The 484,739-nt window shown below is 39.7% G+C and overlaps 8 protein-coding genes and 11 long non-coding RNA genes across 47 annotated transcripts; 8 read left to right on the top strand and 11 right to left on the bottom strand.

Moving 5' to 3' along the window:
* Window positions 1–6,686: 6,686 nt before the first annotated feature.
* Window positions 6,687–7,098, bottom strand: LOC105356562 (uncharacterized). The gene is made up of 2 exons (XR_013651389.1): window positions 6,930–7,098; window positions 6,687–6,747 (listed from the first exon to the last, which is right to left on the bottom strand). It is a non-coding gene; the product is annotated as an uncharacterized LOC105356562 (long non-coding RNA).
* A 6,560-nt stretch (window positions 7,099–13,658) lies between these two features.
* On the bottom strand, window positions 13,659–14,484 carry LOC105358734 (uncharacterized). Its single transcript, XR_013651388.1, has 2 exons — window positions 14,316–14,484; window positions 13,659–14,133 (listed from the first exon to the last, which is right to left on the bottom strand). It is a non-coding gene; the product is annotated as an uncharacterized LOC105358734 (long non-coding RNA).
* Window positions 14,485–28,060: 13,576 nt separating this feature from the next.
* LOC105356561 (uncharacterized) lies at window positions 28,061–28,473 on the bottom strand. The gene is made up of 2 exons (XR_910674.3): window positions 28,334–28,473; window positions 28,061–28,252 (listed from the first exon to the last, which is right to left on the bottom strand). It is a non-coding gene; the product is annotated as an uncharacterized LOC105356561 (long non-coding RNA).
* A 7,538-nt stretch (window positions 28,474–36,011) lies between these two features.
* On the top strand, window positions 36,012–41,305 carry LOC144987821 (uncharacterized). The gene is made up of 2 exons (XR_013651489.1): window positions 36,012–40,295; window positions 41,023–41,305. It is a non-coding gene; the product is annotated as an uncharacterized LOC144987821 (long non-coding RNA).
* Window positions 41,306–122,180: 80,875 nt separating this feature from the next.
* Window positions 122,181–203,565, bottom strand: LOC101155390 (calcium-activated potassium channel subunit alpha-1a). 19 transcript variants are annotated; one of them, XM_023949848.2, is made up of 32 exons: window positions 202,754–203,565; window positions 193,139–193,282; window positions 167,078–167,139; window positions 162,320–162,413; window positions 162,124–162,235; window positions 158,065–158,140; window positions 157,446–157,521; window positions 157,096–157,266; window positions 155,031–155,122; window positions 151,403–151,513; window positions 151,190–151,295; window positions 151,017–151,099; window positions 149,820–149,889; window positions 149,570–149,725; window positions 149,346–149,455; window positions 148,865–148,933; window positions 148,377–148,463; window positions 147,815–147,891; window positions 146,130–146,303; window positions 144,156–144,188; window positions 141,252–141,345; window positions 135,548–135,671; window positions 134,976–135,200; window positions 133,275–133,467; window positions 132,169–132,282; window positions 131,911–132,003; window positions 130,881–131,011; window positions 130,133–130,327; window positions 128,121–128,239; window positions 127,783–128,004; window positions 124,809–124,837; window positions 122,181–124,048 (listed from the first exon to the last, which is right to left on the bottom strand). In XM_023949848.2, the coding sequence occupies exons 1-32, from the start codon at window positions 202,985–202,987 to the stop codon at window positions 123,897–123,899; spliced, it is 3,828 nt and encodes a 1,275-aa protein (XP_023805616.1). In that variant the 5' UTR covers window positions 202,988–203,565; the 3' UTR covers window positions 122,181–123,896. The 19 variants fall into 19 exon arrangements, with proteins under 19 accessions (XP_023805616.1, XP_078793357.1, XP_078793360.1 ...); XM_078937231.1 differs by lacking the exon at window positions 155,031–155,122 and adding an exon at window positions 154,854–154,945; XM_078937234.1 differs by lacking the exon at window positions 124,809–124,837.
* Window positions 170,627–177,047, top strand: LOC144987808 (uncharacterized). Its single transcript, XR_013651476.1, has 2 exons — window positions 170,627–170,721; window positions 176,934–177,047. It is a non-coding gene; the product is annotated as an uncharacterized LOC144987808 (long non-coding RNA).
* A 582-nt stretch (window positions 203,566–204,147) lies between the features above and the next one.
* Window positions 204,148–239,109, bottom strand: LOC101171446 (disks large homolog 5). 2 transcript variants are annotated; one of them, XM_011488225.4, is made up of 33 exons: window positions 238,393–239,109; window positions 233,044–233,112; window positions 229,488–229,653; window positions 227,317–227,460; window positions 225,441–225,624; window positions 223,835–224,091; window positions 223,399–223,711; window positions 223,090–223,320; window positions 220,220–220,404; window positions 220,019–220,144; window positions 219,614–219,746; window positions 219,412–219,536; window positions 218,948–219,123; window positions 218,669–218,772; window positions 217,997–218,086; window positions 216,456–217,415; window positions 216,215–216,338; window positions 215,975–216,074; window positions 215,564–215,682; window positions 214,235–214,318; window positions 213,989–214,148; window positions 212,019–212,181; window positions 211,800–211,933; window positions 211,426–211,590; window positions 211,172–211,355; window positions 210,778–210,926; window positions 210,356–210,526; window positions 210,082–210,272; window positions 209,333–209,476; window positions 209,088–209,215; window positions 208,750–208,859; window positions 207,598–207,707; window positions 204,148–205,496 (listed from the first exon to the last, which is right to left on the bottom strand). In XM_011488225.4, exons 1-33 carry the CDS (start codon window positions 238,691–238,693, stop codon window positions 205,393–205,395), a joined length of 5,904 nt encoding a protein of 1,967 aa, XP_011486527.1. In that variant the 5' UTR covers window positions 238,694–239,109; the 3' UTR covers window positions 204,148–205,392. The 2 variants fall into 2 exon arrangements, with proteins under 2 accessions (XP_011486527.1, XP_020567670.1); XM_020712011.3 differs by having other exon boundaries at window positions 229,488–229,614; window positions 238,393–239,105.
* Window positions 239,110–241,154: 2,045 nt separating this feature from the next.
* On the bottom strand, window positions 241,155–252,970 carry anxa11b (annexin A11b; the record flags this gene model as incomplete). Its single annotated transcript, NM_001104826.1, is given in 15 exon segments — window positions 241,155–242,209; window positions 245,945–246,067; window positions 246,160–246,218; window positions 246,488–246,583; window positions 246,690–246,783; window positions 246,884–246,940; window positions 247,035–247,114; window positions 247,813–247,903; window positions 248,029–248,142; window positions 248,249–248,343; window positions 248,442–248,529; window positions 248,620–248,736; window positions 248,912–248,949; window positions 249,031–249,455; window positions 252,921–252,970. Coding segments are annotated over 14 exon segments (1,527 nt in total). The 3' UTR covers window positions 241,155–242,149.
* A 1,244-nt stretch (window positions 252,971–254,214) lies between these two features.
* On the top strand, window positions 254,215–265,033 carry LOC101156286 (zinc finger CCHC domain-containing protein 24). The gene is made up of 4 exons (XM_004080406.5): window positions 254,215–254,613; window positions 256,472–256,672; window positions 263,838–264,002; window positions 264,420–265,033. Exons 1-4 carry the CDS (start codon window positions 254,419–254,421, stop codon window positions 264,531–264,533), a joined length of 675 nt encoding a protein of 224 aa, XP_004080454.1. The 5' UTR covers window positions 254,215–254,418; the 3' UTR covers window positions 264,534–265,033.
* On the bottom strand, window positions 254,635–255,271 carry LOC110017233 (uncharacterized). The gene is made up of 2 exons (XR_002292560.3): window positions 255,079–255,271; window positions 254,635–254,804 (listed from the first exon to the last, which is right to left on the bottom strand). It is a non-coding gene; the product is annotated as an uncharacterized LOC110017233 (long non-coding RNA).
* Window positions 265,034–265,427: 394 nt separating the features above from the next.
* Window positions 265,428–267,741, bottom strand: LOC101156535 (peptidyl-prolyl cis-trans isomerase A). The gene is made up of 6 exons (XM_004080407.5): window positions 267,462–267,741; window positions 267,351–267,381; window positions 267,143–267,231; window positions 266,268–266,364; window positions 266,079–266,154; window positions 265,428–265,880 (listed from the first exon to the last, which is right to left on the bottom strand). The coding sequence occupies exons 1-6, from the start codon at window positions 267,612–267,614 to the stop codon at window positions 265,748–265,750; spliced, it is 579 nt and encodes a 192-aa protein (XP_004080455.1). The 5' UTR covers window positions 267,615–267,741; the 3' UTR covers window positions 265,428–265,747.
* Window positions 267,742–269,322: 1,581 nt separating this feature from the next.
* LOC101156922 (zinc finger MIZ domain-containing protein 1) lies at window positions 269,323–467,006 on the bottom strand. Of its 4 annotated transcripts, none has more exons than XM_078937241.1 (23): window positions 466,944–467,006; window positions 337,681–337,779; window positions 299,682–299,801; window positions 294,229–294,342; window positions 292,055–292,160; window positions 278,027–278,162; window positions 277,639–277,753; window positions 277,241–277,461; window positions 276,958–277,159; window positions 276,518–276,793; window positions 276,265–276,444; window positions 276,098–276,175; window positions 275,830–276,001; window positions 275,608–275,749; window positions 275,161–275,371; window positions 274,936–275,041; window positions 274,682–274,842; window positions 274,523–274,590; window positions 274,380–274,448; window positions 274,060–274,304; window positions 273,784–273,947; window positions 272,385–272,636; window positions 269,323–272,303 (listed from the first exon to the last, which is right to left on the bottom strand). In XM_078937241.1, the coding sequence occupies exons 3-23, from the start codon at window positions 299,748–299,750 to the stop codon at window positions 272,196–272,198; spliced, it is 3,195 nt and encodes a 1,064-aa protein (XP_078793367.1). In that variant the 5' UTR covers window positions 299,751–299,801; window positions 337,681–337,779; window positions 466,944–467,006; the 3' UTR covers window positions 269,323–272,195. The 4 variants fall into 4 exon arrangements, with proteins under 4 accessions (XP_078793367.1, XP_004080457.1, XP_023805613.1 ...); XM_004080409.5 differs by lacking the exon at window positions 466,944–467,006 and adding an exon at window positions 367,467–367,655; XM_078937242.1 differs by lacking the exons at window positions 269,323–272,303; window positions 272,385–272,636; window positions 466,944–467,006 and adding exons at window positions 272,776–272,919; window positions 367,467–367,655.
* LOC144987809 (uncharacterized) lies at window positions 367,416–379,236 on the top strand. The gene is made up of 2 exons (XR_013651477.1): window positions 367,416–367,553; window positions 379,029–379,236. It is a non-coding gene; the product is annotated as an uncharacterized LOC144987809 (long non-coding RNA).
* LOC110017200 (uncharacterized) lies at window positions 384,675–393,508 on the top strand. Of its 4 annotated transcripts, none has more exons than XR_013651471.1 (6): window positions 384,675–384,811; window positions 384,946–385,020; window positions 385,096–385,182; window positions 386,854–386,936; window positions 390,237–390,289; window positions 393,373–393,508. It is a non-coding gene; the product is annotated as an uncharacterized LOC110017200 (long non-coding RNA). The 4 variants fall into 4 exon arrangements; XR_013651472.1 differs by having other exon boundaries at window positions 393,368–393,505; XR_013651470.1 differs by lacking the exons at window positions 390,237–390,289; window positions 393,373–393,508 and adding an exon at window positions 387,020–387,064.
* Window positions 388,296–388,664, top strand: LOC144987807 (uncharacterized). The gene is made up of 2 exons (XR_013651475.1): window positions 388,296–388,430; window positions 388,515–388,664. It is a non-coding gene; the product is annotated as an uncharacterized LOC144987807 (long non-coding RNA).
* Window positions 395,912–398,843, top strand: LOC144987806 (uncharacterized). The gene is made up of 3 exons (XR_013651474.1): window positions 395,912–396,049; window positions 396,466–396,560; window positions 398,715–398,843. It is a non-coding gene; the product is annotated as an uncharacterized LOC144987806 (long non-coding RNA).
* Window positions 415,539–435,734, top strand: polr3a (polymerase (RNA) III (DNA directed) polypeptide A). 4 transcript variants are annotated; one of them, XM_020712012.3, is made up of 32 exons: window positions 415,539–416,168; window positions 416,644–416,779; window positions 417,719–417,856; window positions 418,033–418,204; window positions 418,289–418,443; window positions 418,516–418,755; window positions 418,887–419,049; window positions 419,509–419,645; window positions 419,723–419,826; window positions 419,901–420,042; window positions 420,196–420,336; window positions 420,446–420,515; window positions 420,694–420,821; window positions 420,909–421,047; window positions 423,276–423,440; window positions 423,835–424,007; window positions 425,021–425,132; window positions 425,596–425,714; window positions 426,029–426,166; window positions 426,793–426,963; window positions 428,559–428,672; window positions 429,896–429,931; window positions 430,219–430,305; window positions 430,397–430,479; window positions 431,546–431,716; window positions 432,021–432,114; window positions 432,232–432,324; window positions 432,607–432,771; window positions 433,765–433,929; window positions 434,670–434,801; window positions 434,906–435,038; window positions 435,112–435,734. In XM_020712012.3, exons 1-32 carry the CDS (start codon window positions 416,125–416,127, stop codon window positions 435,258–435,260), a joined length of 4,209 nt encoding a protein of 1,402 aa, XP_020567671.1. In that variant the 5' UTR covers window positions 415,539–416,124; the 3' UTR covers window positions 435,261–435,734. The 4 variants fall into 4 exon arrangements, with proteins under 4 accessions (XP_020567671.1, XP_004080458.1, XP_023805326.1 ...); XM_004080410.5 differs by lacking the exon at window positions 429,896–429,931; XM_023949558.2 differs by having other exon boundaries at window positions 432,021–432,324.
* qrfprb (pyroglutamylated RFamide peptide receptor b) lies at window positions 436,674–447,140 on the bottom strand. Its single transcript, XM_004080411.5, has 6 exons — window positions 446,629–447,140; window positions 445,357–445,515; window positions 444,314–444,375; window positions 441,613–441,848; window positions 438,527–438,624; window positions 436,674–438,437 (listed from the first exon to the last, which is right to left on the bottom strand). Exons 1-6 carry the CDS (start codon window positions 446,993–446,995, stop codon window positions 438,040–438,042), a joined length of 1,320 nt encoding a protein of 439 aa, XP_004080459.2. The 5' UTR covers window positions 446,996–447,140; the 3' UTR covers window positions 436,674–438,039.
* A 6,019-nt stretch (window positions 467,007–473,025) lies between the features above and the next one.
* On the bottom strand, window positions 473,026–473,803 carry LOC144988055 (uncharacterized). The gene is made up of 2 exons (XR_013651801.1): window positions 473,224–473,803; window positions 473,026–473,055 (listed from the first exon to the last, which is right to left on the bottom strand). It is a non-coding gene; the product is annotated as an uncharacterized LOC144988055 (long non-coding RNA).
* Window positions 473,804–484,739: the final 10,936 nt, after the last annotated feature.

Below are 484,739 nucleotides of genomic sequence, written 5' to 3'. Positions count from 1 at the left end.
CTATCGTCTGCGTTGGCCATAAAGAACCGCAGAAAAGCGTCTTGGTGGTATGCTGAATGGAGGCAGAAGAGGAGGAGGTTTTTTTGCTGGTTTGCAGAGAGGAGGCCACAGAGGTGCACAGACTGATGAGAAGGGATGATATATGTAGCGCCTGTGTCCCAGCTCTCCTCTGGCCCATTGTCATTAATCACGGCCATTAGGCTCCCCCTCCGTTGCGTGCGTTGTCTGCACCAAGCCATCACAGCCTCCCTTTTGTCTCATACCCATAAAGGCAAAGGCTTTATATTTTCACCTTGCATCCCGCTGCAGAGATATAGGGTTGCTAAAAAGGGTGCTTGGATGTATCCTGAGGTATTAAATGTTGTAATTTATTTCATTATGGCGTGACCAATGTTTTGCTACAGCAAGGGTTCAGTTTGGAGGTCTCTACAGATCTCCCCGTTCCCATACGGAGAGATTTGCTGTTTTATCTTGAAATGGAGAGGAATGGTTTTAATATCAGTGCCCACATTATCGTCATGTTGTCACTGGAAGCTAATCAGCAGTCAGAACGTCTTCCTTTTCTCCACTACGGTCTTCACATCATTAAGCCCCCCCGCCACCATCCACCTCCCAACCTCCATGTCATCAAACCCAAGAGGTCTGATATGATAATATGTGTGAACTGAAATGTGAAAGCAATTCATATCACTTTCCAAGGGCTTTGAATGTTTGATTTGCATAACTAGGGAAAATTATATTAGATGAGCATATTGATTTAATTTCATCCTGGAGCACTGTTAATTATGGTATCATAAAAGTGTCATCTCTTTATTATCAGGTTCTCAATGGGGGCCGATGGCTGGTGTTGGCAAAGTGCTGGCAATGCTTTAGGAGAGCAAATGGTGAGATTGTTAAACATCATTTTACATCTGGGTCACAGAAAAGAGGTGTTTTATTGTGTCTGTATCAAACTCAAGGACTTTGAAGGACGAGCTGGATGGTGCATTCTGTGTCTCAGTTTTCCTGCTGAAGTCACATATTAAAAATCTTGATACTTGCTTTTAAGTGTCTTCTAACACGTCTCTGGAGTTTGGGATTACCCCATTCCCTGAAGAGCCAAACTCCCACAACCGATGGGGAGGTAGCTGGATGAAGAAGCATCTCCATTGTCTTTGCTTCCAGCTGAATTCAGATCTTTACAAATGGATTCCCTGAGTGCAATTTATCTAAATGAGCAGTGATCATTATTCCAGATCTATCGTATTCTGGGTGCTGTAGAAGTATTGAGCAGATATCTCTTTAAACGCGGCAAATAGGTGGTCTGAACTCAAGTAGGGCTGAGTACATTCATTACTTCCCCACCATAGTTTTTTTTCTTCTACTGAACACAAAGCAGTGCATAATGTGCAATCTGATAAGTGTTCTCTCGCACACGCCAGAACACCCCCCACCCCCCAACCTTCTTCATTGTCCCATAGATCATTGGCCGGCTCAGCTGTGGTTTGCAAGGGTAGAACTCTGGGATTGGTGTGGCTGAAGTTGATGAATAGGCCTGCAAGGGTGAGAAACTCCAGGGCCAAGCTGTAGGTCCATCCCCATGGCATGTGATGCTGATTGGCTTTGTCCTGTGCGGCCACTCTGTAGAGGCGGACATTAAGATTAAGTGATGCTGTCGTGTCGGGGAGCAGGGCACTGCATCATCCTGGGGAAGAGACAGCTGCTGTGGTTAATCCTTCATCACCAAGGGAGCGCTGGCAGAGCAGAGATATACAGCCAAAGATAACCCTCCATAACTTCTCCTAAAGATCAGAAACTTTGAATTTGCATCCATTCGTACTCAATTCATGAAAAATATTAAACGAGCAGAAAAATGGCTGCAGACATGGAGGGGGGAAAAATAGAAGGAACATCTTCCAAATGAGGTAGAAGTGATAGCTCTTTAGCTAGCAGTGAGCCACCGTGCGGCACATACCTTTGTGAGTGGATGGAGTAGAAGCACGGGCACACAAACAGAAAACCATCTCCAAAGCGTCTGTGATCATTGTCATTTCAGTGGCTAACAGACAGAGGTGCACTTTATCACACACCCTGCTTTGTGGGGATTTTCCAGTTGATTGAAAATCTACTTTGAACAGGCAAAAAAGGAGCCACAGCCAAGTAAAGCTGAAGTGTTCCTGTATTTATGTGTCTGCACATTGTGTCAGCATATTTTCAGACTGCTGGGTTTGCATGTTTGCTGTTGGTTTGATGTAGCTGTCATGATGTGATGGATGAATATCATCATGCGAACAGTAAAAGGAGACGTCTGAGCTCCAAGAGAAAGCCTACATGTTATATCGTCCAGAATGAAAAGACATTACAGTGGGATCAATCATTTTTGATCTATTTCATACTTGCCGCCGTCCAAGCCAGCCTGCTTGAACTCTTCCCTTTATATTTTCATACCACTTGTGCTCCGACTTTCGCGAATATGGTAATTTCCTCAGAGATCCTGCAGGATAACATATTTGATATGGCAAAGGCATACCTGGAGAGAGAGCTCTTGTGACAATGACATATTAGTTACAGTGTCTCTTTGAATCTGATAACTTCAAATTTGCCACCTTGTTAAGTTTTGATTTATGTGATACCACTTCACCAAGGTAATTGGCCTGGCCTGTTGTAGAAAATAATCAGTCTTACCACAGAACAAATGCTGGGCTATGCTAATGAGGCAGCCCATGTGCTGAACTGATGCCGCCGACTGACAGTTATTAATGACTGTTATGATATTCGGACGAGTCGGATATGGACTGAGTTGGTGAAAAAATTTCATTTTAAAAAATACGGCACATTGAAGAACCCTAATGAAGTAATATACTGTTAGGAAAATGATCATATGCGCTGTAGAGGCAGTTTGCAAATAACCAGCAGAACCCCTGATTCACTGTTTGGCAGGCTGGCTGAGAGGAGGGCTGAACAACCTGGGCGGTAATGGATGGAGCTCTGCTGGCAAGGGGCTAAAATGCACAAGGTAGTGACAGAGGTGTGCAGATTGATGAATTAATTGGATCTTTCTTGGGACATAGGGGGAACCACTGTGGCATATGCTCGCCTTGTTACTTTGGAAAGTCTACTGACCCTGAAAGTGAGGCCACTACACTCAGGGAATTGTGGATCTTTTTGTCATTTTTTTCACTGGATGAGCTGGACTGCTTTCTATGAATGTGTGATGCCATGTAAGTTGTGATAAATAAACTTTGATAATATTTCTCTTCTTGACTTGGAGAGGTACCGAATGTACTGTAACATTTCACCTTCAAACAATAAAATCGTTTTTACAACCGCAAAGAATTTCATTGGAATTTCAAGAACAGTTAAAGACCCACTCTGTTGAAAATTGTGTTTTTGGTGTTTTTAACACATTCTCGTGGTATTTTTTTCATGATGGATAACACGTGTAAAGAAAATTATTATTAAAACTACATTTCTGGGTATTTCTTTAGTCAAATCCCAGTGAATTAGGAGCGACTGATAAAATGTCATTTAAAAAAGCTTGTAGGAGTAACGTAGAAGCTACTGTCTCTGCTCCGCTCCACTCCAATGCATCCACTTTTAGACAGATAGACCCATTAACATCTTTCTTTTCCTTGTCCGAGCTGGCATCCAGCTAAAAACTGTACGGCTGGATAACTTCAATAATGCTCGCCATTTTTGTTGCACCATGATTTTTCCTTGGGTTTGTGAGGGGCTGTAAGCTAGTGGGAGAAAGTATAAACAAAGGGGCTGGTGAGAAATGAGTGCAGGCTTACTCCATGCAAAAGGTCCTGCCCATAAAAGGCAAATTTCTGATGAACGACAGGAAACTGTCCTACAAAAGAGCACAGGCTCTTGTGATTTTGGCTAAAAACTGCAATAATAATAATTATCCAAAGACCTCTGGAAATACTTTTAAAACAGATCAGAAGATCATCCGGGTGAGATTTTAAATATTTATCATGTATAAATTAAGGATGCACCATATTGAATATTTTTGGCCAAAGCCAAATAATAATCGCAATAAATACTTAACCAAATACTGAATCACTGTTATTGACTAACAGCTCGTGGATGCGAGAACGACACTTGCATACATTTCTTGCAAAATCACATCAGAGAAATACCGCTTGCTTGGTAATATGTAACAATGTTCGATGTACTCCAAAAGCCTCTGAAAGCCAAGTCGGTTGTCTTAAGCCATGTTGCGTTCGCTTTGGCGCTATCCCCTGTGGATTTTTTCATTTTTTCAAACACGTTGAACATGGAAGGTGGTTCGCTAGGCTTACTTTTAGCCCCCGCAGCCGTCTCTTTCTAATATTCCTCATGCTGTTCTGGGTGTTTATCTTTTAAATGCCTGACCAACGCAGATGTGGTGAAGGTTTTGGCCGATGAACCCCCTCGTGACAATTTTATCGCTGTCAAGCACTTTGAAATATTTCCACACAGCCGACATTTTAAAGTAGGTGCTAGATCGCTGATATACATTGTTTGCTTTACGCGCCACTATTCAGCCTCATTCCCTATAAACAATGTTTTTAGCAATATTCGGCCGAATACATTCGGTGCATCCCTAGTATAAAATTGCACTAAATTGTCAGTTAAATTGTGCACAGATGGGTAGATGATATTTGGCGGTCTGTTAAATTTTCAGCTCTAGAGCAACATCGCTGGTCAATTCCCACTTACAGAAAGGCAGGTGGGGTTTGTTGATTTCATGTTCCACCAGGATGATGATGACCCTGCGTTCTTAAAGCTGGTTCTAAATCTGACCCAATACAATCCAATGGGTCACATGACCACGCTTTCTGTCCATCAGTCTCTACTTTCCCACCTTCCCAACATCTGTCCCACACAAGCTAAACTGTCAATCCTATGAACAAAAAGGGGGGTGGAAGTAAATTAATTTAAGCAATTGACTAAATACACTCAGTCAGTTATATACAAGCTAATGAATCCATAGTTTAAAGCTTTAAACGTATGTTTTTTTTTGTACAAGTCATCTTCTCCAATCACACAAACAAACATTTTATTTGCTGGATCCAAACCTGAGTGGTTGTTGTTGATCAAAGTAGCCCATAAGCGACATCACTCTTACTGGTGCCAGCTCTGACCCTTTTGTCCACCTTTAGCTGTTTGAAGCCGTTGGCACATGGGTGCCGTGTAATCACAGCACTGCAGCACCCTCCTGCCAAAGCTCTCAAACGCTCTTGCTCTGTGCTGACTCCTGCTGAGTGAGAATGAAAGTTCCCACAGCTGCTTACTGTCACTGTGGTCCCACTTGAGCGAGCGCCCATTGGTTGTGATCCCTCTCAACCCCCTCCCAGTCATCTCCCATCAAACTGGGGCATTAGGGCTGACTGCCGCCCGCATCAGTGGGTCTCCTTGGCCGGCAAAGAGTCCCTGGCCTATCAGCACAAATTAAACTGGAGTCTCTGGTAATGGCGCCGCTTTTGGTGCCACTGAGCATTACTGTACAAATGCTGAGAATCTTTGTCAGCTATTATTTCAATCCATTAGTGTGTGCTTTGTCCATCCCACTTTCTTTGAGGCATACATATCTTTCTCCTGCTACTCAGGGCAATTTCCTTTTGAAGTAAAAAAGCAATCCTTCCGGTATTAATAGTTTAATTAACCCTATTTTGTTATTCATGAAGGTGCTTGCATTGACTCTGTTCCCTAAGGCTTTGATTGTGGATGAATTTACCAAAACGAAAGGCTTAATTTTAGGTTGCACTGGTGTCTGTGGCATCAAAATAGCAATATTAATGGCAAAAAGGAAGACATTTTTCCTCATAAAAAACTTAACACAAGACACTTATCGCCAGTGACTAGTTACCTATCTGCCAAAATGGGAGATGGAAAGATTTTGCAAAAAATGTAGTTTGTTCACAAGCGCCCATGAGTATCGTCTTGTCACATTTACAATCAAATTTATATTTGTCTTTTTATATTTAAATCCAAGCAAAAGAAAACATCATGAATGTTTTCAATAAAATGGCTCTTCAAAATCAATTGGTTTTACCCAAAGGGCAACTGGTTTGTAAACAAAGATGAATGAAGCCAGGTCAGCTGACCATGACACTTCCAGTGTCTTGTAAGACTTGAAAGAAGGTGCATAAACAAATAAAGATACCACTTGCAAGAAAAAAAAGTACCTGTAAGGAAAATAAATAAAATTAAAAACATATCAAATCATCACTGATATTTTTTTAACTGGACTTGTTGCAAATGAATACCCATCTTAATGGAAAATAACGCATACTCGTACTTTACTATCTTCTTTTTGATCTTTTTTGTGTTTCATTTTGGCACTAAAACAAATCTGATAAGTCATCAGGGGGCTGCCAGTGCCTATCCCGACCACTTGTGGGCAAAGGCAGGGGGCACCCTGGACAGGTCGCCAGTATGTTGCAGGGTACCATTAGATATTGATTCACATATTTGGGTTTTCATCAGAAAGGCAGATAAAGATTAACATGTTTCCAAGCTTATCCAGTTTATTTTACGTCTTTAGATATGTCTTTTAAATGCACAGGAAGTTACATAGTTGTGTACTTAAGATAACTGTCAAATACCCCTCATTAAGTTCAAACACAGTGTGTGACAGTAGAAAAGCTCATACAACCCTTGTGTAGCATTCCAGCCGGACTTGATTCAGACGATGGACTCAATGATAGTAACTGATGGACTATGATGGGGTATTCCAACCCATTTATTTACTCCACAGTCATAGTCACACCGTAAGAGCTGAAGAAAAGCATAAAGACAAACTTACAATAATTCCTTTTTGATATACATTCATTCTTTACCTCAGCTAGTAGCGTTAGATTGTTGAATAACTTCAAACAGAAACATATTTTGTTATTTTACATGAAACAAATTGAAAATAATCACAAAATGTATACAGTAAACATAACCAAAAATCGTACCTGTTCGCCTTCCAGCTAGATGCCAAAAACAAATTACAGCTTTACACAGTTATCTGTCCGTCTTTTTTGTCTGTTTCCTTTGTTGCCGTAGCATCAGCTGTTAACCGTTTTTTTGTTTCTGTTGAACTGACACGCTTCACAGAAAAAGCGGAAGTGGAACCTTCACAATAAAAGTCTTCCAAACAAAATACACTTCACAAACATTTACACTGTTTTTTATCATTTGCTTTTACATCTTCAACATATTTCTTTTGAAATTAAAGGCATCTTCAATAAAAGGAAATGTTAAACAATAATAAGAAAACAATTAAAATGGGTCTTTTACACTCCCACCAAATCATTTGGTGTTGTTTTTTCCCTTTTTTTTTAATAACAGGTTGATAACCATAGAGGGAACAAACACAAATGATTTCCAAACAAAATGACCAATGACCAGAAACATGTTACTTAAAGTACGCTTAAGAACTGTAAAGAAAGTGTACCTTGTAGCAATTTAGTCACTTTCAAGCAATAAAACCAGTTTCTGAACAGGGCGTTCAAGCACTAACTGCTTGTTAATACGTTCACCCTTCTTGCTAAGTTTTCTGTCACCCAAACATATCTTTACTCTTCTAACACACCGATCTTTATCTGTTGTGGTTTCTAAAACTCTACCCAACCTCCACTCAGTTCTAGGCAGGTCATCATCTTTTATCATCACTATATCTCTGATCTGCAGATTTCTTTTTGGAGTGTGCCAGCATTGTCTGATGGCGATATTGGACAAATATTCCTTGCGCCAACGACTCCAGAACTGTTCTGCTAGGTACTGTACATGACGCCATCTCTTTCTAGCGTAAATGTCTTCTTTGACAAACTTGCCGGGGGGAGGAAGAGCTGGAGTAGACTTCAAGGTAAGTATGTGGTTAGGGGTGAGTGGCTCCAGACTGTTTGGATCATTGAGGTTCTCAACAGTGAGAGGACGACTGTTAACTATTGACATTGCCTCATAAAGGAATGTTCGAAGTGAAGCGTCATTGAGATTTCCAGGAGAGAGAGAGAGAGTCGAGTTGAGGATACTCCTAACCGTTCTAATCTGACGTTCCCATACTCCGCCGGCATGGCTTGAACCTGGAGCATTCATAAGAAAGTCACACTGATTTTCAGCTAGAAAGGTTGTTAGTTTGTCTCCATCAATTTCTTTGAGAGCTTCCTTCAACTCATTTCTGGCTCCCAAGAAGTTACTGCCTTGATCAGATGTGATTTGACGCACCATCCCACGTATGGCAATAAAGCAACGCAGTCCATTTATGAAGCAATCTGTTGACAGATCCTCCAGCATTTCAATGTGAATGGCTCTTGAGGAGAAGCAAGTGAAGAGAAGGCCATATCTTTTCCTTGTGTTCCGTCCTTGTTTTGTGTAGAAGGGTCCGAAGCAGTCCATTCCACAGTATGTGAAGGGTGGAGATACAGAAACCCGCTCCAAAGGAAGATCAGCCATCCTTTGTTCTTCTGTGCTTCCACGGAGTTTGCGACATGTCACACATTGACGAAGATATGAAGCCACAACCCGACCAATTCCTGATATCCAGTAACCCTTTGTCCTAATTGCATTAATGGTCATGCCTTTACCTTGATGTTTGACCCTTTCATGTGCTTGTGAGATAATCATCCTAGTGATATGATGTCCTTTAGGAATGATTGCAGGGTGTTTGACCTCATGAGGAAGATTAGCTTCTCTGAGTCGTCCTCCCACCTTAATTACACCATCACTGTCCAAGAAGGCATTGAGACGGTGTAGTTTGTTATGAAGTGGTAGCTGAGAGCCTTTCTTCAGTAGCTTCAGTTCCTCAGAATATGTTTGTCTCTGTAGGTCTTTGATTATGAGACGCTCTGCATGTTCTCTTTCTTTCACAGTTGAGAGACCAATGGACTTGTCTTTATTTATCCGTCGAAGGATACGTGCCACTGCGCACACGGCGCGAGACCAACATGAGATCCTTGAAAGCCGATCTATGAGACAATCAGGCTCTGTGGTTTCTGTGCTTAAAGCCTGAGCTACTTTCACTTCTGGGTCTCCAAGTGGTAAATCAGAGATCACCTCTTCAAAGATTCTGATTTTCTTCCTCCATAAAAAGCTGGGGCCGGTAAACCAGTCTGATGACATCAGCTCATTGATGGACAAGCCTCTAGAGGCATAATCTGCCGGATTTTGGTCAGTAGGAACATATCTCCATTGTTCTTTATTTGTGTGAAGATGAATTTTCTGAATACGATTAGCCACAAATGTGTGGAATCGCCTTGCCTCGTTGTTAAGGTATCCTAAAACAACCTTGGAGTCTGTCCAGAAATACTCCTCAATGTCAGTGTATCCAAGCTCCTCCCTCAGAACATTGCTGGTCTTGACTGAAATTACGGCAGCCGTTAACTCCAACCTTGGAATGGTAGTGACTTTTGTTGGAGCAACACGTGATTTGGCCATGACTAGGGCACAGTGGATTTCTTGTTCTTCATTTATCATCCTCAAATAAGAACACTGTCCGTAGCCAGTTGTGCTTGCATCAGAGAAGTGGTGCAACTCTTGTTTTGTGACCTTACCAAAGTCTGCCGTGGCATAACTCCGGGGTATGCTTAGCTTCTCCATATTGATGAGATCCCTTTTCCATCTCTCCCACCGTGGACGAAGTTCGTCAGTCAAGGCATCATCCCAACCTGTTCCATGTCGGCACATCTCTTGCAGCACCCTCTTTCCCACAAGCAAGAATGGGGCAACAAAACCTAAGGGGTCATACAAGGAGGCGACCACAGAAAGTACACCTCGGCGTGTTGCTGGTTGGTCCTGGAGATTGACACTGAACTTCAGGCAGTCTGTGTTGACATGCCATTGGATACCCAGTGCTCTTCCTGATGGTAAGTCATCTGATGCTAGGTTGATATTTTCAGTGTCTGACGCACGTTCGAGGGGTGGTATGCTTTCTAAAACAGCTCTATTGTTAGACACGAATTTATGAAGCCTGAGACCACCTAGGGCACAAAGTTCTGTGGCTTCTCGAGCGAGCTGAATGGCCTCTTTTGTAGTTTCTACACTTGCTACTCCATCATCAACATAAAAATCTCTCATTACAAATTGTGAACCTAAAGGGTATAAATTTTTGTTCTGCATGGCCAGATGTTTCAAGCCGTAGTTTGCGCAACCAGGGGATGAGCTTGCACCGAATATATGCACCCTCATACGATACTCTTGGGGTTGAGTGCTAAGATCTCCTTTTCTCCACCAAAGAAAGCGCAGGTAGTCTTGGTCTGACTCTGTCACATGAAATTGGTGAAACATCTTTTCTACGTCGCACATCAGTGCGGTAGAGTGTAGCCTGAAACGAAGAAGGATGCCATTTAGATTGTTCATCAAGTCAGGTCCAGTGAGCAGATGATCATTTAAACAAGTTCCCTTGTACTTGGCTGAGCAGTCAAACACTACACGCAGTTTGTCCGGTTTCTTGGCATGATACACTCCATGATGAGGGATGTACCATTTTTCTCCCTTCTCTCCTTCATCTGGGACTTCCACTGCATCACCCTTTCTGATGACCTCTTCCATAAAATTGACATACTGTTCCTTGTACCTTTCGTCTCTTGACAGCTTCCTCTTGAGATGGCTGAGACGTATGACAGCAAGCTGTTTATTATCTGGTAAGATTGGTCTCTCCTTAAAGGGAAGCGACATCTCGTAATGACCTTGGTTGTTTTTATAAATGGAGTTCTTGAGTTTATCCAGAAACAGAATATCTTCCTGGGACACTGTTTTTTCATCTTCCTTGCCATCTCTGAAGTCAGATTCCAGAATTCGAATAGCATCTGCAGGAGTGACTGGTGGGAGCTCCTTGACAATAATTTTAAAACAATGTCTTCCTGTATTTGGAGTGTCGAGGCAGGGTGAAGAGCATCCCACTATGCTCCATCCTAGGTCAGTTTGAACCGCATATGGCTCTTCATTTCCTCCTGGTATAACATCTCTTGGTGCCATTGCTCTTGCGCAGTTGTATCCTATTAGAAGACCAACTTCACAATCCTGCAGTGGCGGAATTTCATCCACAATTTTAGAAAGATGATTCCATTTGCTGGCTGTTTCATTTGTTGGAATATGGGCACGATTCACTGGTATACAATCTTTGGTATACACATGAGGGAGGTTGATATAGGAAGAGGAGAAGTAGCCTCGCACACGAAGTCCTGAGACCCTTTGACTTTTCACCGTCATGTCGCGTCCAACCATAGTTGTTAATCTCAGCTTTACTGGACAGGACTTTGCCTTTAAAGCGTTGCTTACATCCTGGTCGACAAATGTTGTGTCGCTTTGTGTGTCCAGTAGAGCATAAACCAGTTTCTCAGTTTCTCCATCAATCGTTGACACCCATACAGGCACAATCATTGATGTATTGCTGGACTGTCCTGTTGCTACTGACATTGAAGTTGCAGCAGTTTCTGTTTGAACAGTAGTTGTTGGGGTAGCATCTTCTGGAGTTGCTACCCTCTCCTTCCTCACATAGTTTTCATCATGCAAACACGTAGGATGTTTACCCTTACAAATGTCACATGAATGTCTGTGTCGACAGTCTTTTGCATTATGACCAGGTTTGGTACAGCCATAGCAGAGTTTATGTTCTTTAATGAATCCTCTTCGCTCATCCAGGGTTTTTTCAATGAATTTGGGACATCCATGTAGTCTGTGCTGTAGATCTTGACAGAAACTACAAGGAACCTTTTCCTTTCCTTTAGCTGTCCTCTGCCTTTCAATGTCAGCCTCAGATTGAATACTCATAACATTTGCCCTGTTTGTTTTAGTTTCTCTTTTGTTTTGTTTTGCAGCATTAGATTCTGTGCTGTGGAGGGCAAATGCTGAGGTGATCGGATTGCAAGCAATTTCTGCCTCCATTGCAACAAATGCGGCAAAATCTTTGAAGCTGGGAAACTCTTTGGTCCTTTTCATGTGTTCTGTGGCTTTCCTGTTCCACTGAGTTGCTGTCCATTCTGGTAGTTTCTGAATTAGCCTTCTATTCTCTTCACAATCGTTCAAAATTTCGAGGCTCTTTACATGCGACATTGCATCTTGACAGGCGTTTAAGAAATCTGAAAATTCTCTTAGGGCTAATGCATCTCGTGGTAGGATTTTGGGCCAATCTGCTAGCTTGTCTCTGAAGGCTCTCTGTGTGGTGAAGGGTTGTCCATATCTGTCATTCAGCTTGTTCCATGCATCCCTGTAAGCCTCGTTGTCATTTCTATAGAAAGTTCCTTCTAGTGTTTTACGGGCCGGGCCACCAACATACTTTCTTAGATAAAACAGCTTGTCCGCTGAAGAGATGGGCTTTGAATCAATGAGGGACATAAATGAAGTTTTCCACTCAATGAACCTGATAGGGTCACCATTAAAAACAGATGGCTCTGGGACTGGAAGTCTATTTAGTGCCATGCTGTCCTGTAAGGCTTGTGCGAGGGATAATACATTCATATCAGGTGATGGTATATTTACAACAGGATTCTGATTGCCAGTGACAGGGAGGCTGTGTTTATTTCGTTCAGAATTGTTATATGAATGTATGCTACCTTCCTGCGAAACACTTTGGTTGTAGACATGCAGCCTAGCTCGAGCAGCCTTCAGATCCTTTTCTGCTTGGATACGTTCTAGTCTGCGCTTTTCTACTTGTATTTGTCTGTGTTGCTCTTCTATTATTTCTCTTTGTTTCTCTTCCTCCATGAGCACTTCAAACTCAGCTTCCCTTGCTGCGAGCTCTGCAGCAGCGTCCACCTGTTTAACCATTAAGGTGGTCCCTTCTTGACTGTGAACTGACCTTGTCACTCTGGAGACAGTGGATCCATATATGGAACGTGCATATCTGCTTTTCAGTAGTTCCTTAAGACGTTGTTGCACTTGCTGTGCATCATAATCTCCGTAGATGCCTGTCATTCTCTCGTAGCTGACTTTCAAAATATCTGCTGTAACTGCTTCACAACTATCAACGTGGCGTCTTAGTTCTGGTGCTGGTGTGATGGATTTCCGTAGTTCGATGTAAGCGTTTAATACGTCTTCTTTTTCCCTTTCCAAAGAATCCATCAGATCCGCCAGCTCACTTTCACTGATGTTCAGCTTCAGCTGCTCTCTTGACCTGCGGGCTTGAGCCTTCCATTTTTCGTATGATGAAATCAGTTTTCTTTCCTTCTTTCTTGCCTCCTCCTTTTGCAGTTCAAGCATTTTTGGAGTTAGGGTCTTTTGTCGGGTTGAGCGTCGGACACTTTCTTTAAGTTAGCTTTGTACGCTATTTACTATTTCTTCCTTGCTTTGAATTTCCTTTTCTAAATGTTCTCTCTCAGTTGTCTCTGAGGTGTCTTCAAGAGCAAATTTCAGCCTTTCAATTTTGCAGTGTAGGTTATCTATTTGTTTCTGTAACTCTATTTGTAAATTGTGATTTTCTGTGTCCTCCATATTAAACTATACTAAATAAAAGTTGTTTCAGTATTGCTCTTAGACTACCCAAATGGAAATAAGTTATTGTTTAGAATATATGCATAGATAACACAAATAACTTGAATGTAGCTCACAGTAAAATATATAATTCAGTCAACATGAACTGCCTTTTTAAATCACAGACTTTGAACATAAGTCGTTTTTTTTTTTTTTTTTAAACAAAATCAATATACGATATAAACTGTTCACACATCAAACTGAACAACAACAATTTTTTTTTTTTTTTAAATAAATTAAATAACAGTCCGTTGCTCAAATGTAATCTTTGTTGTTCATTTAGTGAGACAAATGTTCTTTAAAGTTGATGTTGTTTCCTTCTTTAACCAGTTCTGATTGGAGCAGTCACTTTTCCTGATGAAGCTTGGCCTTTTCTTTCTCAAGTTCAATAAAATGTTCCATACCTTGTCTGACCGTCACATCAACTGTTAAGTCAGCTGCGAGATGATTGTCTTGTGGACCCGTAGAATGGTGCTGAGTTGCCTGATGAAGTGTGATCTTCAACGCCAAACGATTAGCAGCACAGCCCCTTGCTTGTCCTCATGACTCCGTGGTGCAGCGTGACCGTGGGATGATGTAGGTGTCAGCTCTTACTGTAGCATTCCAGCCGGACTTGATTCAGACGATGGACTCAATGATAGTAACTGATGGACTATGATGGGGTATTCCAACCCATTTATTTACTCCACAGTCATAGTCACACCGTAAGAGCTGAAGAAAAGCATAAAGACAAACTTACAATAATTCCTTTTTGATATACATTCATTCTTTACCTCAGCTAGTAGCGTTAGATTGTTGAATAACTTCAAACAGAAACATATTTTGTTATTTTACATGAAACAAATTGAAAATAATCACAAAATGTATACAGTAAACATAACCAAAAATCGTACCTGTTCGCCTTCCAGCTAGATGCCAAAAACAAATTACAGCTTTACACAGTTATCTGTCCGTCTTTTTTGTCTGTTTCCTTTGTTGCCGTAGCATCAGCTGTTAACCGTTTTTTTGTTTCTGTTGAACTGACACGCTTCACAGAAAAAGCGGAAGTGGAACCTTCACAATAAAAGTCTTCCAAACAAAATACACTTCACAAACATTTACACTGTTTTTTATCATTTGCTTTTACATCTTCAACATATTTCTTTTGAAATTAAAGGCATCTTCAATAAAAGGAAATGTTAAACAATAATAAGAAAACAATTAAAATGGGTCTTTTACACCTTGGTTCCACGTTTACCAAGTAAAGACCAGAAGTTTTAAAAATAACAGGAAGTTTGGCACTTCTATTAATATGTGCATTTTCCAGAATAAATCAGATATAGCACTAATGCCAAGGATTTTCTTGTTGTCGCATTACCAGAAACAGACATCGGATTTCTCAGAGTTATCGGATTGTTGTAACTATGAGACAGCTCCCTTATAGTGGTGTTCTTTTTTTTTTAAATGGTTTATTTCAAGGAATCAAATAAGAATAGTACACAAAAACATTACAATCATCAGTTATACATTCATGCAATGACGTATAAAACTTGGGACAATTAGACATAAAATCAATTATTGCTTGAAAGGGAGTGGAAGGAGGCGAATTTATATAATCCCCCCCTGTTCTACTGTAACCATTTTATTACATGATTTATCATTATCCGGTTCATAACTTTATCAGACAGAATTAAGAATCCTTAGGTATCAATAAAGCACATGACAAAGATGAATTACTTAAAATATTATGTAAAAAACAGCTATTTTAGAAATCAACATGGCAAATGCAGATCAGTTATCTAAGATATATGCAGATTATGTTATTTATAAAAATCATGCTTATGATTAAAAAATCATTCTATATCAGTAAAATAGACATAACACTGTTTCATAAATCTTCATAGCAAGACCTTTGTTACTTGATCAATTTTTGCTACAAATATTTTAATATGTGCAAATTCTGTTATATTAGGAAAAATCATGAATCCATTTTTGAGCAAGTGAAGTAATAATTAAAAATCAATCAATTTAATCATCATCAATAAAGGATTAACCTTATTTTATTTTATTAATTTATCTTCAAAGTACACTAAGAGTTTTTGATTTGGAAAAAGAGCAGCAGAGTAGATGAAATGAGAGTTTGCCACAGGTGAATCCTGATATTCCCACTTTTTTTGGACCAGCACTTTTAATGCCAGGTCATACTCTTGGACAGAGTAAGCAAGATTGAGTGATTTCTCCTTTCATCCATGCCTGTAATCATACTTTATTAAAGTCACCATGATAGAACTATTAGACTTTACTTCACTTTACTCATTAAAAGCTCTTATTATCAGGGGAAAAAGTGGAGCAATTAAGAGCAATCAATTTTCTATTACCATAGTTACTGATATATGTTTTTGTTTACTGTGTAGATGGAAGGCACAACCTCAATGAGGTTATGAAATCTGCAACATTTGTGCATTCATGCACTCATCATACATCAGAAACCAATACAGGGTGTTTAACAACATTAACAGCAAGCTTTTTTAAGAACGTGTTTATTATCTGTGTGCCCTTATGCTTTGTGAGACTAATGCATGATATTCAAAAATGCATCCCATCTGGCAGAATCTTGTTTACAGAACACAGTGGCAGCTTGGGGTTATTAATCATGTTTGTCTTAATTACCCCGCATAGCTGCTCCATCCCTAACTCTGTGCTTGACCTTTTTTCGAGATCCTTTTGAGCCATTAATCATAAAAAGATCAACAAGAGCTGCATGAGGGTAGATAGCATTGCAGTACTTTGGTCTCAAACAAAGATGCTCAGTTAACTTGGGGGGGCTTTTAATTGCATAAAAAAAACATTGGCAAAGCTGTTTTTTCTTTTCCTCCGATTTGCACTAAAAGTAAGCAAGCGCCACTTTAAAAGTTTTAAAGACTGCTGCCATTTTCAGCTGCACATTTTCTTGTCATGTTCTGGTCTTGTTTTTCCTCCTGCCTTAATTTTCCACGATCCCTTGGTTTACGCAAAAAACTCAAAGGAAGAAAACGACATGTTGATCTAGTTGTGGATGCATCAGGAGTCGAACAGGGAGCTTGTGGCCCACTGATAGCAGTTTCTACAAAACAGCTACAAGCTTATTCAAATTGCACATCTGTTCCTAAATCACTATGATTTGAAGAAAAATACATGCAGAATGGCAATTTATCTGCTTAACCTTTTTAAATATATATGTCCTCCATCATCAGAAAAATGTTAAAAACACCAAAAAAACTATTGTCATTGGAGTGGGTCTTTAAACCATGTAGCCTAGAGCTGATTCTCCACTAATGTTAATCTGACAGGTAAATGAACGTCTGTGTGTGGTCTTTGCTTGATGAGGGACAATTTAGTCCTATGGGCTTCAGTGTCCTTGCCAGAAAGTCGATACAATTTTCTGGGAAGACTCGCACCAGACATTTCATTTATCCACACCAGTTGGACAAATAAGATATTGCCACCTTGAAATCCACCCTCAGTCACCGCACCAAGCGTAATAAATAAGAGTAGTTATTAGGTTTTCAAAAAGTGAATGAAAATAGAAATCTAAACTGTTGACCTGAACAGTTAATTTGCTAACATATTAACTGGCATTGTCAATTATTTCAATTGAGAGGCTTTAAATTAGCATCACACTGTGCCGTGATATGAAGAACTCCCTTTTCCACTCCTCCTAACCTCAAGTCAGTTAAACAGATGAACCATTGCAGGAGAAAGATTAAACAGTAACCGGGGGGTGCCACAGCACCATGTGAACAGAACTTGAAAGACATTTTTATCAGTAAACCAATTAACATGATTTATGGTTGGAGGTTAACTATGAGACTCGTCCATAAATACAAAGAGCGGGCAGAGCTCCTTCTAAGGCTAGATGTATCTGTATGTTCTAGAGTTTGCTTTAATAGCATGGCGTCAGCATACATTTGTAAAAGGAGCTACTGTGCATGAAACGTCCCACACAACCCCCTTCCAAAAGGTCAGGAGTTCAAAGCTCAGCCTGAGGAGTTGAAAATAAGGGCGTGAACTTCTGACCTGTTTAATGTAACATAAGGAGAGGTGGAAAACTCTCAGCAGGCCTCTGTTTGGCCGCCACATGATGCAGAAATAATTGAAATTCTTGCTAATATGGTAAATTACCTGCAAAATCTGATTACGGTGAATCATAAACCCATGACGAATGTAATTAGCGAAACCCAGATTGACAGCAGCTGACTCGTGTCTGTCAGGTTTTTTGACCCGACACGTGGTTCACGGGTCGACGTCTACTCTCTCTAATGGTGTGGAATTTGGGCCATTCCCGTGAGTTCAGGTACAGAGTTTGCCATGGCAAGATTTACTGTTTCCCAAAATAATGTTAATTGGTTTTTGCCTCTTTCTGGGCAATATGCTGTTTAACTCATATTGTCACAGGTCAGCAGGTCTTTAACACACACTTGATACAAGTTTTGCCTTATTTTAACAATAAACTAAAGCTGACGGGTGGAGCTAGTTGTTACAAATTCGTAGATTTGAATCCAGGCGGGTCAGAGGAAGTACAAAAACCATGCATCACGTATCCAAGATGTATGTCTGTTGGTAAATGGTATATCTCTCCTGCTGTCAACTGTTTATAATTATCAAATGAATTAGCTTTCCATCTTAGCAGCCAGATCTCTCACTATTTTAATTCTGGCAAGATAGTTGGGTCACTGATCAAAATATAATATCCAACATATTTGTCAAAAATATGAGTTCATTTGTGAGCTCTTTTTCCGCTCAAATTAATTAAAATTTTATTGTCCTAAGTCCTGGTGCTGTATTTAACCATTCTTATCCAGGTCTTTCAAGCTGGCAGAATTTTTGTGCTTTTCCTGGAGAAAGCATTTAGTTTTATTAACTCAGTGCCAAAAGCTTTTTCGTAGTATAAGTTGCAGCTTTTTGCATAGTTTGGCTGGGAGTACGACTAATACTCAGGTGTGACTTATATGTGATTTTTTTTTAATGCATTAAATAGGCTAATGTGTCCGTTATTTTCCAACTAATCACTACTAGAGGGCACTGTACCTGTGTGTATAAGTTTTTGCACCTGACAACAACGTACAAGAAGAAGTGCCGCTCAGTCTTATGCCCGGCTTGGCAGAATTGTTCAAAAGCAACACAGACGATGAATGATTCAATGGTTTTAGTGATTTAAACGGATATAAAGAGTTTAGTTGACCTCTCAACATTCTTTTGTTGTTACCTGAATAATTGTTCATAAGTTGCGCTATGCTGTAAACTAGATTCCTCCAACGTTTTTTGAAGCAAAATAGTTCAATCAATAGATTTTCAGTCTATTATTGTTATCTATTTCCTTATTATGATTTGCCTTTCAAGATAAAATGTCTGTTCATGTCCCCGTATTTTGTTAAAAAAAAGTAACTAAGTTCCTAGCACTGTGCTTTTCTGGACTGAGAGGTCTGAGGTCTTTCCAGGGACCTGTTGTAGCCACTCCTCCAGCTTGGGGGTTACTGCCCCGAGTGCTCCAATTACCACAGGCACCACTGCCATATTCTGCACACATGTTCCTGTATATTATTCCAGCCACTTGATTGTGGCGCTCCATGTATGCTTTCCCTGCCAGCATCTTACACCCTGCTGTTATGTACTGGATTGTTTCAGGCGCCTCTTTGCACAGCCTACACCTTGGGTCTTGTCTGGTGTGGTAGATCTGAGCCACTATCGCTATGGTGCTCAGGGCTTGTTTCTGAGCTGCCAGGATGAGTGCTTCAGTGCCATCCTGTAGACCAGCCCTTTCTAGCCATTGGTAGGACTTCTCGATATCAGCCACTTCAGTTACAGTCCGGTGGTACATCCCATGCTGGGGTTTGTCCTCCCATGAGGATCTGTCCTTCAGCACTGCATCCTCTGCTCTCCATTGCCTGAGACATTCACTGAGCACACTGTCATTTGGGGCCTTGAGCTTGATATATTCATGCATCTTGGATGTTTCATCCTGGATAGTGGCTTCCACGCTCACTAGTCCTTGGTCTCCTTCCTTGCAGCTAGCATACAGTCTTAGGGTGCTGGATTTGAGATGGAACCCTCCATGCACGGTGAGGAGCTTTTATGTCTTAACATCCGTGGTCTGTTTCTCTTCCTTTGGCCATCTTATTATTCCTGCAGGGTATCTGATTACTGGCAGTGCATAGCTGTTTATTGCCCGGGTCTTATTCTTGCCATTGTGCTGGCTTATCAGGACTTGCCTTACCCATTGTTGCAGCTTTCCTTGTTGTCTGTTCCAGGTTGCCATTTGCTTGTGGAATTCCAAGGTACTTGTAACTGTCCTTAATGTCTATCATTGTTCCTTCTGGGAGTGAGACCCCTCCTGTTTGGACTACCTTGCCTCTCTTTGTCACCATCCGGCTACATTTCTCAAGCCTGAATGACATCCCAATGTCAGTACTGCAGATCCTGGTGGTGTGGATCAGGGAGTCAATGTCACACTCGCTCTTAGCATATAGCTTGATGTCATCCATGTAAAGGAGATGACTGATGTATGCCCCATTTCTGAGTCGGTATCCATAGCCAGTCTTGTTGATTATTTGGCTGAAGGGATTCAGACCTATGCAGAACAGCAGTGGGGAGAGAGCGTCACCTTGGTATATCCCACATTTGATAGAGACTTGTGCAAGTGGCTTCCCATTGGCTTCAAGGGTGGTTTTCCACAGCTTCATCGAATTTCCTATGAAGGCTTTTAGAGTCCTGTTGATGTTGTACAGCTCCAATCATTCAGTGATCCACATGTGGCATTGAGTCATAGGCTTTCTTGTAGTCAATAAAGGCTGTGCACAGGTTGGTGTGTCGAGACTTGCAGTCTTGGGCGACTGTTCTGTTGACCAGGAGTTGGTGTTTGGCTCCTCTGGAGTCTCTACCAATGCCTTTCTGTGTGTTGCTCATGTATTGATCCATGTGCCTATTTATCTTGGTTGCAATGATGCCGGACATGAGCTTCCATGTTGTGGAGAGACAGGTTATTGGCAGGTAGTGGGATAGGACTGCACCCTTTGAGGGATCCTTTTGGATCAGGATCGTTCACCCTTTTGTTAGCCATTCGGGGTGAGTCCCATCTCTTAGCAGCTGGTTCATTTGTGCTGCCAGGCGCTCGTGCATTGAGCTTCTTTAGCCAGTAGGCATGTATCATGTCAGGGCATCACAGGTACATCACTTAACCATTGTAGCTGGTGTCGGGGTTGCCTAGTGTTCATTCTAGACTTGATCTTGTCTTTCAGGTCAGTTGCTGCTTCGCTTAGTGTATCTGTGGTTGTTGGGGCTGTGTAACCAAGCTCAGAGTGGGAGTATGGTATAGCCTCCTTTCTGACCTGTTGTTCAGCGTTGATTGTGGGTTTCGAAGCATCCATTCATTCCACATTCTCTGAATGTAACCCCTCTGGGTGGGATTGCTTGCACAGAAGCATTCTAACAGAACCTTGTTCTCCCATCAAGTCCATTTCCGTCTTGTTCCAGTAGCCCACTTTCCTTTAGGTTGCGCTAGTCCCCCAGCACCTGATGCAGACCTTGTTTGGCCGGGCGACGATGGCCGGGCATGATGTGTTTCATTGTCTCTCATACATACGTACACATATATCGGACTGACTTATCTTCATTTCTTAAAGCAGGGGTGTCGAACTCATTTTCACCGAGGGCCACATCAGCATAGTGGCTGTCCTCAAAGGGCCAGATAAAACGTATACATGTAACTAAATGTGATGAAAAATAAATCTAAGTACTCCTTAATTTTAAAAAACTCATTATTTATTCATTATAACTTTTTAAAGTAACAATTACAGTTGCATAGAGAAACAGATGTTTGCTTGTTACTCTAGCATAAATCCTTTTAAATTTTGTCCATTTATTAAAACCCACATAACTCCATCAATGAAGGTTCATACTGTCCAAATGAATAAAGAAAAATAGCATAAAACTGAGCTAGTAAGAGCATGTATTACACGTGTTACATTTTACAAAAAAAAGGCTGCACACAGCTTTGCATCCAACTGGTGGTTTGATGACAACAATTTGTCTGCATACACACATAAGACCTGCAAACATTGAATAATGAAAACAGCAGCTACACATAAATAATATGTAATCAACTAAAGAAACATTTTATTTTAAGAAATTAAAACGTTTATGTTCACGCGGGCCACATAAAAGAACATGGTGGGCCACATTTGGCCCCAGGCCTTGAGTTTGACACATGTGTTTTAAAGTAATGATGGCCACTCGTTTTTCTGTACTTAGCTGCTTTTTTCTTGCCATAATACAAATTCTAACAGTTTTCTCAGTAGGACTATCAGCTGTGTATCCACCTGACATCTGCACAACACAACTGATGGTCCCAACCTCATTTATAAGGCAAGAAAACACACTTATTAAACCTGACAGCGCACACCTGTGAAGTGAAAAACATTTCAGGTGACTACCTCTTGAAGCTCATCAAGAGAATGCCAAGAGTGTGCAAAGCAGTAATCAAATAAAAAGGTGGCTACTATGAAGAACCTACAATATGACATGTTTTCAGTTGTTTCACACTTTTTTGTTATGTAAATAATTCCACACGTGTTAATTCATAGTTTTGATGCCTTCAGTGTGAATCTACAATTTTCATAGTCATGAAAATAAAGAAAACGCTTTGAATGAGAAGATTTGTCCAAACCTTTGGTCTGTACTGTATATATAAAATATTGTTAAAAAGGAAGATGGGTGCTGGGGTAACCACTGCATCTGCATAGTTACCTATAACTATGCATGCTAATTTTTGACATTGGCATTTAGCTCAAACCTCGGCTGTGTTAAAGCAAACCGGATTTTGCTTGCAAATGACATCATTTATTTTTTGTCAGTCCACTAATGGGGAAGTTGTTTCAGCACTAATTTAGATAATGGAAGGCAGTAAAAGTTGGCGCTGCACATTTTGAGTTTACTTAATCATAAACACATTAAACTTTTGTCCCATCTTTCACCTTTCCTAAAAGAAACATAGTTGCGGTCAGGAATGATCGGGTGGCAAGTCACTGTCTTTGCAATTCTAAGCACACAGCTGCATTTTACAGCAACAGTCACTGCTATGAGACAGCAATAACAAGCTCTTTATTTTCTCCCACAGATCGGTGTGATCAATTACTCATGATTAATCATGGGCCAGTGATGCCATGATTAATGTTTATGCTGTAACTAAGGGAGCGGCAGGACACACTCACATCTCTCAGCATGTTTACAGTTTTGCACCAATTACCCAGGGAAGATGGAGAGCACCATTTACAGTTCGCTAACCTTTATGACAGCCTGCTCTCATCTGCATTTTATTTTGTTTTAACACCTGAAGTCATCCACAAATGTCAAAATAAAAGCGGGCAGAGCAGTGTTCGGGCTTGTAGTCTGAAAGGACTTCTCACTTTGATTTAGACGAGGGCGTCTCACTCTCATTCCAGTTTTTATGAGGGCTTTTAATTTTTATTGAGGGATTGCAAAGTAAATGGTTCCTCATCTAAGGATGATTAAATGCTCTTGTATAATTTACAGTAACATAGGGGCATGAGGGACAAAGGCTTTAAATGAGCTTTACAGCACATGTCCTCTAAATAATGCAAGAGCGAGAGGAGCAGGAGGATGTGTTTCTCTGCAGACACATGTAAATGAATTTGTATTGATCCAAACAATACAGCCAGCAGCTCTGCTCATTCATTGATTAAGCAATTAGATAACTGCTGAATCTATCTAAATAGGAAATTATATTTGATGAAGCTAAAACCTGACAGTTATATATGTTCATACATTAGTGTCCTTGGAAATTAGACTGATTTAAAAAGGTATTTTCCATTCATAGAGTTAGCAAGATGGTTTTGTCAAACAGATGAAAAAGCTTAAGTGTTTTTGTTTATTGTTGTGTTAATGTTATTAAAAGCTAAGAACAGCTTTTTAGCAATCCAAAACTTAGAAATCAAAGTGTAGATTTTGGTGTTTTGAGAAATTAAGTCTCTTAACGGTTGCGTCCTAAGAAGAACGTGAATCTTTTTGGATCTACTTTGTTTGGTGACTGTGCTAAGATGCAAGACTTCTTAGGATTGGAGAAAGAACCAGCTGAAATGTTGAAACCTTTTCACTTGTGGTGTATCTGCTGTAAAACCATTTTTGCCGTAACCTTTAAACACCAGATATGTCGCTGGCAACATCTAAATAACACACGCTCTTTGACAGACTATAACTCTTTGATCGTTTATGCGATCAAAGGGAATGCGCTGATTCGGACGTTGTAAAAAGCATCTTTTAGTATCAGCTTGATACCAATAATTGTTAAGTGTTACATAATGGCACAAAGCAGCTTTTCTCCATGACAGAATCAGCTTATTTACATTGACTGCGTAAACACTTTGCTACAGTGAAGTGTTGCATGTCAGAGCAAGGCTGCTTTTCTCTGTTCCAGAATCCACTGGAATTACAACAATTGCATCAACAGTTGAAGTGGTACAGTAGTCGAAGGAATGACAACACTGAATCTGAAGCGCCACTGTTAAAGGGTTAAATAACTGGACTATTTGTGCTTAAGATGCAACACAATACCGAAACCATGAAGACCCACTCAGCTAAATAATTGTTTTTTTTTAACATTATCTTTTGGCATTTTTCTCATAATGGAGGACATACATAAAGACAATTTTGCTTAAAATTGCATTTCTGTGAATTAATTTTTTCAGATTATTGTGAATCAGGAGCAGATGAAAAATTGCAGTTTGAAAAAGATCTTACACATAGAAGCTGAGCGGCAACGAGTGTCCTGCTCCGCTCTGCAACGGGGAGGGGGAGAGGGGCCGGGGTTGTTCTGTGCCCACAGTCCCACCAACAGCTCTGAGGCGAATTTCTAATGAACTATAGCTGCCCTGCAGAAACTATGTCCTAGAAACCAACACAGGTTTTTTTTATTTGGGTAAAAAATATGCATAATCATACATAAAAGACTACTGGGAATGGTTTTAAAATAAATTAAAAGACAATTGAAGTCAGTCTTCAGTAATTTTCTACATATGCAAACATCATAAAGTCATTTTATACTTGTTTAGTGTAGCTCATTGAATAAAATTTAGGTGAATTTATGTCAATTCAAGCTACCCTGGCTCTGTCCATTTCGCTTCGGTTCAGTGTCATTTAGTTAAAAAAGTTTAGTTGAGTTCAGTTAAATCAAATTCTTCTCAGTAAATCAATTTATTTGATTTGGTCTCAATTTAACACATCTTAAATCATATAAATTCAAGTCATGTAACTGAATTTGACGTTGTTCAGTTTAATCCCAAAGACTTCTAAGTTTGTTTTTTTGTTTTTTAATAAAAAGACCTGCTTGGCAATAAGAGATTATCTGAATTTTGTCACATGTTGAATTCCTTTCAGTTGGGAGGTGTAGCATCACAAAGAACCTTAGACATCAAAATAAAAGCATACATTAAGCTACCGCTGCTGTCCCATACAAATCTTAACATTTATGGGGCAGTGTGTGTTTTTACTCTGAACTGAAGAGCCCACTGCAAAATAAATAAATAAAAAATAATAGAAAAAAAAAATGAATGAATTAGACTGATGTTATTTTTTTGACCTTCCTATTTTTGTTGCCGTTGTTAATGTTTTCAGGCGCCTTTCAGAGTACTGGTAAAGCATTCCATTCAATTCTTCTGTCTTGGTGTTTCCACTCAGGAGTAGGAGTGATGAGCAAACGCTTTCAGACTCAATCCTTGAGCAAAGGGCTGTGCTGACAGGGATTATTATTTATTTGTCATGGTGGATGTAATAAGCTGTAGATACAGGATGGAGGGCCTGTGATTTATTGCTCTGTCGACCGCCACTAGCAGGACGTGCGCTCTAGCGTGCAGGATGAATACAGCACTGTCACTTCTGTCCATCCGTCAACATCACCTCTTCCCGCCGCTGCCTCGCTCATGCACCCTCCTATTTTATGCCACAACATATAAACAATCTTTTGTTATATTCCTTCTCCATATTTGTTTTCTGTGAAACACCCGGCTGTAGTTTTAATGAATGCTATTATTTTGACACCTTGGCCAAAGCTGTATTCAGTGTGGGTTACTGTTAAAGATGAACCGTCATAGAGAGATTAAAATCTGTCCCATCTCCTTAATTTAGAGCAACCCATCTTTCTTATTTTAAAGAAGATTGTATTGATGGTTTTTATTTAAATCTTTGTCAATAATGTTACAAATTATGATTCAAAAATTGGGGGGAAGTGGGGGGCCAAGCTTTTTGCTGGGCGGGCTACTGCCCCTCCCTTTCTCCCCTGTAGCTCCGCCCCTATACTCAACCTTGTTTTCAACGCATAAAAAACAGATACCGCTAAAACAAAAATTACTGTGACTATGCTCACTACACACACTGTATCAGACTAATCACTCTCTCTGAAAAAATACAGTTTGACATTTTGATCGACAGCCCTGTTCTTCTCAAAATTGCTTTGACATCACTAAGCACAACCAGAATGAATCACATATAAGGCGCTCTGGATTATAAGGCACACTGTGTAGAAAATACTGTATTCCAATTTGATATGTACTTTTTGGTTCTAAAAAGTGAATGTAGGTTTTTTATTTTAAAAAAATCTAGCCTTTGCAGTGATGAGAAGATTCATGAGAAGATGCGAATATTGACAGACAACATTAATGCTGTTGGGAAAACCATGGTGTGACAATCTTCACTCTTTTGTTTGTTTTTTTGAAAATAAAAATAAAACTTTTCATTTCTTAAGATATTTCTAGATTTTTCTTTTCACAGTTTTACCCAGGGGGACCCCCAGGAACGTCTCGGGGTGGGGGGGTGGCGGGGTGTCTCCCTAGAGGAGCTGGAGGAAGTGGACAGGGCAAGGGAAGTCTGGGCATCTTTGCTTAGACTTCTACCCCCGCCACCCAGTCCCGGATACGCAGAAGAAGATGCATGGAAGGAATTTTACCCAGAATATAAGAGTATAAACCTTTAACCCTTTAACACTGGAGCTGTCACTGCCGACACCAAAAAAAAAACACGCTTTTTGACATACTATAACTCCTCAAACGCTTAAACAATCAACGTAAATCAGCTGATTCTGACGTAGAGAAAAGCTGCTTTTCTTATCGTGCATCGTTGCACTGTTCACGCCACAAGGAAATCCTTTGGAATGATGGCTTTGCAGGAGCAAACCAGGTAACTCAACCTGACCAACCTGTCCAAAAGGAAAAAGGAAAACATCTGGACATGCCAGACAATCCAGATGTCATTTTTGAGTCTGCCCTGGCTTCGATGCAGCAGTGGTATGAGGCAAAAATAAAAAAAGGACAAGACACTCCAATGAATGTGATCATGTTCTGCTACTTTTAATGTTATTGAGCCACACGTCACAGAACGAGTGACGCCAATGTCTCTGCTGGTCATGTAATCTTATTAAAAGCCTTCATGGTTTTGGGATTATGTTATTGAAACGCCACTTAATTGGATAAACACTTTTCATGTTGCAGACACCCAGCACAGCGCTGTGTTTAGTTGCTGCAGACATTGTTTACATGGCAGGGGGATTTTGGTAACTGGAACTGATTCAGTAAACAGCAGCTCCCACCAGAGGTTTTATGTGGAAAGCAGGCGTCAGGGAAAACACTTAGCCCACATATCAGGGCTGTGGACATGAGCTTGGCGAGGGGGAGAGAGCACGGCAATGACAGGGCTTAATTAATATGAGGAATTGCCTTTGTGTCCAGATAAACGACTTGAGCAGGAGCTGCTTTGTTGTTTAAGCCCATTCAGTTGAGTGTTTGCTGGGATGTTGTTTTTCCAAGTGTGGAGAAAGCTATAATCCACCAATAACATTACAGTTTGGGACATAAAACCCTGGGCAGGTCATGGAGGTCGAATTTTCTTTCAGTGTCAGGCTTTATCTGACACTGCTCCTTTTTCTTCCTCTCACTAACAGCAGCCTTTTCATTTTCTCCAGGCCCTCAAATGTCATTTGCAACAACTCACCTTCGTATCTGTCTCATTTAAAGCTTATTTTATCCCCGCAAATTGTTATTTATGGACTTATGTTTGTTCGCGGGCATCACTACAGACAATACAGTTAATAGCAATCATTTGTTATTCTCTCATTGTGCTGATGCTCTGGATGCGGGCAATGAAGTGAGAATACTCATTTAGAGGTTGAGGAAAGTATAGACAGGGTCCATTTATAACAAGATCCTTTTGGAAGGTCCAGAGTATTAATAACATTGCACTGCAATGTGTTCACTAATGTAAATGAGTGTGAAGCAGAACGCTTATGAATTTCTGCCCTAAAGATCACTGTGTTGCATTTTTAATTTGCTTAACTAAAGATTTTTATTGCTTTTCAAGTTTATTATTTATTTATCGAGCTAAACATCTGACTATAAGTGATGAAGTAGGAGAAAGTGTTATTTAAAAATGTAAAAATATTTATTTAGTATCTAAAAATAACATTTTTTTTTCTTCTAGTTTGTGTCATCTTAAAACCTTTAGTCCAACAAATGTCAAATACTCAACTTTTAATTTGTTAAAAAATATCAAACATTTCTGTCATGGTCAAACACTATGGAGACCCAGTTGCTGGAACCCGGAAGAAACTCAGGAGACGAGGCAGAGTCAGAAGATTTAATCTGAGGGTGATGCGAGTCGTGGACGAGGAGGAATGTCAGGGACAACGTAGACAGCCTGTGACGAGGTGGAGCGCCGAGGACGGCGAGCACAGCTTGGAGCGAGTGGAGGCGCCGAGGACGGCGTAGACAGCCGGTGACGAGGAAGAACCAGCGGCACCCGTGGAGGAGCGGACCTGAAGGCGTAGAATAAGGCAAGGTAAGTACGTGGCTTAACTTGGCAAAACTGGACTTAACTAGAGACCAGGCGTAGGCACCGGAGAGAGTGTAACGGACTGGCGTAGTATGCTGGGATGGATCTCCTTAAGAAGGTCTGCTGGTGATGAGGTGATGAGGTGCAGCTGGTTCCAATGAGGAGCAGGGAGGAGGGAGGCAGCTGACGGCGGAACCGTGACACATTTCATTTTTTAAAGCTACAGTTTACAGTGCTTTTCTGCAATTTTATTTAGCTTCTCAAATCTCCTTGTTTACCAATTTAATTCAAGATTTTTTTGCTTAAGGAAAAAAAACTCTTACTAAATCAGTATTTATGCTAAGGTGGTTTAAGCCACACAAAACACATGTAATATGTAATTATATTTTTCAATATGCTCTCTCCTTCCGATCAAGTACTTTTTTTGCCCTATGTATGAAAGTATCTTCTTCTGTTATGATGCTTTTAGGTTAATCAAGTTTACCACAACAACAAATGCAGTGTAAATGGTGGTTCCCTGTGCATCAAGCCACAAATAATCAATTAAAGAGCAGTGCATAAATCCAATGATATATCATTTAAAGCCTTTGTTGCCATAGACATTTTTAGTTTTTGTAGATTTATTTTTCATTAATAAAGGTTTTACTCTGCCAAGTAGTTTTTTGACAAACTGCACAGTAGTAATCGTGTTTCCTGCTGATAGAAATGGTAATTTTTGATTTTCTGGTGCACGTCAAATTAACTTTATTTTGTTCTGGTTTTCAAGAAGCACAAGCTGAAGCCTCAAAAAGAAATGATTTGCCATGACTAAGCTTTTTCTGTTAGCATTTCTGAGAATGAATTTGTTTTAACTAGAGCTGTGGGGCCAACAATGCTAAACAATACTACCTCAAAGGAAGTGAGCCATTCCTATTCTAACATCAACCAAAAGACATAGTCTGGATCTAAAACTTCTAAAGCTTTATGTACATTACAGTTATACTACTGGCATCTTTATAGACTTCAAGATGATCCTTTTACTAACAGGTAACAATCAAACCCTTAGATGTAAAACTACCTCACTGGTTCTAGTCGTCTTTGTGTCATTGCTTTTTGACCATTTTATCAATAGATTGGTAACTCAGCCAACCAAGATGGAAAAATGCCAGAAGTAGAAAAGTGGCTTCAAATTAGTTCTATGCAAACCAGTTTGTGACTCTCAAGAACCTTCAACATGTTCCCAAATTTGAGGCCAAACTGGAAGTACTACATTTTGCAGTTTCTTGAATGACCAGTGGTGGCAGGTTTGAGAAAGGAACCAGTTGTCATTGACTCTATGTTAGAATGTTTGTATTTGATTCAATATTTATTTAAACTGGGACAGTGCAAATTAATGATCATGTCTGTAAATTTGCCCGTGTTAGCTGCAAAACTCATTTTCCACCATAGTACCTGGGCAAGGTGTAGGTTTGCCAACAACAAAAACAGTAAGACTTGAAAGTTAAATAGAGTAATCTCTACACATTTTTTCGAAAAAAACTGCATTTTTGTGACAAAATTTCATCAAAATTGTTGTCATTTGGATTTCAATTACCTGTCAGTTCTCCCACAACCATACATCACACATACTGTAGCTGCACAAAGGAGTTTACAGAATAATTTTGGTCTTCCTTCCTCCCTGTGTCTTCTTTGCCCCCTTTTGAAAAACAGTTGACTTGCAGCTTATCAAGTCTTACTTAGTGATACATTTTCTAACCTTGATGTCTATCGATATATCTGAGAAGAAAAGACAAATTGAGCTGTTGCTGACCAGAGAGCCAATCCCTTGTGAAACTGGTTCCCCCTCTTTGCCTCCCGTCTCTCTCAATCTAACGTCAACCACCCCCCTCCCACACATCACCCCTTCCCAAGCCGTTTTTTTTTTCCCCTCATCCTGCTATGTTAGGCCAAGAGTGGTCCAGAGAAATGAGGTGTAGCATTAGTGTGTTTTTTGCTTGCCTGTGCAATAGAAAACACTGCACGTCAGGGGCCCCGTCAGCAGATCGGGTAGATGCAGATGGGAGGTGAAAAAGCTCCCCAGTGGCAGTCGAGCCCTGCTCGGATGTGATTGCAGCAGCCAAGATGAAGTCAGGACTGACAAAGTGCGCCCCATTGATGGATGGACAAAGCCGGGAACTGGATGTGAGAATGGATGGGGCCGGAGTGGCAACTTAACGCAGACAAACAAATTGAAAGACAGAGGAATTACCTACTAAAACATTCTGGCAATACAAATCCCACAGCAATTTACCTACTGCTAAGTGTGCACAGGAGGACCGTTTGCATTGGTTCAAGTGGAGTCAATAACAAGAACGCATGTTTTTACACTATTGTTTTATGATTGCTTGCTTTCACATTTCAAGCAAATTTATGCACATTAGAAATAAGCTGTCGTGTCATCATCCAGCTGAATACAGATTAAATCATTCTCAGGAGATGCTTGACCTTAAATCTGACCCTTGTCAATTTAGCAATTATGTTTTTGGTCTTTTTGCGACAAAAGTAAAATTATAAATCTGTAAGTAACTGCATCACTGGAGAAAAAGAACAACCAAGCCTTATCTATTTGTAGAAGCTAAAATGTTTCTTTGAGGTAGATAAATCAATTATTTAACATTTTAACTAAATAAATAAACTAAAAAAACAGTTGTTGGTATGTTCATTTAGTCAAAAGTCAAGACATATCTGAGCAGAACATACGGGCTAATCTGTGTACTCAAACGCATTCTAATTTTTCCCGACTGAAACAAGATAGTTTGGGTTACTTATGGCTTGAAGAAAACTAATAAACCCCGAAACTCATGGCCAATAACTTTCTTAAGTCCAAGACCTGTGTGTGTGGGGGTAGGATAGTTTGCTTCCATGTTAGGGAATGAATTCTCATTACCATTGCACTAGCACTACATTAAATGTCAGTGTTGCTGCTGGATGGGGCTCCTAAGATTAAGACTAATGCTTCTGGCCTCAGGAACTCCGATTAGAACTATTCTCATTAATCAGAGTCACAGAGGTGGAAGCAATTTAGAGCCCTGGTCCTCTCCGAGCATGGGGCAGGGCAGCCCCCTGACACTGACAAGGGACGATGCACTCGCACCCATTTACCATCCCTTTATTATGATACCAAGGGCACGTGAAGGCTGATCACCCCTATATCCTCACTCCTAATTAGACTAATCACTGATTATCTTCTTTAACCTAACAGCAGATCTTCAGATTTGGGTAGTAAAAGCTCATCCATATATACACTTTTTGAAACTACATTGGGACCTAAGATTTATTTAAATTTAGGGGCTTTCAGAGTCGGTATTTTGAAAATAATTGCTTCATATTTCGTCCTGTTCTAATTAGAACATCATTTCAAATGGAGCCAACAAATGCAGATCTTGTTTCCAGATGCATGAAGGCTCCAGTTGGAAACACCGGAAAGAATTTATCGATCCCAAAATTCTTTCCAAAGTGTGTGAGATTAGATTAGTATTGTCATAATCGCTCAAAGATAATTTCTTTTTTTAATGTTTCCTACCTTTTCGTGGATAAATGGTATACAGTTGGTTTACTTTGGCACAGGTTAGAAATACAACTATGATACAAATTACAAAACTTTTTCAAATGATCACAGTAAATGCTTTGGATCAGCAACCCAAATTCCATTGCTTTGTCCATTGACCAAAGTCTACTGAAAGACCCCTCCACTCCCAAACTTAAGCATTTTGACTGATGCATTAAAACTGAAAATGTACTTTAATATTGTGTATTTTTTTTTCTTTTTTCTTCCTGCAACCATCACAAGGGTTACAAGGTCAGATAAGTAGTTGAACCGGTAATTGGATCACAAGACGTTTCTAGAGTCCTCATCTGCTACTTCAGTGCAAAAAACTATTACATTGTGTCAATTTTTCTCATAAAAGTCTTTCACATTTTTTTATAATTCTGAAATATTTAACAATAGATAATATTCCTATATTCTCTTTAGCTAGCATAGAAGACATTTGCAAATGTTCTATATCAAAGCACTTTTGTCACTTGGACTCAAAAGAGATGTGCAAAAAACAGTTTTTTAAATTGTTTGTTGTTGTTTTGTTGTGTGATTGTTTACCTTTCTTCTTATAGTGTAATTTGGTGACAAATACTGCCACTTACAGTTTTTGCTTGGACATTTTTGGACAAAGGTATGACATGGAGGATGCAAAGTTTGAATTATGAGTCCCTTGAGATTAAGACTTGAAGATTAAGACTTTTAAAAATATTTAATCTTTATGTTGATGTAAGTGCATCATTGCTGAATTCTCATAAACAGCTTTGAGACTTGATATGACATGAATCGATGGACCATGTAAACCTCTAAAAGCTAATATTAATAACAAAATAATGGAGGATTCCATAACACTGAGGAAATTAACCCTTAATAATCATATATCAAAAATGTGCCCTGTTGTATATTGATTTTTAGTAGCTTCATAACGATGTGATTAGAAAAATACACACAAACTTGATGGTTCAATTTGTTAATATTTGTATGTTAATTTATTATATTATTGCTGTGATCCAACAAATAATGAAAGATTACATACATATTGCCTGAGGGAGCCGGTTTAGCTCGTGCTGGTTTGCGGCACCTTCCATCCGTGAAACCCAGGTCCAAATCCGGGCTGCTCCCTGTTCCCTTCTCTACTTCTGTGCCGGTCCCAAGCCTGGTTGCTTTGAGAGGGTTGCGTCAGGAAGGGCATCCGGCGTAAAACATTGCCAACTTTACCAATGCTACTGGTTCGCTGTGGCGACCCCTGATGGGAAAAGCCGAAAGAGAAACAACAACATACATATTGCCTGAAAGATATTAATGTCTTGTTTTGGGAAGGTTGTCAGAAAATCCTCTTGTATTCGTCTTATTTTCACAGCCTACAACTGAAAATTCTTTGTATTGCATCAAACCCAAGGTCATTCATTTGGGTTTGCTGCAAGGGCCAAGGTGAGCTTTAAAGTTTAAAGTGGATACACCCTCCGTTCGCTTCTCAATTAGCACCTGTCACGCAAGACAAGCTGCCAGCCTCACGCTCTCCGTGGCACCCAATAGGTGGACTTCTGCTTTGTAAACCTTTAGGGAAGGAAACAGCACCTTGCTGGGAGTCTATGTGTTTTGTACACAGGGAGGCAAACGGGAGTGAATCTCGTATAAATCTTGTGGTGTAGTGGTATCATTTCCTCTGGCTGACCTTGGCAAGGTTGCAGAGTGGGAAGCCCAGGCAGCGGAAAGGAGGGAAAGCATGCATCATGTGATAAACGGGCTAGCCGAATGAGATGTGCAATGAATCACAGTGGCCTGTGATTAGCTGTGAAATCTTGCACATGAATTCTCCTTTTGCCGTTGCATATCATCAAGACTATTCATTTCTCACCTCCTTTGATTTGGCTGCCTTCGTGTCTGAGTATAAACGCCTGAAAATGACCACAATAGTTTGCTCAGAGACATTTTCGGTGGCGCGTTTCTTCCACGCGAGCACATTTTTCTTCCCCCATTTGCCTCTCACACAAATACTTATCAACAAGCCATGAAGTAATCAATGAAGATAATCCATCTGTGAGGCTGTCGATATGGTAATGACTCTTTTTCGTCATTATTGTTACACGGCCATGAATCATTTGCTTTACCTGAATGCTTAGCAGCTGTTGCCACAGGCTCATGGCTGTGTGGAATAAATTGATGCCTTTAGTGATTAATGTCTCAGCATTGTGCTGCACTGCACACAGATTGTTTTTCAAATTTTGCAAGAAACTGGAGCAGAGTGTACACTAATAAACCATCCAGCAGCGTTTACATCATTCTCACTTGAACTGTACGTCTGGTAAATCAGATTATTCGTGCCTTTATATAAACTGATGTCCAATGAAGGGAGAGGAAATGTGCAAATACAACACCAACATCTCGTCACTCTCATTTGGATCCTTGGTTTTTATGTCATGTAATTGCACTTAATTTGTAAACAAAATGCTTTTTTTTTCTGTGTTCACAGAAAATGTTTTTGTTTAGAATTAAACTGTTTAAGACCCACTCTGATGAAAATAGTGTTTTTAACATGTTTTTGTGGCATTTATCTCATGATGGAGGACTTTTATATAGAAAATTTAGCTTAACGTTGCACTTCTGAGTATTTCCTTATTCAAATGGTGGTGAATCAGGAGCAGACAAAAAAATGCTTGTAGCCACTTGTAGACGACTAGATTCATGTACGTTTTTGTTTTCCTCGTCTGAGCTAGCATCTGACTCCAAACTGTACGGCTGGATAGCTCCAATATTGTTTGCCATTTTTGTTGTACCGCTAATGTGAGCTCGGGGTTGGGAGGGGCTGTAAGCTAGCCTGAAAGACTGAAAAACAAAGGAGATGGGAAATGAGGGTAGGCTTACTCTCAGCTGACAGTCCTGACTACAACTGAGAGGTGAATTTCTGGTGAACTACTGCCGCTCTGCAGAAACTATGTTCTGGAAAACAACACAGTTTTTTTTTAGATAAAAAGTGGCATCTGCATAAATAAAAGATAACTGAACTCTTTTAAAATAGATCAAAAGATGATCAGAGTGGGACTTTAAAACATTAAAAATCTTTCTGCAAAAACACATTTGTAAAGACACATATTTTTATATTAAAAATGATTTGTAGAAACAATATAATTTCTTGGTGCAAGATATCATAAAGTAGTTTTGTTAGTTTTGTTAAATAAAGGGCAGTGGGGGGCAATAATCAAAACTTTGAAAAAAGTCTGTCAATAAAGTACATTTTAAAAAAACAGTGTTTTGCAATAAATTGCAATATTTAAAACAATAAAATTTACTTTTTTTTTTCAAGTCAAAATTATATAGGAAAATAAAAAAATAAAATAAATATATGTCAAATTAAGTCATACACATAGATCAAACTGACTAGTTTGAAATCTAGCATCTAAGGTCAAAATGATTGGAATAAAGATCAAATTTCAAATTTCGGGTCCGGTGCCTGGGTGGGGCGGGCTGGGGCGCTGCGTGGTCCTCTGGGCTTGGGTGCGGGGGTGCGTGGTGGGGGGGTGGGGTGGTGGTCTGGCTTGGCTTGGGGGGGTGGTCCCTTTGCCTGTGCTGGGGGGGGTTGGCGGGGGGCCCTGCTCGGGTGGGGGGGGCCCAGCGGCGCCGGATGGGCTGCCCATCTGCACCTGGGGCTGGGATCGGCCCTTCCCTGGCTCTGGGACGGGACGGGACAACCCTCTCGGGGCCCCCGGTCGCTCTGGGTGTCACCCGCTTCGGCTGCGGGGTCTGGGGTGGGGTGGGGTGGGGGGCTTGTCGGCCCTGTCCTGTGGGGGGGCGTTCTGGGGGGGAGGGGGGGCCCATTATTAGTACGGGTCGGGGGGGCTAGCGGGTCGGGGTCTCCGCTGAGGCAATCAGTGGTTGACTCGGCCGGTTGGCCTCCTCGGTCCCGTCGAAGCCTGACCAGAGCTCTTCTAGGGCCGGCGTCTGGGGGTGGGGGCCTGGGCTTGCTCCGGGGGGGGCGACGCTTTCTGGCTCCTCTCTCTCTGTGTGGGGTGGGTGGTGCCGGGCCTGGGGTGTCGGCGCCTCCGGGGGTGGGCCCCTGGGCTGGGTGGCCCTGGCCCCTTTGCTGGGGGTGGGCTGGGGGACGGCTGTTTGACCACCGGGGGACAGTCTACCAGCTGTCCCCAACTTACCCCCTTCCTTATATAACCTCATATTAGGGTGAGGGGGTGGGGGGTCTAGCCTGCGATGCTCTTGGGGGGGGGGGCTACTTGGGAGTGGCCCCCCTCCTATGGTTGCCGTATGGAGTGGGCCCCCCCTCTTTCGGTTTTATTTGCACCTTAGACATGTAGGGTCCTTGGTAGGGGGGGTGCTTGGACATCACTGCAAGCAAGCAGCAGATGTCCTCCTGGCACCCTACCTGCCAATTTTAACCGCACCTTAGACATTTAGGGCCCCTTGGTGTGGAGGGTGAGGGGACATCACTGTGAGTAATCAGGAGATGTCCCCTTAGTGCCCTACTCGCCAATTTTAACTGCACCCCCCTTAGTACACACACCCCTCCCCCTTCAATATATACATTCAAACATAAACACACACACATGCACACAAACACCCTCTCAAACACCCATACACGCACACACATTTTACAAGGAAGGTGGGACCTGGGTCCATCTGTCCCCTACCCCTTCCCTGGTGGGGGGTGCGGGCCCCTTGGCGATGGCGGCCGTGTCCCTTGGGTGCCGGCTCCCTGGGCCCGGCGGTGCTCTCTCCGCATGGTGGGGGGGTTCATATTACACCTGAGCCGGGGGTGTTCGTGTCCCTGGGGGGTGGGTCCTGGTCCTTGCCCCTGGGCGCTGGGCCCCGCCAAACTTCCAACATGGCCGAGCCTGGTCGGGCCATATTTATAACATCCCTTGTGGGCCGCCCTTTTTTCCCCGGGGTTCCCCCTCCTGGGCGGGGGCGGCGGGCCCCTGCCTTGCTCCTACCTGGACCAACCGTGGGCCGGGTGGGTGGCTGCCTGGAGTGCGGAGCGGGTCTCCCTTGGGGGGTCCTGGCTCGTACCTGGGGTCGGGGCGGGGGGATGCCCGGAACTCCTGGGTGGTGGTGGGGTGCTCGTCTGGGGCTGTGGGCGTCCCTCTCCGGTGGGGCCCTGCGTTGGGCTCTTCCGGCGCGGCGGGGGGCTGCTTTCCTGGCTGGGCTGGGGCGGCGCTCTCTTTCCCTCTGCGCCTCCCTGCTCTCTGGCTCTGGGGGCCTCGCGGCGGTCCTGCTGGCCCTGGCCTGGGTGGCGGTCTTGGTCGCCCGGGGGGCGGTTGTTCCCTGCCTGTTCCCGTGTGGCGTTGGGGGAATTCCGGCTGCCGCTGCTGCTGCGGCGGGGGTATGGGTGTGGGGGTGGCTGGGCGCTCCTCCTCCTTCTTTTCACATTCCACCATCCATTTTAGAAGAACATATACACTCACCTGAGCACAGGTGTTAGCTCACCTTTGCACTAATAGTTTGCATGATTGAATGAATGAAAGATTTCACACTAGTTGGTTTAAAGGCATAGGTATGCGTTCGTGAACACTATCTGTTTTGTGTGCATGTTGACATGTGGACATTTTTGCGGCTAGCAGGTGTGTTGATAATATTTGAGTGTGTGTGAACAGGCCCCGCCCTTTTTGTACTACATTTGAACCGTACCGTAACGATAAACAACCAGTAAACCTGTCTGCTCTCTGCTGCTTCATGGTCTTACCCCCCTTCCCCTCCTATTATCACCCTCCTACCCCCCCCTCTCTCTAACGTCCCTCTCTCTTCTTCCCCTCTTTCCTTTTCCGTCCGGTCCAACACCAAAGATTTTCAAACATGATTGAAATTAATAAAGTTTGGCCTCAATTACAAAAGGGGTTTATTCAGACATACCTTTGGTTTGTCTGAAGATGAATAACCCCTCTTGTTAAAATAAAATATGTCCAACACAAGAGGCCCTCAGCTCTCATCTGTTTGCCTAGCTGTTGGACAGGACAAGTAAAAAAAAAAAAAAAGATCAAATTTCAGCAATAATTAAATTGAGATGAGAATAAAGTCAAGAATTTAAACAAGCATTAAATGAGCGCGTGTGGACAGGCCCCGCCCCTTATAGGCTAACATTTACAACTGACAATAATGATGATACACTTCCAGCAACTCATTGCTTGTTGCTTTATGATTATTCCTTCCTTTTCTCTTCCGTCCGGTCCAGCAAAAATCGATTACCAATATAAAAATAAAACAAATTTAGCCAAAATTACAAAAGGGCTATATACACCTTGTGTGTCAGAAGATTCATGACCTCCTGTTGTAACAGTAAAATATGTCCAACACAAGAGGCCTTCAGCTCCTATGTGATTGCTCAGCTACTGGACACACAAGTTAAAACAAAGATGTGAGCTAAAATCCAGAGAGATTGGATATTTAGTGAAGAAGTTTTGTTTCTTACAACGTCCCACGTCCCATTTTTCATTCTGGTAGAAGCTGGATCCCTTTGTTCCTGAAAGATTTGTCCTGTAGAACAGCTTGTTCAAGCAATCTCACTTTGAACTTCAGTTATTTCGGCCTCATGTTCCTGGAAGGCAGATCTGAGTGAGCTTAGAGAAACAATTAAAAGTGATTGCACCCATTCACACACACGTGTCAACAGAAGCCAAAATGGAAGCTATTCACTCATATGAGTTCATATAGTGAGTCGATGCTCTGCTGATGCAGAACGATGCTATACAGAGGCTTCCTGTGAATGAATCCCTAAAGGCAGGATGGGGACTTACTCAAATTGGACTGCCTAGAATGGTGATAAAGAGCTTAATCCAGTTGGGGGTGATGCCTAACACCTGAAAAAATAATTTGACTTTTGACCTGGGCTGCATATTGGTGTTGGCGCTTTCGCCTCACAGTGAGAAGCCCCTGGTTCGAATCCCGACTGAGCCCTTTCTGTGAGGAGTTTTCATGTTTTCTCTGGGTACGCAGACATCCTCCCATAGTCCAAAACATGTTTCATGGTTTATCTGGCATTTCTAAACTGCTTTAAGGTGAAAGTGTGTGGCCGTGTAACGGACTGGCAACCTGTTCAGGATGTATTTTGCCTTCACCCATCTGTAGCTGGATTAGCTCCAGCAGCCCTATGACCCCGGAATGGTTTCAGTGGGTTCTGAAGATTGATGGACTTATTATTCTTGTATTTTTATGCTTGTTGGATTTGGTTAAAATGCTTTCAGATGTAACATGAAAAGGGTCAACAGGCTGTAATTGTTTATGCTGAAAAATCTATGCATTAATGTCTTTCGTGATGACATAAATCATATAATATTCAGCCAAGAGTCTCTTTTGTTGATGTGAAGCAGCTGATAAGGTAAGAAAACAAGAGCCATCGGGTAAATTGCTGCTTTTGCTTAAAAAACTGTTTACTTAAAATGTAATAACAATTATAACCCATAGGCTATTTTTAAACAGCTGCTTTCTGTCCAGCTGCATACTGGTTATTTATTAACAAAAAACTCCTAAAGAAAACTATAGTGGGGGGAGACCCCCTCCACTATGGTTGTGGGCTTTAAGAAGGGCAGGCCCTTTGGGTTGATTTAAGGCCCTGTCCCAGTGATGACCCTGCTTTCTTCCCATCTTTAGCTTTAGTTTAACTGAACTGAGGGAAACGCTCTTTTATTCTCTCCACTGTTTATTAATCCAGTGAACAATGACAGTAGCTGAGTGCAAACGCTGTTCTGTGTAAATCTTTAATGTTGCGCTTTCACTTTTTTTTTTTTTTTTTTATCCTGCAGCTTTATGAGGCTGGAGCTTTTATCACATACACACACACAAAAAACATTTGGAAATATTTTCTGAGTCTCTGGCTGCTGTACTCCAACAGAACAGATTATTGAGTTTTACAGCTTTGCTAACACCTTATCTGTTTTCCTGTCACAGGCAGGGAGTCAGCGTGATCTGGACTTTTTTTTTATTTTGGCATCAGAGAGAAAGCTTGACTGATCACTCATTACCTTAGACATAGGTTCAGCCCTTGACCTTAGGACTCTTTACGAGAGGCGTCGCCTCCGAATATATGGATTTTTATGTGTGTTCAACTTAATACTATTGTTGTCTGAGCTCATATGGAGGCCAGAGTTGTGGCCTTGGGCCAGGTGACAGCACACTTTGTCACACTTTTTCACTCTCATGCATAATTAAAAGACCTAAATTAGGTGCCATGTACCAAATTATAATGCTGCGGGAAGCACGCTACATGAAAATTTATTTTCCTTTCCATGAGACCGACAGGAAATCAATTAATCCTGATTTATTATTTTATGCTGGACAGGTAGGAGGCTGCAGGAGAGAGAGCATGGAGATTGGCTACAGCTGTTCTCATTGGTGAAGCAATACATTATAGCTGGCGAGTGTGACAGCTTTGGAGGAAAATGGCTGAAGGGTATCAGGCAGGTGACTCCAGTGTAAGAATAACTCTGAGGGATACAAACTGTTTTTAGAGACTTTTACAAGATTTGTGGTGGTGAGAAGCACTTTACTGCCACACTCCACATGCGTCGGGGTTCACCATATTTTTCCTGCATTGGCACTTTGTCACGATTTATGATGAAGCTCTGTGCACCACATGGGATGCTTTATTCCCCTCTGTGACAGGAGTTGTGTTTTTACGCACACTTTTGACTGTGTAAAGAGAATGTGTCTATAGTTTACTATCATATTTTTTATTTTTATCTGTTTAAGTTCAAATACTGTAAAACTTGAAATACTTAAACTACTTTAATTTGGCAACGATTAGCAGTTTTCTACTTTTTCTTCTACTTTAAAGAGTTTTTCAACAAATGCAAAACAGCAAAAATACAAAAGAAAACAGGATTTTTTTTCCAATTTAAAAAAAAAAGTTGTAGCAAATCTTCTATATGTTGTTTATATTACATTCTTCCAGACAATATGCCCTTTTACGAACCTCTTACTTAAACTCTTTCAGTATTTTACTGCTGTTCAACTCTTTCTGTTGTCCATTTACATATTGTCACTTTCATACCAACATACTAATATTCTCTCCTTTTTTTTAAGCTGTTCATTTTTGACACCTTTATTGAACCAGCAAACTACGCATGTTTTATTGATATTTGCAAAAAGATTCTTGCAGACAAAAAAAACATGTTTCTGTGAGTCAGTCCAGAAAGAAATATTGCAGGGAGTTCTGAAAGTGTTCTGTTTAAGTGATTTTTTTTCTTTTTTCTTTTCAGAATAATGCCACTCTTCCTCTACTCGATGTTCTGCAAAGTACATTCGCGCCATGAGGGTGGCTTCAATTACTGCCTGAATGGGTCAACAAGAGGAGCAGCTGCCAACCTGCTGTGGAATCTAGAAAGAAGGCAACGAAGCCACACAATGGAAACCACTTTCCAATTTTTAATCTGCTACTTTTCTCTAATTCAGGCTTTGTTTCTAATAGTAATGTCCTGATTGTCATTTTGGAAAATTTTGAGCTGTCTCCTATTATGTAAAATATAGAATGAATGCAAAGTATGCAAAGCAGTTTGTTTTATTTAACAGATTTATTTTGCACCACAAAATTCCAAGTTTTTCATATTGATCCCCCAGATTTGCTACTTTTTTCTATTTAGAGCAGCAATTAGAGCAACAAACCCCATTGCAGTATCACTTGAATAACACAGTTTTTATTTTTAATATTTTTTTAAATATTTGTGTCAGAGTATTAGTTTTGAATCATTTATTAGTTAAAATAAAACACCTACATAAATGTATATATTTGCATTGTTTTTTAGAAAAGCCGACTTGATATCATTTCAGGCAATTGGTAAATGATTAGAAAAACTTACCAAGGTATTTTAGGATTGACTTATTTTAAGCACACATATAGTGTTTGTATAATATAGTTATTGTAATAGAATTACAAATGCTGATGATTTAAATTGTTATACCAAAAATACATAAATTTGAACAGCAACAAATAATGCTGCTGTAAAATTTGTAAAAACAATGGAACTCATGATTTCCTTTTTCAACTAAACTTAACCCTTTAACACCTAAATAGCACACGCTCTTTGACATACTAAAACACTTTGACCAGTTATGCAATCAACGTTAATCAGCTGATTTTGCCAAAAAGAAAAGCTGTTTTACATTTCCGATTTGCATCGATGTGCAACTTTTTTCTAACACAAGTGGCAAAGCTGCTTTTCTCCATGCCAAACAGTTGATTTACATTAAATGCATTAGCACTTTACTACTGCAAAGTGCCTGGTTTTAAAGGAATCTTAAGAATTTTAATTCAATCTTTAGAAAGCTTTACAATGTATTGTTTTGCCTAAAAATAAAACAAATCCTAAAGGTTTTTATTTGTGGGATGGAAAGGCAGACTTTAAACAATAACTATCCTGAGTAGGACAGAGAAAAGCATGATTACGTCTTTTAAGAAGTCCATTGACCTATTTCAGCTATAAAATTGAGAGAAAGCTGTCTAAAACCAGATAAACTGAGTTTCATTAACTTGACAAAAATAATATATTGTGAGTGTTAAGGACTTTGAAAGTAAAAAGTACATTATACATTAGAGGGCTACATCTGCACGCTTTACTGTGTTTTGACATGTGAGTTGACTTCCAGGTAAAGAAATGTGAAGTCCTGCAAAGGTCAGATAACACTCTGCAGGTGAACTGGGCGTGTTCATGGTCACAATATCATCAAGCACCACCACACAAAGGAAGGACTTGTGAGTGATTCGGGGCACTGATGGCAGCCAGGTTTTTTTTGTCCTCTGCAGGTTAATTCACTGGATGAAATGTTGTGGCACATGATGTGTCATATATCAAAGGCAGAGCATCAGTAATCTTTGCTCAAGGGCATGGATAACAGGCAGATAGACACGTGAATGAGATGGAGGGGGCTGGTGAGCGCCTCATCCTTTTCTGCCATCAGTGCTGAGGTGATAGAGGAAGATTTATGGGACATCACGGACCACATACGAACAGGCTGACCATCTTATATTGTGAGCTATCACTCCCACATCATTCCTTCATCTTGATTTTTTTTTTCACATGTGAAACATTCAGACTCTTGCATTGTCCTTTTTTGTTTTAAAGAATATCCCCAACTTTTTTTGACAAATGCTGGTGACTCCGCCCACAGGAGCTTAGTGAGTGACACTGATGGAAGTGCATGACTAACTCTGCATTTAGGCTGCCTGACACATGCATCAATCTCATGCCATGTGGCTAGAATAATAACAGCTGGTTAATTTTTAACACAGAGCAGCAACCAGCACAACTTAGGATTTAACTGTCGACCGCTCGAGCAAACAACAGTACCTTTAGAGTTCAGTCCGTGCGCCAACATGAGCGCCACAATTGTCTCAGGAGTATTGACGTCAGTGACAGTAATGCATAAGCATATGCACCACAGGTGATGGGGTGCAAACTGTTTGACAGGGATTTGAACGGTCGAAAGATAATCACAGAGGTACATGTTATCATTTGGTGATTTCCCAGCTTAACTGCAAGAGCAGAGTCGTCACATCTGCCATGCAGGTTGTCGATGATTTGTGAGAATCACAGCTGGTGGTTTCCCTCAGGACACTCTTCTGTTATCTTCTCTCATTACAAAGAGTATTTTGAAATGATTAAACCCCCTTTGGGTGTTGCAGCGGGGTAATGCATGCAAATATTGTGTTGGGCTCCTAAGCCTCAGCATTAGGAATGAAAATATGCCATTTTTGATGAGAATAAGGACTTACAAGCCATAATACAAGTCTTTCTTGCTGTGAATTACCAGTTAATGCTATTAAGACAGCACAATGCACAAATCAGTTGGCTTTTTATCTAGGAGACGGAAACAATACATAATAGATAGTTTAGTTACTGTGTTTTTTAAATATTGATGTCAAAAGCATCAAATGATTTGCATGTCAGTTAATAAGAACAATGTTCCGACAATTGTGTATTAACCTGGATGTTAATTGTTCCGTAACAACTACCATATTATTTTTTGTCTTCTTTATCATGCTTCGTTTTGGCTGCTGCGACTTATAGTCCAAAAAACACGGTGATTTTTCAAATCCTAATTATAACTTAGCATCATTGACAATGAAAAAAACCATAGACATTTATGTAAAATGATTTATTAGAGTAAAATGTTTATATTTTGGAACAAAAATTGACATATTCAGACGTTGAATTAATTGGGCTTTACAAATGGCTTTGACATAAGTGGTATTCTGTTATAGATTGGAGCTAAAGAGCAAACAGGATGAATGGCAGTCTTTGTGTGGATTAGGTAACTTGCTAAGAATTTTTTTGACATTTCAGTCAGACTGTGACAGAAGCATAATGACACTGGGCTTGACTTGAGAACCTGGAAACAAATTTAGTGTACACGCTGCATCCGATCCAGGCAGATGTTCTGGTCGTACCTATCGAGAGCTGTTAGCCAAAGGAGGAAGTGGCTGCCTTCGTCGGGGGATTTCCTTCTTCACTGCAGCAGCGAGTGAGAACGCCCTGCTCAGACAAAGGGGTAGCCTCACTCCTTCACACTGTTTATTTTTAGTCATAACATCCACTCCGATTGAAAGTATGGGTCAAGGTGAGGCTAGGACACTCGTTTGAGCAAGAGGAACAGCAAACAGATGTTCTTTGACGATAATTGCAGAGAAGGGAAGAGGAGTGTGGAGAGCAGATTTGCAGAGTTTTCACTTGTTGAAGCTTTCCCTCCCGCTCCGCTGACGCCATGTGGTAGTTTGTTGTTCAGCCCCAGGAGTCGGAGTGGGCCTGCTGGTGCCATTACCCTGACACGCCAGAGGTGACATCTGCTCACAGTAGCAGCTACAAATTTAAATGCCAATACTCTTGCCTTGAACTGATCTGGAGAGGGGGGGGGGGGGGGGGGGGGAGTTAGCAACTCTCTGTGATGATGTTTTTTTTTTTACCAAGAAAGGGTAGGGGAGCCATAGCCTTTAATCAAGCGTGGTTGTCAGCAGGTGGCCTTTACAATGGAGCTGTACCGACAGGCTGCCAGTGTTCCAGCCAATGAGCGCTAGCACTGAATGATTGATCGGTGTAAATCATTTTCTTTTTTGCTCCCGCCAAATCTTTTATGAGCATCACCACTGGTGCAGGTCGCTGAGGATTTCATCATGGGATTAAGCAGAGCTCCTCCAGGCTTTCTTTGTGATTAATGAGCTGCCACAATGTTCCCAACTGTCACTGAGAGGAGCACGAGTTCAAACCATGTCTAGACTGATGATCCAAAGGGTAAAATTTGTTGTGTCATCATGTCATTGGTGTCATGTAGTTCTGATGTTGATTTAGCGGGATGACAATCACCCTCTGAGCCTCCCGGGGCTTCCTGCTAATGTAATGCCTGTATTAGTAAAATTGACTTTTTTGGTGCAGTACAGTCTGAGGAGAAAGCATCTGGTATTTCACATTAACATTGGTGTTTTTGGATTAGATTAGCCTTTTTGTTAGGTAATTCCCTAAAGTTCTTCTTGAGTATTTTCATTAAAATAATTTGGATTGCAGGTGATAATCTCAACCCTTGTGATATCTTGTGGGTAAAAAATAATGTCCTACTACCATAAAAATATTGACCCGTAGGACAAGGGGAGTAAACAGAATGATAAGATCGCAAAAGGGTTTGATTTAAACTCAGTTTAGCTCAACCTATTTTATTTCAAGGCAAGGCCATATGTAGACATACGTAAGGGGGGCAATGCCCCCTAAATGCAGGCCCCCCAAATGTTATTGCCCACAAAAATCCACAATTACCTAAAAAAAAAGAAAAAAAATGTAAATAAAAAAACAAACAAATTCTAAGGGTGGAGTGACAGAAAATGGGCAAATATACAGTCAGACCTTAAAAAAAAAGACAAATGCTTCCTCAACAGGGCACGACCCAGTGGTCCCAAGCCCACCCAGCTTGTACTGGTCCCAAGCCCGGTAAACGGGCAGTGTAGTGTCCACAGTGTATTTAATGTAAAACCAATAAGGCAAATCAAACAGATCAAAGGAGAAGATAAATATATGTATAGATGAACCAATACGAGGATAGCATAGTTTTCTATGCATTTTAGTGGCTCTGGTGGATAAGACACCCCAATATTAGCACACTACAGATATTCTACCTGTATATAGTAAATAGTGGGGCTGGCTAAATCTGTGCTTGTTTCAAGGCACTTTTAATAAAGTAAACAAGGAACCAAAAATAATCTAAGTCAGGCCAAACAGCTTTAACAGGATTTAAAAATTGAAAAATTATCTTGCAATATCATTTTTATGGCAATTATGTTGTATTAAAAAGTATTTATTTAACAAAGTATGACTCTCAAAACGGGAGTAAAGGATGAGATTTGAGAGATTTTAATGTACCTATTTGTACAAAATCTCTTGGTCTTTAATTAAATTTGACTGAGCAATTGATGTGATTGCCAGTCCCTGCTTGTGCCCTGCTCTTGTTTCCCGCATCCTCCGGAGATCCTTTGTCCTGTTTTAGGAGCAACTCCTTTTAATGTCTCTGACCTTTTGCATTACACCAGATAGCTGGGCAGAAACTGTGAGGGAGAGCAAGAGCAAGAAAATTGAGCCACACTGCATCTATCTCTCCCCAAGGAGCGTCGTGTTTCTCTTTGCACCATTTATTTGAAAGCTATCATTTCCTGGGATTCATGGCTGAAAAATGGCATCGATTCTCCGGATGATAGATGCTAAGTGTCTTTCTATCGGCATGCCTATTGACAGGCCTGTGTAAATTCTGCATCTTATTACCCTGCTGGGTAAATGATACACCTTGTGAACATGGAGGCTGGAGCTTAGCGAATGGCAGCCTCTAAACATCTCCAATTGTGGCTGGTGTCACAGTTTGATCCGTTTTGTCAGAAAACACCTTATCAGCCACTGCGGTGAATAATTAAACCTAATAAGGCTGACAGGATGAGAACAGTTGTCTGAAAGAACATCCATGCAGTGAAATCAGAATAACTACAGAGGGAGTTATCCAGCGCTGCAATGCACCTCGGAAGGTCAAGTCTTAATCTAAAACTGGCTTTTTTTTTAATCTAATATTCCTGTCTGGAAAGTTTGCTGTGGTATTAAAATGACTTATGTGAGACCTTAAGCTTATACATTGTGCTGTGAAGCAACTCGTTTCTATACTGCATTGTTTACAAGGGCTATTTTTCTTTGACTCTGCAAGGTTTATTGCATCTTAATCCCACTCTTTTGTTGCAGTGGCTGCAAGGACATTAAATAATGTCCCGCTGCCAAGCGCTTTCTCCGTCTCAATTTGTTTTATAGTAATACGCAATTTAACCTTCAGAATAGCATTTGCAGGTTCATAACACTTGGAGCAGGTGTAATTTTTCTAACAAACACAGCTGCAATGTCACCTTATTTATCTGTGTTTCTTGTAGTGTATTAATCTGCGGGCCTTTCATGACCCATTATTTCAGCAGGGCAATAATTCATACTCATTGTTTAGTCATGCTGTTGAGAGAAATGTTTTCAGTGCAGTTTTGCTTTAGTACTCCAGCATGCAGGGGGAAAAGATTGTATGTAATCCATGTGAGTTAGGCTCTATAGCCTTTATGAGCCGTTATATGTTATGGAGAGTGAAATTGCCTCTTGAGATTATGAATTCTTTGGTTTTTATTGTCGTTTTTGATATTTTAGGAGTCTTCTTCTGCCTATGAATCCAGACTTAAAACACCAACAGTTTCTTAAATACCTTTTTATCCCATGTTTATTTTAAATTAGCCATTAAATCTATGCAAACACACACGATTTTTATTATTTTAAAAACAGAGTCACCAATTCTCCTACTTGTTCCCAGGATAAATTAGCTGTTTCTAAATAATGCAGTGAACCCTAATTCTCTTTGATTAGTAGTGAGTTGGATGATGGCGGCCCACCGAAATTGGTCATCAGCATAAATAACGAGCGAATGAACTGATAAAATGCAAAGTCCTCAGCCATCATAAATCAAGTGGAATCTAGTGGCCATGGAAGCGGGTGGAATTAGAAGTCCACGCTCCTATTAATTATGTTGCCTTGTGAAGGCGACAGCGTGATAAATCAGCGGTGAAAGGCCCTTCACTGGCTGAGCCTGAGGAGTTCCACTGCCTGCAAATTGCTTTGTGTATGCTCCTAATTGTTTCTTAAATAACCCACCTTTTTTTGAGACAGGGGGGAAAGCCACTCTACCAAGAAGGGTCAAGTAAGTCAGCACCCCTGTTTCTCAACGCTGACTTACTCATTTGATTTTGTGACATTTGTGATGGAAAACCTTTAGATAAAGAACAGTATTATAATTCTGCATGTGTGAGAAAGGGACGTTTAAATGTTCCCCCCTCATCCCAGGCATCTGTTGATTTAAGCTCAGAACTTTTGACAGTTTACTAGGCAAACATTTCAATGAAATTCCTCTTTTCTTGTTTTTTAATTCCCTCTTTCGTTGTTCTCATGTTCTTTTTAAGCATATGCCAATTCTGCTTTTATATGACTCACCCTCGCACAATTTCTCTGCATAATTCCTGTGTAATAAATATTCAAATGAAACCAAACGGATCAAATTAAATCACACAAACTTTTGGGGCATGTAATAATGATCAGACCTCTGAGGAGCCTGTAATTAATGGGAAAACTGAGGTAGTCATGAGCTATTGCTCATTAAAGCACAGCTATAAAACTCTCCCTGCATTTGGCCCAGGAGGTTTATTTGTACTTGCTGAGCAGGGGGATATTGTGTAGCATGAAATATAGAGTTTCCAGGGTACTTAGAAGGAATAAGCAGTTAAGTTAAATTGTGTGTGCAACCTGAAAATGCTAGCGGTCATGCAATGTCAGTGTAGAGCTCCATGCCTGTTGTCAGTGCTTTGATGTACTGGCAGTTCAGAAGTGGAGGAGTGTATGTAGCATGGCTGATATTGAATGTTGTCATTATTGATTTTTCTTTTCAGATTTACTATAAAATATTCAGACTCCGAGATCATGAGGATAATGTACATAGTAGTGCCACCCAGGGGCGTAGTTCTTAATGATGAAAGTACCGGAGCATTTCAACATTCACATGTGGACGCTGCACGGTTGATGTACTATGGATCAGTCTTTGTTCTTTTTTTTTTTTTATTATGTCATTTGTAATGAGTATTACCAAATTTTTAATTGTTGTACTTGTAGCTTGTTTTCCTTTTTTGCTGCCCCTTTACTTTCAGCTGAAAAAAATCAGGAAAAAGATAAAAGAAAAAAACAGAACAGATATTGCCTTTTTGGGGTGGAATGTGTTCTTTATTGCTTTACCATGCTTTTGGGTGCCACCTTGAACATCCAGATATCTATTTTAGTTTCTCGGTTTCATTGGCTTGTTCCACAGTCATCATTTTCTATGATAAATAAAGCTCCTTTTGTAGGTTATTTTTGCAAACATGCGGTGGTTTGTAAAAAAGATGCCAAAGAAATGTGCCAATAACATCTTTCCTCTAGTCCCTTCCTAAATTTGATGCTGAGTACCAAACAAAGGGCAGGGATGCCCAGTTTAGTTTAGTCTGTTTAGTTTGTTCAGTTTAGAGTTTACCTATTGAATTCTATGACTTCATGATCCTCATGATTTCTGTATTTATTAAAACTTTTCCGGTATGAAGCCTATTGAGATTGTTGTTATATTGGGCTGCATAAATAAAACTGAATTGAATTGAATACAAAATGCTGTGGTTACTCAAATTACCAATAGAGGGTGGCTTTAAAAAGAAAACAATTTTCACTGTATTGATTTTAATATTCTTCAAATTTTGCATCATTTGGATGTGTATGCTATATTTGCAGGTGGGTTAATTCAATAAAATGCACTTTTTACTTTGTCTTGCCTAATTTCTTTTTTTAACCCATAGAAATGGGCGCGTCAGAGATGCCATGAGAGACAAAGGAGGTTATTTCTCATCCATGAAGTCCTACCACAATCTAAAGCCTTAGAATATGCTGCCTTTATGTGTGGTTACGGACTGTCTGAGGGGGAAAAATGGGCAAACCTGTAGGAGGCATGCAGGTGGCCCGCATGGAATATCAAACTCATAGACTGCTCGGTGAGCCAGTAGAAGGAAAATGCTATTTTTTTTTCTATGTGCATGCTTTGAGCAACATGTCATAGAGGACACTTATACAACCTGCGAGAGTAAGGGTGAAGTAGGTATGAGGCAGCCTCACCTGCCTCTCCTGACTGCACGTCACTGCCAGGTACTGGCCAGGACCCCCAAAGGGAGAACTGCCCCGAGCTCCAGGCAGCCACCCACCCGGCCCACGGTTGGTCCAGGAAGGAGCAAGGCAGGGGTCAGCCGTCCCTGCCCAGGAGGAGGACGCCCAGGGGAAAATGGGGCCACAAGAGGTGTTGTAAACATGGCGTGACCAGGCTCGCTCATAGTTGGAAATTTGGCGAGGCCCAGCGCTCAGGGGCAAGGACCAGAACCCACACCACAGGGACTTGGACACCCCCCGGCTCAGATGTGTTGTGATCCCTGGCTCTTGGCCTTGCCAGAACGCTAAGGGATCCCTCTCCCTGCATGGAGAGAAGCCTGCCGGGCCCAGGAAGCCAGCACCCAGGGAAAACAGCCGCCGTTGCCAAGGGCCCAGTACCCCCTACCAAGGATGGTATGGGGACAGATGGTCTGAGGTCCCACCTTCCTTGCAAAATGCATGTGTGTGTGTGTGCATGTATGTGTGTTTGTATTGGAGTGTATATTTTGAGGGGTAAAGGGTGTGTGTACGAAGGGGATGCAGTTAAAATTGGCGGGTAGGGTATTGAGAGGACATCTCCTGATTACTCACAGTGATGTCCAATCACCCTCCCCACCAAGGGGCCCTAAATGTCTACTGTGCTATTCATGTGTTAAGCATACCCCTTCTTGCATAGGAAATCCATTGAACATCCTGTGCATCCAGCATTCCTGTGCAGTCAGTAAGGGGCCAGTACGCGCATTGGGTGGGGCATTAGGACACCGTATGACAGCATCACTTGTGCATCATAAGTACGTGCAACTTACATTAGCCTTACAAATACTGAACAATACATTTACAACATGCACAACAATGGTACGTTCTATTTTTATGACACCCCTTAAGGTGGTTGTGCTTGCCTCAAGGGAACTGCAAGACACACCTCCGCTCCCTTTAGGATGCAGCCGCTCTTCTCTATGACCCTCCACGGGTCAACCCTAAAACCGATAGCACTCATATGGGTGAAACCCCCCCCACACACACACAGGTGCATGTGACTTAGGTTTTTGTTGTTTCTCTGTTGACCTTGTCTTATTTTTCTGTTTTTTGCTTGTTTTCTTGAATTTTAGAACCCTTACAATAGCCCATCACAGAAAAAGGTATTTGAAAACGCAAGTCAAATTTGTCTTGGTATCTACTTTAATATCCGCAAGCCATTTAAATAATCACGATTTTTTAAAAAGCCTCTTGTTTGCATTTTTGCACAAATTTATAATAATACGCGCCAAAGTATTAGTGGTTTTGTGGTGACAGGTTTTTGCTGACATTCAGCCACAGGTTTGAGGTGAAATAATCTTCCTGTGGGGTTGAAGAAGAATGGTGTGGACTCTGCTGACATTGTGTCTGCGCCAAGGTGACTGAGGAGTGATCGCTACCTCTGTCTGCTCTCCCTTCTCACCCTGTCAATAAGCATCTTCTTGTCTGATGGAGTCACATCAGGGCACTGCAGCGGACACCTTGGTGTCTTTATTTCCTGCAGCAATCCTTTTCACAACACACATCAGTGGTGATTAATACACTGACAGCAGCCAGGAGGTTAACCCATGATGCTATCCAGCGACTCCTCACAAACACACTACTCACCTCAGGTGTCTAACTGCAAATGTATGTATGTTTATTTGAACCATTTGCGATCACTAAATAAACAAAGACAAATGTTAGAGTTGTATTTTAGCACCCTACTCTATAAATATATTTTGTGTTGCAAACTGTTTTAGTTTAAACCAGATTACAATCTTACTTTCAGTAATCTGCATTGTTATTGAATCTGGGATCTTCTAAATTGAAATTTATGGCATTCATTATGCAAGAATTTAAATGTCCAGGTGTTGCATCTGCTTGCCTTAAGGTAGGGGTCAGTTTGATTTATTAATACCCACCGTTTCATCTGCTAGCTAGACAATCACTGACATATTGTCACCAAGGGCAGCTTGTCTCTCTGTCTCCAACAGCTGTGACAACCTGTGCATTACTAACTCCTCAGGTGATTATGCAGAGACACAGAGTGAATGCCGAAGCGTCTGTAGAGTAAGATTAATGCTCATAATAGCCAATAAAACAGCAAACTGTAGAGTTGAGGCTGAATGTGGATTTTCTCATTATGTCTCATCAACATCTGCCTAATTGTGCAACATCTTACAGACGTCATGATTGAGGGGAAAAGTTAGTTGTCTTTAGGGTGCTACAACCATCTGGGTCATTCAAAGCCATATGTTCATGCTTTGTTGCTGTTGAGGAGGATCCGGAGAATGTTGCTGTTAGTTCAGTGGCCACGTGAATATGGGTGCATAAAGAAGTTCATACCGGAAATATCAACATAACAAGCAGATAGTTGGTTGCAAAAGGTTGCTGCAGATGCAACCACAAAAGGTAACATTGAAAATGTTATTTTTTTTTCATCAAAGGAACTGCAATTGGGCCTTGCTTGGATTTCCTATGCAAAACTCCTTATATTTGTGGATAAAAACCTGCCACTTTGAATGGGATGATGGGGAGATTCATTACAGTGGTGGTAGTAAGATCCAGTTTCTTCTTCCACTTCATTGACACAAGCAATCACGGAAAATACGTGTTCTTCTGAGATAAAAAGGGGATTTAATGAAGGCACAATGCTCTAACAAACTTAAACTCAGGGACTGATTCTAAAATCTTTTAATTTTCTCATAAATTGACAATGTGTCTTTTGTATGAATTCTGGTTGTATGAATTTTCTGCTGTACACGGCACTCAAAAATCTGTCAAAATGTTTTAGTTATGTTTTAGTATGGTAAACAAAAAAGCTATACCACTTGATGGATTGTTGGAGCATTATGGCTACTGTAGTCATGAGCATTGTTGAGTGATATGTACTCTGCCTCAACATAATGAACTAAAAAAATAAGTGTAATGTTTTGTATTTTATGTTGCAACTAAGCATGTTGAGATTGCGATTAAAATTTGACTCATCTGTCATGTTACATTATCTTGTGAGTGCCTGGTTAGAGCACATAAGAGGCCTACATGAATAACAACACAGCTTGGTCACAGTTTTGGTCCAAAGCTTCTGTTTAAAGCCTGTTCCCTGACTTATAGCAGGATTTTAGTGGTGTTGTTAGGTCTGACTAACGCTCCTGCCTCTCTTGTAATAAACAATTATAACCCTCTCTCACTGTGTTGCAAGAACATGTTAATTGGATTTGACAAGGGCATATTATGCACAACAAATATGCATCATTTTGGCCAAAAAAAACAGAAAATTAGAAATGAGAAAGGGAACAAAGCATGGTTGGGTAGTCCTAATATCTGGTATCATATTCTCCCCTGCTGCCTGTGTAAAAAGGCACAGAACTGTAACAATGGGTATCAGTGGAAAGTGCTTTAAAGTTAAAGCTGATGGATGGCTTGTCAAAAAAAATAATTGCACTGGTTGGAAAGTGGGTCTGCATGTGCGAAGGGGGGAGAGGAGGATCTACAAAGAGAATGATGGGAAGTGACAGTGGTCTGTCAAGACACAGTGGCTGCTCAGAATAGTGTGAAGCCCCAGCTAGGAGGTGGCAGAACAGAGCAGGCTGTCAGAGCAGGAAAGTGCCTTTAATACATTGAAAAGAAAAGGAATCCGGCTGTCAGACCTGTTCAGTCAGTCAAGGGAGGAAGAGGGACTATGGCGGAATAGGTGTAGACATGGTCGAGATGGGCGAAGGTAAGCTACGCTTGCTAAGCCAGCTACAGGTATAAACCCTGAAGTCTGGTAAGGTGGATCAACAGTTTTCAGTGGCTGCCGGTAACTCCAAAGGTTCATTTTGCTGAACTGACCTTGACAAACATTTATACATAAATGTGTACATCTATAAAATTCCAATTATATTGGGTCACGTCTTCTTAGAAATACAGTTTAGTAAACTTGCTAAGTCGATATCAGACACAGCAACTTTCAGCGGTCCCCTGTCGAACCAAGTCAGTGATGAAGCCACTTTTCATCCTTCAACCGCGGGTTAGCTAGATGGTGCCCAGAAAACGGCGTTGGCTTTGTTTACAATTGGAGCGCTTTTTGGGGAATGCCCAGTCTCATGCGGAGAGATGCCATCCATCCCGTTTTGGACAGAGTCGCTCTTCTTTCTGGGAACATTCTGCTAGCCTTGGTCGTGCAACCTGACAACCCAGAGATGAGACCCGGGCACAAAGCAGTAGTTTACTACTCTCCTCTGAGCCTCTTCTAGCACTGGTGCAAACCCCATGCAGGAAAAGTCAAGCAGTTTCTAGCTTTAGCTTATGTGCCTAAAGGCAAGTGAAAGGAGTGAGTCACAGAAACCTAAAAGTAATAGATAATAGTACTCTCAATTACAACAAGCAGAATTATGATTTAATTAAATGTGGTTTATTAAACATTAAATCAATTTCCTCCAAGGTCCCCTCAGTCAATAAGTTAATTAATGATGACAAACTTAGTCTACTAGCCTTAACAGAAACTTGGCTCCAACAGGTTTACTATGTTAGTCTAAATGAAGCAACTCCCCCCAGTTATAATATCTATCAGAAATCCAGGATTTCAGGGAAAGGAGGTGGTTTGGCAGTAATATCACAGTCTAGCTCACTCCTTAGCACTGAAGTCAAACATGTTTATAACTCCTTTGAAAACATCACATTGTCTATAAATCACCCAAACAGGAAGAATCAAAATGCAGTTTATTCATGAGTAATTATCGAACTCCCTGCACATATCTGCACATTTCCTTTTAGGGATTAAGATTAATTCACCCAAAAATAAATATTAATATATACTACATTATCAAAAAAATGTATTTGTTCAGGTCAACTAATATCCATTGCCAGAAAACCTCAAAAGATCAAGTTTTGAAGAACCTTTTCTGGCTTTGTGGCCTTGTGGTAGAATGTGTGCCCTGAGACTGGAAGGTTGTGAGTTTAACTCTGCGGTAAAATTGTTCTAAAGACTCACTCCTTGACCCTCAGTCTCAGCACTAAGAGATGGTGAGGTTAAATTACTAAAGGATTTCTGAACATGGCTGTGTCTGCAGCTCACCACTCCCCTAGTGGATGGGTCAAATGCAGAGAGCAAATTTGTGACGACTAGCGGCACTTTAACATCATAGCTCATAATGTTGCACAGTGATTTTTTTCCCCTACCCTTTACAGCTAGAACAATTTTAACAGCTATTACTTTTGGAACTGTTTTAACCATGTGGGGAGGCTGTTTTCAGGACATTTAGGGTTGAAGAATTCTCTTTTGGTTCAAAAAGAGACATCTTTTTTGCCAAAAACAACATTTATTTCATCAGACCATAAAGTAGACCAGAAGTCTACTTCTTTTTCCAGATAAGTATCTGTAAAGGCCAAGCTGTCTTTGGAACACCTGTCTAACCAGGAGTAATTAGAGGATTCGGAGGACCATTTGGACTATTGGGAATGATATACAGCTTTGGATTTTCCCACTACAGCTCACAAAAAGTATGGATGCAAATTTAACACCAATTCCTGTTTTACATTATTTTTGGTCATAATACTTTGTTAATTAAATAAAATATCTTTAACCTCCTGAGACCTTGTGTGCACATATGGGGACAACTAGCGTATATAAAACGGATTCCAAAGGAAAACCCAGGTCTCAGGAGGATAAGTTGAAATGTGGGAGGGGTATGAATAATTTCAGGCTTTATGCTATACATAGTACATGTATCTTATAAAATTCTGATCCTTCACCATGTGGGAGCTCTCAAGCTTTAATTTAAATAATGATATAGACTGACCTAACAAAAGATCAAGTAACCAGGTAGACAGTAAGACAGACAGCTAATAGATAAAAAAGCAAGAAGAGCCTCATTTAGAGAGGAAAGGCTGCCCGTGCTGCCAATATGACAAAGGGGAAGTCGACAACCATTGATCCGTGCCTACAGATGACAGCTTAAAAATTCTGCAATAATCATGACAAATGAGGAGAGGCACCACAGCCAGAAAATTATCAATAATCAGCGCCTGGGAAGAAATGCCAAGGTCAGAGAGAAAAGGCTACTGAAGTTGTCTGGGAGAGTGGACACTGCCTGGTGATTTATTGGCAAGGATGGGAGAAGCAGTCTTTCAAGAAATGTAGAGGTTACTAATTAAGTTTCGGGTCCCGCTGAGACATGAATGTCCCTCAGTAGGAATTCTTTCAAGAGTCCACTGAATGCCAAGGGCACAGAGAACATTATGTAACAGACAACATCTGGTGGCTTTGATCCTTCACAAGGGAGCTGGTGGATTTAATGTATCTATAACACATTTACTTTTCTAAGGAAGTCTAAAGAAGTGACAGGTACTTGTAGCATCCTTTTCATGGTTCAGCGTCAAATAAGCACATGCTGGAAGGATGTGTTTGATTCTTGAGACATCAGACTGATGTGTGACGAGGTGCAGTATCTGGTCCCTGAATAGCGTTTTATTTACAGTGTACAACGTCTTGTGTAGTGCAGTTGTCCCCAATCCCCGGGCCATGGACCGGTAGTGGTCTGTAGAACGGTTGGTATTGGTCCGCAGAGAAAAAAAACACAACTACATTTTTTGGTTTTATTTATAATCTTATTTTGAGGGAAACTTCGTTTTGGAAAACTACTGGATTCTCATCATACTTATGGCAATGGCGACAGTTTTTGCCATGGATACGATTAAACCAGAGCGACTCCAGTCAATGGATTCTCCACACCACATCTAACCATCATCTAAGTCGCTCGGTCACGTTTCAAAAATATATCCGCTACTTTCTTATAGGGGCTGTGCCGACCACTAAATTCAAAACCCCAAGCTATCAAAGTATCAAAAAATAAACGTATTTTGACATTTTCATTGAGCAGAAAAGTTGCTCAAATGTTGGATTCGCTTTTATTATCTGATATCAGAAACACCTGTTTTAGTGACTTTATTTTGTATGTATTTGTTGCACCATAAGTGTATATTCAGACAAAAATCTGTTTGTTTCTCCAGTCCCAGTCCGCTTAATGTGGTCCTGATCCAGTCCTGAACCTTGCGTTTGGGCTGTATTCCAACTGCTGTTAAGGGGACTTTCCTGTTCCAGACTAAAGCTTGTAAACAAAACCATGTGGCTAAAGATATCTCCAGTCATTGGTCAGGAATTATGAGGGTGGGGAAAAACAACTAGAGGCAGAAATTATGAAAGTTCATCAAAGTTCATTCAAAGTTTTATATTACTTTCTTTTATAGTCCAGTGGGGTCATGCTGCAGGGGGGTTACTGGCAAGAAGACAACTAAGAAGGTACACAAATAAATGTTAATAACATACAGTTTGTCGGGAAAACATTGAGAAGCTATGTTTGTCACGTTAATCACTTTAGAAATTGTTTCGATCAGTCAGAATTCATCTAATCACATTACGGCATTATTTTAAAAGACTTCTTAATGAACTAGAAGGTGGCTTTAAGGATGACATCACAGCAGTGTGTGCAGCGTAATAAGACACAGAGAAGCATGTAAGAAGCATTTTCAGCAGTGTTAAAATAAAATATCTAACAAATAAACAGTTGGATCCTTTTTTTCTGTTTAATAACACAACAATTGTTGCTTTATATTTGTCCGCGGCACATCTTTTACTACATTCCTACTCTATTTATCTCAGCTACGATGGCCGTTTTGGTTCAGTTGCTCTGCTCCGAGGACGTATTGTATTCAAACGAAACGAAGCTCAGTCTGGTTGGAAATTAACCAAGACCTCCTCGAAAGACGGGTCAGAGAGCGGTTCCTGGTCCTGAACCAGGATCCGGTTGGGTAATTAGACTGAAAAGTTGTTCCAGAAAACAAACTCTGGTTCACTTTAAGTGGACCAAGAGTGTCCAGTCTAAATATACCCTAAAATTCGCACAAGGCTGAAGTTGGCGTCTGTTTTTCTTTTAGCCTCTCCTTTAACAGTTAGCCTATGGGTAAAGGGAAAATGTGTATAGCATTTTATTTTAATTGGCATGTGAGATCATATCAAATATCCAAATGTGTGGATCAAATGTGTGGCTACATTATTAGTCATGATGTGGATTTGAAACCAAAATGCTGTATTGATGATTATCAACATCCAACCCCAACACCAAAAAATAAGCATACCCAGTAGCACAGGACACAAATGTGGCAGGCATTCACCTAAAGAAAAAATATATATAAATAAATCAGACAAATAAACCATAATTTCGCTCAATACAAGCTAATTTTACCTAGTAATTTGCTTTTGTTTCTTCAGTACTGTCCCCTCTCAAAATATCTGTATAATTTGTAGATGACAATTAGAAATTCTAAATGGATCGATGAAGAACACCCTTGTGTCTAGCAGCTGAACTAACTTCACTAAAATAGGAACGCTGCTTTAACACACACCGCTTAAGTCCTTTTACAAGTTGTGTGACACCAACTAAGCCCTATATAAATCTATAAACCCTCACAAAGGAAAACGCAAACATCTGCCCTGAAAGGGAAAATGAATCTTCATGAAAGAAGAAAACATATTGAATTTGGTTGTTTCTCTGCGATTTTTTACTCTTTGTAACTTCAGATTTACATTTTTTTAGGAAAACAACACTAAATGATCCGGCCTGGATACATTTAGATGCTGCTGTCCATTAAGTCTGAGCATTGCCTGCAATGACATCATGCCCCACTATAACAGAATAAAATGTAAGAAGTTGCTGACATGGCTGAGTGTGATGCTAACAAAGTAATTGAGCTGCAAATGCACCCTTTGCCTTCTCTGATTAATCTGGGGGGTTATCTAAGGTTCAATGGGCCATGGGGTCAAAAAGCCACACAGAAATCTACTAGTTGTGTCGTCCTTATGTGACTGAGTCGTCATTCTGGTTTCGGGACTTGATTTGTGGCCTCTTTGTGAAAAGTGGCATGTGGCTGCAGGTATGCACACTTCAGGGGAGGTGCGCTTTCTCGCATCTCTGGTCCAAACTAACACCCTCCTGATAACACGGAAAATGAATCTTTTACCGGTGAAAATCTTTCTGAAGCAAAGAGAAGAAACCTTGGCAAAGGTGTGAAGTAATTAAGCATCCTCTGCTGCTCATTTGTTGAATAGCGGTCGTCATCCTTGTCAGGTTCATATGATGTTTGCGCGCATAGGTCAATTTTTTCTTTCAATTTCTGTTAGCGTCAAAGTGCTACGTTGCCTTGGGGAGGGATGATTGTTCTGTCACAGTGTTACCGTGCAGACGCTGCCCACACACTTCCTTTGCCTTAGCAGAAAATATAAAGTACACTTCCTGTTTTTCTGGGAACATCTGTAAGAGAAATCAGCCCAAGGTAAAAATGATGACTACAACTTGGCAGAAGATTAAAGAGCTCTCAGAAAAAGCCATTAATAATTCTCATATTTTGGAAACAGATCGTACAGACAGAACCTGCGGTATTTAATCTTCTCTCTCAGCAAATAAAAAAAAGGTCAAATGGGAGGGAGAGACTTTTTTTTCTTCCTCCTGCAGCTCAGAGTGATGGGCCTGGGTTTTCCTAGGCACACCATTTGTCTGTCAGAGCTGCGAGCAGAGCCAGTGATTTAGTTTCCATCTCATAAAGCTCATGTCCGGTTGATGATACTGCCAGGCGGGATATGGGGAGAATTTGTCACCTGGAGCTTTGACAGGGAGATAATTGCTGATAGTTAGCAGAATAATAGGCTATGTGCATTACTAGCCCCACAAGGTTTAAAGAATATCCCTCACTCACTGCAGTGGATAAATTCTCACTTTAAGGATTAAATACTTCTTATCAAGATGTAAGTATAAAATTGGACAGATTTAGAATTGTTAAATATCATATCGAATTTACAGTTTTTTGTTATTGCCAACAAAATGCATAGCTATTTAGATAAATTTGTTGGGACTGTGTCTCCTCACATCTCTCACAATGAAGGTAGTTGGGTATCACCAATGGATCCAATCTTTGTCAAGCAACATCCAACAGCAGCTCTGCATGCAGCTGCTAGTTCAGGAGCCACATTGGGAGGATGGGTGTTTTATGTTATACAGCTTCTTCTACTATAGGATGATAAAGATCTTTGTTCAAGCTTAATAAGAGCCAAATGTTGGCAAAATGAAAACCCAATTATCCTTGAGTGACTTAAAAAAGAGGCAGGTCACATTAGGCAGCTGTAATCGATGGAGCAGCAAAAGGAACTGTGCAGATAAGAGAGATGTGCCAGAAATGTCAGCTGTAGGGTTTAGGGAATGATCTTGTTCTATAAAGGCCAGCAATAGTTCAGAGAGCTATCCTGACACCCCCGTCCCCACACCCTCTGTTTTACCTCTGTCTGTTAACTAACACTCGTCAGAGGGCTGCCTGAACTCCAAGCTTTCAAAGCCACAAAGATGGAACCGAATTTCCCAGCTCTCCAACCTCCCCAACAGTTGGGGTTGGGTGGGACCTCCTGAGGAGGTTCTCAGATCAGCAGAGCTAAAAATCTGTCTAGGAAAGGAAGCATAAATCACGTCTTTTAAGTTTGTTCGGAATATTTTTTGATGACATTTCAACTGGTGGTGTTTATGTGCTTTTGTTTGGATATTTAACAGTTTGAATGTGTATTTTTTGATGAACGAAAATTTGTTTTGCTTTTATAGAGATTCTTCAGCATCTGTTGGGATTTAGAAACAAAGCTATGGCCTAAGCCTTTACAGACCCACTCTAATGAAAATTGTGTTTTTAGCATGTTCTTGTGGCATTTTTCTGATGATGGAGGAAATAAATAAAGAAAATCAGGCTTAAAATTGCATTTCTGAATATTTCTTTATTCAAATTGTTATGAATCAGGAGCAGAAGAAAAAAATGCTGTTGGAAGAAGCTTGTAGCTGTGGCGTAGATGACACAGTCTGTATCCACTTGTTGACAAATAGATCCATGTACGTCAATGTTTTCCTTGTCTGAACTGGCATCTGGCTCAAAACTGTACGGCTGGAAAGCTCCAATATTGCTAACCATTACTGTTTCACCGCTAATGTTAGGTTGGAGATGTGAGTGGCTGTAAGCTAGAGGGAAAGCGTGAAGACAGATGGATAAAGGGATGTCCCACCCACAACTCTGAGGCAAATTTCGAATCAACTTCTACCGCTGAGCAGAAACAATTTTTTTGATTTTGGCTAAAAAAGGCACAATCATAATTAAAAGACCACTGCGAACGCTTTTAAAATTGATCAAAAGATGATCGGAGTGGGACTTTAAAATAGGAGGAGACTGCAGAGCGTGTTGGTGCCACCCAGGAGCAGGCCTCAGCCCAATAACTCACCTCCTCCTAACTAGGGTAATGAAGGGGTGCTTCGAGAAGTCTCCTGCATGCAGCCACGCATTACCGATTAGGTCAGGCTGCAGTGCTGAACGTGATGGATGACTGGAGGAATGAGTTTCTGCCCGCAGTGTTGTGAAATCTTTTCATTGTCACTGACAGGGCCTATGAAAGAGACTGATAAATGAGGGAGCAAGTGTCAGAAACGCCCTTCTTCGCCCTGCTGCGACTTTAATATCACCACAACCACCGAGCAGAAATATTGATAAAAGCAAAAGTTTCGAGAAATAACCCTGATCGGTGACAGCCAGGCGGGGCGAGGTGGGGATCATTAAGGCGGCGGGCTGCTTTAACGCAGGCAGACCCGGCTGCTGTAAACACCGGCAGAGGCCAGGGCTCACGCTGGGAGGAGAGGCCGGCTTTTCATGTGGAGCGGGTGTTACTTCGGTGACATGCTCTGTGACAAATGCTTTGCCTCCATCTGGTTTCAGCACATGTAATAAATATCTGTGTTCATGTTTGACCTCTCCCACTTAGAGGCAACATCTTTCACATCAGGGATATCCAAGAGGGATTGTGGTTGGGGTGGGGGGCTGGACCGGCCAGTGTTTTTTCATTCTGTAGAGAAAAGTTCAAGAAAAGACACTGACCATCAACAGTGACAAAGTGGTTAAAATTGACTGAATTACTTAGATTGGCCTTGAGAACTCACATTTATTAGTTGGATCTGTTACTTGGTATCTTATACTGTATGCTGTATTCATGTCAGGGAGCCATTCAAATTAGAATCCTTTGGCTGTAATCCCTGTTCCTCAAAAGTAAACTGTATGTACGTTCTTGCCCTTGATTCTATATTTGTAAAAGAAAAACAGACTTTTTGTACATTTTTGAAAGTTTTCCATTTATTACTGGCTATATATAGTAAATTACCTATTAAGGTTAACATTTAGAGAGCACAGGAAATAATGGAAAACAGCAAAAAGATAGCCATTAGTTAAGGTCTACGAGACAACAATGTTTTTTTTTTTTTTTTTTTTTTTTCATATTAGAAAGACGAAATAAGCATCACAAACAGAAGTACAATATTGAACAACAGTATTGATAGTTCAAAAAGGGCTTTGGATGAAGTTCTTAACATTTAAATAACTAAGATTTTAGCAAAAGCCCAATTTTATGAAAATGTTATCAGCTTTCATCAGTTTTATTTGTAATGGCTACAGTATAGTTTTGGACAGGTGCATTGCTAGGTTCAACCTGAATCAATTTAACACAATAGGACCATGTTTTTGAGGCTGAGGCATGAAGTTTCCAATTCTGATTTTTTTAAGTTTGCAGGAGTGCTTGACTCTGTCCCAAACAATTAGGACACTCTCATAACAAAACAAGTCAATCGATGCATATTTCCGACCACCACAGTGGACGAAGTTGACATGCAGATAACCTGAAGACACACAGGCAGGAGAACAAATAGCGAGCTTTGTGTGTCTCTGTTTTATACAATGAAGTGTTTTCATTAGTGTTCAGATTTACCTTTTAATGGTCTCATAAAACTACTGATCTCATGAAAGATCAAAAAACTCGGGCAGAGATTGGTGAGGTTGGCCATTTCATGAAATAATGTCAAGTTTAGGAAATATGTATTGTGGTGTAATGCAAATGCAAAGGAACAAAACTAGGTTTGACAGGAAAATTAAGGTGGACAGATCAAAACTTTGGTTAACAAATTATTGTTATACAATATAGATTGATGTTTCTTCCATTGATCGACAAGTCATTGTCATTTTTCCATCAATTTTACCCCGCTCCTCCAAGAGATTTTAGGCACAGTGTGCTCATTTAATTCCCTCTTCCTCCAGCTCCATGGTCTGACCTTGCAGCTTTTGTGCTTCATCCATCTTTGGCTGTTTAGCCATTTCACTGGATACATACTGCGCAGATTAACACCATTCATCACCACAATCATCCTCGATTCATCACCCCTCCCAATGAATGTTTTGACATCTAGTTAATTTTCTGCTGATGATTTATCAAATTATAATTACCATACTCTGAAGGAGTCATTCATTATGTTGATACATGATAATGATGCCAAAGTGGATTGAATTTTAAGTAAGTTCTTTGTGATTATTGCATGTGCATTATTGTGAGTAATGCCTTGCAATTTGGTTCCCTTCGGCAGCAGAAAGTCTGCGGTGTTTGTTACTGTTGTTACAACCAGTGCAGACACAGGTGGGTTATTAATTCTGTGCCTTGCCATGAATGTTGGCATCCCAGATGAAAAAAACTGTGAAATCCAAAGTCAGTAATGATGACTGCTTAGTAATTAAAAGGCAGAGTAATTCAATCAGGGCCTCAGATATACTCTCAGGGAGCAATAACCTTAATTGTTTTAGATTTTGCTGTAGGATTATTGCATTTTATATACAATTTACTGAATTGTATTATTGCTTAAGAGCAATCAATAAATCAAAAATGCACATCACAGTAAAAACTGCTAATCTGTTGGTTCTTGTTATCTAGTTCTCCTGGAAAAAGTCAGACTTGTCACCTTTAACTTGGAAGTATTTCAACATAAAAATAAATAAAATGAAGGACAGACATCAAATGTGCGAATGATTTATTCCGACTGAAAGTGTGACCATGTAAACGTTTGTTCTAATCGGAAAAAGGTTTTCTGTGCCCATGTGCACGGTTGAATTTTAACCCGACCATTGATCCGATCAAGATATTTTGCCCAAGTAACCGCGGCTACTGACCATGTAAAACTGTGGGAAAGTGCCCCTCTTTTTGATCCAACTCCATTTGTAGTTTGCAAAGCACCCAAGCTTCATCAGCAACTTAAAATTGATTAGATTGGCAAAGGTAGGAGACCGACATATTTTTCATACAAACAGCATCAGGTGATGACCTTGAAAATGCTGACAATGCAACTCTGCCTCTAATTATGACCAAAAGGTGTTGGCCTCCTATTGGTATTCTTTCAGATTTGTAACCTTCTTTGTTATACATTTACGTCTTTGCTTAGAATTGTATTGATGTTGCTAATCCAAATAAGTATAAACAAGGACATTTTACCAAATTTTGAGGTCAGTATTTTCTCTGCAGGTCTCTCCCACTCAGCTGTCTCACTGGTTGACATTTAACAGTTGCTTAAAAAATAACAAAATAAAACTACTGTGATGTTTCGTGTAAACTTTTTACCTCTAACCTTCTCTGAAACCTGATCCATTCAGTCCTGACCATCCTTAGCTTGCAAGAAATGCATGGTGGGCAACCTTGTGAGTACCCTCCCTTCCCTGCTACTCTGGGCCTGCCAGGGCCAATCTGCAGTCATATGGTGTGAGATAAGTGCACGGCTCGCAAGGTCAGGGCCTGGTAATTGATGTTGCTTATTCAACTGTTTCCTGTGTCTTTTTTTCCCATCTCTACACCGGAGCCTTTGTTTGGATAAATTGTTAGAAGATTTACTGTAATCCTAGGCGCCCTGAGAAGTGTCCTCCCACTGCTCTCACCAGGACTCGATGTTTTCAGCTCTCAGGAGGCCGAGGGCTGATGACGCACCGCTGCTCTCGGACAAAGACCTGTCTTCCTGAAACCAAGTGGACGAAGTGTCATCCACTCGACGGCTACTCATCATCATAAACTGGGATTGTGCTAATTAATTACAAAAGTCCTGTCTGACCAAAACTATGCAAATATCACTATGTCATTCTGCTAAATCCTTGCAAATCTTATAGTGTGGCAAGATGCCTTCACATCAACTCAATCTAGGTCAGGTTAGCAAGACATAAATTAGAAAAAGAACTTGATCATTGGATAATCTTCTCCAGTCACACAATGTATACATTTGCCACTTTTAGAGCAACTGTGGTGCTGCACGTCCTTGATGGCTGTCACCCAAGGTGCAGATAAACAATGGGCTTATTTGAACACAAAGAAATGATTGTGGGGGGGACGTTTAATCCCAGCTTGACATGTCAGCAGGCTGCATTGGCGACGGCTTTCAAGAGTAGCTTTGAAGTGGCAATCTTTTCAGATTCTTGGCTCATTACACAATAAAGAACACTTCACATGTAACTAAAGTGAGCTGGGAAATGATGGTTAATGATGTTTATGAGCTCCTGCGCTGGCAAGTGACTTTAAAAGTGTGGCAGTCATGTTGGCTAGGTGGCTTTCTGTGAAGAGATAACGAGAAATAATGTAGCAGATATTTTCTAAAAAAGATTTATCATTTGCTTTTTTTCCCCCTGAAAGTCAAAACCTGATTGAAAGTGCTGCTAAAATTATAGAAACTGAAACTTCCCCTGTAAATTTTGAGTTTACACTGCCCAATTTTAAAAAGGTGGGATATCAGTCCACAGGTCTGTCAAGGAACTGCATTCAGTATTTCTATAATGGCCCTACATTTGAGTGAAAGTGGAAACTATACAACTCACCTTAACCCAAAAGTATTGGGTCAGAAAAAATAAATAATCTATTCTTGATGATTTATTTATGATTAAGTTCTCCATGACTCTGTTTGGTGCAGTGCAATTCATGTATTGTCCCTCTTTTCCACCCCCCTCCAGGGAACTGGAAGTCTTTCTACATTCAGGAACACTTTATTTAACATTCGCAAACACAATTGGATGATATTCCTAAAAGTATTTGTTTTACTGAGTCACCATGACTCTCGTTTGATTTTGTTTTATTTTTTCCATTTTCAGCATTAAGTTTTCTTTTTGACACATTTATTTTCTGCAAACAATAGTTTTCATCTCCTTGATCATGCACTGTGAACAAGCAGGGAGGAATGTGATTGATACGCTCGCAGCAAACAGAGTAAATGCACCTGTGAGGACAATGTGCTGTGAAGGAACAAAAAAATGCACACAAGGCAGCTGGAAACCTTTTAATTAGTGCTAATTACCTTAGCAGAGGAACGTCAGGAGGCTTGAAAGGATTTGTGTCAGCGTGTGAGAGATCAAAGATTGAGGCGGTCACGTTTTGTTCTGCTGAGTCAAAAACGAATAAGGAAGGTGAAAATGGCACCAGAAGAATGACAGCCCATCGGGGTGCGGGTGGTGATTCTGAATCTACTAAAACATGAGGTAATGTATAACTTGAAGGATCAAATTTAGAATAGCCTTATTTCAAAGTCCGTCCACTGAATGAGTTGAAAATTGAATTTGTGATCATTACGAAGACGATTTAACACAACTGCGCTGTCAAATAGGTTTTGTTTTTATGACTGCATGCGCCAGAGGGTCAGTAAGCCTTTCAGTTAAAAAGCCAACCTGCGAGATGGTATCTGCATTTTTTTTTTTTTTCCTGAGGTTGGGTCAAATCTAGCTCAAAAGTCAGTCCCCTTCACATCCAATTCACCGTCACATTCTTACCTACAGGCAACCTCTGCTGAGCCCCGGTCATTAATCAAAGCGGAGTGCTGTCCTGACCTCAGCCCTTTCCCTTTGAAGTGCTCTGTCCTCTGCAGCATGAGGAAATCATTTGCTGCCTGATTCAATGAGCCATCAGTCGAGCCAGTGGACCTAATGACATGTGAGAATATTAACCTGCTACCACCAAGAGTGCTTCTGCTTGGGAAGCAGTCTATTATTCATCCAGGGTTTTACTCAAACTCTTTTTTTTCCATCAAACTGCATCCACATCTGCTTTGAAGTAGTTTGCTTCCATATTTATCCAAGTATTTTGGTTTGTATGGTTTTAAAGTACATCATCATGGGCTGTTCAGAAAGAGACAGGTAATGTACAAAGTAGTGCAGAACAAATGTTTTTTAAACCACAAGACAAATATGTGAGATAGGACATTTGGTAATATATTTAGGTGAGTGGACATAATCAATGCCATTGTGAGTATTTAAGCAGATTTTGAGTGTAACGTGCATTTACAATCCCAAGCAAATGATGAGAAGATCAAAACCCGTATTGTCCAGCTTGTCACTTCAAAGCTTCCTCTGGTATCTCAAACAGTCCTGGTATACGGTCGCCCAGACTTTATGCTTTAGTAGCAACTGCCTTTTTGCTTTTTGGGTAGATTCAAGCTGTCTGCGGGCGAGAAATTGACAAACCTGTACAAGGAACACAGGTGAATCTCAAAAAATGTTGCAGATTGCTCAGAGAGCCCGAAGAGCAAAAATGTTAGACAATCAGTGTAGTGTATGTAGGCATCCTACAAGCGTCCTATAGGCATTTAAATATCAGTTGTAAACTTGTTGATTGAACTCTCATCCATCCATCCATCCATCCATCCATCTTCAGTCCCTGCTGTATCCTTTTAGAGGTAACTGGGCTGCTATAGCCAATAATCACAGGCACAACCCATGTGTGGAGCATTTGCTTGAGGTCAGTTAGTGACCAGTATGCTCACTTTGTTAACCACAAAAGTGTCACATTAGGGTACTATATGTGAAAAGTGTATCTAGCTTACATTATCCTTCACGATACACTTACCACACGCACAACAATGGTACGTTCTGTTTTCATGACGTCCTTTGAGGTAGCTGTACAAGCATCAAGGGGAACTACAAGGCACACCTGTGTTTCCCTTGAGATGAAGCCACTTCTCTCTATGACCCTACATGGGCATAGAGAGCCCAAAATCCCATGGGTCAACTCCTGTACGGGCGCATGTGACTAAAGCCTTCGTCTTCTTAGTCTGTTACTTTCCCTTAGGCCATTTTTAAAATGTAACCACAATTCTATTTGGACCAACACTGAATTAGATTATCATAATTTGGATTAATTCAAAATTCAAATTTAGTATTTTAATTCTGTTGCATTTGTATTACAAAAACAAAAATTAAACATATACAATTACAGAGGAAGTACTGATTTGACACTATGTTCTTGAAAGCAATAAATTATTTTTTTTTCCTATCTCAACAGGTAGCTTCTCTGAAGATGCATCCAGTCCATTATACATACCAAGCTTCAATACCTCCACCTATAGTGTCAATGAATTCATCCAGCCCATCTCCTGCTCTCCATTAGCAGAAGTTTACTGCCATTTTATGTAAGGAATGGCCTTGTTAGAATACAGACATGGCTTCATTGGTGAGCACCTTGCCAGGAACTTTTACAGTCACCATTATTAACAAAAAGATAAAGCTGTCAAGTGGTACAAAAAAGCTGACTAGAAGTACAGTCATTATATTTTAGGCTGAACCAAAAATAAACTCTAACAAACTGACAGTATTGCTGCAGCAAAGTCAGCGCAGTGTTCTCCAAATTTTTTGGCCTGACCCATGAGCGTCTAGTTTATCTTGAATTGGTAAAAAAATGAATCTGTATTAATAACTTGGCCTTGCAGTCCAAGTGTTCTGGTAGTAGATTTCTCCTTTTCAGGAGTTGGCATGTGTTGACATTAGTGCAGAATGTCCTCCCCAAATTCTACTGTTATTTTGCACTAAAATACACAGCCGTATTTATGTCTTTTTTTAGGTAAATGATATAAATAGCAAAAAATTCTGAAGGACATTTTCCAAAAAAAGTGTTGTCAAACTTGCCAGAAGATCTTTTTAATTTATTTTTCTCCATTATGATAGAAAAACGTACTCATAAAAGTCTTGACCTAAGAAAAAGATTTGACTTGGAAAAAAAATTGTAATGGTAAATTATTCTCTCTCAGAATATTGTTACCGTATATCCTTTTTTTTATACTGTTACCCAACACAGCATGGTACTGTGAACTTAGCATTCCACCCACACATTTAAAAATGGGATAAAATATAGTAGATTAGGACACCTCAGGTTTTATCACAGAACTGTTCAATTTTACTAACAATATTTACAATCATACTATCATCCATGAATTCTACTGTTTATTTTAGTTAGTGTGAGTGATATGTATCTGTAAAGCTGTATATCATAAAAGAAATAAAAGTTGGCAAGAGTTGCGGCAAACTTCTACTTAAAATCTAGGTAATGGCTCATTGTTTTCCTTGGCTTTCAGCAGATGACAGTTAAGATAGGCTCAATCTGTCAGTAGGATACAGTTAATCCAGAAACTGGATTAAAATGAGTGTTGAAATTCAGAACACTTTTCCCCTCGGGTTATTAAAACTTGAACATTTTGGTCTGTTTATTTTTTCCTCACAACCGCATTCTACCAAGAGTCTTCAATCAAACAAGGTGACCCACAGCAAAGGAGACAGGCAAACTCAAAAACATAAAAGTCAGATAGAATACAGACCCTTTCCAAAAAATTATCAATGAAAAGTGTGATTATTTCCATGATTCCATTCAAATAATTACACTTTTTAAAATAGATATTAGATTCAGAAGACACTGTTTAATTGATTTAAAGTCTTTATCTGTTTGTTTTATTCCTGCGTGTTTTGCTCCAAAATAGTTTTGTATCTTTAAAGTACACTTTACGCCCCAAGTATATATTTTTTTATGACTACAGTCAAACTTACCTTGTTTCTAAACCACAATCATCTTAAAAGTAAGACTAGAAAAACACATAAAGATGCATTTTTTTAAAAATAGTATGTTAACTTATAAACTTATTTCCTGTGGTTGTTAAATACATTTGTACTGTGCTAGGAGTCAATAAAATGGTTAAGGTTCCCTAAAATAAGCAAGTCTGTTTCTTTAGACCATTCACAAACAAAAATTCTGCTTAGAAATACTTATTCTTCTCCTTCTTCCTCTTTTCCTTTTGGCTTTTCCCTTCAGGGGTCGTCACAGCAACATAGTTAAGTAAAAAAAAAGAAATCAATATTTGCTTGGAATCAGATGTTTTCAAGATCGAATGACTTTAAAAGTTCAAAAGTGGAGCACTTTTCCATATTTTCAAATTTTTGGAAATTCTGTTATAGTGGGTTTTATGAGCTGGACCTCAATTTATGTAAAAAATAAATAAATACTTCAAATCAATTATATAGTTGGTTCTGACTCTATATTCTGTCAAGTTTATTTTTATTTATTTTTTTAAATTATGGAAGTTATTACATTTTTCTATGATTTTCTAAGTTTTTGGGAAAGGGTCAGTATATAAACCATATTTTGTCCCACACTGACGCCATGCAGAGACGACATCAGACACATTCGGTTCATCACAAAGCGCTGTCTTTTCGTCACTGTCATATATCAAAGCTGCTTCAGTCCTTGTCACAAACAGTAGTAGAGAAGCTTGGACTGACACCAAGTGGAACGCAACTTGACAAGTGATAAAAAAGTGTTTTGGCATGTTGCGGGCCTTGTGGGCTGGCCTTAGTACCCCATGGTCATGGGTTGAGGACATTCAACCTGAAATGCATGCAAACTAATGGCCAGTCTGACTGACATTTCCACCGATGAGCCCAAAGTGTTCGTCCGTTGTCAGCAGGAGTTTATCAATAGGCACGTCCACATATGCAGTCATCTATCGATCCATCCATCTCTGTCCTCCCCTCTCTGCATCACTGTGGCTGTCGGCTGTCATTCTGAGGGCTGGCTGTGAAGAGAGATAGCTACAGCAGGCGGAATTTGAAGTCTCTCCAAGTCACTGAAAAGAATTTAGTGCAACTTTGTGGGATCACAGCAAAAAAAACAAAAACAAAAAACTTGCAAAAAAACATCCTAATTTCTTCATTCACACAGGGTTTTAGCCTCTTACTTCAACCCTTCACAGCTTTGCTGAGGTGTGTAATCTTCACACGTTGTTATCCCCGTTTACCATCATTAATGAATGCAAAGTAGCAAGGCCTTGTGTGCAGTATTTGCCCGTGGAGACTGACTTGCTGTACTGAGTGCGCGGTTAACAAGGCCCCGGGTTAATTGGAGCCGGTACCAAAGGCCATGTCCCCTCTGATAACGTGCAGCTCTACAGCAGTGAGATGGCTCATGATTAGAGGAAGAGCCAGGTAGGTGACAGAGGTGAGGATAAAGAAGCACAATCAGGTCTCCGAGGACACAAAGGTCTGAGGGGGATTGAAGAAAACAAGATGGTACCTGTGAGGGAGATGGATGCCACTGGCCCCAGGTCATTACGGCCTTATAGGGAGTAGAAAACACGCACGACTCAGCGCTCATCAATGTCCGAGTGATAACAAGGTTTCTGTTTTACCATGACCTGTCAACCAGTCAGAGTGATCTCTCATGATGAGCAGATAATCAAGGGCTATGAGGAGAAAGTGAAGGATGGATTTAATGAAATGGCAGCATTGAGGAGACTCCATCCCATTTAATCAATTAGTGATATTCAGCACACATGTGTGTAAATTATCCTCAGAAATGAGATGTAATGACAGATTCATTGGCAATACATTGTTATTACACCTATAACGCTGAACCTGGCTCCAGACACAGATTCCCATGGCAGTGAATTTAGTTGATTAAATCACAGGGTGCACACAGCAGCAGTGACACGAAAACAACAATTAATAAGCCAACCCCCGGCGCACAGCGGCTCCATTTTAACCAGGCTTGCTAATAACATTACGGAGAATAAACAATATCCTAATCAGACAGGTGAAAGGGGATTTGGAGGCAATTTGATTTTTAACTCAGGGAAGCCTTTTATTTTAAAAATCACAAAAAATTAACTTAATATGTACTTAACAGTTATTAAAGAGGTTGTTTGCTTTATCCACAAGGGTGCTATTGTTTAGTTGGAAATATTACCTTTTCTTTTATTTATTTTTTTCTCCATTTCAAACCCCCACCATGCTGGGTCACTCACAATGGCTGCACATTAAAAAGGATTTGTTCCTCAAAGAAGGTCGGCGTTTGTAAGGCGACTGACAGATTTAAGTGTCAATTAAGTTGATGTACAGCAGGGACATTATCATACAAGGTTGTCGGCAGGGGCCATTTGAGAGAAACAAATATGCGGTGCATTACACCTTCCGTGGCTTGAACTTTGCATGGACCCACAAATGCCACAGTCAATCATTTGTGTGCTTCGTAAGGCTTTCCAGTGGAGACAGTGATTTTATATAAATAAAATATTTTTAAAAAAGGCATAAAAACGCCCCCAAAGCCTTGTCATGCTCAGTGGTGAGCTTCCATGCCTAGCCTGTTCAGAGGTTTTAAACTCATTACTGCAGAAGCGGACAATTATACCTCAGCACAAGGATGATGGATGACAAGTTAAATTTGTGTCCAGGGACTGAAGGTGAATGGTGACAGAGGTATTTATCTTGACTATGGAGGTTGGGGTCAGGCAAGGCTGGGTGCCTTAAGGCACAAGACATTGACAAATTTATCCAGTGGACCCCATTGCTTGGACCTTTTCTTTGTTTTGAATCCTGGCCACTCGCTAAGTGACCCACATCGCTCATGCTGCCAGAGAGTGAAGAATGTTGCACCACGCTGCAGACATCCTACCACGATTGAACCTGGCTGTTCATTCGTCTGTGTTTGTTTGGGGTTTTCAGGAAGTGTTAGATTCTGGGTCACTGGGTTAATTGAAGTTCTCAAAGTTACAGTGAGCAAAAGAAAAATAGCCTATTTATGCAATCAGTTTGTTTTGTCTTGTCTGGTTCAATTTGAAGTGCACTTTATGGTATCAGCTGTCATTGTAAAGGATATGTGTTTGCAAATGCACTTCATCTTTTTTGTGTATGGTCGAGGAAATAGGAGCTTGTGTGTACATTTAACTTTATGGAGATATGATATAGCGATAAGGGGTGAGCCACACTGACCTCTAGTGGAAACTGGATGAGCCCACTGAAGTTTTGGACCAGTTCTGGACAGTAGACTGCCTGACTGCAGAAAAGGCACAGCATGAATATAATTAAGCTGCAGTTAAGAGACTCTCAACTGGGAAGTAAAAACTAATTCAGTGAACAATGCTAAAACTCAAATCCTGTTATATTGTTCATCCTTTCCCCCCCCCAAAAGAGCTAAATTGATTTAGCATTAAGGCCTCATAAAAGTAGCTACATATTGAGATTTTGTTCATTGTTTTAAACTTGCATAGATAAAATGATACCTCTGAGGAAGAATCGTGGTGAAAAATGTACCTAAACCTAGAAAGAACTTTAACCCTTGTGCTATCCTAGGCACTTTAACATTGGGAGTTGGGTCATCTAGACCCCACAAGACGCTGTGCGCTGAAGCTTTGTCATGGTAGGGATAACACGTCAATGTAAGGATGGGGTCATAGGAGAGCACAAGGGTTAAGGTCTTTGTTTTCCTCATCTGAACTGGCATGTGGCTCAAAAATGTATGGCTGGATAGCTTCAACATTGCTCCCTATTTTTGTTGCACTTGTAGTATTAGGTTAGCTAGGCGCTGTAAGCTAGTGGGAGAAACAAAGGGATGATGGGGAGTGTGGGGGGCTTACACCGCACCAATGGCCCTGCCCACAACTCAGAGTTGAGTTTCTAATGAAATACTGCCACTCTGCAGAAACTATGTCCTAGGAAACAACACAGGTTTTTTGATTTTGGCTAAAAACAGCATAATCACATTTGGGAACACTTTAAAATAGATTATAAGATGACTGGCGTGGAACTTTAAGTCAGATTTTATGTGACTTGAGAAAGTAAAGATAAAATGAGCCATCATTGGCCTGAATTTGGAAAGTGGGTCAAGCCGACTGCACACTCTTTACAAATAACTGCCATGTTAGAGAAGTTTATTTGATATGTTACTTACCAGGTATTTTACATTTAATATTGTAGTAATAGTCTCTTTGGACTCCATAGGAGAGACTTATTATAAATTTTGTTGTTTTAATAACGTTTCATTCTTTTTAGTTGCATCTTTGGGTCTGCCCATACGGCACCGCTCACATTGTCCAATGAGAAACGTCTAAGTGATGGATACAATGTGAAGCAGTCATTTGTTTGTGCTTTAGAAGACATTTTCGGAGCCTTTAAAATTGCTAACCACTTCACCGTGGTCCATCCATCACTTTGTCAACACACTAATGTTTCAGACTTACAGAACCTCAGCTTGGGGAGGAAGGTATCACATACAAAACAGTTCTCTGTGCTTTGTATTTGCCTCCGCCTCGACTACTGCAGAAGCGGAGAGAACTGAGTGACAAAGAATTAGTTGTACAGTATGTGCCAATTGTTCAACTTTACACCAACACTCCAACTCCTCTAGGACAACAAATTGCATTACGGCTAAGGCTGATGTAATTGCAAACAGCTTCATTTTCAACAACACTAACAAAAGCAATCAACTTCATGAAACTGTCCAGATGAAGTCATTCTTCAAACATGTACTTCCTCTTTCCGTTTGCAGATGTATAGATTTACTGTTCAAAATAATGTTGAAGTAACAAAAAACCCAACCTTTTGCTTCTTAAGATAATAAGCACTAAATATCTATACCTTTTAAATGACTTATTGTATATGTCCTCTCCCTCATGCACATCAATAAAAAATAAGGCTGTAATTTGTTAGTACAAGAAATGAAATATCCTATGGCATGACTAACATTGCTCCTTTCATCGAGCTTTCAAAGTGTCTGAAGGTTGCCAGGACAAATCTATTCAAAGTGAAACACTCCTGAGTTCTTTGTATCCATTAACAAGTCTGGGCATCGCTTTGCTTTAAGACAGACTCATATAAAGCTGCAAGCTTTTGCACCATGACTAATATGTACTTTAAACAGACCCCCCCCCCCCCCCCCCCCCCAAAAAAAGTGCTGTTTTCAACAATGCAGGCACCATGAATCAATTACCATACAGGTTTACCTTAAAGGAATCATTTCAGTGTGTTTGAAATGTATTGTCTGAATGACAGCATCATGTGTTCTCTGCTGCCATATTTTTCAACTGTCACATTTATCCAAAAATGGGCTGTTGTTCTGTGCTCAGAAGCTGGTAATGCTGGTGCGGAGTCAAGTTAAAGCTACATTCACACCAGAGTCAGGGGCGTCAAGTTTCAATCAATGTACAGATGCGATCTGAGTTGCTGAGGTGCTGCGGTGCAATTTGGGCACCGGCATTCGGCCAAACAAAGCTGGTTCCCTGATTACTAAGCTTTGGGCACAAGATGATTTCAGTGACTCGATCAGTGGGGAGAAAAAAAAATTCAAGTGTGCGCTTTTGTGTTGAACTTTTATTCATTTTCTAAACGTGCTGCTAGCCAGCGGTCGAGTAGCACATTTGATCAGCGTCAAAAGAGATGCGTCAGATACGAATTAGGTGCGCGAAACACGTCTGGTGTGAATGGTGCTCTAAAATGCTTCTGCTTATGCTTTTTAATAATTATACTGTTTTCAAACATTTTCCCTGAGGCATTATTTCTTATCCATTGACTTTTTTTAAGAATACTTAAAACAACAAAAATTTAGAGCCTATCTAACAATAATTTATGCCATGCTATCACCTAGAGTAGTCAGTGTTCATCTGCAAGACTCCTATCTTTCAATCCTATAAGTTGCACTGGAGTGCAAGACACACTTTTGGGAAAAATGAATTCATTAAAATATGGGAACAAGAACTGCCATTTCATCTTGAAAGGTAAATCAACAATAATTGACTGAATATATGCACGTTTCACTACCGTAACCGTATTTAGCTTTGTGAGATTGACGAGAAATTGAACAAGTATCTAGTTTATTAGCGTAACAATTGAACAATTATTCAGATAACTATAGCATAAAGAACATACTAACAGGTAAACTAAATTTTCTAAATTTTCTTCTTCTAAGTTGCTACTAATATACACACCTACAGCGCCCTCTAGTTGTTGTTAGAAGGGACACTGACAAACCCATGAACCTATTCATTGTTTAAAAACACATAAGTCGCACCTCACTATAAGTCGCAGATAAACTATGCTGAATAACGCAACTCTGAAAAAGTTGGGAGAAGCAAATCCTGGGCTCATGCTCAGGTGGCCTAAAATATAAAAGAAAATTAGGATTTGAGTTAAGATGTAATAATACACAAAGTGAAATGTCTTCTTCACCAAACTGAAGACAGTTGTCATGTATCTTAAAAATAAAGAGACTCCAGGAAAAGTGAAAAAGAGAACAAAGTACAAATGCATGTGAACAAATACAAAATGACATGGGAGTGCAGACCGGCTGTACAACCGGCTCTGTGTTCTTGCTCTGGCAAATGATCCTTGCAACTTCTAGCTTTTTTCTTGCACTGAGTAATTGAGAAGTGTAATAACTGTGACAGAGGGCATTATCTGACCCATTTTCCGTTTCTTCTCACATTGCTTTGTTTATACATGCCTTCCTGTCATAATCCCCTACAAATCTCCTAAATCAAATCCCTTTGAAGAAATTGCCTTTCGTGGCGCGATCTCCACTAAAAAGAAGTTCTTTTTAATGACCAATATCTGACATAATTTCATGTGCAGTACATAAGCCTGCATCAAAGCCGACAATGTTTGTCCAGCAATTTTCTACCTGACATCTTTGCAATGGAGCAACAAAGCACATGGAGCTTTTGATTGCTTAATTAGAATCAGGCTTTACACTCAGCATAATTTCTTTTAACATTTCCTTAAAGAAAGTGTAAATCAGACAACATTCTTACTGAAAAACATTTACTTCACTGATTTAGTAAGCTGTACTTTATCATCAACGTTGCCATAAATTGGAGCATATTTCCCATGTTAAAGACAATGCTTCATTAATTAAGATCCCTGTACTTGTAAAAATTACAGGGATCGGATTATTTAATTTAAACTTTAATTTTCATAATAAATAAGACTCTGTAAGGGGTTTACTTTGCAGAATTTTCAGGGCATGATGGGATTATTTTCATGGAAATTTAGGATAATTTTTAAGACTTTATTCAACAAAAACTTTTAGAAGACAGTCAACGATTAGCGAGGTTGTGAGCCTTATAAAGCCTATTTTGTCGCAGTTTAAGTTCCATCATAACCTTAGACTCACAGAAGGCCCCCTTGTGAAGTGATTTGAGACACCAGACGAAGCAAAGTTACGCTTTAGGATCTTCAGCTAGTCTTGGTTTTGTAATGTTTAAGAGACAAAGAAATTAAACAACACTGATGTATGACAAAAAGTTGTTTCTGGATGGCTGTGATTGACAGATCATGAACAAAACCGATGATTTGCAGGTACGCGAAATCCAGATGATACGCGCTTTTGCATTTTGACCATAGTAAAGTAAAAATAATATATTTGGTAAGTGTATGCTGCATTTCAGTCCACTTTTTATAGCCTAAAAACCTCCTTTAGTGGGTAATGCTCATGAAAAAGGATGATGTACTTTCCCAGATCCAAAAAATTGACAACACAGTTTTTTCTGCATGTTTGCAGCTTGGAGTCTTGAATTTCCAATTCTCATCTACAACCCTCCGGGCGTTTATGTTTTGGCTGTGTGAAGCAGGTTTTTGACCTCCTGCTGTTCTTACTTTGCAAAAGAATCCAAGACCCATGTCAGAGTTTTGGGGTTTCGCAGTGATAAGTGCTTACCTGACAGAGTTTTGTTGAGATCAAGGAAGTGTTTGATTTCAGTCAGCATGCTTTTAACATGCCTGTGATTAACTGTGCTGTGATTTGAGTATGTTAAGGCTCTCTTTTTCTCTTGTAATTTGACAACATTTATCTTTAAGCCTAAAATATATCTTATTGATGAACTCTTTCTAATTCTATATCAAAATTGAGTCGAGTTTATTGTTCCTAAGCTCTTAAAAATTATAATTTTTATGGAAAACGATCATTAGAATGTCCTATAAACAGTTTTAATCTGTATAACAATATAATGTCCACCTGTTAGGATTATGTAATGATATTATATGATACATTTGCAATGAAATACACCTGATTAAGTGATTCCACTTTGGTGGGCATGTGAAATTTCAGATTTTCACAGCACCCTTGAGTACCACAGCACCCCTGTGCGTAATCTAAAGTGACACGGCAAGAGAAGCACTGTATGTGAAGAGGTCACAGCTGGGTCACTGTTCACAAAACCAAGCACCATTAGTCCAATGACTCAACTTGTCTGCATAATTCATGCAAAGCTGCACCTCATAAAGCGGACTGTAAAAACTATAAAGAACACGTGATGACTCATAATTGCTCCAAAAATTGATTTATTAGCTCAGTTTTGAAGCTGTGCGAGCCGAGTGCCATCTGACCTCCAGCTAAATGAATAATCAACAGGCTCTCAGAGCAAGCAGATGTTTGAGAGTGTTGCTGTTTTATCAAGCCTGTAATGTGAACAGGCATGAAACCAGATTATATTAAATGATGTGAGGACAGACAGCTGCGGCACATTTGGAATTTGCTGCTTTTCTTTCGTGTTAATTAGCAGTTGTGCTCCCCAACAGAAAAGATGTTCTTACGATCCTTTTTCCTTAGCATTATTTTTAATGATTCCAATAAAAAGACAAATAGTTTGAAATTATGAAGGCAAAATGTCCAATAGAAAAACAACATGAAATTCAAGGTTGTTTTCTTTGGGCTGACTGCTTTTGAAGAGATTTTCTTCAGGGATTTGAATGGTAATCCCTTGACTTCCATCCTTTTTTCTCTAATTGTTACCTAATTTGTAAGGTTTGCTGTCTTGATGACTTGTTTATGACCTTTTTGCACTTCTTCACAACTTTGGAGACAGGTTTATGAATCAAGTTGATTGAAGCAGCCTTTTATCCATGGCAAAAAAAAAAAAATCACCTGTTTTGTTTGTGTCATTGTTTTCCTTTGTATACAGAGTTGTATTTTAATGGGTATGAATGGATACTGAAGCACAGATTTCTTGTTTCTGCCACTAGATACTGCAGACTTCAGTGTTTTTCTTCCAAACTTGTCTCACATTTCATCAACAATTACAGAACTGAGAGAAAATAGTTCCCATGCACTTGCCGTGCTGTCCTCATGACATTTGTAGCACAGATGATAGATTCCTCCTTCATTAGCCAGGGGTGTGGGATTACCCAGCAAGAACACATTAATCACCACTTTTTGTGGCAGCGTGAATGTGCAGCGCTTTGTTCGGAAAAACTTTTCTTTTTTCCCCGACACGTCACTCTCCTTGTGTGACAGGGCACAATCAATCATTGTGATTGGCAGCTCTGATGGGTTACACTGTTTACACAATGCATAATGAAAGATCATGTTACCCACTATTGCTGTTACCGAGACAACTTTATTCGGGTGGATCTGTGAGGGGTGGGTGCTCTGCTACGATTCACACAAGGTTGTTTGCTTTCCCTTTTTTGTTCCCAGAGCAGTTCCACTCGGTCCTTTGTTCACTCCCTCCTTCTTTACACAAACACTCCACACATGTGCACACAATGGGTGGGCAATGAGCTTAAAATTGTGGGATTTTGTGTGGAAATGATATTATACTTCATGACAGTGTGAAATTCAGAATGGTTAGCGAGTTCTTTGACAGACCCACACGAGACGGTGACTTTGTGGTAGAAAGAGAGAAGGACACAACCTCATGGGAAATTTCTTTCAGGGTTTAATATTTCATGCGCTTTAAAGAGGATCTTTTGAAGCAAGGCTGGATAATTACAGCGGGATGAACAAATGAATCAAAAGGACATCACCACGGGCGATGAAGAAGTTGTTGGCTTAAAACTCGCAGGAAAGCCGGCCGCACATGTTGTACCAGGATGACCCACCACACTCTCCTCTTTAATATTTTAGACCACATCACATCGAAAATCACGTTTGCTTGGCTTAAATGACAGATAAATAAACACAACAGCTCATCTGCTTGGATTGTCCACCTTTGAAAAAAGCACTATTAAAACCCTCATCCACAATGGTTTTGATTAAATTAAATATATGCAATGATATATCTGTTTTAAGTTAGTGGACAAAAAAACATTTCTGTTTGAAGTTGACAGCTGTTCTTTTACTAAACATCAATTTTAGCAAACAATCCAAACAATAATTAGATAATACTATGTAACTATCACTTAATTAAAGAAAGTAATTCCAAAAAAAACTTCCATCATAAACTGACCTGTATTCTTTAAATGCAGTCTTTCTCAAGTCTTTTTGACTTATTTTTAGTGAGTCTGTTTTTGCAGTGCAGCATTGGTTAACTTTTAGGTGGAAAATTGAATTTAGCATAAAACAATAACTAGCTAAAATCCAAACCTTCAAACTTAATTGTCCTTGGTCTAAAGAAAGCAAGAGTTATGCGTACCTTTGCTTGGAAGTCAGATTTGAGGTGGGCTTCTTGTTCTTAGTATTGATATCAGGGTTGGAGTTAGGCTTTTCATTGTTAAATACACGCAGGGCTCTTTTCTGCAAAACTTTGAAAACACTGAAGGTTGCTCGTGTTGCGTAATTATTATTTTTTTTGCATGTTCAATAAGAATTAAGATGTCACATTATCCTACCTGTGTTCCTATTAGGAAGGTTTTTAGCCACAGAAAGGTTTCTTTTTAGTGTAAAGTGCACTCTCACTTCTTGCTATAGAATAGTAATTCATAAATAAATGAGTTGCTGTTTTGAAACAATGATTTGCTTAAACAATCTGGTAAAATTATATACAGTTTTTGGAGTAATGTATTACAAAGTAATAAATTACTGGAATTTAAATACTTATGTCAGTAATGGAGGAACGTAACAAATTACAGTTCAAATTTTGGTAATTAATTTCAATTACTTGACTATAGACAACCTTGTTACTTCATTCCTTAATTCCTTCATTTTGTAGGCTTGGACATTTTCTCTCAGTGAAACGAAATGAAATGGAGGATAATTTTAAAATCAAACGGAGTTAGTGGCGCATGTGCGCACACAGATGCGCAGAGATTTAGGGATTGGTCAAAGTACAGACATGCCCTCCTTGCTGCAGTCACTTTGCTTTCCAAACTGGCTCAAACATAAGCAGAAAACACATGCTGCAAGAGTCTTCTCATCTCTGAGGAACAGCAGGTGAGCAGCAGAGCAGAGTCCCGCCCAATGTACTGATGTGTCGGAGGCGAATGAGATAACTGCAAACCCGGCTCTTTCGTGTGAAAGACTCCTTACTGGGAGTCCTTTTTTCTATTATACTTCACCCTTTCTTACTCTATTTTTCTCTGGTGCACGTGACTGCGTCTCTGGTTGATATGAGTTTGCAATCAACGCGCTCCGCAGAGGGGGGGTAATGCAATAGACTAGCAGCAGTGCAGAATTTTGCATAAACAACAGACGTAAGGAGAACGAAAGGTGCAACTCATTGTAATGGCACACCTAAAGTCAGCAAGAATGAACATGATGGATTAAATAGTGGCTTAATTGTGCTCTTTTCCCTTTCAGAATCTGTATATTAGAGCTAAAAAAGTAAAGTAATGAGTAGTAAAATTACTTTTTAAATAGGTAATGAGTAAAGTAATTTAATTAGAATTTTGATCCAGTAACTAAGTAAAGTAATCACTTACTTTTTAGAAGTAATTTACTCAACACTGAGGATATCCATGAATAAAATGAATATCCCACCATTGTAGGGATTCCTGGTGGTATCTTCTGCAGTAAGAAAGCCTTGTTGAAACAGTTACATTTCTTGTTCTTTTCACCCTCTCCTCATATCTGATCTGCATTATTTCATGCATCCTGTGTGGCCGTGGGATTTTTTATTTGCTGGTTTTGATGTGCTGTTCAGAGAATTTCAGGCACTCAATCATTTGATGCTGCGATGAACCTGTCTGTACTTTATATCCTTCCAGATGTGAAGCAGCTGTGGAGTTTGCTTTCCCAAAATATGAGGGGTCGTAAAGCAGTTGAACACTCCACCCTTGTCTTGAAGAAATAGCTTTGTCTTCCATATAGTTGCATTTATAGTGAAAGATGATAGCAAACACACATAACAGAAGCTCTACGGTGCATCATGTGAGGCTCACAACACATATGCTGCAAAGCCAGTCTGCAAAAATTGGTTACTTTAAAAAAAACACTGCAATTGTAACTATAATGGTGTGTAATGCTATGAGTTCAAATAAGTTGTTAGGACTAGTAAATTGGAGGGCCAAAGATTTTCTACTTTGCCTGAAGCAGGGAGGACTGGTCCACCTGTGAGACTTCCCATATATTATAGACCAAAATCATCTACTTGAAGTGATGTTAGGCTTTTAGTTGGAGATATGATAGTATGATTGACAGATTTCAAGATAAACCTGTCTTTTGTAAACAAAGAGGCAGAAATATTGGCGTGTTTTGTGCTACTTTTATTATCAGCTTTCTGCTTTATGAAATCTCTTTTCTTATTGTCTGAATTTAAGCAAAGTTTGTGTTCCATAAATGTTGCTTTGATCTAGAACAGGATTGGAGTTTGTGACTTCACACAAGATGGATGAGGTGTGGCTAGATTGTGATATGGGAGGGGTCTATGGCACCACTCACTGCTGGTCATAAAACAGTTGCACTGTTGTGTGCCTCATGTCATGGTCTACAAAGAATGAAAGACATTGTGAAATGAAGAACTTGCAGTTATTGGATAACCGTGTTTGTGCCCTCATGTGCCTGAGAAATGTATTTTGTCACGGATGGACGGGTGAAGTTAGACTAAGTAGTGTGTCCACCTTTATCATTATGTTCATGTCCATCAAGTCTTTTCCTTTGTCCGTGTAATTTCACTTGAGAGGCCAGAAATAAAGGCACAAACCAGAACTCATTGGCCTAGAAACTTAATTCTGCTCAGCAAGGTCATCCAGGGTCATGTTTAAAGACATATAGTGCAGTAGTGAATCCTGAAAATATGGCAGTGTGGGAAATCAAGCTTTCAAACGTGTTATTTCATATCTGGTGCTGCAAAGCTTTTATGTATACTGTGTTTATCAGCACATATTGCAGAAGGCATTTCAGAAAGCTACAGCTTCAACAGCCACTAGTCTTTACCAGACACACACCTCATTTTTGTGGTCAGAACTGGCACTGTGCTGAACACCAATTTCACTTTGGCACATCGCTATCTTAGAGCCCATAAGACAAAAAGCGACATTGACAGATTAAGATGAGCACCGTGGTGCCGACAGAAACACAGCCCAGTCATTCCCACCCACATGGCTGCAGGCGGAGACATCAGTTCTCACCGATCATACGTGCTGCACTACATTGTCTCATTATGATTATCTCTCAAACACACAGAGTACATTAAAATCCACAGTAAATCAGACCCTTTCCTTAGCACGCTTGCTACTGTGATGAAACAGGGATCCATCATGAAAATGAGCTACAAAGTCAAGGAGTTTAGGGATTTCCCTCCAAATAGACTGGATTATTTCCAATTCCTCGTTTTGATTGAGCTTACAATTTCACAGATCTACAATGTCCTTACAGGAGACCCCTCTCCCCATCTTCTTGGGTGGTCCCTCGTATGACTGCTGTATCAACATCTAGCTTGACTGTCATTGTGTAATGCAGACAAAGCACAGCAACCAGACCTAGCTTCTGAGGAGAAAGCCGCAAAACACTCTGAAGCCTGCAGCTTTGGGCATCTGCTTCATTCCCTTAAAGAGACTGTTAAATATGAGTCAGCTGTTGTGCTCGAACCTCTAACAACAGCTCTAATTCCTCTGCCTCCCTCTCCTTTTGCTTAAAAGGGGGCTTTGTGCCTGTAGGGCCCCCATCAGTTACCTGCTGACAGGCCGAGCATGACTGATGAGCTGCCCGAGGCGCCCTGGTATACTTTGTCAGCTGCTCATAATTTATACATCTTATCTGCGTCAGAACAAAAGACAGAACGTGGCTGTATGGAAATGAAAACAGAGACTTGTTTAGACTCTAGCATGTGGAGTGAAGTGGCCTGATCAAACCGATAGCTGTTACTCCGTGCGAGCAAGACGAGCTGCCTTGTTTGGCTTCGAGTACTTCGCTCCAGCTTTGTGTACTCACACCTTGTGTGTGTGTACAATGGCTGTGACCTCAGGGGTCATGTCAGGTTGCTGTAGTCTGACGTCCATCTTCAACTGGCAGGTGACAACAACATGAAACAGAAGTTTGCTTAAAAAGAACAGCTGTTTACCTCTCAAGCAAAACATAAAACCCTAACCTAGAATAAGTACACAGAACAGATTTACTTTGCTTTGGGCCCCTTTTTGTGATTTGGCTCAAGAAAATAGCTGTGTATGTGCAATCAGTGGTACCTGTGGTGGAATTCAGCACATGATAATGAATGAGATGTTGATGTGAACCATGTGGACGCTGTAAAGATGGATAGTTTAACACTGACACTGGAGACTTCCCTGCGAGGGCTGGAATCCTTTTCAAACGCTCTGCTTTGGTCTGTGATACTGCGAGTGAGTGATCCATTCACTGACTCATCCTCCACCACTTTGTCAGATTCAAATTGTTCTGCCAATTCACTTTGTTTTGCTTTTCTCACAGCTTTGAACAAAACTTGGGACTCGCTCCTGCATGTGACAGCTAATGCAGCTGCCAAAACTGGCCTCACCCAACTTTGTTTTGGCTCGGATTTTCATGTCCCACAGAGTCCACCCAATCCACTGTTTTACTTTTATATGTCTAAAAAAATAGTCCATAATGCTTATTGCTTTTACAGCACTTCTAAGGAAAGTCCACCAAGAGACAGAATGCCAGAAGTTGTGCTGTGGGAGGGGTCTCTAGCTGCCACTAATTGTTCTTTTAAAGAAATAGGAAAAGGGTTATAAATATCAAGTTTATAACTTTTTTGCAATTGCCCTTTCGGGTAGAAACGGGCTGTCAGAGGGTGAAAAGAAGGCAAACCTGTATGGGGCACACAGGCAGCCTGCAAGAAGAAAGCAAGTTCACAGACTGCTCGGTGAGCCTGTAGAGTTGAAATATTCATGCATGGGTTTTTTTTTCTGCGAGCATGCTTCAAGTGACAGGTCGTAGCAAAAATTAATACAATACATAAAAGTAAATTCAGGGTGAAGTAGGTGAGGTGTGTGTCGTATACATTTTTTGCTTTTTTGCCCCTCTCTCCAGATCCAAATCCAGACTACGCATGGGGCCACTAAGTGCCGTTCACGACTAGACTTTAGCGTAAAGACACTGTTGCCTACTCGTCATAGTTGCGTGCAACTTACATCAGCCTTACAAATACTTCACAATACAATTACCACAAGCTCAACAATTGTACATTCCATTTACAACGAGTCACAAGGGAATTGCAAGACACACCTTTGCTCCCCTTAAGATGAGCCTTGAATTGGTCCCTCTTCTCCACAACCATCCACGGGCCCAGACAACCCAAAAACCTGCAGCAACTGTAGAGGTCAATCACCATACAGCTGCATGTGAGTATACCTTTAAAGAAAGCCTTAAAAAACGGTCTGTGGGAGGGACAGAGTCTCTGAGTACCACTAGTTTTCATTTTAGGAAAAGGGTAACTAGTAATGCTAAATGTGTCTAGCAACTATTTAAATATTGAGTTCACCAAGTTGATCAGGTGACAAAACTATTACACATACAGTATGCAGTGTGAAAAATAATGATACAGTTGACAAAATGTTTACGTAAAAAACAAAATTGTGGGAAATTAAGACAGTGCAACATCAACAGTTGGTAGTAAGGGCAGTGAGGCCAGTGTGTTGTCAAAAGAAATCATGTTTGCAAGTGTTTTTACATACATCACACACAGACAGTGTGTGTGGCCCTTGACAGGACTCCATAATGTAACATACTTGGTCTAAAGAGGTGTAGAAGTCAGGGAAATGTTAACCTTTCATGTCGTTTGTTTTGTTTTTACATTAAATGAACTGTCCTTACAGGCCATGTGGTTAGAACAGTGGCAAATCCACCGAATATAATTTTTAAAGGAGCTTTAATTTCCATACCTACTCATATATACCAACACAACAGTGTATTATTTATTTACAATTGCACTTCTTCACATGTTGGCTGTTTTTCATAATAGAAAAGCACAGGACTTCTGTCACTTTGGAATTACTCATACCAGCCAATCCACCCCCATAGTCGCATGTTGCAAGTCGAATGTGATTGCTTAACATGTTTTGTTGTGTCCTTGTTGTATGTCTGTTCCCTTTGTTTTGAATCGAGTAGTTCTGGTCAAAAAATAATGGATGGCCTATTTATCCAACTAAGGTAACTAGAACAAGTATCTGTGTTTATAGTATTAGTATCTACCAACAGGAACAAGCAGTTTTTTTGTTTTGCAAAAACTCAGACAAGATGAACAGTTTCCATGTAATGTCTGTTACTCTGTTGTTTACTGATCTTTGGACTGTTAGAAACTTCATTTGTTGTCATACTGCTGTAAACTGCACCAAACTGACCTGAACCAAAGTTGGCTTTTTCAGACCAGATCAAAATTCTAGAAGAGCCTAAAGTTAGAAATTGAAGGGGTGATGGTGAATGTAGTCAGTGGGTATGCGCCACAGGTTGGCTGTGAGTTAGAAGTGAAGGAGAGATTCTGGAGTGAGTTGGATGAGGTCATAGAGAGTATCCCCAGAGGAGAGAGAGTTGTTATTGGAGCAGACTTTAATGGGCATGTTGGTGAGGGCAACAGAGGTGATGAGGAGGTGATGGGCAGGTTTGGTGTGAAGGAAAGGAATCTGGAGGGACAGATGGTGGTGGACTTTGCGAAGATGATGGAAATGGCTGTAGTCAACACTTACTTCCAGAAGAGAGAGGAACATAGAGTGACATACAGAAGTGGAGGTAGGAGTACTCAGGTGGACTACATCCTATGTAGACGAGGTCATTTGAGAGAGGTTAATGACTGCAAAGTGGTGGTAGGAGAGAGTGTAGCCAGACAGCACCGCATGGTGGTGTGTAAGATGACTCTGGAGGTCAGGAAGAAGAAGAGAGGGAAAACAGAAAAGAAGACCAAGTGGTGGAAGCTACAGAATGAAGAATCTTGTGAGGAATTTAGGCAGAAGTTGAGACAGGTCCTGGGTGGTCAGGATGAGCTTCCAGAGGACTGGGAAACTACAGCAGAGATTATCAGGGAAACAGGTAGGAAGGTGCTAGGTGTGTCATCTGGAAAGAGGAAAGACGGTAAAGAGACTTGGTGGTGGAATGAGGAAGTACAGGAATGCGTCCAGAGGAAGAGGTTGGCTAAAAGGAAGTGGGATGTAGAAAGGACTGAGGAAGGTAGACAGGAGTACAAGGAAGCGCAGCGTAGAGTGAAAAGAGAGGTGGCAAAGGCCAAACAGAAAGCTTACGATGAGCTATATGACAGGTTAGACACAAAGGAAGGAGAGAAGGACTTGTACAGGCTAGCCAGACAGAGAGACAGAGATGGGAAGGACGTGCAACAGATAAGGGTGATTAAGGACAGAGATGGAAAGGTGCTAACAACCCAAGAGAGTGTACAGAAAAGATGGAAGGAGTATTTTGAGGAGCTGATGAACGAGGAAAATGACAGGGAAAGAAGGGAGGAAGATGTGGTTGTTGTGGAGCAGGAAGTAGCAGAGATTGGAAAGGATGAGGTTAGGAAGGCTCTGAAAAGGATGAAGAGCGGAAAGGCCGTTGGTCCTGATGACGTACCTGTGGAGGTATGGAAGTGCCTAGGAGAGACAGCAGTGGAATTTCTAACGAGGTTGTTCAATAGGATTTTAGAGAGTGAGAATATGCCTGAGGAATGGAGGAGAAGCGTTCTGGTCCCGATCTTTAAGAACAAGGGTGACATGCAGAACTGCAGCAACTATAGAGGAATAAAGTTGATGAGCCACACAATGAAGCTGTGGGAAAGAGTAGTGGAAGCCAGGCTTAGGAAGAAGGTGGAGATTTGTGAGCAGCAGTATGGTTTCATGCCCCGTAAGAGCACCACTGATGCCATTTTTGCTTTGAGAATGTTGATGGAAAAGTACAGAGAAGGTCAGAAGGAGCTGCATTGTGTGTTCGTAGATTTAGAGAAGGCGTATGACAGGGTGCCGAGGGAGGAGCTGTGGTACTGTATGAGGTCGTCTGGAGTGGCAGAGAAGTATGTCAGAGTAGTTCAGGACATGTATGAGAGAAGTATGACGGTAGTGAGATGTGCTGTAGGTCAGACAGAGGAGTTCAAGGTGGAGGTGGGACTACACCAAGGATCAGCTTTGAGTCCTTTTTTGTTTGCTATGCTGATGGACAGGCTGACAGACGAGGTAAGACAGGAATCTCCCTGGACAATGATGTTTGCGGATGACATTGTAATTTGCAGTGAGAGTAGAGAGCAGGTGGAGGAACAGCTAGAGAGGTGGAGGTTTGCTCTGGAAAGAAGAGGCATGAAGGTCAGTCGTAGTAAGACAGAATACATGTGTCTGAACGAGAGGGATCAAGGTAGAAGCGTTAGGTTACAGGGGGCTGAGGTGAAGAAGGTGCAGGAGTTTAAGTACTTGGGGTCAACAGTTCAGTGTGATGGGGATTGTGGAAAAGAGGTGAAGAGGCGAGTGCAGGCAGGTTGGAGCGGGTGGAGGAAAGTGTCAGGAGTGTTGTGTGACAGAAGAGTGCCAGCAAGACTCAAAGGAAAGGTGTACAAGACAGTGGTGAGACCAGCTCTGCTCTATGGGTTAGAGACGGTAGCAGTGAGACACAGACAAGAGGCTGAGATGGAGGTAGCGGAGATGAAGATGTTGAGGTTCTCCTTAGGAGTGACCAGGTTAGACAGGATAAGGAACGAGTACATCAGAGGGACGGCTCATGTTGCCTGTGTTAGCGACAAAGTCAGAGAAGCCAGACTGAGATGGTTTGGACATGTTCAGAGGAGGGATAGTGGATATATTGGTAGAAGGATGTTGGAGATGGAGCTGCCTGGCCGGAGGGCAAGAGGACGGCCAAAGAGGAGATATATGGATGTCTTAACAGAGGACATGAAGTTGGCTAATGTTAGGGTAGAAGATGTCCATGATAGAGTGAGGTGGAGGACGATGATTCGCTGTGGCGACCCCTGATGGGAAAAGCCGAAAGAGAAAGAAGAAGATCAAAATTCTAGAAGAGCCAAAAAAAAAAAACCTGTACACACAAACAAACTGTGGTCAGCACTATAAAGCCCGGTAAAGTAAAAATACCTCAATGTTCTACATTTGAGGACATACTTTAATTGCCCAACAAACTATGCTTGCTTCCCTTGTTTTCATCTAAATGTGAACAGCAACAGAGCCTAGGGGATACTTAATTTTTCCTGTAAAAAGAACATGAACAGTAGTTCAAAAGCTTTAACCTGATCACTCATGTCTGCTTAAGCTATAATAAAATGTTCATATTTCATTTCTACATGTCGTGATTGGATTTTATCTGGTGAAGGTACTTGTTTTCCGGTTGCCTGGTTCGAATCTGTAGAAAAGCAGGTCATCTGTAACATTCAGGCTGAGAAATGGGCAGATATCTTAAACTGTTCAGATTACATCTGTATCTTTGCATGGATCCTGTTTGCTCACTCTGGGCTGACTGGGCAGTGGATCATTTGCGCCGCAATGACAAGTACACCATCTGCCTGTAACCTTAGCTTCCAGAGACGAAGCAGCCTTTGTTCTTCGCCAAGCTCACTTGGGGATGTTTGGCACTGTGCTGATAGATATTATTATCCCTAATGTCAGAGCATAGCACTATCCTTGATAACAGATTCTCTCAGTAAAATCCACCATGCTTATCTTACTCCTGTGATGTCAGGCAGCGGCTGACTCTCTTTGTGACTAGATGGCATGCAGGCCGCTCTTGCAACCTAATTCAAAGTGTATGTTTGAAAAAAATGTCCCTAAACAGTAGGACTTGAACTTGAAACTTGTATGGCACTGATTTGCTACAATCCCACTGGACTCGGAAATGCATGTTCAAGATACCACTTCCAATGAAAAATCTGTGTAAACGCGCATAAATGTGCATTTTGGGCTACACGTCTTGCTACCCAAGTCCTTAAGTCTGTTTTTGGGCTCTGTGTACAAAACGCAAAGCTAATGAACACATGCTTAAAGTTAAACCAGTTGAACTTTGACTAATCATGCACTCGGATTTGATAGTCTTGGGGAGTGTTGTTTTCAGTTCACAAAACTATTTTGGTCCAGGATGGAATTATATGATGCCAAGTCTTCATATATCAGAATAGAGCTGTGAAAGAAAAAAGCCTGAAGCAAGATTCACAAGATTTTTATCGCTTCGACATTTCCCGCTAAGCCTCTTCCTACTTTGAGCATGTGCACCAGTATCAGTTAGCAACAGTCCAGTGTGAACACTATATACTAAAAGCTTGTTCAAGAACCCACATTCAGCTCGTTCTTGACTGCAACACACATTCCCGGCGTGTATGTATATAAACACACCAGTCATTAGAAAGAATTTAATTTTCATTTAAGTCCTATTAATTTCTCTATTTTTTTTTTTATAGACAGAAAATACTGAACCTCCATACTTGACTTTGGGTGTTGACATTGCAGTGATAGCAAAGAGGATGAGAAGGAGGTCAGAGGATCCGGCTCAGCTCCTCTCAACAGCCCAATGATGAGCCTACAGGACAGGGCTGTGTCTGTAGATCTGAGCCAACAGATAAAACAGGGTGGGGGCAGGTTATTAGGGCTTTAGGAAGGTTGGGGGGCATTCCAGACCTGGGAATACCAGCTGCCAGACAGTGCAACACATGTCTCTCAGCACTTACTGTTCCACTATGCAAAGCCTCCTTCACCATTCAGATGACAGAACTGTTCATATCCTGTGCCAAGATGATAGACATGTCATATCTGTGAAAACCCTGTTTGTCTTCCACAGGTGTATGCACTCTTTTTTTTTCTCCCAGCAGACAGTGCACATGGCACTTTTCGACACTTTTTCCCTGATCGTGATTTGGCATGCAGACAGTATAAAAGGAGAGATCTTTCCCATGCAATTATGGAAGAAAATAAAGGTGATGAGGTGTGTCACATAAAGGAAAATGAAGGATCAAAAGGGCTGAAATGAAAGCTGATTATTTTACCGGGAGGAGGGGTTCCACCCAGTGCATGCCACAAAAGGGTTGGTGGAGGTGGTAAATATAGGCAAACCACAGACTCAAAAGCAAAAATATTTGTTGATTACAAATGTTTTTGCATTTGTTTAATAATGCATCATTCTAGTGGTTATCACAACCTTTTCAGCTATCAAATTTACTGCTTTTGCATTTTTCCCTTTAACCCTATCCAACAAAAAAACACCGCAATCAAATAACAATCAATCAAATCAAACAAAGTAAATGTTTTTAAAGACAAACATGTGTAAACGATATTTGCATGTGATTCTCATTGGGTCTTGACTGTTTTTTCTTCTTTGCGGTAAGAGGCATTCCACATTAAAATGTCACTTTGTTTTGTGATGTTTCAAACGCAATCATTAAGAAAAGCATCTATTAAATTCAAACCATCACCAGTTTTTTCAAAAAGGGTCTTATACGCCAAAGAAAAATTCCTCACCAATGAAAATAGCATGCAAGCAATATGTTTAACAAATTCAAACACCCTGGTTTTTATCTTCACGTCACCTTGATCTTAAAATAAACCCACAATTGCACCATTTTTCATGGGCGTAGATGGGAATTTTTTTGCCGCCAGAACTTGTCCCCAGTGGTTACTCTGTGAGCTACTTTTGTTTTTAATTGAGCTTTATTCTGGAAGTCAATTCATGGACCTCGTATCTTAAATCTTTCGAAAGTTGTCGCCAAGACAAATGTAAATGTGTTAAAAAATATTTAAAAATATTTTGAAAATTGATGGCTGCTCTTTCCCAGCTAACTTTTGATCTATCTCCTAGCCAGCATCCTAGTGTACAAGGCTCTTTTATGAAAAATGTATTATTCCAAATATTACATTTTAGTTAGTATGTAGTTACAAAAGTTTTATTGTTTTATTATTTTTTCATTTAATCTTCCCTATTTTACAAAGCTTTTCAGCAACGAGCTATTCATTATGTAGTATAGACAGCTTGAAGGACAGCATAAAAATGAACTGGCAGAGGTCCCAAATCCAGAGGACTGCAGCATTTTGACAGAAACGGTCACTATTGATGAGTTGATAAATGTTCAGGAACTGAGGAGGAAGTAAACATGATAGGACACAGTATCTGACAACAAGGCAAATTAAATCCTAGACCTAATACTCTGAAGGTGGCTAATTAACTGAAACAGAAGCATCTGTGATCATTGACAACCAGGTGTGCCAAAGAAACAGGAATGGAAATCTGAAATACGCCACAAAAACCTGATAAAATAAAATGGACTTTAAATGAAACAGAACTTAAATCCAATACTTCACAGCAAAAGCTACCTGTCACAAAAAAAGAGTCCCACATCAGTGTGTGCCCACATTCAGCAAGCCAGCAGTACAGTTGTGCCTGAACGACAGTCTCGTTTAGAGCAGGTATGTTCTGCCATCTCAGCTACATTTTTCACAGTGCTTGTCTTTTCTTTTGCTATACCTCTAAAAGAATTTCACCAGTCTGCCCTGGTAAACGAGGACTTCTGTATCAGGTTTGTGTTTTTGTCAGGACATTGACAAATCATAAATAATTTTTGCTTATTATGTATGAAATTACTTGGGGTAAAGTGGGGGCTAAAATCAAGGGAGAAAAACAGAACTAACACTGTAAATCTGCAACCTTGGTTGATGTGAAAATGCCAGTTTAGTCTATGTGCACTTGGTTTGATCTGGTAGGTGGAAGTCTCAGTCACTTTAGACTTATAATCAATAATAATAGGAATTCCACTTTAAAGACAAATATTTTGGCAAATGTTTTGCTTCTGACGATGTTGAAAATATGTTTTTTTTAAACTGTCAGAACTAACAGGTAATTTTTGTATAATAAATCCTGGCAACTGACAAAGCCAATACCTTTCTTCTATTTTTTTCCATTCTTAACTGCTAATAATACGTGATTGTTCTCTGTAATCCGTGGCAGCGGTTCTCTTTCATCTTAACAACGACACAAACAGCCGATTTGTTGGTCAGCCAGCGCCATGCCGCGCTTAGGCAGCTCAGCTCTGTCAAAAGCTTTATCCGGTGTTGTTATGACTAATACTGTGTGGATTACAAGTTACAGAGAGGTCACCTATTGCTTTCACATTTAGAAGTGAGACTTCAGTTGTGCTTCACTTCATTTTCTTGCCTCAACAAGAAAACGCATGGCTTGTCGAGGTGGTGAATGACAGTGTGCCGTAGACATGCTACTCCAAAGTCTGACTTGAAAGCCTTCTCCTTTGAACTCAGCTCAAACCTGTCAGTTTCTCTAATTCATAACAGAAATCAGCAGCTGCTGAAATAACGAATTAGGTTGATGGACAGAATTATAAGAGCCTGGCTACCCGGCCGTCTAGTGACATCCCACTGCTCCCAAAAGCAGCCTGTGATTTAGCTCCACATCACTACAAGATAAGGAAAATGAATTTATTCACATAGAGGTGGCAGTTTGCCCCCTGTCATATTTTTCATGGGTTGCATGAATTCAAACACAGTGATGCCCACTTTAAAAATGGCAGAGAAAGTCGGCCAAAAGGACTGTCTGACCGGACATTGTTGAACAATCAGAGTTTTCAGGTCAAGTTGAGAGTGACTTTTCTAGCCTTGAGGAACCAGCTCAGCCCCCTCTTAGCAACAGTGAGATCCTTAAGGAGCTGAAAGGGTTTTCCACTGATGCTTAGCAACAACATTCCTGTGCCTTAAGCAGCTGTAAGCCCCTCAGTGCACCCTTTGATGTGGCCATCAAGGTGCATTTATTTCCTTTAACACAATGCCTTTCCTTTTTTTATATATTAAGGGATGAATGATGGCTTTTTTGTTGTTCTAAATGAATTTTGGTGACTTCCCAAAAAAATTTGACATCCATTTTGTTGAATCATGTGGGGAGGATGGTCAGAGATACGTGATTTCACCAGCTGATGTGAAAGTGATGAAGCGATTCTTAGGTCTGTTGTTCATAGAAGCTTCAAAAACAGAGAAGGTGTTGAGTGTTTTTTGCTGCTGTTGTTGAGAGGGGAAGAGAAAAATGTCAGCTCTTTTATCTACAACAAGAAAATTGTCTTGCTGGTTGCACAGAAAAATGATTTTTTTCCCCATCTGAATCAATCCCAACATTCAGGTTACGAAGTGAATAATGGCTTTGCACATTATTTCTTGTGTACTCTATGTTTTTCATCCATACTAATCCTTTGCTTGTCTTTTACTATTGCTGTCTGACATTTGTATGTACAGGTACTCCACTATAGCTCTGCAACGAACCCTTCATGTTTGCCCGTCCACCACAACCTGAAAAGCTCTTTGTTTGTTTTTATCACATGGCTGGAAAATCAGTCATCTTTTTGTTTGTCTGACAGCCCCATCTGTTAGGTTTTGACATCTGTGGAGGAGACGTACTCAGAAGTACATCGGGATTTTTTTATTTTTCTGTCCCCAAAGAACCAGAAAGTTTCAAACATCCAGGCTTTTATTGATTACACACTTTTTAGCTTTGGCTTCATGCATGTCAAAACTCCCCCCACACCAAAAGTTGATACTTTTCTTAGGGCTGTCATGTGAGAATTTTTTTACAGTTTTTTTTTTCAGTTAATTATGACCTTCCTAATTAATCTATTTTAAATCTAGCCTAATAAGTGCTTTGAAAAGCCTCATTTTGAGGTATTTTCACTTAGATTTGTGACATTGTGGCACAGCAAAAGATGAAAATTGAATTTAAAAAGTTTTATCAAGTTTGTTTTTTATTACAAGACTTCCAACCTTTACTTTTACACCCCCAAGGTCTTTTTTTTATCTCAAACAAATAACCCTTGCGCTATCCTAGGCAGAACTAGATACAGAACTTTTACGTTGGGAGTTGGGTCATCTAGACCCACTAAACAGTGCTCTGAACCTTTTTTCTTCAATGATTTGTCATCTTCACTGGTGTCCATGGATTACATGAAATCTTTCCACCTTTATCCACCTTTGTCATGGTAGGGAGAACACGTCAATGTAAGGGTGGGGTCATCCAAGATAGCACAAGGGTTAAGAAAAAAAAACGTTAGGTCCTAAGTGTGAATTTAGTGTGTGAATTTAAATTGAAACATCAAATCAAGTAGGAACATTTTCCTAATGCAATAACATACATGCTGAGATAACTTATTCCACACTTTATCACAAGCCATGAGTGGTTTTACAGTTTCTTTTAAGGTGTTTAGTGAATTTGATCATTTTCATGACTAGGATGCAGCAAATGAGAAAGAGAGAATAGAAAATAAAAAGGAGGAGCTGAGACATGAGAAGGTGACGAAGGAAGAATTGAACAATTATTAAACCTTGGACTTTATTTATTTGAAACCGCTTCATCATTTTGAAGAAAAAAAGAAGCAGAAAGAGGTGAACTATCCCTCTGAATTGACGCTTTTTTTAACTTATCATAGCATATAAACCACTTTCCTCTGCTGCTGCAGAGCGAGGTTGGGGTAGGCTTGTAGCCGTTAACATCACAACGTGTTGCATGGTGTCAGGAGTCGGAACCCTGTCTCCCCCTCTTGTCACCAGCGTTCTCACCACACTAATATTAGTGTTTTGTATCCATAAATTAATATTTCTTCCTTTAAAGGGTAACCATGGTAAAAGTAGGATAATGCACGTCATGGTGTGAATTGTCAAAATTTATTGACGTTTTTTGTCCAACACAAACAGGCCCTTTGCCTCATCCATTAATTTCTGATGACGGACGCCTTGTGGGGCATTATCACTTACATTAATGAGATTAACTTCATTATTTTGAAATAGCATGCTAACATGTTTCCAATCATTTATTGCAATTAACGCGATAATGTGACACCTTTCATCCTAAATGTGGCTTTTGCTCTTGCATGTTTATTTAAAACCTATAATGTTCCCAGAATTATTTCATACTTCTGGGAACTGTACAAAATGCACAACCATTTAAAGCTTAAAGTGTGTTTGAAGTTAAACCAGGTCAAACGTTGACCAGTCAGGGACTTGGATTTGGCAGTTAGCGTCCCTTTTCATTCGCAGAAGTCCCAACTATTTGAAAATTGATCATAAAGGAGAAATTCATAATTGTGATGTGTACCCGGACAGAATTCTATGACACCAAGTGATTGAGGTATCGGCTGCTTTTTGGCCCAAAATAGCCATAATTCAGACTTTCTTCCCCAGTTTCTTTATTGTTTTTGAAAACTTTTCTCAGAAACCGCAGAATTCCTGTACATGCAAGACTGAAAAGATTTCAGTTTGGATAAAGCTGATTCATTTTTCACAGTGGGAAGTTAAGTAATATCCGGTGAGGGAAGTTCTGTCAGCACTAATCACCGATAACAAAGAAAATCTATTGTGTTTCAACAGACACTGCAGCTGGCTGTCTCATTACGCCACAAAACACTACAGGTAAATTTGCTTCAAACTGACGCATGTCCGGGTTGTGCAACATTAAGTCATTTTTGTTAAAAAAAAATCTACTGCAGTGTAGACTCAAAAGAAATAAAGAACTTTATTGGTTTTGACAAGTAATTCTTCTCCAATTCCAGTCCACGTTTAATGTTTTAAGCATGTTTGGAGGAAAAAAAGGCCAACTTTTTTTTGTCAGTAAGCTTAAAGCATCTGCAGCACACAGAGAACTGGCAAAATATTTGCCTCTGCTCATGTCTACACAAAACAATTGTAAATCTTGACTGGGCCTTTTATTGCTTTTATCTCAGAGGTGCAGTTTTTGGTTGAGGTCATCACGGTTGCAAATAATTATGTACATTTGTCATACACATTGTCTTCCTGCGCTCCCTGGAGGTCCTTCAAATTTAAAGCTCTGTCACATACTTTACTGACAGGCTTTCCTTCCAGAAATCCAGAGCGGTCGTATATAACTGAGAATTTGTATCTCTGCTGAAAAAAAATTATTTTTTATTCCATCTGATAATAACTTAGATCGCTCGCATTGAATTCCGCCTGGCTTCTTGATTTTCTGTGTAAAATCTGTGTGCATAAAAAGTGTTTGTGTTATAAAAAAAACAAAAAGTGAGATAAAGAAGAAGCTGTGGGAATAGATCGAAATAATGCTTTATGTTGGAGGTGTTTTTTTAAGTCTCAAAGCTGAAGGGAAATTGTATTTTCTTGTGTCCTTGAAGGTTTTGTATGGATTTTTTTAAGACAGAAAACAATTTTTTTTTCAAAGATTCAAAGACGTTTGTGTCTAGAATAAATTGGTAGATTGAGATTGTTAATACAAAGATATTTATTTTTATAAAGTTTTTACCCCACCCACTAAGTTTTAGCTCTGTTTGAGACATGTTTGTTTATTTCATGCTTAACCTCCATCTTTCAGTGCTTTTGTAAACAAAAACCTCAGCACTCCAAGCATTGGCTGTGAGGCTACGACGTTGAGCTCATCAAAGCTCTTGTTTGAGGATGTGAATGCCTAGGTTCTGGTTTGGACATCCCCAGCGATTTTTCACCGCTAACAAAGCCGCCTGCTGTCTTCTGTGTGGAGTGGAATCTGAGATTTGGATCTGAAGGCTTTATTTGAAAGTGCTGGTCATGCGTGCAAACAAGGGGGTGCCACAAAACCATGCCCTTTGTCTGACACACAATAGCATTTCAACCACAAGGGAGCAGCTTGGATCTCCATAGAAGTTGCATTACTTTCATGTCAAGTGACACTGACGGCAATAGTGACCAACTCCGCAAAAAAAAAAAAAAAAAGCCTCCACACATTCAGCGCTCTCTGTTTTCTCTCCTCTGGTCTCTTTGAATTGCAGGATTGGGACATTATTTCATATTCTTTTAAAGTGATGCCAGGCTTTTCACACAGCAGCAGCTTTGATCATCTCTGTGTTTTGTAGAGTGTAGCCTAATGGCGAAGACTTGACTGGTGGAGCTGTGGAAATCTGTGAAGCAACAATTTTTAGTCGTCACTGTTTTGTGCTTTCCTGTAAACATCACTGCAGGGCTAAAAGCTACATTCAGAGCCCAATTTAACAGCAGTTTTTATGGAGATGTGTTTTTGTTGACGCACTGGTTTTCACTTTGATGCGATGCCATGACTTTCATCTCTATATTACCACTCAAAGGTTAATTTCGTGCTGGTACAATCTCTCTCAGGTGTAATGTTTCAGATTTTTGTTACTCAAGAACAAAGGAAACAAAATTATTTTTATTCTCATTGAAATGTTGTACAAAGTATTTTAAAAGAATATTTGGCAAAGAAATAAAATCGCACAAAATATTTTAAATGAAAGTAAAAAAAAGGATAGTAGTAAAAAGTTACTTTGTATGTTTTAAAGTTATGTTCAAAATGATTAATTTGTGTCAACACTATAAATATTAACATTTTAAAATCACCAAACTTTTTCTTAATATCTTAGTGAAAAAAAAAAAAAGTTATTCAAATTATGACTCTACTGTGGTTCCATACATTTATGCACTTTTCAGTCCAAAGGGGTTGGAGTCCTTTGCAAATCAAAAGTATTCTTTTTCAAGCCCAAATGTTAATGAAACGTTTCAGGAAAAACAAAAACGGGGCATCAAGCAGAGGAAGCCAGATGGGGAAAGAAAGGGTGAAGCAGGGCTTTGATGGGAGGGTTTGTGTTGTTTGATCAGAGGGATAAGAGGAGCTTGAAAACCTCTCGTTACTGACTGTGGGCAGAGGTTTCAACCCCCCAGAGTGATTGACACTTTTGCTGTTCCACTGTGGGCCAAGCAGGGGAGAGTGTACATGCAGAGAAGCCTGTTCCTGGTTCTGCATTTGCATCCGTTGCCCGTGGGTGGTTGTGTTAATAATGTGGCAACTGGGAAGATTAATTGTGGACAAGCAGCAGGATTACGAGGGTCTTTGTGGGAGCAAAGGGAGCACTGGGTGGGAAAGGCCTGTGATCTGTGAGGCTGAGAGGAAATTAGTCAGGGCAGTCTGGGCCTGCCTTTTAACTGCGTACCTAAGGAAATGAAAGGTCCGTGCAAAGAGGATATTGAAATAAGCAGCCAGAAAATTGTTGACATTCTTGAGAGGCTATTGCAGTTAAACTTTAGGGTGGATAAGCAAAGCAACGAAAAACAGAGAGGAAGACACGAACGTGTTAATGAGGCTTGAAGATGATACAGTACTTTTTCATCTGACATCAATGCTATTTAAATCAATTTAAGGTCATGTTTGATGTATGGGCAATTAAGAAAAATAGTAGCTGAGGTAGTACGGCAAGATTATCACACCACCTGTTGGATTTTTTATGCACAGCACTACAAACTCCAACCATTGACCATTTTTGTCAGTGTTCGGTGAGAACCGGATTTGCTAAGGCCTGTGTTTGTGTTAGGCAGAAGTTCTCTTATTCCTGAAAACAAGAAAGCATTCAATCTTTATCAGGTATCTGACTTTTCTTCGTGTTGTGAGCTGGGAAAGATAAAACGGCATAAACAATGCTGCGGACAGCGTGGCCACAGCTTCAAACGGCCTAAATGTCCATTTTCACTGCCCACAAGAGAATTCTCACTTCGTTAGCAGCTTGCCTTCATTGATGTCTGGCTGCTTTGCTTGTGGTTTTCTCATCAGTAATCATTAAAAAAATAGGTAAGCATCTGGACGTCCGGGCCTCTTAATTAAAGTACTGGTGTTTTTCCAATGAAGGAGAAATGATGAAAAATGGCCTGTCATGGACAGTTTCTGAAAGTAGATGACATGGCTGGATGGCTGAGGGAGGCATAAACACTGGGCTTAATTGTTGTTAATTAAAAGTAATTGTTCAAAGTCAAATCCGAATGCTTAAATAGCCTGGCTAGAACGTTTGGCCAGTGAAAGGCAGATGGCTGTGAACTGTTTGTTCTTGCTTAACTGCAGACATATTGACTAATCTGCAGACAGGAACATGATCTACAGCTTAATTTCTTTCTCTGTTTGTGCACTTGATGAGGGAAAAATCAATGTATAGAGTCTCTGCCAGTTAATGACAAAATAACAGAAGAAAGGAAAATGGTGTGTTGCAACATTGCACACACTTTCTGGATCATTCTTCACTGTCTGTAAAGATATACAGTTACAGATATTGTTAGAGTGTGAGCATGGCTCATTGTGCTTTAAAATGAATTCCTAATACGCTGAACTTTTGTGATTTGTGGTCTCTTTTTGAGTTCTGTTTCAAGTATATTTTTAGTCTTGCCAACATATTGCTCAACTTCATACTTTTCACTGATTTCTGGCGCACCATCGTATATCAGTAAAATTTATAAGCTTTATGAATTCCAGATGGTTTAGAGCATCTTTTCCCTCAAAAGTGGGTGTTTGAAAAGTAATACCACAAAAGAGCCATAAATATTTTCTTAAGGTCAAATAGTTGATTTGATTTAAATGTCCTATTGTTAATATTGTGTTTTTGTCCTAACTAAATCCTGTAACTATTTCCCAAGTTTTCAGAAGAACTCCTTTAAAGTCAAAATAAAGATCAAAAACCTTCTGGTTGGACCTTGACTGCATACAACACGGTGGTCACTTCATCCAGGCAATCTAAAAAAAAAGTTAATCTATGTCAGAGATTAAATTGATCATTTAGGTTAGATATTGGCTTTTAGCCTACAAGCAAGAACACATACGGATGTGGACCCTAACAGTAGTTGGTCTTTTGGGTAACTCTTTACTAGTTTAGTCCCTGTCTATGTTACTTCATAGAGATTTCAGTTTTGGTAATGCACAACTCACTGATGCATGTCACATAAACAAACACCAAAGCTTCGGAAACACCAGACATGTGACATGCATTCAAGAATGGGCTAAACACAGGTTCTTGAACATGCTTTTAGCCCACAGTGTTAACACTGGACAAGAAGGGAGGGGCTTCTTCTTTGTCTTTTTCTACTGTTTACAAGGGCATCTCCACCACCTACAATTTGAAGGGCCTTGGGGAAAAATATCCAAGTGGTGCAAATCTTTAAAATTTTGCTCCAGAATTTTTCTTTCACAGCTGTATTCCAATTTATAAAAGACTTGGTGTCATAGAATTCTGTCCAGGTATAAATCCCAATTCTGAATTTCTCCTTAATGATAAATTTTCAAATAGTTGGGACTTCTGCGAATAAAAAGGGACGCCATCCATATGTCACTGCCAAATCCAAGTCCCTGACTGGTCAAAGTTTGACTTGGTTTAACTTCAAACACACTTTAAGCTTTAAATAGTTGAGCATTTTGTACACTGAGCCTGAATACGGTCGTAGACACTTGTGTAGTTACAACACAATAGTTTTGAACATGAAAGACTGAAACGCACATTTACATAAATCATTTTATTGGAAAATTGTTGCCGAGGGCAGTGTGAATGTTGCTTAAGGGCTACATTATAATAAAGGTTGCTAAAGTCTAGGTGACTAAAGCACTTATTATAAGACAAGATAAACTTTATTGATCAAAAATGTGTTGATTAACATAAAATCAGTCCAAACAAAAAAAGAACACATTAGCGTTTAAAAGAAATGATACAGAAATGTACAATAATCAACACAGGCTAGGATCTGTCCATATAGGCTCAATGTACGCTTGATGTACCACCTTTATGAACAATGTCATTCCATCCATTCAATATGAAAGCGTAGAACACTTTCATTCCCAAAATTTTAATAAATCAAACAATGATGTGTTTTAAAGCTCAGTATACTAAAACTCAATGTATGAATATATCACGTTGGTGGATTGCTGCCACACCTGTCCATTGAAATGTACTTCTCCCAACCAAAAGGATGTTGTGTGATAGGAGTGCAAATAAGCCCTCTTATCTGTTTTGTCCCTTCCCAAAAAGTACATTTATTACTTTATTTACTTTGTAACAAATATATTATAAAAAGCAAACTTTAGAAAGTCATCTTAGGAAATATGTCTGTGTATAGAGAGAGAGAGTTGTTTTGTTTTAAAGCTTAAATAACCTTTAGTAAAAGTTGGACTTTTTGATAACCAAATGATTCCCAGAGATCTTCATTTTTATAAGTCATAATTTTTGAAATACTGTATCAATTTTTTTAATAGGAGAGGTCACAATTTTAATATTCAAAGTTTAATAATATCAGAAACAGAAGAGAAGTTTCAGAGAAAAAATATAATTTGCATGGGAATAAGTAAATGCATATAATAGTAATTGTCCCGAAGCAATGAATTAGGCTGAACAAGAAGGGGAAATTGTCTTTGTGCATGACACTGTTAAACTCTATCGGCTGACCTCTAGGCCTGCAAACTGAAAATCCACCTAAAGATTGTGGCATAAAAGCTGCATCACGGCAGGAGAAAAAAAATCCAGATTTCCTTGACTGTTTCTTTTCCTAATAGGTTAATTGAATTTTTCAATTACTAGTCCGGGTTTGAGTAAACAGCCTTTAGCAATAAACTCTCACTGTATGCAGGTAAATGCCTGCTCAGAGGTAGGCTGTACACGTATTTAGTACAGAAGCGGTTCTTTGGTGGTACTAAAATAACCTTGGAGTGAGGATAAGAGGCTTATTTCAGTAACTAACAAAACCTGACAATAGCGTATTTGATCTGTTTAAAGTCAGCATACATGGAAAAATTGGATCTGAACAACTGACTCTTGCAACCTTGCTCTCCTGAACAGGCTGAAACTGGTCTGGCTGGCGGTTTTTATTGGATGTATCCATAAATTATCATCAGGGAGAGCGCCACTGCTGTTATTGTACGGCCTCTCATTGAGTTGCAGCTCGTGTTCCGCTTCCCTCTCCCCATTTCTCTCCCATTTCTCAGCTGTGACTTTGTCATGCAGCCAAGCACGTAATATGCTCTGAGCTCTGTATCATGTCCAATTATAATTAGCTTTGTCAGGCCTGAGCCCTACAACCCTCATGCAGATAATATGATAATATGTCTTCATAACCAAGTGACCTTACACGTGCGATATTTTTCCCCCTTTTGAAGATTGTGTGTCAATAATGTAATAGAGTGGCTTGGGAAGCCTTGGATGATTGGGTTCTCAGGTACACTGATGCGTAAACCTTTATTATTGTACCTGTCGATGTTTGCACAACTGAGTGCAGCATGGAGGCCATGGAGAAAGCTAGTTTTTGAGATGCCTTCATCAGAACCCACTACTTAACATGTTTCTGAACACTGAAATATGGATTTTAACATTTTATAACAATATTTTATTAGTCCAATAAATTTTAGTGAGAGTAAAAAAATGCTAAAATTTTGTTTATAGATAAATATAGAAAAATTACAAGTTTCTACTTCCTAGATGGGAAAAAAATACGTTTACTTTTTTTCAATTGCTTCAAATGTCGACACATTACTAAAGTAACTTAGGATTTTATGTTGACTGAAATGTTTTGGGTTTTTTTCTGTTGAAGCTTACAAAACAATATGTGATAAACATATGCGATAAACAGTTTACTTTAATTGTTTCAGGTGAATTTGGAAAATATTAGTGAATTGATTAAACTTGCATTTGTTTTTTCACAATGCAGCTTTTCACTTTAGTCACGGTGAAAGTGTTGGAAAAGTCTCTGAATGTGTCTCATCTTACAAAATACAAAATGTGCTGCAGCAACAGTAGGTCAAGCAAACTGGAGCAGAAGTTGGCCTAATCTGCTTATATCAAAACAAAAATTCAGACTTATGTTGAAAGTGAAAACAGTGATGTGTGCGGTGGCCCAGAAGGGTCACAACACAACACATTAACTTTATACACAACACACTAACTTTACACACAACACATTAACTTTACACACAACACATTAACTTAACACACAACACATTAACTCACAACAGAACACAATAACTCACAACACAACACAATAACTCACAACACAACACATTAACTCACAACACAACACAATAACTCACAACACAACACATTAACTCACAACACAACACATTAACTCATAACGGAAGTAAAGCAGCAATTGAAGTGCTTTTATTCTGAAATTTCTACTGGGCTGAGCAGCTAACTACCTAACAGAAAGTAATGTCACAGTGAGCTGTGGAGGGAGCTGCACGGGCGCTCCTCTCCTCTCCTTTTTTCCGTTCTGTCCTCTCACACAGGCACGTGCAGTCCCCAACACACACGCACACACAGGACGGAGCGGAAAAAAGGGGAGGAGAGGAGCGCGCGTGCAGCGCCAGAGGGGGGTGTCAGAGCAGAGGGAGGAGTGTGTGTTCATATTGTGTGTGTTTAGAGGAAGGAGAACCGTAGTAAAGACAAAGTTTCTGGTAACACTGCTGCTAGCTTCTCTTGTAGCAATAACATGCTCCCTCCACAGCTCACTGTGACATTACTTTCTGTTAGGTAGTTAGCTGCTCAGCCCAGTAGAAATTTCAGAATAAAAGCACTTCAATTGCTGCTTTACTTCCGTTGTGAGTTAATGTGTTGTGAGGTAAGTTAATGTGTTGTGTTGTGACCCTTCTGGGCCATGAGTTAATGTGTTGTGTTGTGTTGTGAGTTATTGTGTTGTGTTGTGAGTTAATGTGTTGTGTTGTGAGTTAATGTGTTGTGTTGTGAGTTAATGTGTTGTGTTGTGAGCTATTGTGTTGTGTTGTGAGTTAATGTGTTGTGTGTTAAGTTAATGTGTTGTGTGTAAAGTTAATGTGTTGTGTGTAAAGTTAGTGTGTTGTGTGTAAAGTTAGTGTGTTGTGTATAAAGTTAATGTGTTGTGTGTAAAGTTAATGTGTTGTGTGTAAAGTTAGTGTGTTGTGTATAAAGTTAATGTGTTGTGTTGTGACCCTTCTGGGCCACCGTAGATGTGCAACACGAAAATCCTAACTAATTATAACAATCCCCACTTCCCAGTAAAATAACTTATGAAGCAGTGTTTAAAGTGACATTGCCAATGTGACAGTAACTGATTTAAAGTTTCGCTTGTTAGTTTAGGTTTGCATTGGTATAGTCTATCAATATACCATATTTTTGGGGCCATAAGCCAAACCTAGCGAAACAAAACAATTACAGTCTGTTATGACTACACTACCCAGAATGCCTAGAGGGGTAAAAAGGTAGCAAGAGCTTGGTAAGAGGAGTTTAATTGGAAGTTCTGTAGATTTTCTAGCCTTTGGTGTTTGCCTGTATATCTGCAATAAGTAGTATAAGAGAGTGAAACAACAGCCAAGTTAACTTTATTCACAACGAGTCTCAGTATTTGTCAGGTGTAACACATTAATTACAAAACAATACTCTTGCTTTTTCAGGTCATTGTGTTGAAGCACAAAACATACAAATCCACAAGGCTCCAGATTAGAGTAGCCATATGGCTTCAACAATCCATCAAGCAATGTTGCTTTGTCGTTTACCAAAGTTGTACAAAAACATTTGGGCAGATTTTTTGCATCATTTACTATAAAATATCAATTCAAAGTCAGTGAGAACAAGCAAAACTTGTGATTCATACATTTCTAGACTAGTAGTCTTTGTGTGAGCCAAGTAAATAAAATACTTGTTCTAAAGACTTTAAAAAAATCTATTTTATATTATTTGTCCTGTTCATATTTGAAAAACTGTAATTATTTCAAACCATGCATTTAGTTTGTAGTTCAAATGTTCAAGTTGCCCATCATGAATTGTATCCATCACATTTGAAAAAACTGCAGGATTTAAAAAATAATAATAATTTCACTTCTAAATATCAGCTGTAAAGATTTCATAATTACAGTTTTTAACCCAAAGCATGACACTATTGTCATTGTAGGTTACGGTGTCAACCTGTAATTGTGGAAAAAAAGCTGATCCCCTAGAAGCTAAATTAAAATACGACTCCTGGTTTAGACGTGTTTGAGGAAATTAATAGCATTAAAAACTTCTCATTATGATAAACACTGATTAAAATAATACAAATATGTAAATAAAACTTGATTTATTTACAACTTTTGGGTTATTTCTGTATGGAGCGGTACAAGATGAGATCCACGCTGCTGTTTTTCGTCAGGAACAGCACCTGAAACACAAACGTATCAACAAATAGTTGTAGGATTCCTATATATTCCTATACATCTCACTGCTTTCACCCTCTGGATGATGGAAACAACTGAACATGAGAGGCTGCTTCTTTTAAGGAAGATGACGCTGAATTCCTGACAGGCCGGGGTTTCACTAACACTGACGCAGTGTAATGAGGGAGCCAGAGGTGAAGCCCATCTCAGCACGTCAGTGCACATTTCACTGAGTGATTGATGTGCTCCAGTCAAATGAAACAGTGGGCTGAGTGATATGACACTTGTCTTGCTGTGACACACGTGTTCACAGCTAACGGTTATCGGTGTTGATAGGCCCCACTCCACTTCGCCAGGCAGGCGCACTTATTTTTGATCCCTTGTTCTTTTATTTCTGTACGCCCTCTTGCTTGTTTTCTGCCTTCTTGCCACATCAAGTGAGAGTTTGGAAACAAGACAGGAGCCTCAGGTAGTAGTTTATTAAGCATCGGGACTGAGACGAGATGAAAGTAATAATGGGGACACGAGAGCCGGGTGGGCAGCTAACATCTGAGGCAGGAAGTGTCATTTTATCTTGAAACTCTTGACACAGTTTAGAAGAGGTTTCACAATCATACAGCAGGGGAATAAAAGAGAAGTCAGCGTTAAAGATTCATTTTTAATTTATCTAGATATCATCAAAGTCTGATTGAGAACAGGTGACAACATGCAAGTTATCTTTTGATAAAACCTCAATTGTTAACCATTTGAAAACATAGTGTCCAACAGCCTTTTGTTTAGGAGTCTGCAACCTTCATTTCACCTAAAATGGGCCAAAAAGGACATCGTCTGACAGATTTACAATAAGTTAAATGCCTTTTGGAATTGAAACTGAATTTAGAAAAAAAGATACCAAGACCAAATAAAAAAATTTACTTTTTCATTAAACTAAGAATAAAACTATTTTTTGGAAAATATTGTTTTTTCACAAAAAGTCAAATATTTTGCTAATTAATGTAATTTTTAATTTTATTCTTTTGAGATTACTATTTTATATTTTTTCATATTAGTGTAAACGGCTTTTGGAACATATTGGTTGAAGGATGCTGAGTCTAGATCTGCCAGGCAAGAGGTCAAAAAGAAGACTAAATTGGAGGTTTATGGATGCAGAAGAAAGGGTTAGTTGGAGGAAGCAAGCCTTCCTCTAGAGAAGGCTAGAGAAGGCAGGGAAAGAAGTATTAACCCTTGTGCTATCTTAGATGACCCCACCCTTGCATTGACGTGTTCTCCCTACCATGAAAAGGTGGATAAAGGTGGAAAGATTTCATGTAATCAATGGACACCAGTGAAGATCACAAATCATTGAAGAAAAAAGGTTCAGCGCACTGTCAATTAGGTCTAGATGACCCAACTCCCAACGTCATAGTGCCTTGGATAGCACAAGGGTTACACAGCTTTTTATTACATTGATTTCGTACTAGAAATTTGACACATTGTCTTAACTTGTGAACTTGTGAATACAAAATGAATTAGTGTAGTAGTGTAGTTGGCAATAGTTATTTTAAAAATAACTAGTGATGATGGTAGTGATGTTTCATGGATGGATATAGTATTTTGTCCATTATTGAATAAAAAAAAAGAATGTAGCATTTTTGCTACAAGTTTGCTTTGTAGCCCAAAGACCTGGGGACACAGCAGTTTTTCCTACCTTGTGTAGTTGCGAAAAATAAAAGACAATACTAACTTTTTATACCAACAGTAACTGCATTCTGCCACAGTTTATACTGATGAAGAATTCTGATCTAATGTGCTAATGTCATACATTTTCTCCAAACTTCACACCATTACCCCAAAAAACAAAAATGAAAAAAACAAAAACAAACAACAAACAAAAAAAGTTTCAGCCATTCTATATTATGTAGTGGAAAAATAAACTATGGGATCTTGGCTCTTGTCTCTGTGTCACACATAACCTTGAATTTAGGAAAACAGACTTGTCACCTCACAACTAAAATAGACATTTAAATTAACTAGCAGAGTGTTACAGCTCTTTTCTTTCAGAATTGCAGAAACCTTGCTGAATGGATAATATCTATATTTGCCAGTATTGTCTAGGCTTTCATGTCCTTAAAATGAATGTCTCTGCCATAGTAAAACCCATTTAAATTTATTTAGGCCAGTCTCCTTTTCACTGTGTTGTTATATTTTGATCCATTGACACTGAAAGTGCTATTACAGTTTACTCCTGCACTCTTGTTTTAGCTTTCTAAAAGTGTTTCATCAACAATATTCCCTTTTTGGTCGTTAAAATCCAACTAAGATTGCAACTAAAGAAAAGAAAAGAAAAAAACAATAATCATGATAACCTTTTTCAGGCAGGGAGCAATGATTCCTTGCTTTTATTATTTAAGTCTTTCTACTTTGTAAAAAAATGCACCTTAATAAAAGTGATAGACATTAATAAACATGTATTTTATCTGCCGAGCAATTTTGATTATATTTAACCACAAAAACTTAATCTGCCTCATCCGTTAATTAACTTAACCATCATTGAAATTGTTTTATACCATTGCAACCCTCTTCTAACCATGTCAAAGTCATCACCAATTGGATTTACACTTGAATCAAAATTTGTCTTGGATTCTAGTGATCCATTGCTGATCAGCACTGGTTCTGAAGGTTAAGTAGAGGAACTTTCCATGATCTTTTCTGCATAATCTCTAGTTGACGTGGACAACAGTCCTCATCAAAGTGGATCAGGCTTTACTCTTTCCGCGAGAGCTCTCATTACTATCCGCCTGTGAATAGTCCCTAACTGATAAAAGCATATCACATTGTGGAGGAAATTGAATTCTCCGGGATATCAATTTTGGTTTGGAGAGATCATAGTCTGAAGATAATTTAGGAAAGATTATATTAATTTCAGTGACACCCATTCTATCTTGACGAAGTCTGTCCATAACTTGATGTAGCTCTTTCACTATGAGATGAGAGTCATTTGAGACATGGCATAGCCGAAGCTGATGAAGTCAGGCAGAATATTTTGTAAACCATCTTTCTTGAGAGGATTGAGAGATTGTAAGATGGTTTTTCTTGTTTGCAGTCATGTTTCCTGTTAGTTCTCACTTCAACTGTATGTGAAGTATGTATGTCTTAGTGTTTCATGGCAAGATCTTTAAATTGTCATCATAGAAACGCACTTTTTACCATTTTTATTAGAAAAACTTAAGCATCTACAAAGAGCATCACTTCATTTCTGTGTAAAGTCCAAACGATTCAAATCATACTTTAAGTTGAAGGTTTTTTCGTAATGTTTCTGTTAAACCACAATAGAAATTTGTTTTAGATAAAGAAATGAAATTATAAGAGAAAAATGATACAGTGCAACTAAAAAGAAAAAAAGGGCCAAATTCAGCGTCAGAAGTCAGGGCTCTGTTTCCCTCTCTGGTTATCGGTGGGAACCATCTAAACACACTACATCTCCCAGCAACCCCATCGCATAGTTCCTGGATGCCACACACCTGACTCTCGTCTGCAATCACTCAAAGCACACCTTAGCACTGTATACTGAGCATCACTCAGAGTGAAGTATTGTTTGTACCACTATGCCTCTTACATCTGATCTTCTGCTTTACTGACTGACCTTAAATCAATCAATATATTATGTCATTGTTGCAGGCTTTTCACTAATATATATATATATATATATATATATATATATATATATATATATATATATATATATATATATATATATATATGTATACACACACGCGCACACACACACACACAATATAATATCTTATACACAGCCAATCAAAAAGCATAATTTTGTTTTCTGCTTCTTATTAATTAACCGTTTTATACCTTGTGGAACTTCTTTAAACACTTTTAGAATTGTTTTTTAAATGATTGTCAACTAAAATATAAAATAATTTATCTGCTGGTGTAGCAAAATGAGATGAAACAAACACACTATAGTTAGAAAAGTACACACAGAAAAAAATGACAGCAACGCTATGGTTAACAAATAGTTTCCAGATGTCTTCAATGCCAGAGAGTGCGAGAGTGTTTGCCTTCATTTATGATACATTTTCTGTCAATGCTGTTTCTGGGTTCATGTTTTACTGTAGATTTATTAAAGTTAAAGTCCCACTATCTGTCACACACCTAGGTGTGCAAAATTTGTTCTCCGCATTTGACCCATCCCCTGGGGTAGCGATGAGCTGCAGACACAGGAACCATTTGATAGCTTAACCCCCCAATCCAACCCCGTAATGCTGAATGTCAAGCAGGAGGCATTGGGTCCCATTTTTAAGGTCTTTGGTATGACTCAGCCTGGGGTTGAGACCACGACCTTCCAGTTACAGGGCAGACACCACAAGACCACTTTTTGCTTACACTAAAATGAGACTGTAAAATTTTTGATTATATAGCTGCTAACATTCTTGTCTCATGCTTTACAGAAAACATTGGATGTTTTCTTGCTGCATGTGGTTAATAAACGTAAAATGTGTTTCCTTTGATAATGCTGTTTTAAATCAGTTTAACAAACCTATTTGACATTGGTAAGCCAATTAAATGTGCGCTTCAAACTTTTTATGTTAAATTTCTCACTTAACAAGTCACGTGAAAAAATTTGGACACTCTCATTAGAAATAAAACTCTGTCTTAAAAAATATAAATTTGAAAAATGTATATAAAAGAAAGTGATTTACTAAAAATCAAACAAAAAAATTACTATTTTTCTATTCATAAAAAAAAGATCTAAACAAAAAACCATATTTTAACTGGGGTTGAAGTCATTAGCTTTTAGCTATTTTTGCTCCTATGGCTGAAATCCCATCATTTAGACACTTTTTTGTGGCATCCAGTCCCTGAAATGTGTCTTAAGTGTGAAGTCTTTAAACTTAACCATAACCAGAAATTATATTCTTTTGACGTTACATTTCATAGAAATGTAATGAAAAGTTGTATCCCTTTGATATAACTTCAAAAACTTACTACATGTGTATGTATCCAAACTTGTGGGGAAATATACAGGCTTTCGTTTTGGGTGCCCTCATTTTTTAACATGACTGTATAGTGACAATTTTACTCCAGAAATCTTCTGGTTTTGGTGTAAAAATCCTTCTACTTCCTAAGTCTACATTGTTAATAATCTAAAAATAAAAGTCAATCCATCTCTGTTTAGCCCCTGGGTAATTTGCATAATTTCTAAAATCCTTCATTAAATTATTTTGAAGTTGAAAGCAGGCAGACGGTGTACTTGTTTAGTCACAATGAACAGAATGCAGAGTGCAGCTTCCTATAAATCATTGTGACACAGTCAGGGTAAATTACCTGCAACATAAACATATGCAGATTCATGTCTCCACACGGATCTGAAGACTGTAAAAATGGTGGAAGTGATTTGTTGTCTCAACTAAAAGGAAAATATAGGCATTTCAAAATAAAAGTCAAAAGATGTGGTCTGTGTGTAAAATGCAAGACAGAGTCAGTTACATTCTTTAGGTGTTCATGACCAAAACCCCTTGACCTCTGTTGATAAAAATATGCATCCGACCACTTCTGCTTACCTCAATTTAGAATCTACATGAAAGCAAAAGCACGAGTAAAGTTTTTTTTTTTTAAATGGTAATAAATCCAGGTGTCAAGGGGTTAACGATGTGGTTTCAAGTCAAACATGTAAGAGTGACACAGAACTGGATAGTGGTTAATAACATAAACGAATTGTTAAAATATGCATTTTAACATATCTATAGCCACCTTAACCCTTGTGCTATCTTAGATGACCCCACCCTTGCATTGACGTGTTCTCCCTACCATGAAAAGGTGGAAAGATTTCATGTAATCAATGGACACCAGTGAAGATCACAAATCATTGAAGAAAAAAGGTTCAGCGCACTGTCTAGTGGGTCTAGATGACCCAATTCCCAACGTTATAGTGCCTAGGATAGCACAAGGGTTACAAACCCATAGTTTAGTTTTTCAATTTGTATAATGAACCATTAAATACACCACATAATGTTTAATCCTGACTATGTCTCTTCAATTTGGTTTAGATTTTTACAGCATTGATTACAGGATTTTTGGAAAGTCCTTCTATTTGCCTTTGAAATATTTTAATGAAAAATGTGTTGATGAAATTGTCATGCCCCCTTTGTGTCTAGGGGTGCTAGGGGGGGCATAACATAAAAAAGTAAAGTTTTGGCTAATAAATGAACTGCAACAAAAAAGCACCAAACAAATGTCTCCATAAAATAACCAAATTTATTTACAAATAAACAAACAATCCAACAATAACTAAAAGTCAAGCTAAAAGGCTTCAGGGTGAACCAAGGCCAAAATAACAAACAAAACCCCAACTAACTGAAACATGTAATCTTACCTGTAAATGAAAGGAAAGGGAAATAAATGACAAAACTCTAACTTCCCTAACCTAACAAAAACAGGAGAAAACATGTACTAAACAAAATGGCGGTTCACCCCTACAGCTTCACTTAAATAACTATAAACCAGAAGACTAATCCGAGTGGGCACAAAAATACAAACTACGAAGAACTATGAATACAAAATACTAAAGTGCAACACACAACTAAAAAAGAGGTGAAATCAAAACCAAAATGGAGAAGAGGGCCAAGCTGCAGTGGAGACTGTTGCAGCAAGGCTCCCTTCCCACGGACTGGATGTCCAGATGGTGGCTTTAAAGGCTGCCTCCACCAGCTGGTCCGATTGGGAGGCCACGCCCTTTCCACCACACCTGAAAATAATCACAAACAAAGACATACAAACCCAAAGATCCACACAAAACACAGAAGTCCCACTCTAATAAAGAAATAATACACAAAACACAGAACAAACAGAACAAACCAAAACCAAATACGGCCACAGCCGTAACAAAATAAACAGGATTTTTTATTTATTTAATTGTTTAAATAACATCGCTGCCAATCCTCAACCCTAGTACTAGATTTAAAAAAAATATTCTTTTGTTATTGTTGGCTTGCTTTGAATGCTGCTACCCTCATATTTAATCAATCAGCGGCCAATTTAAGCACCTGACCAACCTGTACCTGTCAGGAGTTTGCTTCAGATCTCAGTCTGCCTTATCCTGCATGTTACTTTTTGTTTTCCTTATTTGTATTTTTCTATGAAAGTTGTTATGCATGATAAACAATTTTATTTGGAAAATTAAAAATTATAAATAGAAAATATACCAAAGAAGTGATGTTTTAACCTTTTATTAATTTAACACTAATGCATGTTATAATTGCATGTGCCTTCGACGTATATCAATTACAGTAAAAGAAAATGTCTTTAGTTGTTAAAGTCATTTAGGTGAATTAGTATTAAGCCCAGAATTGGTGTCAAGGTGTAGTTAAGCATCATAAAGGCTTGTAAGGTCAAAAAATTCCATAAGCTGTTAAACACCACAGTCGACCTTTCGACGTTGACAAATGTAAAACTCGTGTAGCTTTACTTACTGAATTTACTTATAGAAAGTGAAATGACCGAAACCGCAAAATGTTTTCCTCAGCTATCAAAAGATAAAGAGTATTTCTTTTTTTAGTAGAAAAACATTGCATCTGAATGGGTCTGAATGATAATTGTTGTGTCCCTTAGAATTCATGTAAAGTTCCACTTATGTATCTCCAGCACAATCTACAATGTTTTATTTTTTTTATTCATTTTTATTCATCAGTGCCCGTTAATGTGCACTGTGTATTAATGTGTGATCTGCCATTCTTTCATCCATCTTCCCAGTGCTCCATCTTTCAGAAATGCAACCTATGGTCACCAGCTGTGCAGGGAGCCCCAGAATGTGTTTACGCTGAGCTACACTTTAATACACACAGCTGCACAGCTGCCAACTTTACTCTGAGCGTATTTCAGCCTTGCATGCCTTGGGCAACACTTTTTGTGTTTGTGTGTGTGTCCTGCACCACCTCTGCATGCCTCTCTCTCCCTCCAGCTGCTGCCCCGCTGGAGAAGCCAGGGTGAACTGTTAATGGCTTGTGGAGTTCAAACACCGGTGCTCAGCACATTATGCTACGACGAAACACCTAGAAACACCATCCAACTTAAATAAATGTCTACATTAAGACAGTTTGATATGAACTGCTTTCATTTTTCAACAATTTCCAGGCTGTTAGCATCTCTCTGATAGCCCCTCATTGGCATGTTGAGTGAAATAAATCACTTGGACAAAGCGGGGTGCCTGGTGATGAGTTTCTCCCCACAGATCTCTCGTGCTTAAGAAAACAGTGGAATTCTTCCCCATCTTTCTGTCACACAATCTCCAGGGTCGCTGCATCCTATCAGGGCGGCGAGATCTCCATCACCTCCCTCCCTCAAAGCATATCAGGAGCTGCTGGTGCAGACTTTTATGCGAGGTGACAGCTCCTCACACTTCAGTGTTCAGATCACCTCAAGTAGCTCATATATATATCGAAAAAAATGAGCACACTTCCCACCACTGTGACCAAATGTAGATTGACTGAGGGTATCCGCAGGCCGCAGCGGCCCTATCCTCTCGTCCTGTCAGAGAGGGCCTGCTGGTTACTCTCTGCAGAAGAGAGAGCACAGAGCGGAGGCACATCAGAGAGGAAGGCTAGCTGTACTTAGAAGAGATGGGAGGGGGGCACTTTGAAGCCATTGGAGGTGATGTCAAGTTCGCTCAGACTCAAGGGTGGTGTTTGAATATGCTGGCCACTAATATGGCACCAGTATCTCTGTCCTCATCTCTGTTTTCTGTCACTATGTGCAATCTCTGCGCGTCTCCTCAGCTCCTGACAATGTCCTTTCACATCACGTTATTGCACACCCGGAGCTGCAGTCAGCAAGCCGTCACTCAGCGTCTTTGTTTAAAAGTCTGGCCCTTTTTTTCTTTTTCCTTTTTTTTTTTTTTTTTGCTGCTAATACTCTGAGTGCCATCTTGATTTTAAATAACTAGCAGATCGTGAATATTCTGCTTTGCTTCACTCACACTTTTTTCACCAAAATGTCCTTTTAAACTATCTTTCAGTATAAATAGTCTCTATTCCAGAAAAGATGTTATGCCTCTTCTAGCAATAATTTTTTGGACTCAAATTTTGAATCCCCCCCCCCCCCCCCCCTTTTTCTTTTAAAGTCCCACTCCAATCATCTTTTGATGCATTTTAGAAGTGTTATGCCATTTTTAGCGAAAATTAAAAAAAAATAAAAAAAAATAAAAACTGTGTTTTTTTCTAGTACATAGTTTCTGCCGTCCGGCAGGAGTTCATCAGAAATTCGCCTCTGAGTTGTATGCAGGACTGTTGCCACAGAGCAAGCCTGCCTTCATTTCTCCTCATCCCTTTTTTGCACTCTCTCCCGCTATCTTACGACCCTTCACAACCCCAAGCTAACATTAGCGGTGCAACAAAACTAGTGAGTGATATTGGGGCTATCCAGCCGTCCAGCTATGAGCCAGATGCCAGCTCAGACGAGAAAAACAAAGGTATACAAGGATCTATGGAGTGGAGCAGGGAGTTATGGCCCTGTCGATTGTAGACTGTATAAAACAACTAAAAGCTTTTTAAAAATGTATTTTTATTCATCTGCTCCTGATTCACTCCAATTTAAATGAAGAACTCAGAAATGCAGTTTTTATCTTAATTTTCTTGATATTTGTCCTCCATTATGAGAAAAATGCTTCAAGAACATGTTAAAATACTAAAAATACACTTTTAAAAGTAATCTTGGAGTTTCTAGCCCTAAAGCTTAAAACATTTTACTAGTAATCAGGAAGTTATTGTCCTTAAAACAAAAAGAGGGGAAAAAAGTCTCTTACATCACTACTTTCAATACCTTATTACTGAGTTTCTTCCATCAGTTGTTCACAGAGGATAAGATCACCCATCACTGCACGGCTCCAGAGCAGTCAGACAGAGCCCTGCAGTGTCTTCAGCTGACTCTTCTGGCCCTGTCAAGTCGTCCTTCAATCTGGGAGTCTGAGCAGTCGCGTGGAGGTTGACATGATTGCCTTTAAGCAGCCCCTCTTAGCCAGTGACACACAGCTGCAGCCAGGCACCTCTTCTGACAGTAAGAGCACCATGATGGATTGCCTTGCCAAAACTGCTGATCAAAGAAGGTGAAAGTTCAGATGTGTGTCTGGCTCCACTGGATGTGTGCAATCACCAGAGATGGCTTTTGCTGCTGAAACATAAATCTAACCAATAGGCTGATTACCTTTCACTGATAACTGTTGAACCTAATTGAATGGGCGGTTATTTAAATCGTTTAATACTTTAAATTGACCAAATGTGTTTTGAAAAAAGGGAGGTTTATTGAGAATATTCTGACTGAGCACTCAAAGCTTTTTCCAACTTATTCTTTCACCGTACAAACATAACTACAACTAAAACGCCTTCTCTGGGGTGCAGAGGCATCGTGCAGAAAAGAGCAGACATGTAAAAGTTTCTGACATGTGTCGCACTACCACTGAGACACCACCACTGATGTAGGAGGAGCTGACAGCATCCCAGCCACTGAAGATGGCTCTGGGACATACCAAGTTTGGTATGTGTCAGTTCTCATTGTTGTCAGGATACATTCAAACGTGAAGCTGGAATACATTAACAGTGCCATTAAAAAGGGGAGTCGCATGAGATGTTGTGGGTTGAGTGGCAGGAGGATGTTTTTTGATGTTAGCATCGTACAAACGCAAAATGCATCAACAAGAATTGCAGCGGCCTTATAAATTTGCAAGCAGAGTCATGTGGAAAGTTTTACTTGGTCTGCTTCTTTTGACCCCTGCAGAGATCAAAAATGCTCCAGTGATGCTGAAAGACTGAGGGAAAAGATTCAACATGTAGCCACCAGATGTTTTGGCTTTTCTTTTTTATCTAAAAACGACACGTTTGTGGCTTAAATTTATTAGAAGAACTAGATTTAGGAGGAAATGAAGTTTCCCCACAATTTGAAGGTCTTGGCTAGAGTGGAAGACTGTTTAAGGGAGTATTATTTCCAGGCCACATTCACATTAGTGGCATTTATCATTGAGAGGGAGGATGGTATAATTAGCTTGTCAGTCTACTTTAGGCTGAGCTGGTGCTCTTTGTGGGAAGAAAAAAAAAAGAATGGACCGCAAGCTCGAGGAGCTGACAGGCAGTCGATAATGTGGCAATTAATGTCATAAATAATTCTAAAGCCAATTACATTAAAATGGAATTCATACTCTCAAACAGCTCTTTATTTTCTGGAGTGTTATGATGTGTTCTGTGTCAAACAGCAGCAGCAGAGGCGCGTCTTCCAACATATGGTCAGCATATGGCAAAGCCATAATGCCAGAGTCTGTGTGGGAGATTTGGTTTATAAATGGCTGAAGCATCCCCTGCAGTAAACAGGAAATAAAGAGTGTGAGACCAATTTGAATCAAACGGATTCCCGGTTTGTGATGCTAGCTGAATAAAAGAAGCCCAGCTCGTAAAGAATGTCAGAAATTTAACGGCAGCAGTGGTTAAAAATCTCAAACGCTCCTTTTGGCCTCGGAAGGGTCAGGCTCCACCCTGATATATAGAGAAGGCTGTGATGGCTGAAGGTCAGTCAGCTTCTTCTGCATAATGCATGAATCTTGTAATTCTGTCTGACTCCAATCTTCTGAACCTGAACCTTGAGATGAAAATTTTACTAAGTAAATCAGTGAGCATGTTGGCATTTCTATTAACCTGCAGTGAGGGGCTGACAGAAACATGAATCACAGTAAATATTGTGTTGCAAATTGTAAATCATGTTTACAACTGTGGCTGGGATGCTATGGGATGCAGCCGTCTGTGTGCAAGTTGCTACTCCTCAGTAGGGTAGTATAGGATCTAAAGAAAAAGGGTGGAGGATTGTCCTGCACTAAAAACATATGGTAGCCTCTAAACTGGTGGCCCTGAAGTGCAAATCACATCAACAAATGACTTGATGCAAAAAAATCCAAAGAAGTAAAAAAGCAAAACAAATAAGAATACTACATTGCATGCATGACATACATAAACGAAAACGTAATTCCAAAAAAATGAAACGCAATAAAACTGAAACATTTTGGAAAACAAAGATAATTTCCAGAAATCAAAAGGAAATGGTAAAAAAGGAAAACCGGAAAGCACATCACTTTAAAGGATGATGATAATGATCGCTTCATGGCAATTTTTTTAAATTTTTATAGATATTTTAATATTTAGAAATTACTTTTGTTTTTCGGAAATGGTTTTTCCTCTTATTTATGAAAACCAGGAAAGGTAGGTACTACAGGACATCGGTGATTGGATGATGACATTTTTTTATAATTTCATACTAAAGTTGCTTGGCATGAAGCGATACTGGATATGCTTCTGATTAATCATAAAACTTATTATGTGGACATTGAAGATGCGTATGAAAAAAACCTTAATGTCAAACATCATCATCGAATCAGTGATGTCCCACAGAACGTTTTTCTGGTTTCTTATTGTATTTCATTTTTTTTAACATTTCATTTTGATTTCTGGAAATTTCTTTTGTTTTCTGAGTTGTTTCATTTTCATTTTGTTTCATTTTTTGGGAATTTTGATTTGGTTTCTGGAGTTATTTTTATTGTGAATCTTTATATGTATATTGCATCAAATGATTTGTGTGACTTGCACTTCAGAACCACCACAGTAAACCCTGAAAATCAGAAGAAAAATACTGGAAATATTTTATCAAATAAAATGGAAAATGCTGAAAGAATATTTTAGAATTGAAAAATTAAAAATGTCAAAAATGAAAAAAACTAATTTTTTAAAAAGCTGCAAACACAATAGAATATCAAAATACTTATTTCCTAACATGTGCCTGACAATTTTTAATTCAACTTTGTTGCATCAAAGCAAGGATTCTACTTTTTGAAGAAAGATATTTCTTACTTTTAACATAAAAATAGCCGAGAGCAATGATTTATGCATGCATGAAAAGATACAAAAGCAGGCCAATGTTGACCTTTACAGTCAACATAAAGGGTCAGTGTGGTAACTGTGCCTTTCAGGCAAATTGCCTCCCAGTTGTAGTGATCTATCACTGCAGCAGACATGAAATTCTTATCTTTTTTTGCCATTTGACTTTTACGTTCTATGGTTGAAGTTTTGAAGACACATACCCTCCACTTCGCAAACAGGTCACATTGAACCAACTGTATTTAAAAAAGAGGCAAATGATATTGTAGTTTGTGAAATGTGAAGCCTGGAGAATCTTTAGCTTTGTTTTCAATTTTGGTTCACATCTCTGCTCTCCTGCACTCCTTCATTTCTGTATCAAAGGGTAAACTAATGCAAAATGTATATGGCCCTTGGCACAGAGGAGGGTTGTGTGGCTCACTACAGAAAGAAGTGCGCTAAAAGCTTGAAACATCTGTGTAAACACATGGCTTTTTTCCAGCCATGTAGACAATGTTCTCATAGCCTTAAGATAGATGTCCTAGGAAATTTATCTAGCCCTGGGGCAACGCTGGAATGGCTTTGAACATCTGAAAACACTGAGCTTCAAGCAATATCCACTCTCAATATTCTGTCCGAAGAATTCAACAAATGACTTTTATTTGCTTTTCCTGGCTTTGCATCGATTTCAGGGCAACAAGGCGGAAATCTTTTGAACAATTATAACATAAGGCCCAAGGATCTTCTCAGTCTTTAGATATTCATGATGCAAAGGTATCATCATTTTCTTTCTTTCATGTTGTGTTGAAATCGAATTTGTTTGTTTAAAGTTTTGAAAAGAGTGGGAGACAACCAAGAGAGAACTGTCCCCCTTTGTTGTTCTTTAATTCTGTTAATAGCCCAAGGTAAAGATTTATCTGCTCTTGTCAATTTACCTCAGCCTTAATATAAAGCACCAAGGTCACTTTTTTCCTTGCCTGGCCCACAGGATTAAATTGTCATGTCCCTCTAATAGGCAGCACAGGGAATCATTAGTCCAGCTCAGCTGCCTGACTGATAGGCATTTCAGTCCAATCATGGGAGTGTGCTGCCACAGGCCAGCAAGTATTGACACTTTGTCAGGACGGAGAGGGGACGCCTTAATCAGCCAGGACACTCTCAACATTGATTTGACAAGCTGCTATAATGACCCCTTGTTTTGGTAAAGGATCACAGTTTATCCAGGCTGGCACTCGTGCACTGGGAGTGCTGCATTGTCATGGAAACTATTATCACTGGTGCGCCTGGGCGAGAGCGGTCCTCAGAGGCCACAGTGGATATAAAACCATTTGAACAATTTTCAAGATGTGGAGTGAAATCCACTACCTTCTATTATTTCAGTGTCAGGGCAGCAAAGATCAAATGTATGTAACAGCAAGACTCCGTTTCTATGTGCAGGCGGGCTCTATGGAGCTGTAGTCTGTGATTAACATCAGACTGCAAATGGTTTATTTTCTTACATTTAGGATATAAAATCTAAATATCACTACATTCTTAGCTGAACATGTTTTTTCTAACAGAATTTGTTCATCTATGATTTCCTTTGTACGTTTTTTTGGTTAGAAATAAAAAAATTGCTGCATATCTCAAATACAAAAGATAAAAAGTGGCAGTTGTAGTTCATGCTCTTAGTGTAAATATACCAGTTTAATATTAATGGAATGTTGAATGAGCTTGATCACAAATTAACAAAAACACACTGACTGACTTTGCAGGCATGTCACCAAACATGTCACACCTGATTAGTGTTCAGATTGACACTTGAACACAGCATCATGTGATAGTGGCTTTATAACCAAAACACCCATCAAAGAGAACACATTGTGAGGGAAGTTTTGTCTTGGGGCACTCAAAGATTTAGGCTAAAGTCTAAAGCTAATTTCGGAATGAAATAAAATGTTGTTCTTTTTCTTTTAACTACACTGTCATAGAATTTTTATAAACCTTCCAATGACCAGTTTAGAGGTGTCGCCCCCTGTTGGCCACAAAAACAATGAACTTGTGAGACACTTTTGATTGGTCTTGTGCTATGTTTGCACGGGCCTCAACAACACACGTTCAAGCAACCACTTTCAAAGAAAAGTTTAAAAGGCAAGTAATGCAAGGTTTGGGCTTCCGCGTGAAAAAACCCTCACGTTCGCCATCCATACACAAGACTGTTTCAGGCTCTCTGTACAAACATGTGGCCATTGAACGCGTGTTGAAAATGTCATGTCCTTTTAATTTATGGAAGTGCAAACCCTTTGAAACTTGACCATGAAGGAGAAATTAATAATTGTGGTTTGTGCCGGGACGGAATTCAATGGCACTAAGTCTGTCACGGGGAGGGGGGCTCGAGAGCAGGTAGGACCCAGATGCAGAGACGGGAGGCAAACGGTTAAACAAACAGGATAACCAAACAAAACAAAACTCACTGTGGCGTGGCATGAAACATGGAAATGACAGTCTGGGACGAAGAGGCATGAAGACGTTACATGGACGAGACGTTACGACGTTAATGGACCAGCACAAGAGGAAGGGAGAGAAACTCAAGGAAGTAAAACTCAAAAACATGACAAGACAGGAAACCTTTCAAAATAAAACAGGAAACAGAACTCAAACATGACAGACCAAAACGGAAAGCAAAAACCAATACAAAAGAAACTCCAACCATGACAAAGTCTTTCATATATCGGAATAGAGCTGTGAAAGAAAAAGCCTGGAGCAATAGTCTTGAGATTTGCACCGCTTCAACATTTCACACCAAGCTGGTGATGACAGACTTGTGCTAATGTTGGGTAACAACAGTCCAGTGTGAACACCACAAGCTAAACGTTACGTTCTTGAACGTGCCTCACATGCCTGTGTGACTGTAGCATTACTTTTCAGACATGAAAAATGCATTTTGGCCACTAATGAGTCATTACATGAATGTGCATAAACAGAAGAAACAAAGTTATTTCTTCTATAATGTGAAGGCAACATGTGCTTGTCTGCTAAGAAAAGGTGACACAGCCGCTGGCAGGACGATCAGGAAAATCACATCCTCTCTGTAAGGTGTTAGACTGTAAATATTATTGGCATGCTGACAGTCTCCCACAGAGCTGCTGTGTGTAAAATCGTTAACAAGCAACATGATGGGCTCTCTCTGTCCCCAAGGTGAGAATGTGGAGTGTTTTTATCAGCCATTATCCAGAGGGTAGCAGGAGGTGTCCTGTGTCATTTGATCTGTCTGGCAATCAGAAACTGCTTGGTGTGGTGTGTATATAGTTTCTCTTTATAAAAAAAAAAAAAAAAAAAAAAAAAAACTCTCAAAATATAAGTATAACCTACTATCTTCTTATTTTTACACATTAATAAAGAGCCAGGAGACATTCTGTAGAACACGATACATCTGCTTTTAACTTGTGAAAATACAAAACAAAATCATGTAAAATTTATGTACAAGCCCATTTGTACAAGATGATAAACTGCAATTATTGTGTATTACAACATAAATATTAGCTTAGGACAATCAAGGTATTGAGAAGTCACCGTGTTTAGAAAAAAGAAATGCACAAAATAGTTTATAGTCATCTGCAAAGCTTAATGTCTCTTGACCCCCATCCAACAAGAACACACAACAGAGATACTTTACATAAACCTCTACAGATTTACATAAGAATGCATTGCTTGATTTAATTTTGGTGGATGTTTCAAAGATAGTATTAAGACTTTCGGATGAATTACCACGTGTGGTTACTTCCAGGAAAAAAACAAAACAATAAAAATAGCTTTTTGTCGAGAAAAATCAAAACAAGAAGCCTCTTTTCGCAGCAGTGGGTCTTGGTGGAGTCCTCCAGCGGCTTCAGCACTGCCTGGCACATTACTGGCACTGAGAGATGAGCATTGATGTTTTCTGTGCCAGTAAAAATGTCGCAACCATTTTTTTTCCTTTACAAGACCTAAGTTTTAATGCATGACTACTTTTTTTTTTGTTTCTTCTCTTTTCTCCAACCCGAATCCTGAAATAAAGTGACAAAAGTGCCAATATAGCTATGTTCCATTATTAAAATAAGACATGATCTATATGAACCACCCTTTGCATACATTGCATGTACACTGAAACACAAAATTGCAGATGGTTTACAAACACAAAGCAGTTGATTACGCACGAACAACAAAATTTATGATAGAGCTGTTTTTTTAGCATCTCCAAAAAAATAATAACAATTAGTGAATATGGCATTAAGATTGGTCATGGAGTACATTCAAGTTGCCTCATGACCTCCAAGACAATCCTGTGTCAGGCAGTGCTTATAGCCAAAGGAGGACTTTAAGGTGCCCACCTCATGCGATATGTGGCTTTCACATTCAATTGCTTACAGACTTAAAAGATGGTGCATGTTTCACACTATTTTGCTTTGCTGAATGGTGCCTTATTTAAATAACTTCTCAAAACAGCTCTATCATATTTGGCTACAAATTAAAAGTGAGAGAGAAAAAGCAGTACAATTCTTTTAACTGAAAGATTTTTTTGGGATCTTAGATATTGCAACAAAAAAGATATAAAATAGCAAAGGCTTACTTACATAAGACAAAGAAAGATAGAGATAAGGCTGGAACCAAATGCCGTTCAAACATGGGCACTGGCCGTCATAACTATCACAAATGTTGTGAATTAGCTCAAAATGGCAAAGAAATCAGCAACAATGCCATTGTGGTTGGGGTGGGGTTGCAGCTGGATGCAGAATTTACATTAAACTGTACAGATTAACTCTGCAGTGCAGGGTAAATATTATACAGTTGAATTTGTTGTTCGCAGACAGCTAAAAAGGCAACTTTTACATTTGCGAGTCTCCCCTTTGAATAATAACAGCAGTAAATGCTTCCCAACTCAAGTGACCCTCATTCCCCAAAAGGAAACAGAAAAAATTATGGAGTCTGGTCACTGCCAAAGAGAAGTAGATTAAACTAATAGCGTAGCAGTACAAACTGGATTGTCTTTGATTTGGAGACACTGAATAGACGCATAGGTTGAAGAAGTGAACAAGTTGGTAAAATGTGACGTTGAGTTGGGGATTTGTCCCGTTACGGTGGGCTGTGAGACGTCAACACTCGTCCTCTGCTTCTCTGATGGGTGGAATCAAGCTGCTTGTGGATTTATTGTGACTTTTTTGGTTGACGGCGAGAGTGTTCACGGGCTTCAGCTGCATGGTCCTCAGGTGGGTATCGTCTGGCTCATCTGTAAACCATGTCTTTTCTGAGAAAGAGCCACAATCATGCAGAGACAAAGAGGAGGGGCCATCAGACAGGGAATACTTCATGGATGTCAACTTTTAGATTCATTTCTATAAATATCCTGTTTAATCATGCTGTGCTGTTGTGTCAGCATGCATTCCAACACTAAAACTAACATGAGAAACTGATAAAACTCTTTAACCCTTGTGCTATCTTAGATGACCCCACCTTTACATTGACGTGTTCTCCCTACCATGACAAAGGTGGATAAAGGTGGAAAGATTTCATGAAATCCATGGACACCAGTGAAGATCACAAATCCTTGAAGAAAAAAGGTTCAGAGCACTGTCTAGTGGGTCTAGATGACCCAACTCCCAATGGTAAAGTGCCTAGGATAGCACAAGGGCTAAACAATGATCCCCTTATCTTTTCCTTGCTTTTATGCCGAGCTGTGAAGAAGAAAATGAATACTTTGAATACTACTGGTGAAACGTTCACTTGTTAATGTCCAATGATCATGCATTTTCATCCACTTAACTTCAAAATAAGGAAATTATTTTGAATAACTTCAAATTGGCATTAGAAAACGCCGCACATTATGTGATACAGAGTAAAGAAGCATCAAATCATTCAGTTGCAAACATACGTCGTACGTTTAGACCCAAAGTGAGGTGTGCTGTACGACCATGCGGTCCTGATGCAGGTGAAACAGCTACGTTCTCATTCAAATGGTTGAGATCAGTGCATTAGTTCACATCATGCAGGCTCATTCACTTCCATACCTTGGCTTATTCTATTCATCCTTGTTGCACTTTGGAAAAAAAAACAGCAGTACACTATATGTAAGCTAATTGGGAAGTGGGACAGTTAATAACAAAAAAAACTGCAAAGAATGATGGTCAGAAGCTCTAAATGAAGGTGCATCGTCTAAATGGATGAATGTGGAGTAAGGAAAAATGAATTATGTCGGAAAGTTCTCATAATGTTGTTATGCAACTAGCTCCACTTGCTCTTGTAAGGCCGCCATTCTGTTTTCATGCCTACAGCTAAAGCAGGTTAAAAAAGAAAGTCAAAACCCAAAGAACATCATGCAGCAAGCAGCCAGATGGGTTTTAGACAACACATATTCATGACTCAACCAACAGACGATGAGCTAAGATGACCAACGCTGCTTTGGTATTTCATGACATGTTAAAATATAGCAGCAGACTTTTTTATTGTCAAACAAATCATTTAAACATAGAAAAAGATACATAAAAATATTTCCATTTTAGATGAACTCAGAAAGAGATGAGGAATCTAACCAACAAAGAGTGTGCATTTACTTAATATTAAACCTCTATGAAACTATTAAATTAACCCTGTGGTAATGTGAAGATCCAAATGTGGCTAATAAGTAAAACACTTAAATTATTAGGGGTGCTATTTACAGTAGTCAGAATTTTTGGATGCCCCCTGGAATCATAAAAAAATCAATTTAAAGATAATTGGAAGAAAAACAGAAGTCAACTTCTAGATCAAAGTATCTGGAGCTGCAACCTGCTGATTTCCAAACCAACTTCCAGATGTTTAATCTTGTTCATTCTCTTTTTTGTTTGAAATCACATGTTTTTATGTTTTTGAACAATCCAAGAACTTTTGCTATTTGAGACCTTCCTGTCTCTGGGTGGACACTCTACCACAAAGCCACTAAGCTGGTTAACTATTTGCTGATGGAGTCCCTGTTTGCACAGGGAATCATCAAATCAACCGACTGTTACAACTATGTGTTCACTGATGGAGGATTTCAACCAGATGTTACAAAAAAAGACCAAAAGTAACAACAACATAGAAAAAAATGCAGATTTATTAAACACTAAGTCGTTTTATTTACATAAGGAACGCGTTTTGATGGTTTTTGATTCGATTTGATAATTTTATTAGAATTCTTTTTTAAAGGTGACATGTTTACGTAGGCTTTTTTTTTACTCACATTAAAATGTAAACTTCTAAAAATTGTACTTTAAAAGTTGCAGATCAAATACACCAAGATTCACTTTTAAAAGAGTCTAAGAATTAGAAGTTTTAACAGAGCACAATGAGGAATGTAGAGACTTTAAAATAATCAAAATCTATTTTTAAAGACAAAAAATGCAGCAAAGTTAGGGCCTTAGCTGTTTGTTGCCCCAAAGGGGATTTATATTAGAACCTGTTGGGTTATTTGGTGTACGACTGTGTCAAATCTATAAATCAATCCTAGACCTTTAGAACATCTGTTGATGTTTTCAACCTCTGCTGTAAATTTCCTTCAACTAGAGCTGTAAAGTATTCTATTGGATGGATTTACTTTGTTTTGATATCATTTTTTTAAGATAAAGAGGTACAGCTGCAGCCAATACAGGATGTATACATGCATTTCTTTTAATATCTGGTCCCCTTGCATTTATAGTACGTGGCTTTATAAGTCAACATTTTTGTAGATAATGTTCCCTCATTTTTTGCTAAACATTTACTAATTGCAGCAATATTTAGAAATACCTGCCAAAAATGAATCAAACATTTTCCAGCAACTATTAAAACTTATTTTTAAAGAATGCATTATTTTTGTCTGTATTACAGGTATATGATCTTATATCTGTGCTTTTACAAAATGAGTTATTACTCAATTTTAAATTTTTTGACTACCCCTCAGTAAATCTTCCCGAAATAATACTGTGAAATTGGAACTCTCACTTTATTAACAGTCTTTTTTTTTTTTTTAATGCACAGGATATACATTCAACAAACATTTATTTTAACTGATAAAATAAAAAATATATATTTTTTTGCAAATCAGGAATGCAAAATTCTATGCTTTAATAATGTGATTCTTGCAATGAAGGTGATCAATAATGGATGAAATAGTGCAATATCAGCTGGAAAGTGTAAAGAACCAAATTAAAGTTAGGAGCAAGGAAGCCAGGGTGAGCAGGAAGCTGCGGTGGTTTTCTTATTCTGACCTGTTCAACGATCAGTTCACCTCAACAGGAAAAACAGAAAAAACAGCTGCATTCTTTAAACCACAATCGAAGTGACAAACACATTCAGACAAACACATATACTGTATTTCCTCCAATAAAAAACAGGATTTATCCAAAAGCAGACCCCTATAATAGAAAATGGTGTGTTCCAAAATTATAGACCCCAAAAAAAAAAAAAATCGACATAGAAGTAGAGAAAAGGAAACAAAAAATGTATATTTGTTGCAATGTGTGCATCTTTTTTTCTTAGGTGGCCAGTTCTTTTATTTTATTTAAAAGGAATATGAATTTTCATGCAGTTATCCTGGCTCTAACAAAGCCTTCACTAAAACATCTCCAATAGTACTGTCAACCTTCATGGCACACTGTGGACTCTCACTGGCATCCTCTGGAAAAGCCAACACTGTTTATTGCAGCTGCAGACAAAAATTAGACAAACTTTGCAACGCTTATTGCAATCAACCGTCCAAGTGATTAAGGGACTTCCTGTATTCATATGGAAAGGCATGCATGCTGTTTAGGTGTTTCAGGTTGAAGTTCAAGGCATTGGTTTCTATGGTGACAGCAGAAATTATAAATAAAAACCTGGCTTTGATAAACTCCTGGAAAGTTTAAGTCAGTTTAGGTAAATGAAGGCTTCACCCTTTCTTTTAGGAAATACAAAACATCCTATTCATTCTGGATTCTGCTAAAAAAAAAAAAAACACAAGACAGGCGCTGCTCACAGACAGTCAGAAAACTTTAGAGGGGCACATACTTTTGTTTGTCTCTTGAGTCCCTGTTTTTGATCCGGCTGGTGCGGTTGGTGGTTGGGATAGAGTGTACGGAGGAGCTTTTTTTGCTTGAAGAATGTGAAGAATGAGAAGAGTGGGAAAGGCTGGTTCGAGATTGGCCGGCGTTGTGATCAAACTGCATCAGGCAGAATATCAGGTCCGAGGGTACCAGCTCGAATGCATACGGCGGATTAGTTATGACATACCTGAAGGAGAGACAAACCAGTGAGGCTGTAAATCAATATTCTATTATTCGCTTCTCTTTTGGTTTGCTCATTTTTCCTGTCATCTTCAGTTTGAGCATCTCAGAAAACATACTCACCGTTTCGTACATTGGCTCTGTGCGTTTAGATGTGCATCTCGGAGTCGGTAAATGCCGAAACAAAGCATATTGTAGGTTTTAAGGGCTTTACAAAACAGGTCACCATAACAACCACCATCCTGCAAAACAGCAACAGAGACAGCAACATAGTTGGATGACAAAAAATGACATCCAAAACCATCAAAAAGATCTGACTCAGATGGGTCCAGAAGTTAATACAGGTGTATCATTTTGGTAGTCAAGGGAACTCTGTTCACCTGTGAAGAGAATGTTAAAAAGGGTTCACACTTTATTTAGTTTGATTTTCTTTCACACACTGTTCACCCAAGAGCAAACCAAAGACTCAATTTGACTAAACAAGGAGGCAAAAAAAGATATACAAATACAACAGATACTTATTTGGAGACAAGATTGCCTAAAATAAGCTTTAACTAGAAAGTGATAGTAAGAATAAAACTATCCAGCTAGTTCTCTCACTATTTTATGCTGATTAGCACCATCTTTACTGATTAGACATGTAAAAACCTTTAAAGGATTTGTGGTTTTTTTATAATATCTTAGGCCCTTTATTCACTTCTTAAAAACAAATTCAATATCCTTAGAGCTTTGCATTCTTTTTATAAAAACACCAAATAAAGTTGTTTAAAAGGTGAAGAAATTATTTGAAATAAGGTAAAGAGATATGAATTTATTTTCATTCAATTCATTAAATGGTTTGTCTACGTTAAACCCATTAACACCTTTTAGTGCAAATATGCACCAAACCACTTTGGGTCCAAATTTACTTTAATTTGAGATCTACTTGAAAGCAAAAACATGTCTGATTGTTTTATAGCTCAAAAAAAATGTAGGTGTCAAGGGGCTAAATTATTTTAGTTTTTACACTCAAAAGGCACAAATACCACTAAATCTGTCTTCTGCATTTTTCATTTGTCTAGAATAGTCCATTTGTGTTTTCAGTGTTGCTGATCCACACCAGGGGGCACTTTAAAGTGAAGGGAGACTTGCTCACAAACTCAAGTGCAGAACAAACAAACCATTTTAATAATGCTCTTTTTAGTCTCTAGTTTTTTGTTTTTTTTTTAGCTGTAAATAAATGATAAGAATATAATAGACATGTCTGTTTCAAAATCTTCCATGGTGTGATGCAGACAGTTTGGCCTAAATATACAATGAGGTCAGATCTGATATCAGTGGTAGGGAAATGTCTCTCGGTGAAAATGTACTTAAAGATCTGAACCCAAGGAAGAAACATCTAGACAGAACTGGCCTTTGAGGGAATAATGGTGAGTCACCGAGTCTGTTTATTTTATCTTATTCAAATTTGTTTGAAATATCCTTTTTTTTTTTTACTTCCAAAGTATCCATTAAATAGATGGAATAGAGGTTGGCATTTTTTGGGTTGCCTAATCTTTATCACTGGTCTTGAACATAAAGTAGCGAGCTGAGAACCCTTTTTGTTATAAAGAAATGACTGAAAATTCAGAACAAAAGGCTGATGTTTTAAGTTAAGAGACAGCAACTGTGACTAATGCATTTCTGTCCATTTAGAATTTTAGCACTTTATGCAGCACTAAATGTTGTAGAAAGATCTAACTGGGTTTTAGAATAGATTGCAAAAAGAAAAAATGTTAAATATATTATAAAACAGAAAGAACCATAGCGGTTCAGCATTTTCCTCATTCTGAAGAGTTTTTGTTGCAGATTGTTTTGTTTGGTAAAAAGGACTTGGAATACAGGTGCCCTTGCAGTCCTTGTGCCAACTATTTACTATCACTATGTACTGACATTTGCTGTCGTTTTTTCTTTAAGATTTTGTCATTTTTAGCTTACATTTGTGGTATTGGTACTTGAATGTGTTTGTCACAAAATATTGACAGAATGTCAAAGAATTTGTCTGCTTGTTAAGAAAAACCCGCTTCTTCTAGATGAGATACTGCAGCCGTAACCTTGTTTCCATCTGTCCTTCCACTAAAGGCCTCATCCCTTGGGTGAAAAGGCCACTCACTTACCCCAAGGTCAGCAAAGGGCCCGTCGTACAAGGCCAGCTGTGCCACACGACACCTGTCCCTGTTCGCCAGCGTCTGGGGCGTGCTGTAGCCTCCCTTCAATGCATTCTCCTCTGCCAGTAACCCTTCCAGCTCTGGCGTTGCACCACCCGTAACCAGGGTCCGGATCAAGGTGAGGATATTATCATTGAAGTATGTCTGTAAAGCAGAAAGGGTAAATCTATAAGAAAATGTCACTCAAATTACAACTGAACCTTTTTTAACCGTCAGTCTGGCTAAGGGGAAGGCCATAGTTCAACTCTACTATGTCTAGGTGAGGAATGATAAGGAGCTCATTCACAAATCAGCCCTTCTGTCCGGTGCTGTGCACTGTAGTTTGTGCCTTGCTGATTTTAACAAAAGAGAAATGTCTGCCCTTTTCCTTGCACTGCAGTCTCTTGTCTCCCTCTGCTTGTACAGCAAAGTGACATCTCCCTTGGCTGCTGACAGCACTATTGACTGAGATGATGGATGAGAGGCTGTCCATTAGGTAGCATTACCTTTGTCTGCACTGAAGCACACTTGAAGGCAGCTTTGTTCTAACCTTACTCACACAGAAAGCCAGACAAATTAAGTCATCAAATCCACTACAAGTGCAAGCCATGTCATTCATTGTTTCAACAGGAATACCTTTGTTAGGCGTGGTGTCGGGGCTCCGCTACATGTTTTTGATCATCAAATTGACATGTTAACTAAATTCCTTTTGACTCACAGCGCTCATTAACGAGTCCAGCACGCTGACTGCGAAGGCCGTCCCGCAGGCGAAAGGCTGAGTGAGGTACAACTCTGTGTCTGGATCGTCGTCGTCATCTTGGTCCAGGAACTGAACGTTGGAGTCGTTAACTGTGAGGGCAAACAAACATTTCATGAATAATTCAAACTCAGCTTGTATTCGAACCTCATGAACTCGCTTTTGACCTGGAGAAGCATGGATCAGGCAAATGCTTTATTCAAGTGCGCAGGAGGACAGAAGCATACAGTGGGTGGGCGGAGCAGGCGGCAGCAGCAGATATGGACTGTATTAGGAGTGGGTTTGCCACATTCACTAATTTTCTGGCATTAATATGCAGAAAAGTTGTCTCACTGTTGACTTTAGACAATTAATTCAGCATGTAAGCCATGCAGCAAACCTGTCCAATTCCGTATCCAGGCCATTCATGCACAAATGAAACCATGCATACTGTCAAAGTTTCAACCCAGGTGCAGTATCCATTACTTTAAGTTGCTAATATTTTTCCTTAAAATCCAATACAGAACCTCCAGTGGCTTGTCCTTTCATGCCTGCTCAAACGCCCTTGCAGCCCCAGTGTTCTTTAAAGAAGAGCGCAAAAACGCATGCAGGAGTTGGAGGAATAATGACAAAAAATTACGTCGGACAACCACTTCTTTTTAAGAGTACAGAAGAGAAAAGCGCCAGTCATGTTGACAGGGCTGAGATGAAAGAAGAGCATGGGCCAGAGAGTTTGATCCGACTGAAGATGCTGTGAAAACAGCCACAAGGACTTCTGAGGGATCAAAGGCATTATAATCCTTAGAAAAATAAAAGAGAGAAATTTTGCTTTGAGATAAGGGGGCCAAAACAGGACAGGCAATTTCAACCAGAACCAAGGGTAAAATGTGCTCAGAGTGATGCCATGGGAATGAACCGAGCCTTTTGCGGAAAGAGAAAATCAAAAGAAAGCTGATATGGAGGCAGCAGCAGTAGTTACAAGACTGCAGCACAGGACAGCAGCAATTCTTACCCAGCTCAGTTATCATTTGAATGCTGGTCCCACTGCTTTTATCCTGACTGAATGAAATGACAGGCAGTTTTTTGCCTTGTTTTGCTAACGGTGCTAGACAAGTGTTGAGAAAAACAGTTATAGGAATGTGTTAACAGAGGGGCAAACACATCAAAAACTTCACTTTTAATGTTATTTATCAAGCACTGACAGCCTCTACTTTCGGATATGACCTTTTTGGAAAAAAAAAACATTTAGAAAGATTACTGGCATTCATACCTAGTTCTGTTATGATGGGAATATTTGCTCCAGTTGTGACAGACGTCTGCCTAACTAAACCGTGAACTGGGCTGTTCTCCGGAGAAGATCTGTCCATCCCTGGTGGAGTGAAACCTTAAAAGACACATTAGGCAAATATGTAATTGAAACAGCAAAAAGGCATTTAAAGTCTCAATCCGATTATCTTTTGATCTATTTCAAAAGTGCTCCCAGTGGTCTTTTAATAATGGTTATTATTATTATTATTTTCAGCCAAAGTTTTTTAAAAGTTGTTGTTCTCTAGGACATAGATCCTGCAAAGTGGCAGGAGTTCCATCAGCCACAAGAACATGTTAAAAACACAGAGTTTCATCTGAGTGGGTCTTTACACATTTCAGCAGAGATAGAAATATCTGTCTCTTCAATATTCCTGTAAGGAAATATTGATAGAAGTGACAGGACTGGTTTTGTTTTCTTTTGATTATGAGTTCATGAAAGTGGGCATTTACTGCGGGGTGGAGCCATAAAAGCGAAAATAAATGATGCAAGATGGGATTTAAACTGACTTGACGGTCCTTGCTATCTTTAAACTGTCAAGTGGGCACATTAAATCAGAGATGCTGTATGTATTATACATTGAGCATGTTTTGACATCCGTCACATGGGGCTGACTAAGGCAAAAGCGGGGTCACACTTGTGTCAGAGGAACAAGGAAATATGCAACAAGTTATTTTGTTTTTTTTTCTCGGGTCAAAAGGTTTTCAAAAGCTTTAGTTTTTCTTTCTAAATACCAATTATATTGACAATCTGACTTTAACTATGGTTTCCATTTAAAAGCTATAACATGATAACATGAACACATTGATAACGCCCTCATTTGAAAATGTGTACCGGAAAACGAAAGTCTCAGGAAAACCTTAAGGTCATCCATGAGGTTTGAAACTGAGGACCAGCTAACAGTTTTCACAGTTAGGTGCAGAAACAAAAGGTCAGTCAGGCAGAAGAGGACACACGCGTATGGTGATTTAACTTTTTCTATGTAACAAAATGACAAGAAGCTCACTCAATAAGCTCAGCGCCATAGATTCATTCCTTCTAGGCAGTGCTGTGAACACGGCGCTCCTTACCTTGGGAATTGGCCTGCAGGACTCTGATGCTGTCATCAAATAGCATGGATTTGATGTTAAGTGAGGCCAAAATGCACTCTTTGTCCTGTAGTGATGCATCATCGATATTGTTTTGATTGGCTGACAGAATGACACACATGTCGCACAGGTTGATGTTGACAGCCCTCAGATCTGCCCGACTCAACGGCGTGCCCTTTAAAGACGAGTGAAGGAGAGAACTTGTTATCTCCATGATCAAAAAGATGAAGTTCTCAAGCAGAAATCCACACTAAGATTTTCAACAGCCTAAATGAAAACAAGAAAATGTTGTTAGATTTTTTAAAAATGTAGTTTAAAATATTTGAAATGGAAAGAATACAAGATTTTCCAATATTTCTTCCTTACTGTTTAAAAAGGACATATGCGTAAAAAAATATTAAAGTGAAATAGACATTTTGCTTTTTTTTTAATCTAACATCTCATAGTAATACTAATACTAGTAATGCTAGTACTAATAATGTCTAATAGACGTACAGATCATAGCTTTTGAACATGACGTTTAAACTCGGTCTGCTAGACTTCTAACTATGATTTCACTTGGACATCAGAAAACTGAATCATCAGACAAGGTGGTTTTTCTGGAGATTTAAAACAAGTGGAGAAAATGTATGTCAATTGTAACTATTAAAAAATATTTATATTAAATATAAAACTTGTTTAAATTATTTATTACATTAAATAAACTACATATTACATTAAACATAACTTTTGATGAATTATCCAAATATTAAGAGCATTATGTTTGTTGTTTTACTCGTTTTATTTTCTACTACATAAACACAGTGTGTACATTTAGGCTGTTTGGAAACTGATTGTCCTGATTTGAAACGATAAAGGCAGCATGTAATCACAACCTAATCAGTCTTGATTTCTCCTCAGCATTTTTCAGATCTACACCGCTTTCATATAAAACAAAGTTTACACAAAGAATGTAATGACCCCACCAACAGTGGACATTCAGTGGCCCAGGTGCATTACAGACTTTTTTTTTCTTGTTTTTGAGTTTCAAATGTGCATCAAAGTGTGTGTGGGGTCATTGTAAAATCTTCTCTTCTAAAAATATCATGTCAGGCAGTCATGGACAAATCTGTAAGGAATGAGGATTTATTTTATAAAAAAAGTGTAATATGAAAACAGCTCTTTCTGATTGGTATGAAGCCCAAACATCAGATTGTCTCCCTGCACTTGACTTTATAACCCCCATATGCTACTCCCATATTTCTGCATCTGCTGTGCAGAGATCTCGGTCTGCTTCAGGAGCTAAGTTGTACTGTAAGGATAGATGACGTCAGCGTAAACAAAGTCTGAGAGGAGTTGAAACTTGAGGATGAAAAGATGTCCACAATGACCACAACTGAACTACCTTAGATACCCTGCAGCTGTCTCATGTCTCGTAACTGTACTCTGGGGGCTACAAGACGTCCAACACAACTTGGAAAACATGCAGAAGACTATCTATGTATATTTAAAAAGTTAAGTCCAGCTTTAGCAATCATTTTCCTAAAACTTATAACTTTTAAGCAAATGGTTATTGTGTCCTAAAGACAAGGACAGAGCCATTAAAGAACTCAAGGTTTAAGCATCATGAACATTTAGCATCAAAATATTTATTTTTTCCATGTTGTTGTCCAAACTATAGCTTAATGGTCCTTTTGTACTCACTGGTAGAATTGAGACTTTTGGAAAATTATGCAAAGTTTCCCACTCCCGCTTCAGATACTCGAGGGACCCGACGAACACAATGTGCTTCAGCTCGTGGTAGTGAAAGTTGCTGGCTCTCAGGGGCATGACGAAGTTTCGAAGTCCGATCAAAGCGGATTTCACGTCTCCAAATATGCACACGACCACGTGACCACTCAGAACCGTCATGGCGGCCTCACTCCGGGTCTGAGAGGGGAGGAAAGCAAAAAAAAACCTGACTTTTATTACATGAATTTAGCATAAATTCTTGTTACTACTTTCTCCTTTTTAATGCATGCTGCAAAATATTATATCACAGGGCTCATGACAGAAACGGACTATGAGAGTCATTTGAAAAATGGCATACGTATTAGGACATGAAATGTTCAGAGTGCCGGGCCTCTCTGTAGCAAATGACGTGTCAAACACCTCATTAAAGAGTGTTTAAGTGCCCTGTCAACCTTTGATGGCGCTATGTGACATGACACATCTGTCAGTGGAGAGAAGAGTGTCAAGGACAAATTATGTGTGCCAAGCAAAGCAGCAGTACCCACCAGGATGACCTTCTCGATGTCTCTGGATGGGCACCAGTGAAACATCCCAGTGGAGTCATATTTCTTTACATTCTCATCCATGCTCTCAATCTGCTCGCTCCCTGGGATGAAGAGCGGGTCGTGTCTAATTGAAGAAAAAGAAGGAATGAAAAATATGAATTGCATTCTGTGCTCAGGCGTAAGAAGGATTTACCTCCATTTCTACAAATGTATTTATTAATAAATAAAAATGTGAGAAATATTCTCAGTTTTCCCCCTCTTTGCACATTGCTGTCATTGTCCATCGGCAAAAATGTCAAAAAAATCGCCATTTCATCAAGCAGTGACATCAGCGGCAGCAGCCAGGCGGAAGGAGATGGCAGCAGCACACTGCGTTGACTGGCACAAGCAAGGAGATGTAATTACGCCCCCTTACCACATACAGCTTTTGATGTGGTGTGCTGCGTGGTAAAAGCTTTAACAGACCAGACTTTAAATATTTCAGCAATTTGGCCAACCATATTTTCTTCCTAACATGAACGGTATTAATGTTTAAACATACCATCAGACCTGTAGAAACGGATTTTACTATGGTTGGAGTAAGTCTAACCCACCCTGACCACTAAAACCTGTCTTGCAACATGGATACCTGCGTCATTTCATTTTTTATTTATTTCATTTATCACATATCAAAAAAGTAAATAAAAACAGAATATACAACAATGCGGATGTGATGGATGGTTGCCAAAAACCCACAAGGGGCTTAACATGTGGCAACCAACATAATGAGTCTATAAGCTAAAAAACAATACCGTTCAGTAAATACAATACATAAAAAACCAATACATATTCAATTAATGCACTTACATTCTTTTATCAAACTAAAACTACATGGCATATGGAAAAGTACCATTGTTAAGAAGAAAGCTTTTTAGACCTTTTTTAAACTGAGTTTGTGAAAGTACTTTGAAAGAGGAAGGAAGACTGTTCCAAATTTTACATCCTCTGTATAGGTCACTAAACTGTGACTGAGTTATGCGAGAGAAAGGTGCTCTGATGAGACAGCCACCCCGAGTGTGATATTCATGAAATTCATTATTAAAATTGAAAATGTTGGTGAAATGTTGGGAAAGAAGTTTACCAATAGAATTGAAAACAAACTGACCAGTTTGAAGTTGGTTGACTTAATAGATACTCAGGACACTGGCCTGACAAAGCAAAAGTTGAGATGAATGCCTATGTCCTACATTGAATATTATTTGATTTAGGAAAGAAATAAGAAGCCCTTCTGTTGATGGATATTTTTGCCAACATCAAGCTCTCTGTTAGTGTTACACTCACCATTATAACTAATTATTTGAGAGAGAATAAATCACAGTTCTGTAAATTGTTCACAAATACAGCCATGAGAAATAGCTGTGATTATTAGTCAGTGCAAATGAGTTCATTCTTATTCAGCTATCTGGAAAGAAAACAAGACATTTTCTGAAACATTCATTTTGTTTTGCCTGTAAAATTCTGTTGTGCATAGTGCAAATTAAAAGGTCAGTAATTTTATTAATTACCATATTTTTCAGAGTATAAGTCGCGGCTAGGGGGACGACGACTTTTACTGAGGCACAACTTGTATGCGATTTAAAAAAAACATTGGCTCATATTTTTGTTATTTTTCCAATAACAAGTGGTCGTTTCCCTCAACAACCACTGATACTGTCGGTGTGTCGGTGATACTGACAGCGAGCAAACAAACATGGAGGATTGTTCTCCTCTTGAACTGTATAATATTTGCTTATTTGATTCGAGACGATATGATTCTTGTTTTTCCTTCCGTGGACTATTGCGGGACAGCAAGTCATGAAACTGGGTTACGGAAACAGGGAAGTCATTCAGACGCAACTCCTGCAGTAGAAGGTAAACCTGACGGACAAAAAAGACTGAACGATCTCATGAACCCAGAGATGGTTAAATGTTTCCCGATGCTTTTGTAAAACTACTCAAAATAAATAAACCCGATCTCTCAATGTCATTGGTCTATTCCACACATTGTAAATGAGATATACGTACTGTCAATGCCTCCATGTATCAATGAGGCTAAAAATAAAAATAATAATAAATGTGCAAAAAGAAATGTTTTTTTTAAGTTGTTATGGATTCTTAGATGCTTCCTCCATTTAGTTCTAATGGATTCAAAAAAATCTTTAAATATCAAGAAAAGCCATCTTTCTCCATTAAGTTCATAACTTTATTCCAAGTGAATACTTAAAAAGAATGGCACCTTAAGTAACATGTTAAGTATGCATGAAAGTGTCAGCTGAAACTATCATCCCTCAGGCTGCAGGGGAATGAGGCTGGTATGGAAAAAAGAGAAGGAAAATGCCTTTGGGTTCATACCCTGAGGCAAGACCTGGATGTCCTTTCAAAAAGAGACGTAGCTGGAGAAGGAAATGCCTTTCTACCTTTCAGACTTGAATCTGTCTTTGTGGTTCTAATTTGACAAGACAGCATCCATGGCGGAAATGCGACACTTCTAGGAAGTGGAATTATTACCTCCTAAGTGAATATTTTGTGAGATTCTATGGTATTGGCACCAAAAATGATGGCAATAGTTTAACTTCCTGCCACATTGTGAAAATATGTTCTGCATCATGAGCACATGAATGAAAGGATGACAATGTAAGATCTCCAAGCACCTTCAAATATATATATAATAATAATAATTATAATAATTATAATATATGAATATATATATATGATCGCACATGTATTGTTTGATCTAGACACAGTCAGAACTAAAACAAATTCAGCGCCAGATTGACTCAGTCGAGTGTTTTAAAGCTCAAGTTAAGACGCTTTTATTTAGGAGAGCTTTTAGCTGACTTTTCCTTGTGTTCAGTTCTGCGTGTTAGTTTCTTTACTGATATGCCTGTGTGTGTTTATTTGAGTCTCACTACTGATTTTATATTGTTTGTATAAGCAGTTTGTGAGTCGCTCTCTGAGAAAAGTGTTATATAAATAAAGATTTACTTACTTACTTATATATATATTTTTTTTTTTAAAGTGACATGACATTTCGGATGACCCAATCATTAAAACCGATCTACTACAGTATTTTCTGTAGACCCTGAAATTTAAGTTCTAATATAAGTGGTGGCATTTAAAGGTTTTACATCTTGGCTAAATATTTTATCAAAAGTCAAATGTTTCACGTTCTCATTTGAGCCGCTGTCACTTCAGTTTGTCCTTGTGGAGATGACTGGCACGGCAGAGCTCTGCCAGGATAGCTATCGCTCACTGTCAGCCATGACTGCCTGTCACTATACCACACAGCCAATTGCCTGAGTGCTGCTATAGCAGACATGACATGTGTGTCAAGGCATTTTGATGTGACCAAATACGTTTTGACATCCCACAGTTAGATGTTTCTTATAACCTATCAAGGAGCCCCTGGAAATTGTGTTAATTTCGGTGAGGCCATTGTCGCAAACTCTTAAAAGGACGAGTTAGTTTGCTGGAACTAAAAGAGTCACACACTTCCTTGTTTTGTGGGGGTGGGTTAACTTTAAAACCATAACAGTGCAATTTATTACTTTATCTATTACAAAACGCTGGGTTACTTGCATGAAACCCAGTATTTTTATTAGTGGCTATCAGTGGAAGCTCCAATGGTATCACGTCTGTCTCTGACAGACCAGTTGAGTTGTACTATTTGGCCATGCTCCTTACAATAATATGTTCAACTTCTCCTGTACTTCCTTCTTGTCAGATGTCTTTTCTATGCCACACAAAGATGGAGGTACTAATTAAACATCTCACTCTGTTTTCAAAGTACTAAGGATTATGCAAGTTTACTATGGAAATATAACCCTGACTCAGATTGCATTGGCTCCCAAAGAGATCAGATCTAAAAATTTAAAGCATCATACACCTGACTCAGCTTTTTGGGCTTTGCTCAGACCAGACAAATTCAGCTATAAGGCTCTTTAACATGAAACTGACAGTTCCATAATACTATACACACATCCCTATAGGGTGGGGGGGACTTGTCCGAGATGCTAAACCCCACATGATGCTTTGGAGGGGCAGGATACAGCCTCTTTCTTGAATTCTGCCCCTTTATTCAGGGTAGTGGATGGTGTTGTGATATTGAAAAGGGACATTCTAAACTAAAACATGGAAACCTAGTAACAATTGTAGTCTAAATTAAACAAGGAAAAAAACATTTGAGATAGGATAAGCTGATTGAGACCTTATTTTTTGCCTTTGTTAACAAGATGTTAGCCAAGCTGATCACAATTTGGCTCACCTTGAAGTTAGACTGAACATGCTGAAGAAGCAAGCATAGCTTTTTAGGGGAAGAAAGACAGAATCAAGTAGTTGACTGCATAAATGTCATGGACGAGCCGCTAGTAAGACTCAACTGGTCTGTCAGAGACAGACGTGGTGCCATTAGAGCTTCTGTAGTAGGTCACACCCAAGGCGATTCCCACAGTGAAACACCAAACAAAGTTAGAAATAAAACTAAGAACATTGTCGCTGCAAAACACAAAGCTACTGTAGATGTCCGTCACAGAAAAGACAGCTGGGAGAGGCTAAAAGTACAAAGCAGAGATAATTATATAGCATCGCTGCACAAGCTTACGAAAGTCTAAAAATCCTACCATCAAGCATGCTGACAAAGGCTTGCACTTCAAAACCCACAGCCAATCTGTTGGTCATTACTTATTTACAAAGGCCTTGAGGCCGCAGGTCCTATAAAAACACATTTGATATAGTATACACCCAGAGGTTTTTTTTCCCCCTGTGTTTGTTGCATTGAAGTACCCCTCAGGCTAACCCGGCGACTCCCTTACATGTAGCCAGCAAGTGCTGAATAGAATAACATCCACCTGGATTGAAGTTTATTAGCGTGCCAATCAGGTTGCTGGGTTGATATTTAGCTGATGGCTAGAGCCCTGGAAAAGCTTGATTCTACTGCCCAGGAGTGTGGAAATCTGTTGTGATTCAACCAGAACTTTGAAGCAACTCAAACAGGGGCTGCAGATCAATACAAATGCTAACTAATACATATAAACATTTATTGATTACATGAGAAAATGTAATGTTTAGAATCACTTTACACTGCAGATCTGCGCTGAGTCAATTTAAACCATGCTGACATGTGGATTTCTAAAGGCCAAATACCAGCCATATTAGCAAGGGGAGCATAAAGTCATTTGTCAGTTTCAATTATCCTATATCTGTACTGCCCCACTTTGTAAACATCAAAATGCTGGTCCTGCTTGTTGCATGGCTTCCTTTTAACATGGCACTTAATGACAGTGACTATTACTCTGATCATTTCTATAATGGCTCCTGTTGAATAACAGCATTACCTCCAGTCAAGATTAATAAACAGTGATATAATTTCACGAGACAAGATAAAAGCAAGGTAGCTTTTGAATTCGCCTTGCATTGTGATGATACATATCATCTGTGGCCCTACGCGCTTAAAAGACCTCAGAGGGATCCGACAATAGCTGAATAGCCTTGGGCTGCCTATCCTTTAGAGCCTTTCTCACTGCTTGGTGCTTTCATTAGTGCCAGGCCTGTTTAAGAGCTGCAGTCTCTCGCTGTCACATGAAACCTTGTGGCAGAGAGCACCTCGGTAGTCTGACACGTTTTCCATAAAAATTGAAACGCGGAAAATGTTCTTTCAGATGTCCTCCCTCGTCCACGAGTGTCCTACCTCATTATTTTGGGTGAGGAGTTTGGAGAATTCCTCATGCCTCCGTTGCGTTGCTTCTTTTTGGGCGACAGAGCTGAGTGTCGGTCCTCTTCAACTGCAACACAAACATAGGAGTTTTAAAGGGGGGCGGTGAACAGAAATGAAGCACAGTGCTTTCAGCAAAGACAGTGGACGGACAGCACAGCACAATCCGAGGACAAAGATGCATACAAAGACAGAGGAGGAGGATGTGGGGACACGATGAGTCGACAGGACTCTGCAGTGTAGAGCACACATTTAGAGAAGGCAGACAAGTAACAATAGCAAGTGTTTTAAGTAGATATATTGAAAGACACAAACATGCAATCTTCATATAATTAACCTTCATGCTTTACTGTTTTTTCTGCAATATTTTTCACAAAAACCAAAGCTACTTTCCCATAGACGTTAATCACTAGGATGAGGTCATTCTTTAAACCCTTTGTTAGTATGAGTTCACTCACGCCTCTTCCATATTAAGAATATCTTTTTCAATAAGTTAATGGGGTGACATGTAAATAGCAGAAATTCTAGGCTGACATTGAACCTTGTCTTTATTGCTGGTCTCATGTAATTAGGTTAAGCATGATTTATGTAGAGCCCCTCAGATGCTGTCGTTATCATTTCACCAAAGTGTGCAGAGCTCTTCATACGAAAGGTGAAGGGTCGGGCTGTACCATCGCTACAGTGAAAGTTTTTTTTTTTGGGGGGGGGGGGGGGGGGGGGGGGGGGGGGTTTAAACAAAAATTAAAATATTTTGATTAGAAATGTCTTAGTTTTTTGAAGGTTGGGAAAAAATGCTAATTGATGTTTCCAGTTTGTTTCCACAATGGGGGAGATATTTCCTAATGTTTCTTAGATGGTGTCCTAAGTCGATCCATTTATTGCCAACTTCTCAATTTCCATTTCAAGATATTAGGAGTCAAAAGTTGTCTATGACGTGATAACAAACCTGAATCATTCCAAAGGACTGTGGGAAATAAAGGACCACTAACAGCTCCCGTACCTCTGTGGCTAACACAATAAATAAGTCGTCTAACTACAACTTTCCTCTTTCTATAAGGCTTTTATTGACCTTTTTGAGTGACATAATAGTTCAGTGTGTTTATGAAAGTCAGCTGGATAATTAAGGTCATTTTGTCACCCGGACAAAGCGGCGTTCCGGCAGCTGCAGCGCCGTTAGCCTGTCAGAGACTGAGGCCATAATGGAAAGTGTTGAAGCGCACAGGGCCTTCCATGAAGAAGGATGCTCCAACCCCTAACATCTTGCTCAGCCTGTTCAATATTTAATGTTTCACAGCTGACAGCTGCACACACTGGGTCATTAGTAAAGAATGCTACACATGCAAGCACTCCAGGCTGCCAAGCACATGCTTTGGTTGTGCCGTTGAGAACAGGCCCTGCAAACACTCTGAGGAGGCGAGGGGGGAGTGATCCCTTACACTGCCTCTGACTGACTGTGGCATTAGTGGAGAAACCAGGGTGGTATCTGTATTTCACTGGCAGGCTGCGCGCCCGTTGGAGCCGGATGGCCTCCTCGGACACCCCGGGTATCCGGCCAACCTGGGTCAGGTCTCCAGGGCAAATGAGACTCAGTTTCAGAGCAGGGGGCTTCTTGAGAGGCCACAAGCTGCCCTTACGGTTGTTGACCAAAGGGATCGACACAGCAGCAGCTCCACTGTGGGCCCCCCTACAGACCTGGGTTGCTGAATTGTGGTTCAGTTTAGCTGACTTGTACTGATCTGCTGACAGCTGGATTTGGGGCCTGTTGTTTGCTGCTAAATGAAGAGGAGTCAAAATCAGCAGCTAATCAACTGGAAACATGCGGTCAGCATGATCAAAGCACAAAAAAACCATCGTTTTCCATTTTTTTGATTGGATATTTTTAGTTTAATAAACCTTAATAAAGTCTAAACAAAGAGATGTACTACAATCTTTATATGAACTAGTGAAAACTGCTTCAACAAACAGATAAAAATATAATAAATAATGAAAAGGAAACAATGTGAGGAAACTAACCCCTTAAATCTTCCAGCGAAACACAAGATAGGATTTGATTTAAAACGACTTCAATAAGACCTGCTGAGTATGTTAATAAAACATTTTGTGACTCTTATCATAATTAAAGAACAATCGCTGGTTTTGGAGGATAATCCACTGTGGCACAAGAATGCTAATGGCTGAATAATTAAATAAAATCTCATTCTTATTTAACTGCCACTTAAGCACCATCTATAGCCACTAAAGAAATGTTTGATCTGACGTTTACTTTTTTATTTATAAAAAAAAAAAAACATGAATTAATAAACATGCTTTCAGGTGTTTCAGCCATTGTTGAGGCTTAAGAACAAGGAAGTGACATGGTAAATTAAATGCCACGAGCTACAGCGTGCAGATTATGGCTGATGGAGGAGGAATGAATCAATATCTGCTTGTGTTAGAATAGAGGGGAAAATTCGGTGACCATAATAAAGGAAGAAGCACACTTCTTGGGAAATTAGGAGACAGACCAGATTATTATTTTAGCAGTCAGCTGTCCAGCAGATTTTCTGTTCGTCTCTTTACTGTCAAACATCCACAGCACTTCTGAAAGTGGCAGATGTGCCGTCTGAAGTAGAAGATCGCTTCTCTGAACGTCTATTGTGCAGTTGGAGCTACTCTCAAGTATCAACTCTGTCAATGTAACTGTAGCACCATCTGCTGTTGAGCTGTAACTGATCACCAGCACAAAGAAATGTTGTCCTCCTGCTCTGCAACTGCAGGGCGGAGATGGATGATGACAGACTGGACAGTGAAAAGGTTAGAGGCGGGTCAGGTGGTCAGGAATGCAAAAAATGAAGTGTTAGAAACTGGTGACTGAGGGGGAGAGTGGAAATGTGAACTTACTTGATTTGATATATCCATTATAGCTATTTTTAGCTGGGAAAAATGCAAAGATGAATGACAGGTTACAGGCAGAAGAAGTTATAATGAAAGCAAATCATAAATGACAACGGGGAACTTGAGGCTGAAGGGTTTGTATTTTTTAAGGCGGTGAACAATCAAGGTGTCTTGAAAAAAAAAAAACTGGTTACGGCTCTCAGAGACAGGTCGGTTAGATGGCCTATTCTTGATTCAAGCAGCTAAAAAGTGAGAAGCCTTGTTGTATTTGCAACCCTGACTTGTAAAGAAGGAGAAGATGAGCCTTTTTCTGCTATAATGAAGTCTATTTTAGACATTTATGTTGTTTTACTATATAAAGCACAAAAGAAAAGTAAAACTGGTATTTGCCTGTATCCTTCCGTCTTCCCCTAAAAATGTAAACCCCATTTTTCTTTTGGTACTCCCTGTGTGGTGGAACTTTCTGTGAGTCACTTTTTGGGTCCTGCACTTGCTCATTAGTGACTTATTTCAACCCTTTACTCCCAATAAAGGTCATGCATTGTGCTTAAGGCAGAACAGTGACAGCGATGTTCAAACGGGGACCTCGCTGGTCCTGGCATCTGTCGCCTGCAATCGCAGGGCGCGAGCAGAGTCACAGGACTAACAGGCAAGCATCTGTCCCACAACAAGAGGAAAGCAGAGGGGTGGGGGGACTCTACTGCCTGGTGGTTAGGAACTGTCAGGCTGAGTTTCATGACAACCGGTAGCACTCCAAAAATGAAAATGCAAACATAATTTCCACGTCAGGCCTTATAAGGCCTCGCTCTGTGCATCTCATGCACCGTGTTGACAGCAAGTCTGGAGCTACGCTCAAGCTTAGCTAGCCTGGCAAACCTTGCAGCACCCCACCCTGGAGGACGTGTTGAGGGGTGTGAGCGCCCAAAGACGCTTAGCTTCACAAGACAGAATGCTCTTTGATCCAGAGATATTCTCTAAAAGTGTATGACAGTCTGCAATGTTTTCCAGCAAATTGTATCAACGCTCTGCAAGCTCAGACACATTTTTCATGCCTGCTGCGATACATCAGTGCAGAACCCTTTGGCTTTAAAAGGAAATCAAGCCTGCACTAAGATTTCTGCTCAACCCAGTTTACTTCAAGTTAAGAATCCAAAACAAAACCATAACTGTTGTTTATGTTTTCTAAAACCATTTCTATATTACCATCCTCTTAAAGATACCAATCTGTTAGGGTAAAAAGTCGAAGCTTTAATGTCACATCCCAGAATTTCGCCATCAAATGGGATTTTTCAGCAGAATTTAGTAAGAGCTCATGTTAAAGTGTATTCTCTTTTATAATCATTAGAAGCTCCAGTCTTTTTACCTGCTTTCCAAACCGTTTTCTCAAACTACTGGAAAATTTTTCAAGCCGTCATGTCCATCCATTTTTAAAAAGTACTGCATTTGAGACATTTGGAATAAATGGATCCCCTTCAGAAATGCTGCTACACATTTCCTGAACCCAGTTTCTTAACTCATACAGTTTTTCACATACATGCATAACTTCTGCATTTTCATTCACATTTTTTTTTTTGTTTTTGTTTTTTTGCAGCAAGTATGTAACCTTTTAAGCTTTCATCTTAAGTACACTGTAAACGTCTTGCAACAGAAATTGGAGGAGGAACTGGCTTTGAAACAGCAAACACTTAATTTATTTTGTATTTTTGATGGAATTGTCAGTCTCCAAAGAAAACGCCAGCAGAAACAATAACCCAGCATGCATCACAACAGCTAGAAAGTCACGTCCAGAAGTAGAAGCACACATCGAAGAGTACCAGCTCACGGAAGAGAAAGTCACAAAGCTCAAGCAGTATGTGTCTCCACCACGGTGAGCACATGGTTGCTAGAGCTTAGCAGCACACAGGGTAAAGCCACACTGCATAGTTTTAAAACAGTGCATGTTACAGACACCGACGAGCAAACGTCATGGCGACAACTTACAGGCACGTAAAGTGGCCGAGCATTCATTAACAGAGACAGCAGAGAGGGGGATGTCCCGTCGAGGGGAGTCCAAGTTACAATGCACATTAACTGGCATGCAACAGCAGCCCCACGCAGAGCGGCCGCAACCAAAACAACATGCCAGTCTCATTTTCTTGTGGGCAGCCGTCTTGGCTACAGTCACGGGTTCAGACGAGAGGAGAGGAAAAGCAGGTTAATGTGGAGGGTCGTTCTGGAGGAAGAATGGACAAACAGGGCATAGAGGAATGCTGCACAAAACAAACTTTGTTGTGGCAGCAGGGAAATGTTCAATTGAAATTTATTTTTAATGTAGACAAACTTTCATTTAGGGAATAGTGTAGGAAATGCCATATCATCATTGTGTCACGAGCTGAAGAAACAAGAAAACCACATGACCTGAAGACTCCTGACTTATATGTACTATCATTTTTCAACTCGAAGTGCTTTAATTTGTCTCTTTTTTTTTACTAAACCATTCAAGATCTTTTGCAAAAATGGTCTCCAAAACTCAAAAAGAACACTAAAATGAGAGCAAATAAAAGCTGGATGTGAATATAAATCTATTTAACACAACACAAACTGCAAAAAGAGTTTGCGATTTATTATATTTCAAATCCATAACATTATTTTTTCATACAGCTTCTATGGAATATGATGTATTATTTTTTCCCTCAACCCAATAATAATTAAATAAATATTTCTAACTGGTTTTCCGGCTGTTTCTCTCAATAAAGATATTCACTGTGTAGCAGCGAGGACATCTAGTGGCAGCTTATGGAATTACAACCACAAATACTTTATACACGCAAATACATTTTCAATTGTGGCCTAAAAAACCATTCGGACTTACAATTTAAACTATATTTAATTTTGTTGTTTCACTAAATTACTGATTTTAAATGGATGAATTTAAAAAGCAACATGCACATGGTAACGAGGAGAAACCCAGGCAATACATGCAACATTCAGACAGGCCTCTTCAGTCGGGGCAGGGGATACAAGCAGCAGGCTGTGTGTGTTTGGAGGGGGAACAAATTCAAATTACTCACAATACATCACTGTTATGTGATATAAATATATAATTTGTTTTTTAAGAAAGGAGTTCCCAAGCAGCAGGAAAAAAATACATCATATGGGAAGATTATGTGTTAGACGGACTGCATTTATAACAAGACAAGTTATAAGATCAAAGTTAAAAATAAAAACGAAAAAGGTAAATTTTGTCTTAAAGTTTACAATCATGATTCATCCCGATACCTGTACATTTTGACCTGTTTACATTGTATATTATCACATAAAATTAAGTACCAGACAAAGAAAAATAACAAAATAACAAAACAAATACATTTTCAATTTTACCCTTTTTTTTAATCAAATAAAAACTCTTAATAATCCTAAAATATATGTCAAATATTTTTAAGAGCTTTAATTTCTTACATTTTAATGATGTAAAACCCAAATTAAATGTAAAATAAGAAATTACAAATAAGTCATGTCATAAGCCAAGTCATAAGACATGGATTGGTTTGAGCTGCATTGTAATATATGTTGATGTTTCTTAAATTTTTGCTGGAATTAACAATGTTTGACAATAATGTATTTTTGTATGGATAATCATGTGGCGAAACAAAGAGAAAACAGTGTGTTTTTGTGTGTTTCCTTACATTTCTTGCATCCACATTTCTTTATCCTTTTCGGATCACTTATGTCATCGTGACATGCCTTACAGTAAAACAGTGCTCTGCAGGGGGAGAAATTAGAAACTTGTTTTTTTAAAAGGTTGGGTTGATGACATCACATCACATTCTTCCCAAATTGCATCGACCACAGGCATGAAAAAATTGATTTTAAAAAAGTCGGCATTGATCCAGGAGATCTTGTGACATTTCTTCAAATTTAGAGTTTGTTCAGATTTCTGCTAAATTGAAATTATGTTATTAATTAAGGAAGTAAAGGACTGAATAACTCGGTCCAGCCGGTGCATACAGTGTCTGAATGGAAGTTGTGAGATAAATCTGAAAAAATTCTTGTAGTGTTTTCCAAACTTTATCTTTAAAATAAAGCTCTTACCTTCATTTTTTTCATTTATATCTACAAAAACATACCTATGTCTTGTTAATTGGCTGAAAGATATTATCTTGTAAAAATATTTAAAACATCTTTAATCAGTGAATTGCAAATCAATCCAAGAAAATCAAAAATACTTTAATCACACAGATTGTTTACCTTTTTACTTCTTTGGCATCACTGGCAATGAAGAATCCCAAAGTACCTTCTTGCATTTTAACATGATTTCCAGGGTTGATCAGGGTGCTGGGAGGAATCATAAATCAAACACGTCAAACCAACAAGGTATGTGATCGACTTATGCCGTGATGCATGCGGTCAAAGCTCATGTGGCAAAACTGCAGAAGTTTATTAGATTTGGTTGGAGAAAGAAGTTGGCAGTAGAAAAGCATATTAAAAAAAACATTAAAATCAAGCTTCTTTTAAATTCATACTTTTTTAAAAACATCAGGAGTTAAGTCATATTTTTGTTTGTTCAGAGAAAGTTAGGATATTAATGTTAATACTGCTTTTTGTTTGTTTTAGGCATTTTTACATTTAAAAAGAGCTTAAAGTGTGTAAGGGAAGACTTTCAAAAGATATTTCGAAAAATGTTTTTGACATAGTCTACATTAATTGCTTGCTCAGCTGTTATCTCCTTCACATACCTGCTTTCCCTTTGGTCAGACTTGTACTCTATAGCTATGAGGAGCAGTTTTAGCTTCACATAGCACAGTCTGGAAAAACAAAAAAGAAAGGTTCTTGGTGAAAAAAAAAATTTAAACATGTAGAAGTAAATAGAGGATTTTCTACTTATTTCAAACAGTAAATTACATTACACATGAAAATGATCCTGTTCGGTCAATACCTTTTTATGTGTTCATTAAAAATAAGAAAATTAATTCAAAGATGATTACTGTACTTTTTCATAACAATAACCCAAATAATTTCAAAATGTAATAACTTCTCATTAGTTGTTTCATCTTTTCTGAAGTTATCTAGGATTTTTTTTAAACTAAAATAAAGCTATTCAAAAATACTAACACTACAAACTTCAAAATTGATAATCTTTGTATTTGTCAAAGATGTTAACGAATGAAAGAATAAAAAAGATTTTGGAAAAAGTATGAAATATTTAAATGTTCGTACTCGCAAATCACTGGGAAGGACAAACCCACAAAGGCACTCGACAGGTACTCTGTGTACATTTCATTGGAGACTCCTTCCAGGTAATACTTTTGCCACGTGTCCTCCTCAATCTAGAATGAGAAGGCAAAATTGCGTTGTTGCAATAATTACAAAATGAGTAATTCAGCCCATTCCTTTGCTTATGATCGATTCTGTTTTTAATCTATGCATGGAAGAGTGATTACCTTGATGAAAGACCTCATGGAGAAAAGGTTTGCCAGCATGGTGGACAGGCCTTGAGCAAGGCAGCTCTGGGCAATAAACCCCAGCTTCAGCTCTGCAAGGCAAATTGCGTCATCTCCCTCTTTCCAGTTCCAGCTTGGAATGTTGAGCAGGTGAGCCTGTAGGGTGGAAAAACAAAAGCAATCTTCAGCACATAAGATTACAGAGTCTCTCTTGTTTTAATAAAAGCCATGAAAGTGGATTTCAACCAACCTTATTGTGGTACTGCAACATCTGAGTTATTATTCTGATCTTTGGGTGGTAGTTCTTGATGGATATGACTCTGATGCAGAGCAGAGAAATTACAATTACAACCTTTTCAAAAGCTTTAACAGTCAGCTTTTTCTTTGCAGAAAGTCATCACTTTGATGACTTGATTTGATTTTTGTACAGTGGAGCCACAAAAGTAGGTTCATTCTGTTTTATCTCAGTTTCCTTTTCGTTGAGCATATAGTTGTTGCTGTTTTTTAAGTGCAGTTTACTTTTAGAAGGCAACAATTCTGAAAAATGCAAACAAGTGCATGTAGAAGGAACTGCTTTTGCTTTAAGGTGATTGTAGTCCTGATTGCAGAGGACTGTGTTCTTCATACAAGGTGGTGCTCACAGTCACAGTCACTGCTGCTGTAGTCTTGATCTTAGCTTAGCATCTACCTTGCTTTTTAAATGGTAGCCTCTGTGTTGTCAATGGTTCACATCTTATATGACAGACCATAAAAAAGTTTATTCTTTATGTTTGTTTAATGTTAGTCAAGACACTTTGGTAAGAATGAGTGTGTTTTATTAATAGAGTACGGATTTTTGTCTTTTGGTTGGTGGCTTTTATCAAGGAAAGTACTAATAACTCAAAAAAGGTTGAAAAACACTAGACTATGATTTCCAAAATCATGTTTTCAGTTCAAAAATGTGCTTTTTCCTATAAAGACAGTATCTAGTGGAGCATTATTCATTGATGTGATTTTTCAAAAGCCTAATAACCCTTTAGAAAAGCAAAATGACGTTCGTTTCATTTGGTTCGATAAATCTATTGTTAAATATTTCTAATCTGTGTCATATTTTACTATGATTCAGATTTAAGCTTGAAAAATGTACTTAGTTCCCATTTAGTTCCAACAATTTTCAAAATTATACTTTTTACTGAAACCTTTGCATGTTTCATTAAAAATAGGTACCGGTAGTTGGTTTTTTTAACTATACAAGAAAGATTTTGTTTTCACAATAAAAAAACAGAATCATTTTAAACCTTTTAACTTCCTGAATTCAATGGTTCTTAAAAACAGATTTTTTTTTTAGACCAAAGATGTGATTTTGTTTCAATTTAAATTGATGCAATCCGTGACACTAGCAAACAAATATATTTTTTTTAAAAGAAGCACAGAAACAAATGTGGATTTGCAGCATTGGTGTCCAGACCTCATGATGTTGGACGCGTCCTCGGCGTCAGGGTCAGCGCAGTATTTGTTGGCTAAGATTAGGCAGGCATCCGCGGACTCGATCTGGATTGAGAAAAATGCAATTATCCTGTTATAATCTCACAAAAAGATTCAGTAAAGGGACATTGTGAGTTGGTGGAACAATTGTGTTACCTTGACTCTAGCCAGGTCGTGTGGGTTTAGGACAGAACCTTGGTAAAACTCTACCTGGGTGAAATGGCGCTTAAACAAGGCTTCCAGCTCAAGATTAGGGGAAATACTGAGATAAAAAATTAAGAAAAGAAATTGTAAATGCCCTGATATTGTTCATTTTTATTAGTTCTGCTAATTTTATATGAAGAATTCCATTTTTTTAATTGTACTTACTTATGGAGAAAAACGATTTCTACATTGACATCATCCCTGTCCTTGTGTAGGAAGTCTTTTAGAAAGTTGGACACACTCTCCAGTGTTATATGACCACAGACCACGATGTGCCTGCGAAAAGAAATGAGATGCAAACAAATTATGACATCCAACCGCAGTGAACGTGAGCCAACATGTTACGGCGGACACAAAAACGACCTTTCATCTTCTACCTGGAATGAAAGGGTTAACTTGTAGTTTGATATTCAGGTTGTAAATCTGCATGAAAGTAATAACTGATAGAGGACGGATGATCATTGTCATGATTTGGGACTGATGGAGGCCAGAGGGCAGAGTGGATTTCAGTATCAGATTATAAAGGATCAGTTTACTCGGATGGAGATTATGAAATCAGCACACAGTCTGTTTCAGTTCCTACATTTGACAGCCTTCTCCTATTGTAAAAAACAATTACATAGATATATTCTTTATAAAAATGCTAATGACTGTTTTACACATTTGTAATGGTGAAGGAGTTTTTGTGTATGAATACAGCAGTTACTAAACGTGTTGTGTACATCAGAGTTCCTGGTTTGTATAAACATTGCAAGGGAAACAAAAGAGAAACTGTGGTGTAAAATGGAAAAAACGTGCTTCAAAATATCTTGTATGGAGTCTGAATTTATCTATCTTTATTTTTTTTTTAATCAAAATCTTCATAAATTGTGGATTGACACTTGCCATACAGTCAAATTATTTACTTTCCTATTTTTGTAATTTTGGGTAGTGTTTGTAATTCAGACATTTGTAATTCCTTTTGTTTGTCTGTTGTATCATGTAAACTGGATATCTTTTTAAAAAAAAGAAAGTAAAAGAAAGAAAAACAGGCTAACAATTTCAATAATTAGAAATTAAGATATAGAAGGAATTTTAGGATTTCTACTTTTGAACTTTTAAATAATGTGAAAAAGTTTGTTTTTTATGAGTAAAATACATAAATTTTGGAACAAACATTGAGACATTTTTTTTTTTTTTTTAAGGATTTGTCTTCTTAAAATCTTCTGCTAAAACTAAAACTGCTGTTACATAATTTTCTGAAGTTGATAACTCACTTTGTAGACTTTTCTGGTATTGTAAGTTTGTGCTGGGTTTTTTTTTTCTGACTTTTGTAATTCAATTATTAGTCAGTTGTATCATATAAACCAGATACATTTCTTTATTTAAAAAAACAAATAAAAGCATAGATGGAGTTCTACGGTGGAGGATTAGAGCCATGGAGAAAGAATAAAAAAAGTGCATTAAAAAATTCGGACATTTTTCTCTGAATTCTCTGTGGCCCTAATCCTCTCCCGTAGAGTTATACATTAAAAGAATAAATAAATAAAAAATAAAACGTTTGTTGAATTTTCAATAGGTAATCAAAGTCTGTTTTTTTATTAGTGATAACATTTTTGGAATAAACACCCATTTTTTTTTTATTTAGTTTTGTTTCATTTTTGTAATCAAGGATTTTTTTTCTTCTTTTTAAAATTCCCTGCAAAAACTACAATAGCTTTTGTATTAAATAAAAAATATCATATTACAAATTTAATTTATAAGGATGAAGTAACCTGCAGAATCTCACTTGAAAACGTTTAATAAAAGAAATAAATTGATTTTTGGGCATAAAAAAAAGTGCTTTATTTGCTTTGTTGCAGAAAGCTGCCTCAAGAGGATAAGCATGGCTGAGTGTAACAAGAGAGAATAGAAGAAAATGGTTAGTCTGCATATGAGCAAAAAAAAAAAAAAATACACACATTCTTTGACACAGAACGCATTTAAGACTAATGAGTAACTAAAGTACGGTAACTAAGTTGTAACTAAGTGCAATCAAGAAAAACAACAGCAATCAACCTCTTTTAGGAGTAATGCAGAAAGTGTAAAGGCTCTAATACAAGAGTGTGTGAAGCAAAGGTGACAGATAAATGATAAAGATCAGCTGATACGATTTTCACTTTTCTCAAAATACAAATTTAGCTTTCATGGTTATCAACCAGAAATGCATGAAAACCAAAATTGCATATTTATAAGAAGCAAAAATAGCCCCAATTTTTATGTCTTTACCACCACATTCTCCTTTAAATTATGTTTTAAAAAGACAGTAAACTTATTTGAATGCGTAGCAGAAAAAGATCCTTTCAAGTATTTTAAAAACTTCGTTTCAATTCTCTCTCTCATTTCCCAGGGTGTAGGTCAGACTGAAGATAAAGGCCACAATTCAGCCAAAGCAAAGCACAAAGCAAAGCAATTGACAGCATCTCAAGCAGGAAAAAAAAGCAGCTTTAAAAAACTAGCAGCATATTAGGCGAGGGCACACAAATGCAGGAGCTATAAAAAAAAAAAAAGCTTAGGGTATTAATTAAATTATCTTTTCAAGAATAATCATCTTCTTATATAACCTTTAACTATTTTGAACCAAAGTTTATTTACATGTAGAAGTTCCAATTATGACTGGCTGTATGTCATGGGTTATTTTTGTAAGTGTTTGATCTACTAATTGGATTTTGGCTGGCCGTGACAAGAGGACAACAAAAAGACAATGACACAAATGGTTAACAAACACCGACTGGGCACACAAACAGACAATAATTACCAATGAAACATAAATGTAAGATTTTCTCATCTAATGTAAAACTAGGAGACACCTGCAAGTTTGAGGGGAGAAAAACTTGGTTTTTGCTTCCAAAAATATATATTTTTAAATAGTATAAGGCATTTCACGGGGTTAAATAGACTTTAATTCTTGTTAAAGTACAAAATGTTTAGCCAAACTTGTGTTAGACCTCAACATTTAGCAAACAACTATATATTATGCATTTTATTTTGTAAGGAAATTCTCAAGTTCCTTAATAATAAAACTTAAATTATAACCAGTCTGTAAAATATTTGATCTTTTTATACTTGTTAGGATCACATGAAAGTGTGATACATGATTTTATTTTTGAAAAACCAATAGAAAATGCTCATTTGGATCAGATTTAAGGATTATTTTCTGCAGCAGGTGATTAAACGTAGTTTATAAATCTGTGAGAAAATCCAACATGTCCATCCATGATTATAATCCAACACTGAATAGATGCCATCTTGACAAGACATTTTTTCATGAAAAAAGAAGCAAAAACTTTAACTTTATTTTTAAAAATGTAGCTATTACATTTCAAGATAAAACCATTAAAAGACATCAAAACAAACTTGTTAAAATGGCAACCTCTTTGCAATAGTTAAAGCAGACATTACATACATTAAAGCAGCAGCAATACATTAATCTGCACATTGATCATGGCCAACTTCTTCAGTCACAGTGTGACTTTACTGCTGGTTGAGATTCATTACATCTCAAATGAAAAGTGAGTGCCTTTATGAAAGGGGCTACTCAAGTCACACAAAACCACACCAGTAGTAGTTTGCTATTTCTTTCATCTGTTTGACTTACTTTCTGCCTCTGGTCGAGTTATAACTCCCGCCATATTTCTTCCGATTAAGGATGAGAGCAGCAATTTCTGGCACGTAGCGAGCAAACATGGCCTACATGCATGAAAAAGAAAAAGAAAAGGGCATGCAGAGAAGGTTCTACTGCTGTGGAGGCAGCAGAGCCTCCTTGAATACTTACTTTCTCCCATTAACTGCACTATAGGAACCACCATATTTCTTGCGGTTTCCTATTAACTCTATGATTTCAGGGACGTAGCTTGCAAACATGGCCTAAGGAGAAGATAGGAGACAGAAGAAGAGACTAAAAAAGAAGACAAGAGAAGAATTGCAGGTCCTCTCATTTTGGTTTTAAGAAACTTTAGTCTCAAAAAGAAGCATAAATGTATGTGGTTGAGTTTTAGTTATATTAACTTATTAAAAGAAATCAAAGGAAAAAAGATTATGTCAAATCATTCCAAAATAACGAATGTAACTTAAAGTTATGTCCCAGTTACATTCCAAGTGTTGAGGAAAAAGTATGTGAATGAAAAAGGAAACCAAAAGGCTAATATTTACAGATAAGTGAAGAATAAAGGAGAAAAATGACAGCTGATGAGCGGTAAGCCGATCTGTGGTAGAAAAATCAAAGTTATCGTTATCCAGAAAAAAACCTTATGTGCCATGTTTTGTCCAACAAACACACATGCTGGGGTGATTTTGAAAGCAGAGCCAAATGAGTGACAAACATTCAAACCTCAGTGCATCCTCCTTTGAAACTGTAAACACTAATCGATGATGAAAATACATAAAATGTGTGAGGGTTAGAGGTTACCCTTTAAAGAGGCGATTTAGCTGTATTTTCATTGGGGAGGCCGGTTTAAAGGAAACACTTAAGCTTTAGGCTTACATGCCACTCTAGTAGAGGTCAGTCAATCTGCATCAGATCCGTGCTTCTTTTATTTTAAAATAGTTTTTCTGAGTAGGAGCATATGCTGCTTGATCGATAGTAAGATTTGACAATTATACCCTAAGCCATTTTATGCGGTTTCGTATTAACATCCAGCAAAAATAAATACGATATTCATATGTACCCCTATAAAAATAGTGAAATAATTCTATTATGTCAAGGTTTAAAATTTGTGTTGCAAATTAGCAACAAAACAGTATTTTTCAGAGTATAAGTCTTCAAAATAAAGTAATAAAGTGGCCAATTAGGCTAAAAACTTGAAAGTAGCTTCTTCCACAGAAAGATGCTACCATGGTAGGTCAGAGTGATGCCCGCTGTCTGTTTTGACGCACGCTAAAAGAGGAAACAAATGCAAAATTTCTGCGTCAAGGAAGAGGCAGCGGATGCGAAAATTGATGCGTGAATTCCGTTCAGTGTGAACGAAGCATTCTCTGGTTTTGGCAAGTCCAACGTACACTCTGGAGCAACTTAAATGGTTCTTTCTTCTATGTTAGGCATTTTTTGGCTCCTGAATCTTATACTCAGGTGCGACTTGTACTCCGGATAATACAGTAATTTTTTAAAAATCTGTCCTTTTTTGTTTTATTATAGAGTTCTCCAAAACCATGGCAGTCATTTATCTTTACATTATTTTAAATGAGCATAAACAACATGTAACTGATTAACCATGTAAAGTTCCGTTACCGATTGTGAAACTATATTATACACTTATTTGCACGCTGCATTTAGGTGCTAAATTGAACAGATCTATGAAATAATGGGCACAAATAATCAATAAAGTTTTATAAATGTAGTTTCCACTTTGTGCATCCACGTGAATTTTCCATTCCATGCCACACAGCTTTAGCCTTTTAGTCAAACTTCTATAATAATGAGATTCTAATTTCTAATACTAAAATAACGTTTAAAATATACTCAAGTCAGAATTAGGTCTGAGAAATGGTAGGCATAAAGTAAGATCATGTTGGTGCATTCATATGGCTGACCTTCAGCAAATCATCCCCATCTTACTGTGTTTGTTGGAAAAGGAGGTTGGGGTAGGGGGGTGGGGGGCAGGTGAACAAATCACTTTTAAATTTACTGTAAATACAGGAACTAGAAAAAAAACATCTAGAAATTACACAGACACAAACATAAGCACCACGTCTGGATAATTGCTGCATAATATGGTGGAATGGTGGTGGGCCACAACAGCATGAAAACACACAGACCCCCCCCCCCCCCCCCCCCCCCATATCTGTGAGAGCCGCTTCCTCACAGGTTTTACAAATACAAAGTAATGAAAAGGTTCTTTTACCAAACCACCAAGGATGAAGAACACCATAAACAGGCGGCCAAGGGTGGTTTTTGCGTAAACATCTCCATAGCCAACAGTGGACATTGTAACCATGAGTAAGTAGACACATTCCCAGTAGGAAAGTGCCTGGGAATTTTGGAAGTTCTCCCAAGGATCCCCAGAGTTTTCCACCTGGAAGAGAGTTGGAGATTTCAAAAATATATACTCGTTTTTACCATATTTTGCTTTTATTTGTTTTTCAGCTGCCACTGTTTGCGTCAATTTAAGGATAATACTAATTCGAGTATTTCTTTAAAACAACTGAATTATGAACTTTTTTTCTCAAACTGGAAGAGTTTGTGCAAATTTACCAAATGAATGAAGCCCGCTGCCGTCAGCCATGTGCTTATGAAGATGGAACACAAGTTTACCAGCTTTATCGAGTTGCTGGTTTAAAAAGGATCAGATAAAAAAGGACAAAGAGATCATTTATATATATGTGCATTTATTATATATATGTGTACAACCAAATGCATTCATTTTGAATTCAGATTGTGTGCATAAATGACAAAATATATGAGTTCCAGGACTACTGTAGATGACAGTGAATAAAAATAAGTTTAAGTTAGGTTTATTTACATTTTTTTTTTCTATTTACTATTCCAAATCTATATAAAGTCCCTGAAAGACCTCAGTCCAATTCTTCGTGTGAGAGAAAAGTAAGGAGATTATTTTTAAGCATTTGAAAATGCTTTAAGCTCTCTCTGACAACATCTGTGCAAAAAGCTTTAATTCTAAGAATCGAGGACAAAAAGAAAAATGTGGTATTATAAAGCATTAAATGTGTGAAGTGGGCACATTACAGACAAAAATCCATTTGAATCGATGTTTTCTCTCACCCTTTAGCTGCTTCAAGCTATATGTTATTAAAAGAAAAGAAAAAATACAATACAGACACAAATAAAAAACTGAATAATAAAGAACACCTACCTTGTCTTGAGTATATTTAAAAACTGTAAAATTTCTGAGAACTGTATCAACCTCAAGGCCCTTAAAAACCTCAAACCTGTGAGAAAAACAATAAGGAGAAGTTGTTAGGTTTTTGGATCCATTCAGAAAGATTCGACTGAGAATCAATGACGTGATACCTTTGAAATGTTGTCCCATTTTTAAAAACTTTAAAGGGTTCATATTGTTAGAATAAATTAAGCAACTGTAGAATAAAAGCATTCTCATCATCTCGCCAACATGTCAGTATCTGTTAAATCCCCGGCAATGCAACATCAGTTTATTTGATCGTCATTCCTGCTAAGAAAAAACTTGGAACACAGAAATAATGACAACCCAGATTTGGATGCAGGTGGACACTGAATGAGTGAGTAAACAGTTGTGACGTCAAATCCCAAATTTGTGGGTATTAATGGAAGGAGAAAAACTGATTTTGTTGCCAGGAGTTCAAGGACGACATGAGCATCAAAATCCTCTGTCAGTCTAAGCTTCTCCGTCACACAATCAGAACCTCATTTCTACACGCAGTTGTTTGTTTTTTTGCATCACGTATCGCAGAAAGATTAAATGATCAGTTAAAAGTTATAAAAGGATCTTTTTTTTCGTTTATTTTTCCTTTACAAATCTGCATCCAGTGCAACCTTAGTTGGCTTTAGCAATAGGAAAGACATAAAAACAGTTTGTTTTTCACTGATGGAATGCACCTCCCGCATGATCTGCCGAATCAAATAAAAGACCTAAAAGCTGAACACTCACTGTAAAGTAATATAATAAAATAAATAACCATAATAAAAAACTGCAGATTGGTGTGCCGATCTCATTTTTCATTTTAAATAAGCGCCCGCAAGATGGGGAGCATAATTCACGGCAAAGCCTGAACCGGCTCCAGCTGACACAGAGTCCACAGAGTTCTGGACATGCTAACCTCAAGCTTTAACGAGATTCCCTAAGGTTTCCATATCCTGCAGGTCTTACCCCAGTAAGCGATCACGTGGAAGCATGCTCCCAAGCTAAAGCAGATGCTGTCCTGGTCATCTTTGTCAGTGACTTGCCCGTGGCCCATCCGGACCCTGTAGCCATTCTGGAACAGTTCTCCCGTTGATTTCTTGCGTCTTGTTGGGTTCGAATTTTGTTGTGGATCTGTGACCACCTCAGGCCCCCGGTACACTAACATCTTAGTGGGAATCATTTCTACGACCTATAGTACAGAGTCCAGCTATACGTCCCAAAATCTGCTTCTGTTCTTCACTGCTCTTCATCCACCAAGTGAGACATCACGGAGAAAAAAAAGTATTTCCATCCACGAAAAAAGGACTAAAAACCTAGATGAGCTTTAAGGTATCAGCGCTAACAGGCTGGTGTCAAAAGCAGATCTGTTTGGAAGAAGCGTCATAATTTGAATTAACTCAGACCTTCAACTGCACTCTCGCAGAGATTCGGTGCGTTCGGCGAGCTTACAGCAAACCCCTTTTTTTCCCCATCAGGATATTACAGTGTAAGCTCCTTTAGAATTCATCCAGGGAAAGGAAGAGACCAGTCTGTCAGTCTGTCCATCAGCGGCTCATCACTATCAACACAAACTGCTGCCAACAATCCACATCTCATTCTTTAATCTTGACCAAGAACAGCGTGTATCTTTTTGCACATTGAGCCGAGAGCAGGACCAGTAAATCTGTGCATGGACCAGGGGGGGAAGCTCAGGGAGATTTATGGATTCAACGATTCCTGTTTAATCCTAAAATGAATCACAGCTGATGCAATAACAGTTCTGCAAATAATTTTGCAGATAAACGCGCAACAAGAGTGGTCAAATAAAAAAAATATATCATTAAATTTCATGAGTCAAAGCTGTTTTGCCCTTGATTTAGTGGAGCCGGGAGTTGATGCATTACTATACATTTAGAAATTTTAAGTAAAAGCTCCATTACGTTTGCAACATTATTAACTTCAATGTAATTTTATTTTCAAGGCTTAGTTGCATAAATACTTCAAATGTAAGCATTTTGGATACTGTGATTTAATCTAGTTAAGGATCAATTAGGTATTTTTAAATGTGACTATTTTTAAATCAGTACACTAAATCCTTTATTATTTCAAAATTACAACATTTTTAAAGTTGTCATGCTCTGAATATATCTACTGACATATTCTAGATATATATAGACATGAAATCAACACTATATGTGGTAAAATTCTGTTTATTTGATGTCCAAAAGCTCCCCACATTTAAATTACGGCCCTTATTTCCATTCAGTAATTATAAACATTTACCAAAGGTAGTAAATGCCTTTTCCCTCTCAGAAGTCTTTTTTTTAGAAAGGTGAAAGTAAAATAGCAGATTTCTGTAAAAGCCAAACATGTCTTTAATTAATAAAGACTTTTTTATTTGGTTTTGTGTACTTCCATAACATAATACTGGATCATTCATGCATATTTCTAAACAAATTGTTGCTTGAGTGTGTCATGCATCCACTTAGAACCCTGCACTGCACAATTATGCACGTGGAGAAGCAAACGTTGCTGCTGTTTCTCTGTTAAAATGTTTCCACAGCAGGATGGACAGATTGGCTTAACGCCTCCTGAAATATGGACTGCTTAGCTGATAATGACCTCATCGTCTGTTTGACCTGATTATCCCCCAATAATTAATAAATCTTCTTCTTACTGGCAGACTCTGGCAAAACATCAACACCGTTAGAATCTCTATTTATTAAAAATATACAGCCTTTGTGTTCTCATTTTGACTTTTCTGTGTGGGAAAAAACTGGATTGGAACTGGGCTGGAATTTCAAAATAAAATATTAAATCTTACATATTAGTAATCTCCTTAAGAGAAAAATGTAAAACAACTTTAGGGTAAATAAATGTAAAATTCATTGAGTAAATAGAAATATGAAAAGAAAAATGTCTGTCAAATTTTAGTATATATCACTTAAAATACAAGAAGTTATAGTTTTTATTATGATAAATTCGTAATATTTAATTTCAGATTCAGCTCTGTTTATAATTATGTTTTAAATATTTAAATAGAGCACTAAAATTAACAAGCCTGATATTGCCAACAGAAACCATATAAATGTCATCATGATTATCAAAGCTTGGTTTCATAAGAAAATTGAACAGGATTTCAATAAATCAGTTTTAAAGACTGATCCAATTCTATTAGGAAAGCCAGCAACATAAAAGTGTTGGTGCTAAAAAGTTCAGATTTGAAAATCAGCAATACTCCTAAATCTCCACTAGATGGGAGTAGACACCAGCTGCTTCTCCATTTGTTAGCTTGTTAAACAGAAGAAAAAACAGTGAGTACCTAAACATGTCATTATTGTTCACTATCTGTAAATGATGTGGCTTAAACTACTACAAAGGGAACTGCTTATGAGATGTTCCTGAAGAGATAAGAATGTCCCATTAAGAACTGAAAATCCAGCAAAAAAAAAGAAGAAATTATCCCTTCTAATCCTTTAATTCCTCATAAACCTCTCCAAGTGATGAGCTTCGCACATTTAGCAGATTGACTTCTATTATAGATAAATCCTAAAAAGTTTTTTTTATTTATTTATTTATACACATTTAGGTGTGACAATCTGAACTGGAAAGGTGAGTGTGTGAAAAAAGACATCAAGCAGCATATCTTAAAATAAAAGCTGCACAAACTTTGCATTGCGAGACATTTGATTCTGTAAAACAGCATCATTCAAATAAATACACCTAGTTAAGCTTCCAAACCATCGCCTCGGAAAGTTTCCATATTGTGAGAAAGCAGTTTTTATCTAAATTTGATCCATTTGTTTAAAATTTTACAACCAAGCCAACCCAAACTGTATTTCCTGACAAAACTGATAAACATTTGCATTATAATAAATGTTACATAATGGGTAATATCAACAAGTGTCCTTCATTTTATGCAAAAAAAAATTAAGTAACAAGATAATTATACTGAAGGACTTATCTGTGAGATCCACTAAGCCCACTGGATGGCGCCACAGGCTGTGGGGTTTTAAAAATAAAAGCTTCAAGATTGAAAGCAAACTGCCTTACCAAGCCAACTCCTGTTCAGGTACACTGATACAAACACGGGCGGAACCGTGAAGAAGTCCACCACTGAGTTGACCTCCAGCCAGAACCACAGCTTATCATTGGCAGCAATGAACTGTGAATACGGAAAAAAAAAAATCACACCTTATACAGCAAATCGACACCTGTAGATCCCAGGTGAACCAGAAAGTCTGCTTACACGGAGGCCAAAGTACAGCAGGAAGAAGATGTTGAACGCCATGTCTATCTGCAGCGTGTAATTTGAATAGAAGTGCTTGCAGAATTCAATGGGGCTGTGAGAAAGACACAAAAAAATATGTTTATTTCCACATTCAGAGTTGGAAAAAAAACATAAAATGCTTTACAATATTACAAAAATCGTAAAAGATGCATTGTTCTTCTCCTGAAAATGCATTTTTAAGATTTCCAAAAGAAGAGAAACACAACTATTTCAAAACAGTGCAAACATTTGTATTTTCCATTTCAATGTAGATCTATTTTTCTGATGATAAGGAGCATGCACTGTTGCTGTAGCACACGCAACAACTTGTGGTAATACCTTATTAACCCTTAAATAACTGCAAAACAGTTTGTCCGATGACTGTGATCTGTTCCAAGTGCAATGCTTGATGGGACAAAGAAATGGTGCTGCTTTCCTCTCAGTCTTGCATTACCCATCTTAGAGAGTGATGGAAATGCAGAGCCAAAGCAGTAGTTTAAGGGTTAAATGCATGCAAGGGTTCATGTCTTCTTTCATGAGTTCAGGCAGCCATAGCAAGTGCTAGCAATGTAGTGAAGGCTCACCCTCCAAAAGCTTGTGTGTGGCCCGGAGAATTCAAATAAAGAGACATAATTAACCAGGTAATATGAGAATGTTAGTATAGTGTATGAATATTAATGACCTGGAAGTTAAAAATATCTTCTGGAATTATAACTCACGCCTGAGATGAAAATACACGCCAACAGCACACTCAGGATTTGACAAGACCGTGGAGAAAAACACTAAATCCTTTTAATAAATAGCTGCATTGAAACAAAACAGGATTATTTACGACAGGCACAATGATGGTTAGTGGTGTTAAAAACGGAAGGATGACGTGTTAAACCTGTAAAACAGCCAGACAGTCAAATTCCCCCTAAAGAAAACAAATGTTTCCTTGTTTTAAAGGCCTTTTTTTTTTTTTTTTTTTTAACCAAAACTGTTCATTTTAAGGGTTTTATGGGGTTTTTGCTACAAAAAAAGATTGTTAATCCTTGGAAGTTGTTTTTTCTTTATTTGTCTGATATGGAGAGTAGTCCAAATTGTCCACATTTATGAGGATGTCACAATTATATCCTTCATTTTTACCACAGTGGCTCATATAAAAGGACATTAAGATGAAGACAAACTGGATTTTTTTGTTAGAAAAACATTTTTGTGTACTTTTTTTACCCCCCAAATGTATCTATTTTAGTCTGACTTTGTATTAGTTGATAAATGTTGAGATTTTATCTCTAAATTTCCATCATTTTCTGTAGAGTCTAGGCTGAGGGTGAAGGAGACTTTTTCCGTCAAACTCTGATATTTAGCTTGCTTTAAAACTATTTTCTAAACATAATTTCCTTGTTTGGCTGTTGCACTGTCTCGGTGCAATCTCCTCTTTGCTGGTTAATACCCGTTGGATTATGAAAAATGGCGTTTGTTGTGTAAAAAGTATAAATAGATTTGCTGTGATGAAACAATGTCCTCATGGAATTGGAAACACGAGAGTAAATATTTCAGCTAATCTGCTTCAGCAAACTGGTCTTCTGGTCAATTAAAATGATACTTTTTTTCTCATCAGACTTAAAAAAAAAAAAAAAAAAAAACTTTCTCGGTCAAATTATCTGGCGTTCTTAGTTAAAGTACATCCTGCGAGGAGACACATTTCAAAGCCATAAATATTTCGATGAAATGCTTTTAATTTTTTTATTTTTTTCCATGATATCTTTAAGTCAAATTTTCTTAAGTTGTTTTTAACTTTTTTTTTTTAATTTAATTTATAGGCAAATTATTTATATGATTTTGCCTTACAAAACTAAACACCAGGATGGACTCACCACATACACCAATGTAAGATTCAAGCAAACAATGCAAAGACTCTTCTAAAACGATCTTCCTTTTCCAACTAAGTCATGCAGAGTGCACGCAAAAATATGTTTTTACTCTCAACTGCAGACTATGACGAGATATAAAATGTTATTTCTGTCGTCATAAAACTTCTCTAATTTAAACATTAGTGCTGATGCTACAATTAAACATAAAAACTAGACAAAATTTTATACAGACTTTGCAATGTCTCTTTTAACCCAAATAAACTCTAAAAACTAATATAAATATGTAAAGTTTACAATTATAAACATAATTTTTTTATTACACTATGCTTGAAAAAAAAACAAAAGACAGGTTTTCAATTATTCGGACTCGGAGGATGAATCAAGAGATTTCATGAACATTTCCAAAAATTGCATGGATAAATCTATGGGATCTAAAAAAAAAGATGCTTTGAAGCTAAATAACTGATCTAATAAATACTTTGGTTCTAGCCTTTGAATCAGAACTACGCCTGTAAATAGATCAGGAATTTGGCCGGCCTGCAGAACCTCGTTCTCCTTTCTGTGAGTCCGTGGCTCCGATTAACCCTTGTGCTATCTTAGATGACCCCACCCTTACATTGACGTGTTCTCCCTACCATGACAAAGGTGGATAAAGGTGGAAAGATTTCATGTTATCCATGGACACCAGTGAAGATCACAAATCATTGAAGAAAAAAAGTTCAGCACACTGTCTAGTGGGTCTAGAAGACCCAACTCCCAACGTTAAAGTGCCTAGGATAGCACAAGGGTTACACAGAACAGACCAGCTCGTACATGTGATGTTTCAATTGATCTTCATGACACTGCACGTGATTTATTTAAGGGTTTTCAGCTTTGAACAAATGCTAAGCAAAAAATTAATCTGCTAATGGTGAAAGGTCCCATAAATCCCTTTAACCTGGTATCGGTCAAAATCAGTCAGCACTTGTGCTGCTGGGATTCTGCTTTGATGCAAAAACAGACGAATGCAACACCAGACAGGACATCCTCAAAGGTGAAGATATTACTTTATATATAGATTTTTTTTTTTTTACAAAGTCTACAGAGTGTAAAACAAAATAAATTGGGGGGGGGGAATAAACTACAAAAAAACAATAACAGTTTGTCAAAGTGAAATGTTGACAACAACAGAGCATATAAAAGCATAATCCAAAACAAATATTTGATTTATTAGGCTAGATTGGCTATTTCAGTCTAGTCACAACAGTGACATCTGGTGGCCAACTATAGCTGTAGCAGTTTTTCTAAAGATCTACATTTTCAGCCAAAATCTTCATCACAATGTCATGGAAAAAAATCAGAAAACCATCTACTGGTGCGTCAGTTTAATAAAACCCATATTTACATATGTTCAAAAAAATTAGCTGCTGCCAAATAAAAAAAACCTGAGGTGTTTCCTTAAAAAAAATTAATAGACAAATTCATCCACACTTAATTCAACAAAAAATGAAAAAATATAATAAACTGTAAAGAAAGAAATATTAATTCAGGCTATGGAAGTTCAGTTTAAAAATGCAGAGTTCATTTATTGGGCCACAAAACCAAGACACTTTCTGCTGCATCCTTATTTTAAAAATCAAAATAAACAAAAAGAAAAGGTTTTAATCAACTTAAATCATCATGTAAAAAACAAAAAAATATGAGTTGCTTCCTTTTATATAGTCTAACACTCAGTTTGATTTTAATCTCATCTTTTTCTTGTGTCACTTCTGTCCCATTGAGTCCATCTATCATTTAAAAGCCGACACGACTAATTACAGGAAGGGCTTCATCTGTTCCAGTCTGCTGCCAGCGAACTGTTCCCATGCAGCTCTTTTGTGGAGACAAAGACAGAAAAACCTGGACTCGCCTGGATTATCAGTCAACACTTTTTTTTTAATGAAAGGATGCTGCAGCTTTGTACAGTTTCCAAGGTCTTTGCTGATACCAGACAGAGGTTCAAGGTTATTCTCCATCAGGTGAAAGGCTACAAGCACCGCTTTAGGCTGCTAACAGAAGGCCACAGATGGCTTCAGAATGTAACTCTACCTGTGCTAGTCCACATAATGAAATGAGATCATACCCACAAACCTTGTCAGACCGAAGCCCAACCCCGAGCTGCAGGTTGGTCTTATGAAATAACTAATAACCTGGACGCCTGCCTCTAGGACCTCCAGCCTGATTACAAGAGTTAAAGCCTATTTTCTCCTTTCAGCCTTCACATTGCTCCCAGCGGGGATGGAAGCTTTTATCTTTGTTTATTTTACAGTCATTCTTAATGGCACTTCCTGTCCAAACACCGGGCTGCAGGAACAGAGCACTGTTGCACACGGAGCTCAAACAGGCTTCCGCTTCTTTTGTGGTGATGAGCGATGGCGATTGTTTCAAACTGGGTATACATACCCAGTCCCTTAAAATTCATATTTGTGCATGACAAGAACTAGGGCAGCTCTTTAACTCTGGCAGATTGTCAGAAGACTACAACAGCAAAAAGTATTAATAAAAACATTTAAAAAAAACTACAGACCCGATAAGTCAGAAGTATTTACAGACTTTTTTACAATGAAAAAAACACCAACAGTGGGATTTTGGTGATTCGGATACTTAAATATAATCCAGCCATGATGTTTAATTTAAATTTGATGCTTCTGTCATTAAGACAAAACTTGAGTAACGTCACTGTGAGCTTTTAAGCAAATAACTTTGAGTGCTGACATCTCAAAAACAAATTTCTTTTCTGACTGCATTAATGCAAGTACTTTCTATATTCCCAAGATGCTGGAAAGTGTGCAAGAGGCCTTATAAATTTTCTGCATCAAAATAGGTGGGAAAATTTGATATTAAAAGGAAAGAAAATACTCACTCTGAGGAATCTATGAAGTATATTACAAGGGCTCCAATGCTGAGAGCAAACACAAGCACCACCTAGAATGAAAAAAAAAACAAGTTTAATTATGGTAGTTTCTATTTAGAGGTCTTGGTTTCACAATAAATCCAGCAAAGTTTTTTACTTTTAGAAGTTCCCACCCGTTTTCTCTGATGTCACATGAGTTCCAGTGAATCCACTTAAAAATGTCCAATACTGGAGACGTTACTTGGTAAATACAGCTTAACTGTTAATCCTGCATGTGTAAATTACTAAATACATACAATTCATCTTTCCTAATAATCAGTACAAGTTTTTGTCTGATCCTCCCTTCACATAAAAGGACCAGAGGGTGCTTGTGGTTGAAAATAGCAATTTCTTTTCCAGTGTGGAACTGTAGTAGTTACAGTCTCTAAGAAAGCCTACAAAAATGCTTCTCTTTGGCTAAAAGACAAACAGGTAATCAGGTTTTAAATGCTTGCATTTTTAAGGGTCACATCTGCATAAAGCCTGTTTGCAACCTCACCTAAAAATATACCTGGTCCTTATCTTTTAAAAATAAGACCAATTTGTCGTAACGTTAATTTAGTGGTCATTGTTGTAAATTCCACAGGTCTATTCTACAGAGAGCTGCTCTGACCTAGTTTTCTCTGATGGTGTCAGACAAAGAAGAGGGGATGCAAAGGACGCTTCAGTGACGTCAAATAATGGGTTTTAAATCGCCATACTTATGTGATCTGATTCATATTCTAGAAGTTAGTGCAGCTCTTCTGCAGAGGACTCAAGTAAAAAACATACAAATTATTTGGGTTTGTGCAAAAAAACGCTTTTTTCTTCCTTGATTTAAATATTAAAAAAAACATTTTATTTGTCAGGAAGCTACAATATGTGGGGATGTTTTAAAGGATTTAAAAAATATATTTTGATGAAACATGGTTTATGCCTGCATAGATGCTTTAAAAGAATAAACAAAGAAATTTTGCAGGATACGAACAATTGGATTCCTGAAATCTGTTATTACAGCTGTTTGTACACACTCAATGTACCCTATGGGTATTGTTATTTATGACATTTATCTTTAGGTAACTAAAAACATTTTCACAAAGTAAAAAAAAAAAATCTCTAAATGTAAAATAAAAAAAAGCACAAAAAGCTCTGACTTAGATGTTAGAAATTATATATTGTAAATCAGTATTCTTTCAACATTATTTCTCAAAAACATCTTTATTTGGATGTTCGTTGTGGGCATTTATCCCATTCTAGGGTATTGGATGTGATATTTTCATAAAGTTTTAATGATAAAAAAAGTAAAAGAACTTTTGCCTCAGTTGGTTCATAACGGTTTCAAAGTACATTTGAACAGTTTACTAAAGACTGTGGTCATTTTCACATTTTTCCTTAATTTTAACATTGGCATCTTTAAGACCTTTTCTACTGTAAATGTGAGCGGGGGAAACGTGACAGAATACCTGATGTTTTTCTCCAGGTTTAGAGAAGATGTTGGTGCCTACGTCTTTTACACCTATTATGTCTAAAATTGGAGTCACCATTTTTATTCACAAACAGAAGCCGTTTATTTGGGTTGCATGAATGATTTGATGAATAAATAAAGAAGAAATCAGCTTGTCAGGCAGATTGTCAAAGAAAGAGTGAGCGAGGTGACAGAATGGGGCTTTGCCTTTCAGGAGACGCAATTGAGGAAGGATAACAGCTGAGCCGGAAGCTTCAGGAGTCACAGAGGAGCAGGCTGATAACACAAACCAGGGCACCGTTCCTCCTCTGCCCCTCTGCCTCCTCCTGATGGAGGGAATGTTGATGAGAGCAAAGGGGCTCATGAAGAGGTTTTCAGAGCAGGCTTGGAGGCAGGTTGTGGGGTGATTAAGATGAAGCCCGGGAGTGTTAGCGAACAAAACGGAGTTGCCAGGTGACAGCTCTGACACCGACAAAGCGAGGTCTTTGCTGGTGCTGAAGCCACAGGAAAGTCAGAATAAACTGAAGATACAGAATGGAGAGTTTATGCTGTTTTTGCTGCTCAGACTGCTGTCATGATGGATTAGTCTGAGCAGGGAGGAGGCTGAAAGATTATCAAAATGCTGGAAAGAGGATCAAATCTATGTTATCTAACTAGAGCACACTTAACTAGGCTAAAAAGCAACTAAACCAGAGCATAGATCATATACATTTTTAAATGTTATAAAAGCAGCTGTTTTGCATTCGGGCTGGAAAGAAACACTTTCCTAATCCTATAAATGTTACTTCAATTGTACAGCAGTAACAAAGCACATCAGATCTTCAATGCTTTACTGAAAAAAAAAAAGTGTCCCCATTTTCTTCTTTGAGGTCAGACGTGGAGCAGACGACAGCCCGACCCAGAGAAAGATGAATGGAAAGGTATCTCCGCCACTGGAGAACAAATGTTTTACATTCAGAAATACAGTCCCAGGTTATCTGTGACCCCGCCTGGCTTTCATCTAAATGACACAATGGCCAACTGGAACGAGAAACCAATGGGCATGCATAATGAATACGCTCAGCCTAATTCATTTCCATGATGTGAAATTGTCTTGTCAACCTTCAGCCAGTGATGGCCCCCGTAATGACAAAAAGCACCCACATGCATTTTTAATAAGCTCTTTGAAAGCAGACAGAAAATCTCTTTATGCCTCCAACTGTCCCAGTTCAGAAACTGGAAACAATGTCGGGGCTGGAAATGTTAATGTCACGGGAGGTGGAAGATTCAGCTGCGCCTCAAACAAGGATTCATGACAGGGTTCGTCAATCAGGTGCTGGCAGACGGTGCCGCCATGCATCATTCATCTGAGCGAGCGGATAATGATGCATCACATCTGTATCTCCAACCACCCACCACCAGTTGCTTGCAATGGCTCCGCCCACCGGGGAGCTCAGAGAGCTCAGTCAGGAGTGACGACCGACGCATGCCAACGAAGTCGCACTCGGCCAAATTTGCTCTCAACTCTGTCGGTGCACTCTGCACTCAGTGCCTCATGCAAATGAATGATCGTTCTAACGTCATTATAATTCTCTCTTCTTGACATGTCAAGAATACTCGATTAGCAAAAACACTCAAAAACAATCATGTAATGCAATAACACAATAACATGAGGGGAAAATAAAAACAAAAAAAAACATTTTGAAATTGAATTCTCATTGCAGGAATTTTCCATCACGCTGGAATGGGTCAGAAGGTCGATATCAGTTCACTTTATCAAAAATCTGTACAAATAAATCAGCATTTTTAATATGTTTGAGCCATATTTACCGAAAGTCCTCATCTGCAAAAGCATTATGTTGAAAACGTTTTACAAATTGTACAATTATTGAAGTTTGATGTCAACTCAATGTTGAAATTGGTGTAAGAAAAAAAAATTCATAAAAAATGTTTATTAGAATAATGATGGGAAAACTTTATTTTCTATTGACTTTCTGGAAACACTTGGTGTGTCTACCTGCCTGTTGATCAAACAACAGACCATAATCACTCCAATGCCTGTGTCTATAATGCACAGGGCTGCACCAGGAGGGCCCCAGCATGTCTCAAGCCCTGAGGAATCAGCCTGCAAACATCAAAGAAGTCACTCTTGCTCCTCTCCTCTTCCTGAGGAGTGACTCATCATCAGCTGGTAGGAAAAGCCTGCTGGAGAGACAAAGCTGCACTGCAAACATCCAGGAGTTGATGCGAAAAAAGAAGAGCAAAAGGAGAAAAAACACGTCCTTAGATTTGATTGCATTTATAATTTTTGTCTTAATTTGAAAGTGGGGATGAAACTTAATTAGATTGTAGTGAAATAATAATAGAAGAGAGATCAAAAAAGCATTTTGGATCATTTTGGATCAAATGGAGCAACAGGTTTTAATGCAAACTCATACAGTCTGTTTTCCTCACATTCACTTTGCAATCTTTTAAAAATCTTTTAACAACTATTTAGCATTTTTAATGTGTATAGATGTATAAACAGGATCTGTGCTTTCAAAATTCCTTCATTTATTTGAAGATATTCTGAAATATTGAAACAGATATATCTGCATTTCATTTTATCTTTACTAATTATTGTTGAGTGTTAAATCATTTTGGGGGGAAATAATGACAAAGTCTCTGAACTGGTCTTCATTGTCAAGATTAGAAAGAACCCAACATGCTTCATGTTGACAGATTCACTGTCAAATGCAAAAATGCAAAAAAGCTTTTTCAAGTCAGATAAACAGAGGATCAGAAATAGGAAAGCAAATAAAACCTTAAAAAAACGAATTCATTTTATCCCTTCAGGGGTCACGGGGCTGCCAGAGCCTATCCCAGCCACTGCGAAGGCTAGGGACATCTAGGACAGGTCGCCAGTCTGTCACAGGGCCACAATCACACACCCGCATTCACACCTACGAACAATTTAGAGTAACCAATTAACCTTCCTGAGAAGAAGCCGGAGTCCCCGGAGAAAACCTACGCATGCACGGTGAGAACATGCAAACTCCACACAGAAAGGTCCCCCACTGGTGTTCTGTTTCGGGTCCCCCAGCCGGGACTTGGGCCAGGGGACTTCTTGGTATGAGGCAAGAGTGCCATCCACCACGCCACCGTGCAGCTCTCTTCATCCCATAACATAAGTAAACAATTTAATCAATATAAGCTGTCTACCCCAGGATGAATCCCTTTTCCTGCATCGCCGAAAGCTGAGGATGCATGCCAAATCTGTCCGGTCCATGAACCAGTGACAATCATGGGAGCACAAATTTCTGACCTACTATTCCTTACGGTCGACACTTCCATAATATTTTTGCCTGCAACGTGGATTTGCTTCCCAAACTAGAATCACCTCAGGACTGCCCAACTCAATCCCAGCTGGCCCTTCTGTCACACCTTAGCTGCCAAATTCGTCATTTAGGCAGAATTTTAAGGGTAGTTCTGCATCTCCTCTTCAGATTTATATTAGAAAAAAAAATTCAGCTTTTCTCACAAACTAAAATTATATTAATCTCTTCCAAATTACTTTACACCAATTTACTCCCCTTAAAAATGTCTGTTCCAAAATCTTGTTTTAGCGTCTCCTTTAACTACTCATAGAGGTTACCCTTCATCTGGGAAGAGTCAATTAGCATGTTCAGGACAACAACCCTGAAGAGGATTGACTGCAACCTTGACCAACACGCAGGATGAATGAATATCTGAGACACTCACAGCCTCATTACTGCTGAGCTTCTGCTCCTTCACAGCTGGCAGAACCACAAATCTTATTCCATCTTTGTCATTTCAAGCTGGTAATCTTTTGTTTCTAAATCTAAAAAAAAAAAAAAAAAAAAATTTAAGATAGAGTCTATGATTGAAAAATTATCAATGTTTTTAACTAAAAATGAAAAATGTGATTCTATATTTTCAGGAAACCAGCTTTTAGAAAAGGTATCAGATCGATTCTTTTAGAGACAGTTGTTCCCATCCTGAGTTGAGGCCTGAATTCACTGACTGTGTCTGCGTACAAAGGAACTTGAGGTGATGGGCAAAAACCCAGCACGAATTCTAACAAGGATTTTAAAGAAGAATCCTAAAATCTGACACCTTCTCCAAATGAGCCCTCGGAGAGAAGCGGGAGGTGTTCTCCTTTTTCATTTGGAAAAAAATAGGGCGGTAATGGCCTCCTCAGTGGAAAAATTGCTCTTTTGTTTAAATTTATCTCATGTAAACTCACAGAGAAAATACAAATTAAACCAGACCTTTTCAAATAAGTTACAAAAGGTTTGTATTTTACTTAAGACATAAAACTTGTGTTTCTCCTGTTTTACTTAATTATTTGTCATGATTTGAACTTGTCTTGTTTTTGGTCCTTGTTCTGTCTTGTTTCTGTTTCCTGTTTTATTTTGAAAGTCTCCTGTCTTGTCTGTTTTCTTGAGTTTTACTTCCTTTGGTCCCCATCAGCCCTGATCGTGTCCACCTGTGTCTTGTCTGCCCTGTCTGTATTTAAGTCTTGTCTCTGCCTTCCTCCTGTGTTGGTCCATTAGTATTCCTGCTCTGGTGTTCATGTCTTGTCATGCCATGTACCTTGTCCTTTGTTTCATGCCACGTCACGTCACAGTGAGTTTTTGGTTTTGTCATCCTGCTCGGCAGCGTTTTTTGTTATAATTAAACCCCTTGCCCTTGAACCACGTGCCCCTGCCTCTGCATTCTGGGTCCTACCGGCTCTCGAGCCCCCCTGCACCGTGACATTATTAATATTTAGAAAGTTATTTCAAATGCTTTGTTTTGTGACGCTGATGTTAGAGGGGCAAAAAGTGCCATAATTTCACAAACATCTATTCTACGCAATAATCTTCAATAATTTAATATGGTTAGCCTTTTTTAAGCTCAAAGCGTCAAAATTTTATAAATACCTATGCCCCGAAAAAATGTAATTCTTTGTTCAAACTTCTACAAACATTGCATTACTAGGTTAAAATTAAATAAAATGTCAATATTTTCAGCCTATTTATATGAAAATTCAAGAAAAATGCTATTATGTCAATACAATTTTCCTTTTCTCTAGTTTCTGTACTTGTTGTATCATAAAATCATTTTCACTGGAAGAGGTTCTTAGTATGACCATTTGCTCCATCCACTTACTTTGATTAGTGATTTTAAACATTTTTGTCATATATTTTAAGAATTTTATTTTATCAACAACTAATTAGATTGATTATGCAATGTTAAGTGTTAAAATTCTGATAAACTGAGATCTTTTTTTTTTTTTTTTTTTACAGGATCTGTTGAATTTACACACAATCCTCTGGCAAAACCTCCAAATAACTTGCAACCTTTGTTACGTAAATAATTATGTTCTGAATTTCAGAATCTCTAAAGGACACAAAACAGGAACATCTGTTTGGCCGTAACAATAAATATCTATAAATTAATGAACACAGGTTTAGTGTTTGTTTCTTCTGAGCTGATACGCCACAGTCGTCTTTGAACAGAGGCTCTAGCTGCTTTTATGATGATTTAGTGCAGATGACTTGCACAAGTTACGGAGGGGAGTGACGTGTTTCCTAGCAACAGCAAGACAACTGCAGCGGTGGAAAATCCCCTGCGAAACTGCGAGCACTCTTAAGGGGGTAGAAGCTTAAGCAGAGCTTCTTTGCTTTAAAGTTTGCTGTTTAAACATTCAGAACTGTTGCTTTTTGCGCGTGAAGAAGAGGAAGCGTTTTGTTGTTTGGGTTTCTCAGGTGTGTTTTGCAGTTTTTATATCGATTCAACTTCAAGACTAAGTAAAATCTGGCTTTGCTGCTAACATCTATGGAAGACATGCACTTAGTTCTGTATTGTGAGCCTTATCCTTGATCCAACTTTGCTGAACATGAGGAAAAGCAACAATCTAATCACATGACAGGCAGCCGTCTCTGAACACAGCAGCAGAAGAACCGTTCAGGCAATCCCACAGCGGCTGTGAGTGTGTGGGGGAAAATGCAGCTGTGCCGTGTCATTCTGGTCATGAAGAGCTGCTGTGAGAGCCCACTGACTCATGAATGAGGTGATGCTTAAAAATGGAGACGTGGACAGTGGTTAATGCGCCAGCATCAGTGGCTCTATCAAAATGATTTATCAGGAATGCACAAGGATGTTCACCACACGGCACAGAATGATGGGAACCTGAGTTTGTGGTCAACTTCAGCTCAAGGGAGAAAAATAACAATAAGATTAAGATAAAAAGCAGCAAAAATGTATATATTTTTCTTTACCTACCACAATCTGCATTTTAGGCATTATAGTAAAAGTAGCAATTAATAAAGTGGAAGCAAACCATACACCAAAACAGAACAATTAGTCTGTACTAAAAGTGAGGCAATGTACTTGAAGTTGACTTTTTATACTTTTTTACCATCTATATTGTAAACTTAAAATGTTCTGAAAAGTTATTCAGTTAGTACACTTTCTACACTAAATGTATACTTGTATAGTCACAGTCCCGTTCACCCACTGATGAACACTGGTGCCAAGCAAGGCGGGAGTTGAGCCCTGTGATTTTCCGATCGGATGTCGACCACCCTACCGCCACTGCACCACAGCCGCCCCTACACTATTGGTAAATACTTTATACAATACTTAATGAAAAAATCATCATGAACATAAAGTGAATGCACACAAAACACAAAAGGAAGAGAAAGATTCTTTGAAAAAAAGACAATTACTTAATTAGATTTAGCTCCATCAATAAGTGTCAATATAAACGTATAGTTAGGTAATATAGTGAAGCTTTACAACAGTTATACAGACCAAAACAAAGCAGATTGATGCAGGGGGTCACAGATAGGCTCTGTTCTAAGGGGGGGGGTCATCTAAGATAGCACAAGGGTTAAATGTGCTAAAACTTGCAGCTTGAAATATTGAATAAATGAAATAAATCCCTTTATGCATTTAACCAATCAGAAGGACCCGTTTACGTTGTTGATCAATCAGATGAGCTTTTTTATGTTTGATGTTTGCCTCCTATGTCGACAAGAATCATTTTGAGGATAATTTTTATACTGTTGCTTTGAAATGTAAATTATGTTTTTGGTTGGTTTGATATTTGTTTATATACCGCAAATTATATCATTATCGCAATATTAATCACCAATATCGCATATCGCGACTTTTCCTCATATCGTGCACCCCTAATGGCCACCATTATTAGTCGAAATCATGGCGGAAGTAGGTGAGTATCCTGCAACGGCTTTCTAAGTGTTATAAATAAAACATATAAAATATCCATTCGGAAAAAGAGGAAATGTGCTGTACATTTTAAGGCGAAATTGAAGGTTAAAGCTTCACATTTTTAGGTGTAATCCTTGAAAGCAATCTGACCTGGGACAATAGCATCACCTCAGCGGCTGGGAGTGACCAGAGGCATCTCTTTGATCTGAGAAAACTGAGGGAAGCTCATATTTCCTCTAAATTAATGGTAAATTTCTACTTCTCTCCCACTGAAAGATAACTTGACCTACTAGTGTTGCTTTCCAGTGGCACTCAAACTAAACAACATGCATGAAGTTATTGATAAAAACAGCAGGAAGAACCACCGGGTGCACACTCCCAGAGATCTCATCTTTTTTCACCGGAGAAACATCCTGTAACACTTCCACAAAATCTGCTTTTTATCAGCCATCCAGAGGGGTACAGGTTCATCCGAAAAGACACCTTCAATAAAATGGGTTCTGGACTCTGAATGATTCCACACAACAGCAGACTGAGCCTCACAGCTTCCATTTTTTACCATACAGGAGTTGAAGATAATTCTATGGTTTTTTGCACAATGACAGTAAAATACTTACATTTGAATTTGAATTAAACTCAATTGCTATGGCAAAGAATAAAATGAGAAAAATAATAAAAGTTTGGAAAAAATGACCGAAATCTGATTCCTGGTAGGTTGATCTTGTTAAATGATCTTGCTAGTTCATAATTAATTGTAGTTTTCAGCCAAAAGATAAAGTTTAAAACGTAATTTCTGATGAGCTTGTTGTAAACGCTGGTATTTTAGACTACAGCCAAAAGTACACTTATTTGAAACTCTCATTCAACAGAAATTGCACAGTTTAACTATACTGGGAATCCCTGGAAACCCTCACAGACTCAGTGGGTGTCTGGAGAGGCCGAATGTAACAGTCAGACTTGTGTTGCATCATTTCAAAAACCTTTCCCAGGGAAACACATTTTACAGACAGTCTCTGGACCAAAGTTTTATCATCCTCTGAGTGTGTGTGTGTGTGTGTGTGTGGGTGTGTGTGTGTGGGTGTGTGTGTGAGTTTCACCTTCCCGGGTAAAAAGCGACAGCTTTAAAGGATTTCTCACTCATCCATTCAATAAAAGCCGATTACTTCTTTGTCTTCCATGCAGGGGCTTCTACATCATCAGGGATCACCACCTGCATTATTCCCGGATACACCCGCCATACAGCAATCTCATCAAAACCGTAATGCATCCCTTTTAAATGAAAACTGACAGGAAAACTATCAATTCTTTTTTAATGCTTTTGTTGTTTGGTTTTTCTGGTTTTGTGTATTTTCTTAGGCCTTTTTTAAATTTACTTTATTAAACTTCTTGGTGCTTTGTTCTGTTCAGCTTTAACTTCTGTGATTTGCCTTGTTGCCTTGAGGTGATGTCATGTAATCCATGGACATGGCGGACAAAATGGCGGACGGAGAAACAGCAGTGGTGAGTCCAGACCAAAACTTGGGAAAAAACCCAAATCCAACCAATGATCTGGTCTCACAGTCTCTGAGTAAAGCTACTGGAATGATCACTGACCTCAAGGAAGACATCCGTCGTCTGAAAGCTGAGCTGGAAATGAAGGACGCTCTCCTGTCCAGATTCATGGACGTCTCCTTCGCTCAGTCTAAGCGGCTAACCTCGCTTAGCGCCGCACTCCAGGACACAGCTCCATGGGACCCGTCCACCTGCCCACGGCCTTCTTCATTCTCAACACCCAAGCAAAGATCCCTGGATGAAGAAGTGGTTGTCCGAAGGCCCAGAAGGAGGAGATCTGACGAGACCCGGAAGGCTCCTGTCCTGAGTCTCTCCAACCGCTTCTCCGGTCTGGCTACGGATTCTCCCGCTCCTTCCGCAGCGATCACAGCGGCACAGACTCCACCAGACCTGGGCTCCACCATGGATTTCCCCGCTCTACGGAGAGACGCCACTGTGATCCCGAAGGAGGACGGACGCATCGCGGTATGCAGCAACCCGGACCGGGCCTCGGGGATCACCGCTAAAGCCCCATCAGGATCAGACGAGCGTCTGGATCTCCCCGCGTCCTCGCGGGCTCCAGCTTCTTCCTCCCGCCGTCGGATCCTGAAGGAAGCCGTCCGCTTCCATTCCAGCAAGGCTCGGACCTCGCCGCCGCAGATGAACCACCGGCCGCAAGGTGAGGCCGCCGCTGCCGCTGTCGTCACGCAGGTACCTGTCGGCTCTGCACCTGCGCCCGCGTCTCCTCCTCCACTGTTCACCCCGACAACGGCGATAATCGGGAACTCCATAATACGGAAGGTCCGCTTCTTTAACGCGGTCACACACTGCTTTCCAGGAGCCACAGTTCTGGATATTCTGGAGAAACTCCCAGACCTGCTGCGATCTTTCCCTTCGACAGTCAGGAGGCTGATTTTACATGTCGGTTTTAATGACACATCTTATCAAGAGTCTGAAACGACTAAAAAGGCGTTCATCAGACTTTTTAATTTTTTAAACTCTTGTCCATTGACTGTTTTTATCTCGGGACCCCTCCCCTCCCTCTCTCGCGGCCAGGGCCGCTTCAGCAGGCTGCTGAGTCTGAGCACCTGGCTCCACTCTGCTTCCAGTAGGAACAGATTTGTTTTTATTGACAATTTTAATCTTTTCTGGAACAGAACTTCATTCTATAAAACTAACGGGATTCACCCCAGTCCACTGGGCAGCAATATTTTAGCTGCCAACATCAGACACTCTGTCCAGACATCACCGGCCCCCATCATGCCCACACCAGTCCAGACCTCCTCCTCATCCGTGCAGACATCGGTCTGTGGAAGTGACTGACTGGATATGGTATCACCCCCCCACATTCCCCAAAAAACTGCTTCGATTGACAGTGCTTCCTTGCCACGACCTCCAGCCCCCCCAGTCTATCCCATTAAGACCATTATTACAGACAGGTCTTCCATGAGGGGAAGTGCTGGGAGAAAAGCAAACACTAACTGGCTTCGTCCACTAAAGGAATCACCAAAACCTGAGGAAGCAGCTTCCACAACCACTCCACCCCCCTCTCTTAACTTGGCACTTTTTAATATTCGATCTTTGTCCAACAAAACATTTATCATAAATGATTTTATCCATGATTATAAAATTGATGGACTCTTTAACTGAAACATGGCTGAGCACGGATGCATCTACTGTTCTCACAGAGGCCTCTCCACCCAATTTTAGCTTTGTTTTTTCAACCAGGGAGGGCAAAAAGGGTGGGGGTACTGCATCTATTATGTCCAACTCCTTTGCAGTAAAGCAGATTGCATTAGATGAGTACCCCAGCTTTGAACATCACGCCTTTGTTTTTAACAGCCCTCCAGTTTTATGCATCACAGTATACAGACCACCCAAACCAAGCTCTGTTTTTATTGAGGAGTTTTCTGAGTTTTTAGCATCTGTCCACACTTCTTTTAACATGATTTTAATAACAGGTGATTTTAACTTGCATATAGACGGGAAGTCGGACTATTGCACTACTCAGTTCTTGGACTTGCTCTCCTCTCTTGATTTTAAACAACACGTCATGCAGCCGACTCACAACAGGGGGCACACTCTTGACCTCGTCATCAGTCATGGTTTACCTACCAGTGTGTCCGCTGTTGTGGATCTGGCTGTATCTGACCATTACTGTGTGCTTTTTAACATCACTGGTTTTATAAAGCAAGAGACCTCTGTGAGAACGGTGAAGAAACGCTACTTGACTCCTGAAGTGGTCGAAAAGTTTATTACATCTGTTCGCTCCTACTCTCCGCTTGTCTTGCCGGCCCCCTGTGATCTACTCGTTGAAAATTTTAACAGTAAATTAAAATCCAGTCTCGACTCAGTAGCTCCACTAACGTCTAAAAAGATAAGAACCAAAGCCACACCCCCTTGGAGAACTGAAGAAATTAAACAATTGAAGAGACGTTGTAGATCTGCCGAAAGACTTTGGAGAATAAACAAACTTGAAACAAACTATCAATTATACCAAAACCAACTAAAACTATATAATCAAACCGTAAAACAGACCAGAAATTCATATTTTGCTAACATCATTTCTGTAAATAAGAATAACCCCAGAGTCCTTTTCACCACAATTGAGTCCCTGATCAACTCAAATGCAAACAAAAACACAATGCCAGCCTCCGCCTCATTGTGTGAGGACTTTGCAGACCACTTCAGGAGCAAGATCGATTCTGTCAGATCTAACATCATAAAAGAACAGAAAACCCTCTCTATTGGTTATGTTGGCTTGATCTTACCTGAGGAAGCACTGGACAGTTTTGACCTGGTTGAAGCTGCAACACTTGGTCGAGTTTTCTCCCAAGTTAATCCAACAACTTGTTTTTTAGATCCCATCCCTACATCACTTTTTAAATCCTTTTACGGGTCTTTTGAGAGTGAGATTTTAAATATCATGAACTCCTCTCTACAGACGGGTATTTTTCCTGCTGCCTTTAAAACGGCAGTGGTGAAACCGTTACTCAAGAAAACTAATTCAGACCCTTCAATTTTTAATAACTACAGACCTGTGTCCAACTTGCCATTTTTAAGTAAGGTTTTATAAACTTGTTTTTATTCAGCTAAATGAGTTTCTCTCTCAAAACAACATTTTTGAGATAAACCAGTCTGGCTTTAGGACGAACCACAGCACAGAGACAGCCTTGTTAAAAATCGTTAATGATGTTAGATGTGCCTTGGATTCAGGTCAGATCTCAGTACTAGTTCTACTAGATCTAAGTGCAGCTTTTGATACTGTTGATCACCTGATCCTTGTAAACAGACTTAAAAGTCTTGGCCTTTCAGGGACTGTTCTCAAGTGGTTCGATTCTTATCTCATGAAGAGAAACTTTATGGTAAGCATGGACACGCACTTCTCTGGGGTCCATGAAATTAATTGTGGTGTGCCTCAAGGTTCCATCCTTGGCCCCTTGCTTTTTAACATTTACATGCTTCCTCTGGGGAATGTCATCAGGAGCCACAACATCAGCTTTCATAGCTATGCTGATGATACCCAGCTGTATATAGCTATGTCTCCTGATGACACAAGACCAATAGAAGCACTTTTTAACTGTATATTAGATGTGAAATTATGGATGGCAAATAATTTTCTGCAGCTCAACCAGGACAAAACGGAAATTTTAGTTATCGGTCCTGAAGCCAAGAGGGAGAAACAGTTTCTGAAGCTGCAGCAACTTTCATTAAGTCATTCAGAAACAGTCAGAAACCTGGGTGTTATTTTTGACTCTAAGCTAACTTTTATCCCCCATATAAAACAGGTGGTTAAAACTGGTTTTTATCATCTCAAAAATCTGGCTAGAGTCCGCCCACTACTCTCTCTTGCTAATATGGAGATGCTAATGCATGCTTTTATCATGAGTAAAGTTGATTACTGTAACGCCCTGCTTTCTGGTCTTCCAAAAACCAACATTAGGAACCTTCAGCTTCTCCAGAACTCTGCTGCACGAGTTCTTACAAAGACCAGGAGGCGAGCTCACATCACCCCAATTTTGAAATCCCTGCATTGGCTCCCCATATGCTTCAGGATTGATTTTAAGATACTTTTAACAGTTTTTAAATGTCTTAACGGTCTTGCGCCTTCTTATTTATCAGATCTTTTAGTAAAGTATGAACCCTCGCGGACCCTGAGATCCTCTGGCACTGGTCTGTTAACCATTCCAACTGTAAAAACTAAAACCTATGGAGAGGCTGCATTTCAGCACTATGGTCCCCGCTTATGGAACAGTCTGCCAGAGAGCCTGAGAGCCGCAGAGAGCATTGATACTTTTAAGAAAAGGCTAAAGACCCATCTCTTTAACCTGGCTTTTAGCTAATTTTTTTTTTACTACTTTTATGTATTTATTCAGTTATTTATTTATATGTACTTTTTATTTTATTTATTTATCTATCCATTTTATCTTGTTTTATGAACTTGAATCTGATTTTAACGCGTTATTTTAATTTACCTTATTTTAATGTTTTATTGTTTTTATCAATATTTTTACTTGTTTATTCTCATTTTTATTCATTTTTATTTCCGGTGCTTCCTCAGCTGGAACCCCTCCTTCTGGGTCGGCTGCTGTTCAGCCACTGCAGCTCTAGATGGGGACCTGCATCACCACTTAGCTGTGGTGGAGCGGTCCCCGCCTGTGAAGCTGCATTTGGCTGTCTATGCGGCTGTTCCCGGAGGGGGAGGTTCCAATTATTAGCGTTTCCAGCATCCTCTTTTTGTGCTCAGCCTATTTCTCATTGTCCTTTGCCATCACTTAGGGGGTGGGAGGTGTGAAAGGAGTGGGGGGCTAGGTACGGGGAGGGGGGCCCCATTTATTTATTTATTTTTATTTTATTTATTTTTAAATCGTCAATGCTTGTTTTTATATTTTGTTGTGTTTTAATGTAAAGCACTTTGTGTTATATTTATATATGAAAAGTGCTTTATAAATAAAGTTTGATTTGATTTGATTTGATTTGTTCCTCGTACCAACTGCACTGCAAAAACTGAAAGTTAAAAAGACCCTTAATTCAAGAAAATATGTTTGCAATTAAAGTAATCTTATCAAGACAGCTTTTCAGCAGCAAAATAATCTTAGTTTAAAAAACAAACATGTCTTAGTAATTTGAATTTTATTCTTAAAATAACGTTTTTTGGTAAAACTATTTTCCTCAGTCCATGGGCAAATTCTTTTTGCTTATTTAAATTTTTTTCTTTCTAATTTTAAGTATTTTGACTTATTTCTAAGGGTTTATTTTTGCAGTTTGATTTAATTTTATAATCACCACAGCTAATTATTACTTCCTCTATACGTGAAGCTCCATAGTTTCAGTTCTCAGGGTTCTCCCCACATTTCCTTCAGGGTTTTGTTGTCATTTTTCAGTTCATATCAAGTCCGTCGTGTTTATTTTCTGGTTAACCTGTTTTAAACACAACTCACCCACCAGTACATTTACCTTAATGACATTATTTTGCAGCTTAAGTTTTGTTTTCTGATTTATCTTGGAGAAAAAAACATGAAACTGTTGTTTTTTTGGAGAAAAAACATGAAACAGCAGCTGAAATGTTTATGTAGGACCAAAAAATCATGAATGCCAAATTAACCTTTCATTTGGAGTATTTTGTGATAAAAAAAACTCAAACGCAGGGGGACATTTTTACCATTTTTCACCTGTTTCAGTACCATTATTACATGGTCGTTGTCCCTGGCAACCACCTATATCCTCCTGTTGAGCAGAAGTGTTTTGAGTGAAAAAGTGTGGGAAGTGTGCTGTTCTCCATAAGAGAAAGCTCCTTAATGACCGCTTGAATACCATTTCATCACGTTTCTGTAGCTGAACTAGAGCTGTGGGAAACTACTTTTTCTAAAGATGAGGCTTGTATGTAGTTGTGAATTCAGTCAAGCACATATCTCAGCTGTCTCACTTCCTCAAATATTTCCAGGAAGATTAAACTATTTTATAAAAAGGGTACTTTTTCAAAATTAAAACAGTTTAGGAGTTAGGAGTTACACTGAATACGCAGCAAGCTTTTTGATAAAACTCCTAAAATGAAATTGTGTGTTGCTTTTTTTTGGGCTGTACTTATGCTTTACCCTGTGATTTATGCAGCTGCTGTAAACATTTCATTCCACTATACACAGAAAGAAACGGTTTTGTTAATTAATGGGAGGCACAGAAGAAAAGTCCTGCTACTCATTAAAATTTCTACTTGTCTGGGGTTGGCACAGCGTGTGGCGCAGCGGAAATGTATTCCCGCGTCACTGTATTCAAGGAGCAATTTGCAGGAAGACCAAGAATAGAAAGAAAAAAAAGGTCTGGTAGGAAGCCGCAGCATGACAGGGAGTTGGTTATAGCCCAAATAATAAACCAAAACTAAAATTTGGATTTGTTTGTTATTTTGCATTTGCTCTAAAACACATTTTTTGGTGCAAATTAATAATGAAAAATAATCACTTTTTCAAAGAGCTGCTTGAATTTTTTTCACTTAATGCAAACAGTTTCAATGCTGTGAAAAACACATTAGCCTTTCTGGAAATGAAACTGTTTGTCTTTCTTTACACAGAGGGAAGTAAAGTACACTAACAGAGGAAAATGGTAGCTGTTGTCAGTAATCACCAGGTTTCTCCTGAGAATTGAAGCTTGTCTGTAGAATTGCCTGCAGGGTCTTTATGGCCACTCATGCTCCCTCACTGACTGCGTAACCAAACATCAACACACTGCGCTTTAATCTGTGCAGCTCACTGAACTTCAGAGCACACTGCATGGGGTACCAGGCTTCTGCTGGGGCTCCCAGCCACACATTTGCAGCAAGGCTGTTTAGGTAGAACAGAGCCAATCTGTGACCATTTTGTACGCCCGTGTGCCTTTTTTTTCTCCAACTACTTTGCCTTCATCCTGCAGTCCAAAGCTTTGCTGAAGGATTAACAACTACCAGATGGATCAATAAGTTAATTGCAGGACATTTCAAAGCATTCTTGTTCCCACCTCATCGCTCCTGACACCAATTGAGAGCCCTATCAATAAGGTTTTAGTTCCCTTACTAGTAGAGGCGATGACCTCTGCTCAGCAGATTGCAGGTTCGATTCCAGCCTGGTATACACATAAGTATAGGCCATTTAGCATTTGCTATCATTGTGTTTGTGAGACCTACTTCAGTGTTGTAGTTTGGTTATCAATAGAAACAGACCCTTTTTGTCCAACTAAATCTGTTCCCTTTTTTTTTTATTCCCTATGAACTTTCTTTTCTTAAGTAGCTATTTCAAGCTGTAACTGAAAGGGACATTTAAAATTCCCACATGTGTGCCTTATTGACAAAATGTCATGTGTTTGACCAGCCTGCATGGTCATAAACAAACTGTAAGCAACACCAACCTCTAATTTTTGGGACCACCATAAAATTTAAAAGCCAAATCATCAGCAGGATGGTTGGAATTTACAGAATTGTGTAACATCACAGATCCACATCAGAGTTCAATTTTCCTCTTTTAAGCCAAAGGACAAAAATATTAAACATTGTATTAACAAAACAGACATTATACATTTTAAATAAATGTTTTTTTTGGAGACCTGACAGATCTGTTTGCTGACAAAGCATCATCATGTGAAAGGAAGGAATTTGGAATAAGAGTCTGAAGATTACCACCACCTAAGATTATTTTTGCAAAAATGCAACATAATTTTTTTCTAATACCAGATAAATCATGTCAAACAATTTTATCAAAGAACCTGGTTATGATCCATAGGCTTTATATTTCACTTTCCTGTCTTTATTTCATTTTTCTTCTTTGTTTTTATTTTTCCCAATGTGTTTTTACAATTTACATTGATTTTAAACTGATTTTCTGTTGTTGAATCACTTTTCTTATCGTATTTCTGTTCTATTTGCAGAAATATTCATAATCAGTAGTCACAGCAGCAGTGATGGTGGCATACTTTTACATATTTGTGCTGCAGAAAGCAGTATTCCATATAGAAATTCCCCCCTTGCAGCTTTAAAACGGTAGCTCTGCGTTTGTCCTCCAGGCAATAGCCATATTCCTCAGATATTAAAATAATCATGGAGTTTGAAGCAGCCAGAAACTGGATCCACCCTTAAAGCCTCGGCAGCTTCACACAGGTGCTCAGTTAGAGTTTCAAAATGTATAGGTTGCTCTGTAACTACACGCAGCCTGAAACTAGATCCTTTTGTTTTTCTGACACTGGTCTCTGTACATAGCAAACGATCTGACCTATGGGAATCAACAATGTCCTTGTTCAAGTGTAAAAACTCCTGAGGTCTGGCCCCCCAACCTCCTGCTTTTGGCTTGTTTCAACTTCTGTGTGCGATTAATTAACCCTCTGATGGTCCGCCCTCTTCGGACCTGATTCTGCCTGGGTCTAAATAACCCTTTTGAACATTTCAACAGTTTGCACTAAGGTAAAACATCCACCAGGACAACATGCAGGATGGAACTCCAAATCACACAGTGGCTTAGCTGTGATTTAAGCCACCCTGGATGCGGCACAAAGACTCTCACAGTAAAGCGCTTAGACTGGCACAATTCGAATGCCTCCCAGCTCCCGCCTTTGCTCTCAGGACCAGCTGGAACATGAAGCCTCAACGTACTTCAAAACAAGAGGAGCAGAAAGAAAAGTATTTTATTAACAGTAGTTCTTCAGCTCTGTCAGAGTTCCATGAGAAGGGGCTGAGATCTTTCTGAGAAATGTAGAGGAGGGGCTAACAATGGACATGCATGTCAAAGGTTAAAATGTAAATCATGTTTTCAGAAGCTGGGCATGCTATATATGTCACAGCTGCATGTATTTTTAAGGATTGGAGACATTCAAGATGGATGAGGTATAAAGAAGCATCAATAAAAAACCAGCCACTGAATGGTCTGGACATGTCATGCTTCTGTGAGGTCAGATACATTTAAAGTATGCAAAGCTCGGGCTAAACTTGAAATGAACTTTCACGTTGAAGCGTATTTCATAAATCTGGTCAACCCCCCCCATATATTAATTTTCTCTCACAGGCTTTACCACCTAATCAGGCAAAGGGAAATCTTCATCACCGTGACTAAAGCATTACTTCAACTTATCTCTGAGAGGGAAAAGATTTGTTTGATTAGTTGGAAATAGTCTGAAAGCTTTCATTCATAGCAGGTCATGTGTAGCAGATTATTTTCCAATAAAGTCTGGAGAATCTCATCAAAGCTAAGAATGTCTTTTAATGCTGCTAACAAAAATTGATTTGGGGGATGAAAAAAAAATCTGTTTGGGACCAACTGTTTAAAGTTATGACAACGTAACTCCATTAAACTATATATACTCACATGTTTGTTCCAACTACAGTCCTGTCATGTTTGAGTGCCAAAAATAGAAGTCTTCCAGGTAAGAAATTCACCTCAACATTGCTCCTGAAGAAGGGTAATATTCACACCTGATTCTGTCTTTCTGCTTTCCAAAAAAACAAAACAAAAACGTGCTGGCTCCTAGAATTTGGCCCCTAAGTGTGCAAAGTCAAGAATCAAGCAGCACTCAGTCTGCAGACTCTCCAGGCACAGATGGTTACAACTCCACATCTAATAATTGCGTCAAAGAATCACTCAAATTTGTCTCTGTGATGCACCGAGGGCAAATAATAAATATAAGCCACACACACACACACACACACTCAAAGCTAAAAATATCTCAAAAGACCTGTGTAAAAGTGGTGAACGCTGTATGCATTCATGATGTTTTTGCTTCATTTGGTTTTTTTGACAGTTAATTACTGTAAGGCAGACAGAGACACCCAATCTGACGCTTAAGGTTATCACGCCTGCTATCAGATTGCTGTGCTGCACAGTTAACAGTAAATAATATGTTCTTGTGGCCTTAACAGGTCAGACTAGGAATGTTGTAAATGAAAGTATTGACACTAGTTATTTATGCAATTCGATTTGGATAATTTCTCAGTAAGATATGAGAAATATCGAACTCTTAACTTATGTTATTTTGACAAAAAACAGCAGATTTAAAAAGGTACATTTTCATGTATTAGTCAAAGTTGCAAATATACACTATTCTAATACTACAAATTGAATGTTATGTAGAATTATAATATGATTATTCTATAAAGTGAAGTTTTTAGAAGAGAATGGAAACCCCAAATATAACGGTGATGTTTTTTTTATTTTCCACTGGCTGTAACACAAGACAAAGAAAGTGTTGACTGTCTTTGATTTAATGCATGAAGACTGAAGACTAGGTATCCCCAAAAGTGAAAGCAGGCCGTGAAAAACCTGCACTTCTATTAAATGCTACAAAATATGCCACAAAAAAAAAACATTTAACTTCTGTTTTATCAAAGATATTCCTCATGTACTTTGTTTATACTGAATTTGTTTATTCTGTGTGATAAATTTAGTAATAACCCTGTGATTCACCATCACTGGTATTATTTTATTTTGTATTTTTTTACATCTGAATTCTCTATCATCATTGTACTTGCTTTATTAGGTGGATGTTTTTTTGCCTCGTCCTGCACTGTATTGTATTATCTTTTCACAAGAGTTTTTGTGTATTTTAATTGTGCAAAATAATAAATAAGAACAAAAATCTAAAAATATATCTTCCCTGGATTTTGTAACTACATTTTCTTCAGTCATCCACAGACAGTCAAAAACTATTTTTGTGTGTAGCTAAATATTTAGATCTAAACAATTTTAGATCTAAATAAATTTAAGGTTTATTAAATTTGGACATAAAAAAACAATTTGTGGTAGTTTCTTATAGAACAAAAGCAATACTAGTCTATCTCATGTGTGACCTATATTAAATAAAGTTTAAGAGAAAGGTTCAACCACATTAAACAATAGAAATTAGGCTGGGTTGTTTGTTCAGAACTCTGCATCTGGGGCAATCAATTTTGTGGGACAACACACTAATTTCAAAGGTTTCTAACTCAAGCCATTTGATTATAAGCTGCCCTATGTTTGGTGGGACCAGGGCTTCCCTCAGACCTAAAGAGCATGTCAAAAAATAGTAATAAAATTAACTATTTTTGCAGTTTGGTTATCATTTTTTTGCAGTGGCAGATGGTTTGAAAGACCTACTTTGTAGACACAGGTGCCTCACACAGATGTTACTGCTTCTGGCTGCACCAAGAGCAGCAAACACCACAAAATAACTTTAGCATCACATGGCATTGTTTCCTTCTGCTCAAGCCTAACAAAAAAGGCCCGACAGCTGCTATCATCCAAAAATAGCGACAGAGTTACAAGCAAGCAGAGAGCCCAATGACACTTCCACAATGTTGGGGCAGTGTCACACAAAATCCACAGGTAGGAAACAACAGTCTGTCATTGCAAAAAAATACACTGCGTATACAAACATTGACTCCTTTATCCGAAGCCAAGGGGCATCTGAGAACCCCACAAAGGGGACACACTGAATGATGTTTCACGCTGAGCTGCACACTGTGGAAAATATGCAAAAAAATAAAGTATCTCAGTCATGAAGGAGAACTGCTTCCATCCCCCTGCAGAAGGCCACTAAAGGCCACTGTGCAGTAAGAACAGAAAGTAAGTCCAAGAAAAAGTATTTACTCTTAGACTTTCATTTTTTCATCAAACAAAAAGCTTTTCCATGTTGCACTTCACAAGAGAAGGGCGGGGGCTGGATTTATCCTTCTTATGAAAACACCTTTCTTAGCCTGCTCATTTTTCTCCCCTGTGGCTGCAGTGAAGCTACATCAAATCTTTGTGACGCCTAAATAACGACTCGTTCTCCCTAGCATCCAATAAAATATCCACATCCCACAGCAGTTCTCTGAACCAGACACCCTTTTTTCTAAAGGTGGGGTAAACTAAAAAAAAATATTAAAAAAAACTAAACAAAAATAGAAACTGTCCTTTCTGCCCTAAAACATGGATTATTTCCACTTTCTCCTGCTTGATTTGAAATATTTTCCTCCACACCTGTAAGCACATTCTGACTCATTGACCAGGTCTCATATGACCTGTGAGTTTAATGGGCAAAGACTGCAAAGTCAGTTGTGCCAGAGGGCATCTGTCTCTTCTTCCATTTATAGCAACCTTTTCTTTGGCCAGAAGTGTAGCTCTATGACATCCCAGCTCCCCCATGGACCTCTATATCCAAGCACACGTGGGCTAAATGTCACTCTGCGGGGCCCCACCATTTAAGAGAAATCACATTTTCAGGGGAATACAGCACATCCTGTTTTCCATTCATCTGCTGGCTGCTGGGCTGGAGTCATGGGAATCACACAGGGTGCCCTTCCAGAAAATTTGAAGATTGAAATCTTTCTTGGTCACAATTTGAGATAAATACTCTTCACTTTCAACGCACTGCAGTTGATTGAATTCAGCATGTTGGGTGTTTTTACAAAGAGTATAGTTGTCACTAAATTATCTAACAATTTTCCCAGTGGTCTTTTAATTATGATTATTCTGTTTTTAGATGAAATCAGAAAACCTGTGTTGTTTTCTAGGACATATTTTCTGCGGAGCGGCAGTAGTTCATCAGAATTTCACATCTAAGTTGTGGGCGTGACTGTTGGCATGGAGAAAACCTGCCTTCATTTCCCATCATCCCTTTGTTTACACTTCTTCCCACTAGTATTACAGCCCCTCACACTCCCAACCTAACATTACATGTGCAAAAAAAAAAAGTTGTGAGGAATATCTCAGCTATCCAGCTGTACAGTTATGAGCCAGATGCCAGCTCAGACATAGAAAACCAAGAAACACATGGATCTATTTGTATGCAACTGAAATGGAGTGGAGCAGGGAGCTTGTGGCCCACCAAACATTTTTTTGTCTGCTCCTGATTCACCACAATTTGAATAAGGAAATCCTCAGAAATCCATATATGTCCTCCATCATCAGAAAAATGCTACAAGGGCATATTAAAACCAAAAAAAGAACCCACAATTTTCATCACATAAGTTATTAACTAATTGCTGTCACTTTAACAGACAGGAGAAGCCAAAAATGTATTGCGTATTACATAAAACAATCACATACTTTTTTGTTGTTGTATTTTAGCAACTGTTTTAAGCAAAGCGGCACACCGAATATGTGCCTGATCTCCCCGGAAAACTGATAAGTAGGTTGGCACAGCTACAGCGCAAGTTGTGTTTGTTTTGATCTAAGCAAACAGCATCTTGATGACATTTGTGATGAATAGGGAGGTAGGTTTTTCATGATGTATACATCAAAGAGTGGGGAGGGCAAACGCAATATTGCATAAACTGACAGATGGGATCCTTCTACATCCCGATCTGGGGTAAACCCTATCCTTACACGCAGGACACAGCTGATCTGAAATTCTCCAGCTTTTTCTTTTTTTTTTTTATTCTACGGGAGTGCCTGATCAGCAGAGCGCTGATTTCCTGCAGATGAACGTCACCTAACTCATCAGGGATCCTCCCAAGCAATAGTCCAGAGTACATGGTCTTATCTTTAAAAATCTGCCAAACAGTTCAATTCAGCAAATTAACTTAAAATCTCTTGACCAGATGAAGCTCGTACCTGCATTTTACTCACCATGTCAGTTGTAAATGCTCACTACGCTCACTATAGCTATACCACGTTTAGTAAAGAGGAACCATCATCCCATCTTTCTGTTCACCAGGAAAAGGAGGTAAAGGGGTATCAAACAAGACTACATCGCTTTTGAATTATTATTTTCCTATTTGCCTTTAATAGGATCAATAGAAATAGAAATAAATGCATTGGAGAATAAAAAAAACAAAGTTGTTAAAGTTAAATATTAACTAGGACTATGACCTTTGTACTATGTCCCATATTGTGTTTGTGTCTGTTAGCAGGACAGTTAATGACTGCAGAACATGAATGATGCTTTTTGTTTAGTTGTTTTTAGTGTGTGTTACTATAATTATCGTTTTTTTTTTATTCTGGTTATTATTTGCCAAAGTACTGAATCTGTTCAGTTTCCATTTCCCAATGCCAGTTTTCCATTTCCCAATGCCGTCCTTTTTCTGACAACATAGTTTAATTGTCAATTTAAACTCCAAAATTAGTTTTATTAGTTTAAAACCCAATTTCAATCAACTGGTGGTTTAACTCAATAAAGGTGAGACTTTTAGGAATAAATTTGTCAGGAAAGGTGGTGGACAACCAAAAGTCTTGGAGACAAGGCCAGGAATGGAAATAAAACTTTAACAAATAAACTTAAACATAATAAAAGCTACTAAACCTAAAGATGATCTAAAAGCAGAGGAGAAATAAAAACGAAACCTGGTTAAATTGTGAAGAGGGGACCACAACATTAGACTAATCCTCACAATATTGTGAAGTGTTACATTGAAAAACTAACAGAAAAATGTTGTTGTGCCTGAAAAGAGAAGAAATAGCTTAGGATTTTATGAATTAGGTATTATATTTGTACATGAACATGTTAAACTATTAGTTTCAACTTAACCCTACAAAGGTGAACAAAAGAATCTAGACCTGCTTCATAAATACAAAGATGTTCATGGTATCGAACAGGGTCAGAGAAAGGGACCCCCCCCCCACCACCACCACCACTGGATTACAAAAAAACGGAAGATGATGGATCGATAAACAGATAGACATAGAAACCTTTGCTTTGAAACAATGTTATAGAAGAATGGAGATGGCGATGCAGGAATAGTAGGTCAGCAGCAAACATGCACACAAGTTCATGAATATAAATACCATTAGTGTTTTATTTAAGCTCATACTTCCCAGTATAACTCTCCCTCAGATGGCCTCGAAATAGGCTTTAATGTGTGTCCTAAAAAGGCTGAAGAGAAAACACACATCTGCTGTGTTTAGGTAAGCTGCAGTTGCCATGGTTACAGACGAGCACCCGCTAAACAGTTGTGTTCCAGGCCCTCATTGAGACAGAGCACTTGAGCTTCATATACACAACACGTGCTGAGACAGGCTTTAGTGTCTGAGAGGGGAAAAATCAAGGCAAAGCCTGTCTTTCTTAAGGCGAAATTTATTATTGTTAATCACCAGCTTGTCTGCAACGACGTGAACTACTAAATGCAAGGACAGTTGTCATTCTGATCCTCACAAAATAATGCAGACATGATGCAGGCATGAATATTCACCAGCAGACAGTGTTAGTGAGGCGCTTACCCAGCTTTAAATCAACAGGAGGCATACTGAGCCAACCAGAGATGTGACACCACATTTAAAGGGGTGGGCCGGAGAGGGATCACGCCCCGAGCGCTGGCAATGCAGCACGCTTTAGGATGGCGCTCCCACTCGTGCATTTCATTTCATCATCTCTCCCATCTTATTGCATGCCAAGCCCTAACTGCCAGACTGATTCCTAAATAAAATCCGGAATACATTTAAAGAAACCTTGACTAAATTGGTAGACAGGGTCAGAAAGGTCACAAAACAAAAATTACAACATGAAATGATCAAACAGACATGTGGCTTCTGACAGTCACATCAGTCACTATAGCAACCATTAGAGTTGACCAGATGCAGTTGCTGAGCGGAACACCCCTCCCACTGCATCTGTTTCTCTCCATCGTGTGGAGACTTTATGGATCATGACCTTAATACACTCTCTTAATCTATCCTCTTTGTTGCCCGGGCTTTGTTGAGACATAAAAGACCGACATGTGCAAGTCCAATGGATGTATTTACGTGTTGGAGGGGCAAAATAATCAATTGAATGTGATTCATTTGTGGACTTAAAGATGCAGGCTTCACCTGAGCAACTTTCATTAATAGAAACGTGGCAAAAGTAAAAAGAGGCACTTGAGTAATCTGCTGTCGTGACCACATTTGGCTGTGACAGTGAGCCTCAGAAACCAAGCAACAACTTTCAGTTTCAAGCATGAAAGGAGGCGAACCCACCAGGACTCTTCCCGTCAGCGTCTGAGCGGATATCATGACTCCAGCCCAGTCTTTGACCGAGGTCATCCAGCCCACCTCGCTGGCTGCGCTGTCACCCTTGTCCACACGCTTAATGTGTTCCCCTGTGGTGATCCGATGGACCTCCTGAAAAAAAATTCAAACAGATTCAAAGGCAGCAGTTAGAACAATGTGCAAGCTAAAATTAGCAGGAAATCCTTTTTTTTTTTTTTTGTTGGAACGAATTCTCTTGGATGCATCGAAAATCAAGTGCATCTTGTAGGGGTGTATCATAATTTGTGGTTGATGATCCGATTCATAATTGATATTGGTTGATTCTAAACAATCCGATTTGATCAAATTGACTGACTTAAAATTGATTCAGGACATATTTAGCCAAAAATGCAATCAGTGTGACTCAGAGATAAATATCTGGGTTCAACAGTGCAGGGGAAGTTTTCCAGATTCCTTGGAGTTCATGCAAGATAATCAAGTGTAAATTAAACATGTGTACAAACAAACAAGTACCAAGAATTGATGGTAAATTAAAGTTCCAAAGGGAACATTATTAGAAAATTCTACCAGACTGTTTGGTCAGATGTCTTTGCAAAATTCAAAGTGTTTCCACACATTGGACTGGAATGATGGCATGATCATTTTTTGCTGACATCACATGTATGTTGTCCACAATGTCCGGTTGTTATTATGTTATAGTACAAAAAACCTACCGTGCCTCAATCCAAATGGAATTTTCCAATATCGATATAATCGATTTATTCCATTTTGAAACGATTCTATGATGGTATAGGTCGACTCAATTAGCAACTTGCCTAAGAAAGATCAATCTGATTGCATTGTAGAAATGTAAATCGATTCATCGTTACACCCTTAGCATCACATCATAAAAACGTGAGGTATTTTATGTGCTAGAAAGAAAAAAAAGCTGCTCAGATGGTAAATGTTGGCAGGAATCGTTACTCTGTATTTAGAAAAATGTTCTTAATGGTTTCACTTGTGTTTATGGCACCCATCTTGAATCCGCCCCACATTTATTTAGGATTTTGTGTGAGAAACGGCCGTAGTATCCATGAGAAGTTGCAAACTACAAATCCTTAGGAGTTCCTCCAGTACTTTCTTTGACATCTTTGCCAACTGCCTCTTAACTTCATGTTCCACTAACTTTATACAGTCATAGATAGAAACAGTTTGTTGGCTATTATTTTAGGGAGTTTGATCAATAAAGCCAAATATGAGAGCAAAATCTTTTTCTGTGACATGAGTGAGTAAGAAGCAAGTCTCTAAGTTGAAAACATTCCAAATGTTCATCAATATTTTGTCCTAAAGAAATTGATTCAGAAAAAATATAACCCCAAGGCTCCACCTGACCACTTTAACCTCCACTGAGATCACACCACCACCTCCTGTGTACTGCAACATGCAGCTTTTTCTGGTAATAATCTTTTACAGGCTGTACACGGATAAGATAAGTACTGTGTATATCCATTATAATCTGACATAATAGAAGGGGGTGTAAAAAATTGTTTGCAGAAATGAAACAACATTTTCATGTTGTGATCCATCTGGCCATGCAGCAAATGTAAATCCAATATTTACTCGTCTTTTAGGCCTATTTCAAGTCTAAAGACACCTGGAAAAGCGTTCCGCTCTGCAACTTTTACAGCTGCTCACCACCTGTTTGCCAGTTGGTACAGAAAAACAGATAAGGGTAGTTTAAATGCAGCATCGATTTCTGATTAGGTTTAGAAATAGAAACAATAACACTAAAAGAGAAACTAAATCTGGTTGAAGAAAAGATGACCTATCCTGCAGGCCAAAAAAAACTGGAAAGCATTGATTCTAACGTTAGAGAAAAGGCCTTGGAAAAGAACAAAAAAATGACAACAAGAAAACAAACCTACGCTTGTGCTTGCACACATGCATACGGGAAACGTACAGCGAGAGAGCAGCAAAAAGACTCCAGGAGTGTATCCATGGTAGCTACCGAGCTCTTAGTTTTTCTGCTTCACTGAGTGGGCTGCCTGCCTCCTTGCCTGCCTGTCTGACTGTCTTTCTTCCTGTATTTCCATCTCTTTGGTGGGATTGGCGTGATTCATAGAGTAGGAAATCTCAACAGGATGCAGAGGTTAACGATGCTCCCCGATAAAAGGAAAAAAAATACGCAACAGCCAGGAGGTTAACGTGCCTCCAGGTTTTCCATGACTGCCCTCCTTGCGCACATGTGAGGGAAGATGACCGTTCACATGGTTACTACCACTATGTGTGCCTTCTAGGCAATTACAGCTGTCTTTTTTGTTGTGGTGTTTATGGACATGAGCTCAGCAAGCTGCATTCTTCAGATGCAGAATGTGTCCCTGTAACAGCTTCCAAGAATTTGCAGCACTCTGTAACGGGGTGCTCCCAGCGTACAGTAAGTCTTTGCAAAGTTCAAAGGAAAGATTTGTGCTGGAATCTAACATGCAGAGAAATGATTTGGAGGAGAGGTGCATTTTATTTTGGAGGAAAACCAAGTAATGATTTATAGTTTCAAAAGTATTTTTTTTTTGTATAAATTACCTTTTTACTGCTAAATGGTTGGTTTTTAACTCAAAAAGAAATTTAAATGTTGCAGCTTTTTTTTTAAATCACATCTCTTCAAAATTAAAACTTATTACTATAAAAAAGTTAAAGAACCAATTTTATTCTGATAGGGATCTCTAGCGCCACTTCTGCAGCAAATGTACATGTGTGCATTTCTGGAAATGATCCACATCTGCACTTATGTTATTTCTATTTGAGAAATGATGGCTGACAAAAACTACCCAGCTGCTTTAGAGAACAGGAAAGCCCTTTCCAACAAATTAAACTGTAAATTTCGTGAGCTGTTGTGAAGATTTAAGACTAAGCAAATCAATAGTTGGAGAGGCTGAGTGCCACAAGAAGAGTAGCGGTGTTGCACATCAAAGACGTCACTAGTTTGTTTTTTGGTGAGATTTCTTGGGGAGGAAAAACTGTCAGACTTAGCTGTAACAGGCTTAAGATCCACCAGCAACAGATTAAAGGGATGGCGAATTCATGCAAAGGTAAACAAAACACTAAATCTTGCAAATATTTAAGCAAATATAGATCTAATGGTTTCACGTGATCTGACATCTGTATTACTAAACAGGTAACTGTTTGTTTGGAGCCATTAGTCAGGGAATTGCACCTTAGCATCTTAGCATGTTCCTGGTCCTGCAGCCTGTCCAGAGCTCTGCAGCTATAACCTCATAACAGTATAATAACATGTCTAGTCCACTTATCAGCTAATACAGCCAACAAAACCCAGGGAGGCCAATTGTGGTCTTTAGCAGCTTGAAATATCAAGACTCTTTCCATGTTCTGTTTGTAGAGAAAGTTTGAGAAGAATGAGATGTTTATCACTAAAATGCAGTCTTAATGTTTTATTTACACCATTAATACTCTATAGGTTTATAGAATTCTTACATTTTTTTGATAAATTCTTGCACAAATTGAAATAACAGGATGTTGTGTTCTCATTCGGACACACCACCCTTTGCAGCAGGTTGGCAGTAGCAGTGATGTATGCCTCGGTTATCTGAGGACGTCTTGAAAATGACGTGGTGAGTGTGGGCTGCAGAAGGCCGACACACGACTGCACTGTGTGGCGTTTAGCAAAAGAGATGAAAGTCTCCTTGACACTCCCGATGGTAAATCAATTCTGTAAAACGATCATTGTAAATGTGCAAAAAAAGGGAAAAGGTTAGGCCAAAATAAATAAAAGAGAAAGCTTGTTGGTAGCTACCTCAACATTATTTATAGTTTATAGTTATAAATAAAGGTTTGTTTGAAAGATATAGACATATTTCAAGCACAGCCATGTTTAAAGGTGGCATAAAAATCTAAAATCTGATTTTTTTATTTGTTTTGTTTTATCTTTTGCTTTCCAAGACATTTTCCTCTGTGCTGTTGCAAAACAACACTCAATGCTTCTGTCACTCTAGGTGCAGATAAAAGGGGATGTTAGTGCTGAAAGCTTACAGACTTACATTAAGGAAAGTGTTGCTTTTAGTCTGATAGAGAGACCTTCATCTGAATAGAGGCCTTTAGAAGTGACCAACAGGTTAGACGGAACACCCCAGCAGAAACACAGGAGGCAATTTATTGTGACAGGCTTGGAACCATGTCCCAATTCTTTCGACTTGATCAACTCTGAGTCATTTGCTCTCACCCGTCTACCTGGTGATGCAATCGTTCAGTTTTAATGAATGAATTGGCACCTCAGAGGCAAGTGTCCGTGAATAAAAGGATTAATTAGCATACCGCTGTCATTGACGATTTAATGGCCAAGTTTTCAAATGTAAACACAAAAAAAACAGTCCATGATACTGTTAAAATCTGAGTTTACAATTTAATGATTTGTGACACATGACGTTTCAATTATTCTCCATGAATATCGGATTTCACACATGCAGAATAACACCTTCAAACACGCCGTTTTTCAAATGTATGGAGTTCTAACCTTTAAACGTGGACCTGTTGCTGCACCGTTAATTTTACCGAGACAACTTATCATGGAGATGGTTAAGAATTCTTCCACTGAACTTCTCTTAATGAAATGAGAACGTGCAAAAAAAATGTATTTTTAATAGGGGCAGGCGCCAAAATGAACATGTCGTCATTACAGGCCCACATATCTCCTTTAGGTCACTTTAATCAGGAGTCTGCGCCTCCAAATTTAGGTCTCAGAATCTCACCTAAATCACATCCTCCTGACAGTAAAGGTCATCGATCAACACTGTGAGCCTATATGCTCGAGCTACAACGCTGCGGCTCCAAAAAAGAAAAAAAGAAAAAAGGCAGAGCGCATTAAAACTGCATTTAACGTGTGGCTCCTGACAGGATTTCTCTGAAAACGAGTCAATTATTGAAAACTCTTTTAACATAAATCAGATGAATAATGAACTGAGACCAACTTGTTGGAGGAAGATCTTCCTGAAATAGCTGTCTCATAACGAGCTTCATCTATGTTCATTTAAACCCCATAAAATACTGGGACTCAAGTTGTGCCAAATACTGTCACTGGATGAATGCAGAGAATTAAATTAAGAGTGAAGGTCAAAGTGAAGATATGAGCTTTAGGGGGCACCACTTCACAGATACCAACTTAAATCCAGCGCACTCTGTTTTTCTGCCACTGTTAAACACTGAGAAACAGCAGAAAAAACATCTTAAATTCCCACTCCGATCATCTTTTAATCTATTTTAATAGGGGTTGCAGTGGTCTTTTAATTATGATTTTAGGTAAATGGAAAAAAAACTGTCTTTTCTAGGACATAGTTTCTGCAGAGTGGCATTAGACTGACTTTCAGCTTCTCACAACCCCAACTTAACATTACCAGTGCAGCATAAATGGTGAGCAATATTGGAGCTATCCAGCTGTATAGAAAGACGTGCACACATCTATTTGTCTGCAAGTGGATGCATCAGAATGGAGCGGAGCCGGGAGCTTTTCTACTATGCAAATAAGCTCTTTCAAACAGCGTTTTTCCGTCTGCTCCTGATTCACAGCGATTTAAATCAAGAAATACTAGCTTACTTTCTTAATATGTGGCCTCCATCGTCAAAAACATGCCACAAAAACACATTGAAAACACCAAAAACACAATTGTTTATTACAGCGGGATAAACAGATTTTTCTCTTTTCGAAGCACAAAACATAAAACAAAAGTAACAGCACCACAATGTGCATCAACCCCTGATAAAAAATAGTGCAGATGAGATCTCCCACATTTGTGTTAATCAGAGACCTGTTGGTTCCCAGATGGAGCGATGACAGCCAAGCTGCTGCATGATGCTTATATTATGCAAAAAAGAAAAAATAAATTCCTCCAGCATGTCTATAGATTTTCAAATGTAACCCTACACAAGAGAAAAATGCTTTTCTATTTAGAACAGTAACCAGATGAATTGATTGTAGTTGCAGAAGTGACCCGTCTTTCTCCAAATTCATGGCTGCTTGTCAATTGTTGATGCACTGAATTAAACATGCATCCATTCAACAGTTCCTAACATGAATTACAATAAAACAAAAATGGCAATTTAATGAGCGCTGGAGCAGAAGATGTCACGGCAGTCAAAGTTTTCAAAAATTCATCAGAGGCCAACCATGAACAGCCGATACAAATCGCATTACAACATGTCAGAGAGCAGGAATCGGTCATCAGTCTGGCTCGCCGTGAAGGAACAGACTGTCTGTGGTAAATGACTAATCGCTGATTTTACATCTCTTCATCAGGTCTTTGCTGTTGTCTGCAGCTCTCCTGAGCAGAATGAAATAAAGGCCTTCTTCACTGAGGCTTTCACCCTTAGTGTGAAACATGAGGGCCTGATAACTCCTTCCATAGTGAGAAGGCTGCCATTTACAATGAAGCCAATTTGCTGCTTCCTCCCAGCCCCATAATGGCAGTCATTTATCAGAACCCCTGAAATTAAAAGTTTTATTGATTAGTAATGATCCAGGGAAAACGGAGCAGCAGAGATGGAGAGGCTCAATTTGGATGGAAGATAAGAAGAGAGAAAAAACAAAAGAAAAAAGAAGAAGTCTATAAACAAAACACTAAAAGCTTTATGCTCAGGCTGGGAGGTGGGGTTGGGGGGGGGGGGGGGGGAGTCCCCTCCAACAAACCAGCCAAATCTCCCAGCTCTAACTATTTCAAAAAAAAAAGGAAAGGAAGAGAGAGAGAGATTTCCTCTTATAATGAAATCCTTTGCTTTCTTGTTGCTTAGCAACAAAAACACTGATTCATATGCCACACACTGTATGCACCTGACACTGCATTTCTGACTCTGCAAGGCAATTCTTGGAGGAAAAAGACACAGGATGAGACAAGGAAAGATGGGAAGGAGGAAAAGATTGGAAGTGGTAGGAACCCCCGCCTCTCAGCAACAGGTTGGTGGAGCTCAGCAGCTCCACTTGCCCCCAAATCTGTTTTTTTAAGCATAAACCTCATTTTTAACATCTCTATAATATTTTTTACATACTCGTTAAAAAAATGAAATATTGTAAACGTTTGTCAAGCTAAAAAATACAAATTATTGTAATTTTTTAAACAAAATACCAAAAAGCAAATCTAATATTTGAATTTCTAGAGCACAAATGATGGCAGATTCTAAATATTTGTGGGTGGGAGTTTTTACTTCACACAAATTCAAACCAAATGATTTAGTTATAGGAATCATTTTCAACTCTGCTGCCACTTTCAAAGCACACCGAGTGACACAGAGAATTGGTGATAAAGGTCAGACCCGCCCCGCATTAAACCTTTGCCTGCTCCATCTCGCTTTTCCGATAAATAAAACCATAAAATCAAACAATATAATAACTTTTTGAACTGAGATGAGTCTTTATTCTTCACCTTGTGAAGAAGGATTGTCATCACAACGGAAATGTTGCCAAAAAAATACAAATTATAGAGTCATGGGAAGGCTTTAAAGATCTATTTGCTACAAAACTATTGTCATGCTTCCAAAAGCAGCTTATGACATTTCTTAAAAATCTTTAAACTTTTACTATTGTAAATTTTAATAAGAAAAGAAACCAAAAATATCCAAATAGAATGCACTGATTCTTGTCTCTATTATAGTATCATTGCAAGGGTGTTTCTGTACACAAAAAGATGACGAACTCTAGCAAAACTGGCCTTCAAAATAAATCAAGTATTAATGAATCTAAGGAGACTGTAAATATCTTCAACAAAATGACATTATTAACAAAATATGCAACTAATGATCTTCAGATAGTTCACCAGAACATTTCGTTTCATCAGAAAAACAAGCAGCTAGTATTACATGAGGCTGATAGCCGTTTGGACGGTTTCTATACTTTAGCAGAATACCTGAGAAATTCCACTTTTTTGCCAATTCAAACACAAGTTAAACATAAAACAGACTCTTTTCAACATACTGTATGGGTAAAACATCCATCTCCACAGGGGACAACTTATTTCTAAATGTAGAAATTTAAAGATTTAAAATCTATCTCCAAAATATGTCAAAGGCTTTTGCAAAAGGTCAGAATTTACTGATCTAGATAATGAGCCCCTGTAGAATGGTCTTAAGCTGTCAGACATTTCACCAGGTTCCTGAATTTTAAAGCTTCTAAGTGTAACAAAATGAAAATATGAGTAAACTGAATGAGGCACCTTCACCCTTGAATCATAAAGGATGCTATGGATTTTTTTTAGTCATTATTGACTAGAATGTAAAACTGCAATCACTTCACTCACCTTGACATGTGAAGGAGTACGAACAACAGCACAAAGGGAGTGATTTCAGTCCTACACCGAGTTCTATTTTGTGTTGCAACGATCTTCTATGTTTTTGCTTCTGTATGCTTTATGCTCGATTTCTAGTCATATTTTAGTGTAACTTTTCAGTATTCAATCCATCTTTGGTCATTTGAGGACTACTAAACAACTATGGATGTTGACGTCACTGAGGTTCAGGTTTAAATGTTTGGGCCCCAAACACTAAGCCTTGAGGTACACCCCATGTAATTCCACTAATCCTATTGCTTTAATGATTTTTTTTTTTTTTTTTTTACATAGTTTACAGCTAAATCTGATCCCATTTCTTTCTAGCTTTTCTAAAAGTATGCCAAAATCAATGGCAAATAACAATCCATGACAAACTGTTGCTTAAAATCTGAACAGCTATTTCTAAGTAATCTGTGGTACGCTGCTCCTATTCAGGGAAATATGATCGGTTATACACAGACATTTGCAGAGCATCAACACAAATATTAATTTAATCAAGAGTCATGATGTCTCATGTTAAAAAAAAAACTAACTATTGTGCTGAGGCATGATTTTAAAAGAGTGTATCATTAAACAAAATGTTTCATAACTTGTTTGACTGAAAGCGCTATAAAGAAAAATAGTCAATTTGAATTTAAAAATGTACACAAAACCCCTATATTTTTACTGTAAAATAATGAAATGAGGTCATTGCTTATGTTCAGTGAACAAAATAATCTTCAAAATGTCCTTAATTCCACAAAGCTTTGATCTAAATGAGAGTTTTGTCTCCATATATGTTTCCTGGCAACACTTGAACCAGGTCATGTTTGGGAAAAATAAATAGACAGAAAGAGCAGGCGTGTTTGATTGGATGAGGACATTTCAAGGTAAAAATATTTGAACTAAATGATTCATATTTGCATCAGAACAGACTTAAGTGTCTCATTGTAATCCAAATCGAAGAGGGTTTTGTTTCTTTGGGGGTGGGGGTGTTATACTCTTCCTCATTGGGGCAACAGATATAAATCCTTGATGACTTCTGTGGTTCATTTTCCAAAATGCTCCAAATAGAAGCTGGCTTAGAAAGTGTTGGAGAACTTTTAGTGAAATATAACTGTGCCTTACAGCTCTGACGCCCAAAATAGCAGAGTTCATCATTCAGAGTCATGCCCTGTGTTCTCTGTTGATGGAGCCTCTGCGCTGATTTAATTATAAGCCCCTTTCCCAGATCAAACTGGCCGTCGTTACGCACTGCTGTCGCACAAAAACAATAAAAGCTGTGGGTTGAATTTCCACGGAGGAGCTGCACAACAACACATACCTTCTTTTTGGCTTTACAGTGGCAGCACACGGTCCACAGATACTTCAGAGTTCTCCACAGGAGGATTATGAAGAGTCCCCCGAAGAAAGTGACCATGGACGAGGCCAAGAAAGCCCACCACATCCGCTGGCCGTTGTTGTCACACAACATATTATCTGCTGAATACGGGATGACCACGTCAATCTTGGACATGTGCACCGAGGGGCTGAATTTATCCATAGTGTTCTTCGACATGATCGATCTCTGCTCAACAGGCTGCCCCCCCGTCCCGAACCGGCAGTCAGGTGGGTTTTTCAGGCGCGTCGGGGAGAACCAGCCAGCGCCCCGCGACCCCTCAGCGGCTCACGCATCTCCGGATCGGCTCGTGCGGCTTCACCGCAGGGGAGGATGGGGAAGTTAGAGTCGAAGCCAGGCAGGAATGGAAACTTCTTTTCAAATCAAGGCGTCAGCGGCGCGCTTCATCATCATGCGCGTTCACGATCACGAATGCGCCTGCGTAAATGGATGCCTCTAACGGAGAAACATCAAATACCAGTTCTGATCACGGAGACTTCCCAGCTTTCTCTGGCAGTCCAGGTGCGCGTCCTGCTGCTATCTATGGATCCTCAGGTTCCTGTGGAGCTCCGCACTGTTGAATGCGCTCCACAGCCCTATGAAGCTGGGAAAGTCATAGTCATCCTCTACTAGACAAACGCTCTGACATTACGAACGGCGGAGGTTTTTCGGCTCCAGCGGGCGCCTATCTCATCCATTTGTTAGAAGATGGCATCGCAGATTTACAGGTGCCGGGCGGGGGAGGAGCCACCAGCGGCAGACGCAGATGCTCCTGGTTATTTATAGGGAAGCTTCATCAATGTTTGATGACTAACTTTCTGGTTACAAACACCCTCGTGTTGAATGAGACACCTTCATATGCCAAAAAAATATATAAATTATTTTAATCCAGTCTTATTTTGAAAAATCAAGGGGAATTATACAAAACTAAAAGAAAAATGTTAGGCCTAAATAATTAGATTTACATATGTTTTATAGACGTCCATAAAAAGAATCATGTAAATTTGGGTTTTAAATGCAAACTTATATAAAGAGGTTTATAATGACGTTTCCTAAAATACAGCTACATTACCAAAATGTTTAAAGTCAACCAGTGCAAAATGTTAGGCTTTTCCTTTTTCAAATAACAGTTTTTAAAATGCGACACCAAGTTAAAAATTCAATAAAAAGTAAGCGATTTTAGTTTTTTCAACCCATAATTTTGGACAATCCTGGTAAAAGGCGTTGAAACTCCCTGAAAAAGTCAATTGCTCCCTCTAGTGGAGCAAGTTTTGTTTAATCCGGAAGGATTTAATAAAAATCATTTTTATAAACAAAAATAAAATAAAAACAAACATCAAATCAAGTCAGTTCTTTTTAATATAAAAAAACTACAAAATAAACATCATTGACCGCAGAACCAAGGTGTTTAATCGGATTTTAATAATGAAATGTGTCCTTGTGATTCAACAAGAATGTAAGAATGTGTAGATCCAGCTATACGCCAGAAATTCAATCTTTAACACCATATATTTGCCAAAATGTGTAAAATGTATTTGTAGCAACAGTCAAATTTGGGAATTTGGAGGAAGCAAAATTTTTTTGAATGATTTTACATCACAGTCATTACTAAAATAAAAAAAAAGTAAATTATCATAGCTTGGCACAATATGACAGAAATTAAATGAAACAAAAGTCATTAGAGTAAAATATCACCATAACTTGAGATAGAGGAAATTATTCTTTATAAATAAGGAGTTTATTAGGAAGATATTCTTATTAACTCTACAGCTACATGTTTATAACAATATCCTCTTATCCATTTAGATAAATTAAATAGCACAAAATGTCACAAAAATGAAAAAAAAATCTCTGTTTAGATTTATGAAGATTTCTGTGGGCAAACATGTTCATGAGGTTTAAAAACGTGTGAAGGAAATTGTTTTATTATTATCATTGTTTAAATGCATTTGGTTAAATGTTCTTGTTTAAATGTTTACTCAGATTGACCTTTTTACCTTTTTAGAAACCTTTGTGTGTCTGTTCATCTGCTTCTCATCCCAGCAAGGATGAGGGGGTTTTAAGACACTGTCCTGAGCTGATAAGGGATACTGTTTGAACTTGGAATCCAACCAAAGGGGTCATTTGACGACACCCCTTAATGAACTTTTTCTCTTTGTCTTGTGTTCTTAATAAAAGCAGCACGGGGAGAGGCAGATGCTTTGAGAAGAGAAGCGTGGTAGATGTTTTCTGTCACTCTTGCTCCTCTCCCTCGTGCAGGAGAAACTTGATTCTTGTTGTGGTTTGTTGTTTATAATTGTGTTTTTCTTTAATGTCTAGATGCATTTATCTGACAAAAAGACTGTTAATAAAAAAGGAGAATAAAGCGTTCAAGTATCAAATGTAAAGTTCATCTATCAAGAACTGCACTTCACTAATGTAGTGGGACAACTGATTCATCACTAGTATTGCTACACATTTAATGAAAGTTTTTCATGTAAACCATTGTGTCAGCTGTGCATCATGCCTGTACCAGTTTGTAATTTGAAAAAATGGTGAATAAAGTCACTATGAATGCTGGACACAAAGTCCCGGATGTGAAATGATTATGGTGCTCCATCAGGAATCCATAGGACTTTGCTTTGTTCCTGCTCCACCATGGTCGTGATCTGAGTGCACATGTAGGAGACGCTGCCGCCTTGGATGACGCCTGCAACCAAATGGACATGTGTAAAGAAAATTTAACTTAAAACTGCATTTCTGAGTATTTCTTTATTCAAATTGTTGTGAATATTGAGCAGACAAAGAAATGCCGTTTGAATAAGAGCTTTTTGTTACGTAGAAAATCATTAAAAGACCACTGGGAACGCTTTTACAATGGATCAAAAGATACGGTGAATCTTTGGGCACTGACTAACCCTCAACATTTCAAAGCTTCTAACAATGTTGACTTTTTTGGTCATCTTGGATATGCGTTGACTGGCAAGTCCATTCAAGCTTAAGGCCCATCTAGAGTCTTAAGATTGCAGCGATGGAGACAATTCACAAAGACCTGGCAACGGAAGCATATAAAATACACAACTTTGAGAAACCTAGTGCTAACAGAAATGTTCGATTGATTCAGCCCCAAAGGAAGTAATTTTTGAGAGGGAAACTTCTTTTGTTGAATCAAATTGAAGGAAACCCCAAATCATGTTTGCAGAAGATCAAAAATCTTCTTGAAACTCCAGCTTAAAAAAAAAAAAAAAAAAAAAATCAAAAGGAACAGGAAAGCCAAGCTGATCGACACCTAACTGAGCTGACAGCTCATGTTAAATGAGAGCATGTGAAGTTTCCATCATAATCTTTCTGATTTGATTACATATTTGACCACAAATTAAAAAATTTAATCATATATTGATAAACTGCATGTTAAGAATTGTGTTGAATTGAATTCCAGGTTTGATTTAATCCTCTGACATTTAGAAAAACTTAAACTGCATGTAGTTGTTTTAATACGATGCTCAGAACATCTAAGAGAAATAACTTCAGAAACAAGAGTTTTCTAGTTTCTGATGGAAACATGAAGCTTCAGATCTGCTGGAGATGGGTGTTTACAGCCATTGGATGATAGGAAGGCCTCCTCTGGGGTCAAAAGGGTGATGCACAGTCTCACCTCAGTTCAGAGTTATGTGAAGAAAATAACAATTCAGCACTCAGTGGCTGCTCCATTCCAAGTGCGCAAGTGACTGGATCGGATTACAAAAGTGAGCAGGAGTCGGTACCAACCATGTCTGCTTTAGCAGTAAGATCATTGGATTCTTCTGAGCCTGCAGACTCAGGAGCATCGTTGGATTTCATAACTGACAGAGTTGAATTCAACACAAGATGACGCTTCTGACCTGACAGCTTCTGCTCTCCCTGGAAGTGTATTGACCCCAACAAGCAAGTTCTGTCCAACCTGCTCCATGTGACTCTAGACTGACGACCGGACTACCTTCAGACAGTGGAACCAGATGATCTGAATGTATTTTTGATCATGTTCGTCAGCCTATCAGTGACCAACTTACTGTTGACCAGACTGTTTCTACATGGGATGTTCTGTTGTCCAATCAAAAGTGTGTTCTAGATTTGACCATTTGGTAAAACTTGTGAATAGACTTATCAAATGTTCCAACAGGATGTTGTCCGTTTGCAAATCTGTGTTTCAGGCTAAAAATAGTTTATTTAGTTTAATAATGTCTTGTGAGCGTGTACGGTTATGTTTTTGTCAGGGGTGTTGTGGGGTGTACAAGAAACTCCACTACCAGTAGTTGGGTTGAGGGATTGGCACCGTCCTTCAATCCCCTTCATCCTTACGGGATACAGGATAGTTGGTCTTCTTTTGAGAAACTCCAACTTTGTGTTGTTCAATGCTTTGAGATGTTCAGTGTGTAAATGGCTCAAATTCAATAAAATTCAGTGGGGGTGGAGGTTAAAACGTTAAAGTTAAAAATGCTCCAGTGACAATTTTAATTTCTTTTTTTAGGAGAGCTGCATGTGCTACTGCCTTTGGAAACACATTGTATTTTTATTTTATGGATGGAAGGGAGGAGTCTGCATCCATAACAATAATCTCATAACATAAAAAAAAAAAAAAGCCAGTCGTACATGTCATTTATTTTTTGTGGTCGGGTCACTTCAGAAGTGAATTTACTTCTTAAAGTGTTGAAATTGATAGCAAAGATTATTATTTTAGTCAATCTTTAAGATAAATTTGATAAATTATCAGTGAGTATTCTTTCTTTCCATAAAGAATTCAACTAAAGTGTGTATATGTTCTCTTTGGATACCTGTGAAGAAGCGGCTGTAGTCCTGTTCTATCTTCTGAGAAAGCTCAAACTGCTCCTTGGAATGTTTCTGGGAGAGTTTCTCCCGCAGGTACAGAGGGTCCTTCTGTTCTCTAAAGGAAAAAAAAAGGAAGAGTGCATCAGCAACTTCTACTCATTCATAGAAAACTAAAACAAAACAAAATGGAAACCCACAAATGGTTTCCTAAAATTCCTGAGTCTGAAAAATATTTGATTATTTTTAGATTGTTGTGAAATATAAAGAAGAACTACAGATTCCAATTTTTGAGGTTTCTATTTTCTAACTGTAAATCTTTACGTTTCAATCAATCAATCAACACATGAATGGTCTCTCCATGGTGCTCAGTATGCGGTCAGCATGTTCTGGACCTCAGAGGAGGAGGATCCATAAAAACATTGAGCTTTTGCCAGAGGCTGCAGCGGTGGGAGGTGTGCATTTGTGAGCACATGGAGTAGTATTAGGTATGGTGGGGTGGGTGTGTGTGGGGGTGGGGGCACACTGCTGGGAGTGTTGGCCAACCACGCCACAGGCTCGAGGAGCCCCTCCCAGGACAGCTGGTACTCAACTGATGAAAGTGAAGGTTTAGCAGGAATCAATCCCTGCTGCGTCTGCCGGCTGCACCGTTCCTGCAGCGTGTTGATGGGAAAGCCTGTAGCTGCCAGACCACAGTGTCCTCATTTGTGAGAGCTAATCCACACGACGTGTAAAGTAAAAATGACGCAAATATTTGAAAATCAGACCATCAACCCCCCAGCAGTTGGAAAAGGCATGACGCGTCTACAAAATAATTATTTCATTAAATTAGGTTCATTTTTAGATCAATGTACAGAGTAATAGGATAACAATGTGGCGGGATTTCTGCAGAACTTAATTTTCTGGATGTCTGAAAAATTAAATTAGACTGATAATTTCTAAATTAGACTAGAATTGAGTCATTTTACTTTCCATCCTCTTGTTAAAATATAAAGCATCTTTTATTTTTAGTTAAAAAAATGTCTCTACAGCATAGAAAATAATAAATTTATTAAATCCAAAAGTTATTGAAATGACATTTTAAGCTTCTACAGACCTAATTTTGTTACTGGCTTGAAAAGTGAGACAATGAAAACTATTCAGGGTGTAAAAATACTCACTTTATCTGTTTGGCATTTTTGTAGCGAATGAAAAGGACGACTGGATAGATGTGAACGCTGTGAAGACGCTCAATGGCATGAGGAGCGATGTCGAGCAAACAGTGAGAGTCCTGACAAAGAAAAATGTCAGCTTTAGAAATGGGGTATAAATGTAAAGGCTGGATTATAAGAGATTATGTGGGGTGAGATTAAAAAAAGATCAATTCTTGAAGCTAAATGTTCAAGAGTTCAAACACAAAAAACGTGTTTTCTTTTCTTAAAGTAAACTTAAAGTGACTATTGGATTTGAAGATTGTGCTATGGTGTGTGAAATTCAAAGGACATTAACATTGATTTACCTTCTCTGTAATCTCTTTTATTGATGCCACTGTTGTCACATCAAAATGGCCACTTCTTCGTTTGAAGTCAATGAACACACAGTCCTTCACACCTCGCTCGATTGCCTGCTGGGACGCCTTCATTATCTCTAAACGAATCAATGGTTAAAACAGACCAAGTCACTTATTTACATTTGTTATTTTTGTCCTTTTGAAACAGTCTAAAAGCGGTTTGATAAATCAGCAATCATGTAAACATGGCTCACCAGGCAGACAGCGACAAAATTTAGCAGGAGTCTCCTTCACCAGCATGTCCTTAACCGTCTCTACTAAAGGACCCAAGATCAGCACTGGTCTGGGGGACAAGCAGTCCACCTTCTGGACCCGCTGGTACATCAGGCTCAGACCATCTGAGAAGAAAACACAGATGACAATCGCTGCAGCTCACAGCACACCTTTGACATGAATTTTACAAAACAGGCTTTCTAAAGGCACCAAAAATAATGTGGGATCTGTACATTTGACATGTTTTTAATACATTTAAACACATTTAAACTTTTGTGTTGAAATTTCAATGAAGTCTTGTTTGTAATTGAGTTTTTTTAGGGGTCACCTTAAGCAGTGACACTTTGATGAACCAACCAAGTTGTAAACAATAGCGAAATCATCAAAATACCCCAAACTACAGTTATTTACAGGGAATTTCTGCAAATAAATTATTTACTTTGTTTTTCCCAAACCTGCGAATTTAGTCACAAAACAAGGTGACTTTAAAGAAACTGTACATTTCTGTGAGGAAGGCAGTTGACAGCTCTTGGAAAGAGTGTGTGAAATGTTCTGTAAAGTCTTTGTTTTCACACAACAGAGTGCTGCTTTTGAGGACACATTTTTCACAGACTTCACCTTTTACGATGAGCTCCAAAGGAACAAAGCAAACCTTTGAGTCTGTTGTCATCCATTAGCTCCAGGTAGTGGATTTGTGATACATTTTTCTCTATAAAAAAAGATTTCTCACCCTCTGTCAGCGGTAAAGCATCCATGCTTATGGAATCAAGCGGGTCTTTCCCGTCTTTAGAGCCGCTGCGTTTGTGCTTTAGTCTCCGGCGGAAGAACGACCTCCGAGCGGCAGCAGACAGAGTCTTGCCGGCGCCACCATCCTCTTTTCCGTCCGTCATGCCGTGTCTCCTGTAGAACTCCTGGTCCATCCTAATGTAGAATCAGAACCAAGAGTTCAAATGTACATCTGATCGTATGGAGGTGACTGGTAATTAAGTCTTTGCTGAACTTACATGTATTTACTTGGAATCTGCCCTTTCAGTAGTCTCTGGGCATTTTCATCAAGCTGCCAGGCCATCCAGAAGCCAAAGTTACCGTTAGGCAACGTGTCTTCAACATACAGGATGTCGTCTTTCTTAAAGCTTAGCTCCTGCTCTGCCTCTGCCACCCGTTCATAAAGTGCTCTGATGAAGAGCAGGACACCAGATGAAAGCTTTGATTAAAAAACACCAACTTTACAGGATGTTACAATCATTTTAATGCTTTAGTGAACAGTCCTCATTGCAAAGTATCCTCAGGGCTTTTAAAATATACTCGTCATCACTTTATTTGTCTGTCTCAGAGTTACTTTAGTGTTCTGCTAAATTCACAAAAACCCCTTCTGTAGAGTATACTTTGCCTTTGCTCTCAGGACCTTGAAAATCTCTGTGCTTACCTCACAAAAAATCCATCTCCATGAGTCTCTCTGATGTCAGCAAGGCTGTCTGCGCAATTCTGCACCTTGAAGGTTATCGTTTCAACTGGTTTCAGCATTTCCAGGTAAGCGTCTTCTTTAGTTTTATTCAGCATGCTGACGCCATTGTACTGAATGAAGATTTAAAAAAAAAGGGTATTCAGTTGACAAAACTACACATATCCTCCAGAGCAACTCATTTCTTGTAATAAAGAAAATAAAACAATGCAGAGAGAGACCTTGAGCTGTAGCATGTTTTTGTTCATCCACTCATACATCTTTTAAGATTGAATGTAAACACGAGCAATTCAAGTCTTTTTTATTGTTAGACATCATAACTTTGACAAGCTAAAGCCACAGGTAGACACCGGTGTACCTCCAGGATCAGGTCTCCAGGTGACAATCCGTCGGGACCCTTAGCAGGGCTGTCATCGTCCAGAGTCTCCACAAAGATGCCACACAGGTTTCCCCCACAGATCTGAACTCCCAGCTCCGCATGACTCCGTTTAAACCTCACCAGACGAGACTCGGAAAAAATGGGAATGATTGAGCCCGCGAGCCTGGAGAGAACCGGCAGTTTAAATGTCTGGCTCTGGACTAACAGCAAAACTCTAAAGACCTCAAAAATACCTGAAGGAGTTGTGAGGACTGTTGGCAGGAGTGGTCCGTTTGGATGGAGGCGTTATTGTGCCTTCATCCTGCTCACTCAGTGTGTCAACAGTGGAGTGGTTGTCAGGGGAAGACACTCTCCCGTCTTTAAGGACCAGCTGGTTGCTAAGCGCCTCCATCAGGGATCTGAGAAAAACAGCAGGAATTTATTAAAAAAAAATTCTAACTAGAGGGTGCATTAGGTCACATGGCATTATGGGTAGTATGTAGGACTTCTGCAATTTGCGTATTGCATAGCTTGACATCGCGATAACGATACCTTTGCGATTTATTTTACAGGTCTTGTAGTATTTATTTTAAAAAAAACTCATAATTCAATCTTGCGGTCTTCTCACCCTGAGCGGGAGTGATTTCCCAGATGAAACATGTGGGGATTATATTGAGCCAGAATGGTGACTGTGTCGCATTGTTGCCCGATCACCAGCCGCGCCTGCTGCTCGTTGGCGTTCCGAAGGTTGATTCCATTGAACTGGAAATGGGATCGATTCATTAGGAACAAGACAAAAATAGAGAAACACAGTAAAGCTGGGTTTACTGCTTTGCAGTGGTGTTACCTCCAAAAGCTGGTCTCCGTACTCTAAATGAGCTTGATGAGCAATGCTGCCTGCGGTCACTTTGGACACAAACACGCCACCGTTCTCGCCGCTTACTATGGACATGCCCAGAGGTTCTGCTCCCTTCTGGACAGTCACGCTGCGTGGTTCTCCCAGATATGGCCTACATGTAAAAAAATAAATTATAATAATCTTGAAAGTTCAAGCATATTAAAATGTAAATATTTAACTTTTGTATCTGCTTGCAACTGATTAGTAAACGCAGCAAACAATTAGTGCCTAAAATATGTTTACGTACCAAAAAAAAAAACCCGAACATATCAGAAAGTTAGTCACTGTGCAAAAAAAGGTGAGACTGCTGGTCATTTTTTTTTTTTTTTTTTTTTTTTAAACTTGTCCTGTCCAACAGCTGGGCAGACAGATGAGAGCTGAGGGCCTCTTGTGTTGGACATATTATACTTTAACAAGAGGGGTTATTAATCTTCAGACAAACCAAAGGCATGACTGAATAAACCCCTTTTGTAATTGAGGCCAAACTTTATTAATTTCAATCATGTTTGAAAATCTTTGGTGTTGGACCGGACAGAAAAGGAAAGGAGGGAAGAAGAGAGAGGGATGTTAGAGAGAGAGGGGGGGGGAGGTGATAGTGGGAGAGGGGGGGGATAAAACCATGAAGCAGCATAGAGCAGACAAGTTTACTGGTTGTTTATCATTACGGTAAGGTTCAAATGTAGTACAAAAAGGGCGGGGCCTGTTCACACACACACTGAAATGTTATCAACACACCTGCTAGCTGCAAAAATGTCCACATGTCAACATGTACACAAAACAGTGTTCACACACGCATACCTATGCCTTTAAACCAACTAGTGTGAGATCTTTCATTCATTCAATCATGCAAACTATTAGTACAAAGGTGAGCTAACACCTGTGCTCAGGTGAGTGTTTATGTTCTTCTAAAATGGATGGTGGAATGTGAAAAGAAGGAGGAGCGCCCAGCCACCCCCACACCCAGACCCCCGCCGCAGCAGCAGCGGCAGCCGGAACCCTCCAACGCCACACGGCAGCAGGCAGGGGACAACCGCCCCACGGGCGACCAAATTCTGGTCATTGTTACTTCGAAATCAATTTACAGCAACCTTCACATTTGTGCTGATGAATGTGCCTTTAGAGCAGGGGTGGCTGTCAGGCCATTTTCAGGCCTCGATGGCCTTTTAAGGTTTCCAGAAATCCCTGCTCCTTCCTTCTTCTGATGACCTGCATCAAAGGGTGAGGTCCAGATTATCGAAATAGTACGTTGGAAAAATTGAGCTCATGGTGCTCACCGCTGCTCTAGAGCGAACTCTTATAAAGAGAACTGAGATGAATTTGGAAATAAAAGCTAAAGGCTAAAAGCTATTTCTCAGTTTTCAGTATTTTCAAGGTTCAGTCATGCAAGTGCTGCTGAAAATGTGGCAAACTAAAATTCCATGCAAAGAACAATTTAATAGAAAAAAAAAGATGGAAAAAAAACATTGCAAGGATAACTTTGAAAATAAATCTGTGTATAAAATCACTGACTTATTTTGTATTGTGAATGCATCCATTTTGCAGAAAGTTTTTGTGCAAAATAGTCAAAGACGAACCTAAAGCTTCTCAGAGACAGGAACCTAGACTTTACTGCCTGTGGAAGTCTAACAGAGGAAGTGTGGAAAGACACAAATCTGAGAAGCAGATGAGGAGAGGAAAAAAAAAAAAAAAAAGACAAAATAATGAGCAAAGCTGCCCAGAGACATTAGGAGTTACACTGATGATTAGCACAGAAGACAGGAGCACTGATAAATCTTTAGTGTTCGAACAGTGCAAGATGAAGCCTGGCAGATTTGTTTACTCCATTTAATTACAATGAAGCAGACAAATGCTGGAAAACATGTCGAGCCCCGCTGAATGATGAGAGGATAAGATGCAGAGGAGGGCCCGGCCCGGCTTACCCATCCCTCCGCCTGTCACCAACTGGCGCGGGGCTGACTGATGTCCTGGGCTGTGTGGAAAAGGAGCCATCCGATTGGCTGCTGGAGAAAGCCGATAAGTCCAGATTGACAGGGGACATTGGAGGAGTTGGGCTGCTACACTCTGAATGTGAAAGAGAGCCTGAAGGAGAGGAGACAAGAATGCAGGTTGTTTACTGGCACAGAAGTGACGAGTTGGGGGATGCATCTCCCTATACTGAACAGTACCTTTGTCTGATCCGGAGGAGCGAGAGTAACGAGTCGGAGGAATCTTGATGCGTTCTGCCCGAAACTGTAAAGCACCAGGGGAGGCTAAAGAAAACAACCAGTCATTTCAGAGCCCTTTCACCCACATCAGCAAGTGATCATGTTTTTGTTTCAATGTGTTCTCAATTTAAGTCACTCTGCAACCAACAACTATTAGCTTGTGGTTTTCAAAAGCTAATCGGAATAAATATCAGTCAGTTCTTTAAACAAAGAAAGACAACAGGCAAAGTGTGGAGCTTCTTTAAGTATTAATAACATGTTGGCCAGTTAACAGATGTTTTCTGGAAGGAAAATATAGTTTTTTGCTTTTGCAGCAAAACAATTAAAACATCTCTTAAAAAAAAAAAAAACAAACAGATGTGATAACATTTTAGTTTGAGAGTCAAACAGCTCTACTCATGTAAATATTTTACACTTTTGTTTAAGGTTACTAGTTAAATGATATACCAAATTAAAGTTGAAATATGTGAAATTACTTTGATTTGTTTTTCCAAAACTTATAATAAAACTGAATTATTTTTTCCCAGTTTTAACTTAAGTATTTGAAGACCCACTGAGTAAAATTGTGTTTTTGCTGTTTTTAATCACGTTCTTGTGGCATTTTCTCATTAATAGAGGACATATGTAAAGTTAATTAAGCTTAAAACTGCAGTTCTTGCCATTTCTTTATTCGAATTGTAAAATGGGAGCAGATGAAAAAAAATGCAGTTGGAAAAAGTTTTTGTTGCGACATAGAAGCTACAACTGGTAAGTCACAACCTCCCTGCTCCGTTCAATTCCGTTGCATCCACTTACGTCTTCATTTCGCTCGTCTGAGCTGGTCAAGACTGTACAGCTGGAGAGACCAAAAATCGCTTGCCACTTTCGTTTCACCCGTAAGGTTGGGGGTGTGAGGGGCTGTAAGCTAGTGGGAGAGCGTGAAAATAGATGGGAGATGGGAAGTCCTGCCCACAACTCAGAGGCAAGTTTCTGATCAACTCCTGCTGCTCTGCAGAAACTATGTCCTAGAAAACGATTTTGGCTAAAAACGGCATAATCAGAATTAAAAGACGCTTTCACAATAGATCAAAAGATGATCGGAGTGGGACTTTAAAGTATTTAAAAAATGTAAAAAGGAATCAAATTAATTTAAATATAAAGAGGCTTTTGAGACCTTTTCATGAGTAAACAGCAGAAATCCAACTGTGTTTTAAAAAAGACAAAAACAAAAACAATTGATTTTTTTGAGACAAAAACACTGAAAGGATTTCAGAAGTTGTGAAGAATCAAAAAGTGGCACACAATGCATACCCTGTCGAGTTCTGGAGGGTAAGGAGGCATTATGGTGAGGCGGTTGGCTGTTCGTCTCACACAACTCTGCGTTACGCTTGTGGCTGAGGTCCAGACTGAGGTGACCTTGATGCTGGGGGCTAACAGAGGACAGAAAATGGCTGCGTAAGTCCCAAGGCGGTCAATTATTCAAACCCAAAGCAAGAATGAATTTAGCCCATCCCATCTGTTCACGGGATGTAGGGCACGCCGCTCAGTGTTGTTGTGTACACATGAAAGATTAGAGCCCTTTTCAGAAGATAACCATGTTCTACCAAGAAAACAGATGAAATTTCAATTAAAGAGGATTTCATTTTCATTTAATGGCTGCAGAGCAGGACTTCTATTACAGTGGATCAGAGGCTCTTAGAAAAAAACAAAAACAACAAACACCTTTGTGAGTGCACACAAATGCCAGAACTGGGAGCTGGAGGACAGCTGCTTGGCTGGATCTCGTGGCTCCAAGTGGTGTAGACTGGATTCCTCATGACATCTGTCACAACAGGACATGGGGATAAATTTCATTGTGGTGGGGGTCTGGAAAAACAACATGGGTCTGGAGGTCTATAGAGAACGCTGTATTTAGATGCTGCTCCGTAAATACAAAGCAGCAGGGATGTTGAGAGGACTTACGTGCTGAGGTGCTAATGTAGCCTGGGGGAACAAATGGCATGCTGTACCGGTTTGATCTCAGAGGAGAGAAGCGTAACAAGTCCATGGGCTCTGGGGAGTGTTCATCATTAGAGAAACTTTGTGTCTGCAAGACCCAAGCAGCTAATGAGAACAATTTCAATGGCTTTTTTCTTCTTATGCAAGAAAAGGAGGATAAGAAGAAGAGTTTTAAAGTTAGAAATCTTGAAAGTTTGTTAGTTACCTGCATAGGTGAAGGGATGTGTAATGGCGTGACATTTCGCCGTAGTGCTGGTGCAGATTTTGGTCGGTATCTCCTCTTTTGCTGCACTTCTCTCCAGCGTCCACTTCCCTCAGCCTCCGCTGTGTTTTTCCGGCAGCTCTTGGTCTCACCAGCTGGAGCGCTGGTGTGACAAAGCTGATTTCCCGCCTCCCCGTTGTCCTGGGGCTGCACAGGTTGGGCCGGGGAAGGTGGAGGTGTGCCGGTAGTGATGGTGGAGTCTGACGCAGAGCTGTTCTGTTGTCGATGCCTGAACCTGAAGGAGTCGCTCCTCGCTGGTGGTGTGGGAGGGTTCTGAGTGGGTTCACACATTGAGCTCTGTGGAGAGTGTTTGGATACCTGGGACAGAGACGTGAAGTCCAGTTTGGGGGTTGTCTCAGGCCTCCTGAAAGCACTCACATCAAAGATGGACTTCCTCTGTTTGGGCTTCTTGTATATGGACAGCTGGGTGCCCTCTGGAACCAGAGCGCCGCCTAGGACTTTCGGCCAAGTGCCTCCACTTGGCTTCACTGGCAGGTTCTGCCCTCCCTCCACTGCTGCCTGCGGTGAGCTGCAGCTGGAGAACACCGGGGTAAGAGTGTGGGGACGACGGAAGTCCTGCCCCCTAAAGCAGAACTCCGACTGGGGCTCTGAAGGACTGCGGGGAGTTGAAAGAGAGCGAGAATGCTGAGAGATGTGGGAAATGGCGTTTGGATGGAAGTGGGTGCTCGAGTTGCTGTTGGGCAGGGAGTCGCAGGTGTCCCGACATGCTTCATCCCCACTGTGGCAGTAGCTGCAGCTGCAGATGTCCGTCTGAGTGGAGCAGTTGTGCTTGGAGTTCCTGCAGCTTCTATTGTGAGAATCATAAGGCTGAAGACGCAGGGCTTTTTCAGAGTCCCTCAAAGACTCGAAGCAGGTCTGTCCACAGCAGCTTTGTGGGAGAAACTGTTAAAGAATGAAGAAAAAATAAAACATTGACACATTTTCAGGATTTTTTAAAAAGTCCCCCCCCCCCCCCCCCCCCCCCATTTACCATTTACCGTAAAAAGACCCACTTTAATGACAATTGTGTTTTTGGTGTTTTTAATCATGTTCTTGTGGCATTTTTCTGATTGAGGACATAAATAAAATGTAGATCAAAATTTCTGAGTATTTCTTCATGCAAATTGTTGTGCATCAGCAGCAGACAAAACAAAAAAGCCATTTCAAAAAGATCTCATGGACATGGAAAATACGATGGGCGGGCCTCTGCGCTTCAAGCAACGGGGAGGGGAAGAGGAGTGGGGTTGCTCCATGCTAACAGTTCCCCCCCACAACTCAGAGGTGAATTTCTAATTAACTACCGCCACTCTGCAAAAACTATTTCCAAGAAAATGACCAAAATTTTTATTTTAGGGTAAAAATAGCTCAATCTTAATTTAAAAAAACCCCACTGCAAACGTTTTTAAATTAGAACAAAAGATGATCAGAGTGGGACTTTTTCCTTGCAAAGACAACCTAATGATAGATGTGTCTGAAATGTTCACCTTCATAAGGGAAAGGCTGAGAGTGCTGCAACTCCTCAACAGAGACTCGCATTCCGAGAGAGACTTGTCATCAATTTCCATCCCATTAATCTGGATAAAAATAAAAGGAACAACTTATTAATAAATCTTCGTAGGTTAATTGGTTACTTTAACTTGTCCCACGGTGTGAATGGGAGTGTGTATGGGCCCTGCGACAGACTGGTGACCTGTCCGGGTGTCCCTTGCCTTTGCACATGAGTGGCCGGGAAAGGCTCCGGCAGCCCCGTGACCCCGAAAGGGACAAACGGGTTTAGACGATGAATGAATGAATTTATGTATATATAAATAAACCCTTTAAAAGAAGTAAAAATGGAAATTTGAGCACCATTTGCTCATGTGTATAGACTTGTATTCATTATAATCTGTTCATTACTAATTCAATTTAATTACAAAACATTGAAGAGAAAGACTTTACCACAAATAAAAACAATGACATTTATAGGCTGACACTATCTAAACAAAACCAAAGTTTTAGTTAATTTTCAGGGGGAAAAAGTTACTAATCAAATCTATCAAGTTTTAGTTTAAAAGTTTTCCAAAGTGGTCAGCAGAGGGCAGTGTCCTGCAGCCATATTGGCACGAAAACTGCTTTTATTGTAACTGGGTTTTTTTTTTTTGAGCCAGCATACTCACAGCTAAGAGCCTGTCACCAACTGTAAGATTACAGTCCCGGGCGGCTGGACTTCCTGCTGCCACAGAGGCAACAAACACTCCGCTTTCCAAACTGATGCCACTGTCTGAAAACAAGTACAAAACAAAAGGGCCAATTCACATAAACTGCAATGTAGCCTCAAACTTCAAATTCCATCCAAATACAAGTAAACAAAAGGAGTAATTAGTAACTTTAAACCCTATTGTTAGATATTAATGTACTTTTAAAGTTCAAGTGTCAGCTACAAGTAAAAGTTTGACCTTTATGTCCATCCAGATTTATCTGGACTGGAGTAACGATGCGCCCTCCGAGCGACTTCCTTCGTCGAACCACCATGTTGATGACCCCCTCCCCACTCATCACAGCTTTTATGACCTGCTTTTTGTCCTTATTGGTCAGGTCAACATCATTAATTTTCAACAACCAGTCATTCACCCTGCAGAGAAACGACAAAGCGATTACTTGGGTTATTAAGACGTCTTCAAAACAATTGAACTCAGAGTACAAAAAACAAAACAAAACTTCTGATTAAAAAGCACACAACTAAAAACTGAGTTTTTTCAAATTAAAAACAACTAAAATACAGTTTGATGCAAAAAAAGGAAGTAAAAAATGTGTACAGTACAGACCAAAAGATTGGAAACACCTTCCCATTCATTTGAATGAGAAGGCGTGTCCAAACTTTTGGTCTGTACTGCAGATAAAAAGTGGGAATAGCGTTTACCTTAATCTTCCTTCAGCTATACTTCCTTTATCCACCTTAGAGACAAAAATACCACTATCTCCTGATAAGCGAGAATCATTGACTCCTTCAGTAACATCAAAACCAAGTGCTTTTAAATCCATATCCTGGACAAAGCAAATAAATGCATTACTGTTGTAATTTAGATTTAAAGTACATTTAAAGATTATTTAGAGGTTCTCACCCTGTGTTTCTGTAGTTCTACTACTTCTGTCTCCCACTCCATCGAGTCTGTGTCGATGGCAGAATCATGTGAACTGTGAGCCATCAGCTGATGATACCGCGCTTCTTTGTCCAACTGCTCATCCAACTTCTCTCTGCGCACAGAATAAAATATACAAAGTATGTGGTTTTTTTGGTTTTTTTTTACAAAGCATGTTTTTGATGGCATTACTAAATGCTGTGGATGTCACCTATAACCAGTTATTGACAGATTCTGCACTCTGTAGCCAAAAAGATTCCAAACAAAAAAATAAAATTTATTGAAACAATTCAGCAAATAGTTTGTTTTGCTTAAAATAGAGCAAAAAAAAAAGCACATGTTGTATCAGACAGTCAGTAAAAATCTATATGTGGAGGCGATACTCACTTTAGTTCTTTGAGCTCCCGCACTGCATCGTTCTTCTGCTTCCTTGTATCGTCCAGGTTCCTCAGAGCATCAGCCAGATCACTCACAGCCCTGTCGCGCTCTCGTCTGAGGTTGTCACACAGCGTGCTAACAACATTGTAGTGAGCAGAAGAGTCAAGGTAACGCATCTCCATGCTGGACAGATGTAAATGCACTCCTTACCGTATGCTCTCCCTCTCTGCTACGATCTTGTCCCTCTCCTGAAAGGCCCAGTCCCGTCGACACTTGGCCACTTCAGCCTCTTGAAGAGCTTCCTTCAGCTCCTGAGAGATGGCCTCATACTGCTTCCTCAACATCTCGATCTCTTTGTTGGCTCTTACCATGTCCAGACTGGCAGAGTCTTGTTTCTGTTTACAGAAAGAGTGATGATGCAGTTTAGAAATTAGCCCCGGAGAACTCATGGGGTTACATTTGGTCACTGTTTTCCTTTGTCTTTTTTAAATACGTTTTCACATTTTTAAAAATACTTTTTTAAATATATGTTTTCCTTTTGGCTGTTAATTGCTGCTGCTCAAAATGAAAAAAATAAGGCTGTCAAATTAACTTTAAAGTCCAGAAGTAAAAACTCTTGGTTCCTCTAGGAACCAAGAGTTAGTCTTACACAGAAGTAGTACACAGCTTTAAAACATTATATTAACATTTATTTTGATGAAAAATTAGGACTTGTGAAAATATAGAAACTTGTATTTTTTTATTTTATTTTAAAGTACAGTCTGACAAAAATTAAGGTGGGTTTGGGCCACATCTAGGGACGGCAACAGAGAAAAAAAAAAAAAAAAATCAAAATACATTTTCTACAGCTCCAAGCTCTATACACATTTATAAAAATGTGCAAATGAATCATCAAAAAAAAATAAAATAAAGAAGCCTCGTTCAAAGATTATAGCTCTCAGCTTCTAAAAAAAAGGAGAGAAAAAAAAACAGGATTTTCATTACGGTAATTCTCTAAACAGAATTAACTTTATGATATCAAAATATAAATGTTGCCTGTTGAAGATCCAATCATTAAATGGATCTCAGCCATATTGTTTAAGGTGCAGTCCACATGAAACTGCTGGCATTTGGAGAGACTGCACCCAGCAAGAGAAAGGTAGACCTCAATGAGGATTTAGTATAATTACACTGCAGCTAAAAACACTAAATCAAAATCCACTCGTGCTTTGTAAATAGGCGACTCAAAGGGAATGATGTAGCCTTATACAGATATAGGTCAACGAAAGCGTGAATATAAAGCTTTCAGGTTATTTGCTGAATGTGGTCAACCTGCTAGATTCTAAAGAGTTAAAGAGCAGAGACACAGTGAGGAGAAATGAGAGCAAAAAATAAAATATAAAAAAAAAAAAAAATCACATGCATTGCATCATTTTCCACAGAGGCAGTCAGGGCTCCAGACTAACTTTTTTCACTAGGAGCACAGTGGCCCCTAACTGAAAATTTTAGGGGCACAACCAGAAAATTTAGGGGCGCATACCGTAAATCAACATGCTAACCAAATCTACTAATTTCCACTGTATTACTAATAAATACTTTAATAATAGATGCAGAAATTACAATGTGCTGTTTCAAATTCAGTGTCACATTTTATTCTGCACTTTTGAAGATGCAGGTAAACTGACAAAAGCATCGCTGTCATGACAGTACAAATAAGTAAAGAAAACGGATGGAAATTTATCTTTGTGACACCAAATAGGTGCAGCCAGGGTGCACAACAAGCGTGTTTGAGATCACCCAGGTGAACTCAACGCTGCGCAGATCACCTGGTGGGTGACATATATTTTTGTTTTTGCTCCAACATCACCTGTCAATCATCACAAAAATATCGGGAGAAAGGGGTGGGAGCAAGGGGCAAACCTACCCGGACACAGCTGGAAACTGAACTGACTGAAAGCTGCCCTACAGACTACAAAACGATGCATTATGGGACATGTGTCCTGATGGTTTTTGTAGTGGAGTGATTAATTAAAATAATTTAAAATACCAATTCATTAAAAAAGGCTACATACATCAAAACATTAGAATAATCATAAAATATATAATAACACAGATCATACTAAGGGGGAGAAGAATATTAAAACTAAATTGAATGTTAAGGACAACTCCATCTTCCTGTCCTCCTTTAGTCTCGCTGCAGATTCGCCTTCATCTCACAGCCCACGTCTATCGTTTGATTTTCCCCACGTATTTTCAGTGTGTCTAAAACGAATGTTGTTTTTGCTCGAGCGTGTTTAAAGTTCAAGCCCCGTTAGCTGTCACGCATGTAGGTGTGGGACATTTATTCTCCTCAGCTTACCCGACTCCCGCGCGACGGGAGCGGTCGGTGTGCTGCCGTAACCCGTTTGATGCGCCGCCGTAACCGTCACCAAAACCTAAACCTTCCTCCGGGACTGTGCGGCCCAGAGAAAAGTTCAGCACGGACTGCATACACTAGCCGCAGGTGGGAAGAACGAATCAATAGTTCGCTTATTCATAGCTCAGACACACACATATCAGGTTGTGATGATTCCTTCCCACAGATGTTTACGCGCACTCGATTATCTCTAGGCCCCTCCCCCTCCACGCATTTAGCCACTCACAGTGGCTTTCCCTTTTCTTCTCACACGCAGTGGCCGCCTCACAGACAGGTATCACGCGAGTGTGTGCTCGTGTTTAATGAATATGTGCGCGAGTGTGTGTGTCTGCCTGCGTGCGTGTGCGCTCGCGTCTCATTGATTATTTCATTGATCATTGACGTGCCCCTTCAACGTTTGATGTATAAAAAAATACAAAGGGTGGGGGAGGCAAATTTACTGGTCGCGCATGTGCGACTGGATGTAAAATTCAGTCGCACACTCTCAAATTTTGGTCGCAAAATGCGACCAAATGGTCGCAGTCTGGAGCCCTGGCAGTGCTAGTTTTCTTTACAGTTCGCTGACGAACAACGACCTCTGAATTCAAAAATTTAGAACTACTTTTAACCAAAAGCAAGAAAAGGGAGTATTTTACTGGAATAAATAAGTTCAAACATTAAAAAATGTCAGTAGTTGCCTGAATACCTGTCTGGCCTGGTAGTATTCTCGCAGCAGCTGGTCCCTCTGAATGATTGCTTCTGTCCTCTCTTTGCGGGCCACATCCCTTTCTTCGCGGACCATCTCAATATCCTTACAGGCCTGACTCAACTCCTTCTGGGCCTCAGCCTTGTCCTTCACCTCATGGCAGTATTTCTCCAGAAGTTCATTCTTGTCACAGATTGCTCTGTCTCTGTCCACCAGCGATGAGGACAGCTCCTTCCGGGAGACATTAACCAAATAAAAGTCCCATATCGTCAGAATGTTCACAGTTAAAATAATCATTTCAGCTTTTACCTGCCGGAGAGCCTCCAGCTCATCACTAGCCACTCTCCTTTCTGAGAAGTTGTTCTTCAGCTTCGCCTCTGCCACTTCGAGCCCCGTTTGAAGTCGATCCACCTCCTTGATCACCTGGTCCCTCTCGCTCATGATTAAGCGATATTCGCTGATGACCGAGTCCCGCTCCGCCTTGTACTTCTCACAGTCCTTCACGGCCTTCAGCTGCTGCGTCTTGAGTCGGGTCGCCTCGGACTGCAGCCGCTCAATCTCCCTCTGGAGCTCTTTATTGTGAGCTGTCATCTTGGAAAATTCTTGAGGCAAGTTGTCAAACCTGTGACAGAAAAGGATATTTCAAATATACATTTATCAGCTAAACTGCACTAAAGGGAGCTCTGGGGAGCTAACAAGAGAAAAATCTAAAATTCTAGATGATATTCACAACCACCATCTTTACCCTCTGTAAGATGACGGGCAGTGCTGTTGATAGTGAATGGCAGCATCTCTCTGCTTCAGCAGAATGTCCAGTTTTTTCTGTAAGCGATGGTTCTCCTCCTCCGAATGGTCCAGACGACTCAAGTCTGCGTTGTGGCTCGCCGTCTTTTCATTGTAGCGCTTCCTCAGAGCATCGTAGTCTCTCTTCATGGCCTCCAACTTCTCCACAGCGGTGTCATACAACTTGTTAAGGACATCAGATGAGCTGTCGCTCATCACCTGACAACCACATTTAGAGCGCAAATGCTCATAAGAATACGTTTGCTTATTTTATTCAATTTATGTGCACGAATGAGCATAAAAAGCAGTGCTATAAAACAGTGCAGCCCGCTGTTAAAATGAACAGCTCTGACAACAAAGTAATGTGCGGCTCAAGTCTTTTTTCAGTCTCTATTCTGGTTAGCTCCATATTACTAAAAAGTCAAGAGCTAAATTAAGGCTCTTGGCACGGAAAGGTCACTTTATCTTTAATGTAATTGATGTCTAAACCCCTTTTGCTATGATAGAAGTGTCTGATATTGGGATTTGTCCAGAATACTTTCACTTATAAAAATAAAAAAAATAAACCCTAAAAAAAAGGTCTTTGCTTGTGCTAAATCTAAAATAAAGGATAAGTAAGAAGTACACACCAAATAACCATTTGCAGAAAGTTAAAGAGACTGAAATGGTTTGTAAAAATGCTATGGAAAATGCTGGAAGCAAAATTTCCATTTAAAAAATTTTATTTAAAAGAAAACTGATTCCAAAGTTTTTGAAAACCAGTGAAATTTGTTTGAAATTGTTTCCAGCTTCAGGTATGTTAAGCAAAGTACCTGTGACTTTTTGTTTTAAAAAGGATTTTAGTTCAGAGTTTTTTACTCCTTCAACTTTCAGTTAGAATAATTATTTACCGATTAATTTGTCCCATGTTGCTATGCAATAATGCTGTGAATAATTACTTTTTTATGTATAAAATATAATTAGATTAGGAGTAGGAATTAAGATTTTTCTTCTATCCACTCCATCTTTGAGCAGTTTTTCACTTTTTGTTTATCCTGATATTTAACCATTTGATTTTGTATTTGAAAATAATAGCTAATAAATCAATGAGTTTGAAGAAACCGCGCTTAATCTACTTTGATTGTTAAAGAATCTGCATGAATGCCATTAACCTAATGCAAAGTTCTGAGCTCTCCTCCAAAACAATGAAGCTGCTGTAGAAGCCAGATGGATTGCATAAGAGGGAGGCCTTCACTGTGTGGAAGCTGGAGTATGGATAAATGACAGGATATGGCCGTTTTCTTAATTCAAAAGAATGTTTTGATCTGTGGAAACGAGAAGCTCAAGACCGTCTAACCTCATTTGTCAGAACCCTTTTGTACTTTTGGAAGTAATGACCAATTTAAATTCTGCCTCAAATGTCAATAAGCAGATAATTATATTTAAAGGGCATAGAGAGAGATAAAGGAGAATTGAGGTTAAATATGTTTTGTATGACTTTGAAAAGTAAGGACAATAAAAATTCATTGTTGCATAAAACCTGCACGGCTGAGACGATTTGAATGAATGTTTATGGGATGCACAGGTACCTGCTGGTGCAAGATCCTCATATCCGTCACCTCCCTCTGATCTTCCTCGTGTAGCCTCCTCAGCTCCTCGCAGGCCTGCTTCACATGGTTGTGCTCTCTGATCAGCTGCGTGTTGTGCCCTCTCACTGCCTCCAGCTCCTCTTTCAGCTGGCTGTGCTCGCCCAACACACGGCCGTGTAGAGTACTGGGGAGCGAAAAGAAACGCAAGCCAAAGACGTCACATTTTTCATTTAGATTATGGTCCTAAATGTAGAACCATGCAGTTAAAAGAAAACGCATGTACACAACAACTCTGGAAAACATACTGGCACTTTGGAGAGGTTATTCTGGGTATTATAAAATATATATAAATGAATCACCAAACTACCCACTTTCTTTGTGGAACCTCACCAGCAGTGTGGAAGGTAAAGGATTTGATGGGATGTGCTTTCACATGTTATATTTTAGGAATGATCCAAACTTCATTTAAAGTCTAAAGAAGCTGTGAACATCATCTGATTACAAGAAGAGCCAATCTAGTAAAAAAACAAAACAAAACAAAAAAAGACCGTTAGGTCCACAGTAATATCCACAGATCATTTTCACATTGCATTACTTTTATAAACCCTTATACCATCTTCAGCTTATTTTTTAGGAATATCTTTTCATCCAGATAATTGGCAAATATTTGCCTCCATTAAGATTCTTTTAAAGAAGAAAAATCTTCAAAAACGAGGATTTTCAGACCCATTTGGAGATCAGACGGATCAAATGTGTTCGAGTATTTCCACTTTGCTTTTAATACTTAAACTGTAAATAAATAAAACTAAGTACAGTAATCCCCCGCCCATTCTCGGTTTAATATATTTAATATTATTTTTCTTAAAGTGAAAAATAAATTAAACATTGCACTCTTAAGACTAAATTGTTGCAGTCTGCAAAGCAATCTTAGTATAAAAATCATGCAGGTTTTTAAAAATGATGAATTGCAAAATTTCCCTATAAGTTCTTTTAAGTGTTAATAAAATCCTTTTATACCAATAAAAGTAAAAACTACTTTACTACTGATTTACCAAACATCTGTGGAAACAGTAATAATACAAAGATGTCCAATAAAATCCCCCACAATCACTACAATCTCTGAACCACTGTAGTTATTGATGAAAGCACAGCACACCGGTCTTTCATGATTGGGATTTCTTACAGATCCAGTGCAGTGCTGGGTGGATAAGTGCAGAGGCAGACGGGACAATGATAAATAAACACTTTCGGTGATGTGTAAACAGGGCCCAGATGGAGGGGCTTAAACGCAGCAATAATCCGTCGTCTGTTGGTTTGCGTTAGGGACCAGATGTTGGTTCCATACACTTTATGAGAGAGCGCGGCGTCATTAAATCACATAAATGGACCAGCCTTCCCTTCATGTCAACTTCGCACAGCTTATTTCACCAGAAAACAAAATGCTCCGTTTGCCGTCTTATCCTCATGACACAGATGTCATAGAAAGAGGATTCACACAATGAATTCAGAGTCCTACTGAACAAGAAATAGTGCATTTTTATACATTTTTTTCTTAATTCAAACACCAAAAATATATATATATTTTTGCGGAGAAAAAAAAATCTAAGAATAAAATGAAACTCCAGAAGGGATTTACAGCTTGTTATTATGGCTTAACCCATCAGCTTGGGGACCAGTATAAAGGATTCAGACACACACACGCCCCCCGCCCATCACTCTTCCCAAAATAAAATCTGTTCTGTGTACTCTGCTTCGAATATTCTGGAGAATAGCTCAACACCAGCCAAAACCCCGAGGGCTGAGCAAGAATACATACAGGGCAAATGCGTTAGCTGATAAAAAATTCACAGAGTTCCTGTCATGAGCGTTCACTTACTGGTAGAAGTCGGCCTTCTTCACAGCCTCCTCGCACCTCTTTAAGGTGGTGCTATGCTGGTTCTGCAGGGACTGCAGGTCGGCCATTGCTTTCATGCACTGCAGCTTCAGACGCTCGTAGTCATGACCTGATTTTGAGTTTGGTCTATTGTGCAAAGAGGAAAAAAACGGTGTGACATTGATACCAAGTCTGATGAAGTCTCACAAGAGAATACCAAAAGCATCAGTAGACACCAAATAGATGTCTTTTGAGAGCTCAATGAAAGGCTTTTTTCGTATTACAAAGTCCCACTCCAACCATCTTTTGATCTATTATAAAAGTCTTCCCAGCTGACGTTCTAACCCGCTTTTATCCAAAATTTTAAAAACCTGTGTCGTTTTCTAGGACAGTTTCTGCCGAGCGGCAGTAGTTCCTTAGAATTTGCCTCAGAGTTGTGGGCTAGACAGTTGGCACAGAGCAACCCCACCCCTTCCACTCCTCTCTACTGAGAGCTCTATTACACGCTCTCGCACTAGCTTACAGCCCCAACCGAACACTAGCAGTGCAACAAAAATGGCCATCAATACCGGAGCAATCCAGTGTACAGTTTTGAGCCACATGCCAGCTCAGTTGAAGACGTACGTGGATCTATTTTTTAAGTGAATGCATCATAATGGAGCGGAGCAGGAAGCTGGTGACCCGTCCAGAGTGTCTTCTACGCCAGTGGTCTCCAATCTTTTTCAGGCCACAGACAGATTTAATGACAGACAATATTTTCACGGACCGTTCTGAAAAGGGCTGACGTTTGCGTTCAATATTTTTTAGCCTCCGGTTTAAAAAAAAAATTTAAAAAAATACGGAAAAAAAAAATTTAATTAAAGTGCTACTAGAGAGTAATTTTGTTTGAAAAAAATCTGAAAACATTAGATTACTACAATTTTTTTTTACAGATGACAGATTCAATTAAAAAAAGTCGTTGATTTGTAGAAGTTGCTTCTGATTTGTAAAAAATGTGATAAAAGCAACATTACAGGGTTTCATTTTCTTTTTCATAGAACACCCTTATAACACAAACTGAAACAAACTCACGCCTCAGATCATCTTTCAGGGCAAAAGGATTTGCCTTCCCTTTAGTTTTGTTTTTACATAAATTCTGATTCATTGTGGGAACATCTTTTGTGCTAAAGTTTCTTAACAGATACCTGCCGAATTCACCCTTGCTAAAGGAAAATTCATAAATGTCCTTTTCATAGGTTTATACAAATCAGAAATAACTTCTACATATTTTATGTGGTTATATTTTCATTCTCTGTCAAATGTTTCGACTGGAGTAAGCTTTGACTTTGTGATGAAGATTTCCGCTTTTACGACAAAGTGGATGCCAACTTCAGCCGTGTCTTTTAAGGTGTGATGGATGAATAAATCAAAAATAAAAAGACACAACCATCAGAAAACTGGGATTTTCTAAATATAAACATGAACGTGAATCCAGTGTCTGCTTCTTTATTATCTGCGTGTGTGAAATATTCAAATGTCATTCCCGCCTAGTAATAGGTAGAGAAAGCAGCTTCTGGTACATGAGAAAAACTGTCTCAATGAATTCATGTATCGAGGAAAACTCCTGGATTTGTCTGTAAATAGCAGCTTTATTTTTCTTTGAAGTCGAAGGCTCTTTTTTGGTTTCATCGTTGACTCTTTTCTCCAGAACAAACTGTCTAAATATGTTATATTGTTTTTTTTTTTTTATTAGCTTTGGGCTACTAACTTACCGGTCCAAGCAGCTGCTTAAAGTCACGCATCAAGACATGCGGATGTGTTTAACAGAAACTTACTTAAGTATCAGAAAATAAACAAAACACAAATAATCGAAGTTAGCGTGTGCATTCTTTTTTCTGTCTGCGGCCCAGTACCAAATGGCCTTCGGACCGGTACCGGTCCACAGCTCGGGGATTGGGGACCACTGTTTTACACCACAAATCCATTTCAAACGGAATTTTATCATCTGCTCCCGATTTGCAACGATCTGAATAAAGAAACGCTCAGAAATTCTACTTTAAGTTTAACTTTCTTTATACATGTCCGCCATCAGCAGAAAAATCCCACAAGAACACTCAAAAGCACAATTTTCCTCAGAGTGGGTCTTTAACATCTTCTGAGACATTTGTTTGAAGTAAAGACAATAACATTGGTACCTCCAATCATCAAAGGTGGTTCCAGGTGAAGCCAGGGCCAGACGTTTGCGCAGCTCATCCCTTTCCCGAGTCACATGTCTCAGCTGGAACAGCAGCGTTTCCACCTTCTCATTCGTCTGCTGGTCATCTATGGCAGGTGGAGGAGAGGAAGCTTGACCAGGAGTACCTGTGTGAGTCAGCAGGTCACTGATGGCTTTGTGCCATTCCCAAAGTGCAAACCAACTTTTGCAAATTCAGATGCATTCATCATCCCTCATTAGATTTCAAATCTAGAGTTGTCGGGGTGAACGATAAAACCTTCATACACACCGGGCATTTGACGCACATTTAGCCCATGGTGTTCACACTGGACAAGGAGGGAGGGGCTTCTTCTTTTTCTACTGTTTACCATTGCATGTCTGCCACAAACACTTGGAAAAAGCCAAATGCGAAATGTCAAAGTGGTGCAAATACGGCAATTCTGGCACCAAACGGAAATGCTTTGGTTCGTTGATAGCTCCTTGCAACAGCAGATATGGATTAGCATCATGTCAGGAGAGTGGCCTTTATTTATCTTTATTTGAAAAACAAAAGCAGACGACATCAGGCTCATCACCAGATAAGCCAAATCCATTCATCCTTACCAAATCTAAGTCCTTGGGTTGGTTAACTTACAACTTGTGTTCAATAGTCACACATTTTGTACGTAGAGTCCAAAAGGTGCCAAAGAAACTTGCGTATGGACACGTGAGAGTTTAGAACGTGGAAGCTCGAAACGCACGTTTAGACTGACTTTATATTGGAAGTGGGCTCTTGAACACCTGTTGCATGAACGTAGCTTTAGGAGAAACTGAGAGGAATTCGGCGTGAACGTCTTCTAGGTCAAGTCTTGAGAGCAAGTTTAACCTGGAGGAGGATCCCTGCACTGCCAGGACTCGCTGGAGAGATCAGGGCTGGAAAAGTCTCTAAATGGCATCAGAAGTGCGACTTTAAGGAAGTTCATGCCTTAACCCAAGTCTCAGGTAAGGAAGAAGTTTTAAAAGAACAACAACTGTAGACTACTTCCACAAAAAAATGTTAATCTATTTTTTATTTTATTTTTTTAAGTGTCCCACATGCCGGCTGAAATTTATAGGAATGAAAGCAACAACATCCAAACACAACATAACTGCTGAAAAGCCTGGGAATTCTTACAATAATGATCGTCCTAAAGCCAAAGTAGATCAAAAGTTTGGACTCAGCTTAGCTGTTGTAGAATTATTTTAAAGTGGGAATTGAAGTTTTCTTTGCTGCTCCACATGTGTAACGACCAGGGGCCTCATTTATAAAACTTTGCGTAGGATTTGCGTCAGAAGTGGCGTACGGGTGAAATATAGGACGTGCGTACGCACAGAAATATTCAGATTTATAAAACCGTGCGCACACACATCCTACGCATCTTTCCCTTAATAAATCACAACCAATTCTAAATGCAGCGCAGCTTTTGCGGCTTCATGACACACCCATAGTTGCCCATAAATAGTCCGTGAAACGCCCACAAATTAATATTCATGGCTTGCGAAATCATGGCAAACACAGAGAGGAAATCAAAAAAAACGGAACTTCACTCAATGTGAAGTAGAAGTTATCGTTGACGAGGTGGAAAAGAGGAGAAAATGTTGTTTGGAGGGCACAGTTTGGGCATTACTAATGCAAAAAAGGCACGTGAGTGGCAAACGTTGGCAGACGCCGTAAATCATGCTGTAGCCTCACAACCTCGGACCGTGGCCGAAATAAAAAAGAAATGGTCGGACATCAAAGTCGAGGCGAAAAGACGTCTAGCGCTCCATCGCCAGAGTGTCTCTGCCACCGGAGCGCCAGATGCACCGGGTGACACGCGTGGTTCCTCCGAGTGTTCTTCTGTAAAGCCGGGCCCAAAAGCCCGCAGAGGTCGAAGAGGACGGCTCGAGGAAGTCGGAACCGGCTCATAAGCCACTTGTCCTCGTTTGCCAGCAAGTCATCTTGCTGTCTAAAGATGCGTTCTCTCCGAATTCTTCCATTTGCCACATCTTCTAAGAGCGCAAGATCAGCCATTGTGCGTCATTACGCATAGTGATGGGGCATTTTATTTCCATCCATTCAATTGCATCTGACAAGCTACAGATGTCGGCAATAATCGACGTGGAAATGGGAAATTGTTCAGCGCAAATGTAATTTCTTGTTGCTTTCTGAATGGTTGAGACATATGCCATACATTGTTTTATCAAAAATAAAACAAACTAAAGGCATATGCATGAATACCATACTTCCATAGCTTATGAAGAAATGTTTTACTATGAAAACAACTTTCCCCAGTGGACAATTAGTGCGTCTGTCCGTCCGTCCGCACGCCCGCACCTATATCTGCTCCGCCAGACGGACACACTGACGAGAATCAGTTTTGTACATTATTTCGTTCTGTTAACTATTATTTATGAGGATGAATTGCACAACATGCCAATATTGCAGAACATATTTCACTTTTCTTTCTGCAAATAAGTGTTCATTTGAATTTCTGTTGTAATTTTCGTCTGATTTTTTTGTTTGTTTCACTGCTGATCGATCAAACGGGTCTTCGTGTAGCTGTTAATTGTAAGACTTGCTTTGTGAAGTCTTCATGTTATTTATGAGAGGCAGTATTGTCATTTTCACTTTCACGTGTTTCTTCCATCTGCAGACGGTGTCGCCGTTTCTCATTTCACCCGTTTTTGTGCGTACGCCTGGGTCAGAGCTTGCGTGAAGGACCGCACATTTTCCCGTCAAGTTTGTTTTTTATAAATCTCAATTATTGCGTAGAGAGTGGCGTACGCCTTCTTTTGTGCGTACGCAACGTTTATAAATGAGGCCCCAGGCCTCCATAAATCACCCGTCCCAACATCCAGAGGGAACTTTTCTCACTTAACAAACCAAACAAAATTCCATACACTCAGTAAACTCAGATGTTTGTTTACAGTCCTGATGCTCCAAACACATATTCAAGAGCTTGGTGGCCAACAGCCCTAAAATTACACGCTTTTAAGTTAAACATTTCCCATTCTGGTCGTAGAGTCTCCCTGTTCTGCACGTTTTACTGGTTTCAAGTCTGAGCTCTTCACCCAGCTCGGCAGAAGTCTGATAATAAAAGTCAACTGAACGAGGCGAGTTGAAGCAGTGAAACAAGTAAAGCACGCACGGCCGGAAACACAGCTTCAAGTGTTTCCTTTTGTTTTTTCTTTGTTTACGCTTTATTCTTTTTTTTCTCCAGAGTAAAAAAGCAGGTAAACTTTGTCCCTTATTTTCCAGAAAGTGTCAAAACTCTTTAATATACCACCAACCAAATAAACCTGGAAAGTCAGTGTTTGCCGCAACAAAGCACATTTGAATAACCGCCCATCTACCTCAGAGATATGCTAAATCATCTAGAAACCTGTAGGTGTGTGGTCACAAAGGTGTCAGCACTTGGAAAAACGTATCCTCTCACGTCAGTGTGGTCACTTCACATCCTTTAAGCATCAACTTGTTTTTATTTTTTTTTTAGGAAAAGCTCCTTTTACATGAATGTAGTGAGGGTTGGACTCACCTAAGCTGCTGAGAGAGCTGCTGCTCTCCGAGTCTGAAGGCATGGTGGACAAGACGCTGTAAGTGGACCCTATGAGGGGGACAAAAACATACACACACACAAAAAAAAAAAAAAGAAAGTCAGCAGTGGGAATGTTTGATCATGTCAGCATTATAGTCGGATGCTTGTCGCCCACATTGTGTGGCACATCAAAGCTCTGCAGCTCCAGTTACATTCAGGATCGTTTTGTTAGAAAGAAAGAAAGAAAGAAAGAAAAAAGAAAAACACCAGTTGGAGGAATAATGATGTGGGACTTTCCCAAAGTGTGATGACCAGCCTGTGGGCTGGCAACAGAGAAGCTAATCATTACTTAGGCGGAGAGTCTGAATGCAGACTAGCCAAGGCCTCAAAGGCTAAAACCTCAGATTGTTCCTTTTCTTTTTTTAACAGTCGACTCTTTGAAAGCCCGTCGTTCTTATAGACTTATACAATTAAGGATAAAGAGATGGAGCTTAAAAATAAAAGTAGAGTTTTAAATATTAAGTTGGTGATTTGTTTCAACAGAAAAAAATATTTTAAGTTTGGGTTTGTTTTGTTCCATCAATCTATTGGAGAAAAAAAAGGAAGTGCTTTTCTATCTCTGCTCCAAAACTTTGCCTCCAAACATTAGACAAGAATCTTCTATCATTTAAAGCCCAACATGAGATCCTGCTCTGCCTTCACCTTCAAGTGTTTTTTTCTTTTATTGTATTCCCGTATTTATTATTTTTTTTTTAAAAGTGTTATTATCTTAAGCTTTTAATGAACAACACTGATAAATGCTTGATTTGAGTTACAGTGCTTTATTAATAAAGGTGGTGGTGATGATGATGATTGTATGGTAGCCCCACAGAAAATACATGCTTTGTTATTTTAAACCCAACTGTTTTTAAAAATCGATAAACTGTCAAATTTAAAAAAATCTTCAAAAATAAATTAAAAAATTAAATAAATAAAAAGAGAGGTTTTAAAGCTCTCTGAGCTCTTTCTTGGATGCAGATGCAGCAGCTTACAGTCAAATCGGCATCTTCCGTCACTGATGTAAAGTAGCAGAGACTTGGTGCGGGCAGGAGCATGACAAATGTGTCTATTTACCCACGTCACAGCACTCTGAATCAATTCTTCTCTGGCTGAGTTACCACTAGCTAAAGAGGCCAGAGCAGTTGAGAGGATGTGGCTCGCCCCTCCTTTTCCCAGCAAAGGACTAATAGAAGAGAGAAGAAAGAGAAAGAGAAAGAGACTTATGTGCCTCAGGAGTTTGTGGCATCCCATGGATCAAGCTCTCTTTGTTCTTGCTTAAGTTTCCCATGACTCCGAGCACAGAGTGCATCAATGGACGAGGTGCACTGAGTCACAGCTCACTTACTATCCAACACTGTAAAGGTCATGTGACCTGGACCTCACTGTCCTCGCTCAAGTGTCTCACTTGGGTTTAGTACTGAAGCACGTTCACAGCCTCTTGGGGTTCTCCGTATGTTCATGTTCCGATGGGGATTTACAAAACTGTGATATGACAATATCATTTGACCATAAGGCCTAAGAGGCGTCCTTGCCTGTAGAAAAAATGAAAAAGCTACACTCAATTGCAGAAAAGAAGGAACGCTGAGGTCACACGCTTTTGGCCAATTAAGATCCTGATGGTAATCACAAGTACAGATCTAGGGCCTTATTTATTAGCATTTAATTCTTCACAAAAATCTGGTGATCTGTTACAAAAGCTTTTAAATGCAGAGTAAACTTTCACTGTCCTGGTTCCCCTTAAACCTATACAAGCCCAGAGGGACAGAAACTTGTCTGTGCATCAGCGGTCTTCCATATTGGTCCTTGAGAACTGGTTTGTTTTCAAAACATCCATGACCTTTGCTGCTCATCACCTGGATCAGATGTTTTCAGACCAAAAAAAATAAATAAAATACAACTAATCCAGGTGATCAGCATTCAGAGGAGCAGGTAAAGCTAGAAAACAAGTTCTGGGTTGAAGACCACTGCTCTATATGAAGAACATCCAGGTTGTTTTATAATTCTTAAAAAGAAAAAGTTTGACCCTTTTGTATTTGGGAAGCATTTTGAAGCAGAAACCTGGAATGGTTACTAACTAGGTCATGCAGAAAAACATAAATAGAGGGTGATGGCTCTTTCATTTGATTAAAGCTGAAAGGTTTTTTTAATGTTATAAAGTCGCACAAGTTGCTGCATTGTGTCGTTTATTAATAAATATTCAATACCATGATAATGCACTTAAGCCCTTTTTAAAAACAAGAGATCCACAATAGCGATCAATTAATTTAAGTGTCAAGTCATGCAGACAGTTTTTTAAAAGTATTTATTCAATCTTAATTCAAACATACCCATGAACATAAGGATTTTCTGCCATTTAAAAACAAGTTAAATACAAAGTAGACGCAGTGGCGGCCCGTGCATTACACACCTGAGCCTTCAGTAGTGCTACGTCTGAATCCCTCAACCGTTCATGAACCGTTTTACGATGCTTGTATAGCCACAATAAATGCCTCTAAATAAACTGAACAAACAAAACAGTAAAATAAATTCGTTATGGAACTACAGCCAGCAAAAAACACTGAAAAAACCCCACATACATTTGGAATATTAATTATTATATTTATCATTTCACTCATCAAAAAAATGGGATTATTTGAAGACAAAATCCATCTTCCTCCGTTTGCTTCCACAAAAACAGTTTGATCACCCGGTCATGTAGATTATCGCGCTTCAGTTCTATTGCCATCACGGTCAGTGACGAGTGCCGAGTATGTGTCCTGTTGTGTTTCTGCGTAGGTTTTAATTCGCTTACAGCCGAAAATGTCCGCTCGACAGACGCAGCGGACACAGGGATGGTGAGTGCCAAACACACCAATCTGTACACCTGCTTCATGCTCACGTTTAGATTTTTCTGATGAAGGAAGTCAAGGAGATGAGTGGGAGATTTTCCTGCAAATCCTCCATGGCGTATATTAGTCAGCTCTGTTTTTAACCAAGATGGATCAAAAAGTGCTCCATGGGTCTGTGTCAAACTAGACAAGGCTGCATGCAACTTCCTGAAACTTCTGTCCAATCAAAAGGTCTGAATACTGTGATGTTGCCTAAGCCTGCTAGAAGGCCCTGCTGACACCAACTCAAAATCTGATTGGTTGAAAGACATAAATAGCAGATATTGATTTTGCATTACAAGACCTTCAGAACTCATTTTGAAGGCCTCTTTAGCTGTGAACCTGCATGGTAACAAAGGACAGCTCAAATGTGATTGGTTAAATGTGAAAATATGTAGTTCTGGAAGCAGCATAACCAACATAAACACAAAAGAGAATAGACAGACCATTTGGAATGATTTAATGAGTTTGCATGGACAAAATATAATTAACACATGATTCAAAAAATTTTCAGGCCTTTAGAGAAGGTCTTGAAGGCCAAACAGACCATCCCTGAGTAGAGGTCAGTTATGTTAAACCATTATGACGCATTGCTCATGCATTCATCCCAGCAACTGAAAGACACATTTAGCTACTCAGCTCTAAATTAAACTGGTAAAGCTATCAATTTGTAAAAAGCCAAGTACTAAAATGATTATGAATGCATTTATGAATGATTGATTAAACTATAGCGGCAGTTTACTAACATAGTTCCAGCTGAGCAAATAAAACAGAACATATTATGAATCCCTAATCGGTGCCTAGGAAGGCTTGAGGTGTCATCAACTAAAATGTCCCGAACGCTTTAATTTTAGGTATTATTACATGATAATGATTAGGTTTCATATCCAACCATGTGACAGAAGCAACAAATTGGTCAGTTTTACAATTTAATATTAATTTATGAAAAAGAAACCGTCACTACTAGGTAGCAAATACATTGAATTCTTAAGACTTCTGCATGATTAGAAATACACATTTAAACTAATGGGGGAAAAACTCCTAATGGTTTTGTTGCTTTTAGTAGTAGTAGTAAATAATGAGGCGAGCTTCTCCTCACAAGCTTTAAGGTTTTGCTAAGGGAATATACACCTTCATCCATCATTATCACATTACAGAGACTTTTGATGATAAATACCAGAGCATGTGTTTATAGCAGACACTTATGCAGAGCAACTCTTCCAAAAAGTATAAAGAACTGGAGTTACTTCAGGTTAAGAAAATATCCTCCCAGAGAAAACCCTAACTCAACTCCTTTGCATATTCCAACAGGGAGTCGTGCACTTTGCCATGCAACCACAACTACACCCAACCACATCCAAGCATCCTGACGCTCACCGAGGCCTATTGATGAAAAACCTTGGAACCCAAGAGCATGAAAATAAAAGCCTGCAAAATTTAGGTTAGCAGCTTGTTGGGTTATAAATATTTACCAGCCATGTCCATAATTAACACTGTGGCTCACTGAAAAATAAATAAATAAATCCATAGCGGCAGGATGTAAATTAAGCAACCAGGCGTGGAAATTCTGCATCTTCCTGAAAACACAGAGATGCTGAGCAAGTGGTACCGACCATTGTATGTTACACTGCTGAACACAAAGGGGGGTGGGGGGTGTAAATCAAAACCAATTTAGCTTACAAAGACTTTACCGTTAGATTTATTAGAAGCACTTAAAAAAAAACAAAGGACGGTGGGAGCTTTCCAATAATTCAAAGAAAAAATAATATTTATGGCTTTAGAGGGAAAAACAACTAAACAAATGTAGGAATAGGGCTGTTAAAAAGCAGTAGTTTAAACCCCAAAAGATCTACCATCCGTCAATTAAGTTGATTCTCCCCCCAAATATGATGAGTTTGATGCAAAAACAAAAGTTTTGAATTTAATTAGACCACTACTAGGTATGTGATTGATAGAAGTTTAAAACATTACCAAAACGTAGTAGTAAATGAGTTATTTCACTCTATGCATGCATTTAGGTGCACAAAATACTGATTTTCTTTATTTTACAAATAAAAAAAAAAGATTAAGGTTTTGATTAAACATCCTCACATATATTGTTCTTTAAATAGAGTAGTGATGTGTGTGTGTGTGTATATATATCTATCTATCTATTCGGTTGACTGTCAGGCAGGCATTGATTGCAGTCCAACACAGATCAGACAACAGTGAGTCTATATCGATTGTTTAAATCTTTAGACCCATTAATGCGTTCAACGTGCAGCCGCAGCCGGATGGTGCTTTTAGGGCCATGACAAATGAAACGAGAGCGGGTCACGTGACTTTCCATATTCAAAATAACTTGCCCAAAGGAAAGTCATGCCCTTCATCGTGCCACAATAAAATCCAATAAATGAATAAAAGAGTTTTGAGAAACTAACACATTGAAGTTTTGACTTCTCACCAGATGTGTGATCCACCGGTCCGAGACCACCATCCAGCAGAGCGGGGTGCAGGTGAGGGTGAGTGGTCTCCACCGCCGAGCAAAACTCTGCGAAATGGTCTCTGTCTTTGCTCATCAGGATCTTTAAAAGTAGGGAGACTTTGTCACAGTTGGAGGAGCAGTTGTGCCCCAACTCGTAACAGTCGGCCTGACTGAGAGTCCCGCTCTGGGTTAAAACTTCCACAAGCCGTTCGACATCTGTTAAAGTCTCCGCCAAGTCCTGGTAGCGTTTCTCCAACAACACTTTATGCTGGGGTTCCATCTCCTCCTCCTCCGCCTCCTCCTCTTCCTCCACTGTGGGTTTAAGCGAAGCAGATCCAGCGGGCTCTCTTAAGCTAGCTTCGCTTCACGACTACTGCTAGTGGGACTCTCGGAAACGGTCCCGCTCGACCCATTTGGGACAGTTTGCAACTTGTAGAGAAGGGTACCCAAGAAGAAGCCATATTTGTTGCTCAAGTTGACTGCACGAAGATGACAACACATTTTCCCAGCCGCCACTTCGTCCCTCGCGACAGGAAAAAAAAAGAAAAAACAAAAATCTCTGCTTTTTCTTAGCTCAACAAAAAGACTTTCCTTCCTTAAGTTGTAAACTTAGTCAAAAGTCTTGAGAAGCTTTGTTAGTGAAACTGCAAAGTCCACCATGTTGACGGAGAGAGTAGCTGAAGCTGTGTGCCAGTCATGTTTCCGTACGATGGACATTTAAGGTAAAAGTGGGCGGGGCTTCCAATTTAAGCGCACCTGGCTCCGAGCCGCTATAATTAAATGTTAGGTGATGTTTTCAAGGACGTTTGAGTATTAAAATTAGATTAAAAGTCGCTCAAAATAATTACAAATATTTATAAATCTTGAAGATTTAAGTTTTTAGTTAATTCAGTTTATTCAGTTTTAAACATCGCACTAAAAAAGCTATATTGATGGTAAATGTTTGTTGTTTAATTTATTTCTGTTATATTAATTGATGTATTTACTTGATCTTCAGCAGGATTAACTCTAACAGAAATAAAATGTAATCTACTAAATATATATATTTTTAAATACAGTATCTGTGACCCTGAGCATGTAATTGAACAAAAATAAAAATTAATTACTACTTTTGAAATTACATTCTGATATCACTAAAATCATCTGATAATATTTTAATTTTGTGGTAAGCTTTCTTCATTAATCACAAATACCTTCTGCTGGTATCTATATTATATAAAAATAGTTATTTATTCATATTTTTAATTCACACATGTGAACAAATACAATTTACTTAAACTATGCATTCATGTCTTTTTTTCCTAAAGCTTCCTCCTCTGAATAAATCAAGTACATCAAAATTTGTATTTATTCTGCACTTTGATATAATCTGATTATACATTATGAGAGAAATCTAGCCTTTTTTTTATGGAGTGATTTATTTTAAGACCCTTTTTCTTATAAATCTTCAGATCAGATTGACCGTTTCTCAGGATTGTTCCCTGACCCACTGTCCAAGCTTGATCATACTCCATCATATGGTAGACGAGGCAAACATTCCAAATGAGAAAAATCTTTAGCAGCTTTAAAATAAAAGTTACTAAAGCTGCTATGATTAGTAAAAGCTATTTACTAGCTGACAGTATTCAGCTTACCGAAGAATCTACAGTATATGCCATTTACATGGATTATGATTACCGTTGGTGCTCGAAAGACCATAGCAGGGCTGGCTTTAGAGCTTAGCATGGCACACAGTGTGCCTATACGCTCCCCCCTTTAAGTTCAAAACAGATTTAACAATATAAATGGTTATGCAACAGCTCCACTGATTTCTTCTCCCTGTGGGGAAAAGTCATTTGGGAGTCAGTGCTTACAAAGAAACCCAGCTGCAGAGGTCAGGAATCTTTTTTCCCCCCACTATAAATTCTTTAAGCTGCCGTACTCCTGCCCTACCTTCTTATGTGGGCAAATGTGACACAGAAATGGATATGCTTGAGGATCTCAGCTCCACAGTGATTTCTGCTGCTATCTCTCATTATGTGCCATTCATTTAATCCTCTGGTTTTGCTTATATGAAGTTTAAAGCAGGATTATTTCCCCAGGCAACCAAATGTCACCTATTTGCACGGCTCCTATTGGACAACTAGAAAAAAAAAATCTACTGCAAGATAACATTTACTGACAAGTGGGCAGAAAAGGGGGTCCCCATCAATAAATCAACTGATTTTTTAAAGCACTTTGTCTAGAAATCCACAGAACGAAAGGTTTTGCCTGGGTTCCTTTTGACCTAAATATCTAAATGCATCAGTGCAGTTGTGGCTTGAGAGGGAACACAAAAATATCAATATTAAATATTTATTCATCTTTGTCATGAGGCTCATGTACTTTGAGCACATTTGAATAATGGTGAAGTTGGAGGCGACTTTTTCACTCAGCAGTGAACTCTAAACTTAAATGCACTTTGAGGTAAGTAGAATCGAAAAGGATCCTTTAGTATTTCCATTACTATTAATATTTTTGCGAAAAAGCTTATGTATTCTGTGCTGGAAAGTCTACCTGAACATTGTTTCACCTCCTCTGAAGGACCAAAGGGATCTTTTATTTTTGCAGCCTCTTCATCTCAATAGATGCAGCATTGCTCTAAACCAAAATGATGCAAAACAGTCCAGTTTTACAAGGCAAATAATCCGCCTACGTCGACCCAAAGCGACAAAGCTTGACTCTGTTTTTCATGCAAAAACACGACAAAGTCCAGGACAAACTCAAACACAACAAAGTGACTTTTATTGAAGGTAAAAGTAGAATTTAAACTTAGTTTAAAGTGGATGTCAAATTGCAGCACAGTCAGTACAGACTGACGTTTGATGTGAACCAAGAGCCCTCTACTGGCAGAACAGCAGACCAGCAAAGGACAGAACAGACAGCAACATCATATGAACAAAAATAGTTATGATAGAAATTTCAAAACCACTACAGATTGTTTTTTGCAAGAAAAGAAAAAAAGTATAAAATATGCAGCTGCATCTGCTGTTTTGAGGCATCATAATGAACTGTGTTTAGACTTTGGCTTCTCTGCACTGAGCAAAAGGCAAAACGTAGTATTGGCATTAATGCATAGAATTACAAGTGCAAATAAATGTGCATTTATTAACGTTTTAATTGAAAGAAAAAAAGGGGGTTTTAAATGTCTGATTGACCTGAAATATAATTATAGTGCGCCTTAACAGAATGGGCCTTAGATTGGCCCTTTCCTTCCCCTTGGAGAAGTTGAGGTAAGTGACCCCATGACCCTGTGATTGTACACAGGATGCAGGATTTGAAGATGGATGGATGAAAACATAGACAAATGCAGTGACTTTAACTATATCTGTAATATAGGAATAAAAGTTCCATACATTTTTAAACAAAATTTCTGTTTTTTCAAATAAAGTTTTCTTTATTAGCAACGGAAACTAATCTAAATCAAGGATTTAAAGTTATAACATTACCTTGAATTTTTTGTAACCTCTCAACTACTAAAGTACGATGTAGTTAGAACAGTAATATGGTAATTTTTGAAATAATAAAATGTTTAGGCACATACAGGATTACTTGACAAGCATTAAATGCATCTTTTAATATATCTCATTTTCAATGATTAGGTGCCACTAAAATTAGTTGCATGCTTCATATGTTGTGTTAAACCCTCCTAGTTTTACTTTTTTTGTGTGTGTCTGGACATATACAATGTCCTGACGACAACAGTTGCAGCTCCGGTCTAGTCACTACTACCGCACAGCTTCAGCAGCAGATTCTTGTAATCTCCAGATGTGTCACCCTGAGAAAAAAAAAAAAAAAAAACACCACAATTATATGTATATAAATAAAAATGTTGATATCTGTATAAGCAGACACATAAAAATATCTTGGAAAAGGTTCATAATATTTATCAATCAATTCAAAAAGTGAAACAAGTATAAATGTTTATTAACTAGTGGAATTGCGTTCTTATCTCTCCTATCAGTTAATTACCTGTAAAGGTTTCCTAATGTTCAAATGGTGTTTTAGTCTGGGTTAGTAGGTTACACAATCAAATGGAATCTACGGACCCGCAACCCATAAAAGTGTCTTTGCTACACAAGCTGGTTGTTCAGAGAGTGCTGTATTCAAGCACAGTTAAGTGGAAGGAAAAAAAAGTGTAGTAAAATAGTTGAACCAAAAACATGGATACCTGCAGGATTGTCGAACAAAATCCATTCAAGAATTTAGTGGAGCAGCCAGAGGAGTGATGCCTCAAGAGCCAACACACGCATGAAAACTAGACATGAATGTTGTATTTGTAAGTGTCAAAGACAAAGATGCCAAGGAGAAAGGGAAGTGGACTGTTGCTCATTGGTCCCCAAGTCATTTTTTTAATGATCAGTGATGATGCATCACCTGCTGCTGTTGGTCAATCGTGTTCTCTAATGTCCCCAGTCAACTCTAGAACACATCCTACCCTCCTCTGCTAACATGCTGTGCGGAGATGCAGTTTTTATTTTCCAGCCCCAACTCTGCCAGAAGTACTAAAAATTGGTTCAGTTTCAGTTTTCTATTTCAAACACAAATGGAAACTCAACACAATGGTTTAAAAGTCAAGACAATACAGTGTGCTTGAAAAAGGAGTGGGTTAAAGAGAACTCTTGTCTGATCACACCCCTTTTTACAGAACTTGATGATGTGCGTATTTCTATTTACAGATATGTACAAAAAATTTCCCATTACAATTCTGTATAGCAACTGTGCAAAAGTGACATTTTTTGTTTAATCAATCGTTTCTGGCCCTATACTATATTTATTAGTTACTTCTTGTAGGTTTTTTTGAATAGATGTAAACCTTTGCTTTGTTTTAAACCTTCATCCAATCCATAAATCCACAGCACAATTAGATACACACATTTTCTTTTTTGTTGTGCGAATGCACTGCTTTTTGAAATTCAGTTGTTTTCTTAGATTGTAACTCCCGTCTCTGTCTTTGAACATTTGCTAAAAGTTTATTGAAAGTGAGTTGTATCTGGCTTATTACATGATGAGAGCCGTCTTCAGTTTCACTAGATCCCATAGTTTCAATAAACCTGACTTTAAAAATAGAGTATTTGTATGTGTCCCATAATCCACTCCATGAACAGCTTTTTCTGTAAGATATATAAACACTGTAGGTTTGTTTTATAACCATTTCCCCCCAACTTTTACACTGTACTGTAAATATGGTAGTATTATGGATGAATATAATAGTAAGTGTGCTTTGTGAGTGAGAGTATGTCGCGGTTTTCCCAACACTGCTATGCTTTTTGTAAGTTTAGCTCTGACGTGCTTTACCTGTGGTTTCCAGCTTATTTTGTCGTCTATAATTACTCCAAGGAACTTGATTTCAGTCACTCTTTCCAGAACATGGTTATCAACAGCAACTTTTATTTCTAAATCTGCAGGAATGTGGCGATTTCCGAAAATCATGAATTTAGTTTTGGTAACACTGAGTGAAGGTTTATTTCTATTGAACCATTGTTTTAGTTTCCCTAATTTTGTATTTACTATTTTTACAGTTTCCCTGAGGTTCTCCCCTGTACAGACTATAATTGTGTCGTCTGCATATAGAAAGTGTATTTGATACATGTCATTAATGTACAAGATGAACAGTGTGGGACCTAATACTGATATTTATTTATATTTTTTGTATCGCTGCTCCACTTCCACAGTTCTGTTTTTTAAGAATTGTTTGTATAAACTGTTCTTTTTTTTTGCATGCGTTTCTCAGTCCAGTTGTCATCCATGGGTTTTGTTATGTTGTTTTCCATTACAGGATTTTGTAAGTGGGCAGTTTTTTTTCCTATATGGATGTAAACTCCTGTATAAATATTTCATAAGGTGCGTTGACATCATTGCTTTCATCCAGAGTTTTCCAGGTTTGTGCTTGTAGTTCTGATTTAAATCCGTTTATTCACTCCTCTGTTAGTTTCCTTCTATAAACTATTTTCTTTTTCTGTTTTATTTCTCTGCAAACGCATTCTTAGTTTGAAAATACTGGGAGGTGGTCGCTGATGTCTGTCATTAGTAGTCCGCTTTTTATTCTGTTTTCTAGGCAGTTGGTGAAAATATTATCTATCAAGGTTGCACTGTTTGTGGTTATTCTGCTGGGTTTGTTAAATAATGGGAAACTGTACATTGTATGCCTGAAATCTTCTGTTTTGGTGGGATTGTTTGGGTTCAACAAATCTATGTTAAAATCGCCATAAAGAAATATTACCTTTTTGGAAATATTAGCAAACATGTTTTCAATGGCACTTGTGAAGGTTTCCATGTCTGATGCAGGGGCTCTATACACGCAGCTGACTATGATGTTTCCCTGTTTCTCCATACCGGTACTAATCCCTACGTATATATATTCCATGACATCATCAATACAGCCAGACATTGTTTCAGCAACTTTGTGTTTAAGACTGTTGTGTATGTAAAGAGCCACCCCGCCTTGCTTATTTCTCCTGTTCACATAGTGAAAGTCATAGCTCTCAAGCTGGAAGTGTAAGCCCTTTTCTGCCTTTAACCAGGTTTCTTATCTTGCAATTATTTTGAAAGGTATTCTTCAATGGTTTGGTGATTCGCGTATAAGCTTCTGCTGTTCAAATGTATGATTGAGAGTTAGTGATTAGGATTTGTGTTTCTATTGGATTCTTCTACTGTGTAATAACTGCAGTGGTTATTCACAAAGTCAAAGAAATAGGTATCTGGGTCAATGTCTACGTCCATGATTGTGTATAGTTTTTTTTCTTGTTAGAGAGGTCTGTACATTTTCTATCAAAATTGATCCAGTTCTTCCATTTCTCTGATTGCGATGACTTGCCTGCTCAGGTGGGCCATTTAGTCTGATTAAAAATTTTGCAGTTTGTTGTCCACGTCGATTGTATTTTTTTTCTTTTCTGAGAAACTGTGCTTTCCCCAAGATGTCAGTATTTTTCTTGGTTAGATGTTCATTCATGTAAACATTTGTTCCTTTCAGTTTTCTTCCTTGCTTTAGGAGAGCAATTTTAATTCTTTCTATTTGAAAATCAATGAGTGACTTTGCTTAAATGGTCAGCAAACGTGCCTGACTGAACCCAACAGAAAATATTTCATCTGCTGTAAAGAAAAAGATGAGCAATTCCAGATCCAACAATCCAGATGACCTGAAGGTCGCTAAGAAAAGAACCTGGGCTTGCACTACACCTATGCAGTGCCACAGCCTAATAGCCTCCATGCATTAGATTCATGCAAAAGGAAGCTCAACCAAGTATTCAATGCAAAGAAATGAACATAGTTTTTGAGATTTGTGCTGAAAAATTATATATATTTTTATTAATTTAGGGTAGGATAATGATTTTCAGATGCAGAAGATTTTAGGTTTTCATCATCTTAAGAGGATTATCATCAAAACTGCAAGAAATAAAAGCTTATGCTAATGTGGAAGTTTTATTTCTGAAAATAAAACTCAAAACTTTTTTTTTAGAATTTCCAATTTGTTTGCTCCATTTCGTATCTGCATATGAACAAAACGACTTACAGAGATGTCGGTGTACAGCGACTTTCCGTATGCCTTCAGGTATTCCTGCCGGATGTCTAGCATGTCCACCTCAGAGCGGGATACCATCACGCGGATCAGGGTTCTGTCCTTGGTCCCTGCGCCCTACAAATACAATCGAACCCATTCATGATGCCGAGCAGCAAACATTGAAAATTGCCAATCAGGAAAGACGCTTCAGAACATTTCCTTTGTACCTTCATGGCCTTGCGGAGCCTTTCAGCAAAGTAGGCTGGTGTGTTCTTGATGCATTTCACTAAAAGAGTTGAGAAAGGTTCAATCTATAACAATAGATAACTAGAATTCAATAAAGCTAAATCGAGCTTTGGTACCAAGACAATTGCCTCTTTGTGGGATCAATAAAGTTTTATTCTATTCTCTTTGGGGAAAAAGATGGGCAAAAAATGGAGAAAAATCATTTAAAGCAGAACTTTTAAAAGCATAAGTTTTACATTCAACAAATTTAAAGTTAACTTTACTCATCGAAATAGTCTGAGCTTTAGAAAGAGTTCTTTGATGACTTACCAACAGCCACCATGCCGTCCTCCAGATTTCCAGATGTTTCTCTGCAGATACTTTTCTCAATTTCCTTCCCACACATCTGCTGGTATTCATGAAAAACTGATGCAGAAAACAAAAACAAAAACCCACAAACCAGGTGTTTACAATCCCTGTTCTTAAATGAGTAAATCAACATATTTAGCAACGGTGTGTAGAAATGACACACCTGCCCGCAGGTGCGGCTTGCTGCGGGCGCACAGGATGGCATTAAACTGGGACTCATCAGTTCCCACTTTATTTTCCCCAGCCGCGTACAGTTTCTGAGACAGAACAAATGGGAGTTTTTAAGCAACAGGCTGAAACATTTCCCTTCTGTTTTTGACATGGACATTTGACACGGGGGCAGATTCAAATGAGTACCTGAGCGTCCTGCTTGGCTAAAGAAATGTCAACGGTCTCGCGTTCGTCGCGGTTTCCCTGAAATGATCAAATAAAAAAATGCAAACATGTCAGAGAAGGATTTAATCAACAATGCATGCTACAAATGATCCAGAAGATTTAGAAGGAATACCTGACAAAGAGAAACCAGGAGTCTACGGAAGTGACCAGAGGTGTCGCTGCTGATGGAGTCCTCCAGGGTCTTTCCATATTCTGCCAAAGTGATGGATGAATTCAAACTAGTTTGCATGATATTTGCATTTGTTTTAGCTGGTTTCTTCCCAAATTTTCTCTGTCAGTACTATTCTACACAAAGCTATAGAACACATGTGTCAAACTCAAGGCCCACGGGCCAAATGTGGCCCGCCATGGCATTTTTTGTGGCCCGCAAGAGCATAAAAGTTTTTAATTTCTTGGAGTAAAAAATAAAAAAATTGTGTATTTATTCATATCTAGGAGGAATCATCCTTGAAATATCGGATTGGGCAACTATACATTAGGAATTAAATACTGTCACTATGATCCAACCTGTCAGAATCAATCATAGAAAGGATTTAAGCTAGAGTAACAAGCAAACATTTGTTTTCTATCCAACTATAATTGTTACTTTAAAAAGTTATAATAAATAAATAATGAGTTGTTTACACATTAAGAAGTAGTTACATTTATTTTTCATTACATTTAGTTACATGAATAAATTATATCTGGCCCTTTGAGGACAGCCGCTATGCTGATGTGGTCCTCGTGAAAATGAGTTTGACACCCCTGTCATATATGATAATACAGGGTTTTCTGACAGAAGTAAGCAATTGAAGACATGTCTTTCAAAATAAAAGCTTCTTTGATTAATTCTTTAAATTAAATTAATTCTTGAATTAATGCTTGTTAAAGAGGCAACTGAAAAGACTTACCAGCTTTGTAGACTTTGTTGATCTCAATAATTTCCGCATTGGAACGTGAGGACAAAATCTCAATCAAACAAGCTTCATCAGTTCCTGCACCCTGAAAATAAAGAAATAAAGGCATTTAAAGGCATTCAAGTCAATTTGTAATGTACATATTTATACTTTGTTTGGCTTTGACTCTGACAAATGTGAGTTAACGCCAATTCATTCCAATTTCCAAACCTTTATAGCTTCTCTGAGTTCAGATGCATCAAACTGAGTGGGAGTCTTAAGCATGGCAACAACCAAGTCCTCAAAGTTTCCAGTGAGCTCAGACTTCAGATCACGGAATAAATCCTAGGAAAAAACAAACAATTCCATGTAAAGTGCAGCACGGAAAAAAAAAATCAAATACAACTGAAACTGTAAAAAACACAAAACAAATCAAGAGTATTGTGCTCACCTTCCCGTAGGTGGTTTTGTAGGCTGCTACCAGCGGAACCCTCTGCTTGTTGGTACGATTTCCCAAAAGTTCAATGATTGCTTTTTCATCAGTTCCTGTTCCGTTTTCAAAATCATAGTGTTTTATTAAAAAAAAGTTGAACTGATTGTCAGAGTAAATTATAACTGTGGTCATATGACAACATTTCACTCACCAAAACCCTTCATCGCCTTTCTGAGTACCTCCACATCCCTCAGTGGGTCAGCGCCTGGAAAATCTTTGATGGAGCCCCTGTATCCTTTCTATTTGAAATTAAACATTTTCTTTTTTCATCTTATTGTTGGATGACCAATTTGAAACAAACTTTAACAAAAAAAAGAAAAGTATCTTACAGGAATGGCTGGTGCCTGAGGGTTGGCTGGAACTCCACCTGGTGAGGGCCCAGGATAACCTGGCATGGGCTTGCCTGGGGGAGGGCCCCCTGGATATCCCTGCTGAGGTCCTCCTGGCTACAGACAAAAGACAGCCGTTAGCACTTGATACAAGGTGGTGAACTTCCTGTGGAATAAATGAGGTAAAGCTGGTGTAGATAAGAAGATTTTCCACAAACAAGATATTTAGTTTGAGGAGGTCCATATGTCTGTATTGAGTCTTTACTTAGCATGTTAAGAGGAATCTATTTACCATGCCAGAGCCACCTGGTGCTGCACCCCAGCCTCCACCTGGAAAGCAAATATTGGTATCTACACCACATGTCTCTCCATTCACAGTGTTTACACATGCTTTAGTTTTTGTGGCCTCACCTGCTGGGGGCATGGAGGGATAGCCTCCAGCACCAGGCTGAGGGAATCCTCCTGCTTGGGGAGGGAAGCCTCCTGATGGCGCAGGGTAGCCGCCTGCTTGGGGTGGGAAGCCCCCTGCTGCTGGAGGGTAACCACCTGCAGCGGGAGGGTATCCTCCTGCCTGCGGGGGGTAACCTCCTGCCGAAGGGTAGCCTCCTGCTGCCGGAGGGTAGCCACCAGCCGCCGGTGGGTAGCCGCCTGCTTGGGGTGGGTAGCCTCCTGCTTGGGGTGGGTAGCCTCCTGCTTGGGGTGGGTAGCCTCCTGCCTGGGGTGGGTAGCCTCCTGCCTGGGGTGGGTAGCCTCCTGCTTGGGGTGGATAGCCGCCTGCTTGAGGTGGGTATCCGCCAGATTGTGGGGGGTAGCCTGGGTAACTCATCTTCAGAGATCTGGAACAAATAACAAAATAAAAGTCTTGATGCAAGTCGTCGCTTGATATCTTAGCAGAGGGAAAGCTGTACATGCACCGAGCAGAGGTAAGAAGAGTAAAATGTGAGCCTGAAGTTAAATACAACTGGTTGGACAGTGTGCCTTGAGAAGACACGGTGACAATATTTATAGTTGTCACGAAAACAGCAGATCTTTTTAATAAAAATATCCCAGTTCATATTTAATTAAATATTTACAGAAGATTTTTTTGACTTTCACTTAACTGTTTAAATGCATGTGTCCAGCCTTTCAATGCAGTTCTCCCACATGGTGATGAATCACCAAGAACTAGTGTCTGAACCCTGAATCGTCCTCTATATATCCCATGTTTCATAACACAATGGATGAGTCTGTGAACAGTTTGTTGTCCCTGCAAGCGATGATAAAGCTGACACATGATGAGGTTTTAAGATGTTTTGGGTTTTTTTCCCTTGCTGTCTGTCAAGGTTATTTCTGAAAACACAAGACAGTAATAACCCTTGTGCTATCCTAGGCACTTTACCATTGAGAGTTGGGTCATCTAGACCCACTAGACAGTGCGCTGAACATTTTTTCTTCAATGATTTGTGATCTTCACTGGTGTCCATGGATTACATGAAATCTTTCCACCTTTATCCACCTTTGTCATGGTAGGGAGAACACGTCAATGTAAGGGTGGGGTCATCTAAGATAGCACATAGATGTAGATGTCTGTAAGATGTAACACCATAGATGTCTGTAAGATATGTCAGCATACAAGTGTCAACAAAGCTGCTGGACTAAATGTGGTCCCCTTTTGGATAGAGTACAGTCCCTGACAAAAGTCTTGTCGCTTATCCATTTTGTAGAAACAAAAGCATATAACCTCACTTTTAATGAATCCATTGGTTTAAGAAATGTCTCATATGAAAGCTAAAACCCTCCCAAATTATGTTCAATACACTAAAATGAAATTGCCTCACTGAAGAAAGATTGATCATTTAATGAACACAGGTCACATTTTGGCAAGACAAAAGTTTTGTCACCTTGTCATATGATGCACCCAATCCTAGATTACAGCCTCACCTGTGATCAATTACTGATCAATCTGTGTCTCAGCGTCAAGTACAAAGAATAAGAAAAAGATTTGAAGAGACTGGAGATGTTTTTGACAAGCCCAGGTCTGGCAGACCCCGCAAGACAACTGCTCAGGAGGACTGTTTGTTGGTTCGAAAATCCAAGGCCAGCCCCTTTTCCACTGCAGCAGAGCTCCACCAGGCCTGGTCACCTCAAGTCCCTGTGTCAACCAGAACAGTTTGTAGAATTCTGTCTCAAAATGGCCTCCATGGTCGAATCAGTGCCCAGAAACCAGTACTAAACAAAAGGCAATTGAAAAAACGTGTGGCATTTGCCAAGGCCTGCAGCCTGCTAAAAGGATGGACGCTGGAAAAGTGGCAGAAGGTGGATTTCTCAGATGAGTCTTCAGTTGAATCACATCACAGCCCAAATGTTGCAGGAGACCAACTGGAGCCCGCATGGACCCAAGATTCACCCAGAAAACAGTTCAGTTTGGTGGCAGAAAAATCACGGTCTGGGATTACATCCAGTATGGGGGTGTGCAAAACATTTTCAGGGTGGAAGGCAATATCAATAGCCTAAAATATCAAGAAGTATTAGCTACCTCTTACATTCCCAACCATAAAAGGGGTCAAATTCTGCAGCAGGATGGTGCTCCATCGCATACTTCCATCTCTACATCAAAGTTCCTCAAGGCGAAGGAGATCAAGGTGCTCCAGGACTGGCCAGCCCAGTCACCAGACATGAACATCATTGAGCATGTCTGGGGTAGAATGAAAGAGGAAGCATGGAAGACCAAACCAAAGAATCTTGATGAACTCTGGGAGGCATGGAAGACTGCTTTCTTTGCTATTCCTGTTGACTTCATCGATAAATTGTATGAATCATTGTCAAACCGCATGGATGCTGTCCTTCAAGCTGATGGACGTCATACAAAATATTAAATATGGATCTCACAGTAGCACTACTTAATTCACTGATGTTATGCAACATATTTTTGTTTTTGAAGTAAATTATTTGTTGAATTTTCACATTACTCTCTGTAGGCGACAAAACTTTTGTCTTGCCAAAATGTGACCTGTGTTCATTAAATGATCAATCTTTCTTCAGTGAAGCAATTTTATTTTAGTATATTGAATATAATTTGGGAGGGTTTTAGCTTTCATATGAGACATTTCTAAAACCAATGGATTCATTAAAAGTGAGGTTATGTGCTTTTGTTTCTACAAAATGGATAAGCAACAAGACTTTTGTCAGGGACTGTACAACAGGTAGGATAACATATTTGCCATTCCCATTTACCAGGAATAAAAAACACTTCCTAAAACATCCCAGTGCCATAAATAATAACTGATAAATCTTTAGATAAAATGCTGCTTCAGCATCTAAATTAGTACAAAAAAAAGAACAAACTGGAGTCATATTTAAATATAAACATAGATACTGGATACTTTGATCACCAATCATTGAAGAAAAAAAATCATATAGTTTCAAATAGCTTTTTTTCTTTAAAAATAACAGAATCTATTATCTGTTAAGAGAAAAAAAATATTTCTGTTTTTAAGAAGACAAAGGGGCTGTAATGTATAAAATTCATTGTATGTATGAATTCTAAATTCTTCGAAAGTGGAAAGGCGTGAATTCTGGGTAATGGACAGAAAACAATAGGAATTCCAGAACTACGCCTGATTTCTCAACTGCTTTTTAACAATGACCAAACCCACAAAAGAGGCATTTAGGTGATGTCGTAAAACTGGCACTTGACAAAAAAAAGTAAGTCGCAAGGCGAACAAGGAGTGGCGATAAACAGCAGTAAAGTAATGAAAAGGTTAATACTACGTCGGTCTAAATATATATTTAGGGAAGGGAATCCCTGCAGCTCAAACCACAGTAGTTATGCAAAAGCATACGTGCACTCGTGGAATCTCGGAAAAGCCTGAAGTTTACGAAGTGCACGCGAAAGCAGCATTTTAGCTTCATTCACAGCGCATCACGGGCCTGTGATTTCCAAACTCCAAAAACTGCTGTAGTTTTGACAAAACTCATTAATAACAACAATAGTGACGATAACTCACGACGTGTGTTTTTTATAACTCGAGTAACCAACGTGAAAATTCACATCGACATTTTTCCTATATTCTAAAGTGGCTAAAACAGTACATAATCATAGCATTTAGCATCAAGTCTGAAGAAGGAAGGAAAGGCTCACAAACTGCAATCATTCAATGATAACACACGTTCATAAACGCGGTATAGAACCGCTGTTGACAGAACAAACCCCGACGACACCGATTTCCGTACTGACCGTCCAAAAACCGCAGTAAACATTCACACTCGAGAGCGGATAGTTGACTCATTCCACCAAAGCAGGGACGAAGAGTCGCCGTTACCTTTAAGGGTCAGACTTGTTTGCTTTTCTTAATATTTTAGCAGGTTCTGCTACCAACTCCACCGAGTGTTGTTCCTGTTAGACCAGAAATATTGAAGAAGAAGAAAACTCAAAACAGGGAACTCACTGGGTGGATGCGAACGTCAGATCCAGGAAGAGCAGACTAGTAGAGGGCGCGCGCAGCCTAGACGTGGGTGGGGCTTTTGTACATTCCGCGTTTCCAACATACAGACCGCGCGGTCTATAAACTGTGTTTTCCCTCTCAACCAACCTTTGCTCTGTTTAGCATGGAGTCAGATGTTCCTCACGGGCTTATCTGCTTCTATCAACACAGCAATAAGACTTTTCTCCTCATGACTCCACATTACAAGGAGACTGCACACTTTTCCATGATGCGTTAAATGACGTGGACAGAGAAGAACACTAAACGTTACAATATAGTAAAACATAATTTAATGTATCAATCAATTAAAGAAGAATGATTAAGGCAATATAAAGTATACGGAAATATTCTATTATTATATATCTATTATTCTATTCTAAATAATTTGTTAAATTTATTAGACAGTAAAATATTCGTTGGGTCCAAAACAAAGTAAAAAATAATAAAAGATTATTAAAATGCTATTTTTTTGTATTCAGCTGATAGATATGTCTAATAAAAAAAATGAACTTGAAAAAAAATACATTTATTTGCAACACACAAATGACAAAAGTGAAGATAAAAGACAAAACCTCAACAACAGAGCTTAAAACAAAACTATAATGAAAATAATTACTTTTTTCTAGCTATTTCACATCTGTATTTTTTTTAAATAAATCAACAAAGATTGTGTGGAGCAAAACTGGAACCCTGTAATGACATGACGTTAGTGTTGTTGAACAAATCTGAGGCACCACCTTGCTATACCACTAGATGGCAGCACTTAATTCAAACAAGACAACAGTGACTCCAGGAGCGACTTTTCACTGTGGTAAGAGTTCCCCTTTGCTGAAAAAAAGTTTATAATGAAATTTTACTGATAGTAAAAACCTTATTTTTTAGTGGTTATTATTTTTGCACATTAAAATTTAAGTCTAAAACATTTTTTGTTGTGTTTTTATGATAAAGTGTTTTTAGTGAATGATGAATCACATACTAAAAGACATGAAAAGCAAATAAAGTTTAAATATCTACCGGTGTAAATGTAATGATTTTTCGTTAAGAAGATGAGATTAAAGGCATCTTTTTCGTGGCTCCGCTCAGCAGGACCTCCTCACTGTGACGCGTCGCAGCGGAGTCCTGGCGCGTCTTCACTCCTCCAACTTTCACTGTTCTCTCCGGCTTTGACTCCTTTACCCTCCACAGCCGCGCGGTCTGTATGCTGGAAACACCCAAACTTGCATTCAGCTGAGGCAAAGGTACTACTCAGACAAGTTGGATGAACCAGAAAACCCGGTGGTTCTGACGGTGCAGTTCCAAGAAGAAAAAAAGGCGCGGTCCCCCGCTCAGGGACAAGATGATGTCTGCTGTGGAGACCAGCGTGTACCAACCAGCGCAGCTCCTCAGCTGGGTCTACATGTCCTTAGAAGACACGCCGGACAGCTCGGTTGATGGCTTCAAAGATGAAAAGGACATTTCTGCACAGAGCAAGCGCAGCGCTTCAGAAATGACCTCCAACTATCTGAGCAACTTCTTCCATCTGAACAGTGAGGTAGAAAAACCCTTTGCATGATTAATGGAAACACTTTGTGTTTTTATTTTTTGCAGAAATCCATATTTTAAGCTCCCATCTTTTGCCCCAAATATTGTCCTGCTACCCGCTGCCTTTAGAAGGCTGCAGGGTGGAGGGTGGTATAGGCAAATGTGTTTTCCATGCTGGTCCAGATCCTGATCCTCTGGTTTCTGCGCAGAAGAGGAACCAGAGAAAGACATCTTACAAAGTTTTGAAGTGTCACAGCTCTGACATGCTCAGTGGTTTAAAAACCCTCTCCCATGAAAATTGTGTTTATGGTGTTTTTGACATGCTCTTGTGGCACTTTTCTCATATAAAATTAAGCTCAAAATTACATTTCTGAGTATTTCTTCATTCAAATTGTTGTAAATCAGGAGCAGACAAAAAATGCAATTTGATAGAGATTGCAAACAAAGAGATGATGGGAAATGAGGAAAGGCTTACTCCGTGCCAACTGTCCTGCCCACAACTCAGAGGTGAATGTCTAATGAACTCCTGCCGCTCTGCAGAAACGATGTCCTAGAAAACGATAGTGCGAGTGGGACTTTGAAGTTAAGTCACTTTAGCCTCATTCTGCACAAAAAACACAAGCATAGAGCATGAAAACTCTATACAATATCTTCTGTTGCTCTTCCACTTCCCTTAAATTTGGGATAAAGTGTAAATCCACACACAGAACTGTCAGCAGGACCTTGATCTTGTCCACGATGCCTTGTAAAACAGCATCATCCGGCTGCTCCTCTTGTTTTTCCCTGTAGTGGATAGCACCCGTCTCCTCCACAGACACAAAGATGCTGCTTTACATGGCCTGCCAGCAGGATCAGGATTGAAGGAATCTGTGACACAGGCATTTTGTTCGGTTGCGGAAATGGACACAATCAGGACACACAGTGAACAGAGGGGAGTCCGCACATCTGGAGAATTACAATGGCGTCGACTGAACTTCCAGAGGAGCAAAACAGTAGAATCCATCAGGGTGATGGACTATAGCAGGGGGTCTGCAACCTGAGGCTCCAGAGCCACATGAAACTCTTTTATCCCTCCGTTGCAGCTCTTTGGCTTAAAAAAATACTAATAATTTGAATAGATAATGGGTTGATCTGTTTTAGAATTAAAGTTTGTCATTTGTATTTAGATGTTTTATGGGTTGATCTACTGTGAGAGAGGTTTAGTATTAGAATAACTTTGCAGTTGCATGAATAGATCGAAAAGAATGGATTCTACAACAATGTTTACATGTTTATATTCAATAACATCAGAAAATACCATGTTAGTTGGTTTTCTTGCGCTTTTTTATTCAAGTAAATCTGCTGCAGCAGGAGGATCTTATTTAAAAAAAAAAGTTTATTTTATTTAGAAAGGAACCAGGATCTGCTGCTGTCAAAAGTAAAAACTGTTATGTAAATAAAATACTATTATAATTTAACTGTAGAGAATATTTATAAGATTTATTTTGTAAATGAATGGATTCAAATGGCTACAAAAACATGAAGAAAGTGTATTTTCATCAACATAAAGTCAATAAGACCCAAATGGGTCTTTCAGCATAAAAGGTTGCAGAACCCTGGACTATAGCAATGCATGCCTAACAGTTCGGGCAGGGTCACAGCAAGATATTTTTTAGGTTTGGGACATTCTCATCATGCAGAAAAACAGTAAAGGGGAAAAAGACTGCAGAAAAATCAGTTGGTGCTGCTGATTGACAATAATCATTATTTTTCTTCAATACCTTACATCAAACATGTCCATATTTGGCATTTCACCGACCTTAAAACATAGGTAGTGGTCAAACACTGCTGCAAAACCTAATATTTTTGTATGCATTTTTCTCTGACAGGGTCTGAATAATAAGTTCTACAAAAGGCCCTCATCTGAGGGATCTTTCAGCAACATCATGGATGGCCTCAGTTCTCTAGCACAGCACTTCTCAGACCTCTCTCTGTTCCCCGAGACCCGAAAACCCAGCAAAAGGCCCCCACCCAACTACCTGTGCCACCTTTGCTTCAACAAGGGACACTACATCAAAGACTGCCCCCAGGTGAGGAGGTTGTATAATGGATCTAATTTAGGCCAATTTTTTTCATATTTATTTAGGGAATTTCTTCTAGATTTTATTCCTCTCTGAAATGCATAATCTGTGATGTTTGCGTTATATTTTACAGCGTAAAGCCGATTCCTCAGCACATTTTTGAGTTGGATGTTCTCCAGCCGGTTGGTGATAAGCAGCAGATGCCAGGTTTTTGGTCTCAGAACTTTGCCTCGATGAAAAATGATTACTCCTCTGCAAGCATGAAAGAAACACGAGTGCTGCTTTCGGTGCAGCTGTGTTTCCTCACTGATCGCGCTCAGAGGGAAATGTCGGAAATTTGTCGGGTGTAATGGAGGGAGTTGAATATCTGGTGGACGCGATGCTACAATGAATCGCAGGAAAAAACAAGTAGGCAAAGAGCTGGCAAATATGACTAAAGTAGATGTTCATTTTGCACTTCAAAATAAAGTGCACTATTGTATTTTTCAATTTCCCAGATTATAAGCATTGGTGTTGAACATACTAACATTTTTGCCTAACAAACAAAAAAAAAACTATTAGTTGCAAAATTAAAAGGTGAATTGGTGGAAGGAATGAAAAAAATGACAGATTAAGTTATTTTTGAAGTTTAGAAATTTAAAGTTTAGTGGCCATTTTTCAGCCTCCAGTCCCAGATGTTGATCAGAGCAGTGCAGTGGTGAGGAATGAGCCTGTATGACTGAGTTTATACAACTGGGCCAAGAGCCAGAATTAGCTAATTATTTAACATTGAAAACCATTTGAAGGGTATCCAGCTGTTCTTCAGGGACTGTCAAAATAAAATGAAAAATGCTTGATTCTGCTTTAAAGGCATGTTTTATGCTTTTCATCCCCGCAGGTCAGCCTGGAAAAGTGAAGGGACATTTTCTCAAAGGAGGTTTATACATTTTTTTTCCTTCTTCAGTGACAAAGCTCAAAATCTGGAAGTCATTTGGCTTCCTTCTGGTCTCTGCTGCTTCGAAACATTCATCTCAAAAAGATGATGTCATGTTTTGTCACATGTAGCTGATATTTAAGATCCAAAGCAACGATCAAGTTGAAAGGCAGCCTTTTGCTGTCGAAGCAGCGTCTTTTGAAGCTTTAACTAATGAACGGCTGGAATTTGAGGCATCTTTAGCTTGAGACAGCTGAAGTTCATATATAGGGTGCGCCTTTGATGCCCCACTGCATCAGTCTGGCTGCAGACTCTCAACTTTTTTTTTGCAAACCAAAAAAACAATGTGCTTTGAAGTTTTAAGGGACCTTTCACTAATTAGGAAGCAAAATCCAGTTACTGTACAGAGAATCCATAAGTGACAGAGTGGTGACGGACAATTGCACAGTGGGAAGGGCTCGGGTTGAAAAAGGAGAGCATTGTTTCCTCGGAGGGGCTGTGGAGGCAAAGGTCAGGAAGCCTTGCTGTATTGTTCGTCTTGGCTGGAGTAATTTCTGTCGGGGGAAAAAAAATTCATTTAAAATCCCTACACAGACATGACAGCCTCCACATTATGTTTTTGGAAACGGGACAGGAAGTGGGTGTATGTCTTTGAATCATTTTTTGAATAGAAGGGGAAAAGCCTGCTTCAATAATCTCCTCACATGAGGAATTTTTGATTATTGCAGGGATTATATCAGGAATTCCTTGATTTATACTTTCTCTCTAAGAGGAAATGGGGATATTTTTAGCTTAAAAGTTCCAGTTTATTGGGTTGAAATCAAACTGCCATCTAAAAATAATAAATTTAGCTTTATCTTTATTTTCTGTCCCTCTGTTTCAACCTTGCCATTGAAATGAGATCAATCGATTTAACAAAAATCCTGGAGACTAGTAGTTTTTCACTCTTTGACCCTCAAATGTTCTTTTCTCATTTAGTTTGAACTTCAAATAAATGACGATGATGTCTTGTTCTGCACAATTAATGCATGTTTTTTTTTAAATTGAGGCTGTATCTATCTCTACTCCAGCCTTCAGGCTCCAATAAATCACTCTTCCGGTGGAACGTAGAATCTCTAAAGTTGATTTCTTTTTTTGTTCTGCACAACTCTTGGGTCTTCCCCTGTCGACAAAAGCCGTTCTAAGTGTTTATGTAGCTTCTGCAGTGATGCATACAACTGCATAGAGATGATGGCGTTCATTCAAAGCTGGCGCGATGACATCTGTCACGCTTTTTTTTAACCGAACGCTGCTGCACTCAGGTCTTAAACCATGCGGGAGCTTGTAAGTGAAGAATCCTTGGCAGCACTGACTTCTTACTGTTGCTTTGGGCTGTTTGTTTTCACGGCTGATAAGTGGCTTATCTCATTCCTATATATGTTGTCTGTTTCTTTTGGCTTGAACATGTGCCGAGGAGGATGGGCCAGATAGAGGAGAGCCTGGAATGTTAGGAGAGATAGAATTCCTTTAATAAACAGCATTTGTCATCTCAGCATTTGTATCCTTCACATATGAGGTCATTTTCACACAGGATTTGGTGATTTAAGACGAATAAAGATACTTCTATCCAATTTGCTGTAAAACCGTCTACCTGTTTCAAACGTCTTGTGTTTCCAGCAGGAGTTGGGAAATTCTTGGTGTTGTCTTTTCCTTTTTTTTTTTTTTTGCCCACCTGCCCCTGCCATTCACTCTTTTAGAAACACAATGCTGGTTTCCAGCTGTGTTTGTCATCAACAGGACTGCAGCTTAATGAGAATCCAGAAGGAGCAGAGGGCTTTTTGGCAGCGTGTCGTCCCCGCGATAGAACTGTAGAAAAAAGCTGAGAAGAGTAAAGTTTGCAAACGTGGAACTGAAAGATCTCTAGATTTTGAACATATTTGCACACAATTTTGCTGATTTAGTTTCGGTGTGCAGAGAATTTGACATTTTGGTGTCTTAATGGTGAACATTTAGGTGTAATTTGTTTCCAAAAAGTTTTAATTAGCAGTACTTCACATTTCATCTCCTTAAAAGTTCACACTGATCGTTTTTTTTTATATTGCAACTGTGCTGTTTAAAAGCACAGAACCTGCTCCTTTATCTGTTTAGTCTGTTTGAGCAGCTGTTAAACAACAAGGCAATAGATATATGTGTACTTAGGCCTGCACAATACACAAATTTATCGTTATCGCGACATTAAGCTGTGCAATATGCATACCGCAAAAGACGACGAAAATCGCAATAAATGGTTACCTTAAATGTGCTAAAACAAACTCATGGCAGCTTGAAATATTGAACAAATGAAATAAATCCCTTTATGCATTTAACCAATCGGAAGGACCCGTTTACGTTGTTGATCAATCAGATGAGCCCTTTTATGTTTGATGTTTGCCTCCTACGTCGACAAGGGTCATTTGGAGTATAATTTTTAAACTGTTGCAGTGAAATGGAAATTATGTTTTTGGTTGTTTTGCTATTTGTTTATATACCGGGAATTATATCGTTATCGCAATATTAATCACCAATATCGCATATTGCGAGTTTTCCTCATATCGTGCAGCCATAATGTGGATGTATAAATGACCTGTTTGTGATAGTTTTTCTGTTTTAAAAGGACTCAAAGAATAATGCAATAATACATAAATGTATATATTTTGTATATATTTCTAAATATTTTATTATTTAGCTATTTTAGCAGAAAATGTGTTCCTGCTGCCTTTTGATTCACTTCAAAAGTTGTACATATTCTCCCTTTATGAAAAAAAAATCACTCAAATTAAAGTGGAAAATCCTAATTAGCCCATCCTCTAAAGAAACTGTTGTAATGTTTTTAATTAAATTGAAAAAAAATTGTAAAATTCTACATTTTGATTTAAAAAAAGGCAGAAAAAGTGTCTCCTACTCCTACTCCGTTCATCGTTTAGTCTATTTATTAAAGTGTTCCCAGCGGTCTTTTAATTATGAAGTTTTTCTAGAACATAGTTTCTGCAGAGGGGCAGAAGTTCATTCAAAATTCGCCTCTGAGTTTTAGGAGGGATTGTTGGCTCTAAGTAAGCCCGACCCCCCTTCCCCTCCCTGCTGCTGAGAGCTCAGGGCAGGGAGCTTGTGGCCCGCCCAGTGTATTTTCTACGTCACAAATACAACCTTTTTCAAACTGTATTTTTTTGTCTGCTCCTGATTTACAACAATTTGAATAAAGAAATGCCCAGAAATGGAATTTTCAGTAAAATCGTCTTTATATAGGTCCCCCATCATAAGAAAATGTCCTACAAGAGCATGTTAAAAACATAATTTTCATCAGAGTGGGTCTTTAAAAAGCTCTGTCTACATTTTTTTTTAAATATTTGATTTAATCCCTGACTTCTTTTAGATCATTGATTTCACATGTTTGGTAACAGCTGCCTGCCCTGCACTGCCACGGTCTCAGACAGATTCAGCTCAGTGAGGGAAAGTGCAGGTTTGTTAGTGTGGAGTAATTGACCACACGCTATCAAATGTCCTTGAGCTGTCTATTTTGCATGTCTCATGGGAGTGGGGGGAGAAAGTGGAAGAGGGGGAGTAGAGATTGAGAAGGGGGGGGGGGGGGGTGAGGATTTGGAGCCGTCCATTGTTTGTCCTGATGCTTTCCAGATGATGGCAGTCACCTCTTGAACCTCTTTCCCCAGAGTGGAAACATCTTGGCCGAGGTCATCTGCTGCAGTTTCTTGCTGGTCTCAGATGCATCGTTTTAGTTATAACTCTTAAATATTAACCATATTTAAGGGATTAAAGTAAATAGTTTTAAGTTAACATAAAAAAACCTTATTAGTTTTCATTTCAGGCAGTAGGAAGCTTAATTAAGGATTTCTGATCCTTTTTCAAGACATTTAAATGTAAATGGACTGGTAAACGCAGCATTACAGGTTTTATCTGTTGGAGGATTGCTCAATATTATTGATATTTGGAGTGAAGAAAATTGAGGCTGACATTTCACTCCAAATTATTCTTGTGATTTTGCCCAAAATCTAATTTTTTTGTAATGTAATGTTTGTAAATTTTAAGCATGCATGAATCTTTGGTGAGTTAGCATTTCTAGACAAGGAAACTGTAAAATTGTATTACTTTTGCAACCAAAAATGCCTCATTGTGTCATATTTGACACATTCCCCCCTTTTTCAGGTTGGTGTAAATGCTGAGGCCGATTTTCCATAAGATCCACTCGGATGAAACATGTGTTAATGGTGTTTTTAACGTGTTCTTGTGGCGTGTTTCTGATGATGGAGGACATATATATAAAGAAAATTAAGCTTAATATCGCTTTTCTGAGCATTTTTAAATTCAAATTGTTGTTAATTAGCAGCAGATGAAAAAATACAGTTGGAAAAAGCTTGTAGCAGTGACGTAGAACAAATACTAGGCGGGTCATAAGCTCCATGATCCGCTCTCTTCTGATGCATGGCTGGATTGCTTCTATATTGCACGCAATCTTTGTTGCATTGCTGACGTGAGGTTGGGGGTGCGAGGGGCTGTAAAATAGAGGGGGAGCGTGTAAACAGATAGATGATGGGAAATGGGGTCGGCCTTACTCAGCACCAACAGCCCAGCCCACAACTCAGAGGCCAATTTCTAATGAACAACTGCCGCTTTGCACAAACTATGTCTTAGAAAACAATGTTTTTTTTTTAATTTTGGCTAAAAATGGCATCTCTATAATTAAAAGACCAGTTGAAACACTTTTTCACTAAATCAAAAGATGATCGGAGTGGGACTTTAACACCCATGAACATGAATCCAAGGAAAGCCTGCATATTTCTTGCAAAATTTTGTTTTTGTATGAACATGTTCTTGGACTGCAGATAGACAGTATATCTACACAAAAGAGACACAAGCTAGAAGAGCAAAAGGCAACTGTCCTGCATCAGTTTATCAGAATCTAATGGAAATGTATCAGGGAAGCGTCTCCTCAGGCCGCTGACAACAGTCATCCTGACTTTATCTCTCTGGCAAAGTGACAGCCCTTTAAAATCCGTCAGTTGGCCTTCCTTCCAGCTTGCAGGAAAGTCATCAGCGTTGCCTCACTGGGAATAGGCTGATGGTAGAAAGAAGAATTTCCCAATCCTGAATGTTTAACTTTTGGTTTTTCAATTTAGTCAGTAAGTCAAATAAAAGAAAGCACAGAAAACAATGACCTCAGAGGGACACACGGCAGAGAGAAAGAACTGCTTCAGAGGGCAAAAGAATGAAGGAAAAAGCCACAAAGCTGATGGTCCATCTCCTCCAAAAACCTCCTTCCAGCATCTATTACAAACTAAATAATGAGGCACAAAACTGCATGTTAATGGATATCCATACTGATAATTACCATTTTATTCTCTCTTTGTTTTTAAATTCCGTTTAAATAATTAAAAATACTTTTAAAAAATATTGAAAACCATATTGGAAAATACTGTTTTGATGCTCAGTGGTTGAAATCCTGCATTAATGCAGACTGTCTCTCCCTTCCAGAGATGTTTGACTCTGATATGGAAGAAAGAAAAGTGTCCACTCTGTGTGCCACATCTGAATGGAAACTCTAGCTTTGTGCCCCTGGATGCTCTGGCGGGTCGTCGAGCTTTTATGTAGGGTTTGTTTTTCTTTTCCTGAAGAGAGTGAAAGCTGCTTCCTCCCTCAGGAAGATGTTCTGTCCACCGGCGCTGTAGGCGCCTGCAAAAGTGTGAGCGTCCCATCAGATTTCCTCAAAAATAAAGGAAAATATCTGCTGGGTCTTAAACCTGGCGAGCAAATTTGGGAGAAATCGTAAAAACTTTTTGAGTCAAGGTGTTTCTAATTCCGAACAAACTTTTCTTTTGCTCCATTAAGGATTTTTCTCTTTACAAAGTTCATCTGGGTTTGATTTCTTTCCTGCTCAGATCTTTGCATTATGATCAGTGAGGTCCTGGAGGAGATGACGGAAACCTTGAAATATTTGTCCTCAAGCGGTCCTCTTTAGCCATCGGTTCCCCCACAGACAGAGGCAAACAACGAGTAGGAGGGAATACTTTCCAATAGAGAATAAGAATAAGTTTAGTTCTTTTTTTTTTAGAAATAAAATAAATCTGTACCATCCCTGCACAAATGCTTCATATTTAAAAATCTATATTTTTTTGTATAAAAGACTACAGAAACCAAAGACCTTCCTTGGAAAATGTGTCAGACAATTTTTTTTAAAGATCTAAAAGATCAGAGATGCTAAAAGTGTGTATTTAAATTCCTTTCCTTTTTTAGGCTCGACCCAAAGGTGAAGGTCTGACCCCATACCAGGGCAAAAAGAGATGTTTTGGTGAATATAAATGCCCTAAGTGCAAGAGGAAGTGGATGAGCGGCAACTCTTGGTCCAACATGGGTCAAGAGTGCATCAAGTGCCACATCAACGTTTATCCACACAAGCAGGTAAAGTTGGGAAAAATCTATCAAATCATTTAAAAAAAATAAGTTAAATCCTCTTTTTTAAACAAACTGATTTGAGCTTTTGTAACTTTGAGGGATTACACCCCCCCCCCCCCCCCCGAATGCAGGCGTATTATCTATTTTATTAGAATGTTTGCTTAAAAGTGATTTAAAAATTGGAGATGGCCTCTGACACTAGAAGTGGGAGGAAGGAGAAGCGTAAAGTGGAAGCTAGAAGGAGCTCAGTGTCGCCCTCTGGAGGCAGAAAGTGGAGGTTTGACAGGGAAGCTGCTGATGAGAGGTTTCACAACAGAGCAAAGAAAATAAGGGTGGAAAAAGCTGCAGGAGCTCATAAATATGGCATTTGTAACCGTGAGCACCGTTAAGCTTTCCAGTTCTTTAATCTGCGGTTGGTTTCAGAGACCTCTGGAGAAACCGGACGGCCTTGATGTGTCTGACCAGAGCAAAGAACATCCTCAACATCTGTGTGAGAAATGCAAAGTCCTCGGCTACTACTGCCGCCGTGTGCAATAACATGATTCCACTGGGATGCAGATCATGACGGTGAAACTTTCCTCCTGACACTGTGACTCTTCTAGAATGGAGACAACCTCAGAGTTTGATGGATTACTCAATTTATGTGAAAAATTAATCTCTAATCTTTTATAAAAAATAAAAAAAAATCCCACCAACTGTGAATTAAGAACCTTCTACATTCTAACCCATTCAAATTTTTTATACTTTTTTTTTATAGCTTGAACAGTTGAATCTGTATAAAATATGCAAGTCCACACCAATGATATGTATCTGCATTCCTATAGGTACATCATATTTAATATATTTGAAAGCCATACTATTGTGTAGTATTTTGGGAATGTTTTAGCCGACTAACAGTATTTGTTTAGTGTGTGGACATAGTTGTGTTTTGTTTTTTTTTTGTGACCAAGCAGCAAATATCTCAAATTATCCAAAGTGCCACTTTTTCATTTTCTGTATCATTTTAATAAAAAATGTAATGCATTATTGGGTTCAAACTGTTTATCCATTATTGAAATTATACTCGACTCAAATGAAGACTAATCTTTCATGATACAATATATATTCTTTTATGTATGTATAAACCAGACTTTAGTTCAGTAAGCTTGATTGTAAGGCGTTACAGTAAATTTTTTCATAAAATTCTTTTGTTAAGCCAAAGCCTACACAACAAACTATTTTTTTAAATTTTAATTATTTGATATAAACTGTGTAGTTTTTCATTTTTGTGACTGGTAAACATGTTGCACATTCTGCAGTTGAATAACCCCTGATGTGTTTCAAACAAACTGATCCAGATGTTACTTTTTTTTCTCTAAAAATTGAACAAAAACTATCAGAATTAATTCATTCCAAAGAACTTCCGCCAAAAATAAAGTAGTTGACAAAAAAAAAAAAAAAAGGTACTTTTATTGTCAGTTTTTCAACTCGGACCCTTGAAGCATCATTATTACTATTATGATGGTAAATTTACAAATACAAATGAGGAGAAGGTACACAGAAAATTAATTTCCCCTTAAATCTGTTATATTAAAACCACTTTAATTATCCTAAAAATTCACAGTTTCAAACATGACACTTTGTCCATTTCAACCTGAGACCCAGTACCAACAAAAACAAATGCTATGCAGTTTTATGCCAGATGTGCTGCACTTTGTGCTACGACAGACGGCCGTAACTTTATCAGATGCGTGTCCTGCTGACTCAGCCATCTACAGCTCTCCACAATCTGTGATGGTGATTTTTTGGGAGGTTCTGCCGGACTGTGACCCGAAAGATTCCACTTTTTTTACGACGCTCATTCCGTCTTTCACTCTGCCGAAGACGACGTGCCTGCCATCCAGCCTAAACCAAGCAGACGAAGAGGTTTAGTTATTTTTTTCAGCCTTCATCTTAACATTTTATGTGAGAAAATGTTGTTTTTGCAGTCATTCTACTTTGTTTGGTCGTTTAAACTTTCAACACTTTGCAGGAAAAAAATGATAAACTCCAAGAAAACAAATGACATAAATCAAACTTCACCTCCACTTTTCCAGAACTTACCACTCTGTTTTAGAGGTGCAGATGAAGAACTGGGATCCATTGGTGTTCGGCCCGGCGTTGGCCATAGATAAGATGCCTTAAAAGCAGCAAAATCTTTCATTAATTCAAATGAATTCTTAAAACCCGGTCCAGATAACATGACCTCATTTTCCAGTCCTTCCAGCATCTCTAACGGAGCTGCATCCTTACCTGGTCCAGTGTGCTTCAAGACAAAGTTCTCATCAGGAAACTTCAACCCATAGATAGACTTCCCTCCTGTTCCATTATGGTTGGTGAAATCCCCTCCCTGAAATCCCCAATATCAAACAAAAGAAAACATCGCTGCTATGAGACAGAGGGAAAAAACAGATATAAATATTTTAAATATGTTTGTGACAAATCCAGAAATGAATGATTTTGAAGGCTGGTGTCAGAAGTCAACCTATTTCCTGATAACTGTAGCTTTATGACTAGAAAAAATGGTTACAATCTTCAATAATAGCATTTAGTGCAAATACAAATTCAAAAATGATGCATTCATGGTTTTTTAGATTGATTAAAAAATGCAGTTTTTAATTTCCAACATATGTACAACTAATTTTGCGGGTTTAAAGACAGTTTGTCTTTCCCAATTAACTTTTCTACCACCCTTCTGATTAGGAACAGGAATAGTGAAAGCTTTGTCTGTCCATGGGGGAAAATGCTTCGATGAGCAGTAGAAGGAAAAAAAAAGCCCATTTGTTTTTAATTGTGCAACTACAATTTGAGGTGGCAAAGTTAAGCAACAACGACATGAGCTGGTTTCATAGTTATTCGGTTTGAGGCATAAAAAGGGAAACTGAAACTTTGTGGTATTGAGCGATTTGATGCTTTGTCAGCAAAATTTGAAACATGTCTAAGCATGAGGAAGAAATGTACGCCTCAGGGATGTAAACTTATTTTTCATTTAATTGGGAAAGCTTCTTTTAACGACATTTTCCTGTAACTAAAATATAAACAATAACATTAATTTTTAATGCCACAATTATTTAGCTTTTGGATTAAAATTATAAATTAAATATTGTTGTTTTTCTTCTTCAGCTCACCTGACACATGAACTTAGGGATCACCCTGTGGAAGATTGAGCCCTTGTAGCCAAAGCCATGCTCCCCCGTGCAGAGTGCTCGGAAATTTTCTGAAGGACAACAAAACCTTGTTATTCCGTGCACGTGTCATTCAAAAATACTGTACAATAATTCGGTTTTGTTCAGGCTAGCTTCTGTACTGTAGCGGTGAAAAACTGAGCCAGCGCACCTGCTGTTTTGGGCACTACGTCGGCGCTCAGCTACACAAGAGAAACGATAAAGTTACTGAACAGCTGAGGAACCCGAGCGGAGAGACGCTCCTTCGGTGGTTGGGTCTCACCTCAAAGGTTACTCTCCCCAGCGGCTCGCTGCCTGCAGCAATGTCAAAGTAAACCGTCGGGTTTTTGTTAGCAGCTCCGGGGCCGCTGCTGCACATGCGCGCGACCGTGAACGCCAGCGAGTAGAACTTTATTTTGTTGGAAAAACTTAACATTTTAAAGTTCCTATGTACCGCTACTCGGATAGTCAACTTACGACAGCAACGGATTGAAAGTCACGCTCAAATCCGGGAAGCAATGCAAAATCGAGCTACCCGATCGGACCCCGCATGCGCGAAAGTTACGTCACTTCCTCTTTGTGGGCCAACCAATGAGTTATATCATATAACTCATTATGATATAACTCATTGGGCCCAACATTGCGATAGGGAAGCTCCAGTAATTCGTGTATTTTTGTACGTTTTTTTGTTCCAAGACTGTAAAAATTATATTTAACAATTAAATAGTTAAAACTGAAGATATTTATATGTAAAAAAATTCTCTACCTGTTAAACCCAATGGTTAAACTTTATTAATGTCAACAAACAACAAATCATACAATCCTTCAACAACACGAACAAACAAATGGCACACAACCACTGGTTGAAAGGCTCATAAAAACTGATAAAGAAAATAAAAAAAATTAGTAATGATAATGATAAGAATAACATAGGCAAAATAAACCAAAATGAAAAACAAAATAAAAATCTAATATAAAAAATCATACACCTCAAGAAGTTTTGTGCCATTTTTGTTATTAAGCGATTGTAAATATATTTTAAAAGCTTAAAATTTGGGCTTTCTGCTGCTCCATTTACATGTATTAGGAAAGAATTTAGCAAAAACCAGGAGGTTATTGATGATGATGTTTTTTTGTCCACGAGGGTCATTCCAAATATAACATTATGTCTTATTTTTTTAAGATGTGGGGTAAAAAGATTTGGTTGATAACCAATTTTGTAGATCTTTCCAAAAGGTTTTAGAATAAGCATGATAAAAGAATCAGTGATCTGTCGTTTCAATATCATTGATTGATTGATTGATTGATTGATTGATTGATTGATTCATTCATTCATTTTCTAAACCCGTTTTTTTTTTTTTTTTGGGGGTCACTGGAGCCTATCCCCGCCACTCAAGGGCGAAGGCAGGGGCCATCCTGGACAGGTCGTCAGTCTGTCTCAGAGCCGTTTCGGCTTAAATCACCAGAGTGAATCTTGATCATATCGGTAAGAACTTTGAAATGTATTCCTTTGCCTTGGGGCTTAAAGGATATAAGGAAAAATTGTACCCTTTGCGTCAGAAAACAGTTGAATAATAAAGTTTTATTAGGCTGGGTTGGAGACAGACTGGAACTTGCTGTATCTCTTTTGGGGTCAGGATGTTGCTGGAGACAACCCAGTTACTGTTGGTCAAAGGCTGGGTCCACCCTGAACAGATTACTGGTTCAATGCAATCCCTAGGGGCAGTGACGGAGCGTGAACATTTTAAATGAGGGGGCAGGAGGTGGTCAGAGTGGCAGGCCATTCCAAATGGAAAGTTTCATTATTATTTTTTTATAGAAAACATTCATTTGAGGGGCTCAAGATATCATTGCAAAATATTACTCTTGCAATTTTTGCAAAACTTAAAGAAGCTTGTTATAATGATTTAATGTCTGTCAATAATGATAGTTAGATTGACTTAAAAATTGGACTCATTGAGTGCAGCGCCCCCCTGCAGCCAAAGGGAAACTTTAGAGTCACCAACCAAATTATGAAGCATGTTTTTAGACTGTTAGGAGGAAACCAGAAGATTTAAACCAGGAATTTTTCAGCTGTGAAGTGTAGTAAAGAGACTGTAATTTACTTTTTTCTAATAGATATAAACCCACACACACAGCCAGAATGAAATGCAGGTATCATCTGAATACATATTTATTAGATAAATATTAGGTTGTCACATCATCTAACTACATACAGTTCTGCAAGACTAAAAATCACAATTAGTTTCTTTATTTTCTGACCAGTTTTGAGTGTGAAATGGTTGTACATACAATGTACAAACATAGAGACAATAGCCACAATTGCATGAACCACCTTACTTTACCTTTTTTTTCTGCTGTTCATGATATCAAAAAATTGTACAAACTTGAGATTTGGTTACAATCTTCAGGACCTGTCCTTTCCACCAGCAATCCTCATCACTTCAGAGTGTTTTTATTTATTTTTGTAACCAGTTTATCATTTTTTTTCTTTTGAGGGTTTAGTGCTTCAAGTATGCCGGTGTGAAGAGAACATTTTTGCTAATTAGTAAAACATAATTTTCCCAGTTTCTCTAAGAAAAGAAAAAAAAAAGAAAATAAAAAAGGTGAAATTATATTACAGATGGTGGAAGATAATGCTGAGAGAGAGACACCCACAGACACTAACTAACATGTTTCATTTTCCGTGTTCAGCCACATCCAGGAGAGGGGTTACAAGCTTTTTTTTATTATTATTATTCTCAAGAAACAATGCACATTCCCAGGAAAATGAATACATTTCTGTTCACATGTTCATTTACATATTTACAGCCATCCTTGGGAAGTTCGACTAGCCCTGCCACCCTTTCCACCTCTCCAGGCCAGAATGATGACCGTGCCCTTTCCTTTTTTTGACTTTAGGTTTCTTTTATTTTTTCTCCTAGAAAATTGGCAGTTGGAAGTACAGTTTTGGGTGCAACAGTGAAACCGAATTAGCCTCGCTTGCAGGTTAGAACAAGCCTGGAAAAGACTGAAGGGATTAAAGGTTTAAAAAATGAAACTTTTTTTGAGTGATTTGAAGCTTCGATGTGAGCAAGATGTGAAACATGTTCACACATGCTGGAACTATTAACTTAAAGTTAAGGTGGTTGATTCAGCAAAATGCCACAGATGAAAGAAATTGGATTTCTAGCCTTACAGATTCATAACAAAAAGAGTAAAAAATAATTTATTAAAGGAAAAAAAGAGGGGAAGGGATAAAAATGTATATGGTCTCATGCTTTTTTTTTTTTTTTAAAAAGCCACATTTTCTATAACAAAAATATAAACAATATCAGGAATTTCTTTAAAATATGGTTGTGATATATTTTTTTAAAATACCACAATTAGCAAAAAAGTAGGATATTCACACATATGCTCAACAGTGGAGGTCACTTAAAATCAGCGGATCCACATTAAAACATGACGGGGAGAAAAATATTGCTTAATATCTGAGGACTGCAGTGATGCAAGGACAGGTGTGAGAGTGACACAGACACACATAACAGGAAATAAATCACTTGAAATCACTTCCTCAGGGTGAATTCAGGGAGCGTTTCGGGTGAGCTCGGACGACTAATGATAAAAGCACAAACATTTATCGAGATGATACAAAAATATTCACAAAGATATTTACATTACAATAGCATTTCTTAAAAAATAATACATTTGCATACTGAACAGCACAGATCTCGAAAAGAACAAAAACAAAAAAAGGTCAAATTAAAAACAGGCGTGGCAAATAAACAAACGTCAATACTGCTTTGAAAAAGATTTCTTAAACAGCAGTGATGGATCAACCGTGTGCCACCATCACCTCCCGCAATGACTGAAAAGTTAGCCTCCCACGTGAAAAGTAACACCTGCGAACCCTCTACAGCTTTGGTGATTTAGAGCCACTCCTCAAAGGAATTATGGGAAAATTTCATAATGCAGCAACAAGTAAAACGAAAAAAAAAATGTCAGCAGATGCATGATTCCTGCACTGCTGAAGTGAAGCATATCCTTTCGATTGCAGTGTCAACTTAAATATGGCAGAAATCATAAACCTGTGGAAACTGATCAAAACCACACTTCTTTTGTTGTTGTTTTCACGACTTAGAACAGCACTAGACACGGGCTTGGCATACATGCACTTTCAGAAGACAACAAAAACATTGTTTGAACAGGGAAGAGATGCAAACAAGCTGATGTCAGGGTTCATGCTCAGCAGGACAGCCGGAAGGACATGTTGAGGGAAGCAATCTGTGTTTTTCCATTTAAGAACAAAAATAAAACCATTGTTGAAGGAACAGATATGCATATAAATTCTATTTTTTTTTGTACTGGGGCTAAAAATCTATCCTGTATCAACAGTCAACCTCTGACAGAATAAAAGATGTTCAGATGTTTACAAAGTGGAAGGAAATCTCTAAAAAATTGCCCAAAAATGAAAAAAAAAACAACTACAAAATGTGTTCCTTTTTTGGAAAGATTGAACTTTAAAAGACGTGTTTTGTTTTCTTTGCATTGCCAGAATCTCTTGTGCTCTTAAATAATGTGTGGCGGACAAAAACAGTGCTTCTAACCAGATCACTCAGAAAGTGGGAGTTGTGAAAAAAAACATAAACACTGGCCAGATAGCGCAGCTTTTTTTTTTGGTTGTTATTTTTCCCATTTTTTACAGTGGGTTCAATTTTTTTTCAAAAGGGAAAAAAGGTGGTTATAAAATGCTACAATATGTTTCTAACGAGCACAAAATCCTGTGTGGTGTCAAAAGAAAACCCGAACAAAAATGAAAATGGTTATAGCTGCACGGTCAAAGGGGCCACAGCAGGGCGGAGGGGGTAAGTCTTTTCAGTTCAAACTGTTTTCAGTCAATCTGCGCTGACGGAGGGAAGCTGTACAAGAGGAAGAAGAGAAAGGGAGTGCATCTTTGCGTTTATCAAGTACTGAGTGACCCCCATTGTGTCTGAGGGAAGCTGTGGGCGTTCAGAAGAGTTCATGTGTCCGAAACGCCTCAGTTGTTTTCAAAAAGTGATAGGAGGTCGTCGTTGCTATTGCTTGGGAGGTCCGGGGGATCCAGGTATGACAACAGTTCATCTGGGTTTGCCAGCTCAGGAAGTAGCTGGAAGAGAGAAGCAAATGTTAGCTCAAATGACAAACGGGCCAACCGCTTTGAGTGGTTTTTTTAAATCCCGGGACTCACGTCTAACGACGGCTCGGGCATGTCAGACCCCGCCTGCGTGTCCAAGTTGCTGGAGGTGTTGAAGGCGAGCTCGTTGTGGGGGTGGTTGGTGGGGCCCGGCTGGTGCTGTTGCAGTGGTTGTTGAGGGGGCAGAACTTGCCGCGATGGCTGAGGAGGTCCGCTGTGGTGAAGCTGCTGCTGCTGCTGGGTGGAGCCGTGTAAGCTCTGCTGCAGGGGGTTGTGTGACTGGTCAGGGCCAGCAGAATGAGGTATCTGTAGGAAGAATGGAAATCCAATGAAAATTGCATTTTGTTTTGTTTTGAACACGTTCTGGTGGTATTTTACATATAAAAAGAAATTTAAGATGAAATTTTTTAATTCAAGTTGTTGTGAATCAGGAGGACACAAAAATGCAGCTTGAAAAAGAGCTTTATTGTTATGTGGAAAATACGATGGGTGGGTCACAAGAGCCCTGCTCCGCTCTGCAATGGCCAATGGAAGGGGGTGTGGGGTTGCTCCATGCCAGTAACTACTGCTGCTATGCAGAAACTATGTCCTAGAAAACAACACAAGTTTTTTGATTTCATGGCTGAAAACGGAATCATTAAAAGACCAGTTTTATATTAGATTAAACAATGATTAAAGTGGGACTTTTTGAGCAACATAAAAATCCTTATTATATAAATCACGTCCTGATTTCGTGACATTGTAAAACAAAATTAAGGGGATTAAACAGACTTTTCCCTCCAACAGCTTCATGTAACGATGACATAATACACCAAGAAAAAAGGTAAAAGTAAGTAGCAACTTCTCTATTAAACACATTATTGTTGATCAATAATGAAGATGCAGTTTATAATTCATAGTGGAATTAATGTTATTCATCCAAAAACATCATAAAATGGTTACCCTTTTTCTAATGACAAAGAAATTCCAATGACTATTACTCCTTCTTTAAAGACTAATATGATTACAATTCTGTTTAAAGTAGATTAGCTAGTACCCTACTTATCATGAATTTTAGATGTGATTCAGAAAAAGATAGATAGAAAGTACTTTACTTGTCATTGTCACTGGCACAATAAACTTTAAAAAGTGCTCTTTGGTCAGCGTGTCCTTCATTCATTAAAACAAACATTTACTGAACCAGAAGGTGCAGATTTAAATTTTTCTATGCAATGTTTAAAATATTTATTGCAGTTGGGTAAAAACTGTCTTGCATCTGTCTAATGGCAACACTTCCTTCTTACTACTGTTATGTGGCTCCTTCTGTTATTTTAAAAATGTAAAATATTAATTTTTTGGTGATTCTACAACAAAATTTGCAATGAAGCAAAATTTACTTTCAAAATTCTCATCCAGACTTTCTAAGGAAGCATCAATAAAAGTAAAAAACACAAAAAAAGTATTTTGCACTCACTGAGTCGGGCATGTTGTGGGACAGCGGCTTGTCTTGTGTCATGAGGCTGTTGGGCATGTCAGGTGGGTGGGACAGCTGGGGGGCGTGCATGAAGTCAGTCACTGACGTACCACCCGGGCCGCCGTGGGGGAAGTCAAAGTTCCCGTGTCCTTGGTAACTGTTGCCTAGGGTGCAAAAAACAAAAAAAAAAACAAAAACAAAAAAAAAGATGTGTTTAGACTTCTGATCATTTTTAAGCTGAACCGAAAAAGGAGGAATATTTATTGTGAATGCTACCTTGGCTGTTGTATTCACTGTTGTTGCCTCCCTGTCCTGACGGCATAGACGGGTATGGCGATGGCCCGGGGCCTAGCTGAGCGATCATCTCCATCACATTGGGCATGATCATCTGACTGGGACTCATGGTTTTAAACCTCTTGGACAGCGGTCCGTCCGGATCTTCTTTGATGTGGATTTCAGATTTTACAGCAACCGGCCGCCAACTACACGTGGGGTCGATCGTGACCTCCTCAAACTCAGAGCTGCAGGAACAAAGTCGGCTTGTTAGTATCTAATCACAGTGAGCCGAGAAACCACATTTGTTCAAGAGGTCCTACTTCTGAATGGCGTTCAGGATTCCCCACATGTACTGGTCCACCTCAAGTCCTTCTAGTAACGCTGTTTTACTGAGCAGAAGAAAAGACAAATCTTAATAACTACTGATAGAAACAGAAAACTGTTGTGAACAGAAGAAACGTACTTGCACACAGGACATCGCCATGTTCCCCGCTCGCAGTTCAGTTGTAAATATGACTCCAAATCAAAACACTGTGCGTAAAAAAAACAACAAAATCAGGCCTCTTTTTACAAAAAGGACTTAAACAATAGTCCAGTATCTGCTAATCATTTGCAGTGTCACCTGAACGTGCTTGCAGTCGTGACCTCTTGCAGGCAGCTGTATTCGTCTGAAGGTGATCGGACATTTGAGGGAAACCTTGATGGCCGTCTGTTCTACGCCGTCCTCTCCGTTGAGCGTGGCGCTGCCTGACGATGCTGCTACGCTACTGAAGTTCCTCTTAACTGTACGGACCGTGAAGGAAAGGGACAGCGTGTCAACGAGAGGTTCTCATTTTAGCCAGGACCCTCTGGTGCCACCTGTGAGTGTGGGTGTACCTTTGGTGATACAGTGCTCTGCAGGAAGTAGCCGCTTCTTCAGGAGGCCCTGCAGGACGGAGCGCACCGAGGGCCTGTGGACCAGCTGCAGCACAAACAAGTGCGACTGTGGGGGGAAAAAACATAATGGTCACTTCCAAAATTATCACAAAAGCAGCTGACCTTAAGGGGAAGACATTTTAATTTTAAAAAGAAAAATAATTTACGGTTGCTCTATTTACTCACACAACAGCAGGCAGTGACTGTGATCTGAATTGTGTTCCTTCCCGGTTGGCAGACGTGTTTCAAGTGCAAGGGTTTGTGGGAAGTCTTGTTGTCGCCCCGCTCAATTGTGAGTGGTGTGGCATTGACGCTGACTTGGACTGATGCTGGCCAGTTGGTGTTCATTTGGCGGTCCTCGTGGTGGTAGCACTTGAACTGCAGCTCCAGGTCCGATCTGCACAGATGAGCAAAGAACATTACGAAGGGTTATTTGGAGAGGAAAGAGAAATAGCAAACCTTTTTTTTCCCCTCAAGAAACTCTTGACCTGAAACAACAATCTAAAATCCAAAAACAAATCAATTTCTGGTCCTCTTAAAGTGACTGCAGCATTTCCTTAGAGAAATTTGACTATGAAAGAGGGGAATTGAAGTGTAATCTGTCCGAAAAGTTGAGCATGCACTGGGTCTCACCTCCACATGAGTGTTTGGTGCACCGAAGGCCGTAAGTGGAAGACGTGGTTGCTGACCGCCAAGTTATGCTCCAGCCTGAAGGGCTCTAAGACCACTCCATCCCGAACCGGGAACGTCAAGCGCAGCTCCTCGTTGTGGCTGGCTGTGTTTGTGGACACAATATGTTTTAAATGCTAAACATTTTTGTTATTTTCTGTTCTGTAAGGTGCAGCAGCTTCTGACCTGGAGGAGGAGGAGGAAGAGCTGTGATATTTGGTTTGATGTCAGGGGGGAAGGGGGGTTTTACATCTTGGTTTGGCGACAGGTATGAGGGGATGTTACTTCCTGGTGTCATTGGAGGGGTGGGGTTGCCTGGCACTGGGGAGTGGGGGTAGTTACCCACTGGTCTTGGAGGCTAAACAGATAATAAACGAAGCATTAATAACATTTTCAAAAAGATGAAAACAATGCTTGACAAGAAAAAATTGTGAAAAACCATAAAGGTACCTACCCCATTGATATTTCCCTGGTTGTATTGATATCCACTTCCAGAGAAGTTATTAGTTTGGCCGTTGAAAGGTGGCTCCTGCTGCAAAGGGATTAGAAAATGTATAATTTGCTATAAGAACGTTTTGTTAAAGTGCTTGAGGTGTTTAGTCAAATGCCTTCTCTCTGTACCTTATAGTACTGGCTCATGTGACCGCCGGGTGGGTACTGGCCCTGTATCTGCTGCCCTGGCATCCTCTGTCCAGCATAGTTGGGGGACGCCAGCGCCCTGGACGCATTGGAAGTGGGGTACTGCCCCTGCTGGTTTGGGAACTGGTTGTTTGGTCCATACTGCTGCCCACCATAGTTTGGCTGGAGGACGCAAATAATGCATTCTAAATATAGAATCTGATTGGTGCTAAAGAATCTGGAACTGTCTGCCCACCTCTCCCGGGTACGGCCTTTTCATGCCCTGCATGGGCATGCCCTGGGGCCTAGGTCCTGCAAAGCCCTGCTGGGGCATTCTCTGGCCATGGGCCCCAAAAGGTCCCATGGCTTGACCCCTGGGTTGGTTCATCCCCATTGGGGGACCGCTCATGCTGGATGGATTCATTCCTGCACCCATGTTTCCAGGGAGGGATGGAGGGCCGCGGGGTCCTGGCTGGTTCATGAACTGGCTGTTGTATGGTTGGTTCGGTCCCATCTGGAAAGACGAACTCATCTGTAAAAAAATTAGAAAGTACCTCAGACACATGCAAGCAATGGGGTAAAGAGTAGAAGGGCGTTTAAGCTAAAAAGAAACTTCCCTTCAAAGTTTAACAGCACAGTCTTAGAAATTTAAATGTAGCCTCAGCATCAGACAATCTTAGTGAAGCTTCATCTTACCGGTCCATATTGGTTCATGTCCTTGTTCTGGGTTTCCTGCAGCGCAGCAACAGTTGCTGTTGCAGTGGCAGTTGCAGTGGCAGCAGCAGCAGCAACTGCAGCGGCTGCAGCAGCAGCGGCAGGTTGGGTAAAATCTGACGGAGGACGAGTGTGTGGAGGGATCCCCATGCCCCCGGGTCCAGCATTAGGCCCTCCAGGGTAACTTCAACATCAAGCAACATAGTAGAATAAAGTTCTGCACGCTGTTGCTTTAAATAGAAGGAAGTGTCTGCTGGTTACTTACTTGCCACCGAAGCCTCCTCCCCCTCCAGGGTAGCTGGGTCGTCCATACATGCCTGGCTGCATGTAGCTCTGGTTTGAGTTGCCCTTGCTGGGAAACTGTTGTTGAGGACCAGGAAACTGAGGAGAGTTCAGACCCGGGTTGTTCCCAGACATGCCCGATCCCATTGGGTTACCACCAGGGTTCATGGGGTTGTTGTTGTTCGCCATGGGATTCCCTAACACCTGTTACACACAGACACACAAACAAGGGCAAGCGTTAGGATAATCTTAGATCCCCTTCTGAGAACAAATGATCATTGAGTCAAATTTCATGTGCAAATATCCCCTAACTAAATTAGACTATTGTTCTACAGTGGATTTATACTGAAGATTTGCTACCTCAAACAGGCACACACTCACCTGGCTCTGTGAAGTGTTGGTCACACCCCAGACAGTGGTGACCACAGACACAGATCCCGGAGGCTGATTGGTGTTTTGTTGCCAGGGAACGGAGTCGTAGGGAAATGAGCCATCCCTGCAGGGGAGAGATACAAATACATGCCATGGGAATGGTAACATGACCTGATGCAGCACAATTTCTTTTGATAAAACCTGCTTACATTTCATCAACAAAAGCTTTAGATAGATTTTTACTGTTAGAACCAATGTAGGAATTGTACAGGGGGATGCTGTGGCTGCTGATCTAGATTTCATTGGGGGCACACAAGAAGAAAGGGTTTTTTCTCCTTTATTTGTCTATCAACACCCCCTAGGACATAAAAACGGGCACCACATTGTGAGCACTGACCCATGTGAAAGGCCGGGCTTCATGGAGCTCATAGGAGGCTGCATGGGCACTTTTCCAGGAGGCTCGTTCTGCCTGTTCTTCTGGTGACGGAGCAGAAGGAGGCGTCCCAGCTCCTCACACCACGAGGACAGGAGGGCTGGAGAAAAGGGAGAGGAAGACAACATAGGGATGCAATAAGTTAGGGGTTCATATATTGATCGTTACAACCACTCAAAAATGTTGCAATGGAAGTAAGAAGGAATGCAGATAAAACAAGAGTGTATTTTTTAAATTAGAAATACAAAGTATTGAAAACCTCACAGATTACAGACCTGACACAGAAACGGACATCCCAAAGAAAAAAGATGCAAATCCAGACACTCTTTTTCATGAAGCATGTGCAACAGACAACAGATGAAACCCCAGATGACAAGTCATCAGATTTTTTCCACGTTTTCAAAGAGACCATGAACATGTTGCATATATGTCTTTTCCAGTTGGGCACAAAAGGAATCTTGTTTCTCTGCTTATGAATACTGTGCTTGTAATGGCTGCTCATCACCACTAGGGTTCACTCTGGGCCCACAGGTGAACTCCTCCGCATCTTGCTGTGCATCCATCCAACTTGGTTAGACAGCTGCTGCCAAGTGTGTTTGATCAAATCCTGCGCTTTTCATCTGCAGTGCGCGTGTTTGCACTATGCAAACAACAAAAGACTCACTTTTGCCTTTTCTATGCCTCTCACCTCCCAAGCCTTTCTCTGCGGCGTCGGGAGAAAGATGGTGTGGATTCAATCAATGAGGAGAGCAGCCGCCTCCTCTTATGATTCACAGCACTTTTAGGCTGAGATAGGAGCTGGAGGGGAGGGTGGGAGAGACAGGGGGCTTGGTGATTTCAGCTGCAGTTTGTGCAAAAAAAAAAAAAAATGTCAGTGTGACAGAAAACAGTGCGGGCAGATCCACCCTGCTGCCACAATAAAGGCTGAGTGAATGTGTGACGGAGGAGACTCCCGGCTAATGTGGCTGATGGGAGGGAGGCACAAACAGAAGCTGCCTGCCAGCACAAACATGGAATCTCGCAGATCTGGTCACACGCGGATGCTCACAAACGCCGCACTGACTTGTTGACGGACACGAGGAAACACGACCCAGATTTATAAAGAGGATGCAGATTTTTACGGACACACAAGCAGCCGCGCACCCCAACAGGCACCTCCTTTCCCCACATTTGAACAGTGAGCACACCAGCCTCGCTCTGTGAAAAGATGAGGGCTGGAATACAAAAGACGTGTACAGATGGTGCCAGCAGTCTCCCAGCGTCTCCCTCCCCTCACTCCTTTAAAAGCAGCACGGGGCTCAGGCACAGAGGCAGCTGGGTTTTTTTTTTCTCCTTCCCGCCAGCTCATTCTTCCTCCCTTTCTTTCCGCCCTCCTCTTCATCCCTCCCTTCCTCCTGCCTGCTCTCGGCAAGGCAGGTGCCAGAAAACGGGCCGCACTGCTGCTCCAGAGAAGTGATCTGACTTTAACGCGTCAGGAGAGGCTGCTCAGGTGCATTCCCACTAAAAAACACTTGGAGGTGAATGCTGAGATTTAGATGTTGCTTTCAATTAAACTTGACCGTATCAGAGCATGGATAAAAGGTTTATGAGGTCTGTGTTCAAATGGCCCGCAGTGTTTTAAAAGCGCCCTCCTTCTCCTCAGACCCCTTCTGATGGAGAGTTTTCAATTGAAGACCCTGGCAACCAGCCAGCATGTTACAGCTCAATTAGGTCCCATTATTCTCCTCCAACAAGGGGTAACCTGCACTTTGTCATGTTGATAAACATGTCTCTGCAATTTATCCCCTTGCTACGCCATGGCGAGGCCCTCTGGCGAAGCAGGCGCCATCCTCCGCATCCACAGCCGCAGGAGGAAAAACAAATAGAGCCTAAAAATGTCAATACATCGAACATATGAAGAAAAACAAGAGGAGAAGCAGCGCCACAGCCTTAAGAGTAATTACTCCACCCTGATATTAAATAAAGAGCTAAGCAGCCTGTTTGAAGGTGAGGCCCTCGCAGGATATGTGAAAGCAGGAGGACAGCATCCAGTTTTTCGCCTCCAACTTCACCCACTGAGGACAGATGATGAGCACTAAACAAATGTTTCTCCTCCAAATGACTCATCTGTCCTCCTGGGTGGAGCCAAAACTCCAGATAATTGTCTCAAGTTCTCTGGAGCAAAAATTGGCGTTTGAGGCTATGGAGCATCTTTTTGCCATGTTTACACTGGATTCCCTGGCAGTGTCTTTTTCTTCCACAAGAAGAGGGGGCTATTGTGCCTGCCTGGTGGATACCCCCAAGGGCACGGCTGAGTCTGAGCCGTATTGATATTCTGGTGCTCAGCTGCCTGGCCTGATGGTCAACCATGGTGAATGGGGGGTAAACACATCTACTGGGACTAGATGGGTGGGTCAGTAGCTGGGTCCGTCAGTTGCAGCCTCACATGCGCTCATAAAGCCCCAGGGAGACATGACAAATGACACGGACTGCATCCCTGACAGTTGTTCAATGCTCCGTCCAGTGATGATACCTCCACCCGCCTCACTTCTGCAGGGGGCAGAGAGATAATCTGTTTGGTTCTAATTATTATAAAAAACTCACATCCCCAGAGTCACAGAGAAATCTGCAAAATCAAATGTAGACTCATTTCTTTGGACGAAAACAATAGTTTTTTGGCTAATTTTACAGAGATTTTATTTGTGACCATATGCTATAATATGCAGAGTTATAATCCTCAGACTAAGCTATTTAAACCGTGTGCTAATTAATAAAAAAAAGGGTAGTAAAATTATTAGAAGAAATTTGCTGGGAGATTTGATTTCAGTCTTGTCATCTACAGACAAAAGCATGTATCATAATGGCCAAAGTCACAATTATGGATTATAATTTCACATTTAGGTTAATGTCCTTTCTATTTACAAAGTATTAGTTGTTAAATTTGCCCGACTTGATCAACTTAGAAGATCTAACAAAGATACTGAAACTGAAAACACTTATTTGGTATTTTACACTTGCCTTGATCTAAATAATATTTTCAATAAAATATGATTATTTTGCAGATATTTGATATCCTGATTGTTTTTAAACATTCCTGTCTGTATATTTAACCATTTATTACGGATATCCCACTGCGAGTGATAAAAACTACCTAAAAAGAAACTGAGATTTGACAAAAACTACATGAAAACTGAGTAACACAAGAGTGCTGTTCATTTCAAAATAAAGTTTAAAGTTCACTTTAAGCAATGAAAAAAAAGTTGAGGGCAAGCAACCAACGCAAACCACAAAGGAAAAACAAGTAAATAATCAAAAGTAAACTGAATGATGTTTTGAGGTTTTCTAGCTCAAGAAAACTTTCTTTTACAAGTTTTATTCGTACAGCTGAGCTGCTCTGACCCCAACGTGTTACTCCTGTTTTCACGCTGTCCGTTGGTTGTGGATGGGTTCTTCCTTAGAAGCTATTTGCTGGAAAAAGATCCAATGTTAATGCAATGACTAAGCTCTCAGAGGTGGCAAAAATAGTGAAAGTAGATGTGATTTAGAAGTTACAAACAGACAAACTACCGCGTCTTTCGAAATATAAGTTGTATTTTTTGCATAGTTTGGCCAGAGGTGCAACTTATACTCAGCTACGACTTTAAAGTGACATTTCTTGTAGATAAATAGGCTTATACGGTCACTGTTTTCCCACTAACAATCACTAGAGTGTGTGTATTTGCTTCTAAAAGCAAAACAGAAAAAAAAGCACTGACCTCAGCAGAGTTGATCCAAATCTACACAGACGATGAAAAATTCAACAGATTCAACAGACAACAAGATGAAATGTTCGTTCTTGTTCTCATATTTTGCTAAATTAATTTCTCCCAAAAGTGTGACTTCTACTCTAATGCGACTTATATTTGATTGTCTCGTTCGTTATGCTATTTTTTTGCGGTCTACGACTTATTTGCCGACTTATAGTCCAAAAAATACGGTAACTGTCACAGCTCAGCCAACGTGTCTGTTGCTGATGTGTTTACTGTTATTTTGGCTGTAAATTGAAAGCAGAACAATATTGTCGAGACTTGCCGATAAAAATGGAATCAATTATTAACTTTTTGTGTCACAATTGAACACTCGTCTACTTTTCTATTTTTTCGTTTTCCTCTTTTTTCCGAGGCAGTTTCCTGAAGAACAGGAAGATGCTTACAATGGTTGTTCACCCCCCCCATCCTTTCTTGTGCTCTGACAGACACCTGCTCCAGTCAACCCTGACCTCCTTCCCACATAGCTTGGCCGTCAGCGTTCACGTAAAAAAACCACAGCGCACATCACATCAGGTTGAAATCAGCGGTGGTACCTCCTCGCTTTATTCCCAGACCAACTGTAACATTGCAGTTACATTTTTTTCTCTCTAATCCCCCCTTCGTCAAAAATCACGACCTCCAAACAGCTTGTTTGAAGACATTCAGCCAGGAGCGCTGAAAGGAGAACAAAGAGCACGAGAAAACTAACAACCACAGCTCCAGTGAGTTCCACTCCTTACTTTCTGAGGGGGCTCTTTTCACAATCTGCCCTTCACTGCCTCCCTCTGCTCTGTCTGCCCAGAGAGCTCTGAATGGACACAAGTCTGCTGCAGGCCAAAGTCTAATATAAGAGTGTCTAGGAAGCTTGGGTGTTCCTGGATACTGGGACCCCTTATGAGGCACAAATAAGCAACTTAGCTTAAGCTTAAGTCAAAGAATTCTTCATTTTCAAGACAGACTTCCCAGGAATGTGAAGTTTTTGAAAAACTGTGACTTGGCACAGACACAAGTTCAGAGGACTCATCTCTTTGTTATCGTTCAGAGACACTTCTCTCCCGCATTATCACTTCTGGCTCTCTCTGGAAAGTTGATGATCCTGAGGTCCGTTTAGAGACTGCTCAGGCCTGATGCCTCACAGGGAGCCAGACTTGCTGGCTAGGTTTTATGGCCCATTTCAGTGTAGCTCCAGCTTAAATACAGCCTCCTGCTGGCCACAATGCCTTGCCATGTCCATCCTGGGAGAAGAAGGGGGAGACTGGATTTGTGCCAAGAAAGGTTTTACTGTAGCTACAAAGCACATGTGGCCATGTGGAAGCAACCAGATCAAGAAGAGAATGCAAGCATTAAATACATTAAAGTTTATTTCTTCTTTAGACCATAGGTTAATTGTAAAATATCCAGCCTTCCATTTTTTAACAACTGAAAAAGTGAAAAAAAATGAAAATACAATACAGAATAAAAAAAATAAAATACAGGTCAAAATTTCACACTGATTGGGCGGATCTAATCATAGAAACATCTTTTTAAGAACAAAAAACTGGATCTCCTTTAGCATAGGCAACAATTCCATATTAAACCAGCCAGCTATTCAGTCTGTAGGGGCTAAAAAAGGGTGAAATCTGTTGAGTTTTCTCCCCCCTGCTGAGGTTTTAAAGCCAAACTTCTCAGCAGACTTACATTCGGTCATTAGTCTGTCACTGTGTCTCTGTTCTGGCTCCGTGAATCTGATAGGATGGAAACTGCTTCCAAAGCTTCATTTATTAATGAGCTAAAAGATGACAACAGTCGGTAAAGGTCAATATTTCAATGTTTATCAGCTATGTTTCATTAACTTTTCTGTTGCACTCTGCGTCCCGGCTTAGCCTTTATCAAAAAAACAAATACATAAAATCAATGACTAATTTGTCACAGCATAGCTAATAGTTGGGGACTTTGTTATATTTAGATATTTGTTCAAATTGAAAAGAAGCTAACAAAGCTCATATATGTTCAGTAATATTTTCAGAGTCTATTTTTAAGGAGTTTGCAACTACTTCTACACAGATTATCAGATGGGCAAAGAAACAATTTCCAGGGTTAGGACTGTCTCCCAAAGCAACAGGCCAGTATTAACAAAGGCCTAGCCTTAAGCTCCTGTCTGCCATCATACTAATTAGGCACAGAGCAGATGCATCCCAAGATCCCACCTCAGGGTGCTGGCCAGTGTCACGGCTGATTCACCTGTGACCTTCCCATGGTGGAACAGAGATAGGCAGAATCAGAGGCTGGTTCTGGCCCCCTTCAGGGCTCATTAGATACACCCATATGTGCAACTGTTTAGGATTTCTACAAAAATTGACAATTTTTTTGCCAAGTGTGGTCCTTAGTTCAAATAGTTAAGTATCTTAATGGTAGCTTAAAATAACTATTATTTAAACCATTTTTTGTCTGTTTGTGTAATTTATGCGTGTTTAGTTTGTGAGTTTTATGTTCTTTTTTACTTTTATATATTACAGTTATTTATGTGGTACTTTTGGTAGATTTATTACAAAATATGGGCATTTTCTAAAAGGTCACAACAGGTTATTCTTCCTAAATTAACAGACATCATTTTACTACCAGGCTGTTAGTAAACAGAGAGAAAAGACTAGGGAAAAAATTGAGTTGTTTTGGGGATGTCAGAGTCCATAAAAATAAAAGTCCAATAGGGATCACTGAAGAGTGACATGGACTTTGAAGAAATCGGATGCACAGAATCAACTTCTTTTAATGTTTTCGGGGGTCCGAAACTCATATATTTCAGTGGGGAGAAGATTTGCTGAACCAAGCTGGGATGTGTGGCTTCAAGTTGGGCTGTAGGAGCTGACTGTGAACAGGGTTCAAGAGGGAGTTCCCAAATCTCTAGAAAACATCTCTTCACACGAGATGAAGCATGTTATTCTGTTGTATATGTTGAAAAAAAATGTACCTAAGACATTTTTCAATGAATAATTGCAGTCCTTTTTCTGATTTAGAACTACTTTTGATTTAAATTCCTTTTGGCCAGAAATGTGGGTGAATTTTGTGCAGAACTGGCAACCGGGGAAGCTAAAAAAACAGACTGGAGATGCACAAACACAGTGACGTAAGAAGCAATACCTGTAAATGGAAAAAAGGTTTCTGCAAAAGCTTACATGTAAACTTTATCACACTGGTGATACAAATGAAAACTTTATTTAAAAAATAAACTCTTTAAACAGACAGTACATCTTGGTAGGAACAACACGTGCTAAGAGGAACACGCGAGATCCATTTAAGCTGACAGAATAACAGTAATGAATAGTTGGTTGGAAGTAGGCAGTCGCTCCAGAGCTAGCCAGACAAATCCTCACAAACACTCCCTGTTACAAAACTCCTTCTGTTTGTGCATGTTGAGAATCGTCCCACAGACACATTAAAGGGAGGAAAAATGATTTGAGTTATTGCCCAAACCGAGATTTCAGTTTGCAGATGAACAAGAAAAAAATCCTTTTTTTGGTTCAAAGAAAAGAACTCCTAACAGCACATTGCCTCTCAGATAATAATGCTGCCTCGGTAACCTTGGAGTAAAAACAGTCAAAACAATAGTTTTATCATAAATTACAAAGATGCCTAAAAGTGTAGAACAGAAAGTGCTTGGTTATTGAAGTGAGACAGTTTTGAAAAAGCACAAACTTTAAAGTTTCAAACTTGCAAAAAAAAAAAAAAAATTGGAAAAACGGCTTTAAAGTTTCCATTAGCTCACTTTAAGATTGATTTTAAAAGCATGTTGTGTTTCTACTGTTCAGAACTCTAAACATGAGGGATGCTAATCTGATATCTGAGAATTCCTGGGTGAGAGGAAGTCTGTGTACAGCCCGTCTGGCGCTTTGGGGAAAACCTAATGCAAAACGCCATTTCAAGCAGGTCGGAGCAACTCCGAAAGATAATCAAGGCCACTTCGACCCTTCGTGTGAGCTCAAAGTGGGTCAAAGGCTGCAGTCCGCTGTTGCATCACCGTCAGGCGAACATGGCCAACCCCCTTTCTGTTGTTTTAAGTCTTTAATAGTTTGCCCTACCCAAAAAAAAAAACATTCATCTGAAAAGTAATTTTACAAAGAAAATCACTAACCACTTAACCAGAAATCTTATAATAGAAACAAGGAGTTCCACACAAAGGGAAAATTAACTAAAAAAGTTAACTGTTAGAATTGACTTAAAACTGAATGTTTTACAGTATATACAGTATTTTAAAATACTGATCTACCATTCATAATAGCATATAAAGGGTTTTTTGCTAGTTCAAAGCAAATGGTTTGTACTTTTTGAGTATTCTATGTACCTAGTTGTAGTTTAATTGATTTACGGCACATGTGTCAAACTCAAGGCCCGGCGGCCAAATGTGGCCTGCCGTGTCATTTTATGTGGCCCGCAAGAGCATAAAAGTTTTTAATTTCTTAAAACATTTTTTTTTTAGTTAATTACTTATTATTTATGTGTAGCTGCAGTTGTAATTATTCAATGTTTGCAGGTCTTATGTGTGTATGCAGACAAATTGTTGTCATCAAACCATCAGTTGGATACAAGGCTGTGGGCAGCCTTTTTTTGTCAAATGTTACACGTGTAATACACGTTCTTTTTAGCTCAGTTTTGTTATTTTTCTTTATTCATTTAGACAGTCTGATCCTTCATTAATGGAGTTATGTGGGTTTTAATAAGTGGACAAAAGTTAGAGGATTTATGCTAGAGTAACAAGCAAACGTATGTTTTCTATGCAACTGTAATTGTCACTTTAAAAAGTTAGAATACAAAAATAATGAGTTGTTTAACATTAAGGAGTAGTTATATTTATTTTTCATTACATTTAGTTGCATGTATAAGTTATATCTGGCCCTTTGAGGACAGCTGCTATGCTGATGTGGCCCTCAGTGAAAATGAGTTAGACACCCCTGGATTATGGTGACAAAAAAAAAACCTAGAGTAATAAGTGGAAATTAATCTTTTTAGAGCAAAATGTGAACCAAATGAGTATATAATCTTAGCACAAGTTGGCTCATTTTAATAAATCCTCGTACAATTTAAAACTAGTTAGTATCTTTGAACATACATTTGATTTTTTTGTTTCCAAAATAATGGCAATAAATGCCAGTCTAACTAGTTAATATTAATTAAACTTTAAAATGATTTTCTTAAAATTATATTGAGTTTTTCTGCTGTCAAGTAGAGTATGAAGCAACAGGATTTTAACTGGTGTTAATATACGTTTTTGTATTTTTCTTAATGTAACAAAAAAGTCTAGACTTTGCTGATTTTAAGAAAAGCTTGGAAATGTTGAGCAAAGAGCAGCTAAAACTATTCTAAACCTGGTAAACTATCTTGAATGTCTAAAAACGAGGTTTGAAATCTTTGTTTTAAATCTCCCTCTCAGCAGCTATATCCACCTTTCTTCTGGTCACAGAGAACCCCCACCCCCCCTCAAACACCTGACAGCCCACAGCTCTGCAGCTTTGTCCCAATGACAGTTGCAAAGACCCCTCCTTACCCCTCCATGCCTCAAATGCCACCCACACTTCAACCACACAAACTCCAGCAATGTCCTTGCCAATTTATCCCAACCTACGACTTCTGATCGTGCATCTGCAACTGCAGAACAAAGGCAATGCAGCAATCTCTGCACGACTGAAGCTAGCAGCTGTTTTAAAGCTCCCTCTCTCCATCCCTCCTACCTTCCTCTCTTCCTTAAAACACTCTTCCTCTCCCTCCCTTCCCTCCTCCTCATCTCCCTCAGTGTCTCAGGGCAGCAGCTTGTCTCTGTTTTCCTCTCTTCTCTCCCTGCGTGTCCAGTGACTGCCTGCACAATACGCATCAATTATTCATGGCTGCTCTCTCTGTTTTGCAGGCAAAAACCAATCACAGATGGAGTCACTGCTAATGGGCTCCTGCTGTACTTGCCACCGATTTCTTTGCACTCAAGCAACAAATACCCCAGAGACAACGAGAGGGAGAAGAAGAAAAAAAACAGGGATAAGCTGTTTGAAAAAGAAAAGAAACCTTACGTAGCACTAAGAACCTGGAGGAGAAGAAGGGACGCAGGTAATGTGGCAAAGGATTCACCTAAACCTGGAGCCGGGCTATGCAGCAGGAAAAGGGTTAAACGCAAAGAGGAGGAGGGGGGGGGAGGCAGAGGGGGTGGGAGGATAGGCAAAAAGTGAAAGGAAGAGAACCAAATGCTTATCTCCTCACCTCGGATGTATGCAGCTGTTATTGATGTATCTTCTCTTTCTGTCTAGTGATCCATTGCTTGCTCTCCCAATACACACATCACACAGAAGCAGCCACAGCCACTTTGCCAGAAGGGAGAACGGGAGGGAGGGGAGGGAAGGAGGGAAAGAAAAAAAAAAAAAAAAAGGCAGCTCACATTTCAAACTTGCAAAGGGGGGTGGTGCCTAATGTGCTAGACAGCCTGTGTCTTGGCCTGGTTCCAGAGCGACGAGTAAAAAAGAAGCCTCAATCAATTCGTTTAAAGCAGCAGTCGCTGCGAGGGCGCTGCAGTGCAAAAGTGGCGACAGAGCAGGTTCAGGTGAAGCGCAGGACTTTACCCCCTTAAAACTACAGCTTCAGGGAAGTTAATCCCCCAAACTAGTCACTGACTGTAATTAAGGGAATGAAAGAAGAAGAGGAGGAGGAGGAGGAGGAAGCTGTGTGTTGTGGCTTCCTGATGCTCAGAGGTTTGCTATCAGAGAAGGAGGGGCTAATTAGACCACATTTGTCTTAGCACACCAGAGCACGGCTAATCTTTTGAATAAATAATTACACAACTATAACCCACTGTCGGAAGACATACAACCAGAGGCCAATCTTTTATCCTCAAGCACCCAACAACAGCTGATTCAACTCTTTCATTTGTGGTTTCAATTAAAAAAAAAGGAGAGTTTAGTTTACAGGAGCGTTACTGGAATTTTAGTGCAGATAAAGACGGCACCGATCCCCGCCTGCTGCTGCTTCAGAGGCAGTTCGGACCACGTTTCATCCTAGTGCGTTTCCATCAGAAACGGGCACCTGAACGCACCCATACCAGGTTAAAGATTCAGTTTGTTTCCCAGAAGCACTTCACACAACCCACCTATGTAGCAACACAACGCAACAAGTTCAATTTTTAGTTTTCAAGTCTGAACTGCCAACATTTATAAATTATTTACAATTTTTTTTTAAACTAACACTAAGCCAAGAATTTAGAACTTTACTGCCTGAAGCATCAACACTCAAGGAAGTAACTTGGCACAAAAAAAAGAAAAATTTGCTTTGAGCTTTGACTTTTTCAAAAACAATATACCGTCTGAATCATGTCATGTGAGAAGCACAGAACAAACTATTATAGCCAAAACTCCTGAATGAAGGCTGGGAGATCTGCCCCTAATGAATCCTAGAAGTGTTTCCACCTGCAGAAGAACAGAAAAACCTTGATCTCCGCTTTCATTGACCGTATCTGCTTTTCAAGCAGCTAACATCAGCAAAGTGTGCGATGGTTGACTTAGAGCCCCGCCCCCTCAATGCACATTAGACATGGTTGTGTGCTCAAAGGCTGTAACTTTACAAACTCTGATAGGAAAAAATCTCTATGTAAAAAAATAAAAAACAATCAGATTTTTGAAACAAAAACTAATAGACGGAGTAAAAAACTTTTAGAAAAGTCCGTCAGCGTTAGGCTGGAGTGTGTTGTGTGGATGTTTCTGATCTTATAGGCTTTATAGGCAGAGATCTTCTCAGGGCTTGTCAACTCCATTCCTGACCTCTTAAGCAGACTGTAAAACAAGATCCCCCTTGAAACTGCAAGTAAGTGAAAATCAGCAACAATTTTTTGCATGAAAGCTTTAAAAAATAGTTCAGAGGGGTATCAAACTCTACATTTTATTGATTTTCCTTTTGAGTTGGACGTTTATTAGCCTTTATTGGAAGAATGTTGTTTTAATTGAAAAAAAGGATTCCTCCTCTAATCAACCAGCTCCTTCTTTTTCATTCTTTGAGAAGTTGGAAAACTCACTTTTATTGCCTTTTATTGGCCTACAGGCACAAAAACAAATTAAAAACAAAAGATTTCAAAGCAATTTGCTTAGGATTTCAGTTTCCTATCTGTATCAGGAGGAAACTGTTAACTCTAACCAACAATGCTTCCCGCCTAGACTTGAAAACAGCCCTGCATGTGTACAACAAGTGTGGGGACAACCCAGCCTGACAAGAGTGAGAACTAATTATCTGCTGAATGGCTGGTTTACCAGGCGTTTGTTACATGTGAGAATGAATGGCCCGAGGAGCTGAGAAACTTCAGCCGCTCCTCCCTTTCATGAGCCCTTACGCTCTTTAGAGCCGAGGAATTCCGAGGGTTCGCTGAGGCGCGAGCAATTGGGAATGTGCCGCTCTGACCCTTGTGCAGAAAAGAAAAAAAAAAGAAGAAAAAACTGGTGTCGGAGCATTTTGGTGACGCCCCCAAACCGAATGAATCGCTGTGGCATAGTGGGGCTGAGGAGCGAAAGTGGGCTTGTAATGAAATGTAGCCAAAAAAGGGTGAGTGGGTGAGGGGGCTTGATAGGTTTGCCCACATTGAGCAAGTCACCCCCCCCCCCCCCCCCCTTCCACAGAACTCCTGCTGCTCTACAGAAACTATGTCCCAGAAAACAACACAGGTTTATGATTTGGGGCAAAAACAGCACACTCATAAATAAAAGACCAGTGGGAAGTCTTTTAAAATAACTAAAATATAATAGGAGAAGGTCTTTAAACTGTTGGAGGCACTTTGTGAAGAAGATGTCAAAACCCATTGTAGGTGTCAGCTGACTGAGAATATCAATTTCTTTTCTCTTTTTCTCTCAATTTTCAACCAGTTAGCTGAGAAAAGACAGGCATCCAACACCAAATCGGACTTCCTCAGGGATTTTTTCCCACTGACCCGATCCACTGTCCACATGGCAGTTTCTCAGCCTGCATTAGACTTTTTTGAGCAGACTACAAAAGCCTTCCAGACTTTAAATCTTCTGGATTCAGTCATAAATGATATTTCGAAGTTAGAGGGCCGAGCAGTTGATGCCACAAGGACCTTGTCATGTGATCCATTCCCTCCCTCCGTCGCTCGGCAACAGCCCTGCTGGATATCAGCAGAGCAGGTCCTCCCTCTGGGGCCCAGTGGGAGTATCCTTTAAGAGCCATCTCCCCAGGCTGCCGGAGAGGGCTTTCTTTGCGCTTTAACAGCCTCCTCGCCTCGGGCCTCCTCTCTAAAAGTTCTGTCAGCTCTCCTTGTGCTACTGTATCCACACACTCTGTCTCTTTACAGGAGTCTCCTCTCTAAATATTCCTACATTTTCAGATACATAATTGTCCATGAAATGTACTTTGGGATGCTGCCTAGACTAAAGCACTCTCAGCTTTCCAAATGACTACTGTTGCAGGAAATTATTCAGACAGAGAATCAATTGGCAATCTTATCTAAGCCCCTAAAGTAGGCCATGAGATTTGATTTAGCATTAAGCAGAATTAGAACATTTGGTGGTGTTACTTAATTGGAGGCAGAATGATTCCCCCCACTCCACAGCTGACATATCAGCAACACTTGGAGGTTTATGCGAAGCTGTTCAAAAAGGCAAGTGGGAGTGGAAACTCAAACAATATGTTGCCCTGACTCAGGACTTTAGAGGGCCCCGCGGAGTGGCCGAGCACACTGAAGCAGAAGCGCAAACGAGCTTTCCTCATAAACCAAGACAGGTGGAAAGCACAAATCACCAGCTGTAAAAGAGCAGGAAATATTCCTGCTATCATCTGAGCCGCTGACAGCCCATACGTCTTCATTCCCGTCTCGTCTCAGCTCGCCTTTTCCCCGCTTTGAAAGCAACTTTGAACAATCTACATCTGTCCCAGCAATCCATCACTGAGCTCAGACGATGAAGTCGCATAAATGCAGGAAGCCATCGGTGCCGACGGCGGGGCTTTGTCCAGCGTGACAAATGCAGCTTTCTGCTGAACTGTCAAAAACCAGAAAGAAATCCAGAAAACTGAGCTACAGATATTTCTAAGTTTAAGCTACTCAGATGTTTTTGATGGAAAATATTTACTGTATAACATTTTTTGTGTACTTTCTGCTGTCCAGAAATAGTGGGTGAGTCCCAGAAGCTGTTTGCTAAAAAGACAGATTTAAAGTTTGAGCTCACGCTGACCAGCATTGACAGATGGTCTGTAGCGGTTGAGAAAACTCCAGGCTTACCTGCTGATTTTGGAGTGAACTTGTCCCTGTTGGCAGCGCAAACAGCCAGGAGCCGGTAGCCAAGGTCCAGATCGAAGCCCTGCTGTGCTGCTACTCGACTGACCACCTGAAAACAGCGACACATGCCTCATGATCTACCCCGAACAACATTTAAAATACGTTTTTCATCTTTATGAGCCACATTTTCTTCTCAAGAGTGACCCCCAGCAGCATCACAGACCCAGATCTACCCCAAAGATAGACTCACTACGGGTTTATCAGTTCCATATGAGCAGCCTGACGGCACGATAAGGAGAAAATGTGGCCTCCAGTGCAGCAATGACCCACTGAGAGGAAGCATTAAGAGCAACATCAACATGTCACAGTAGGGGATGTAAATCACAGTTGCGTCCCGCACATTACTTTGATTTATCTGCTCCATTATCAGCTCAAAGGAACCCGCTCTGATCATGTAAACCTTCAGGACCAACAGGCACCACTGCGGAGGAATTTTTTTTCCAGCTTTTTTCAGAGCTGCTGTCACACTTCAAGACAAGTCCTGAGGTAGCACAGCTGAACGCAGCTGCCCGCACCATATCATTATCTTTGTAAATATAGTCTAGACATAAGGCCAAACACTATATCTGGTCTTTATTTATGGGAGCCCTCTATAAAAGAAATGAGAATAGGCTGTTTAATTAAAATCTATGTGAGCAAAGATGGTAATTTTAGTGTAAAAAGTTAAAGTAATTTTAAGTTCAGGTCTTTAAATGACATGTTTGACCTCCAAGAGGAAAGTGTGTGCTTTATTTTGCACACATTAAACTGCTTTAGGCTCCTGAGAGTGTGAGAAGCAGCTTTAAAGATTACAACATATGCATTTTCTAGAAACAAAACCCTAATCAGTGAGCAAAGAACAGTGTTCATAGATTTTTATTTACCTAATATAAGTTTATATGTACTTTTTTAGAGAAAATTATGCTTTTTTCTGTCCTCCTTATTGGTAAACTGTTTTTATTGCTGCTTTATAATGTAATGCTTTAAAAAATGTTTAAATGTAAAGCGCATTTCTTTCTAAATAAAATGTATTATTATTATTAAAATTATAGCTAAAAAACTCAACTTTTCATATTTTCAATGAATTTTAGGAAAGGGAGGACTGGCAGAAAACAATATGACACAAGTACACATAAAGGTCAAGCAAATCGTGTCAATAACTAAATAACAAGACAAAAAAAACACAAATAAAACAAATCTTTCTTGCATTTTTAGTCAGTGAATTTTGTTTCAACTTTTATGATGAATATGAACACATTTCTCAAAAAATATTTCCGAATTAAACCAAAGGCCTTTAAATAATTTCCATACTGAGGTCAGAATAAAGAAATGCCAAAATGTATTCCTTTTTAAAATGGTCTAACATTCTGTAATAAAACTGCTTTAATATCCATTTAAAAACACATTCTGTTTATTCTTAAAGAACTATTATTAAGGATGATAATATGCTCTTTCGGAGGTACAGGCATGATAGAAAAATTGCTATAAAATACGGGGTTATTTCACATTTGCATTAGTTTATCCTCATTTTCACCACACCTGCATTAGGTCTGCTGAGCCAGTGAAGAAAAAATCAAGAAGCATTGTGATTTTCACAGCAGGAACACATTGAACTGGCCAAACAGAAGGAAAGCACCTGCTGCTGCACATTAAATCAGTAGCAGGAGCTCCAGTGCAGGGATGTGTCACCGTGGTTTCACTGTGGTGCACCAACACGAATCTGCTCACATTCCTCGACTGCTGCAGGGGAGCAAAACCATACCAGACGCTGCTGTGAGTAAATAATGAAAACTCAGGTAAAAGGTGAACCTGTCCTCATGCACTGATATTTTATTAGTCTGTTTTGAGTTTAGAGCAAAAATAAATTATTAAAATATAATTTAAAAAAAAAAAAATGTCGAATTTTGGATGAATCTGAATTTGTTTCCTGTTTTCTCCAAACAAAGATTCAATCTTTTGCATTTTCGCCATGACCTCACTGAAGATCAGGCGGCCAGATATTCACTCTTTCGCATCCCTAAGGGAGTTATGGAAAGAGCCGACGCAGCAGCTCCTTTAGTGGCTCAGTTTTCCGCCCTTGAACCTGCAACTCTGAGGTTGCAAAAAGGTGGGGGTGGGTGTTAGCTCTGGCAACTTACCGTTAGGCATCCCATCAGGCTTTGCTCAAACGGGCGCTGAAACGCTCGAGGATCCCCGCACCAGTCCAGCAGCTCTGTTGCTGCCGTTTGAAAGTTTGCCGGGTTTTGTAAGTGCTGAAAAGAAAAGAGGAAAAAGGACAGGAGTCCATTTGGTGAAAAGCCACACAGATGAAATTATCAAAATAATAATAAAGAATGTATGGATTTGATTCTTTCAGGATGACAAGCGGGAAGGCAGGTGTCTGAAATGTAAAGAGCGTATTAGGAGAAAACGGTCATATCATTTACTAATCAGTTAAAAAATGTTTTTGTATGAATATATATACACAATTTCTTTATCATTACCAATATAAGATAAATCATCACTTCTTCTATATTGGGTTAGTGCTGAGAACTTGGGATACAACTATATGATGCAAGATCTATTTCTTTTTAAAAGGTTCCACATGCGTGCAAATCTGCACCAGAAACGCTGACCTGAAAGTTTAAAAAAAACGAACAAAATTTTGTGAAATTAAAACATGGCATTGCAAAATATGAATCTAAATTCTCATTTTCACTTGACACTATTTAGCACATTTGCAGATTTCAGATTTGTTAAAAGTAGCTGGCATTGAACTCTCAAAGGTGCTCTTTACTCTCCTCAGGTGTATGTAGAGTCTCCTTTTTACTGAATGTGATAAATCTCCCTGTGTGCCTGCATGAATAGATGAGCCCTTATTTCACCAGCTAGCCTTGGGCTGTGCTGTGACTTTAGATGACAACGGGCTCCTTGACCTGCAGGTTCTCCTTCATGGCAGTCATCGCCCTGCTGAAACCAGCAGCTCACTTCTGAACTGTGTTGTCATTCTTTCCAACCATATCATAGATGCTGATTTTATCCCCCCCTCCAAAAAAAAGAGGGAAAAGGCTTTTAAACCTCACTAAAAATCACTTTAGAGAAAGAGGAGCACACACAAACCACCTCCACTCCACAGTAATCTCCAGCCTTTGGAGAGATTATGCGTGCAAGCCTTTGTAGTGCACACGCTGCAAACAGGAACAAATGGACTCCCACTCCACGGCATCAAAGGTAAATAGAGTGGTTTTGTCAGCTTATATTGATGGTTGCCTTCTTAATACCTCAGTGTGCTTTGATTTCAGAGAGCGACAGAGGAGGAAGCTGCAGCCGAGCGGCCGCTGTCTGCTTTTTTCCTGTTTGTTCTTTAGGGGGCAGCAGAGGTCAGAGCTGGTTATAGCTGCTCTCATATCTTTTTTTCAGCGCTGCCGTTTGACATGGAGAGGATGAAACTAGTCCAGTTTATTCCACTTGCTGCAGGGGGTGGGGGGTGGGGGGGCTAAAAGAAGACATGGCTCGGTTGGAGAGCGTGTAAATCCTCCTAAAGGGTACATTTTCCTAGAGAAAAAGCAGCCATTCACAAAAACTAAATTTAGATAAGTCTAGAATCTAACACATACAATCAGAGCAGTGTGGATGGAAGGCGGTAAAAGGAGGTGGATTTTGCAGAAGGGCGGGGTAGAGAAAAAAAAAAAACTGCCACCGCCACTTGGGCTTGAAGTGATTACTGTTCTCTGCACTCAAAACAATTGGTCCCATCAGTGTGGCTGTCACATGGAGAGCCTGGCACTGCCAAGCCACAGATGTTCAGCTCTCTCGGGCCAATACCCACCAATCACACCTAAACTAGAGGGCAAGAGTCCCGACTCACTCCCCTGGATCTGTCCCAGTCCAATCAAAGCTTGGTCCACTTTCATGGGGGCATCTTTTTTTTTTTTTTTTTGAGAACCAGCAGCAAAGCTGAAGGTGTGCAAACACCAGAAATTATATCTGTGAGTTAACCCAGAGAGGAAAACATCAGCAGACGGTGCAGCGCAGCACCAGTTTATCATCAAATATCGACTGTTAAGAGTTGGAGGAAGCGCTCCTGCGGTGAGAGGAGGACAGTTCCTGGTTTCCACCAAGCTCCTGTATGCTCCACGAAGAGGAAAGTCTGACAGCAGACCGGCTTACCCACAGGGAGAGGAAAAACACTGACTCTTAAATAGATACCAACAGCATACCCTCCCAGTTTTCACTGTAGTTTAGTTCCCAGAAGTGTAAGAAGACCTATATTTAGCGGAAAGTAGATTTACTTCCAGAGCATCCCTGTCTGTTTGGAGAATAAACATGGAGCAGATTTCCTGCATCGCTTCTTGTAGTGTTTTCTGCTATCCCAGCTCAGGCTAAACTTCTTCTCAAGTTTCCAAAGCTGAGGGTAACACCTCCATCTGTGCTTTTTAGTACCACAAGCTTCATGAAACATTAGCTTTTTTAGACCTTTGCTTCAAGAAACTCAAAAGAATTAGTCTTTTTTCGCTAGATAATAAGCGAATTTCTTTCAACTTTATCCCTAATTGATTACACAAATCGAGAACAAAACAAGTATCATATAAAAAATTGCTGTTTCAAAATTAATGTGATTTTACAACAACATAGTAATTTTGGAATTACCACAGTAATGATTTTCTGATTTAAATTTCATCCTATGATTCAATCAGGTCGACGGATTCCAATTTCCTCCACTTTATCATAGCGCTCAGCGGTAATTTATCATTTGAGCAACAAAATCAATTTGTTCCCCTGTCCGCCGCATTGGCTGGGAGTAGTCAGACAGACATGTCACATCTCCCGGAAAACAACAACACAAAGGAGGCGCCTTCATTTGTATTCCTGCCTCCTCCTCCTCACTTCTCCCAGAGACGCCAAATTTCCGCGCGCGCGCACTTTCAATTAAAGCAAACATCTGGATTGCTTTACAATATTTTCTTAATTATTTTAATAGCTTGGATATTGGACAATGGAGAGCAGGGGGAGAAGATAGTGAGTTAATTGTTCTGATCTCCCCCGATGATCATCTTTGTGAGCTGGGAGGAGAATAGACGGTCAGCTGAATGGGCTCGCTGCTCGTCTAATTGGCAGGACATAAATGGTATTTATTATGCGGGCCTTTCCAAACCCTGATTGTCTGCAGCACAAAGCTGCCTCTATTAGCAGGATGCTGGCTCTAACTGGTCGATTTGAAATGACCCGGTGCTTAACCATTTATTAGATGGTCTGGAGGCCGCCTTGTATGCCACAGATCTCTCTAATTGGCATGTTTACCCATGTGCTGCTTCCCCAGGCGCTAACTTTGGGATGTATTTGTTTAAATTTTTGTAGTGTGGGGTTAATACATTTAACCCCACAACATTAGAACTGTGTAAACTGTTGTTAGACGCATGCAAACCCATTTTCCACCTCTGTGAACCCTCTTTAATAGACCATCTTTACCTTCATTACAGCTAAAAGAGTGGATATTGAATTATTTAAAACCCTGCTGTGAGGAAGACTGAACCAGGCGGAAGACAGAGTGTTTATCGCTTTCCGCCTTATTACTTAAGGACATCAAAGTCGGTCATTAAACGTGCTGTAGGGGCGTGGGCCCTGTCTGCTCCCCAAACACTGACCCATCACTCCCTCTGCCTCAACTCGAGCTCCCAGCTGAGGTTAAAACTATCTTCCCCATTTCAGCGCGAGCCCCCGCATGCAGCTTCGCAGGCCTCCTTGATGTACTGTTCAAGGAGGTAGCGCCTAGCACGGAGCCCAGAAACAAAATGTACCGTCAGTTAAGGAGACATCAAAGCAGGAGCACCGTAGCCCGGGGTTACGCAAGTCTGTCTGTTTCATTCTGCCAGAGATTGGTCCCGCCGTAAACGGTGGAAAAAGGAGAACAAAAGGACACACTGGGAGTCAGCAGTGGAGGAGGGAAAGAGGGGTCTGGATGATGGGGGAGGGAGGAGAGAATCTGCTCTTTGACCTCAGCCTGTAACCCGAGTCTCACCAGAGTCCTGATAATAGGACTGAACGGATTAGTCACTTTACCATGGCCAAACAGGAAGACTGACAGGCTTTTTTTTGCCCCGATGGGGGGAATCCCAGCTCTGAAAGATGAACTGAGACTCTTGTGTTGGTGCAGATTCTCAGTCATCCAGGTCACGTTATCACAGGGCGCTGTTCTTCAGGGCAACTGGGCTTTAAAGGTCAATCTAAAAGTTTTGTTGCTCTTTTTGTGCAGCTTCTTCAGTTCTTACTGCTAGTGATAAGCTTTCCGATGTTCTCCCCTTTTTCTATCTGTTGTCATAGGCAAAGAGCCAAATCATCCATTTTCCTTTCCTTATTTAAACTTCAAGTTGGGTCGGTACACAGCTGAAAAGCTGACTAGTTTTCTCAATATGTAGTGAAGTTTCCTCTGAAGTGCACACGAATCAAGGAAATTCTAATTTGTTAAAACAGAAAAATTTACTCTGAATTTCACATTTTTTTTACCTTTCAATCACAACACACTAAAAGATTACCTGTAGACAGTTCATTTAAACTGAAATGTAATAGTTCATAAAAGATATTGTCATAAAACCAAATAAACACAATTCAATTGATAAAATAAAAGAGATACAGGGGTCCTTGTGTTAGTGTTATGTAAATTTCGCATGCTTTTTTTCTTGTTCTTTTTTTTACACATCATACTGTGTTCTCCATCCTAATTGGCTAATTGACCAATAATCCTTCTATAAGACTGGAATTATTTTTCTACAAAGGTTTGAACTTTAAGACATTGAACAAGAGAGAAAAGGTCATCTTTTGATCTATTTTCAAAGCATTCCCAGTAGTCTTTTAATTACGATTGTGCTGTTTTTAGCCAAAATCAAGAAAACCTGTGTCGTTTTGTAGGACATAGTTTCAGCAGAGCGGCAGTAGTTTGTTAGAAATTTGTCTCTGAGTTGTGTCTCGAACTGTTGGTGCAGAGTAAGTCTGCCTATATTTCCCATCATCCTTTTGTTTAATCTTTCTCCCAATAGTTTACAGCCCCTCAAAACCCCCAACCTAACATTAGCAGCGCAACAAAAATGGCAAATGTTAATTTTCCTTATATATGTCCTCTGTCATGAGAAAAATGCCACAAGAACAAGGCAAAAACACCTTTTTCTTTGGAGTGGGTCTTTAGCTTTTTGCAGCCTTAAAACATCTGTAATCCTACTTCCCGGATTGAAATGTAAATAACCAAAGGGTTATTTGTGGACTGTATCCCCCACAAAAAACGAGGGGACACTGTCTGAAATAATATTCCCAAATTCATTTTGTGAAACAAAACTATAACTGGGATGATAATTGTGTTCAGCCAGAATTAATTTATTACCTTTTAAATGTCATAGACAGCAAAGTTACATGCTTTTTTGACTATTTTTGTAACTAACTTAATCAGAAATCAATGCATTTAAGTTTATTTCTTAATATAATTAGAAAAAACAAAAATCAGCATCTTTCCATCTCTTGAAAACATTTTTTTCTATTATTCAAACATTGAACACAAAACTTTCTCAGTCTCAGGGTTTTTAATGGAAGAAATCCCAGAAGCTGAAAGAGAACGTTGCCCCACCTGTTTGATACACTGCAAACGGTCATTGGTCTGCTGTATGTGTCTGTCCATTGAAGGAATCGAGTTCATGTTGATTGTCTCTCTCTCGCCTCTACCTGCCAGCCATTAAACCGGAGAGTCCTGCAACAGAAACAAAGATCAGGGTTGTGATAGGTTCCTGTTCCATGCTGTTTCGCGTCAGTGTGTGTGTTGGAAGCTGTGAGCGGCGCATGGACATATTTATTTGGCAGGTGACAAGCACCTCCGAGAACCCAAAGGATGACAATCCTCTCAGCTGCTGTCACACCCTTAACAAGTCGTGAACGCCACTCAGCACCTTTGGAGAGGACGCGCTGGACTTCAGGCTGGGTGTCGGGCTGCGTTTAAGGTGCCTCAAGGTGACAATGAACTGATGAGCGGGGACACTTGCACATGATGTGGAAAACCTCACAGCTTGTCAGAAATCTGCGTAAAGCCGCTTTATCCCAGCCTGTGAGAGCATGAACTCGCCACGTCCTCCTCTGTTTCAGTTACCTAAGCATTATGCAATCTTTGGGTGACAATTATCTCCATCCAGACACGCTCTACATATCGCTCCACATCTCCTCCAACCTTCATTCTTTCTTCACTCTCTCACAGAATCCAAATATTAAGGTTATATTTCTAAATACTACTATCATAACTTCACAAGTACTTTCACCTTTAGTAAAGGTCAGGAGTCGTGTAGAGGTCAGATTTTAAGCTGCTTTTAGTGTTAAACAAATAATAATTTACAGTGACCTACTTCTCAAAACAATAAAAATAGAAAAAAACACATTTATGGGGAGGGAAACGTGTCCCCTCCATCATTCTACCCCCACCCTGCTCCTGGAGGGGCATCTCCTCCTGTGACACTTCCTTCCTCTCCATTACCATTTCGCAGCAAGACATTTTCTCCGCTCAAAGTACCTGGGAGGTGAGAGCGCACGCGCAAAAAAAGGAAAGGGGGTGTGTGGGGGCAGCACGCTGCACCACACCGATAATGCTCACTTAGGGGTCTCTAGCTGGATTTAACAGCTAGGCCAGTAATCTACTCCACTAGACAGCTAAAGAGCTTTTATGCTACCTATTGGAGCTGCTCACACCTCTACTTCAGAGGAATGAAGGGCACACCAGTGCATTCCTCTTCATAAATTAGAAAGCTCATAAAGAAAAAGAGACATCTGAGGATTTTTGTTGCTCCAAGTCCGTCTGGGCAGAATGGGAATATTTGCTTGCGGACATTTCTGGTTTATCACAAGACCAGTTATGTTTGTTTCTTTTTAATTCATTTATAAAACGTGGCAGACGGATGGTGTCAGAACCGTGTCTGTATTAAGGAAAACATTATATTAATAAGTGTTCAGTCATTAAAAGTAATAAATTAACAAATTAAAATTTAACTACTTAGTGAAAATAAATAAAAACTTGAGAAACATACTCCCTTTTTATACATTTTTGTCTTTATTTTGTGTTTAGTAAAGTCTCACCTTTTTCCTTAGTTGTTAAGCTATAAGTTGATTTTTGTGTTAAAATGCCCTTTATTGTTTTGTTTTGCATACTGTTTTGTTTTTGTCATGTTGCAGGGAAATTTTGGCAATAGGTGAAATATTTACATTCATTACTATAAATGTGATTTCCCTTTCAGTCTTCCTGTGTTTTTTTGTTGCTTTTTTCTGACGTCTCCGTGAAATGGTTTGCTGTGAGGCGTGCCAGCTGACAGCAGAGCTGTCCTCAGTGACCATTGTCCCCCTCAGCCACCAGCAGGTGTCTCCCTGGTCCTTCAAAGGCCTGGATGACTGCACAAAGAAGGTGGAGCGGTGTTGCTTTAAGCCTTTACAAGCTCTACAAATCCTCAGCTGCTGCTTCCTAACAGGGCCCACTCAGCCCGGCGCTGCCTGTCTGACCTTGTGGTTATTGATGAGCGAGTCAACCTGCTCTCTCCTCCCTCCTGCCTTTTTCTCCCCCCTTTTTCCTCCTTCTCTCCGTGTCATCCCTTTCACCTCCAGCAGTGAGTTAAAACGAGGGAGAAGAAAGGTTGAGCTGTCATTCACCTCACGTTTTTTTTTTTTTAATGTTTCTGTTAAACACTCATCGTAAGACCATGTCTCATCCTCCTACCCTTAAGACTGTATCCACACATTTAAATGAATTCCCTTCCAGTCCTCCAAATGACGAAAAAGATGTCATGGCGGGGGTTGAGAGGTAATTTAATATTTTCTCGTTCTAATTAAAAAGGTGTCCTTTGTTATGTCTTTCAAGACTAACGAGAGCCAATTTATAGATTAAACCCGTGATGCTGTGGAGATAATTGCAAAAAGATGCAGTTAAGAGCTTCGCTCTATTTACATACGCTTTTGAGAATGGTATCAATTTTTGTTGTTTCCCCTTTGATCTTATTCGGCTTGTTTTAGATAGAAATCCTGTCTGCTGCTGCCGGGCGTGCGAGGGGGAAATGGGTGCTGTTATGTGCCTTACTTGAGCTTAATTTACTGCAAATTGCACGGCAGGCGTTACACAACAAGTTGAGAGCTGTGGATTCCTGCACAACAAAAGACACATGGTGGCGGAGATGGAGAGGGGAGGAGGGAGACTCGTTTTCTTTCTCCCGTTCAGGGGGGGGGGGTTGGATGAAGCTAAAATATATGTATTGAGTGGGAGCTGTAATAAAACGAACGGGCGAGGAGATGCGGAGCTGGGAACAAATATGAAAGGCAGTGGAGTATGGCAGCAAGGCGCTGGAGCACCACCGAAGGATTGGATGAAATTATCTCTTTATAATCAGGGGGCTTCTGCATGGCTGCCTCCTCCATTGCCCACTGACAGATGAGGCCCACCGCTTCGAGCGGGCTCCTCCCTGCGCTATCAGCCCACCTCTGGGGTAAAACAATGTTTTTCTTCTCCTCGGCACAACCACTTTAAAGCTTTGTTTCCACACTGCACCCCGCAGAGCCTCCTGTCAGGCAGGGTCCATGTTTGTCTCATTACACGATCGGGTTACATAAGTGTCCCTTGAAACAGGAAACAAGTTTTATTTGATGACAAAATTGTGGCCAGGCAGGGACTATAAGATAAGTTAAGCTGAATGAACACAGCAAAGCTGAACAATAACTCAACCACAGTAAGCCACAGTTCAGGAATACATGGATTATTACCAATTTTATGTCAGGAGATGTGTTTCTGTGCCTTTCAGAACAAAGGCAGAGGAAGGATGTTTTCACACTGGGCTGTTTGGTCTGCACTAGTTTATTTCCTCCAGTCATGTGTTTTTGGGAGATGTGAAAGCTCGCTTTTCGCTAATTAAAAAAATTGGCTGAACTGGTATCCACACAGTGGATAAGGGTTTCCTTCCACTGATCTCAGCTCAATAGCAAGAGAACCTTGGTGCTGTTCACTACAATGTGAAGCCAGAAGGAATAAACTGTGCTCAGAGAGAGGAAGTAAATAAAAAATATGCTTGGGTGGCCATTATCTAACAATTTTATCTGAGTCCATTTGACTGTGTTAGTTGGAAAACAACTCAAGAGATAAGACTTCACGATATGATCAAAAATTCACGATTTGTGACATTTCTGATCAATATTGAGATGACGATATAACTTGTGATACATAAACAAATAGCAAAACAGCCATAAACATAATTTCCATTTCACTGCAACAGTATAATTTTAAATAAGAGTCAAAAATCCTTAAATTATACTCCAAATGACCCTCATCTACATGGGAAGCGAACATCTAACATGAAAGGGCTCCATCCGATTGGTCAACAAGGTGAAGGGGTCCATCCGATTGGTGAGATGCATAAAAGGATTTATTTGATTTGTTAAATACTTCAAGCTGTCATAGGGATTGTTTTAGCACATTTAAGGTTACAATTTAGCGCAATTTTTGCCATCTTTTGCGATATGCATATTGGACAGCTTGATATCACAATAACGATAAATTTGCGCTTTATTGTGCAGAACTATCAAGAGAAAAGGAAGAATTGACCTATCCGTGAACTTTATTGCATAAGAAAAAAAGAACACTTGTTTCCTATTCTGAGGAAGTGGTTATCTTAGAGTGAGTTCAAAGCAAACAAAAGTAAATCCTATGTTGGGTTTCCTCAGGCAGAGGATGACAATAATGTCTTATAGTCATTGGTTTGGTTTACTTTCATGATGCTATTTTTATAACAATCGTGAATGATATCAAGCAGTTACAAAAGCAGCTTTTTAGGGGGGAGTATGCCCCCTTCCCCAAACAAACAAATCCCAGTTATTGATAAAGAAAAAACAAAGATGACACCCATTCCTCAAAAGTTTAGTCATTCTGAAATATTTCCAGACTTTTATATTAGGCAGTTTTGCTGTTCGGATAAGTAAACCAAGAACAAAATCCAGCTGCATTCATACCGGAAAGGGGTTTGCTTGTATTTTTTGCACCAGATGAGTATTCATGGTTTTTGAAAACAAACTGCACCCTTATATTCCTGTGAACAGGAGGGCTTTCCTTGATTCCTTGACTACATCCATTTTACCTTTTCTTATTTAAATATATATATTTTCAGTTTCTGGTCACTGGGCTCTTAAAAAGCAATATATTTTTTCACTTGAAACAGATGTTTAAATAAACCAGCACTTCAGTTTGATTCAACCTACTTTAAAATTTGTATTGTAAAAAAAATTGCGAAAATATATTTTGGTCTAGATAATTCTTACATCCACAGACTGTTTTCCTCTTTTTTATTCATCAATCTGTGCACGCATGGAGGGGACCTCGCGCGTTGTTACAGCGCCAGAAAGACGACAAGCTGGCCACCATCCCGACCACACACACACACACACACACACAAATCTTCTCACCTTCCCCTAGAGTGCTGGACCTGCATCATAATACCATAACAATACCCTCAGTCACTCCTAATGTGCTTTACAACAACACTACAGGCAGGGTGTTACACCTCCGCAGAGCACTGCGAAACACTAACCCCAACCAACACACACACTGATGCTGACACACACACACTAATCGAAAGCTACTAAGCCAAGCACTGCTGACACTATTAAAACAGAACAAGGTGGTGTGAGTAAAGAAATCAGCATCACTCTCACACCTTATGAGGACATGCTGCTCAAGGTGATCACGCCCCGTGAGTCATGTATAGTAGGTGAATTAGGCAATAAAGCTGTAATCTGTGCCATCACTGACTTGTGCCGCTTGCAGCCTCTTGGTTAAGGGTGATAAAGACGAGGGAGGAGGCAAAGAGGCGGAGGGCAGGAAACAACTCTTCACCCTCGTGATTTTAATGAGCTTTGATTCTCAGATATGTCTTGTTTTCCCCAATCTGTGGGCCGAGGCCAGCGTGAAAGCGCCTCCTTTAATTATGCTCCGTCCCTCAAAGACGCTGCTCTCTTGGCATTATGGGAAGGGCTGTTTATTTGGAAAGGGCACCTCTGAGACTCCAGGTGTCTGCCTGGTGAGTGTCCAGGCGAGGACAAAGCTGTGTTTGTTGGATGACGGGGGGAGAGAGAAAAAAAAAAGGCACATAAGATGGAAATGTGTACGAAACGCTGAAGCTTCCATTGTTGCTCCACAGAATGTGTCCTAATCCCCAGCAGGCTCCATCCAGAGCTGGCACAGAGGATAATACGAGCTGCCTCCTCCCTGCTCTACCTCTCCTCATTTTTCTGCAGCGCACACGCGCAGCCACTTCAGTGCACGCACGACCTCCCCACATGGCTTCTTAACAGGCTCTGGGATGGATTTTTTCTATTTAATGTGGTTTGGTCTGCAGATCCAAAGGCAACCATAAGTGAGGGCGGGCTTGCAGTTGTGCCACTCACTCTCACACACAGACACACAATCTAAAGGAGCCCTGCTGTGTTGGTCTCTGTTCACTGATCTCTGCTTCTTTCACTCTGTCTCCGTCTCCTACATTCCCTCCCTCCTGCCCTTTTTTTTTTTTTTTCCACGACACCTCACATCAGCGAGCCTCCTGGATTCCTGCGGGAGCCTGCCGTTCAGCACACAGAGATTGTTCAGCCATCGGGCACATCTGCAGCATAATTAGAAAAAAGCAAAAGGGAGCATGGTGGTGGAAGCAGGAGCGTAGGGTGGTAAAAGCCATCCTCCCCCTCATTCCACTTCTTCTTCTTCTTCTTCTCCTCGTAGAAAGAGAAAACAGAGGGTCGGGATCAGAGGGGCCTAAGTAATATCTCCTCTCTAACCAAGTGTAACAGTTTGCCTAGTCTCAAAGGATCTCCCTGCAATAAAAAAGGGACAAAGGCATACGGGGGCTGGTCTCCCTCTTCATCATCAAGTCCCCACCCAACTTCCTGATGGAAACACAGAGGATCCTGGCCACATGTGAGGGAGAGAAGAATCACAAACACTTCTTTTTTCTTATTTCCTCCCACCCACACTTTGTTATCAGGGGGGGTACTCATCTCCTCTAGGCCACTGAAGGCAGGTCAGATGAGCTCCACCAAGCGGAGCAGCATAAAGCTAGCAATGATAAAGCCAACATCATGACCCCTGTCCTTGCTGTTCCATCCACTGCACCTCTTTCCCCGGAGTTGCCCTGAGCCGCCCCAGGCTCCCTTCCCCAAATCTCCACGATGATGTTTATGAAATCAAAGAAGGAATCTGTAGCTACACTTAAAAACTCATGCTCCCACCATCAGCCCTGTCAAACGGCGTTCCCTAAAAGCCGCCTGCGATTGTGAGAGAAGACGAGAAGTCACAAAGACTTTTCATTTTCTGCGTCTGTGACTGATACTGCTGCAGTTGAGGTGCCTTTCTCTGCCTTCTTCCTCACAGTATCTTGATTTATTATGCATTCAGCCCATGAGTTCCTCCTGCGAGTGGCTGTTCATTTTCCACATACCACGCTTAATCCAACCAGCAAAAATTTTGAAATGGCAGGATCCACAGACGCTACCCAAGAGGAGCCATTATGAGGTCTGGGAGAGAGAAAGAGTGATAGTGCTGGGGGGGAGGAGTGACAGGCGAGCTGCAAGATACATGGAAAGGAATTCAAAGAAGCCTGAGAGCAGAACACAAGCATGTCTGCTGCTCTACAAGTAAATACTGAGGGAAAGCAGCAGGAAGACGTTGGTGCCTCGAATGGAGCACGTGGCTGTCGGTGGAAGACCTCGCTGTCTCTATTGTAACCGTGACCTTCGGCCTTTTGCGACTTTTGAATGAGTGGGAGGAGAGAAACGAGGGAGAGTGGGGTATTTAAATAGTGCATGAGCTCAACCTGCCCAGGAACTGATGGACAGCGGCAACATGAGCTTTCAGTTTCACCAAAGGAGCTTGTAAAGAAATCCCATCAATCTGCCAGACCTCATAATGACCTCTGTAACTTCTCGTGCAGGAACTCAGGCGATTATTTTGTTTTATTCTCTTGTTTTATGGGAGCAAACGATGGGTATGGGGTTGCAATATGTCAAACACGACAGTTAGTTTTGGTTGGTTTGTCTGTAACATTTTATAGTTTTGGTTAGCCTGAACTGGAATGGCTTTATTCTGTCTTCTTAACATGAAAATATATATACAATCATTTAAAGTGAAGAAAATGACAGTAAGGGAAATTAGAATCAAGAAAACCTTTAGCATCCATTAAAGTCACATATTTTAATTCAATGTTAGGTTTGCAGCCAAGCACAGCTAAAAGCATATTTGCATTCCCAAATCTCTACGCCACCACAAAAGTGGACAAACTCCCTCAAAAGTAAAGACAGATTCTGCTCACAAAGTAGGAGGCGGCTGCAGAAGATTGTTTTTGCAGCTTCCTGAGTATTTGTGTGATTAGGAAATGGCAGTTAACTGCTTTAGGTCAAGTTGAGACGGTGCAGAAGATGTAGTGTATGAGCTCATGGTAGTAAAAAATACTACAAATAACAATAAACATCCCCACAACACCTTGAAAATGACATTGGGATCCTGTCGTGCATCTTTGCTCCACACTTAGTTAGGGAAGTATGTCAATTTAGGAAAAATGTAACCATTGACTGTATATGAGAGCTGGACTGAGTGACTCCTCCCCCCTCGCATTCCAAATAGGAAGGGACCCAGACACCTCTATTAAATAAACAGCTATTACTCAGTCATTACATTTGTTGGAGTATCCATTCTTACTCCGTTTCCTTTTTTAACACTTTCTTGCTAATCCTACCTTTTTTATAAACTGGCCAAACAGATGCTTCAATAAAAGTATGCGCTATCAATTCTCATGTGCTCACTTTTAAGTGGTAGGGGTGTAGGATTCCTACTAACTCACTCCTGATTGGTGAGAGTGGTTGCCATAGAAATTATGACTCAGACCAACTTGGACCAATCCCAGCTTACCTCTGATTTCTGGTTCCAAAATGGTGAAAAAAATAACAACTGAATTGACTTCAAAAGCTATTTATTTTCTGTGGATGACTTCACACTCACTCCAGTTCTCATATAGAGTCTAGAATTAAACACATGGCTCCTTTTTCTTTTCTTTTTTTTACTACACATTGATAACTTCCACTGTATTTACAGTCATCCATCCTCCTCAATAAGCTCTTGTTCCAAAAACGTGCTCAATTTAAAAGGCAGAGCGTTTGGAGAGGGGCAGTAAGAGGCCATCCTCTTCGCCTGTTTGATCTGGATTTCCTAATTGGTCAATGACAACACATTACCAGGCAGACAGAGGTTTATCTGCAACGAGTAGGCTTTTTACAGCAGCGGGTCGACCTCTTCTCCCTCCCCTTCAACAGTGCTGCCCCCACCTCCCTCTGTGACCAGGCTAAGCTTGTCCGCCTGTAAAAGGGGAGTGGGGTTTGCCGTGTAGGAGGAGGGCTGATTTAGAGGTTACGCAGCACGGGCCACCATAAATCTGTGTCACAAATCTTCCTCGTAGAGCGAAAGGGGGGACAAACACAAACATGCAAACCAGTTCTGCTCCGCCTCTTCCTTCTCTTACATTTGCACTGTGCCGTTTGCACGCCTGTAATTTGACAGATATCGCAGGCTGGCATGTTTTGATTGCCTTTGTGTAAATGAATGGGAAAGCTTCTCCTCTCACATGCAGCTGTGAAGAGTACCAACGTGTCAGGGGAGAAAAAAAGATTCCCAATAGGAAGCAGACTCGGCAAAGTCCTCAGTTGACACTGACAACCTTTATTTATATTTACATTATTTTCCTTTTCATACTAAGATATCTGGAGCATTTTTATGCACTGTACTTTATCTCACCTAATCAAAGTTGCAGGTCTCTTTATGTAGTCCCTTTACAACAATATATAAATATCAGAAGTAGCCCGAAAGTAATCTCAATAGTGCAGATCACATGTTTGCAGAACAGTATGTCTCTTTTTATATAATCTTAGAGCAAGCTAAAAATAACATCAAGTGAATATGCAATGCCTGGATGGGTAACACTTTTGCACGAGTTATGCAACTCAAGACCTAATGTTTTTTGATGCCGTGGTCCTTTCGGACATAAATGTCTAATGTTCATTCTCAAAAGATGAAACAATTAAAGCATGAAGTGAGTGACCTAAAAACAAGCCAAATATAGGTCAACTGCAAAAAACTTTCAGCTGTGGTTCAAATATGTTTAGAAAAGAAAAGGCTTAATCAAAGAGATGCTTCCTTTTTTTAATAATTTCTCTTTAAAGACCCACTCTGATGTTTTGCGTTTTTGATGTTTTTGTGGCATTTTTCTCATATGGACATATATGAAGAAAATAAGCTCAAAATTAAACTTTTGAGTATCTCTTTATTCAAATTGTTGCGAATCAAGAGCAGCTATTTGAAAAAGATCATATTTGTGATACAGAAAATACGCTGAGAGGGCCACAAGCTCCCTGCTCTCCTCCATTCTGATTCACTTGTAGAGGACTAGATCTATCCATTTTCTTGTCAACGCTAGCATCTGGCTCAAAACTCTACGGCTGGATAGTCCCATCATTGCTCGCCGTTTCTGTTTCCCCGCTAGTGTGAGATTGGGGGCTGTAAGCCATTGGGAGAGCATATATACAAAGTGCTCAGGAAAGGGGGGGGGGGGGGGGTGCTCATCCCTACATCGCTGCCAACAACTCAGAGGTGATTTCAAATGAATTACAGCCGCTCTGCAGAAACTATGTCCTAAAAAACGACACAGGTTTTTCAATTGAAACTTAATTAAAAACCATTACAAATGCTTTTAAACATGGATTTTTAAATTGAGATTTTGTGAAGAATAGTTGGTCACAAAAAGCATTTTATTTTGGAAAATGGTCAAATCCTAAAGTTTTTTTTTCATTTGTGCATTTTGATCCAACAAAAGAGGCCATCATGTTTGATGCTGAAAGAAAAGAAATCTTCAAATCAAGAACTTTTGTAGCTTAGAAAATTGGAATTAGATTCCTATTTTAGACAAAGAGCTGTAATTAAAAATTTCATTGAAATCTTAAAGTTTACCCTTAAATACAAGACAATCTTTCCCAATGGTTTATTTTTTCCTCTGCTCTTTTTGATAAATCAGATTTTTACAAACCCTTACATAAGAAGCAGGAACCAAGAAATGCTTAGCACTTTTGGAAACAATTTATTCATCTCTTGTTATCTATGGATTCATTTATCAACAATTCAGCATAAACATAATCCATGTGCTCAGACTGCCACTGTATGCGCTTCACAAGCAAATCCTCTCTATCTGTTAGGAAACAACAGGGAATCACATCAGCCATCAGAAGTGGGGCTAGCTTGACACGTTAACATAAACAAAACAGCCCCTGGTAGCACCTCCAGTGTGTTTGGGGCTCGCACACAGTCAAACATGCACACAAGCCATCACACAACTGTCACCTCCCCGCGCTGGATCAGAAAGGTGCAGGAAATGAACGCTGCAAGAGGTGAAAAAAAGCTGAGAAACTCAGCGTCCTCCTGTTTCAGCTCCTGAAAGTTGCTGAACCATCAGCAATTACTGACTGACTGAGTCGTGAATCTCTCTCTCTGCAGTGGTTGGCTTGCTCTCTGCTGGGGGGGCTGCGGGGATGTGTGGTCCCGCCCACCTGGCCGGCAACAAACGCACGCTCGAAATGCTACGGCGTGACTATCAAGAGCAAACCTGTGCAAACACCAACGACACTTTGCATCTACTTTGGCGAGTTTACACAGTTGCAGCGAGCTGAGATGCAAAGCAGATGACGAGGATCCACAATGACCCGGGAAAGCAGTGCAATCAAAAGCACACAAAAAAAAAACACATACAGAAAAATAAGACACAAGTTAAATAACGTTTAATTAGCTAATCCAGCAGAAACGCAGATAGGCAGTCACTTAATTAATACGATAAATATTTCTTTCCGAACGGCTTTCTTTAATTATGAGTGACTCCCTCTAATCTGTGGTAGTGTGTGCACAAAAAAGTGGGTTCACCAGTTACTTGTAAGTGCACATGCGCTTCTCGTGGAGAGGGAGAGAGGAGTGTTGAGCCGCTCATTCAGAGTCAGGATCCTCAGCTAATGAATTTAGTAAATAAAGAAGTGAAAGCATCAGCCTGCCCTCCCTGACACAATAGCCAGAAAGGGTGTCATGTCAGCGACACATCCTCCACTGGTTGATATGCACGTGAACACACACGCTCAGTGATACATTCAAAAGGACAGGGCTCCCCCCTGCTTTTTAACATACCACTGTTTTTTGAGGGACAATCCTGCATGCCTGGTGGGTGCAAACAATTCTTTTTGGTGTCGGTTTCATCATTGAAAGCATATGAAATTGTGTTTTACTTGCGCCGGCCCTTTTTTTCATTTAATGAATGGAAGCTTTGTAGACCATAGTGGGAAACACTAGATGTGCAACTACCAGATCTTTTGAACCTAGAAAGGACAAATAAGTCTGGAGAGTTGAGAATCCTTCTCCTCTTAAATAAACAAAGACATGAAACAGGCTTTAAGGCCACACAAACACAGCGCAAACAAGAAGCAATACTCGGCCGATAAACTTCTCAATGGACATTAAAAAAAACATATCTGGTTTATTATTCACTTTACTATAGTAAAGTGTTGCAAAATGGTGCATTCTGCGACAGAATTAGCTGATTTACATTAATCGCTTCAATATTGCATATCAGCGCAAAGCTGCTTTCTCTGCTTCAGAATCCCCTGGAATAAATGCGCAAACTGTTGAAGAGTTACAGAAGTAAAAAAACTGTCAACGCCAGAGCTACAACTCCAGTATTTAAGCATTAACTCTAAAATGTAGTCAACTTTAACCGAATCTGTAGCTAACCCAACTCCCTGTTGGGAAACATACGGTGCTGACTCGTCGGTAAATACGATAGATATCTAAATTCCAGATCGTCAAATCTGCACCGATGACTTTCTGTGTCAATAATTGACCCCTTTAGTGCAGAAAAACACCCCCACTGATTGGTGTGGTACTGCGGTTTGTCTTCGTCTGGCAGCCTCCCTGGCTGAGGTCAACGCCGCACAGCCAAAGGTCAACCCTCTGGGTAATTTGTTTTACCGCGGCCCCATCACCACCCAAACACAGGGTGTTGCATCAAGTAAACCAATTATTATCTGACACGAATCAGAGTGCAACCACATGACTACTTCCACTATTAGCTCGATGTCTCCCGATTCCCAGCATGTCTATTCTGGGACGTCCCTCATTTACCTGACTCTGTGCAGGATCTAAAGACGTTTAACCTACACTTTAACAAGAAAACAAATTAGACACTCCTGCTCGTCTTCCTCTTCTTTTACTGTACCCTTTTCTATCGCTACAGCATAACCAGAGGTCACGACTGAGAGCGTTTCCCCTGCTTAGTATTCGGCTGTAATTCTCCTGGGTGGACACCATGCTGTGAAAACAATCTGCATTTTGATGGGTGCACTCTGGAAGTTTACTGCACGGCATTTTTAAAAGCTGATCTACGGGAAAAGAATACAGAGAGAACACTTGAAAGGGAATTCCTAAGAATATTTTTGCTGACTGTAGAGTGGAATGGCAAGACTACTTGGTGAGATTTATCTCATTTCACTCGAGCCAGCGCTGACGCGAGGCTATGATTTGAAAGTGATCATTTGCGGTGGTGTGACTGTGCTGGCCAACATGGAAATACCAGCGATATATAACCCTTTCAGAGAGCCATTTGTACAATCTCCCCATTAGAAGCCACTTTGTTCTTGTAGCCCGACTGGCCTCAGACCAGGTTTCAGCCTCGAATGGCTGTAGCCATGGCAACTGCCTTCATTGTACACTTGCCAATAATGAAGACAATGTGTTTTCCATTTAGATGAGCTTTTTCTAGTGCAAGTAGATATGGAGAGTCCATCCTTATTGTTTCATTAAGAGGGCTTAACAGCATGACTCTTTGTGCAGGATGCACTGTACAAGCTTCATCTCAGGTTAAATTGGTCTGGTGGGATAACATTCAATATTGATGCTGGGAGGTGGTCAACTCTGGTCTATGGCTACACTCAGAAAAAGTTGCTTTTCATTCAGACCTCACCAAATGGATAAAGCAAAACTAGAAACACAAGAAAGGAGGACAGAAAAAGCTAGAGGTCTTGGTTTCAGTAGGAATTGCGTTGATCATGTTTGCTTCCACGCATTTTATAGGTGCCCAGCTAGCTTCACAAAACCAGACACTTTTTCCCAAAGTTAACCCATAACAAGATGCTTCCAAAAAAAGTTCAATTTGTAAGTAGTACTAAAACATATTAACCCTTAGCTTCCGGGTTGAAACTCTTTTAAAAACAAAATTGAACTGGAACCAGGCGCAAATTATCAAGTAACCACCGGGGACCTGCTAAAAGTAAATTTTAAATACCCTTTTAGTTTGCAGGTAATAAAAAGAGTTCACTTTAATCTTTAGCTGTGCAATATTCAATTCAATTCAATTTTATTCATGTAACCCAATATTACACACAGTTGGCTTGATGGGCTTCATCCCAGTGACTGTACAAAAACATAATCGTCAGTCAATTTAGTTTACTTTTGCAATAGCTGCTTGCTAAAGGAAACTAAACAGACCACACTAAACTGGGAATTCCTGCCCTTAGACCCTCCTTCTCAGTAAGAATTCACTCCTGTAAAAAAACAAATTCCGGATTTAGGAGTGAACTAAGAGTGTTTCAGCCAGGGTTAGATCTCTTTGCTTGCTGTATTTGCATGCTGTAAAGCAATGTCCTACTCACCAAAATTAAAATTAGTAGAGAGCTTAAACAAAGGGTTAAACTGGTTTTGGTTATTGATATTTAGTTTTGCATCTAAAAAATTTGTTTTGTGAAGTTCTTTAGAAAAAATATAATACCAATGTGATTATGAGAAGCAAATTTTTAACTTCCCCCTTTTTCTGTGTTTTAAAAACTTATAATTAAAGAAAAGATGCTAAAAAGAACCTCTACATAAAAAAAAAGAAAAATCTACTTTGTGTTTGTACTTGCACGAGCAAATGTGCAGGAAGGAATGGCATAAATGTATGGCTGCAGAAGTCTCTGTTCTCCTGTTCAGAGAGAAAACTCCCTGGAAGCTGTGCCAGCTTTCCAGCCCAAAATTAATTCAAGACTTTTACAAATCACTAGAGAGGAAACGTGCCGTTGTTCTCCACTTCCACCTCTTCTTTTTTTGCTGCTATAGAGTGAACACTTTTGATTTGCTGTTTGCAGATGTCAAACACAAAGTCGACAGTTATTCTAATTTCTTTATGACAGGAGTTTATCGTGTAGAGTGGGCTGCATTCCTAATGTTTGTGTTTACACAAAACCCTGCAAAAAAATCTATTGACTGGAGAAGCAGCTATCAATAAACCTATCATTTTTTCTCATGTGCTTTGCCCGCTTATAGTCTGGGGACTGCTTTTCTCCTTCTACCCTGACAATGTAAAGAGCAATCTTTATGAGAAAGGGAAATATTAAAGAAAACACAGCTTCAGAGGAGGTTTGTAGTGACATCAAACACAGCTTTGCTGCTCGTGTGTGTGGAGGCCAAGATGCACAGCAATTGATATAGAAGAGATAAACCGCTGTTTGACTCCCGAGTCCACTTCCAATCGTGCGTTCTTTGTGACGCACTTGACACATGCTATCTCTGCAGCACACTACCTGCGCCGCTGATAAGCAGAGTTGAGCCCGTCATATCTGGCACTTTACCAAGAATAAATGAATTAGTTCTTTCGAGACTATATATTTTCCACCATATGCAATGGCACTGACAGCTTTGGAGACTAAAATACCGTGTTTGTATGTTAATTGAACAAATATTGATAATAATGTCTTCTGATATGTTTTTTATGTCAAGAATTAAGGGTATCTAGTGTGTGTTGGTCCAACATGTAGATTTATTATTTTGTATTGAACCCTTTAACATCCTTTTCACTACCGTAACTCTTCAAACATTTACACAATTAAGGTAATTCCAGTGGACTCCAGTGGAAGAGGAAAAAAGTAAGCAGTCAACGTAAATCAGCTGATTCTGTAGCACAGAAAGGTGTCTTTGTAACGCGATACTACACTTTATGTTACTAAAGTGTACGTAAAGTATCGGTGCCAAGGCGATATGTAAGCCGGCTTTTCCCTGCATCAGAATTAGCAGATTCACGTTGATCATGTAAACGGTTGAAGATTTACGAAGGTCAAACAGGCATGTATTACCAGCGACATCTTTGGTGTTAAAGGGGTTAACAACATTTGCAATTATTTACAACAAATACAAAAAAACAATCCACTTCAATTGCCAGCCCGTAAAGCAGAACTAGGAAGTTTGTATGATTGTTGCACTTGACCCTTAATATAAAACGCATTTTTTATGAGACAAACCTTCATGATTGAGAGGTGAGTGGCTTGCCTAATGATGCATTGCTGGTCCCTTTGTGTTTTCAAGGGGTCGCAAATAATGAATTAGCTTTTAGCCTTTTGCGGTCACAAAGGCAGTTAGGAAATCTCCTCGGAAATGTTTTTTGTTTTTGTGATGGACGCTGCCGGATGGCTGGACACTTTTAAGTGCAGTCTCTTTGATCCCAGTTGGGGTGGGATTCAGTCGTTCGGCACCTTGGAACAGCGCTGCAAACATCCTGATGTGGCCGAGCTCAGAGCTCGCCTAATGCCTCCCATTGTCTCTCAGTGCCACACGTGAAAAAGCCCAAACGCCCCTAAAGCACTTTATGGACTGTGACTGTGAGGACACAATACGGTTAAAGTTAAACAGAAAAAACACGGCAAAATGCAGAACTAAAGGAGAGTCCGGCTTTGGCTACACACCTAAAGTTGCACACAAACACACTCTCGAGCCACATCACAGAGGAAGAGTCCGCAGCCAGCTTCCAAGAGACCACCAGATGTGACCTATTCATTATTTACAAACAGAGGCAGCCGAGCAGCGTCTGCACGCTGTGCACATCCAGTCCTTTTTGTAGAAGGCATGTGATGAGATCAAATGAAAGAGGGCACCTTTGCGGATGGACATCTTTGTCCACACAGTGCCTGTCGGTTCACCAATACTTCTGTTTTTAGGGAACAGACTCAAACTGAGTCACAAATTTGTGGTTGAAGTTAAAAAGATTAGCTATTCTATTTGCATTTGAGGAAAAAAACATCTTTATTTTTTTTTTTTTTTTATTTTTTTTTTTAACTTGTCCTGTCCAACAGCTAGGCAGACAGATGAGAGCTGAGGGCCTCTTGGGTTGGACATATTTTACTTTAACAAGAGGGGTTATTAATCTTCAGACAAACCAAAGGTATGTCTGAATAAACCCCTTTTGTAATTGAGGCCAAACTTTATTAATTTCAAACATGTCTGAAAATCTTTGGTGTTGGACCGGACGGAAAAGGAAAGAGGGGAAGAAGAGAGAGGGACGTTAGAGAGAGGGGGGGTAGGGGGTGATAATAGGAGGGGAAGGGGGATAAGACCATGAAGCAGCATAAAGCAGCAAGTTTACTGGTTGTTAATCATTATGGTAAGGTTCAAATGAAAAAAAAAAAAAACGAAAAAAAAAGGGCGGAGCCTGTCCACACACACACTCAAATGTTATAAACACACCTGTTAGTTGCAAAAATGTCCACCTGTCGACATGTACACAAAACAGATAGTGTTCACACGCATACTTATGCCTTAAAACCAACTAGTGTGAAATATTTCAGTCATTCAGTCTGTTGAGCTAACACCTGTGCTCAGGTGAGTGTTTATGTTCTTCTAAAATGGATGGTGGAACGTGAAAAGAAGGAGGGAGAGTGCCCAGCCATCCCCACCCCAAGACCACCACCGCACCAGCAGCGGCAGCCGGAATCCCCCCAACGCCACACGGGAACCGGCAGGGAACAACCGCCGCCCGGGCGACCAAGCCCGCCACCCAGGCCAGGGCCAGCAGGGCCGCCGCAAGGCCCCCAGAGCCAGAGAGCAGGGAGGCACGGAGGGAAAGAGGGCGCCGCCCCAGCCCAACCAGGAGAGCAGCCCCCCCGCCGCGCCGGGAGAACCCAACGCAGGGCCCCACCGGAGAAGGACGCCCACAGCCCCAGACGAGCACCCCACCACCACCCAGGAGTTCCCCCCCGCCCCAACCCCAGGTACGAGCCAGGACCCCCCAAGGGAGACCCACTCCGCACTCCAGGCAGCCATCCGCCCGGCCCACGGTTGGTCCAGGGAGGAGCGAGGCAGGGGCCCGCCGCCCCCGCCCAGAAGGGGGGAACCCCGGGGAAAAAAGAGGGCCCACAAGGGGTGTTGTAAATATGGCCCGACCAGGCTCGGCCACAGTTGGAAATTTGGCGGGGCCCAGCACTCAGGAGCAAGGACCAGAACCCACCCCCCAGGGACACGAACACCCCCGGCTCAGATGTAATGTGAACCCCCCCACCGCGCGGAGAGAGCACCGCCGGGCCCAGGAAGCCGGCACCCCGGGGACACAGCCGCCGTTGCAAAGGGGCCCGTACCCCCCACCAGGGAAGAGGCAGGGGACAGATGGTCCTAGGTCCCACCTTCCTTGCAAAATGTGTGTGCGTGTATGTGTGTTTGAGAGAGTGTGTGTGTGCATGTGTGTGTGTTTATGTTGGGATGTATATATTGAGGGGGGAGGGGTGTGTGTACTAAGGGGGGTGCGGTTAAAATTGGCGGAAAAAAACATCTTTAAAGGCAAAAGGATAAACTCAGTTGGGGAGGTTTTATGCTTTAAAACCATCAACTGCTTATGGGGAATACGCATTCCTGGGAATTTACGATCTTAGTACACTTTCCTGTCACCCCACCTAAGGAAAATCCCTCAAGTGGAGCGATTTCAGTGGCTCATCTCCTGTGGATGATCTATTGGATCTCGTGTAAACTCGGTTCTGTTCTGTTTTCTTTCATCTTCATTATAGGAATAACATAAGCAAAGACAAATAGCCCTTAAATGGACTGCTTGGCACTGCTTCACACACATCAAGGGTTATTAAGGTGGCTGACAAAATGGGTTTTTGTCTTTTCATTAGATCTTGCATAAGATCACGGCAGTATGCGTGTTTGAAAGCGTGTGGGGGTGATAGGTTGTAGTTTCTGAAAAAGCCTGGTTTCATTTTTTTCCCTCGTAACACCCTAATGACTTTATTGTTTCATTCTTATCCAGCTTCCAGAAGCTATTACCATATAAACACCTGCGTTATCAAGCACCGCAAACAATTTCCTGGATAATTTAACAAAGATGCAGTTGTTGATTCCGTATGAAGTGCTGGGACTTACGAGTGTGTGCGAGATATCTTTTTTTTTTCTTTTCTGAACGTGTTTGTGTGTGAGCGTGTGACAGCTGTCCATTTTTCAGCTCCAGTTTTAAAGTGAACTTGAGCTTCAACTGCAGAATTGCACTTCCAAACTTGTTTTTGGTTTTTTTTGGTCAAACTTATCTTCTTTCTCCATTTCTGCCTCTTTGACCTTGCATCTCCTTTTGTGACCCCCACCACACCCCCTGTATCTCAGTCACAGGGGCTGGTTTGTTCCGCTGAGGCTTGGCAAAGTGTGGATCGGAGGGGGGAAAAAGTGCAGGGGAGGCAGCTAACACTTCCTGCCTGCCTGAATCAGAGAGTTAACCTTCAGTGAGGGCACAATGGCTTCTCGTTAGCGAACCACCCCAGATGCAGGCAGCCTGTCACCAGCCGTGTTCCTGTTCGCTGACCCTTTGTTGTCTCTCTCTCTGTCCTCTCATGGGTTCATGTCCAACCACAAATGCACATTTGATTTGCCCTTTATATTGGTGTACAGAGACACGTGAAAACAAATATACATCTACTTTTCATCCGGTTAATCTTGTTCAATGATTAGTCATCCACAAGTAAGTTTTTAGTGAACATTACTGCACTGTTGCTGAACTTAAATCTTGAAAGAGTTTGAAGTTATATCCAAATATTTTGGAGTCAACTACCGGTATTCTAAAAGTAAAACTGGTTGAAAATGGACATTTTTTGTTTGTTTACATCCATATTAAACTTGGGGGGAAAAAACAAAAATGTCACTAAAATTAAGACAATTGAAGGTAGTGCATTCAAAAAAAGGGGGGGGGGAAACAAGATTGTCTTCTTTGGAAGCGTTGATAAGACAAAGCTGGATAAAAAAATACGTAGAAATGAAGTGAGATGACATTGCAAGGAACCCCAGACCAACTTCCTGCACCACAATATATGAAAGTGATAAGATCATGAAGAAAACGGTAACTTCCAGCAGCTTCTGCCAATTCCAGTTGTAGAGGCTTACAGCATCACCTCACACCCTGTCAGCACCGCGTTTTATTTCTTGCTAGTAAATGTTGTTTATTTGAGGTCAAACTTACTCGTTGTTTAAATGTATCCAAAAACTTCAAACTGAAGTTTTTTCTTACTTCTCGAAAAATATATATGATAGGAACATTTCATTTCAATGAATCAGAGAATGAGAAAAATAAGATCCACAGCTTAAAAGATCTTCCTAGAATTGGATTAGTTTGAAAGTCATAAGTGCAAATTTTGAGTTTTATTAGAAATAAATGTGTTTACTACTATTTATTGCATCAAAATCTTTAAAAAAAAGATAAAATTAACTATTCTAAAATATGTTATGTGTCTGTTTTGTGTAATGATGGACAAACAGACAACAGCTGGAGTCAAACAAACATTTCTTTATACATCCACAGTGGCACAAACAAGCCTGACGTTAACTTAACGCAAAGAGATGGACTAATGCTACTAAAAACACTATAAAAAATAAGCTGAAAAAATGGAAACCAAGAGAAAACAGAGTAAGAAAGCTAATTTCGCCCCAAAAACATTTTAATGGAAAAGATTATAGCTGTGGTACCTGGCTCCTCTCCTGCTTTCTTCTCATTCTCACTGACAAAAAAAAGAAAGAAATAAACAAGCATGAGAAAGGCTAGCCTAAGAGAAAATAAAGCATTGATTTTGCACACAACCCTCTCTACAGCAGAGGATTCCAATCAATAGGCTCAAGTAATACTCTGCACAAGTTTAATGGCTGAACTGTGCAGAGGCAGACAAGTGCTTTGTCTGGAAATTATTCCTCTTCTTTTTTCTTTTTTTTCAATTGCAAAGGGCACAACAAATTCAAAGCACCCACATCTGTTTAAAGCTGAAGGACTGACCACAATGACACCCATAGGTCTGATACTCTGAGAGAGACCAGGGCAGGTCGTGTAATGAAGGCTTCACCCTAAATCGATGCAGGAAGTTACATGTGTTAGCCACTTTGTAGGATCGTTGGTGAAGGAAACCGAGACGAAGGAGGTGGGGGAAGAGGTCAGGCCATCAGGAGAAAGGGTCATGTAGCCGACCAGCAGCTGACCAAAGATGTGACTTCTCACTGAAGTCCTGACCTTTGACACTTTGCACTATCGAGACATGGGGGGGGGGGGGGGGGGGTGGATAGACCCTGTCTCTTGGAAAAACAGATTCCTTAAAGGAGACGTCGAGGGTTGCGCAGCGCCATTTAACACTGTGCGCGACACAGCTAATGAGGCAACAGCCAAACATGTGGGGAATCTAAGGCAGCAGGGGGAAAAAAAAAAGACTTCTTTCATTTCCTGACTGCTCACTTTTTCTTTTGAAGCGCCTCCAACGTCAGAGTAAAAAGCTCCTCCACCACCTGCGAAATGTTAAAAAGCGTTGACCCATAGACTTAAACACTCATTAAGCTTTTTGAAGCCAGAAATTCAACGAGATCCTCTTTCTCAGATGTGTCCCTCTGTGCTGACCGAGTGGTATATCAAGTTCAGGAAATTAGCCAGTTCCTGTTGCAGAACAGAAAGAGGGGTTTAAAAACACTGTTTTTACTTGGATGCTTCAATAACTTCTTCTACATTCTAGCAAAAAATAAAATAAAAACCCAGCTTACTTTAATTTAAAAATGGGTACACAAACAGCTGTAGGACACCTGACAAATGCTCTGAAATTCCCTCCTGTTCATGGTGTGCCAATAATATGGCCATTAGGTCATTTAATATCCTTGGGATAAATTGCTTTGAACCTTTGAGATATAACTCCCGTGCACACATCAGGATCAAATCAAGCGTCCCTCCTTGTTGTGGCAAAGATTCTGCCAGGCTCGAAGCTGCAAAATCTCCCCGGGGAAATTGAGAAAGGCCAAATAATCAAAGACAATCCACCTCTTCCTGCCCGATATCGGTGCGGAGCATCTGAACCGGACCAGGGCTGGATCAGTTTAACCGAGACCGGCCCGAGGAAGCTAACACCTTGAGTGACAGCACGCAGCGTGCCGGTGAGAGGTCACAATAATGACAGCGCCATCACCACACTGAGGTTTGGCATGTCACACAACTGTGACCCTGCATCACTGTCACGACCTAAACACAGTGTGCGGTTCCAGCAGAGCTGGAAAGATTAACCCTGTTGTTTCCACACTTGGCTTACAGGCTCCAGTACACACCATACAACGTGCTCTCTATGCAGAAGAGCGCAAATCTTTTTTTAACACTAACTTTTTAGCTAAAAATTCCCAAAAAGTCAAGATGTCAAGATAGAGGTTGGATTCTACACAGAAACTACAGCTTTGATGACAGCCAGTCATCAGACATTTGCTGAAATTAGGCTAAAAGTTATTAGTCTTTTGTGGAAGGAGGGCAACAATAAGAAAAAAAAAGGACGCTTATGAGGCCAGATTGAGCAGGAAGGCTGGAAAGGAGAAGGAGTTCATGCGGACAAACATCTGTGATATTTCTTCATACTTTTTCTTTCTCCCCTTCCCCCTTGCTTTGGGTGTGCCAAATGCTGAGGCGGGGCTTGCAAAAACAGCAAGGCATAAGGGTATTTTCTGGTGAGCACAAGTGTTTTGAATGCTGCTTCAATCCTTGCAACCTTCCAACTTTGTATAAACCTTTAGTTTCTTAGGAATAGTAAATTAACCTAATTAGGCATCTTATAAACAAACACAACAGTGGATGAAACATATCCTACCCTAATAGCTGTCATTCAAAAGCATCATGACAAATTAATTGTTTGTGTTTTAATGCATGCAAAATACGTAACTCAAAAAAATAAAAAATGGTATGTTTATTCATTTTACTCTATGGTAAGGTTATTCTTCATTTTAGGATTAGACTGAATTATGTGTGCTTGACATGTCGATTACATTGTTTTACAATAATGAAAGGTGTGGCTATTACTAAATGCAAAACAGGAAAATCTGTGACATTTCATGATACTAGGGTTATTCACGAGTATGCATTAAAACCTGAGTTTTACTGTAGATTTTATGGCCCAAACCCAGCCAGCAGTGACTGACAGTCGTGTTTACATATGAGAATTCTTTGAATAATATTAGGGAGAATCTAAAAATGGTTTCCAGCTGCTACAGTCCTTTAAACATGCAAATCCCTTTTTTTTTAAAGTACAGTTGTGAACATAGAATGCTAACAAAAATATGATTAACATTATTTTTAAGTAAAAAAAGTTTGACAGTTTGAATTTTTATTGCAGAATTTAGCATCATTTGGATCGTCTTGTCCTAAACAAGTGTATTTTCCTACTTTTGAGCAGTTAAACATTTTGATGTAAAATGCTTTTATTTGTTGGATTTAAAACACAGGTCTCGGCAGAAGCAACTTTAAAACTGAGTAGAACTTTGATAGCAATCATAATACAGAATATAGTTGAGTTTATTTAAACCTAAAATAAACCTGAGTTTAGTAAAGTTGCAGTATGTAAAAAACGATTTTTGTCAATAAGCAAACTTGACTTCCTGGAGTAATTGACTAAGTTTTTATAAATTCGTTGACTTTTGCTAATTGATTTTTTTGTCGAGGTACCTTTTTTTGGGGGCTGAGGTGACTTCTTTTTTTTTTGGGGGGGGGGGGGGGGGGGGGGGGGGCTTTGGCCCCACAAACATTTGGCTGTTGCTGCCACCTTCTTCTTGTGTCTGGGGAAACATTATTTATCTACTGGCTCAGATGGTGCCTCCTGTCTCCAAGATGAGACCACCCTCTTCCCCCCTCCTCTAAGCTCTCGTGCCCCTTCCCCCCATGGCAGGGCCAACCCCACAGGAGGGGGGCTGAATTTAATAAAAGCTCTCTCAGCCACATGCTAAAAAGGTATGCAAATTGTGCAGATCCTTCTGTTTTCTGATTTGGAGCCCCCTCTCCTCTTATCCCCCCCCCCCCCCCCCCACACCCACACACACACACACAAAATCTGTCTGACTGCTCCTCTCTTTTCGCCAAAGACGTTGATTTTGCAGAGGAATTGATTATTTTGTTCGGACTGCTCTTGGGTATTTGATCTGAAAAGCTATTACAATGACTGTGATTAGAATAAATTCTGTTACCGGCAAGTCTGTGAAAGAGCTCCTTCCTTGTAGAAAGCGAAATCTTACAGGCTGACATATCCTGAATTGCAGCAGAATGCAATTTAAGGTGCCATGAATTTTGCCGCTTCAAGGCCATGGCTACCAAATGCAATTACATAAAAAATCAACACCCTACCATATGTTTGGTGTAAAGACAATATTGACTCCTGAAGCCTTCTGCAGCCGCTTCCCTTCCCACATATTAGTGATCCCTATCTAATACATGAGGCCCAGGCTTTGCCCGGCTACCATGATGACCCATGTTCACGAGGAGGTGAGAGATGATCATTTTGTTCCGATGTAGTGAGCCGTGATAGGCAGCAGTGCGGGAAGGAGGTTGGGGGCGGGGGGCGAAAGAGGAAGGCCACAGAGGGACCCATCAGAGGCAGTGAAAAGCCAAGCCAGACTGAGGGGACCAGCCTTTCCTGCCGCTTCCTTCCCGTGCTCTTGGCCAGCTGAGCAATCAGGTCACCTCTCTTTCCCGTGTCGCTTCTGGTCAATTGTTCCCATCCCTGTTTTTCCCTCCTTCTCTCCTTCCATCTCCGCACAGCACTACAGCCTGCAGCTGTTGCTCCTGATGTCATTTTTAGATAGGATTTTTGTCTGTGCCTGCTTGTTGGTTGCTGTCTGCCTAAGCAAACGCAAACACGGTGAGGGCTCATTTAAACAGATGCATGCTGAGAACATGAGGATCTTTCATGTGGGACACATGCAGGGGGGAGGTGGAGTCATTCCTCGGCTGCTTCATGCAAAACTGAGATCAAGTGTAAAAACGGACTTCTGTCTCCCAAATCTCTTCCTTGTTTCCTTTTGAAGGTATGTTTCCATTAACGGAGCGTGATCTCCTCCAAGATCCATAGAGTATTGCTAGTTAACCAAGAAAAACAGCACCAAGCAGAGTTTCACAGAGTTCAATTTACAAAGGGACACCAAGGTAGGAACTGAGTGCAAAAACGAAAAAAAAAAGGAGAGGGGATAATGCCACACAGCATTTCATTTCCACTTTAATTCATCCAAACATGCTCATGAAGGAAGCTTAATCTGAATTCCAGAAGAGAGTTGTGATGGAGACTTGATGTCAGAGACAGATGAAATCATGTCTTGGCTTGTTCAAAGACCATGAATATTTACATTATTGGCTCAAATGGCATCTAAAATGAGCACATCCTACCCTCATCCAGGACAGAACAGGGCATGCCTGCAAGTTTGGTTCATTCTAGCAGCTTAAAAAATGGGCAACAAAGCAAAAGTGAGACTTTTTCCTTCCAGACAGTTGATGCTCATAAGAGCAATCTCTCAAGATTAAAGAATGTGTGAAAATCAGTTTTAACAGAGAATTAGGTAAACAGATTTTGTCTCTGTGTGCAGCAGTGTGATGCTACTGTTTCCTGACCTTGAAATGACTGCTACTTATGAAAAGCTGTTTTGGTATGAGAGACACCGATTATAGCCCATTTCTAGGCCAGCACATAATCAGTGTCCAAGTTTCATATCAATGACCTACTTCCAAGCATACACACACACACTGCACATACGCTGCAAGGCAAACTCTCCTTTAACAGCTTAATATGGAGTACGACCACAAATCAAATCAAGCTTTTGTTTTGATCTGAAAATTCATCCGAGTGTAGATATTTGTGGACCCAAACGAGGGCGGCACAATTCCTTCACAGCAGGCGGAGCAGCGGAGGGCCTCGGCCGAGCTCCAGGTAGTTTTTCGACACCGACTGGTAAGCTAGGGGGCCCGCTGAGGTCACCAGCACAAGTGGACCGGGTCTGACTTGGATACGACACACAAAGCCATCCACAGCCTCCCGCACTGTGAGCAGTTGTGACTAAGCCTCGTTGGTGGGGTCAGGACTGCATGGAGCGAAGGCACAGTGTGGTCCTAACGCAGGATGGGCTATTTACAGAAACAGCCACCCCTTTAAAACACTGTGTGTAGACTGAAAAAGACTCAAGCATCCAACTCTGTCCTCAATTTCCAGAAACTAAACCCACATATATCTGTCCTGCATCTAACGAATTTGATCTTCTTTGACATGTGAGAGTAAACACTGAGCAGAAGACGGACAGGCTAAATGAGCAGTCCACATATACACACATGCTGCTGTCATGTGCAACAGACTGATATGGCCTGATTCAAAACAAAAAAAGAGGCTACTACCCCGCCAATGCTTTAGTATTTGATGTATCCTTAAATTGCTATCTTATTAAATTACACATTTCCTTTTTGTATCGAATGTGTGAAAATAAAGAGCTACAGGTGGCATTGATGTTCGAACAACGCTAAAAAAAAAGTGGTTTCAACAAAGTAGCAGATCCTTCTTGTCTTTTCTCAAGTGTTTTCCCTCAGTGAACAGTTTCAATTTTATGCATCTTGAAGAGTTTTTTGTTTCCATATCAAAACAGCAAAGATGAGACTCCAAAGGAGTGCATGATGGCAGCCTGACACAAACAGGGGAATTCAATCAAGAAAACAGGTTTTTTATTTTTTTGAAATTTCTTTTTTTTTGTTGCTATAAGGTTCTATCACTTCTTTCTGCTGTTTTTTTCCATTTGTTTTTTAAATTGACACAGTTTCATAAGGCTGGAACAACAAACATATTCCAATAGGTTTAGCAGTTTGAGGCATAAATGCTATCTAAGGTGCAAACATGAAAGCGAGTCACAACTCTTTTGTCTACGTCAGGGTTTATCGTTGAATCGTGACAAAAAAATAACACTGACAAACCTTAATTATGATGTTTACAATCTTTGGGCTGACAAACAGGCATAAACTTGTTTTGGCTGAGTGGGACACGGAATGAGGAATGCCCTAGTCAGTTTTAAATCTGCTTTTTTTTGACAAGTAAAGAAGCTAAGTATTGGATCCAGGCTCCAACTTAATGACTTCCTTGCTCTTTGCTAGTCTGAAAGGTTAAATGGGTATATCCTGCTGACCTCTTTCCTCAGTTTCACAGCAAACTTGACCCTTTTTGGTGCATATAACTCATGAACCACGTCTTGAGTTCCAACCAAAAGCAAAAGGATGAATCTGAAGTGGTAAAGAGAGCAAGCTAAACATGCAAAACAAGGAAGTGACGAACCCAAGACAACAGTCTTAGAAGCCACTGTGCTGCTTAGGGCATTGTAGTCACACAAAGAACCAAAAGCCGCGTTTCTGGTGAAAAACCAGAACAAATAGGGATTACAATATTTGAGGAAATAAGTCTTTCATTTGACCTACATCCCCCCACAAAGGCTCCGAATGATAATCCAAGCTCGCATGATTCAACTATTGAATTCGTAGATTCTGTATCATCACCATGAAATCACGCTAGATGGTAAGTGAATGCGTAAAAAGACAGATTAGCAGTTGAATGTATTGACAATCTGGAGGTTGAAACATGAGCTGATGGCGCACACTTTCATTCTGTTTAATCTGGAATAAACTAGCATCGAAATATCTCATGTTTGAATTATTAACATATCCTCTGAGGAGAAGAACTTGCACTAAAGCCTCGTAAAATTATTCTTTACCATTCAAAAGCAACGGTTTTGATGGGAGCATCACTAAACTCTGCACTTTGGTGCAATTTGAAAAATCCACTGTTTGCACTCCAATGCACATTTGAAATGGGTAAATTCCATAATGATTTAATGCACATCTAGTGGCTAACAAGCAAACTGGTGCTATAATCGCATTTGCACGCAAGCAGCATCCATTAGTGGTATCAGTCATAGCAGGATCTTCATTTAAGGCTTTGTATAGTGACTCTTCTGCCGTTATAGCTGTAATGCTTTTTTCAAGTTTCAGCCTGCCTTTAGATTATTTGTCATAAATAAATTACAAGATTGACATGATAAACAAAAAAAGGAGATGTTTTCAAAAATAAAAAGGTTGTACACCCTTCAGTTTTTAGGGCTTTCCATTACAGTTTTCTTCCGAAATGATTAAAAAAAATACAGAATATAGTTTAAAGAGACTGCAAAACAAACAGTCAAACACAGCTAACTAATGATTTATGAGTATTTGCTTTTTGATAACACTTTCAAATGAATACAAGCTTGAACTAATAAACTTTAATGGGCTCCTCTGAACTAATTTGTTCTGCCTTGTTTCATGCTTTAGCTTTTCCTCGTTTTCTGTCCTCTGCAGCACTTACCTTGTTACACCAATTTACACCGTTACTGCATTGTTAGCCTTGTTGTTCTGAATTAAGTGTATCTGCATTTGCGTGAGAAAGTGAAAAGTAAAAAAAAAAAAAGCTGTGTATGTGTGTTTACGAAGAACCAGGAAATACCAGCACAGACACTCTTGACTCTCCTGCACTCCGGCCCATGTGACTGGAAACACACAGGCCAGATTGTTTGCGTGTTTGCTTGGGGGAATGATAAGAACATTTGGGTCAACAGAGCGATATCAAAGAAAGAGCATCTCCACGCAGTGTTCCACTTGAGGTGAGGTCCAGTTTAACGGCTGATGCTGTTTCTAAACATTTGTTTTTTGAGCAGTCGGACGCTGCAATGACACTTGAGTTTGTGTTCCCCTGAAGGGCAGTGTAAGCGTCCGCCACTGGCTTCCTGCTCTCATCACATAAGCATAATGCAGATGCAACTACAAGTCACTGCAGCTAACAATCATTTACAGCTGTTTAACACGCAGAGGCTATGAGAGATGAAGAATTAGAAAACAATTCTACCTTAAAAACCGATGGGATGATTGCAACTTGTAAAAAAATCCCTTATTATCCAGAATAAAAATCGAAATCGAAATTGCTATTTGGTTTGATAGCTGCATTAAGTCGTCTGGATGATCTTTTGAGCATTTTCTGCTTTTATAGTTTCACATCACAATTAATCTCTCACATCCATGTCATTAAATGTGGTGTCCGGCAAAGGTACAAGGAGCCATTATGAATAATTATTCCTCCCGCTCATGCTGAGGAGACACCACTGATCACAGCTCAGCCTGGTAACACGCCGTGCTACGATTGGCTAAAGCAAGGTCACTGTCTTAAGAGACTTTGCTGTTATAGCCAACAGCAATTAGTGGCTGCTGCCGTGCGGATGCTGCACATATTATTATACGACAAGGGAACACGAGTAACCGCAGGTAAAGATTTAATGTTGGGCCTCTGTGTTCTGTCGCCAGGCAAAATTACAACACTGATGATCACATGAACACAAAGAAAGCTGTTTCAAAAGACAGCAAGGATATAAAACTCTGCTAAAAATCAGATCATTGGAGGAACAAGGATTTTTTAAATTAGATTTTATTCTCTGAATGGGTTTCACAGCTTCAACATAAAATTTGTGATTCTATATAGTTCCTAAAGTGATTGACTAATGTAAAAGCTTTTATTCCCCTTAATTTCCCTTGTTAGATACAGCATCAGTGGTAAAAAAAAAAAAAATTGGATGTAGATTTTTACATACAGACAGAGAACTCTAATGTCAGAAAACCAACACAAACTTCATCCCTGTCTTCAATCTCATCTACAACTTTCATTCCTGATATATATTTTGTGGCTTAAAATGAACATCACAAACCAAAATGCCTTTAACTTTCTCTTAAAAAAATAAGTTTAGCTTAGAAAGAAAGTAAGGAGGCAAATATTTCTACAAAAAATGTTCACATTGTTTTTTGTTGCTTTTTTATAGGAAGGTGTAATTCTTGAGAACTGCCTGTCTTAAATTTTTATCTGATTTTCCTTTATCAAGGAGAAACACAATTTACTAATTTAAGTTGGGTTTTGGATTTTAAATTTTTTCATTGTTAAAGCATTTTTTCACTTATTTTATGACTCTGTTCCATCTTTTAAGACATCTTTTTTTGAAGATATGTTGAAAAAAAGCAAACAGGAGCCAAGTCAATTTACTGACTACCACTTTATAGCCTTCTATAAGGTCAAGTTAGGCACCTTTGCCTCCAAATAGTCCAACGTTACTAAAAATGAATCTCCTTAGATCCAAAAATTGTCTTTTCATTTGTAAATTTACAATTAAAATCATTCACAGCATCAATGGAAGTTGTTTTGTTTGTTTTAATGTAAAACCTTTTTGAAAACATTTAAATCTTTATGTTTGCCTTTGAACAGCAACTGACTGTGAAAGCTAAAACCTTGTAGCTCTGTCAGGCTTGCGTCTCTTAAATATTTGTCAAAATTTGAAGTAAGATTGGCTTCTCTAATCTCAAAATTAGCCATAATAACATTGACATCAGAACCTTAACAAATTCTTTTAATAGGACCCTTTAAAAGCAATTGTATAGCATGAGAACAAAGTCATTCACACTGTACAGATTAACTGCTATAATATTTTAGGTTGTCCAAAAACCTTTTACACGACTACTGAAAGAGAGGTGAAACCTTGTTTTATAGTTTGACAATAAGCTATTACTTATCACTCAGTATAACCCAAACCAGCAAACAGAATTCTATAAGCCCATCAAAACTTTTTAAATAAAAGAAATTAAAAGCAACTGTAAAGAAGTAAATGGAAGTTATGATTCATCTGTTCTTCCTCTAATCAACAAGGGTTGAGATTTGTGTCAGTTATGCAAGACAATTCCACAGGTTTGAAAGTGAGAGGTGAGCTTGCTTACATGACAGCAAAAATCTGATAACTTGGCGTAAACAGAAATAAGCACTTAAGAAATCAGATTATCTAAAAACACTTAATTTACATGTTTTAACCCAACCTGTCACTTTTCTTTAAAGCTATGTACACACCAGGCATTTGAGGTGCCTTTTGGAACGCGCATTTCACCCATGGTTTTCACACTGGACAAGAAGGGAAGGGCTTCTTCTTCTTTATCTTTTTCTGCTATTCGCTAGTGCATGTCTGCCACCCACAATTGGAAGAGGCTTGGTGCGAAATGTCGAAGCGGTGCAAATCTTGTGATTTGGACACGAAGCAGAAACAGTTCGGTTTATTGCTAGTGCAACTGCAATGGCAGATATGGATTACCATCATGTCAGAAGAGTGGCCTTGATTGATCTTTATTTGAAAAGCCAACGCAGACAATGTCAGGCTCGTCGTTGTGTTTGGGTTCACCAGATAAACCAGCTGAGTTTGTCTGAGTTTGGTAAGTTTCACGCATCGCTACCAAATTCAGGTCCCTGATTGGTCAACGTTTGATTGGGTTTAGCTGGCAACCATTGTTCATGGTGTTAGAGCCTAAAAACTGTTGTAAAAACTTGCATAGAGTTTTTTTTAACGCAGAAGCCTGAAATGTGCGTTTATGTGTGTTTACATAGACTTTTCATTAGACGTGGTCGTTTGAATGTGTGATGCCGAGGGTGGTATGAACGCAGCTTAAGCGTTTCAGAGAATTTAGAGACTAGGGACTCAAACTTTCTGCTATGATTTTTTTTAATCGAAAGTTGAAGTTAGTATCAGACTATTGGTGAGAAATCTAGGCATGGTTTGCAGATTTCTTTAAATTATATATACCTGCCATTATCTACACTATTAAAGGTTGTCAGATCATACTGTTTACATGATTACATGCAAAATCCGATAACTCAATGAATCAGATAACTATCATATGCTGTTAGGTTACCACAGGATTAATGCCACAATAAAGAAGTTGCTTTATGTCGCAGCACTGCTCAATGTCAAAGCGTTCGGTTGTCATGAGGTGTCATTCCAAGTTAAAAGTTATTTAATGGGTGTTTTTACTGTGAAATTGTAAAAGTAACTCCAAACCTCAATCTGATCAAGCATCTAACATATGATGAATGTGGTGATGAGGACCTCTTGTCTGCATCAATGCACGCCTTGACTCACACCATTGGTACTGTTAGCTGCAGCCAGTGAGAGATCATTAGCAAAGCCAGCAGGTTTCATGAGGGTTTGTGGTGAAGTGGGTGTCACTGTGGGTGAAAAGAAGCTGCTGGGGGCTGACAGGCTGTCCACATCCTCCCCTGGACAAAAAACTCACAACCTGAGGGGACGACAGCAACTGACGGCTCATAGGCTTTAAAAGAACCCATCCAAAACCCACTGTCTCCATCTAAACGCAGGGGAAACAAAGAAGTCAAACAAAACGTTTTCAGTATAATGGCAGAGATGGACAGTGAACAAGCCCTGCACTGACTCTCTATGAGTCAATCCATTGTGAGGCGCACAGCTCACAAGTTGAGTTCCCAGTGAATCAGAGCAGTCAGCTGCCATCCACCACCTCAAGGCACAGGGCCAGTCTAGCACAGGACTGCAGACATGTGACCCGCTGTCTCACACAACCACAGTTGCAGCATTCAGCTTGAGAAGTCCACAAAGAGCTCTCAGATAGGGCTCTCTAATGTATGACTTTCAAAACTGTTTGGGCAGGTTCTGTCAGTTTGTTCAGCTCGCATAGATAAAATACTGCCGCGATATAGAGACTGAGGAAGCAGGTGTTTGTAAATCTATAGATAACTGTGACTTGTGATTTACAGTCTGCTGTCAGGAGGCTGCACTGACATCAATACTGCAGCGGGAGCTTGTCTGAGGCCTAGCTGAGTACACCGAAATATCTCTTCACCGAGACCCCCCCCCCCTATGATCACTGACAGCAATAGACGACTCTACAAGTGCAGCTGTTTAAATATTACTTTCTCGTCTTCATCTAGCCATGCAGCTTTCCTACAGCCTCTTCTGTCCCTCAGTTGGTGCTGCTAGAGGAGTTTAGGAGAGAGTAAAAGTTTGAATTTCTGCTTTCTAGCTTTTAGCAATATCCAGGCTCACACCTGTACCCCTAAATGTCGTGAATCTAAGACAATTAGGTTAAAGGTAAATATTTATTTTCTTCCATTAAATAAACAATCCATGAATTTTTAATGCAGGATGAGTAAGTAGCTTGACTAACGGACGAAAAAGCGATTAGAAGTCTTCTGCCCTTTACTTTAGAACTGGCTCAGCTTGTGCTCCTTTTAAAAAGAGTCCCCAGGTGCATGAATGTTTCATGGCGACCCTGCTGTCTGCTTCCCTCTGCTCAGATTCACTTTTTTCCTTCCTTCCAGTGGCAGATGGAAAAATTTCTGTTAAAATGTCTTTTGCTTAAATCATAATCAGTCAGTGCGCAACACTCAAAAAAATCTGTTTACCTTTAAGCCTTAGCCACATCAATGGGGGGTACACCCGTATGCGTGCTGAGGGTTTTAGGGTTAAGCCAGCATAAGGAAGTCATGAAAATGGAATGTACCATTGTCTTACATGTGGTAAATGCATCGCAAAGTATTCATATGCCAATGTAAGTTGGAGGCACTTTTGACATACAGGTGACGTACTCGTACGGTCCCGTTCGCCTCACTCATTCGCCACACTCTAGTCGTTAGTAAGGTCTGCGTACTGTCCTTACTGACCGTGTGCAAATGCTGCATGCACTGGGAGTGCAGGTGACGCAAACTACACTTTGATTTCCTAATTTCACAAATTCTAACAGTCAGGCTGCATATAAGAAGCATGCACTTATGACTTGAACAGCACTAATGGGCCCCTTGCGCAGCGTGAAGGGTTTGGTGAGGTTATAAAAATGTTAAATTCATTCTACGTGCTTGCATCACACCAACCTTACTTTCATTTGCACATTGCTTAAGTGTTTGCTAAGACCTGTCCCTCTCAGCATGTCCATAGCAAAAATGTGAATAAAAATCTTTGCTATATGGGTTCACCAAGCGGTCTTCAACTAGGACATTTCATGTGAGCCACTTGCCTGTCCTGTGCAGGTTTGACCATTTTTTGCCCGGAGACAGGCCGTATCTACCTCTGTCTGTCTTATCTCTAAGGACTGAGGCCTTCCTACTATTAGAATTAGAAGGAACTGCATTTTCTGGAAAACACCTGGTTAGATGCTTTCCATGCAAACATGAGCCCATAAAAAACTTCAATATGAAAGACCACTACTCATTTAAACTTGCAGAAAAAAGCCAGGTACTTTACTTAGTCTAAAGCTAGGGAACTGTTCTGAAGGAAAAAAAAAGAGAATGTTTGACCCAATGTTTATGTACTATATCATTAGTACACTGCAAGTATTCATTTATGCAGTGCTCTCTAAAAACCTCACCAAATAGGATTTTAAATCTGCTATTCTCCTGTAAATGACACCTCCAACTTGGGCCACTTTAACGGCAGTCAAATTAGCTCAAGCACTAATGTGAGGCCCTGCAGCTCTGCCGCTATCATCTTTTCATTAGCTCGACCCAGACACATTAAAGCCACAGCTTTTATCGTGAGCTGTGTGAGTCGCAGTCAAGCTTGTAGGTTTTGGGCAAAGTCTTAAAAAGAAAAAATCTGTTTAAATGAGACTTTAGAATTTGGAATCGCTGACGAAAAACATCTCAGTGGAACTCCAGCGTTAGGCAGAAACAGGGGCAGAATTTAAGAAGGTAGTGCACTCACTGTCTTCTTAAGCATATCAGAGATGTTCTATTAATTCTGGTGAAGCATAGCTTTGTCAGGTCATATATCACGAGCAGGAAATTGACAAGTTATATCCGGATGATATGGCAGAGGGATATCAGCTTTAATTTTGCATCAAAGGAAGCAGGCACTACTTCATTTGTTTAATAATTACTTTTCTTTCCAGTGTCTTTTGTTAGGACAAAGCCAGGCAGGCGGCTTTCATAAAGCCATGTGAAATGTAGAAGTTCGACGGGGTGAAAGGCCAACAGGGATGCTGGAGTCAGGTTTTATGTATTGGCCTCCTCCTCGACCTGCAGAGAACATCTGTCCTGAATGCCCACGCACTTCTGTGCCGTCAATCAAACGCGCTCTGTCACGTCTCCGACATGTTGCCAGCGGTTACGGTCACCTCTGAGGACTCGCACCAGTTTGGCTGGCATGTGTAAGGGTGAGCCTCTACTTTTGCATTTGTCTATGGCCGAGACAGCACGTCTATTTTTAGTCCAGTACACTGAGTTCTGCTGTATTATGCTCTGTTCCGAGGACAGGCAGCCAGGTCATTTGCAGTAACCTAGAGCATGGCAAAAGTGGCGGCTGTGCTCTCTGACCCTGACCCTCCAGCTCCTACATCAGTGGGAGAGGCTTACAAGATTCCTGGGTGGTAGTTAGGGAGGACTATCTTAAAATAAAGGTGCTCTTCTTGACAGATGCCTTGTTCATCTGCCTTTTTTTTTCCTCTAACGTGAGTAATAGGCTAATAATTCAGCTGTCACTTTGGTACGTTATCTCGTGCTTTCTCAAGGGAGTACCGTCCAGAACCATTTTTGCTTTGGAAAGGAAGGAGAAAAAATTGCATGCGGATTTGAAAACAGATTGGAACTGTATGGAAAATGCACATTAGTGTTAAAGTCTGAGGAATACCCTTAAAAGATAAGATGATAGATGGATCCCCAACACGGCAAGAGGGAAACCTTGTGTTATCTCTTCACGCCCAGTTACTTACGCGGCTTCGCTCAGACGACTCACGAATCTGATACGCATCGACCGTGAACACTAAACTCATCACAATCCCGGGATCCCATTGTTGCGTTCATTCAGAGATCTCTTATTGGGATCAAATGACACTGTGATTTCGCTGGATCAACAGAAGGAAAGGTCTTATAATGTCAATCATTTATCTGTAAGTCTCTTCTGTAAAGCATGTTGCGTTTCATATTCAATAATAGTTATTATAGACATAAACTAGTCTTATGCAAACATTTTGCCAATTTCTATTGAACTTTTGTTCCAAACTGAATATAATCTTCTGCTCTTTTATTCCTTGATAACTTTATGCAACAATTCTTTCAGATTTCTGTTTTCAGACGATCACTTTTAGTCAAGATTGCGAGCAGAGGCGCCCATCCTTTTCGGCTAATCTCAACAAAGATGCCGCGGTCTATTTAGTGCAGCACAAGGGAAACACGTGTGCAGAGACAATGCAGAATTTTCTCAGCTCTCAGTTTAACAGCTTGCTGTTGAAACTTCGGGGTGTTCCAATTGAAAAATCGCATGCTTATTTAAGGCACTTTACCTTGAGTTAACAATGGTCAGAGAAACAAGGGAAGTGTAAGTAGTAGTAGTTATGAAACTGCTGCAAGGTCTCCATTTCGCTTATTTTACCTATCCTCCCCGATAGTGATTAAATAAAAATATATTTTGTATCAAATATCACCCCTGCAAGTGATGATTACCCTCCTAACAGGGTTGAATGCTTTGTAACTTGAAGTTAAGTGGCAGATTCTGCTCTCTTTGTTTGTGTGAGCAGGGGGGGACATGAGTGCAGAGGCAGGGGCTCTGAGGCCAGGCCCTCTATCCTTCCTGTTCAGTTACCAGAGGCCTCTCACTTATCAGTTCCAGATCTCACAAGAACAGAGAGAAAGAGAGTCCACTGACAGGAAGGGGATTTTTTTTTGCCTCCCCCCTTTTTCCTTTAGAGAAGTTAACAGAATGTCTGCACCTTCACATCTCACAGAAAAAGCAGTTACTCATTAGGGCCTACACTGAGGCTACAAAGAAAAAGACCGACCTGGCAACCTTCAGACATCAATTAAGTGTGAAAACTCCTTTGTACTGAAAGAACCAGCCTAATAATCAATTTAAAGAACAGAAAAAAAAACATAGAAAGATTGTTCATTAACTTTAATAAGGCACAAGCTGACAGACTATTTTTTTTTTACAGAAAACTACATGTTAAACTCATTTTTTCCATTCCCTTCTCCATTGAGCCAGGCTGTATTCTTTCCTCCACAAAAGGCAACAGAGTGAGGAAAAACTGTCACTGAAGTGAGAGAAGCGACCGCATTTCTGTCATGCCCCGCTCATGTAACATCCCCATCCATTTCACTTGCTATCACTGTCTACCTCGCCTGACATTTCCACAATAATCACTTTGGTTTATCCCACTCAGCTGCGTGGCGGGCAGATGTTTGTCAGGGCATCGTATTTTGCAGCTTTCACACGGCTCTAATCAAGATTAACCCCTCTTATCCATTCTGCGAGTGTATGCGTGTGTCCTGGATGTCCTAATTCCTAATCCACGGCTGCATTGTATAATACAGTCGGCAAACCAATTATTATTTCCCTCTCCAACCCAAATGATTCTCGGTAGAAGCAGAAATGTACATAAGAGTCACAGACTGCATATGGTGGCTTGCTAATGAAAAGGACAGTCATGACCCTGTTGGCGCTTGCGTGTGCGTGCGTGCTCAGATTGAATGTGGAACATAAGCACTTTGTTACTCAGAGCAAGCACCCCCCCCCCCCCCCTCCTGGCCCGGGGAGCTCCTGATGAAATCAACATGTTCTGTGAAGCTGGCCACACACAAACTGCAGCCGTCACATGTTTACCCAAGACATTTGAGCGCAGTGGAGGACAGCACATGTCAGGGCGGACAAAGCCGGCGGATACCCATTTTCATGTCCTTCCATACTTTTTGGCAGGATGACGCTAAGATCTCTACGAACTTTAGGAAAATTCAGAGAGAAAAACAAACAACAATATTCAGTGGGCACTCCAATGTAGCATCGATAAGGTTGCTGGCATGTTTCTAGTGTTTTGGTTGCAGATGATCATTTTGGATGGTAAAGACTAGGGATGCAATGATTCACTTTCCCCACAATTTGATTTAAACCTAAGTTTTTGGGTGACAGGTTTGTGCCACTTTAAGCCGTAACTTGTGCATTACAAGAAGCAAAGAAAAAAAAATTCAAAAAAATATTTTTTTTAAACTACCAAGAAAGTAACAATGATGAAAAACCTTTTATCATTCGTTAAAACTTTAAAAAATAAATCCTTCTTAAATTTAGAACAATGGTAAATGGTTGGGTTTAAACTAAAAATTGTGACAACCATTGTAAAGACCCCAAAAACATAAACATAAACACATTCATATTTTTTTTAAAGATGTCTGCCAAACTCTGGATATTGTCCTGTAGCTTGTCCTGATTATTCTTATATGATCCCTATTTAGCCACAGATTTCATGTGGCCTTTCAAAACTTAACTATAGAACCAGCAATTACTGTAAAAAAAAATTTAAATTACTTAGTGAGCACTATCTCAAGTTCTGGACATGTTTCCTTAGAAAAAAAGGACGTTTTACTTTGCAACTAGTTCTGTGACAATGTGAAGAGGTTGTAAGTCTATATCTATATGTAAATGGAAATCAGTGGTGGATCTAGGTGTGTATGGAAGCTAAATTTGTCACAATATATTTTAATATTTGTTTGCAGACTTTGACTAAAGTTCATTCAACTTATTCAGCAGTGCTAATCTTAGCCTCTCCAGCCCCGGAGTGCACGGAAAAACAGTAAAACAAGCAAACACTCACCTGTTTTGTCTTCGAGCCTTGATTTCCCACCTCGAAGGACCCCCCCACCCATTCACACGCCAGGAGGGGAAACACTCCAGGAATTCACGTCTTCTGCCTCTGAGGAAAACAAAACACATCACCAATCAATGCAACATCCACCTCCAAATGTCAAATTATCACATTTGCATATTCTTTTCCGAGGTAAAATCAGTAACTTTGCTTCTCAGACATTTCTTTGGGTTTTAAGTGGCTTCCATCTGCGTCTGCAACACTCTTCCCTCTTTGCACGGATAAGCTCCTTCATGCTCGTATGCCCATGAAGGACGAATCTAAAGAGCGGCCAGTGCTTCACATGATCAGCGTGGCATCATAAACATCTGCCACAGAGTAGGTTAGCTGCCGTACCACAGTCACATTTCACTCCACGTCCACAAATAAAGTCTTTAAAGATGAGACATTCCTGTACATTCGTGCCGGCAGGGATCCTGCCACTCAGATCATTAAAAATCATTATTTTAGTTGTTGGGATAGTGTGTCAAAGCCAAAGAATAGGTCGGCAATAATTGAATTATAGGATAAATAGGTCAGAGTTTGAACAAAATTGAAACAGAGGTAGTTTTAATTTAAAAAAATAGTAATTACTAATAAAGACAGCTTTCTGGTTTAAGTAAATGAGATGTAAACTCTTGAAAAAGTGCAGGCACTTAAATGTGGAAACCAGATTGGTGCTTTGGTTAAATTTAGTTGTTAACAAAACTTTAAAAGCAGAAACGGTTATATTTAGATTAAATCTCTTAAAACCCACAATGATGATAATTGTGTTTTTGGTGTTTTTAACTTGTTCTTGTGGCATTCTTCTGATGATGAAGGACATATATAAAGATAATTAATATTCTACTTGCATTTCTAAGTTTTTCTTTGTTCAAATCAATGTGAATCAAGAGCAAATGAAAGAAATGCCATTTAAAAAAGAGCTTATTTGTGACATAGAAAATAAAAAAAATGCTGGGTAAGCCACAAGCTCCATTTGCTTGCAGACAAATAGATCCATGTACATCTTTGCTTTCGTCGTCTGAGCTTAAATCTGGGTCAAAATCTGGCTGGATAGCTCCAAAATTGATCGCCATTTTTGTCGCACTGGTAATGCTACGTTGGCAGTGTGAGGGGCTGTAAGCTAGCGGGAGAGAACGTAGGCAAAAAGCTTTGCAGAATCTATGTTCCAAAAAAACAGTCTTTTTTCATTTGGGAAAAAAACTCTTCATAAACGTAACTAATAGACTACTGGAAACACATCTAAAATAGCTCAAAAGATGACTGTAGTGGGTTTTTAAAGGTAAAAAGCAAGCAAACCTTTCTCAATCTATTTTTAAGGAAAAGGGAGCTACATGTTGTTGTCAGGAAAAAAATCAACAAACAATTTTCTAAGCTTCTAAAAGTAATTTTGACTCTTAAAATGTTGCTTTCTTCTGTTCTACTTATGGATTGCTTTGGAAGATTATTTCCAAGTGGCATCTTTTGGTGATACACAGTGTGTATGTAAGCCATTTCACCCCCAGCCAGAACTCTTCTGGTTTCTCCTGACCTAATGCTCAGGTTAAAATTACAAGGCTAATGCTCCGAATATAAAAAACTGTGTGAACAAAAAGGCATATTTTCACATTCAGCAGGTGAGGGTGGTCCCCAGCGCCTTGTGCTTTCTTAAATCCTTTTTTTTTTCTACATGACTTGGAGATTTTTCTTCTGCATTTCTCCCCTATTGGAAGTGTTGATCACTGAAAAGTGAACGAAGAGGAGCGCTGGCGGCTCTACGGGTTGGCAGAGCGGAGGAGGAGGAGGAGGAGAGGGGCTGACGCTGGGTACCTCCATTTTTTTTTTTTTTTTTTGTTAAGCCAGATTCTCCCCAGATACATCTGTGCTATTCATCAACAGTTTTTCCTGGGCTGTGAAAAAAATCAATGTGCTCTGCACTGCAAACAGTTCATAATGATGGGGGATGGAGGGGGAAAAAAACCCAACTGCAACTGAATTGATTTGTTTAAGTACAATAACACAGCTCTGCAGCGCAATGAGGAGGCAGCTCGAGTGCTCAGACAAAGACAGACTGGCAGTATGAAACCACAAGCGGTAATTGATAAACTGCTGGCAAAGTGCAAAAACAGGCTTCAGAAATACAGAGGCCAGTTTTTCCTAAATGACTACCTAACAAACAAAAAACAACAACTCAGTCACATGACCTGCACTCTGATGTGTTAAAGCTACACCTGTAAGCACTAAAGAGCATATACAGCAAGAAAGTTTTTGCTGACCTTACAAATAAAATCAAGGTTTGGATTGTTAAGTGGGGGGGCATGGGAATAAACTACTTTCTCTTAAAAGAAAAAGAAAAATACCATATAAATGTTGGTTCACCATTTCCTGTTTTCTCCTAAAAATGATAAATGTTCTTCATTTTCATTGGTTTTTTAAACCGCCTCTTTCCTTTAATACATAAAAACAAAAATGTACAGATATCATAAAGTTATTTATTCTACTTTGAATTTAAAGTACAAAGAAAGTCTGAATAAAGGTTGACAAACATGAAACTAAGCTACTGATAGATCATTTCTTTTTCCTAATCCTGCAAAAACCAATATTCCGGAGTAAATTCTGTCAGGAGATGTTCCCACATTAGGGCCTTTACTCCGTGCCTCTTTTAAGCTGACCACAGAGGTGCATTTATCATTGTTATTACGCTTTGAGAGAGGCCCTCCCAAGTTTAATTGGGTCCTCATGGAGTCCAAATCCCGTCTGTTGCTGCAAACTCCAACGTTGGACAGGCTCATACCTCCCTGGCGAGTAGCGGGTTTTACTAGCTACATGTTACTCCGCACAAAGTGGCCACGGAACTTGCATGTGAGCTGGAGGTGTGGGGGCAGAGCCTGAGGCCACCCGCCAAGCCTGGACAATGGAATGAGAGGGAAACCTTGGGAAGAAACCCTCACCTGGATCTGCTCTCAGTGCTGTGGGGAACTCTCTGGAGTGCCAGCAGGAAAACTCCAGAGGGTTATTACATCGACTGATTAGGAAGTGCATACTAACTGGTCGCCACGGTTGGTTTTTAAGGCATGTAAGGATGCATAAAAGCTAATGGAAACATGTTTAAGACTAAATGAAATGACAAAGGAGCTGGTCTAGCCTTCCCCTAACACTGAACATCCTGCGACTAACAGTTCACACTCAAATACTTTAAAAATTAAGTGAGGTTTTAAAATATTTTGCAATAACTACAGGCTAAAAATTAACACAACATTTTCTTTTTACCTCCCGTTCACATTTTTTGTGTTTCTTTATGTTCAAAGAGTGCTACTTTATGATCAAACCTAGCTAGAACTGTTTCGGGGTGTTGATAGGATTTAGAAGCATAAAGTAAAATACACACACGCGGTTTCTCCAAATCCACAAAACACATATGGACTGGATGGGCGAACTCCCACGACCCTCCAGCACCCTACAGAGGGTGGAGAGCTGGTCCACTGTTCCACAACAAGGATGTAAAGCGCACTGTTGTATCTGAGGCTCGACTATAGGACGAACATGTAAAGAGAAAACCATTTTCATCACAGTGGGTCTTTGAATAAATGTGTCATCTCCCATTCACCTAATAGAAGGATTTTTTAATTTACCTGTCACTACTGTAAAATTAAACTTACTTATGACTGCTTCCTGGCGTTGACAGACTTTAAACACACACGTGCTTCACAAAAAGGCATCAGGAAAAAATGACTGAGATGAAGTCTTAACAGTAGAAATGGAGAAAGCTTATTGCAGTGAATTCCAACAGCGATAAAACACTCCAGGCTCATAGTAAATAATACAACAGTTGTGCAGCGAAAATCACTTCATGTCTGCAGATGCGGATGTCCGTATGGAGAAAATGCATTAGACAGTCGCACGCTGTCACTTCAAGCACATCACTGCAGTGCTGTGGAGGTTATTATGGGTTTACAGAGAATTGTTTTCACCGTGCTGCACTTAGAGGACATGAGACAGCAGCTCAGTTAGCTCTTCCAATCTTCCGTCTGCACTGATTAACACCAATGCAGGCACCTAGTTAACCACTGCTGTTGTAATTACAGTATATTGAGCGTCACACACGCACCACAGGAAGGCATGCCAGCGCACAGACATACAGTTGAACACAAGCAGAAAGCTGCCAGATCAGCATCACAGCGCCCACCAATTATGGATTTTCAATCATGCAAATTCATATAATTCAGTGGGTAACTTTTCCTCATGTACTCCTTGTTTGTACTGCAGGCAGTTGAATCGAGCACAAAAATGTAACCAAACCTTAGTACTTTTTTTCCCCCCCAATTTGGTAATAATAACTCATGCTGGAAGTGATGGTTATTTAATTTACTCTTACTAAATGGTGGCCCAAATCACAAAGAGAAAACCCAAATTACATAAAACTGGGGTCTTGTTTTAAATTACTCAGTCTTCCTGCTCCAACAGGGGAGCCCATGCTCATGAGTGCTGCTTGAATTGATGGTTTCAATATTGCTTCTCCTTCCACTCCTCTCTCTATAGCATAATTTGTTTTAGAAGAGCAAGTGCCGCCCAAGAGGGTGCTTGTGTTTTTTTTTTCTCTGTTTGTTTCTAGTATTTCCCCATCAGAACGAGAAAGTGCCCGCGACTCCCACATGGGAGATGGAGACAGAGGTGTAGGCTGGCAGAGCGCCAAAGCACAGACCACAGACCGCCGTCCGGCTTCATCTGCAAAGCTGGTTCTGAATTGTGCAGCATAGGGGCTTCGTGTTTGGTCATCTGGCTGTTTGTTTCACCAGCCTGGGTGTTACCTAAATGATAGAGAAGGCAGTTTCTTCAGCCTCTAACAGAGAAGTGTGGCGTAATGAGCCAATAAGTCCAAAGACACTGCCCCACATTTGCATTTTCAGAACAGTTCTTCATCTCCTTCCATTATTATTTCCTCCTCTGGTTCAGATTAACAAAAAAAAAAGAGAAATGTTCAAGCAGAGAGGGTGGTTTCAGAAGTATACACAGTGGATTCCAGGCAGTATAAAGAGAGTGCATTACTCCTGGGAGGGGGAAAATGATTAAAGGCCAGAGTCTGCTTGTTCCAGAGGAAAGCGGAAGGATTTTCCAGCCTCCTCATGCCAGCCAACCATGACCATGGTGGTTGCAGCACATCTTCTCCATGTGCCCTGTACTTTCTCTGGCACTTCACATACCGGTACTTCATTTGAGAGCTGGGGAAACTGATATTAAAAATCCCTCCATCGCCCAATAAGAGCACAAATTACAGATTTTAAGCTAAATTGTACACATGGTTATGATTGCTGCTGCTGAGCAGGTATAACAGCATTATGATGACTCAGCTCTGGCGGAGTCTCAAGGCAAAACAGGCAAATAGAAAGAAAATGATCAATAATGAGGCGAAGACGACGGTGGAAGAAAACAAAGCTGTTCATAACAAATGTGAAACAGGCAGAGCATCTCATTGCGAGAATGGTAACGACAATCAATTAGCAATTCGTCATGATCTCGGGCGCGTCGCAGTATAAGGTGTCTTAATGAGCCCCATTTCCATTAGCCGTGCTCTTCTGGAGAGGCATGAAGAGGAGGCCACTTCCAGCAGCTCCTCCGGCTCGACACTCTTAATGCATCAATTCCTTGCTTCTCTTTGTTTATTCCCTGCGTAAATAATGGTCAACCATTACGAGGCATTAGGTGGGCCACTCGGAATACAGAGACTGAGATGGGGAAAGACGAGCACATGTGCTGCAATGGTATTCTCCAGTGATCTCCAAGAAATTGGGAGCTGAAAGGTAGTGTGGCTTGAGAAAAAGCAGTGTTGAAAAGGTAGGATGATCAGAACCCTTTACGTTAATTCTCTTAGCCAATAATATAGGGGGGGGGGGGGGGGGGGACAATTTCAGTTAAAATTTGTGTTATGATCAGATTCAGAACACATTTTAATTTTGGACAAATTTCAAGCTCTTAAAACTGTACATTTAAGCTATTAATACCATAACAGTTAAAAAACAGAGACAACCATTACTTAAAATGTTCTTTTCCTATCACCTTTTGTTATGACAACCATGGCTGCATTTGCACTGCAGGTCTGACTATATCTGATTTTTTTGAGGACCCGCTTACATCATCTTTTAAAAGTGACCCGTATCCGATTTTTGCATTTACACTATACAATGCTGAAACTATCAAACGTAGACGTTGTGAGGACTACGTAGCAGCATTTCCGCCTTCCGGGGACCTGAACACTGACCGTACGGATTTAAAAAATTATGAGCGAGCAGGCCCTTAATAATAATCATAACAGTAATAAAAGCACATTTAAAAGATTGTCCAAACGGCAAACGTTAAGCATGAATTATGGGCTCTTTTCTGAGTTTTGAAGTGTTTGCAGACATTGTGCTGTACTAACAGTTTGATCCAAGCAAAGAAATAAATGGCTTCTAGCCTGTTCCAGAGCAACGGTGTCCCGCTTGATTAGTTACCGTTTGCGTCCCGACCGGGACCGGACCGGAAATAACAGCAGTTTCTGACTACGGTCTGAAGCCTGAGGCTGTCCTTGAACAGCAAATAATAAGTCATGCGATCTCAGTCGGTGGTGTCCTGAGTTGACCTCACTGACATTCGACTCGCATTTACTGGGGAATATACGATTTGTCTGCTTACATGGCACACGCAAATGCACGTATCCGATTCGTATCCGATTTATTTCCACATATGAATGAGGCCTGTATCCGATCTGAGAAAATCGGAAACCATACGCTTTTTTCCTGCTTACACGTTCACCGGTCATATCCGATCTGTGCAACATGAGACGAAAAAAATTGGAATTGGGTCACTTGAACCATGCAGTGTAAATGGGGCCTTGTGTTGTGGTCACAGAAAATGGAACTAAGGTGACAATGTAAGTCCAAAAGTCCTCTGGGGGAGCATGAGGCTTGATGAGTCAGAGTTCTGATCATAACAGGAAGACCCAGAAAAGGATGAAAAGGATGAAACTTGTGAATTCCTTGAAACACTTTAGTTATTAAGGAGTGTTCTTTTCAACAGGAAGTCCACAATAAGATTTCACTGTTACCAGATCTTTGAAAAGAAAACGCTAAGTTCCCTTAAATGTACAAAATAAAATTAATCAGTCTTTTTATTTATATCTAAGCTATGCGTGTCTGGATTCCTTCTGATTTTTCATATAGCTATCGATGAAAAACAGCACTTTGAGTCAACAGAAATTAGTTTTTGTCCAATGAATTAACCCTTCAAGGCTATTTTTTGAGTGATATGACACAAATTACACCCAGCAGCTGTACTGCTTACCCCCACTGGGCTGAACTGATCGATACTTCACTCAAGGCTCCATCACTTTATTTCTATCTTGCTCTACTGCTGACACTCTTTGGTTTCTCTCTTGTCACAGCACTGGACAGGATGAAAATTAAACGCATCAGCAGAAAAACACACAAGTGGAAATGATCGCTCCACTCAGGCCGCTTGGGTCATGAAATCAGCTAACTGTGCTTATCGCAGGCTGCTACCATTAGTCCTAATAGCTCAAGTGACTGTCCGCCTAAGGAAAAGACAGATTTTGTTTTCTGGGGCTCACCACAGACAGGTGACTCTCATTTGACGCCTTTTGTGAGTCATAGTGAAGCCAACGGTGTATGGAATTTAGAGTTCAAAACCTCCAGGAATCAGCACAAGCACAGCAAAAGCTGAAAGTTGAGAACAAAAACTTCAACTGTGTCAGGTTCAAATTTTCCACTAAAAGTTTTGTAGAGTCAAACTGACCACATAAGTCTTTTTACATAGCTTTTTTTTTAAATAAAAGGATGCGTTACTCCTTAGTTGCTCCCCTTTTTGACAGGTGTGAAAGCCCAAACTCTGTTGTGGATTGAGCATTGACTGTGTATGAGAACTGGACTAACCCTAACCCTAACCCTAACCCACTCACACCCATTCTAAATAGGAAGTACTCGCTGACTCCAAGAAACTAAAATCTCATAAACTTCTACTGAGAAATAAACAGCTATTACTCATTGTATTTGTCAAAAAAAACATGTTCTTACCAATCCTAACTTTTTTATTATTTTTTTCTGTAGAGCCAGTTTCTCCAGTTATATACCGACCAATGAGACGCATCAATGAAAGTATGTGGTCTCATGTCGAACGTCTGATTGACAGATTCTCGTGAACCAGTTTTCGAGTGGAAGGGGAGTGGACTTTCAACAATCTCCCTCTTGATTGGTGAGGGTGGTTGCCATAGAAATGATGACTCAGACCAACTTTGACACATCACTGCTCACTGATGTCATCTGGTTCCAACATGGCGGCATCCATATTGCAAAACAACGGCCACAGAATTGACTTAATTACGTTCGAGCTGGAAGTAATGCATTTCTATGGATGATGTCAGTTTTTGTTAACAGTCAAACACATTTATTTCACTCAGCATTCTAGAAAATAACCATGATGTCTTACTAAGAAAACCTATTCCTTTAATGCCTAACCTAAAGGTTACTTTCTGTACCTGCTTGGGAGTCTTGCTGAGATGTCATTGAATTGGAGGTAAAGCCTTGGCAGGCTGAGGAGACGGAGCAGGCAGGGAAAGTGTCAAGTTAGACCTTACAAAGTAAAACCGCATGAAAGAAACAGGCAGAAATATATGAGTGGAGTCACCCTGCACCAACGCACCGGCACAATAGAAATCCCACTGCACAGATTTTCTCTGCCCTTTAACATAAAGCCAGATAATAGGTGTTTTGAAAACAAATGTCAGGATGAGTTTAAAGGAAAAAATGCTTTCCAACGAGCCAGGAACCTCCTCCACCACTTTACTCCTTCAAAGACAACCACCCTTGTGACTGGGACCTTGTCACCATGTTGCTCTGTTTAGAGGGGGAGCAGAGAGGCATTGCTTTAATCCACTTTGAGGCACGTCTTCCTTTACTATCAAGAGCTGGTAACATTTGGAGTGGGAGGGGAGACACCTCCAATGTAGAGGCAGGCATCTTCTACTCCTCCTTAGAAATGACAGCACACCGGGTTTAAAAGAATTGGATGCTGTAAAAGCTCCACCTCACTGGGAGACAGCAGAAGCTCTTATCACTGCAAAAAGATGACACTATTTTTCAAACATGAGGGGCAGAGATATTGGGCAGAACAGGCTGTAACTGCGGATTTCAGCGTGAAACAATGGACGTCTGTGCTAACTCCTGGCCCGAACAATGGCAGGATGACATGGAGCCTGACAGAGAGACACATAGCAGCAGGATCTTTGTTGCATTTTTACACCGCAACAACGCTGCCAAAAAGCCTCTCCTCCTTCCTTTTCCTCTTCTAACATCTTTCATGTGTCGTGACACCTCTGGCACTCATGAGTCAAAAGTGAGCAGTCAAACTTTGATCACCACGCTGAGCACAAGAGTTAAAAAGAACCAACTCAACAGAAGAGTGTGGGCAAAATAAATCTTCACAAGGACGTGTCAGCACTTTCCATCGAAACATTTCCATGACCCCAAACAAAAGAAAAGGACACACCTTTTAAAATGGATGCAAACAAAAGCAAGTATTCATGTTGAAAATCCACTTGGATGCCAATGAAATATAAAACTGTAAAGCTGAAGATTTCAAGTACGATCTTCATTAGGGATGTAAAACATACCGATATATATCAAAAAATCAATTGAGCACTGGGGGGATTGTATTTGCAAAAAAATATAAAATTGAGTGTCAAGTAAATAATTGATTTCTAGAAAACATTGTCAGTCCTGTTGTCAGTCCTCTGCTGCCTTTGCATTTTTATGTATATTCGATGCAAACAAAAAGACGTCTAATCACAACGTTACTTCAACCAAGACTGGTTACTTACCAAATTTACTGACTACAAGTCGCTATGGACGCCAAAAAAACCCCACTATAATAAAGAAAAAAAAAAATCATATAAAAGTTGCACTAGAGTATAAATCGGAGTTTTGGGAAAAATTTATTTAACAAAATATGGGACCAAGAACAGACGACTAATCTTGAAAGGCAAATCATATTACTGAAATAAATAACAATAATAGACAGGACGCTTTGCTAACCTAAAACATTGATGCTTTTTCAACTTCATGAAATATTGGAGTATTGCATAAGTGTCTCATAGAAAGAACATGCTAACAAGTCAACTAAACTCTTTGTAGCACTATAGATCACCAAATCTGTTGAATTCTTCATCCTCTGTGTCGCTTTGGAACAATATTGCCAAGTCTGGTGTGGTGCCACTTCTTCTGTGTTTCGTATCTGAGTATGGTTAACTTATGCAAAAAAAAAGCGGTAGTAGTACACAGTACAAGTAGCTGAAAGTTAACCACTGCGAGGGATGTGTGTTGTAATACGACACACTTTTTTTAACCGCAAAGAAAAAAACTGTCTAAAAGACCCAAAATGCCACGTTTTTATGTTTGAAGTTGTTACCTCAAAGACGTTTTTGCTTTTGTTGCTTAAAATAAAAAGTGCCAGTAAGAAAAAAAAAAGTTTATCTCATTAAAGGCATTTGAAATTATAGCTTTATATGGCAAATGAATAATAAATATCAAGATTGTATCCATTTAGGTAAAAGAATTGGACAGTATCACCACAAAGTTAGTTGAATCTTTATGTATGGAAGCATGTAGTGAGATGCCTTTTGAATCATATGAGAGTGAAATATTCACACACCTAGTCTTCATACAGCAAGTTTTCTTAAAGCAGTAAATGTGCTTGAGTTGTTTAAAATATAACAAGAGTCTAGGGAAGCAGCTGAAAATGCAGTTCCTGCAGCCCATGTAACTGTTTTACCAGCTTTGGCTTTCACTGCACTACAGTCACAGAGTAATCATTAACTACAGAGAAATCTGATCTCTGTCGTCATCGCAGAAGCAGCGCAGCTGCGCAACACTAAGCCCATTTGAAGTTACAGTCGTCCCGCCACAACGCGCAGTTTCAGGCTATCCCAACAAACTCGCTGTTTAACATATAGGGAGTACTTTGAATCTTTGAGTCTCTATAGTGATCCACGGTCAGGGCAGATCAGTAGTCAGATCTTGCAGAGTTGCTTTGCAGCTGTTGTAATCTTGACCAGGTTAAAAACTACATAACAAGCTGCTAATACTTTATTTCACGTTGCAGTGATAGACTGCAGAAGAATACTGTAAGTCTTCCAAGAATAGTATTTAGAAAAGGTATGGATGCTTTGAGGTTTTTATAGTGTAGGTTTGTCCATCATCCTAAAATTACTGGAGGAAAAAATGCATTTGTAAATAGACAGTAATGACAAATTTAAAGCAGTCATATTTCAAAAATAATAAAAAGGACTAAAAAGCACTGCCCACACAACAAAGGCACTTAAAGTTCTCTGTATTATTAATGTCCTCAGACAGGGATTTGTAGCAGCTTTGCCTCTCTTATCAATCATTCATCTCTTTCTTTTTTTTTTCTGCATTGAACACCGTTCCATTCTCTGGTGTCAAATCAGATTTAAAGAGGCTAAAGGCCCGCCAAGCTAAGGTCTTACTTTAATTAAACACGGCAACCATGACCCGGAAACAGCAGCTCCCAAAACGAGCGCGCATGTGGGGGATTCAAGCGATCTGGAATCTTTCAATCATGACACTACACTCTTATAAATTACCAACAGCACACCAGCGTCTATATTTAATGACTGGTCCATGAGTGCCTCTGTTTTATAAACAATAACAATGTTTTTGATTGAGAAAATGCTACAGAGTTCGTTCCATTAGGAATGTAAGGGACAGAAAAAAGCTGTCTCGTCCTTTCCCACCTCGCACTCTGACTGAACAAGATCTCATTTTGCTGTGCTGCCGCACAAACATCAGCAAACATAATCAAACTTTCGCGTTAATGTCTTTGTGGAATGAAAATCAAAGCATAATGTGCAGAGTTCTGCAGTGGCGGCGTTCAATTACTGTATGTGTGCAAGTGTTCACTGTGCTGGAACTTTTCCATTTCATCATTGCTCTCAAGCTGCCCAACATCGAAAGCCAAACGGCAACGGCTGCAGCAGAAGCACAGCAGACCGTGTCATCCGCGCACAGCAGGGGGAACCTTCCAAGATTTCCACGTTTTGTCTGGGGAAAAGAGTCATGTCTATACAAACCACAGGTACAGCGCCTTTTTTTCCCTCCCTTTTGAACACTTCACTCTGAAAAGGAGGTAGGCCAACACTTGGCACCCCCTTGGCCATGTTTGTCACACACATACATTTAGTAGTCCAGCTCCCCCCTGCTCTCATTAACAGGCAAAACACTGAAACAAAAAAAAGCCTTCTCTTTTAATGCCTGCAGGAAATGTTTCAACTTACAGTTTTGTGCCTAGAAAGCCACTGATGCAATAATCCTCCAGCCCTTACAATGGATTTGGAGGGAAGAAAAAGGGATTATTTGATGCAACTTCCACTCAAGAGGCCAATTCCGTCTGTTCAATCAATACTAATCAACGGTGAGATGACAGGAGATGAAATCTGCTGCACTGAAGCCAGATGCTTGTGTATCAATCGCCTGCAGGCTGTTTCCTCACTTTAATTTTAATCTGCAAAGTACTTGAGTACATTTACTTTCAATTACCACCAACCCCAACATTCTTAAGCCTCAAGTAAGAGAATTGTTCTCATTAAAGACAGCCCACAACCAAAGCATGACAACACACCAAACTGCTAATGAGAAAAAGAAAAATGCATCAACCTGAACTCTAAAGATACAAAAGCCCAGACTGATGGAGTGTCTGACAGGTGTGATGAAACATCTACAATTCACTAGGCAAGCTCTTAAGAACTTGGTGCCAAAGTGTACAATAAACCTAGAAGTACTTTTGAAATTTCCCACCCTCAGAGTTGGAAGTGTTTAGGCTGCATTCTGAAGACTCATGAAGTCTTTTCTGACATGACCAGCTTGAAAGAATTTTCTTTTTGAATTAAACTTAGTAAAAACATGTTTGTTTGTTTTCTTAGAAATATGAGTGCAAGACTGCTTAATGGAATTACTGTTATTTATTTATTAAAAAAAGGCCTTCATATTTCCTAAAAACTTTGCTCAAAGCTCATTTTAACGATTCGGAAATATTAAAGTCCCACTCCAATTATCTTTTGATCTTTTTTTCAAAGGGTTCCCAGAGGTCTTTTACTTATAATTATGCCATTTTTAGGCAAAATCAGAAAAACTGTTGTTTCAGGGACATTGTTTCCGTACACTGGTTAGTTCATTTGAATTTCATCTCTGTGTGGGCGGGACAGTTGCTGCGGAGTTAGCCTGCCTCAGTTTCCCATAGTTCATTTGTTTATCCGCTCTCCCACTAGTTTACAGCCCCTCACAGCCCCAACCTATCATTAGCAGTGCAACAGAACTGGGGAGCAATTCCGGAGCTATCCAGCCGTACAGTTTTGAGCCAGATGGTGTACGTGGATCTATTTTTCTGCAAGCGGATGCATCAGAATGGAGTGAAGCACTAAGCTTGTGGCCTGCCGTTGTCAGTTAGATGCCACACCCACGAGCTTTTTCCACAGGCATTTTTTCGTCTGCTCCTGATTCACAACGATTTGAAAAAAATGAAATACTCAGAAACACAATTCTGAGCTTAAGTTTCTTTTTATATGTCCATCATGGGAAAAATGCCACAAGAACATGTTAAAAACAATTTTCATTGGAGCTAACTTTATAGTGCGTTTTAGTCTGGAATGGATCCATTGGTAATTTTTTGCATTTTTTATGATACAACAGGTTTATTCTCTGCTGCCATGCAGAGGCAGACCTTGCCCTCGCAGCAGCACAGACAAGCTGCAACGCTGCAACAGGACCCACCTGCAAGTTCTGGTGGAGCACAAACAATTTAGTGCGGTTTTCTCGGAGCGGAGAGGAAACGCATGAGTGAGAGCAAAGAGGGGGCGAGATCCCGGCAGAGGTCAGACCACGTCCCCCGAAGGTGTCGGGGAGAGTAAATGGGCATGACTGCAACACACACACACAGGGGCCGGAGCTGTCTCCTCCTTCCTCCTCTTCGCGGGGAGTCTACGAAGACTCATCCCAGTGCACCCCAAAGCCGGAAAGAGCGCAGCTCCTCATGCATGCAGCGCAAACAGAAAGAGGTGGCCAACTACAAGGAAAAATGGCCAACTTACTTTGAATCCTCTAAATATGTAACATGATGGAGATTTCTGGGAGGACGGGGTTGCATGTCAAATGTTGAAGCTTGTCCGATGACTGCTGCTTGCTGTCTGCACAGCTGCCTGAAGGGTGTCATCAGCATAAAGGCCCATGAATATTCAGCGGCCAAGTAAATGAGCCAGATAGCACTTGACATGTTCTACATCCACCCTTGGCACCTTCTCGCTATAAAGCCAACAAGGTGAAGCAGCAGAGCAAATATGCTGGCTGTTTGTGGGCGGGAACATATCCCACTGATGAAGCGGATGCTTTCCGAACAATGAGAATGGAGCGTAGTGTAAAAGCAACCTCCAAAATCAGATGGAAAATAAACAAACAAACATCTATATTAATAGTATCCTGCCTTGAATTTAGCTGATTTTTCCTTTCTAAGAAAAAAAAAAAAAACATGTTTCCCCCAACTATAATCCCTGCTGGTATCAAAATGTTTGCTCTCTAAATATTTACCAAACTCAGTCACATCTAAAGCTTTAGCGCAGGCACCTTGAGACTTCCTCCCCCCCCCCCCCAAAGTGTTGCATCCCAAAGGAAATGCAACGTAAGTGCTCCAGACTATCTTGCAAGAGAATAAACTCTGTGAGCATTCCTCCTGCGCCTCCAACAGACGCAAATAAAACATCTGACTCCCACAAACAGCATCTGAAAAATCACTGTTGTGTCTCTGCGCGACATCCATTCTGTGTCACATGCACCAAAACACAAGACATTAGTAAATGTATTACTATGATAGGCAAAGTAATGTAAATATTGACACAGCGATAGTTGTCACCGGTCTTATCCTGTAGGCCTGACTGGTTAGAGCCATTTAACATCCTTTCTGGATTATTCCAGGCAAAGGAGCGAAAGGAAATTTCCACTGGCTTGCTTTTCAGGATCATTCAAATGTACAAGGTGACTCAAAAACTTGTCAAAGACTTGTATCACCCTTCTTGGAGAATGACAGGGAATTTTAAATAACCTAAAGCCATTTCCGAAGCCTTTAGACTTAATTAAAAATCAAAATATTTCAGTAGAAAACAACCCCCAAAGCTCCTCTAATTAGCAGGCAGACATTTGAAAAATGGTTTCTTTAAAAATGGTTTTTCATACATGAGTTTTCAGCATGACGCAACAACAATGCTTTACTTTTTTTAAGTGCACGACAACATTGGTAAATTATTTCAACCTTGGATAAATGCAACTGTTTGGTCAAAAAACCTTTTTTTTCCTCCAATTGTCTGTTTTTGGTAAAAAATATGAAAGCACTGCAGTTTTTTTACATAACCCCAGCTGTTGGTTGTCGGTGATGCCAGATCTTCATTTTCTCATTGGTGGTTGACTGTAGCAAATGAGACAAGAAGATGCATTGGCAAAGCTTTTTTATCCCAAAATGTGAAACCCCTTATGACACACCATGACCTACAATTGAAAAAATCGAACTTCCTTTAATTAATAAATACCAATTCACCAACTACATTCATTTATTTACTCTTCTATCCCAAATGTGGCTTTTTTTTCTTCAGAATTCATGCCTTTGATTTATAATATTATAATATTGATTTATAATTTGTAATATTTCAATTTAAAGGTGATAACTGTTTCCTGACCAAAAACATTGGCTTTATATTGAATTTAGATCATTTGGCAGCAATAACCAGTCTTTAAGGGAATAAATTGAAAAAGCAGCAAATGTCTCTTATTGAAGAACATTTTTATAATCTTATAGGATTCTGATCAACTCTCCCAGTAAACTCCTTATTTGGCAATGCCACTGTTGGTTATTTAAGATTTAACATCACATTACTGTTAAATAATGTTACTGGAAAATGCTACGATGAGCAAATTATTGTAAAAGCTTGAGCACATCCAGCTTGATGGCACACAAAAACAAGCATGAACATGCAACCAACTATTACGACCACTTATTACCACCCACCCCATTTCTTTTTTTTTAACGACTGCCACTGCTCAGTGAACACCGGCTCCTGATAAGCCAGTTCACCAAACTTGCTTGGGCTCTGTTTGCACAAGCACTCCATTGTTACTGTGCGGAGTGGACAACTGCCCTTTGGACCTTTCCAAGGGGAAAACCTTTTATTGTGTTTCCCTTAAGGGCATCCACTGTGGATTATCTGCAAGCTGCCAACCACAAACACACTTTCAAACACTGCATTAAAGATTTCCAAAGCACAGGAAACATAAACAGTAGCTGCTAGCGCTATTAGGAACTGTACACCCAGTTTGCCCACATGCTGATTCATTTTTTTCTTTGCTGGAGCTTTAAAAAGTTCTAAAAAGACAGCTGAATTATCTTTGCAGCTGGGACTCCATCTGACCTTTTCCACAAAGCTATATTAAACATTATGGCAGAGCTGAGTTAAGTGATTGCCATTCATGAGTCCATTTAACTTGATTCAATATCGGATGACGAATGATTACATCTGTGAAGTACAGCTTACAAGCAAGAAAATAACAGGGCTGTGCAGAAACTCTGAGCTTTATCAAACTCAACAATCAGCTCGCTGTCTGTCTGCTGTGGGTCTGTCTCGGCTCAGAATTTTAAAAATGCATAAGAATGAGAGAAAGGCAACATATTAAGGACCTGAAAATTGGATCTTTTTTTTTTTTCTTTCTGGCTCCAGTTTATTAAACTGAAAGCGATGGGTGTTGAAGAGATGTTACTACCTCTGGATCTGGTCAAGTGGCCAAATGGATTAAGGGGTTTCAAACCCATTTTCCTGAGTGCATTGAAGAAGTGTCAGAATGAAACACTCCCAATTTGGCCCCTGCAGGTCCAAGATTTCTTCATCCCGCTGTAGAACAAGGAGCTTACCCAGCAAAAAACAGGCCGCAACAAGCCGCCAGACGCGGCCGGGGCTTTAAATTAGCCGACACATACTTGATGCACTGTACAGCCAGACAAGAGTTACACGACTTTCAGGCACCGGTCTCAGACTATGAAGAAACAATGTAGCCGAATTTGCACACTCCTCGCCGCTCTCCTTTCAGCCACATCCTCTTGGATTTTATGACTCTGTTTAAAATGCAACCATTAAATATTCATGTGCAAGGGCTTTCACCCATGAAGCAGCTTCCCGTTCTCTTTCTGAGAGCTTTAGAGAAAGTGAGGAACTTTTTGATTTTAACTGACAGCAGCTAAATATTAAAACAGAAGCTTTGGGAGTTCAGCAAAGTGTAGAAAAATCCACAGCTGCTATCAGGCTCACCTCCTCTACACCCTTGTTTTTCACATTGATGCATTAACATGACAATGCAAACAGTGGAAGCGGATTAAAATATTAAAAAAACTGATGGCTCAGAATCCCTCTGAGGCACAATCGAAGCCAAAAATAATACTACAAATAATTCATACTTTCCTTTCCAAAACTCCTGACGTGTCAAATAAAAATACAAGACAAGTTTAAGCATCTATAAAATCAAACATTTAGGTCTTTAGGTAAAGAGAGAGCTGCATGAACACCACTTCAACAAGATTTTGCTGCAGGGACCATTAGGAAAATTTGTGAGGCTATATTTGAGTAGATGTTATTCACATACAAATCAAGGGATGCAACATTCAGGGCCTCTCCAAACAAGCAATTTCTTAGACAAATGAGCCTCAGACATGTGACCCTGCATGCAGCCGCAGCGCTCTAAGCGGCATGCACAACAACAAGGCAGCAGGAGTTGATTTAACTGCTGGAAACTCACAAGAGGAGGAAATGCAGATGAAACCAAGAACGGTTGTTGTGCGAGAGCAGAGCAATCGGCATGGAAACGTTCATTCATTCTGAACTAATCTTTTTAGTGATTTGGGAGTAACGATTCGTGCCACTCACTAATGAATAGGGGTCTGAATTAATCATTAGGCTATTTATGAAAAATATTGTGTCGCCAAAGTGCTGCTTGAAGCAAAGTGTGCAGTCCATCACGATCCGAGTTTGGACATCCAGTGTATGAGAAGCACGCAGAAGTAATTAGTCTTTCATCATGCTCGCCGGTGTTTCCTGCTTCAGCACCGAGCAGCTGATAGAGGCTCCTTCCCTCCTTTTTTCTGCTTAAAAAAAGGACTTTTCGTCAACTCTCAACTCTGCATTTGAATCTCAGACAAACAGGAAAACAAAACCTGAATAAGCGCTTTGAAGGCACAAAGGAACGCTCTTTCAAAAGAAATAATCCAACATCGGTGACATTTTTCCTTCTCCTCCCATAGAAAATATAACAACAAAAAGAAGACATACATATTTAACTCAAAAACTATAAAAATATACTTCCATATCTTTCAATCTATTCAAATTATTGAACAAATTCCCTTTGACAGATTGAAAGAGACATAATATAAATTGATTTTCCATGATTGTCTCCGTCTTTTTTATCCAAAGGAAGTGGACACAAATGCAAAACAGGATATGTAGCCTAAAGGGGTGAACTTTTTCTGATTTGATTTTTAACATCAGTTTGATCTAATTATGGCCTTAATTTCAAAATGTTTATTATTGAGGAGAGTAAGTTTGTTTTTTACAGTTACTGGAAAAGAAAAATCAAAAGTTATTAAGAAGAAAGTCAAGTAAACCTAAATATATAGCTCCCATTTTTTGAGCTTAAAAGTTCCAGAATACTTCAGAAATAAATGAACAAAAAGAAACATCCCTGATCTTCCCTGAACTGTCCCTTCATCTGTTTTGAGCTTCACTTTCAACATGAACAGTGTTGTAACCGTAGAAAATGTGTTTTTATTTGCAAAAACACACGTTTTTACACTGCTAACAAATCTACAATGTTTCTTTTTTGGTTAAAAAAAACAACAGCAACCTTCCTGGTGTTAACAACCCCCTGTGAGCTCCACAACTATAAATAATAACTGACATGCTGTGAAATTCATACATAATGAAGAATTGTGGGCTACTGATTCATATTTGAGAATAAATTAACATTTTATAAAATAATATGTAAACCTAGAAACATAGTGTAAGACATTCAAAATGTTCCTGTTTTTTAATATGAATCAGTGTTTTTAACATGGTCTTGTGGCATTTTTGTCAAGTTGGCGGACGTATAAGCTTAAGCTTAAAATATTCTTTCTAAGTTTGTATTTATTCAAATCACTGTGACTCAGGAGCAGACAAAAAAATTCCGATTGAGAATAATAGTGTGATATAGAAAATACATGGGGCGAGCCACAAAGCTCCCAGCTCCGCTCCATTCTGATGCATGCTTGTACGTCTTTGTTGTCCTCGTCCGAGTCGGCACCTGGCCTGAAACTGTACGGCTGGATAACTCAAATATTGCTCGCATTTTTTCTTGAACCGGTAATGTTAGTTTGGGGGTGTGAGGGCCTTCAAGGTAGTGGGAGAGTGTGTAAACAGAGAGCTTTCAGCAACGAGGAGGAGATGGTGGGGCGGGGCTGCTCCGCTCCAGCTGTCCCGCCCACATCTCAATTTCTAATGAACTACTGATGATCTGGAGAAACTATGTCCTAGAAGATGACACAGGTTTTTTTTTAAATTTTGATTAAAAACAGCACAATCGTAGTTAAAGGGCCATTGTGATCGCTTTTGAAATAGATCAAAAGATGATTTGAGTGGGTCTTTAAAGGGAAAACTAAATTTGAAGAAAAAAAGTTTATAGGAATTTTTATTCCCTACTGTCACCAGTGGTGGGCGAATAGTCCATGAGCTATATTTATATGACTGAAGGAGATGAAATGGTTTGACTAAATTGACTTTTTTATGTGTTAAGAATAAAGAACAAAGGAGTTATAAAGATTTATGAGTACAGAGACTGTGAAAAAGTTGAATTGAAAGAATAAAGGAAACAAACAATAAAACAACAACGACACCATGCTTAAACAGTCAGAAAGGTATTTCTCAGAGAAGTGTTACTGCCGCGTTCAGAGCCCAAGAAAGGGAGTTGTAAATTCTGTGAGAATTGGCTCCACATAAGACTAATTCTTCAAAAGGACCTCCGTTTGCCCCCTCCTCCTTAACTTGTAGTCACCCCAGATTAGGTTTCACATTCCTAACTCACAAATAAGATACACACAGTCTCACACACATGCAACAAAGAAGAGACACAAAGGTGTTATCTTAAAGTGTAACCTCTCTTTGAGTTATGATATAAAAAGATTTCAAAAGACAAAATTGTAGAAATTCTGAAAATTTCACTTTTTCATATTCCGGAAGGTATAACATCCAATGAATTTTCTTATTGTTATATTCAAATGTAGTGTCCTTGACAATCTTTGCACCTGAAGTCAATATCTTCTCACAGCTTTCCTTTTCTTCCTTTGTGATCCTTATTAATGTAACTGCATTAGTTAAAAAAAACAGTGCACACCCATGGTGACACAGAGGATGCAGGGCCCTCGGGTGAGCCATCTTCCCCCCACCACATGCCAGGCACAGCCTCACACCACAGCGTCTGTGACTCAAACATGCCCTCCTTTTAGAGCAGATGGTCAAAAATAGCGTCTGCAGTCAACATTTTTGTAAGCTCCAGACTCGTTGGGCCACACACCCATGCCAAGAAAAAAGCAGGGGTGCAACATGCGTATAAAACTAATCCGGTCAGTTACAGCTTTTCTCTGTTTGATACTGAGAAAGTGAAGAACACCTTGCTGTTAGAAAAAAGCTTATGCAATCCACACCTATAAATAGAAGTGAGTTTCTCCGTGTCCAAATGAGTGCTTGCATCTACACGGCACTAGAAGAAGATTATCATCACTTTTTGCTTTTGTGAATTCCATGATTATCATTGGCGGGGTTTTTTTTGAGTCTTGGCGGGGTAACTAGTCGTGTCCCGAAGAGCAGGATGGCCTGCGGGCCACCGGAAGAGCGACACGATGAAACATACTGGACATGTTTACAGATGAGTTATTTCAAGTCGAGTTTTTAATTTCATCAGTTTTACGGTGCATGTAAATTACATAGGATCCCCTAACCCAGGGGTCGGGAACCTTTTTGGCCAAGAGAGCCATAAATGCCACATATTTTGAAATGTAATTTCGAAAGAGCCATACAATAATGTAGTGTCCCTTCCCCACACTGAGGCATGGAGACTTAACCTCTTTTAAAGTTCTTTATTCCGATTACTGCAGACCGCAACAAACGCCCTTCAATTAATTCAGCAACTCCTGAATCTCTCCCGCCGAGACGAGAGCGCGTCTCCCAACTTTATATTCACCTGCTCCCGCTCCAGCCCTCCCATTTCCCTTATTCGGCCCATAGCTGAACCCCATTGGTCCAAACTACCTAACAACAGGCTGAGCGACAGAACTGAGGGCCAATCAGATCTCTGCTTGACGCGTTCAATGAACTCCAGAACTTTTAACGCGGCCCAACAGCCATCCAACTCAGTCCGCGACAATTTGTTTAAAACTAAATATACAAATGAATGTGTGCATTTGATGTAATTTCAACATTTTTAAAGTACAATAAGTCTGTGGATTCTTTTTAATAACATTGTTATGCTATTGCTAATAAATGATGAGTATTTTTCGTGGTAGTTTTGCTGATGGTCGAGTCTGGTTGATACGTGGTGAGATTCTGCTTCACGCAGGCGTTGAGACTTTAAACGTGATCTTAGGTCTGAATGTTCTGTAGATGTGACAAAGACTGCTCACATGCAGACGGGGAGCCAAACACACACTCACACGCTGCAGTGAGTGACGGGCAGCGGGTTTTACGTTTTTACAATCCCTGCGCGGTTCACATGCTGCCTGTCCCCACAACCCCCCACCCTCTGCTTTCTCCCTCACACATCCCGTCCCCGCATCTGCGCGCTCTTTCTCAGAGACGGGAGCGCGTAGTTTTAGGCATGGCAATTCACAGGTTTCCAGCTGGTACAAACTCTGTGAAATAATAGATAATAGTAACTGATAGCGCTGGCGCAGATTTTTCTGTCTAAGCACTGCTACTACTGCGCGCCTCTGGCATCGCATCGCGCCCGAGAAGGACTGGTCTAATGAAAAAAAAAAAAGTATAATTAAAGATTTGTCTGCGAGCCACATGTGACCATCAAAAGAGCCATATATGGCTCGCGAGCCATAGGTTCCCGACCCCTGCCCTAACCCATGAGTTGTGAGGATTGCTTCCTGCCACATTTTAGCCACAACGGACGGGCTTCCCGACCTTGTTTTTCCGAGTACATGGTGGTCATTCAAGCAGACATCCCAAACTCAGCTCCAAAAATGGTGTAGATCAGGTGACACTATCATATCGACAGCAACAGAGTTAAAAGTTTTGCTAGAAAACCTAAAGCAGCAAATATTCAGAAATGACGGGTAATGCCTTAGTCACATGCACTCGTACACGGGTTGACCCATACAGATGCTGCGGGTTTTTGGGTTGTTTGGGCCTGTGGAGGGTCATAGACAGGTGTGCCCACATCTTTAGGTGAGCCCAGTTGAGTCTTGCAGTTCCCTTGCGGCTTATGCTGCCACCTTTAGGGACATCATGAAAATGGATTGTACGAGTGTCAAGCATGCGGTAAGTGTATTGTCAAGTATTTGTAAAGATAATCTAAGTTACATGCACTTACGACTTACGAGAGATGCTGTTGTGCGATGCCCTTTTGCCACACTCCAGCCATTAGGGTGTGCGTAATGGTCACTTATTGTGAAGGTGATACAACAGTCCCCATTGGATGCCTGTAGGATACCCACACAAACTACACTGATTGTCTAATTTGCTAATTTCCAAGCATGGAGTGCACACTTATCACTTGAACAGCATTAACAGATAGATCCTTGCGCAGGTTTCGGGGGGCTGGAAAAAGATGAAAAATCCATATCGCACCCCTGCATCTTAACTACTTCACCCTTACCTCACCCTTACTTACCCTTATGTGTTGTTTAAGTGCTTTACATACTTAACCCATTAATTGGCGTTATCTTGTTAGGTTAATGAAAGGGGTTATACAATCCAAAAAACTTGTCCAAAATAACTCAGTTCCAGTCCTTCAGTCAGTCATTTCCTAACCAAAAGATTTATGTGCTTTCATGCAAGACTGACAGCTATTATGGAGGGACAGCCACAAAGCGCATGCCATCTCTGACCCAAAATACATCACTTTGGAGTGAAAGGGTTAATGTTTCCCACCTCATCCAGGGCAGAGACTTTCTCTTATGGTCGTCCTTCACTCTCAGCAGCTGTCACGTCCGTGCATCAGCACTGGTGTGTGATGCACGCCTTGCACCTGGGTAACTGACCACACAAGGCCACTGTGTTAGAATGAGGGTGCAGCGTAAGCCGACACACAAGGTATTGGTGAGAACTGGCTGCTCTATCACTGGTAAAGACTTTTAAAACACAAGTGGTGGGAGAGAAAGGTCAGAGAAGTTGTGAAATTTGGTCAAATTACCAGCCAATCCGCCCAGGTAGATAATAGGGGCGCGTGAACTTCACCAAACAGATGCCAAAGGAATTCATCGATTTAACCAATTTTTAAAACGACGCTCAATTGTTGGGGAGAAGAAACTTGTAAAATAAAAATGGTTTTGGAATTTCGAGCTAATGCACCCAGGATCAATGTCCAACCTTTATTTCATGCAAGGTCAACAGACACTGAAGCATCCACCATATCAGGTGTTGCAACAGTTTTGGCGGTGTGAGAGCTGACAAGAAAAGGGCCCCTGAAGGTGTTCAGTTCCTGGGAAACTTCAACAGTTAGTATTTAGCCACAAGAAGCAACAACAAGCGTTTGATCCAAAACTACAACATGACTATGCAAAGCGGAACAGGGGCCGCTGTTGCTCAAGGGCGGAAGTCTATCAATCTGAAGGTCACCACAAGTTCGTGACCTTACTGCATTGAAGGTGTCTTTAGGCATCATTTTCCTCCAACGCTTTCATGAAAAAAGACTTTTGTAAAGCATAGACTTTTTTGAATAAAAGTACAAAAGCAAAAGAAGAGGAAAGGTCTTGGAAAGTCTCCATCTCTTGTATTACAGGTGAGGAAATGTCAAAAGTAGGTTGGGAATTTCCTTTTCTTGTATTTCACATATTGATGGAACACTTTCAAGCTGCTGGCATGGAATGGAAAAGTAAAGGTGGAATAAAGTCTCCTTTTTTTCTTTGAGACATTAGGGAGGGGGAATTATGCAGAATTTGACTAAGTAAAACCTCAGAACCATGACATATGGACCCTCATATCCTACAGAACATCCCATTTGGTTTTTCTAAGACAATCTTTATCCTTTCGATTATTTTGAATTGCGACAGGGAGATGCGTCTCCAGTTATAATCAGGCTAAAACCACAATAAAATCATCTACAATTCTAAAAACTTGATGAATTAGACATTTTTTATTCACAATTAGTACTGCAGCTTGTTATTTTATTGTTGTTGTATTTTTTTTTTGCTTTTGGTTATTTTTTTCCTGCATGTTGAAGTCTCTCAGCTGGTAAATGCATGTGTCACCTTTTTAGTTTCACTATGCTGCACTCTGATTTAAATTCTGTGTAAATGGAAGTAATTTGCAAACATAAACACTGCAGAATCACTGAACGCTTTACTCTTTTGCTTCAATACTTGAAAGAAAAGAATACCAACTCCCCTTTTTCTAACAAATCTATCAACTGATGATTTCTGAAGTAGGATTTATGGTCAAAAGTTCCTTTTTGACTCTTTACCTCCTTATCTTTCTTAACCATTAGAAATCCTTTCAAGCCACATTATCTACTTCTCTAAACATCTCATCATCTCTTATTTTTAATCAGCTATGAAAACCTAAAAGATCCACCACTTCCAGCTAAAACGAAGCAAAACTGAAGTATGTAAGCGTAACCGCTGATTCCACAACTAACAACACTGAAAGCCTTCGAGTTTTAAAAACCCTCTTTACAGTTTTAAATAAAGCTGAAGTGAAAAAGCTTTCTGACTCTGTGAGAAAAATGTGGTCTAACCACTAAGCCAAAAAATGTTTGAGTGTAACGGCCACAAGAATATGAGCGTAGGTTTAAAGAGAAACAAACTATACATACAAAAAGCACACAACCAAAGCATTATGTCATGTTAAATCCTGCAACCTAAACTTTAAAATGGAGATTTCCTGTAGCCATAACTATCACATTGTAGATAAGTTACAAGACCCCTAACTATCTAAAACCTCTGAAGTGCAGCCAATATAACCAGCATGCACTATAAGAGCCAGTCCACTAGTGTGAAGTCTGCACACCCCTCAACTCAACTGTTAACACATCTGCAGTTCTACTGTCCTGCACCATTTCGTTAAAATGCGTCCCTGTCACCGCGGAAAAACAGTTAGTTAGCTTCCTTTCTGAAATATGACGGTTTAGTTCATTCAGAAAACCCCTTTAAAAATCCAGGATTATAACACAGTTATTAATAACACACACATCTCCTACATTTTGCTCTACTTGCTGTGCTTACAGTAAAAACAAATGTGCAGCATTTAACCTTTTCAATAAAGAAATGCATGCTTATATTCTTAAAAAAAGCTTCCCTCCAGCACGCCTGCAGCTGTGAGTGGAGGCAGGCCCATTGTTCAGGCTAACAAGGGGCGCAGAGGTCACTTGCGTTTTCACAAGAGCTTTACCAGAGTGCTTTTGGAACGCAACCGGCACACTGCTCTGTTTGGTATAGAAATGAAATTCCCAGTCTATTATAAAGAGGGATAGATTAGATTAAGTGAGATTATGCAGACAGGGACTCCCTAAAAAGAGCAAAAATAACACGCTGGGTATTTAGCAGGCGACTCAACCATGGGATTAAGCCAAACGAACATGCTGAAATCCAATACCAATATTCACAATGGTCATTTAATCCTGTGGCTCAGCATTTAAGTGGTCTTAAATGTTGATCAGCAACAAATATCAAACTTCAAGCAACATATTTTGCTCATGAAGCACGAAAGAATTTCACAAATCCCAAAGACGTTTCCTCTCCTAACCCCGCACAGCTCGGCGCTCTCTCTGTCTGCGAGTACAGGCTGTACAACAACAACTCTGATCACCAATGCAACCAGAAATATGCACAAAGTGGTTGCACACTCTAACATGATTAAATGATGTGTGGTCTGGCGTCACTCCCAGCACCTCTCCCATCCCTCGCTCGGATCTGAATCTCCCTCCTGCAGGAAAGCAAACACACTCAGATTCCCTTTCCCTGAGCTGTGTTTTGAAAATAGACGCCTCGTGTTAACAGTCAACAGCGAGGCTTACAGGTACAATCTGACCATTCTCTCCACTGTAAAAATTCCACTTGGTGGACGTCTGCTCCATACACGTTAGTGCCGCTCAGTGACACGGGGGGGTCACAAATGATTCCAGACACACTCATGAGGAATACAGAGAAACGTACTGTAGATGAGGAGAGATAAGCTAAGCATTCCAAATAAAATGATGAAGAGCTACAAAAAAATTTGATTGAAAACATTTTTTGCTAAATGTTTGACATTATGGCTTCTCAAGTTCAATATAAATTCCCAATATTATGCTCTATTTATGTTGGAAGGTATAATTAAAAATAAATTAATTAATTAAAATGCTTCCTCCCACCGTCCAAAAACATGCTTCATAGGTTAATTGGTCACTCCAAAATGCCATAGGTGTGAATGTGAGAGTGCATGGGTGTGTGATATGTGTGACCCTGTGACAGACTGGCGACCTGTCCAGGGTGTCCCATGCCTTCCCCCCTAAGTGGCCAGGATAGGCTCCAGCAGCCCCGTGACCCCGGAAGGGACAAACGGAAGAAGAAGATGAATGAATGAATTAAAATGCTTATTTTAATCATTTTTTTCAGTAATGACGAGTCAGAGATAAAAAATAAAAAAATAAGTCCAAACTCACTAGACTTCATAGCATTAGCATTTGATTTCAATTTTCCATCAAAACTTTACATGAGGATTTTGTTTCTGTGGTGAAGCTTAACTTTTCTTAAAAATAAACTTTTTTCACACTGTATTTTTCCCACGTTCCTTATTTAAACAAGGTTTATGCTAGTATGTAAATAAAACTCAAAATAAAATGAGAACTGGTCCCTGAATTTAACTAAAATTTGGTTTTTAATTGTTAATTTGCTCTTTTTTTAATAACTTTTACTACACAATAATATAATATGCTTCCAGATTGAATAAACGTAAAGATTAAAGAAGGGATTTAAGCCTTTTTTTGCCTGCAGGTCTGATCACAATTAATGATTTCAATTTGATTAATTTACTAACTGCACTTCAATACAAAACTTTATTCCCCTTTTTGTTCCATTGGTTGATATGTTGGTATAGTCTGAGAAAATATTTGAAGTCCACCATCTCCCAAATAAGTTGTACATCACACAAATAAGCAATCAATCGAACTGCAGACAGCCTAGCTTGTTTAATAACCCTTCACGCAGTTTCTTGAAAGTAACATCAAATGCAGATTGTTTTAAAGCCGAATGTTATAGGATTTCTTGTGATTTGACTGCTCCAGTTGCACATTGACACACTTTCTGCGAGTTCGCCCTGTGCGCATTCAAAATAGCCGCACCAGCAGAGTGATTCATTCCAAGAATTTATTCCATGAGGCAAAGACAACACAAAAAGGACCTTGAGTAAAACCTACACACAACCTCCCACAGCCTCTGACCAAGAAGGAAGGGCATTTTTTTTTCCTGTTAGAGCCCCTAACAGAACCTCAGGAGCTGCTCACCAAAAGTGGAATTCTCCAGCTGAATTAGAACCATTAGAAAACATCTCCAAGCCCTGCTCACTTCAACACATGTGCATTTACAGCATAGTCCTTGTGATTCACAAAAACTGTTTATCTGTAAACTTCCAGAGTGTAAACTTGTGCCGTGTAGTATTTTGAGACAAAGCGGCGTCAAGTAGACGATATTTCCAGCAGATACTTTGGACACACCAGCTCTGGGTTTCCTCGCAGGCTGGCCAGCAGTGCTTCAGGAGGTAATGAGGCCTCTTGTGTGTCCTCTCTGATCTGAGAGTTGAATAATTTCCCATGTGGCACAGCCATTTCCAGCTTCCGCCTGTACTTTCTCCCCCCACATCAGGTAGGCGGAACAGAGAAGGCAGAAAATCTCCACCCTTGCAGCGACAACGTGTTGCCATCATCAGTCCGCAGAACCACACACAGACAGAAGGAGAGAAGGAAGTTTTCTTTAGGAGGAAAACAAGCAAAAGATTTGCTTTTTCATTTTAAGTATTTATCTATTAATTATTTTTGTTTCTTAACTAACGTGGTGTCAAAAGCCACTGTTTTGTCCATGCTCACACTGTGTCGGGTGCTGTTGCTTTTTGGTGGGAAAGTGGGAGTTAATCAATGGTCTACTTTGCAGCAACCCAGACACACGTGTTGGGATGCGGATCGCCGTTTCAATGTGTCTTTTGTTTGCCGGCTGGTGTTTCGACATCCTCAACTTGAATAGAAGAAGGTCAGCCTGGTGGGGTCTGTCCCATGCTTATTCAGGAGCCCAACCTGGGGCCCCACAGAGGTGGGGAGACAGGGGGGGGGCAGAGAATCCCCTCTCCTCAGCCCCCACAACACTACACTGAATCCTTAATAAATCCCATCAGAGGCACAGTTTACGTTGCCATTGCACTTTATTTAATCATCTGTCATTAAATGCTTTTGAGCTTGGAGCAGAAAACCGTCAAGACACCAGGATGGTTTTTTTTAAAACAACAGGGAAACAGGGATAAAAACAAACCAGTGCAGCTGATTTTGCCACAGCTGTTTTACATGAGATCCAAACAGCTGGATGGAATAGAGGACAAGCTGCAGCATCTTAAAGGAGAGGGAACTTTTTTGAACACAAAGACCTCTCCTGATCTCTAAAAAACAAAAAGGAAAACACTTTCCCCACCTCGTTTTTACACATATTTTTAATTATGAGGTAGAATAATTTATATTAGCTTTGTAAGCTTCCTGAACAGCAAAAAAAAGTGATTACACTTTCATTTAAGAGCCCATCAAACAGTGATCCAACTGCTTCCATTTCCAGACAGCAGGAATTTAAGGAGTCAACTTGTAAAATACTTTTTTGAAAATCTGTGAAACAGCAATGACCTCCACTCCAGCAGCAAGATAACACCAGCCACTGAGATGAAGGCTTTTGCAATCTGACAGCAGTTGGTGCATTTTTCTGTCAAAGTTTGGAGTCCTGCTTGTGACATCTAGAAAATGCTCCTTGCACTGCAGTGACCGCTGTCTTCTCCATCGTTCTCCCTGCAGCAGCAGCAGCAGCAGCACTTGGTTTTAACAGCAAAGCCATGTGCTTTTCTTCTCGCACCACCAAAAAGGTGAAGAGCTTTCCACGCACACGCGTGCACGGTTCATTCACAGATGCAAGCAAGGCTGCAACAATGTCGCCTCCGACCGAGCCCCCCGACGCGTTATGGAGATCACCGCAGCACCTGCTCCTCCACCGACACGCGCAAGCCGGCTCCACAGCCCCGACGGCGGACTGGTCACTAAAACGGCTTACTATCGCCGTGCTCCGCGGTGTCACTTCAAGCGGTCCTTCTATTGTTGAGTAACAATCTGAGCCAGAGTGGAAACAAAACCTTCCCCAAACGGCAGCCTGGGCTGGCGAAGCCGCGACAGCCGAGGGAGACACCAAGCAAGGCTAAGTTTGCAGCTACTCACCGGGTAAGCAAGCGGAGAAAGTCCTCGGTAATAGTCGGTCCCGAATACCGTCCCCCCTCTCACTGAGAATGGCTTCAGCGTCAGCGGGTGAGTAACTGAATAGACTCAGAGAGAGCGCAGTAAGTTGAAGTGTCAAATTACATTGGCTATTCTACTGCCGAAGGGACCCGTTGCTTGGTGGCTGCCGACAAAATGTGTCGCGGATTCCACGTTTTTTATTTTCTGTAGCGTCTCCCGCGCGCTCAAGTTGTGCCGCTTAGCTTAACTGCTATCTGCATCTGGAGTCAAAGTGACCGCATTAAGTTCACGTTTTATGAGATAAACACAAAATAAAACGAAAAAATTAAAGGTAATGTAATATTTTATATATTAGCTTGCATAATAAATTAATAAACAATATAATTACTTGGTGCCTTAAACTACTGTCAGCATTTTTTACTCAAAAAATTAGGTTAAAGGTGTAATAATAACTGTTGGGAGTGTAATGACGTATTCCTATGAGCGCACTCGCGCGCTCCTCCTCGCGCCCGACTCCACCCTCCGTGTTTTGCGGCTCGCCGCTCTCTGATGGAGAGCTCTGAATAACAAAGACATGTTTGAGAGCAGCGGCAGCAGCAGCAGCAGCAGCAGGCTGGGCTGAGCGCTGACGTCAAGAAGCCAAGACTGTGCCAAGCAGCATCCAGACTCCACGCGCTCACTCGCGCGCGCGCTGACCTGCAGCCTCTGCTCTCCATGACCTGCTTGTAAGCAGTCATGTCAGAAGTTAGAAACCCGTCGGTCTGTTTCTGCCTCGATCGACTCTTTCGAAGTTGGTATTGGGGTCAGCGTGGAGTTAACCCACTCAGAGGCGCTTTTATTAGAAGTGATCACACGATACACGCATGTCAGTGTGTCTGGAGTCCTCCCCCTCCCTGTACACCCACCCCAGCTGTCTAAACTTAGAGGGAGGGATGGACCGGGACAATAGACGCCATTTGTCCTGCTAAAAGGTGGCAGGAAGAACCGACTGTCCCAAGCTCTGCAAATTAGCCAATGCAAATGATTCCCTCTAGCAGAGATTAGAAAATTTTTTGGAAATTGATTCACAACAGGATACAAAAGGAGAGTTGATTCCATGATGCCAGAGCCCCATAAACTTTTATTGAGCTGTTAATTGCAATAAAAGTTCCTCCTGTTAAGTATGTGAGTGTTGCGAGGTGCAGCATGAAAGGAACACATTAGCAGGGAAAGAGACAGTTTTCAAATACCTTTGGCAACAAAACCAAAGTGATAATTTGATGTAGTTTAATTATTAAAGAGTCATTGAATGAAATTTAACAAACTATTTTGCAAAGCTTTTCCAGTTTACAAAAAAAAATTGTGTTTAAATTTTTTACATTTCAACCATTTTAATGTAGAAAATTATAAAGAATTATTTCCAATTTCCAGTGGTTCCGCATTTGTAAGGAACGAGCATTTGAGAAATGAGCAGCAAAGTTAAGTATGTGGGTTACACCCCTGAACAATTATCCAATTCTTTTCTGCCATTGTCAAACAGCAGAAATTGATTAACACCCCCCCCCACCCCACACACACGTACACACATACACACTAACACAAACGAACGCACACAGCTGTTGTTAATAGAAAATAAATCACATTGACTTTAAATGGTTTTTTTGGTGTAAATTGGCCTCTTTAACATTGGAATCAATCTGGATTGTGTAATCTGCCTCCAATGGCCTTTTGAAGAACTGCAACATTGGGTTTTTTTGTGGATTTGCTAACACTCAGAAATAGAAAATTGGGGACTTGTACAGCAAATTTTGACTTTAAATCAGCTTAAATCTTTAACTTGTGAGCTTTAACTCCTCTGATGAAAATAACTGTTTATGCCAGGGGTCCCCAAATCCAGGCCTCGGGGGCCAATGTCCTTCATGTTTGCAACCAACTTGCCATTGAAGCTCCTTTTTGGCTAAACACACCTGATCAAAGGAATCAGCAGCAAATAAGGTAGGGTTTCTGAAAAACCAGCAGGATACCGGCCCTCGAAGCCTGGATTTGGGGACCCCTGGTTTATGCAATTAACATAATTACAGCAGATTCTGAAGCGGAGAAAAGTAGCCTTGCAGTAAAATGTAACCATTGTATGAGAACTGGAAAGAATGACTCCTCCGTCTCACGTTCTAAATATCTGCTGGCTCCAATTAACCAAATCCCATATACTTTCCCATATACTATTGAGATAAACAGCTATTACTCTGTCATTAATTAAAAATAAAAAAACATTCTTGCTTTGCTACCTTTTTATAAACAAGTTCTTGCCAATGCTATTTTTTTTCTTTTTTCTTTATTGCAAGTTACTCAAGTTATAAACTGGGCAGCCAGGTGCCTCATTAAAAGTTGTCTCGGGTCGAACATTTGAAACGTTGACTCAAGTGTTGACTCAAACGGACTTAGACCAAGCACTGCTTACTGGCGTCGTCTGGTTCCAACATGCCGGTTTCTGTATCGTGAAAAAATGTCTAACAGAATCAGAAGTCTTGTGGTGGTTTCACGTTCACTCAGTACGTTTCTCATATAAAGTCAATTTATGCAACACTTAACAGTAGTGAAGTGCTTAGGCAATCAATCCAAATCGGATGCTGTCGCGGAGAAAAGCGACTTTGCGTCATCACGCAACACTTTACATTAGTAATATGCCGCTAATATGAAAAGTCGCTTTTATCTGAGTCAGAATCAGCTGATTCAAGTTGATCGCATAAATGATTGAAAAATTACGGTATATGTCAAAGAGTGAGGGGTTTCTTAGGTATTGCCAGCGACATCTCTGGTGTTAATGGATTAGGTAAAAGAATGGGACTTAAGTGCTAAAAGGGTCTGGCCTCCTCAGGGTGTCGCCTTCTTGGGATTTCCATACTTTGACGTCATCAGTTATATGGAATTTGGCATTCAGCTTACTCCCCAAACTACTAACCGTTTGCAAACACTCGGTTGAAGTTGTGTCATCATACAGACCCTATTCAGATCAGTCAAACATCCCAAGGGACTGTTTTGGAGCAGATACCCAAAGACTGTTGCAGAGCCCAGCTCTTAAAGGTACCACATAATGCACCTAGTTTGCAAAACCTGGTAGACCAAAGCCAGAGTCAATGGCAATAAAAGTGCAAAAACTTGTTGCAGTTGCATCTGAGCTTTCCTACATTGAAAGATTACCAACAAGCATTAGTACTAATTGTAGTGTTGTTTACAAAAAGGAAACTGTAAAACTGGACAAGCATTTTACCACAAACAATCATTTTCACTGTAGTTTAAATGTGCCATCATTGATTTTATAGGGTGAAAATATTACAAGTGTTAAGAAAGAGACACAAAACAGTGGAGGCTTGCAGTTAATAGATTACAAGAATCAAGACGCACAAGTGTTCTGAAGAGCATTCTGTAAATGGGACAAAGTGGGGGGATTGTGCAAGTTGTTTTAGGCTCCGATGACTTTAGTGGATCATTCCACCAACTCAAAAAAAAAAAAATGTGTGATGACAGTCTGCACTCAGAAAGCACAGGAATGACAGGAACAGATGTTCTTCTGATGAACACAAAGTGCCTCCACATCTTTGAAGCTATTAATGATTAAAGGTTTGGAAAATTATGCATTACTCTTCTGATGTCAGCACCAAAAACATGTGGAACTGTTGTGAAAATTACTTTTTTTTTTAAAGCGTGCCAGATTAGTTTAAAGTCCCACTCCAATCATTTTTTAATCTATTGTAAAAGTGCTCCCAGTGATCCTTAAATAATGATTACGATTTTTATGCAAAATGGGGGTAAAAAGCAATAATTTTAGGACATAGTTCCTGCAGAATGGCAGTAATTCAACAGAAATTCGCCTCTGAGTCAGACAGGACTGTTGGCGTGGAGTAAGCCCACCATCTCTTTGTTTACACTCTCTGGCGCTACTTTACAACCCCTCATAACCCCAACCTGTCGTTAGCGGTACAACAAATATGGCGAGCAGTATCAAAGCTATTTAGCCATATAGTTTTGAGCCAGATACCAGCTCGGACGAGGAAAACGAAGACGGACATGGATGTGTTTGTCTGCAAGTGGATGCATCAGAATGGAGCGGAGGAGAGGGCTTATAGCCCCCCAATTGTAGTTTGTACGTAACAACTGCTCCTGATTCACCGCGATTTGAATAAAGAAATACTCAGATACAGAGTTTAATCTTAATTTTCTTTATAAATGTCCTCCATCATGAGAAAAACACTACAAGAACATGTTAAAAACACCCTAAACACAATTTTCCATGGAGTGGGTCTTTAAATGCTGCTATTAATTAAACATTGACCACAGAGTTGGATTTTTCACACCTGATTGTTTCTGATCAAATAATCTAAAATGGATTTTATGCCAACAAGCCGTTTTACCCTGTTTTCTACATACATCTAATTTAAAAGCAACTTTTTGATTTTAACTGATCACCTTTTGAAACAATAAGGTAAAAAAATGTAACAAAAATAAATTTCAAATTTACTAAAACTAAAGAATAATCTTTTTTTTTCCATGTAAGTATAAGGAGTATGTCTTTTTGAGCTTGTCACTTCTGGCCTCTGGAATTTTGACCTATTCCTAAAGGCCAAACTTCTCCATTTCCTTTAAGCTGGATGGGTTCTTCAGCCATACCGCACTTCTTTAATCATACTAACGGATTTTATTTTTTACTTGGAGGGGTCTTTAAAAATAACTTGTCAAATGTCAAATTGCAAGAGTGCTGCAACGTGAGGCTTCATGTGTGCTGTTAACTTGAAGGTTCATTCATTTGAAATCTCTCATGAAAGTCGGAAACTTTGACTACATACATACTGATAAAAACTCACGGTGTTGGTCATTTAAACTTATTTATGAGCCGTTTTTGGCAGTTTTTTAAATAAAAAAAGGCCCATCGGACCCGTAACTCAAAAATCAAATAGCCTTTCTTCCTGAGGCTGGGTTTCTGTGATGCACCCCTGCTGTGGACAGAAATGATGATCCACTGACAAAAAGGTGGAATTTTCTGTATGACGAGTGGGTCAAGAAGACCCAGTCAAACACGGTGTCAAGAGATATGTTTAACAATTATTTGCAAAGGAAGTAACCTTCTTTATGACTAACCACCGGATGTTGTGAGTCTGTTTGCTAACATCTTCACAATTAACTTGTGTGAATTAAAGCTCCTAGACAAATACAAATTCACTAGGGATTTTTAAAAGATATCTTGTCTATTTTATCATCCTTATTTTTAAGGGAGGAAATTTGTTTGTGTCTCAGTTCAGCCTTCTTCAGCTTTGTTTAATTTAATAGTTAACAGCTACTGTATGAAAGCACTATTATGTCTTTAAGTGAAGATTGGATCAGAGAAAAGCTTGTGTAAACTGTCTAATTTTTTTATTTTACCATGGCAAAAAGGACTTATTAGGGAAAAGCGATAACTTCAAGCAGCCCAACATGCTTTAATTGTGTTTAATTATGTAGTAAACACAGCTAATGAATGAAAATGTGTGAAAGTCAGCTGCAAATGATCTTCGTTTATTTACTTATTCTTTGCCTCCTCACATTTGTTTTTATGTGTTATACAGGTTTGGGCTTAATCAGGTCAAAGCTGATCTGAGTTTGGAAAGCATGACAAATTAAAGTAAAAGGAAAATGTGTTTTGTCAGTCTATTATCACTTCATTCTTGTAATGTTTTTGAAATGCAGTGAGACTGCACTTCTTCCGGAAAGTCAAGTTTATTTTAGTCCACATATGTTTACCATTCCCTCATTTCAAGTGGTTTTCTCCGAAGCTACGTTCACACTGCCCTCTGCAACGCATCCTCAAGAAACCACTTTCAATGAAAAGCGTTTCTACGACCGTTTTCTGGCTCTATATACAAAGAACAACGGCCATTGAACACACTTTGAAAGTCAAACCAGGTGGTACTTTGACCAATCAAAGACGTACATTATATCCGAATTCCCACCCTACTCCCTAACGACTAAAAAACTATATGGTGCGGGACTATCTAGTGCCCTGGATTTTAAAAGCAATTCGGACACCATGCTTAATACTTTTTTTTTTTTTTAATACGGCGAATATGACATCATCGATTTCATAAAGTTAAAATCTCATTGATATGAGCGTTTTGCAACGACCATTTATGAATCCACTGTGTTCTGAAAATAAAAATATTGATATTTTATTTAAAAAATACATTTTCTTTGCAAAAATTCTCCAAATGCAACTATATTCGCCAATCTAGTGAGCATTGATGCACACTGGTTTTTCGCAGAGACTTCTGGGAAATTTCTTGGGCACTTGAATCTGGAATCGTAGATTCGGACAGCACTACAAAATGGTGAACGCACTAAATAGTGCACTATGTAGTGACTATTGAAGGAGCCTCAGTCTTGGTATTGACGTGTGGATGGTGTGCGCTTTAATTCACGGTTTGAAACTGGTTGGAAATTTGATCATGGAGGAGAGATTAACAGTTGTGGTTTGTGCCAGGTCAGAATTATATGACATAGAGGGTGTATCCAACTTTCTTTACTACTCACTACATAGTGCACTATATATTGAGTTCGATATTTTGTAGTGCTGTCCAAATCTACAATTCCAAAATTGAGCCCTAGAAATTTTCCAGAAATCTCTGCGAAAAAACAAGGTTTATAGATGAGCACTAGATTGGCAAATATAGACCACAATGAATTGCGTTTGAACATTTTTTGCGAACTAATGAATTTAAATTTATTTTTTTATAAACCATCAATGTTTCCATCATTTGAACACTGTGTACCCGTAAATAGAAGTCATAAAACACTCATATCAATAAGTCGTCATACTGGACATTAAAAAAATAACAGTAGTGAGTACTAAATAGTCCCGCACTATATCGTTTTCTGTAGTTAGGGATTGAGAGGAATTCAGACATGGCCCAAGTCTTTCGTGTATCGGAATAGAGCTGTGAAAGAAAAAGCCTGGAGAAAGATTTGCGCAGCTTCGACATCTCGCACCAGGCCTCTTCCAACCAGTGGCGGTTTTTGATATGGGCGATGTGGGCGGTCGCCCAGGGCGGCACTTAATAGGGGGCGGCATTTGCAGTGCCTGAGGCGTTACACATAATGTGCTACATACTATATTCAAAGAGGAAGCTTGGAGCTTTTAATTTGAAATTGTTTCAGCAGCCGACACTTAGTGCATTTAGTTTGACACATCAGACTCTTAAGAATGTCTTCCTCCTATTTGCTCTTCACACTTATGGTGCAAAAAAAAAAAAAAAAAAAGAATACCTCAGAGTGAAACAACGTAAAACAGGCACATGAAAAGGAATTAGGCAGAACAAACACCCGTGCTCAACCCAATTTCGAAAAAAGCAGGCAATGGAGATTATTTCCCACAATTCTTTGCTCCGACACAGCATACCCGATGCGCACGTGACCACCGCCCTCTGCTGCAAGACGCTTGCGGCCACACCTCTTTGCGGTAGTCTTTGGAACATAAGTCAAAAAACTCGAGAGGGGAGCGCAACTCGCCGGTGGCTGAATCACACTAACAGGTGATTGGGAGTCTTTTTCTATCTGACAATCAACTCTGGGCCGCAGCTGCGCCTCCCGTCATAGAGACGGAGCCGCGTGTGTCAGAGGGAAGGGGAGGGGGAGGGGGGGGATGAGATCAGACCATTTTTTTAGGATTGAGTTTTTTTGGAGGATTTCTGCTGTTGGTGTTGCACAAATTTAGGGAAATGCCAAATATTTTTGGAGTAATCCCACTGATGAGTTCTAAGATTTAGTCTTTAATGTTTTATAAGACCTAAACATATTAATCACAATAAGTTTTATTTTTTAGATCTAATCCCTCTGATATGTTTCACAAAGACACACAGGACGTCACACATTAAGAAATTATTGCTAAAAATGAAGCAGGAGTCCAGCTCTAAAAAAAATGCTCTAAAAAATGATGAAAGAGCAAAAAAAATGGAATTATTTGATATATAATTTCTTATTAATATTTCCAGGCTTTCTTTGTTTTTTGTCCTGCAGCATGTTCATATTTGTATAATTTTGACAGAATATATTTATATGGAGAACAAAATATTACAAGTTATTTAAGGTTTAACTTGTGTTCCTGTTTTTATTCATATTTATGTTCAAAAAGTTCAGTTTAAAAGGTTTAAAAGTTTAGCTTTAGTGTGTTCAGTAAACATTTATCTTCTTCGGCCCAAAACCTTAAGCGTGTTTTTAACTTAGGCCCCTGTGTGACTGAGTTTGACCCCCCTGTAATACGAGTCTAGAAAATTCATGCATTTTTTGTGTAAAATGGCTAAATAGAAGATAGGGAACACAGCAGGATGTTGTCAAATTTTGTATGTGTGCGGGGGGGGAGGGGGGGGGGGCGCTGGTGGGGTTACTCGCCCAGGGAGTAAGTTAGTGTAGAACCGCCACTGCTTCCAACTGTAGGTGGCAGACAAGCGCTAGTATCTGGTAGCGACAGTCCAGTGTGAACACTAAATGCTTAACGTCTCATGTCATGTGTTCATAGCTTAAAACAACCTTGCTAACAAAGATTTTTATACTTGAATGTAAATTAAAAAATAACAAATTGTTAACTTTTTTTTGTGTTTTAATTATTTTTTTTGTTTTGATCAACTATAACTGTTGATTTCTCCTCATTAGTGCTACTCTCTGTCTGTCCTTGGTCTTTTCTGAAAGAATTTGAATTTTTTTACTCGCATTCTTTGACAGCTTAAGAGGGGGAAAGAGGCACAGTGTGAACTTTGCAGGAGTGAGGAGCAAGGAGACGTCTGTTTTAATTTAAAGTTCCCACCTGGTTTATGAATGAACAACCGCTATGCTCCAGAGACCAGCCCACATCCTCCGCAGCCAACCATCCACTGGCTTTCCTCCAGTCAAAGTAGGCTCCAAGTCCACATCCTCGCCTGGGTTTGACAGCTAATGCTGAGTGATTTATCTTTGTATCACTAATTCCAAAAAATGTGTTGGCACGTTTGTTTCTTTTGCTAAACTTGAATTGGGAAATTCATTTCAACAAAGTTGCCACGTGAACTCGGTCCTTCATCATCTTTGAGCAAAAAACAAAACAAGTTCTTGGGGGTGTGGTGGAGTCTGGTTTAAAAAAAAAACAGGCATACAATTAATGGAGGTGAACAGCGGGCCAATTATAGGACAAAAATACAGGTCTCTGCAATTTGATGATTCCACTGCTTCTGACTGGGAGACATGAGGGAGAGGAGCTCAACACATTTGATACTCATTACAGCATAAAAAACAGACCAGAATAGAAGAAATGCACATTAATAGGTCGTAATGATGCCAAAAATATGCTAAATTACTATTTTTTCCCTCAGACTTTATGTTTAGCAGCACCAGCAGAAAGCTGACTGCTGGCGCCCCATGCTGCTTTGCTTTTGGGGGAGCAGGGAGCCAATCAATGTGAGCTCACAAAGGAGGGGAAGAGTATTCAGAAAGCCAACTGTTCCCTCAGGCCATGGGCAACGAAGAAGTGGGAGAGACAGCAGCTCACAGTGCACGGAGAGAAAGAGGCGAAGGGTTGACAACATGTTTCCTTTGCTTCTGTGCAGTGAGAGGAATAACAAAATCCCTGCGACACTGGTGTGAAATTAATACCACCCTAACAGTTTATCGCTTCTTTAGAAAAAGAATCAGAGTGAGACATCGATAAGCATCACCCTCTTAATCATTAAGCTTTTAGAAATCATTGTTTCTGTTATTTTTAACTGGATTTTTACAATAATTTTAAGTCAGGACACAAATAACTCCTTTGTTTTATGTTAATACTCCTGCATTCTCCCATTCCTTCCCTGGCTTGGATTCCCAACATCTCTGTTCATCATTATGTCAATTGGGAAATTATTAATTTACCTTAAATATAATTTTTGTGAAGTCAGCCGTTGACACACACGTTATTTTTGCTTCTATGCTTCTATGGTTTTCAGGGTTTTGGGTCTTAGCGGAACTTGTTGGTTGCCTAACTATTATTGGCAAAACATATAAGATATCAGAAAGATCTGTTATGTTGTAATCATTCCAGATATGTAGATTTTTCTGATGTGAAGGTTTTTCCTGCAATCTTTGTGCAGGACTTATTTGTAAATTGGACCTTTATACTGAATTGACTTGTTGCTCCCTCTTTTGATCAATAAAATGATCTGATGTTGTAATTTGAACATAGAGGATCTTTAAAAAGAGTTAGACATATTGCTTTTTCTTTTCCTTAATTACAAACCGATATGTTGTGATTATGAGACACTATTGATCATTTTTTGTCTCTGCAACACTGAGCCTCCATTATGTCAGTCTTGCATTTTAATTGTTTGTGTGGATTATGTCTAATTTATTCAATCTCTGTTTAGCAGGCTGAGCTCACAGCAGTAAATTAGAGATATATCCCACCTTGACATTTTTATTCTCAAAGGAAAATGTATGGGCACAATTTAAAGGTTTTAAAACTTAATTTTTTCCCTTTGAGAAATAAGCTGGCAGGAGGTAAACTCAGTGTTTCTGGCCTCATTGTTCTCCCATAACTTGAAGTCAAATTGAAAAGCCTCTTATCATAAATACATACTGTGGTAACTATTTACTTACTATTAAATTAAAATGTTACCAAGACATCATGAGGCTTAGCCAAAATTTGATGGCACATTTTTGGAAGCAGTAGTGAAAAACTGCATGTCAGTGTGATAGTAGTTTCTAAATAATATAAAAGCAAGTCTGTCGGGCTCTGTGACATTTAAGTATGAGCCTGTCTTTATCATTGAGGATAGGTTTCAGCTTCCAAACTGCAAAATGTCACCTGTTTCCTAAGGTCAGGTTGATTTTTAGAAGATCTTTTTCCTCAGAGGAGCTTAGTAAATTCCTTGTACAATAATTTCCTCAATGCTACGGATACACCTGATTGAAAGTTTGAAATAATTCAAAGTAAAATGTTGCAGTCATGTTCTGACACGAGTCACTAAGCTGCAAAAGATACAAATGCTCTATTTTTGATGTTCTTTATCCTCCATGCGCTTCTTTGTGTCTCATTTTGTGCCTGGCCTGTAAACTCACTGCAGGCCTTCTTCACGATTAATAGTGGAACAAGACCTTTTCCATTAGCCTCATAACAATGATGTGAACCTCCTCTGAAAAATTATTTGGTCCTTTAACGCATTAAGTTGAAAAGAAAAACAATTTGCCTTGTCTAAAGTGGAGATCTCCCCTTTTTTGCTGAGAGATAGATGGTCCTGTCTGTTTCAGCTGACCCTAAAAGCTGCTGCTTCTGTGAGGAGCAGTAACTGAAGTTCAGAAGACAAAGTGGTTTGTTTCAAACTAAATACATCAATTTGTACATTTGTTGGAAATCATTGCAGAAATGGATTGCATCTGTTGCAGGATGACAGCGCTGCACAGATCAAGCTAAAAAGATTGAGAGATTTATGACAGGAAGGCTGCAACGAGCTGTTAGGCCTCAGTAGAATCTGTGCAAACGCCACTTACGCTTGTATGGACATCCTTTTTATGATAACATCTACTTCTGTTGCTTTACAGCTTCCTTGATCTACAGGTGTGTTTGGCAGGGGTTGCTGGGCAACAAGTCACACAAACAGGGTACTGGACAAGTTAAAAGAGAAAACCACGGAAGACCATACCGCACACTTTCATGCAGAAGATATGGACAAAGTGCCTGGAAGGAAAGTGTCTGGCTTTATTTTTATGATAACAATAAAAATATGTAATATCCAAACGTCCGCAAAAATGTTAAATTTTTCCATTAATTGGCTTTTTTTTTTTTTTTTGCTAGACATTCATACTTTCAGCCAGCACTGAAACAAAAACACAATTTCTTCCTTTTTTTTTTTCTTATCAGGCTTTCAGCATCAAGGTCAAGGGCAGCTTCACTATCAGGTAAACAGTACAGAACGGAGGAGGAAAATGCTTTAATGGCCTCCCAAGATGGTAGATTTCTATAAAAACAGTACAATTTGTGGATTTGATATTATCTTTAAAAATATATCGTCTGGACAGTTTATATAGAAAGCGATAATATGACAGCTAACATTACTGCTTGGTTCGGTAATTATAGGGATTTGATGTTCCACAATTATGTATCATCAGATAAGGAGCCATATCTGATGTAACATGCATTGCCTAAGTGCTAAAGCATTTTTAAAAATAATTAAATAAAAATATTTAAGGTTTATAGGCTAATAAGCATTTCCTGATACTTCTAACCATTTCTCAACATCTGCGCTGCCACACATGAAACTGTTTTACCACTTTTTATTGTTTTTTTAAACAGAAACTTTACTTTGTGAATATTTTGGTTTTACTGACAATTTGTAGAGTCCTGGATTCCTAGAGGTCTACTAAAATTATAGTGTTTAAACATAATCTAATAGGATAAAAATTAGTTGTAAGTCAATGAAATATGCCACCTCCTGCCCTAGTGTCACTGTGAGAACCACTTTGACCTATAGAAGAGTTGACATGTTTTGTTGATCAGCTTTACCAATACTTTTTCTACTTTTTTGGGATTGTGGACAAAAATTAGAGACAAAAGGAGAGAAAAAAACAGCTGTGTCATGTTGCTGAGAGCTGGGTTATCTCTCCTATTTACAAGATAGTTCACTAAACACTTCCTATTCAGATGACTTGATAATCAGAGGCACTTAAAAAGAGCCATTTTATTACTCTTTGCAAGCCTGTACAGTCTGAAAAAAACTTTAAAGCAAATGTACTCAAAAGAAAAGCTTCTATGGAATATAGAAAAACAACCTGATTATGTAAAGGCTGGTAAATAAACTCTAAGCCTAAACAAAATTTTAAAAAGTAACTGTGTATAATTTGAACAAGAACTAAAACCTTCTGTATAAATCAAAGAAACTACAAAAGAGATGAAAGTAAAATAGGGTTTTGTGATGTGTAAAAGTTGGAAACCTTACTTAAAAATAGGTTTGCTCAACTTATAAATATATAGCGATGTGGCATCTGCAGCTAAGAATTTGCCATTTGCAACAGGAGTAAAAATGTCCCCGTCAGGAGGATGAAATGGAGCGCTGCGTTTATTCATACCGACATTCTTAACAGGTAAAAATGTTCATAGAAATGTTCAGTTTATTCACCAAAACATAGGGTTTTAATGCACCCAGCACCACCTGTAAGCAAAACAATTGAAAATATTCACAAGATTCACGACGGTGCTCTCTCCGCACGGTGGGGGGTTCACATTACACCTGAGCCGGGGGTGTTCGTGTCCCTGGGGGGTGGGTCCTGGTCCTTGCCCCTGAGCGCTGGGCCCCGCCAAACTTCCAACAGTGGCCGAGCCTGGTCGGGCCATATTTACAACACCCCTTGTGGGCCCCCTTTTTTCCCCGGGGTTCCCCCCTCCTGGGCGGGGGCGGCGGGCCCCTGCCTTGCTCCTCCCTGGACCAACTGTGGGCCGGGTGGGTGGCTGCCTGGAGTGCGGAGCGGGTCTCCCTTGGGGGGTCCTGGCTCGTACCTGGGGTTGGGGCGGGGGGATGCCCGGAACTCCTGGGTGGTGGTTGGGTGCTCGTCTGGGGCTGTGGGCATCCTTCTCCGGTGGGGCCCTGCGTTGGGCTCTCCCGGCGCGGCGGGGGGGGCTGCTTTCCTGGTTGGGCTGGGGCGGCGCTCTCTTTCCCTCCGCGCCTCCCTGCTCTCTGGCTCTGGGGGCCTCGCGGCGGTCCTGCTGGCCCTGGCCTGGGTGGCGGTCTTGGTCGCCCGGGGGGCGGTTGTTCCCTGCCTGTTCCCGTGTGGCGTTGGGGGGATTCCGGCTGCCGCTGTTGCTGCGGCGGGGGTCTGGGTGTGGGGGTGGCTAGGCGCTCCTCCTCCTTCTTTTCACATTCCACCATCCATCCATTTGAGAAATTGAAGAGTGTTACACATTTTAGAAGAACATAAACACTCACCTGAACACAGGTGTTAGCTCACCTTTGCACTAATAGTTTGTATGATTGAATGAATGAAAGATTTCACACTAGTTGGTTTAAAGGCATAGGTATGCGTTTGTGAACACTATCTGTTTTGTGTGCATGTTGACAGGTGGACATTTTTGCAGCTAGCAGGTGTGTTGATAACATTTGAGTGTGTGTGGACAGGCCCCGCCCTTTTTGTACTACATTTGAACTGTACCGTAACGATAAACAACCAGTAAACCTGTCTGCTCTATGCTGCTTCATGGTCTTACCCCCCCTCTCACTATCACCCCCCCCCCTCTCTAACATCCCTCTCTCTTCTTTCTTTCTTTCCTTTTCCGTCCGGTCCAACACCAAAGATTTTCAAACATGGTTGAAATTAATAAAGTTTGGCCTCAATTACAAAAGGGGTTTATTCAGTCATACCTTTGGTTTGTCTGAAGATTAATAACCCCTCTTGTTAAAGTAAAATATGTCCAACACAAGAGGCCCTCAGCTCTCATCTGCCTGCCTAGCTGTTGGACAGGACAAGTTAAAAAAAAAAAAAATATTCACAAGAAAAATGGAAAGGCATTCCAGCACAAGCAACCTGAATTACTTAACATGATTTTTTATTCTGATTTTCCAGCTTATAATGATCCACAGCTTTACTTTATTTTATTTTTTTTACCATCTGTTAACACTTGCTAATCTAAACGGATGAGGTTATTCATCATTTTTTGTAAAACATTTTTGCAACATATATTTTGACAAGGTTAATTTAATTATTTTAGCCATAAGTTGTTAAATTATGTCAAGTTTTAACAATAATTCATTTTCTTTAACAATAATACTATTTAGAGAAAATGTAAAGAAGAATATTAAGTTTATGATGATCTATGAATTCTTATAAAAAACAGAGATATGCTTCCATAATTATAGATAGCAATGCAAAAAAAATTAACTTCTTTTTGTTGCTTTGATAGAACAGATGTGGAGTTTTGCAACATTTCAGTAGTTGTGTGGTTTGTTTGAGGATGTGTTTATGAGCTAAAACTCTCTTTGTTGACTTCCTCCTGTTTTGCAGCACCATGTTTAGCCTTACAAGTATCTCCAAGAGGCTTTTTTTTTAATAATGATTTTTGCTTGTCGCTATAGACAGCTTAAACAGTAGCTTTTCCATTGATCTGCTTCCTACAAAGGACAGAGTTCAGAAACAAGATGGATTTCATATATCTATAATCTGATGTGAGTCCTCCTTTTTAAGAGTGTATGGATTTTCTGCCACTGAAGGTTGGAGTCAGGTATAGGGACTGAGGATACCTGGCTTCCAATGGTTGCCGTTGCTTTTGGAATCACATGCCTGAAATAAGGTTTCCCAACAATAAAATGCTTTAAAAAGGACTGGGTTTGTTTAAAGCGAATGCTAAATGTTGCTCTCCTTCCATGCTTTTAGCTTTGATCTAAACAAATTGAAGGAGCAGTTCATCCTATTTCCATTAAATTGTCTGTAGGCACAGTATGGACAGTATGCAGCAACTGTGCAACCTGCGCAGTGTAGTGTTTGGTGAGTGCTAATAAGACGTGCAAAAAATGAGCATGGGGTCACATTTTAAGTCAATGGCAGAAATGGACCACTATGTCCATCAAAGTGTAACTTAAGGATGTTTGCTCCTCGGTGTTGCCGTTTCTCATACTGCTTGGAGTTAACCTGAAAATTATAAAGGCAGCAAGAGGAGCAGGAGTCAAATGCTGTTGCAAAACTTAACATCTGGATTTTTTTGTACTACTCTGGGGTTGCAGAGATAAAATACGTTTTGATCAATTTTGATAATTTTGAAACTCAATGCTAAGAACATTATTTTCTGCTGACAAATTAAGACATTTATTTTTGACTAAACAGGGATTGACTAGCTGTGTGACAACGTCCTTAGTGGTCACTTGGTGAACTGACTTGGCTTCAGTTCTCTTTTAACCTGTTATCACCTGAGCTGTCGCTGGGGACATCTAAATAACACACTTTCTTTGTCAAACTGTAGCTCTTTGAATGTTCACATGTTCAACATGAATGAGCTGAATGAGCAGTGTATTTTCATTGAATTTCTAAAACGTTTTTGCTGCCTAATTGGTTCAAAAACCAGTTGGAATGACGTGAGATGTAGTTTATTGTTGTTGCAGGGCTTTTATTTTAACAACGCTTTTTCAAGATCTAGTTGAAAGACTTGGACGGTTGGATATGGCTAACAAGGAAAATTTAAAATAAAACCATAGCAAGTTGGAAGTTTCATTCCGAAAACCTTTTGATCTATTTTCAAAAGGGTTTCCAGTGGTCTTTTAAGTATGATTATGCTGTTTTTAAGTAAATTTTTTTCTTTTAAACAGTTGTTTTTTCTAGGACATCGTTTCTGCAGAACAGCAGTAGTTCATCAAAATTCACCTCTGAGTTATTGACCTTTATTGGCACGGAATAAGCCCGTCCACACTTCCTGTCACCTATCTGTTTACATGCTCTCCCCCAGCTTAAAGCGCCTCACACCCTCGACATAACATTACTGGTTAAAGCGAGCAACATTGGAGCTATGGAGCCAGATGTCAGCTCAGATGAAAAGAACAAAGACGTACATGGGTCCAATCATCTGCAAGAGGATGCTCCAGAATGGAGTGCAGCAGGAAGCTTGTGGATTGCTCAGTCTTTTCCTGGTTCACAACGATTTGAACAAAGAAATATTCAGAAATGCAATTTTAAAGCTTAATTTTCTTTTACATTTTCTACTCCATCATGAGAAAAATGCCACAAGAACATGTTAAAAACACCCAAAACACAATTTTTATTGGAGTGGATCTTTGACGAAAAATGAGTTTGAGATGAGTAGATAAAATGTTGCAAGGAAATTTCTGAAAGAACAAAGAAAGTCATGTTAGCTTTGGTGTCTTGGTTTCTGAAGGGCACTGTGACAACCACAACACACATGCATACGCACTCAAACAAGGATTTGCCAAAACTGAGGACCCTGGAGAAACTGAGCCATCCTCATTTCAGCATTAAGTCTGTTCCAACTGTCAGAGGGGCCTCTTGTTGTTCCGTAATGATGATCGAATGCTTCAATCCACAAAGCTTTTCTTTTTTTTCTATTTCAGGGATATCTGTTTGCCAAATGATGAAACACGTTTTATCATCCTCTTTTTCTCTTCCATTATGTATTGTTTGACATGTGTGTCTCCCATGTTTCCCTGACCCTTCCTTGAACCCAACATATCCATTGAATGCAGTGGATAAATGGCAGGGAGCAGGTTTCTGCTCTGGGACCTCTTGGCGCTCAGCTCTGCTCTAAATGATCACTTATCCCCGCTCGCCCACATCAAATTCATTTTCTGGCATTGACGTGAAGCAGCACTGTGGTCAGATCATTTCAAGTCAAGGTAAACTGCCAATAGTACATGCCACGCAACACGATGAGACAAAAAATATGTTGGCGCATAATGAGTTGTGCATGCCTGTCTATTTCAACCTTTCTTTTTAATCCAAACTTCCTCTCATCACCTCATTCTCTCAGTTGCTGGAGCCCAAGTGACACTATAACCCCTGAAAGGGAATTACCATGACAACGGCAGTCAGAGTTTGCACCACGGTAATTATTGTGGGTAAGAAACAGTGGGAATTATGAGTTTTTGTCTGTGAACCATCATATCACTCATGACTACAGTAAGGTGCAACCCTGGGGATGAAGCAGTGGGTGGAAACGGAGTTGCAGTGGCACACAAACAGAGAAGCAAGAAGATGCTATTATGAGGTCAGTGAGTTAAATCTCCATTAATCACTGTTCTGCATTGCAACTGATGAGCTAAACAGCCTTGCTTTGTGGAGGTGATGTCATCTCAATGTGTGTAGTAAAAAAGATTCTGTTTCTCGTCTCAGCTACAAGAGGTTCACTACTTCCCTTTGCTTCACCACTGACCCCCTTCTCATGTGGAAAGAAGGAGGCCCTTCTGTTTTCTCCTTCCTCTTTCTTGTCAAAATTCCCGGCACACTCCGTTCTTAATCTCGTAGCCCTGAAAAGCAGCTTGTGTGTGCCGGCTCACCTCAAGCTTTGCTCACTTGCTTTAATAGATGTGTTTGCTGCTAAGTGGCGGTTGTAATAGGATGCTTGTTTGCCTTTCTCGATGCACTTTCATCCTTCACTGTAGTTCTATCGCAGCGCAGCGATTTGTCTCTTGGCTGCAGAGCTTTACTGACTGGTGAGAAAACAAAGACTCTGGGAGTCGCTGTGCTCTGTATTCATGTCTGAATGTATGCTGCACGCACGGGTTGAGTGTTTGTAGTCATTTGTCTTCGGAGGAGAGGTTGGTAAAATGTATCCCGTTCTGCCTAATCTCTTTCTGCATAAGTCATTTCAGCCGCCTTTGTGTAGGAAAGGTATGGTTTTGTTGGGATTGAGGAAGGCTCCCCATAGGCTGCAGCACAGCCCTGAACTGCCACAGACACTGCAGTGCTTCATAAATAGTGAAAAGTGAGAAATGGGCAGAGGTGAAGAGAAGAGCAAAGATAGCGCCGGTTCTCATCCCACACACTTGGACAGTCTGCAGCCACAGTGAATCATTCAATCAAGGGTAATCTTCATCGTTTGCCTACAATGAAAAGTCTGTTCTTCACAAAGGCTCCTCACAGTAATTCAGAGGTCTCTTTGTGTTGTGTGCAGATGTGGCTGATGACAATGCCTCGTTTATCTTGTCTGAGTATCTTGGCCTTGACTACAAATGACCTGAGGTCAGCCGGTGGTGCTATGAAATATTTAACTCATCTCAAAGCCAAGGCAGGCTTTTTTAATTTTGGGAAAAAATGGAAATGAAAATATTTCTATGAACCTGTGTAAGCATATTCTGCTTGTCTGTTGCATGTTGCTACATGCAAAAACTATTTGCATTTAACATAAAATCAAAGATAATGAAAATTTAGAGCTTGTGTTAACAGTGTTAAACAGAATTTTCAGGATGTGCTGTCAGTGAGTGAATTTAGAGCACCCTCAGCCCAGAATGTTACTCCGCAGAACCGTTTTGCCACCCATCTCATGTCTTAAACTTTAACAGATGTTCTGAGCTACAGTGGAAGTTTTACCACCCACCCCTGCTCCTATAGTGTCAGTCTCTTTTTTCGACATCTGCCAATTTAAAGAGACTTAAATGGTTTTCGTACAGCCTTTTGATAACAGGAGAGTGTGTGAGTCCACATCGAAGACCCTAAGGTAACTTTGGCATTATGTCAAAACTGAATCTACTCATTAAAACCCAAAATATTAAAAAAAAAAAGTCAGTGTAAAAGCATTTTACTGATTAAAATCATAAAGTGGGTCATTATTGCACTGTGGAAAGATTAGAGTATGATCAGATTTCTGTGACTCCTCTTCTCTTTAGATTTGATTCTTCTTCTCTCTGGTTCCATGTTCTCATCTGTCTGCGTTCTCAAGAGTGGAAGCTTGACTTGCAAGCAGAGGTCTGCAGTTGCTCCATTCCTCGGACCTGGAGACGTTACAGTAGTGGAGTGATCACGGTACATGACAGAGTTCTTATGACATGACTAAAAACAAATTACATTCAGACTTTTATTCTCCGATCTGTTATTCCTATGCACAGGCATGGCTGTAGCAGCTTTTACACTGCATCAACAAAACAAACAAAGATGATGACAAAGAGGTCTTTCTGATCTCAAGCTTGAGTTGAGCATCTACTGAAATCGTTGTGAAAAAGACCGCAAACAAAACAGTCGCTTGATGATGACATAGGCGAGCCGCTATGTCTTGGAGCTGACAAAAGGTATAGTGCCAACCACTGTTTAGATACCGATAAAAAAGTATTTTTAAGGCAACTATAGCACAAGCTATCAATCCTCAACCCAGTTTTTTAACAGTTCAGTACAGATTTGCTTTGAGTAGGCCCCTAAGCCTTCTGGGAATTCTTTCACTTCAAAGTTAAAAAAACAAAATGACTATGATTGTGAAGTTTTCTGTTAAAAAGCAATTTTTGGTCACAAAAAACACTCTAAACTCGTTTTGTAAGTAAAGTTGTTGTTGAATTAGTTGAGGAAAACCCACTGTTGATCCATGAACTATGTATAAGACAGAGGGTGTTCCTTATGTTTTTACCTCTGTGCCTATCCCACTCTACTGTAGACAATACATTATTTATCTGTATGAGTATCTTGGCCTATAAACTGACCTGAGGTCAGCTTGAAAGATGCTACAACAAAGTTGCCCCGTCTCTGGATATAATTGAGAATATGCAGCAACTTGTTTTTAAAAGAAAGAGCTTTGTGCAGTCACACAACAGTGGAGTACAGAAATCTAGCAATATTCATTTTTTATGGTGTAAAGCCCACACATATGTTAATTCAGTAATATCTATCAACTGGAAGCTCTCCACTAAAGTCAGTATGAAAGGTGTGATCATACTGGCTTGTAAGCCAACTAAGCTGCTTTGGGGTTTTCTTTGCACAATTTCTTACCAAAAACAGAATATTTACCAAGATTTGTTGCACTGTTGTTTATTGTAGCTTTCTTTTCAATAAAAGTACATCCAATCCACTTCATTTGGTCCATAAACATTTGACAAACAAGAAACACATGCAATTTTTTTTGATAACATTCTGGCATAAGTATTTTGATGTCAACTAAAATTTTGGAAAAATTGTCCCTTAGTGCTTATTTGTGTGGTTTGATAGTCCAATACTTGAAAACTAAAGCAGCCCAAGTGCTTGCTCCACCTTCACCCACAACAACAGGAAGACTGACCTAATATAGCAGCCTCAGGATTAGTGGTTTGCTTAACGTCTGCTCAGATGAAAATGATGATGTTATAAGGAATTTCTGATGTGAAAGAGTTTCTCATCACATAGCAAGAACAGGATGAACTCCAGGGTGTGAGCTTAAGGGCAGGTGCCAGGATCAGGGAGAGGGAGGCATAATCTACACGCTCTGACACTGAGCACTGACCCACAACCAAGGGATGATGGGATACAATTTCAATCTACAGCCCGGGTCAGTGGCAGGTACAGACTTGAAGCAGCTCAGGTCATATTTCTTTGGGCCTTCATTAATTGGTATTTTGACTACAGTCTTTTTTCTTTTGGTAGACCTCCCATCCACCCACATGAAGCCCTTGAAGTGTGACATTGCAATTACACTCACCGTGACACATGGGAGAAAATCCCAATCCGCTAATAGAGATTTGGCTGGTCTCTTCCCTCTTCTGCACCAAAAGGAAAAAAAGGAATTTTCAAAAACGAGTGAGGCAGAGCGCAAAGGAACAACCTTTTACCATTTTTGTTAGCAACATAAATGTTAGTGACTTCGCAATCAGTACATGCTTACCGCTTTTTCTACTGAATAGAATGATGATATGGGCATTTTGTAAAAGATCAGGTTCTTAGAGTGCTTTTATACTTGAGTAGGGCATTATAAAATGTCCTCTGAGAGTGGAAAAAAATGCAGTCTGACCAATTAATTATTACAATAACTACAGTAGTTGTAGTGTAACAATGTATTTTTCAGTGGTGATAATAAACCTGTTTTAATTCATTATGAGTCATTGGAAAAGTGGTTCATTTAGATTGATAAGGGTTATTTGCCTGTAACGCAAACTCTTCATCTGTAACCAACAAAACCATACTATCACTGTTGAACACAAATTGTTCAAATGTGATATCTCACCAACTATTGACACAGCATTTGTGAATAAACATGGGTCAAACTATTGTGAAAAACATTGTAGGACATGAAAATGTTCAGATTTGAAAAACTCCTGATGTTATTGGCACACATTTCAGTGCAACCAAGCACAAAAACTGATGGAAATTCATGTTGGAGCACATTGCTGCATTGACTTTTTAAGTGCATTCAAGGCTAAATGTTGTTAATCGTATTTGAAGTGGTAGTTGCAAAAGCAGGAATGGTTACCAAGTGCCACAGCAAATAGTTTAGGTGCGGTTATTTCAGCTGCATACTTTTCAGCTTTCAAAATAAGTGCGGCCAAGAAAAAAATTTGGCACTGGTCGCACTTATTTTAGTAATTACATGTGAGTAGTCACTTCCTTTAAAAAATGAATATATATTTTAATTTAAGTTAAATGAGCAACTTTACACAATTCTTGTTGTTTCTCTGATTTTTTTGCTAAGGGGTGTAGGAACACTTGATTATATATATATATATATATATATATATATATATATATATATACACACATACACATAGCTCAATTTGAGTTAAGCGTAAATGGAAGAGTTCCTAAGAATATTTGAATCCCTGACATTTCTCCCCACCTTCTCCCAAAAGCCATGGTTGGTTTCCACCAGAAACTCAGAGGAATGCGGTTCATTAGCATTCATTCTGGGATGCATATGCACTTCTTGTTCATCAAACCTTAAGCAGCCCTAATCACAAGCAGCCCACATCGCCTTTAAGTGCAGCTCAAGTGTCAGCTAAGAAGGAGCGAGCCCTTATGAACAAATGAACACATGTTTGCTGGTGTTGATTCACCCAGATTCTGTGTGATCTTCTGCTAACTGTACAGGGTACAAACCAGTCTGGTGAGATTATGGAATTATGGATTATGGTTACAATTATTAATTGGCCACATTAAAAAGTGGGACTGCTATGGTCCATCTTGACCATTTTATAGCTATATGGACATTTTCTATAAGGTTGAATACTCTTAAGGACTTTTAGAGTTTAGGGGTTAAGAGGTGGCCTCTGGGTTAACAAAGTTGCACAAACAGGATTGTAGAAATGTATTAAATCTTTGCAGATTTTTAAAAAGTTTGTTTTTCACTAATTTTCTGGTTTGTATTTACAACAGTTTTCTTCCCCGTATGCAGCCTGCCTTGCCCCTGAGTAGCTAAACACATCAAGGTGAGTTTGGACAAAAGCTCCTTTCAGTGCTGCACATTTTTAGGGTTGAAATCCTGGCAAAATTGACCAAACACCCACTGCCTGTAGAAGGCTTTCAGTGTTAAGAGTCAGTTATTGCAACTCCATGGCAACCTGTCCTCTAAAACAGGTGAAGCACAAAACAAACAAACAAAAAGAGCTGAAAGCAACACACAATTTAAACTGATTGTGTCTGTTTCAGTTATTCACATCATGACTGCCAGTTTCAGTAAAATTAATTAACTTAGTACTTTTAAAAGTAGCTTTTTTTTCTTTTTTTATCGTTTATGACAACTGAGTGTGTCTGTGAGTATGGAGGGGTATACTTTTTTTTTTTTTTTTTTTTTTAACTTGTCCTGTCCAACAGCTAGGCAAACAGATGAGAGCTGAGGGCCTCTTGTGTTGGACATATTTTATTTTAACAAGAGGGGTTATTCATCTTCAGACAAACCAAAGGTATGTCTGAATAAACCCCTTTTGTAATTGAGGCCAAACTTTATTAATTTCAATCATGTTTGAAAATCTTTGGTGTTGGACCGGACGGAAAAGGAAAGAGGGGAAGAAGAGAGAGGGACGTTAGAGAGAGGGGGGGGGGGTAGGAGGGTGATAATCGGAGGGGAAAGGGGGTAAGACCATGAAGCAGTATAGAGCAGACAGACTTACTGGTTGTTTATCGTTACGGTACGGTTCAAATGTAGTACAAAAAGGGCGGGGCCTGTTCACACACACTAAAATAATATCAACACACCTGCTAGCCGCAAAAATGTCCACATGTCAACATGCACACAAAACAGATAGTGTTCACGAACGCATACCTATGCCTTTAAACCAACTAGTGTGAAATCTTTCATTCATTCAATCATGCAAACTATTAGTGCAAAGGTGAGCCAACACCTGTGCTCAGGTGAGTGTTTATGTTCTTCTAAAATGGGTGGTGGAATGTGGAAAGAAGGAGGAGGAGCGCCCAGCCACCCCCACACCCACACCCCCGCCGCAGCAGCAGCGGCAGCCGGAATTCCCCCAACGCCACATGGGAACAGGCAGGGAACAACCGCCCCCCGGGCGACCAAGACCGCCACCCAGGCCAGGGCCAGCAGGACCGCCGCGAGGCCCCCAGAGCCAGAGAGCAGGGAGGCGCAGAGGGAAAGAGAGCGCCGCCCCAGCCCAGCCAGGAAAGCAGCCCCCCGCCGCGCCGGAAGAGCCCAACGCAGGGCCCCACCGGAGAGGGACGCCCACAGCCCCAGACGAGCACCCCACCACCACCCAGGAGTTCCGGGCATCCCCCCGCCCCGACCCCAGGTACGAGCCAGGACCCCCCAAGGGAGACCCGCTCCGCACTCCAGGCAGCCACCCACCCGGCCCACGGTTGGTCCAGGTAGGAGCAAGGCAGGGGCCCGCCGCCCCCGCCCAGGAGGGGGGAACCCCGGGGAAAAAAGGGCGGCCCACAAGGGGTGTTATAAATATGGCCCGACCAGGCTCGGCCATGTTGGAAGTTTGGCGGGGCCCAGCGCACAGGGGCAAGGACCAGGACCCACCCCCCAGGGACACGAACACCCCCGGCTCTGGTGTAATATGAACCCCCCCACCGCACGGAGAGAGCACCGCCGGGCCCAGGGAGCCGGCACCCAAGGGACACGGCCGCCATCGCCAAGGGGCCCACACCCCCCACCAGGGAAGGGGTAGGGGACAGATGGACCCAGGTCCCACCTTCCTTGTAAAATGTGTGTGCGTGTATGGGTGCTTGAGAGGGTGTTTGTGTGCATGTGTGTGTGTTTATGTTTGAATGTATATATTGAAGGGGGAGGGGTGTGTGTACTAAGGGGGGTGCAGTTAAAATTGGCGAGTAGGGCACTAAGGGGACATCTCCTGATTACTCACAGTGATGTCCCTGGAGGGGTATACTTGATGTTGATGCAAATCTCAACAAGTCATTGTTGTGTTCATTCCTGTTTTTAATGTTTTAATGTTGGATTTTGAGTCTCATAAAGAAATTGGATCTCAAGGAGACCCCTTAATAATATGTTATTTTGCAAAAAGGACATAAAACCAAAAAATGATTGAAACTGGATAAAATAGGTAGTCAAACCACCACTTGTTGTTATATTTTATCCAGATCAATATCATTGCACTGTTAGAGCATCACTACTATCACAGCATAAAAGAAACATAAACTACCGCTTTCTGAAAAAGCAAAATAAATTGTATTGTTCAAAACAAAGAATTAATGTTAATTCACAGGAACTAATATATTAAGCATCTCATTGTGCAGGAAAACCTGTTTCCTTGCTGTGCATATGACAATAAACCCCTTTGAATTAATATTCATGCAAATATATGTCTGCATTATGAGCTGCACACATCGAAACGTTACATTTGTTTTACTACAAGTTGTCAGATTTTACAATTACCGTAATCAAACTTCTTTCAGTGCAGATTTTCTCAAAATTTAAGGAAAATGCTCATGGAGAATTCCATTCCATTTAATTGAATTATTTGGCAGCAGAATAGTGACAGATGGTCCTCAATAAACTTGGAAGCCCACCATGTCCCGTGGCTGGAGACTGCAGGTAGAGAACAGGTGCAAGTAATCTGGCTTTTTGTTTGGACTAGTCATTGAGGGCCTGCCCACCAGCCACGGCGTCTGCAAAGCAAGACTTAGGATACGCTGCATTCAGAGGGAAGCTGTGACTCCACTGTCCACTGACACCATCTATGAGGCACCTGACTAAAGCAAACAAAGCCGATGAAAACAAGCCCCTTTTCTGATCTGTGTGGTCTCCTTGTGACAGACTCGGAAGGCAGCAGGGAGTGATTGGGGGGGACGTGTTTCATGTCCTGGAAAATCAGACAGAAAGTCATTGATTTTCCCATGACATACCCCCGAAATGCACCCCCTTCAGAGTGAGACGGCTGGCAGGGGGAAGGCGCGCACCATCTCCAAACACCCTGCTCAAACCCTAGCCCCTGCCCCCCACCTCGGTGCGGCGACCACCTCCTCTCCCCCAGTCTCTCCCTGGCTGTCTCTGTCGCGCTCCCCCTGTCTCATTTATGCCTTTGCAGAGCAGCTGCTGCCCAGAAAACGGAGGGACCAGCATTCACATCTGAGCACATTAGTCACCAGATGTCACCTTTTGCTGCCAGCCCATCGAACATCCAAGCAGACAATGCTCCGTGCATTCTGAACATCTGACTTACGCCGGTTTCTACAAGGGGGCTGGGTGAAGACGGGGATTTCTATAAGTGTGAGTGCTACACCTCGAAGCTATACGTCCACAGTGACACCTACAGATCGTCCACATACACTAGAGTGGAGGCTGTCCTTGAGGGATGAAAATCAAACACCTTAGGGTACAAGCAGATGAGATCTAAAGCAAATAAAATAAAGTTTAAGATATCCGATCTAGCACAAACTTTTATTTGATTATCACAAAATATAAATAGGCACCTAACGTTGAGTATTCATCCATTTTTCCATATTTAAAGTTTCACTCCAATCATGAAGAACCTATGTCGTTTTCTAAGACATAGTTTCTGCAGAACAGCAATAGTTCATTAGAATTCAACTTAGTTTTGGATGGTACCTCCCCCTTCTCTTCATCCAATCTGTTTACTCTCTCTCTTGCTAGCTTATGGCCCCTTAAAACCACAACCTAACACTACTAGTGCAACAAATATGACAATCAATATTGGAGCTATCCAGCTGTACAGTTTTGAGACAGATACCAGCTCAGACGAGGAAAAAAAAGACACAAGTAGATGCATTACAATGGAGTGGTGCAGGGAGCTTGTCGCTTGCCGTTGTAGCTACTACGTCGCACTTACAAGCTTTTTCCAATAGCATTTTCGACTCTGCCACGATTCACAACAATCTGAATAAAAAAACACTCGGAAATACAATTCTGAGCTTAATTTTCTTTAAAAATCTCCTCCATCATCAGAAAAATTCCACAAAAGCAGGTTAAAAACACCAAGAACATGATTTTCATCATTCAAAGTGGGTCTTTAAAGTATACATCAGTTGCTCTGATATCTGAGTCATGAGCAGAAATGCTGACAATCCTTGTTGCTGCTGTTGAGACCTTCAAAAAAAATCTGCTGCTGTCACCTTCAGGGTATCAAATGTGCGTTCTGACTGAGAGACAGCAGCTTGCCGTGCTCTGCTTTACAGTCACAGAGAGGCGGTTTGCATTTATTTGCAGTCGAAAGCCTCCGTCAAAGAGGTAAACAGCAGTAAGAGCACACAGCATAGCAAAAAAAGGGCCAGAGGCATACAATCCAGAAACCGCAGAATTCCATTAACAGGCACTTGTTCCTTTTTTAAGCTTCCGGTTCTGGAGAGAGTTGTCTATTTTAAAATATGCATCCTTTTCAATCCAGTTCACACACACTCATAAATATTTAATGGCAATTTGAGAACTGATGACACACTTTCGTGACTTTAGATGCAATACAAGTCAAATATGTATTCCTTTTCCTTCCCTTTAAAATTTTGTTTTTATCAAGTCAAGCATTTGGTTTCCTATTAATTAATTTTGATAAGTTTGATAATTATTTATTAAAGTTCCAATCCGATCATCTTCTGATCGATTGTAAGTGTTCCCAGTGGTCTTTAAATTATGAATATGCCATTTGTAAAAAACAAAAAAAACGGTTGTTTTCTGCATAGTTTCCATAGAGTGGCAGAAATTGACCTCTGAGTTATGGGCGGGACCATTGGCGCAGAGTAAGTCCGTCCTCTTCCCATCATCCATCTGTTTGCGTGCTCTCCTGCCTGCTTACAGCCCCTCACACCCCCCATCAAACATCACCAGTGCAAGAAAAGTGGCGAGCAATATTGGAGCTAGCCAGCCGTACAGTTTTGATCCAGATGCCAGGTCTGACGAAGCTCTAAAAATGAGCACGTACATGGATCTAGTGGTCTACAAGATGCATCAGAATGGAGTGCACCAGGGACCTCGTGGACTGCCGATTGTGATTTGTACAGTTTTGGGACTGCTCCTGATGCACAGCGATTTGAATGAAGAAACAATCAGAAATGCTGTTTTTAAGTTAATGTCCTCCTCCATTGTGAGACAAAAAAACACACCAAAAACACGATTTTCATAGGAGTGGGTCTTTAAAGGTGTAAAAGTTTACTGTCAGAAAGTAAACAATTAGTTTTATCTCAAACGGTTGAGAACCAACATTAGTTCCAAGCTGGTTGATTTGATCAAACAAAGAGAATCTTATTTATGTAACAATATGTAACATTTAATGGAGATGTTGCTGATTAAAGCTAAATGAATAAAATCCCTTCATCTCATGTATGGTGTGTAAGGAAATCATAGATTTATAAAAACAAGAGTGGCTAATATATCACAAACAGAAGAAGATGTTTTTTTTCCTGTTTTTGCTCATGACAATTGTATATCAATGGATCAATTTCTAGAATCGTACACAAACAAACAGTTTTCCTTTCATTGTTTATCCTTGTTAAGGTTTAACAGCAGAATACACTCCCTCCTCATCTATTCTGTCTGCCTCATGCTCCTTCTCTCCATATATTAAACGATGGGTGGCACTTTCCCCTCACAGCGTTATCTGCTACGTCGAGTCACCTCCAGACACATTAGCATATTTATCATCAGCTCCACAGACTTCAAAGTCAGTGCTTGTTTCTTAGAGAGATGGGGAAGCGCCACCAGGAAGCCGGCACAGGCTGCAAAGCGCTAGGTGTTCCCAGGGGATCAAATATCCATTTAGGTAAGATGGAAGCAGGGGGGAGGCTATAAGCAGAATTCAATTCATTTATTTGCAGAAGTGATGATGTCTTTAGCAGTGACTTTAAATATTTGCACAGCGCTAACTGCTGCCTTTACCACGGTTTTGTGATATTAATACATGGTTAATGCAGGTGGGAGCAATAAATGTGTTTTATTTCCCTTTTTTTATGGATGCTGTTGCAGGAGAAGTTTCTTTATAAATAAAACACTGTGAACCATTTTCTTAAAATGAATAAACCTTGCTTCCTTGCAATATGATGAAAGGTGCAAATTACCGTTTAGAAATTGATTTTTTTCATGTATGTTTAAAATTTAAAATCATGGAGGAAGCTCTTATGGAATAAGTAAGGTAAATCTTTAATAAATCCCTCTGAAATATCATTTTTTCATTGTAAGGACAAGGGAATGAGGTGGGTCAAGCCATATTTGTGGTCAATCGAGGAATTTTTGATGGACAGCTGGCATGTACCACTGTGTCTCCAGAATAAAAGGTATTTGGATCAAAATGGGATTTGTAAGGAATGATTTTTGTTTGTAATGATTACTCTATGTAACATGGTTCAAGTTGGGGGGCAAATTTGTATCAATATTACATTTTTTATAATACACTCATTTTGTGAAGCTGGAATTCACTAATAAGAGTCATGGAAAATACATTTTTTTCCTAAAATAAAATAAGATTATAACAATCAAGCAAATGGATTCCACTATACTGCATACAAAAGCATACATATTAATCTTGTTCTTTGTGAATCTCTATTGATCGCCTGTACAGTGTAAAAAATGTCTTAATCACAGTGATGATGCAAATAACATTGGTGTATGAATGTAGGATTCAACGCTTTAAAGGCCAGAAAAATCAAAGAAATTACAAAATATTCACATTTTTTGGAATTAAGATTTTGAAATGGGGCAGCCAATTTAAAATAAGCAGAAAAAGACCATATACTGCTCCTAGTGGAAAGATGATGCACTACAGGGCAGAAAACTAGTTCAGTCTAGGTGAAAGAAAGGTAGCTAGCATCTCAAAAAATCATGCTTGCCTTTATGTCCAAGCACTGCACTGGCCTTTCAAGAAAATTTGGAATATGTTAATGAGATGGAAGTCTCAGAAATGTGTGTATCAATTGTGATACAAATGGTTATGTAGGGTTACAGTGTTTCCCCCAGAAGGCACATTTATTGTTGCGTTTTAGCAACAATATGAAATATCTCTAGTTTATGAAGTAAAGGTTCTGCATTTTAAAATTGCTATTGTGTCCAAAATAAAAAATGTTCGCAACAAGCGCGCTGATTTTTTTCATTAGCAAAACAGCATTTTTTCCCCTGTAGGCTACTGTATAAAATGTTGAACTGTTGTAGATTTTTACTTGCAGATGTAAATCTGAAAATTACCAAGTGAAACTCTCACTGCTAATTCCCGTGAAGTTCTTTGACATAAAGGCAAACATGATTTTTTGAGATGCTAGCTGACTTCCCTGGTGTGACAGGAGCTTATTTTGACCTTTCTTTCACCTAGACTGAATGGAAATTAGTCCGCTCTGACAGAATCCTATTTTTATTTGTGCATCAGAGCTCAAGGCTTCCTGTAACTTGGATCCCTCTTAATGGGGAATGACACTTCCTGTGAACCACCACTGTGTGAAATGCAACCTCTTTTCTCACACATTTCCCCCTAATTTCCAGGCACGCATGCTCTATTAATATTGCGCTTTGAGTCATAAATATGCTACATTGTAATAGCCACCCATTATAATTAGAAAATTAGTTACAGCATAGTGTCTAACTGCTGACTACAAAACTAATGCCAGCCCTCTCTGTGTGTCATTTAAACCCGATGCTAATGAAGCTTGGGCCCACAACATGCAGAGGGTTGAATATCAGTTTAATCAGTCCCTCCCTGCAGGGGTTTTCGGAGAGAAATGACAGCCAAAGTGCATTAGTAATTCTACTGCTGTCACTTCTCATAGCTGCTTACCTTGCAAACAAACTGCTCTAATGGCACCTGCCTTCTGGGCAATTTAGCCACAGCAGAGGCAACAGATCATGAAATGGACTGTGAACCACTGACCTAAAAAGAACAAAAAACTTTAAATAAAGGTTGACTTTGTTACTTTCAGACTAAAGATATATGTATATGGACAAGATGTGACAATAATTAAACTGAAAAATCCAAAACTTTCACTAATTAGGCTGTCATAAAAGAAAATTACCCCTGGATTTCTTGCACATTTGATTAATATTAACAGATAACAGCATCAAAATAGCACTTAAAACATAACTGAATAGATAAAAGGAGCAGTTCATTACCACCACTCATACAATTGAATTGCTTTGACATAATCCCTTCTTATTCCTCAGGGGGATGGGGGTGGGAAATAGCATGATGGGATTGGTGGTCGCGGGTGCATCTACAAATATGTGTGTGTGTGTGTGTGGAGGGGGGGGGGTATGGTTCATTTAAGTAAGAGATTAAATAAGTCTGCTCCCATTTCCCATCACCCATCTGTTTACAGTCTCTCCCACTAGCTTACAGCCCCTTACAACCCAACAAACCAGTGCAACAAAAATGGAGAGCCATATCGGAGCTATCCTGCCGTACAGACAAGGGAAACAAAGACTTTCATGGATCTCTTTGTCTGCAGGTGGATATATCGGAATGGAGCTGAGCAGGAAGCTTGTGCCCCACCGATGGTAGCTCCTACGTGACTGCGACAACTGCATTTTTTTCATCTGCCCCAACGATTTGAATAAATAAATTCTCAGAAACACTATTTTAATCTTAATTTTCTTTATACATGCCCTCCATCATGAAAAAAATGCCAGAAGTACATGTCAAAAACACCCACAACACGATTTCCATTGGAGTGGGTCTTTGATCACAGTCAACATTCTGCACAGCAGCCTCTTTGCAGTCAGGCTCCTTTACATCAAATCAAATCAAATCAAATCAAACTTTATTTATAAAGCACTTTTCATATAAAATATAACACAAAGTGCTTTACATTAAAACACAACAAAATATAAAAACAAGTATTGACGAATTAAAAATTACGGAGCCCGTGTCCTGACATTAAGATATAAAAATATATCTTGTTCCCACAGATTAATATCTTGTTCCCACAGGTTATTATGTCGTTCGCATGAAATACTATTCCGTTCCCACAAGATACTATTCCGTTCCCACAAGATACTATTGCGTTCCCTCAAAATACTATTCCGTTCCCTCGAAATGATTAACTCGTGCGAACGCAATAATTATGTCGTTCGAACGCAATAATTAATCCGTTCGAACGCAGTAATTATTCACGTCATAAATCATACACGCGGATATGCTCTCTGTACGCCGGCAAAACTAAGCCGCTTTCAGCGGTAACTTCCGTGTCTCTGTGACACATATTCAAAAAAGGAACATGAAAAACAAAAATGATAACTTTAACACTGTCTCAATGAATATAAGAAAAATATCAAAAGAATTATGATCATTGGCCAATCACCGTGTCCCTGTGACCAAGGTCTAACAACAAGACCAATGATTGGCCAGTGATTGGCAGCAAAGCATTCTGGGAAACGTGACGCACTGCTTTTGTTGTTATGCTACAAGCTAAAGGTAAGTGCTTTAGGCGAAGCAGCCAGCTTAATATGATATTTTTCAGATTTTCATCGAGACAATTAACAGATCGACCATTCTTGCTTTTATTTTTACCCCTATTGAATGCTCACAGAGACACGGAAGTAGAGGCAGGAAGCGGCTTTTGCAGCAACATGACCGGAGGGCGTACCAGATGATCATGATGTGAACGTGAATACGATGGATGCCTCTGTGCTTTTAAAAATAAATAAATCTGTTCTCTAAACATCCTCCGTGTCTTCAATGCAATGTAATGAGACACACACAGACAGAAATGTGAAGGTATCTGCTGTAAATCTATGACGTAAATTAATAACAGGATCAATGATCGGCTAGTCAGTTAGCATGTATCCTTATAGCATTCGAATGTAAAGCAACTGACTGCTAAAGTTAATAAAAGACAAGTCCTGAATATTATTATTCGTATTCCACCCTAAACTACAATATCAGCTGTCTGACAACAGACCAGCCAGTTGCCCAAATGCCGGAATACATCAAAGAGCTCTGCGGTGGCGCTAGTAGTAGCCTAGCAGGAGCTATCGTATGACAAAGCAGCCTAGTTATCATAATTCTTTTGATATTTTTCTTATATTCATTGAGACAGTATTAAAGTGATCATTTTTGTTTTTCATGTTCCTTTTTTGAACGAATATGGGTCACAGAGACAGGGAAGTTACCGCTGAAAGCGGCTTAGTTTTGCCGGCGTACAGAGAGCATATCAGCGTGTATGACTTATGACGTGAATAATTACTGCGTTCGGATTGATTATTGCGTTCGAACGACATAATTATTGAGTTCGCACGAGTTAATCATTTTGAGGGAACGGAATAGTATTTTGAGGGAACGCAATAGTATCTTGTGGGAACGGAATAGTATCTTGTGGGAACGACATAATAACCTGTGGGAACAAGATATTAATCTGTGGGAACAAGATATATTTTTATATCTTAATGTCAGGACACGGGCTCCGTAAAAAATAAATAAAATAAAAATAAATAAATAGGGCCCCCCTCCCCGTACCTAGCCCCCCACTCCTTTCACACCTCCCACCCCTTAAGTGATGGCAAGGACAATGAGAAATAGGCTGAGCACAAAAACAGGATGCTGGAAACGCTAATAATTGGAACCTCCCCCTCCGTGAACAGCCGCATAGACAGCCAAATACAGCATCACAGGCGGGGACCGCTCCACCACAGCTAAGCGGTGATGCAGGTCCCCATCTAGAGCCGCAGTGGCTGAACAGCAGCCGACCCAGAGGGAGAGGTTCCAGCTGAGGAAGCACCGGAAATAAAAATGAATAAAAATGAGAATAAACAAGTAAACATATTGATAAAAACAATAAAACATTAAAAAAAAGTTAATTAAAATACTGCGTTAAAAATCAGGTTCAAGTTCATAAAACAAGATAAAATGGATAGATAAATAAATAAAATAAAAATAAAAAGTACATATAAATAAATAACTGAATAAATAAATAAATAAAAGTAGTAAAAAATTAGCTAAAAGCCAGGTTAAAAAGATGGGTCTTAAGCCTTTTCTTAAAAGCATTAATGCTCTCTGCAGCTCTCAGGTACTCCGGCAGACTGTTCCACAAACGGGGGCCATAGTGCTGAAATGCAGCCTCTCCATAGGTTTTAGTTTTTACAGTTGGAATGGTCAACAGACCAGTGCCAGAGGATCTCAGGCTCCGCGAGGGTTCATATCTTACTAAAATATCTGATAAATAAGAAGGCGCAAGACCGTTAAGACATTTAAAAACTGTTAAAAGTATCTTAAAATCAATCCTGAAGCATATGGGGAGCCAATGCAGGGATTTCAAAATTGGGGTGATGTGAGCTCGCCTCCTGGTCTTTGTAAGAACTCGTGCAGCAGAGTTCTGGAGAAGCTGAAGGTTCCTAATGTTGGTTTTTGGAAGACCGGCGAGCAGGGCGTTACAATAATCAACTTTACTCATGATAAAAGCATGCATTAGCATCTCCATATTCGCAAGAGAGAGCAGTGGGCGGACTCTAGCCAGATTTTTGAGATGATAAAAACCAGTTTTAACCACCTGTTTTATATGGGGGATAAAAGTTAGCTTAGAGTCAAAAATAACACCCAGGTTTCTGACTGTTTCTGAATGACTTAATGAAAGTTGCTGCAGCTTCAGAAACTGTTTCTCCCTCTTGGCTTCAGGACCAATAACTAAAATTTCAGTTTTCTCCTGGTTGAGCTGCAGAAACTTATTTGCCATCCATAATTTCACATCTAATATACAGTTAAAAAGTGCTTCTATTGGTCTTGTGTCATCAGGAGACATAGCTATGTACAGCTGGGTATCATCAGCATAGCTATGAAAACTGATGTTGTGGCTCCTGATGACATTCCCCAGAGGAAGCATGTAAATGTTAAAAAGCAAAGGGCCAAGGATGGAACCTTGAGGCACACCACAATTAATTTCATGGACCCCAGAAAAGTGTGTGTCCATGCTTACCATAAAGTTTCTCTCCATTAAATAAGAATCGAACCACTTGAGAACAGTCCCTGAAAGACCAAGACTTTTAAGTCTGTTTACAAGGATCAGGTGATCAACAGTATCAAAAGCTGCACTTAGATCTAACAGAACTAGTACTGAGATCTGACCTGAATCCAAGGCACATCTAACATCATTAACGATTTTTAACAAGGCTGTCTCTGTGCTGTGGTTCGTTCTAAAACCAGACTGGTTTATCTCAAAAATGTTGTTTTGTAAGAGAAACTCATTTAGCTGAATAAAAACAAGTTTATAAAACCTTACTTAAAAATGGCAAGTTGGACACAGGTCTGTAGTTATTAAAAACTGAAGGGTCTAAATTAGTTTTTTTGAGTAACGGTATCACCACTGCCGTTTTCATCAGGTCAATAGTTTTGGCTGTAGTGAAGGAGTGAGGAGAACTCCATTCAGGGGGCTGAGTAGGAGGAAGCAGAAAGGACGAGATGCAGGCCTTGTCTAGTTGAGCAGATCTTTTCTGAGACTACAGTGACAAAAAGGGCCCGCTGGGTAGGCGGGAGACAGGAAGACTACAACTGAGTCAAGTGGTGGCATCCGATCCATAAAGCTTCGGCGGATGAATAGAAGCTTGGAGTGTGAAAAACTCTTAAACACCTTTTAAAAAATGCATTTAAAGCTTCCCATTACAAGGGAAAGAAGAGCACCGTTTAGCTGTTGCTCCCTCTATCCCACAATCAGCAGACACATTTACTCATATAGATGTGAGGCTGTATGTTTTCCTCCAGTCTTCATCATCAAAACAGGTGGGAGTTTTTATTTACAGACTTTATGGAAATCTGGAAAGTGGAGCAGCCTGACGTGATTAATGTTAACTCTGGCTCCTAAAAACCCTTTGATTGGATGACACAGAGCAAGACGAAACACTTCCCATCCTGTCAAAACAACTGCTCGTTTAACCACAGTTAAATTCCTGCATTAGCTGGTTCCTCTCAAACATATTTAAATATTTAGAATGTAGCATGGAGACTACCTGATAGAATGTTTAACCATGGCTGGATGCTCTTTTGAGAATTGCTTCTTTCTTTGGTACAGAGGCCCATTGTGTTTCCTCTTGAACACAAATGATTCAAATCATGAACCTCATGGCTGAGGGCTAGGTAATCACAGCTAGACAATGGAATCTCACACTCCTGCCTGAAACGGGGAATGACTTCCAAAAAAATAACCTTCCTCTATGGCTTTAATTGTCTTTTTGAGCAGTCAAAAAACGTTTCCATATATTTTATAACAATATATTATTAAAAATATTAAATGATTTAATTAAAGCATGGGATAGTACAACATTTTTAAAGGCAAAAAACTCACAAGAATAGAATGCAAACCAGATGCAAACAATGAAGACCTCAGTTCATCAGAAAAACATGTGGTGACATGAGATCAAAACAAGGAAGGTTGGTAAAATATTACTTTTTTGCAATACTTCCTAAAAGAAATTAAACAAATTTTGACTAAAACGAAAAACATTTTTTGACATTGAAGCTCATTGTCAGCTAATTAATCCACTTACTTTAGTCATAAAATATTTATAATTTAAAATGAGGTTTAATGTAATGTTAATCAACTAATTACATCATAACAGCAAATAGAAATGCATACAATAAAGGAATGAAGAAGATATTTTTGCATTTATGCACATTGACATATGCAAACGCTCACTCAATGCTGAAATCTAAAATTCTGCATCGTGCAAAGGTTTTGCTATCAGCCCGACCTGGTGGAGAATGACAGTAACATTTGATACAGAGGCGCTTTATAGAGGAGTCCCTGCAGAAAGCTATTTTCACAGGATGTTATGCATGCATTTTTCAGAAAGATTGCTCCAGGAGACAGGAGCTCAGGAGGTGCAGAAAACACGACTGGAATTAAATACAACCCCTGTCTGCCGAACAAAGCCAAAAACAGGGCAGGCCATGAAGAAAACTGCTTTTGTCTCATATTTTCTTCTGCTGAATGATCCTTCCACCTTTTAAAACTCTGTTTTACCTAACATTTCTTTAGCATACCATGCAGCTTTTGTTCACTTGTTGTTATTTGTTTTGGATCCATAATGTTTGACTCCAATTGATTACAGCAAATAATTTATAATGAGCGATACACTGTCCTTCATCAACACACTATTACACTTTTACACTATATTGGTGAATTTTCTTTATTTATATTAGCTTGTTACTATAATCCTTCTGGATCTTTATATATGTGTTTAAGAGTAGAAAGTGCCATTTTTAAACAATGTCTTGTAAAAATTAAGGCTACAGTTTAAAAAAAAGAGACAGAACTGGAACAAACCTTGAGATGGCAAATTAGTAAGGAAATTGCATAAGAGCACATCTTATCTTTGATATGAAAATTTGTAAGTGGTGCTTTTGTACATCTGATTTAAAGACTCAGCCCGATGAAAATTGTGTTTTGGGTGTTTTTACAATGTTGTGACATTTTTCGGATAATGGAAAAAATTTATTAAGGAAATTTAGCAATTCTGTGTATTTCTTTATTCGAATCGTTGTGATTTAAGAGCTACTTTGTGATGTAGAAACTTTTGCCACTCTCCAGAAACTGTCAAACAATAGTTTTATTTATATACATATACATATATATATAGCTAAAGCAGCATAATCATATTAAAAACCACTGGGAACGCTTTTAAAACAGATCAAAAGATGATCAGAGTGGAACTTGAATGAATAGACTGTGATTCTAGACTTGAAAAATCTCGACACGACAACATCTTCCACAAATAGGATAAAGAGCACAAACAACAAGTTCTGACTTCATTACTTCATTACTGACTAATCCTCCAACATATCTAAGGAGGATCAAGGAAGTTATATTTGGGGTGGCAATGGGGAGACAGGAAAATCTTGGAAAAAAGGAAGATCCTTATGCATAAATGATAGGTGTAAAATATCAACCTGTGAAGGTTATCAGTTGATGGACAACATAAAGCTAAAAGACTATCAATAGAACACAATCATACTTTGGGGTTTTCTTTAAATGCCAAAACGTACATTTATTATAGTTGTAAATCTAGATACATAGGGCTTAAGCTCTTTTCCTAAGACTTGCAGCATTACTGGACTATTGCCATAACAACAAACATATCTCCTGACATTCCTTCATTTCCACTCGTCACATGTGTTGGATTATAGCGTTGCAGTTAACAGCTTGTGAATCCAGGTGAAGAAATGTGTCTTTTTCTTTTTTCCAGGCCCAGCCTTGCCATCTGCTGGCTCCGTCCAGGTGAAGAAAAACTCAAATTGGCAGATGACCAAATGTAGGAAATGTTCCCAGAATAAGGTTTATTCCACATCTCATCGTTCTTCGTTTTTTTTTGTACGAGTTAAAAGAACGCTGTTAAAGATTTGTTGACAAATGTTCTAACAGGAGGGATTCGTCTGACTTTTTTATATTGTTTTCTATAACTTGCCCCCGCAGAGCTTTCTTATGTTTTGTAAGCTGCTATGCAGAAAAATGTCTGCTAAATGTAAATGTGAGTAAACTCGGCTAAAAAAAAAAATCGCTTACAGAGAGAACAGAAGGGGTAAAAAAAGAAAGAAAAAAAAAAGAGTACATGTAGAAGAGAAAAGGGAGAAGTGTGGGGAGGGTCGTTTGAGGAGGTTTCAATGCTTCTGAGAGGTGCCTCATTTTCCAGCGCCATCTGTTCCTGTTTCTGCAAGCTGGAAGCCTTGTTTGTGTCAAACACCTCCCACATGCACCAGCGAGCCAGATTTCAACAGAAAGGACTCCATCACCTGTTTCAAACAACTGCACAATGTGACCCCACGCATTTGTTAACCACTAATCACACAGTGTTTGATTATGTTGTTAACCTACTCCTAGAGAGCTCGGCGCTCTCGGGTTTTTAGCTAAAGTTGCAACCGATTGTGAGGTGGATGACAGCATGAAAGGTTTGGTGGAGAAGGGAAGACCAGACTGTTTCTGGAGGCTCAAGTCTGCGCTGTTTCCCCTTCAGGCGGGCCAAGAAGACAGCAGCAAGACAGAACAAGGCCACGCTCCTTCATTCAACTCCGCTGCAGACGCAGTCGGAGCATCTAGAGGGGAGGCTCTGTCAAGAATCCTAATTGCTCCAATTTAACCACATTGCAAGGTACTTCTATGCAAATCCAGCTGCAGAGGTCTGTAGTTTGTGCAAGGATCCCTGTGAAAAAGTAAAATGTGAGCAGGTATGTCACTCAAAGCAAACCCTGTGAGAAGATACAGGTATTATAATTCATTTGGATAAATTATTCATTTTACACATGGCTCTCCCGAATGGAGGACAGAGCACTTTCCTCACATGTATAATGCTTTGACATGCATGTATTCCACCACGTCAATGGGCTTTGGCCTCGAGTTGAGATGTATGGCTTTAATAAGAGTGACGAAGATGCAAAATAATGAGATGTCTGTGAGCAGAGCTCAGGGATGTCCAGAGGGAGAAGCTATCATCCTCTGCTGTCTGGACTTGTGCCTGATGCAGTGAATCCTGATGCATTTTTAAACTTTCACAGAAACTGTGAACCAACTTGTAAACCAGTATTCTGCTACAATTCTGCTTTTAGCAGAGTTTATAGGAAATAGCTCAAGCCAACAGTGCTTTTGTTGTTAACAATACTAAGCCTGATTGGATGGTCACCTGTGGTCGCAAATTCAGTTTTAGAACAGATTCAAAAAGAAACATCTGGACCAACATCTCAGCCTGTCAGGCTGAGGTTTTTGAAGCTTCCTCATGTTTGTTTTCAGTCATTACCATTATTGACTGTCAAAGAACATCAAGGTTAAAGATTCTGTTGCAGAACACACACAAAAGACCCCTAACAGAATACAGTATGTATAATTAAACAGATTTGTCAGATGGTATATGATTGGTTTAACTATTTAAATCATTAATCTCAGTGACTATTTTTTATCTCCTTAAATTTTAGACATTGGTTAAAAAGAAAATCAAGCAGAATGCAGAAAAATATAAAAATGAAACAGAAAATGAAAACCTAAAACACGTATAGAACGTTAAAAAAGCAAATTTACTCTTGATTTAAAGAGGCTATGGGGCTTACAAACAGAAAACTAAACTTGTAAATGGGAAAAATCTAAGACTCTAAATAAAATCTCAGTTACATGGTGTGATTTGAATCCAGGATTTTCCTCCATAGCATGTTCTATCTCATCATTACAACATATAATACAATTTTTCATGTTTTATTTATCTCTTTTTATATGGCATTATATAAATCATGACTCAATCATAAATCTGCATGATTGACGTGTAACCTGTCCTCAGGACACATGGTGTGGCACCGGTAATCCCTCTCCAGAAGACAGAACCATAGATCTGGCGTGACGTGACTTGAAAATGTCTGCAGGAAAACCCCATCTGACATGGCATGGCATGATGTGGATGATGTGGCAAAAAAAAATCCAGCCGCTGCACCAAATTGCTCCTGCTAGATCCAGAAGACCAGTCGTGATGACAGAAACGTAAACATTTAATAATTACAAATTGGATTTATCTCTGAGTGCTTACAATGTGTATCCATTATTCATTCACTCCTCATTCATACTGATGGTGATGGTACGTTACTGATGTGGCGTGGGGCATTCTGACAGAGGCGTGGCTGCCAGTAAGCACCCCTATGACCATCACTAGGAAATTCATTCGCGTATGCATGATAGGAAACCTTGAGGACATCCCAAATGTTCTGAGTACTTCTCCATTTTTGCAACAAAGGCTGTGAAGGTGATTAATGTGGTGACAACCGAGTGATAAACGTCAAAGATAAAGTTTCAGGCTGAAGCTTGAGTTCACTGAGGTTGGTGCGTCTGGACAGAATGTTGCATCAAGGACATTTCATCCTACCTCACACAAATGTCTAGTGCAGGTCTAACAGAAGCTCTTGCATTCAGGCAAAACTGTTACTGAAGCTGCTTGACTGACGCTTCTTTGCATCAATGTTTCCCAACAGAACATTTGGATTCACAAACACAGACAGGGCTTCAACTTTTATAAAGAGGACAAATATGTGCCTGAAACAATAAAGACTCTTTAAAACCGGTTAAAGTGTTTTCTTTGAATGTTTTTTATGGATATCCATAGTGTAAAAATTAAAGTTTGAGGGGGGCATCCCTCATTATGAGATTAAAATCTTTAAACACCAAACTGGACTATTTAAACTCTGTAAAACAATAAAACACTGACCTTTGACCCCACCCACATGCCCTCAGTTTTCCTTTAAATCCGTCTTCAAATATGTCATCCTTACCTCATTAATTTCTGCACATGCTCTCCTGATTTCCTCATCATCTCCCTTCACTTAATCCTATACCCATACTCTTCAGCCAAACGTCCTTTTAACTTGTGTTTGCCTTCTTCATCTGTTCATCCTTCATTAATATATTTTCCACTCCTTCATCCTATCATTTTTGCTTTTTCTCGTCCATCCTTACCTTGTTCTCTTTCCTTTATCTCTCCCATCATCAGGCCCCATCTGGGGTCTGTAGTCGGAGCAAACTCATCAAGATGTGAGATGAAACTTCCACTCTCGGTCTCTAACTCTGTCACTCTTTTACTTTTTCTTCAGGCCGCCTTGTTAAACCCTCTTTGTTTTACATATCTGCAAACAGCCATGAAGTGTTTCAGGAATTGGAGGTGTAGAACTCAAAATGAAGGAGACCAGGCATGGTGGCAGAAACTTAAATGTTTAATAAACCTGAACATGACAAAACCCAGGGAGAAAGAAAAAGTTCAAACTTAGATTACCTGAGGATAGTTAACTAAGTTAAGAAAGCAGTAGTTTATCAACCTGAACCTGGAGTGACTGACAGGAGGAAAAACTTAAAATGAACATTACACAAACCGAGTCAATGTCTCCAAAACTTCAAATCAAAGTGCACAATTCTCACAGTGCCCCTCCCCAAAAGGGCAGATTACAGATGCTCTAACAGAATACCTCACTTGGGAGGAGGAGACGCAGAGGAGCAATAGAACAGAAGTAAAACCAGACAAATGCTCAGGTTCCTGCAGCCCAAAGGAGATGAGGGGTTAAAGTGGCGAGCCCCTCCTCAGAAACAGGTGGAAGGAAGATCGTCCTGATGACTCTCTCCAGAGACCAGAAACTTGAAGGGGAGGAGTCTCAGCGAGCCTCCTCATGACAGGGAACACAACCAACGGGAAGGACCAACAACCATCCACGGGAACAGGAAACATGAAGAAGAGCTGTCCTGGTGATCCTCCTCAGGACAGGGTACACGACCAAGGGGAAGGACCGGTAAACATCTATGGGAAGAGAAAATATGAAGAAGAGCGGCCCTGGCGACCCTCCTCAGGAAAAGGACACATGGTCTGGCACGGGTAATTCCTCTCTAGAAGACAGAACCATTGATCTGCCGTGATGTGACTTGAAAATGTCTGCAGGAAAACCCCATCTGACATGGCATAGCACGATGTGGATGATGTAGCAAAAAAATCCAGCCGCTGCAGCAAATTGCTCCTGCTAGATCCAGGAGACTGGTCGTGATGGCAGAAACGTAAACATTTAATGATCACAGATTGGATTTATCTCTGAGTGCTTACAATGTGTATCCATTATTCATTCACTCCTCATTCATACTGATGGTGATGGTAAGTTACTGATGTGGCGTGGGGCATTCTGACAGAGGCGGGGCTGCCAGTAAGCACCCCAATGACCATCACTAGGAAATTCATTCGCGTTCACGCACGAGTGGCAGGGAGTGTGAAGTGTCTTGCCCATGGACACGACAGTTGGCTGAAGGGAGAGGGGATCAAACCGCTGATCCTTCGAGCATTGGCCAACCTGCTTAACCAGCTGAACTAGACCATGACAAATTATTCCAGGTGCTGACAGGGTAACCAATCACCAATGATGGTGACAGAGCAGTGTACTGATCAGTCAGGACCAGCTTGTAAATCCAACAGTACACAGTTGTGTGTACATTATGTTGATCAATACATGCTGTGGGACAAACACAATGAAGCCCATCTGCATCCCAGTCCCCAGCAATAATTACATATTTATAGAAACTGTCAGAAATGCACCCTGACACAGGGCTCTTATTACAGAGCCGTCTATCATAAACTATCATAATCTATACTGTGATACCAATGGTTCTCCGGGGAAGCCCCCCCCCCCCTCGTTTCAGTTTTTCCTCTCATCCTCTTTCATTTTATTTTCATTCATTCAAACCTGCTTAATTCAAATGCGAGGAGACATGGAGCCATGCTGTTTTGACAAGTTAAATGACTACAGGCAACGTTGTGCTTCCCAGTCAGTCTGTAAGCAGCACACGTCGCCAGCTACCTCTGAGTGGGGAGTTCGACAGAAATGAGTCTGTGTGTGCGTGCACGGGTCTCCTCCTTCCTGCTGCTGCCGCCTGACCCTTTTGCAGCATCTTTTTGAGGCAAAATTGAAATAGATTGTGTAGCTCAATATTTTATTGACAGCGGCTTCGCAGAATGTTGCTACAGTGACACCAGGGATAATTATTTCACCACAGATTTCTTCCTTCCCTGCATTTCTGTTTTGCTCCCTTGGTTGTGCCTCCCTCCCAGCCCTTCCATTCCTGTAGAGAATTAGTTCTGCATAAATTACCCAGTGGAATATGGAATCATTCTCCAGCCACCAAAGGCGAGTCTGTGTGGCTGATTACTGAAGAGCACACACAACATGCATGCAGGCACACACAGGATGAGCTGTGGGTGGGGAAGTTTAGGGGCTCTAAGCAAGGACTTGACACTATTGCAGAAAGCATGGTGGAGGTGGTGGTGGGGAAAGATCAGCCAAACTGGATAAGGAGACTGAAGGCGACTTTTTTCATTACGCGGTCATTAGCGGGGGCAATGTTTTGAAGGAGGAAGGGATCAATCAATTGTCCCGGGTCAATGTTTTGCAGCCCCATTATGAACCCTGGGTGGCTTTGTAAATGAAGAACAGTAATTACTCGTGCAAATTACGCAAAGACGGTGTCTACATTGATCTACAAGCGGGTTTTGCATGCCGCCAAGTGCATGATGGGTAAACAGACCCCTTGAACTGGTCAAATGTCAAACAAACAGGTTTACATTACATTTGTAGCTATTGTTTATTAAAAAAAATACAAAAAGTTATTTCAATTTTTTTTTCCATATTATGTGTCATTGCAGCTAAATACAAACAGGAAAAAAAGATAAATTATTCAAAATTATAACTTAATATTTATTCCAACTTCCTGGAGGGATGGCGAACCAAATAACTATAATAATTTTAACCCCTTGAATATTTTCCAGTTGTGTAAAAGAAATTCACTGATGTCTTTGCTTAATGGCTTTATGTACATGCTTGATTAAAGTTAATTTAGAACAGAAGTGTTTAATAAAAATGTGCATCAATAAGCGTCATGGGGGTAACCCCGAAAAGGCCACTGCATCCAAAAATTGACCTCAAATTCAATTTTTTTTGTAAATTAAGATCTTTTTAAACCATTTGATAAAATCTACAAAAAAGTTTTTCAATATCATTCACTAATGAAATATAGATAGTATCAATAATGATCTATTGGGGGTAATTTGGTGATTTAGTGCGTTCTTGCAATGATTTTCAGTCTATATACACTCAGGGACCAGGAACCGCTCTCGGACCAACCTTTTGAGGTGGTCTCGGTTAGTTTCCAGTCGGACTGAGCTTCGGTTCGCTCTGAGATTCCTCAGTCTAAATACAATCCGTCCTCGGAGCGAAGCAACTGAACCAAAGGCGACGTAAACAGAGTAGGAATACAGATGAGCCGCGCACAAATATAAAGCAACAGTTGTCGTGCTGTCAAACAGACAAAGGGGTCCAGCTGTTTATTTGTTAGGACTTTTATTTTAACACTACTGAAAACGCTTCTTACTATGGAAGCATATCTGTATCATGATTCAAAATTAAAGTTAATACTGCAAGGGCTTTTTCATTTTCACAATAAAACAGGGTTCATTGACTCGAAAATAAAAAAAATTAAAAAGCATTTTGGAGGATTGAGTTTTAATTTTGTTCTTGAGTCAATTGAGGGAGTTTCACTGTGAAAATGAAAAGGCATTTCTGATTTTAATTGTCTTATTAGATATTTCTAATTGAATTTTGGTACACATTTACTAGAGAACTTTATGAAAATGAAATATCAAATGCCATTTTATTTATCATTTTAATCAAGTCATAGAATGAGCGGTGTTGAATTATGAGACAGATATGCTTCCATAGCTTACACGCTTTTCTGTGCCTGACAGGTGCTGCTGTGACGCCATCCTAAAAGCTACCTTGCAGCTTCCTTAACAGAATTCTCTTAAAACAATGCCGTAAGACCACAACCATGAGACACTGCAGCTCAGTGAAATGTGATCAGATGAATTCTGACTCATCAAAACAATTTTTAACATGGTAAACATTGCTTCTCACTGTTTTCCTGGCAACCCATACCCATATGTCATAAACATTTAGCAGCATACCTTCTTGGCCGTCTTCTTGCCAGTAACCGCCCAGCAGCATGACTCCACTGGACAAAAAGAAGCGAGTAAAGAGTTGAGCCTGACGTTGATACAGACTTTCAAAACTTGTGAGCTAAATATAAAGTTTGAATAAACTTCCATAATTTCTGCCTCTAGTTGCTTTGCCCCGCCCTCATAATTCCTGACCAATGAATGAAGAGATCTTGTGTACAAGCTTTAGACTGGAACGAAACGTTCAGGACTCAATCCAGACCAAATTAAGGGTCCTGGGTCTAGACCATCTGATTTTTCCAGTCTGAATACATATTTTAACATGGTGTGACTGTATTATATTTTATTAATTATCAACAAATGTTGCATTGTTTAAATACAGCAAATAGCCACTAAAAAATGCATAACAATAGTTGGGTTATTCTAAACATAAAATTCTGAAAATTAGAAAAATCTTCCGTCAAAAAGTTTTGTTTTTTTTTTAAAGATTTTGAGATGAGGTGGAAATGCCCTTCTACTGCCTCTAGTGGAATAATGATGAACAACAGGGCAGAAAACACAGACCAAGTTAAATTTAATTGGTTTTTGAGGAAATTTTGGATCATGCTAATGGGATAGGGGTCTCAGAAATGCGCGTATCAGATACAATGCAAACGGTTATATAGGGTCAAGAAAACTATTTCAATGCAAAATGCTGAGGAATCTGTTTCCACTTACCAACTGAATAGTTTGTTTCCAATCTTGCGTTGGTTACACAAAGTGATGTGCACTAGATTTATCCTGTGGGGACAGAATGATTGATCTTACAGAGGGCTGCAGATGAAGTATTAAGAGCCAGTCCGTTGTACGCATTAAAAACCTGTGAGATTCCACACTAATGATCTAATATTTGCCTTTATTATTATGTCTTACTGAATAAAAACAATTGGTAGCAAAAGAGAAAAATCTTGCCTTGCCGGCCATATTTTTTTTTCTATGACTATATAGTTGAGGAAGTACAGCATAATATATTCAGTACTACACTGAGATACATTTTTTAGTAGACATAATCAATTCCTCCCTTGGGAACACAGTATTTCTGCTCATAATATTTTAATACTGTACTTGAAAAACAATTTTACAAACAATTTAGTACACAGATATGCTCAGGAGGCACTTTGAAAGGGGATCTCTAAGCAGCACCTCATGCTCAAAGGCACTGCGCACAGAGGTCCCTGGAGAGGCATTGAGGATCTCTCCACAGGCCCTTTACATTTGTTTGTACAGATGGAAACATCAGTGGCCTTTATCATTAAGTCATGGTGTCTACACAAAAGCAGAGGACTTTGGTGGAACAGTAGTCTCTTCAGATTCATTTTACATGCTACATATCATATTAGAGGTTCAATTAAAGCTCAATTATAGTGGTTGCAGAATTTTTAATGAAAAGTCGGCTTATTTGGGCAACTTTCACACTCAGCGGTTATTACCTGATGGGAGAATTAATCAGTGCAAGCATGAAGAAGGATCACCTCAGGAAGTCATCATCAGTCCCCATCAGCGCTTTAATGCCTATGAATGAAACAATGCAGGTAGTTCAGAACTGCAGGTTTGTTTGGTCTCTCCCACCCCGGCTTTCTCAGCTTAGGAAATGCATTTGCCGCCATCTAGTGGTTAATATGCAAAACAACAAGTAAGCAACAACTAACGCATGTAATTATTCTCTTTAGATGAAAATGATACATATCAAATGGAGAAACTTTAAAAAGAAAACGTATTTTTACATTATTATGTATATACACATATGCAATTAATTATACTGATTTTATTTATGCAGACCAGCTCTGTCATGTCCTGAGGCACTTCTTTAACTTGGGCCTCAGCCAAGAGTAAGTCGCAGTCCTGTGGAAGACCTCCTGTGTGGTTCAGAACCCCAAGATCACACAAACAAAGCAACAGAACCATAACAGACCCGTCGCCTTGACCTCCCACCTGATGAGGACCATGGACAGGCCCATCCTCATGCACCTCCACTCTGTGATGAAGGGCGACTGACCTGCTGAAGTTCACCTACAAGGCAAACATCCGGGTGGGTGACGCTGACATCTATCTGCTGCACTGGACACTGACTCACATGGATACCAGCAGGACAAGAGATGTGTTTTTTGACTTCTCCAGCATCTTCAACACCATCCGGCCAGGACTGCTGCGGGGGAATCTGGAGGGAGCAGGAGTGGATGGTCCACTAACCGTCCACAGTACATGCGTCTGCACAACTGTGTGTCTGAGGTGGTATTCTGCAGCACTGGACCCGCCACAGAACTGTGCTCTCACCGTTTTTTCTTCACTCTCAGCATGTCAGATTTTCACATAAAACCACCAGCTGTCAACTTTAGAAGTACTCAGATGACTTAGCCATTGTGGTCTGCGTGTGTCTGAAGGAGATGATGTGGAGTACCGGTCAACCATCAGAACCTTTATGAGCTGGTGTGAGAGCAGTCACCTGTGCTTAAATATTAGCAAGACCAAAGAGATGGTGACAGACCTCCGAAGACGAAGAACGGTGGCCCTCATACTGGTGAACACCCAGGGAACTGACATCCACATGGTTGAAAGTTTCAAGTACCTGGGTGTTCACCTCAATTGCAAAGGCAAGATTCACTCCTGATATTTGAAAAATTCTTCTGTTAAGATGAGAAAATAGGGACATCATCCCATATAAACCGTTCATACCTCAGCTGCAATGTGATATTTTAGCCGCTAGGTGTCAGCACTCACTTTAGTTGGCCAGAGTCTGAGCTTCAATTTTGCTCTCTTTGGCTGAGCTGGTAGCTACGGTGCTTTCAAGGACTATATGAAAAATCAGCTTTTTTTTATTTGAATAAAACAATTCACGGCAAAACAACAGAAATATATATGACGTATATCATCCATACATTTTCTGATCCCCTTTCTGGGTCACGGGGTGATAGACATATATATAGGGCAAAGCTGAAAAATATTTAACTTGTATTCAAATTTAACGAGGCTAAAACTTTATTGCAGCGTGCTATAATACGAAAGATCATCAACAAATTTTTTTGTTGATTTTATAATATACTTGGAGGTTTTTTTCGTTTGTACGTATTGCTACTTGGTGTTTTTCTATTTGCGTATTTTATAGATTATATTATAAAGTTAAATTTATACGAAACATACCCCAATATGGTACAAGAAATTCAGTTGGACAGAGAGTTGCATCCTAAATTCCTGATTTTATATTTGATCCTTGAAAGCAGCGGCAGGAACCAACCGGAACCAACACGCTGCCGACGCTTTGCATGATGGTTGCATGTTGGATCTGATGGCATTTCCACAACATGGAAGAGTAAAGTGACAGTTAGCTGTTCCGAAGAAATCACAATAATTAATAATAGTTGTATACACTTGTTTGATTGTGTAAACGCTGCAAAAATGGTGAAGGAGCAATTCCGAGAGACAGACGTGGCTAAAAAAATGTGAGTATTTTTGCGAGTTTGTTAGCTTCCATGTTTTCTTCTTTTAGCTGCAATTATTGCTAAATTACAATGAGGTAGTTATTTATTAAAAAGGTTTTTATGTGCCGCCTTGTTACCAGACTACTAGTATGTCATTGATCTGCAGTATTTTAATGTTTTATTTCTTTTAGATATTGTCAATAGAAGTCGTTGAAGTTTAAAGTAGAGTTGTCACATGATTTCACCAAATTCAGCTTGTGTTAATCATTTAATTTGCTTGTGGATAAAAATCAATAGGCAGAAGAAGGCTTTTATAAAATTAACAAATAACCTACAGCAATGTTGTTGAGGTTTGTTACCCTTAAGAACCCATGATGGTGACATCCGTGTGTATTCTGTGATCCATTTGCTTTGTGGTGATAGTCCACATACTATATTTATTTAATTTTAATAAAGAGTTGGGTTGAAGCATATGCGTATTCCTTCTCCTTTGCAGAAGCCACATCTGCTTTGGGATGAAATCTGCTGAGCAGATGCGGCAGCAGGCCCACATCCAGGTGGTCAGCAAGAATCTGTACAGCCAGGACACCAAACACACCCCACTGCCCCATGGAGTACTGGATCACCGCATGGTAGGACAAAAGGAAAAACATCACAGCCATTCATTTCAGAAATATACAGTTCAGGTTCAGAAGAACAATTTCAATTCAAGTATTTATATAACCCAATATTCCAACACATTTGCCTCAACAGGCTTCACTAATTGTGCAAAACATAAAAGCAGGTGTAAAATACAATAGCTATTAAGGTTAAGGTTAATTAGTTAAACTAAACTAAACAGACTAAGCTGAGCAAAACACCCAGCCCTTAGACCCTCTTTCCACTTTTACACTTTCTCCTTCACTGTAGTAAAAGCCTGGTTTAAAGAGCACTTTTCCAGAAAAAGATTGCAACTTTGCCACATTTTATTCATTACTGAAAACAATATGTAGATCTTGAGAAGCAATCTGGCTTTTACCTAATTGCTATTTTATTTCCAATAGGTTGAAATACACTAAAATGTACATAAATTTCGAAACGTATTTAAGAATATATAAACCCAATATTAACAAAATGTGCACCTTTTGTCAATTTTCACCAGAAAAAGTTCATCATTTGTTTAGGCTTTGCCTCTTTTCTCAATCTTTTGGCCAAGTTTTCTGTGATTTCTTTTGTTACAAATTGACACTTTCCTATTCTTTACACTGGAAGCATACATGTTCTGGCTTTTGTCAACATAATGCAACATTTTACACTTATAAATGTAATTTTTTTTAATCAAAATCCCAAATTTGTCTTTATTTTTAGCGGAGATCAGACTTTATATTGAGTCATAAGTTTTATAAAAAACATCAACGTTTAAAATGTCTTGAAATTTGTTCCTAACATCAAACTGTATGTTAATACAATAAAATATAGTAATACTTTTTTACTGTTCCTGGTATTTACAATAAAGTTTTAGGAAAAACAAAAACGTTCAGAAGAAACATGATTTCCGTGTTAACATACCTTTTACTTCCTGTTTCCTGCAGGGAACAAGTGAGAAAGACCGACCATGTTTGACTTGTGGGAAGAATCTGGCAGATTGTTTGGGGCATTATGGGTATTTGGACCTAGAACTGCCTTGTTTTCATGTTGGCTACTTCAAAGCTGTTATAGGAATACTACAGGCAAGTATGCTTTCACAAACAAATATTGTTAAGGAGACTTTAATTTTTGCACGCCTTTTTAGTAGCTTTTCTTACACAGTTGTGATAATTTCCTATCATAGCTATACCCTTTATGGTCCTTACTATTCTAGGTATTTTGGATGTGATTTCCTTATTGCTTTGATGTTTCTTTTTAGATGATTTGCAAAACCTGCTCCAGCATAATGCTGACCAAAGAGGAAAAACTCCAGTTTCTGGATCTCTTGAAACGGCCCAACCTGGCTTATCTCCAGAAGCGAGGCTTGAAAAAGAAGATTTCCGAAAAATGCCGCAAAAGGACAGTTTGTCTGAATTGTTCTGCTTTTAATGGTAAACAGATATTCACTTCAAGTTCAGGTTTTTCCTGAAAACAAAAAAAAAAAGAAAATGTCTTTTTACATTTTTTTTTTAAAGGAACTGTAAAAAAGTGTGGCCTGTTAAAGATCATTCACGAAAAATATAAAACGACCAAGAAAGTGGTGGATCCATTTGTGTCAGAGTTCATGCAGTCCTTCGATACAGCCATCGAACACAACAAACTGATCGAACCGCTGTTGAACCGAGCACAGGTAAGCGGATTTTTCTGATTCACAGCTCAGCGTTTTGCCTCTTTTAATAATATATATAAAATCTTCTTCCAGGAAAACCTGAATCCCCTGGTGGTCCTGAACCTGTTCAGGAGGATTCCGGATGAAGACATCCCTCTGCTGCTGATGAACCCGGAAGCAGGCAAACCCGCAGACCTCATCATCACCCGCCTCCTCGTTCCTCCTCTCTGCATCCGACCGTCTGTGGTCAGCGACCTGAAGTCGGGCACCAATGAAGATGACCTCACCATGAAGCTGACGGAGATCATCTTCCTCAACGATGTCATCAAAAAGGTTGGTGTTTTTCAAACTCGCTAATGTTATATTTTATAACGTTTTTTTTCAATGACCTTAAACTGAAATGGCAATATTTAAATGATCGTAAAACCGTTTTTCTATTTACTTTAACACCTTTTGTCATTTAGCATCGCATGAGTGGAGCAAAAACCCAGATGATCATGGAGGACTGGGACTTCCTCCAGCTGCAATGTGCACTTTACATAAACAGTGAACTTTCCGGCATCCCGCTCAATATGGCACCGAAAAAATGGACAAGAGGTTTTGTGCAAAGACTCAAGGGAAAGCAAGGTGAATTGGATCAGTGATCAAGTCAAACAATATATTTTTAGACTTTTTTTTTGTTTGTTTTAGTTGATTTAGCTTTGAATATTTAAGAATTATTTATTTTTAATGACATATTTTTGGGGAAATTAGAATAGAATTTCCCCTTTTTTTTGTTTTTTTTCTTCTCTTTTTTTCAGTTTTTATTGGTTTAAATAAGCAATAGACATAAACAAGCCTCTATTTTATTTAGTTACTGACTAAACACTTTTGTAAAGTTGGTTTATGGTGATTTATATGGACATATTATCACTGTGTGAAACATTTTATAAAAAAAAGTTCAATCCTTGATTAATATTCATTTTTTTGTTGAAGTATCAAAATCTAGAACTAAAAGTTAACTGTATGAAAAAAAAACTTTGCATGTCTTGTTAATATACTGAAAGAGTTTGAAACTGACCATTTTTTAAAATTGTGACGACTCAGGCCGATTCAGAGGAAACCTCTCAGGGAAAAGAGTGGACTTCTCAGGAAGAACGGTTATTTCTCCGGACCCCAACCTGAGGATCGATGAAGTGGCCGTTCCCGTCCACGTGGCTAAAATCCTGACGTATCCAGAGATGGTAAAGCAGACTTGCACAGAGAATCCGGCAGACTTTCTTCTGCTGCAGACGGTGTTTCATGTCAACGCTGTCTTCAGGTAAACAAAGCCAACCTGGAACTGATGAGAAAGCTGGTGCGGAACGGCCCCGATGTTCACCCCGGAGCCAACTTTATCCAGAACCGCCGCAATCAGATTAAACGGTGAGGTTTGCTGCTCCTCATTTATAGCCAAACTATTGTCAGTGTTACAGTTTGAAGACAAATCGGTTCTCTAGGTTCTTGAAATATGGAAACCGGGAAAAAATAGCTCAGGAGTTGAGGTTTGGTGACATTGTGGAGAGACACATGATAGATGGAGACGTCGTCCTCTTCAATCGGCAGCCATCTTTGCACAAACTTAGCATCATGGCCCACATAGTAAGTTTGCTTCTTGACTACATAAATACTATATTTATCTTACTTTTAATTATACATAGAATCTAAAAAAGCAACTCTCTAAATTCTATTATTGCTAATCTTTTAGTCTCATTTCCCCAACTATTTAAAGTGGGTTTCTTTTCCATGTCACAGGCCAGAGTCAAACCACACAGAACGTTTCGCTTCAACGAGTGCGTTTGTACTCCCTACAATGCTGATTTTGACGGAGATGAAATGAATCTCCATCTTCCTCAAACGGAAGAAGCCAAAGCAGAGGCCCTGATCCTGATGGGGGTTTGTATCATCACCAGTTCCAAGCTTTTTGCTCCACAAATGTCGGATCAAAAACCAAATTAAAAGCTGTTGTTACAGTTTCACTTAAAGTAGTTCTTATGTCTTTTAGACCAAAGCTAATCTTGTCACTCCCAGAAACGGCGAACCTCTCATTGCTGCTATTCAGGACTTTTTGACAGGTTAGTGAGGCCATATTTTCTTCCATGTTTTTAATTATCTAAAATGAGAACAATCTTTTAAATAATATTTATTTTCACGTTTTTTCTAAGTTCAAATGTTCCACCTGATGATGGAGCCCTTTAGCAACCTTTGCATGAAGGGAGGTCCTTTTCTAAACTGCATGTTTCATTCCTTAAGGTGCTTACCTGTTGACGTTGAAGGACACCTTCTTTGATCGATCAAAAGCCTGCCAGATTGTGGCATCAATCCTTGTGGGCAAAGATGAAAAAGTCAGAATCTCTTTACCTCACCCAGCGATTCTAAAGGTAGTCATTATTTAAACTTAGCCCTATTATTCATGTAGGAAAAATTCAAATCAAGGTGAAGCTTATGTTGTGCTATGAATCCAACAGCCGATGGCTCTGTGGACGGGCAAACAGATCTTCAGTATGATCCTGAGGCCAAGTAAGGATTGTCCAGTGAAGGCCAACCTGCGGACAAAAGGCAAACAGTACTGTGGGAAGGGAGAGGATCTGTGTTACAACGACTCATGTAAGTCTCTGCTGTGAAGGGATCGCCTTTCCAAAAAATTACAATACCATGGAAAAGTGTATTCAGTTCCAGATTTCCATTCAAAAATGATCCTTTATAGAATATAGACTTACTCTTTAATTTATTTCATGTATTTATCTGTTTAGTTTGACATAAATTGGGATTTCAACACAGAAATATCACAAAAAGAGGATTTCTAGAAGTAAATACACTTCCACGATATTCTCATTAGTCTGTTTGGGATGCAGGTTAGCCTAAATCCTTTAAATGCATAATCTCATTTGATCGTCCAATCTTAATTAAGGGGTCATCTTTGAAAGCAACTTTGAAAAGAGGATTCTGGTGGTTCAAACTGTTCTCTACAACACAATTTCATCCATTGAATTAAATGTTATTTAATTCACATCTGCTTTAGTCATAAAATCTCTGTAGTTTTCAACAAAAGGGTGCCTTTAGTTTAACTAATTGACATCTTTTTTGCTTTGTTAAAAATAAAGCTTCTCACACAAATGAATTGATGATTTATCTATTAAAAGTTATCTTTGCAACTTAAAAAGTGTCTGTGTTGACAGTTTTATACCATTTTGGACACAAGAAATGCTGAAAATGTTCCATCATGCTTAATGGGTGTTTTTTTGCAAGCTTTTAACATAAAAAGTAAAGAATAAAAGGGAAACTGGACAATTTGTTTTTGTAAAAACTGAAAGAAGTCATTATATTTTTAGTATAATATATTTAATGGATGCTTGAGCTGCAGCTTCTGCAATACCTCTAGTGTTCTTACCTTTTATGTTTTCTCCCGTTGCCGTTAAAACTCCTAATTTAGGACACATTTCTGTGCTGGTTCTTATTGATGGTCGGCTAAAAGTGGTTTGGCTGTAATTTAGGATTTTTTTCCAGCTTTGCTTTTGATTGGTAACCATGGCAACTGTGAAGATGTTTACATGTGGGTACATTCAAAAGCTGAAAGAGATCATAGCTAGGAGACCATCATGCAGATGGTTTGAAGAAATAGAGAGATTGAATAGAAAATGTATCTGTAAAGTGACTTCAGGAATTCTAATAAATGATGACAGAAACAGTTCTTATTAATATACTTTAAAAGTACAACAAAAAAGCAACGAATACTTCATTTTGCCTAAACTACAGTTGATTCTCATCTAAACAATTCGTTTTTGAACGTGTGAGGCATTCAGGCATGTCTTTTCTTAGGTTTAAGAAGAAAAATGAATCTCACGAGCACACAAACAGATGGAAAGGAGTCATTACTCTGCAGTGAGGAAGCATGTTCAAGTGAAAACAAGTGTAGAATAACAAAATAAAAGAAGAAAATTATATACAACAAGACAAGACAGAGTTATATAAACAACAAAAGTCCAAAAGGGGGTGAGAAGAAGAAGAAAAATCTTATAAACTCTCACCCCCTTTACCTTAAGTCCTTACTTTCTTAACTAAACCCAGTACACCCACCAAATGATCATATTTCTGTATTTATACTGAAATTCTTTTATCTTTGGACATTGATTCAAGCATTTACTGGTTCTGTTCCACAATTTTACTCCACAAATTGAAACACAAAATCTTATTTTCTTTCTACGTGCTTTATGTGTGAGAATTTTTTGTCCTCCCTACAATTGTGTTTTTCCTCTCTTTTAATAAATAACCTTTGGATATTCGTCTTTAAGCATTAGAACCAACTGCCAATCTTTTTTGAGGCAGACATCCCACCAGGTTCATCCTAAGAAAAGACCTTTCCAATGGGGGGACAGTTCAACACAAAAACTGTTCTGTCAGGTTGGGACACGACCTATAGTAGGTTCAAACTGAGAATCTCTACTAATGGACCAGTTTTTGACAGAAGATATTTAGAAAAGTACAATTTCATGCAGCTAGCATTCAGGTTAGTACAAAGACTTGGTGGGAACTGTCATCTTGTCGATTTTTGCTGTAATTTTTTTACCTTTACAATATAAAAGGAGGCATATTTGCAGAAATGACAAAAAATGGGTTTATTATCCTAAAATAAAAGTTTTCACAGATTCTTCATTTATCTTAGTTTCTGTATACGTCTTCTCCAATACATAGAAAAGAAAAGAAGATTTTTCCAGATCCTAATTCCACATTGATTCTTTTTGTGTTTATTGGGGTTCCAGAGGTGAAGGATGACTCGGTATAGTTTATTGATTCTTCCTGGGCTTTGCATTCTAACAGTGTCCTTGTTTTCTCAGTTGTGGTGATTCACAACAGTGAGCTGATGTGTGGCAGCATGGACAAAGGCACCTTGGGTTCAGGCTCCAAGAACAACATTTTCTACATCTTGCTGAGGGACTGGGGACAGCTGGAGGCCGCAAACGCCATGTCGCGCCTGGCGAGGCTTGCTCCAGTGTATCTCTGTAGGTACTTTGGAATGCAAAGTTTCTTTAAAAAAATTAGGTTTAAAACATTTCATCAATCTCTTTGTTTGAGAACTTTTGGGACAGTTTTCCAGCCATGTGGTTTAAATAAACGTTTTGACACAATAGTAACTGCAGATTCAGTCATTTCCTTGTTATAAAACGAACTGGTTGGTAAAAAAAAGACAAGATTGCATGTTAACAGAGTTTTGAATGTTATTTTGTGTGTTAAAATGAGAAAACTGGTAAAGAACATTGGATTCTAGGATTCATTTTTGTAACATTCAATCAAAACAAAAATCATCTTTATTATTATTACTAGAAATAAAATAGAAATGTATAATACACTAGGTAATCTTTCTTTATTTTATTTTGTTAAACTCCTAACTCTCAGCAAACAGAGGATTCTCCATTGGAATCGGCGATGTGACTCCAGGCCACGGTCTGCTGAAGGCCAAACAGGACCTGCTCGATGACGGCTACAAGAAGTGTGATGAATACATCGAAGCTTTGCAGACGGGCAAATTACAGCAGCAGCCAGGCTGCTCAGCAGAGGAGACGCTGGAGGTTGGTGTTGCAGCTTTTTCCACTCTCTGCCAATCAGGCCTTTGAGCTGCCCCATGTGAGCTGCTAATTCACTACAAATCCCACAATGCCCTGCTAATGTGTTTGGCCATTAAAAGCCGTTTGAGAGACCGCAAGCAGGAGTCCTCGCCTCTTAAATGTACATAAACAAACGATCACACAGGAGTTGTTCTGAATAATGAACATCTTCATTCAGTCTTGAGGATTCCCCTCAGCTAAAAGCCAAATTTTAATGAGTTTGAATCCAAAATGAGACATCAAGTTTCTCAGGCAAGAGGGCATCTATCAGAGCAGAAAAATCTTTTTTGCTGCTACAGGTTATTTAGATTTTTCCTACAAGAGATTAAACTTTTGCTGTTGTTGTCCTGTATAAAATGCTTTTTGTTAAAAGCAAATCCTGAAAAACTTTAGAAAGAGCTTAAGCAAAATAAATGCTTTTTAATGTGTAATGTTGTTTTTAGTGACAAACTGTCTTGTCAATTCCAGTTTCAACTAGTGTATTAAAATGGCAAACATAGCCTAATACTAACAATAATAATAATGAATTTATCACTTTTTTCCTTTCTTTTTTTATGTTGTTGTCATCTGTTGGGAAAGGTTGTCATTAGAAAGCACTATCAAAAGTTTTGGATAAAAAGTGAAAACTCGAGATTTTCAGAATTTATTTTTGTTTGCCGGTTTGATAAACATTTAACCAGACTGGCCCTCGGCTTGCGCAATTTATAAATGTTTTGCCAACTCTTTATTTGACTTTGACAACTCACTCATAATTGCTCATTATTACTTTGCAAAACCTTTGATGAGAAAGCATTGTGTCTTCACCTTTTTTATTCATTTATGTACCTTTTTTTAACTGTGCATCTTTTTAGAGTTATTGGAAAGAAATCAGACTGAATTACAATGGTTTTCTACTGCAGTTTTTCTTCTTAGGGTGCTTTACCCCTGCAGAGCAGAACTTGATGTTTGTGTCTTGGTCTGCATTTGTCTTTTGACAGGCTCTCATCTTGAGGGAGCTTTCCGTCATCAGAGACCGAGCAGGCAGTGCCTGCCTCAGGGAGCTTGACAAGAGCAACAGTCCACTTATTATGGCTCTTTGTGGATCCAAAGGTAAGTCTGAATCAACAACAGCATTGCTGGGAAAAAAAAGAAAAGTACTTTTTTCCATCCTGAACTAAAAATGGCGGATTTTCCATTTTTTAGAAGGATAGCATGAATCTGAAAGGCTGGAACTTCAACCCGCTCTAATTTGTTTTATAATTGCTTAACCTTAAGTTAAAGCTGGGGTGAACCTTGATCTGAAGTAGAACCAATTTGTCTAAACTATGTAAATTACCTGCATAAAGGATTTTCCAAAGAGAAACTTATGAAGTTCCACTGTTGATGCTTTAAGGCATCAATAAAAGGAAAGTCAGTCCAAATTTAAAAGAGTGAGTGATGCTCCATTTACACGAATGTTCATATAGCTATACTATACTACTTTATAGTTTAACCTGCACTCTCTTATCAATAATTGCTTTTCCATGTTTGCATCATTTGCATGTGTTCTCTATCTTTGTCTGTTTACTTTCAGGTTCCTTTATTAACATTTCTCAGATGATTGCCTGTGTGGGCCAGCAGGCCATAAGTGGCTCTCGAGTCCCCGACGGCTTTGAGAACCGTTCTCTGCCTCACTTTGAGAAACACTCCAAAGTAAGAACAAAATCCATTTTAATCTCTTCTAACTACGGTACAAAGTGGGAATGTATCGTTTTTTTTTTTTATTGATTGCTGGCACTGAATTAGCCTTTTATGATGGTTAAAGGAAATGTTTCTCAGAGCGTTGGTACCCCATTATTTTCATTAGTGAGTGATGCTTTTCTGCCTCCATCTTGCCTCTATTTATAATGCAGTTTCTTCAACTCCAATAAAAGGGAAATTAGGCTAAACTGCAGAGCAGAAATGGCCTAAAACACTTTTCAAACTGAATTGAATGCATAGTTATCTCAATTATAATTTCTCACCAGCTGCCTGCTGCCAAAGGCTTTGTGGCTGATAGTTTCTATTCCGGTCTGACTCCCACTGAGTTCTTCTTCCACACCATGGCGGGCCGAGAGGGTCTGGTGGATACTGCTGTGAAAACGGCAGAGACCGGATACATGCAGGTAATGCCCCTCTCCCCACAATCTACCCCTGTTGCTATGCAGATGTCAAACTGCTAGAAAGAACATACTCCATATGTCTCTGCAGCATCTTGAAGGTCATTTTGCACATCACTGCTGGATGAAAAGAGCATTTAAAAGCTCTTGGGGGTATATTTAAAACAGCAGGACAAGAGGGCTGGGTAATGTCAAGATTTTTAACTGTAAAATTTAAACAATGTGAGGCAATAATGTCTCTTGTCTTGTATCTGCTTTATTGCTGGACAGACCTTCCAGCTGCCACAGTATTACAGCCAGCACTGCAGTCATGGCATCAGTCCATCGCACTGCAGACAAACAGCTGCATGAGTCAAAACAGAACGAAGAAGCTTCAGCAAAACAAAAATGTACCGGTATTTGTGGCACAGTAAAAGTGAAAAACAAATCCCATGTAGTGCTGGATGTTGCTCCTTTCAGTAAATATGTGAGATAATGAGCGTTTTTTTTAATTATCTGTTGGAGCGTCTTTACCAGCAACACAAAGAAACATTTTGGGGCTTCTTGTGAATAAAATCCCAAATTGGGATTCCTGTCTGAAATGGAGGCATTTATTGTGTTTTCCTGTTGTATCCCTTTGTATCTTTGGACAGAGGCGTCTGGTGAAGTCCCTAGAAGATTTGTGCTCGCAGTATGACCTGACGGTGCGCAGCTCAATGGGTGACATCATCCAGTTCATATACGGCGGCGATGGTCTCGACCCGGCTGCCATGGAGGGAAAAGACGAGCCGCTGGAGTTCAAGAGAGTACTGGACAACATTCGGGTGAGTTGGACCTGAAGCTGCCATTTTTTAAACATTTTTTTTTCCGTTTTATCAGTTCCGACTAGGCATGCACAATACACAAAACAATCGCAAATTTATCGTTATCGCGATATCCGGCTGTGCAATACGCATAGTGCAAAAGACGGCAAAAATGATCACTTTTAATGGGCTAAAACAATCTGATGGCAGCTTGAAGTAGTTAATGAATCAAATAAATCCATTTATGGATTTGACCAATCGGATGGAGCCTTTTGATGTTAGATGTTCGCCTCCTATGTAGACGAAGGTCATGTGGAGTATAATTTAAGTTATGGTGACTCTTATTTGAATTAAACTGTTGCAGTGAAATGGAAATGAGGTTTTTGGTTGTTTCGCTATTTGTTCATGTATGGCAAGGTCTGTCGTCATCGCAATATTGATCATTAATATCGCAAGTTTTCATCACATCGTGCAGCCCTAGTTCCGACTTAGGTTGTTTAAATTACAACTTTAATTACTCAGCAAAGTTAAAAGGAAGAACTATATTTTGATATTAAAAGTAACCTTCCAGCCACAATATTTAGAAAAAAATAGACATTTTTTGGAACTTTATATTGTGAAAAATGCAGCTTTTAATCTTCTCTCTCCCTGTTTTTGTTTCACTTTTGCCCTTTTCTTAGTTTTTCCGTCATGTTTGACCCCTTTGTTATCTTCACAGAGTGGAATATGAAAACTTAAATTGAAGCAGTGAGATGAATACCTGTGCTTCTCTTCTATTAAATCTCCATCTGTAATGGAAGTCAAATCAGATGGCCAACTGAAACATGATGCAGTAACTAGTAACACGGCTAGACTGCAAGCCCTTCCCTGTTGAGACTGTGAACTGGTTAATATTCACCCTTTTTTTCCACAAAAGTTTTAGGATTCAAGTCACAATAAAAGTAAATCCTCCATTCTTTCCTCAGAACTAGTGGAGAGGAAATGATTGCATTTGACGGTCTGTTTGGCCACTTGGTCACATCCTGGGCAACATTATCTCAAGAAACGCTCATCTCTGTATTACAACATTTAACCAAACTCTAGCTGCTGATTTGTTGTGTTTATTTTAAATGCATTACGAGATGCATTGAGGCCCAAAAAGGTTTTTCTATCTACCGGTAATCTTAATTTTTGCCTTCATTGGGCTTTTTTTAACATAAAAAAGCAAACCCTTTTCTTTCTTTTTTTTCTGTTGGATGATTTTCCCAAAGTTGTGAAAAAGACATTTCAATTGTCTGAGAAAAATGTACAAGTATCTTGTGAGGTTGTGAGCTAAGAGCTAATTATACATCCAGAGGCTTAATAACAGCCTCTTTATTACAGTACTCAAAAGTAAACAGGCTGTGATTGACAAGTGTTTCCATTGGATGTGATTGCATTGCAGAAAGGGAATGAATCATCAAAAAAAAGACAAGGCAGCTCAATACAGCAGGAGGATTATTTAATAGAAAATGAATGGACACTAATACTTACCAGTTCTGACCTTCCTTTCGTAAATTTCAAAAGGATGTTGATTTTTTTTCATGGTTAGCTTTCCTTTAGCTCTGCATTAAATTGTTTGTGTCTGGCTCTTCCAGGCGGTCTACACGTGCCCGGATGAGCCCGCGCTCAGTCAAAACAAGCTGGTCCTCACCTCAGACGCCATCATGAAAAGAGCCGACTTCATGTGCTGCAGAGACAGCTTCTTGGAGGTAACTTCCATCACTCGTCCTGCTGGGATGTTCACATCTGACAGTCTTTAATCTACATTTGGATTCAGTTTGAGGAAGATTTCCAGTTTTCTGATTTACTTTATGTGACCACAATCGTCAGGGTTCACGCCATTGTTTGTTTTATTCCAGAACTTTTTATAAGCGCCTTGGAAATAATTCTGCTACTTTTAACTGTTTTAGGAAAAAATTCACTTTGAAAAACAGGATAAATGACTTTATTGGTGAAAGCAACAGTAGAAACTCTGTGAGGAGATCAAACCTTTGTTGGTTTCTTCAATTTTTTAAATTGTTGTAATTGTTTTAAAATCCCTGCAGGAGTCTGTCTTCTGTTGTAAAGCTTTGATTTTGCATTCTTATTTCTCTGTCTTGCTTCAGCGTTTTATTAATACAGATGTAGCTATTTTTTTTATTTAAGTTGAACAAATGTGTTTATTTTATGCTTTTGTAAATATATATATGTGTATATATATACATTTAAAATGTAAATTTTTTGTGTGTTTTTGTAGCTTTGTTTAACAGAAATGTAAATTTTTTGTGTGTTTTTGCAGCTTTGTTTAACAGAAATGTAATTTTTTTTATCTTTAAATTTGAATTACCTCCCTGCACATCATTACATTTTTATTTTAAACTGAGACCATTCCTTTCTAGAATTCTTCTACCGGTATTTTAACTCCAGTTTTGGAAAGAAGGAATGTAAATGTAATGTATTCCCTAAAAACAGTTTTGCCCATTTGATTGAAAATTATTGAGAATTCAGTTTTTTTTTTTTTTAATGCTAGAAAACTGAAAAAGTCTGACTCCGATCATCTATTGATCTATTTTTAAAGTGGTTCTAGTGGTCTTTGAATTATCATTATGCCACTTCTAGCCAAAATAAAAAAAAACTGTGTCATTTTATAGAAGATTGTTTCTGCGGAGCAGCAGTTTATTAGAAATTTGCCTCTGATCTGACACAAAGGAAGCCCGCTCCTCCTCTTTTTGATTCATGCTTTGAAAAAAACAGGGATTTTTTAAAACCGTGATTGTGGGGGAATGAATAAAACGTTTTTTTATGAACTCATAAACAGCTGCTGGTTAGTATCTGTCCTTCAGAAGGTAGCTTGTTGTAAATGTATAGTAGATATTGTCTTGCAGGTATTGGGTGCTTTTTTTTCTTCTTCTTTTTCTAAATCAAACATGTGATTTTCTCCTCTGCTGGGAAGGAGTTAACAGAAACTGGCTCAGAGAAGTACCTGGAGGTACGGTGACCGAGTGAGCATGCCCACAGAACCCCGAATGGCGTGCCAGCAACCGTTTAAATAGACAAACAGTTGATCAGAAAGCAACTGGTTGTGATGAACCCCATAACATCTGTTTTATTAAAGACTGCGGCTAATACCAATGCACTTTGAAGCCAAAAAAAAATAGCTGATTTGCCCCCCCCCCCTCCTTTTTTTGCATTGCATGGTCGTGTATTGAGCTCAAACAGTGTGCAGTCACTTATTTTTGTTCTGAACTCAGATTTATTCTCTTCCTTTAATTGTAGGAGATCAAAAAATTCATTAGGAGCATGTCAGAAAGAATCAAGAAGACCAGAGACAAGTACGGCATCAACGATAATGGAACAAGCGAGGTAAAGCTATATTTTATTTTTAGAGCCTTTGATGATTATGGAGAAATCGCGGCTGAAATTATGCTGTTCTTTTTTGTGCTTTGAATCGCAGCCTAAGGTTCTGTATCAGCTGGACCGGATCACACCGACACAGCTGGAGAAGTTTCTTGAAACCTGCAGAGACAAGTACATGAGGTGCTGTGAATGTTTAACACACAAACTCGTGCATTTATCTTCTCCCTGTGGAGCTGTCGCATCAGAGGAAGCCTGTAAAACTTTTCAGAAACTTAAACTATGCTTTCAGTGATGTTTTTACTGTATCAATATGGAGTTTTTTTCCTAGAACTACTTAGTTTTAGTGTAAGACAAACATCTTATGTGGACTCTAAATACAGATGGGCAAAAAGTTTTAGTCAGCCGCAAATTTGTGCACTAAAAAGATGATGGAGGTGTAGATACGCTTCAACTGTGAGAGACAGAATGGGGGGAAATAATCCAGCAGATCACATTGTTTGATTTTCATTGAAATAAAGTAAGTATTTGGCCATCTACAACAAGAATTTTGTCCCTCACAGAGCTGATCTTCAATTCTCCACTTATTACCAGTATTAATGGCTTCTATTTGAACTGGTTATCTGTATAAAATCCTGCTGTCCACACCCAGCATGGCCACGTCGAACGAGCTGTCAAAGGACACCAGACCTGCACCAGGCTGGGAAGACAGCGTTGTGTGAAGAAATAAACTGTGGGAGCAATTATTAGGGGGAAAAAATACTTCCAAGACCACTGATAATCTCCCTCCACCTGGGGCTCCATGCAGGATCTCACCCTGGAGAATTGAAGATCAGCTCTGTGAGGGACAAAATGATCACAAGAACAGCAAGCGATCCCAGAACCACATGTGTGGGGACCTAGTGAATGTCCTGCAGAGAGCTGGGACCAAAGTCTATAATCAGTAACAGAACTTACACAATTCGTGTTTGAATGAATACTTTTCTGTATCTTATTTACATCTGTTGTTTTCTTTGATGCAAATTCCAGTATTTATTGTTTCAATATTATCTTTAATGATGCTGTAAAGGTTGTTTTTATGAAAATATTATTTTTTTTATGACAGTAAATCAAATCCTTCTTAATGGATTTATACTTTTTTTCTACAATCTTTAATCCCTGGCTGATTTTTTTTTTTGTTTTTCTGCTTCAATGTGACATTCTGTTGAACCCGAAGATGACTTGGTTTACGTGTCATCTGGTCTCGTAGAGCCCAGATGGAGCCGGGCTCAGCAGTGGGGGCTCTGTGTGCTCAGAGCATCGGGGAGCCCGGCACTCAGATGACCCTGAAAACCTTTCACTTTGCCGGCGTGGCGTCGATGAACATCACTCTGGGGGTGCCTCGCATCAAAGAGATCATCAACGCTTCCAAGAACATCAGGTTTGTAATGTTTGTTTCCTTCATCTGCAAACAGATCTGACCAAACAGTTTTGCATAAACTTTATAAATGAATTCATCCAGGAGGAGCTAGATTTAAATTCTTACATCTGAAATATATTTTCTCTAAAACATTTTCTCCTGGATATTTCTGATACGACCTATAACGTTTTCCTCAATGACCTTTTTATAGAGTTTGGGGTCCAGAAGACAAACGGGAGCATTTATCTGAATGAGCTTTGCTTGACCGATGGGGTCAGAGTGACAAGTTTGTTTTCAATCTTTTTCCTCTGCTCCCCCCACGTAGCACCCCTATAATCACTGCTCAATTGGATGTTGAAGACGACGCTGACTTTGCAAGGCTGGTGAAAGGGAGGATTGAGAAAACTCTTCTCGGAGAAGTAGTCCAAACGTTCTTTGTCCCTTTAAAAAAAAATAAAAAATGTGATTTTCATTTAAGAAAAAGACGGAAGGTTGTGAACAAGTGGAAAACTAATTTTAGAATTTGCCCTTTACAGATTTCCGAATACATTGAAGAAGTTTTCCTTCCAGATGACTGCTTCATCCTGGTGAAATTGTCTCTAGAGAGGATACGACTGCTAAGATTGGAGGTATAACCCCTTTTTAACCCCAACGGCTTGTTCACAAAAAAAAAAAGAAAATACCACTAACTTATAGATATAACGATCTACTAAATAGATGGAGGTGTCACAGATTTTGTTTATAATGGGAGTAAAAATCACTTTATTTGCCAAAGCCTAAGACAACACATATTATCGATTTTGTTCTTCCATTATTCATCTTTAGTCATTTGTGTTTCAGCACAGTGCAGCACACACCTAATGCTTATCATCTTCACCGCTGGGTTATTGATCAGAGCTCATGTCTTCCAGGTGAATGCCGAAACGGTGCGTTATTCCATCTGCATGTCCAAGCTGCGCGTCAAGCCCGGAGACATTGCTGTGCACGGCGAGGCGGTGGTTTGCGTCTCGCCACGGGAAAACAACAAAAGCTCCATGTACTATGTGCTGCAGTCGTTAAAAGAAGATCTTCCTAAGGTGAGGGGGAACTTCACTCGTCTGTTCAGCCACTGACTTTATTAGCTTTTCTTGTAAGAACTCGCGATTCTCAGAGTAATGAGTCTGTGCAAAGGCCAGCTGACCTTTGGAAAATGTAAATAAAGGAGAGCAATCGATATATCCTGGGTTTTGTCCATCTGTTCTCAGAAGCTGGACTTATTTTAACATCTCGCCTATCTGACCTGTAGAGATAAGTGGCTGGTGTTCAGTGGAATTTGAAGAGCTTTGCTTTCCTCAGAAGAGGCACCTACTGCTGCCAGAAGGTTGTTCACAGACAAATGTAATGTTTTGAGGCTGCAAGATTATAGGGAAAGCTGTTTTTTTTTGTTTTTTTCTCTTGGTCCAAGACCTTTCCACAATTCTAAGAAGTGATTTGAACTCTCCTGATTCTGGTTAAAATTGACAGCAGTGTTCAGAATAAATGAGCTGCAGCTTTCTAACAGTTTTTTTTTTAAGTAAACTAATGTCTGTTGCTGTAGTCCAAACCATAATCTGACCCAGAGGGTTAAAATCAGAGGTTGAAGAATCAAACCCTGAGGAGCTCCACATGACGTTGAGGTTCTATCAGATGTACGATCTCCTTCAAAATAAGATCTGACCCAACTGTGGGCTATACTTAAGACTTCCAGCTTTTTTCCTCCATATTTTTCCTGAGTTCAGCACTATAAAGTGCCATCTCATTAGTGCTGTGATGTTGTCTGAAGCCTGACTGAGATTTTCTTCAGTAAAATTGGAACGAATGGATCAAAACAGCTTTTTCAGAATATTTTTAATCAAGACAATATTAGAAATCCTCATGGGATCAGTAAACATGGATGAACTATGGGCTGCTTTTCTTCCAGAGAGAGGAGGAGTGTTGAGCGATCTCTGATAAATGACCTGACTAGAGCGGGATCATAGCTCAACTTTAATTGAACTGCTCATTAGTGTCCTTGTGTGTAAGTTTGGTTGTTTCTTCCTCCTGCGGCGAAGGTTGTGGTTCAAGGAATACCCGAGGTCGCCCGAGCGGTCATTCACATCGACGAACAGAGTGGAAAGAACAAATACAAACTCCTGGTAGAAGGGGACAACATGAGAGCTGTCATGGCCACTCATGGAGTGAATGGAAGCAGGACTACTTCAAACAACACATACGAGGTAATGAGTCTTTGCTTTGGTTATATGTTAAAACAAAGGTTTCTGATCTGCATTTTAAAAGCTGAATGTCCGGTGCTTGACCTAACATTTTTAAATCGAAGTGACATGCTTCACGGTGTCACAGGGTAATGTCTTTATAAAGGCCAAAACAATAAGCTCTATTATTATTTAAAGACATTTTTTCACTCTCATAAAGCCTCAAAAAAACATCAGAAGCTCACTTTTAGTTTAAAGACCCAGTTTGATGAAAATGTAGTTTTTAACGTGTTTTAGTGGCATTTTTCTGATGACATGTGTAGAAAATTAGACTCAAAATGGCATTTCTGCATTTTTTTAATTTTTTTTTTTATTTAATTGTGAAAATTGGAAAAGAGCTTTATTGTGATGTAGAAAATACGCTGGGCAGGCCATGAGCTCCATGTAAACTAGCAGGAGAGCCTGTAAACACAGAGCTCTCAGCAAATTGGAGTTGATGGGGGATGGGGTCGCTTCATGCCAACAGAACAACCCAGAAGCAAATTTCTAATGAACGACTGATGCTCTGCAGAAATTATATCCTGTAAAACGACACAAGTTTTTCATTATTTTGGCTAAAAACTGCATAATCATAATGAAAAGAGCACAGGGAACGCTTTGAAACCAGCTCAAAAGATGATCCGAGTGGGTCTTCAGCCTAGAAACAGAACTTGGAAAACTTAAGCTGTTGGAGTTGATCACAATTTCTCTGTGAAATAAACCAGGTGGAGAAGACTTTAGGCATTGAGGCTGCGCGATCCACTATCATCAATGAGATTCAGTATACCATGGTAAACCATGGAATGAGCATCGACCGGCGGCACGTCATGCTTCTCGCAGATTTGATGTCTTATAAGGTACAATCCTTAATGAGATCCTTATTATTATCCCCATTACATGCTTGAATTTCCTTGTGTTGTGTTTGGATATATGTAAACACTGTATTTCCTTGTCCATAAAGGGGGAAATTTTAGGAATTACCAGATTTGGATTGGCTAAGATGAAGGAGAGCGTCCTCATGCTGGCCTCCTTTGAGAAAACCGCCGACCATCTGTTTGATGCTGCCTACTTTGGACAGAAGGACTCTGTCTGCGGTAAAGTTCTGCTTCTTCTGGTTAAAACCTTGCAAACCTACCACTTTATGACCTGTATGTTGTTGATCTTCAGGAGTGTCTGAGTGCATCATCATGGGAATCCCAATGAACATTGGAACAGGACTCTTCAAGCTGCTGCACAAAGCTGACAAGGATCCCACTCCAGTCACAAGGCCACTTCTGTTTGACCATAAGGACTTCCATATACCTCTGTTCACATAGCATCATGGGAAAAAAAGCTGATGTCTGAAGAGTTTAGTTTGTCTGAGTGTCCCATGAAGTGCCTGCTTTGAATCTTTTTTTTTTTTAGCGAGATGACTTCTTTTTATTTATCAAAGCATGTTTGTTATCATTTAGTTTCAAAATAAGAGAATTTGGAAATTGTAGGTTTATTCGCCTCATCTTTGTTTTGCTTTTAACTTGACAGTTTCTTCCATTAGCTTTTAGAACATCAGATAAACGGAAGTGTAACGCTACGAAACTCCGAGTTGGCATGATCATCATGAAGACAGTGGAGCTCCTGTTTGGAGCTCAGTTTTTGATGCTTTTGTTTGTTTCTCTACAGTTTTCCAGCATCTTGAGGATCAGTTTGTCAAAACCTTGAAGTTTTTCATTGAAGTTTGTCTTTCAGAATTTCATTTAATAATCTAATGTACATATTGTTATTAATAAAGTGAACACCAATAAATGTTAAAACTGTTGTTTACTGTTCTTTTTGGAAAACATAAATTGAGATTAAAGTTTATTTCCTAAATACTCTGTTTAATTAAGCTGAAGCATAATGTTGTGCAGTTTTCAGATTGATCTGCTTTACCGAATTTGTCTAAAATATATAATTATTTCAAAAGTGACATTTCCTGTTACTTGACACTAAGTAAATCCAAGAACTGCTTAAAACCTTTGCTGATCAATTTTTTATGATCTGCCTTTTTCAAGAAAGAAAAAAAGTTTAATCAATTTTCAATAATATTCAAATATATGTTGAATCTTTTAGAAATTGTAAACAGAAAGTATTTTTAAAAATGAGATGAGCTCACACAACTAAAAGACAACATGTGTCTTTTTTTTGTGAACGCTTTCTAGAAAAAAATTGCTTTGTAGCAAAAATCCAGTAGATATAATCTAAGAATACATCTTGGTGTCACCCGATAGAGGCAATCTAACAAAATCAAGTACAGTAGGTGATGGAACTAAAATCAGTTATGTATGTTGCAGGAAAAAAACAGTTTTCTATGGAGAAACAATTGTTTTTGGTCTTGATATCACTTCTGTTGTGAACTTTAAGGTCAAAGCTTTTCTATGTATGTAAGATTTTTTTACTTTTGGTCATTTTAAAAATTGAAATGTTTTAGACTCCCTCTTTTATCTCAGAAAACAAAGTTTAAAGTATTTCTCAGATAACTTAGAAAACTCACTATTTGCTTTTAAACATCCATATTTTAAGTAGATTAAAAAAAATCACATTTCATGGTTTTAAGCTTCATGAAAAATGCTTTTTTAATTTGTTTGATTTTTAATGTATAACTATCTTAGGAATGCTAGCTACTATTTTACTCTTTTCTTTCATCAGAGAATGAATACATTTGAGGTAAAACACTGATTTAAAAGAAAATTACTCAGCTAAAGCAGCCGAAAAAAGGAGCCACCACTTTATTACAAGATAAAAAGAAAAACCAGGATGACGTATTTACCAGATTGAAGTTCAACACATTATTAAAAGTAAAAAGTGAAATTACGCAAATCTTTTTTAGACATTACAAAAATATGTTTCTCCAATTTTTTGTTGTTAACACCTTTACAATCTAAAAATGTTTTTTGGTCTTCTTTTAATCCTGTTTGCTCACGTTGCTTCACTTCTGATGTGAAACCGTCTCGCCCCGATTCAATGTTGTGACAAATACATTCATCATGACTCGGTATGTATGCAAATTTTATGCAGATTCCATCTCCACACAGCAGAACGGTGACAAATTACAGACATTTGCACTGATTTGATTCAGAAGCAGATAATTGAAGGCAGATTTAAACTCCAACCACATGCTGGGTCCAATTTTAGCCTCTGTAAGTACCAATCCCAGGTGTCCCAAAACCTTTTTCCATCCACAGGCTTGCTGAGATGAGAAGTCAGTAGTTGTTTTTTTTTTGGATTCTAGAGGGGTAGATGGAAAGTTGGTGCATCCTTTGATCGATTACAGCAGCTTGAATGGATCACAAGCAAGGAGTCAAGGGCAGCTGGTGTAAACAGAGAGCAGCCAAACCAAAAATCACAAAATAAATACATTCCTCACAGTCAAACCAGATAAAATAATTGCAATGATAGCTCAAGTCACAAATGAAATCCAATTTTTCGCTGTGAAAACACATTGTATGTTCACATGCAGCTGATGCACCTCACAGTTTGAGGAGTTTTTAAAGCCTGGGGGGGAGGGAGGAAATATTATGCTTGGTCGGAAAATGACTGATAAGCACCCGTTTGCAGAAACAAGACTACATGCAATCCAAAATACAGAAATCTTGTTTTTTTTTACTTTGTAAACATAAACGCATGCTCTTTAGTCAGAGAACACTATTTCATTACTAAAGAGATTTTTTTAAATCAACTTTTCCGCAATCTTTAGTGCAAAAAAGTTTGTTGATCAAAAATAAAAATGAGTTTTATTGAATTCAGGATTGAATAAATTTAAAAACAGTCAAAAGCAAAAAATGTCTGTTTTCCAAATGTCAAGTATACCGCAAAAAATTGTTGTCTTTTTCCCCCACTTTCTTGTTAGTTTCCAAAGTGTTGACGGTAAGAACGCCTCCGTACAATATTCCTTCACAAGCTCCACACTGTCATGCAAAAACATCCACGAAGAAATCCTGTCAGATTGATTTTTATTTTTTTATTTCTCCTTTTCCTTCAGTCCCATTTATAAGACTTGCAGCTGCTGGCTTCATATCCCAGCAGGCAACAGGAAACAGCAGGAGGTGAGGGTTCCAAAGCCTCAGATCTGGTCATCTCTCATTTGACTTGAGACGAGCTGTTGGCAGGGATTTCCGTTTGGACGGTGGAGATCTTCTCTCCGATCACTTCCAGGGAGCGTTCTCTGTGCAGCGAGCTGGAGGCGCCTTTCTCCGCAGAGGCCTGCTCCGAGGAGTTCCCCTCATCTGGGTTCAGGAAGGCCTCTCTGCTCTGGGGTTTGATGAACTGCACGCTCAGCCGCGGCGCCACTGTCGCGCCTCTCTGCTGGTTGGATTTTCGGATGCAGCGGGAGAGAGTGGAGACGCAGGTCTTCTTAAAGTTCTCGTTCATGAAGGCGTACACAATGGGGTTGTTGAAGCTGTTGAAAAACCCCACCGCCTGAACGATGGCAATGATCATGTTGAGAGTGACTCCGTCGTATTTCTTCTCCAAGTCATCTGGACATTTCCACACCAAAAGAAGGGAGTTAAACTTCCACAGATACACCTCCTAAGAACATGAGTGGAAAACAAAAAGAAGCACCTACTGTACTCAAACAGCATGTGAACCGTGTGGAATGGTGCCCAGCAGATGGTGAAAAGCAGAACAATGGTCACCATCATTTTAACGGCTCTTTTCTTTTTCCTTTTGGAGAAAAACAAGAAAAATGAGTCACCATCATAAAGTGACTGATGGGATGCATATCAGTCTCGGCAACAGAAAAAAAAGTCGCAGCAGATCTCCCAAAGGACGACACTTTTCTTTTAAGACTGGGTGAGAGCTGCAGCAGCGAGTGAAGGCCTTAGCAACCACACTCTCAATCACCACTTAAAAACGGTGTTGCTACTGCATACTACAAACAGATGCTGAGGCAATATGTGGGGCAAATTTCCACTCTTTTTTTCTCAGAAAAAAAAAAATATAGCGCAGAAATCTGAACAGTAAAGTAAATAAAAAGTGAGGATAGAAGCTTCCTTTCTTTTGCTTGTCTCAGCTGTTACTGACCAAAACACATCAAATGAGGGGTCAGGTCATTAAGATTACCCCCCCCATAATTATTGAAAAATATTAATAAATCATTACTACAAGCTTCTTTAGGCATTGCAAAAACAAGAAAATAATATTTCGAAATTAAATATTTGAATATTTTTAAAGAATTTGTACACATTTTTTTTTAAATATTCTTTCACATTAGTAATAGCACATCAGCTAAAAGAACAATTGTTTTAGTATTAATAACAATGGTAAAACTGTTTGAAACACACATTTTTGATCCTTTCATTTGTAATGGCCTTCCACTCTGCTGCTCATTTGCCACTCTTCCAAAGTCTTCTGCCCCCCTCCCACCCCTTCTAGTTCTAGTTCTGCCACTGGTCAGGTCAAAACACAAACAGACAAAATATGTCAGTCTGAAAGAAAACACTTTTTTAAATCATCAGCTAACATTGATTGGAAACTGTTTTTTTCATATGCTCCAGTTATAGTGATATATGGTAGCAAACTTAAAAACAAAAAATCATTTTTATTAAGACGCTACATTGTTCTTTGGGTATGATGATATAAAACTGATTTGATTTGCTTGAACACTAAATGAAATAATTCATGATCTGTACTTTCTTACAGAATCTTCAGAACTAAACATCTATTATTCTGAAAAGAAAGTCATCTTTAAAAAATAAAATAAAATCTTAAAAGACAAATAGATTAGTTAGATGCCAGAGAGTCAAGATTTTCAGGTAAGTGCTGATTGTATGGATACAATGGAAGAGATAAGTATTGGATTCCATGCTGATTTTGTTGGTTTTTCCACCTAAATATAAATTGACAGTCTGTCATTCCAATGGTACGTTTATTTGAACAGTGAGAAAATCACAAAGGAAATCCTGACATTGATTACAAATAATCGTAGAAATTTATTCGAATTTCACAGAATGAAAAAATAATGTGATCCCTTTGTAACTATTAAGAGCTCTGGTTCACACAGATCAGTCAGACTCTCTGAATTAACCTGCCACCTGTTTGGACTGATCATCCATAGAAAAGACACCTGTCCACAGAATCCGTCAGACTCTCCAACATGGGAAAGACTAAAGAGCTTTCAGTGGATTTAAGGGAGAAGATTGTAGACCTGCATGAGACAGGAACGTACTACAAAAGCATCAGCAAGAAGCTGGGGGTTAAGGTGACAAATGTTAACGCCAAAATACAAGAATTATTTCCACCCATAGGTCTGGGGCTCCAAAAAAGGTCTCACCTGATGGGGTTTCCATCATCATGGGAACAGTGAGGTATAGGCCCTAAGAGTTAGTTGATGATGTGTAAGCAACTGGGACCACAGTCACCAAGAAAGCCATTGGTGATACATTATGCCGTAATGGTTCAACATCTTCCAGAGCTCGCAAAGAACCACTGCTTAGGACTGCCTAACGTTTGCCATTGAACTCCTTCATGATGTAGAGAGGGATTGGGAGAAGGAGTTGTGGTCAGATGAGATCAACATTGAGCTCTTTGGCATCAACTCAACCCGTCATGTTTTGTGACCGAAAAATGCTGCCTATGACGAGCACCGTCCTCGCTGTCAAGCATGGAGGTGGATGCATTGTGCTTTGTTTTTCTTTTGTTTTTGTTTCGGTGGAGTCGTGTACCATCAAATCCTGAAAGGGAACCTCTTTCCCTCCATCAGGAGGCTTAAAATGGGTGGTGGATGGGTCTTCTAACAGAATAAGGACCCAAAACATACAGCCAAGACAACCAAGGACTGACTGAAGAAGAAGCAGCCAGTTTTTGGACCTCAATCTTATAGAAAACCTATAGGGAGAACTGAAGCTGAGAGTTGCCAAGTGACAGCCACCAAATCTGAATAATTTAGAAGTCATATGGAAAGAAGAGTGGACCAAAATTCCTCCTGATATGTGCAGAAACCTGATCATCAACTACAAGAGACATCTGACCTCTGTGCTTGATAGTAAGGGTTTTTCCACAAAGTACTAAGTCTTTCTGACAAGAGGGTTCAAGTACTTATTTCTCTCATGGAAATGAAAATAATAAATCTTTCTATTCCAGGACAAGGAACCGAAACTATTCAAAAAGATGTAATTCCTTCTAAATGTAAATCGAGGACGTATTTTATCCCTGAGGGGAAAATGGCTTCCCTAAATCTTGAGGAAGCAGCAGACAAACGATGGTTGAGGCTGTATTGATCAGGGACATTACAGTTTTTCCACCCAATTCTGTTTCCAACTGATCCAGCAATGATATTTACAGTACACGGACTCACCCCAGACTCCATATTTTAACAATGTGACGCCCTGCACATGTTGAGCAATCATTCCCTCTGCAGGCAAACGCAGTATGAACTCAAAGAACATTCTGATTTATCAAAATCTATCTTCTGTTATACACTTTTATTTTCTTAAGTTCTTGACTAGTTTTCAAAATGGACTAATGCTGATCAGCGAACAAACTAATAACCATATTCTGGTCTGTGTTAAACAAAAGTAAACCATTTATTAAATAAATATCAGATTGTTCCTTTTTTTAAATAAATTTTCTGCATATTTGTGTTTTTTGTGGCCAATAATAATTCCATTTTGATCATGATTGACAAGAGTGTGTTCCTGCAGTCATACCCACCTTGAAATTTTGCCGATCTCCCTGTGGTTCATGGTATTGAGAACCGAAGCGTCACCAACCCTCTTGCGGATCCACAGCTCGATTCCAATGCGGGTGTAGAGGAAGAGCATTGCTGTCAAAGGGAGCAGGAAAAGTGCCACCATGATGAAGGTGGTGTACGCCTGCCTGTAGGTCAACGAGCTCCAGCTCTCCTGACAGCACACGTGGTAGTGATCGTACAGGAAGTCATACTTGACCTGCAGGGAGGGAGAAAAAAAGGATTTTTGGTTTGCAGGAACCAAAGAAGCACATCAATTGTTTAAAAATTGCAAATGGGTCTGGTAAAAATAAAAAAATTGTCAGCCCAAAGGTGGATTTCTATAAGCTGTAACCCTTGTGCTGTCCTAGGCACTTTAACATTGGGAGTTAAAGACAGTGCGCTGAACCTTTTTTCTTCAGTGATTTGTGATCTTCACTGTTGTCCATGGATTACATGAAATCTTTCCACCTTTATCCACTTTTTTCATGGTAGGAAGAACACGTCAATGTAAGGGTGGGTTCATCTAAGATAGCACAAGGGTTAATATAGCTGGGGGGGCATCAGATTAGAAGGAAGACATTTATATTATTGGCAGAAAGGATGTATGAAATCTGAGGGATGAAATTAATTTACCTTGGCAACTGCTTATTAAAAAAATGTCATCTGTGCATCAAATTCCCTCACAGTTATTTTTGAACCTTGTAAACTATTTTTCACCTTTTGGTTTCCGTTCTAATAGAAATGGAGAATTAAGTTAGTAACTCCATTAAAGCACCATTGTGGTAAAAAGAAAAAGTCATTTGTTTTTGTATTTTCATTTATATTGCTCTTTTTTTCAAGCAACTTTTGAGTTCCAACTGTGAAACCAAAGATTAATCATATGATAACAACACTGACTTTAACTGAGATGTTGCTATTTTCAATTGCCCCTAATCCATATATTTATATGTGTAATATAACCAGTAAAAATAGACGAATATGAAATTTAGCAAAACAGCATCAATTATCTAATTTTTATCTGTCTCAGATTGCTTAAAAATTGTTTTTTATGCTTCTTAATTTTTACTTTTTTGTTCAAATAGTGACTCTTTACTTTTGTGAGCTATGGCCAGCAAAATTAACAAAATCAATCTTATAAATCAAGCCAGTTGTCAAACTTTTCAACAATAATAAAACCTAAGATTAGATTTTTGGAGGGTTTATATATATATATATATATATATATATATATATATATATATATATATATATATATATATTAGGGCTGCACGATATGAGGAAAACTCGCGATATGCGATATTGTTGATTAATAATGCGATAACGGTGTAAGTTGCGGTTTATAAACAAATAGCAAAACAACCAAAAACATCATTCTCATTTCATTGCAACAGTTTAAAAATTATACTCCAAATGACCCTTGTCGACGTAGGAGGCAAACAACAAACATAAAAGGGCTTATCTGATTGATCAACAACGTAAACGGGTCCTTCCGATTGGTTAAATGCATAAAGGGATTTATTTCATTTGTTCAATATTTCAAGCTGCCATGGGTTTGTTTTAGCACATTTAAGGTAACCATTTATTGCGATTTTCGCCGTCTTTTGCGGTATGCATATTGCACAGCTTGATGTCGCGATAACGATACATTTGCGGTATATTGTGCAGGCCTAATATATATATATAATCCTAAAATGAAAGTCTTTATTACCTGTCTGGTATCTCTCATCTGCAATTTTTTCTTTAAGTATAAAGATCTAATTCCAACAATTCTGCTTTTGATTTAAAATCTTAGAGGATCTTTGCACTGCAAAAACAGGCCCATTAAAAATAAGTAAAAAATTTGTATCCCATTGGCAGATTTTTTTCAAGTAAAAAAATAAAAAAGAAAAGAAAAAATCTAGATGCCAAGACATGTTTTCTCAAACTAAGATTATGTTTCTTGTAGAACAGAAAATAAGACAATTTTTATTGAACTAAAGGTCTTTCTATGTTTTTTAGATTCGTTTTTACAGTGTAACACAGTTTCTAAATCGGAGCCAACTCTCTGAAAGACTTAATTGTCATCTGCTGCACTACTGATTACAGACTTATTACGCTATAATTTTATGTTTGCTGGTCAGTGGGACGATATGTGGAAACATTAAACCAACACCAAGCTGCATAACGTAGAACCCAGCAAGAAAAGAAATAAACCTTAGACTAGACTGTACATACCCAGAAAAGTACTAAACTATTTAAGTAAGTGAAATAGCGAAAACCATTTTCTTTTTAGTAAAATATATTTTGACGGTTATATTTGCTCCAATCTCATCCCTCAGTGGCTCAGAGTAGTTATTGGTAATAAAGTGAGGCCCTTTAGGGACATATTTTCAATACGGTGAAAATATCAGCTTATTACTGAGAGCTCAAACATCTCTGGAGAGTCCAGCTGAAGCACTGTGAACATTTGTATCTTCAACTCCTGTCAAGTCGAAGTGCCAGGCTAAATCAATAGATGCCTCTCTCTACATTTAACTACTTTTAAAACACACCAGTTCTCATGCATTTTGACAAATCTGGTCTTGAACCAAATGTGAGCAGTGATTGGTCTTGACATTTACAGTGACGCTTTCTATTAAGTTTTGCAAACAACAATAAAGAAGAAATAATAGACAGTGGTTGTGTAATTAACATGTGTCTTACCTGCAGCTGCTGCACAAAAAGCATTGGAGAACCCACAACCACAGAGGCGATCCATACAAGTCCTGTGAGACACAGGCAGACGGATCATACAAAAGCCTTTTCAGTGTAAAACTTCTGCTCTGAATCCAGCCCATAGATTAATCCCTAAAGTGCTGTTGTAGTATAATTATACATTTGTCAAGCAAATTTTAATATTGACACCCTGTGACTAAATGAAGTGTTGTTTATAAGTTATTAGCAAAAAATAAAGAAAACAATTGTGTTCAGATCTGCCTGGCCCCACATAATGTAATATTTTGGATGTGAATATTTGAAACTGGATAATTATCTTTGGCGTTTTCATTTTAAATTTAAGGACACTTTTGGGTCATCCCACCGAGGTTTGGACACATTTAAGACCAAACTTCAACAAACCTTCTTAAAAACTCCAAGTTTTTCCTATTTCCTGATTCTTTTGATCCCTTGTGCTATCCAAGGCACTCTAACATTGGGAGTGGGGTCATCTGGACCCCAAAAGACAGTGCGCTGAATCTTTTTTTTTACACCTTTATCCACCTTTGTCATGGTAGGGATAACACATCAATGCAAGGGTCATCTGGACCCCATAAGATAGCATAAGGGTTAAGCCCTTCAGAGGTAAACTTTTACCAAAGTGTGCTGGGGTTTGTGGTCATAAACAAATGGATGGACATTTTTCCTTAGGACTCACTGACATGGTACACATTTATGAAACAACCCATTGTCATTATCTAAAATCATTCAGGTTCTGCACCATCACACTAACGCCACTATGTTGGACAGCTAGTATGATGCTTGTAGTGTATCAAAAAATAGCAAGTTATTTAAAACGACACAAAACAATTTCAATACCTTTCATAGATACAATGGCATTACGTACATACAGCTATTGTATATTTACATGTTGTTCATTACCTTCCTCACATTTCTTTGACCAAAATGTATGTTTACTAGACTTTACCAAACACTTTAATTTTTGTGTTGTATTCAAGTATCAAAAACATGCATGTTTAAGCACAGCATACCTAGAACCTTGTATGCTCTTTTGGAAGAGTACTGTCGCCTCATTTTCAGTGGGAAAACAATGCCCTGGTATCTCTCAATAGCAATGCAGGTCATAGTGAGGATGCCGGTCACGATGGCTGTCGTCTGCACGAAGGGCACAGTCTTGCAAACAAGAACCCCTGGAAGGAAAGCAAAGCTTCTTCAATGGACTTCTCACAGGGAGCAAGGTGTGCGTGAGCGTTCAGGTTCATTCTCCTGCTATATTTAGATCAAAGCAACAAATCAAGGGCAAGCTCTTTAGGACTTTTCAGAGGGGAAATAACTGAAGTGACAGAGCAACCCTCTGTGATTACACGGCCCGGTAACTCCACGTAGTTAGCATAATGAAGCAGAAGCGTCATAGCAGCTCGAGCTGCATGTGATGGAGTCGTTATGATCTCAATGAGAGCTGAGGGCTGCTGCTCTTCAGGTGTGTGAGAGCTGTGGGTCCACTAACTGCCAAAGCCTCCATTATGAAGGGAAATAATTCAAGATCACACTGTGTGTTTGACATGGTCAGTTACATTCATAATAGTCTAGAATTTTTCTTTGATGGTACTTTAAATTTCTAAATTTATACTTCAGCTGACTGCATATCATATTTTTAACCCAAACGTCCAACGTGGTGGCATAAATAATACTACATAAAACATCCAATAATATTCAAATGCTCACATTCCTAAAGGTCCACAGCTTTTGATCTCCTTATTTTCAGCAATAGTTTGGAATGTTTTTAACCGAACTATGAGGTTAAAAACTGACTTTTATTTCATGAGTTATTCTAACTCAGAAATTCTTGAACTTCAATTTAACTTTAATGTGGTTTTTGGGGGAATAATTATGTAAAAGTGTGAAAATTAAATTATTGTTAAACACAGTGCATCAGGTTACTTAACTATTATTTTTTTTTGCCCCTTTTAAACCTCCCTACATGTGTTTTACATTGAAGTCTCCAGGACTTGGTTGTTTAAAAAGTCACAGGTGTTACAGATGTTTTTTTTTTTTCTCATATGAAATTGTACGTCAGGGCTGCGAGTGTGCTTTCAGCACCTTCGAGCGCCTGATTCATCCTCCAGCTGGAATAAAACCCTCATTGATGTTCTGTTTGGTCGTCACATCATCCTGAAAAAGTGAGCTGGAATTTTTATTTGTTTATTTTTTACAGGCATACATGAATGTTATTTTTAATTCACAAGATGTTTAGAAGTGACACAATAAAAAGTGAGCAGTTTTCTGTTTACAGTCAAACTCACCTCCAAACCACTCTGAAGAGATATTCTGCAACAAAGTGAAAGGGATGCAGAAGAAAGTGATGAGCAGGTCGCTGACTGCCAGAGAGCAGATGAAAATATCCGTTGCTGTCTGGATGGCGCGTTTTTTCACTACTATATAGATGACCAAAGTGTTTCCAGCCAGAGCCAGGACGAAGATCAGCACGTACATGATCACGAAGGTGATCTTGGCGCTGCGCGGCAGCTCGGGGACGTAGACGAGCGGCTGGATGTTGTAGGTATTGATGAACTCCTGACGGCTCAGGTTGTAGTACTGGAGCATCTCCTGGAGCACTTCGGGGGTGATTTTGGAGGAGCCCTGTCCCGAGTCGGTGGAGGCGGCTGCCATCCTCCCCGCCGTCTACATGTGTTCACACACTCCCGGTGAGTTGCGCGGAAAATCTGGATGTTGCGCTGCGTCCTTGGAGACTCCGCGACGACTGTTGCAGCTTCTTCCTGCAAAACCTCTGTTGCTTCTGAGTGAGTGAGTGAGTGAGTGAGTGAGTGAGTGAGTGAGTGAGTGAGTGAGTGAGTGAGTGAGTGAGTGAGTGAGTGAGTGAGTGAGTGAGTGAGTGAGTGAGTGAGTGAGTGAGTGAGTGAGGATGCGTTTGGAGGGTCAGGGGCTGGGGAGGCTTGGTGAGAATCCAGCACAGCCTACTTCCATCCAGATTTTAGTTGTAAAAAATGCGTAAAACAATGGAAACCCCTTAAAATGTGCGTAAAAAGCAATATTTCTAAATACATATGATGTACCAGGACTGTAATATGTACATTGCAAACGACTGCAAAGTGATGTATTTGCTTATTTTCTGCTTGACAACGTCGTTATAAAGCACTCTTCTCTTTTGAGATGTGAAAATGTTGTTTTTTTTTGTTCAGCTGGATGAGTCAGCCCTGTGAGCATTTCAGTGTGTGTGCGAGAGCACTTCCACCTATACATTCTGACTACTCACATTCAATTACTTTATGAAAAAGGACGCACTAATAATTGCTTGTTGATTCAATCTTCCTTTCCAGGGTAGAAAACTGCCATGCTTCATGCACACCTTGTTTCTTAGCACAGCCGTGTGTTCACTTCTGAAACTTTCTAGCCTTTTATCTGAGTGGATGTGCACAACAGCCCCTGTCTTAAGGTCAAAGCAGCATTTTATCACCCTCATAGCTCCACACCAGATCTGCAGCTGCACCAGGGTGCTTTGTAAAAACAGTAGTTTCCTTCTCTGTTATAAACACTTGAAAGTCTGCATGTCATTCAGCGGGTGAACCTCATGTGCCAGAAAGTCATGTTTGAAACCATCTACATTTTTAAATGTATATTAGGAAACATGTTTATGTTAAAGTCAACATAAAACTGTTGGCTAGAGGTATTCTGTGGTGGCTGAGTAGGAGGGTGGCGTGAATGTATATTAGGAAACATGTTTATGTTAAAGTCAACATAAAACTGTCAACTTTTGTGTAGATTAACATTTTCCATCTTCTGGATTTGTATTTGCAAATGCTTTATTTCAAGCAATCAAAACAAAAACAAAAAAACCAGAAATATATTTTTACCAAACTAAGAATAATAAGAATTGATTATAAAATATTTATACATACAACAACATACACATGTGAATAATTCAACAACACTTACTAAAGTTCTTATGCACACAGAACACGACACATTGAAACCATTAAATATTAAATTTGTCTAAAGGAGTTGAATTAATTGCTCTAAAGGGAGAGAGATGATAAACCCAACTCTATTTTGCTGTATTTAACTATTCATTTTTTATGTTATACATATATCCTCTGGTTCTTTACTTAAGATTAGTTATTTATACTTTACCAACACAAATTCAGATCACTGGAAAAAAAAATAATAATCCACAAATAAAACTAAATGGCAAAGCTAAGATGGCCAAGCCAGTGTTTAGCTTTTCTGATAAAAAAAGCTTTAAATATTTGAAGCAGTTCAAAATGACCATGCAAATTTAACCAATATCTCATGATTTTGAGGACTCGAGGCACACCCAGGTTCTGGAACCCGGAAATAAAACAGGAGAGTTTGAGGTAAGTTAGATAATTTTTTTTGCAGTATGTTTATCTGATGATGAGGATCTCAGCCGTGGACAGCAGGTGAGTAGTAGGATGAGTAACGGGAATCTTGGCTTGAAGTCGTGGCGTGGCTGGAGGTATTCTGTGGTGGCTGAGTAGGAGGGTTGGTGTGAACAGGAAACGTGGTGAGCTGGCGTGAACGGGAAACGTGGTGAGCTGGCGTGAACGGGAAACGTGGTGAGCTGGCGTGAACGGGAAACGTGGTGAGCTGGCGTGAACGGGAAACGTGGTGAGCTTGAGGAGGACCGATAGTTCAGGAGGCAATCCCAGGTTAACACTCGTGGAGGTTTCCTCCTGAAAACAAGGCGTTGAAAAATAATTACTTGAGGGTAATATTTCAACAGCGAGAACATGAGGGACCAGACTAAGCACCATGGAGGAGCAACGAACTGGCGTTGAATGCTGGATGTGGATCTCCTTAAGAATGCTGCAGGTAGATGAGTTGAGTGGAAACAGCTGGGAGTAGAGCCCTGCGCGGGACTATTTTCTTCATCCCGCTCCCGCCTGCGCCCCTCTGAATTTCTGACCAATCCCGCCCGCTCCCGCAACGTATGCGTTACACTCCCGCCCGCTCCCGCAATATGTATGTCTACTCCCGCCCGCACCCGCAAAACTCATAGAATTTATTCCCGCACAGTCATAGAGATACATTGATTTTGTGTCGTCTCCCGTCCCGCAGGAAAAAAACACGTATTTTGATATTATTAAAGAGATTCATGTCCCTCCTCCAGCCTCATCTTTTCATGCATTCCTCTTTTGTGTAATGTGCAACTTAATTATTAAATATATTTTTACAAATCCTGTTCGGTTAAAAGTGTACGTGTGTGCGCGCAGACAGACGGCCTGAAGCGCGCTTTTAGTAAGAGGCGGGGCGCACCCCCAACAACAGGTTAAATGACAGAGGCCATTGGGCGTCTTTACATGGTGCCTTCACGGAGCTTCAGTACATACGAATCCAACAGCCGCACAGCCTAACGTAGTCCACTAATATATATTCATGAGATATTCATGGCAGCACTGATCCCGCGGGTTTTTTTGTTGCCGCCCGCTCCCGCCCGCAGCACAATTCAAACCGCCCAATCCCGCGAGATTTGGGTTGGGTCCCGCGGGACCCGGCGGGACCCAATCCCAATGCAGCCCTCTAGCTGGGAGTCCTCAGGAACAGAGCAGAGAGGGGAGAGGGAGGAGAGCTGCCAGAGGCACCACGACACAATAACCCTAAAGCATGATGGTTAATAGTTTTTATTATTGCAATATGAGTATTCTGCAGCTCAAATGGTATTGAGCAGAAAATACGTTTTTTTCATATTAATGTTTATAAAACATGAATCTTCAACTTAAACATCACAAGATAAAATGTGAAAAAAAAGGTGCCAAAGCTGCAAGACTGAACCTCCATGCTTCATAAAAGTTCACTTAATGGCATGACTAATAGGGTGAGACTAGATTGCTCTGATTCATAGTTTGTTTGTTTAATGTAGTAGTTAGTGCAGTAGTGCACTAGGGTGTCGCGGTACACTAGCGTGCCCTGAGAGATCGTTAGATGTGCCGTGGGAAATTAATCAATTTCACCTAATTGCTTTGAAAAACATTTGCCATTTCCAGACTATCAGTTCAACCAAACAGTCCCAGATTTAGAAAAAGAAAGATCACAAAATACATTTTTTTGTGTTCATTTGATTCTTATTCAAAATATTGATAAGAATGACTGTTTAGACGGAAGAGTTGTTTTGTTTTTTTCATTTAATTTTAATTCAGTTTGCGGCGTGCCTTGAAATTTGGCTGAAAAAAGGTAAAAACACAGAATTAGTGGGTTAGAATTCCCTCCATAATACTTTGCTCAATTGAATTTATGTGACATTACATACATTTCATGAATGAATGAAAAGACAATAGAAAAACAAGAAAGTAAAAGTCAAATTGAGCAAAGATCCATAATAGACAAATCTAAATTAATCTACCTCCTGATAATGGTACTTATTCAGTCTCTTTAAATAAATCACTATGTTCCTTTTTTCATTGACCGTGTTGGCATCAGTGTCTATTCTAGTTTTGTTTCCATAGAAACCTTTTTTTGTGAAAAAAAAATGCTGGAGAGGAGGAGGAATGTGTATAACAAAAGGAAGGTTCACTTTTAGTTTCAATATGTTTAACAAAAAGATTAAATTGTGAGTTTTATGAGAGCATTTGCAACACATAGTGCTGGATGGGCTTAAAAAACAGACACACAAAGTGAAAATAAAACCTAGCATTTAATTTGAAAGACAAACAGTTGAAATTAAGTTTAATGAATTGAAATGATGTCCTGCAGATTTCATTCAAACTAACAGAGAGCAAGGAAACACTGGAAATAAAGTTTAAAAATAAATAAAAACAATTCAAGAGATGCTAAAAATCTACAGAAATACTTCATATGGTAAAAACGAGTCTTAATAATTTAAAATTTCTTAAATTAAAATATTTTGTAAGAAAAACACACAGTTACTGGGTTATATGAACAATCAAAATTGTAATACATAATGAAAAAATAATAAATAAATACTAAACGAGATAGAACTTAACAACAAAAACCTAAAGGAAGATATTCAAGCTTAAAAATACCACTAAGACAAAAGATTAACATTTTTAATAATAAATAAAACTTCTTTCAAAATTGGTGAAAAGCTATATAAGAAAGACATGTAACCCTTGTGCTATCCTAGGCACTTTAACATTGGGAGTTGGGTCATCTAGACCCACTAAAGAGTGCGCTAAACCTTTTTTCTTCAATGATTTGTGTTCTTCACTGGTGTCCATGGATTACAAGAAATCTTTCCACCTTTATCCACCTTTGTCATGGTAGGGAGAACACATCGATTCAAGGATGGGGTCATCTAAGATAGCACAAGGGTGAAAAGAGCTCTCAGGTGCTCTGGTGTCCATCAACAGCTGAGGAACATAGACTGAAATGCAGCCCTAATGGGTTCTGGTTCTTTCAGTGGGATTTGTAAGTAAACCAGCACTTGAGAACCTGAGAGTTTTTTGGGGTCTGCAAATGAAAAGAACATCTGAAAGATGGAGATGGCTCAGACCTTTAAGACATTTAAAAACTAATGTAAACCACGTAAAATCTCCTTACAGAGTGATCAAATAAATATCTCATAATGTGTGTGATCATTTTGCTATAGTGTCAAACAGTGCATTCATTTGTAGCAATGTATTTTTTTACATTTACGTCATTTTAAACATAAAGTCAGTCTTTTTTGGAAGAAAACATAAAATTTTGACTTTTGTTTGACTTTGGGGGGAAAACAGTTTGAATAAATAATTTTGCATAAAGAGTTTTAAATAAGTAAAATGGCCTGGAGGTATGAACCGTCAATAACCTACACTCTAAAAACAAGTTTCTGTCTTTGGATTAATGTACTAGCACACAGTAAACAGTGGACCATGCTGTGTCTGTGTAATATTTTGCTTCACATGCAAACAAAACATTTTTATAAAACCATGCATTTTTTGTTTTGTAATGACATGTATTGTAAAAAATATAGCAATCTAAAATGAGCTTTTGGGCGAAATAATTAACATTTCGCAAATTTTTTCCCCCTCAAAAGCAAAGACACAAGAAACATTCTTAAAGCTGTGACAAAGACTGAGTCAAGCTGTTTTATTTGTGACCAGAGGGCGTCACTGTGCGGCTCCTTATTTGTCTGAGCAGCAAAATCAAACATATGTGAAAATTTTGTTTGTTTATGATTAAATCTTTCATTTTTTCAACCATTTACTTTTTCTTGAGATATATTTATTCCAATTTCAAAGGCTAAAATAAGGCATGCTATTGCAATATTTATTTATTCAATCAATTTCTAACATTTTAATTTGATACCCATCAAAAGAAGTACTGGTTTACATAAAAAGTGTGTAACACAAGCAGAACAGTGAGAGTCTACAGCTACTGAAATGACCAAGTTGACTATAAAATGTTACTTTAGCAGATATGCTGTAGGAGGTGCAGCTAATCTCAACAAGTGTCCAGGAGTGGAAAGAATCTTGAGGACCCTTAGTCTGACATTCAAGCATCCATGATGAAAGAATAAAGAAAGACTGGCATATTACTAGGGCTAACTGTGCTGGGCTGTCCAACTACGCTAAGGCAGAGCTGTCTTCATAGTTTAGTGATGCTGAAAAACTCATCCATTTATTTGTTACGTCTAGGCTGGATTACGGTAACTCTTTTTTTCAACAGCGTGCCCTAAAAGTTCATTTAAAAGTCTTCAGCTTGTTCAGAATGCAGCAGCAAGATTGTTTCCGGGAAGCAGGAGTGATTCCAGATTCCAGTTGGCTTGTCCATGATCCAGTCCTTGGCTGAGGACCTCGTCTCTGTCATAAAGAAAGGGACTATTCGGGCATAATTTTCTTAATGGGTGCGGCCAGTGCTGAGCTTTTTTTGGCTGCACCAACCCAGCGGAAGGGTTAAGTTTAGGATTACAGGTTAAGGTTAAGCTGCGTTCACACCGAACGCCCTTTGTGGCAGAGGCGTCCGATTTCAATATTAAGTCAATGGTACACCTGACGCAGTGGTTTCTTTTTCTAAATTTATTCACTCTTACTTTTTTTTCTATTAGCTAGACGTTAATGAGTTTGCGCTCTGCTGGGGGGATCCACACAAAAGTGTGAAATAAATGACAGCAGGAAAAGAAGCAAAATCTAAACCATTTCACTTTTATTTGATTTAGAATCGGCTCAAGAACCAAACTGAGAACTAAGAGAATCTTCTCCAAAACATGGCAGATCATTACTAATTGAAGAAACCTGAACAGCTTCAAAAAGCTGAGAGACTTAGTATTTTCAAACATTTACTATGATTAAGTTAAACATTGTTGTTAGTTTTTTTGTGTGTGTACACTGTCATATATATTTTGTGTTGTTTAACTTTAACTTTGTTTCAAAGGAAAAATCGAACATTTATAAAGTAAAACGTTGAATTGTAAAATTGTTTTTTAGATTTTAGCATTTGCTGTTTACATTTTTTTTATTTAAGCCCCTTGCCCTTTCCAGTCAGAATGACTTTTGCATTGAAGGAGAAGAAAGAGAATTAGTTTGTATTTTCAAAAGACTGGCTTGGTTTCAGATTTGATAGATAAGACTCTAATTTTATAGATAAAGAGCCTCAATGGAAGAGTGTAAATGCTGGGAGCACATGATCTTGAGTGTCCCTACTTTTAATTAGTAATCATTGTAATGGGAAAAAAAAACAGCTCAACGGACACAAAGAAAAAAGGCTTTGAGTTGCCAAACAATGCAGGCAAATCATCATTTACTTCCAGCAGAAATAATAGTCACTTTTGCACAGTATCAGTCATTTTTGGAAGCCAACAAGCTGCAAGGATGTTGGGTTGTGACAAAAGCCAGATGCCAGATTTAATATTGTGTGAAATCGATATGGGTGTCTTTCTGTTTTTATGTTATAAGTTACATGGAAAAATCAAGACACGTTTGGGCTTTGTTGAACAGTACATGGTTATAAAATTCGTTCTTCTTTTTTCCTGTAAAGAAAAATCAAAGCAAGAAAAAAGAAATAGCCAAAAAATACGGTTGAAAGCACAATATTGATGTTAAAGTAAGACAAATGGAGTACTGTAATGTGTTACATCTTTTTATCCTGTTTGTGTTGACTGTAGAGTCCAGGATTTTTGTGGCTATAAAGAACTGTGTGGTTAAATGTTGTTGACTAAATTTATGCTGTTTTCAGAGAATTTACTACAGGGACTTTTAGAGGCTACTGCATTTTTGCCAGAAAACTAATATTCCTCAAGCAAAAATGTGCCATTTGGGACATTATCCTACATTATAAGTTTTATTTTATTGTTGAGAAGGTGTTGAAATAAGTTTCTGCACATGCCTGTCTTTCCTGTAAACACTTGCAGACCATGTATTCTTTGCTGGGAGAAATTGATATTCAGGAAGCAGGCAGCTGTTTAACCATTGTGCTATCTTAGATGACCCCACCCTTACCTTGACGTGTTATTCCTACCATGACAAAGGTGGATAAAGGTGGAAAGATTTCATGTAATCTAAGGACACCAGTGAAGATCACAAATCATTGAAGAAAAAAGGTTCAGAGCACTGTCTAGTGGGTCTAGATGACCCAACTCCAAATGTTAAAGTGATAGCACAAGGGTTATACTCCAGCTGAAGCTGCATTTAGCCACAGGGCAGGGTGTCACTTCCAAAAATGGCAGCCCAGAGGCTTTTCATCTGGATATTTAAGATTAATTTAGTGAACGGCAAAATAGTTTTATTGTTAGTTTGAATGTAGTTGATTTTTTCATGTGAGAAAATGTGTTTCGTTTTTGGCCATGTGTGGAATTGCAGGTGTAGAGGCATTGCATGCACAACACATCTCAGAGGTGAATTTCTAATGAACTACTGCCTCTCTGCTGAAACTATGTTCCATAAAACAATGGAGGTTTTTTAACATTTGGCTGGAAACTGCAAAATCAAACAATACTTGATTAATAATAGTGCAATTTTTCTGCTGATCTTTTTTTATTCATTCAAATTTAGTAAGTACATCAGCTTAAAAGTTGAATCTTTTATTAAACATGCTAACACATTTTTTGGGTTATGAAGCACTTCTATGAATAAAAGTCACAACAGGCATGTGTCTGTGTTGGGGTGAGAACAAATACATCTGCAGTCGACGAAGGAGATCAAAGACTTGAATTTAATAGTTAAGAAGAGATCTGGAGCTCAACTCTCGCACATGAAACAAGGCACTTCCGAGGTCAGAACTGCTCATTGACACTCCAAAGACACAACAACTCCATCTGATTCTTCACCAACCTTGTGAGAAAAAAGAGAAATGCTGAAAGAAGTTGCTTAGGCTATGTTCACACTGTAGGCTGAAACGACCCAATTCTGACTTTTTTGCCCCTATGCGACCTGTATCTGATCCTTTCATGCCTGTCTGAACGACACAGATCCGATCTTTTCAAATGCGACCCAGGCCACTTGGGTATGTGGTCCTGAATCCGATACGTATCCGATCTTTTCAAATGCGACCTCCTTCTGAACAGCCAGGCAACGTGTATCCGACCCGAGTATTGATACACTACAACGTCATAATTCTGCGTTGAAGTAGGCGGGAACGAAAACATTAACATCAACCATGGCAGTTGATGACTCTGAGACCAGTCAGTGGATAGGAAGCGAGGTCACCGATTTGATTCATATTTGGGGTGACAGCTCCATTCAGGCCAAACTCGAGTGCTCTTATTGCAACCGGTTGGTATTTTAAAAAATTTCCAGTGAAATGGACAAGCGTGGTGTTGAACCTTTCCCGCGATTACTTTTTTTCCTTTCCGATTGTGGTCAGAAGCGCCGGGGAGACCTTCTTCAGGGCTGAAGGCGGAACTTCCTTCGGGTTCACTTCCACATTCGTACCTTCAGATTCTCCAGGGCAGGTTAATAAAGTTTCATTAGCAGTTCTTCTGGGGGAAGCCTTCTTTTATTATCGTTCTCCTTCCTCCATAACACACAACATGAAGGTGTGCCCCAAACACACTTCCGCTGCCCCCTCTCACTCCCTCATGCGCTCACTCCTCTCTCTTACACACTCTCGCGCGGCCCCAGCACATCCACATCCCCTGTGGGTACAGACGATCCTGGCTCCAATGCCTTCTTAAAATGAGAAAATTGTAATTGTGCTGGCTCCTTTGAGAAAATAAATGTAATAATGCCAAAAGAGCTCCGCTGTTGACAACACTGTTGTTGACATCCATTGTTAACGTTAGCTACTTCCGCAAACAACGAGTTACGTCGTTCACCGTTGAGTGCTATTATCTGCTTGCGGGTCACTTCTGGGTCATTTCACACAGGAGATCACAAAAGTTTGCATTTAATTGGAAATGTGAACAGCAAAAAAATTGAATTTAAAAAGAAATTGGAATTGAGCATTAGGCCCTGCAGTATTTGCTGTATCAGAAAAACATGACTAAATGCAGTTGTCAGATCTTACGTCAATGCATTTTATTCTCCAAATACGTAAATAAAGAACTAAGAACAAACATCTGTTGATGTTACATGCAGGGGTTTTTCATGTCTTTCTATTGTTTCCTTCCTCTGCATGTGCTTAAAGAGCTGAGTGAAGACACCTGGTGGAGACCTGACCAGCTGCACAATCAGGCCCAGAGAGCCACCAGCCCTGCATACAAGCTCCTGTGAATCACTGGAGAAGGAAGCTCTTTCTGGATCACAACCAGATGAATGTTTTGAGTTTGCTGTGTTGGAGATTGTGGGAGGTTTGTGGACAGGTAAGACGGGGTACCCTGTACACCTCATGCAGCTTGCTTTCTGTTAGACACACTAGGTAAGTTGGTTGGTGCCACCCCTTGTATGTTTTATCACCACTTTATAGATAAGGCAGAGAGTCTTTTGTTTTCCTGTTTTAGTTTTAGCGCTTTGATAGCCAGGCTGGATTTTGTTCTATTAATTTCATTCCTTTGGCCCAACCTTAGTCCCTACCTCCCCTTCTCCAAGTTCAATAAAATCTTTAAAAGTTCCTCATTGTGTGTGTTTATGTTACGTACACCTCCGCCCTAGACCTGTACGTTTGTGAACGTAACAGTTGGTAATAAAACTGTGTTTAGAGTCCCATTACGATTTTGATATATTTTAGAAATCTTCCATGTAATGAATGACTATGCCGTTTTTAGCCAAAACAATGAAAAAAAAAAAAAAACCTTTGTTATTTTCTAACATACATAGCTTTAGCAGAGAGGTAGTAGTTCATTAGAAATTTGCCTCAAAGTTGTGGGGACTGTTAGAACGGAGTAAGTTCAACTCTACTACCCATCATCCCTCCTTTATGCTTTTTGTTTTCACTGAAAAAAGTCAATTAAAGCTCTTTCTGGTAGACTATAACTTGTCTTTTTTTTCCTCTTTTGGGCATACTGATGGGAAGATGTGATGACAACAAGATATTTCTGAAATCCCGTCACATTTCCATTGTAAATCTAAAATTGATGGGGGTGAGCGCAGAGTTGGAAACTGTAAATTAGCAATTTACTTGACACAATACCACTGAGTCCTCACCCCCGAACCTGTACTGAGCTTCTTTTGGAAATGATAACACTCAACTCAAACCATATTTATTTTTCCTTACTGAGAAAAATCTAGAGTTCCATTAGACATGTGTGATTTATTACCATAAAAGTTTCAGGTGATTCAAGAAATATGAATAGATTGAATGAAATAAATTCGTTGAAAATGAACAAACTAAGGCAAAGACCACTGTGGAAAATGGAAGCAGCAGCACAAATGAGGTGACACTGAGTGGGAAACCGTGTTTTTTTGCAGTCACTTTAATTTTGAAAAAGCAGATTCATCATAAAGAGCTCTCAGAGCTGTGAAAGGAGGCATTCACAGATAAATGCCTTCACGACGAAGCTACTTAGAAATCTATAGACTATCTGTAGAAAAAAAAGCATGTTCACAAACGTCTCACACAAATCAGAAGGATAATTTGGCTTTGAGCTATTGGATTTCAAAATTTATTAAATTGTTTCAGTAATAGGAATATTAGTATTGACACTAGGATTTAGTATAAGTTTACACCATTCAATGATCTTTGATACAAAGCATCAATATTATAGCTTACGTGATTTTTCAAGGGCTGATTCCAATATATAGAAACCATAAAAACTGATAACAAAATGAATTATAAACAGAATTAATTTGTGAAATTGTGAGGTCTGATATTCCATCCGTCCATCTTCCAAATCTGTTTACTCACTTTTGGGGGTCACAAGGTTGCTGGAGCCTGTCCCAACTGCTGTAGGGCAAAGGCTGAACAGGTTACTGGACCTGTTTGAAAATTGACCATGGAGGACAAATTTAATAATTGTAGTTTGTGCCCGGCAGGATTTGTATCACACCAAGTCTTTCATACATCATAACAGAAGCTGTGATGGAATAAGCCTGGAGCAAGATCAAAGAGATTTGCACCGCTTTGACATTTCACAAGCCTCTTCAGTCTATAGGTGGTGAACATGCGCTAATAAACAGTAGAAAATGAAAAAAAAGCCTCTCCCTGCTTGTTTAATGTGCATACCATGGGCTAAATGTGTGTTCAAGAATCCTCATTTAGCGCGTTCTTGATGCCTGGTGTGTTCATAGCTTGAGGTGGGAGTGCTAACCACTACAGCAACTTGCAGGCCTAGGGCACGAGTTTTTATGCAAAAAAAATGTCAGTTAACACGTTTTTGTAATGCCCATTAAAACTTTAGAATGGATTAAAGAGAAAAAAAGCAAACATATTTACCATTATACTGAAAAGAATATTTTTAAACCAGGTTTCCTTCAATTGAGGTATGTACGTATCTGTGGTTGGAGGGGAGGTTGGGTAGTATCGTAGACATAGAAAAAAAAAAAGATAAAATAGAAGAAAAATGTTGATGGCAGTCTCTTTTACTGGAACAAAATTAATGTTAAACAGGCAAATATAAAATTATGGCGTTTCATCGCTGCCGTAAATTGAACAAGCGCAAAGGCAAATGGGCGGGCGTATTCAGCAACTGAGTGAGCGAACCTTACAACCGCACAGGCACAATTCTAACTGAGCGACCCCGTATTTTACAACTGCAAGCCTGCAATCCTAGCTGAGTGGTGATCCTGCGCGCTCACTTCCCCTTTTGCACGCTCGCTGGAATTGCCCACCACGTTAAGAGGGCGTTTTTGTTACTTGGGGGGCGGTGTACAGGGGTGTGTTTGTCACTTGGGGGCGGTAACCGTTCTGATTGACCTGATTGGCCGAAATTTGCATGTCAAATCCGGCGAGGCAGCGGGGCGGGACTTCCTTTTAGAGGCTTTAATAGAAAAGAACACCGGATGTAATGTGGATTAAAATGGTAAAAAATGCAGTGATTTTCACGAGAAAAACTTACAGCAAGAAAAAACCCCTGCACTTTCTTACTTTGGTCTTGGGTCGTTGGTTAACGTTTTAATCCATGTTACATCCAACGTTTTTTTTTCTATTAAAGCCTCTGACACAAACAGGGGTGGCGAACAAGTTTGACACAAAGAACCACACCACGCACTGACCTGCCAAGACATACACACACAAACACGCAATCAAAGCCATATTATTTCCCATAACACACTCCTCTCCTTACAATACAACATGACTGGATTAAAAGGCACAGTTTCAGTTTCATGGGTGTGTTTTTTTTCTGTATTTAACGTTAAAACATACCTTTAAAACATGCATTCTGGTGTGTGCTTTGAAAAGGCAGCGGGAGCAAAACTGAGTTGGTTGTGATTCATTTTTTCAGTCATCAATCAGCACTGCATGCAGCTCAAGAGCCGCCTGTTAACCCCCTGCTCTAAAAAATGAAAGTCCCGCCCCGCCGGATTTGACATGCAAATTTTGGCCAATCAGATCAACCAGAAAGGTTTCCGCCCCCCAAGTGACAAAAACGCCCCCTTAACACTGGCCGCAAAGGGGAAGTGAGCGCGCAGGATCACCGCTTAGCTTGCTGCCGTGCAGTAGTAAAATACGGGTTCGCTCAGTTAGAATTGTGCCTGTGGGGTTGGTTGTAAGGTTCGCTCACTCAGTTCCTGAATACACCCGCTCAGTTGTCTTTGCGCTCATTCAATTAATGGCAGCAATAAAATGCCATATAAAATATCTTAAATTTTAAAACACACACACGGTTGGCAAAAAGTAATTCAACAACCACCTTTCGTGTAAAAGGTCTAGAGTAGCATGCCACATTTCTGTCCGATTACCAAAAGAATCCTCTAAAGCTTTTTATTTTATAATGAGAAAGTGCTCTTTTTATGAATCGGTTTTCAATATAATATGCCTTTCATTTTTTCTAGAGAGACAGCAGTGAACTATTTTTGCAGAGAAAAGAACAACCAAAATGGGATGAGGATATTAGCCTTTGCAAACACATTATGTTAGATAATAATTATTCCAGTTTATGTAAGTAAACCTTCAGTAAAATGAATGAATTCAAAAATGGAAAAACATGGTACTTGCCTTGCCTTTAAGCAGAACGTTATAGAATGGAAGGTGACCTTAAAGAAAGCAGACACAAGTAATTCACAATGTCCTTGTTGTATTGTCTTTACTCGAGTATCTGATACGTCTGTATAAATTGTCTTTTTGCACTTTATATATAAAATTTTCCGTTGGTAAGGCTCCTCAAAATTTAAAACATCTATTGCTATTTGTACAGTGCACACATGTGTGCCTGTTTGTACAGAGCTCAATATGAAAATGAAATTATGTATAATTTTAAAAGTGGCTGAAAGAAAATCGGATTAGCCAAATTTGTTTTCTGAATTTGGGTGCCGGATTTCCTCCACATCCTTTTTCTCCGCCTCCTTTCATTTCACACTGCTGTGAGACAACTTTGTGTTGCTGAGGGTTATTTTTCACTATAACCCACAAACAGGAATTCAATTGAGACATAATGGAACAGATGTGTGTGTTCACAGCAAAGAAAATGCTTGTTTGCTGGTTTCTGTCACACTTCTGTTTTTTTCTTTTTTCTTGTATGTTGATATATTAAATAAAAATTATAAAATTATGCCTTTTTAGTTTTTGGAAATAAGAATGTTTTCATTTGTAATAAACTCACAATAATTACAGGGCTCAGCTCAGTCCTTTTTAATTAGTCTCATCATAAACATAAACAATTTTTGTAAACAGACACATTCAAAGGATGGTCTTCTCCATCTTCCAGCTGCTCCCTTTTTAGGTTACAGGTGGAAACTAAAGCGAATAAATCTTATGAGTCACACAATGAAGTTATGGTTAAAGAGTAGTGGAAGTTGAGAAGTGAGCGTTTGTGAGCAGAAGTATAGTTTCATGCTAAAAGAAAAAAAACCCCACATGTAACATTTGCTTTGATGATGCTTCTGGGGAGAACTTAGGAGGTCAGAAGGAGCTGCTTTGTGTTTTTGTAGATCTAGACAAAGTCTGACAGGATACAGACAGGAGCTGTGGTTTGCATGAGGAAGTCTGCAATGGAACATTGGACTTCTTCAGTACTTGTATGAGAGGGAAAACAGTGGTGAAATGTGCTGCAGGTGTTACAGAGGAGTTCAAGGTGGAGGTTGGACCGCAGCAAGGATAAACTTTAAGCTCCAATCTAGACTTAATTTGTTGCTCAAGTAAGTGGAGAAGTAAGTGGACTTTAAATCAAACTTTATCCTGTTTTCTGACCATATGCTTGTTACATTTAATGTTAATTTATTTCTTTCCAAACACAACCCTTCAAGGAATATTACTTTCCGTAAAGTTAAGGATATCAACCTGGAGATTTTATCTACCCAGATAAGTAAACTTCCAAATTCAAACAGTTTTACATCTCCTGATCAGCTTGTTTCACACTACAACACACACCTGCACCACATCCTCAACACACTTGCTCCACTCAAATCCAGATCTGTCTCATTCACCTATACTGCACCCTTGTACACCTCCACTCTGAGACAGGTAACCCTTGTGCTATCCTAGGTACTCTAACATTGGGAGTTGGGTCAGCCAGACTCCACAACTGAAACTTTTTTCTTCACTGATTTGTGATCTTCACTGGTGTCTATAGATTACATAAAATCCTCTTTACCTTTATCCAGCTTTGTCATGGTAAGGATAATACGTCAATGTAAGGGTGGGGTCATGGGATGGCACAAGGGTTAAAAGCAAAAGATTGCCAACTTGAAAGACTCTACACCAAAACCAGACTAACTATTAACAAAGATATGTGCACACAGCACATTCTCCACTGCAAAACAAAATCCCCCTACTACTCCAATCTAATCAATTCAAATAAAGAAAATTCTTTTCTGTCTTTTCGTTTCTCTCTTCTCTTTAACATCAGCAAACCTCCTGAATCCCTTCCATCACATCTCTATTCAACTGATTTCTGCAACACCTTGGCTTCATTTTCACCCCAAAAGCCACCTTATCTATTAGCAACTTACCCCCTGCTGTGCTCCATTTCTACCTTCCATTCCGTCTCTTACACCATGCTTCCCTCACCTCTGGAATTGTTCCCTCTGTTCTGAAAACTGCTGCTGTCACTCCCATCTTTAAAAAAAGCTCTATAAGGCTCTAAAAAGATCTAAAAAGCCCTAGCTCTATCTCTCCAGCCAACCCAACTCCACACTCCACACACATTAGCGCTGGTTGACTGCATCAATGAAGTCAAATCCTGGTTCACCTCAAACTTTTGAAAACTCAATAGCAATAACACTGAACTTTTCTGATAGGCACCAAATCCACCCTGAGCAAGATCAATCACTTCTCTCTCTCCATTGACGGCTCCACCATCTCTCCCTCCCCTCAGGTAAAGAGTTTGGGTGTCATCTTCGACAGTAGTCTCTCTTTTACTTCTCACGTAAACAACATCACCTGCTCTGCCCACTTCCATCTACGCAACATACAATGTCTCCTACCCTCCCTCACTCCTCAGTCCACTTCCTGCCTGGACTACTGTCGCTCTCTTCTGTTTGGTCTCCCACAAAAAAGCTCTCCATAAACTTCAACTGGTTTAGAATTCAGCTGCTTGTATCATTACACTCACACCCTCCATCAACCACATCACACCTATCCTTCAACAGCTTCACTGGCTCCCCATCTTATATTGCGTTCAATACAAAATCTTGCTCTACACATTCAAAGCCTTTCTCTCTCTGACCTCCTTCATATTGCCACACCTGCTCGCTCTCTCTGCTCCACCTCCTCTATCCAGTTTTCTGTCCCCTCTGCCCGCCTTGTCACTATGGGGAGCAGGGTATTCAGTTGCTCTGCTCCTCGGCTTTTGGAACTCACTCCCCCCTGACCTTCGTAACACTGACATACTCCCACATTTCAAATCAAAAAATAAAAACTCAGCTCTTCCAAATGGCCTTTTGTAACAATAACTTTTTCATGTTTTATTTATATTTATTTTAATGTGTATGTATTTAAATTATTGTTCTTTTAACTGCTTATTGGATTTTATATACTGTATACAGGTATATGTTGAACGTCAAACTTGAGTGCTCAGAAAGGCGCCTAATAAATAAAATGTATTGTTATTATTATTATTATTAAATCATTATAAATAATCAAGTTTACATTTTGTTTGCACATTTCTACTTTTACATGATATGTTGCTAATTTACATGCACTGGTTAGAGTAAATAAATGTATTTTTTTAGCTTTTAGGAAATTGCTTCTTTACAGCACAAAACTCTGTAAACGGTAGTTCTTTTGTATTAAACAAATCCAGAAGAAAAGGAACCGGTAACATATTTTGTCCCTCTACAGATGTCGTCATCAAGTTTCTTAGCAACACAAACCACAAAGGTTTTGACGCCACAAGATTTGAGCCAAATTATATATTGTGCTGCTTCAAAGAGCTCTGTTTCAGTGATCTCAGAAAGAACAAGCCAAGAAGAGCTTTCTGGTTTTCTTTTTTTGGAGAATTTCTGTCATGCAACAACATTTGACCATCAGAAAACATAGGTGGAACTCTGTTGGACCTACAGGACGGACAAATTCCTATTACTTAGTTGGAAAAATTTAAAACTGAAACATTTAAGATTAATAGGCAGAGTAAGAAGAATCCACTGTCAAATAACTATACCATTCAGTCAATTTAGCAAGATATCAACAAAAGAAAGTTCATTTTTTGGTGGGACCCGTTCTTCCTTAGCCCACCACTGAAGAATGAGTCATGTTCAAGGTGAGCAGAGAAGTAGAGACTTTTAGAGTGTAACTAACAGCTGGGTAGTCAGTTTTTCTGGTGGCTGCATCCACTCTGTTCTCACACTGCCGTCTTTCATTTGGATTAAAATAATGTTTTACTCATTTTGGCCCACAATAAAAGGGTCATGAGAATCCATTTCCTCCCTCACGGAGCTGCATGTGGTGAGAACATTGAATGAAAGCAGGTTTTTTTTTTGGTTGTTAATGTGAATTTTTGCACAAAAATGTTTCTAAATACAACAGGCACTGTAAAAAATGTTTTATCCTTTTTTAAGAAAATGTATTTGTTCTAATCTTACCTATTAGATATGTTTCAATTTGATTATATTTATTTATATGATGTAATGACTTTTGGGCTTCATAACTCAAAGGTTTTGAAACACAACTGTCAATCATAGTTCTAATTTTAGCTTTGAGCACAATCTTAAAATCACATAAGAGCCACAACACAAGGAGATTAAACCTCAAATTGGTCAGATGTTACACAAAAGCTGAATACAAAATGAAAACCATTCATTGTTCTTCTGTCAGAATCTATTACATGCTGGTTCTTCACATCATCTTTCTTTTCAAAGACACCTTTAATTTGCTCAAAATCATCACAAATTTAGCAGACACGTCAGAGCAGGCTGACGATGACACACAGAAGTGTTCTCATTACTTTTCTGACCCTGGGCTTTAATCGCCCTGACTTAATTGATGGCTTTATTACTAAAAAGCCTTAGGATATAAAAAAAGAGCTACAAAAGCACTTCATGTACTCCAACAAAAAGGTATCTAACTGCAACATTTTCAATCAGAACTTAATGGTACCTCTGGCAGCTCTTCTCCTCCTCCCCTCTCTGTTCTGCTCCTGAGGATTCCCAGCTGTGATCACTCAACTCATCAACCCTTCAGCCTTCATGGGGAGATCCAGTCCTAGCATTCATCGCCAGTTTGATGCTCCTCTATGGTGCATAGTCTGGTCGCTCATGGTCTCGCTCATGAAGTTTTGCTTCTCGCTAATTTTTCCTATGCCTTGCTTAAAGGAAATATTCACAACCTGGTTAATATCACCTGCTGCTCCAGCCGTCATCTTTGTCATTGGATCTGCGTCCTGGAAAATAAATCTTCTAATTTACCTTTCAATCTCCTGTGTTTCCTTCCGGGTTCCAGCCTTTGGGTCTGTCTCGGTTCTTGCAAATCATGACACTCAAACTAAAGTCTTTGGTCCCAATTAAACACAGAAATTTCAACATTGGCATCATTGTATTTCAGTTTGGTGTCTTTTTAATTTGGCAAAGTCAAATGATTTTGTTAATTTGTTTTCATTAGTTTACTATTTTCTCGCTCTTGCTCTCGCTCGCACTCTCTCTGTGATAACAATTAATGATGTAATGTGCTTGAAGCTCATTTATAAAGAAGTGTAAAAATTACACTGCCTGTTTGTTTTCTCTGTATTTATATGATGCATGATTCCATTATGAAGGACGGTTTCTAGGTTTGTTTAAATATAAATCCATTATTAAGGCTAGTGTTTCATTTAATTTTTTTTTTTATTGATAAAAATGTTGATTTAATTTCAAGCAAATTTGTATTTATTTTGTCACTTTTAAGGTGTTACAGGGACCAGTGGGGCTTTTTCTGTTAAAAGCATTACAAACTTGTGCATGTGTTAAGAATTTAAGGTAATCTGTCGGCATTGAGGATCCAGATAAAGTATCAGATCTAATCACTGTAGAAGATCTTTTGACCCTTTTATTATGGTATTTTTTTTCCATTAACTCTCACACGCGTGTCTGTGAAATGACTGGCAGCTCTGCCCTTCAGATGGTCCATTCTAACAAAGATTCAATTGATTCAGACACAGGAAAGAATCACGAGTTCTAAGGTCTTTTGTGAAATCTGTTTTTCCCTCTGTAAATTTGTCCTCATTGGTTTATTCTTCAACGGCAGTTTCTTTTAACAGATTCAACTGGGTGGATGAAAAATTTTCAGGATTTCGTTTATGAGAAATATTAAACACGTTTCTTTACAGCTGACTTGAATCTTCATCGTAGATTTAAAGAAAAAGTCATAAAAACACAAATATCAAAACACAGAAAACAAACATTTTCCACAATGAATTAAATATTTTATTATTTTTTGTTCTATTTATATTTCTATATAATTTATATAAATATATAAATTATAATATAATATAATATATTATGTTATATATAACATATTTCTATATCATTTTATTTTAATAGCGTTAGCTGCTTTAATGGATTATTTTAGTGTGGTTATTCTGTCTAGGGCATGACTCTTTCCTGTCACGGTGCCTCGGTCAGCCCCGCCCCCTCAGCTCTGCTCCTGACTTCCACCAGCTGTGACCACTTCATCTCATCAACCTGCCTACACTTAAGGAGATCCAGCCCATTCATCGACGCCAGTTCGTTAACTCCTAACGGATTTACCCAACGAAGGTCACCTGTGTGGAAGTCTGCCGTCACTCACCTGCCGTCCTGAACCGAGCTCGGAGCACTCCAGCCGCAGTGATCCCTCCAGCCTGGCCACGAGCCACGTCTGGATTCCCTCCTGTCAATGAATTACTCTCATCAACCCCTCCTGTGATTAAAACTCACTTACCAAGTCACTTACCTGTCTGATCATTCTGAGTTCCAGCGTCTGGGTCTGTCTCGCCTGAAAATCATGACAGAACGAACTGGCCAAAATCCAGACCCAGCTGACTCAGATGATCTGCGCCACGCCGTGAGCCAACAAGGAATCTTCCTGGGACGCCAAGCTGACGCTCTATCCCAAATCGCTTCGGCTCAACAAGACTTTTTTCGGCGTCTGTATGGTATGTCGCAAACATTATCAGAAATCACCAGTCAAGCTTCCATTCCTGCTCCTACAGTTCCGGCCGCAACATCCGGCAACAACCTTTCTTCCGCTGCCGTCATGACACCTGAGAACTTCCGTCTCCAACCGGAACCTTTCCACGGCGACACGGAAGCCTGCGGAGGGTTTCTCCTTCAATGCCAGTTACTTTTTCAGCAAGCACCACGATACTACCTTTCCGATCACAGTAAGATCACGCTAATCATCAATTCACTTCGCAGTAAAGCGCCAAATGGGCTCAGGCTTTCCTATCCGCCAATCCTATATCCCACCTACCTTTTGAACGATTCATAGATGAATTCAAATTGGTGTTTGATCAGCCCCGTAAGCAAGACGAAGCAGCACGCAAACTTCTTACACTCCGACAACGTAACCGCTCCGTTAGCGAGCATATCATTGACTTCCGCATCCTGGCTGTGGAGGCTGGGTGGTCTGACCCAGCGCTCCGAGGGGTTTTTTACCAGTCCCTCAATGAAGCCATCAAAGATCATCTATGTACCCAGCCGGAAGCTAACACTTTTGAGGAATTAGCTGCTGCCGCCTTACGTTCCGATATCAGGCTACAGGAACGTAATGTGATATCGGGCATTCAAAAATCACAGCCGAGGAGTGGCTAAGACGTCGCAACGAAGGTGCGTGTTTCTATTGTGGTGAAACAGACCATCAGATTAACCGATGCTCCCGTCGTTTAGACTCCAGAACCCCTCCGCTAAGAGACCGGCCGCGGGGGGACCGTTCCGCTTCGCTTAAGGATTTTTTGTTTGTCCCGGTCAAGTTATGTCATCAATCCAGAATTTTGGACTTTCAGGCGCTGGTCGACTCTGGCGCTGAACAGAGTCTAATCGATCAGAGTATCGTTGATCGTTTAACTTTACCCACCGAACAACTCCCATCTCCTGTCCATGCTGCTGGTTTAGGGGGACAGCATTTGTCCGTTATTTCACACCGTACCAAACCTGTTTTGCTTGTTACCTCCGGGAACCACCGCGAGTTCATTCAGTTTTTTGTCACTCGCACACCCCAGACTCCTGTCGTTTTGGGGTTCTCGTGGCTTAGACTCCATAATCCCCATCTTGATTGGAGCCGTGGTAATATCATGGGGTGGAGTGACTTTTGCATGGGTCACTGTCTCCAATCTGCGTTATCCTCCGTTTCCACGCCCTTGAGCTGTGAACCCGAAAATATTGATCTTTCTAATATTCCGGATTGTTACCATGATTTAAAAGTCGTGTTCAGTAAATCGAAGGCTTCCTCCTTACCACCTCACAGACCTTATGATTGTGCCATCAATCTTCTCGAGGGCGCCACCCTTCCCAAGGGAAGATTGTTTAACCTTTCGGGCCCCGAAAAGAAAGCTATGGAGCTTTACATTCAGGAAGCCCTAGCTCGGGGTCACATTCGTCCTTCCTCTTCCCCAGCCGGGGCCGGGTTTTTCTTCGTCGAGAAGAAAGACAAATCACTCAGACCCTGTATAGATTTCCGTGAACTGAACCAGATAACAATTAAAGATAAATATTCTCTCCCTCTCATCAGCTCGGTTTTTGATTCCATTCAGGAAGCACGCATATTCTCAAAACTCGACCTTCGTAATGCCTACCACCTCGTGCGAATGAGAGAAGGAGATGAATAGAAAACCGCGTTTAACACTCCGTTAGGACACTTCGAATATCAGGTTATGCCGTTTGGTCTAACCAACGCACCTGCCACCTTTCAACGCTTGGTCAACGACGTACTCAGAGATTTTTTGAATCAGTTTGTATTCGTGTACCTGGATGACATCTTGATTTACTCCAAAGATCCCAAGAACCATCAGAACCATGTGCGTCTAGTCCTTCAGAGGTTAGCCGAAAATCAGCTATTCGTAAAGGCCGAAAAATGCCAGTTCCACTCTACCAGCATTCCTTTCCTCGGGTACATTTTTGAAGCTGGCAGTATTCGTCCAGACCCTGCCAAGATAACTGCCGTTTCCCAATGGGAACCTCCCTCGTCACGCAAAAAGCTCCAGCAATTCCTTGGCTTCGCCAATTTCTACCGTCGATTTATTAGGAATTACAGTTCAATTGCTGCGCCCCTCACTCGTCTCACATCAACTTCAAAACCGTTTCTCTGGGATACCACGGCTCAAGCTACTTTCAGCACCCTGAAGAAACTGTTTGTCTCAGCCCCAATCCTCATTCAACCGGACGTTTCCAGGCAATTTGTGGTGGAGGTTGACGCCTCCGACTCCGGTGTAGGGGCCGTTTTGTCCCAACGAGAGGAGTCATCAGGAAAGCTTAAACCTTGTGCCTTTTTTTCAAAAAAATTATCACCCGCAGAACGCAACTATGATGTGGGCAACCGGGAGCTCCTGGCAATAAAACTGGCTCTCGAAGAGTGGCGTCATTGGCTGGAGGGAGCGGCTCAACCTTTCATAGTCTGGACTGACCATAAAAATCTGGAATACCTGCGCTCTGCCAAACGACTCAACTCCCGCCAAGCCCGCTGGTGTTTGTTTTTTGACCGGTTTAACTTCTCCATCACTTACAGACCCGGCAGCAGAAATATCAAACCGGACGCCCTCTCACGCCAATTCTGTGACACTGAACAGTCCAAGACGACCACCAGCATTCTCCCTGATACCTGCATCATTGGCAATCTGACCTGGGACATCGAAACCAGAGTTATTCAGGCGCAAGGTGAGGAACCTGATCACCCCACTCCTCCTAACGGCACTCTTTATGTCCCCACATCTGTCAGATCTGCAGTAATCACCTGGGCCCATACCTCTCGCATCGCCTGTCATGGAGGAGTCACCCGTACTCTCCATCTTATACGGAGGCGCTTTTTCTGGCCCTCCATGAACAAGGACGTCAGAGAGTACATCGCCGCCTGTACCACCTGCGCACGCTCCAAAACCTCTAACTCTCCACCTGCGGGGTTATTGCAGCCTCTTCCCACGCCTAACCGTCCCTGGTCTCATATCTCCATCGATTTCGTCACGGGCCTTCCCATGTCTCAGGGTAACTCTATCATCCTCACCGTAATTGACCGATTCTCCAAGTTTGTCCATTTCATACCTCTCCCTCAGTTGCCCACAGCCTCTGAAACAGCAGAGGTTCTGGTAAACCACGTCTTCAGACATCACGGCATCCCAGCTGACATTGTGTCCGACCGCGGACCCCAATTTATCTCACAAGTCTGGAAGGCCTTTTGTTCTGCCCTAGGTGCCACCGTCAGCCTAACATCTGGGTACCATCCCCAATCGAACGGTCAAGCAGAACGGGCCAATCAGGAGCTGGAAGCTGCCCTCCGCTGCCTAGCCGCCCAGAACACCTCTGACTGGTCTACATACTTGGTCTGGATCGAGTACGCCCACAACACGCATCCCTCCTCTGCCACAGGTGTGTCCCCCTTTGAAGCGTCACTTGGTTATCTGCCTCCTCTGTTTCCATCCCATGAATTAGACCTCACCGTGCCATCTGTTCAAGACCACCTCCAACGTTGCCAGCGCATATGGCGCCAAACCCAAGAGGCTCTCCGTCGCTCCAAGGACAATAACTGCCGTACTGCCAACCGCCACAGGGTGGCTGGTCCCGCTTACCAACCAGGCCAGAGAGTATGGTTGTCGTCTAAAAACATCCCGATCCAGGCCACGTCACGCAAGCTGGCTCCCCGTTACATTGGACCATTCACCATTGATCGCATCGTCAATCCCTCATGTGTCCGTCTTCATCTTCCGGCAGCTCTCAAGGTTCATCCATCCTTTCACGTTTACCAGATCAAGCCTGTTGTGGACAGTGATTTGTGCCCGCCTTCCGCTTCCCCACCACCCGCCCGGCTCATCGACGACGCTCCGGCGTATACCGTCAGCCGCGTTTTGGACGTCCGGCGCCGGGGGCGCGGCTATCAGTTCTTGGTGGATTGGGAGGGTTATGGTCCTGAGGAACGGTCTTGGATCTCCCGTTCCCTCATTTTGGACCATTCCCTCATTTCCGATTTCTACCGCGCCCACCCGGACCGTCGGCCTCGACCGCCCAGAGGCGGTCGTTAGGGGGGGGGGTACTGTCACGGTGCCTCGGTCAGCCCCGCCCCCTCAGCTCTGCTCCTGACTTCCACCAGCTGTGACCACTTCATCTCATCAACCTGCCTACACTTAAGGAGATCCAGCCCATTCATCGACGCCAGTTCGTTAACTCCTAACGGATTTACCCAACGAAGGTCACCTGTGTGGAAGTCTGCCGTCACTCACCTGCCGTCCTGAACCGAGCTCGGAGCACTCCAGCCGCAGTGATCCCTCCAGCCTGGCCACGAGCCACGTCTGGATTCCCTCCTGTCAATGGATTACTCTCATCAACCCCTCCTGTGATTAAAACTCACTTACCAAGTCACTTACCTGTCTGATCATTCTGAGTTCCAGCGTCTGGGTCTGTCTCGCCTGAAAATCATGACATTTCCTTTCTTTTTTGTTTAATAATTTTCATGTATTGATGACATTACAGTCAAATTAATGTAAGGAACCTAGTCAGGCAACTTTTGCAACATTCAAAAGCAGCTTCTGTAATGTTTTTGAGAAACAATATGCAGCCAAACAGAGATTTCAGACAGCAGATGTCAATCCTTGTGCACATCCACATATAATGTGCTTTATTTTGAAATGTCAGTTATTTTTACGATGTGCTTACTCGACTTTCTCACAACCCATCCTGTGTTTTTTATTCCTTTCAGTGTGGGTTGACATTGTGGAAAAGATTTAGCACTGCTCGACTTGAAAGTACAAGTCCCCCTCCGATGAAAATCATGTTTTTTGAGTTTTTGACATTTACTTGTGGCATTTTTCTCATTAAAGAGAATAAATGTAATGAAAAAGTAATTTCATTTTTGCATTTATGAGTATTTCTCTTTTTAAGTCGCTGTCAGTCAAATTCAATTGTATGTATTGAGCTGTTGTGATGTCACAACGGTCCAGTAACTCATGCGCGTTGCACAAGCTCCCAGATCTGCCCCATTCAGCGTGCACAAGTTCAGGTGTGGGAGAAGAGAAGATGGCACATTGCTCGATTGTATTCCTCAAGTATTCAAAGTGTGTCCAAGGCTGGATTTTGTTGTTGGTCCCACGCGTTTAAAATTAAAATTATAGTTAAAGTCCTAAATGTGTTCTCCGCAATTGTGTTCTCACTCTGACTAAGTTTGAAGGCTTGCAGTCGCGTTCGGTGTGAACGCAGCTTAACCGTAACCTGTAATCTTAAACTTAACTCTTCCTCTGGGTCCGAAAAAAAGTTTAGCACTGGCTGCACATATTTTGAAAAGTATGCGACTACATGACTATGTACTGGCTAGTACATGTGCCTAGCCACTTTCTTTCTGGCATTTCACTTAATTTGCTGTGCAAGTAAATTCAACAATTTTCACAGTTTCTGAGACTATCAGTCTGTGTTGTTTGTACTCCCCCCGTGTCAAGTTCTTCACTAATGCAAGATGCACCTTATATGGTTTGGTTTAGATGTAAATAAACAAGGGCACATGTTTATGTCTTTGTAGGAGTAGGACAGTACTTGTCCTAGTTTAGACTAGCACAAAGCAAAGTTTAACCCTTGTACTATCTTAGATGACCCCACCCTTACATTGACGTGTTATTCCTGTAACCGGTCGCTTTCTGCGTTGTGCTGGTTAATATATGGTGTGACACAGTGTTACCTCTTGGAGAGAAGCCTCCCTTTATTCTGGTAATAAAACAAACAGAAAACAATACACTGTGTGATCCTGCCCACTCCAGTTCCTCTCTGACAGGAGGTCATACAAAAGGGGGCTATGCCGCACGCGGCATGCTAGCTTAAAACCTTATACAGGCTCTGTAACACATTTTACACTCACATTTTTCTCATACATACCTGGTAATAAAACAAACAGAAAACAATACACTGTGTGATCCTGCCCACTCCAGTTCCTATACAAACAAAACAAATCGACATTTAAGCTTTAACAGTGAATCCCCAAAATATCTCTCCTGAACCATCAATCCCTTTTAATCATCACATCACAAGTTAGAAACAAACATTGCTGTAGTTATACAAATAAAAATTAAACCCAAAAGGGCAATAAACAATAGGATGTATTGGGATTATAAAATGATTTTAGGATGATGGCACCCACCTCTCTGACAGGAGGTCATACAAAAGGGGGTGGGGAACAGTAGCCTTTGGAATATATAGGGGAGTCAAAAGAAGTAGAAGAAGAAGAAGAAAGGAAGGAGGGGCTATGACTAGTAGTGTAATGCAGTAGTTTGTTGGAGATCCCTCAGGTATGGTAACCCTTGAACAGATTTTGTGCTATTATAAAATAAGATAAAGGCTGTCCCGGTTACATTCCTACCATGACAAAGGTGGATAAAGGTGGAAAGATTTCGTGTAATCCATGGACACCAGTGAGGTTCACAAATCATTGAAGAAAAAAGGTTCAGAGCACTGTCTAGTGGGTCTAGATGACCCAACTCCCAACGTTAAAGTGCAGAGGATAGCACAAGGGTTAAATAATGCAGCGACTGCGTTTGACTTCACAGAGATAAAGTGTCTAAAAGATCAAAGAAAAGTAGGTTATGATGAAACAAAACCACGTTTAAGATAATGAGCTCCAGAAAGCATGAGCAGTACATGGAAGGAAGGCCTATTAAGTAAGAAAAACATTGTCTTCTGAGGCCGCTGGCCCTTTTAACTTTTAATTGTACCAACACATTTTTCTTTCTTGTCTCTGCAAAGTTGGCAAAGGCAAGACAACTGAGGCAAAGAAAAAGTAATCACTCACTACATTGAAAAATCAGAATCCTTTTTATTGTCATTGTACATGGTGATACAATGAAATTGCAGCAGGAGTGGTGAATAAAATAAAATAAAATAAAAAATGAAAATACTGTAACTCACATGTCTAAACAAAAATGTACAATATGTACAGAAACAATTGAATATTAAATACGTATGAAAAAATAGAATGGAATGAGTTGGGTTGCCATGAGCGCAGCATAGTAGCTACTGTGTGTTATTGCACAGAGACCCGGTTATTGCACAGAAGTCAGTTACAGCACACGTGTAGTAGTCAGTAATTTAGAATTTGTAAAAAGTCAGAGTGGGGTGTAGTTGGTGGAAGTGTGTGTATTCTGTGTGGTGATTGCCTGTGGAAAAAAGCTGTTCCTTAGTCTGTTCGTCCTGGTTCTGATGGACCTGTACCTCCTTCCAGAGGGCAGCAAATCAAACAGAGGGAAAGCAGGATGGGTGGAGTCAGTGGGGATGTTGGTCACCCTGCTGAGGCAGCGTGACTGCTAGATGTCCTTCAGTGAGGGGAGAGTGCTCTGCTGTTCTGCGTCAGCGCAGTGGGAGAACCACACTGTGATGCAGTAGGACAGGATGCTCTGGATGGTTGAGCGGTAGAAGGTTACCAGCAGCTCCTGGCTCACCTTGTTCTTCCTGAGCCTTCTCAGGAAGTACAGGCGCTGCTGTGCCTTCCTGATGACAGCCATGGTGTTGTTAGACCATGTGAGGTCAGCCGAGATGGTGGTGCTCAGAGGGGGTGACGCTGTGGACCCTCTCCACTCAGTTCTCGTTGATGTAGAGTGTGGGGTGGATCTGCTCTGTTCTTCTTGAAGTCCAGGATGATCTCCTTGGTCTTGGTGGTGTTCAGGAGGAGGTTATTAGCCTGACACCACCAGTTTAAGGACTTCATCTCTGTAGGCCGTCTCACCACCCCCAGAAATCAGCCCCACTGCAGTAGTGTTGTCTGCAAACTTCACTATGGTGTTGCTGGTGTGGGCTGGTCTGCAGTCTGCTGTGTACAGTGTGTACAGCAGAGGACTCAGCACACATCCCTGTGGGGAGCCTGTGCTCAGCATCCAGGTGGAGGAGAAGTAGGGTCCTAGTTTGACTGTCTGTGGCCTGTTTGTGAGGAAGTCTTTGATCCAGGAACAGGTGAGTGGGTGGAGTCCTAGGTCAGACAGTTTACTGACCAGAAAGTCAGGAATGATTGTGTTAAAGGCTGAGCTATAGTCCACAAAGAGCACCCTGGCGTGGGTGTCTCTGTGTTCCAGGTGGCTCAGCGCAGTGTGGAGGGTGATGGATATGGCATCCTCCGTTGATCTGTTCGCTTTGTAAGCAAACTGGTGGGGGGCGAAGGTTGGAAGAAGGCAGTCTTTGATGTGTCCTAGGAGCAGCCGTTCCAGAACTTGGTGATGACAGGGGTGAGTGCAACTGGATGGTAGTCCGTGAGGCAGGCTGTGGATGACTTTTTGGGTATTGTAATGATGATGGATGACTTCAGGCAAGCAGGGATGAAAGCCTGAGCTAGCGACAGGTTAAAAATCTTTGTGAAGACCTGGGAGAGCTGGACGGCGCAGGCCAGCAGAACCTTCCCAGGAACTCCATCAGGTCCTGCCGCTTCCTGGGGTTTACCCTGCGGTTTGAAGATGTGAGAAATTTTGTTGCCTTCGAGAGGGCAGCAGTTTTTAATATTTTGACGTATTGTCTGCCACAACCAGCTTACTTATTTGTTCTTAAAGAAAAACATCATAAAAACAAATGGTGCAAGAACGTACTACAGACAGGTGAGACAGTGATGAAAAGGAACAAAGACCAGTAGATGGAGAAACGTGTCCTACATGGATGGAAAACAAAAACATTAAAGTTTACAACAACCCCACATTTAAGCATTTTTTTTAATTTATATGTTTTTTTAAATCAGGATGCAACTAAAAGTGTCACTCTGAAGACAGCCATTCAGGTGTGACCTTGAAAAAACATGAAAACCAGAGAATAATAAATAAAATAAAAACATTAAGTACAAACATTTGTGAATAGGTGTAGTAAACTTACTGAAGCCTAAATACTATCATGACTTAATAAAGATTTATGTATAAGCACATAGTTAATAATGCTATTTGTCTCATTTTGTTGCAGAGATATAAATTTTTAATTTCTAAACTATCCAACACGTTTTCCACAGGACAATAATTAAATTGTTTGACTTTGTTATACAGTTGATCTTGCGTTTTAAAAACCTTTTCAGTATTTCATCTAAATAAACCTTTAGTCTTTAGGCAAGCTTAGAGATGTAGGTATTAAATTCACATGTTTCTTTTGACTGAAGTGTGTTTCAGAAAAATTGTTTGAAAAATGTTAAACATTTGTAATTTGAAAAAGAATTCAGTCTAAGACTTTTTTTGCTTTTCGAATAATTGCACTTACACATGCTTTAGTTGGCAGGCAGATGTTTTGTCATGTCTATTTTATTTGAAATGACTGAGACACAAAATGCTAAGTGAGGCAATGTCAGCTGCCCACCACTTAGCCACCTGATGAACAGAAAGAAGAATAAATTAAAGTGGACCTGCTGTCTCACAAAGAGCACAAATGCAAACAGGAATGAAACCAATATTAGTGGTAAAAAAAATGTAAAATAAAAACAAAAACTGTGGAGTTACAATAAGCCTTGAAATCACAGATGTGCGTCATAAGCAGTGTGTTATCAGGCAACCTAAATGCCAGAGCACTCATCTCTATTAACTGGCCTAAGAATGCCTTCCCATTGTTAAGATAGAGGAAGAACAGTGACATTTTGTCAAAGGAACACAGAGTGTTATTAAAAGGTATTTTGTCAGCCACCAATTGTGCACGTTCTTCCACTTAAAGAGATGAGAGAGGCCTGTAATTTTCATCATAAGTATACCTCAACTATGAGAGACAAAATGAGAAAAAAAAACCAGAAAACCACATCGTCTGGTTTTTTAAAGAATTTATTTGAAAATTATGGTGGAAGTATTTGGTCCCCGACAAACAAATGAGATTTCTGGTTCACTGACCTGTAACTTAAAACTGTATTAATGGCACCTGTTTGAATTGATTATCTATGTAAGAGACACCTGTCCACAGCCTCAAACAGTCACACTTCAAACTCCACTACATCCAAGACCAAAGAGCGGTCTAAGGACACCAGAAACATAATTGTGGATCTGCTGGGAAGACTGAATCTGCAATAGGTAAGCAGCTTGGTGCGAAGAAATCAACTGTGGCAGCAATTATTAGAAATTGTAAGACATATAAATTCACTTATAATCTCCCTCAATCTGGGGCTCCCCGCAAGATCTCAGCCTGTGGGGTCATAATGATCCCAAGAACGGTGAGCAAAAATCTCAGAACCACCCGAGGGACCTAGTGAATGACCTGCAAAGAGCTGGGACCAAAGTAGTAACAAAGGCTACCATCAGTAACACACTACGCCACTGTAAGGTTAATCTTTGTTCCATTTCTTCCTTCTCGGTTCTTCTTCTTCTTTTTCCTTCTTCTGGGTTTTAACCTATTTGTAAAGTATGTACGACACAAATTTTGATGAGTGTGGACATCTATCAAAGTTGCAGCACACGGTAAAATAACCGCGATGCTCCTCTGTCTAACTTTATTGGCAACAGCCCTAAAACAACAAAACATCTATGAATGACAACACCATGGAACAACAACTTTGCGCCCTCTAGTGTTCATACAAAGTATAAAGGTTTTGATCAGAACAGCATCCGTTTGAACACTGTGTAAAGGGCTGCATTGGGATTGAGTCCCGCCGGGTCCCACGGGACCCAACGCAAATCTCGCGGGAGCGGGCGGTTTGAATTTTGCTGCAGGCGGGAATGGGCGGCTTAAAAAAACACAGCGGGATAGGGACGATGCCCAGCGACATGATGGAGAAGATGTCAATAGATGATGTAGAAAAGAACCTCAAACGAGGGTATTTACTGCACAAAAGCTAAGCAAGGAAAGTCTGACATTTGGAGAAGTTTCTCAATTGTTTGTGATAAAAAGATGGAAAGGAGCTGGACTTTGTTCATTGTGACAAATGTGCAAAAATACTCATCTACAATGGGCACAAATCCGGCAGGTCTGGGTTGAGGCGACACACCTGCTCTGTTCTACCTGGTCAAAGTAAGCTGCTTTTCAAGGATAAACCTCTCCCTACACACATTAAACAAGAAACTACAGATAAATGTGTGGAAATGTGCTGTCTAGACACAAGGCCATATGACTTAGTCCCCGGGAAAGGTTTTGTTGTTATATCGCAAAACTTTGTTTATGTCGCCACCAAATATGGTAAATTTGATGTTAAAGATGTTTTACCTCATCCAACCACTGTATCCAGACATGTCGAGGGGCGAGCCCAAGTATTGCAGGCGTCAGTGGCAGAGGAGATAAAGCCTGTCATTGATACATATGGATGTGCCATCACAACTAATATATGGATGGAGGATTATCATAAAACTTCCTTCATATCCGGCACCATCCATTATACAAATAACAACTTTGACCTTGTTTCCAGGATGTTATTCGCTGCTCCCTTTGAGAGTGGTGTGTCAAAGACTGGCGAGAATATCAGGAGCCTGCTGTTCCAGAAACTCTGTGAATGTGGAATAGATGCATCACTTGTATCTGGCCATGTTGTGTTTGTCACTGACCGTGGAGCCAACATAGTCGCTGCCCTGCGTGGATACACCAGGCTGAACTGCAACGCGCACATCCTGAACGTCACCCTATCAAGTGCATTTGCACCAGACGTGTTGGCTGAAAGTACTGAGCAGTCTGAACTGTTGACCAGTGCAAAAAAACTGGTGAAGTATTTCAAACATTCAGGTCTTCAAAACAGCTTAAAAACATCCCTCAAGCAATCCATCGAGACAAGATGGAATTCAAATTATGAAATGCTAGATTCCATGCAACAGCATGAGGAGATCTCCAAAATACTGCTTAGAAATAACCAGTGTGAAAGAATTGCGCAGATCAATGCAAACACTTTAAAAACAGTAGTTGCGTTCCTTAAGTCAGTGTTTTTAAATATTTTTTGAGTCACGGCACACTTTAACTTTGACAAACTGCTCACCAGCATCCAAAAAAAAAAAAAAAAAAGAAAAGAAACTCATAGTCTGTATTGATCTACAGCCCCTCCGCAATCTCACATGCATTTTTCTGATAATTGTGGCAGAAAAAGCTGGAAGTTGCAGCTGTTTTTTGTAAAAGATGTAATAAAAGTTAAGTTAGAAGATTTGAAAAATGTTTGATGTGTGTTCGTTGTGGTTTCAAGACGTTTAACAACGAAGATTCATTGTGCACTGAGACACTGTCACTTTAACCCAATGCATCATGGGAGATGTAGTGCAAACGGCCGCCAAACGCAGATAGACTCGATTCTCTGAGCTTCACGGTTTTGTTCACTTGTTCCACGGTCTGACACTGGATCCCGCAGAAAGCTTCACCACTAAAGACGGGCTTTAGCTGGTATTTTTGTTAGAACTGAGCGACTTTATGAACAGAATCAGAACAAGGATGTGAAGACTTTAACCACTTCTGATTGGTCAGACTGATGACGTATGATTAAGTGTCCAAGAATGATTGGTGGAGACAATTAAAGGGCCTGGACTTTTCCGAAAACGGCTGAAGGTATGGTTAAATCGCGGTACCGTCATTCTTATCAAAATGTCTCTAACAAAATCAAATAAACAAAAAGAAAAAAGTATTTTACGATCTTTCATATTCGTAACTAATCTGTGTTTTATCAGGGCCTGTTCTGATGAACAAAGAGCTGATATCCGTTTTTACATCAGCTAATGAGGGCAATTTCCCACAGCACACCTGACCATCTCCCAGCGGCACACTGGTTGAAAAACACTGCCCTAAGTTGTTCAAGGAAGCTGCGAATAGAGTCCGACAACTCCACTCCCAGCGCATCACTTCCACTGCCGTGGTCCGTGAAACTCATCGAACACTGCTAAGCAGCAATGCTTGAGCCCTTGCTCTCTGGAGTCGCCAATGTGTGTACCTCACATCTGGAAGAACTTATGGGTACCAGTGACACATCTGCATTACCTCTCCACAAGATGTACTGAATTTCAATGCTCCTGACTCCTAAAATGCGATTGCCACGGATTCTGCCCCCAGATGAAAAAGATGAAGTGGTTAAAGGTAGACTATATGTAACCTATTACAGACATAAACAAAACACAGTGCAATTACAAAAGAATAAGTGAAAAGCAGTAACAAAAAAAAAGAAACAGAGATAAAGGACAATGAATAAATAAAAAATCTAATGAGCCATTTAAAATTTTTTAATATATCAATATTAATTTTTATATACTGTAAATCAAATCCTATCCAAAGGCGCAAAAAATTATTCAGAAGATGCAGTTTCACCTGGGCCCAGCCACAGCAGAGGATGAGCCACCAGCCAAAAAGTAAAGAACAGACCGATTCGCAGACTGGGAAGACGATGCGTCCGTTGCTTCAGTGCCAAAGCCGATCGATGATGAAATGGCTGAATATCTCAGCTCCAGGCTCTCTGATAACCCAGACCCAGACAGTGTGCTTCAATGGTGGAAGTTCAACAAAGAGCGCTTCCCAGCGCTATCAAAGTTTGCACGTTTCATCTATAGTATCCCAGCATCCAGTGCGCCTTCAGAGCGGACCTTTAGTGTCTGTGGGCGCATTTTGGAAGAGAGACGAACGGGATTGGGACCGCAGTCGATCAGCAGAATTCTCTTCCTCCACAGCCATATTGCAAAACGATTCATTAGTTAAATTCATTTATTTTATGTTATTTATTAGTGTTGTTTTTTGAGCATAGCCCCTCGTTGCCATTTGTTAATTAGGTCAAGAGGCGTGATGATGCCAGTGTTATGGAGCAGGCTGCCTAAGTTTGAATGTTTTTATTCTTATTTGTATTTTTCAAACAGAATAACTGTGACATTTGGCTAATAATTATAAATTGTAAAACTGCTGTTTTTCATGTAGCCTAGTTTATCATATTATGTATATTTTTTTTGCAAAGCAGTCTATTTTTATGTGCAAAGTTTTTGATAAAAACGAAATTTTATTTTAATGTATTGTATATTTTGTCTTTTTTTTTTTTTTTTTTTTCACATGCAGCCCAGGGAAAAGAAACAAACCACCCCATGAATCTCAAATATGTGTGTTTTTTTTCCTGCGGGACGGAAGAAGACACAAATCAATCCATCTCTATTATTGTGCAGGAATAAATTCTTTAAAGTTTTGCGGGTTCGGGCGAGAGTGGACATACATATTGCGGGAGCGGGCGGGAGTGTAACACAGACGTTGCGGGAGCGGGTGGTCATGGTCAGAAATTCGGCGTAATATTTAAATCTCATTATGTAGCAGAATAGAAATTAACGAAATAAGTAAACAATTCTTTTAAAATTGAATAGAAAAAAAAAATAAAATCTTTGGAGGGAGTTGAAAGTCTGTGTTGCCCAGTAACAGCCCTAAAACATCACTGCTCTAGAGGAGATCTGCATTGAGGAATGGGCCAAAATACTAGCAACAGTTTGTGAAAACCTTGTGAAGACTTACAGAACACGTTTGACTGCTGTCATTGCCGACAAAGGGTTTATAATAAAGTATTGAGTTGAACTTTTGTTATTGACCAAATACATATTTTCCACCATTATTTACAAATGAACTCTTTAAAAATCACACAATGTAATTCACTGGATATTTTTTTCTCATTTTGTATCTCAGAGTTGGGGTTTACCTATGAAGAAAATTACAGGCCTCTATCATCTTTTTAATTGGGAGAACTTGCACAATTGGTGGTTGCATCTCATTACGTGTCACGTGACTTATAAATGACTTTTGTGCTAATTAGAGCCTACTCTCAGCACAACACTGGGTTGTGCTGGTCCAATCACGGGGGTAATTGGTCGTCTTATCGAAGGCTCCACTCATAAACCTCTTTTTACCATTAGTGCCCAAGCATGATTCACACCCTCACCAGTACTTCTTAAGAAAGGAAGAAGACCCTTGTTTCAAGAAAAGTTTTTTAATTTTCTTGTTTTGAAAGAAAAATGTTCTCATTATGAAAGTTTTTCAATAGCAAAATTATCTCAGTTTAAGTAAATATGTCCCTTTTTAAAATACTATCTTGGCAAGACCATTTTATTTTCTTACCCCATTGGCAGATTTGTTTTCTTATTTTTTAAATTTTGTATTTTAAGAATTGTCAATTTCTTTTAAGGGGGCTGTTTTTGCAGTGCGTGGGCCCGCAAAGGGACGGCACCATAGCGACCACAGTTAATAAAAGACCGCTACTTCAGGGTCAAAATGTGTTCTGCGAGATGATGTGTTCATAAATAAATGAAAGCAAGCTGACACAATTGAATTGAACACCATAGGTAACAACTGCTTCAAATGCAACTGAATATTGTTGTGGAGAACAGTCCAGTTTCTATACATCACAGGTCTGCCTACAAAGAGATGTTTGTTGCACTGAGATGACAGAGCAGCAGCAAATGGGAATATTTTATTAGAGCTTTTTTCAATAGGGCATCCTCAAGCGTTCTGATGTGTCTTGTATGGGAGCAGCACAGAAACAGAAACTACTTTGGATCCAACAGCAGCAAACAAACCCCTCTGAGGAAATTGGGTCAGTCTCTTTCTCCAGAGAAACTGGGTTTTAATTTTTTGTGTGCATTTAATAATAAAAGAGCATCGCCCTGATTGTTTTTATTTTATTCAATCCATTCAACACATGCACTCAGCCAATTTATTTAAATCCTGTTTATCAGCACATTTAGTTTATCATTCACCACAAAACAAAAGTGCTTTCCTAATTTTCTGTTAATGGTAAAACTATATAATTTCCAGATCCAGATAAAAACCATATCAGTGACTCTGTGATGGATTCTCTGTTGCAGGTCCAAAGCCATATTTCAGTCATTTGAAAGACTTTAATCCTTGTGCTATCTTAGATGACCCCACCCTTACATTGAGGTGTTATTCCTACCATGACAAAGGTGGATAAAGGTGGAAAGATTTCATGTAATCCATGGACACCAGTGAAGATCACAAATCATTGAAGAAAAAAGGTTTAGCGCACTGTCTAGTGGGTCTAGATGACCCAACTCCCAATGTTAAAGTTCCTAGGATAGCACAAGGGTTACAAATAGAATTCAATGCCTTCTTGCTCAATAGTCAACATAGATCCTGACCGCAGCTCACCATTCCCCCAGAAGATGGATCAAATGCAGAGATAACTGATGGGACTTTAACTATAAAAAATTAACCTTGGAGGGCATTATAAGATAGATGGTTTTTGAGATAACTAAGCTTACATTTTTCCAAATCGGACACGTGAGTCAAAAATTACACAACAAGGTGCAACATCTTGTTGTGTAATTTTTGTAGAGTACTACAATATAAATTAAATATCATCTTATCATTCTGGGCGAAAAAAGGAGTGATCAGCGAAATCATTATTTGCTAATTTGATCATTTTTAGCTATGTTGTAAGTGTAAGTTAAATTTGTGGTGCAAAATCTCTTTAAAGATGAAAAAATACAAAAAAAACTACCCTGAGGTCCTGTTTGAATCATAAATAAACTGGAATTGGGAGAGGAAAGCTTGCAGTTTAGATCTGTAGGGCTAAATAGGGATTAATGAGAAGCAGAGTTTGTGGTCCTCAGGAAGATAAATTCATATTATGATAAGAGTTGATGACAGCAGACAGGAGTCATAAGGCTAATCTTGCCCTTACAAGACATTATATAACAATACTTGATATAGAACCTACAGAAAACTGACTGATCTTATGCTGATAGATGCTACTGTACTGTAACTGGCACAGGATGCAATTGTTTTTCTTGGATGTGCTTAGTGTGTGTAAACCTGAGAGACAGACAGAGCTGTCAACAGATGAGCCAAGATTCAACATACTGTACTCAGAGTTCTTCAGCCTCCATTGCTTGCTCATGTTGTCATCAGTGGAAAGCTGCAGCCGGACTCAGATAGCAAAGAATCAGAGTCCCAGACCAGATAAAACAGTCCTCCAATAGCATCCAGGCTACGATTAATGCTGTGTGAATCCACATGGACTTTAAAGTGAAGGAATTACTCCAGCCTGCACCATCCATTGCCAGGAGCAACAACATTGAAACCCATGTTAGTGTGGGCGACTCCACACATGATACCAGCATGGTGGATATGGGGACTATACCATTACATTGTATAAAAAATAATCTTCTAAAACTGTTGTAAGAAATATTTAAAAAGTGAGATTTTATTTTATGCTGACACATCATCCCTCCAGAGTGTGTTCTTCCTTTACAACAAAACACATGTTTTTCTGGTTTTCATGAGAAATAGATAAAAAGAGGATTTCAATTCTGAACCCTGACTATTCAGATATTTGTCTTTAACATCCAAAAGACTCAAACTGCCTATTTAAACAAAATCTGACAAAAATCAAAAACATGTTTTTTTGATTTAAACAAAGTGAGGATTTAAAAAAAAGAGAAATAAAAAAAATGAGCTAAATACGTTTCTTCTTGTCTTCCATAACCCCACTACCCTGGAAATGATCGATATGTTAAAGGATGGTT

This window comes from Oryzias latipes, chromosome 19 (genome assembly GCF_053564925.1).
Source record: "Oryzias latipes strain Hd-rR chromosome 19, Olatipes_Hd-rR_3.1".
NCBI lineage: Eukaryota > Metazoa > Chordata > Actinopteri > Beloniformes > Adrianichthyidae > Oryzias > Oryzias latipes.
Note: the sequence above shows the minus strand (reverse complement) of the source record. Positions and strands in the feature narration are given on the sequence as shown.

Bases quoted from the DNA above. Each gene is read 5' to 3' on its own strand.
- LOC101156286 (XM_004080406.5), top strand. From the start codon at position 254,419: ATGATGTCTGCTGTGGAGACCAGCGTGTACCAACCAGCGCAGCTCCTC. The intron at 256,673-263,837 runs GTGAGGAGGTTG...TTCCTTTTTTAG, and splicing joins ACATCAAAGACTGCCCCCAG to GCTCGACCCAAAGGTGAAGG. The intron at 264,003-264,419 runs GTAAAGTTGGGA...GGTTGGTTTCAG, and splicing joins ACGTTTATCCACACAAGCAG to AGACCTCTGGAGAAACCGGA.
- qrfprb (XM_004080411.5), bottom strand. From the start codon at position 446,995: ATGGCAGCCGCCTCCACCGACTCGGGACAGGGCTCCTCCAAAATCACC. The intron at 445,516-446,628 runs GTGAGTTTGACT...CTTTCCTTCCAG, and splicing joins CTCTTCAGAGTGGTTTGGAG to GGGTTCTTGTTTGCAAGACT. The intron at 444,376-445,356 runs GTATGCTGTGCT...TGTGTCTCACAG, and splicing joins AAGAGCATACAAGGTTCTAG to GACTTGTATGGATCGCCTCT.
- LOC101156535 (XM_004080407.5), bottom strand. From the start codon at position 267,614: ATGTTAAGTTTTTCCAACAAAATAAAGTTCTACTCGCTGGCGTTCACG. The intron at 267,382-267,461 runs GTGAGACCCAAC...TCTCTTGTGTAG, and splicing joins TGGGGAGAGTAACCTTTGAG to CTGAGCGCCGACGTAGTGCC. The intron at 266,365-267,142 runs GTGAGCTGAAGA...TGGGGATTTCAG, and splicing joins TCCCTAAGTTCATGTGTCAG to GGAGGGGATTTCACCAACCA.
- LOC101156922 (XM_078937241.1), bottom strand. From the start codon at position 299,750: ATGAACTCGATTCCTTCAATGGACAGACACATACAGCAGACCAATGAC. The intron at 294,343-299,681 runs GTGGGGCAACGT...TTTTCTTTTCAG, and splicing joins GTTTGCAGTGTATCAAACAG to CACTTACAAAACCCGGCAAA. The intron at 276,176-276,264 runs GTACAGAGAGAA...ATCCCTTTGCAG, and splicing joins ACATGAGCCAGTACTATAAG to CAGGAGCCACCTTTCAACGG.
- polr3a (XM_023949558.2), top strand. From the start codon at position 416,125: ATGGTGAAGGAGCAATTCCGAGAGACAGACGTGGCTAAAAAAAT. The intron at 418,444-418,515 runs GTAAGCGGATTT...ATCTTCTTCCAG, and splicing joins CGCTGTTGAACCGAGCACAG to GAAAACCTGAATCCCCTGGT. The intron at 418,756-418,886 runs GTTGGTGTTTTT...TTTGTCATTTAG, and splicing joins TCAACGATGTCATCAAAAAG to CATCGCATGAGTGGAGCAAA.
- LOC101171446 (XM_011488225.4), bottom strand. From the start codon at position 238,693: ATGGAACCCCAGCATAAAGTGTTGTTGGAGAAACGCTACCAGGACTTG. The intron at 218,087-218,668 runs GTGAGTATGCTG...ATTTTTATCCAG, and splicing joins TTGGTGACAGGCTCTTAGCT to ATTAATGGGATGGAAATTGA. The intron at 216,075-216,214 runs GTAAGTCCTCTC...CTGTTGTGACAG, and splicing joins CTACATTAGCACCTCAGCAC to ATGTCATGAGGAATCCAGTC.
- LOC101155390 (XM_023949848.2), bottom strand. From the start codon at position 202,987: ATGTCGAAGAACACTATGGATAAATTCAGCCCCTCGGTGCACATGTCC. The intron at 141,346-144,155 runs GTAAGTTCACAT...TTTGTGTTGCAG, and splicing joins TAATGGATATATCAAATCAA to TTGAAGAGGACCGACACTCA. The intron at 132,004-132,168 runs GTATGAATGCCA...ACACTTGTCTAG, and splicing joins TCCCATCATAACAGAACTAG to CACCGTTAGCAAAACAAGGC.